We start from the raw sequence: 487,587 nt of genomic DNA on the forward strand, positions 1-487,587 counted from the left end.
TGTGCTGCTGAAGCAGAGCCTGCTGAACTTAACCACTATGTCATGGAGCCAGCCCCTCTACTCTTCTTATCTCGCTACTTAAGTGCACTCAGCTAACCTGCTATGTTCTCTTCCCTTCATCCCTCCTATTCTACCTCTCAAATTGTAACCATCCTTCAAAAAAAACCAAAAATAACCTCATCTGTTACACTTCCCCTTGTAGACCACCAATTTCATTGACCTCCTGCTACTGAAACTTCTTTTGACAATTAGAATTTGTTTCACACAATTCCACATTCAATTCTGGGTTACATGTTGCACTTACCATGTTCTCTTTTGTTTCCCAGTAAACTGTGTATCATCTCATCTCTTCTACTAGTCTGGGAGCTCCTTGGGAGCAGAGGTGGTGCCTAATTCTTCTCTGTTCCCCACAACACAGCAAGAAAACTCATTCCTATAACTGAAGATTCAAAAATACTGGGCCTCAATTCTCCACAATCTTTTGCCATATAGGTACTCCCCAGTACAATGTCTTACAAGTCCAAATATTTGAAGACTCAAAAGCTCCTTCTCTCATGGCTTAAAGAGGACTCAGGCTCAGGTTCTACCCAAAGTATTGTGAAAGAGAAACACTCCTGCTAAGACATGGCTCTTTTATACTTCTTAGTGTAGATACTTATCGCATAGTGGTTAACGACATGTGCCTTTGGGTCAGACTTCCTGTGTTAAAAGCCTGGATCAACCACCGTCCAGCTTGGTGACTTTTCTCAAGTTACTCATCTTCACCAAATCTCAGATTGCTCATTTGAAACAAGGGGATAATTGTGAAAAATTAGCTCCTGAGACCGTACATGCCCAGTAACTACAGCCATCTTTAGCACTATCGTCAATATCATAGTCTGTAAAGAAATCAGCTGTCTGAGCCTTCAGAGTCTACATCAGTATTCCTGACCTAGCCACCCTCTCCAGAAGCATTTCTTATTTTTTAATCCCAGTCTTTCTTTAAACTGAGATCTCTCCTCTATACTGTTCATCTCCCTCCAGTACAGAAATGTATGTCCCTTTCAGATTAGCGTTATTTTACACCTGACCCTAACAGACTTCTGTGGAGTATACACATGGGGCCTTCCTCATTTGTCCCCCAAATAATTAACACACACCTTTTCACAAACCACTTGTCCACTAAACAAACAGAGAGAGAGCTTTAATAGTCTACACAGGATCCACCCCAGTCAATGAGGAGTCAGGAGCTTTGTTTCTCTATTTTAAATTGATGAGTAACTATGGCTTATATTCCCAGAAGATAGGACCAAAGTAGACAGGGCTTCAGAAAGAATTTACAAGGCTCATTAAGAAAGAGTTATTAATTTAGGGGCAGTGGCCTCATAGTTCATCCAGCTAACCTGATTGCATTCTTAGGAGGAGGCTGGTGAGCTTATTTTCTACCAATAATTACAATAATCAAATTTGGGGACTGAAAGAGACCCTAGAGATGAAGAAACCAAGACCCATAGCAAAGGGATTTTCTCTAGGTTACAGTGGATTAGTCATAAAATTGGGAGGGGCACTGAGGTCTTTTTGGACTAAAGTGAACATTTATTCCACTTAACCATGTTGGAAAAGCTATGAATTATACCTTTTCAGAGAAAGAGAAGGGTAACACAGCTATGGTTTTTAAGCTTGTTATGAATTGTATTAAGATTTTGCAGAGGTACCTCAAAGACAAAGGTGGATCTTGACAGTAGGACTCTAAGTCCCACATCTCTCCTTTAGGGAGAAAAGCTCTTGTTTCCTATATTTTACATACCAGCTGTATTAGTTTCCTGAGGCTGCCACAACAAATTACCACAAACTGAGTGGCTTAAAACAACAGAAATTTATTGTCCCACAGTTCTGGAGGTTAGAAGTCAAAAATCAAGGTGTCTGCAGGGACATGCACCCTCTAAAATCTGTAGGGGAGAATCTTTGCTTGTCTCTTCTTAGCTTCTGGTGGTTGGCCAGCAATCTTTAGCGTTCAGTGCCTTGTAGATGCATCACTACAATCCTGTGTCTTCTCATGGTGTTCTCTCTGTGTCTCTTCACATCATCTTCTTTCCGCATATATATCTCTGTATCCAAGTTTTCCCTTCTTATGAGGACACCAGTCATATTGGTTTAAGGCCCATCCTTATGACCTCACTTTAACTTACCTCTGTAAAGACCTTATTTCCAAATAAGGTCACATTCTGAGGTACTAGGGGTTAGGAATTCAACATTTCTTTTTGGGAAGACATAATTCAACCTATATCACCAGACTTCAATGTAAGAGTTTGTTTGGGAAATAAAACTGGCTCCATGACTATAAAATCTAAGTGGTTCAGAGATCTGTCTCATCTGTCTCTGTTTTATAGTCTGACCAATAAACATTGACATAGACTTGGCTGTCATCCTTTGCAAAAGAATGTTGACCAGATTCTAGAAAAGTGTGGCAAGGAAATGCTAACAGAACAGACACATCCAGGGGGTCTAGACTACGAGGATGCTTTAAGCCTAACCTTTTGTGTGCCTTCTGTTCTAATGGGCTTTCCTAAGGAGCAAGGTGATTTGTGCCCAGGATAAATGTTATTCTTTTCTAAGGAAGGAGAGAAGAGTCCTTTCTGAGGGTTGGCTTCTGGGGATCTAATCAGCTCTCAGGAAGATGGTCAACCCTAGCTATGTTTGGAAGAGAAATCTTCCTCAATACCTTTTCTCACAACTAAGCTGATAATTAATCAAAAACTCGGCCCTTGTGAGAAGGAAGGAGGAATGTGAGCACACAAAAATATCCACCTTCCATGTGTCTATGGAGAATTTTTCCAACTCTTATTGTACCCTTCTTAATTTATTTTCTTTATAAGGAGCTCTTTTTCCAGAGATCCTTCATGTTGACTACACATATTAGCTCTGAGATAATTATAGCTCTGTAGCAAATGGCTTTAATATCATATTTCTATTGGTCACAAGGGAACAGTTAATATGACTCTGAGAGAGCTGTGAGGACCCAAAGAGAAAAGAATCAATGGAGTCTGTGGAGAGTTGCTGTTCAACCAGTGTAAATTTCAGTTATGCAAAATAAGTTCTAGAGATCTGCTGTACAACATTGTGATTAGAGTTAGCAAGGCTGTATTGTGCACTTAAAATTTGTTAAAAGGGTATATCTCATGTTATGTGTTCTTACAATTTAAAAAATTAATGGAGTCTATACAATGGAGTGTATGGAAAGAGGTAGTTGGATGAGGCCTGTGAAAACTCAGATTATTGGGGCTATACCACTCACTTTGTCCCACTGCATGTATTTTGGAGGTAGGACCAACCCCCTGTTAGCAAGTTGGGGAAATTTCCATGGCACTAAGCTGGGCAGAGTTTTGAAGGAAAAGTGATGTCCTGTGAGGTATCAGTGGGGGGATAGAGACAAAATGAAGGCAGTCTGGTAACTTCTTCTTAATCTCTGGGCCTGGTAGTGGAGGAAGACTGCTACTATGGAGTGAGGGAAAATAGCTACCTTTAACCAGCATGGGCCTGGCCCCAAAAGGTAGGCCAATATATGAAGGGATTAGGGACATGGCTCTAGCTGGTTCCTTCTCTCAAAGAAATCCTATAGTATCATAGGAATAAGAAGCACATGATAAAGCTTGTCATGGAACCCCTAAACTGAAAGTTGCTCATATACGCTGCTGCTTGAATCCAGCTGCCATCACATAAAATCAAGGGTTCCTCATTTTTACTTATTTTGTGCTTCCCTGGTTCCAATTTTTTCCTATGACAAGTAGACTTCATGTCAATCAATTTAAGAAGAAAAACTCCTCTCTGTGTTAGTGAGAAAATATCAAGAATATATGTTCTGAGCACACTGATAAAAATGTCTATCATAGTACCTGACACATTAAAGGTGTTAAATATGCTGGGTGCTTTGTTTTGTTTCATTGTTTTGTTTTCACTTCTCTACAGTAAGACACAACTCAGACACTACCTTCTTCATATCTCACCTCTTTCAGCTATAGACTAGATCTTCTGTCTGAGACACAGTTCTTGGGATTATTAGAACATTTCTGGCTGGATTCTCACCCCAATCCTGTCACTGCATTAGCCTCCTGGCCCTTACTCTACTTCACTCATCCCCAGTTGCCCTTCAACAAATTCTGACCTGAGAAAGACCCTCTCTACTTATGTCAGTTTCCAAAGTAGCTTATCTTTTAGACCTCTAGTCCTAACTCTACCTAACTCTGTCTCCTCTTTTGCTCAGGGCAGCTACTGCACTAACCATCATGTCTTCGTTGTACTAAAGCCTTTCCTAAATTCTTCCTACTCAATTTTTCTTAAACTGATTTATGTCTTTTGGTTATCTCCCAGAACTCACTGCCTCTTCTGGAGGTACCAGAATAAGTGTGAACCACCTTCTAGCCCATCATTATAACAAATACATCCACCACCATACCATTTAAATCAATCTACATGAGATAATTTTCTTGAAGAGACTAGAACTACAGTATTTTTAAATCTGTATACATGTGTGTGTGCAGAGAGAAAGGTCTTCAGATCATAAGAATCACACAACTGCACTTTAATGGTCTGCAATCCAGGAATTGGCAAAGTTTTCCTGTAAAAAGACAGATAATAAATAGTTTAGGCTTTGAGAACCACACAGTCTGTTTTACAAGCATTCAAACCTGTCATTGCAGAACAAAAGCAACCACAAAGAATATGCAAATAAATGGGTGTGACTGTGTTCCAATAAAACTTTATCTGCAGAACCAGCCTGTGAGCCAGATTTGCCCAATAGGCTAGAGTTTGCTGATCTCTGCATCTTGTCTACCAAAACATCAAAATATTTTTGTATAGTTTGATGTAATAATAATAACAATAATAATAATGGTGATGGTGATGATAATGATGATGATATGATGATAAATAGCTTCTACTGAGTACTTACTGTGTGATGTGCCCTGTACTAACCACTTAACATGAATTATTTCATTTAATCCTCACAAAAGCTCTATGAGGTAGACTTTACTTTTAGTCATATATTAGAATGAGGAAACTGAGGCACAGAATGGTTAAGTTAGAAGTGGAGTGAGAATTGGATTTCAGTCCTAGCTCTGAAGGTATAAAAGTCACTTAACCTCTCTGAGTCTCAGTTTTCTTCTGTAAAATAACAGTACAAATAGTACTTGCTTGTTGTGTACACACAAGTACTATGTGCTTGTGTATACAGTACACAAGAGAACTATGATGGACGGTTAGAAAAGTATGATGTAAAGTATTATAGAGGTGTAAGTTATCATTATTGTTATAGCTTTTTATACCTTGTCTCATTCCAAAAAGTATTTGAGGTGACATTTGCTGGTATATTTACCTTATTCTAATAGGTACACATTCCTTGTTAGTAAACTATTCTCTAAACAGAAATCATTACTCATACTGGGCAAGTGGCTACTTTCAAGGCTGACGTATCAAACAAGGCAGGGATTCTGTCGTCCTTATGGATGAGGTGACAAAACTTGTGGTGTGTCTATGATTCAGCCAGAGAAAATAAAGATAAAGACTCAAATATTGAAAATAGGCCAACGGACACCTTCAATATAACCTACCTCAAACCAATCTTGTTATATTCCTCAAAAACTGGCTCCTACTCATGAGTTCCTGATCTTATCTAATAGCATAATCACACGTCTAGTAACCCAGTCCAGAAAACTGTGTCTTCAATTTTTATTTCTTTTCCAGCTTCCCCCATCCAATCAATTTCTAAGTTTCACCATTCTGCCCCAGGCATTTATCAATTTTACTGGACCATTGCTATTGCCTGCTATCTCCTGCTCTTCACTCCAATCTCAATTTCTTACTACTTCCAAATTATCTTGCAGAAACCTAGCTTTGATCATGTCTCTCTTCTGCTCAGAAACCCTCAATGTCTCCTTACCACACCCTCCACAATTTAGACCCAAGTCCTCCTTCTTGTTTATTTCCCATTACGTCCCCTTTTGAACGCGTCTTCCTCATATGTGAAAACCCAGTTAAAATTCAATCCCTTTTGTATTGCCTTCCTTAAGCCCTATCCCCCGCATGAGTATTAATACTTCATTTTGGAACATAGCATATTATCTAAAATTATATATGTGCAGGCTTATTTTCTACACTGGAGTATAAACTCCTAAAGGGCTGTTCGGTAAGTATAATCATAACAATGGCCCCCCAAAGATATCCATGTCCTAATCCCAGGAACCTATGAATATGTGGGAACCTATGAATAAGAGACTTTGCAGATGTGATTAGATAAAGGACTTTGAGATGGGGAGGTCATCCTGGATCATCTAAGTGGGTCCAATGTAATTACATGGGTCCTTAAAAGCAGAGAACCTTTCCCAGCTGCAGAGAATCAGAGAGATGGTAGCACAAGGAGGACTTGGCTCGCTATTGCTGGCTTTGAAAATGGAGGAAGGGGAGCATGAGTAAAGGTATGCATGCAGGCTCTAGAAGATGGAAAAGGTAAGGAAATGGATCCTCCCTTAAAGACTTCCAAAAGGTAGAAAGCCCTGCCAACACCTTGACTTTAACCAAGTGATACCTATGTCGAACTTGTGACCTACAAAACCATAAGATAATAAATTTGCAGTGTTTTAAACCACTGAGTTTGTGGCAAATTTGTTATGGCAGTAATAGAAGACTAATATAGGCTGTAATCTCAGCTGACTCCTAGCATAGTGCCTTGGCCTTGGGCACTCACTGAGTATTTGGGTAGTGAGCTGAGAAGGGCATGTCCCAAAACATTTCTCCATGTACATTAATAATATAAGGTTCTCCTCCCTGCTTGAGCCAGATTCTTCTTTTTCTATTCCCCATGTCACGCTATTAAGGGACCCTCCAGCATCAGTTCATAGTAAATGTGTACAGCCTTTACTTTTTAGTCACAAAACTCAGCCTATTCTATTGTTTATACCCTGAGCATCTGTCACCAAGTTAATTTGCTTGGTTATTCTAAAGCAGATTTACAAATCAAAAGCCAAAATCAACATACGCAACTGCAGTCCTTGTTGGTTACTCAGTCGTTTTCTGCCCTGTCATCGGAGAAGCTGAGAGATGCTAGAAATGGAAAGAGGGATTCTAGCCTGGAGTAAAATGTGTAGTACATTAGGAAGAGCACAAAATTGAGAATCAGGAAGTTCAGGTGCCAACCCCAGCTCTGCCAACCATTAGCTGTGTGACTTTGGGCAAGACAAGCCCTCTCTCTGAACTTCAGTTTACTCATCTACCAAATAGGGAAGAGGTCTAGGTTAGTGGTTTTCAAATGACGTTAATGCAGAACTCCTTCCTGGGTTATGGCAGGTACAGCCACAGGCCCAGAAAGCCTAGCAACTTTGGATTTATCTGTGGAAGCTTCAATTTGAAAAAAGGATTCCATGAGTCAATAAACAACTTGAAACTCCCTGGATTAGCTAATCTCTGAATTCTCTTCTAGCTCTGTCACTGAATAAGCTAAACTAAGGAGGGTATAGTGGTGAAGAGCCTGAGCTTTGGATCTGGACTGCCTGATTTCAGAGCCCAGCTCTGACATTATATATCCATTATCCTTGGGAAAGCTCCTTAAACTTATCTATGTGCATTTCCCCATCTAAAAAAGGGACAGCAATTGTACTTACCCCCAGGATTTTGTGAGGACTAAAATGTTAATTGTGGTTAATATACACGAAATGCTTAGATATGTGCCTAGAACACAGTAAATACTCAACAAATGCTGCTTTGGGAAGATCAAAGGGAAAAAAATGCCTGTGCTTTTTGGGAATGCTTTTATTTCAGTTCACTCCTAAGCAAGTAAAGCCTACTCTAGAATGCACTCCACTTAACCCCCCTTCTGCCCCTAGAGAGTGAAGAGAGCTCTGGAGGAAGAATGAAAGGAAAAGGCATTCCAGTTCCTTTTTCTCATATCTCAGGCTTTGATTTCTCTTCCTCTCACTGTGTAACTGCCCTATGTCATACAGGAATAGAGACTTGGAAGCATGGGGTAATAGCCAGGCTTTCTCAAAGCTAGCTTGAGCCCCCACAAAGGAGCAACAAATATCTGTTGGGTTAAAATGAAAGGTCACCTGCAAAGAAGTCTCAGTTCAGATGGGCAGACAACAGTTATACTTAACCCAAGACAATGTTTCTCAAAAAGTAGCCTCCTACCAGTGCATCAGAATTGCCTGGAAGCTTATTAACAATGCATTCTTGTGTCCTCTTCCAGATATACTGAATCAGACTCTTTGGGGACCAAGATGAGAATCTGCATTTTTATTCAATTCTCCATGTGACTACTGCTATCGTAGGTATTAAAAGAAGGGCAATGTGGGAGTAGAAGAGAAGGATCCATGGAGATAGGTAATAGTAAGAATAAGGTGTCTGGAGAAAGACTACCTAAATTCAAATCCTAGCTCAACCACTTCTTGGCTATGTGAGCTTGAGCAAGTTAGTTTGTGCCTCAGTTTCTTCATCTGCAAAATGAAATAATCAATAGCACATACCTCATAAGATTGTTGGGAGAATTAAATGAGATGATGTATACAAAATGTCTAACACAGTGCCTGAAATATGTTAAGACCTCAATAGACATTAACTACCATTATTATTACAAATTTTAAGGGAGGGGGCCCTGTTGGAGGAGGTGGAAAAGTGTCACTTTGTCACTTTTCTCAAGACAGGTTGACAGGAGGATGTCTGTGATTCATATTACCAGGTTTCTTGGGTTAAGAAGGTCACAGCCAGATATAACAGGTAGAGAAAAGGGGAAAAAATAGCCACATACCACTGAAAACTACACAATTTTCAATAGGTTCTTGACTCCTGTTCTAAAACAATGTAAGTATATAAGCAAGATCTCATTTGTTGGCCATTGGTAAAATCTGATTACCCCGTCACAAAGGCAACCTACTCAAAGTTTCCCCAAAGGGATGAGTGGTAGAAGGTGTACCCATGATGAAATCCATATTTATATGCAGCCCTTAATATGTTTCCAACCATCTCTCCACAGGAATAGGTGGCTGGGGTTAAAGGTAGCGATCTAACTTTATGCAAAATCCAGATGCAAATCCAGGCCAAGGAGAACCTGAACTTGCTGGTTGAATTAAAGTGGTCAATTACTTGGGAGCTTTTTTTATTTTTGAGACAATGATGAAATGTAGCTCTCTCTTTCCCAAAATAACATTAATTTTAATTTCATTAATAAATATAATGTAGATAATATGGGGGACAGTGATAGTATCTCACTTCACTTTTCTTGTCCTATCTTGGGTTTTCTGACTTATTCTGGAGGGATATTGCCAATTAGAAGCACATTCAGAGATCAATCAAAGGGTGCAAAAGTCCAAAATCCACAATGTAGAAAAATGAAATGAAAGAACTGTGGCTAGATAGAATAGAAAAAAGACAAGTGGAAGACCAGAAACATTGTCTTCCAGCAGCTAAAAGGTTGTCCTTTGGAAGAGAAAGCTGACTTAGTTCTGAAGCCCTAGAGACAATAAGGGCTGATGGTAGGAATCTATGGAAAGATAGATTACAGCTCCCTTGAAGAACAACCTAACTGAGCTCTTTGACAAGAGAATAATGGGAAACTCACTATTCATTAGATAATGATTTCTCCATCATGGGAGGAATTCAAGGAAGAATTGTTTGAGTTTTTCCAAGCAAATATACCAAGAAGAACATAGATAAAACTCATATATCAGATGCAAGGGTTCTTAACCTGATGTCCTTGGATAAAATTCAAGGAATCTATGAATTTTGATGGAAAAAGTACATCTTTTTTTGTACTAATTTCTGACTGTAATTTACCATTTACTTCAATTATGAATGTAGACAATACATTACAATAGTACTAACAGTACCTGCAGTATTGTCTCCAATGTAAACCACAGATAACTTTAAATCACATTACATTTGTTACAGACATCTTGAAATATCATGTATACTCATCCCTACTTCAAAATTTTGGACCTGACACCAGACCTAATTTTTTCTTTTGTTAGCAAAGAAATTCATATATTACCAAGTCACATTAACTTTTGTATTTCAATATAATTGGTTTTCTTTGTAATCCTATGTGTTTTATTTCATATTTAAAAATATTATTCTGAAATGGAGTCAAAAGGGTCTAAAGCACAAAAAGTGTTAAGATTACCCAGATTACAGGGTAGGTCTGAATGACCTCTAAATTTCCTGCCAAATCTGAGATTGAAGGATTCTAGAAAGCTAGAATGACTGACAAGGAGAAACCAGATTGGGATACAGGAAATATTATGGCTGGATATTTGAATTGCTGCTATTTAAAGGCAAAGTACTTAAGAAAGCCTTTGAGCAAAATAAGTGATTGCATGGAGTTTGAGGACAGGGCAAATGAAATCTACATTCCATCCTGTTGTGAAGGAAGCTGCAGAGGCACCATAAGTAAAGGGCCTCCAAATGGCAGCTGCTTTTAAATCAACATTTCACGCGAGTTGAACATTTGGGAAAAAAAACAGCCCATGATTGAAAAATAAAATAAATGTATTTGAATCATGGAATGAGGAAGAAAAAGAAAGTTATCACAGCCAAATACACCCAGGTAGACTTTAGAACGGAGCTGGGATAATTGTTAGCTGAAGGATTGTCCAGGTGGGCAATGGGAACAGTAATCCTAAGAGCTACAGTGCTTCACACATTAGCTCATGTAACATTTACAACAAACTTATAAGTGGGAGGGAAGTTATTTTTACCCTCAGCCCATTTTATAGTTTCAGAAAATTGATGCTTAGGTTAAATAATTTGTCCAAGGTCAAATAAGTGGTAAGTGGTTGAACTAGGATTTGAACCCAGATCCGGCTAACTGTAAAGCCAAAACTATTAACCATAACACTATACTGCTTCTTAAGGTTTAAGATTCAAATGCAAGTTGTCTTTTACTACCTGTGTATCTGTTGGCAAGTCAGAACCTCACCTTTAAAATGGAAACAATACCAACCTTGAAAAGCTCTTATGAGGAGTATGTTAAGTGTAAATATTTGAGCATATAAAGCCCCCAGCAACTGTTAGCTTTTCCTAAAGTGTGTGCATGGGGGCAGGCAGTTGGTAATGATTAAACAGCACGATGTGTAAATTGCCTATCCCTGATCCTGACCAAGCAGCAAGCTACATGAGGTCAGAAACCATGACTACTTTCTTCACTGAATCCTGAGCACCTAGAACTAGATTCGGCACATACTATGAATGATTAAAGAACACATGCATTATTTTATTTAATAATAATTTTAAAATATTATTCTATTATGGTATGAATGATCAGATGGTATCTATAATAAAAAAGTTCTTCTCTGCAGTAAAAAAGAGATCCACAAAGGGAAGGGAAAGCAAACTCAAACAATTAAAAGATGCAGTTATGAAGGTATTAATGACTAACCAACCAATCCCTCCCTCTCCACATCCAATCCATCAGCAAGACCTGTCAACTTTACTCCTCAAAATATATCCTGAATCTGATTACTTCTCACCACCTCCACTATCCTAGGCCAAACTGTCATCTCTCATCTGGGCAACTACAGTAATATCCTTCTTCCTGGTCGCTCTACTTCCTCCTACCGTCTGTTCTCCTCACAGAAGCCAGAAGGATCTTTTATAAAATGTAAATCACACCATATCTGTCCTCCATTTAAAAGCACTAATGCCACTAAGAATAAAGGCTCAACTCGGGGTCAGCCCCGTGGTCGAGTGGTTAAGTTCGCGTGCTCCGCTGCAGGCTGGTCAGTGTTTCCTCGATTCAAATCCTGGGTGTGGTCATGGCACCGCTCATCGAGCCACACTGAGGCAGCGGCCCACATGCCACAACTAGAAGGACCCACAAGTAAGAATATACAACTATGTACCAGGGGGCTTTGGGGAGAAAAAGGAAAAAAAAATAAAATCTTTAAAGGCTCAACTATTTATCCTAGCTGCCTAGGCCCTCCATGATGTGGTCATTGCTTACCCTTTGGATTCTGTTTCCTATGATACACCTCCTATTTACAACATCCCACTCACAGAAGCCTTCCTAATAATCCTAGACCCCTCACTGTTCATTCTTGTCTTAGGACCTTTGTGTTTTCTGTTCATTCTACTTAGAATACCTAACAAACTCCCTCACTTCATTCACGTTTCTGCTGAAATGTCATCTCTTCAGAGAGGCCTTCCTCTATCATCCTATTAGAATAAGACACACTTCTTGTCGCTTTTTTTCACTGTACCCTACTGTATTTTATATAGACCTAAACACTACCATGAAAGTTACAATTTACTGTATTTACATGTTTACTGTATCTCCATAACTAAAATATGAGGACAGAATATAACAGTGGTTAGGAGTGCATATTCTGGTGCTGGACTCTTTGGATCTGAATCCTGATTCCATGGCTCCTTTACTTGCAGGCTTATGACCTTGAGAAAGTTACTTAATCTCTCTGTTTTTTAGTTTCCTCAACTGTAAAATGGGATGAGGATGACAACTATCTTATAACATTGTAAAAACAAAAAGAAATGAGATAATTCCATGCAAAGCAGCCAAAACAGTGCCTGGCACATAATAAATGCTATATAAATGTTAGCTATTGTTATTATTCTTTTCTCTATCTCATTACTTGGATCATCTCTTGGAATATATCAGGTGTTATTAAATATTTGTAGAATGATTATGTGTGTAAATTGTGGACCTAATTTTCAGAGTAGCTGTAAGATTGAGTTGAATGTTTGAAAAGCACAGAAAGGTTGGTGCTACTGACTCCTATCTCCAGGCACGCCAGAACAATGGAAAATGACACGGAGGATGAAGGAGTCACTCAGAGGGGGAGGAGAGAGAAATAGAGATAAAGACAAAAAGAAAGGAAGAGCGATAGAGAAAAAATGTGTTAGGAAGATATGATATACACACACAGTGATGAAATACTTTTCAGTTTAACCCACTCACCCACTAAATATGCAACCCTTCCCTCATTCATGGTAGACAGAATACTAAAGAAAATGAAGATCTGGCCAATTGGGAAATGGAGTTAGAAGAACACTAACTCCTTTCTATCCCTAAGAGTCTGAGATTCAGTAAATGACCACCAAGAAGCCAGTTCTGCTGACAGCCAAGCCACTTGCCTGAATATCTAGGCAATCACAACTGTGAATACAAAGCCATTGAATAAGAAATGGGTTGGATGAGATGAAGAACTTCTGAATCATGAAAGAGCAAAAGCCTGGATTCTCTCCTTAGGAAGAAGAAGGACAGACTCCATTTCCCTTCCCTCACTCTAGAATCTTCAATCAGAGGCTGGCTAGTGGCAGTAATGGTCGGAATGGGTCTACCACCATATGGTAAGGAAGCGAGGAAAAGTATAGGACATGACCTAACTATACAACCCCTTGCCTTTGTCTCCTAAAGAGGGAAGAAAGTCAGGGGGTGAGCCAGCCAAAGGCTGTATTACTTATTGTTATGTCACACCCTCTTTTTGCCACAATCTGGGACAATAAGAAGCAAGCTGAAAATGAAGTTATTCCATTTTCTCTGCTTCCCCTTAACCTGGCCCCATCTTAGTACTACAAGATCTTCTCAAATAATTATCTTGACCCAAATATACACTGATAAGGGCTTTAAGCTGTCACTCATCTCTGAAAACTCAAAAGACCTTAAAAATCTTCCAGAAGAGGAAGAATAAACTGACTGGAGACTCACTGTCAGTCTATGCCACACCAAAAGTGTCTCAACGAGTCAATTCAGGAAAAAAAAATCAAACTGTGACTAGCCAGTTTGATGTAAAGCCCATCAAAGTCACTCCATGTAGACTCAGGCTAAGAGGAAAGATCCAATCCTCCCACCCCCTTCTTCTGTTTCATGGGATTTTAGTGGATGAATGGGAATAGAAGCAAAACCATAAATTCAGCTATTAAGAAAACCGTGAACAGGGCCAGCCCAGTGGCCTAGTGGTTAAGTTTGGCATGCTCTGCTTCGGCAGCCAGGACTTGTTTCCCAGGAATGGACCTACACCACTCGCCTGTCAGTGGCCACACTACAGTGACAGCTCAGATACAAAAAGAGGAAGATTGGCAACACATTGGCTCAGGGCAAATCTTCCTCAGCAAAAATAAAAATAATACAAGAAAAAGAAGAAAACACTGAACAACGTCTTATCAGACCTAATGTATATAAATTGAACTTAGAGAGTCATCCCCAGGGTATGGCAAATCAGGGCAATTAATTCTTACAAACTCAGATCTTTAGAGCTTTAAAGGCCCTTGAAGAGCATGTCATACAATTTCCTTATTTTACAGATATGTAACTTGAGGCCAAGAGGACCTCATACAGCAAGGTGGTGGCAGAGCTCAATCTAAAATCTGAATCTCCAGAAAGCTCATCCAGTGCTTTATCCAAAGTACCTGCATCTCTCAGTTTTTAGGAAGGTCTCGCTTCTACTGTCCTGGGAGAGGCCAGTGCTTTGTGTTTCAAATCTGAGGATAGCTGTGGACCGTCTTCCCACCCCACTTCCAAAATGTACACATGCAACATAAGAACAATTTTGCACACATTGTCAGAGCCTAAGAGACCTCAAGTTAAAACTCTTGCCTGAGGGTACATTCAGATCCCTATCTCCTCCAAATTCCTAAGCCTTACCCTGTTTTCCAGTTGGGAAATGTCAAGGCAACCATTGTATCTTTGAGGCACTGTACCTATTCCACTCATGCTGTGCACTCCATCCTTAGCCCAGCTAAATTGGCCCAGAGGTGAACATGTCTATTTTGAAAAGAACTTTACTAAGTAACTAAGAAAATAGAAAAATATAAAATAGAAGCACAAACAAATGTGAATCTTTGTTGTATATATTTCTGAACACAAGATTATCTTACTTTGGATGACTTGCTTGATATAGATTTCTACATGCAACAGACATGATTCTGTCTCACCTTGGAGAAATTTCAATCTACAAAAGTTGTCACTGTTCAAGTTGCTTTAAGAGGTACTAATAGGTTCTCCATTCTTTCCCAAAGTAAGCTCTTTGCCCCTCATTCTGTGCTGGCCTCTGCAAGCATGCTTCCTGTTAGACGTGGCCTGGAGTCCTGAGTGAGAAAGGCCACCTTCTAGCTGAGATCCAAGAGCTGTCTTTTCCCATCAGCTCTGGAGCCTACAAAAAGTTTTTTTCCCTCCTCCTGCAAGGATCCATAATTTTAGTCTTCTATCTCTGGACATTGAGTACCCCAAGTCAGATTTCAAGGCTCCGCAATATCTTAATTACACATACACAGTGCTGGCACTGGACCTTATGGAGACTTTCTGTGAATTAGAAATAGGCACACCTTGAACTTAGGCCTATACCAGGGTACATTGACCCAATTCACTTTCTGGGCCAGACACCACTGGTAGTGAACAATCTGCACAATTGTATGCATCAGTAATACTGATTGACATATCCAGATATGTACTTTGCTTTGTGGGAGCATTTGGAAGAGAACAGTGTGGTTTTGCTACCTAGCAAAATAGTTGAGGCATTCTTCCTGGAAGTCCTTGATGTTCCCTATAGTAACTAAAGAAATAAGAGAAAGAAGGAAAGAAGCAAGGAAGGAGAAAGAAGTCTGTTGAGAACTGGGAGGTTTAGCAGAGCCTAAGTCATGAACTAAGATATATAGAGAAGAGGTGAGGGAGGGAAGGTAGAGGAAAAGAGGGAAGGAACCAACAATGATTGAGCACGTACTGTGAGCCAAACCTTCTGCTAGTATCAAATTACTTACAGCTCACAATCCTACAGGGTAAGTATTTTAGCTCCATTTAAAATTTTTTTTTACTTTTAAAAATTGTGGTTAAATGCACATATTATAAAATTTAGCATTTTAACCATTTTTTGTGGTAAAAATACTCATAATATAAAATTTACCATTTTAATCATTTTTAAGTGTACCATTTAGTGGCATTAAGTGTATTCACATTGCGGTGCAAACATTAGTACTATTCATTTCCAGAAAACTTTTCATCTTGCAACAATGTTCCCATTGTTTAATGGGAACAGAGTAATGAGTAAACAATACTCATTCTTCCTTCCACCCAGCCTCTGGCAATCACCACTCTATGTTCTGTCTCTATGAATTTGACTATTCTAGGTACTTCATATGAGTAGAATAATGCTGTAATGGTACTTCTGTGACTGGCTCATTTCATTTAGCATAATGTCCTCAAGATTCATCCATTTTGTAGCATATGCCTGAATTTTCTTCATTTTGAGGATGAATAATATTCCATTGTATGTATATACCACATTTTGTTTATCCATTCATCGATCAATGAAAATTTGGGGGTCTTCCACATTTTAACTATTATGAATAACACGAGTGTACAAATATCACTTTGAGACTCTGTATTCAGTTATTCTAGGTATAACCCTTAAGTGGAATTATTAGATTATATGGTAATACTATTTTTTAATGAAACATCAAACTGTTTTCCATTACCATCATTTTGCATTCCCACTAACAGTAAACGAGGGTTCTAATTTCTCCACATCCTCACCAATACTTCTTATTATCTGGGTTTTTTTTTTTCATAGTAGCCATCCTAATGGGTGTGAGGTGGTGTCTCATTGAATTTTGATTTGCATTTCCCTAATATTGAGCATGTTTTCATGTGCTAATTGGCCATTTGTATACCTTCTTTAGACAAATGTTTATTCAAGTCCTCCTCACTTTTTAGTCAGGCTGTCATTTCATTGTTGTGGTGTTGTAGAAGTAATTTATATATTCTGAATATTAATCATGTATCAAATATATTATTTGCAAATATTTTCTCCCATTCCACGGGTTGCCTTTTCACTCTCTTGCTTGGGTACCTTGATGCACAGTTTTTTGTAAACCACTTCATTGAGGTATGATTGACATACAAAAAGCTGTACATGCTTGACGTATACAACTTGATGAGTTTGAAGATAAATATATATCCGTGAAACCATTGTTACAATCACTTCCAAAGGTTTCCTTCTGCCATATTTATTATTACTACTTTATTATTATTTTATGATAAGAATGCCTAACATAAGATCTACCCTCAGCAAATTTTAAATTATAGAATACAGTATGATTAACTATGTGCACTGTGCTGTACAGTAGATCTCTAAGACATTCATTTTGTAAACTAAAACTTTGTACCCTTTGACTAAGACCTTTCCATTTACACCTTTCACCAGGCCCTGGCAGCTATCATTTTACCCTCTGCTTCTATAAGTTTAAATATTTTAGACTCTTCATGTAAGTAATAGGGTGTAGTACTTGTCCTTCTATATCTGGCTAATTTCACTTAGCATGGTATCCTTCAGGTTCATCCACGTTGTAACAAATGCCAGGATTTCCTTCTTTTTGAGGCTGAATAATATTCCATTGTAAATAAATGTAAATATATATATATATATATATCACATTTTCTTTGTTCATTTGTCTGTTTATGGACACTTAGGTTGCTTCCACGTCTTGGCTATTGTGAATAATGCTAGAAATGAACATGAAAATGCAAATATTGCCTTAAGATCCTGATTTAAATTATTTTGGATATAATACCCACAAGTGGGATTGCTGAATCAAAAGGTAGTTCTATTTTTAAGTTTTGAGGAACATACACACTGTTTTCCATACTGTCTGCATCAATTTACATTTCCACTAACAGTGCACAGGAGTTCCTTTTTCCACATCCTCACCAATATTTGTTATCTTTTGAGGTTTTTTCATGATAGCTATCTTAACAAGTATGAGATAATATCTCATTGTGGTTTTGATTTGCATTTCACTTACCGTTAGTGATATTGAGCACCTTTTCATACATCTGTTGGTCATTTGTATGTCTTCTTTAGATAAATATCTGTTCAAGTCCTTGACCCATTTTTTAATTTAGGTTATTTGTTTTTTTGCTCTTGAGTTTCTTATATATTTTGGATGTTAACCCTTTCTTGGTTATGTAGTTTGTAAATATTTTCTTCCGTTCTGTAGGTTGTCTTTTCATTTTGTTGATTTTTCTTTTGCTGTGAAGGTTTTTAGTTTGATGTAGTCCTACTTCTCTATTTTAGCTTTGGTTACCTATGTTTTTGGTGTCAAATGCAAGAAATCATTGCCAACATAAATGTCAAGAAGTTTTTCCCCTTGGTTTTCTTCTGAGAGTTTTGTAGTTTTAGATCTTAAGTTTAACTCTTTAACCATTTTGAGAAAATTTTTGTATATGACGTAAGATAAAGGTCCAATTTCATTTCTTGGCATATTGCTATCCAATTTTCCCAGCACCATTTATTGCAGAGACAGTCTTTTGCCCACTATGTATTCTTGGCACTCTTGTAGATAAGATGACTATATATACATGGCTTTATTTCTAAGCTCTATTTCTGTTCCATGGTCTATGTGTCTGTTTTTATGTTAGTACCATATTGTTTTGATTACTGTGGCTTTATAATATATTTTGAAATAATCAAGTGTAGTAATTCCAGATTTATTCTTCTTTCTCAGGATCACTATGGCTATTCTGGGCCTTTTCTGGTTGCATATGAATTATAGGATTGTTTTTTCTATTTCTGTAAAAAAAATGCCACTGAGATTTTGATAGGGATTGCAGTGAATCTGTACATCACTTTGGGGTAGTATGGACATTTTAAAAATATTAAGTCTTCTAATCTGTTACTGTTGCTGAACCTACATTGACAGGTCAATGTTGCCCAAAGTCTACAGTTTACCTTAGGATTCACTCTTGATGTACATTCTATGGGTTTAGACAAATGCATAATGACATATATTAATCGTCATAGTATCATACAGAGTATTTTCATTGCCCTGAAAGCCCTCTGTGCTCCACCCATTCCTCTCTTTCTCTCCCAAAACCCTGGCAATCCCTGTTCTTTTTACTGACTCTACAGATTTGCCTTTTCCAGAATGTCATATAGTTAGAATCATACAGTATATAGTATGTTCAGATTGGCTTCTTTCACCTAACAACATACATTTAAAATTCCTTTGGGGCTGGCCCAGGTGCGCAGCTGTTAAGTGTGCACGTTCCACTTCTCAGCGGCCCAGGGTTCGCCGGTTCGGATCCCGGGTGTGGACATGGCACCGCTTGGCACGCCATGCTGTGGTAGGCATCCCACATATAAAGTAGAGGAAGATGGGCACGGATGTTAGCTCAGGGCCAGGCTTCCTCAGCAAAAAGAGGAGGACTGGCAGTAGTTAACTCAGGGCTAATCTTCCTCGGGAAAAAAAAAAATTCCTTCTCATGTTTTCATGACTTGATATGAAATATAATATATATATAATATGATATAGTTCGTTTCTTTTTAGTACTGAAAAATATTCCATTGTATAGTTGTACCACAGTTTATTTATCCACTCACCTACTGAAGGACATCTTGGCTATTTCCAAGTTTTGATAATTATGAATAAAGCTGCTATAAACATATGTGTGCAGGTTTTTGTATAGACATAAGTTTTCAACTCCTTTGAGCAAACACCAGGAGTGTGATTGCTGGATTTCATGGTAGGGTATGTTTAGTTTTATAAGAAACTGAAAAACTGTCTTCCAAAGTAGCAGTAATATTTTGCATTTCCACCAGTAATGAATGAGGGTTCCTATTGCTCCACATCCTTCCCGTCATTTTGTGTTGTCAGTATTCTGGATTTTGGCCATTGGAATAGATGTGTAGTGGTATCTCATTGTTATTTTATGATAACGTTTTATATGATGACATATGAAATGGAATATCTTTTCATATGCTTATTTGCCTCTTGTATATCTTCTTTTGTGAGGTTTCTGTAAGGATTTTGGTTCATCTTTTAATTGGGTCATTTGGGTCATGGTTTTTTTATTGTTGAGTTTTAAGAGTTCTTTTTATATTTTGGATAACAGTACTTTATCAGATGTGTCTTTTCAAACATTTTCTCCCACTCTGTGACTTGTCTTTTCATTCTCTCGAGAATTTATTTGGCAGAGCGGAAGTTTTTAATTTTGAAGTCCAGCGTATCAATTATTTCTTTCATGTATCATGTCTTTGGTGTTGTATCGACAAAATCTTCACAATATCCAATGCCATCTAAGTTTTCTCCTATGTAATCTTCCAGAGAGCTCATAGTTTTACATTTTACACTTAGGTCTGTGGTAAACTTTGTGTTAATTTTTGTGAAGGGTGTAAAGTCTGTCTAGATTCACTTTTTACATGCCAATGTCCATTTGTTCCAACACCATTGTTAAAAAGATATTTTATTATTTTTGATGCTGTTATAAATGTGACAGATTGTTTAAACTTTCTTTGTGAATATTTTTCTGTACAGCAATGCAACTGATTTTTGCATGTAGGCTGTTTATCCTGCACCTTTACTGAGTTCATTCATTATTTCTGGCATTTTTGTGGTTTTCAACATACAGGATCATGCTGTCTGCAAACAAATAATTCTACTTCTTCCTTTACAATTTGGATGCATTTTATTTCTTTTTCTTACTTAATTTCTCTGGCTAGCACTTGAAGTACTATGTTCAATAGAAGTAGCAAGAGAGGGCATCCTTGTCATAATCCAGATATTAGAGGAAAAGTTTTTGTCTTTTAACCACTGAGTGTGATGTTAGCTATGAGCATTTTATATATGGCCTTTATTGTATTGAGGTCAGTTCCTTCTATACCTAAATTGTTGAGAGGTTCTTTTCTTTTTAACATGAAAGTGTGTATAATTTTGTCAAATCTGTTTCTGTATCTATTGAGATGATCATGTGAGTTTTAGCCTTGATTCTATTATTGTGCTGTATCACATTTATTGATTTGTATATGTTAAGCCATCCTTGAATCACAAGGAAAAACCATGATGCATGATCCCTTAATGAGTTGTTGAATTCGATTTTCGAATATTTTGTTGAGGACTTTTGTATGCATGTTTGTCAGGGATATTGGCCTGTAGTTTTCTTTTATTTACTATTTTTGTGTGGATTTGATATCAGGATGATGCTGGCCTCATAAAAGGGGTCTGGAAGTGTTCCCTCTTTTGCTATATTTCAGGAGAGTTTAATGATTGTTATTAATTTTCTTTAAATGTTTGGTACAATTCACCAGTGGAGCCATATGGTCCTGGTCTTTTCTCTGTTGAGAGGTTTTAGATTACTGATTCAAACTTCTTCATTATTGGTCTTCTCTGATTTTCTATTTCTTCATGATTTAGTCTTGGTATGTAGTATGTATCTAGGAATATATCCATTTCTTCTGGGTTGCTTAATTTGTTGGAGTACATTGTTTGTAATGGTCCCCTATGAGCTTTTTTATTTTTGTAGCATCAGTTGTAATGTTTTCTCTTTCATTTCTGATTTTACTTACTTTGCTGTTCTATCTTTTCTTCTTTGTTAGTGTAGCTAAAAGTTTGTCAATGTTTTTTATGTTTCAAAAAACCAACTCAGCTTTTTCAATTTTTCAATGGTTTTTATATTTTGTAATTAATTTATTTTTGCTCTAACAGTTATTATTTCCTTTCTTCTGCTAACTTTGGGCTTATTTTTCTAATTTCTTGAGGTATAAGATTAGGCTGTTTATTTGAAATCTTTCTTTTAGTCAATGTAGTCATTTATCAGTAAAAACTGCCTTCTCGGCACTGCTTTTGCTCTACCCATAAGTTTTGGTATGTTGTATTTTTGTTTTACTTTGTCTCAAGATACTTTCTAATTTCTCTTTTGATTTCTTCTTTGACCAAAAGGTTATTCAAGAGTGTGCTGTTTATTTTTTAAAAAAAAGAGAGAATGAACAAAGAATGTATTGTATAATTTCCGCATATTTGTGACTTTCCCATTTTCCTTTAGTTACTGATTTCTAGTTTTATTTCATTGTGGTGAGAAAAGATACTTGGAATGACTTCAATCTTCTTAAATTTGTTAAGCTTGTTTTGTGACCTAACATGTGATCTTTCCTGGAGAAAGCTCCATCTGCTTTTGAGAGAAATGTTTCTTCTGCATCCATTGGATTCTGTATGTATCTATTAGGTCTATTTGGTCTATATTGCTGTTTTAGTTTGCTGTTTCCTTATTTATTTTCTGTCTGGATAATTTATACATTTTTTTTTAAAATAGAGTATTGATGTTTCCTACCATTGTACTATTGCTATCTATTTTTCCCTTCAGTTTTGTTAATATTTGCTTTATATTTTAGGTGCTCTTATGTTGGATGCATATGTATTTATAATTGTTATACCTTCCTCTTGAATTGACCTTTTTATCATTATGTAATGGCCTGCTTTGTCTCTTATGACAGTTTTTGACTTAAAGTCTATTTTTTCTGATATAGCCACCTCTACTTTCTTTTGGTTATCATTTGCATGGAATGTCTTTTTCCATCCACTGACTTCCAGCGTATATGTGTCCTTAAATCTAAAATGAGACTGTTGTAAGTAGTGTATCTTTTGATCTTGTTTTTTAAATTCATTTAGCCCCTCTACACCTTTTGATTGGTGAGTTTAATCTATTTACATTTAAAGTAATTATTTGTAGGTATGTACTTAATATTACCATTTTTGTTCATTGTTTTCTGTCTTTTTTAGAGTTCTTTTGCTCCTAACTTGCTCTCTTGCTATCTACCTTTGTGATTTGATGATTTTTGTAGTGATATACTTTGATTGCTTCTTTTTGTCTTTTCTGTATCTACTCTAGGTTTTGTCTTTGTAGTTACCATGAGACTTGCATGGAACTTCTTATACTTGCAATAGTTTATTTTAAGCTGATAACAACTTCAATCACATACAAAAGCTATAAACGTTTACTTTTCCCACTCTCCATTTTGTTATTGATGTTGGAATTTACTTATTTTTATATTATATATCTATTAACAAATTTTTGTGATAACACTTATTCTTAATACTTTTATATTTTGTGTGTCATAGTAGGGTTAAACAAGATTCATGCACCACCATTAGTGTTACATTATTATATGCTTGACTATATATTTTTCTTTGTCTGTGAGTTTTATACTTTAATATGGTTTCGTGTTGCTGCTTTGCGTCTTTTTGTTTCAACTTGAGAGCTCTCTTTGGCACATCTTGTAAGGCAGGTTTGTTGGTGACAAATTCTATCATATTTGTGTGTGTATGTGTGTGTGTGTGAGTATGACTGGCCCTGAGCTAACATCTGTTGCCAATCTTCTTCTACTTGCTTGAGGAAGATTGTCATCGAGCTAAAGTCTGTACAAATCTCCCTCTATTTTATGTGGGATGGCACCTCAGCATGGCATGATGAGTGGTGCTATGTCTGCGCCCGAGATCCGAACCTGTGAACCCTGGGCCATCAAAGCATAGTGCATGAAATTCACCACTATACCACTGGGGTGGCCCCCAAATTCCATCATATTTTGTTTGTCCAGGAAAGTCTTTATCTTTCCTTCACTTTAAAAGTAATTATTGAAAAGTACTGACATTGCTATTTTTTTTAGTTGTTTTTTTTGGCTGTTTTGTAATTTCTTCCTTTCTTCTTCTCTTGCTTTATTCTGTTTTGATTTGATGATTTTCTTTGCTGGTACACTTAGATTCCTTTCTCTATATCTTTTTTTGTATGTACTGTAGGCTTTTGCTTTGTGGTTACCATGAGGCTTACATAAAACCACTTCTATTTGTAACAGTCTATTTTAAGTTGATAGCAACTTAAGTTCTAACACATTCTAAACCTCTACATTTTTACTCTTCACCATGTTTTATGTTTTTTATGTCACAACTTACATCTTTTTATGTTGTGTATCTACTGACAAATTATTGTAGTTATTTTTACTACTTTTGTCTTTTAATGTTTATACTATATTTATAGGAGATTTACCCATCACCTTTACAGCATTATATTATTATGAATCTTATATTTACCTTTCCCAATGACATTTGTACTTTCATATATTTTCCTGTTACTAATTAGTGCCACTTTGTTTCAACTTAAAGAAATCCATTTAACACTTCTTGTAAGGCTGGTCTAGTGATGATGAACTCCTTTAGGTTTTGCTTCTCTGGAAAAGTCTCTATCTCTTCTTCAATTCTGAAGGACAACTTTGCCAGGTAGAGTATTCTTGGTTGACAGATTTCTTTTTTCTTTCAGAACTTTGAATATATCATGCCACACTCTTCTGGCCTGAAAAATTTCTTCTGAAGAATCTGTTAATAGTCTTTCCAGGTAGAGCATTCTTGGTTGACAGATTTCTTTTTTCTTTCAGAACTTTGAATGTATCATGCCACTCTCTTCTGGCTTGAAAAGTTTCTCCTGAAGATTCTGTTAATAGTCTTATGGGGGTTCACTATACATGGCAACTTGTTTTTCTCTTGCTGCTTTTAAGATTCTATCTTTATCTTTAATTTCTGACACTTTAATTATAACATGTCTTGATGTCAGTCTCTTTGGATTCCTCCTGTTTGGAAGTCTTTGGACCTCCTAGATATGTATGTCTGTTTCATTCCCCAGGTTAGTGAAGTTTTTAACCATTATTTTTTCATATAAGTTTTCTGCCCCCTTTCTTCCTCTCTTCTCCTTCTGGTACCCCTATAAGACAAATGTTGTCTGTTTTGTGTTGTCCCATAAATCTCTTAAACTATCTTTACTCTCTTTCATTCTTTTTTCCTTTTTGTTGCTCTGATTAGATGAGTTCCATGATCCTGTCTTCACGTCTGCTGATCCTTTCTTTCGCTCTATCTAATCTGCTGTGGAATCCCTCTATTGTATTTTTCAGTTCAGTTATTGTGTACTTTAGTCCTATGATTTCTATTTGCTATTTTTTTGTACTTTTTATCTCTTTGTTGAAATTCTCACTTTGTTCCTATATTGCTTTCCTGACTTTGGTGCACATCTTTATGACTGCTATTTTGAACTCTTTATCAGGTAAATGACTTATCTACATTTCATTAAGGTCTTTTGCTGAGACTTTATCTTGTTCTTTTGTTTGTAACATATTTTGTTTCTTCATGTTCCTTGACTCTCTCTGCTGGTTTCTATTCATTAGATAAAACAGCCACCTCTCCCACTCTTGAAGGAATGACCTCATGTGGGAGGTGAACCTTATTGTTCAACCCTACCCTAGCTCTTGGTTATCTCTCAATGTAATTGTTGAAGGCTCCTACTTTGTTCTTAGTGTCTCCCAGTAGTTGAGGGTGTGCCAATACCTGTAAGTGTTCCAAAGGGTAGTACTTCAGTCAGCAGCTAGGTTGAAGCCAAATGGAAGCCAGACCCTCAGACAACAGCTTTTAAAGTATGCAAATATTCTCTTTGTGGGAAACACTGGGAGATGTACATTTCTGTCTACTCCCTCTGCACTGAGCCATGAGGTGATACAAACTGTTTCTTTTTTTCCTACTATCCCACTGAACCCATGAAAAAAAGCCCCCCTGGCCACCAGAGTCAAGCCATCAAGGAATGTGTACTCTGGGCAGTAGCCACAAAAGCCAAGGCACCAGACATGTGCACAAGCTCCTTTCTTGGAGACACTGGTGACCCAGGGTTGGGCAGAGGGAGAGTGTGAGGATGGTGACTGCCCTTCAAGTTCTCTGGATAGGGGTGCAGTAGGCCCTTAGACGTGTGTTTAATTAGAAGCCTGCCCAGCAGGCCAAGCTATGAAGAAAAGCAAATAAGCCTCTTTCACAGAAAGACTGTGCATTTCAGTCTGCTGAATTTCCACTATACCCTGCAGAGATAGCTAGTTAAGAACTATTTCTCCATTTGTTACCATCCTGTGTGACCTGCAAACATAAGCCCCACTGGCCACTGGAGACAGATGATCAAGGGCATCCCTTGGGTTAGCAGCCACAAAAATTAGGGTTCCAAATCTATGCACAAGTTCCTTTCTGGGAGATACTGTTGACCTGAAGTGAGACAGAGCGAAAACATGAAGATGACACTCACTGGCCTCTACAGTCTTTTTATGGTATTACAGGAAGCCTCAAGATGTGTGTTTAATTAGAAGCCTGCCCCTCAGGCTAAAACTTTATGATAAGCAAATAAGTCTCTTTCACAGAAAGACTGGAGATGTGTTTCAACCTGGTGTTTCTGTGCTGTGTCCTTGGAGGTACCTGGTTAATAACTATTGCTCTGTTTGTTACAGTCCTGTGAGACCCATGAACACAATCCCTGCTTGCTTTCAGAGTCAGGCAATCAAGAGGCATCCCCTGAGCAGCAGCCACAAAAACCAAGCACCAGACTTGTGCACAAGCTCCTTTACAGGAGATATTGGCATGAACAAGGAAGAAGGAGAATGCAAAGATATAGCCTACCTACCTCCATGGTCTTTGGAGAATATTTCAGGAGGAACCCTATATGTGTGTTACATTAGATGCCTGCCCCTCAGGCCAAATCTTTAAGATAAGCAAATCAACCTCTTTCGCAGATGGTCTGGATGTTTCATTTGGCTGCCTCTGTGCTAGGCCCTGAGGTGTAACCACAGTAAGTCCATATGATCCCTTTAAGAATTGTTTCTCAGTTCCCCATAACCTGTGGGTCTCATGGAGACAAGGCCTGTTGGCTTTCAAAGCCAGAAGTTTTGCAGTCTTGTCTCTCAGGTGCATGTCTTGAAAGTTGTGGTGCCAGATGTGGGGTTCAAACCCTTCACTCCTCAGGGAGAAACTCGGGGTTGTGAGTTCCTTATCAAATTTAGGTTACCACAGTGGGGGTGGGGTTTAAGGGAGATTGTGTCTCAGCCTCTCCTACCAGTTTCAGTGTGGGTATTGTTCACCAGATGTGCAGGAGTCACGCAGCTAGTTTTGGGGTTTCTTTTAGTGGAAGTTTTTTCATGTGTAGTTGTAGATTCAGTGTGTCTGTGGGAGGAGGTGATTTCAAGATTCTCCTATGTTGCCATCTTGAATCAGAACACTCTTTCCTTCATTTTTAAATGACAGTTTTGCTGGATATAGTTTTCTTGGTTGGCAGGCTTTTCTTTCTGTCAGCAGTTTGAATATATTATCCCACTCTTTACTGACGCAAGATTTCTGCTGATAAACCCACTAATAGTTTTAACAGTTACTCTTGTATGTGATAAGTAGCTTTTCTCTTGCTGGATTCAAAATTTTCTCTTTATCTTTACTTGACAATTTATTTTTAATATATCTGAGTGTAGATTTCTTTAGGTTCAATATATTTGGAATATTTCAGACTTCATGAATCTGAATGTCCATTTTCTTCCCCAGACTTGGAAAGTTTTCTGCCATTTTTTTTTTCAGTAAGATTTCTGACCAGTTCTGGGACTCCAATAATGTGTATATATTTTTCTTAAGTGTCTCATAAGTTCTGTAGGCTTTCTTAACTGTTTTTTATTCTCTTTTCTTTTTGTTCCTCAGATTGTATATGTTTCATGTGACCTGACTTCAAGTTCACTGATTCTTCTTCTGCTTGATTATATCTGCTATGGAAGTTCTCTATAGAATTTATCAGCACAGTTATCATATTTTTCAGCTCCAGAATTTCTGTTTGATTCTTACTTATGGTTTCTATCTCTTTGGTGAAATTATCATTTTGTTCATGACTGCTTAAATGATTTTGATTAGTTATGTGTGTTCTCTTGTAGCTCAATGAGTTTCCTTAATATGATTAGTTTTAATTCTTTGTCAAGCCGTTGAATTCTTTATCAGGTTCATGAGCCTGGTCCCAGGGTCCACAAACAGGCCTGCTGCCAGGGTACTCATGCAGATATGTTAAGCGCCAGTGTCCACAGGAAGGCAGATCTGGTGCCAGGTTCCATGGATAGTCTTTTCCTCTGTTTCCTCCATGGGAGAACTTACTGGAAGAGGCTATCTCTTTCAGTGCTTTCCTATACTGATTTTGGGTAGGGGTGATGCAGGCAAAGTGAAACTGCTCTTCTTTCCCTTTTCAACTCATCTTTTCTTGTTTCTGTGTTCCACTGGGCTGCTGTAACCTCTCAGCTGGGTTCTGCAGCTTTCATAAAGGTATTTTCATCTGTGGATGGTTGTTAAATTGGTGATTTTGTGGGGATGCAAGGGCTATGACCTTGTATTCTGTCATCTTGCAGAGAACACTAGCTTCACACAGAATTTTTAAACTTCAAGGCACTCCAATTTCGTCCAATTAGTCTATTTTTGTTGCTGTTCCCTATGCTTTCATTATAATATCCAGGAATTCATAGCCAAATCCAAAGTCATGAAACTTTTCTCCTACATTTTCTTCTAAGAGTTTTAGAGTTTCAGCTCTTACTTTTGAGTCTTTGATCCATTTTAACTTAATTTTTGTGTATAATGAAAAGTAAGAGTACAACTATATTATTTTGCACGTGAATATCCAGTTTTCCCAGCACTCTTTTGAAGAGAATCATTTAGTCATTAAATGGTCTTGATGCCATTATCAACAAACAATTTAAAAATGCGAGAGTTTGTCTCTTGGTTCTATATTCTATTCCATTTGTATAAACATATGATTTTGTGCCAATCCACTATCTTTTGACTACTGTAGCTTTTCAGTAAGATTTTAAATCAGGAAGTGTGAGACTTCCAACTTTGTTATTTTATTTTTATGATTGCTTTGCATATTTGGGTCTCTTGAGAGTCTATATGAATTGTGGGATGATATCTCCTATTTCTGCAGAATCATCATTGGGATTTTGATAAGAATTGCATTGAATCTGTAAATCACTTTTTACAGTATTAACATTTTAGCAATATTAATCTTTCTAATCTATGAGCATATATATCTCTTCTTTCATTGCAGTATTCTTTAATTTCTTTCAGGGACATTTTGTTGTTTTCAATGTACAAGTATTTCACTTCTTTGGTTAAGTTTATTCCAAAGTATGCTTTTTGATGTTTAGCAATTTTTTAAGGATAGGAAATTGAGACTCAGGAACACCCAGTAATAGCTATGCAGTTAGTCAGAGGGTGAACCGGGCTTTAAACTCAGATATATTTGGCTCTGGAGGCTATTTACTTTCTTTTATATTATATTGCTTTTCTTCATCCCATGAGCACTTATTGTCTATACATTCCATGTGCCAGGGGCCTGTTAAACCACTGTTAAATGAAAGAAGGTCCAATATAGTATTAAACTAGACACAACACAAAGGGCATTCATAAACAAACAGAGGACATTCACACAACACAATAGACATCTAAGAGGTCCACATAGCCATACATCTGAAGGTGAGGGTACTGGGCCCACCAGGAGGTAGGGGAAGGAGGTAAGCAAATCTGTCCTCCCTCTCCACTGGCAATGATATAGGGCATGGGACCTCATGTGCCAGCTGGTGTGTGACTCTGAGAGCAGAAGGGGGAAAAGGCAGCCTTCCACAGGAATGCTTTCACTCTAGGAGTTGCCTCCCAGCCCACAGGAATGCTCCACACTGAGGCTGCTAAGTAACCACAGGGCCACCCTCACCAAGCTGAACATCCCAGGAAGGCAGCCAGGTAGGGCAGAGTGGGAGCACAGTCAGGGTAAAATGTCCCCCTTCCCCCATCTTACCTGTCACATCAGCTCACTCAATCAGCCAGGACAAGTGTTCCCCACCAGAGTGCTTGCAACTACATGTGTAAAGCAGCAGCAGCCAGATGCAGAAAGCACTAACAGCACAGCTTCCAACAGATGGGCACAACAACCAGGGATCACAGAAGGCACAGAAAACACAGTTCCGCACCCCCAATGGTGGCAGGTGGAAACTGTGACCAAATACAGCCACTATGCAAGGGCAAAAGTTCATCCCATCAAATATCATGAAAAAATATGTTAACACTCCAGCACAGAAGGAAAATAACAAGTACGCAGAAACCAATCCTGAAGTCACAGTAATTTGCAATCTAAATGACAGAGAATGCAAAATAGTGATCATAGAGAAACTCAACAAGTTACAAGAAAACTCAGAAAGACAGTTCAATGAAGTCAGGAAGAAAATTGGTGAGCAGAGGGACTTCTTCACAAAAGATACTGAAACTATAAAAAAATCAATCAGAAATGTTGGAGATGAAAAACACAATGAATGAGGTTAAAAAATCTAGACTCCTTAAAAAGCAGAATTGATATTATGGAGGACAGAATTAGTAATTTAGAGGACAGAAATATAGAAATGCTTCACGTAGAGGAGGAGGGAGAACTAAGACTAAAAAGAAATGAAGAAACTCTCTGAGAAATATCTGACTAAATTAAGAAATGCAACATAAAGATTAGACATATTCCAGAGGAGGAAGAGACAGAGAAAGGAGAAAAGAGCTTTTTCAAAGAAATAATAATTGAGAACTTCCAAAACCTGAGGAAGGAACTGGAATTACATGTAAGTGAAGCTAATAGAACTCCCAATTACATCAATGTAAAAATGCCTACTCTGAGGCATATATTAATAAAACTGGCAAAAGTCAATGACAATAAAAACTATTAAGGGCAGCAAGGCAGAAGAAAATAACCTATGAAGGAACTCCTATCAGGCTTTCAGTGGACTTCTCAAGAGAAACCCTACAGGCTAGGAGAGAGTGGAATGATATATTCAAAATACTGAAAGACAAAACTTTCAGCCAAGAATACTCTATCCAGCGAAAATATCCTTCAGATATGATGGAGAAATAAAAACTTTCCCAGATAACCAAAAGCTGAAAGAGCTCATTGCCACAAGATTTCCCATACAAAAAATGATCAAGAAGGCCCTTATACATGAAAAAAATAGAAAGGGTTTACAAAGTCTTGAGAAAGAAGATAAATAGGCTGACAAAATCAGAATTGCAGCTCTCTGTCAGAACAGGTCAGCAAACATAATTATAACATTAAAGATAAAGGGAAGGGAAGCATCAAAAATAAATATAATCACTTCATTTTAATCACAAACTCAGAACACAAAATGGAATAAGTTGTGACAACAATAACTTAGGTAGGAAGAAAGGGATGGAACATGCTTAGACTAGGGAGATAAGAGCCTATCGGAAAATGGACTATCTCATCTATGAGATCTTTTATACAAACCTCACAGTAACCACTAAACAAAAAATCAGAACAGAGACACAAATGAGAAATAAAGAGAAAACTGCAAAAACCATCACAGAGAATCACCAAACTGCATTGGCAGTCAGAAATACGTGAGAGGAGAAACAAAAGAAGTACAGAACAACTGGAAACAAGTGAGAAAAAGGCAGTATTAAGCCCTCATGTATCAATAATCACTCTAAATGGAAATGGATAGAATTATCCAATAAAAAGACACAGAGTGGCTGGATGGATTAAAAAACAAGACCCAACAAAATTCTGCCTCCAGGAAACACATTTCATCTCCAAAGAAAAACACAGGCTCAGAGTGAAGGAATAGAAGATCATACTCCAAGCTAATGGCAAACAAATAAAGCAGGTGTTGCCATACTTATATCAAACAAAATAGACTTCAAGAAAAAAAAAGGCAATGAGAGAAAAAGAGGAGTCATATATAATGATAAAAATGACACTCCAAGAAGAAGAAATGACACTTATAAATATATATGCACCTAACACAGGAGCACCAAAGTACATAAAGCAACTATTAACAGATCTAAAAGGAGAAGTTGACAGCAACACATTAAGACTAGGGGACCTCAACACCCCACTTACATCAATGGATAGATCATCCAGACAGAAAGTCAACAAGAAACAGTGGAATTAAATGAAAATCTAGACTGGATTGACTTTATATATATATAACACTCTATTAAAAAACAGTAGAACACACATTCTTTTCAAGTGCACAAGGAACACTCTCAAAGGTAGACCATGTGTTGGGAAACAAGGCAAGCCTAAACAAATTTAAGAAGATTAAAATCATATCAAGCATCTTTTTGAACCATAATGCTATGAAACTAGAAATGAACTACAAGAAAAATTATGGGAAAGCAACAAATATGTGGAGACTAAACAACATGCTACTGAGCAACAAATGGATCAATGAATAAATTAAAGGAGAAATCAAAAAATATCTAGAGACAAATAAAAATGAGAATACATCATATCAACTCATATGGGATGCAATAAAAACGGTCTTAAGAGGGAAATTCCTAGGAATACAGGCCCATCTTAACAAACAAGAAAAATCTCAAATAAGTAATCTTAAACAACACCTAACTGAACTAGAAAAAGAATAACAAACAACGCTCAAAGTAAAGAGGAGGAAAATTATAAAAATTAGAGCAGAAATAAGTGAAATAGAAACCAAAAAACAGTAGAAAGGATCAATGAAACCAAGAACTGGTTCATTGAGAAGATAAACAAAATTGACAAGCCACTAGCCAGACTTACTAAGTTAAAAAGCTCAAATAGATGAAGTTAGAAATGAAAGAGGAGAAATTACAATGGATACCACAGAAATACAAAGGATTGTAAGAGAATACTATGAAATGCTATACGCCAAGAAATTAGTCAATCTAGAAGTGGATAAATTCTTAGACTCATACAACTTTCCAAAGCTGGAACAAGAAGAAATAGAGATTCTGAATAGACTGATCACAAGTAAAGAGATTGAAAAGAGAATCAAAAACCTCCCCAAAACTAAATGTCCAGCACCACATGGCTCATCTGGAGAATTCTACCAAAGATTCAAAGAAGATTTAATGCCTATCCATCTCAAACTATCCCAAAAACTTGAAGAAGAAGGAATGCTTCCTAATGCATTCTATGAGGCTGAAATTATGCTACCAAAACCAGACAAGGACAACACAAAGAAGGAAAATTACAGGCTAATATCGCTGATGAACATAGATGAAAAACCCTCAACAAAATGTCAGCAAATCGAATATAATAATATATTTAATTGATCATACACCATGAAAAGGAGGATTTATTTCGGGGATGCAGTGAATGTTCAACATCTGCAGATCAATCAATGTGATACACCACATTAACAAAATGATGAATGAAAACGACATGATCATCTCAGTAGATGCATAGAAAGAATTTGAGAAGATCCAACATCCATTTATGATAAGCACTCTTAATAAAATGGGTATATAAGGGCCAGCCCCGTGGTTGGGTGGTTAAGTTCATGCGCTCTGCTTTGGCAGCCCAGGGTTTCACTGGTTCGGATCCTGGGAGTGGGCATAGCACCACTTGTCAGGCCATGCTGAAGCAGTGTCCCTCATAGCACAACCTGAAGCCCTACAACTAGAATATACAACTATGTACTGGGGGACTTTTGGGAGAAGAAGAAGGAAAAAATTAAAATGAGTATAGAAGGAAAGTATCTCAATGTGATAAAGGCCATATATGACAAAGCCACACCCAACATCATACTCACTGGTGAAGAACTAGAAGCCATTCTTCTGAGACCAGGAATAAGACAAGGGTGTCCACTCTCACCATTCTTATTCAACATAGTACTGAAGGTTTTGGCCAGAGGAATTAGGCAAGAAAAAGAAATAAAAGGGATCCAAATTAGCAAGGAAGAACTGAAACTCTTGCTGTTTGCAGACATGATTCTATATATAGAATATCCTAAAGAATCTATCAGAAAGCTATTAGACATAATTAACAACTACAGCAAAGTTTCAGGATACGAAATCAACTTACAAAAATATCATTTGCATTTCTATGCTCAAATAAACTAACAGAAAGAGAACTCAAGAATACAATCCCATTTACACTCACAATAAAAAGAATAAAATTTCTGGGAATAAACTTAGTCAGGGAGGAGAAAGACTTATAGAATGAAAACTATGAAACATTATTGAAATAAATCTATGATGACAAAGAAATGGAAAGATATTCCATGTATGTGGATTGGAAGAATAAACATAGCTAAAATATTACCTAAAGCAATCTACAGATTGAAAGCAATCCCAATCAGGATCCCAATGAAATTCTTCACAGAAATAGAACAAAGAATCCTAAAATTCTTATGGGGCAACAAAAGACCCTAATAGCTGATGCAATAGTGAGAAAAAATAACAAAGGTGGAGGCATCACAGTCCCTGACTTCAAAATATACTACAAAGCTATAGTAATCGAAACAGCATGGTGCTGGTACAAAAACAGACACACAGATCAATGGAACAGAATTCAAAGCCAGAAATAAAACCACACATCTACAGACAGCTAATCTTCGACAAAGGAGCAAAGAACATAAAATGAAGAAAGGAAAATGTCTTCAATAAATTGTGTTGGGAAAATTGGACAGCCACATGCAAAAGAATGAAAGTAGACCATTATCTTATGCTATACACAAAAATTAAGTCAAAATGGACTAAAGACTTGAATGTAAGACCTGAAACCATAAAAGTCCCAGAAGAAAATATAGGCAGTACACTCTTTGACATCAGTCTTGGAAGCATCTTTTTCAATATCATGTCTACTCAGGAAAGGGAAACAAAAGAAAAAATAAACAAATGGGACGACATCAGACTAAAGAGCTTCTGCAAAGCAAAGGAAAGCAGGAACAAAACAAGAAGATAACCCACGAAATGGGAAAAAGATTTTTGCAAATCATATATCTGACAAGGGGTTAATCTCCAAAATATATAAAGAACACACACAATTCAACAACAAAAAAACCCAAACAACATAATCTAAAAATGGGCAAAGGATATGAGCAGACACATTTCCAAAGAAGATATACAGGTGACCAAGAGGCACATGAAAAGATTTTCAACATAATTAATCCTTAGACAAATGCAAATCAAGTCTACAATGAGATATCACCTTACCCCTGTTAGATTGACTATAATCACCAAAAGTAAAAAATGTTGGAGAGGATGTGCAGAAAAGAGAACATTTATACACTGCTGGTGGGAATGCGAACTGGTGCAGCCACTTATGTAAAACAGTATGGAGATTTTCCCAAAAATTTAGAATAGAAATACCATACAACCCAGCTATCCCACTACTTGGTATTTATCTAAAGAACTTGTAATCAAGAATTAAAGAGACATATGCACTCCTATGTTCATTGCAGCATTGTTCACAATAGCCAAGATGTGGAAGCAACCCAAGTGCCCTGCTATGGATGAATGGATAAAGAAGATGTAGTATATGTATATATACAATGGAATACTACTTAGCCATAAAAAGATGAAATTTCCCCATTTGCAACAACAAGGGTGGACTTTGAGGGTCTCATGTTAAGTGAAATAAGACAGACAGAGAAAGACAAACACTCCATGATTTCACTCATATGTTGAAGATAGACAAACACATGGACAAAGAGAACATATTAATGGTTACCAGACTGGAAGGAGGTTGAACAGTGGTCATAAGCGGTAAAAGGGCACATATATATGGTGACTGGCAAATAATAATGTACAACTGAAATTTCAAAATGTTATGAACTATTGTCACTTGAATAAAATAATAAATAAATAAATAGACAAATAAATGTGAAAAAATAAATTAGTATCACCAACTGAAGCACCTACTCAACTAAATGGTGAGGTAATTCAGTGGTTAGAATTTAGCACAGCTAAAGAAAATGTCAGGAGATCAGTACCTACATGGGATTGCTAGATTTGTTTTCTCCAATAGTACTATGAACACTCCTTACTCCATGCCCATGCCAAGTAGTGCCATGAGAACAGAAAAGGGGAGCAAACAAACCAATTCTGGGTCCCAAGGACAGTTTCACAGCAGAGTGATATGTTGAAGCAAATCTCAAAGTATGAGTAAGAGGTCATCATGCAGAGAACAAGTGAAAAGCCTTCCAGTGAAGAAGGAACAACTTATTCAAAGATGTAGAAGACTAAAGCAAGCCATGGGATCTGCGAGGAGTTCAGTGGTTGTGATCTCAATTTCAGGAAGGTTAAAAGGATTCGTAGACAAGGCTAGAAAAGTGAGTAGGGGCCAGATAGTGAAGGGAAGCTAAGAAATTTGGACTTGAGATAGTTAGCAACAAGATTAATAAGCATAGGAGTGACTGATTGTATAAGAAAGCTAACACCAGATATGTCTTAGAAAAATTTTCCTCTCTGACAACTTTCAAACCTCCCTATAGTACTTTTTCATAGTTATGATAAGCCAGTGATTGGTAGTAAACAAGAAGATGAGGTTGTATAGGCTGCAGAAAGATTTATAGAGGCAAGTACAGATTCTTCCACCGTGAAGATCTTGAAGAATTAGCTAATATTCTTCAGAAACCCCATCCTTATACCAGGGATTGTCTGAGAGAACCTGTAAGTTGTTTCAGTTGACCTATGATCTATTCTTTTTCTCTGCTAGTGAACAGTAAGGGGAATGTGGATGGAATTAGTTGGAGCAGGATTGCTTAGTGCTTTGATCTCAACTCTTGCCCATAGGCAGAAAAATGTGTTTTAGAGTCTTAATCACTACCATATCTTTTGTTGAGAGCCCCCATGGAGATAAAGGAGTTAATTGGAGGGGCAGCTTATATTCCTTGGAAAGAGCCAGATCCACACCATGCAATGTTTATTCTCTCTATATAATAGGTGGTATTGATGTCTTGTGTGCAACACAAGCACCTGATCCAGGATATTGCCACTGAGTCCTGACTGTAGCTTGCTACCCATAGCAACCTCTTTTCCATCTGAGAAATTATCCTACTCCCCCAGGAATTTTCCATTTTCCTCCCTATTGTCCACTGTGGGGGTCAGGCAGTAGCCTTACATGTGACCCTACTGCTGTATTTGTGTTGTCATGGCAATCCTCCATCTTCTACAGTGACCACCCGTTGACCTGATGGATGAAGCTGGCTGTGCCTTCTTGATTTTTTCACTTAAGTTTGGCTTTATTTACAAAAGACTCCTGCTTTCTGCCTGCTTATCCATGGCCATGGACCATGGACTAAATTAGGGAAGAGAATGGTTGAGAGGCTGCCCCTGGTTTTAAGGAGTATTTGGCATTGTATCTTCCACCCACATCCAAGTCTTTTTTCAGAGCCACCAACAGCAGCCTGAACAAAAATGTAAATAATCCTTTTTGTTCTGGTGATTTACTGACAGATTATGTGTAACCCACCCCCTAGGTCTCTTGCCAATGACTGCAGGAGCATGAGAGTTTGCTCACAGCCAACTAGCCATTCAGGTACAGGAGGATGTGCCACCCACAGGACACCTCTCTCAGTTGCAGGAACCTGCAGCTGCATTTGCAAAACTCTTTCTTTTGAACCTACCATTGTGAGGTCTCTTGAAACATTTTTCCTTAAGGCCAAGGTTTTCAGAGTGGATCTTGAAACTATGAAGAATTATTTTAGGGAGGTTTGAAAAAATAAACAAAAGTCAGAGGTTTTTCAGCTATCTCTGTAGGAGATGTGTTGGTAGGAAACAGACTGTCTCTTCTAAGAGAAGAAGACAATATGATAAGTGGGATGGACAAGAGTCATAATATAGCTCTGTCCTTTGTGCTAAGATCTGGCTGCTTCAACCTGACTTTCTCCTAGAATCATATATACTTATCTCAGGCCTGGAAGTAACTACCAGTCTCCTCTCACCAACTCTTTGTAGGGTCCAGTCTCCTTTTGAGCACATCTACCTAATAGCCTTCTAGCTTCTGGGTGTTCATTTCCCATAACTGTTGAACTCACTATCTTTTGAGGAGTCCATTCTATGTCTAGACAACTCTGATTGTCAGAAAGTTCTTTCTTGTTTTGAGTTGAAGTTTACTTCTGTATGTAGCTCCTACCTATTGGTGCTACTTCTCACTTTGGGGACACAAGTAATACATTTACCTGTCTACTCCATTTTCTCTGGTCAAGCCCTCCATCTTCTGATCTCCAGGCTAAGGAAACCTCACTTTTCTATCTATTTCTCAAGAGAGACAATTTCCTTCCTCTTTTCCCTGCATCTGCCTAAAAGTATACTCCAACTTGTTTGTGTTTCTTTTAAAGTATGACACTCAGAGGTGGAACTGGACTTGCTGGTGAGGTATGACTGGCCTTATTAGTGCAAACCTATAAGCTCTCTGTACTATAGAAATGCAGACTGATGTAGCATTAACATATTGAACTATCACATCACATTCCTATGGAAGCCATAAAAACTGCTAAAAGACTATTTTAACTTTTAAGTTAGTAAAAGACTAACTTTTTCACCCAGGCCCTTGTGCTTGGCCATATTCACCACTTATCCCTGTCCTTCCCCTTAGTATCCAAGAGTGAGCCTCCTTTGCCACTGGACTTCATCTTACTTCCTTCTTCTGTTTCTTCATCTTCACTCAGAAGATGGCTATCTCCAGAGCCCCATGCACTTAATACTCCCGTGGAACTCTCTCTTTCTTCTTTCTCTTTTGCCAGTTCAGAAGAAGTTAGCCTTTACTTTTCTCCCAGGCCCCGTGTCTAACCATAAAATCACCACAGTGACTTGATCATTCATCTACTTAAACTTACCTACTGTTGGGCTTCCCTAAAGCTAAGGCCAGAACCAGGTAGAAGGCAAGAAAAGAGTTTATGTGGACCAAACATTACTGTATCTTAGCGCATATGTAAAGAACTAGCATCAGATGGGCTTCCCTCTGAGGGAAGCTGGACCTGGGCCCAGAGCTTCTCATGCAGAGGGCAAGAGACAGCCAAGGAAAATTTTCTAGAGTGAGTCTACTTCCTGAAAAGATGCTCAGCTTTCTGTTCTTTGACTATAGATGCCAGCCCCTTCCACATGTGCCATGTTTTTTAGTTTCCAAAGAACATTCATATCACTTCCTTTTTTGGGAAGGAGTACACATCACCGTTTGTTGCCTTGATTTTACAGATACAGAAACTGGAACTCAGAGATATGGAGTAACTCACACAAAGTCACACAGCAAGTAAGTGTGACCTTATTTGGTGGCAAAGCCTCAAGGTGTTTTTGGAGAAGAAGATTCAGTCTAACAGCTTGTAGTCCTGGCATTATTACAAGCAAAATCTCCCATACCCTTAAGGCTAGTACCAACAACTAGAAACCTCTTAAAGAAATGGAATAGTAATTCTTATTGATTAAAGACTGGAACCAGGAACACCTATAGGTGAAAAATTGTCTATTTAAAACAGCCACCAATTAGGCCTTTATGTTTTTGTATTTCTCCTACCTAAGCCAAATGAAACATATTTCAAAACATGGAGCCTCTTGAAAGGAATTTAGGGTTGAGAGACAAGGCCAGGATCTGAGTGCAGCCTTTAACAGAGTACCTTAATTGAATTGCTTCTCTTCTGTGGGCCTGTTTCTTTACCTGGAAAAGATCCTCCCTACTTCCCATTGATTAAAGCAGAAGAGCTTAAAAAAATCCATCCAAAATTTATTGAGGAAATTTAAGGTAACTTCATCAAAGGCCAAAAACAAGGAATTTCTCATAAACAGGGAGACATGTTGTTTGGGGATAGGAGAAAACAGGCTAAGAAATTCTCCTCCAGTTGGTCATGAGACTGGTGCCCCAGAATTTGGGAAAAAGAGAAGGATTTTTTATGCATGAGGATGGTGAAATCCAAACAGAGCTTGATGCTGGGTCACTGAATAGACAGACCAAGTTCATGCTAGGGCATTAGCAAACAGATACTCCAAAAAAAGTGTTTTTCAAAACAATCTGATGCTTAATATTAAAAAACAAAAGAAAACAAAAACCCTAAAAGTAGTCAACATGAGGAAAAGTGTGGACTTCCGTTCACTTATTTTATGCTTCAGCGTGGTTTTTGTTTTGAAATACATATTGGGGAGGGACTCATGAAATCTCATCAGTGCTGATGGCTCCTAAAATGTCTTCCTGTGGCCCTAAATAGACAATTAGTATAGATGGTGTCTTCTTTGCCTGTTGTTTTGGCCTCCTCAGTTCCCATCCGACATGGCTTACTCCAATCTATGAAGGAAATGCAGTTGTCTCACTGCCCTCCTTCTAAGCTCAGCCCAAGGGTAACTTTGTCAATTTCATCAGCCTAACATTTGGTCGCTGTGCTTGCTGCGAGCAAACATTCATTGTGGGGGAATTGACTTCAAGTATATATTTTGTCCTTTCTCCTGACTCCTTGAAAGTCAAGGGAAAAGTGCACCAAATGACTAGTATGGTCCATTCCAATAGTGGGGTTTGAGGAGGCTATTAAATGGAGGTGGAGACTCTGTATACTTTGTTCATTTATTGAAGGAAGGGGTAGTACAAGACACTCTCTTGGCAGATAGTTCCAGTGTCCAACAGCCTTCACTCTCAGGAAGTTCTTATTTAAGTCTAACTTAATTTCTCTTGCTGAAACTGAAGCTCATTTCCATTTGCTCTGTTTTAATTAAAAGAGCTCATCAATTCTTTCTGTTTTAGAAGAGAGGAAGAATGTTATATTAGAAAGAGTTTTTCTCTGCCAAAGAATCCCTGAATGACCAAAGTCAAGACCCTTTCTTTCTCTAGGTGTCAATTTCCTCATCTGTAAGTCAAAGAAAACAATGCTTTACTCAAAGGGTTGATGTGACTATTCAGTGATGAAACATCTATGGAAAGGGTAGGTACCAGTTTCTGACATATAATAAGTGTACTCAATATACTGTTTTCTCAATTCTATATCCTATGATGACAGAACCAGTATCACAACATCACAACCCAGATTTTCGACTTTCTAATCCAGTGTAGGAACAGTGATCATGATCGTACTGCTGAGAATATTTGACCTGCAAGAAACTAGGAAATAAAAGTCAATGAGAGAAGGAGAGTTATTAGCCTTGAAAGCTGAGTAAAGAAGCTTGGATTTGACGCATAAATCAAGAAGCCATGAGAAGCCTCTGGAGTTCTTGTGCTGAGTGACAGGATGAATGGAATGATAAACATGTGTCTGAACCTTCCCTCAGAGTTTCCAAGAGGGAGTTCAGAACCCCATGAAAAAAAAGTTGGGGGCTCCCTAGCCAGGGTAGACAGGCTAAATATCTACACACAAGAGACCTCATTCCAGACGCCTGAGCCCAGTAATCTTTATCAGCTTTCCCTTGTTCTCGTTGGCTTTACTCATTCTAAGAGTATCCCCTCTCCTCCCTTCTACAACCTCCCTTTACTTCTGTGGAGCTAAGTACCTCTCACTGAATTTTTATCTGACATTTTTAGTTCCAGGGGAGTCCACACACCATTTGATATATTCATCTCTCTGCTATTGGCCAAGGTTTGGCAGTTCTCATCTACAAGGTTGGGATGTCCTAGGCCAAAGACAGTGGCAGAGCCAGGCTTGCTCTTGTAATTCTTGGAATCTTCAAAGATCAAAGCTAGAAGTGTCATTGATAGACCTTCTATGTCAACAGCCTCAAGCTAATGATAGATGACTGAAGCTTGGAGAGAATATTGTGGGGAGTAGCGTGAGAGACTCACCTAAAGTCACACAGATCCTATATCAGAACCCAGGTCTCCTAACTCCTAGACCAGTAGACTTTTAACTACACAAGTCCAATCCCTGAGGTCTTTCCTCAGTCCATTCCTGCCACTTCTGCTCCCAGTTTCCCTCTAGCAGTTCCCTTTTAGGGGAACATTTTAGTTCACACCACTCCCCCCTCCCACCTGACTCGGAAACCCATGAATTGGTCCCTTCATTCGATTTTCTCCTACTCTAAGGGGTCAGACTTAAGTGGCTTTCTCAACCAGCTCTCCCACAAGAGCTGGGACACAATAACAGACAGGTACATATCTGACTTGGTCCTTGATTGCATCTTCCAGGGCAAGCTGTGAATGCAATCCTAGCCAATGAAGTGGCAAACAGGAAACTGCCATGCTAAAGTGCCCCAGAACCAGGCTCAACTGAAATATTTCCATGTACCCTAGGACACGAAACTCCATTCCTGTTTACGGGACTTGCCTAAGAAGAAAGGGACTAAGAACGATTGTGAAGCCAATAACCTACTTGGTCACCAAAATATAGACAAAGAAGCATCTTTCTGAAGTATCTCAAAACTCAGACTGAAGATGTTGGCCAATATGGGTCATAACTTGAGACTTCAGAACTGGCTATTGGAGACCACCAAATGGATATCCTCATTAGGAAAGTGGAACAGAAGGATAGCTAGCCTTGGTGGAGTGAAGCAGCCTCCAAAGATGGCATGCATGCCCCTCATGTCCTGCTGTTACAGAAGCTGCTCAAATCCTAGGACGACATGCCAGGGACAGTCCATCAGATCACTTTGTTATGGGGTGTGCACTTAAAAATTTCTGCTGGCCAGTGTTCCAGAAAGCATAAAACTGGGCAATGAAGTGCAACTGTAGGCTGTCTTCAAAGGCCTGAACTGATGACCATAACCAGCTCTATGTAGGGAGGCAGTGAGATGGCATTAGTGGGTGAGCAGATCCGATTAGAGAAGTTAATCCCACATAAATAACAAAAGAAGAAAGATTAGGGCATCATAAAGACGTGGAAGAGTGGGGAAAGCCAACCTTCACTAGAAGGGAGTCTACTGAATGTGGCCCTAAGTTGGGGCAGAGTAGCTATGTAGTGCTAGACCAACATGTAGAATTTGTTAAACTGCTTTGCAGATCATAAGAGGCTAGCTCACAGACATAAGTTTCCACGATGGAAAGAGTCTGAGGATGAGCCTCAGGATTCTAGATCTAGCTCTCACATTGACTGGGAGAACACGGGCTATGTCCTACCTCTTTGTTTGCTCGCCATCTGTACAGTGGGCGGGGGTCCAATTAGTTGATAACATTTCCATCTCTAACATGTCATGCATGATTTTCCGTGGCAAAGCTAGCATTATCTTTGACTCACAGAAGAGGATTTGTGGGATAGTGGGAATTAGGCTACCATGGCACCCAGTTATGTTATTTCTGGCTCTGCTAGAGGTTGCTTTCAATTTGTATTCTCTGGGGGTCTGTCTCCGGAGACTGGTTGGAAATTCTTTAAGCCATGGGATGTCCAAGCTAGCATCAGCAAGGCTCTTTTCTGCTCTGATGTTATTCCCAATTTGCTTTTTAAAAAAATGAGGCTTGGAGGCAGAATTTCAATAACTTTAATCAGATGCAAAAATTATTTGGCTTCTTTTTGTCTACATTCCCCTTTCTCCATCTTATTCATGTGCATTAATTAATATTCATGTGTTTTATTTTTCTGTAGAAGAGCTCAGTTTAAGACAGGACAATCCAAAGTCCTAGCTGCCTGTTAATAAGCAGACTGTATCAGAAGGAAAGAGAGTGGCTTCACTATTCCATTTTTTTCCCCAGGGAATAGGGAAAAGACAAAAGTTGCAAAGTGAGTTGACACTTGAACAAAAGAAGAAAGGCATTTGCTGTACAAGCAAAAGATAGGAAAGAGGTAGCAATTACTTAGGGGATTCAGAAAACAATGATCAGTAGAGTTGAGTTCGCGTTGACAGTGGCGTATGTCCTTCAGACAACTGAATGAGATCTTAGGCCTGTGAGTCCCAGAACAAGGGAAGTGGTCATCCTGCTTTATTCTGTTTCAATTAGACTCTATGTAGAATATACCATCAGTTCTGGGATCCAAATACTTAAGCTTTTTTTTCTCCAAGTAAATATACATTCATGATACATAATTTGGAATATATATGAAAAGATGAAGAAAATAAGCATATGATTGCTAAGATGACACTCTTAAAGTGTTGGTTAATTTCCTTTTTTCTGTGTGATAAATAAATGAGAAGCAATAGGATGTATTGAAGTATATGAGAAAGCCATTTGTTGTAAAACTAATTTGGCCTGAACTTGTTTTTCCAAAAGGGCCTGACATGGCTGTTGAGCATGCATTGTATATCTGCTTTAAGTATTTACCATGTCCCAAAGACAAAAACAATGCCCTTAAAGATTAGGATGTAACTCCTCACACATTGGCATTTCCTTAAAGATAAGCATCTCCTAAAGGATTGATTGCTGGCCTGCTGTGCTCACCCTGTGACCACCCAGTTCGAGACCACAGAGCTGCTACCTGCTGAGTTCATCAATTGTTGTATGAAATGTGCCAAGATTGACAAGCAATCTTGTGACTATTGTAAAAGGGACATTTCAATCATATGTGACACATGCTCTTTGATGGTATGTAAAGACTCTGTCAACCCCTACTTCTTTGGAGTGCTCCATTCCTTTTTGAAAGGACTCTCCAGGGCTATATAGTCCTCAGATCTGGCTCATAATAAACTCACTCCATTTTGATTATACATTACTTAAGGATTATTTTCACCACGTGGATATATATTTGTGTGTCTGTGTATTTTTTTTTTTACAAACTTGAGGTCCTAGAGTACATTTAATTTTTCATAATAACTTTACAACAGTTTTTTGTTGAACACATCTTAAGCATTTTCCTATGATGATAGTCTCCAGATCATGATTTTAATAGTTTTATAGTACCCTTGCATTTAACTATTCTTTTACTGTTTATTTAGGTTGTTTACAATTGTTCACAATTGAAAATAATACCGCAATGAGAAGTCTAGTGCATACATCTGTTTACACTTCTGATTATTTCCTTAGGACATATTCTTAAAAGTAGAATTACTGGGTCAAAAGGGCATAAATATTCTTAAACTATGGAAAGTAACAGAATCAGTCATGACGGCAGCTGACATTCAGTTTTATCCATCCTTCATTTACCAAACTCTGTGCTAGGTACTTGGAAAACAAAAATAAATCAAATCTTATCCTTGCACCTAAGGAACTCTCAGTCTAGATGCGAGGCATATGAGAAAACAGACAATTATAATATAGTACAATCATTGTTATGAGGTGACCATGCACAGGGCAAAGGGGAAGCTTGAAAGAGTGTGGGGTCAAGTTAGGTAGAATGAAAGTGACTCCTAAAATGGGTTTGGAAGGTGAAATGTAGAATATATTGAGCTTCCTTCAGGCCTTGTTAACATGTATTCCTGATTAGCTGAGCCTTTCCTGGGAAGAAGAGACAGCAATGAACTTAGCCCTCCCAGGACACCTGCTATAGGTCCATGGGATTAATGAAACAAAGAGATAGGAGAGCCATAAACAGCTCAGAATGGATCACTGTCCAAAGCAGAAGTGGTGTGGGAATGAAGCTGTTAGATGAAATAATATCCATGTTAGGTGTGCTTGAGTTATAAGAATTTGAGGCTACATAGGGTCCCCTTTGGCCTTGAGATGTTGGTTGTAAACCTTAAGAAGAGCAGAGGATATACAGTGCATTTCAAGAAAAAATCAGGAAGAGTAAATAGGCCCCCATTGTGTACCTATAAATGTAGGATATGGCCCACATAAACTGGGGGACCTCATGACCATTGGCAAGGAGAGAGGAAAAATGTGAGGGAATCTGCATGTGATAAAGGCTGTAGATCATGAATAGGTGTCAAAGTTTTATCCTTTGCTCACAGCTTTCCACAACCACCACCGTCTTTTCCATCATCATTATAGTCTCTACAAATGCTGTATTCATTTCCTTTGAAGTACTTACACAATTTCTAATTATGTACTTGTCTGTGGATCTCTTTGTTCACTGCTTATCTCTCCTATTAAATTACCTTTTCAGGTAAGCAGTGGTGTTCAGCTCTCTATCCATGCTACTACTTAGCACAATTACAGGTAAATAGTAGAATTTTCCCAAGTTAAATGAATAAATAATATGTCTATGGTCCCATAAGCCCAAAAGAAGTTACATCACCAGGGTGTTAGAAAAAAGAGACCCGAACCTGTAAATCAGGAAACATAACTTTTTTCTTTAATTATTAGATTTTATTATACTTTGTTTAATTCAGACTTTTCACTGATTCACACTGGCTCTTGTCTTGAGTGGGCCAAATTGGCCAAATTTTTGGCACTATCGTCACCAGTACTAGGACTAGCATTACTTCTTGACGCATCTGATTTGCAGATCAAGGATCAGAATGACCCTGCTAGTTTAGCAATGTGGAACATAACTTTTTGACAAAGCTGCTTTCTGTTGTTTTTGATAGAAATTTTGACATGTATCCTAAAAAAACATTAAATGTGAACTTTTACCTAAGACATAGAAACATCACATAGCCTCAAATTGTCCCTGATCCCATTTCCCATCCTTGGGCCTTGTCATCCTTGGATAGGGTGAACACACGAGTAGAGGTGAGGGGTGAAATGGTGAACAGAAATGGGGTTGGAGTGAATGATGGGTGGGAGGTGGAGTAGGATAAGGATAAGAGGTGGAGTAAAGGTGAAGGATGTCTTTCACATACACTACTTGGTAACCAACCAATAGCGTTTTTACATGTTGAAAGCTATTTTCAAATGCTCTGCTTCAATGCCATGTTAACTTAGAGGGGAGTGCCTCGTCACCTTCACCTGTGCCAGGAGACATATTCTAAAACCTGAGGTATGGCTTAAGGGAAAGTTCTGAAGGGTAATAGGAGAAGTATTGGCTTTCCTGAGCTGGTTCTTCATGGGATAGGGCACCTTACACAGGCTCTACTCTTCCCTTATTCTCCATAAACCATCCCAGCCCCTGGTTGCTGCCTAAAATCAATCAGACCTGCATCCCTCTAAATGAGAGCTTATTCCCTCTTGTAGAAAAACCCCCCACTATGAGATCCCATCAACAAGATTAACATAAGAAAATGTAAAAGTCCAATCTTATCTTTATCTTCAGATAAAATGTAGTTTAGTGGAAAAAGTGACACGCTATTGTCTGAATGCTGCACTTCAAATCCTAACTTCATCATTTCCTGGAGAAGAAAGTCAATTCAGCTCTATGAGCCTTGGTTCCTCCTCTGCAAACAAGCTAATAATCTCTTCCTCCCAGGTTTTTGTAAGGATTTGTTTAAATGAAACAACATCTTAAAAATCTGTAGCACACCTCTAGTACCAAAATTGATGTTTATAATTATTTTGATCACCCCAATGGCATTAATAAATGGATTTGATCTTGCATTGAGGTCACAGTTTTCACAGGTGTGGCTTGCATGTGAAGGAGGAAGCTAAATAAGTTGAGTGGGAAGGGTGGAAGGAGAGAGTAGGAGGGCATAGATGACCTATGTGAAAGGGTTAGTTGGCCCAGGAGTAAGAAAAAGGGTAGACAATTCTCATCAACCTCCAACTTTGGCTTCTTTTGTCAAAAAAGCCTCTTATATATTCTCTTAAGAGAAGGAAAGAGACAGATTTCCATGGTTTGGGATCATACAGAGTGGAGCTACCATCCTGTCTACAGGATTGGGCTGTAGAAATGAGGTGCCCTAATTAGGTGTGGGTGCTGCCACCTAAAGCCCAATAGTAAATAATTGAGAAAGGATTAAGTTGATGCGTTCAGTTGTATCTTTCCAACACTGAAAACTCAATTTGAAGAGTAAAAATGTACTTTTGTATATATGGCATAAATAAAGCTGTTTAAATTTTATTTTTATCTGAATGATATTTTGATGCTATAAGCACAAATCTTGACTTCAGTTAAAAAAAAAAAAACAATGCTGGTCTTGGGTCCAAAATACATGGATTATAATTCTCTCTCTCTTGGTGACTTTGAATTACTCCCCCTCAATATCATCTGGAAATTGGGCAAAAGATAAAACTATCTAAAATGAATTACATAAAGGAAAACAGGAAAAAAGAACAAGGTATCAATGAACTGTGGGACCAATTTGAGTGGCCATATGCATTAATTAGAGTCCCTGAAGAAGAGAAGAGTTGAGGGATACAGAAAAAATATTTAGAGAAATAAGGGCCAAAACTTTTCCAAAGTTAATGAAAACTATAAAACCCTAGATAAAAGAAGTTCAATGAACCCCAAGTACAAGAAAGAGAAGTAAACTACACCAAAGTATATCATAATCAAATTGCTAAAAACCAATGATAATAGAAAATGGTAAAAGCAGCCAGAGGAAAAAAGACAGGTTTCATGCAGAGTAAGAAGTAAAAGTTTGACATGAGATATCTTATCAGAAGCAATGCAAGCAAGAAGGTAAAAAAGAAAATTAATTAAAATACTGAAATAAAAATACTGTCATATAGAATTTTTGACACAGCAAAAATATACGTCAAAACCAAAACCAGAATAGAGACACTTTCAGACATACAAAAGCTGAAAGAATTCAGTCAGCAGATTTGCCTCTAAGAAACGTTAAAGTATATCCCTTAAGCTGATGAAATATGCCGCCAGATAGAGATCTGGATTTACACAAAAAATGCACATACAAAGATATTTTAATCTAATAATTTATACCAATTTATAATGGCCATAACAACAAAAATTATGTTAAATAGGATATACAGTCACATGTGTGATCCGACCAGCAATCAGAAAATTAATAACAACAACTTCTGTGAGCATAATGTTACATATGTAACGAATTAGGCCAAACATTAGAATATTATTTGATATTCATTTGAAACTGGTAGATGCATTCATTAAAACTTGCCCTTTGAATCAGTATTACTTTTTTTGGAAAACAACTAGGCAATAATAATGGAGAAACTAAAAATGTTCTTACTCTTCCACACAATAACAATTGTCCTAGAAATTTGGGCAAAGAAAGTAAGCCAATGAAAAAAATATAAATTGACAAAATTGCTCATTTTAGTACTATTTAAAGCAATGCATAAGAATTCATGTAGTAGATTATATGTCCTGGATAAAATATCAGTTATCCATTAAATTTATATTAGAAAGACTATGTAGTAAACATGGAAAATCTTTATGAGGTTCAGTGATTGAAACAGATATAAAGTTGAATGTGTTCTATGATCACAGCCATATAAAAATTATTTTAGCTAAGAAAGCACAGGAAATGGAAGTTTAATTTGTCAGAATAACATAGTAGGGGTGAACTGTTCTCATTTTCTTGCTTTTTGATTAATGCTGTTTCACTTTTTGTATATTAAAATGTAGTAAAACTGACCCCATCTTTGTCCCCAGGCTGTTGTAAGAAATAATGAGATAACGATTAAAGTACTTTGATAATTGCTAAAGGACTATTCTGCAGTTTTAAACTGATTTATTAATTGATTTAAAATTATTTAAGCATAATTCTCATCGAATTACATTAGTAAAAGGTATTATTTGGAGCATTGCCTTATTCAGTTGTCTCCAAACTAGTATGTTGTATGAACATTGTAAAACGAACACAAAAATAGATTGAAAAGATAAAGTAAGCATGGGATCTCTGGACTAATAGAGAGAAGACATCTGAAAATATGCTTTTCTATGAAACCAATGAGACCACTGACAAAATTGTACAAATCAATATTCTTTTGGAATTCTACAATTAAGGAAAGGCTTATGACAATCCAAGGAGCATTTTTCCAGAAAAGGCATCCAAGAAAGAGAGGAGAGAGAAAAGGGGGCAGAAAGAATATTTGAAAAAAATAATTGCAAAAATCTTCCAAAATTTGATGAAAAGCATTAACCTACACATCCAAGAAGTTTAACAAAATTCAAGTTGGATGAGCTCAAAAGGATCAACATCTAGATAAACAATAGTTAAACAGGCAAAGACAGAGAGAAGGACACTAGACAGGAATCCAAATCCACATGAAAAAATAAAGGGCACTGGTAAAGGTAACTACACAGGTAAATATGTTTTTAAAAGCATATTGTGATTAAATAATAATCATAAATCTGTATTGATGGATTGTTTAAAAGTCTAGTTTATATGATAATAGTAGCATAAAAGAAGGATAGAGGGAATGGAGGTTTACTGGAGCAAAGTTTTTTTCATAATATGGAAATAAATTCAATTTAATACAAACTAGATTATTATAAGCTAAGAAGTTAACCAGGGTAACTCACTAAAAAATAACTCAGAAAATATAGTAAGAAAGGAGGATACACTGGACAATACTTATTTAACACAAAAAACACAGAAATGAAGGCGTAGAGGACAAAAAAGACATAGAACATAAACAGTAGAATTACAGATATAAGGTCACTCTATCTGAAATTATATGAAATGTGAATGAATTCAATACACCATTCGAAAGGCAAAGAATAGCAGAATGGATTTTTTTAAATGACATAACCATATGCTTTCTACAAAACACAGTTTAGATTCAAAGACATACATAGTTGAAATATAAAAGATGGGGAAAATGTATCATGCAAACAATAACTAAAAGAGACCTGGAGTGGCTATACTAATATTAAATTGAATAGGCTTTAAAACAAAAATCATTACTATAACAGAGTAAGATATTTTGTAATAATAAGAGAAACATGTGGCTGGCCCAGTTAGCCCTGAGCTAACATCTGTGCCCATTTTCCTCTACTTATATGTAGGACGCCTACCACACCATGGCATGCTAAGCGGTGCCATGTCTGCACCCGGGATTCAAATCAGCAAACCCTGGGCTGCTGAGAAGTGGAACGTGCGAACTTAACCGCTGCACCACCAGGCTGGCCCCAGGGCCAGTCTTCTTCAGCAAAAAGAGGAGGATTGACAGTAGATGTCAGCTCAGGGCTAATCTTCCTCAAAAAGAAAAAGAGAAACAATTTCATCAGGATGATATAAAAATTGTAAGCATAGGTGAAACTAACAGCAGAGTCTGAAATTGCATTAAGCAAAAACTGACAGATTGGAGAAAGAAATAGACAATTCACCAACAGTAGTTGGAGACTTCAATATCCCACTTTCAATAATGAATACAACTAATCAGAGATTTATAAAGAAATTGAAAACTTGATGAACACTACAAACCTGATAAATCTGACACACATCTATAGAATACTTGACACAATAAGAATAACACATAAAATGTTTCCAAATACACATGGAACATTCTTAATGATATGCCATCTGACAGATAATACAAATATCTTTAATAAATGTACAATGATTGAAACCATAAGAGCACATGATATTAGAAATAAAAAATAGAAGACAATTTGAGCACTGCACAAACATGAGAAAATTAAACAACACAGTCCAAATAACCAATGGGTCAAAGAAGCAATCACAAAAGAACTAAGAAAATATTTTGAGAAATGAAAACAAAGCCACCACAAACTAATCTTTTGGAATGCAGCTAAAACAGTGCTTAGAGGCATATTCATAGCTGGAAATGAGTAGTATATTAAAAAGAAAAATGGGGCTGGCCTGGCAGTGTAGTGGTTAAGTTCACGCACACTGCTTCAGTGGCCTGGGGCTCACGGGTTTGTATCCTGGGCACAGACCAACACACCATTCATCAAGCCATGCTGTGGTGGCATCCCACATACAAAACAGAGGAAGACTAGCACAGATATTAGCTCAGGGGCAATCTTCCTCAAGCAAAAAGAGGAATATTGGCAACAGATGTTAACCTAGGGCAAAACTTCCTCACCAAAAAAAAAAAGAAAAAGCAAAATGATGTCAAATCAATAACCTAACATCCCAGGTAAAGAAACTGGGAAAATAAGAACAAACGAAACTCAAAACAATCAAGATAAAAGTAATAATAAACATGACAGTGGAAATAAATGAAATAAAGAATAGAAAATAAGAGAATATCAGCAAAATTAAAAGTTAGCTCCTTAAAAAGTCAACAAAATTGACAAATCGCTAGCTAGACTGACTGTAGAAAAATAGAGGAAATTCAACTTATCAAAATCAGCAATGAAAATGGGGACATTACTACTAACTTTTAAAATAAAAATAAATAAGAAAATATTATGAACAATCATAATGCCAACAAATTAGATAAAGTGAATAAACAAATATGTAGAAATGCAAAAAGCACTGCAGTAACAAAGGAAAATATAGAAAATCTGAACAAATTTTTAACAGGTAAAGACATTCATTAAGTAATTCAAAATATGCCCACAAACAAACGCATAGGCCCCAATAGCTTCACTGGTGAATTCTACCAAATGTTTAATACAATCCATCACAAACATTTACAAAAAAGAAAGAACATTTTATAACTTATTCTATGAGGCAAGTATTATCCTGGCACAAAAACTACAGACCAATATCCCTGATTAAAATAGATGCAAAAATCCTCAACGAAATACTAGCAAGCTGAATAGAGCAGCAGAGCAGCATATAAATGTGATTATACATCAGTGTCATTGAGATTTACCCCAGGAATGCAAAGTGTATTCAACATATAAAAATCAATCAATATAATACATCTTGTTAAGAGAATAAAGGAGAAAAAAACACCTGAATATCTCACAAGATAGAGGAAAAAGACTTTAAATGATAAAAAACACTCAACCTCAGTAAACTAGGAATAGAGGGGGGCTTCTTCATATTGACAAAGACTATCTAGAATATTTTGAATATCTAGAAAATGCTGAGTTGAAAAGTACAATAACTGAAATGAAAAACTCAATAGAGGGCTCAATATCAGATTTGACTGAGAGAAGAATCAGCAAATTTAAAGGCAGTTTAATTGATATTAACCAGGTAGAGGGAGAGAAAGAAAAAAGAATGAAGAAAAATTAACAGAGTCTTAGAGACCTGTGGGACACCATCAAAATACCAGCATAGATGTAGTGGGAGTCTCAGAAGGAGAAGGGTGAGAGAAAGAGTTAGAAATAATATTTGAGGAAAGAATGGCCAAACTCTTCCCAAATTTATTGGTCTGCACATCAAGGAAGCTCAAAGAACACCAATAGGATAAAGTAAAATATATCAACAATTAGACACATAGTCGTCAAACTACCAAGAGACAGAGGAAGTGACTCATCACATAAAAGTGATCCTTAAAATAATAACTGATTTCTCATCAGAAGCCATAGAGCCCAGAAGGCAGTGGAATGACATATTTAACTACTGAAAGAAAAAAAATGTCAAGGAAGAACTCTATATCCCACAAAACTATCCTTCAAATATGCCATTGACCAAGGTGGCAAAATAGGAGGTTCCTGAGCCCTCCTCCACAGATGGACAAAGTGTACAGCTACACATTGAGCAATTCCCTCTGAAAGAGATCCAGAAACTAGCTGAATGACTCCTACACATTGGACAAATGAGAAAATATCCACATTGAAAAAGGTAGGAAAGTCTAAGACAAACTCTCACCATAATCCTCACCCTCAGTACAACACCATACAATCAGGAGAGAACCTTCAACTTCCTGGTTATCTTTGTGGAGCAAAGAGTTTGGACCCCACATATAGCACTCTAACTTCTAAGACTCTCACCCAGGGGCCGGCCCCATGGCCAAGTGGTTAAGTTCCTGCACTCGACATCAGCAGCCCAGGGCTTCCCTGTTCAGATCCCAAGTGCAGACATGGTGCTGCTCGTCAGGCCATGCTGAGGTGACATCCCACATAGCACAGCTAGAAGGACCTACAGCTAGATTATACAACCATGTAATGGGAGACTTTGGAGAGAAGAAGAAGAACAAAAAAGATTGGCAAAGGATGTTAGCTCAAGAGTCATTATTAAAAAATAAAAGCACTCTTTCCCAAGGTCCCACTCAAGGGCCCTAGCTCTGAAATGGTTTTATGTCCACAAGACCCACAAGATTATAACAAACAGGAAGAAGTTCTTAATGGGCATACCAGCATTTTCCATGGTGACTCCTCCAGGACACAGTGCAGAGGGAGTAGGCAAAAATGCCCAACACCCAGTTATTCCTTGAAAGAGGTTTCTCTACATACTTTAAAAGAGGGTGCCTGGTTACCAGGGAAAAGGGGGGATGGGGGGAGGGCACAAAGGGTGAAGTGGTGTGCCCACAACATTACTAACAATAATGTACACCTGAAATCTCATAAGGTTGTAATCTATCATAATCTTAATAAAAAAAAAAAGAGGGTGCCTGAAGGTCAGTCTTCTGATTTAGCATGCATCTAGGGGCTAGCTGTGATCCTCCCTGAAGAATAGGAAAGTCAATTGCCACCTTCCCTGCCTTTTCCTTTCAGCCCACTCCAAAAATAAAATCAAGTCACCAATATCTCCCTCTAAGGGGCTGGAAGGATGTCTGGCACCCCAGTTTTTATGGCTGCTGACCAAGCATTGGGCCCCTGGATAGCCTGGCTCTGGTAGCCAATGGGGCTTGCATTTGAAAGTCCAACAAGACAGTAGAAAACAAAAAAACAGTTTTTAACAGTTGCAGGAGCACCTCTCCTTCTCCACAGCTATACAACTGGGCGCAGCACAGAGGAAGCAGTCAAAGAAGCCCATCTCCAAGTTTCTCCCTGGAAGGGGCTTAACTACATACTTTACCAGTTGCTGCCTGAGGGTCCAGATTTTAATCAGCCTGCATCTAGGTACTGACTTCAATCCTCCACTTTGGGCCAATGATGGGCCTTGGCACACCCTCAATTACTGAGAACCACTAAGAAGAAGGAAGGTGACTTGGACAATCACAAACGTTTAAGAGACAAGTAGGAGCTTGGGCTTGACGGATTGACAAGTTTTATCTCTTACAGGAGATCACTATGTGAAGAGTGGCGCAAGTGACTATTTTATCTAATGTGCAAAACCAACACAGAGAGCCAAGGAAAATAAAGAAACAAAGGAATATGTTCCAAATAAAAGAAGATAAATCTCCACAAACAGATCCTAATGAAATGAAGATGAGTAATTTACCTAATAGAGAATTCAAAATAATGTTCATAAAGGTGCTCACTGAGGTCAGGAGAGCAATGAATAAACAAAGTGAAAATTTCAACAGAGATAGAAAATATTAAAAAGTATCAAACAGAAATCATAGAGCAGAAGAATACAATAACTGAACTGAAAAATTCAATGGAGGGGTTCAACAGTAGATCAAGCAGAAGAAAGGCAATGAACTCAAAGACAGGGCAGTGAAATTCATCCAAACAATGGAACAAAATGAAAAAGATAATGAAAAAGAGTGAAGATAGCTTAAGAAACTTAAGGGGTACGATGAAATGAACCAATATACGCACTATTGAAGTCCCAGAAGGAGAGGAGAGAGAGAGAAAGGGGAAGAAAGCTTATTAAAAGAAATAATGGCTAAAAACTTCCATAACCTGGGGAAAAAACAGACATCTGGATCCAGGAAGCCAAAAAAGAACCAAAGAAGATAAATCCAAAGAGACTACAATGAGAAATATTAATTAAATTGCCAAAAGTTAAAGACAAAGAGAGAATCTTAAAAGCAGCCAAAGAAAAGCAGCTTGTTACATACAAAGAAACTACCATAGGGCAACCAGCAGACTTTTCAGCATAAACATTGCAGGCCAGAAGGGAGTGGTATGATATATTCAAAGTGCTAAAAGAAAAAAAACTGTCAACCAAGTGAGTTTTAGTATATTCAGAATTGTACAACAATCAACACAACTAAATTCCGGTGCAATTCATTATCCCCCAAAAGAAAATTTATACCATTAGTAGTCATTCCTAATTCCCCTCATCCCTCAGCAAACAGTAATATACTTTTTGTCTCTGTGGAATTTCTTATTATGGGCATTTCTTACAAGTGGAATCATACAATATGTCGCTTTTTGTATCTACATCGTTTTACTTAGCATGATATTTCAAGGTTCATTGATGTTGTAGCCTGTATTAGTACTGCATTTCATTTTAATTGCTGAATGACATCCCATTTTATGGATATACCACATTTTGTTTATTCATTCATCAGTTAATTGACATTTGGATAGTTTCCTTTTTTTTGGCTTTTATGAATAATACTGCTATGAACATATTTTTTCAATTCTCTTGGGTTTATACCTAGGAGTAGAATTTTTGCGTCATATGGTAAAACCCACTGAGTTGTACTCTTTAAAATGACAATTTTTATTTTGTGAATTGCTATCAGTAAAACAATACAAAGACAAATTCTAGTAGGCATTCTTATATAAATTAACAAGCTGATTCTAAAATTCATATGGAAATACAAATGATCTAGCTAAAACAATTTTGAAAAAGAGCAAAATTTGAAGACACACTATCTGACTTCAAGACTTATTATAAACCTATAATAATCAAGAAAGTATACTATTTTTATAATTTTTTGGTAAGAGCATTAATAATAAGGGTGTGAGAGGAAACTTTGGGTGGTGATGGATATGTGTATGGGCTTATCAGTAGTGATGATTTCATGGGTGTATGCCTTTGCCCATACTCCTTGAGTTGTATACATTAAATAATTGCAGCTTTTTACATGTTAATAATATCTCAATAAAGTCATTTGCAAAAAAAGTGTACTGTTAGCATATGGATATCTAGATAAATGGAACAGAAAAAGAGTACAGAAATAGACCCATCCACATGATAAATTATTTTTTACAAAAGTTCTAAGACAATTTAATGAGGAGAGAATAATTTTTCAACAAATGGTGCTGAGAAAATTGGATACTCATATGCAAATAACAAATTTCAACCTCATAAAGAAGAAACTTGAAATGGATCACAGACATGAATGTGACAGGTAAAACTATAAAACTTCTAGAAGAAAACATGGGAGAAGACCTTAGTGACCTTGAGAAATATTTCTTAAATAAGACACAAAAAGTACAAAATATAAAATAAAGATTGATAAAGCCAATTTGATAAAATTACAAACTGTTTTTCAGAAGATTTATTAGGAAAATAAAGAGGCAAGCCACAGAAAGGGAGGATATATTTACAAACCATAGACCTGATAAAGGACACATATCTAAAATATATGGAGAAACTTTACAACTCATAGAAATACAAACAACCCAATAAAAATTGGAAAAAGATTTGAGCAAACGCTTCAGCAAGGAAGGTTTACCAATGGAAGGTAAGCACATGGAAATGTGTTCTACATCATTAGCCATTAAAGAATTTCAAATTAAAACCACAATAAAATACCACTACATACTTATGAGAATGGCTAAATGATAAAGACTTGCCATAGCAAGTTTGGCAAAGAAGTTGAGAAACTAGAATGCTCATACATTGCTAGTGTGAATGAAAATGGTGCAGCCACTCTGGAAAACAGTTTGGCAGTTTATTTAAAAGCTAAACACAGACCTACTATATGAGCCAGTCATTTCACTATTGCACTCCTAGGTGTTTATCCAAGAGAAATAAAATCATATGTCCATGCCTTGTAACCAAATGTCTGTAGTGGATTTGTTTGTAAGAGCCAAAAACAGGGAACCTCGAGAGGTACATAAGAGGTGAATATTGTGAACACCCATGCAATGGAATACTATTCAGAAATAAAAAGTAATGAACACTGTTGTGGACTATGACATTGATAAACCTCAAAACAATTATTCTGAGTGAAACAAACCAGACAAACAAGAGTACACACTGTGATTCTATGCATATGAAAAAAACTCTAGAAAATGCAAACTAATCTATACTGATAGAAAGCAGATCAGTGTTTGCCCAGGAAAGGGGCTTGGATGACAGAGAGTAGCAGGAGTAAAGGATTACAAATACATGTGTTCATTATCTTGATTGCAGTGATGACTTCACAGGTGCATGTATGAAAACTCATCAAATTCTACACTCTAATATGTATATTTTATTGTACATCAATCATCCCTCAATAAAGCTCTTTTAAGGAGGCAGGGATATGTCTAACAATAGATCCAAAAAAAAACCCGTCAACATTCTACTAATATACCTATAAATACTCAGAAGAAAGATAAGTTCTCACATTTACATTGAAATTCAAGTGTCTAATTTCAAAATCTGGTAGCAAACTCTACTAAATGCAAGGTTAATTTAAGAATAACCTACTTCAGGGCCTGCTCAGTGGTATAGTGGTTAAGGTCATGTGCTCCACTTCAGCAGCCCAGGATTTTCAGGTTCGGATCCCAGGCATGGACCTATATGCCCGTCATCAAGGCATGCTGTGGTGGCACTGCAGATACAAAATAGAAGAAGACTGCTACAGAAGTTAGCTCAGCTACAATCTTCCTCATCAAAAAGAGGAAGATTGGCAACAGATGTTATCTTGGAGTCAATCTTACCCACCAAAAAAACCATAATAAGTTACTTAAGAAACACCTCATGACACAATTTGCCTCATGAACACGAGGTGGGAACATGCCTCAATTTTCACGTACTTTCCCTTTGTGACTCAGAGAACTAGTTTCTATAACAACTTTTAAGTTGAACAAGCAAAATGATCAATATTAACTGCCATTGACTTTTTTAAAAAGCAGTTTCAAAGGTTTCAACATAATAGAAACTTGAACAACACTAACCTTACCCAGAAAGTACAGAAATCAGAGGAATACCAACTCTCCTTCATACACTTTTTCTACATCCGATCAGAGATGGTGCCTTCCAGAGAATAAATGGACAATAAGTGTGGTGGTGATCAGGATGACTGGTTCACTGTACTCTGAGAACTTTGTTCTTCATAAGCAAAACACTCTAGGCAGGGACATAGGGAAAACACCAGTGTGACATAAACCTAGGAATTGCAGTACTTATTATACTTCATCAGAGAATAAAGCAGTGAGGATAGGAAAATATGCTGTCTCATAGTGAATGAAAACTAGAAACTTGAAATTGGACTAAGACCTTTGTCTATATATCAGTCTGCCTTCTAGCTTCAAAACCGAGAAAACACATAAGTAGTCACAGAGTAGGACCAAGGGAAAGTTAAACAGATTTTTGTTTTGCTTCATTTATGTGGAATCTAAAGATCCCTTACCTTGTTTAAAGTGATTTGTTTAAATATGAGTAAAGAGGGAAAAAATAATATGAAGCCTACAAAAGAACACAGAAGAGTATGCAGATGATTCAGGGGAAAAAAATCCTCAAAATAATCCACTGCAGAATCCAGAAGAAAATGTTAGGAAATGCTGACATCTACAATAAAGAAGCCAGAAGATAAGTAGCAAGAATAAACAATAACAACATGTCTTTGAAGAGAACAAAAATAAAAATGAAAAGATACCAGGTTGTGACAAAATAAGAAATAAGTGAAATCAGGAAGGATTTCCAGGAGACTAAAAATAGAATAACATAATTGAGATATACATCAAAGGGAATAAAGAACATGATTGAAACTGTGTTAACTGGAATCAGTGATATAATTAATGACCTTGAGAAGCTAATTTAGAATATAAAGTAAAATAGTGAGATAAATTATTGTAAAGGTAGAATACTACTCAGCCATATAAAAGACAAAATCATCCCATTTGCAACAACATGGATGGGCCTGGAGGGAGTTATGCTAAGTGAAATAAGCCAGACTGAAAAAGACAGACACCAGATGCTTTCACTCATGTGTGGAATATAAACAAACACATGGACAAAGAAAACAGTTCAGTGGTTACCACGGGAAGGGAGGTGTGGGGTAGGCACAGGGGATGAAGGGAAGCACTTATGTAGTGACAGACAAGAAATAAAGTACAACTGAAATTTCACAATGATGTAAACTATTATGGACTCAAAAAATTTTAAATAAATATTGTAAAGGAAATAATTATAATGAATCTGCAGAGACTTTGCATATGCCTTACTACTATTACTGAAAATAAAATAGGAATAAATGAACAGAAACATTAACCAAGGCTCATAAGATGAACAAAGGCAATATACGAACAGAAAAGGCTCACTTCTTTCTAGTCTCTGTTCCTAGAAATATATTTTCAATAATTTTCATTGCACAGATAAAGAGAATATTCCAAAAGCACATTAGTATACAAAATTAGTTACCTACACAAAGACAAAATTCAGACTGACCTCATACTTTTAGAAATAAAACAATATGTTTAGAGTTTTGAGGAGGAAATGTTGTGACTTGAAAATTTTACTCCCATATTTATTTTGCAAGACAACATAAAGATATTCTCACGTATACATATAAAAAAATCTCAGTAAAATATTATTGAGAAAATATTTGAAAAGCTATTCTGAAATTTATCAAGATGTTCTCAAATCTACTAAGGATTTAAATATGCATGAGTAATCATGTCAAAGGATTGTTGTGTGAGTATAGAACCGAGTAGAAATACTTCAGCATAATTTCAGTTATGTTGAAATAATTACTGTAAATTTGGTTATAAAACAATAAAGATGTAAAAACAGGAGAGAGATGGTGTCAAGATGGTGGCATAGGTGGATTCTGAACTCACCTCCTCCCACAGACGCAACAAATTTACGACTAATCTTGTAAAAATTACCACTGAGAGAGAACTGAAAACTGGATAAAAAGAACCCCTGCAACAAGGGACAATTCTGGCTGAAAGGGAAGAGGCAGAAATTGCTTCCTGGAGATAAAAAAGCCAGCTTCAAGCCATGGCACTTCATCACTGGCCAGGAGCAATCATAGGAAGATCCCCTGGAAGAGCAGGGGATCTGATTGCAGGAGCATTAAAGCCATAAGCAACTTTTGGACTCAGCACAACCAAGACAAGTGTCATAATATCTGGCTTTGCTGGCTATTAACTACAATGGGAAATACCCCTAGAAAAACTATCGGACATGAGTAGGAAAAAAGCCTGTTCTTAAAGGACCTATGCACATATTTACCCATTTCAGAAAGCAACCTAAAATCACCAGAAAGAAAGGTTCACAGTCATTTGGTGAAAACAGACTTACTTGATAGGCTCTTGGTGCATCTAGGTGAGAGATGAGACCTCCCCTGGGACTGAGACATTGATGTCAGCTGTTATTGAGACCTAGTACAGTCATGATGACACAGATGCTGTCAGATGCCATGGGACTTCTTCCCCTGGCCTGTTAGCCCTTGGCTCTGCTCCATGCACTAGAGGATCAATTTAATCCAACTCAGTCAGGGAAAGCAGCCCTCCCTAAGGACTGGCCCCACCAAACAGCAAGCCCTTGGGAAGCTTGTGGGCCCATATATGCTGGGGGCCTGGAACCTCTGCAGCAGTGTGAGTGGTTCCACCTGTATGGGGCAGGGTGTGTGTGAGGAGCAGGTGGAGTGTGTGGGAAGTTGGTGGAGTGTGTGAGGCTTCTGCAGTGGGGTGACTGGGATGGCTTCAGCAGCTTTCAATGTGAGCATGAGGCAAGATTGTGTTGATGGGCTCTGTGGCCCTGTGGTCAGCGGGGCTTCTCAGCTGCAGCATATTTGTGCTTCACAAACATCCACATAAGGGATCAGTTTCAACATCCAGAGCCTGAAACAAATGGGTGCTCCCATGACTGGGGCCAACCCCACTCAGCTGCAATCCTGAGAGAGCTGACAACAGCCTTGCAGCCTGGAAGCCTACAGCAATTGTAGCCCTGGAGCTTAGTAACGAGCTGGACTGGGGGTCTGCTCACTTAACAGAAAAATTGCAACAGGAATGTGCTATTAGTCCTTGTAGCCAACTGTGCTGGGGCTCCCCATGCACAATAAAGCAACTGAAGGAACCATAGGAGCCACACGAAGCTGGGCATTACAACCAGCTGTCCAGGGGATACCCTAGCCTCCACATACAAGTGCAGAAAGAGAAATCCTGCCACAACAGGAGGATACAGATATCCGAAACAGGGGACAGTCCTGGAACGTTTGGAACTGGTGACAGGAGGGAAGTGTACTGCTGTGCCTGATAAGGCATCTCTTACATTAGGCCCTTTTCCAAGATTAGGAGGTATGGCTAATGTGCCAAATATATAGACATAAGCACAGAGAAAGAGGCAATATGAGAAGACAATGGAATATGTTTCAAGAAAGGGAACAGGACAAAACCCAAGAAAAAGAAGTAAACAAAACAGAGATCAACAATCTACCTGGAAAAGATTACAAACTAACAGTAACAAGGATACTCACTGATCTTGGGAGGAAAAGGAAGGAATTCAGTGAGAACTTCAACAAAGAATTGGAAAATATTTTAAAAAGGCAATCTGAAATGAATAATACAATACTGGAAATGAAAAATTCACTAGAGGGATACAGTATCAGAGAAGATGATACAGAACAAATGATCAGTCTCCTGGAAGAAAGACTGGAGGAAATAATACAAGCTGAATAGATAAAAGAAAAAATAATTAAAAAGAATGAGGACAGTCTAAGGGACCTCTTGGACAACATCAAGCACACTAACATCTGTATTGTAGCTGTCCCATAAGGAGAAGAGAGAGACAAAGGGGCAGAGAATCCATTAGAAATAATAGCCGAAAATTTTCCTAACCTAAGGAAGGAAAAAGACATCCAGGTATAGGAAGCACAGAGAGTGTCAAACAAGATAAACCTTAAGAGGCCCACACCAAGACAAATTATAATTAAAACATTGAGAATTAAAGATAAAGAGAGAATCCTAAAAGCCACAAGAGAAAGGCAGCAAGTTACATACAAATGAAACCCCATGAAGCTATCAGTTAACTTCTCAGTAGAAACCTTACAGACTAGAAGGTAGTGCCTTACAGACTAGAAGGGAGTGGCATGACATATTTAAAGTACTGAAAGGAAAAAACCTACAGTCAAGAGTACTCTACAAGGAAAGGTTATCATTCAGAATGGAAGGAGAGATAAAGAGTTTCCCAGACAAACAAAAACTAAAGGAGTTTATCACGAAGAAACAAGCCTTACAAGGGATGCTGAAGGGACTTATTGAAGTGGAAAAAAGAAGACCACACATAGGAATAAGAAAATAATTATCAAATAAATAAATAAATAAGTAAATAAAATCACTGGTAAAGGCAAATATACAGTAAAGGTAGTGGATCAACCACCTATGAATCTAAGATGAAGGTCAAAAGACAAAAGTTCTAAAATTATCTATTTCCATGGGAGAGGATAATAGATACATGCACACAAAAAGAGAGGTGAGAGATGATATCAAAAACAGAAAATGTGGTAGAATGGGAGTAAAAGAGTAGAGGTTTTATCAAGAGGTCAAAATGAAGAGCCCATCAAGTTAATATAGATTGCTATATATGTAGGTTATTGTATATGAACCTCATGGTAATCACAAACCAGAAACCTATAATAAATACACAAATTTAAGGGAAAGGAATACAAACATAATACAAGTGTCATTAAACCACAAGGGGAGAGAGCAAGAGAAGAAGAAAGGAACAGAGAAGAACTGCTAAAACACACAGAAAAAGATTAACAAAATGGCAATAAGCACATTTAATCAATAGCTACTTTAAATGTCAATGGACTAAATGCTCCAATCAAAAGGCATAGGGTGGCCAATTGGATAAAAAAGTAAGGTCCATATATGTGCTGCTTACAAGAGACACACTTCAGACCTAAAGATATTCACAAACTGAAAGTGAAGGGATGCAAAAAGATACTCCATGCAAATGACAATGAAAAGAAAGCTGGTGTAGCAATACTTATATCAGACAAAATAGACTTTAAAACAAGAGTTGTAAGAAGAGACAAAGAAGGGCACTAGATAATGATAAAGGGAAAAATCAAACAAGAAAATGTAACACTTGTAAATATCTATGCACCCAACATAGAAGCACCTAAATATATAAAGCAATTATTAAGAGACATGAAAGGAGAAAGAGTAACATAATAATATTAGGGGACTTTAACACTCCAAATACAGCAATGGATAGATGATCCAAACAGAAGATCAATAAGGAAACAATGGCCTTCAATGACACAGTAGATCAGATGGACTTAGTAGCTAGATACAGAACGTTCCATTCAAAACCTGCAGAATTCACATTCTTTTCAAACACACGTGTAACATTCTCCATGATAGATTACATATTAGGCCACAAAACCAGTCTCAATAAATTTAAGAAGATTGAAATAATATCAAGCATCTTTTCTGACCACAATGTTATGAAAATAGAAATCGACTACAGGAAAAGTGGAAAAAACATAAATATGTGGAGATTAAACAAAATGCTACTGAACAAGGATTTGGTCAATGAATAAATCAAAGGAGAAATAAAAAAATACCTGGATACAAAGGAAAATGAAATTATTACATGCCGAAATTTATGAGATACAGCAAAAGCAGTTCTAAGAGGGAAGTTTATAGCAATGCCTGCGTATCTCAACAAACAAGAAAAATCTCCAATAAACAATCTAACAATGCACCTAAAGAAACTGGAATAAAAGATAACAAAGCCCCAATCAATAGAAGGAAGGAAATAATAAGAATCAGAGGAAAAATAAATGAAATAGAGACTAAAACAACAACAGAAAAAAATCAATGAAATGAATAGCTGGTTCTTTGAAAAGATAAACAAAATTGACAAATCTTTAGCTAGACTCACCAAGAAAAAAAGAGAGAAAGCTCAAGTGAATAAACTTAGAAATGAAAGGGGAGAAATTACAACAGACACACCAGAAATACAAAAGATTATAAAAGAATACTACAAAAAGCTATATGCAAACACATTGAATAATCTAGAAGAAATGGATAAATTCTTAGAATCATAAAACCTTCAAAAACTGAATCATGAAGAAATAGAGAATTTTCATAGACCAATCCAGTAAGGAGTTTGAAACCCTAATCAAAAACCTCCCTAAAAATAAAACTCCTGGACCAAATGGCTTCCCTGGTGAATTCTACTAAACATTCAAAGAAGACTTAATACCTATCCTTCTCAAACTCTTCCAAAAAGTTGAAGAGAAGAGAAACCTTCCTAACTCATTCTACGAAGCCAACATTATCCTGATAACAAAAGCAGACAAGGACAACACAAAAAAAGAAAATTATAGGTTGATATCACTGACAAACGTCAATGCAAAGATCCTCAACAAAATACTAGCCAATCGAATATGAGAATACATTAAAAGGATCATGCATCATGATCGAGTGGGCTTTATTACAGGGATGCAGGCATAGTTCAACATCCACAAATCAATCAACATGATACGTCACAGTAACAAAATGAGGAATAAAAATCACATATTCATCTCAATAGATGCAGAGAAAGATTTGACAAGATCTATCATCCATTCAGGGTAAAAATTCTGAATGAAATGTGTATAGAAGGAAAGTACCTCAACATAATAAAGGCCATATATGAGAAACCCACAGCTAATGTCATTCTCAATGGAAAAAGACTGATATCTATCCCTCTAAGAACAGGAACCAGACAAGGATGCCCACTTTCGCCAGTCTTATCCAGAGAAATCAGGGAAGAAAAAGAAATCAAATGGATCCGAACTGGAAAGGAAGAAATAAAACTGTCACTATTTGCAGATGACCAGATTTTATATATAGTAAACCCTAAAGAATCCACCAAAAAACTTTTATAAATAATACATAAATACGTTAAAGTTGCAGGATACAAAATCAACATAGAAAAATCAGTTGTGTTTCTATATACTAACAGCGAAGAAGCAGAAAGAGAAGTTAAGAATACAAACCCATTTACAATTGCAACGAAAAGAATATAATACCCAGGATAAACTTAAATGAAGAAGTGAAAGATCTGTACAGTGAAAACTATAAAACATTGTTGAAAGAAATTGAAAAAGATGCAAAGAAATGGAAAGATAATCTGTGCTCTTGGATTGGAAGAATCAACATAGTTAAAATATCCATACTTCCTAAAGAAATCCACAGATTCAATGCAATCTCTATCTTAGTTCCAATGACATTTTTCACAGGAATAGAACAAAAAATCCTAAAATTTGTATGAAACGACAAAGCCCCCAAATAGCCAAAGAAATCATGGGAAAAAAAAGAAAGAAGCTGGAGATGTGACACTGCTTGATTTCAAAATATGTTACAAATCTATAATAATCAAAACTGCTTGGTGCTGGCACAAAAGACACTCAGATCAATGGAACAGAATTGAGAGTCCAGAAATAAACCCACATATCGATGGACAGCTAATTTTCCACAAAGGAACCAAGAGCATACAATGGAGAAAGAAGACTCTCTTCAATAAATGGTGTTGGGGAAACTAGACAGCCACATGTAAAAGAATGAAAGTAGACCATTATCTTACACCTTACACAAAAATTAACTCAAAATGGATTAAAGAGTTGAAGGTAGGACCTGAAACCATGAAAGTACTAGAAGAAATCATAGGCAGTACCCTCTTTGACATCGGTCTTACTTCTGTATTTTCAAGTACCATGGATAAAGAATGGATAAAGAAGATGTGGTATATATACACAATGGAATACTACTCAGCCATATGAAATGATGAAATCCAGCCATTTGTGACAACATGGATGGACCTTGAGGGTTTTATGCTAAGTGAAATAAGTCAGAGTGAGAAAGTCAAATATTGTATGATCTCGCTCATAAATAGAAGATTAAAACAACAACAAAAAAGCACATAGAGACAGAGATTGGATTGGTGGTTACCAGAGGAGAAGGGGGAAAGGAGGAGAGCTAAAGGGGTGATTAGGCATATGTGTGTGGTGATGGATTGTAATTAGTCTTTGGATGGTGTACATGATGTAATCTACACAGAAATAGAAATATAATGATGTACACCCAAAATTTATATAATGTTATAAGTCAATGTTACCAAAATAATGAAAGATGTAAAAATAAATTTAAAAATATATGGTTTATAAGAATCATAATGTATCCAACTTGCCAGATTATATTCATAAAGATGATAAGTGTTGTAGAAGTCAGGAATAAACTTCTAAACTCCTAATCTTAAAGTGCTCAAAACCAAAAAGATAGCTTTTCACCCAACTTTGATATATACAAAATTTTTTGTAGAACTTCAAGGTGTACGCTAGTTAAATTTTAAAGAGGTTGTTTACATTATCAAACACTGATAAAAGTGATGGGGAATAACTCAAAACAAAAAGTTTTAAACTAGACAAAGAAAGTTATTTCATATTAAAAATAAAAGTATCATTACCATGAAATTTTAAATTTCAAATAACATTGCATCAATATATGTAAAGCAATACTTTTTGGAAATATAAGAGAAATTGACAGTAACACAGTAGCAAGATACTATAAGCTCTAAAAGTCCTTGACAGAGAAAGTGGACAAAAAAGAAATAAAGTTATAGATAATTTTTGAAACACAGTCAAGTTCTATTTTCCATCAAAGTATATAACTTTATACCCTACAAACAGAAGATATATTCTTTACAAATACCCATGGTACATTTACAAGAATTAATCACATAGTAAGTCACAAAGGAAAGGTCAATAAACTCCACAATGCAGATATTGTAAAGGAAAGAATAAATCTATAACAGTGCTAGCAAAAGAGAGTGCTGTCAATGGAGTAGACATTTTTAGAAATTCCTGGAAGAAGCAGATAGACATCCTGTCTGCTTCCCTTCCTGCTATTACCCCAAGCTCACTAAAGTGAAGCCAGTCAGTAGACATGCCTGCACTCTCTAACACTGACTTTGTAGTTAAGTCTACTATTTATCAAAAGGCATTATTAAGTAAACAGACCTACCCAACTGCACAGGACTCAACATCTCACATTCACACTAAGCAAGATAGTATTACATTGATAAACATAGATGGCTAAGCAAGATTTGCAAACATTTAAGGAAAGCCAACAGCATAAAAGAGAAGCTCCAAGATGAACATATAGAATGATAACTGAAAGAAAGATAACTCATGAAACAAGGTACTTAAAAAAATTCTAATTAGTATCCTCAGAAATATCAAGAAGCTATTGCATCCAAAAAACAAAAGCAGTCTGCTCTGGGAAAGGGGAAGCTACAGAAAAGAAAGAAAGTATACTTTAAAATGAAAAATAAGATTACTTAAGTTCAAAATCATTAGAAGGGATTGCCAAAAGAATGATTATAACTGGAGATTGAATTCATGATCTTAAAGTTGAGGAAATCAAATATATCACAGAGGAAAGAAAAAGAATAGAATCTATGAAATGAAAATTAAGATACATGGAATAATTAATCCAGAAGTTTCAACATATGTCTAAGAAGAGTTCTAAAAATAGCAACAAAAACAAAGCAAAGTAAAAAAATCAAAGAAATAACAAAAGACAGTTTTCCCAAGCCATCTGCAAAGTATGAATTTTTAGATGGAAAGAGATCGTCAGTAATTGAGTAGAATAATAAAAGAAACTGAAACCATACCTAAATACTTCTTCATTTAATTTTGAAACTATAATGAAAAAAATCTAAAAGTTTCCAGATTAGAGAGAATAACAAACAACTTTTCTACAAAAAGAAAGAAAATCCATTTGGCATCCAACTCTTCACTAGTAACACTGGATGCCAGAAGACAATGGCAAGATATCTTTAATTTTTTGTGAGAAAATTATTTCAAAGTTAGAATCTATACTCAGCCACACTATTAAAGAAACATGAAGATAGAATAAAGAGGTTTTCAAATATGCAAATATCAGAAATATTAGGAACTTCGGAGTAAAATAATTTCTTGAAAGTAAAAATCCGAGAGAGAAGAAAATGTGAATTCAAGATATAATTGGCAAATGCTAAAGCCACTAAAAATTATAGTAAGCTTCAATAATGTTAAAAAGTTTGGAGACTGAGTCCCTGGCTGAGTGACTAAAGTTCCGAGTGCTCAGCTTCAACAGCATGGGTTTGTGAGTTTGGATCCTTCATGGGGATCTATTTCACTCCTCAGCCATGCTGTGGAGGCATCCCACATGCAAAATAGAGAAATATTGGCACAGATGTTAGCTCAGTACTAATCTTCCTCAAGCAAAAAAAGAGGAATATTGGGAAAAGATGTTAGCTCAGGGCAAATCTTCCTCACTGAAAGAAAAAAAAATGTTTGTAAAAATTCCAAACTTAAGTCCCAGATGATTACATTAAAGGGATGGAGAGTAAGCGAGAGCATGCCAAGTTGTTTTAAATTCTAGACTTTGATCAAAAATATGAATTTAAATATGCAATAAATATTTAAGGATAATTATGAATGAAAAGTCATTCTATAATTTTCAATACTTTAGAGGATAAAGAGCAGAGAAATCTTGATCAATTCAACAAAAGGCAAGAAAAGTGAATGTGAATGTGTCTCAAGGATAAAAGATCTCAATAAATAGAAGACAGAAAAAATATAGCAAAATCTTTTTTAAAAAGATACAAAAAAGTTTGAAAGTAAAGTGATTTGAAAGGAAAATCATATATCAGACAAATGCTAGCATGAAAAAAGAATGAGAGGAACAAGAAATCAAGTATTCAAGCACTATTAATATCAGACAATATGAATATCACACACAATAGCATTCAAGGTGAAAGTCACTTAAATGGGACAGAGGATATTTTATATAATAAAACGAACAATGCTCCAAGACGCTATAACAGACATGATTCTCTATTTATCTAGTGATACAATTTTGAAACCTACAAGCAAAACTGTTAAAAATGCAAGGAACAATGAGCTTATCCAAAGACATAGGGGAGATCATAACATAAATCTCTCAGAAATATAAAGGACTGCAATATAATAAAATGAGGAATTAATATCAAAGGATTACATACACAAACATATGTATAATTGGAAAACATTTACTTTGCAATTCTTTTTTCAGCTTCCTAAGTTAAAAGCTAAGCTAATTTATTTTGTAATCTTTTTTCTAACATACTTAATGCTGAAATCTTTCCTCAAGTATTGCCGATTTTGACACGTAATGCTTTTGTTGTCATTTCCAATAGATTGCAGAGCTAAAGAGAAATAAAAAAACTGAAAAGACAAATGCCAAAATATTAGCAATAGTTATTCTGGAACATTATAGGTTATTTTAATTTTTTTCCGTTTTGTCTATTTTCTCTAGTTCCTGAAAAGAGCTAGTATTACCTTGTAAAGGGATAAAATCAAGGGCTTTTGCAAAAATATACCATAACTTGCTGTCTTTGACTGATGGAAAGGAGGGCAATTTATTTATAGGCAAATCATTTTCTTATTTCTACTTTTCTATTTTTTCATACATTCCAGAATGTAAATATTTCGACAAATAGTAAAAAAATGCAATATAATGTAATAAAAGTAGTTCAAATAGGAATATGAAATTCATAGTTGCTCTTTATACATATAAAGCAGTTGATGCCTAGAAATGAATAAGATTCATTGTGGATGAATCTTATAATGCTGAGGGGGGAAAAAAGCAAGTCACAAAAAAGTGCTTATTGTATGATTCCATTCAGAAAGAGAGAAAACTAATCTAGATCAGAGATCGGGAAACTTCTTCTGTAAAGGGCCATATAGTAAACATTTTAGTCTTTGAAGGCCATACTCTGTCTCTGTTGCAGCTCTTCAACTCTGCTGTTTAGTACATAAGCATCCAGAGATAATACACAAACAAATGGGCATGGCTGTGCTTCAATAAAACTCTGTTTACAAAAACAAGCAGTGGGCCACATCAGGCCCAGAAGCCACAGTTTGCTAACCCCTGTTCTAAATTGTTTAGACATACACACACACACACGTATCACTATAAAGAGAAGCAAAGAAATTATTACTGTAAAAGCCAAGCTAAGGTTACCACTGGGGTAGAGGCAGGGGTTACAACTGGCTAGGGATACACAGTGAAAGTTTAGGGAGACAGTAATGTTTCATTTCTTGAATTTAGTGGTTATTATTCAGTTTTTCACTATACGAATATGTGTTACTCTTTACATATATGCTCTATACCCTTTTATGTGCACAATATTTTACACTAAAAATAATGTATAAGAATTTGACTAGAAAGAAAAATAACTCTGGCAATATAAATATACAAAAAAATAATTTCTCATATACCAATCTTTGGTACATTTAAAAGGTCCTACAGTTCACCACTGCCTTTCACATGGGTCCACAAGATTCTCATTTAAAATTTGGCAAGAAGTAAAAGAAAGATACAACAAGCACTTGAGAGGAAAAGGACATTAACTCCAAACACATTTTTTCTTGTGAAGCCACCTTTTTGGGTCTTTGTGAAAGAAAAGCTTTGGGATGAGTCATACTTCAGTTTAAATCTGGACCTTGCTGCTTACTAAGTGGGGGAACTTGGGCAAAGTTACCTAACCCCACAGAGCTTTAGTTTCTACATTTGCCAAATGTAGCTAATTATACCTATCTTTTAGAGTTGTTGAACTGAGGATGATGATAGCCAGCTAGCTAGAGACCTTAGCACAGTGTTTACCTTTTTCTGAATCACTACATTTCTGAGAACTCTCTTTCCCTACACATTTATTTCTTTATTAGGGCTATTAAATTAAATTCTACCAACATTTCCTGAACATACACTATGTGTCTGCCAGGCAATGGGCTAGATATGGGTAAGACTCTGAAGTCATTGCCCATAAGAAACTCACAGCCCAGGAGAGGAGCCCAATATGTTCAAGATTCACTCTGAGAACCTGGAAGAAAGATGTCACAGGTTGGGATCCCTGGAAATCAGAATCAGAAATTAACATACACAAGGTATATTATGAGTACTCTTGAGATCAACACCTCTGGAAAGAAAAAGAAGGAAGCAGGATTGGGCTCAGAGAGAACTGAGCTGTGAAGCAGTATCAACAGAGACCTCAGGTAACCCTACAGGGAATTCTGAAACTGGAATGATCCTTCAGAGTTGTTTTGAGTTGGGACAAGGTGGTCAAGCCTTTATATTCCCATATTTATCACTCATTGGAGGCATACCTCTCTGCCCTAGCTCTGGAAAGGGGGCATGGCCTTGGGCGAGGCAGGTCTTTTCAAAGGAAGAAATTCCTGATGGAAGTTAATAGTTGAGGGCCATATTCTGCTGTCACTCGTAGCACTCCCAGTCAGGAAGGAAATTCTTCATTCATTCACATAGTGAGACTGGGAAGCTCATTAAAGATCACTGCAGATGTGCCACTCATTGTTGAATTATCCTTTCTGTGTGCCTGCATTAATTTTTGTCAACTATGTCAAAAGCCACTCATGGATTCTGCAAAAAGGAGGAGCTCAGTAGAAGCCTGGGGCCAACGAATCCTAGGACCAGTTTGGAAATTGTTGGAAATAAATGTACAAAACATGAGGCAGCTAATTTTGCATTTCTTGTTTTTCTTCTTTACTATGGTTTCTGTTCATGATCTTAAATGTCTTTAATGAATGATACATTTTTTGGACTTATTCCCCCAATGTTTCTAAAATAAAAGAAGAGCTAAATAAAAAACAAATTGCCAAGAAGTAAAGTGCTCCTCAGATGAAGGAATAGAAATTCAAACACAAATCAGAAAATGGTGCTTCTCATTGTGGTTAACAGCAGGGATGGAGGGCCTCATGCAGAAATGGCTCCATCTCAATTGGTTTTCCTCATGTCGGGAGCTCTGAGCTGTAGCCCTGCCTGTCCAGCTTGTGGCTTTAAGTCCAGGGCACCTTAAGAATCAACCTACTTGGCTACAGTACAATGATCCAAGAACATTTATGGTTTGGACAAAGTTCTGTTCTCCACCTACCTAGATTCATACAGTGACCTTTCAGCTCTTTAGCTTCTGGGAGTCAGAGGAAGCTAGGGGGAGAGGGAAGATTTAGTTGAGGGGCTCAGCTAATTGATTCAGTTCCCTAAATACTCCCTGAGCACCTACTCTGTGCCAGGCCCTGTGTTGTGCCCTGAGAAGATTGATAAAGCAGACATACTACCTGTCTACTATCAGTTTCTAATCTAGGGGTAGAGTGTCAGAAAGCAGACAATTATAATAGTGGTCAGAGGAGTGGAGGCGGTCAGTCAAGAATGGTGATAAGAATCAAGTTTCAGGAGATAGAATTTCCAGGACTTGAGACCAACAAGAAAGATATTGCCACGAATCAGATAAAAGTCAGTGAAAGCCTAAGTACTGATGGAGATATAGCCCGTTCTTTTTTCACCTAGCTGTGATCCCCCAACATATGACTGCTTCTCCCTGAAGCAGGGGCATCTTTAATCTAATTTGGACAAAGGCGCTAAGTCATGCCTTTTCAAAAATCCAACGGAGGCCCTATATAGGTTTTCTGGCTGCTCTGAACATTAAATGGTATGAAGGGGAGAAAGGAGGAGAGTTGTGGAAGCAGTGGGGGGAAATGGGGCTAGGGAAATAGTTGAGCAGGAGTTGGACCTTGAAGGACTTTGTTAAATACAGAACTATAAGACAGTCATCAAAGGGTTTTGAGAATGGAAATGACATGCTCTTACTTTTTCTTTGTTATTAAACTTTTTTGAGATAATTGTGGATTCATATGGAATTATAAAAAATAATATGAGAGATCCTTTGTAGCTTTTATTCAGTTTCCCCAATAATGACTTCTTGAAAAACTATAATACATCACAAATAAGATATTGACCTCGTTATAGTCAAGATACAGAACGTTGCCACAAGGATCCCTCATGTTGCCCTTTTATAAACACACCCACTTATCTCTGGTCCCCACCTCCTCCTTAATTCCTGGCTACCACTAATTTGTTCTCCATTTGTATTATTCTGTCATTTCAAGAATGTTATTTAACAGAATTATGCATTATGTAACCTTTGGAGGTTGGCATTTTTTACTCAGCAAAATTCTCTGAAGATTCATCCACGTTGTTGCATGTACCGATAGTTCATTACATTTTATTGCTGAGTCGGTGTGGATGTGTCACATTTTGTATTCACAAGTTGATGAGTATTTGGATTGTTTACATTTTTTACTATTTTGAGTAATGCTCCTGTAAACATCTGTGCACAAACATTTGTGTGAGCATAAATTTCCATTTCTCTGAGATTAATACAAGAGTGCAATTGCTGGGTCATATGGTAATTGTGGTTCTACCATTTTAAATTATCATCAGCAATTCATGAGTTACCCAGTTTTCTGCATCCTCACCAGTATTTAGTTTTGTCACATTTTTATTTTAGCCACTCTCATAGGTCTGTATTGATACCCAACGGTGATCTTAATTTGTATTTCCCTAACGGCTAGCAATGTTGAAAATCTATTCTTGGATAGGAAAGTTTTGGTGAAATGTCTGTTCATGTCTTTTGCCTGTCTTCTAATTGGATTGTTGGTTTTGTTACTCTTGAATTTTGAGAGTTCTTTATGTATTCTAGACATGAGACTTTTGTCAGATATGTGGTTTACGAATATTTTCTCCTACTCTGTAGCTTAACTTTTCATACTCTTAATAGGAGTCTTAGGACAGCAAAAGTTTCTTGTTTTTTTAAAACTTTGTTGAAGTCTACTTTATGGATTTTTTTTTATTAATGTTATGATAGATTACAACCTTGTGAGATTTCAGTTGTACATTTTTGTTAGTCATGTTGTGGGTACACCACTTCCCCCTCTGTGCCCTCCCCCCACCCCCCCTTTTCCCTGGTAACCACCGATCAGATCTCCTTATCAATATACTAATTTCCACCTATGAGTGGAGTCATATAGAGTTCGTCTTTCTCTGACTGGCTTATTTCGCTTAACATAATACCCTCGAGGTCCATCCACGTTGTTGTGAATGGGCCAATTTTGTCTTTTTTTATGGCTGAGTAGTATTCCATTGTGTATATATACCACATCTTCTCTATCCAATCATCAGTTTCTGGGCATGTAGGCTGGTTCCACGTCTTGGCTATTGTAAATAATGCTGCGATGAACATAGGGGTGCAACAGACTCTTGAGATTTCTGATATCAGGTTCTTAGGATAGATACCCAGTAATGGGATGGCTGGGTCATAGGGTATTTCTATTTTTAACTTTTTGAGAAATCTCCATACTGTTTTCCGTAGTGGCTGTACCAGTTTGCATTCCCACCAACAGTGTATGAGCATTCCTTTTTCTCCACAACCTCTCCAACATTTGTCACTCTTGGTTTTGGATGTTTTTGCCAATCTAACGGGTATAAGGTGATATCTTAGTGTAGTTTTGATTTGCATTTCCCTGATGATTAGCGATGATGAACATCTTTTCATGTGTCTATTGGCCATATTCATATCTTCTTTTGAGAAATGTCTGTTCATGTCCTCTGCCCATTTTTTGATCGGGTTGTTTGTTTTTTTGTTGTTAAGCAGTGTGAGTTCTTTGTATATTATGGAGATTAACCCTTTGTCGGATAAGTGGCTTGTGAATATTTTTTCCCAATTAGTGAGCTGTTTTTTTGTTTCAATCCTGTTTTCCCTTGCCTTGAAGAAGCTCTTTAGTCTGATGAAGTCCCATTTGTTTATTCTTTCTATTGTTTCCCTCAACTGAGGAGTTACAGTGTCCGAAAAGATTCCTTTGTAACTGATGTCAAAGAGTATACTGCCTATATTCTCTTCCAAAAGACTTATTGTCTCAGGCCTAATCTTTAGGTCTTTGATCCATTTTGAGTTTATTTTGGTATGTGGTGAAAAAGACTGGTCAATTTTCAATCTTTTGCATGTGGCTGTCCAGTTTTCCCAGCACCATTTGTTGAAGAGACTTTCTTTTCTCCATTGTAGGCCCTCTGCTCCTTTGTAGAAGATTAGCTGTCCATAGATGTGTGGTTTTATCTCTGGGCTTTCAATTCTGTTCCATTGATCTGTGGACCTGTTTTTGTACCAGTACCATGCTGTTTTGATCACTGTAGCTTTGTAGTATGTTTTGAAATCGGGGATTGTGATTCCGCCGGCTTTGTTTTTCTTGCTCAGGATTGCTTTAGCAATTCGCGGTCTTTTGTTGCCCCATATGAATTTTAGGATTGTTTGTTCAATATCTGTGAAGAATGTTCTTGGGATTCTGATTGGGATAGCATTGAATCTGTATATTGCTTTAGGTAGTATGGACATTTTAACTATGTTTATTCTTCCAATCCATGTGCAAGGAATGTCTTTCCATCTCTTTATGTCATCGTCAATTTCTTTCAATAAAGTCTTGTAGTTTTCATTGTATAGATCCTTCACTTCCTTGGTTAAGTTTATCCCAAGGTATTTTATTCTTTTCGTTGTGATTGTGAATGGGATTGAGTTCTTGAGTTCTTTTTCTGTTAGTTCATTGTTAGTGTATAGAAATGCTACTGATTTATGCACGTTAATTTTATACCCTGCTACTTTGCTGTAGTTGTTGATTATTTCTAATAGTTTTTCTGTGGATTCTTTGGGGTTTTCTATATATAAGATCATGTCGTCTGCAAACAGCGAGAGTTTTACTTCTTCGTTACCTATTTGGATTACTTTTATTTCTTTTTCCTGCCGAATTGCTCTGGCCAGCACCTCCAGTACTAGGTTGAATAGGAGTGGTGAAAGTGGGCACCCTTGTCTTGTTCCTGTCCTCAGAGGGATGGCTTTCAGTTTTTGTCCATTGAGTATGATGTTGGCTGTGGGTCTATCATATATGGCCTTTATTATGTTGAGGTACTTTCCTTCTATACCCATTTTACTGAGGGTTTTTATCATAAATGGGTGTTGGATCTTGTCGAATGCTTTCTCTGCATCTATTGAGATGATCATGTGGTTTTTGTTTTTCATTTTGTTGATGTAGTGTGTCACGTTGATTGACTTGCGGATGTTGAACCATCCCTGTGTCCCTGGTATAAATCCCACTTGATCATGGTGTATAATCTTTTTGATGTATTGCTGTAATCGGTTTGCCAAAATTTTGTTGAGGATTTTTGCATCTATGTTCATCAGTGATATCGGCCTGTAGTTCTCCTTCTTTGTGTTGTCCTTGTCAGGTATGGGGATCAGGGTGATGTTGGCTTCATAGAACGTGTTAGGGAGTTCTCCATCTTTCTCAATTTTCTGGAACAGTTTGAGGAGAATAGGTATTAAGTCTTCTTTGAATGTTTGGTAGAATTCTCCAGAGAAGCCGTCTGGTCCTGGACTCTTATTTTTGGGGAGGTTTTTGATTACCGTTTCTATTTCCTTACTTGTGATTGGCTTATTCAGATTCTCCATTTCTTCCTGATTCAGTTTGGGGAGATCGTAGGAGTCTAGGAATTTGTCCATTTCTTCCAGGTTGTTCAATTTGTTGGCATATAGTTTTTCATAGTATTCTCTTATGATCTCTTGTATTTCATTGGTATCTGTTGTGATTTCTCCTCTGTCATTCCTAATTTTATTAATTTGCGATTTCTCTCTTCTTTTCTTGGTGAGTCTGGCTAGGGGTTTGTCAATTTTGTTAATTCTTTCGAAGAACCAACTCTTTGTTTCATTGATCCTTTCTATTGTCTTTTTTGTTTCAATATCTTTTATTTCTGCTCTTATTTTTATTATTTCCCTCCTTCTACTGACTCTGGGCTTTGTTTGTTCTTCTTTTTCTAGTTCTGTTAGGTGTCATTTGAGGTTGCTTATGTGAGCTTTTTCTTGTTTAGTGAGGTGAGCCTGTATTGCGATGAATTTCCCTCTTAGGACTGCTTTTGCTGCATCCCAAATGATTTGGTATGTCGTGTTCTCATTTTCATTAGTCTCCAGATAAAATTTGATTTCTTCTTTAATTTCTTCAATGATCCTTTGTTTGTTGAGAAGCGTGTTGTTTAGTCTCCACATTTTTGCACCTTTCCCTGCTTTTTTCTTGTAGTTGATTTCTAGTTTAATAGCATTATGATCAGAAAAGATGCTTGATATTATTTCAACTCTCTTGTATTTATTGATGTTTGCTTTGGTTCCCAAAATATGGTCAATCCTTGAGAATGTTCCATGTGCACTTGAGAAGTATGTGTAACCTGCTGTTTTTGGATGAAGTGTTCTATATATATCTATTAAGTCCATCTGGTCTAATTTTTCATTTAATTCTATTATTTCCTTGTTGATTTTCTGTCTGGATGTTCTGTCCATTGGTGTTAATGGTGTGTTGAGGTCCCCTACTATTATTGTATTGTTGTTGATGTCTTCTTTTAGTTCTATTAAGAGTTGCTTTACAAATTTTGGTGCTCCTGTGTTGGGTGCGTATATATTTATAAGTGTTATGTCTTCTTGGTGGAGAGTCCCTTTTATCATTATATACTGTCCCTCTTTATCTTTCTTTATCTGTTTTGCTTTGAAATCTACCTTGTCTGATATTAGTATAGCGACACCTGCATTCTTTTGTTCATTATTAGCTTGGAGTATTGTTCTCCATCCCTTCACTCTGAGTCTGTGTTTGTCTTTGGGGCTGAGGTGTGTTTCCTGGAGGCAGCATATTGTTGGATCTTGTTCTTTGATCCATCCTGCCACTCTGTGTCTTTTGATTGGGGAGTTCAATCCATTTACATTTAGAGTGATTATTGAGATGTGGGGGCCTACCACTACCATTTTGTGTCTTGTTTTCCGGTTTTCTTCAGTTTCCTTTGTTTCTCGTCCCATGGTTTAATCTGTTCTGATGTAGAGCTGCTACTCTCTGTTGTTGTCCTTCTACTTATCTCCTCTGCTCTTGGTTTTGTAGCCCCTTTCCTTTTTTGGATTTTTCAGGAATGAGGGTTTTCCTGAGGATTTCCTGAAGAGGAGGTTTTGTGGCAATGAACTCCCTTAATTTTTGTCTATCTGGGAAAGTTTTTATTTCTCCATCGTATTTGAAGGATATTTTCGCTGGGTAGAGAATTCTCGGCTGTAGATTTTTGTCCTTCAGATTTTTGAATATATCATTCCACTCTCTTCTAGCCTGTAAAGTTTCTGCTGAGAAATCTGCTGATAGCCTGATGGGGGTTCCTTTGTAGGTTAGTTTCTTTTGCCTGGCTGTCCTTAGTATTTTCTCCTTGTCGTTGACTTTTGCTAGCTTCACTACTATATGGCGTGGAGTTGGTCTTCTTGCATTGATAAAGTTTGGAGATCTATTGGCTTCTGTCACCTGAAGATCCATCTCCCTCACCAGATTTGGGAAGTTCTCAGCCATTATTTCTTTGAATAGGCTTTCTGCCCCTTTCTCCTTCTCTTCTCTCTCTGGTATACCTATAATCCTTACATTGCATCTCCTAATTGTGTCTGATAATTCTCGGAGAGTTTCTTCATTTCTTTTTAGTCTTGCTTCTCTCTCCTCCTCTGCCTGCAGCAATTCTATATTGCCATCTTCCAAATTGCTAATTCTTTCCTCCATATTATCGGCCCTACTGTTCAGAGCATCTAGATTTTTCTTAATCTCCTCTATTGTGTTCTTCATTTCCAATATTTCTGTTTGGTTCTTCTTTATCGTATCAAACTCTTTTGTGACATAGCTCCTGAACTCGTTGAGTTGTTGGTCAGAACTCTCTCTTAACTCATTGAGAATTTTAATGATGGCTGTTTTGAAGTCATCATCATTTAGGTTATATATCTCATTTTCTTTGGGATTGTTTTCTGTGTATTTGTTACTTTCTTTCTGTTCTGGAGATTTAATGTATTTTTTCATATTGCTTGATGTTGTTGATTTGTGCCTCCACATGGAGATAGAGTTTAGTTGCTCCTTTCACTTGTTTCAGCTGCTGCGGTGGGGGAGCAGCTGTTTATACTGCACCAACCAGGAACCCTGTCCGCAGTTGCTAACTGGGCCTGGGCCCCTCCTCATAGCCACAGTGGCCCTTTGGATTCCCTCCTCTGCTGTGGGGGCCGTCACAGGGGGGCTTCAGGCTGCTGGTGCCTACTGTTGCAGCCCACCTAGATGTGCTCTCTCCTTGGGGTCTGCAACAGTGTTATGGGCTTTTCCAGAGGCCAGGGGTGGGATCACTTATATTTGTCGCTCCGTTGCTGTCGGCACCCACAAAATCTCACTTGTCCTCTATGGGTCGCAGGAGAGCTATTGGCATCTTCTACAGTCTGTAGTTAGTTCACCTAGCTATGCTGCTTTTGCCCTGGGGTCTTCCAGCCTTGTGGCTGGTGGCTGGGTGCCTTCTACTGGTGCTGTGCAGAGGCTTTCCCTAAGGCTGCTGTGAGCCTGTAGGGTTTCCCCCTAGGCTACGAAGCTGGGTCTCTGGAACTCCCCCCAGCCCCAGTCCTCTCCGAGATCTCTGGCTATCCCTAGTCCCACGGGGAGGGCAACGGCAGCTGGGGGTTGCCCCGCCCTCTGGGATTCTCTCCGGGCCTCTCCCGGAGCCGTGAATGCTGGGTGTAGCCCCTCTGCTAATGGCAGACAGAGAGTTTTGTCTGCTGCCCGGGCAGAACTCCGGAGCTTCCCCTCCGGGTCGCAGAGCCAGCCTTTGAAAGTTCCCCCAGCCCCGGTCCTCTCCGAGATCTCCGGCAATCCCTAGTCCCACGGGGAGGGCAATGGCAGCTGGGGGTCGCCCCGCCCTCTGGGATTCTCTCCGGGTCTCTCCCGGAGCCGTGAATGTTCGGCGTAGCCCCTCTGCTAATGGCAGACAGAGAGTTTTGTCTGCTGCCCGGGCGGAACTCCGGAGCTTCCCCTCCGGGTCGCAGAGCCAGCCTTTGAAAGTTCCCCCAGCCCCGGTCCTCTCCGAGATCTCCGGCAATCCCTAGTCCCACGGGGAGGGCAACGGCAGCTGGGGGTCGCCCCGCCCTCTGGGATTCTCTCCGGGTCTCTCCCGGAGCCGTGAATGTTCAGCGTAGCCCCTCTGCTAATGGCAGACAGAGAGTTTTGTCTGCTGCCCAGGCGGAACTCCGGCGCTTCCCGTCCGGGTCGCAGAGCCGGCCTTTGAAATTTCCCCCAGCCCCGGTCCTCTCTGAGATCTCTGGCAATCCCTACTCTCACAGGGAGGGCAACGGCAGCTGGGAGACCTCTGTACCCTCAGCGACTCTCTCTGGGACCCTCCGGGTGCCGCGAACACCAGGCAGAGTCTCCCCGCCAATGGCGGGGAGAGACTCTCCCCGCGGGCTCAGGTGTGCAGCTCCAAAGTTTCCCTCTGCATTTAGGAGTAATTGCAGGGGGTTTAGGTAGGGTTCTGGTCCCCTGTTTCCACCGTCGCTCCTCTGTTGTGTGCTCGCTCCTGCCCTAGATGTGTGTAGATCCTCTGGGGGCGTCCATTGGAAGAGAGCTGCTTGCGTGTACTAGGCTGCTCATCGGGGTCGGAGAGTTTTCACCTATTTCCACATCCTCCCGGAGGAAAGTCCGTCTGCCTTCCGATGTATAGTCGCGTGGGTATCTCAGACGTCCTGAGATGCTGTCTGGATATCCTTTGTCAAGCGATAAGTGTCCAAATAATTGTAGACTCGAAGGGGGAGAGACAAAGAGGACTACTCACGGCGCCATCTTGGATCTCATTCCTACTTTATTGATTTTTTATGGAGTATTCTTGGGTGTCACATCTAAGATATCAACAAGCCCTAGGAACCAAATATTTTCTTATGTTATCTTCCACAAGTTTTACAGTTTTACATTTTACATTTAATTCTGTGATCCATTTTTAAAATTTTGTGTAAGGTGTGAAGTCTGGGTTAAGTATTTTTTTATGACTATTGATGTCCAGTTTTTCCAGCAACAGGAATTGAAATGTTATCCTTCCTTCATTGAATTGCTTTAGCACATCTGTGAAAAATTCGTTGGCTATTTCTGTGTTCTCTGTTATGTTCCATTGATCTATGCGTCTATACTTTCACCAACACCACAGTCTTGATTATTGTAGCTACACATAAATTTTGAAATTGGGTACACTGATTCCTCTCACTTTATTCTTCTTCACATAATTTTAGCTATTCTAGTTCTTTTAGCTTTCCATGTAGATTTCAGAATTATCTTGTTTATAGCTACAAAAGCTTTGCTGGAATTTTTATAGGAATTGTGATAAATCTATAGACCAATTTGGTGAAAATTTACTTCTTTACTTTGTTGAGTTTTTCAATACATGAACATGATATGTCTCTACATTTATTTAAATCATCTTTGATTTCTGTCACCAGGATTTTTTAGTTTTCAACACTTGTTTTCTTGGCTTTATACCTAAGTATTTCAATTTTTGAGTGACTATAAATGGAATTGTATTTTTAATTTCAGAGCCCATGTGGTCATTGCTAGTGTATAGGAAGGCAATGGATTTTTTTATGTTGTTCTTGTATCCCGAGACCATGCTGAATTGACTTATTAGTTCTAAGAGTCTATTGGTAGATTCCTTGGAATTTTCTGTGTAGTCAACCATGTCATCTTCAAATAAGGGAAGTTTTATCTTCCTTTCCAATCTGCATGCCATTTCTTTTCTTTTCTTGCCTTATTAAACTGACTAGACTTTCCAACACTATGTTGACTAGGAGTGGGAAGAGCAGGCATCTTTGCTTTGTTCCCTAACTAAGGGAAAACCATTGTCTTTCACTATTAAGTATGACGTCATCTGTAGATTTTTTGTAGATGCTTATTATTAACATGAGAAAGTTCCCTTGTTCCTATTTTTTGAGAGTTTCTATCATGAATAAGTGCTGAATTTTTTCAAATGTTTTCTCTATGCCATTTAATATGATTATGTTATTGTTCTTCTTGTTCTGTTAATATGGCAGATTACATTGACTGATTTTTTTAAATACTGAATCATCATTGCATCCCTGGAATAAACTCTGTCTGATCAAGTAGTATAATTATTTTTGTATTTTGATGACTTTCATTTGCTAATATTTTCTTAATGATTTTTCTATCTATATTCATTAGAGATTTTGGTCTATAGTTTTCTTTTTTGTATTGTATTTGTTTGGTATTATGATAATACTGGATTCATAACAAAGGTTGGAAAGTGTTTGCTCCTTGTTGACTTTTTTAGAAGAGATTGTGTAGAATTGGTACTAATCCTTCTTTAAACATTTGGTAGATTTCTCAAGAAAAATCAATAATAGTAGGGGAGTTTACTGCTCCAAGTACATTAATGGATAGACTACCAAGACAGAAAATCAACAAGGAAACATTGGCCTTAAGTGACACATTAGACAAGATGTACTTAATAAATGTATACACAATATTCCATCCCCAAACAGCAGAATACACATAGCTTTCAAAGGCACATGGAACATTCTCCAGGATAGATCACATGTCAGACCATAAACAAGTTTCAATAAATTTAAGAAGATTGAAATCATATCAAGCATCTTTTTTGACCACAAAGGCATGAAACTAAAAATCTATTATAAGTATAAAACTGGAAAAAACATAGACCCACAGAGGCTAAACAAAAATGCTACTAAACAACTAATGGATCAAAAAAATCAAAGAGAAAAAAAACACCTTGAGAAAAATGAAAATGAAAGCAATGTTCCAAAATCTATAGGTCGTAGCAAAAGCAGTTCTAAGAGATAAGTTCATAATGATACAGGCCTATGTCAGGAAACAAGAGAAATCTCAAATAAACAATCTAAACTTACACCTAAAGGAACCAGGGAAAGAAGAACAAAGCCCAAAGTTAGTAGACGAAAGGAAATGATAAAGATTAGAGCAGAAATAAATGAAACGGAGACTAAAAACAATAGAAAAGATCAATGAAACTAACAGCTAGTTTAATAAAAAGATAACAATGATAAACTTTTAGCAGACATTAAGAAAAAAAGACAGCGGGCTCAAATAAACAAAATCAGAAATAAAAGAGGAGACATTACAACTGACATCACAGAAATACAAAGGATCATAAAAGATCACTGAGAACAATTATGTGTCAACAAATTGGACAACCTACAAGAAATGAAAGCAAAAGAAATTTCTAAAAACATACAATCTTCCAAGACTGAATCAGGAAGAAATATAAAAATATGAACAGACTGATTACTGGTAATGTAATTAAATTAGTAATTGAAAAAATCCAAACAAACAAAAGTCAAGGATCAGATGGCTTCATAAATGAATTATACCAAACATTTAAAGATGAGTTAATACCTATTCTCAAAGTATTTCAAAAAACTGAAGAGGAAGGAACACTTCCAAACTCATTGTACAGGGGCAACATTACTTTGATACCAAAACCAGACAAAGACACTACAACAAAAATAAATTACAGGCCAATATCCCTGAGGAACATAGATGCAAAAATCCTCAACAAATATTGGCAAACCAAATTCACCAATAAATTAAAAGGATCATAAACCATGATCAAGTGAGATTTATCCCAGTGATGCAAGGATGAGTCAATATCCATAATCAACATAGCACATCACATTAACAAAATGAAGCATAAAAATTTTATGATCCTCTCAATACATGCAGAAAAAGTATTTGACAACATTCAACATCCATTTATGATAAAAACTCTCAACAAAGTGGGTATAGAGGGAAGATGCCTCAACATAATAAAGACCATATATGACAAACTCACAGCTAACATCATACTCAACAGTGAAAAGCAGAAAGCATTTCCTCTAAGATCAGCAACAAGACCAGGATACCCACTCTCACCACTTTTATTCAATACAGTATTGGAAGTCATAGTCAGAGCAATCAGACAGGAAAACGAAATAGAAGGTATCTAAATTGGAAAAGAAGAAGTAAAACTCTCACTATTTGCAGATGACCTGATCCTAAATAGAGAAATCCCTAAAGACTCCACTAAAAAATTATTAGAACTAATAAATAAATTCAGTAAAGTTGCAAGATACAAAGTCAATATACAGAAATCTGTTGCATTTCTATACATTAATAACAAATAATCAGAAAGAGAATGTAAGAAAACTATGCCACTGACAATTGCATCAAAAAGAATAAAACACCTAGGGATAAACTGAACCAAGGAGGTGAAAAACCTGTGCAATGAAAACTGTAAGACATTGGTGAAAGAAATTGAACATGACACAAATGAATGAAAAAATATACTATGCTCATGGATTGGAAGAACTAATATTGTTAAAATGTCCATACTACCCAAAGCAATCTACAAATTCAACGCAATTCCTATCAAAATACCAATGGCATGTTTCACAAAAGTAGAGAAAATAATCTCAAAATTTGTGTGGAACCGCAAAAGACTCTGAATAGTTAAAGCAATCTTGAGATAGAAGAACAAAGCTGGAGGTATCATGCTCCCTGATTTTTAAACTATAACACAAAGCTATAGTAATCAAAACTGTATGGTACTGGCACAAAAACAGACACATAAATCAGTGTAACAGAATAGACAGCCCAGCAATAAACCCATGTTTATATGGTCAGTTAATCTATGACAAAGTTGGCAAGAATATACAATACAGAAAAGATAGTCTCTTCGTTTAATGCTGTTAGGAACACTGGAGAGCTACATGCAAAAGAATGAAACTAGGCCACTTTCTTACACCATACACAAAAATTAACTCAAAACAGATTAAAGAATTAAATGTAAGAACTTAAACCATAAAACTCCAAGACAAAAACATAGGCAGTCAGCTCTTTGGCATCAGTCTAAGCAATATTTTTATGGCTCCGTCACCTCAGGCAAAGGCAACAAAAGCAAAAATAAACAAATGGGACTACATCAAACTAAAATGCTTTTGCATGGTGAATGAATGTAAACTGGTGCAGAGAGTATGGAAAACAGTATGGAGGCTCCTCAAAAAATTAAAAATAGAACTACCATATGATCCAGCTATTCCAATACTGGGTATTTACCCAAAGAACATGAAATCAATAGTTCAGAGATATATGCACCCCTATGTCCATCACAGCATTATTCACAATAGCCAAGACATGAAAGCAATCCAAGAGTCCATCAATGGGGTGAATGGATAAAGAAAATGCGGTGTATATAATGGAATACTACTTGGCCAAAAAAAGACAAAATCGTGCCATATGCGACAACATGCATGGACCTTTAAGGTATTACACTAAGCAAAATAAGTCAGACAGGGAAAGACAAATACCATATGATTTCACTCATATGTGGAAGATAAAGATATACATGGATAAGGAGAACAGATTAGTGGTTATCAGAGGAGAAGGGGTGGGGGAGGGACAAAGGGATAAAGGGGCACATATGTATGATGATGGATAAAAAGTGGACTGTCGGTAGTGAACACGATGCAGTCTATACAGAAACTGAAATATACTGATGTACACCTGAAGTTTACACAATGTTGTAAGCCACTATGACCTCAATAAAATGATTTTTAAAAACCACAACACACAACAGACAAGGAGCAGTTTTCAAAGAAGGTTTCCGATGATGATAAGGAGTAAAACCTGCAGATAGAAATAGAAACGTGTAGGAAGAAAATGAGGCAGACTGGATTTCAAGGTGTGTTTGGAATGACAATTATATTCCACCGTAATCTCTTTTGTTATACCATGTACACATATATATATATTAGACTAGACTAATACCAAAGGTTTATTCTAGTTCTGATGTTCTCTGATTGTATTCCATAGATAAGCATGAGGCTTCAAAAATCTCTGAGGATGGCAATGTCCTGTCAAATATGTTCATAAACCCTACTCCTTAAGGCAAGGTTTCTGAAAATGTTTTATAAAGTTTGTGTCCAGAACTCTATTTTTAACAAATTTATTTAATAATTCTGATGCAGATGACACAATGATCACATTTTAGGGGTATACTTCAGGGTCCAGATTGTGAAGTTGAGCACACGATAGAAGGGGACCATGTGGGCTTGGATAGCAGTCACTTAAACACACAGACATGCAGGCACACACACATACACAAGCTCTATATGTCTTTCATGTACAATGATCCTTGATTTTGTGTGCCATTCAGGTTTAAAATGTTTGAAATGGAACACTCATTTACCATTTACCTCTCACCCCCACCTGTCAGACCTGCTTCTCCTGTATTCCCCATCTTGGTTAATAATATCATCATTTATGAAGGCAACATAGATATAAATACTGAAGTTGTCCTTGACTGTGTTCTTCTTCTGAAGCCTAGTAAACACTGTACCAACTTTCCACAGTGGTCTTTACCCTCTCTGTCTGCTTGCTAATGACTTGTCTTTCTTCAATCCTTCAAATTTTAGTGTGCATCTCACTTTCGCTGAAAAGCTTTTCCTGACCTAAGTCCCCCTCCTCCCACCATACAGCTATTTATGAATCTTATACCTGTGCTTGTCTTTTGGTTATCACTCTGTACTATAATTTATTCAATTAATGTTTGCCTTTTCTGTTAGATTAGGAACTCCTTCAGGGCATTAGATTTTTTTATCTCTGCGTTCCTGGAGCAAGGCACAGTAAGTATTTGTTGAACTGAATATTTATGCACCTTTCCAGAAAAGGAGGGTGTTTCTAAGATCTGAGGCACTATATTCTCTGCTCCAAGACCTGGAAGAGGGAGACCTATCCATGCTGTTGAGGATATTAATGAGTTAAAGATATACTGCTTGCCTTCAAATATCTAAAGAGCTTCCATGTAGAGAATGAACAAGATTTGATTAGTCTCTATGGTTACAAAAGCCAGATAAACATGTAGAAGCAATAGAGAGATGCATTTCAGTTTAAGAGAAACAAGAGCTATTAAGATTGCCAAAAGGGAAATAGACTACCCTGAAAAGTACTGAATTTCCTGTCACTGGAGGTGTGTGAGCATTATCACGGCAGCCACTTGCAGAAAACATTACAGAGAAGACTTAAACCATCATATGGCTGGGTTAGACTGAATAACTTTTAAGGTCCTTCTAGGATGCATTCATTAAAACAAGATGGAATGTAACAGAACTGGAACATATTCTCCCCCTAAAACTTCTCCTTCTCTAGCTGCCTCTTTCTCTGTTAATGGCACTATCAACCTTATCAATATCCCAGGCTCAAAAACACAGGATCATGTCTCTCTCCATCACCTCATCACAGTCCTTTCAGTTACCAAGTTCTATAGATTCTACATATACATCACCATATCATTTCTTTAAGGCCCTCAACCCATCCACATTGACCGTGTTTATTTTCATTTTATTTTTTTAATTTTCATTTTTGTTTTTATAGCAGTAACATTGGATTATAACATTATATAGCTTTCAGATGTACATCATTATATATTTCGAATTCTGTGTAGATTACAACATGTTCACCACCCAAAGACTAAATATGATCCATCACCACACATGTGTGCCTAGTCACCCTTTTTCCCTCCTCCCTCCCCCTTCTCCTCTGGTGAACCATCAATCCAATCTCTGTTGCTATGTGCTTGTTTGTCATTGTTTTTATCTTCTACTTATGAGTGAGATCATATGGTATTTGACTTTCTACCTCTGACTTATTTCACTCAACATAATACCCTCAAGGTCCATCCATGTTGTCACAAATGGCTGGATTTCATCATTTCTTATGGCTGAGTAGTAGTCCATCGTGTATAAATACCACATTTTCTGCATCCATTCATCCTTTGATGGGCACCTAGGTTGCTTCCAAGTCTTGGCTATTGTGTATAATGCCGCAATGAACATAGGGGTGTAAGTATCTTTATGCTTTTGTGTTTTGAAGTTCTTTGGATAAATACCCAGCAGTGGAATAGCTGGATCATATGGTAGATCTATCCTTAATTTTCTGAGGATACTCCATACTGCTTTCCAAAGTGGCTGCACCAGTTTGCACTGCCACCAGCAGTGAAAAAGGGTTTCCTTCTCTCCACACCCTCTCCAACGTTTGTTGTTTCCTGTCTTGTTAATTATAGCCATTCTGACTGGAGTGAGGTGATACCTCATTGTAATTTTGATTTGCATTCCCCTGACAGCTAATGATGTTGAGCATCTTTTCACATGCCTGTTAGCCATCTGTATATCTTCTTTGAAGAAATCTCTGTTCAAATCTTTTGCCCATTTTTTAACTGGGTTGTTGGGTTTTTCTTGTTTAGATTTATGATTTCCTTTGTATATTTTGGATATTAACCCCTTATCTGATATAGGGTTTGCAATTATCTTCTCCCAAGTGTTACGTTGTCTTTTCATTTTGTTGATGGTTTCCTTTGCAGTGAAGAAGCTTTTTAGTTTGATGTAGTCCCATTTGTTCACTTTTTCTTTTGTTTCCCTTGCCCGGTCAGACACGGGACTTGAAAATATGCTGCTAAGACTGATGTCAAGGAGCGTGCTGCCTATGTTTTCTTCTAGAAGTCTCATGGTTTCGGGTCTTACATTTAAGTCTTTAATCCATTTTGAGTTGATTTTTGTGCACAGTCTAAGATGATGGTCTACTATTGTTCTTTTACACGTGGTTGTCCAGTTTTCCCAACACCATTTATCGAAGAGACTCTCCTTTCTCCATTGTATGCTCTTGGCTCCTTTGTTGAAAATTAGCTGTCCATATATGTGTGGGTTGATTTCTGGGCTCTTGATTCTTTTCCACTGATCTGTGTGTCTATTTTTATGATAGTACCATGCTGTTTTGGTTACTATGGCTTTGTATTATATTTTGAAATCAGAGAGTGTGATACCTTCAGCTTTGTTCTTTTTCCTCAGGATTCCTTTGGCTATTTGGAGTCTTTTGTTGTTCCATATAAATTTTAGGATTCTTTGTTCTATTTCTGTGAAAAATGTCGTTGGAACTTTGGTAGGGATTGTATTGAAGCTATGGATTGCTTTAGGAAGTATGGGCACTTTAACTAAGTTCATTCTTCCAGTCCAAGAGCACAGAAAACCTTTCCATTTCTTTGTCTCTTCTTTAATTTCTTTCAAGAATGTCTTATAATTTTCGCTGTACAGATCATTCACCTCTTTGGTTTAGTTTATCACTAGGTATTTTATTCTTTTTGTTCCAATTGTAAATGGAATTGTATTGTTAATTTCTCTTTCTGCTGCTTTGTTGTTAGTGTATAGAAATGCAACTGATTTTTGTCTGTTGATTTTCTATCAAGCGACTTGACTGTATTCATTTGTTATTTCTAAAAGTTTTTTAGTGGATTCCTTAAGATTTTCTATATATAAAATCATATCATCTTCAAATAGCGACAGTTTCACTTCTTCTTTTCCAGTTTGGATCCATTTTATTTCTTTTTCTTTCCTGATTGCTCTGGCTAGGACTTCCAATACTATGTTAAATAAGAGTGGTGAAAGTGAGCATCCTTGTCTGATCTTAGAGCAATGGCTTTCAGTTTTTCGCCATTAAGAATGACATTAGCTCTTGGTTTGTCACGTATGGCCTTTATTATGTTGAGATATTGTCCTTCTATACTCATTTTATGTAGAGTTTTTATCATAAAATTGATGCTGGAACTTGTCAAATGCTTTGTCTGCATCTATTGAGATGATCATGTGATTTTTATTCCTCATTTTGTTAATGTGGTGTTTCACATTCATTGATTTGCAGATGTTGAACCATCCCTGCATCCCTGGCAGAAAACCCATTTGACCATGATGTATGATCTTTTTAATGTATTGTTTTATTCGATTTTCTAGAATTTTGTTGAGGATTTTTGCGTTGATATTCATCAATAATATTGCCCTGTAATTTTCTTTTTTTGTGTTTTCCTTGTCTGGTTTTGGTATCAGGGTAATTTTGGCTTTGTAGAATGAGTTTTGAAGCCCCGCCTCCTCTTCCGTTTTTTGGAGGATTTTGAGGAGCATAGATAATTAAGTCTTCTTTGAATGTTTGGTAGAATTCACCAGGGAAGCCATCTGGTCCTGTAATTTTATCATTTGGTAGGTTTTTCATTGCTGTTTTGATCCCCTTACTGCTGATTGGTCTGTTCGAATTCTCTATTTCTTCTTGATTCAGTTTGGGAAGGTTGTATGATTCTAAGAATTTATCCATTTCTTCTAGATTATCCAATTTGTTGGCATATAGCTTTTCATAGTAGTCTCTTAGAATCTTTTGTATTTCTGAGGTGTCTATTGTAAGTACTCCTCTTTCATTTCTGATTTTATTTATTTGAGCTTTTTCTCTTTTTTTCTTCGTGAGTCTAGTTAAAGGTTTGTCAATTTTGTTTATATTTTCAAAGAACCACCTCTTGGTTTCATTAATTTTTCTATTTTTTTAGTCTTTCTATTATTTATTTGTGCTGTTTTTATTATTTACTTCATTTTGCTGATTTGGGCTTTGTTTATTCTTCTTTTTCCAGTTTCTTTAGGTGCACTGTTAGACTGTTTATTTGGGATTTTTCTTGTTTGTTGAGATAGCCTTGAATTTCTATAAACTTTCCACTTAGTACTTCTTTTGCTGCATCCCATAGATTTTAGCATGTCATATATTTATTTTCATTTGTCTCTAGGTATTTTTTTATTTCTCCTTTGATCTCTTCATTGACCCAATGGTTGTTCAGCAGCATTTGTTTAATCTCCACATTTTTGTGGCTTTTCTGATATTCTTCCTGTAGTTGATTTCTGGTTTCACACTTTTGTGGTCAGAAGAGGTAGTTGGTATTATGTCAATCTTCCTGAATTTATTGAGACTGGTTCTGTGGCCTAATATTTGATCAATAATGGATAATGTTCCATGTGCATTTAAAAAGAATGCGTATTCTGTGGTTTTGGGATGGAACATTCTATATATCTACTAAGTCCATCTGATCTAATATGTCATTTAAGGCCAATGTTTCCTTATGGATCTACTGTTTGGATGATCTATCCACTGGTGTCAGTGGAGTGGTAAAGCCACCACCATTATTGTGTTACTGTCCATTTCTCCTTTTACATCTGTTAATAATTGCTTTATATATTTAGGTGATGCTATGTTGACTGCATATATATTTAAAAGTATTATGTCCTCTCATTGGATTGTTCCCCTTATCTTTATGTAGTGCTCTTCTTTGTCTCTTATTGCACTTTTTGTTTTAAATCTATTTTGTCTGACATAAGTATTGCTACCCCGCTTTCTTTTCTTTGCCATTTGCATGGAGCATCTTTTTCCATCCTTTCACTTTCAGTTTGTGTGTGTCTTTAGTTCTGAAGTGTGTCTCTTTTATGCAGCATATATATGGGTCTTGTTATTTTATCCAATTGGCCACCCTGTCTTTTGATTGGAGCATTTAGTCCATTGACATTTAAAGTAGCTATTGTTAAAAGTGTATTTATTGCCATTTTCTTACTGTTTTTTTTTCTGGATGTTTTAATAGTTCTTCTCTGTTCTTTTCTTCTTCTCTTGCTTTCTTGCCTTTTGGTTTGATGGCGTTCTTTCATAATATGCTTGATTTCTTTCCTCTTACTTATTTGTTTATGTATTATAGGTTTCTGGTTTGTGATTACCACAGGTTTCTATATAATATTCTATGTATATAGCATTCTCTATTGAGTTTATATCCTCTTTAGCTTGACCCCTTTCTCAAAGCTCTACTTTTTCTCTTCCTCCTCCCACATTTTATGTTTTTGAAATCATATCTAATCTCTTGTTTTGTGTATGTCTATCCATTACCCTCTTAGCATTGTAATAGGTAATTTTAGTACTTTTGTCTTAAACCTATATATCATCTTCATAGGTGGTTGAACTGCTACCTTTACTGTATTTTTACCTTTACCAGTGATTTTATTGCCTGGTTACTTTGGGTTTTTTCTTTTGATAATTTTCTTATTTCTATTTGTGGTCATCACTTTCCCACTTAAATAAGTCACTTCAGCATTTCTTATAGAACTGGTTTCTTGGTGATAAACTCCTTTAATTTTTGGTTGTCTGGGAAGCTCTTTATCTCTCCTTCCACTCTGAATGACAACCTTGCTGGATAGAGTATTCTTGGCTGTAGGTTTTTCCTTTCGGCACTTTGAACATGTCATGCCACTCTCTGCTAGCCTGTAGGGTTTTGGCTGAGGAGTCCGCCATTAGGCTTATGGGCTTTCCTTTGTATGTCACTTGTTGCCTCACTCTTCCCACTTTTGGGATTCTCTCTTTATCTTTAATTTTGGATATTTTAAGTATAATGTGTCTCAGTGTGGGCCTCTTGGTGTTCATCTTGTTAGGTGCTGTCTGTGCTTCCTGTACTTGGATGTCTGTTTCCTTCCTTAGGTTAGGAAAGTTTTCCACTATTATTTCTTCAAATAGATTCTCTATCCCTTTGTCTTTCTCTTCTCCTTCTGGGACAACTATAATACAAATGTTAGTGAATTGGTATTGTCCCAGAGTTCCCTTAGACTGTTATCATTCTGTCTAATTCTTCTTTTCTTTTATCTGTTCAGGTTGGGTGACTTCCTCTAGTGTTTCATTTAGCACACTGATCTGTTCTTCTGTATCATCTACTCTGCTACTGAGTCCCTCTAGTGAATTTTTCATTTCCAGTGTTGTATTATTCGTTTCTGATTGGTTCTTTTTTATATGGTCCAATTCTTTGTTGATGTTCTCACTGTGTTCATCCAGTCTTCTCCCAATATCAGGGAGCATCCTTATGAGTTTTTGTTTGAACTCTTTGTCAAGTAGGTTGCTTATTTCTGTTTAATTTAGTTCTTTTTTGGGGGGTTTGCCCTGTTCCCTTGCTTGGAATATATTCCTTTGTCTCCTCAGCATGCCTCTTTCTCTGTGGTTATATCTATGTATTATGTGAGTCAGCTATGTCTCCTGAGCTTATAGAACTGGCCTTTCTAAGAGATGCCTTTTAAGACCCAGCAGTGTGCTTCCCTCGCATCCCCATTCCAAATGACCCAAGAGTGACCCCTGTTTGGGCACTTGTGTCCTTCTGCTGTCATAGGGCTGCTCTTACTGCAAGTAGCCAGGGAGTCTAGTCTTTCCCTCCCTGGCTGGCTGTTTGTAAATCCGATTTGGGGATCCACAGCACTGTTGGCTGCAAGGTCTAATAGCACACTCCTTTTGAAGTTTTCCTGGTAATTGAGTATGTACACAGTGTATCTGGTTGCTAGGTTCAGGGGCTTACAGTTACTGTAGGCCTCAGGCCTACAGAGGTGTTGTCAGCTCTCTTAGGAGTGCATCTGAGAGGGGCTGGCCCTAGCCACAAGAGCACTCAATTGTTTCAGGCTTTGGAAGGTGGGGCTGTTCCTTTTTATGGCTATTTGTGAAGCACAGGTCTTTTGCTGCTGATAAGCCTCACCCCTCACATGTACAGATCCACCATTAGCACAGTTCTGGTCTGTGCACACTTCCTGATGCCCCAATGCAAAGGCTCCCACCTCTCCATCAATGTCCCCCACTGTTCACCTGGTCCTCACACAGGCCCTGCCCCACAGAGGCAGACACAGTTCATCTGCCTGTAGATTATCAAGGCACCCAGTCAATGCAGGGTGACAGGTAGCCTCAGGACTTGCTGTTGGGAGGAGCTGGTCCCTAGGGCGGGCTGCCTATCCTGGCTGAACTAGATTAAATTGCACTGTAGTTGGTGTGGCAGACCCCTGTGCTAACAGGCAAGGGGAAGAACTTCAATGGCATCTGCCAGCGGGCATCTGTGTCAGCATTCCTGGACTAGGTGACAACAATGGCCACCACCCGTGTCTCAGTCTCTGGAGAGGTCCCTCCTCTCACCAAGATGTACCCAGAGCTTACCAGGTGAGTTTCTCTTCACCAAAGTGCTGTCAGCCTTCTTTTGGCTGATTTTAGGTTGCTGAGACGGGTGAGTTTGTGCATGGGCCCTTTAAGACCTGAATCTTTTCAGCTTTCGTCCAATAGCTTTTCTGGGGGTGTCCTTGCTGCAATTAATAGCCAGTAAAGCCAAATAGTAAGACCCTCGCCACGGTTGTGCTGAGTCTGAAGGATGCTTATAGCAGCATTGTGCCCTCACTCAGGACCTCGTTCCTCCAGAGAGGGCTGCATACTTTACAGTAGCTCCCACCTGACCTGCTGAGAAACTCCTCTGCTCCTGAAGGTGGCTTTTTTTCTTACCAGAAGGAATTGGTACCTCTTATGCCTTAGTCAGGAATGCCCCTCATTGTCGGGGTTCTTTTTATCCACTTTTCAGTTTTCCATCCAGGGTAATTTTTCCAAAAATAATTGTCACCTGGGTGTGTTTGTGGGAGGAGATGATTTCAGAGTCTGCCTACACTGCCATCTTGATGAGATCTCTGTTGTATTTTTGATAATAGACATTCTGACAGATGCTAGGTGATATCTCGTAATGGTTTTGATTTGCATTTCCCTGATTATTAGTAATGTTGAGCATCTTTTCATGTGCCTGTTGGCCATCTGTATACCTTCTTTGGTAAAATGTATGTTCAGATCATTTGCCCATTTTTTGATTGGGTTGTTCATTTGTTTGTTGTTAAGTTGTATGAGTTCTTTATATGTTTTGGAAATTAACCCCTTGTCAGATATGATTTGAAAATATTTTCTCCCAGTTGTTAGGTTGTCTTTTCCTTTTGTTGATGGTTTCCTTTGGCATACAGAAACTTTTTAGTCTGATGTATCCTCATTTGTTCATTTTTTCTTTTGTTTCCTTTCCTGAGTAGACACAGCATTGGAAAACCTACTAATAAGACAGATGTCAAAGAGTGCACTGCCTATATTTTCTTCTAGTATTTTTATGGTTTTAGGTCTTATATTCAAGTCTTTAATCTATTTTTTTTAAAGATTTTTTTTATTTTTCTCCTTTTTCTCCCCAAAGTCCCCCGGTACACAGCTGTATACTTCGTTGTGGGTCCTTCTAGTTGTGGCACGTGGGATGCTGCCCCAGCGTGGTCCGATGAGCAGTGCCATGTCCGCGCCCAGGATTCGAACCAACGAAACACTGGGCCGCCTGCAGTGGAGCGTGCAAACCTAACCACTCAGCCACGGGGCCAGCCCCAAGTCTTTAATCTATTCTGAGTTAATTTTTGTGTATGGCATAAGATAATGGTCTACTTTCATTCTTTTGCATGTGTCTGTCCAGTTTTCCCAACACCATTTATTGAAGAAACTTTCCTTTCTCCATTGTATGTTCTTGGCTCCTTTGTCTAAGATTAGCTTTCCATGGATGTATGATTTTATTTCTGGTCTCTCAATTCTGTTCCATTGATCTGTTTGTATGTTTTTCTGCCAATGTCATGCTGTTTTGATTACTATAGCTTTGTAGTATATTTTGAAATCAGGGTGTGTAATATCTCCAACTTTAATCTTTTTTCTCAGGGTTGCTTTAGCTATTTGGGATCTTTCCTTTTTCCATATAAATTTTAGGATTTTTTTGTTCCAATTCTATAAATAATGTCATTGGTATTTTCCTAGAGATTGCATTGGATCTGTAGATTGCTTTGTGTAGTATGGACATTTTAATAATATTCAATCTTCCAATCCATGAACGTGGTATATCTTTTCATTTATTTGTGTCACCATCACTTTATTTCATCAATGTCATAGTTCTCAGAATACAGATATTTTACTTTCTTAGTTGAATTTATTCGTAGGTATTTTATTCTTGTTGATGCAATTGTAATTATGTTAATTAATAAATAAATGAATTCTGCTACATCCTTGTTCTAAAATTTCCAATGATTCCTGGCTGCCTACAGAATAAATATAAAATCCCATAATATGGCATGCAAGATATTTCAAAATATTATACTAACTTATCTTTCCAATTTAATTTCCATGTGCCTTAATCTCACCCCTGCACCACTCCACCGTCATATACTTTACAATCTAACACAATTAATGCCTCTACATTTCCCTCAAATTCCATGTTCTTTCCTATTTATATGTTTCTCAAACATGCTATTGTGAAATGCTGCTGGTCCTTGGTCATCTCTGGCATTTTCACTCAATAGTTCTTGATGTGTGTGAAATGGGAGTAAGGGTGGGGGGTTCATCCTAAGGCTTTTCAAAATAAAATTCCCAGACCCCACTCCAAATATACTGAATCAAACCTGGAGGAGTCAGGGAAGCAGAGGCATATTTTACAATACAAATCTTTTTAAAAAATCAATTGGCCTTACTTATGTGGGTCTATTTCTGAACTCATGCTTTCACTAGTACCACATTGTCAATTTTATTAATCTTTTCAAAGAATTCACTTTTGGTTTTATTGGTTTTCTGCATCTTTAAGTTCACTTACTCTTTACTCTCTCATCTCCATTCTGCAATTGATTCCATCCAGTATTTTTTAAAATTTTGTTGTTCAGTTATAAAGTTTCCATGTGTTCTTCTCTATATTTTCTATTTCTTTGCTGAGACTTACATCTTTCCATTCTTTTCAGGAGTGTTAACCTTTACTGCTTGAAGCATTCATTGTTGTATTAGTTGTTTTAAAGTTTTTGTCTAATAATTCCAACATTTATGTTATCTCCGAGTTGGTGTTTGTTAATTATCTTTTTCCTTGTGAGTTGAGATTTTCCTGCTTTTATTTTTTGTATGCCAAGCAATTTTGAATTGTATCCTAGACATTTTGATTATTATGTCATGAAACTATGTTTTCTTTTAAATTCTAAAGAGAATGTTGACTTATTTTTCATGTTTGGTTTTTAGTGGGCAATTAACTGTGTTATGTTCAGGATACAAATTCCAACTTTCATTCTGTGTGCTATGATTCCAATGTCAGTTCAGTTTTCAAAGTTTTAGAAGTTGTGTTTAAATCAGCCCAGCATGGGGCCTAGGTGGTGGTCTGCTCTTGTAGCTCACATCCCAGGGCCTGAAGTAGGCTGTTCTGGTCAGATACATGCATGTACAGTTGGGAGGTGAGTCCTGGTGTGCATACACAAATGCATGGGATTTCTGTCTTCATTTTCCTCCTCTCAGTGATTTTTCTTTATCTTTCCAGTTCACTGCTCCAATCCCTCCTCACACTCTTCCTGGGACTGCTTTTGAATTTGAGTCCAAGCAGTAGGAGGATAGAAATAGAGAAGAGAAAAGCAACAGGGATTTGCTCAATGGTCTTAGGACCATAGCTTCTTTTCTTTTTTTAAAGAATTTTTTTGTGTGTGTGAGGAAGATTGGCCCTGAGCTAACATCTGTTGCCAATCTTCCTCTTTTTTTTCTTACCAAAGCCCCAGTACAAAGTTGTAGATCCTAGTTGTAAGTCATTCTAGCTCTTCTATATGGGACATTGCCACAGCATGGCTTGATGAGTGGTGTGTAGGTCGGGACCCAAGATCTGAACCTGCAAACCCCAGGCCACTGAAGCAGAGCTCACAAACTTAACCACTCAGCCACGGGGCCATAGCATCTTCGGTCAGAAGGAATGGTTGTCCTTCCTCATAGTTCAAGGCACCTGTCCAGCCACCAGTCCTTCTCAATGTGCCAGTGTGGCTGCTATTGTTCTGTTATACAGAGGCCTAGGCTGAGAGAGAAGAGATCAAGAGAAAAAGAAGAAAAAGAACCAGGATATTTCTCCTACTCTCTCTAAAACTTAATAGTCCTTTTCTTCCCCCTCCTCAGAAGAGTAGTGGAGAACTTCTCTTGGAAATCTTTCTGTCCACATCTGTTATACACTTCTGGATTTTTGGCTGATTTTGAATACGGGCTGGAAAAACCAGACGAGAAAAAATAGGTAAGCTCTCCACTAGTTCAGTGGTACTTCTGATCTACTTCTCCAACCTGTTACCATTAACATTTTCAAGTCCTCAGATACCTGCTCCATGTACTCTCTTAAAGATTTATAGATGCATTCAGTGAAATAAACCATATTTCCTGTGCCATGGGCCCATTTGACCCTTCCTTATGGTGTCCATCTCTCTGCTGAATTGGCCATGTTTTCATTCTTGTAGTACCCTTTTTTACACTAGATTTTTTACATATTAATCAGTTATTTTCAAATTCCTTTCTGACTGTTCCAACATCTTGGTCATTTCTGTGTCTGGTTCTGTTGATTGCTTTTTATCTTAATAATGGGTTGTGTTTTTTTCTTGCTTTTTTGTGTATCTCATAATTTTTGCTTGAATGCCATACATAACTAAGAGAACAGAAGACATTGATATAAGTAGTATTTATGCCTGAAAATGGATATGTCTCTTCTCCTGTCAGCTTGTTAGCGTGAAGTTTTGAGCCAGTTTACTTAGCACTTGAGCTGGATTTGAGTTTTGTTGCTGCTGCCAATACTTTCAGTGTAATAGAGGCTTCAAATTCTAGAATTGGGATGTTGTTATTATTGTGTGCTTAAAGTGTGGCCTGGGTGCCAAAAGATATTTCTCAGTTCCTGCTTCCCCCTTATCTGTCAGTCATCCCTGTATGCCTGTGCCACAGAGCGTTTTCTCTCCCTGATGCTTTGCTTTAACTAGTGGTAGACTGCTGTTGCTTGTTACTGGGTGCTAGGCTTATAGTGGAGACAGAAGAGCTGTCTGTTGTCCTGGCACAGTCTTAGTTCTAGGCAGGCCTTGTGTGCCTGGGCCTTTCTGCAGTGGGTCTTTTTCAACATCCCTGTCCATTCTCCCTGTGGCAGACAAGCAGTGCTTTGTATTTGTGATTGCTCCTAGGTGGGAGTTTCCTGCCCTTCCCCCAATACCAGCAACCACCTACTAGATATTAGTGTAGAATTCTGGACCCAAGATACTTTTCTTCTCCTGACTTAGGAGTATAAAGGTTTTCCTCCTAACTTTTCTCCAATAAAAATGATTTTTTTGCTGTCTCTTGGGAAAGAACACTTCATACTCCTCCCAAGAGATAGGTGTTTTGCTGGTCACCCCCTTAAAGAAGCAGTAGATCTTTTGATCTCTCCTGGTGACAACAGCATTTGCTGTCTCTCCTCTCATGGCTTAAGGCTTTTAGCTTGCAGGAGAGAAGGATCTGGGGAAGCAAGTGAAGTTTTGTACCTATTCTTTGTAGGCAGCTGATCAGATTATGCATGCTCCTGTCACTGAGAGGAGTTCTCTCCTGGTATGCTCCCAGTCTTTATCATGAGTAGCTTCGAGGCCCATGGAAAAGAGATTATGAAAATTTCTCTTGTGTCTTGGCATTCAGATTTACATGCTAGCCCACATTTGGCTTTTAAGAATTTGTTAGAATTTTAGCTGATTTTTTCCTACCTGTGTACACACTGGCCACTTTTTTTTCCTGTGCTCTAGTATCTAGGTTATGCTGGTTTGATTTGGTTGCAGATTTTTTTTAACAACTATTTCAATGTTTTTAATGATTATAGGTTTAATCTGGTTTTATATTTCTTCTTGTAAGAAGAAATGTATTTCCTCTTGTCATTTTTGCAAGCTCTATTTTCCTGGTAAATTGCTAATTTTGACTAAGTTTTCAATTTTGTTGGTGTAAAGTTGTTCATGGTATTCTCTTAGTTTAAAAATCTTTATATCATATATAATTGTGCATTCTGTTTCTTTCCTAGAATTACTTGTTTGTACTTCTCTCTTTTTCTTCATAAATCGTGCCAAATATTTGTTTATTCAAAAGATTATTATTTACTTCTGTTGATCTATTATATTTTTTATATTTTGTTATTTTTACTCTTGTATTTATAATTTCTTCCCTTCTACATTATTTAGGATTATTTGTTGTTCTTTTTGTAATCTTTTTAAGTTGGATAATTAACTCATTAGTATTTAGGCTTTTGTATTTTTGTCTTTTCCAATATAAGGATTTAAAGCAATACATTTTCCTGAACATCTTGCTTTCTCTGTGTTACACAAGCTTTGACATGTATGTTTATTAAATAGAAATTTTAAATATTTTCCTATTTCAATTATGACTTCTGCTTTGACCAGTAAAACATAGAATGTGTATTTACATTTCTAAATATACTTTTGTGGATTTTGTTTCTTTGCTATTGAATTGTAAATTGTATTGCAGTCATAGATTTTATCCTATGTGATATCCTTTGAATTTTTGTTGATCCTTGCTTTAGTGCCTAATATGTACTCATTTTTGTAAATGTTCCATGTGAAATTGAGAAGAAAGTCATCCTGGGTTCTAAAAACATCACTTAAATAAAATTTGTTATTTGTAATGTTCAGCTCTTCTACTATCTTACCAATTTTTTGAATGCTTGAGCACATTTTTAAGGCAAATGTGTTACCCTTTCCAATTATCGTTGGTTTCTAATTATACTTGGTTGAAATTTGTCTTACATATTTATTTTTAAATTTTGATTTCAAACTTTCTGTATCTTCTAGGTAACGTGTATATCTTCTATATATCACAAACTGTACAATTTCTCAAACCGGTGAGTTTAGTTCTTTTATATTTTGTGATTACTGATATATTAGGATCATCTAGTTTTGTGCTTCTTCTATGCCACTTTTTTCTACACTATTCTTCCATCTAGTTTTGTGCTTCCTCTACCTCACTTTTTTCTACACTATTTCTTTTTCTCTTTCTCTGCTTTCTTTTGTATGGCTGGAATTTATTTTATTTCGAATATTTTCTTTCCTTAATAGTTTGTAAGTTTTACACTCTATTTCCCTTTTAAATGATTATGTGTAAATTGTTAACACTCTAACTTAGCAAATTGTAAGTTTAATCAATAGCCCTGACCTTCTCCAAAGTAGTATGAGAGGTAGTATAGCACAGTGGTTAAGATTGTAGGCTCTGGAGCTAGACTGTGTAAATTCAAAACCATGCTACCCGTTTGTTTTTTACAAACTAAGCCTCAATTTCTTCATTGGTACAATAAGATAATAATGGCCCATAGCTCATATGATTGCCATGCAGAAAATAAAATGACATAATGTAGACAAAGTACCTTATAGCTCCAAGCCCAACCTGACCAGAAAGCCTGGACAGAACACTTGGAAGCTGCATAGCCTATCAACACTCAAGCACAAAGTATGACAGGCAGAGCTGATTGTCTACAGAGCAAAGCCAGTGACACCATTTGGCCAAGAAACTTGAGGAGCAGGTTTGCTTGAGTTCAGACCACAAAGAACATTTCCAGACTTGGAGTTGGTTACCCCACTCCACTCTGGAGGTGGAGCTAATTCATAGCTTCACCCACGACAGAGTGTAGCTCTTGGCCCCACCCAACCAGAAAACCTGGCCAGAACACTTGGAAGACTGCATAGCCCAGCAGTGCTTGAGCAGAGAATCCAACAGGCAGAGCTTATCATCCTCGGAGCAAAAACAGTGGCCCTATTCAGGCAGGGAACTTGGGATACGGGTGAGCTTGAGTCAAGACCACAAACAAAGAGCCTTCCTAGCCTTGCGTCCAGCTCTCCACTTTTCCCAGGCAGGGAATCTAATTCATAGTCCTGCTAATTGCTGAATATAGCCTTTAGCCTGCCCAGATGGGGAACCTAACCAGAGCACACAGGAAGCTGTATAGCTCATCCAGTAGTCCTCCTTACAGTGACATTTGAACAGAGAGCACAGCCTGAAATTTTCCCCACCTGTAGAGAAAAACCAGTGGCCCTGTTTGCCCAGGGAATTCAGTGCATAGTCTTGCCTGATTTGCATTCCAAAACAATGAGCTTTGTGGGCCCTGGGTCACATACTGCTCCTCTGCCAATGCAGGAAAGCTAATTCATAGCCCCACCTACTACTACCCAGTCCCAGCTATCTAGGAAGCCTGAGCAGAGAATGTGGGAAACTGCAGAGCCCATCCTACAGCCTCAGTTGGGCAGGGAACTATGCCAGCAGTCTTATTGAAATAGTCTCAGCCCATGGCACCCCCTTTAACCTCAGAACTTTGGCAGTAGACTCACCCAAAAATAGATCCTAATAACAAGCTCCACCTACCCAAGGACATTACCAGTGGAAACACACAGAAACCCAAACTAAACTGACTGGTGAAGAACTGTCTATGCCAAAGTGAACCTGTAAAGTCTGGAAGAGAAAACTGCTTACTCAAATTCATAGATACCAATGTAAGGAAACAAGGATAACAAAAAAACAGGTGAACATTACACCACCAAAGGAAACTAATAAAACTTCAACTGACCCTATAGACAAGGAGATCTATGGACTGTCAAAAACTTCAGAATAACCTTCTTTAAAAAGTTTAATGAACTAAAAAGTACACAGAGAGATAATTAAATTAAATTAGGAAAACAACACATGAACAAAACAAGAAGTTTCACAATGAAATATAAACCATAAAAAAAAATCAGAAGTCCTAGAGCTGAAAAATACAAAAACTGAACTGAAGAACTAAATAGAGAGCTTCAAAACAGACCCCATCACGCAGAAGAAAACGATCAAAGACTTAAAAGACAGAATATTTGATATTATGCAGTCAGAGGAGCAAAAAGAAACAAAAATGAAAAGGAGAGAAGAAAGCCTACAAGACTTATGCAACACAATCAAAAGAAACAATATCCACATAATGTGAATTCCAGAAGAAGGTGAAAAAGGGAAAAGGAGGAAAAGTATATTTAAATCAATAATTGCTGAAAATGTCCCAAACATGGGGAGAGAAATGGACATCCAAATCTATGGGGCCCAAATGACCCTAAATAGGTTGAACTCAAATAGGGCTACACTGAGAAATCTAATAATTAAATTGTCAAAAGTCAAAGACAAAGAAATAATTTGGAAATCAGCAAAAGAAAAGAGACAAGTTAAATAAAATAGAGCCCCTATAAGACCATTGGTAGATTTCTCAACAGAAAATTTTCACTCCATGCAAGAATGGGATGATATATTTGAAATTTTCAAACAACTGTCAACCAAGAATTCTATACCCTGCAAAGCTTCAGAAATGAAAGTCCTTCAGAAATGAAAGAAAGATAAAGACTTTCCTGAAAAACAAAAACTGAGGAAATATGTCACCACTAGACCTGCCTTACAAAAAAACTGCTAAAGGGTATTCTTTGAATGGAAATAAAAGGACACCAATTAACTTCATGAAAACATAAGAAGGTAGCATAAAACTCACTAGCGAAGGTAAATATATAGTCCAAGTTAGATTCTGTAGTATGGTAGTGGTGGTGCATAATTCACCTTCAACTCTACTTTAAAAGTTAAAAATCATATGTAGTAAAAATAGCCACAACCAAAACAATCTGTTATTGAATACACAATATAAAAATATGTAAATTGTAACATCAATAACCTAAAATGTGAGGAGAAGAAGTAAAAGTATAAAGTTTTGGAATCCTATCAAAGTTAAGTTATTAGTTTAAAATAGGGTGTTATAATTTTAAGATATTTGAAGGAAGCCTCATGGTAAACACAAGAGAAAAACCTGTAGTAGTCACACAAAAGCATGTGATAAAGAAGTCAAAGCATACTGATACCAACAGACATCAAAACACAAAAATATGACACCAGGATAAGAAACAAGGAACACAGAATCTACAAAACAGCCAGAAAACAACTAACAAAATGTCACTAGTAAGTGGTTACTTGTCAATAATTACTTTAAATTTAAATAGATTAAATTATCCAACAAAAGACATAGAGTAACTGAATGGATTAAAAAAGATCCAATGATAAGCTGCCTACAAATGACTCACTTTAGCCTTAAAGACACACCTGTACTGAAAGTGAAAGAATGGAAAAAAATATTTCAAGTAACTGGTAACCAAAAAAAAAAAAAAATGTAGCTTTACTTATATCACATAAAATAGACTTTCAACTAAAAATGGTAAAGAGACAAAGAAGGTCATTCTATAATGATAAGGGGTGACTCTATCAAGACAATATAATGATTGCAAATTTATACACCCAACATCAGAGCACATAAATATATAAAGCAAAAACTAGCACAGTTAAAGAGAGAAATAAACAGCAATATGATAATAGTTGGGGACTTTAATATCTGACTCTCAACAATGGATACATCATCCAGACAGAGAAGCAATAAGTAAACAGCTGATTTGAACAACACTGTAGACCAAATGGACCTAACAGACATATATAGAACATTCTATCTGACAAAAGCAGAATATGCATTCTTCTCAAGCACACATGGAACATTTTATAAGATAGACAATATGTTAGGCTACAAAACAAGTCTTAGCAAATTGAATAAGACTGAAATCATACCAAGTATCTTCTCTGACCACAATAGTATGAAACTAGAGATCAATAACAGGAGGAAAAATGGAAAACTCATGAATACCTGGATATTAAAAAACATTCTCCTGAACAACCAATGGATAAAAAAAAATGGAAAATAAAAAGGTATCTTGAAATGAATGAAAATGGAAACACAACATACCAAAACTTATGGGATGCAGCAAAATCAGTTCTAAGAAGGAAGTTCATAGCAATAAACGCCTTCAGTAAGAAACAAGAAGGATCTCAAATAAACAGCCTAACTCTACACCTCAAGGAACCAGAAAAAAAAGGGAAAAAACTAAGCCTAAAGTTAGCAAAGGAAAGGAACTAGCAGAGATTACAGCAGGAATAAATGAAATAGAAAACAGAAAAGTGATAGAAAAGATTAACAAAACTGAGTGCTGGCTCTTTGAAAAGATAGACGAAATTGACAAGCCTTTAGCTAGACTAACCAAGGAAAAAAGAGAGAGAACTCAAATCAACAAAATTATAAATGAAAAGGGAGGCATTACAACTGGCACCATGGATCATAAGAGGCTACTATGAACAAGTATACGCCAACAAATTGGACATCTTAGAAGAAACAGAAAAATTCTTAGAAACACACAACTTACTGAGACTGAATCAGAAATACATAGAAAATCTAAATAGACCAATTACTAGTAAGATTGAATTGGTAATCAAAAATCTCCAAAGGAAGAAATGCCCAGGACCAAATGGCCTCACTGGTGAATTTTACCAAATAGTTTAAAAAGAATTGATGTCAATTCTCAAACTCTTCCAAAAAATCAAAGAAGAAGGAATACTCCCAACCTTATTTTATGATGCCAGCATTACTCTAATGCCAAAACCAGAAGAAGACACTGCAAGAAAAGAAAACTAGAGGCCAATATCCCTGATGAATATAGATAGAAGAATTCTCAATAAAATACTAGGATGCCAAATTCCGCAGCACATTAAAAGGATCATCCACCATGATAAAGTGGGATTTATCCTGGGAGGCAATGATGGTTCAACATATGCAAATCAATAAATGTGTAAATCATGTTAATAAAAAAAATGACATGATCATTTCAATAGATGCAGAAAAGACATTTGACAAAATTCAATACTCATTCATGATGAAAACTCTCAACAAAATAGGTACAGAAGGAATGTACTTCAATATAATAAAGGGCATATATGAAAAACCCATATTAACATCATACTCAATGGTGAAAAGCAGAAAACTCTTCCTCTAAGAGCAGGCACAAGACAAGGGGGCCAACTCTCACCCCTCTTTTCAATATAGTATTGGAATTTCCAGCCAGAGAAATCAGGCAAGAGAAAATAAATAAATGACATTAGAATTGGAAAGGAAGAAGTAAAATTGTCTCTATTTCCAGATGACACAATTTGATATATAGAAAACCCTAAAATCTCCACTAAAAACCTTTTAACTCTAATCAATGAACTCAGTAAAGTTTCAGGATACAAAATTGACATACAAATATCATTAGCATTTCCATATACTAACAGTGAATTATTTGAAAAAGAAATAAAGAAAACAATCCCATTTAAAATAATATGAAATACAATAAAATACTTAATAAATTTAACCAAGGAAGTAAAAGATTTTTACACTGAAAATCACAAGACATTGATGAGAGAAATCAAGGGTGACACAAATAAATAGAAAAGCATCCCATGTTCATGGGTTGGAAGAATTAATATTGTTAAAATGTCCATTCTACCCCAAACCATCTATAGTTCAATGCAATCCCTGTCAAGATTACAATGACCATTTTTACAGAAGTAGAAAAAACAATCCTAAAATTTATATGGAACCACAAAAGACTCCAAATAAAGCAATTCTGAGAAAGAACAAAATGGAAGGTATCACACTTCCTGATTTCAGGCTATATTAAAAATCTATAGTAATCAAACTCATACAGTACTGTCATAAAAACAAACACCTGGACCAATAGAGTAAAATCAAGAACCTAGAAACAAACCCATGCATATATGGCCAACTGGTATTTAACATGGGAACCACGAATACACAATGGAGAAAAGACAGCCTCTTCAATGAATGGTGCTGGGAATATTGGATATTCCCACGTAAAAGAATAAAGCTAGACCACCATCTTACAACACACACAAAAATTAACTCAAAATGGATTAAAGACTTTAATGTAAGACCATAAGTCATAAAACTCCTGGAAGAAAACATAGGAAAAAGGCTTCTTGACATGGGTCTTGGCAATGATTTTTCTGTATATAGCACCTAAAGCACAAGCAACAAAATAAAAAATAACAAGTGGATCTACTTTAAACTAAAAAGCTTCTGCAGAGCAAAAGAAACAGTGAACAAAATAAAAAGAAACCTACAGAATGGGAAAAAAATATTTGAAAACCATATATCTGATAAGGGGCTAATATCCAAATTATAAAGAACTCACACAACTCAACAGCAAAAAACAAGTAATCTATTTGTAAAATGGACGAAGGACCTGAATGGACATTTTTCAAAGAAGATATGGAAATGACCGACAGGTACATTGAAAGGAGCTCTACATCACTAATCATTAGGGAAATGCAAATCAAAACCACAATGAGATACCACTTCACACATTTAGAATGTCTATCATCAAGAAGACAAGAGGGGCCAGCAGTGGTTAAGTTTGCATGTTTCGTTTCAGCAGCCCAGGGTTCACCAGTTCGGATCCCGAGTGCAGACATGGCACCACTTGGCAAGCCATGGTGTGCCAGGCATTCCACATATAAAGTAGAGGAAGATGTTAGCTCAGGGCCTGTCTTCCTCAGCAAAAATAGGAGGATTGGTAGCAGATGTTAGCTCAGGGCTAATCTTCCTCAACAAAAGAAGACAAGAGATAGGGGCCAACCTGGCAGTGCAGCGATTAAGTTGGCATGTACCCCTTCGGTGGCCCAGGGTTCACTGGTTCGGATACCAGGTGTGGACCTATGCATCACTTGTCAAGCCATGCTGTGGCAGGTGTCCCACAGATAAAGTAGAGGAAAATGGGCACGGATGTTAGCTCAGGGCCAGTCTTCCTCAGCAAAAAGAGGAAGATTGGCAGCAGATGTTAGCTCTGGGCTAATCTTCCTCAAAAAAAAAACAAAAAAAACAAGAAGACAAGAGATAACAAATGCTGGCAAGGATATGGAGAAAAGAGAAGCCCAGTTCACTATTGGTGAGATTTGAAATTAGTACAGCCACTATGAAAAACAGTAGAACTACCATGTGATCCAGCAATTCTACTTCTTGGAAAATATCTAAAGGAAATGAAAAGACTGTATCAAAGTGATATCTGCACTCTCATGTCCATGGCAGCATTATTTACAATGACCAGGACATGGAACCAACCTTAGTGTCCGTCAATGGATGAGTGGATAGGAAGTTGTCATATATATACACAAAGGGATATTACTTAGCCATGAACAATAAGGAAATCCTCCCATTTGCGACAACATGGATGGGTTTTGATGGCATTATATTAAGTGACATATGTCTGAACTAGAAAGACAAATGCTGTATGATCTCACTTGTATGTGGAATCTTAAAAAATAACCTCATAGAAAAAGAGCTTAGGGGCTGGCCCATGGCCAAGTGGGTAAGTTCGCCCTCTGCTTTGGCAGCCCAGGGTTTCGCCAGGTTCAGATCCTCTACACGGACCTAGTACCCCCTCATCAAGCTGTGATAAGATGGCATCCCATGTAGCAGAACTAGAAGGACCTACAGCTAGAATATACAACTATGTACTGGGGGACTTTGGGGAGAAGAAGAAGAAGAAAAGAAAAAGATTGGCAGGAGATGTTAGCTCAGGGCCAATCTTTTAAAAAAAAGAGAAAGTAGATTTGTGGTTACCAGAGGTGGGGGATGGTGGGAGGGGAAACTGGATGAAGGTGGTTATAAGGTACAAATTTCCAGCTATAAGTATTAGGGCTGTAATGTACAACATGATGACTATTAACCAGTTAACACTGCTGGACGGTGTATTTCAACATTGTTAAGAGAGTGGATCCCAAGAGTTTTCATCACAAGGAAAAACCTTCTTTTTTTATTTTTTGTATCTATCTGAGATGATACATTTTAACTGGGCTTATTGTGGTGATCATTTCACAATATCCGTAAGTCAAATAATTGTGCTGTACAGCTTAAACTTATACTGTGCTGTATGTCAATTATATCTCAATAAAACTGAAGGAAAAAAGTGCCAGATATATCAGGGCTCAATAAATGTTAATTTATTAGGGTTACTCATTGCTCTTAGAAATTAATAAATTTTTCTAATAGCCCCTTCCAGTCCTTGATTTTCTATATCATTTTTCAAATTCTTTCTGTCACTGTAATTATTTTAATTGTATTTATGGGCATCTTCTCCACCTGTTTCCTTTTTCTTGAAATACAACGACCAGTCTCATGTTTAAAATTTTGATGCAAACAGTCTTACACAGGGAGAGGACAGTATTTTCTAGTTTGTCTTCAATACCATAGGCCACAGGCCCTCACTGAGTCAATCTCTTTAAGGACTGCTCTGTAGTGATTTTTAAATCCATTTCTTAAGTTATAGCTGGGAGCTCAGAGCCCATATTCTAATAGGCATGGATTGGTTTAACTTTACATGTTGTGGTTTTTACCTGATGTGTTAGAGTCCCTCCTCAAATATGTGATACTCAGAGTTGAAATTTGTGTAAAATTTATTTTTCTCTAATTGGTATTGTCATAGGGAATGTTGAAGTGAATGGGTCCTTCAGTGGGGTATACAGTGAGAGGTACAACTGACTGTGAGTGAGCAGTGAGAGGCATCATCTCATAAAGTGGGTACCAGAGAAAGGTTATGGATTTTACTGGAACAGATAAGAGCTCTGCCTCCCAAATATATTTGGGAGCATAGTTAGAGGAACAAAATGCTATACTCAAATAGTGACATAGTTCTTAAGAGTGACCACTAATAATAGTGGGTAACATTTATGTCCTGCTTGCTATATGCATTAATGTATTTAATCATTATGTAAATTATGAGATTTATTATTATTTCTGAATTTACAGATGAAAAACTTGAGGCACATAAGGGTTAAGTAACTTGCCTGATGTGGTAGATCTGGAGTTTGAATCTAGGAAAAATTGATCCAGAGATAGTGTACCTAATTGTTGAATTATACTGCTTCCAAAGGAATGATGAACTAACTGTAGTTGTTTTTATAGACACTCAAAGCCATATGGTATAGTAGTGATTATGGTATAATTATTGTTGAATTTTTTTTTTGGTTTTGAAGTATATTTTTTTATTAAGATTATGATAGTTTACAACCTTGTGAAATTTCAGTTGAACATTATTGTTAGTCATGTTGTAGGTACACCACTTCACCCTTTGTGCCCACCCCCCACACCCCCTTTCTCCTGGTAACCACCGATCAGTTCTCTTTGTCTATATGTTAACTTCTACCTATGGGTGGAGTCATACAGAGTTCGTCTTTCTCTGTCTGGCTTATTTAACTTAACCTAATACCCTCAAGTTCCATCCATGTTGTTGTGAATGGGACGATTTTGTCCTTTTTTATGGCTGAATATTATTCCATTGTATATATATACCATATCTTCTTTATCCAATCATCAGTTGCTGAGCACTTAGGTTGGTTCCACGTCTTGGCTATTGTAAATAATGCTGTGATGAACATAGGGGTGCATGGGACTTTTGGAATTGCTGATTTCAGGTTCTTAGGACAGATACCCAGTAGTGAGATGGCTGGATCATAAAGTATTTCCATTTTTAATTTTTTGAGAAATCTCCATACTATTTTCCATAGTGGCTGCACCAGTCTGCATTCCCACCAACAGTGTATGAGGGTTCTTTTTTCTCCACAACGTCTCCAACATTTGTCACCCTTGGTTTTGGATATTTTTGCCATTCTAACAGGTGTAAGGTGATATCTTAGCGTAGTTTTGATTTGCATTTCCCTGATGATTAGTGATGATGAACATCTTTTCATGTGTCTATTGGCTATCCTTATATCTTCTTTGGAGAAATGTCTGTTCATGTCTCCAGCCCATTTTTTGATCGGCTTTTTTGATTTTTTGTTGTTGAGCTGTGTGAGTTCTTTATATATTATGGAGATTAACCCTTTGTCGGATAAATAACTTGTAAATATTTTTTCCCAATTAGTGGGCTGTTTTTTAGTTTCAATCCTGTTTTCCCTTGCCTGGAAGAAGCTCTTTAGTCTGATGAAGTCCCATTTGTTTATTCTTTCTATTGTTTCCCTCGTCTGAGGAGTTATGGTGTCTGAAAAGATTCTTAAGTCTTCTAGAAGAGAATATAGGCAGTACACTCTTTGACATCAGTTTTATTGTTGAATTTTAAAGGTTGTTTTGTCTTTTCATTACACAAGTCATGCCAACAATCTCTCCACTTTTCTAAACTGTGACAAAAACAGGCACACACACACATTGAGACTCATTGAACTAACAGCCTGACCATATACAAGTTCACAATGAAGCACTTCTAAGTCTGTTCTGTCCACTTATTTCTTGAGATTTTCTTGTACTTAATCCCTTAGCCATGGCTCCACTTCATACAAGTCTTCAATAGTTTCTGTTCCAGTCTCATCAAAATTCAATCCATCTTCCACCCTATCACCAGAGTGCTCTCCCCACATAAAAATATCTATCACTCTTGCTAAAAATTATTTGATAGCTCCCTATTGCCTATAGGATAAAGTTTAAACCCCTTATATTTGTACACAAGTGACTTCATAATCTGACAATATTTACGGTCTCATCTCTAGTCATTATCCTCTTTGAAAACTCTTCACCTTAATTGTAATTTCTTTTCTTTAATTTGTTTCTGTTTAGTTTAAATTAGTTTCTGTTTTAATCTTCTATTTTAAGTATAAGCAAATATGCACGTATGTGTATGTGTGCATGTATGTGCATCTACAAATTTCATATCCACAAATATCCACAAATTATATATTTGAGATGTGTATACACACACATTTCAAGTATACAATTTGTGGATATATCCCACTTTATTCTTTATTAGATAAAAGATAGTATTTTATACACACTTTCTGCCCCTTTTGCTTAAAAATGCACTGTGAGGTTCACTCTGTAGCAGTATATTGACACATTCTTCATTTTCTTTCACAGCTACATAGTATTCCATTGTGTGGGTGTACCATATTTTTCAATTGTCCTCCTATTGATGAATAATTGTGCTATCCAAGTCTTTTTCTATTATCAATAGTGCTGCAATGACTAGTCTTGTGCGTTCATTTTGTCCACATTTTTGCCTGTGTTTCTCTAATATTTCTTTTTTAACAGAATTATGGAGGAACTATAGTGGAAGATGGAAGAAGTCTTGTGCGCAGGAGTGATATTTAGCATATTTCCTCACCAATGTGACATGAGCACCATGCAATTGGAATAGACTTTGGTCTAGGGGTGAAACAGCATTTTGGAAACCTCCTGCTGAGCCAGAAATGAACATTTTTGCCACAGAATCATGGGGAGGTCAGAGAAGTCCTAGGGAGGTGCTAAGGGCAGTGGGGGAGCACTTTGGAGAGCTAAGGGATGCCACTATATGTCAACTGGTATAGAAACATTTTATTATTTTAAGAATCATGCAGGTAACTAGTTCATACTAATTGAATATCAGCCCTATTTATATGTTTGCTGTTGGAAAGATAAATAGTATTACCTGATAGTTTTCTCACCCTGTGGAATTAGAAGGAAGGTCATCTGCTGAAGTTGAGTAAGAAGCTAGAAATGTTAGGATTTCAAAGACATTTTGAAATAATTGTTGGGAGTTCTAGAAAATTAGAGAAATGTAGTACAATTGTTGTGCTACATTGAAGACACAACTGAGGCTTGGGATCATGAATTCTTAGTGGTTCAAGACTGCACTTGCCTAAATTGTTTTCCAGCTATTATTAAGTTTACCTCTGTTAAAGAAGCTGCAAACAAATAATTGACCTTGTGTAGTGTTTGGTTTCTCAAGATGAATGGGCTGAAAGAACCGATGAACAAGAGACTCAACGATATTGGTTAAGAGTGTGATCGATATGAAGGATCATGTACTCTAATCTGAGTGGTAAAGAAAGTAAAAAAAAAAGAAGGGTCTTTAGAGTTAGGGAGGAAATTTAAGGGCAAGTGCAAAGTCTAGATTAGTTTGAAGAATGGTCATAGTGGAAATAGTTAAACCAGGAATGTGGATAGAGGAATTGTGGCTCAAGAATGGGGAGAAATTTGAGGCAGAGAAGTTTTATTTAGTAATATCAGAGTTTGGCTGTGGTGTGGTAAATGAAGTGGAATGGAGAAAAAGGACATGGAAGATGAAGATTTTTGTAACCGAGAATCCAAGATAGTTGATAAATATCCGTGGATCTATTTAAGACTTAAGAAAGACCATTCAGGAAGAAGTTAGGAATTGGGATGGAAAGGCCAAGTGCTAAAGTCTTTAGAGAATAAAAGGGAGAGACCATGAGTCTGGTGGAGGACAGATGTTAAGAGAGAGGTGTAGTCTGTTGACAAGAGCAATTTCTTTTTTAAAACTTTTAAAAATTAAGATATAATTCACATATTATATTAGTTTTAGGTGTATAACACAATGCTTTGATATATGTACACACCATGAAATGATTGCCTCAATAAGTTTAGTTAACATCTGTCACCACATTTAGTTACAAATCTTTTCTTGTGACAAGAATTTTTAAGATCTATTCTCTTACCAACTTTCCAATATGCATATTGTTAACTATAGTCACCATGCTGTACATTACATCTCTAGGATTTATTCATCTTTGAACTGAAAGTTTGTATCTTTTGACCACCTTCACCCATTTTGCCCACCTCGCACCCGCCACCTCTAGCAACCACCAGTATGTTCTCACAATCTGTGAGTTTTTTTTTTTTATTTTTAGATTTCACATGTAAGTGATATCATACAGTATATGTCTTTCTCTGTCTGACTTATCTTATTTAGCATAATGCCCTCAAGGTCCATCCATGTTGTCACAAATGGTAGGATTTCCTTCTTTTTTATGGTTGAATAGTATTCTATTGTATATATACATTTTCTTTATCCATTCTTCTGTTGATGGGCCAGTTATAATTTCTTAGGCTTGTTTACATCTCTCTGTCTTTGTATGCTATTTCTTCTGCCTAATGAAATCCTAACTTTGCAAAATCAAATATTACCTCTTCCATGAAGTCTTTCTCAACCTAAGTTGTTAGTCACTCTCATCTCTGAGTCTCCACAGTGCTATATTGTAACTCTGTTATAGGACTTATCACATTGTATTTATAATCAATTTTCCCAAGTCTTACCAGCCTATACGTCATATAGGGTCACATAGCATATATTTCACTGCTCTTGCCCCTACCTGCTCTTACAGGACCTGAAATCCCTCCAAAGTATGTTTCCCTTACACACATCCCACAAGTATTTCTGTGTATCCTCAAGATGTGGCTCAAACGTTCTTTCAAACAAGTCTGTTCCTGCCAGGTCCCAATGCAGCTCTCTCAGCCACTACAGTTTTTCTGGGTCTTGTCACATTCCTTGGAATCACAGTCTCCAATTTGGTACATTCCCTTGCTCTGCTCAGACCTGAGTCACCCACTGGGTTGCTGCTCTATTGGCCACCAGTCTCAATATAGATCCCAGCTGAGTGGTGATTTACGGAAAAAAAAAAGCTTAAAATTTTGGTTAAGACTGTTCATTTTTGGGGGGAGAGACAACCATTTCAAATGTTCAAAAACTTTTTATTTGGAAATAATGATACTTTCACAGGAAGTTGCACAGAAATGTACAGAGAGGTTCCATGAATTCTTCACTTAGTTCCCCCATGGTTACATTTTATATAACTATAGAACAAAACCAAAACCAGGAAATTGACGTTGGTGCAATGTGTGTGTATAGCTCTATGACATTTTATCACATGAGTAGATTCAAGTAATCATCATAGCAATCATGATACAGAACTATTCTATTACCACAAAAATCTCCCTAGGGCTATAATCATACTCACTCCCCTCTAAGACACCATCACTAAACTCTGGAAATCACTAGTCTATTTTCCATCCCTAATTTTTTTTTCATCTTGAAAATGTTATATAAATGGAATCATACAGTTTGTGACCTTTCAATATTTGATTGTTATTCCACTCAGATAATTCATTTCAGATCCATTCAAGTTGTGTGTATCTATAATTCACTCCTTTTGTTACTGAGTAGTATTCCCTCGTACGTATGCACAACAGCTTATTTGACCATCACTTGTTGTAGAACATTTTTGTTGTCTTATGGGTTGAATTGTGTCCTCCAAAAAGATATGCTGAAGTTCTTACTCCCAGTACCTCAGAATGTGACTTTATTTGGAAATAGGGTTTTAACAAAGGTAATTAAGTTAAAATGAAATGGTTAGCATGGGCCATAATCCAATATGACTGGTATTATTATAAAAAGGGAAAATTTAGACACAGAAACAGACATGTGAAGAGACAAAGGAAGAATGCCATGTGAAGCTGGAGGATTGGAGTGATGCTTCCATAAGCTAAGGAACACCAAAGATTGCAAAATAAATCACCAGAAGCTAAGAAGAGACGTGGAATAGATTCTCCCTCACAGCCCTCGGAAGGAACCAATCATAGCCAACACCTTAATTTTGAACTTACAGCTACCAGACAATAAATTTCTGTTATTTTAAGCTACCCAATGTGTGGTAATTTGTTATGTCATCCCTAGAAAACTAATACAGATTGTTCCCAGTTTGGGACTATTATGAACATTCATGTACAGGTTTTTGTGTAGACATATGTTTTCATTTCTTTGGGGTTTATGAAAAGATTTCAGGCAAGGACACTTACTCCAAGATGCTAGATCACTTTACACTGGTAAGATAATCTTGAACATATTGTCCTTCTCCAAACACAGGAACTTCTCGAAGCCCCCTTTGCCCCTAGAGTAGAAGAACCCCCCTCCCTCTGGTCAAATATGATAATCATTTCTGAAGACATGCAACTCAGCCCTCCCAATGATGGCTACACTTAACATGATTATTCCAAGCAATTTTATATCCTCAGTGCTTCAATTTCTGCACTCCAGAATAGGACCTGAACTTTAACCTCTACATGTTAAAAAATATCCACTGTGAATCTCTACCTAAACCTCATATCTGATATAAAAAATAATTCAAAATGGGACATAGGTTTAAATGTAAGACTATAAATATTTTAGAACAAAATACAGGAGAAAACTTTTGGACTCTGGGAAGTCTAGGTCTGAGTTTTGGTTCTGCCCCTTGCTAGTTGAGTGACCTATTGTCAACCATTTCACCCCTCCCAATCAACAATTTTATTTTCATCTGTCAAGGAAGGCTGTTTTATACAACTATGTACTGAAGCTTTAAAAATATTCTCTCTAACCTTCCTCTCTCTCAAAAGAAAATTAAACAAGGCTGTTAATACATTCTTCCAAGGGTTGTTTCAAGGATTAAACAAGGTAGTAAATGTAAAAAGCACCTTGAGAAGGGCTTGACATATAGTGAACACTCAGTAAACGTTGCATACTTTACCCTATATTTTGTGCTAAATTCCACCTTCCTATGACTTCCACTCATCAGACCAATTTCTGTCACTGAGGGCTGCTATTGACCAGGCCATTCCATATTCCATGTAATAAAGTCTACTCTGAATCCACAAAAAGTGCTGTCGCATGGGCCAATATAAAGTATGCCCATACAATGAAGTGCGTGGTCTTGTTTGGTCTTTCAAAATTCAAGCCTCTAAAACCCACAGGTAGTAAAGATTGGGGAAGCAGGGAGGAGGGAGGCCACAGATACCTTGTGGGACCTGTTTAGGACATGAATTCTGTGAGCTACAGGCCGTCCTTCATAACAGGAACAAACATGGCTGCTTGTTGATTCTGTTGCTGTTTGAAGCAAGGACCTTCTCTATACAGTAAATCTCAGCTCCCCTTATCAGGTGTGTGCAATGTAGTCATCCTAATCCTCAGGCTGAGCCAAAGCTGGGGTTGCCATGGAGACAAACTGTGTTGGCTAGAACACTCTGGGCAATAAAGCGCGTTATAGGAGAAGTCTGGGGTCTGTTATTCTCACACAGACACAGTCTATGCACCAGACTTTATTTTAAGAATAGTTGATGGGGTTTGGAGTGAGGGATGTGATCAAGCAGCCCTGGGATGTGTGGTGGTCAGAGGGACTCGGAGCCTTATGCAGACCTCTCATCACTTAGGATCCATAACTAGGACGCTCAAAATACTTTAATTTAAGCCTTGTCTTTGTCCTACCAGGTGGCCTTCATCTAAGTTCTTTTATATAGATTGAAAATGCTACCTGTCCTTCTACTGGTAAGTCCGTGGGATATTGAATATTATTCAAAATATAAGGATTTACAGAAGAAAGGCCCTAGACCATACTACTGCTTAATTTTTCTCACATCTCCAGCTCTGAATTTCATTCAAGACTTTTATGGATCTTCTTTCTGTTTTAGTCACTATCCTCATCATCAGCTAAGATTTTTAGAGCTCTGGCCAGTTTCAATGCATTGAGTAATGTGTCTGAGGCCTTAGTAAACTGAACAGCCCAGTTGCATGTCAACATTTCTATAAGAGATATCAATTTCTTGATTTTAAGATGTGGATGGCAGTTTAGAGAGCATTGAGCTCAGTGATGGCCCATCAGAATCCCCTGGGAAGCTTATTAAAAATTTAGCCCCCAGAGCCCCAGAGCTATGACCCAGGCCTAATAAATCATAATCAATATGGCTGATGCTTATGCATGTATATTTTTAACATGCTCCTCCAGTGATTCTGATCTACCACAAAGTTTAAGAACCATTGATCTAATTCCACCGTTTTCTTCTCCCATTTTATATGAAGGAGAACTGAGGCCCGGAAAGGGAATGCGACTTCCTCAAGTTGACAAATATAACTGAAGAAATGGTCAAAAGAATAATTGTGGACATAATAGTAATTTTTAAAAAGTTCTTTCTTTCTAAAAATTACGTTTCAACATGTAAAAGCTAGGTTTGATTCATAGTGGCCTGTTCAATTAGGTCAGACTTCTGGGGCTCTAAGCTTCAAATAAATCAAGCCCAGTCTCAAACAAACCACGCTCGTGTAATACATGTACATTATTCCAAAAAATGGAAATAAGGACTCTAGGGTATGTGTCTTAAAGTTCAAGCCCCAAACTGCTTCAGCACTGAAGAAAGATAGGGAGCTTGGATGAAGGAGGCCTAAAGGCATCTGAGCTTTCCTCCAGGGAAGCCCTGAAGCCACAGCACAGTTAATGGCTCTGGGGATTAATTGAGCTAAAAATAAAACATAAATTGTATTTGAGGTGATTTTTTTCTATTTACACAGAATTTGATTAAGAGATGTTTTTCTTGAAGGATGAGATTAGATCTGTGTGGCATTAGATGAAAATGACAAGAATTTTTTATTTTCCCTGTAGCTCTCCAGCTGCCTCTGCAGAAGACATCTCCCAGGGCTTGGGCCCTGAGCTCATGTTCTTTTGAAATTTTGAGTGGGTTCAGATATTTTTGAGATAGGCCTTTTCATCCGTGTCAGAAGAACAGCTTGGTTATTTGGTTCCTCTCCAAGTTAAGGACCGATTCTATGAGGCCATTTTCATTTGCTCATTCTGAAACTTCAATCAGTGGTTTAGAAAAGTATTTTCCAGTCAATCAGTAGCCAGACACACACACAAGCCCTATAGTTAAGATAAAATTTCTGATAGTGTTGCACCCCAAACTCTAGTGACTATGATTGCTAACAAAGGGAGTATTAGTGAACGAACTTCTGGGAATTTGGAGACTAAAAGAGGAAAAAAGAATGAGAAGAGATGGAGCAGCACCAGGCAGCTGGGACTCAAAGCATGGGAGGCAATGAGCAAAGATGATTTCTGGTACTTCAAGAGTGATTCAGCCACAGACAAAGAGACTCCCCTCATTTTTAAAATTTATATTTATTTTAAAAGCTATCAAGCTAAAATGTGGCCTTAATAAAAGGAGAAAATGTTCTTTTTGATGTCTTACTACAATTGACAACAAATCGCCCATTTCTCCTGGTCTAGATCTCATTTTCTTGGGGAACTCCCTAGTCTCTACTGAGTCTGGGGAGTGTTGAAGATGGAATCAGTCAGTAAAAAACCTAGTATCTTGATTGTATATCATTCTGAGGAAAAGCTAGGAAGGTGATGTTGACCCACAGCCTCCCTATCTCTCCAAGAAGGAAAGGTTAGGATTGCTGACCAGGTGCTTTGCAGAGCCTAATTAGTAGTAAATAAAATCTCTCCACACATCCTGGTGTTAGGTAAAAATCATTGCTTACTGCTGTCCCTGGAGTAGGCAGGACTGGTGATCTTGATTTTGTTGGAAAGGGCATTGGCTGAGGAGATAGAAAGTCAAAGTAAAATCTTGGCTCTGTCATGGACCCATGATAAGATATGCCATGATAAGATAGGCCTTTGGCAATTCACGTGACCTTTTCAAGGTTGACATAGGCTTTCCTCTCAGGGTTATCTAGGGTCTCATGGGAGGTGAACAACCTGTCATTTCAGGCCTTCCACCATTTAAACTTACCCAAATATTTGAATGTTTTCCTACCAAATCATCCAGCCCAAATTAAACCTGTTTACTCATTCCTTAAACATGCCTTGGGCATCCTCTTCCTCTAAACCTTATGCTTTTATTTCTGTTTGAAAGGCTTACTCCCTTTCTCTCATCCCATCCAAACCCTCCTCAATGCCCAATGAAAATCCCCTCTTCAAAAGAATATTTCTCTTGCATCCCTCCAGAGCTCTTTCTCTCTCCTCTACTCTCACTGTGTACTACTTTTGGTACTTTTCATCAGTATGTTTATGTCTGGCTTCCCCAACTGGACAATAAGTTTCTTGAGTGTAGGGAGAACACTCTACTCAGTGAATTCAGTTGATGGATTTAAAATCTCCTTACAAATTGATAATAATGACAATTATTTCATCCCAGTTATTTAAAAAAACAACCATAAAACAGTAAAAAGATTTAGATTAAGACAGATCTGGGTGTTGGTGTTGGCCACTTCACTTTAATAAGTGAAGGTATATCACAGATAATTGGGCAAATTATCAAATTGCTTCAAACTTAGTTTCTCATCTGTAAAATGAAGATAACAATAGGTGCCACCCTAAATATATTGTTATGGAGATGAAATTAAATTAATGAGTATAGATATTTTTTAAATTTTCATGGACTGTATAACCACAATTAATGATTAAGTAGGTATTGTAAGTATTCCATTACCAAATAAAAATCTTCCCCACCATAACTCACACACAGTAGGCCACAGGAAATGTTTCTTGGTGATCACGATGATAATGATGATGATTAACGGCACTATTTAATCCTTCTCAGACCAAGGAAGGAAGCAACTATGGTGAAGCCCCTCAAACTGTCCCCTGGCTTCTTTGTGGAGAACAATTTTCCTGACTTACCCCATGTTTTTTCACGGAGTATCAGAGTGGAAGGGAGATTTAGAGAATATCTAATTGAACTTCTTTATGTCACTGATATGGACAGTGATGCCCAGAAAGAGGATTTTAAAATTTTCCACTTTAATATACCAGCTTAATTACTATGGCACAACAGAGATGAAGTCCAAGTTCACACAGCCAGGAAGTAAAAAAGACAGGACATGATCCCAGTTCTGTCTGTCTCTTAAGCCCCAGTACCAATCCCTTCCCCAAATTATGACCTCTTCTGATATTTCTACCTTCCCCTATGGAGAAGTCAGACTTAAATCTTCCCCTCCTGGTCTCAGCTTCAAGTGATGGTGTGAAGTATTTCTGGGGTAGAGTTGGAATAAAGTACAAATTTGTCCATACCCAGGCAGTGTAGCCCAGACAGAGATCAGGAGACCTAGCAGCTCCTTTTCCTCCACATGTATCTTTTATTGGGAAAAGTAGTTGACTGCTCTGTGTATGATTGAGCAAAATCCTTACTATCTTAACTCTCAAGCCTCAAGTTCTTTATCTGTAAAATGGGGATAATTAATGACACCTACCTCAGGAAGTGGTTGTAAAGATATAATAATTAAGTAATATATGTAAAATATTTAGAATAGTAGCTAATACATAATAAACATTCAAAAGTGTTAGTTGTTTGTATAGTTACTATACAAGCTGGAAAGTCAGAAGAATCATAACAAAACTACAAATAAAGCATTATGGCTACACAGAGATTGTCAGACTGGATTCCTAAAAAAGCAAGCCCAAGTATGTGCTGTCTGCAACAAACTTATTTTAAATATAAACCCAGATATGTTGAAATAAAAAGATTTTTAAAAGTATGCCTTGCAAACACTAGCCAAAAATACTATTACAATTTATAGCTTACAAAAAATTAACTCAAAATGAATTAAAGACTTAAATGTAACACATGAAACTCCCACAAAAAAACATAGGAATAAAGCTTCTGGACATGGGTCTTGGTAATGATTTTTTGGATATAACACCTAAAGCACTAAAGTACAAGCAACAAAATCAAAAATAACCAAGTGAGATTACATCAAACTAAAAGCTTCTGCACAGCAAAATAAACCATCAAAAAAGTGGAAAGACAACCTATGGAATGAGAGAAAAACCTTTGCAAACCATAATTCTGAAAAGGAGTTAATATCTAAAATATACAAAGAACTCATACAACTCAATACAAAAAAACATATAATTCAATATGGGATTAGGGAAAAGGATTTAAATAGACATTTTTCCAAAGAAGACATACGAAAGGTCAACAGGTACAGGAAAAGATGCTCAACATCACTAGCCATTAGGCAAATATAAATTTAAACCACAGTGACATACCACCTCACACCTCTTAGAATGGCCATTGTAAAAAAGATAAGAGATAACAAATGCTGGAATGGATGTGGAGAAAAGGGAATCCTTGTGCACTGTTGGTGGGATTGCAAATTGTAAAACCACTATGGAAAACAGTATAGCTGACCCTTAAAAAATTAAAAAAAGAAGTGCCATATGATCCAGTAATTCCACTTCTGGGAATATATCGAAAGGAAACAAAAACACTATCTCAAAAAAATATCTGCACCCCCATGTTTATAGCAAGGTTATTTACAACACCCAAGACATGGAAACAACCTAAGTGTCCATCAATGGATGAATGGATAAGAAGGTGAGATACATACATACATACTTACATATATATATATATACACACACACATATACATACACACATATATAAATATTATTCAGCCATAAAAAATGAGAATTTCTTCCAATTTGCAGCAACATGGGTGGAGCTTGAAGGCATTATGCTAAGGGAAATAAGTCAGATAGAGAAAGACAAATACTGTATGATTTCTGTTATACATGGAATCTAAAAAAAAATCAAACTCATAGAAAAAGAGATCAGACTTGTGGTTACTAGAAGTGAAGTGTGGGGCAGGGGGAAATTGAAGGAAGGTGATCAAAAGGTACGAACTTCAAGTTATAAGACAAATAAGTACTAGGGATTCAACATACGGCATGATAACTATAGTTAACGTTACTGTACAATATATAGGAAAGTCGTTGAGAGTAAATCCTAAGAATTCTCATCACAAGAAGAATTTTTTCCCCTTTTCCTTTTTCCATTTCTTCTTTCTTTTCTTTTTGTTGTAGCCATATGAGAAGATGGATGTTAGCTGAAACTATTGTAATCATTTCACAATATTTGTAAATCAAACCACCATGCTGTATGCCTTAAAATTATACAGTGGTGTATGACAATTATTTATCAATAAAACTGGGAAAAATACTATTAGAGTTTAAAGGAGAAAAAATCTTCTAGAAAGTGATAGAGATGGGGAGGAATTATCATGGACCTTTTATAGAGGAGATGTCATTTTAGGCAGTCCCTGAAGGATAGAGATGTATGATTTAGACAATAAGAGGAAGTGAAAAAAGTGAAGCACAGGGCTTGTTCTGGGACCATTCAATAATATAGTTTGGGGCCATGTTACCATGCAGAAAAGAAGGGGGAGATGCAGCTAGGCAGGTGGGGCACTTCTAGATTTTGGAGGACCTTTGAATGGCAGGATAAGGTGTTTGCTTCCTTCCCTAATGGTAGTATAGAACCATTGAAAGCTTTTAAACAGAGAAGTAACATGGTTAGAATGATACTTTAAAATTATTGTTTTAACATTTGTGGCCAGGAATTAGGAGGAGGCTGTTGCAAATGATCCAGAGGAGAGATAAAGAACATCTGAATTAAAATAAGATCAATATGGAGATCTCATCAAGATGGCGGTGTAGGCAGATTCTGAACTCACTTTTTCCCACAAACACAGCCAGGTTACAACTATTCTTAGAAAAATTGCCCTGGATAGAAAAGAGAAAACTGCAAAAAAAGAACCCCCAAACAAGGGACAGTACAGACTGAGGTGGAAGAGGTAGAAATTCCTTCTGGAGAGGAAAAAAGCCACCTTTGTGAGCAGTGGAGCTTCACAGCTGGCTGGATGTGACCCTAAGGTATGCAGCCCTCCCTGGAGAAGTGGGGACCTTAGTGGCAGCACATTATCTTTATAAGAATCCTTCAGAGTCAGCACAACTAAGATGAGTGTCCTACTATCTGGCTTTGCTGGCTATTAACTGTAACTGAGAATACCCCCAGAAAAGCTATTGGAGGAAAGCAGAAAAAACCTGACTCTTAAAAGGCCCACACACAAATTCATCCATCTCAGAGAGCAACCCAAAATCACAAAAAAGACAGATGCACAGTCCTTTGGTGCAAAGAGACTCACCTGGTAGGCTCCAGGTACATCTCTGTGAGAGGTGTCAGCTCTCCAGAGACTGAGACTTAGGTGGTGGCCGTTATTGTAACCTAGTACAGGTGTGATGACACATTCGCTGGCAGATGCAATTGAAGTTCTTGCCCTGGCCTGATAGCCCAGGGGTCTGGAACACCCTCTAGAACACAGATTTAATCCAGTTCAGCCAGGGCAGGCAGCTTGCCTTAGGGACAAGCCCTGCCCAACAACAAGCCGTAAGGCTACTTGTTGGCCTGCATAGACTGAGTGCCTTGATCCTCTACACGTAAGCAAGGGTGTCCACCCCTGTGGGGAAGGGCATGTGTGAGGACCAGGTGAACAGTGGGTGGTGTGGATGGAGAGGTGGGGGTCACTGTAGTGGGGCAACTGGGTCAACTCAAGGGGGTCAGGTAGTTTGCACAGACCAGGACTGTGTTCTCAGTGTGTGAGGACATGTTGGGTGTGGGGCTTATCAGTAGCAGAAGTCCTGTGCTTCACAATCAGCCACAAAGAGGATTGACTCCACCTTCCAAAGACTGAAACAATTGGGTGCTCCCATGTCTAAGGCCAGCCCCTCTCAGATGCACTCCTAAGAGAGCTGACAACACCTCTGTAGGCCTGAGGCCAACAGTAACTGTAAGCCCCTGAGCCTAGCAACCAGATACACTGGGTACATACTCAATTACCAGGAAAACAGCAAAAGGAGTGTGCTATTAGACCTTGCAGCCAACAGTGCTGGGGATCTCCAAACTGGATTTACAAACAGCCAGCCAGGGAGGGAAAGACTAGACTCCCTGGCTACTTGCAGTAAGAGTAGCCCTATGACAGCAGAAGGACACAAGTGCCCAAACAGGGGTCACTCTTGGGTCATTTGGAATGGGGATGCGAGGGAAGCACACTGCTGGGTCTTAAAAGGCATCTCTTAGAAAGGCCAGTTCTCTAAGCTCAGGAGACATAGCTGACTCATGTAATACATAGATATAACCACAGAGAAAGAGGCATGCTGAGGAGACAAAGGAATATATTCCAAGCAAGGGAACAGGGCAAAACCCCCCAAAAAGAACTAAATTAAACAGAAATAAGCAACCTACTTGACAAAGAGTTCAAACAAAAACTCATAAGGATGCTCCCTGATATTGGGAGAAGACTGGATGAACACAGTGAGAACATCAAAAAAGCATTGGAACATATAAAAAATAACCAATCAGAAATGAACAATACAATACTGGAAATGAAAAATTCACTAGAGGGACTCAATATCAGAGTAGATGATACAGAAGAACAGATCAGTGTGCTAAAGGAAACACTAGAGGAAGTCACCCAAGCTGAACAGATAAAAGAAAAGAAGAATTAGACAGAATGATAACAGTTTAAGGGAAATCTGGGACAATACCAATTCACTAACATTTGTATTATAGTTGTCCCAGAAGGAGAAGAGAAAGACAAAGGGATAGAGAATCTATTTGAAGAAATAATAGTGGAAAACTTTCCTAACCTAAGGAAGGAAACAGACATCCAAGTACAGGAAGCACAGACAGCACCTAACAAGATGAACACCAAGAGGCCCACACTGAGACACATTATACTTAAAATATCCAAAATTAAAGATAAAGAGAGAATCCCAAAAGTGGGAAGAGTGAGGCAACAAGTGACATACAAAGGAAAGCCCATAAGCCTAATGGCGGACTCCTCAGCCAAAACCCTACAGGCTAGCAGAGAGTGGCATGACATGTTCAAAGTGCCGAAAGGAAAAAACCTACAGCCAAGAATACTCTATCCAGCAAGGTTGTCATTCAGAGTGGAAGGAGAGATAAAGAGCTTCCCAGACAACCAAAAATTAAAGGAGTTTATCACCAAGAAACCAGTTCTATAAGAAATGCTGAAGTGACTTATTTGAGTGGGAAAGTGATGACCACAAATAGAGATAAGAAAATTATCAAAAGAAAAAACCCAAAGTAACCAGGCAATAAAATCACTGGTAAAGGTAAAAATACAATAAAGGTAGCAGTTCAACCACCTATGAAGATGATATATAGGTTAAAAGACAAAAGTACTAAAATTACCTATTACAATGCTAAGAGGGTAATGGATAGACATATACAAAACAAGAGATTAGATATGATTTCAAAAACACAAAACGTGGGAGGAGGGGAGTGAAAAAGTAGAGCTTTGAGAAAGGGGTCAAGCTAAACATGATATCAACTCAACAGAGATTGCTATGTACGTAGAATATTATATAGAAACCTGTGGTAATCACAAACCAGAAACCTATAATACATAAACAAATAAGTAAGAGGAAAGAAATCAAGCATATTATGAAAGAACGCCATCAAACCAAAAGGCAAGAAAGCAAGAGAAGACGAAAAGAACAGAGAAGAACTACTAAAATACCCAGCAAAAAACAGTAAGAAAATGGCAATAAATACACTTTTATCAATAGCTACTTTAAATGTCAATGGACTAAATGCTCCAATCAAAAGACAGGGTGGCCAATAGGATAAAACAACAAGACCCATATATATGCTGCATAAAAGAGACACACTTCAGAACTAAAGACACTCACAAACTGAAAGTGAAAGGATGGAAAAAGATGCTCCATGCAAATGGAAAAGAAAAGAAAGCGGGGTAGCAATACTTATATCAGACAAAATAGACTTTAAAACAAAAACTGTAATAAGAGACAAAGAAGGGCACTACATGAAGATAAAGGGAACAATCCAATGAGAGGACATAACACTTTTAGATATATATGCAGTCAACATAGGATCACTTAAATATATAAAGAAATTATTAACAGACATAAAAGGAGAAATGGACAGTAACACGATAATGGTAGTGGCTTTACCACTCCACTTACATCAGTGGATAGATCATCCAAACAGAAGATCAATAAGGAATCATTGGCTTTAGACGACACATTTGACCAGATGGACTTAGTAGATATATATAGAACATTCCATTCAAAAACCACAGAATACACATTCCTTTTAAATTCACATGGAACACTATCCAGGATTGATTACATATTAGGCCACAAAACAAGTATCAATAAATTTAAGAAAATTGAAATGATATCATGCATCTTTTCGGACCATAAAGTTATGAAGCTAAAAATCAACTAAAGGAAGAAAGATCAGAAAAGCCACAAAAATGTGGAGATTAAACAAAATGCTACTGAACAACCCTTGGGTCGATGAGGAAATCAAAAAGAGTAATCAAAAACTTCCTGGAGACAAATGAAAATGAAAATATGACACGCCAAAATCTATGGGATACAGCAAAAGTGGTTCTAAGAGAGAAGGTTATAGCAATTCAGTCCTACCTCAACAGAGAAAAATGATCCCAAAATAAACAATGTAACAGTGTGTCTAAAGTAACTGGAAAAAAGAAAAAAGAAAACCCAAAATCAGCAGAAGGAAGGAAATAATAAATATCAGAAGAGAAATAAATAAATGGAGACTAAAAATAAATGGAAAAATTAATGAAAGCAAGACCTAGTTCTTTGAAAAGATCAACAAAATTGACAAACCCTTAACTAGACTCATCAAGAAAAAAAACAGAGAAGGCTCAAATAAAGAAATTCAGAAATTAAAGAGGAGAAATTATAACGGACACTTCAGAAATACAAAAGATAATAAGAGAATAGTATTAAAAGCTATACACTAACAAATTGGATAATCTAGAAGAAATGGATAAATTCTTAGAAACATACAACCTCCAAAACTGGACAAAGAAGAAGTAGAGAATTTGAATAGACCAATGACCAGTAAGGAGACTGAAACAACAATCAGAAACCTCCCACAAAATGAAAGACCAGGACCAGATGGCTTCCCTGGTGAATTCTACCAAACATTTAAAGATGACTTAATACCTATCCTCCTCAAAGTCTTCCAAAAAAATGGAAGAGGAGGGGAGGCTTTGAAACTCATTCTACAAAACCAACATTATCCTTATACCAAAACTAAACAAAGGACAACACACAAAGAAGAAAATTACAGGCCAATATCTCTGATGAACATCAGTACAAACATCGTCAACAAAATACTAACAAATCGAATACAACAGTGCATTAAACAGATCACACATCATGATCAAGTCGGTTTTATTCTGGGGTGCAAGGATGGCTCAACATCTGCAAATCTATCATTGTGATACACCACATTAACAAAATGAAGAATAAAAATCATATGATCATCTCAATAGATGAAGAGAAAGCATTTGACAAGATCCAGCATCCATTTATGATAAAAACTCTAAATAAAATTGGTATAGAAGGAAAATACCTCAACATAATAAAGGCCATATATGATAAACCCACAGCAAATATCATTCTCAACAGAGAAAAACTGAATGCTATCCTTGTAAGAAGAGGAACCAGAGAAGGATGCCCTCTTGGACCACTCTTATCTAACATAGTATTGGAAGGCCTAGTCAGAGAAATCAGGAAAGAAAAAGAAATAAAAGAGATCCACGTTGGAGAAGAAGAAAAGAAACTGTCACTCTTTGCAGACAACATGATCTTATATATAGAAAACCCTGAAGAATCAACTAAGAAACTTTTAGAAATAATAAAGGAATACAGTCAAATCTCAGGATACAAAATCAACATACAAAAATCGTTTGCATTTCTACACTCCAACAACGAAGTAGCAGAGAGAGAAATTAACAATATAATCTCATTTACAATTGCAGCAGAAAGAATAAAATACCCAGGAAGAAACTTCACCAAAGAGGTGAAAGATCTGTATGCTGAAAACTATAAAATATTGTTGAGAAAAATTGAAGAAGAAACAAAGAAATGGAAAGATTTTTCCATGCTCTTGGATTGGGAGAATTAACATCGTTAAAATGTCCATACTTCGTAAAGCAATCTATAGATTCAATGCAATCCCTATCAAAGTTCCAACAACATTTTTTACAGAAATAGAACATAGAATCCTAAAATTTATATGGAACAACAAAAGACCCCGAATAGCCAAAGGATTCCTGAGGAAAAAAGAACAAAGCTGGAGGTATCACACTCCCTGATTTCAAATTATACTACAAAGCCATAGTAACCAAAACAGCATGCCACTGGCACAAAAACAGACACACAGATCAATGGAACAAAATTGAGAGCCCAGAAGTAAACCCACACGTTTATGGACAGCTAATATTCGACAAGGGAGCCAAGAGCATACAATGGAGAAAGGAGAGTCTCTTCAATAAATTGTGTTGGGAAAACTGGACAGCCACATGCAAAAGAATGAAAGTAGACCATTCCCGTACACCACGCACAAAAATCAACTCAAAATGGATTAAAGACTTGAATGTAAGACCTGAAACCATGAGACTTCTAGAAGAAAACATAGGCAGTACGCTCTATGACATTGGTGTGAACAGCATACTTTCAATCCCATTCTGACCGGGCAAGGGAAACAAAAGAAAAAAATGAAAAAATGGGACTACATCAAACTAAAAAGCTTCTGCACAGCAAAGGAAACCATCAACAAAACGAAAAGACAACCTAACAATTTGGAGAAGATATTTGCAAATCATATGTCAGATAAGGGGTTAATATCCAAAATATAAAAAGAACTCATACAGCTCAACAACAAAAAGGCCAACAATCCAATTAGAAAATGGGCAAAAGATCTGAACAGAGATTTCTCCAAAGAAGATATACAGACGGCTAACAGGCATATGAAAAGATGCTCAACATCATTAGCTATCAGGGAAATGCAAATCAAAACTACAATGAGGTATCACCTCACTCTGGTCAGAATGGCTATAAATTAACAAGACAGGAAACAACAAATGTTGGAGAGGGTGCGGAGAGAAGGAAATCCTTGTTCACTGCTAGTCGCAGTGCAAACTGGTGCAGCCACTATGGAAAGCAGTATGGAGTATCCTCAGAAAATTAAGGATAGATCTACCATATGATCCAGCTATTCTATTACTGGGTATTTATCCAAAGAACTTGAAAACGCAAAGGCATAAAGATACTTACACCCCTATGTTCATTGTGGCATTATACACAATAGCCAAGAATTGGAAGCAACCTAGGTGCCCATCAAGGGACGAATGGATAAAGAAGATGTGGTATTTATACACAATGGACTACTACTCAGCCATAAGAAATGACGAAATCCGGCCATTCGTGACAACATGGATGGACCTTGAGGGTATTATGTTGAGTGAAATAAGTCAGAGATAGAAAGTCAAATACCATATGCTCTCACTCATAAGTAGAAGATAAAAACGACAAAAAAAAAAACATATAGCATTAGAGATTGGACTAGTGGTTACCATTGGGGAAGGGGTTAGAGGGGAGGACAAAAGGGGTGATTAGGCTCACATGTGAGGGGATGCACTATAATTAGTGTTCTGGTGGTGAACATGATGTAATGTATACAGAATTCGAAATATGATGTACCTCTGAAAAAAATAAAAAAACACAAAGAAAAACTGAGAAGCAAGTGATAGCTGAGGGAAAGAAAAGCAGAGAATGGGGGGAATCCAAAATGATTATTAAAAATCACCTAGGCTGAGGGCCCTGAAACCTGACTGTGCAAGAATCACAGGGTCCACTTAAGACCCTGGGACGTGGGAATTGGAATTTTTAAAGCACCCCAGTTGATTTGGATGATTAGTCAAGTTTGGGAGCCACTGAGGTAATCCTGAAATATTCACTACCCCTAAAAAAAATTTAGAGGCAAAAGACTTTCTTTTTTAGTTGCTTTACAATATTTATTCTTCTAAGATGTTTTCGTATTTATTCAATTATTCATTTTATGTCTGTTAGTAAAATTTTGTGGTTTTCTTCACTTGAATCTAACACCAATCTTGTTAAGGTTATTCCTTGGTATCTTTTATATATTTTTCCCGGCTTTATTAAGGTATATTTTACAAATAAAGCTTGTATATATTTAAAGTGTACAATGTGATGTTTTGATATATGTATACATTGTGAAATGTTTAACATGATCAATATAATTAACATATGCACCACCTCACATAGTTATGACTTTTTTGTGCATGGTGAAATCACTTAAAAATCAAATCTCTTAGCAAATTTCAAATACACAATACATTATTATTAACTATAGTCACCATGCTGTACATTACATCTACAGAACTTGTTCATCCCACATAACTAAACCCTTGTACCCTGTGACTAATATCTCCCTATTTCCCTCACTTCCCCAGCCCCTGGAAACTACCATTCTTCTCTCTGCTTTTATGAGTTTGACTTTTTTTTTCAACACTTGAAAAATGTTGTGAGACTTCCTTCTGGCCTCCATGGTTTTGGATGATAAATCCTCTCTCATTTAAATTGTTTTACCTCTATAGATAAGTGTCATTTCTCTCTCAAAACTTTCATAATTTTTCATTTGTCTTTAGATTTTAAAAGTTTGACAAAGATATGTCTTGTCATGGATTTCTTTGAGTTTATCCTATTTTAGGTTCACTCAGCTTCTTGAATCTGTAGGTTTATATACCTTTTGCTAAATTGGGGATCTTTTTAGCCATTATTTCTTCAAATACTTTTTTAGCCCCAATCTGGTTTTCTTCTCCATTTGGGACTCTGACAACACAAATGTTAGATCTATCGTATAGGCCCACAGGTCGCTAAATTTCTGTCCATCTTTTTCAGTGTATTTTCTCTCTGTTATTCAGCATGATTTCTATCATTCTATCTTCAACTTCACTTATCCTTTGCGCTGACCTGCTACTCTTCTGTTGAACCCCACCATTGAGGTTTCATTTTTAATTTTAGTTACTAATTTTTCAGTTCTATAATTTAACTTACAAAACTCAGAGCCAGAAGCAGATCTTTGGATACAAGTGGTACAAAGGATAGATGATATGAGAGCCTATAATAGGTGAATTTTACCTAATGAGAGAGTTAAAGAAGGCTTCTTGGAGTAAGTGATGACTGAGCTGACATTGTAAAGAATTAACTATGTGAATAGAGGAAGTAAGTGATTTTCAGGCAAAAAGAACACACATGCTAAGTTCCTGTGCTGAGGATCAGGGTGTATTAGTGGAACTGACAAAGTGAAGGGGAGAAAAGTGTGACATGAGGATGGAAGCCATGAGGCTATAGGAAGGGTAAGGAATTTGGTCCATATTCCAAGTGTAATGTGACACCATAGGTGGGTTTTAAGCTGGGAAATGATGTTATGTGACTTAATTTTAAAACTCCCTTTGGGTTGGCAGTGAGGGAAGGAGGAGGAAGAATTGGAAGCAGGGAGACCAAGGCAAAAGATGATAGTGACTTGGATTAGGGTGCCAGGGTTTGAGGTAGACGAAAGTAGATCAATTCAGGATATATTTTGGAGGTAGAATCAGGGGTGAAGGAATGGGAAATAAGTGTCAGGGCCTAACAGTAAACTACTCCCTGCATGAGTATCTTTGTGGTGTCCCACAACATTTACCTTTACTCATAATTTCTGAAGCATTTTTATATTCATTCACTCACTTGAGCCTCACAACTTGAGAGATAGTGATTATTATCCCATCATCATTACCACCACCACCATTTGACAGATCAGGAAATTAAGCCTCAGGAAAATGAAGTGATTTGGGCAAGGTAAAACAGCAAAAAAATAAATGGGGAATTGCATTTTTTTCACTCCAGGAAAAATGATTTTCATATCCTGTCTTTTTATGAAGCTCCATGTTGAGTTAATTACTCCCAATATCAAGCCAAAGTCTCTCTGGCTGAAGGGCCTATAAATAATACATGAGGACTTATTCATTGTCACAACAAACCCACAGACAATAAAGCTTCCCCAAAGGCTTTCCTTACACCAAGTAAGTATTCAAATCTGTTGTTCCTCAGAGTGAGTATTGCTGGGGGTCTATTTCTAAACCTTCCTAGTCTAAATACCTACTTCAAGGGCATGTACATGGTAGATTCCATGCCAGGGCCCAGTGTTTCACATGGGTCTAACTAATTTGTTGGATTTATTACAAAGACCTAGTATAGCTTCCATTACTAGAGAAAGGATAAATGGATTCTTCATCCTGGTCAGAGTTCAGCAATATGTACCAGATGCCTTCAAAATGGGTATCCCCTTTCACTCTATAAGTCTACCTTAAGAAATTCATACTAAGAATAAGACAAGTTTTTTCCAAAACTTTAATGGCAACTTTCCAGAATTTTTCCATGTCTTTCCTAGTGGCTTCTTCTGGGTCTATCCAAGGAAATTCAACGTCTTTATGCAAATAGGGCTCCTGGTGTGGTCTTTTTGAAATATTTGTAAATTACTTGCCCCTACTCCTCCATCCTTCACTCCCTTCACCCCTACACATACACATACAGGAAACCCTCTATAGACCTACTTAGGTTTTAGTGCCTGGAATAAAATTAGCTTATGTCCTACCTTTTCACGGGGGACATTGTACAATTAAAAGCTTTTTAGAAATAAAGCACTGATGCTGGAAATTCAAGACCTATGTTATGCTAGGGGAGAGCAGGGGCAAAGTGGCAAACTAACCATCTAAATGCACTCATGGACAGCTGTGTATTTCATCTTGATATCAAGTTGACCCTGCTCGTGGATGTTCACAGACTACAAAATCTGCGAGGCAAGAGGACTAATGCAGTGCAGTAAAAATAACCTAAATATAGAAATCAAAAGATGTGAGCTGTACTGCTAACTTTCCATAAACTGCCCTTGATATAATAAAAAAGCCATTGCACTAGAATCAGAAAACATGCATTTAAGTTCCAGTGATAACACCAACCAACTGTACCTCAGAAAAGTTCTTTCTCTTTGGGCATTTTCCCCTTCTGTAATATGAGAAGTTGAACTCAATCTGTTTTATCTCTAAAACAGTGTAGTTCTATTATCTGGTTCTCTTGTGGTCTCACCAAGAAGCTATAGCAATAGCCACAGATGGGACTCAGTAGGGCATTGTGTGAATGACAACAAAGTTGCTGGATAGAGTACAGGGACAGATGAATATATGCATAATCACTGCCTCTAGTCACCATCTTCCAAGAAAAAATGACCCAGATCCTGTGACCTCCTCTCTTGATGGAAATCTCCAAACCCAAGGATCCTTAGACATCTGGTCAATATGGTATCTAAAAATCAGAAAGTGTCTTTGGATACTTGGTAAATCCTGGTGCCAGACAGATCTGGGATCAGATCCAGATTCTGCTACTTTCTTTGCGTATGACTTTTGGAAGCTTATTTTGTTTCTTTGAGTCTCAGCTGTCAAATGATGATCAAAATAACATATTCATTGTATTGGAGGACGGGGATTCAATAAAGTAATGGCAGGGAATTGCCTGGCATATAGTAGGTAAATGAGGTGTTTATCTTCACCTCTTTCCTTTCAGGAAGTGGGTAGAGTGCCTGGTATAGCTTGGAGAAAACTGGAAGCTCCTCAATTTGTCACCAGGAGTCCTATAAGCAGCAGAAAACAGATGATCATACAGGAAAGGAGCACCAAACTTAGCCTCATCTATACCTCCATCATGCAGAGTAGCAGTAAAGTCTTCATTAAGAGCAAGACCAGAATTGCTACCGAGAAAACTCCTGAGATTTCCAATTAAGAGGCTGTCCTATGGGGCCATCTAGATTTGTCTCAAACCTCTCTCCCATGGACCAGTTATTAACAGAAGAAATATTTGACTGACACTTTGGATATGGCCATTGCAAGCAACCCAGGAGGGTTAGTGACTTGAATATTAACTCTTTGACCCCACTTTACCTTAGGGGCTGGAGCTCTGGTTCCCAATTCCCAGAGATTGGGTTATCAGAAGGAACCCTCAAACCACCACTGGCTGAAGCTCATTATGATTCTGGGCGAGAACTTTGAGTATTAAACAGGAGATCCTTAGTGTCCAGGAAGTAAACAAGTAACTCAAAAAGGATATGTTTCAGGAACAGCAATGCAGGATTATGAAACTACAAGCCAAGTAATCCTCAACTATCAAAGGACTCCTAGGAACTACATGAAAGCTCAACTAGGCTACTAAGCCAACAGGCCTCACATAGGTCAAAACCCCTCTATAGCACCAGATTCTGAATATAATGAAGCCAAATTGCTGCATCTCCTTTCTGCCATTCATCCCAGACTAAGCTGTAATCGAATGAGGAGAATAGAAAATGGGGATTGGATAGTGGACAACCTGCTCATTCTTTCATCAAACTACCAAGTATAGTGAATCAAACAGTCACTAGACTGGGAGCCCCTTGAATGCATGGATCACGTTTGTCTTGTTCTGTGTCTTTCAAACAGTGAACACTAAATAAATAAATGTACATTGAATGGGTGGATGGAAGGAAGGATGAATGGATGAGTGAATGGCATGCTAGGAAAAAAAGGACTAAAATATTAGGAAACCTAGGTCTTAGTTCTGCCAGTAACTGACATATCATATTGAACAAGTTTTTGTTTTTTCTCTGCTGGCCATTGTCTGTGTATAACATTAGATTATCTCAAAAGGCCCTGCCAACTCAACTTCTCAAAAATTTTTATGATGCTTTTGGGTGGTGCTTACCAGCTTTGATTCAGGAATTTATCACTAGATTCTCCCCTGCCATCCTCTGAGCCTGTTGAGTTATTGGAATGACATGAGTGGAGAGTTCCTTATGGAGGGAGGCAGCACAGCATAGTGTGAAGGACACAGGCTGTGAACATGCTTGACAGGCCTAAATTTCAGTCCCACTTCTGCTATTCTAGCTATACAGCCTTGGACAATTAAATTCCTCTCTCTGTATCAAACTGGTTGATGAAAGCTAGAATTGGAATGTTCAGGCCAGCCAAAGAATATAAACTCCTCTCAGTTCTCAATTACACAGATTTCATTTATGGATAAAGCAGAACTGTCTTTAACGTGGGTGGTGCAGGACATGCGAATCTGCTGTCTAGATGAGGAGGTCTGGAACTGTTCTTATCAAAAGACAAGAGGTTTATGACTGAATGCTTCTCTCTTTCCACTATTAAAAGATAGAAACTCTAATCAGTCTAGAATAGAGATAAATAGAGAAAGGAAAGATGATACTAATGTTTCCTAAGCAGCTACTATATGATAAACACAATAACACATTATCATATATTTACTGTGAAAAACACAAAAGTTAAAAATCAGCCATAATCGCTCAAATTAAAACTAAACAGTGAAAGAAGCCCTCCTCCATATCCCATTCCACTCCCAAGAGGTAACCGGTGTTAAAAATTTGATATGTATGAGATGTCACCCTGTAAAACAGGCTTTCCCCAATCATCCTATTTAAAATTGCCAGCTCTTCCCCCAGCACTCTGGATCTCTTCACTCTTTATTTTTATCCATAGCACTTATCATCATCAGATGTACTATATATTTTATATGTTTATATGATTATTATCTGCTCCCCCACCACCTCCAAGAAAATGTAAACTACATGAGGTCAGGGATTTAAGTCTCTCTTGTATTGCTGAAACCTCAGTACCTAGATCGTTGTCTGGTCTGTAGTAAGAACTCAATAAATGAATGAATGAGTCCTTCTTGATATTTTTGTAAATTTATAGAGACATGTCTGCATATATCAAGTCATATCCTTATATAGGCATATATACATTTTAAGAAAAATTGACTCATACATATTCTTCTGAAATTTGCTTCTTTCACTTATCTTTCTATGTCACTACATTTTGTCCTTCTTAAGGATTACATAGCATTTTCCATTATTATTAGTTTATTCAATAAGTCCTCTATTGGTGGCCATTGAATTATATGTATGCTTTTGCTACTATAAATTTCTGTAATGAATATCCTTGTGCAGTTATCTTTAAGTATGTGCACTTCTAATTTCTAGAGAGTCAAGTTCCAAAAGTGAGATTGATGGGTCAAATAAAAAAGTATGCACATTTTCCAATGTCTGTTGCTTTATGATATTCACACATCCACTCTGAGAGGTAGATGTAAGTATCCTAATTTTAAGGGTGAGAAAACTGAGGCTTTGATGGTGAAGTGACTTGTTTTGTATACATAGCTAGTCAGTTGCACAGCCAAAGTCTAAATGTAGCCCTATCGGAATCCCAGACTTCTCCATTCTTTCCACTATACCGTACTACTTTATGAGAGAAGGGAAGATGAGCCTACAACTATGGCATGCTCTCAGGGGAAGGGTGAAAGTGTTAAACTCCCTAAAGTGTAAAACATACTTAACTTAGACTCAAATTCTAAATTCAAGTCCTACCCCTTCCATTTAATACTACCAAACACTAGAAGTATGGTTAGCTCCACTTCTTAGCTGTTTGTGCTTGTGCAAATTATTTTACCTCTCTGAGCCTCAGATTTCTCACCTGTGATATGAGGATGGATGATGTTTGCCCTGTCTTACAGGGTGGTTGTAATATTAAATGAGTTTCCATATGGGAAAGTCCTTGTTAAACCATAATGTGCTTTACACTCTTGAATCCTATTAATAATTTGAAACTGCTTCAACCAGGCTGAACAATAAAGACTTATGTTATGCTAGTGCCTGCAATCTCTACAAGAAGTCCATGAAATAAGCTGAAATTAATGTCCCTATGTTGCAAATAAGAAACTTAGGTTCAGAGAGGTGATATGACTTAGAATCATGACCCCAGAGCTTGTAATGCATACAGGAATGATCTAGTCCTGAAGTTTTAAAACTGGGTTCCTGTTACCTAGAGCTTCTTCCTCAAAATTTCATTGAAATTCAAAATTACGTTTCAAATGCTTTATGAAAAAAACATATGCAAACTCAAATGTACTCTAGGTGAAGTTTTAATATATTTGAGATGCCAACACATGAACCTGGGCTTCTGAGTAACCTAATTTTTGTGCAGATCTCACTAAAAAACAACAATCTCTACGTATTTGAAACTCTTTGCAAATATGGCATTGATTTAGAAGGTTGAGGCTCAACACTTAGCTTTTTAAACTTCAGGCCTGCACGTGTCTGCTCATATCAGATTCTAACAAGTTAGCCTCTCTACTTATCAGTTCATATAAGAATTTTCATGAAATTCTTCAAACAAAGTTGGATGCCTAACCTGTTATCACTAAGTCTATTTAAAAATGTCTTTGCTTGTTAAAATTGCTTCCTTGTTTACTTGGATTGACTTTATTATAAGTAAATTAGCTTCATTGAAATGTGGTCTTTTTTAGACATGAGTCAGATCATGTCAGTTCCCTGTTCAAAATCCTCCAAAGACTTCCCATCTCACTCAGAGCAATGGTAGTCTTTACTATGACCTACAAACATGCCCCTTCCCATGACTTTTCCAAACTCTTCTCCTACAACTCTCTTCCACCAACTACAGTGGCCTCCTCAATGTTCCTAGAAGGCAAGAGACATGTTCCTGCCTCAGAACCTCTGCACTGGCTGGTATTCCTCCTGGAATACTCTTCCTCCAGATATCTGCATTCTCACATCTTTCAAAGTTTTGCTAAAAAAAGTTCCCTTCTCAATTAGGCCTTCTCTGATCATCCTATTAAAGAGGGCACCACTCTCCCATAACTCTCTATTCTCTTTCACTTCTTATTTTTTTCCATAGCACTTATCACTGTTTGAAATACTATACATTATATTATCTATTTCACCCTACTTTAATTTAATTTCCATAAGAGCATGGGATTTTTGTCTGTCTTCCTTATCTCTATGCCACTGACACCTAGAACAATGTCAAGCACAAACCAGGTGCTCAATACATACTTGTAGAATAAAGGAATCAATGAGCTTGTAAAACACATGTAAAACTAATAAAATACCACTTGCGTCTACATATACTAAGATTCCATGTAGGATTTCATTTCAACATAAAGAATAGACCTGCTAAACATAGTTTAAAAACTATTGATCAAGTCCCAGGTTTTCATATTACAGAGGAGGAAAGTAAGACCCAGAAGGGAGGAGTCTCAAAAAGTACCCATAGTAAATGAATAAGATTTGTCCTTTGTATTTTACAGAATTACTTGTTTCATTATTTTTTTTTTAACTAACTGAGATAGAAAGTTTCTCTGAAATTTATTACATATCCCCACTATATGAAGCTTTTTTCCGCTGTGAGGGATTGGTTATAATTTTATTTCATTATTTTTTGGGGAATATTAGCCCTGAGCTAATATCTGCTACCAATCCTCCTCTTTTTGCTGAGAAAGACTGGCCCTGAGCTATCATCTGTGCCCATCTTCCTCTACTTTATATGTGGGATGCCTGCCACAGCATGGCTTGATAAGCAATGTGTAGGTCTGCACCAGGGATCTGAAACAGCAAACCCTGGGCCACTGAAGCAGAACATGCAAACAAGACTGCTGTGCCACCCAGCCGGTCCCATGGTTATCATTTTTTTAATTGCAGCAATATTTGGTTACAACATTATATAAATTTTCGGTGTACAAAAACATACTTCTATGTCTGTATAGATTACATCATGTTCATCCTCAAAAGACTAATTATACTCCATAATCATACACATGTGCCTAATCACCCCTTTCACCCTGCTCCTTCCTCCATTACCCTCTGGTAACCACCAATCCAATCTCTGTCTCTGTGTGTTTGTTTGTTGTTCTTTTAATCTTCTATTTAAGAGTGAGATCATATGGTATTTGACGTTCTTCCTCTTACTTATTTCACTTAGCATAAAACCCTCAAGGTCCATCCATATTGTCACAAATGGCAAGACTTCATCCTTTCTTATGGCTGAGTAGTATTCCATTGTGTATATATACCAAATCTTCTTATCTATTCGTCCCTTGATGGGCACCTAGGTTGCTTCCAAGTCTTGGATATTGCGAATAAAGCTGCAGTGAACATAGACGGGCATATATCTTTATGCATTCATGTTTTCATATTCTTTGGATAAATACCCAGCAGTGGAATAGCTGGATCACATGGTAGTTCTATTCTTAACTTTTTGAGGGATTTCCATAGGAATTTTCATTCCATAGGGGCTGCACGGGTTTGCACTCCCAGAAACAGTGTGTGAGAGTTTCCTTTTCTCCACATGCTCGCCAACACTTATTTCCTGTCTTGTTAATAATAGCCACTCTGATAGGAGAGAGGTGATATCTCATAGTAGTTTGGATTTGCATTTCGCTAATAATTAGTGACATTGAACATCTTTTCATGTGCCTTTTGTATATCTTCTTTGGATAAATGTCTGTTCAGATCTTTTGCCACTTTTTAATTGTATTTTTAGTTTTTTGTTTTTGAAATGTATGAGTTCTTTGTATATTTTGCATATTAACTCCTTATCAGATATATGGTTTGCAAATATCTTCTCCCAGTTGTTAGGTTGTCTTTTCATTTTGTTGATGGTTTCCTTTGCTGAGCAGAAGTTTTTTAGTTTGAGTTAGTCCCATTTCTTTGTTTTTTCTATTGTTTCCCTTTCCTGGTCAGACATAGTACTTGAAAGTACGTAGCTAAGACCAAAGATGAAGATGGTACTGCCTATGATTTCTTCTAGAACTTTCTTGTTTTCAGGTCTTACATTCAACTCTTTATTCCATTTTGAGTTAATTTTTGTGTATGGTGTAGGATAATGGTCTACTTTCATTCTTTTGCATGTGGCTGTCCAGTTTTCCCAACACCATTTATTGAAGAGACTTTCCTTTCTCCATGATATGTTTTTGACTCCCTTGTGGAAAATTAGCTGTCCATAGATGTGTGGGTTTATTTCTGGACACTTGATTCTGTTCCATTGATTTGAGTGTCTGTTTTTGTGCCAGTATCAAGCTGTCTTGATTACTATAGCTTTGTAATATCTTTTGAAATCAGGCAGTGTAATACCTCCACCTTTGTTCTTTTTTCTCAGCATTCCTTTGGCTATTTGGTGACTTCTGTTGTTCCGTATAAATTTTAGGATTCTTTGTTCTTTTTCTGTGAAAAATGTCATTGGAACTTTCATAGGGATTGCAGTGAATCTGTAGATTGCTTTAGGAAGTATGGACATTTTAACTATATTGATTCTTCCAGTTCAAGAGCACACAATATCTTTCCATTTCATTGCATCTTCTTCAATTGCTTTCAACAATGCTTTATAGTTTTCAGTGTACAGATCTTTCACCTATTTGGTTAAGTTTATCCTAGGTATTTTGTTCTTTTTGTTGCAATTGTAAATGGTATTGTATTCTTAATTTCTCTTTGTTACTTAGTTGTTAGTGTATAGAAATACAACTCATTTTTGTATGTTGATTTTGTATCCTGAAAATTCAACATATTCATTTATTATTTCTAAAAGATTTTGTTGGATTCTTTAGGGTTTTCTATATGTAAAATCAGGTCATCTGCGAATAGTGACAGTTTCACTTCTTCCTTTCTAATTTGCACCCATTTTATTTCTTTTCCTTGCCTGATTGCTCTGGCTAAGAGTGTTGAAAGTGGACATCATCGTCTGTTTCCTCTTCTTAGAGGGACAGTTTTCTGTCTTTTTCAATTGAGAATGATATCAACTGTGGCTTTCTCATATATGGCCTTTATTATGGTGAGATACTTTCCTTCTATACCAATGTTATTAAGAATTTTTGTCACAAATGCATGCTGGATCTTGTCAAATACTTTACATCTATTGAGATGATCAAGTTATTTTTGTTCTTCACTTTATTAATGTGGTGTGTTACGTTGATTGATTTGTGGATGTCGAACCATGCCTGCATCCCTGGGATAAACCCCACTTGACTGTGTTGTATGATCCTTTTAATGTGTTATATTTGAGTTGCTAGTATTTTGTTGAAGATTTTTGCATTGACGTTCATCGGGTATATTGACCTGTAATTTTATTTTTTTGTGCTGTCCTTCTTTACTTTTGGTATCAGGGTAATGTTGGCTTCATAGAATGAGGTTGTAAGCTCTCTCTCCTCTTCAGTTATTTGGAACAGTTTGAGAAGGATAGGTATTAAGTCTCCCTTGAATGTTTGGTAGAATTCAGCAGGGAAGCAGTCTGGCCCTGGCCTTTTATATTTTGGGAGGTTTTTGATTGCTCTTTCAAAGTCTTTACTGATGATTGATCTATTCAGATTCTCTATTTCTTGTTGGTTTAGTTTTGGAAGGTCGTATGATTCTAAGAATTTGTCCATTTCTTCTAGATTATCCAATTTGTTTAGCATATAGCTTTTCATAGTATTCTCTTGTAAGCTTTTGTATTTCTGAGATGTCCATAGTAATTTCTCCTCTTTCATTTCAGAGTTTATTTATTTGAGCCTTCTCTCTTTTGTTCTTGGTGAGTCTAGCTAAAGGTTCGTCAAGTTTGCTTATCTTCTCAAAGGACCAGCTCTTCGTTTCATTGATTATTTTCTATTGTTTTTTAAATCTCTATTTCATTTATTTTTGCTCGGATTTTTATTATTTCCTTCTTTTTATTGATTTGGTGCTTTGTTTCTTCTTCTTTTTACAGTTCTTTAGGTGCACTGTTAGACTGTTTATTTGAGATTTTTCTTGTGTGTTGAGATAGGCCTGAATTGTTATAAACTTTCCTCTTAGAACTGCTTTTGCTGTATCCCATAAAATTTGGCACGTTGTATTTTCATTTTAATTTGTCTCCAGGTATTTTTTGATTTCTTCATTGACCCAATCATTGTTCAGTAGCATTTTGTCTCCAGGTATTTTTTGATTTCTCCTTTGATTTCTTCATTGACCCAATCATTGTTCAGTAGCATTTTGTTTAATCTCCACATATTTGTGCCTTTCCTGATTTTCTTCCTGTAGTTGATTTCTAGTTTCATACCATTGTGGTCAGAAAACATGCTTGGGATTATTTCAATCTTCTCGAATTTATTGAGACTAGTTTTGTGGCCTAATATGTGATCTATCATGGAGAATGTTCCATGTGCATTTGAAAAGAATGTGAATTCTGCAGTATTTGGATGGAACATTTGGTATGTCCATCTGGTCCAATGAGACACTTAAGGCTAATGTTTCCTTATTGATTTTCTGTTTGATTGATCTATCCGTTCACGTAAGTGGTGTGTCAAAGTCTCCTCTTATTATTGTGTTACTGTCTATTTCTCCTTTTATTTCTTTTAATAATTGCTTTATATATTTAGGTGCTCCTCTGTTGGGTGCATAGATATTTACAAGTGCTATATCCTCTGGTTGGATTTTTCCCTTTATCATTATCTAGTGCCCTTCTTTGTCTCTTGTTAAAATTCTTGTTTTAAAGTCTATTTTGTCTGATATAAGTATTGCTACACCAGCTTTCTTTTCATTGCCATTTGCATGGAGTACCTTTTTCCATCCCTTCACTTTCAGTTTGTGAGTGTCTTTAGGTCTGAAGTGTGTCTCTTGTATGCAGCATATACATGGGTCTTGTGTTTTTATCCAATTGGCCACCCTATGCCTTTTGATTGGAGCATTTAATACATTGACATTTAAAGTAGCTTTGATTAAATGTGCTTATCACCACTTTGTTAATTTTTTTGTGTGTTTTAGTAGTTCTTCTCTGTTCCTTTCTTCTTCTCTTGCTCTCTTCCCTTGTGGTTTGATGGCTTTCTTTAGTATTATGTTTGAGTTGCTTTCTCTTAATTTTTTGTGTATTTATTGTATGTTTCTGGTTTGTGATTACAATGAGGTTCATATATAACAACCTACATATATAGCAATCTATATTAACTTGATGATCTCTTTATTTTGACCTCTTGCTAAAAGTTCTACTCTTTTACTCCCATCCTCCCACATTTTCTGTTTTTGATATTATATCTAATTTCTCTTTTTGTGCATGTGTATCTGTTACCCTCTTATCATGGAAATAGATAATTTTAGTACTTTTGTCTTTTAATCTTCATCTTATCTTCATAGGTGGTTGAGCTGCTACCTTTACAGTATATTTGGCTCTACTGGTGATTTTATTTTATTTATTTTTTGATAATTTTCTTATTCCTATTTGTGGTCTTCTCTTTCCCACTTCAATAAGTCCCTTTAGCATCTCTTGTAAGGCTGGTTTCTTGCTGATAAACTCCTTTAGTTTTTGCTTGTCTGAGAAATTCATCTCTCTTTCCACTATGAATGAAAATCTTGCCAGGTAGAATACTCTTGGCTGTAGGTTTTTTTCCTTCCAGCACTTTAAATATATCATGCCACACCCTTCTAGTCTGTAAGGGTTCTATTGAGAAGTCCGCTGATATCTTCTTGGGGTTTCTTTTGTATGTAACTTGCTGCCTTTCTCTTGTGGCTTTTAGGATTCACTCTTTATCTCTAATTCTCGACATTTTAATTATAATATACTTGGTGTGGGCCTCTTTGGTTTTATCTTGTTTGGTGCTCTCTGTGCTTCCTATAACTAGATGTCTGTTTCCTTCCTTAGGTTAGAAAAATTTACAGCTATTATTTCTAATGGATTCTCTGCCCCTTTGTCTCTCTCTTCTCCTTCTGGGACAGCTGTAATACAAATGTTATTGTGCTTGATGTTGTCCCAGAGGTCCCTTAGACTGCCCTCATTCTTTTTAATTCCTTTTTCTTTTATCTATTAAGCTTGGATGATTTCCTCCTGTCTTTCTTCAGGGAGACTGATCAGTTCTTCTGTGTCATCCATTCTACTATTGTATCCCTCTAGTGAATTTTTTATTTCCAGTATTGTATTCTGCATTTCAGATTGGCTTTTTAAAAATATTTTCCAATTCTTTGTTGAATTTCTCCCTGAATTCCTTCCTTTTTCTCTCAATATCAGTGAGTATCTTTATGACTGTTAGTTTTTACTGTTTCTCAGGTAGCTTGTTTAACTCTGTTTGGTTTAGTTTTTTTCTTGGGTTTTGTCCTATTCTCTTACTTGGAACATATTCCTTTGTCTTCTCATTTTGCCTCTTTCTCTGTTCTTATATCTATATATTAGGCATGCCAGCTGCAACTTCCAATCTTGGAGAGGTGGCCTAATGTAAGAGATGCCTTATGAGGCACAGCAGTACACTTCCCTCTTGTCACCAGTTCCAAACATCCCAGGACTGTCCCCTGTTTGGGATATCTGTATCTTCCTGTTGTGGCAGGCTTGCTCTTACTGCACATGTCTGTGGAGGCTAGGCTATCCCCCAGGTCCAGCTGGTTGTAATGCCCAGCTTTGTGTGGCTCCTATGGTTCCTTCAGTTGCTTTATTGTGCATGGGGAGCCCCAGCCTGTTGGCCGCAAGGAGTAATCACACATTCCTGTTGCAATTTTTCTGTTAAGTAAGTAGGCCCCCAGTGTGGCTGATTGCTAGGATCTGGGGCTACAATTGCTGTAGGCTTCCAGGCTGCAAGGCTGTTGTCAGCTCTCTCAGGATTGCAGCTGAGTGGGGTTGGCCCCAGTAATAGGAGCACCCATTTGTTTCAGGCTTTGGGAGTTGAAGCTGATCCCATACGTGGATGTTTGAGAAGCACAAGTCTGCTGCAGCTGAAAAGTCCCGCTGACCACAGGGCCACACAGCCCATCAACACAGTCTTGCCCCATGCTCACACCCAAACCCACTGAAGCAGTCCCAGTCACCACATTCCAGAAGCCTCACACACTCCACTAATGCCCCACACACTCCACCTGTTCCTCACACACACCCTGCTCCATAGAGTTGGACCCACTCACCTGGCTATGGAGTTTCCAGGCCCCCAGCATATGTGGACCCACAAGTTGCCCAAGGGCTTGCTGTTGGGTGGTGCCAGTCCCTAGGGCGAGCTGCCTGCCCTGGCTGAGCTGGATTGTATTGATCCTCTAGTGGGTGGGGCAGACCCCTGGGCTAACAGGCCAGGGGAAGAACTCCAATGGCATCTGCCAATGTCTGTGTCAGCATGCCTGTACTAGGTAACAGTAATGGCTGCTCTCAATGTCTCAGTCTCTGGGAAGGCCTCAGCTCTCATGCAGATGCACCCAGAGCCTCTCAAGTATGTCTCCTTTCACCAAGGGACTGTGAACCTTTCCTTTTGGCAATTTTAGGTTGCTTTCTGAAACAGGTGAATTTATGCATGGGCCCTTTAAGAGCAGGCTTATTTTTTTCCCCTCACATGTGTGGTGGTTTTTCTGGGGGTATTCCCGTTGTAGTTAATGGCCAGAAAAGCTAGATATTATGACACTTGTCTTGGTTGTGCTGATTCCAAAAGGTGCTTATAGCGGTAACACTCCCCCACTCAGATTCCCCACTCCTCCAGGGAAGGCATTGTAACTTAAGATTGCTCCTGGCCCCTATGAACTGCTGTAGCTAGGAGGTGGGTTTTTCCTCTCCAGAAATCAATTTCTGCCTCGTCCACTTCAATCAGCACTATCCCTTTTTGTGGGGGTTCTTTTTATCCAGTTTTCAGTTCTCTCTCAGGGGTAATTGTTCCAAGTTGTAGTTGTAAATTTACTGTGCCCCTGGTAGGAAGTATGTTCAGAGTCTGCCTATGCCACCACCTTGACACTGCCCCAGGACTTTTTCATTTCTACCAGATTACTCCCAATAGCCTCTGTTAACAGAAAACCAGGAGTCAAAGTCTGCAGAAGGGTACAAGTTGATCCAAATAAGGGCCAAGAAAGCCAAGGAAGATGCCCCAGTAACTGGGGCAGAGTCAATCTCAGGGTCTCCAGGAAAGTACTGAGCTTAAGGTTGCAGGGTAAGAGGTTGTAGATTTAGGGGAAAGGTGAGGTGGTGGGTTGGTAGCCAAGGGGATGCCAGAGATACTGAGTCAATGCTCTCATTTGGCAAGTCTCTCAAGTCAATGGCTATACATGCCTAGCTTCAGGGCAGTGGCAACTAGGATTTGCCTCCAAATCTCCTCTGGTAATATCCTGGCTTCTCTGGTTTCTAGACCACTTCCAAATTGCCTTTATATAATCAAGGACTCACAAAGATCTGGAAAGTTCCCTCTAAGATCATCTAGTCTAATAACCTCACTTTATAAGGAATGCACTGAGATCCAGTGAGAAAAGAGTGCTTAACCGAAGTCACTCAGCTAGGAAAAGGCATTGTTATGACTGTAGTCATGATCTCTCACTCTCCACCCAAATGTCCTTTCCACTAGTACCACAGGAACTCAGAATTGAAAGATACTAGGTAATCAATTCAAGCCCCACCATGCTCATTTGATATTTAAATCACCATGAAGATAGAATTTCACCTCTCTGTGAATATCTCCAATGATGGGATCTCATTCCATTCCACAGTAGCCTATTCCTTCCATGCACAGCTGTGATAGTTAGAAAAGTTCTTTATTTGCCATTATAATTAATTAAAATATGTCTGTGGGTTTCATCCAAAAGTATCCATTTTATCCCTGGGGGCCACACAGATCCTACCTGCTCATTCTGACCTAGGGCAGCCTTCCAGAAGTCTGAGAACAGCACTCACACCCACTCAGACTTCTCTGCTTCAATCTAATCACTTTTAGCTTTTTAGCCATTTTCATGGGACCTGGGTTTCAGATGCACCCCCAGGATGCTCTCTCCCCTATGGACATGCTCCTATTTTTCTGTTGTCACCCTTAAAGTAGAGGATCCTAGAGCTGTGTGGTCCTCCAAGGGAGTTTGACCACGGCAGAGGACTTCTTTCTGTCTAGGTTATACATGTCTATTAATCAGCTCAAGAGCATTTTGGTTTTGGAGTCAGCCAAAACACACTGTCTGTATCTGACCAACTAGAACCCCTAAGTCTCCTTCACAAGGATTTGGTTGACTTCTGGTTTTTAGTCAGAAAAATAAGGAGCTTAGAAATTGTCACTCCCATCTACACAGGAATAAAAATGCTGAAAATCCCTTCTTTGATCTATCAGAGAATTGAGTTCACAGGGAAAAGCATAAAAATTGGAGATACAGGCAGGAGGATACAGAGAATTGCAGCTTACCAGAGAAGAAGCCCAAGAACATAAACATTCGTGGGAACAAACAGCTGGGTAGGAAAATATAATCTGTAATTGATTAATTACTGAAAGCTCAGTGTGGACAAGCTTGAAATTAAAAATTTCAGGGAAGCCAAGCCTTAAGAGGACCACCACATTTGCATACATTTTAGTTCCAGGAGGCCTACCAGGTCCAGGTTCTCACAATAAGGATCAGAGAAAAATACCTTTGTGCTTCCAGCACGAGAGGGGAAAAGTAGCCATTTTGAAAAAAAAAAAAAGTCTAGAGCATTCCATTCTCTTAAAAAGATCTGCCCTCAAAAAAACTTATTTTACCAAAGCCTACGTGACCTATGGAGGGGCAAATACACAACTCCAGCCACCTCTAGCTTTCCAAATGAGTGAAGGGATGTACCACAATCCAGCCCCATCTAGCCTTCCTGCCTCACCTAAGGGGGAAGGGGAATAAGAAGAATTTCTGAAAGTTATAGCTCAGGGATACAGGTTCAATAAAATGCTGAAACATAATCATGGACCACAGAATGCTCTTCTCCCCACACCTTCCTACCACATTGATAGAGCTCTTGTATAACAATGGGCTTAAAACTGAAAGAACTGCATTTCTCATACCTTATTTAAGAAATCTCTAGGGAAACCCAGACAATAGAGGAGACAAAGAACAAGGATACCAGAGGAAATTTTAGCCTGACAGCTACAACTATAGCAAAGGGTAAGCACAGCCTAACTCCTAGTCAGATAAACATAGAACCTCATATTAAAGGCCTATTTACCTCAGTTCTATTTACTCAGTATATCATGTTAAGTTTTCAAAAAAAAATTACAAGATATATTAAATGACAAAAATGTATTTGAAGAGGCAAAGGAAGCATCAGAACCAGAATCAGATATGACAAAAATGTTGGAATTATCAAACTTGGAATTTAAAATAGCACTGATTACTATGCTAAGGATGCTAATGGAAAAAGTGTACAACATGCAAGAACAGAGGAGTAATGCAGGCAGGAAGTTGGAAGTGCTAAGAAAAAATGAACAAGAAGTACTAGAAATCAAAGATATCAAAAATTCTCTTACAGAAATGAAGAATGTCTTTGATGGGCTCATTAATAGACTAGGCACAACTGAGCAAAGAATCAGTAAGCTTGAAGAAATGCCAATAAAATTCCCAAAATTAAAATGCAAAGAGAAAAAAGAATGGAAAAGATGGAATAAAATATTCAAGAACTGTGTGACAATTACAAAAGGTGTAACATACATGTAATGAAAATACCAGAAGGAGAAAAAAGAGAGGAAAAAACAAAGGAAATGTTTGGAGCAATAACGACTGAGAATCTTCCAAAATTAATGTCAGGCACAAAACCACAGATCCAGGAAGCTCAGAGAACACCAAGTGGGATAAATAAAAACAACAAAAATAAATCTACACCCAGCATATTAAGCATATTAAAACTGCAGAAAATCAAGGACAAAGAGAAAGTCTTTAAAGAAGCCAGAGAAAAAAATCACCTTACCTATAGGCAAGAATAAAAACTACGCCAGACTTCTCAGAAACAAAACAAGCAAGAAGACAATGGAGTGAAATATTTGAAGTATTGAAAGACAAAAACCTACACCCTCTTGAATTTGTATCCAATGGAATTATCCTTCAAAAGTAAAGGAGAAATAGGGGCCAGCCCGGTGGCGCAGTGATTAAGTTCGCACGTTCCGCTTCGGTGGCCTGGTAGATCCTGGGTGCAGACCTATGCACCATGTATCAAGTCAGGCTGTGGCAGGTGTCCCACATGTAAAATAGAGGAAAATGGGCACAGATGTTAGCTCAGAGCCAATCTTCCCCAGCAAAACGAGGAGGATTGGCAGCAGATGTTAGCTCAGGGCTAATCTTCCTCAAAAAATAAAAGTAAAGGAGAAATAGACTTTCTATGACAAAAAAAAAATTGAGGGAATTTGTTGCCAGTAGACCTGCCTTGCAAGAAATGTTAAAAGGAGTTCTTGAGAAAGAAGGGAAATTATTAGGTGAAAAACTCAAATCTACATAAAAAAGGAAGAGCATTTGAGAAGGAATAAGTGAAGATAAAATAAAATCTCTTGTTTCTTTAATCTTAATTGATTTAACAGATAATAGCTTGTTCAAAATAATAATACCAATAATGCATTCAGTAATTATAGCTTATGGATAAGTGAAATGAATAACAACAGTGTGATAAGGGACATGAGGTGAGAATTAGAAACACTTTGTTATAAAGTACTTACACTACCTGTGAGGTAGTATAGTGTTGTTTGAAAGCGAACTTGGATTAGTTGTAAATGTATAATGCAAACTCTAGGGAAGCCACTAAAAAAAAGGAAAAAGAAGTATATTTGATATGCTAAAAGAGAAAACAGAATTATATAAAATGTTTAATTTTAAGCAGAGAAGGTGAAAAAAGAAAATAAAAACCAGAGATGGCAGAAAAAGAGTGAAAGACAAAAACAACCCAAAAGCAATGAATAGAAAAATAGCAGCAAATATGGTAGATATTTATTGAACAATATCAATAATTACTTTAAATATCAGTGGTCTAAATACACCAATTTAAAGACAGGGACTGTCAGAGTGGTTAACAAAAACAAGACACAACTATATGTTGCTACAAGAAACCCACTTTAAATATAAAGACATAGATAAAAGTAAAGGGATGAGGAAGAATGTACCATGCTAACACTAACCAAAAGAAAGCTGGAGTAGCTATATTAATTTCAGACGAACCAGACTTCAGAGAAAGGAAAATTATAAAGAATAAAGAGAGGCATTGCGTTATAATAAAGGGGTCAATTCTCCAAGAACACTTAAGATTCCTTAACTTGTATATGCCTAACCACAGAACATCAAAATACACTAGACAAAAACCAATAAAGCTACAAAGAGAAAAAGATGAATTCAATATTATAGTTGAAGACTTCAACACCTTTCTGTTAACAGATCCAGCAGACAGAAAATCGATAAGGACATGGTTGAAGTGAATAGCACCATCAATCAACTGGATCTAGTTGACAGTTATGGAGCACTTCATCCAACAATGGCAGAATATACATTATTCTCAAGCTCACATGGAACATTCACCAAGATGTACCACATTCTGGTCCTTAAAATACACCTTAAAAAATTAAAAGAATAAAAATCTCATGAAGTATGCTCTCAAATGACAATGAAATTAAACTAGAAATCAATAACAGAAAGATAGCTGGAAAACACCAAAATACTTGGAGATTAAATACCACATATCTAAATAACATATGGGTCAAAGGAGAAGTCTCAGAGATACTTTAAAAGATTTTGAACTACATGAAAATGAAAATACAACGTATCAAAATTTGTGGGATGAGGCAAAAGCAATGTTTAGAGCAAAATTAATAGCATTAAATGCATATATTAGAAAATGAGAAAGATACAAATAATCTAAGCCTCCACCTCAAGAAAAAGGAGAGCAAATTAAATCCAAAGTAAGCAGGATAAGATAAATAATAAACATTGGAACAGAAACTAAAGAAATTGAAAACAGGAAATCAGTAGAGAAAATCAAGAAAACCAAAAACTGGTTCTTTGAAACAATGAATAAAATTGGTAAACCCCTAGCCAGATTAACTAAGAAAAAAAGAAAAGACACAGATAACTAATGTCAGAAATGAAAATGGAACTATTACTGTTGATCCCATGGACATTAAAAGCATAATAAATGAATAATATAAATAACTCAATGCCCACAAGTTTGATAACCTAGATGAAATCGACATATTTATTGAAAGACACAATGTACCAAAACTGACACAAGAAGAAATAGATGCCCTAAATAGGCATAAATCTATTAAACACATTAGATTAATAATTAATAACCATTCAAAAGAGAAATTAGCAAGCCTAGATGGATTCACTCATAAATTCTACCAAGCATTTAAGGAAGAAATTATACAAATTCTCCACAATGTCTTTGAGAAAATAGTGGCAGAGGGAATACTTCCTAACTCATTCTACGAGGACAGTATTACCCTAATATCAAAACCAAACAAAGAAATTACAAAAAAGGAAAACTACAGACCAGTATCTCTCTTAAGTGCAAAAATCCTTAACAAAACATTGACATATCAAATAAAACAATGTATAAAAAGAATTATACACCATGACCAAGCAGGATTTACTACAATTATGCAAGGCTGGTTAAACATTTCATGATCAATTACTGTATCACATCAGCAAAGTAAAGATGAAAAGTCATAAGATCATATCAATAAATGCATAAAAAGCATTTGACAAAATACAACATCCCTTTATGATAAAACCTTTCATCAAACCAGGAATAGAGGGGAACTTCCTCAACTTGATAAAGAACATCTACAAAAAACCTACAGCTGACATCATACTGAATGGAAAGACACTATTTGCTTTCCTGTGAAGACCAGGAATAAGTCAAGGATGTCCCCTCTCACCCTTCCTATTCAAGATCATACCTGAAGTCCTAACTAATGTAATAAGACAATAAAAGGTATACAGATTAGGAAGGAAGAAATAAACCTATCTTTGTTGGCAGATGACATGATTTTATGTGTAGAAAATCCCAAAGAATCAACCAAAAAACTCCTGGAGTTAATAAATGACTATAACAAGATTGAAAGATAAAAGGTTAATATACAAAAGTCGATTACCATCTTACATACCAGCAATGAACAATTGGAATTTGAAATTAAAAACAAGAATGTGGCTGAGCCCTGCCTCTACAGCCTTAAGTATTTGGTTTTGGGTTCCAGTGGCAAGACTTTGCACTTGTTCTGGTTTCATTGTACCTTTTTAGTTTCAGTTCTCTGATCCCACAATTCCCAGCCTTGTGTTTCAACATGAAAGTTCCAGAGTTTGCCCCAGGCAGAATCTTGCAAACCCAGTACAGGAAAATACGTATCTAACTCATTCTCAAATATCCCCAAGAAATAGAGACCCCACCACACTTCTCAAAAACTTGTTCTTCATTTACTGCTTTTTGCAACATGAGCCCACAGAACATGGAGTCAGTGGGAACTCTGTCCTTAGCTTAGGTTTTAGTCTTAACTTCAGAGGCAGTTAAATTCTTCTATAACTTAAGAGCTTTGGTAGCATAGTCCCATGGTTTCAGGCAGGAAGTCTTTTCTGAAGTTCTTAGTAAATATTTGCCGACTAGAAAGCATCCCTACTTTGGAGTCAGACAGATTTAAGTAAAAATCCACACTTTGCTACTTACTAGTTATGTGACCTTGGACAATTTATTTAACTTCTCTGATGTTCAGTTTTCTTATCTGTATAGTAGAATCAATAACCCGTACCTCACAGAGCTGAAATAAGGATTCAATGAAATAATGGGAGTTAATAGATATGAAAATACCTACCATTTTCTGCACCATGTTAATTTCTTTTTCATAGATTGACTTTATGGTGTGTCTAGCACTGTGCTAAGAACCAGGAAAATCCATGTAATACCAAGAGACAAGAGCACTTGGGACCTGGCTCTTCTCTCTCCTTAGTCATATCTCAAAAGTACATCATAGAGATTGAGAGGGGCTAGAACCTGGAACCACACACCCCAGGAACTGTTTCACTATAAAATCAGCCAAATCAGGTTCAGTTTGGCAGACATATAAGTTACAATCCAGAAAGTCAGTTGGCAATGGTGCTAATGGGATGCGGTTTAGCAACTGGCTCTCCAGGGAGGAAACAGCACTGATTTGCCATGTTTGCCAATTTCTGTGGTATAAACATTTACACAATTGAACATGGAGTTGGGAAGAAATGTGCACAACTGGTTTTCGCAGCCAGAGTGAGCTAGCTCTAGCATACCATAAAATAAGGTGAGGAATTCCTAGAAGCAGCAGAGAAAGCTTGAAAAAGGGAGACTGGACCTGAGACAGAGTCTAGGGCAGCAATGGGAAGGCCTCATATTGATAGGCCAAGAAGGTAATAGGCCAAGCTTAGGTCAGGATTGGTCCTTGTTATGGGGGCAGGGCTGAGTTTGCAGCTGGGCATCAAGGAACTGCAGTTATGCTGGGAAGAAACACCCCAGCTGGACTTAAAGTTCTCTGACACAATGGTTCTAAAGTGTGGTCCCAAGTCACAGTATCAGCACTACCTGGAACTTGTGAGAATATAAGTTCTTAGCCCCACTCCAGACCTACTCAATCAGAAACTCTAGGTGTGAGGCCCAGTCATTTATCATTTAACAGCCCTCCAGGTGGTTCTGATGCTCACTAAATTTGAAGAACCAATGCACTAACCTCAGAACCATTTTTCCTATGACCGAGACAGGCCAAGCCCATGTCCCAGGCTCTTCTGGGAAAAGTCCTCTATGTGCAAAAATGACCAGGTACATTTGGGCCAAGAGGAATTGGCCACACCTATGGGAAGGGCAGGTGGGCAGCTGGGGATAGGAAGGTGTAAGGACATAGAGTGATAGCTTCTTGTCATCTCCATTTCCTGTCATAGTCAAGTTGTCTGTTACAACAATGTTAGGGTTAATTCTCTAATTCTATGTACAGGTTGTCTTTAAACAAGTCCATGGCATTTTTCAAACCTTGAGTTTTCAACCTGGCAGTTTAGCTCCTTGGTTTCCAGCTCAACATATCACTCTGTCACCTTATATACTGTGAAGGGATTAGAAAGAACATACAATCTTGAGATAATTAGCCTTAAGAAATTAGCCTTTATATATAATTACCTAATATAATCTTGAGGTATTTAGCCTTTCTTGAGAAATAGCCCAAAGCAGGAGGAGGCCCTGGGCCTTTTTTAAAGCCTCAGTTGGTTTGGTCCTAAAATGAATGAATGTGAAGCTATGTTTCCCAAGATCTAAAGAAAATTGCTATATTTGAAATTCAAATCAGATTCCCAAATTTGTAGAGCAGTTTTCAGTATTCAAAGAAATTTATTATTTTACTTGTGGTAAAATACACATAACACAAAATTTACCATCTTAACCATTTTAAGCGTATATTTCTATGGTATTAAGTACATTCACATTGTGCAACCATCACCACCATTCATCTCCAGAACTCTTTTCCTTTTGTGAAACTGAAACCCTGTATTCATAAACAATTACTCTCTATTCCCTCCTCCCTCAGTCCCTGGTAACCTCCATTCTACTTTCTGCTTCTATGAATTTGACTACTCTAGGTACCTCATATAAGTGGAATCAGACAGTATTTGTCTTTTGTGTGAGTGACTTATTTCACTTAGCATAATGTCGTCAAGGTTCATCTGTACTGTAGCATGTGTCACTATTTCCTTTCTTTTTAATACTGAACAATGTTCCATTGTATGTATATAGCACATTTGGTTTACCCATTCATTCATTCACCCATCAATGGATAGTTGTGTTGCTTCAATCTTTTGGCTATGGTAAATAATGCCACTATGAACATGGGTGTACAAATCTCTCTTCAAGACCTGCTTTCAATTCTTTGGGGTTAATATCCATAAGAGGAATTGCTGGATCACATGGTAATTCCATTTTTTATCTTTTGAGGAACTGCCATACTGTTTTCCATAGTGACTGCACCACTTTACAATCCCACCAACAGTGCACAAAAGTTCAAATTTTTCCACATCCTTGCCAATGCTTGTTATTTTCTGATTTTTTGTTAGTAACCATCCTAATGGGTGTGAAATGGATCTCACTATGATTTTGATTTGCATTATTACTGATGATTAATGATGCTAAGCATCTTTTCATGTGTTTATTGGCCATTTGTATATCTTTGGAGAAATATCTATTCAAGTCCTTTGTCCATTTTTTTTTTTAAAGATTTTATTTTTTTCCTTTTTCTCCCCAAAGCCCCCTGGTACATAGTTGTATATTCTTCTTTGTGGGTCCTTCTAGTTGTGGCATGTGGGACGCTGCCTCAGCGTGGTTTTATGAGCAGTGCCATGTCCGCGCCCAGGATTCGAACCAACGAAACACTGGGCCGCCTGCAGCGGAGTGTGCGAACTTAACCACTCGGCCACGGGGCCAGCCCCTCCTTTGTCCATTTTTAATCAGTTTACTTTTTGTTCAGCTGTAGGAGTTATTTATATATTCTGGATACTAATCATCATCAGATATACAAATAAACTTTGAATACTACATATTTGATCCTTGATACAAACATTGGAAGGGAGTTAAGTCATGGTTTATAATTATTCTCAAGGTTATATACGATGAAACTAAGGCTCAGAGATGAGTAGTGATGTCTCAATGTCACATAGTGAGTCCAGACATATAGCCAAGGCTAGGAGCAAGTCTGCTGTCCTGATGATCCTAGAATTCAGATCCTGAAGGGCCCTTCAAGACCCATGAATCTCGGTACCTGTTGTTATAGACAAAATATTGAGGTCTAAAGAGCAGAAGGGATTTATACAAGGATATACAGTGAGTCAGTTGCAGAACATGGTATACGATCCAGCTTTCCTGACTCCAGTTTGGTTGCCTTTCCATTCCACCCTCTAGCAGAGAATAATTTAGCACAATTGTAAAAGGCTGTATCTGCCGCCTACCTCTTAAGGAAGTGCTAATTTCCTTCAAAGACCCAATCTTCAAAAATGAAGACTGAGTAGTGAGAATTGCAGGGCCATCTGAATTTCTCAGTTTCTGAGAATGAGGTCACATTGGCTGGTGGAGACATCAAATTAAAAGCATCCAACACTAAGAACCTGGGGGACTTGAATTTTAGCCAGTGTCAAGAGGAGTGAATAAACATCTGTAGAGTCCAGGTTGGCTCCTCTATAGCCACTTGCAGACTTTCCTCCCTGCCACATTTTGCAACAAAAGACAAGGTACCCAAGGAATCTTAAAATGTCAAAAAGGAGAGGTGATCCAGAAGAACTTTGCTACTCTTTTTAAAAATGTTTTGCCACTGATGCAAAACCTTCTAGTTTTCAAAGGGCTTTTGCATGTGTTAGCTTACATGAGCTTCACAACAGCCTTATAAAGCTGCTTCATTGCTCCAATTTTAGAAATGAAGAAACTGGGGCTCAGAGAGGCCATATGACTTTCTTGAGGTTATGTAACTAGAAAGATGTATCCAATCTGTCTGACTCCATGGTCTATGCCCTCATCACTGTCTTTGCTGGGGCCTATGCGGATATGAAGGTAGTGTGTAGCATTAAGTAAATTTCACAGAGACTGCCTAGGGCCTTGAATATCCAGGTTTGTCTAACTGCTTTATTCTAGTGGCCTGAAAGCTTGATGCCATAAGCCATTCATTAAACTAATGTTTTGTCTACAACAGTGGCTCTCAAAGTGTGGCCTCTTGAACCAGCAGCATCACCTGGGAATTTGTTGAAAATGCAAATTTACTATCCCTCCCGAAACTTATTGAATCACATTCTCTGGGAATACGTCCCAGTAATTGTGGTTAACAAGCCCTCTAGGGGATTCTGATGCACCTTAGGATACATCTAATGAAAGTGGGAACTTTTCCTGAAAAAGTACTCAATTGTCTGCCTCAATTCATTAGTAAAGACCTAGTCCATGTGGCCTATTATGCCCCACTTTCTCTATCTGTAAATGGGAAGTGCCATACTTCATTGCAGCATCTTGGGTTTATAATGAGTAAAACCAAATCTTGAGTACAGTGGTGAAAGTATGGAATATAGAGGCAGACCAGGCTTGACTTTTACCTCTTAGCTGTTAGATGCTTCTTTTCGTACCTCAATTGATTCACCTGTAAGGGAAAGATTCATCCCTCTCACAGGGCAGTTTGGAGCTCAAAGAAGATAATGGAAGTGAATTGTCTTAAACATTGTGGGTCACCATGCAGTGCAATCAGGAAATCAAATTCCATTATGTAGACATTCTCATTGTTGTTATTGTTGCTGGTTGAGACCCCCAGGCCAGAGAATGGATGGCTGTACAATGTCCAGGAAATAGGTAGCCTTTCTCCTTCCCAGAGGATGGTTACTTCTACTGTCCAAAGCAGAGATCCCATGGCATTAACTAAATAATCAGTACACATCCATTGCCAAGTCCCTGCCAATATCTGCTGAATTGTTCAATCCCAGAACACAATGTTATGCCAATCCTATGTTATCGTCCCTGCCAAAACCTTATCTCTTTCCAAGACAAATTGTTCCTAAAGCCTAGACTGCCATGCTTTATAACAAATGACCTAAACTTGACCAAATCTTACACCAGGGCACCAATCTTTAGGCTAGCCTGGAACTTATGACCTGTTTTGCTTGTCACAAAAAGATGAGCTTGGCCAATCAGATTCTCTGTGTGTCTCTCATATTTGAACTAGGAGAGATGAAAAATAAATGACCAACTGGTAGGAGGAGCTAGAACTCAACGTCACCAGGTTGAGTTGGAGCAGGAAAGGTTACAGTGTACTGTGTTAAAGCTGAAGTTATGAATGAGTCAGTTGGTAAGGCTATAGAGTGGCTGAATCACACTAAAAAAGGTCCATTTATGAACTACAATTGTTGAAGTCTCTTTAGCTTCTTAGGTTCATTTCTTCTGTGTCAGGCCTCCTATAGCTTTGCAATAAACTCTTTTTTTACTTAAAGATTTCTACTTCTGACTCAAACAATCACAAAGTGGTTATTAAACTGCTCATTCTTCTCCGTTCTCTCTGCTCTCAAGCCACAGCCCTGGGCACCACGTGGAATGAGTTAAACAGATAGGATCCATGCCATCTAGAAGCTTACAACAAAGCAGGCCAAAGAAGGAAAGAATACTTCTAAATGCCTACAACATGTAATGAACAATGCCTGCTACATTACCTATATCACCTTCTTTAATCCCCACAGTAACCTCAAGAGGTAGATATCTCTATTTTACAGATGAAAAAATGAAGGCTCTGAGAAGGGAAGTGATCTACCCCAGGTCAATACTTGAATTTGGTGGATATGGAGACAGATTCTGGGCTCTTACTACTATACCTCACTGCCTTGATCAGTCTACTAGATCTGTAGTTTCTAAACTTGGTTAAGTAAGAGAATGCCCTAGGGATTCTTTTTTTAAAATGCTGATGTCCTGCCTCACTCATACTTCCCTTTCCCTTCAATTCTGAACCCCAGATCCAAGGTGGAGTCCAAGCATCTGGATTCTTTTTAAACACTTCCCTGGTGATTCTGATCAGCCAATCCGAGCACCAGTGTGTTTGAAAACTACTGTTTCAGACTGTATTTGTTTTTGAAAACCCTACAAAACTCTTTAACTACTCCATACTTTCCTTTCCTCTATTTATCTGAATAAAGTAGTGATATCTTCTACTGGAGCTACTTGATGCAAGGGATTGAAAACATCCAGGTCTGGTCACAAAGAGCTTTTGCATAATAATATCACTTTCAACCAACTTTCATAGTCTCATTGAAAGAGTTGAACTTGATCCAATTATCCCCATTTTACAGATGAGAAAACCAAGGTCAGACAGATTGAGTGACTTCATTAGAGACAGCCAATAGAGACAAAGTCAAGATTAGAAATGTAGGTCCTGGAAGCCAAGTGCTCTTCTTAATTGCTCTGAGGTTTTTTTCTCATCTGCAATTACAATTCTTTTTCCCGCACAGCCTGGTTTCCTTTCAGTTTGGCATCATTTCTTCAGTCCAGGACCTATGAGCCCTAGATACTCTGCATAGCTTCTCTAATGTGTACTTGGCCTGTGACCTCTGTTTTAACAAAATGCGTGGGAAAGGATGCTGTGCAAATATGCCACAGCACACCTGGCTCAGCTTAGTGGGGGAAGGTGTCAGGGCCTAAGGGTTCTGACCCCTCTGTGGGAGCACTTCAGCAGCACATTGTGAGCCAAAATGAACCTACGATTTTCAGTCGATGCCTTTCTCAAAAGTGGCAGAGTTCCTTTTTACCCCTGTCCTTGTGGTGTTTCCAATCCAGGGAGCTGCATTCTACAACCCTACAGGGCTGCGGGTAGGAGTTCCAGGTAGAACTGACAAATACTGGAAAATCAGAAAATTGTGTGATGTCATGTGAAGAACACCAGCCTAGAGGTCAGCACATCAAGTTTCCAATATCTTCTACTCTTTGGGTCTCAGTGTCCCTACCTATAAAAGAAAGAAGTTGGGCTCTGTCATTTCTAAGGTCCTTTTCGACTTTGACACTTTATCATGCTATGCAATTAGCTCTTTACAGAATGCTTAGTATGCCAGCAAGACTTGACTAGAGAGTGGAGCAGACTCCAAGCCTAGTTTGTTAAGCTTTGGGCAGGAAATCTGGGGAATGTGGGCTATTTAGACAAAACTTCAACCTTGGTTTGTTTCTGAGGGTATTTTCCTCCTTTTTTTTTTCACTAGCAGAAAATGTGGACTCTGCAAATGATCTAATTAACTATCTGAATTATTCTTAGTTGGACTCCATTATAGCCCACTCAGGTCTTCCTCCATACCTATCCATGAGTCCTCTCTTCTTTGAGGTAAATGGGAAGAATTTGGCACATGAAAGATTGGGGTGGGAAGTGGGAAGTTAGTCTGAGAAAAGATTAATCTTTTGTTCTTGTCAGGGCAGTACAGCATTTATTTAATCAATAAACATTTCCTGAGCATCTGCTATATGCCAGGGACTGTTCTAGGTACTTAGAATGTAGAGATGAATGACACACATAATGATTCAGAGCAGTCATGTAAGTTTCATTTTCTATCCTGGGTCACACAATTCATGCCTGGCATAGCCAAAGTGCTGGTGTTGGCAGCACCTTCAAGAGGGGACAGAGCAGTGCTATGGACAAATTTTTTAATTAATTCTTGCATGCTACCAATTGGCTGGCAAAGCCTAGCTGGAACACGTCAGCTGTACACCAGCAATACACAATTTCCACGTGAAGGACCTCCTCCATCTCGTTGATCTTAAATGACTTAGTGTAAAAAACCAAAGAATATATCCCCAGCTCTTGATTTGTCTATTCTTCTCCTTTGATGGGTTTCCCTACTTTCTGCCCCCCAACTCTTTTTCCTTGATAAAAAGAAAACTATCTTTTTAAAGGATAAAAACTTGAGCATCTCCCAAGTTTAAGCTGAGAAGAACTTAGGATGAATAACTAAAATGAAAGAGCCAACTCCCCAGAAGGCAATGTTTTAAATGCTGGAACCACAATTCCTTCTTCCCTAAAAACCACTCCCCTCCGCAAAGTTATTTTTTGATCACTACTTGGAGTAAGTCATGGTATAATTTTTATGAGGATGGGGGCTGAGAGCATTAGGAGATGTGGACATTTAAGCCTTTCCCTATTTACTTTCCCCAAGGTGGGCCATACTTTTTAGGTTCTGGGATCAGGGGTCCAAGACTTCTCCAGGTGTTATCACTCTAAGCCTGGATGATACTGGGGCCTAAGGTCAGAATCATGATCATTCACAACTCATCTCATATCATTTAATATGAGCCAATAATTCAGATACCCTTCTGAGGAATTTTGGCCAATGTGATTTATCCACAAGAGCCATGCCCATCTGGCAAAAGAACAAGGAATTTGGGGAATTTAAAACAAGTGAAGACTTCTTAAATTGCCTCATTGGGATGGTCACTCCTGCCCTTGACCTGCCACTGTAGGGAGGATGTCAGAAAGATTGGCTCTCCTTGGTTTGACGAAACCTTTAGTACACCTATAAATGAGAGTCTGGACTGAGCAAAAGGATGGTTAAGATATGAGGAAAACTTATGTGCTCTAGTTAAAAGACCAGCTGTATTTTTTATACAACAATAATTCTTATGGAGCCTCCAAATGTATCCTGCAAGGTTGACTTTGGTCTGCATGACCATCCCAAGACACTGGGGACTTCCTGAATTCTGTTCCTGGCTTCAGGCAAAAGCCAGCACCCAATTCTTTCCTTCCTTCTTTCGGAGCTTCAGAGGCATGTTCATGGCCAGAAGCAAAGTGGACTGCCAATTCAGGATTCCCAGGCCCACCCAGAAGCCTCCTACTAGGAAGCAGAAGCTGGTTTGTATAAGACTCAGATTGCACCAGAGTAAGCATCCCCCAATGTGCCATTCTTTTTTGACCTGACCTGTTAGAGACAGGCCCCAGTGAACAGAGGGTGTCAAGCAGAGCATAGGAGAAGCAAGACATGACTTGTTTTTGCCTTGGGGACTCTGTCTAAAACATGTGCAGGGACTTCCTCTTGTCCTTAATCTGCCTAAGTAGCATAATTGTATAGAGACACCAGCCCAGCTCCGTCACTTTTCCAGGCCAAGATACCTGAGCCTGCAGTATCAACACAATAAGCTTTGGGAGAATAGTATAGAGCTGGATAGAATATGAGGTTGCTGAATGTACAGCTGAGGAAGCAGAAGCTAAGAGAGGGGACGAGGTTTTCACTGTGCCTCACAAAAAGTCCCAATCACCCATTTGTAGCCTCCTCCAAGGGTGGAGGATCTGGGGTAGTTACCCTAAGATTTGATCTACTTCCTAGCCTACATCTTTTGGTCTGCAGAGCCACATCCCACATCCCACCCCAAACCCCTCTCCTATTCACAAAAAGAAGAAAAAAGAAAGTAACTTTTTCTGGTTTGATTCTGATCTAGATAGCAGAATTCAAACCTTCATTGCTCTCAAATCTAGACCATGTTTCTGATTTCTTTTTCTACCAAACTCCACTCCCATATACACACATATATTACCTGGCCCACTTGACAGGCTAAGGGCTAAAATTAGGCCTTCATTTAAAACTGAGGTATTTAGGCAGGATCCTGTAAGGGAAAGAACACTGAACTGGAATCAGAAGATCTGAGTTTGAGAGTTAGTTGTGCTACTAACATACTGTATGACCTAGGAAAATCACTTTATTTCTCTGAGCTTTAATTTATGATGTGTAAAATAGCAGTGCCTATCTCTGACCATCCCACAGCCCAGTCTTTCAAACCCAGATGAGATAATGGAGATGAAAAGACTTTGTAAACAGTGTAACACTTTGGAAATAGGAGTTATTTGGAGTTGAAGCCTAATAAGTAGATTTGGAGCCCCACTGCTTGGATCCTTTAAAAGCTGGACCATCACAATAATCATCTAACTGAATACCAAGAAGAGCCTTCCTAACCTTCAACAGGGTGGGCAATCAGTCATCAGAGAGGAATCGTGGATATGTGCCCTAGGGTATTCCTCAGGATAAATATCCTAATGCCAGGATTTAAAAAGCACATGTTTAAGAGTTGGCTCTGTCACCAAGTCACTATTATAACCTTGAGCATAATATCAATTAACAAATAATAATAGCAGATACCATTTACTAAGTACTTCTGATAGGGCAGGCATAAGCCAAGTGCTGCATTGTCTGCATTCTATAGCTTAAACCTCACAATATGCTATGAGAGGGACTATTTTTATATCTCTTTTATAAATGAGGAAACCAAGGCACAGAGAGGTCACACAGCACATAGAACAGCTGGAATATGAACCTTGGACATTTTAACAAAAATTGTCTTAAGCCTATGTATTACTACCTCTGCCCTCTCTGGACCAAAAAAGAGGCTGAAAGGATTCTTAAGAGCCCCTCCAGCTCCAATACCCTGAGGTTCTGTGCTTCTGTATTTAGGAGCAGAGGGAGAATCAAAGCATAGTCATTGGAAACAGAGACAAAGTAGAACTGCTCTGTGATTTCCCTCTAAAATCATCACTTGATTGGTAGCAATAGTAGAAAGGGAAAAAGAACTTACAGAAATGCATTTATCAGTATTTACACAGTAGTTTTTATGTGTCAGGCACTTTTCTAAGCACCTTACACATATTAAGTGCCTAGGGTCACACAGATGGAAAGTAAGAGCCGGGATTCAAATCCAAGCTGTTTGGCTTTAGGATATTGTGCTTTTAACCACTGTGCTACACTGCCTGTCTTTTTAGTAGCAATGATATGCTAAGCACTCTGCTAGATGTGATTTCTGTAAACAATCCTTAACAATCTTATGCTTCGCACAAATTGTTCATTCGTAGAATCTCCAAGCCTGAAAATGTATTCAGAAGACTTTGGTTCTAGGGTTCGCTCTGCTTCAGAGTTTCTGCATTACCTTGGGAAATTCCCTTTCCTTCTCTGGGCCTCAGTTTTGTCAAGTACCAAATGGCAAGGCTGGACCAGATAGTCTCTCTCTTTCTAGGCTTTTTAACATGATTGTACAGTTTATGTTCAATTGGTTTAGAAAATAGAGTTCTCTTTCTCATGGCCTCTCCTAGGATCTCACCTTTTGGCCAAAGATCCCAGGGGACAGCTACAACTTGGTCAGCTTTCTGAAAAGAACCATTTTTCCTACTCACTAGGCTACTTGGGGCTAATCACTACCATCTAGAGTGAACTATATCCACTTTCACCTCAGCAACTCTGCTCCCACCATTCCTGGCAGTTATTTCTCCAAATCTCTAAACACTAACTCATCCTTCAAGAGCAGTTAAAAAATCACTTCCTATAGGAAGCTCTTGGGCCCTCCCTGATCACCCTCTCCCTAGACTCAGCCAATATTTGATTATCAATTTTGTGTTTCTTGGTGTAAGCTCCTTTAGTTATAGTGTCTTTCTCATCCTTACGTCCCACCACAGTGACTAGTACAATGCCTGGCAGATGACCAGCTCATTCAATAAGGATTTATTAAAAAGTACTTATGCACTGTTGATGGGAATGTAAATTGATACAGTCACTATGGAACAGTATGGAGATTACTCAAAAAATTAAGAATAGAACTACCATATGGTCCAGCTATTCCACTTCTTGGTATATCTGAAGAATACAAAAACACTAATTCAAAAAGATATATGTATCCCTATGTTCATTGCAACATTATTAACAATAGCCAAGATATGGAAACAACCTAAGTGTCTATTGATGAATGAATGGATAAAGAAGATGTGGTATATATAAACAATGGAATACTACTCAGCCATAAAAAGATGAAATCTCGCCATGTGTGACAACATGTATGGACCTTGAGGGTACTATGCCAAGTGAAATAAGTCCGATGGAGAAAGACAATTACTGTATGATTTTCACCATATGATGGGATCTAAAAAACCAAAATAAACAAGCAAACAAAACAAAACAAAAACCAACTCATAGTCACAGAAAACAGATTTGTGGTTATCAGAGGGGAAGAGTGTGCAAAATGTTTACAGGGGTCAATTTTATGGTGATGGATGGTAACTAGACTTTTGGTGGTGATCACTTCGTAGAGTATACAGATGTCGAACTATAATGTTGAACACTTGAAACTTATATGTTATGTACCAATTTTACCTCAATAAAAAAAAGGAATACAAAAAAAGAACCTCAGAAGAGCCTTTGAAAGTTCATCGTGCCCTCACCGCATGAACCTACAGGGTCTAACTGAGAAAGGCATCATCTCTTCGCCCTCCAGCTAAGGACCTCCTCAAGACTCCATTCTTGTTTCATCCAGTCCCCTGAGGTGAGAAACAGACATCCCACAACTTCCTCTACTTATAATATTTGCATGGCTTGGGCTCAAGCAATCAAGCTCATTCCTACATAAATTTGCTTCCCTTTGTACAGGGGAAAGTAATGTGGTCTGAGTCTGGAGGAAGGTTTGTGCCAAGAGAACCTACAGGGTACTTGGGGCTGGTTTGGAAGCTTCATTCTAGCTAGCTGGATTCCCTGTGGCTCTGGACTCTGCATTCAGGGTGGTAAAGCTGGCTTTCAAGTTTTCCTAAAACCAGTGTAGTAGAAGTTGCAAAGTACTTGAGCCACAGTTGTTCAATTGATTTTACTAGAGCAAGGAAAGTGGAAACATTACAGAGATTATATGAAAAAAGACAATGTTGAGAAAGAATAACTCCCTACACAATTGATGTAAAAGAGATATCTGGAACAAAAGAACACTCAAATTCTTATTCTTCTACCCTCAAGCTGCCCAAATATTTTGAATATCTAAACAATTTATATTAAGCACTTATGATGTGGCAGGCACTTCGTTATGAACTTCGAAGAGGATGAAGCTGAAGAAGTCTCAGCCCAACCCTCGAGTTGTCTAGTAAAATTATCTTTGAGTTTCTCCTCTCAAATGGTATTGTTGGACCTGCCTGTACCCTCCAGTCATGCTGCCTACTGACCAAGTGATGTGATGTACCGCAGCCCTCCAAAATAGCAAAGTTCAAAGTCAAATTCAACCTGTGTTCCATACCAGCCTTCTGAACCTCTCGTTTTTCCTGTGGCTTTGGCATCTTATTTTTTGTCTCCAAGACTGAATTTGGACTTTTGTAAGCGATCTGGATATGATTTCACCATTATGATATCCCTTTTTAGTGCTTCAGATAAGGACATTATGGTACAGTGGAAAGAGCTTGTGGCTCTGAAATTAGAAAGAGAAGGGTCAGACTCCAAGTTCTGCCATTTATCAACTGTATGACCTTAAGCAGGTCACTTAACCACACTGAGTTTCAGTCTCCTCTGTAAAATAAAGAAGTGGTATCTAACTCATAGGGGTGATTCAAAGAGTTCATGCTAGTAAAGCACCTAATTTAGATGCTATAACATGACAAAGACAAGTTATTATATTTTACATAATCTTATATTATACAATTCCCATTTTATATAATTCCCTAGTTCCTTCGCCTCCTTTCTCTAATCCGCATTTCCCTTATATTTCCAGGAGGAGAGTAAACAAAGTTATCTGTTTTTGAGAGTGAATTTGCGGTTCAAATGGAAACTGCTTTGTAAACTATACGGAACTATAAGAAGAAATAGGCAAAAAGAATAAGAGTAAGTAAAAAAAGCACATGGCCATGATTCCCCAACACAAAATTTCTTTGCTTTTCTTGTTATTTCTTGAACCATTACATTTCTAGCTCTTTTATCTTTATTGTTTTCCACGTCCTTCTGCTAGTCCTCTTACTAGATGGTGGCTGTTTCTCAAGTTTTTGCTTTTTTTTTTCTCCCTCAGTAAACTGATTTTGGTTTCCAGATTCAGTTTCCAGATTCAGCAGTTACAAATCAGGACTGAGCCTGCCTCACTAGTGTTGGGAGGAACCAAGGTTCCTGAATCCCAAGCCGGCGGAAAATAGCAAAGTGCTCTAAAAGTCTTAATAGTCAGCATTACCAAAAGTACAAGTGGCAAAGCTGGGTGGAGCTGTCAAAAGAACACGATGTGTAAAGGAGGGCCAGGATTTGGAGTCAGAACTCCTGAGCTCAAGCCCCTCATTAACTCTGACATGAGTTATAACTATAATAACTGAGATTTATATAGTACATTAGAGCTGAAAAGCACTTTCACATATATTCTTTCATTGATCCTCTTAATTGGTTTCTTTATTCCAGTCTCTTAATGCTCCAATCCTGACAGACAGAGTAAACGTCTTAAAACACAGACCCAATCAGGTCACTTCTATATTCTAAACCCTTCAAGGGCACTGTACTACTAGTTAAATAAATTATTTTATATCCATAACAATGAAATACCATGCAGCCATAAAAATGAAGGAAGCAATTTTATATGTACTGATATGGAACAATCTTCAAGACACGGTAAGTAAAACAATAATAATAATAATAAGGTGCCTAACAGAGTATAGAGTATGCAGCCATTTATATTTTAAACAAGAGGTGACATTAAATATATTATTGTGTAAGTATGGAAAGGAAACTGGCAGACTTTATGGTCAAGGATTTGCATAGATTTTCTTTTCACTGTTTATTACCATATGCATGTTATCTTATCAAAGAATAACAAAATAAAAATGCCAATGGATTCTCTTCATCTTTATGATTAAGATCCAAACTCTTTGGTCTGCCTTTTAAAGACCCCAATAATCTGGCACTAAAAGACCTTTGTAAGCTGATTTCCAGCTATTCCCTTTCATGTACTCTATAGTTTGGGCAAGTTAGATTTAGTCACTGTTCCTCTTATATACCCAAAAAATTGTAGCTTCTATACCTCTGTTCATGTATGACAGTCCTTCAGGTATCTGAAAACACAGAGTATGTCTCCTTGAGTGTTCTCCTAAAATAGTTCTGTCTCTATCAACCATTCTTTACTCCTAGGATCTGGGTTCCAGCACCTTTTCAAGTCACTAACTCCCCCTAGAATGCTTCAGTTGTTTCTTGTCCCTCTTCAAATATAGATCCCAGAGCTGTACACTATACTCATTAACGCAGTTTATTATCACAGTGGGTTTTTATCTTTTGCATCTGCATCACTTTTGTCTTGGACTAGCTTACAATTAAACAAATCCTTCCTCCTCATCTATCGTCTTTTTTTCATATGTGCTGCTTTTAGTTTATATCTCCCATATTTTGTGTGGAGGCTTTTGGGGGCCCATGTATGATCTTTATATGGGCCTCAAGTAAATTATATTTTGTTAGAATTAGCCATTGCTTGGAACTTCTGGTGTCTCTGTGGTACATCCTCATGCTGTTATTCAGCATGACTGCTGGCCCTCCTAGATTTGTGGTGTTCACATAATTCACTTCCCATCATTATGTCTTCTTTAGTAGCAAGAACAAAATAGATTTCAAATTAGTGGAGCAAAAATTAATAAGATTTTACTGTATTGTGTTTGAGACTTACCTTGTTTAATCCTTCTAGGAGAAGTCAAGTGAAAATTTAAAGGCAAGTTTAGTAAAACTCATCGTATGGTGCTAGAATTTCATATCGAAGAAAAGAATGTAGGAGGTATAGTTAAATCATTTGTCATTGAAAAAAGAGATATTTGTTTCATCAGAACAAGGAAATATAAGGTTATAGACAAAAAATATGGTAAATATGCCAGCTCTAAATGTGTGCTTAGGAGGATGGGTATATGGATGCTCTCATAGTCTTTAACAGAAGAATATCAACAACAAACAACATTAATTAGTTTTCCAAGTATACATGGTACTCTGTTGGGCCTTGTGCAAAAAAACAAACAAGCAAAGAAAAACCAAGCTATATAGATATGATCCAACTTCTGATACACATACGGACAAAAAAGAAAAAAACCAAGAGTCCAGAGAACAAAAACATCAATTAATATCTGAGTGAACAGCAAAGGGTTAACATCATCTACAACTTAGAAGTTAGTGGCTTTACCTCTTATCCTTAAGCTCTAGATAGAATGGCTTGAATCACTGTCCCAAGTTCTATGTATAATCCACTGCCCTTCTCAAGATTTCTATGATTTGCTGGGGAATTTAAATTCTCATGGTCACGTCTGGACTGGATTCACGCTTCTGCTGAATTCCATTTTTCTGTTCTACATCTTGCAGCGTTCTCTTCTCTTCCTCTAGGGAAATTTGTCTTCCTCTTGATGTTCACAAAACATGAAATACACAAAGTTTTTAATAGTGACAGACTTTGATGAAGTTTTGCGAAATTGATGGAATTTTGTATCATAGAAAATCAGACAATTTAAATTGAATATTAATCATCTCTCTTGTTAAAAAGTCCCTAGGTTATTTCAACTAACTCAAGTGTATCCTCCATCCAATTAATCCTCCTCTTCTTTTTCCTTGCCCCCTCACCCTGCCCAGCAATTCAATTCAAAATCATTCTTCCCACTTGTTTTGTCCAGCAATCCAGCTCTTCTAGCATGAACTCCCAACCTATGTTTAGATACTATTTGCATATACAAAGACTCATTAAAGTAATCTGTTTAATACTGGGTCATCTACACAGGATCTGCCTTTTCTTTCTCCCTCATGGCAAGATAGAAATTTAATTCCCAACCAATATGACTTCTATTAACCAATCCTCAAACCCAATCACATCCCTCTCTATATCAGTTACCCATTGCTGCATAACAAATTACTCCAAAACACAGAAGATTAAAGCAAAAAACATTTATTATCTCACATAGTTTCTTTGGATCAGGAATCCAGTAGTGTCTTGATTCTAGCTTAGTATCTTTCATGAAGTTGCAGTCCAGATGTCAGTGGGGATGCAGGCATCTGGAGCTGGAATATATACTTCCAAGTTCACTCATGTGTTTGTTGGCAGTCTTCAGTTCTGTGGAGGCTCTTAGTGAGAGACCTCAATTTCTCAACATGTAGGCCTCTCCACAGGCTATTTTAGTGTCCTCATGACAGGGTAGCTGGCTTTCCCCAGAGCAAGTGATCTAAGAGGGCAAACCAGCGAACTATAGTGTCTTTTATAATCTAATCTTGGAAGTGACGTGCCATCACTTCTATCCACTGGCTCCATAATTACACAATTTCATAGTATAAAAATGTGGGGTCTCTTGTTCAAAAAGTAGGGAGAAAGTGCTGGTAAAGGTAGTCTCAGCTTGCCATGGTATTTATTTGCTATTTAATGTTCCAAGTAAAGAAAAATTAAAATTTTAAAATTTACTGAATTTTACCATTTGTCTTTATATTGTGCAATGCTGGTGTCAAATGCAAATATCAGAGCATTTAATTCATACGCAAAATCACTAAAATTATGCAATTTGTACTTTGAGCGCGCCTTAAGCTAGCCAGAAGAGACAAACAAAAGCCAAAATCAAGAAGGTTTGAAAGAGGAAAAGATGATCCCCCAGACACAGAGTAGTGCTGATTTTTGTATGCAAGTGAGAATGCATAGCCGAAATTTGCCAGGAGGGGTCCACCCCCAACGCAGGGACACACACATTTGCTCAAGCCAGTTGGCTGTAGATTTCCCCCTCATGCTAGTCACCAGAGGACCAACTTTCTATACAGTGAGGTGAGAAGGGGCAGCAGACTCTGGGGAAATTGAGCCAGGCATCTTCCCCTTCCCACAAGTCTCCCACCCCAACCTACAGTAGACAGGCAACCTCCAGAGGTATCGCAACTTCCTAAACAGGACACGTTGGGTACCTAGATCAGCAGTGGGCAAAAAGTCTTGCCCCAGCTAGATTGCAGCATCTGGCCAGCCTCCTACCAGAGGTGCTATGGTGCTGACAGCCCGGGATGGAGATGGCACCACCATGCTCAACTCTAAAACTCCAAGGACCATACATGCCCAATTCCAACCTTCCTTATACCTGTTTCCAATCTTCCCTACACCACTGGAAGCAGAGAGTGGCAGAAGTCTCTGGTAGGGGGCGTGGAGGAGGAGTCCAAGTGGGACCCTCTGTCATGAGCAAGCAGCTAAGAACCCATTCTAGGGAAATAGGGAGAGAGCAGGAGGTGGGCCGCATCCCCGGCTCATGCTCCATTGTTCCATTGAATTTCACTTACAAAATACAAATTCAAACATAAAATTATTAAGAATTTGAAGATGATGACTGCAGAGCATTAAACCCCAATCCCAGGGTTCATCTGAGTTCTTAGCCCTGTGCAACTGCCCCAGTCACAGGTTTTGATGCCAACCCTGTTTCTAACTTATGCTATCAGTCGCTCATACAGACCAGCCCTAGTGTAATATGGGAGGATGTGAATACTAGGAAATGGGGATATTGGGGGCTGTAAAGTTTACTTACCCTCCCCTCCATATCCCATGCTGGATTTAGTGCTCTTCCGCACCCTGTGGAGCTTACCCCTATGACAACATTTAGTCTGATACATTGAAATTATCTGTCTACAAGTCTATCTCACCCAACTAGAATGTGAATTCTTTGAAGGCCAAGACTATAGATTATTTGTATGTTTCCAATGCCAGAATTATGCCTGGTATAATCTGAAACCTCAATTAATGCTGTTGAATAAATAATGTCTCAATCCCAATTTTTTTCAAGCTTTAGTGAGGTATGATTGACAAATTAAAAATTGTATATATTTAAGACATACAATGTGATGTTTTGATATATGTATACATTGTGAAATGATTACCACAATTAAGCTAAAAACATATCTTATGATTGAAAGTTTGTACTTTGAAAAACATCTCCCCATTTCCCCCACTCTCAGCCCCTGGTAACCACCGTTCTACTCTGTGTTACTATGAGTTCCACTTTTTTAGATTTCATATATGAATGAGATCATGCAAAACTGAAGTCTTCATGGAATTGTATGTGCACAGCTATTCCAGGTCAGAGAAGATGATAGTGGCAGATATACTTGAACATGTGGAATCTTTCATTGTAATTAGGTGTTGAATGTGCTGGTCATTGTACAAATGTGAATGAATAGGTTCTTTTATGCCTTTCTAGATGTTGGGGCATTATTTTTTACATGGATGGAATTTTGATCACATATTAGACAGAACCATTCTTTTTTCCCCTGGCTTATTGAGATATAATTGATATACAACATTGTGTAGGTTTAAAGTGTACAATGTGATGATTTATGTATATATTGAGAAATGATTATCACAATAAGGTTAGTTAACACGTCCATCACCTCACATAGTTACCTTTTTTGTCTGAGTGTTGAGAACTTTTAAGATCTACTTTCTTAGCAACTTTCAAATACAGTATACAATACATTATTATTAACTATTGTCACTGTGCTGTACATTAGGTCTCCAGAACTTGTTTATCTTATAACTGAAAGTTTGTATCCTTTGAAAAACATCTCTTTATTTCCCCCACTTTCACCTCAACCTCTGGTAACCACCAGAGTTCTACTCGGTTTCTATGAGTTCAGTTACTTTTTTTTTTTAGATTTCACATATAAGTGAGATCATACAGTATTTATCTTTCTCTGTTTGGCTTATTTCACTTAGCTTAATGTCCTCTAGGTTCATCAATATCACAAATAGTGGAATTTCCTTCTTTTTAAAAACTGAATAGCATTTCATTGGATATATATGCCATATTTTCTTCATTCATTCATCCATCAATGAATATCTAGGTTGTTTCCAAATCTTGGCTACTGTGAATAATGATGCAATAAGCAAAAGAGTGTACATATCTCTTTGACATAGGGATTTTATTTCCCTTGGATATTTACCCAGAATAAGGATATGGTAGTTCTATTTTTAGTTTTACGAGTAACCTCCATACTGTTTCCATAATGACTGTACAATCTACATTCTCACCAACAGTGTAAAAGTGTTCCCTTTTCTCCACATACTCACCAACAGTTATCATTTGAATTTTTTACGATAGCCATCCTAAAAGTTGTGATATGATATCTCATACTGGTTTTGATTTGCATTTCCTTGATGATTAGTGATGTTGAGCATCTTTTCATACACCTGCTGGTCATTTGTGTGTCTTCTTTGGGAAAATATCTATTCAGGTCCTTGGCCCATTTTTAGTTGGGTTATTTGTTTTACTGGTATTTTGTATGAGTTCTTCACATATTTTGGCTATTAATCTCTTATCAGATAGGTGGTTTGCAAATATGTTGTCCCTTCCACAAGTTGCCTTTTAATTTGTTTGATTTTTCCCTTTGCTGTCCAGAAACATTTTAGTATGATGTAGTCCCATCCCACTTGTTTATTTTTGCTTTTTTTGCCTGTGATTTTGGTGTCAAGTGCTAAAAATCATTGCCAAGGCCAATGACAAGTAGATTTCACCTATGTTTTCTTCCAGGGGTTTTATGATTTCAAGGCTTATCTTTAACTCTTTAATTTATTTTGAGTTGATTTTTGTCTATATTATAAGATAAGGATCTGATTTCATTCTTCTGCATGTGGATATCCAGTTTTCCCAACACCATTTATTGAAGAGACTATCCTTTCCCCGTTGTGTATTTTTGATGTCTTTGTTGAAGAATAGTTGACCATATATGTGTGGACTTAGTTTTGCGCTCTCTATTCTGTTCCGTTGGGCTATGTGTCTGTTTTTATGCCAGTACCATACTGGTTTGATGACTATACCTTTGTAATATAGTTTGAAATCAGGTAATGTGATGCCTCCTGCTTTGTTTACCTTTCTCAAGATTGTTTTGGTTACTCAGGGTCTTTTGCTGGTTCCATAAAAATTTTAGGATTGTTTTCTCTGTTTCTGTGAAAAATGCCATTGTAACTTTGATATGGATTGCATTGAATCTGTAGATCACTTTAAGGAGTATGGAAATTTTAACAGTATTAATTCCTTCAATCCATAAACACAAAATAGATTTCCAATTATTTTTGTCTTTGTCAATTTCTTTCATCTTCTTGGTTAAATTTATTGCTAAATATTTTATTCTTTTTGAAGCTACTGTAAATGAGATTGCTTTCTTAATTTCTTTTTCAAATAGTTCATTGTCAATGTACAGAAATGCAACTGATTTTTGTATGTCTATTTCATATCCTGCAACTTTACTGACTTTGTTTATTAGTTTTAACAGTTATGGGGGGAGATTTAGGATTTTCTTCATAAAAGATCCTGTCTTCTGCAAACAGAGACAATTTTATTTCTTCACTTCTGATTTGAATGCCTCTTAAATCTTTTTTTTTCCCCTTAATTTCTCTGGCTAGAACTTCCAGTACGATGTTGAATAAAACTGGCAAGAGTGGATGTCATTGTCTTCTGTTTGCTCTTAGAGGAAAAGTTTTCAATGTTGCAGCATTGAGTATGATATTAGGTGAGGGCTTGTCATATATGACCTTTATTATCTTGAGGCATATTATTTTTGTAACAAATTTGTTGAGAGTTTTTATAATGAAATGATGCCGAATTTTTCGCAATGCTTTTTCTGCATCTATTGAGATAATAATATGATTTTTATCTTTCATTCTGTTAATATGATATATCACCTTTATTTATTTGTGTATGTTTGAATCATCCCAGGGATAAATCTCACTTGATCATGGTGTATGATCTTTTTAATGTGTTGTTGAATTCAGTTTTCTAGTATTTTGTTGAGGATTTTTGCATCTATGTTCATTAGGGATATTGGCTTACAAATTTCTTTTCTATTAATGACCCTGTCTGACTTTGACATGAAGGTAACGTTGGACTTGTAAAATGAGTTTAGAAGTCTTCTTTCCTCTTAAGTTATTGGGAAGAGTTTGAAAAGGATTGGTATTACTTCTTTAAATGTTTGGTAGAACTTACCTGTGAAGCCATCTAGTACTGAGCTTTTCTTTTGGAGAGCTTTTTGATTACTGATCCAAACTCCTTATTTATTATTAGTTTGTAGATATAGATTTTCTATATCGTAGTGATTCCATCTTGGTACTTTGTATGTTTCTAGGAATGAATTCATTTCTTCTAGGTTGTCCAACTTGTTGGCACATAATTGTTCATAGTAGTCTCATAATCTTTGGTGTTCCTGTCATATCATTTGTTATGTCTCTTCTTACATTTCTGAATTTATTTATTTGTCTTTTCTTTTTTCTTAACCTAGCTAAAAGTTTGTCAATTTTGTATATCTTTCAAAGTCTACTCTCAATTTAGTTTATCTTTTCTATTTTCTTCTAGTTTCTATTTCATTTATTTCGGCTCTATTTTTTATTTCTGAAAACGTTTCCCAGGAAAATCCATAATAAGACAAGAACAGGCTCATTTATTCAACTAACTTGCGATTTTGATTCAAAAGATTCTTACAAATTAATCTATCACTATTTAAATGTTTCTACAGGATATTCCTAGAATAATATTCTCACAGTAGGTATATTAATAAGTAAACTGCTCTTTTGGTCTGATATTTTCATTTAAACATTGTTCTATTTTTCTAAGCTCTTTAAGTTTTAGCTAAAACCTTAAATTTGACAGAATGCTATAATTATTTGAAGGATTTCCTTGAAGTCTACTTTTTCATATTGGTGCCACTTACATCCTTACGTAGACTTTGTTACTCATCAAAAGCATTGCTTAGTGAGAAAGTCGTTTGCAGACTCTACTGTGCTATTCCCTGGAAACGTGCATCCTCTTCCTCTGTTTACACAGAAAGATCAGGGGAAGCGGGATGCGATCACATGAGGTGTGATGCATCAACTGACTATCAGAAGGCTGAAAATGAAGTCTTTGGCAGAAAGACAGATGGACAAAAATACTTGGAAAAACAATGTGATTTCACAGAAATGTTCTGCAGAATGGCACTGCCACTGATATGAAAACTGATCGACTGTTTTCCCAAATATCTATGCCTTTGGTCTAGACACATTCACGTCTTTTTTCTTATCTAGTGGATTAGTCAACTCTACCCTATTTAGATGTGATCCTTTGCCTTCTTCCATAAACTCATGAACTAGAAAAACTTGCTCAGACATCCCTACGCTTTCCCTATTTCATTATGAATTCAGTCAACACTCATAAATACTTTCCAAGCGCCTACTTGGTGCTTGTTATACTGATAGAATGACCATTCCCATGAGTACCAAAAATCTGTGACATGTTCTTTAATACACCCAATCGTCTCAAAACTCCACATTCACTGTGGATTGTTCTAATCACTGAATTGACTCAGAATTGAATAAAATCTTTTCACTATAAATTAACAATATGTAGTCTACAGAAAAAATGTTAAATATTTATCAGAATAACAGAAAAATTATTATTTACCAAAATGCAGATTTTTCTCTTCAATACTTAATCTTAAATAGATTTTTTTCCTTAATAGTTAAAAGCCCGCAGTCTTGAGTCATAACTGGCTGTGGTACAATTGTCTGTGACTTTCCTTTGCTTTCTTGCCTACCTTTCATTAGTTGGGTTGAATTCCATGCTTTCTTCTTGATGCCACCTTTCTGCCTGCACCGAGTGGTTTTGAGGGTTGGGCTATAGTAAGGTCCGTAGATTTGAGCACAACTCTAAAAAGAGAACAAACAAGTAACAAAATAAAATAAACCGAAAAACAAACAACCCAGTAAACGCATTAGCAACCTTTCAGAAATGCAGCAGAACTAAGTATGTGTTTTCCTGTGTAGCAAATATGCATCATCTGGAACAGGGCTGCCAACCTTACTCACCTGGAAACGGCATTCGCTAGATGACAGTAGGCATTCATTGTTCTTGAATGGTTTGAGTCAGTGAATTTATCTTTGTTTTTTTCTCTTTTATTTTTGAAACTTCCTTTTTTTTCAAATCAAGACCAAAATGGAAATGATAATTAAGGCAGATACAAGTAGAAATAAAATGGTGGAAAAGAGTTTTTATCTAATGAACTTGACCCTTCTTTTGAGAGCTTAGACCAACAACCAGCGGTTTCTCTCACCTTCTCCCGCCGCAAACCCAGTGGCTCCCGGGAACAGCAACCTGACCTGTTAGATCAAGCGAGGAAAAACAACTTATGTGTTCCTCCTTCAAGATTCTAGGCACTATTATACCTTACCACTCGTTTAAACACTTATCAAAGCAACATTGTATATTTATCTCATAGTCTCCCAGTGCCTGGTAGATTATATGTATTTAAAGATTTACTAACCCAAATAATATAGAAAAATATTCTTTATCTTGAAAGGAAACACCAGTATTTTTTTTTCTCTTAAGCGCTAAATAGATGGTGACTGTTTCCCACCTGAACATACGTTTTTTACTGTGAAGAATGAAAGAATGATGATTGTCCTTCATCAGTTTTGTTGCACAAAAAGAACTGACTACTCATGAAGTTATAATGGCAAAGCGTATACGGAGATATAAATTGTGAAGTAGTAAATGAAATAATGAAAAAGTGTTCCATAGTAATTATTAATTTATTCTAAGCCAATAAAGCAGTATGTTTCCAAAGTGTTTCATTCTGCATCAAAATATCTTTATCTTAGGCTTGCCACAGAACCAATCTTTCCTGTCACTTGACATTAAATCACAACTAATAATATTCATTTTACAACAGTGAACATTATTTTGACATAACCAGAGTTAAAGTAGCCAAGTGGGCTATTAGAAGACTCCCTCATTTCAGTTTTTATATTAATATATGAGGTTCATTTTGTGGTATGAAAGCAGGGTCCCAGAGACATGGAAGTCTTGGTGATGGGAATGGTCTAGAGTAGGAGTCTGTAGACCAGCTGCTAGTTTTTCGACCTAATACAATCATGCCCATTTGTTTACTTACTGTCTGTGGCTGATTTCCAGCTACAAAGGCAGAGTTGAGTAGTTGTAACAGACAGAGACCACAGGGTCTGGAAGTTACTTATTATTTACTATTACGGCCATTTTAAGGAAAGATTCCTTGACCCATGATCTACAGAATTCCAATAAATATAACTCTGTGATGATGGAAATAGCCTGTATCAGTGCTATCTAATATGGTAGCCACTAGGCCCTTGTGGCTAATGGGTACTTGAAATGTGACCAGTATGACTGAGGAATTAAAAGTTTAATTTTATTTCATTGTAATTAATTAAAATTTCAATTTGAATAGCTACATGTGGCTAAGGGCTACTGTATTATCACTGATATAGAACAATTCCATCATCACTGGGTTCTGTTGGGCAATGCTTCCCTAGCCAGTCGGGAAACTATTCCTTAAAGGGCCAAGTGGTAAATAAGGTGACTATGGAGCAATTGAAATGTGACTAGTGCAAATGAAAAACTGAAGTTTTAATTTTTATTTCATTTTGATTAATTAAAATTTAAATAGCCACTTGTGGCTAGTGGCTAGTGCAATGGATGGAGTAGGTTAGAGCAGTGGTTCCCAAAGTGTGGTAGCCAGGCCAGCAGCATCAACACCAACTGAGACCTTGTTAGAAATGAAAATTCTTGGTCCCCACACCAGAGCTACTGAATCAGAAACGCTGGGATGGAGCCCAGGAAACTTGTTTTAACAAATACTTCCAGTGCAGTATTTCTCAAAACTTGGCATGCATCAGAATCATCTGGTACGCCTGTTAAAATCCAGGTTGCTGGACATCTAGGGTTCTAATAAGTTCCCAAGGGATGCAAAAGGCTGTTGATCCAAGGACCATGCTTTGAGAAGCAAGAGTCTAGGGCAGCAGTCTGCAAAGTCAGGTGTGTACGTGGACAATCTATTGAGTTGCAGGAAAACATAGTAAAGTTTCCATTTCTATTTACTTTTCACCTAAAAGAAAAAAAGATTTACTAACATGTATTATGCCCTCAGTTGGTCCCTATGTCAAATGGTCATAATGCTAATGGGTTGACTGCAGCATCATTTGCTTTTTATTTTTAGTTCTATTTTTAAAAATTATCATAGGGTAAATTTGACTTTCTAATTTTGGTTTACAGTTCTATAAATCATAACACATATATAGATTCATACAACCACCATCATAATTATGATACAAAACAGTTCCATCGCCATAAAAAAACTCCCTTGGGCTATCTCTTTATAGTCACCCCTTCCTCCACCCATAACCCCTGGCAACCATTGATCCATTCTCCATCTCTATAGATTTGTCTTTTCGAGAATATCATAACAACGGAATCACGAAATTATGACCTTTAGAGACTGGCTTCTTTCATCCAGCTTTCTTTCTTTGAAATTGATTCGTGTTGTATGTATCAATAGTTTGTTTCTAGTTATTGCTAAGTAGTAGTCCATTGTATGACTATACCACAGTTTATCTGTTTACTGTTGAAGTCCCTTTGAGTTGTTTCCAGTTTTGTCAATTATGAAAAGTGGTGTTTAAACATTTGTGTACAGGTTTTTAAGTGAACATAGTTTTCATTTTTCCAGGGTAGATATTCAAGAGTGGAATTGTTGGGTCATAGGGTAAGTATATGTTAAACTTTATAGGAAACTATCAAACTACTTTCCAGAATGACTGCATTTTGCATTCCCAATAGCAGTACATGAGAATTATAGTTGCTCCATGTTCTTGTCAGCACTTGGTATTGTCAGTAATTTTTATTTATTATCCCTCTAATAAGTGTACAGTGGCATCTCATTTGTGGTTTTAACTTGCATTTTCCTGATGATTAATGATGTTAAATATCTTTTCATGCTCTTACTTACCATTTTTATATCTTTTTTGGTGAAGTATCTGTTCTTCCCTTTCACCCTTTTATTAATTGAGCCATTTATTTTCTTATTTTTGGGTTTTGAAAATTCTTTATATATTCTGAACTGTCTCAAGTGAAGGATAATTCTTAGAATACATAACATAGTGGGGTTCTGTGCTGCTCAATGTCTTGACAAGAGTAGTGAGGCAGGAAACAAGAAGCAAACCAAACCTGGCCAGATACCAGGAGGTGATGGGATGCCAAATCTTACCCAGCTGAGCAAGAGGAGAACCAAGAGGAGAGCAAAGATTAGGCACAGATTCGTGAGGCAAGAATTTGGAGGAGACCAAAACCAGATTCCAAAAGGAAAAATCTAAGTTTCAAGCTAGAAGGAATAATTTTGAAGCAAAGGCCTTGGAATTTGGGTTAAACTATTCTATAGTGGCAGAGAGTCTTTAGAAAACCAGAAGCCCCACCTCCTTAGGCAATCTTCCACTAGTTTAAAGTTATAGTATACACTGAAACCATCACTTGAAAGTCAAACTTTACTCATTCTACAAATATTTTCTGCATGCCTATTATGTGTATACATTACAGAGACAATAGTCAACAAGACAAACTTCATCTCTTTCCTGGGGGAGGATAAAACCTGGCAAGAGAAGGCAAGGCAGTGAACAAGTAATTACAAGTGCAATCACTGTTGAGTGCAGGGTCCCACATTATCAAATAACTGGGAAGATCTGACGTTTTCTTGGAGAACGAGTGGCAAGGAAGCCTTCCTAGAGGAAGTGTGTATGTGTGTGTATGTGCATGCACATGCAAGTAGGTCAGGAAGGTGATCTTTCTGAAGGAAATGTGCCTTGACATTGTGAAAAATTTAGATTGGGCTGAGGAGGGCATTTTAGGAGACAGAAATGCCATATGTAAACCTTAGAAACAGTAATGCATTTAAAAAGGCTCAAGGATTATAAAAATCCAGCTTTGTTTTAGGGGAAAATGGCCTGCATGTGGCAGGAAGAACAAATAACATGGTAGCTAAAGCCCCTACAACCTTGGACAAGTTATGCAACCTCTGAGCATCCTTTCTTTCATCTATAAAATGGGAATCATTTGTGTATTATGAAGATTAAAATTAAGTTGTATAATTCATGTAAAGTAGCTCATACAGTTATACACAGTAAATGTTAATGATGTTCACGATTATAATAATGATGATGATGATGGCTAACAGTAGGAGATGATGCCTGGGATGACAGGTTGGGCCTGTGAAAACCAGATTGAGAGTTTAGAACATTATCCTATCAGCGCTGGAGAGTCACTTGGGAGTTTAAACAAATGCAATCTGATAAGAATTTCTAAACTGGCAATGCCATTTAGAATAGGCTAGGAATAAGGAGAGTTTCCAAACTGCCAACCTCGAGTACAAAATCATCACACACATGCACACACACACACGCACGCACACACACACACAGAAACCCAAAACCAAACAACTAATCTTTGATTTTTTCCCAAGATCCAGATCTCTAGGAAACCCATCCTATCCAAAACCCTCCCTCTGGATCAAAGGACCTGTAGTAGACCTTATTGGTCAAGTACCTAGAATCTTTTCTCCTCTTTCTATACCCTTGATTGATGTTCTTTCAGTATCCATCTTCCCCCACCCCCGAAGCACTCGTGCCACAGAGGAAATCAACCCAATCTCAGCTCTCACATCAACTTCAAACTCAGCACTAGGGCTGGGATAGACTAGTCTATGGGTATTATCCCCCTTGCCACAGTAGTTGATTCAGAGCACCAGGCCTAAGCCAGTAATCCATGCCATTCTCCCAGCCATAGTAGTTGGCGCAGAAGTAAACATGTACCCAATTCAGTCCAATGGGATGTGAGGAGAGGTTTGCTGGAGAATTTTAGGGAAGGAAAGAAAATTTCCAGCAATGGTTACACCTTTTCTTTTTCTGGACATCTCAGTGTGTGCCTAGAAGTACTACAACCATTTTACCACCATGAAAAATCTAGATTGAAGATAGTATCAACTTACTGAAGATGTACAGCTAAGGAATATATGGAGAAACAGAACCAGAAAAGATTCCAAAAGACTCCAAGGTTTCCAGCTGAAGTGACTAGGTCGTTGGTGCCACTACTGGCAAGAATGGGAAAAGGTGGGAGTAGGGAAGATTTGAACGAAAAATGGTTAATAAGATTTAGGGTATGTTGACCTTAAATAAGTAATCATTATCAAAATTAATTTAATTCATTTGTTTAAGAGCAGTACCTACTGCTGGATAAAGCCAACCCTGAAGCCAACCCTAATTTCTCTCAATTTAAAATTATACAAACCAATAGAGGTCTTTAATTTAGCCTCTTTGTGTCTGTTTTCTATTTCTTGCAACCAAAATGTCTTCACTATTGCGTGGTCCCACAAACCAATTCCTTTCTTTAGATTCTTACATGGTCTCCAGGCATTTAGTTGCCCAGCAGCATGTCATGCTGCTATTGCTGTCAACCTGGACGAAATCCAGTACCCAAAGAAGGCACTTCATAAGGCGAGATGGTCTTTCTGTGTCTGCTTCACAGTTCTTCCTTTCTTCTCTGACAGCCCCAGTGCTGAAAGTGAAGAGAAGAAATATCCTTTCCTCCCAGTTGTACATTTGATATACAACCAAAGAACCATGCTTAGCATCCTTTCTGTTTCAACCATATAATTAAATGAGGTATCCTTTATGCCATTTGCTTCTTGTCAGTGCCTTCCTTCCCGAGGGAACTGGCATTGGTTCAAACTTAGCAGTGTACCATAAAACAACAAATAGTACTTCCCCTACATTGCAGAGTATCATCTTCCAATCCCCAACTTGTGCTCTTGTCTTTCTCAAAAAAGGTAAATTAATTTCATGCCCAGGTCTGCTGAGGAGGGAGGATAGGGCCATGGGAAGATGTAAGGGGTGATCCCTGAATCTAATGTTTGAGAGTTCTTAGCGATAAGGTCTTGCTGTCAACCCCAGAATTATCCAGTCCTTTTTTTTTCCTTTCCACAAAGTTGCTTTGTTTGTCATGGAGTGAGACTCGTGTCAGGCCACCCCCTCAGCACTCTGGACCTGCCTGAATATATCTGAATAGGCTAAAGTTGCCCAGACAGCCTCTGGGGCTATAGATAAGAATTAAAGGGTCCTAGATCTCAAGAGGCGCCCAGTAAAGTGGGAGAGATATCAAGTAAACAGGCAGTGCTGGATATATCATTGGCTTGAGGCAATGAGCCAACCAAAAGAGAAGGCCAAAAATGAGATGGTCAAATATAAGAATCTACTGGTTGAAGGTAGAATGAACAAGACTTAAAGACTGACTAGATATAAGACAATGAAAGAGAGAAATTATTTCAAAAATTTCCAGCCTAAATGCTAGAGTCATTGGTCCTGCTACTGGCAAAATTGAGGAAAGTAGGAGGGAGGATAGACTGGGAAGAAAGATGATGAATAGGTTTGGAAAATGCTAAATTAGAAGCAAATAACCAAGATAATCAAACTCAGAAGCAGAGAATAGAGTGGTTGTTGCCAGGGCCTGGGGGAGGAGGAAATGGGGAGGTGATGGTTAAAGGATACAAAGTTTCAGTTATGCAAGATAAATAAATTCTGGAGATCTAGTATACAGCCTGGTGCCTATAGATAATACTGTCTTTTATAATTAAAATTTGCTAAGAGGGTAGATTTCATGTTTTCTTACTACAAAAAATAAAAATAGTAATAATAAAGGGAGCAGGAAGAAACTTTGCGAAGTGATGGATATGTCTATGGCACTGATGATGGTAACGGTTTAATGGGTATGTGTTTATCCCCAAAGTCACTGACTTGTACATATTAAATATATACAAATTTGCATGTCACTCATGTCTCAATAAAGTGTTTTTAAAAATAAAATTCACCATTGTTGACAAAAAGAAGTAAATAACCATATTCACATTAGCTACCATTTATAATCTACAGTGGGTCAGGGAATACCACCAAACATTTGAAGCCCCATCCCAGCCCTCCTCTAGCTGCACTCTTCTCCACAGAGTGAAGAGTCCACAAGGCCAAAGGGACATGCTCACCAAAAGCCTACACCTTTTTCAGACTGCATTCTAGGAGCCCGTGCATGCACACGCAAAGCCCCTCTCAGTATAGAGCAGAGCCAATCACAGGAAGACAATAGGGATGAGTTGAAGGCTTGGGGATAGCTCTTCCACTGCCAGCATATTTTGGCATGGAATTCCCTGAAGTCTAAGAATTATACATTCAAATATGGTCTTCAAAATTGTTATAAAGATGTATTTGTCAAGATAGGAGACTAATATTTTATTTAACCGTCAGCTTGATTGATAATTTGTAAATATTTAGACATATGATATATGGGCTTCTGTTTGTATTCTTGCCCCAGGTTCCACAAATGTTAAAGGCACAGCACCTGTGCCATCACAGCCTATGCATATATATGATTTCATTGAAGCCTCATAACCAACCATCCTGTGTAGCTAAGAGTTACTAACTCACTTTACATTTTATAAGGGAGGAGATTTTGAAGGACAAGGGTTATCCACACTGACAAATACTGCAAAGGACTTGAATAGAAATATGATCAAAAAAGGGCACTGAGCTTGGCAAGACGTCTTTAAACACAACTTTCAAGAGTGAAGGTTCATTAGATTAGTGGAACTCAAAGCTAGATAATATAACAAGAAAAGCATAAGTGCTGGAAAATAGAGACATCAAGTTGGGGCTTCTCTTTGAAGTTTGGCAATAAAAGGAGGAAGAATATCTATCCATCATAGAGGAAACTGAATCAAGGGTGAAGTCAAAAGACCAAGAGTCAGTGTGAGTGGAAAAAGTGAAGACATTGAAAGAAAAAGAAATGAATACTAGGAGAAGATGTATCTCAGCAGAGTGGGAGAGTATTCAACAACACTAAGTGCCTTATTTGTTCCAGGCCAGGGCCCTCTGGAGCTATGCACATGAATGGCATGTTTCTAGACCTTAAGAGGCAGGGGAAATATATAAGTTGAGTGGGAAAATGCCAAGTAAATAGACATTTACACTACAGGCTAATGAGTGTTTTAAAGGGGTTAAGCAGTAACAAGAGGAGAGTGAGCTGGTTCAGGTGGTATTACAGCTCACAACTAGGTTACACCAGCAAGGCAATGCTGGTTAGTAAAAAAAAAATAATAATATATCTCACATCTCACAACAGTGTTGGGAAGTTAAAGAAACAGTCACAGTATTTAGGTAGAACACTGAATGGCCAAATTTGCAAGGTTCTTGTGACCCAAATCACGCCTGCGTAGATGATATTCTACAAAGCAGAAGTGTCAGGTTAAATTTCAAGATTCTTTTGTAATTTTTATGCATGTCCTCAACAAATATTTACTGAGTTAAGTCCTGTGTGAGGGCTTACCCTTCAGTGAGGCAAGGCAGGCTAGGAAGCAAAAGAGAACCAAACAGGATAATCAGTGCCCTGAGAAAGAGGAGCGTAAGAGACTATGGCAGCCATAGGGACCTGCAGAGCCCTGGTACTTGCATTTCTCCTCATTCACATATGTTTCCATGCCCTAACCCATGTAGGATGAGCAGATCTTCTTCCAGCTAAACCTTATATTCCCTGAAAGAAGCCAAAGACAGTTTCTTGATAATATTTCCTGATTTGGCCCCTGGGATGATGGTTACTAGGCTGTGATCTCAGTGTCCCATGGATAACACATCCTGGAGAGCTACAACAGTCAGGAAACTGAAAGCAGCTACCTCTTGGGAAGCTGAGTGTTAGTGCCAACAATAGCTGGAGTGTATAGTGTTCCTATATTCAGAATCAGTGTTCAGAGTTACAAATCAGGATTAGAGATTCGTGTCATAAGTTCCCCACCTGTAAAATGGGAGCTGGGGGGCAACAGTCCTCACTCTACCTACTACAGAGATCTTTATGGATGTTGAGATAATGGAAATGAAAAAATATTTTAAACGATGTTAATTAGAGAAAATCACTGCCCTGCTGAAAATCCTCCAGTGGGGATACTACCAAATTCCTCACAGGGTTGTTTATAGATTTGGTCAAAAAGCAGGTGCCAAAATAAGTGTTCCTTCCTATTCCTACCCATAAGCCTATCCTGTTAGATCCACCTCTAAACCACACATGGAGTATGAATACTTCATTTCCCCTGCCACTTCTCTGGTCTACTGCTGTAGCGTCCTAACTTATCCCTCTGCTTCCACTTTTGCCCACACCTACTACACTTTCCAAACAGCAAGGGTATTATTTCTTAAAATTCTCCAGTGCAAATAGAGTAATATCTAGGCTCTTTTCAATGGCCTGTAAAATCCTACCTAATATGGTCTCCCACCCATTGCCCTTTCTTGTTTTCTTCAAAGCATGTACTATCATTGGAATGTGTTTGTTTAATTCATTCTGGTCTGTCTACTCTATAATATGAGTTCCACAGGAACAAGCTGTGTCAGAGCCTAAAACAGTTTCTGGTAAATAAGTGTTTGTTGAATTATTGAATGAATTAATGAACAAGTGAATGAATGAATGAATGTGTCTTCTTATCAAGGCTGATAAAATTAAACCCATCTTTTAGACTCAAGTCAAATGCCATCTCTTTCATGAAGACATCCCTGATTCTCCCGCTAAAAGTTATCTCCTTCTCCTCTAAATGCCCATGGGTCTTTGTTTACAATGAAGGGGCTATACTCTGGTAACTAGGCTCCTAGGAGAACTTGACATGCTAAAAGTGTAACTTCACAGGGTTTTGCTGGTGCCATTTCACTGTGACCAGATTAATTTCATTTGATAATGTGGTAGGAAAGATTTCTCTAAAATTATTGCTTTGCATAAGTCTTGTGCTGTCATTATATTTTGTAGCATAATGTATACCGGAAACTGCCAGTTTAAATTCAATAGATATCCAAGACATTACACTCAGAATCAATTACATCCTATAGTAGCTACTTGGCATGGCTATATTCGTGAAATTGCCATATTTCTCAACTATTAGTCATTTGGGTATTTTCATTTTAAAACTTGCGATAAAGTTCTATGTTAAAAGATACACTCTATTGTTAGTCTGCAGTTTGTCTGTAAATGCAATTCCTGCATAGCTTTACAGTGAGTTAATATTATCTTTTGTCCTGATTTTTATTTATCATAAAAGTTCATTTCAATTCATTTATGTTCAGCTTGTATTTCCCTTCAAAGACTGGAAGCAGAGAAAGAAGCCTGAGACTATAGCAGGGAAAAGTCATAGAATTATAGCATCTCAGACTTGGAAAGGGTCTTAAATCAAGTAGTGAAATCTTCCACACACTGGAAGAATCACTTCAACATTATCCCTCAGAGATGGCTCATCCAGTCTTTGTACACCTCTGGTGATGAAGAGCTCACTATCTCCCAAAGCAGCTTATTCCATCCACGGACAGTTCTTCCTTCTCTTGACCTGAAATTGGCCTCCCTATGACTTTCACTCATAAGGTCCCAGCTCTACCTTATAGAACCACACAGGCCCCATTTTCTCCCTCTTCTCTGTGACAGCTCTTCAGAGACCTTAAGACAGAGATCACATCCCTGATGCTTCTCTTCTCCAACACAAGCAGCTCCAGCTCCTTCAACCATTTTTTATGGAACCTAGAATTCAACTCCCTCCTCAGCCTCCTCACTCCCCACAGTTAGTTTGTTTCTCCTTTAAAGTGTGGAGCCAGGGCAGAAAAGAATATCATACCCTCCTTGCAGCCATTTTGTCCTAAGGCTCTGAGACAAAGACTGCCTGGCTGTTCATTTAACATGTTTTGCTTTCCTCCTCATCACACACCTTGATTACATTTTCTAGCCTCCATGCTGCTATGTATGGTGGTTTAGCTTAATTATAGCAAATGGAATACAGGTAAAAGTGATATGTTCCCCTTTCAGTCCTGGAACATAAATAACTCCACACTTTTCCCTTATCTGCCAGCTGGAATTGAGTTTCATGAAGAAAGCCACACTTTGAGCATGGCAGAACCTCTATCAGCCTGAGTCTCTCTATGACTGTGTAGAAATAAGTACCTCTTTCTATAACCACTTATTAAACTTTCCATTAGTGAGAAAATTCTATTGTGTTAAGCAACTAAGGTTTTAGGGATTATCATTCACAACCTTGCAGAAATACTTCCTTTCTTTACTCTTCCCCACATGTCTGGATTTCCCATCCTGTTCCTATGCAATTTTCAAGACCAAATTGAGAGCTTCACATAAACCTTTCTTCAGTTCCATCTGGCTTCATCCAACCCATCATTGCAGCTTGTGGACATCTTATGTGATCCTGGCTTTATCTGCTAATTAATTTATCTGTCCCTCCCCACCCATCTGCAACTGTGATGTGCTATTAGATTCCTCATCAAAACCATTAATAAAAATGTTGAATGAGTCATGTCTAAGAACCAACTCCTACAGCATACCAAAGAGAACTACAATCAGTTAGTAAGTCTTGCATGACATGCACAGAGAGCCTATGTTGGCTCTTAAAAGTGACCACTTACCTTTCGCAAAACTGTCACATGTCTATATCTCAAAATTAGATTGGTTAAATTACAGCATTGACCTGATAGTCAAGAGACCTGGATTCCAGTTTTGTCACCACCATCTAACTGTATGATCTTGAACAAGTCATTTCACCTCTGCATCCTCAAGCTGTGGAATAGGGTAGATAGAATACAAACTTCCAATGACTCCTTCTACTTTGAGTCTGCATTGAATCAATCAAGTTAGCATATGTAGTATCAAATTGGCTTTTAAAATTTTACCCATCAATGGTATGTTTCCATATCATAAAATCTTTGCTAGAGCTCTTTCACATAGGGTCTGAGGCAGATATCCACTAACCTGGATGAAGAAAGTACATTTTATTTTCACTAGCTTCTAAATAAAATTTAGCTTTTCCTTCAATTATGGTTGTAAGTAAAATTCCACAGTAACTTTCACAGTACCTCAGTCTTTTAGCCAGTCAAAATCACAAAATTCTCGTATCACATTACCATTGTTACACATTTCTTAGAATATAAACTTATGTTCATCATTATTTTTTTTTAATTTTTTTCTGCTTTATCTCCCCAAACCACCCCTGTACACAGTTGTATATCTTAGTTGCACGTCCTTCTAGTTCTGGCATCATTATTTTAAATTATGGTAGTTATTAAATCTTCCATTAGATTTTGTGATTTAATAAAGAAACACATGCATCTCTATATCACAAATTTTGGTTTTTCATAATTTATATATGAATATATGAAATATATAAATGTATTTCACTATAATTGCTTTCCATTGCAATCTTCTATATTTTATTTTATGCACTTAAAATACTATTCTAAGAAGTGTCATTAGGCTTCACCAGACTGCTGAAAATGTGTCCATGACACAAAAAAACTGAGAAACTTACCTACCAATTTAATTCTTAGCCCATGGTGAGGAGAAAAAACAAATGCTCAAGGGGAATCATAGAAAATAAAACAGAATAGGCTGAGCAAGGGTTCAAGATGGCAGCATAGGAAGATCTTGCCCTCATCTCCTCCTATGGGCACAATAAATCTACAACTATATATGGAATAACTTCCTCTGAAAAATACAAGAACACTGGTGAATGGAGCCTCCACAACAAAGAATAAAAGAATGGCATTGAGAAAGGTAGAAGAAGCAGAGACACAGTCTCACCAAAAACAAAGACAAAAATACCACCCCAGGTGTGGCAATCCACAATTGAGAGGGCTCTCAAAATTACAGAATATTTCCCTGAGAAGCCAGAGGTCTGTGCTCCACACAGGCACCCCAAACCTTAGATCATGCACAGGAGAAATAAACCATTAAAATACTTGGCTTTGAACACCAATGGGGATTGCATCCAAGAAAACTATAGAACTGTAGGGAATGGAGAACTCACTTTTAAAGGGCTTGTGCACAGACTCACTTGTCCCAGGACCCAGCACAAAAACATCGCTTTGAAAAGTGCATAGACCATATGTGAAGGAGGCCCTCTCAATTGTAGGGGAGTTTTTTTGCATTGAGAGGGAGAAGGTATTTTGCATTGAGAAGGATCCCCAAAATACAGAACTTCTCCATGGGACTTCAGGAACCACAGTAGAAGAAGTGACCCAGACCCCAGTGGTGACACACTTGATACCAGCTCTACTGGAAGTGGGGGCAGCACACAAGACCCAAGGCCATTGGCAGCAACAGTGACACAAAACAATAGCTCAGGGTGTTCATTGCCACTAGACCTGCCTTATAAGAAATGTTAAAAGCAGCCCTCCTACCTGAAGAAAAGGCAAAGGTTTGAGCTTTGTGCAAGGGGATAAATAGACATACAAAATCAGAAAATTGCAATTCTGTATCAGAATAGATTATGTTAATGATAACATAAAGGCTAAAGGTAAAGAAAGCATCAAAAATAATGATAATCACTTCAATTTGGTAACAAACTCATGATACAAGAAAGGATAATTTGTGATAGAAAAACATAGAAGGGGAAGAGGAAAAGAATGGAACCTGCATAGGATAATGGAGATAAGATGCTACCAGCATAAAAAGAACTATCTCATCTATGAAGTCTTTTATACAACCTTCATAGTAACCAAAAAACAAAAACATCAGAGTAGAGTCATAAATCATGAGTAAAGAGAAAACTAAAAAAAAAAAAAAAAAAAAAAAATCATAGAAAGCAGCTAAATTTAAATGGCAGAAAGAACTAAAAGGAAAAAAGAAAAACAATGGAAATATAGAACAACCAGAAAACAAAAGATAAAATGGCAGTATTAAGCCCTCATACATCAATAATCACTCTAAACGTAAATGGATTGAATTCATCAATCAGAAGACACAGAGTGGATGGATTTTTTTTTTTAAGTAAACAATATGCTGCCTCCAGGAGACACCTCACTTCTAAAGACAAACATAGGCTCAGTATAAAGGGATGGAAGATGAAAATCCAAGTAAACGGCAATCAAAAGAAGATAGCCATTATTATGTCAGACAAACTAGGCTTCAAGGCAAAAAAGTAGTGACAAAGATAGATGTTATATAATAAAAAAGCGGACAATCCACAAAGAAAACATAGCATGTATTAATATATATACACCTAACATAAGAGCATCAAAGTATATAAAGCAATCATTAACAGACTTAAAGGGAGAAATTGATAGAATATTATAACAAGAGAGGACATTAACACCCCACTTACATCAAGGAATAGACTATCCAGACAGACAGTCAACAAGGAAACATTGGCCTTAAATCAAACACTAAACAAGATAGACTTAACAGGTATATAAAGAATATTCCATCCAAACGTAGTAGAATAGACATCCTTCTCAAGTGCACATGGAACATTCTCAAAGATAGACTACATGTTGGGAAACAAGGCAAGCCTCAATAAATTTAAGAAGATTGAAGTCATATCAAACATCCTTTCCAAACACAATAATATGAAACAAGAAATCAACTACAAGTAGAGAACTGGAAAAGTCACAAATATGTGGAGACTAAACAACATGTTCTTTAATACCTATTGGATCAATAAAGATATCAAACAGGAAATCAAAAAATACATGGAGACAAATGAAAATGAAAACACAACATACTAAAATCTATGGGATGCCACAAAACTGGTACTAAGAGAGAAGATTATAGCAATACAAGCCTATCTCAAGAAACAGGAATAATCTCAAATAAACAATCTAACACTACATCTAAAAGAACAGGAAAAAGAATAAACAAAGCTTAAAGTCAGTAGAAGGAAGGAAATAATCAAAATCAGAGCCAAAATAAATGAAATAGAAACTGAAAACATGATAGAAAGGATCAAGAAACTATGACCAGGTTCTTTGAAACGATGAAAAAAATTGACAAACTCTTAGCCAGACTCACTAGGAAAAATGGAGAGATGGCTTGGATAAATAAAATCAAAGATAAAAGGTGAGAAATTGCAATTGATACCACGGAAATACAAAGGATTATAAGAGAATACTGTGAAAAGCTGTACATGAACAAATTGGATAACCTAGAAGAAGTGGATAAATTCTTAGAATCATACAACCTCCCAAAACTGAATCAAGAAGAAAAAGAGAATCCAAATAGACAAATCACAAGTAAAGAGATTGAAACAGTAATCAAATCCTCCAAAAAACAAAAGTCCAGGACCAGATGGTTTCCCTGGTGAATTATACCAAACATCCAAAGAAGATACCATACCTACCCTTCTCAAATGCCTTCAAAAAATTAAAGAGGATGAGACACTTGCTAACTTACTTTACAAGGCCAACATTATCCTGATACCAACACTAGACGAGGACAACACAAAAAAGGAAAATTACAGGGCAATATTGCTGGTGAACATAGATGCAAAAATCCTCAACAAAATATTAGCAAACTGCATACATCCACAAGTTAAAAGCATAATACATCATGATCAAGTGGAATTTATTTCAGGGATGGTTCAACATCCACAAATCAATCAATGTGATACACCACACTAACAAAATGAAGAATAAAAATCACATGGTCATCTCAATAGATGCAGAGAGAATATTTTACAAGATCCAACATCCATTTATGATAAAAACTTGCAATGAAATGGGTACAAAAAGAAAGTACCTCAATATAATAAAGGCCATATATAAAAGATCCACAGCCAACATCTTACTAAACAGTGAAAAACAGAAAGCTTTTTCTCTAAGAACAGGAAGTGGACAAGGATGCTCACTCTCATCACTCTTATTAAACATAGTATTGGAAGTCCTTGTCAGAGGAATAAGGAAAGAAAAAGAAATAAAAGTAATCCAATCTGGAAAGGAAGAAGGAAAACTGTCACTATTTGCAGATGACATGATTCTATATATAAAAAACCCTAAATAATCCATGAAAAAAACCTATTAGAAATAATAAAAAACTAGAGCAAAGTTTCAAGGTATAAAATTAACATACAAAAACCAGTTGCATTTCTATATTTTAATCAACTAACAGAGAGAGAAATCAAGAATACAATCCCTTTTACAGTTGCAACAAAATGAATAAAATCCTAAGAATAAGTTTAACCAAGGAGGTGAAAGACCTATACCCTGAAAATTATAAGACATTATTGAAATAATTTTAAGAAGACAAAAAGAAATTGAAAGATATTCCATGCTCATTGGTTGGAAGAAAACACATATGTCCATATTGGGGCCGGCCTGGTGGTGTAGTGGTTAAGTTTTCATGCACCACTTCAGTGGCCCAGAGTTCGTGGGTTTGGATCCCAGGCATGGACCTACACACCACTCATCAAGCCATGATGTGGTAGCATCCCACATATAAAAAATGTAGAGGAAGATCGGTACAGATGTTAGTTCAGAGACAATCTTCCTCACTGAAAAGAAAATTCCATATCATCTAAAGCAATCTACAGGTTCAATGCAACCCATTTCAGAATATCAAAGTCTTTTTTATTGGAAATAGAAAAAAGAATCCTAAAATTTAAACGGAACAACAAAAGACACTGAATAGCCAAAGCAATCCTCAGGACAAAGAACAAAGCTGGAAGCATCACAGCCCCTGACTTATACTACAAAGCTATAGTAATCAAAACAGCATTATACTGGCAGAAAAACAGATACACAGATCAATGGAACAGAATTGAGATCCCAGAAATAAGTCTTCACCTCTGTGGATGGCTAATAACTGACAAAAGAGCCAAGAACATATAATGGAGAAAGGAAAGTCTCTTCAGTAAATGGTGTTGGGAAAACTGCACAGCCACATGCAAAAGAATGAAAGCAGACAATTATCTTATGCCATACACAAACATTATCTGAAAATGGAATAAAGACTTGAATGTAAGATCTGAAACCATAAGACTCCTAGAAGAAAATATAGGCAGTATGCTCCTTGACATCAAATTTAGCAGGTTTTTTTTGAATACCATGTTTACTCAAGTGAGGGAAACAAAAGAAAAAGTAAACAAATGGGACTACATCAAACTAAAAGCCTCTACATGGCAAAGAAAGCCATCAACAAAATGGAAAGACAACCTATCAACAGGGAGAAAATACTTGCCAATTGTATATCTGATAAGGGGTTAATTTCCACAATATGTAAAGAATTCATACAACTCACAACAAAAAAACACAAACAACCAGGTCAAAAAATGTGCGGAGGATATGAACAGATATTTTTCCAAAGAAGATATACAGATGGCCAGCAGACACAAGGAAAGACATTCAACATCACTAATTATGATGGAAATGTAAACCAAAACTACAATGGGATAGCACCTCACACCCATCAGAATGCTATTATTGAATAGACAAGAAACAACAAGTGTTTGATAGGATGTGGAGAAAAGGGAACTCTCATACACTGCTGGTGGGAATGCAAACTGGTACAGCCATGGAAAACGGTATGAAGATTTCTCAGAAATTTAAAGATAGAAATACAATATGATCCAGCTATTCCACATCTGTGAATTTATCCAAAAATGTGAAAACATTAATTCTTAAAGATATATACACTCCTATGTTCATTGCAGTATTATTCACAATAGGCAAGACTAGGTAGCAACCCAAGTGCCTATCAATGGATGAATGGATAAAGAAGATGTGGTATATATGCAATGGAATACCACTAGGCTATTTAAAAGATGGAATTGTGCCACTTATGACAACATGGGTGGACCTTGAGGGCATTATGCTAAGTGAAGTGAGACAGAGAAAGATAAATACCATAGGATTTCACTAATATGTGTAAGATAAACAAACAAACACATAGATAAGGAGAAGCAGCTGTCTGTTACCAGAGGGGAAGGAAGTCTGGGAATGGTGAAAGAGGTAAAGGGGCACATGTGTCTGTTGACCAATGAAAATTAAACATTTGGTGGTGAACACAATACAGTCTATACAGAACCTGAAATATAACGATGTACACCTGAAATTTACACAATGTTATAAACCAATATACCCTAGGTAAAATAATTTTTTAAATGCTGAAAAAAAAGAAAAGTGGGTGAGAGTAAAAATATAGAACTTTTGAATACCTTCAAACTTCTTATTGTCAACTTAAAATAGACTATCATAAATATAGGTTGTTACATGTACTCTTCATAGGATCCACAAAGCAAACACCTGTAGTAGATACGCAAAAGATAATGATAACGAGACTCATCTATATGCTGCCTACAAGACTCTCACTTTAGAAGTAAAGTCTCACATGGACTGAAAGTAAAGGGATGGAGAATGATATTACTTGCAAACAGAAATGAAAAGAAAGTTGGTGTAGCTACACTCCTATCAGACAAAATAGAATTTAAAACAAAGACTGTAGGAAAAGTCAAAGAAGGGCATTACAAAATGATAAAAGGGTTAATCCAGCAAGAAGATATAACATTTATAAATATATATGCACCCAATATAGGAGCACAAAAATATATAAGGCAAATATTCACAGACCTAAAAGGAGATATTGACAGCAATACAATAATAGTAGGGGACTTTAACACCTCACTTACATCAATGGATAGCTCATACAGACAGAAAATCAATAAGGAACATCAACCTTAAATGACACATAAGACCAGATGAATTTAATCAATATATTCAGAATATTGCATCCAAAAACAGCAGAATTCACATTCTTCTCAAGTCCACATGAAACATTCTCCAGGGTAGATCACATGTTAAGCCACAAAACAAGTCTCAATAAATTCAAGAAGACTGAAATCATATCAAGAATCTTTTCCAACCACAATGGTATGAATCTAGAAATTTATTACAAAAAGAAAACTAGGAAAAGCACAAAAATGTAGAGATTGATCAACATGCTACTGAGCAAACAATAGATCATTAAAGAAATCAAAAAATACCTAGAGACAGATGAAAACAGAAATATGACATATCAAAATCGATGGGATGGAGCAAAAGTGGTACTAAGAAAGAAGGTCATGGCAATAGAGGCCTACCTCAAGAAAGAAAAAAAATCTCAAATAATCTAATTTTACACCTAAAAGAACTAGAAAAAGAAGAATAAACAAAGCCAAAAAGTAGTAGGAGGAAAGAAATAATAAAGATCAGAATGAAAATAAATAAAATAGAGACTAAAAAATAACAAAATATTTATGAAACTAAAAGCTGGTTCTTTGAAAAGATAAACATAATTGACAAACTTTTAGCTAGACCAACAAAGAAAAAAAGAGATAGGACTTTAATTTTAAAAAATGAAAGAGACGTTACAATGGCTACCACAGAAATACAAAGAATCATAAGAGACCACTATGAACAATTATACACCAACAAATTGGACAACCCAGAGGAAATTGATAAATTTCTTGGAACATACAATCTTCCAAGACAGAATAATGAAGAAATAGGAAATCTGACAAGAAAAATTACTAGTAAGGAAATTGAAGCAGTAATCAAAAACCTCCCAACAAACAAAAGTCCAGAACCAGACTTCTTCACTGCTGAATTTTACCAAACATTCAAAGAAGATTTAATACCTATCCTTCTCAAACTCTCAAAAAATTGAAGAGAAGGGAACCATTCCAAACATATTTTCCAAGGCTAGCATTACCCTAATATCAAAAGCAGACAAGGATACCACACACACACACGCAAATTACAGACCAATATTCTTAATGAATATAGATGCAAAAACTCTGCAAAATATTAGCAAACCAAATTCAACAAAACATTAAAAGGATTGTAGATCATGATAAGTGAGATTCATTCCAGGAATGCACAGATGGCTCAACATCTGTAAATAAATCCACATGATACAGTACGTTAACAAAATAAAGGATAAAAATCATATGATCATCTCAATAGATGCAGAAAAAGCAATTGACAAAATTCAATATCCATTTATGATAAAAAAAAAAAACTCTCAACAAAGTGGGTATACAAGGAACGTACCTCAACATAATAAAGTCTGTATATAACAAACCCACAGTTAACATCAGACTCAATGGTAAAAAGCTGAAAAATTTTCCTCTAAGATGAGTAACAAGACAACAATGCCCACTCTCTCCACTTTTATTCCACATAGTATTCAAAATCCTAGCCAGAGCAATCAGGTAAGAGAAAGAAATAAAAGGCATCAAATTCAAAAGAAAGAAGAAAAACTGTCACTATTGCCAGATGACATGATACTTTATAGAAAACCCTAAAGACTCAACCAAAAAACTGTTAGAACTATTAAATGAATACAACAAAGTTTCAGGACACAAAATCAATATACATAAATCTGTGGCATTTCTATACACTACTAAAAAACTATCAGAAAGAGAAATTAAGAAAACAATCACATTTACAATTTCACCAAAAAGAATAAAATACATAGCAATAAATTTAACCAAGGATGTGACATACCTGTACACTGAAAATTATAAGATACTGATGAAAGAAATTGAAGACACAAATAAATGGAAAGATAGTCTATGCTCATGAATTAGAAGTATTAATATCATTAAAACGTCTACACTACCCAAAGCAATCTATATATTAAATGCAATCCTTATCAAAATTCAAATGGCATTTTTCACAGAACTAGAACAAATGACTCTGAAACTTGTATGCAACCACAAAAGATCCCAAATAGCCAAAGAAATCTTGATAAACAGGAACAAAGCTGGAGGTGTCATGCTCCCTGATTTCAAGCTATATTACAAAGCTATAGTAATCAAAACAGTATGATATTGGCATAAAAACTAACACAGAGATGAACGAAACAGAATAGAGAGCTCATAAATAAACCCACAGATATATGGACAATTAATTTACAACAAAGTAGACAAGAACACACTATGGAAAAAAGACAATCTCTTCAATAAACAGTGTTGAGAAAACTGGACAGCCACAAGCAAAAGAATGAAACTAGACCACCATCCTACATCATGTAGAAAAATTAACTCAAAATGGGTTAAAGACTTGAAATCAGATCTGAAACCATAAAATTCCTAGAAGAAAACAAAGACAGTAAGCTCCCTGATGTTGCTTAGTAATCTTTTTGTGGATGTGACTCCAAAGGCAAGGGAAACAAAAGCAAAAATAAACAAATGGTACTACATCAAACTAAAAATCTTCTTCACATTGAAGGAAACGATCAACAAAATGAAAAGGCAACCTACTGAATGGGAGAAGATAATTGCAAATCATATATCCAACACGGGGTTAATATCCAAAATATATAAAGAACTCATACAACACAACAGCAAAAACAAAAACAAAAAAACCTGATTAAAAAATGATCAGAGGATCTGAATAGACATTTTCCCAAAGACATACAGATGGCCAATAGACACATGAAAAGATGTTCAACATCACTAATTATTAGAGAAATGCAAAGCAAAACCACAATCAAATATCACCTCACACCTGTTAGAATGAATATTATCAAAAATAACAAATGTTGGAAAGGATCTGGAGGAAAAGGAACCCTTGCACCCTGTTGGTGGGAATGTAAATTGGTGCAGCCACTATGGAGAACACTATGGAAATTCCTTAAAAAATTAGAAATAGAACTATCATATGATCCAGCTCTTCCATTTCTGGGTATTTATTTGAAGAATAGAAAAACACTACTTGGGAAAAATAGATGCATCCCAATGTTCCCTGCAGCATTATTTATAATTGCCAAGATATGGAAACAACCTAAGTGTCAATGAATGAATGAATGGATAAAGAAGATGTGGTATATGTATATATGCAATGCAATACTACTCAGCCATAAAAAAGAATGAAATTTTGCCATTTTCAACAACATGGATGGACCTTGAGGGTATTAGTCTAAGTGTAATAAGTTGGATGGAGAAAGACAAATGCTGTATGATTTTACTCATGTGGAATCTAAGAAAACAAAACAAATGAACAAACAAACAAAACAACAACAGAACAACAACAGACTCATAGATACAGAGAATAGACTAGTGGTTACCAGAGGAGAGGGAGTTGGAAGGTGGGCGAATGGGTGAAGGGGTCAATTGTATGATGATGGCAGGTCACTAGACTTTTGGTGGTGATCACTATGTAGTGTATACAGATGCTGAATTATAATGTTGTACACCTGAAACTTATATAATTTTATAATCCAATTTTACCTCAATAAAAAATAAAAATAAAGACAAGAAAACACAATAAGTCAATGTTAAAATTACTTTTAGTTCATCTTCCACGCTTTCTCCCTTTTCCACTAGTACCTAATTGTCCTTATGATGCCCACAAATGTCTTCACCCAGACAAGGTTGTGTACACTAGATGTCTATGGAGGAAAAGGGAAAAAGGAAAAAAAAGAAACATTTGTTGAGCACCTACTATGCACCAAACACTTTTACAGATACTATTTTAATTAGTCCTCGCAACATCTCTGAGAGGGAGTGTGATTTTCCCCACTTTCCAGTCAAAGAATCTGAGGCTGAGAAATGTTATGGATTCTGCACAATATCACACAGCTACTAATTGACTGGGCTGAGATTAGAAACTGGTATCTGCCAAATCCAAAGCCTCTTTCCATGTATTCAGGCTGTACTGCGTCCCTAAAAATAATTACTTGACCATTTCCAAAGTGTGTTAAAATCCATTCTCTCACTAAACATTCCCAGCATCTCTAAAAGGTTAACATCATTTTGAATTTACTCATGCAGAAACTGGGAGATGACTTGCTATAAGCTTAGTAGAGCAAGGACTTCAGTCATGATTTAAGGAAGCTTCTCCAGTTCTCATCATCACATATGCAGTCTAGGTAGAAGAAGAGGGGCACCACCTGGAAGCTATTTATGTCATTTATGTTCATATCTATTTGCCTGATAATAGTCACTTAGCCACACCTACATCCAAGTGAAGCTGGAAAATCTAGAATTTAGCTGAATGACTATGTATCCACTAAACTTTCTACTACTATATAGTCAAAAAAGATATTAGGGGACAATTGGCAGTCTCTGCCAGAAGTGTGTAGCAATAGTATATTTTACAGATGTGGAAATTGAAGCTCAGAGAATTGAAGCAACTTGCCCAAGATCTCTTGGCTGGAAAATGGCAAAACTGGTATTCCAACCCTAGTCTGAATAGCTCTGAAGTTTTTGTTTATCACCACTACTCCATACAAACTGAAGATCATGATTCAAGGGGAATGGCTGAACCACCAAGTAATATTTGTAGAAAGGGCTTGCACTGACTAGGCTGAAATTTGGGTCTGGGTCTGGGACTGGGCTGGGCTTGGGCCTGAATCTGTATGGGTGGATGTAGAGGGCCCTAGACTTTGCAGCCTTACCTTATTTGTTAAGGGTATAATTGTAAGCCTGGAGAAGAGCAGACTAAATTGGGACCAGGTCTGTGTTAGACCTCTGAAGGACTTTCAATGAGCAAAGCAGCAAATAAGTCCTATGTTGCCTTATGAAGTAGATCTGAGACCAGTGTGTGGAAGCCATAGGGAGACAATTTTAGCTCAACACAAGAAACTTCCGAAGAGTCAGTTCTCCTTATATGGTAGAAGTGGCCTCAAGAAGAAGTGATAAGGGAACCAAGGCTGATTGAACACCTGGAGGCGGTGCAGTAGAAGGGATTCAAGCATCAGATGGGGGTAGATCTCTTCCAAGTTGACACCTTGTGAAAGGCAAGCACTCCATTTCTCTCTGTATGTATATTATCTGGGACTCTCACTTCATTCTCTTGGCCCAGTTCCATCTAATCTTTTTTAGTCAAACTGAAACAGAATAAGGTTGGGGCAAGGCCTAGGTGGATGTGAGAATGGAGTGGGTCTGTGAGTGTTGACTGTGTATGTGTACATTTAAAGGTTTCATAGAAGGAAATGTTTAAATGTCTACTTTTTTGAGTCATTGGTGCAATAAGGCCCTGTGAAACCCTTTTTCTGGAAACTAAAATGATTATATCTTTTTTTTTTTTAAAAGATTGGCACCTGGGCTAACAACTGTTGCCAATCTTCCCTGTTTTTTCCCCCAAAGATTGGCACCTGGGCTAACAAGTGTTGCCAATCTTTGTTGGGTTTTTTTTTCCTGCTTTATCTCCCCAAACCCCCCTGTACACAGTTGTATATCTTAGTTGCACGTCCTTCTAGTTGTGGGATGTGGGACGCCGCCTCAACCTGGCCTGACGAGCGGTGCCATGTCCACGCCCAGGATCCGAACCCTGGGCCGCTGCAGCGGAGCACGTGAACTTAACCACTCGACCACGGAGCCGGCCCCTAAAATGATTATATCATAAGAGCAAAAGCTTTTTAGGGAGTTGTTTAAAATTTCATGTATGAGGCAGCATGAAAACTATGATAATATATTCAACACCTAGCACCTGCAAAGTTAGGAATGACAAATGCAAGTAGTAGCTAAAAACCTGGCTTCTTAGTGTGGCTTAGCCTCTTATTTGCTTCTAGACCATGAGCTGAACCCCAGTTTTCTCACTGGCAAAGAAACAGTAAAGCCTGTTTCCTAAAATTACAATGAGGGTAAAGAGATACTGAATGTAGTGTGCTTGGAACATGGTAAGGTGTACAGATATCAGTTTATTATGTGGGAAAACTTGCTAAATGAGTCCTTACCAAAAGATTGTGTTACAAAAGATTCTGTTTTCTTCCTTGTCATCTTGGTGTTTCACAGTTTCTCTTTTCAGTGTCTGATTCTGTGGTTTTCTTGAGGGCAGATACTGATTCTGATTAATCTCTACATTTATCTCTAGGAATGTTGAATAAATGACTACATATGTGAATCCAAGAATCATAGGTGGTTATACACAGGTTATCTCATTTAATTTATGGAAGAATCCATATGGGAATTTTAACTTCCAAGGCTCAGTTTTCTCATCTATAAATTAAGGACAGTAATCCCCACCTTGCAAGGCTCCCATGAGGACCAGGTGAGATAATGGATGTAAAGGGCCTACCACGGTTCTAGGCCCAAAATAGCCACTCAACAAATGCTAGCTCTTGTGCTAGCTATTCTCCTTTTTATCCACTCAGATTCACTCTCTACTCTTCTCCATATTCCTCTCTACCCTGTGAAACTTACGCATATGGAGTAGGTCAACTGAGCTCCCTTGACTTTTGGCCTCTTTTAGGGTTTATTAATGAGAAACAATAGTAGAAGGGTTGGAGGAAAGAGAGATCAAGGTCTTTAATCCTTCAGCTCCCTCCCAATCAGGCTGAACGCTGGCAGTGACTACATTCCTCTAAGAAGGCCGCAGCTCTTGTGGGATGGGCCTTTTCTGTAGCTTCTCTCTCTCTCTCTCAGTCTCTCTCTCTCTCTGTCTGACTTTCTCTCATTCTCTGTGTCTGTGTGTGTCTATATCCCAATGTCTATCTCCTTCCCCCAGGAGTGGTAAAGCAACTATTTCTAGCCCCAGAGTATTTCACCATTCCTTGTTGCTTTTCTTCACCCTGTTCACAACTTTAGAAATAGACCTTCCATTAAACTCTCCTCAGTTACCCAGTTTAAGTGAGCCATCTGTGTCCTTCACCCTCCATATTGTAAAGAAAAAAACTGAGGCTCAGAAATGTGAAATAATTGGCCCAAGTCCACACAGATTCACCCTTGTGATTCAAAAAGCCTTACCTTAGCAGGTAAGAAGGCAGTGTGTCTTTCAGGAGGACTGGTAGCATTAGGTTGTAACTGCTATGACTCTTTATTTGGCTCACAACAGGACTGGCTGTTGATACAGAGGGAGGCATTTGCCTGGGAATGCTAACAGGCTTATAAAGGCACCACTTGCCTTTGTGGAAGATGTCATCTATAAGGAGGTTTAATGAAACGTAGAATGTGACATAGAATTGCTTCAAGATTCAGCCTGGGGAAGACAAGGATGAGAGGGACAAGGATGTAACAGGCTCCTAATATCATGGGATTATTATAATGAAAACAAAAAGTTGTACCTCTCCATTGACCCCCAATGAAAAGTGAGGGCTACACGACTTAACATATAACAATGCATATTAAAATTTGATATAAAGCAGAACTTTATTCCTCAGTGCCAGTTGTCAACAGTAATGTTATAATTATAATAACTTTCATTTACTGAATGTTTACTAAGTACCTGGTAATGTGCCAAGTGTTTTGCTTACATTCTCTCATTTAACTCTCACAAAGACTTTTCAAGATAATCATCATGATCCTCATTTGAAGAGAGAGGTTGCTGGGGTTCAGAGAGATTAAGTAAATTGCCTGAGGCCAAATAATTGGTAAGTGGTACTGGGTTGAGACCCAGTACTGTCTGACACCAAAACCCATTCTCCCAATCACTCCATTAGTGTCAAGCAATAGAAAGAATCATGGATGAGGGATTGTTCAGCTGATTTAAGCAATGATGTCAATGAAGCCAGAGTGGTGAGTTTCCTCACTCAGCAGGACCATTTACCCAGCAGTCCTCCCATCCCAACTCCAAAACTAAATATTTCTACCAGTCAAACCAGCCTGTGGAGGTGTTAGCCATAAAATGGACTGATGTGGGGTCAAGTCACTACGGTCAGTCACCCTGCTGGAAACACCGAACCCAATGTGCGCCATACTGGTGACAACAGGAGGGGGTTCTAGAGTGCACCAACAAAAGTTCCTTCTCTTGGGCCTCCAAACCAGCCTCCCTGCCCCCGTACCCAAGCTACTCTGTCATCTATTTAAATATTGCAGGGTGAAGGAGGCTGGAATTGGAGAGGACACTGGATTAGAAGCCTTGGCTTGTTGTCCTAGCTTGGGTGCTTACTTGCATATCTCTTCCTTCTGTAGGCTTTAATAAGGAGATTTGACTGAAGAACCTGCAATATTCTTTGCTGCTCTGACATTCTTTGATTCTCTGTAATATTGTCACCTGACCACTCTGGCTACTGGACCAAAAGACTAGAAATGTTTGCCACAGGGAGAGCAGTAAGACCCATCTACATTTTTACCTTATACCTATACTTGTACTTACTCTATATTCATCAGGATATCTATTGAATCAAAGCTCTGCAACTTATGAGCTGTGTGGTTAGCATGAGTTACTTTATTTCTGTGCTTCTATTTACTTGCCACAATAGAGGAAAGAAGAAGGTGTTAATAAGGCAAAGTAAACCCAAATAAACTTCCCAGAACAAGGCTCAATACTTGGTAGCTTTTTTCCCTTAGAGCAATGGGGGGAGGATTGAAAACAGAGGAGATATCAGGGAGAACTAAGTTCATCCACAGTAAACCAGTGACAGCACTTAGCTCTCTAATACCCAAACTGCCTGGGAATGCACATGTCACACCCTTCACATGTAACAATGAAAAAGACAACAACACGGTATATTTATTTCACTCTCACTTCAGACATTCCAATTTCCATGTCAATATCTGACAAAAAAAAAAAAAAAGAAAATTAGCTATTCAACCAGACCCCATGTTAGGTACTATAACATACATTATCTTATTTAGTCCTTACAACAATACTGTGAAATCACTACAGATAAGGAAACTCATTTTACAGATGAGGAAACCGTTGCTCAGAGAGGTTTGGTAACTTGGCCAAGGATCCACAGTTAATAAATGGCAGAACAGGGAACTGAACTCAAGTCCATCTGATTTCAAAACTCAAGCTCTTTTTTCTATAAGATGCTGCTAGGTATTTGAATGGTTTGAAGTCCTAAAGGAAATTACATGTGGAAAAATCCATCTTAAGCTTAGAGAAAAAAAGAAATTTTTACAAAGGAGATGAGATTTGAGTTAGCTATTGAGTGGGTGGAAGGTTTAGCTCCCCTGGCAAATGCCATTTGTTCTAGCTCTTTCTATATGAGATACAGAGCTGTCTATTTATTTTCATTTATTCTACAAATATTTACTAAGCACCTAAATCCAATAAAATGCTGGGGATGACTCAGGATTGGTGTCCAGTAATAGTGCTGCTGCCAAACCACAAAAAAATTCTGGATCCTTCTGGAACTCTATCTTTGCTCATAGGCAAATGCTGTGTTGTACAAGATGTTGGGAACTCACAAGAAGATAAAATGAGCTCTTCAAAAGCCAACATCTTGGAGTCAGAAGAGAAGTTATATTGTACACTGGCTTGCTTTTCTGATTTCCCTAAATAATTATCATGCTACTTCTTATGAGATATAAATTCTAGAAAAGGAGGTTGAACTGGTAGAGGGGTGAAACTGAAGGGGATTGTAAAATATTTCAACTGGATAAAAGCTTTAAAACTACTTCTATATGCCTTCTGAAGCATATAGCATATGTTTTGAACTGGAGTTGAAGTACCTGGGGTTTGCTGACACAATTCCGGTGTGAATTATTAGGTCAAAAAAGTACCATAGAGAGTGGCTTCAGCAAAATGAGGGACTAGGAAGCTCCACGTTCTCATTCTCCCACAAAACACTGAAATCATCATCATCATCATCATCATCATCATCATCATCATCATCAACAGAAGTCATCTGAACCAAGTTTTAGGAACTCTGGAAAACAATCAAAGGTTTACAGCAACCAAGGAAATTATCAATTGAGAAAAAGTTATCTTCCAAACAGTAGGAAAGGTTTTTGGCTATTTTACTTGTCCTTGCCCCACACCTTCCCTGTCATAGTGAAGATCTTGGTGTTGAGCAGGAGCCTACTGCCTAATTCCCTCCCTCAAACTAGCGGGAAAGGAGCAAACCTAATTTGCAAATTATTGTGTACACCTGTTCTAACCTATCTGGGACCTAACTAAAAAAAAATGGCTTTTTGGTCTCTATCTAGCAAAACTCAAACAATGATGAGAACTCGTGGGCACTGCTTGTAAAAGCTACAGGGTAATTACAAATCCATAGATACCTGGGGCAAGGACATACAGGTGTAGACACACAATAGAACATCTAGGGCCTGGAGAAGAAAGTTGGGTGAGACTCTGGAAATTTAAGACATTCCAAGGCAGCCATGTATATGAAAGAATTTAGAAAGCCATATGCATGCCCAGATAGGACACATGCTCAGAAAAGACCTTAACCTTTCACCTCAGCCTGATCTCTGGGCTGAGAGTAAGTCTAGCTAATTGGTGAAGGACTGCTCCAGCACAGAGCCAGTCTGAGAAGACTGGGTGAGCTGAGCATTCTCTCTTTTTGTGTTTAATTTTTTGATGTTTTTGTTTGTTTGCTTTAGCTCCTAGCATTCAAGGAAATTTCTGTCAAAACACTAGCTGAACATGAGCTAAAAGAGCAGAGACATGAGTGAGTATACATGAAAAGGAATAATTTTTGCAAAAATAGTTTGAAAATGTCTCAAAATAAATGGACTCCTACAGAATTAAACAATAAAAAAAATCAAATGGTGAGAAGGGAATCTAATTTTCAGATTTACTTCATTATAATAATCAAATGCCCAATTTTCAACAAAATACTACAAGACATACAAAGAAACAATGAAAACATGGCACATTCAAAGGAACAAAAGACATTGACAGGAACCATCTGCAAGAGAGCTCAGACATTTAACTTACTTAACAAAATTTTTTTTTAAATGGCCTTAAATATATTCAGAGAGCTAAAAGAAAACACGGATAAAAAAACTACAGGAAATCCATAAAACAATATATGACCAAAATAAGAATAGATAGAAATTATAAGAAGGAACCTAAGAAAAATTCTGATGATGAAAATTATAATAACTGAAATGAGATATTCACTAGAGGAGTTCAACAGAATATTTGAAGAGGCAGAAGAAAGAATCAATGCACTTCATGAAAGGATAATTGAAATTATCAAGTAAGAGGGGCAGAGAATAAACAAATGAAGAAAAGGGAAAAGAGCCTAAGAAACTTGTGGGACACCATCAAGCAGACCAAAGCACACACTATAGCAATCACCGAAGAAGAGAAAGAGAAAAGGGCAGACAGATTATTTGAAGAATAATGGTTGAAAACTTCCAAAATTTGAGGGAATATGTGAATCTACAAGTTCAAGATGCTCAATAGACTCCAAGTAGGATAAACCAAAGACAACCACACAAAGATATATTATAAACAAATTGTTGATATGCAGAAACAGAGAGAATCTTAAAAACAGTAAGAAAGAAGAGACATCATTTACAAGGGATTCTCCACAAGATTCTCAGCCAATTTTTCATCAAAAATCATGCAGGTCAGAGGAATGATATATTTAAAGTGCTAAAAGAAAAAGAACTGTCAACTGAGAATAATATATTTGACAAAACTGTCCTTCAATTGCATATAACTTTAGGTTGTTATATGTAATACCCAAGGTAACCAGAAGGAAAATATCTATAGAATATACACAAAAGGAAATGAACAGGAAATCAAAACATAACCACAAAAAGAATCACGTTGCAACATGCATGAACCTTGAAGTCATTATGCTAAGCAAATAAGCCAATCACAATGGGAAAAATACTATGAGATTCCACTTACATGAGGTACCTTAGACTAGTCAAATTCATAGATGGAAAGTAGAATGGTGGTTGCCAGGGACTGGGGGGAGGAGGGAATGGAGAGTTACTATTTAATAAATACAGAATTTCAGTTTGAGGAGATGAAATATTTCGGGAGATGGATGGTGATGATGTTTGTACAGCAATGTGAATATACTTAATGTCACTGTACTGTGCACTTAAAATAGTTAAATGGTAAATTTCATGTTATATATATTTTTTCACAATTTTTAAAAAGAGAGAAATGAAGACATTCCCAGATAGACAAAAGCTGGGATAGTTCATTATCACCAGGCTGGCCCTACAAAAAATGTTAAAGGCAGTCCTGCAGGATGAAATGAAAGGATGGTAGAGAGTAACTGAAAATCATATGAATGTATAAAGTTCTCTGGCAAAGGTAAATACATGGACAAATATACAAGCCAGTATAATTATAACCTTGATTTGTAACTTCATTTTTACATTTTCTACAGAATTTAAAAGAGAAATTCACAAAAAATAATTATAAATGTATATTACTGGTCAAAAATTTCATATAGATGTAATTTGTGATATCGATAACATAAAAGGAGATGGAGCTTTACGGGAATAAGGGTTTTGCATGAAAATGAAGTTGTTTGTATAATTTCAAATTACACGGTCACAATCTTAGTATATGATACATAATCCCCATGTTTACTACAAAAAACACTAAAGAACATACTTAAAGGGAAAGGAGGAGAGTAACATCAGCATCATGGCAGAGTGAGCTGCTCCCTTTGTCTCTCCCCTCTAAGTTACAATCGGTAGGACATCCATAGACCAAAAAAGGATTCTCTGCACAGCACACCAGCACACCTGAGACATCCATATATCTATACATCTGAAGGTGGGTGTACTGGACCTTGTGGAGGCAGTGGAACCAGGGGAGCAATAGCACCAGCTCCCGAGACTGAAGTTTCCAGGAACCACAGGAGTACTTGCAGCTCAGCTCCCTCCTACTCACCCAGTGGTGTTGCCTCTGACCCTGGCCCTCCCAGCAGCAGGGCCTACATCCAAGACCCCTGGCAGCAACAGCAGTGACCCCTGGAATCAGATGAATTCCTGATTCCAGAACGATCCAGGAATTATGATTGCACCTAGGACCAGAGGCTCCAGGAACCTCACCAGCACCTCTTCCCAGAGGTTCCAGGAACCACAGCAGCATTTTCAACCCAGGCACTGCTCCTCCCATGGTGGTGGCAGTGGTAACTGTGACTCTGGCCTAAACAGTAGTGTTGGTGATACCTGCAAAGCCAGAGCACCTGGCAATGGTGCTAACAGCACCTGCAGAAAACCTAAGAGCAACAGCACGGGTAGCACACATGGCAGCAGAACTCAAAGCCACAGAGAGCTTGGTAACAGTACCAGTGGAGCCCAGGACCCTGATCACGCCCAGCTGCATAGGTGCCTGCAATTCTGGTATGCTCACTCATGGCAGCAGCACCTGCAGACCAAACAAACCTGGAAGTGGTGGAGGAGATTGTGACCCCACCTCCCACCCCAACTTCCCCCTCCCCCATCACAGTAGGGAAACACATGACCCAAGCAACTCCAGAAAGTAGAGGTGCTCACCAGCTCAGGGACCCCAGTGGTGATGCTGGAGACTGCAGCTACACCATAAGGCACCAGCCACCTCAGAGCAAGAAGCAGTACAAAAAGGGCACTGACAACACCTCTAGCAGAGGCAGTTGAGGGTGGACAGTGCAGCCTCTTAAATACAACCAGAAGCAGCTCAGAAACAAAGTAAACAAGACTTACCCAAGTAGAAAATGTGTTTGCTACTACAAATGTGCCAGCAGAGGAACAACTCATCAAGCACCATGAAAAGCTACTATAACACAGTATCACAAAAAGAAAATTCTCCAGAAACCAAACTGGAAACCACAGAAGATTGTGTTCTAGCTGCTAGAGAATTCAAAATAGCTGTGATGAAGAAACTAAATGAGCTACAAGAAAATTCAGAAAGACAGTTTAACGAGCTCAGGAATAAAATTAATGAACAGAAACAATACTTCACCAAAGAGATTGAAGCTCTAAAAAGGAATGAAACAGAAATCCTGAATCTGAAGAAGTCAATAAATGAGAGAAGAATAAAGTAGAAAGCATTAAAAATAGAGCATACCACATGGAAGAGAGAATTAGTAAGCTCAAAGATAGAAATCTAGAAATGATTCAGGTGAGAGAGGAGAGAGAACTAAGATTTTTTAAAAAATGGAGAAATTCTATGAGAAATATCTGACTCAATTAGGAAAATCAACAAAAGGATAATGGGTATCCCAGAAGGAGAAGAGGAGAAAGGAGCAGAGACCTTATTTAAAGGAATAATAGCTGAGAATGTCACAAACCTGGGGAAGGAACTGGATATAAATAAAAATGAAGTTAATAGAACACCTAATCATCGCAATGCAAAAAGACCTTCTCCAAGACAAATGATAGTAAATCTATGAAAAGTTAATGACAAAGAAAGAATATTAATGGCAGTCAGAAAGAAGAAAACAGTAACCTGTGATGGGACCCCCACATTCGGCTATCAGCAGATTTCTCAGTAGGAACTCTATAGGCCAGAAGAGAGTGGAATGATATATTCAAAATATTGAAAGATAAACACTGTCAGCCAAGAATGCTCTATCCAGCAAAGTTATGTTTCAAATATGAAGGAGAAATAAAGGCTTTCCCAGACAAAAAAAAAAAGCTAAGGGAGTTGATTGCCAATAGACCTGTCTTACAAGATATCTTGGGAAGACCTCTCCTACCTGCAAAGAAAAGGCAAAGGTAGACAAAGCTTTGAGCAAGTTAATAAATAGACCAATAGAATCAGAAAATTGAAGCTCTATGTCAGAAGAGATTAGTAAACAATTATAACATGAAGACTAAATAGAAAGAAAGCATTAAAAATAACTATAACCCTTCAATTTGATAATGAACTCACAATACACAAAGGAATTTTTTTTTTTGGTGAGGAAGATTGGCCCTGAGTTAATATCTGTTGACAATATTCCTCTTTTTTTCTCCCCAAAGCCCCAGTACAGACTTGTATATCCTAATTGTAGGTCATTCTAGTTCTTGTATGTGGGATGCCACCACAGCATGGCTTGATGAACAGTGAGCAGGACAGTGCCCAGGATCCAAACAGGTGAACACTGGGCTGCCAAAATGGAGCACATGACACTAACCACTAGGCGACAGGGCCAGCCCTCACAAAGGGATAATTTGTAACAACAAAAACACAGAAGGGGTAAAGGAAAAGAACAGAACCTACAGAGGCAAATAGAGATAAGATGGTATCAGCATAAAAGTACTAGCTCATCTATGAGACATTTTATAAAAACATCATAGAAATCACAAAACAAAAATTCAGAACAGAGTTAAAAAACATTTAAAAGAAGGAAACTGACAAACACACCATAGAAAACCACCAAACTGAAATGACAGACAGAAACACAAGGAAAAACAAACAAGTGAAATATAGACTAACAAGAAAACAAAAGATAAAATGTCAGTATTAAGCCCTCATATGTCAATCATCACTCTAAATGTAAATGGATAAATTCACCAATCAAAAAGTCACAGAGTGGTTGAACTGATTAAAAAACAAGACCCAAAAATATGCTGCCTCCATGAGATCCATATCAGCTCTAAAAACATAGACTCCAAGTAAAGAGATGGATGATGACACTCCAAGTAAATGGAAACCAAAAGAAAGCAGGTATAGCCATATTTACATCAGACAAAACAGGCTTCATGCCAAACAAGATAACAAGAGACAAAGATGAACAGTATATAATGATAAAGAGAACAATCCATCAAGAATACAAAACATTTATTAATATATATGCACCTAACACAGGAGCACCAAAGTATTTAAAGCAACTATTAACAGACCTAGATGGAGAAATTGACAACACCACAATAATAGCAGAGAACTTTAATACGTCTTACATAGTGGATAGATCATCTAGACAGAAAGTCAAGAAGGAAACATTGGCCTTAAATGAAACACTAGACAAGACGGACTTAATAGATATATAAAGAACATTCCACACACAGGAAGCAGAAAACACATTCTTTTCAAGTGCACATCGAGCATTCCCAAAGATAGACCATCTGTTGGGAAACAAAATAAGTCTGGATAATTTTAAGAAGATTGAAATCATATCATGCATCTTTTCTGACGACAATGCCATGAAAATAGAAATCAACTACAGGAGAAAGCTGGAAAAGTCACCAATATGTGGAGACTAAACAACATGCTACTAAACAACTATTAGATAAATGAGGAAATTAAAGGAGAAACTAAAAAATACCTGAAGTCAAATGAAAATGAAAACACAGCATACCAAACCTTATGGGATGCAGCAAAAGTAGTACTAAGAGGGAACTTTATAACAATATAAGACTACCTCAAAAACTAAGAAAAATCTCAAATAAACAGTACAACACTACACCTAAAATAACTAGAAAAAAAGAACACATGAAGCACAAATTCAGTAGGATGAAGAAAATAAACAGCAGAGCAGAAATAAATAAAATAAAGACTAAAAAGCCAATAGAAAAGCTCAGTGAAATTAAGAGCTGGCTCTTTGAAAGGATTAAAAAAATGACAAAGCGGGCCTGCCACGTGGTGCAGTGGTTAAGTGCACACATTTTGCTTCGGTGGCCCACTCTTTGCTGGTTCAGATCTTGGGTGCAGACATGGCACCTCTTGGCAAGCCATGCTGTGATAAGGCATCCCACATATAAAGTAGAGGAACATGGCACAGATGTTAGCACAGGGCCAGTCTTCCTCAGCAAAAAGAGGAAGATTGGCAGCAGATGTTAGCTCAGGGCTAATCTTCCTCAAAATAAAATTAAACAAAATAAAATTTGAGAAACCATTAGTGAGACTCACTAAGAAAAAAAGAGAGAAAACTTAAATAAATGAAATCAGAAATGAAAGAGGAGAAATTACAATGGATACCACAGAAATACAAAGAATGATAAGAGAACACTATGAAAAAATTTACACCAACAAATTGGATAGCCAAGAAAAATGGACAAATTCTTAGAATCACACAACCTCCCAAAACTGAATAAAGAAGAAATAGAGAATCTGAATAGACTAATCACAAGTAAAGAGACTGAAACAGTAATCAAAAATTTCCCCCAAACAAAAGTATAGAACCAGATGATTTCCCTGGTAAATTCCACCAAAGATTCAAAGAAGACACAATAGCTACTCCTCTCAAACTCCTTCAAAAAATTGAAGAGGATGAGACACTTGCTAACTCATGTTACAAGGCCAACATTACTCTGCTACCAAAACCAGATAAGAACAATACAAAAAAAGGAAAATCACAGGCCAATATTACTGATGAACATAGCTGCAATCCTCAAAAAAATAGCAAATAGAATAAACAATACATGAAAAGGATCATACACCATGATCAAGTGAGATTTATTCCAGGGATGCAAAGATGGTTCAACATCTGCACATCAGTCAATGTGATACAACACACTAACAAAATGAAGAATAAAAATCACATCCTCATGTCAATAGAGGCAGAGAAAGCTTTTGACAAGATTCAACAACCATTTATAAAGAAAACTCTCAATAAAATGAGTATAAAAGGAAAGTACTTCAACATAGTAATGGCCATATTCAACAAACCAACAACTAACATTCATAGTCAATGTGAAAAACTGAAAGCTATCCCTCTAAGAACAAGAGCAACACAAAAATACCCACTCTCACCACTCTTATTCAATATAGTATTGGAAGTCCTAGTCAGAGCAATTAGGCAAGAAAAAGAAATGAGCTATTCAAATTGGAAAGGAAGATGTAAAACTGTCACTATTTGTGGATTACATGATTCTATATATAGAAAACTCTAAAGAATCCACAAAAACACCATGGTAAATAATTTATAAATGCAGAAATGACTCAGGATACAAATCAACATAGAAAAGTGAGTTATGTTTCTATACATTGACAACGAACTAGCAGAAAGAGACATCAAGAATACAATCCCACTTAGAATCATAACAAAAAAATTAAAAATGAAATACCTAGGAATAAATTTAACCAAGGAGGTGAAAGACCTCTACACTGAGAACCATAACACATTATTGAAAGAAATTAAAGACACAAGGAAATGGAAAGATATTCTGTTCTCATGGATTCAAAGAATTAATATAGTTAAAATGTACATATTACCCAGAGCAATCTACAGATTCAATGCAATCCCTGTCAGAATCCCAGTGACATTTTTCATGAAAATAGGATTAAAAAAACTCTTAAAATTTATGTGGAACAACAAAAGAACCTGAATATCCAAAGTAGTCCTGAGAAAAACAGAAGAAAGCTTAAGATACCAAACTTCCTGATTTCAAAATATACTACAAAACCATAGTAACCAAAATTGCACAGTACTGGCACAAAATAGACATATAGATCAATGGAACTGAATTGAGAGAGCCCAGAAATAAACCCTCACATTTATGGAAAGCTAATATTTTTGAGGAAGATTAGCCCTGAGCTAATATCTGCCACCAATCCTCCTCTTTTTGCTGAGGAAGGCTGGCCGTGAACTAACATCCTTGCCCATCTTCCTCTACTTTATGTGTGGGATGCCTGCCACAGCATGGCTTGACAAGCAGTGCATAGGTCCACACCCGGGATCAGAATCAGGCGAAACCCGGGCCACTGAAGAGAAACGTGCAAACGTAACTGCTGTGCCACTGGGCCAGCCCATATGGAAAGCTAATTTTTGACAAAGGAGCCAAGAACATACAATGGAAAAAGTAAAGTCTCTTCAATAAATGTCATTGGGAAAACCGCACAGCCACATGCAAAAGGATGAAAGTAGACAATTATCTTACACCATACACAAAAATTAACTCAAAGTGGATTAAAGACTTGAATGTAAGACCTGAAACCATAAAACCTCTAGATGAAAACATAGGCAGCACGTTCCATGATATTTGCCTCAGCAGTATCTTTTTAAATGTGTCTCCTCAGGCAGGGAAACAAAAGAAAAAATAAACAAATGGGACTACATCAAACTAAAAAGATACATGGCAAAAGGAACCATCAATAAAACAAAAGGACAACCTACCAATTGGGGAAAGATATTTACAAATCATATATCTGATAGGGGGTTAATATCCAAAATATGTAAAGAACTCATACAACTCAACAACAACAAAAAACAAAGTAACCTAATTAAGAAATAGGTGGTGGATCTTAAAAGACACTTTTCCAAAGGAGAATTACAGGTGGCCAACAGGTACCAGAAAAGATGTTCAACATCACCAATTATTAGGGAAATGTAAATCAAAACTACAATCAGATATCACCTCACACCCAACAGAATGGCTATTGTTTAAAAAGACAAGAAATAACAGGTATTGGAGAGAACATGGAGAAAAGGGTACCCTTGTACACTGCTGGTGTGAATATAAATTGGTGCAGGCACTACAGAAAAAGAATATGGAGATTCCTCAAAAAATTAAAAATAGAACTACCATTTGAACCAGCTATTCCACTTCTGAGTATTTATCCAAAGAACATGAAAACACTAATTCCAAAAGATATACACACCTCTATGTTCATTGCAGCATTATTCATGATAGCCAAGACATGGAAACAAGCTGAGTGCTCATCAACAATGAATGGATAAAAGAGGTATGGTACATATATACAATGGAATACTACTCAGCCATAAAAAAATGAAATCTTGCCATTTGCAACAACATGGATAGACCTTGAGGACATTACGCTGAGCAAAAGAAATCATAAGGATAAATACAAATTCCATGTAATTTCACTCATATGTAGAAGATAAACTAACAAACACATAGATACAGAAAACAGATTGGCAGTTACCAGATGGGAAGGGGGTGGGGGAGGGCAAAAGGCTTAAAGCAGCACATGTGTACAGTAATGGATGGCAACTAGACTTCTGGTGGTGAAAATGATGTAACCTATACAGAATTTGAAATATAATGTTATACACCTGAAACTGTATAATGTTGTAAACCAATGTTACCTCATTAAAAAAGGAAATGAGAAGAGAATCAAAACGTGTTACCAAAAAAACTAAACTAAACCCAAACAACTGCCATACTAAAGGAAATGAATGTCAAAAAGCTATAAGACATACAGGAAAAAAAATAGCAAATGGCAGAAAACAGGCTTTCCTTTTAGTAATTACTTTAAATGTAAATAGATTAAATTCTCCAATCAAAAGGCTAATACTGGCAGAACAGATTTTAAAAGACATGATGCAACTATGTACTAAGTAGAAGAGTCACCCTTTAGATGTAAAAACAAAAATAGGGGGGAATGGAAAGAATGGAAGAAGATATTCCATGTAAACAGTAACCGAAACAGAACTGGGTTGCTATAGTAATATCAGACAAAATAGGCTTTAAGTAAAAGACTATTATAATACACGAAGAACATTACAAATCAATAAAATGGTTGATTTGCCAAGAAGATATAACAATTGTAAATACATATAAACCAAAATAAGCACTATAAAATATATGAAGCAAGCACTGATAATATTGAAGGGAGAAATACACAGTTTTACCATAATAGTAGGAGACTTCAATACACCACTTTCAATAGTAGATAAATAATCATACAGAAGATCAATAAGGAAATAGAGGACTTGGAGAACACCATAAACAAGTTAGACCTAAAAGACGTATACAGAACACTACACCACCAACAGCAGAGTACACATTTTTCTAAAGTACACATGGAACATTCTTCAGGATAGACAATATGTTAGGCCTCAAATCAAGTCTTAATCAATTTAAAAAGATTGAAATTATACTAAGTATCTTCTCTGATCATAATGGATTGAAGGTAAAAATCAGAAAGAAAACCAGAAAATTCACAAATATTTTGAAATTAAACCACACACTCTTAAACAAATTATGAGTCAAAGAAGAAATTAAAAGGGAAATTAGAAAATACTTAGAGACAAAGCAAAATGAAACCACACATCATAAAACTTAGGGGATGCAGGAAAAGCAGTGCTAAGGGGGAAATTTATAGTGGAAAAACATATATTAAAAACATAAAAAAGATCTCCAATCAATGCTTAATTTTGTACATTAAGCAACTAGATAAAGAAGAGCAACAAAACCCAAAGTTAGAATAAGGAAGGAAACAATAAATATTAGAACAGAGATAAGTAAAACTGGGAAAAGGAGCCAGCCCGGTGGCACAGGGGTTAAGTGTGCACATTCCTCTTCTTGTGGCCCAGGGTTCGCCAGTTCGGATCCCGGTGCGGACATGGCACCGCTTGGCTTGCCATGCTGTGGTAGGCGTCCCACGTATAAAGTCCCGGAAGATGGGCACGGATGTTAGCTCAGGGCCAGTCTTCCTCAGCAAAAAGAGGAGGATTGGCAGTAGTTAGCTCGGGGCTAATCTTCCTCAAAAAAAACACAACACAACAAAACAAAAACTGGGAATAGAAAACAATAGACAATTAATGAAATCACATGTGGTTTATTTTAAAATATCAACAAAGGGACATTTAGCTAAATTGACTAAGAAAAAAGAGAGAAGGCTCAAATTACTCAAATCAGAAGTGAAACTGGAAACATCACTACTGATATTACAGAAATAAAAGGTATTATAATAGAATGCTCTGAGCAATTGTACACCAACAAATTGGATAATCCAGTGGAAACAGACAAATTCCTAGAAACACCATCTACTAACACTGAATTATAAAGAAATAGAAAATCAAAATTGACCCTTAACTAGTAAGGAGGTTGCATCAGTAATCAAAAACTTAACAACAACAAAATTCCCAGGCTTCTTTGGTGAATTCTATCAAGCATTTCTTGAATTAACATCAGTCTTCCTTAAACTCTTCCAAAAATTGAAACAGAACACTTCCAAACTCATCCTATGAGGCTAGCATAATGCTGCTATGAAAGCCAAAGATACTGAAAGAAAAGAAAACTAAAACCCAATATCCCTTATGAACATTGATGCAAAAATCCCCAACAAAATATTAGCAAACCAAATTCAGCACCATATGAAAAGGTTTCTATACCATAATAAAGTGGTATTCATTCCTGAACTGCAAGGATGCTTCAATATGCAAATGTCAAGCAAGGCAATATACCACATTAATAGAACGAATCATTTCAATTGATGCAGAAAATGCATTTGACAAAATTAAACATGCTTTCAAGATAAAAACCCCTAATAAACTAGGAATAGAAGGAAACATCTTCAATATGATGAAGGCCATATACAAAATGCCCACAGCTAATATTATATTCAAGGGTAAAAGACTGAAAGTTTTTCCTCTAAGATAAGTAACCAAGCAAGGGTGCCCACTTTAGACACTTCTATTCGGCATATTACTGGAATTCTACTCAGAGAAATCAGACAAGAAAAATAAATTAAAAGCATCCAAATTGTTCACAAATGGCATAATCTTATATATAGAAACCCTAAATATTTCATATACACACACAAAAAAAACCCTGTTAGAGCTAATAAATGAATTCAGCAAGTTTCAGGATAAAATACCAACACACAAAAACCAGTTGTATCTTTATATACAACAATGAACACTCTTAAAAGGAATTTAAGGAAGAAATTCCACTTAAAATAGCACCAAAAAGGATTAAAATACCTAGGAATAAATTTAACCAAGGAAGTGGAAGACTTGTACAGTGAAAACACTTCTGAAAGAGATTAAAAAAGACATAAATAAATGGAAAGACATCCTATGTTCACAGATTATAAGACTTAATATTGTTAAGATGACAAAACTATCCAAAGTGATCTGTAGGTTTAATGCAATCCCAGTCAAAATCCCAGTGGCATTTTTGCAGAAATAGAAAAATTAATCCTAAAATTCATATAGAATCTCAAGAGACCTCAAAAAGCCAACACAATATTGAAAAAGAAGAACAAAGTTGGAGAACTCACACTTCCTGATTTCAAACCTTACTACAAAGCTAGAGTAATCAAAACACTGTGGTTATGACATAAGAACAGAGGTATAGACCAATGGAATAGAATAAAGAGCCCAAAAATAACCCGTCGCATATGGCCAATTGATTTTTGACAAGGGAGCCAAAACCATTCAACGGGAAAAAGAGTCTTTTCCACAAATGGTGCTTGGAAAGTGGATATCACGTGCAAAAAAAGAATGAAGTTGGACACTTACCTTACCCCATGTAGAAAAACTAACTCAAAATAAATGAAACATCTAAACAATAAGAAGTAAAACTCTAAAATTCTGAGTGGAAAATATAGGGTAAAATCTTCATGGCATTGTTTTGGCAAAGGATTTCTTAAATATGACACCAAACACACAAGCAGGAAAAGATATATAGAAAAATTGGACTTAATCAAACTTGAAACTTTTGTTACATCAAATGAAACTATCAGTACGATGAAAAGGCATTATATAGACTGGGAGAAAATATTTGCAAATCATCCAATTTATAAGGGATTATTATCCAGAAAACACAAAGGATTCCTAAAATCCAAAAATGAAAAAAGAAACAACTTAATTCATAAATAGGCAAAGGAATGGAATAGATAATTCTCCTAAGAAGATATGCCAGTGGCCAATAAGCACATGAAAAGATGCTCAACTTCACTAGTTATTAGGGAAATAGAATTCAAAACCATAATCAGATACCACTTCACACACATCAGCATGGCTATTATCAGAAAAAAAAAAAAAAAAAAACAGAAAATAGGAAGTCTTGGTGTGGATTTGCAGAAATTGAAACTCTTGTGCCTTGCTGGTGGCAAAGAAAATGGAGCAACCACTGTGGAAAACAATATGGCAGTTTCTCAAGCAGTCAAACATAAAATCACCCTATGATCCTGCAACTGCACTTGAGGTATATATCCAAAAGAATTGAAAGTAGAAATTCACATGCTTGTATATCAATGTTCTTAGCAGCAGTATTCACAATAGCCAAAAAGTAGAAACAACCCAAATTTCCATCAACAGATGAATTGATAAACAAAATGTGATATATACATACAATGGAATATTATTCAGCCTTAAAAAGGAAGGAAATTCTGATATATGCTCAACATGAATGAACCTTGAAAACATTATTCTTAGTGAAATAAGCCAGGTACAAAAGGAGAAATATTGTACAATTCCACTCATATGAGATACCTAGAATATGTAAATTCATAGAGGCTGAAAATAGAAGTTACCAGGGCTTGGGGAGGGAAGAATGAGGGGGTCATTATTTAATGGGTAGAGAGTTTCTATCTGGGATGATGAGAATGTTCTGGAAATGGATAGTGGTAAAGGTTGCACATCATTATGAATGTACTTAGTGCCACCAAATTGTAAATGGTAAATTTTATGTTACATATATTTTACCGCAATAAAAAAAAGAAAAAAATACACGCTAAGATTCTGAAAGTTGAATGAGTCTCAGTCTTCTCTACATTATCCCAAGATCCCAAAGAATCAAACTTGCATAAGACAGAGAGGTCCAGACCAGTTTTTGTCCCAGGTGACCTTTGAAGCAGCTGGATCATACACAGAAAGACATTGAGAGACACTCAGTTTACTTCACAGAGACAGCTACAAAAACAGTAGTTCAACCAGATGAAAAGTGAATTTGGCTGACAGAGTTTAGTCCCGATATGCCTGGTTTCCCTCTTGGAGTCCTTTGTAATCACAGCATCTCGAAATTATATTTTCCTTTCCTACCTATGTGATAAGAATGTACCACCTATGTGTCCTTTTACTTCCGTGACATCAGTATTGACTAAAGTCAAGAGGATGCAACTATAATTCCTTTTTCAACAAATCTTGGTCTGAAAGGCACTCCTGGGGGCTGCACTAAGGCCAAAGATCTAGTGTAACAGGGAAAAATACATGGGTCAACAAGACGTAAACAAACCTAAGATTAAAGTCAAGCTCTGCGTAACTGGTCAAGCGACCTTAGACCAGACAATTCCCCTGTCTTGAGATTCAGTTTTTTCCTCTGTAAATTGTGCATTATAAGAACAATTATTACCCTATAGTTTCTGTGAGGATTAAATGAGATAATGATTGTAAAGTGCCTGTCACATTGTAAACACTAAAAAAATTAGCATCTTCCATTAGTATGAATTGTAATGTAAAGTGACTAGAAAATCGAGGAACCATAGTAGATTTTCAATACATCTTAGTTTCCCTATCCCCTTTTCCCAGTATCACTACAGATATCCAGGTGTCCACTGGAACTCCCATAGAATAGGCTTTGTTGATCTACCAAGCCCTGTTCAGGATGAATAACCCTAGAGCCAATGCTGAAGACCAGAGAGAAAAGCAGGATTTTCTGGCCAGGCAATAAGTCACACTTGTCTTAGAGACAGTGTTGACTGTTGAATCAAGGTTAATACAATGTGTAACAATCATGTAGACCATTTTCAACTGTCCTTTGAACCCTAAGGTGGTCTTTAAATATGCTTTATTTCTTTCCCTCCCAACATATTTCCTCTTCTCTTTTATGGAGAAAATACATCCTTGTAACCTCATGCCAAAGAGATCTAGGATGCAAAGTCTCTGCTAACATTGGGCAGAAAGAGGCAATGTTCAAAAGCAGTGTTCAAACAGAAAGCAAGTATCAAACCATTATCTGCCACTAAATCAAAAAAGAAGATAATTTTTTAGCCAAATTGTTGTTATCTCATAACCAAGCAGTGTTAATGAGAAAAGTGGCAATGAGCCTTAACCAGGAGATCAAACCAAGTTGAGGCTGATGAGCTTCTCAAGAATCATTCTTACGAAGGCAGAGGCTACAGTAGCAGGAATCCTGGCTGCAGAACCTGAAGACATGTTCTAGTTTTGACTTTGACATTAGCATCATTCATAGTGCCACCAGCAAGGTTAACTATGTGTAATTCCTTTCTCTCTTTTTACTTCAGTTACTTCATTTTTAAGTCACCAAAGATATTGTAGTCAGTGACTTCAAAGGGTCTTGCCATGTCTGAAAGTATGATTCTATGTTCTCGATTTTCCCTCTATCAACCTACCAGCCTGGATAATATAGAACGTCAGAGCTAAACCAGAAGCATCCTTGGAGATTATCTATTGTAACAATAACATCTCAAGATATAATCTGAAGCTGAAGAGAGGAAGACACTGGGCCATGGGCACATAGCCAGTCAGTGGCAACTCTGGAAAGAAACTGCTTCCTGAGTCCATATCCAGTGGTTGTACATCAGCCTATGCTATACTTTCTACCATGCTCTTTTCCTGAGCAGATATTTTTGTGAGTCATTTGACTAGCAGCTTCCCATGCTTAGATCTTGTGCTTTAAATCTTCTCTTCCAGGTTTTAGTGTATATCTCTTCCACACACTCAACATTTGATATGGGCTGTTTAATTCGGCAGTGAGTTCCTGTGGGGCTGCCTACTGTGAAGAGCCCCACAACTTTCTTTCAATGATGATGCAACCCTGACTGCAGAACAACATCCATCCTCAGGGCCTTCACGGGATGCCCAATGTAAGAGGCCTGCTAATGAGGATTGGCATTAGTGCAGTCAACATAGCAAGATTGTAAAAACCATTTTGGTTAGAGTCAAGTTCCCAAGTGCTTGTTACATACCTACCATGTACAAAGTACTCTCATATATGCTCTCTTCACTGGAGCCCCAGAGCCCAAATCCTACAAATTAGGACTACCAGATGGGTAGTAGCAGCAGGATGTTATCATACAAAATATGTTTACTCTCCATAAAGTATTCATAACTGCCTATTTTTTACAAAGCACTCTACTAGGCTGTATGGGCTAATGCAGAGAAAAATTACACATATTTCCTAATATTGAAGGAGTTCAGAGTCTATTTATTTCTCTCTTTTTCTTCCTATCCCCACTCCCACTCCCTGGCATTTGAATACACAGCTTCCTTTGCCCACTTTGCCTCTTACCTGTCACCTAGCTAACACATTTTCTCCAGAAAGCCTCTCTGAACCCTAAGGTCTGAAGAATGCGCCCCTCATCTGTTCTCCTTCAGGAGCCTACATTTCCGCTATTAGAGCACTGATCATCCTTCATTGTAATCATCTGTTTACTTTTTTGTCTCTTCCACTACAAAAATTGCTCTATGAGGGTAAGAATGACACAATTTTTATCATTGTATCCTAATCCTTTGCACAGTGCTTGATATAGAACAGGTTTCACTTATTAAAATGAAGATCATGTTTCATTTTAAAATGAAATAACACAGCCCTATATCTAGGCATATCCCAAAGGAGGTTGGAGTAGAACCTTGGCCCAAGGAGAAAGGGGGTGAGGATAGAGATGAGCTGTGACTGGTGAAATGAACATACATACATACATCAGCAACAAAACCTGCGCTGGCAGCATTGTCAGTGGCAGATATTTTTTTGCATGGATTTCCTACCTCACCCTTATCTCCATGGAAATATTTCTCACCATTCAAGGCCAATTTGAAATGACACTATATCCATGAAATATTTCATAGGAGGCCTTGGTAGATAAATACTTCAAGTTTTAGAACCACAGAGATATGTACTTAAATCCTACCTCTTACTTCCTATGTGATCACAGTAAGTCTCTTAATTTCTCTGAGTCTGTTTCCTTATCAATCAAACAACGGCAATAATATCTACACATAGGTTTGTTGGAGAGATTCAATGAATTTGTGCATAGAAATAACTAGGCACAGTTTGGGTTCCCCCAAACAATTATCACTCTCCAAACGATTATTATTCCTCCGTCCTTAGCCCAGTACGAAGTTCCCATTGGAAGTTCTCTCTTATTCCTTTGACTTCAAATAACGCTGGGTCTTCGTAGAGGCTTGTCAAATTTATTGAGCTCTCAAGGAACAAGCTATTTGTTTCATTGATTTTTATCTATTGTTTTTGTTTTCAAGTTCATTGATTTCTACTCTGATCTTTATTATTTCCTTCCTTCTGTTTGCTTTAGGTTTAATTTGTTCTTTTCTAGTTTCTTGATATGGAAGCTTGGATTATAGATTTGAAGCTTTTCCTCTTTTCAAATGTAAGCATTTAGCACCATAAATTTCTTTATTAGCCCTCTTTTTGATGCATCCCACAAATTTTGGTAATTTTGCATTTACATTTTCATTCAGATCAGTTTATATTTTATTGCCCTTAAGACTTTCTGTTTGACCAATGAATTATTTAGAAGTGTATTGTTCAGTTTCTAAGTGTTTGGAGATTTTCCAATTGTCTTTCTGTTGCTGTCTCTAGTTTGATTCCTTTGTGTCAGATAACATACTCTATATAACTTAAACTCTTTTAATTTATTGAGGTTTGTTTGATAGTACACCCTGTCCTGGTGAGTGATCTATCTATGGTGGATGTTCCATGAATGCCTGCAAAGAATGTGTATTCTGCTATTGTTGGGTAGAGTTTTCTATAAATATTAGATTCTGTTGGTTGATGGTGTCATTGGGTTCTTCTGTATCCTTTTCTGATTTTCTGTCTTATAGTTCTATCAGTTTTTGAAATTGGGGTGATGAAGATTCCTATCAGTTTGCTGCATTTATTTTTCAGCTCTGTTTTTTGTTGTATACACATTTAGGATTACTGTGTCTTCTTAGAGGACTGACACTTTTATCATTATGTAATGTCCCTGTTTCCTTAGTAATTTTCTTTGCTCTGACATCTACTTTATGCGATATTAATAGGGCTCCTCTTGCTTTCCTTTGATTACCATCTGCATGACATATGTTTTTCTATGCTTTTGCTTTCAACCTACATATGTCATTGTATTTCAAGTAAGCTTTTTTTTACATGGCATATACATGAATCATTTGGGTTTTTTAAAAACCACTCTGCCAATCTTCTCTTTAATTAATGTATTTGGGCAGTTTATATTTAATGTCAGTACTGATATATTAAGGCTTAAATCTTGGCTTTTTAAAATCTGTTTTCAGATTATTCCCTTTGTTTTTAATTCTTCTCTTTCCTTTTTCCTACCTTCCTGTGGATTACTTGAACATTTTTATAATTCAATTGTGATTTAAATATAGTGTTTTGGAATATATCTCTTGGTAGAGTCTTTTTAGGGGTTATTCTAAGTATTACATTATACGTACATAGCTTATCACAGTCTATTTTACTACTTTGAGGGAAATGTAGAAATCTTATCTCCATAGTGGTCGCTTTATTGCCCTCCCCTTTATAGTACAATTGTCCCAAACACTTCCTTCACTTGCATGTAGAACATCAGACAATTTTATCATTTTTGCTTAGACCTCCAAACATAATTTAGAAAACTCAAAAGAAGGATCCTCTATTATATTCACCCACGTTTTTATTCTTCCTGTTTTTCCAAGAATCCTTTTTTCATCAATTTCTTTCTGTTTCAAGAATTTCTTTAGCTATTCTTTTAGTATAGACCTGCTGGTGAGAAATTCTCTTAATTTCCCTCCATCTGAGAATGTCTTGATTTCCTTTTCATTTATGAAAGATATTTTCATTGGATACAGGAGTTTTGGCTGACAATTATTTTCTTTCAGCACCTAAAAATGTGCCACTTCCTCTGGCCTCCACAGTTTCTGAACAGAAATCTAATGTCGTTTGCATTTTTCCCCCTATATATATGAGACCATTTCTCTCTCATTGCTTTCAAATTTTTCTTTGCATTTAATATTCAGAAGTTTGACTATGATGTGTCTTTATATGGATTTACTTGGATTTTTCCTGTTTGACATTTACTCAGCTTTTTTAAAGTGTGGGATTATAACTTTGGCCAAATTTGGGAAATTTTCAGCTATTATGTTTTCAAATATTTTTTCATCCCACACTATTTCTTGTCTCCTTCTGGGACTCCAATTCCACAAATACTATGTTATTTGATACTGTCTCACAGGCTCCTGAAGCACTGTCTATTTTATTTTATTATCTATAGTCTCTCTATTTTTCAGGTTGCTTTCGATCAATCTATTTTCATGCTCACTGACTTATTCCTCTGCCGTTTTCATTCTACTATTGAGGTTTTATTTAATTATTTTATTTTTCAGTCCAAAATTACTATTCATATCTTCTATTCCTTTGCTGAGACTTTCTATTTTTTAAATTTGTTTCAAACATTTTTGTAATTTCTTGTTGAAGCCTTTTTATGATGATGGTTTTAAAATCCGTGTCAGATAATTCCAACATCTGTTTGATTTCAGATGTCTTTTAATTGTCTTTTCTCATTTAATTTGAGATTTTCCTCTTCTCTTTCTTTTTTTTTTTACATGATGAGTGATTTTGAATTGTAACATGGGCATACTTTGTATTATGTTATGAGATCCTGGATATCATTCAAGTCTATTTTAGCAGGCTTCTACTGTGCCAGGAGGGGAGTGGAGGAAGTAACTCATTACCACTGAGTGAGGATAGAACTCCAGGCTTCCCACTCAGCTTCTTCTGACACTACCCCAAAAGAGAGAGAAATGAGTGCCTTGCTACACACCAAGCAGTGGTGGATATCAAAGTTTCCCATTGAGCCCCTCTGATGTGAGATGGAAGAGAGGTGTGAGTTTTTTCATTATGTATCTCTGGAATAGAGTAGGTATTGTCAAAAAGTTCTCTGTCTTTCCAGGCCACTCCTTTCCAGATCCCTTGGCTAGAGAAATTGGACTCTCCTTGAGAATTTTTTTCTGTGTCTGTCATTGTTTTCAGGTTGTGGGCTTCTCTAGCACCCAGTCTGGGATACATAGGATGCAAAACAAAGCCCAGGGAAATACCACTGTTTCATTACTTGAATCCCAAGGTGTCTAGTCAGTCCAATTTTTCTCTCTACATTTCATAGTTTTCTTTTGTTAGTATTATATGATGCCCATAGTTTTTAGTTGTACTTTGCAAAAGGAAGACGGAGAAATATTTCTACTCCATTTTGCCCAGAACTCTAATACTGTGTTTTTAACCTCATATTTGGGTGTCAGTTATTTATAAGTTTGTTTAAGTCTCTTGCAAAACCGTGGGCTCCATGATAGGAATATATATATATTTCTCATTTTTGACATAGTAACTGAATAGTGGCAACCGTGAAGCATTGTAAAAACCATAGTGGGTGTGTGTGGGGGGCGGGGGTTCGAGTAGGGGGAATGTGCGTGTGATCCTTGAATAGAAGAAAAAGCTCAAGCTCTGTTTATGTAATTGATTTGAATGGAAAATACTCCTTTACAAATATTTAGGAGACTACCAAATCTAGTACCAGCTTATCTCTTTAGAACCATCTCTTACCTCATGTCTTATCACAATCTCATCTCCAGTTATACCTACAATTCCCCAAGCCTGACACCCTCGTTGCTTTTATTTAACTTTTGACATTTCTTTCCATCACCATACCTTCATCTGTTGCCTGCTAAAATGTCATTCTCCCCCCTTCTTCCTTGCTAAAAAAAAAAGTCATATTTTTTTTTTCAGATATCTTGGAAGCCTTTAATGTTAAGGAATACTGTGCCCTCTCTCCATCTCTTAAGGATAAATTTTGATTAGTATTAGACAATAATGGTAATCCCACTAACATAGCCAATGATTGGTTTAGGAATGGGTATGCAGAGCAATCTGATCAATGAAATGTGAGGGAAAGTCTACTGGTCTGTGCATGGAGGTAGAGGTTTTCTTGGGAAACGTGTTCACTCTTTAAAAAAAGGCACAAAGAAGGGGTAATCTGTTTTCTTGATCTTGGTTGTTGTTGTGTGAGGATATAATGCTTGCACTTACTGCAGCCATCTTATGGTTATGGAAGACAACCCTAAGGACAAAAAAAAAATAATCTGAAGATGAGAGAGCAGAAAAGTAGAAAGTATCCTGGACATTGATGCCAAGTTGTTCCGTGAAGCACTATTTATGAAACAAAAAAACTGGGAAAAAATTCTGAAAATCTAAAAACGGGGAAGAGGAATTTCAGAGTAAGAACCCTCCAAAAACTGATACTCTATAAGTACTAGGGAAAACATTGTTAAAATAAACTTAAATAAGGTACTGTGAAAATCAATAGTCTAGTAGCCACAAAATAGGAGAGATTACATTGGGAGCTCCTCAGAAAAACTCATCTCATCAAATTGTCATCACTTGACTTGTCTGGAAGCTCTATAGAGAATCCTTTTTAGTAGGACTTGTTGTTATTTCACCCTGCTCAGTGAAAAGAGACATACCCAGGGAATTTGTTGAAAATGATCACTGGTAATTTAACACTGTAGTCGCCTGAGGTGGTGAAGCCAGTTTCAGTAACAAAGAGGGTGGCCAAAAATCTTAGAAGGAAAATAAGGAGAATGATATGTACGTGGGGGGTAGAATAATTAACAAGACAGGAAACAATATGTGTTGGAGATGATGTAGAGAGAAGGAAACCCTCATATACTCCTGCTGGGAGTGTAAACTGGTGCAGCCACTGTGGAAAAAAGTATGGAGATTCCTCAAAAAGTTAAAAATAGATCTGCCATATGATCCAGCTATTCCACAGCTGAGTATTTACCCAAAGAACATAAAAACATGCATGCATAAAGACATATGCACCTCTATGTTCATTGCAGCATCATTCACAATAGCCAATACTTGGAAGCAACCTTGGTGCCCATCAAGGGATAAATGGATAAAGAACATGTGGTATATATGCACAAAGAAATATTACTCAGCCAAAAGAAAGGATGAAATCTTGCCATTTGTGACAACATGGATGGACCATGAGGGAATTATGCTAAGTGAAATAAGTCAAAGGGAGAAAGTCAAATACCATATGATCTCACTCATAAGTAGAAGATAAAATCAATGACAAATACATAGAAACAGAGATTGGATTGGTGGTTACCAGAGGGGAAGGAGGGAAGGAGAAGGGCAAAAGGGGTGATTAAGTACATGTGTGTGGTTATGGATTATAATTAGTCTTTGGATGGTGAACATGTTGTAATCTACACAGAAATTGAAATACACGAAGATGTACACCTGAAGTTTATATAATATTATAAGTCACTGTTACCATAAAAAAGAATAAAAGATCAAAAATAATTAATTAATTTAGTATTAATTTGAACTTGATCATTTAAAAATATTAATTGGCAAACCACAAAGGGGAGAAATACTTGCAGATTATTTATATGATAAGGGATTGTGATGCAGAATATAAAAAGAACTCATAGCTCTGTAATAAAAATAATAAAATACCCCATTTGAAATTAGACAAAGGTTCTGAAGGCACATTTCACCAATGTAGCTATACACATGGTTAATAAGCACATACTAATGCTAGATATCAATCATTGGGAAAATAAAAATTAAAACCACATTGAGAGTTCCACTTATGGGATGACAGCCTGAGGTGCACTATAGATACACTCACCAGTGGAAAAAGGAAAGATGACCAAAATATTTCTTTAAAAAAATTTAAAGGTTGTGGAAATTGCCTTAAGGGCAAACAAAAAATGGGGAAATATCTATTTAAGAAAAGCTACTAAAGATGACACAGAAGAATGCATCAGCGAGCTGGACAGAAGAGTGGGGGAGACCAAGATGAGCAGAAAAGAGAAAAAAGAATTAAAAAGAATAAGGACAGTCTAAGGGACCTCTGGGACTACATCAAGCATGCTAACATGTGTATTATAGGTGTCACAGAAGGAGAAGAGAGAGACAAAGGGGCAGAGAACATATTTGAAGAAATAATAGTTGAAAGTTTTCCTAACCTGAGGAAGGATACAGACACCAAGTTAGAGAAAGCACAGAGAGAAATAAACAAGATGAACCCAAAGAGGCCCACACTAAGACACATTATAATTAAAATGTCAAGAATTAAAGACAAAGAGAGAATCCTCAAAGCTGAAAGAGAAAAGCAACAAGTCACATACACAGGAAACCCCATAAAGCTATCAGCAGACTTCTCAGCAGGAACCTTACAGGCTAAAATGGAATTGCATGATAGATATTCAAAGTGATGAAAGGAAAAAACCTGCAGTCAAGAATACTCTACACAGGGGCCAGGCCTGTTGCCTAGTGGTTAATTTTGGCACACTCTGCTGCAATGGACCAGGTTCAGTTCCCAGGCATGGACCTATACCATTTGTTGGCAGCCATGCTGTGTCACTGATCTACATACTAAATAGAGGAAGATTGGCACAGATGTTAGCTCAGGGAGAATCTTTCTCAAGCAAAACAAGGAAGATTGACCACAGTTGTTAGCTCAGGGCAAATATTCCTCAGCAAAAAAAAAAGTCTACTCTACGCAGAAAGGTTAACATTCACAATGGAAGGAGAGATAAAGAGTTTTCCAGAAAAGTAAAACCTAAAAGAGTTTATCACGAAGAAACAAGCCTTACAAGAAAAGTTAAAGAGATTCATTAAGGGGAAAAGAAAAGACTGCAAATAAGAATAAGAAAATTATTAAAGAAAAAAATCACTGGTGAAAGGAAATATACAATAAAGGTAGCAGATCAATGACTTTAAAGCTAATATGAAGGTCAAAAGACAAAACTACTGAAATTATCTACTTCCACGACAAGATGGTAACAGATACACACACCAGAAAAAAGGGTTAAACATGATCAAAAACATAAAATGTGTGTGGGGGAGGTAAAAGTGTAGGACTTTTAGTATCAAGTCAAACTTAAGAGACCATCAACTTACTATAGATTACTATTTATATAGCTTAATATTACGAAACTCATGGTAATCACAAACCAGAAACCTATAACAAAAACATGAAAAAATTAAGAGAAAGGAATCCAAACATAATACCAAAGAAAACCATCAAATCACAGGGGAAGAGAGAAAGAGAGGAAGAAAGGAACAGAAGAAAAATACGAAAACATCCAGAAAAAAAGTAGGAAAATGGCAATAAGTACGCACTTATCAATAGCTACTTTAAATGTCAAAGAACTAAATGTTCCAATGAAAACATAGGTTGGCTAAGGGGATAAAAAACATGACCCATATATATGCTGCATACAAGAGACAGACTTCAGACCTAGAGACACTCACAAACTGAAGAAGAAGGGATAGAAAAAGAAACTACATGCAAATGACAATGAAAAGAAAGCTAGAGAAGTGATATTTAAATCAGACAAAGTAGACTTTACAACAAGAGACAAAGAAGGGCACTACATAATGACAAAGGGAACAATCCAATAAGAGTATATAACACTTGTAATTATCTATGCACCCCAACATAGGAGCACTTAAATATATAAAGGACCAGATATAAAAAGAGAAATACTAACACAATAACAGTAGGGTGCTTTAGCACTTGACTTACATCAATATATAGATCATCCAAACAGAAGATCAATAAGGAAACATTGGCCTTAAATGACACATTAGATCAGGTGGACTTAGTAGATATGTACAGAACATTCCATCCAAGAACCACAGAATACACATTCTTTTCAAATGTACATGGAAAATTCTCCAGGATGGATCACATATTAGGCCACAAAAGAAGTCTCAATAAATTTAAGAAGATTGCAATAATATTTAGCGTCTTTTCTGACCACAACAGTATGAAATTAGAGATCAACTACAAGAAGAAAAGCCACAAATATGTGGAGATTAAAGAAAATGCTACTGAACAATGATTGGGTCAATGAAGACAACAAAGGAGAAGTCAAAAATTACCTGGAGACAAATGAAAATACGACTTGCCAAAATTTATGTGATACATCAAAAGTGATGCTAAAAGGAAAGTTTATAGCAATACATCAAGAAACAAGAAAAATCTCAGATAAAGTGTCTAAAAGTACAGCTAACGAAACTAGACTAAGAGGAATCAACAAAGCACAAAATCAATATAAGGAAGGAAACAATAAAAATTAGAGTGGAAATAAATGAAACAAAGAGTAATGAAAACGATAGGAAACATCAATGAAACTAAGAGTTTGTTCTTTGAAAAGATAAAGAAAATTGACAAACCTTTAGGTAGACTCACCATGAAAAAAAGAGAGAAGGCTCAAATAAAATCACAATTGAAAGAGGAGAAATTGTGACAGACACCCCAGAAATATAAGGGACTATAGGAGAAGACTGTGAAAATTATATGGCAACAAATTAGATAATCTAGAAAAAATCGATAAATTAAATTCTTAGCATCATACAACTTTCCAAAACTGACTCAAGAAGTAAAAGAGAACTTGAGTAGACCAATCACAAGTAAAGAAAATAAAATAGTAATCAGAAACCTCCCAAAAGCAAAAGTCCAGGACCAGATAGCTCCCCAAGTGAATTATACCAAACATTCAAAGAAAACTTAATACCTATCCTTCTCAAACTATGGTGAACTATTGAAGAGGCGGGAAAGCTTCCTATGAGGCAAATATTAGCCTGATATCAAAATCAGACAAGGACAACACACAAAAAAAATTACAGGGCAATATCGCTGATCACCACAGATGAAAAATCCTCAACAAAGTACTAGCAAATTGAATACAACAATACACGAAAAATATCATACACCATGATCAGGTGGGATTTATTCCAGGGTTTCAGGGATGGTTCAGCATGTGCAGATCAAACAATGTGATGCACCACATCAACAAAATGAAGAATAAAAATCACAGGATAATCTCAATAGATGCAGAGAACCCATTCAACAAGATACAGCATCCAATTATAATAAAAACTCTGAATAAAATGGATATAGAAGGAAAGTATGCCAACAGAATAAAGGCCATATATTACAAACTCACAGCCAACATCATACTCAATGATGAAAAATGGAAAGATATCCCTTTAAGAAGAGGAAGCAGACAAGGATGCCCACTCTTGAAACTCTTATTTAACATAGAATTGGAAGTCCTTGCCAGAGCACTCAGGCAAGAGAACGAAAGAAAAGTGATTCAAATTGGAAAGGAAGAAGTAAAACTGTCACTATTTGTGGATTACGTGATTTATATATAGAAAACCCTAAAGAGTCCACCAAAAAACTATTACAAATAATAGATGAATACAGTAAAGTCGAGGGTTCAACTTCAACATACAAAAATCAGTTGCATTTCAATACACTAACAATGAAATAGCAAATTGAGAAATTAAGAATACAATCCCATTTAAAACTCAACAAAAATAATAAAATACCTAGGAATAGATGTAACCAAAGAGGTGAAAGACATGTACAGTGAAAAGTATAAAACATTGTTGAAAGAAATTGAAGAAGACACAAAGAAATGTAAACATATTCTGTGCCCCTGGATTGGAAGAATTGACATAGTTAAAATGTCCACACTTCTTAAAGCAACCTACAAATTCAATGCAATCACTATCAAAATCCGAAGACACTTTTCACAGAATAAGAACAAAGAATCATAAAATTTCTATGGAACAAGAGGCTCTGAATAGAAAAAGAAATCCTGAGTAAAAAGAACAAACCTGGAGGTATCACATTTCCTGATTTCAAAATATACTACAAAGCTATAGTAAACAAAAGAGCATGGTACTGGCACAAAAACAGATACACGGATGAATGGAATAGAATCAAGAGACCAGTAATAAACCCATTCATCTACGGAAAGCTAATTTGCAACAAGGGAACCAAGAACATGCAATGGAGAAAGGAAAATCTCTTCAATAAATGGTGTGGGGAAAACTGAACACCCATGTCCAAAAGAGTGAAAGTAGACCATTATCTTACACTATACACAAAAATTAACTCAAATTGATTAAAGACTTGAATGTAAGACCTGAAATCATAAAACTTCTAGAAGAAAACATAAGCAGTATGCTCTTTGACGTCAGTCTTAGCAGCATCTTTTCAAATACCATCTTTTCAAATACCATGTCTCACCAGGTAAGGGAAACAAAAGAAAGAATAAACAAATGGGATTATCTAACTAAAAGTATTCTGCACAGCAAAGGAAACCACCAACAAAACCAAAAGGCAACCTAACATTGGGAGAAGAAATTGTAAGCCATATATCTGATAAGGGGTAAATATCCAAAATTTATAAAGACTCATACATCTCAACAACAAATAAACAAACAACCTAATTAAAAATGTGCAAAAGATCTGAACAGACATTTTTTCCAAAGAAGCTATACAGATGTCCAAAAGGCACAGGAAAAGATGCTCAACATCACTAATTATTAGGGAAATGCAAATAAAAACTACAATGAGCTATCACCTCACAACCATGATAATGGCTGATTAACAAGGCAAGAAACGACAAGTGTTGGAGAGGTTGTGGAGAAGAGGGAACTGTCATTCACCAGTTGCTGGTGGGAATGCAAACCAGTGCAGACACTATGGAAAACAGTATGGAGGCTCCTCAAAAAATTAAGAATAGAACTAATATATGATCCCGTTATTCCTCTTCTGGGTATTTACCCAAAGAACATAAAAACACGAATGAGTGAAGAGACATGCACCCCCATGTTCACTGCAACATTATTAACAATAGTGAAGTCTTGGAAACAACCTAAGTGCCATTAATGGATAAATGGATAAATATGTGGTTTATATACACAATGGAATACTACATTTATGACAACATGGATCGACCTTAAGGGTCTTATGCTAGGCAAAGTAAGTCAGAAGGAGAAAGTCAGGGAGCGTCCTACGGCTGAGTGGCTAAGTTCACACACTTTGCTTCAGTGGCCCAAGGTTCACCAGTTCAGATCTTGGACAGGGACCTAGCACCACTCATCAAGCCATGCTGAGGGAGCATCCCACATAGCAGAACTAGAAAGACCTATAAGTAGAATATACAACTATGTACTGGGTGGCTTTGGGGAGAAGAAGAAAAAAAAGATTGGCAACAGATGTTAGCTCAGGGCCAATCTTTTAAAAAAAAAAGGAGAAAGTCAAATACTATATGATTTCACTTGTTAGTTAAGATAAAAACAACAAAAAGAAACAAATACATAGATACAGTGATTAGATTGTTGGTTACAAGAGGGGGAGGTAGGAAGGAGGAGTGTGAAAGCAGGGATAGGGTACATGTGTATGGTGATGAATGGTAATTAGTCTTTGGGTAGTGACATGATGCAGTCTACACAGAAATCGAAATGTAAATGATGTGCACCTGAAATTTATTTATTGTTATAAACCAATATTACCTCAATAAAAATTAAATAAAATAGGAAGAAAGAAAATAATCTTTGTCCTAATAAAATGTAATTACAGTCACACCCAAAAAAATCTACTAAAAGTCAGTAATAACAGCCAAAGTCTGCAGCATTTGAGCCACAATCCACACACTCCTTCTCTTACCCCACCTCATCTTCTCCACTGGGCAAGTGTGACCAAGAAGACAGGACTTCTTCTCTTCTTAGCTCCCAATCAGATCTTACCAAATCTCACTAGAAGGGACAAGCTGCCAGAATTTCTCATTCCCTCCAATTCCAAGAGGAAGAAGCTAAATTCCTGGTTAGTGTGGCCAATAGTTTTGGGGCTCCCTTCTTCCTCCCAATACCTAATTACAGGATGGGGGCTCAATCAGAGGCATGGAAGCCCAAGAATACTAGAGTGCCCATTGCCCTCACCCAAGCACATTGGTGTATGTAAGCTGAGATAATCAAAGACTACCACCTTACCCAGCACTAAGAAAGTGTTCCCTTGGGGAGAAGTAGTACATAAGAAAAGAGATCTCCTAAACTCTCCCCAAAGGAATTGACTTTATTTGAAACAGAATGTGGGTAAGTTTAAGACTAAAGGCACTCTTACAAAACAAAGTAGCTCCTCTTAATTAAGAGTAACAAGCAAAACCATAGGCCAACAAGTTCACCAGAACAAAAAAAAAGACATTTTTCCAAAATATACATATAAATAGTCAATAAATACAGAAAAATAGTTCATCATTAGTCATTAGGAAAATGAAAATCAAACCCACAATGACATATTACTTCACATTCACTAGGATGTCTATGATCAAAAATGGAGATAATGCGGCCTGCCCAGTGGTATAGTGGTTGGGTTTGCATGCTCCACTTTGGCAGCCTGGGGATCACCAGTTAGGATTCCAGGGGCAGACCTGTATGCCACTCATCAGGCCATGCTGTGGCAGTATCCCATATACAAAGTGGAGGAAGATTAGTACAGATGTTGGCTCTCGGACAATCTTCCTCATCAAAAAAAACAAATTGAGATAATAGCAAGCACTGGTGACACTGTGGAGAAATAGGAACACTCATAAACTTCTGGTGGGAATGTACGATGTTGCAGCCCTTTAGAAAACAGCTTGGCAGTTCCTCAAATTCCACTGCCAGTATACACTCAAGAGAATTAAAAACATGTTCATACAAAAGCTTTTACACAAATGTTCATAACAGAATTATTTATAATAGAGAAAAAGTGGAAGCAACTCAAATATCCTTCAATTAATGATTGGAAAAAAATAAAATAATGGAATATTATTAAGTCATAAAAAAGAATAAGGTGCTGATGTATCCTAGTACATGGATGAATCTTGGAAATATTATGCTATGCGAAAGAAGCCAGTTATGAAAGACCACATATTTATTATTCCATTTATATGAACTGACCACCATTGGCCAATGTATAGAAAGAAAGTAACTTAGTGGTTAACTAGTGTTGGGGTGGTTGGGTGGAAATGGGAAGTGATTGCTAATGGGTATGGGTTTCTTTTGGGGATAAAGAAAATGTTCTATAATTGATTTTGGTTATGGTAGCACAACTTTGTAAGTAGAATCAAAACCAGAGAATTGTACACTTTAAAACAGTAAATCTTTGAAATATATGTCAATAAAGCTTTCCTTGAAATGTGGGGGAGGGGCTGAATAAATATGACATATCAATTCAATGGAATATCATGGTGCCATTAAAATCAAGATATGCACTCCTGGAATATTTGGAATTGCTGATGAGAGAGAAGCACAGTGCTGGGCTTCATAAGGTATATCTTACATAAGACCACCCCTCAAAGATCAGGACAAATAGCTGACCTACCAAATGCATAGATATAAGCACAGAGAAAGAGGCAAAATGAGGACACAAAGGAATACCTTCCAAGTAAGGGAACAAGACAAAACCCCAGAAACAGAGATAAACAATCTACCTGACAGGGTACAAAATAATAGTCATAAGGATGCTTACTGATCTTCAGAGAAGAATAGGTGAACTCAGTGAGAATTTCAACAAAGAATTGGAAAATATAAAAAAGAACCAATCAGAAATGAAGAATACAATACTGGGAATGAAAAATCCACTAGAGGCACTCAATATCAGAGTAGATGATAAAAAGGAATGGATCAGCAAGTGGGATGAAAGATCAGAGGAAATCACCCAAGCTGAACAGATAAAAGAAAAAATAATTAAAAAGAATGAGGACAGTCTAAGGGATATCTGGGACAATATCAAGTGCACTAACATCTGCATTATAGGTGTCCCAGAAGGAGAAGAGAGAGACAAAGGGGCAGAGAATCTATTTGAAGAAATAATAGTTGAAAACTTTCCTAACCTAAGGAAGGAAACAGACATCCAGGTACAGGATGCAAAGAGAAAAATAAACAAGATAAACCCCAAAAGGCCCACACCAAGACACAATATAATTAAAATGTAAAAAATTAAAGATAAAGAGAGAATCCTCAAAGCTGAAAGAGAAAGGCAACACGTCACATACAAAGGAAACCCCATAAAACTATCAGCTGACTTCTCAGCAGGAATCTTACAGGCTAGAAGGGAGTAGCATGATATATTTAAAGTGCTGAAAGGAAAAACACCTACAGCCAAGAGTACTCTACCCAGCAAGGTTGTCATTCAGAGTGGAAGGAGAGATAAAGAGTTTCCCAGACAAGCAAAAACTAGAGGAGTTTATCACCAACAAAATAGGGTTACAAGAGATGCTAAAGGGACTTATTTAAGGGGAAAAGAGAAGACCACAAATAGGAATAAGAAAATTATCCAAAAAAAGGTAAGAAAATCAGAGGTAAAGGCAAATATACACTAAGGTAGCAGATCAATCACCTATGAAGCTAAGATGAAGGTCAAAAGAAAAAAGTACTAAAATTATCTAGTTCCATGATAAGAGGGTAATGGATACACATGCACAAAAAAAGATAATATATATGACGTCAAAAACATAAAATGTGGGAGAATGGGAGTAAAAGAGTAGAACTTTTAGAAAGAGGTCAAATTCAAGAGACCGTCAACATAATATAGATTGCTATATATATATATATAGGTTATTATACATGAACCTCTTGGAAATCACAAATCAGAAACCTATAATAAGTACAAAAACAATTAAGAGAAAGGAACCCAAACGTAATACTCAAGAAGGCCATCCAACCACAAGGGAAAAGAGCAAGAGGAGAAGAAAAGAACAGAGAAGAATTACTGAAACAGCCATAAAAAACGTTACAAAGTAGCAATAAGTACATTCCAATCAATAGCTACTTTAAATTTCAATGGTCAAAATGTTCCAATCAAAAAGCATAGAGTAGCCAATTGAATAAGAAAACAAGACCCATATATATGCTGCATATATGAGGCACACTTCAGACCTAAAGACACTCACAAACTGAAAGGGAAAGGATGGAAAAAGATATTCCATGCAAATGGCAAAGAAAATAAAGCTGGTGTAGCAATACTTATATCAGATAAAATAGACTTTAAAACAAAAACTCTAACAAGAGACAAAGAAGGGCACTACATAATGATAAAGGGAACAATTCAACAAGAGGATATAACACTTACAAATATCTATGCACCCAACATAGGAGCACCTAAATATATAAAGCAATTATTAACAATCATAAAAGGAGAAATATAGAGTAACACAATAAGAGTATGGGAATTTAACACTTCACTTACACCAATGGATAGATCCTCCAAGCAGAAGATCAATAAGGAAACATTGGCCTTAAATGACACATTCGACCAGATGGATTTAGTAGATATATAGAGAACATTCTATCCGAAAATCACAGAATGCACATGGAACATTCTCCAGGATAGATCACATATTAGGCCACAAAACAAGTCTCAATATATTTAAGAAGACTGAAATAATACCGAGCATCTTTTCTGACCACAACAGTATGAAACTAGAGAGCAACTACAAGAAGAAAACTGTAAAAGATGCAAATTTGTGGAGATTAAACAAAATGCTACTGAACAATGATTGAGTCAATGAATAAATCAAGGAGAAATCAAAAATTACCTGAAGGGGCCAGCTCCGTGGCCGAGTGGTTAAGTTTGCGTGCTCCACTGCGGCGGCCCAGGGTTCGGATCCTGGGCATGGACATGGCACCGCTCGTCAGGCCACGTTGAGATGGCATCCCACATCCCACAACTAGAAGGACATGCAACTAAGATATACAACTGTGTACGGGGGTGTTTGGGGAGATAAAGCAGAAAAATAAAAAGATCGGCAACAGTTGTTAGCCCAGGTGCCAATCTTTAAAAAAAAATTTTTTTAAATACCTGGAGATAAATGAAAATACAACATGCCAAAATTTATGGGATACACCAAAGCAGTTCTAAGAGGGAAGTTTATCGCAATACAGGCCTACCTCAACAAACAAGAAAAATCTCAAAGAAACAATTTAACAGTGTACCTCAAGGAAGTGGAAAAAGAACAACAAAGTGCAGAACCAGTAGAACAAGGGAAAAAATAAAAACCAGAGCAGAGGGGCCAGCCCGGTGGCACAGTGGTTAAGTGTGCACATTCTGCTTCGGCAGCCTGGGGTTTGCTGGTTCAGATCCCGGGTGCAGACATGGTCCCACTTGGCAAGCCATGCTGTGGCAGGATTCCCATATATAAAGTAGAGGAAGATGGGCATGGATGTTAGCTCAGGGCCAGTCTTCCTCAGGAAAAAGAGGAAGATTGGCAACAATTATCTGGAGGCTAATCTTCCTCAAAAAAAAAAAATCAGAGCAGAAATAAATGAAATAGAGACTAAAAATCAATAGAAAAAAGTCAATGAAACTAAGAGCTGCTTATTCAAAAAGAACCAAAATTGACAAACTTTTAGCTAGACTCATGAGGAAAAAAAAACAGAGAAGGCCCCATTGAATAAAATCAGAAATGAAATAGGAGAAATTCCAACAGACACCTCAGAAATACAAAAGATTATAAGAGAATACTACAAAAAGCCATACACCAACAAATTGGATAATCTAAAATAAATGGATAAAGTCATAGAATTATACAGCCTTCTAAAACTGAATCAAGAAAAGATAGACAATCTGAATAGACCAATCACCAGTAAGGAGATCAAAACTGTAATCAAAAACGTCCCAAAAAATAAAGGTCTAGGGCCAGACAGCTTCCCTGGTGAATTCCACCAAACATTCAAAGAAGATTTAATCCCTATCTGTTCTCAAATTCTTCCAAACATTTGAATAAGTGGAGAAGCTTCTAACTCATTCTATGAAGCCAACATTACCCTGATACCAAAAGCAGACAAGGACAACACAAACAAAGAAAATTACAGGCCAATATCACTGATAAGCATCAATGCAAAAATCCTCAACAAAATGGTAGCAAATCACATACAACAATACATTAAAAAGAGAGTACACCACAATCAAGTAGGTTTTATTCCACAGATGCAGGGATGGTTAACATTCACAAATCAATCAATGTGCTATACCACATTAACAAAATGAAGAATAAAAATTTCATGATCATCTCGATAGATGCAGAGAATACATTTGACAAGATCCAACATCCATTTAAGACCATAACTCTGAATAAAATTAGTAGTGAAGAAAAGTACCTCAACATAGTAAAGGCCATATATGATAAACCCAGAGCTGATATCATTCTCAATGGAGAGAGACTGAAAGCTATCCCTCTAAGAACTGGAAGCAATGATGCACATTTTCACCAGTCGTCTTTTACATGGTACTGGAAGTCCTAGCCAGAGCAATCAGGCAAGAAAAAGAAATAAAAGTAATCTAAATTGGAAAGGAAGAAGTGAAACTGTCACTATTTACAGATGACATAATTTTATACATAGAAAACCCTAAAGAATTCACCAAAAAACTTCTATAAATAATAAACGATAAACTTAAAGTTGCAGTATACAAAAATCAGTTGTGCTTCTTTACACTAAAAATGAATTAGCAGAAAGAGAAACTATGAATACAATTCCAACAAAAAGAATACAATACCTAGGAATAAACTTAACCAAACAGGTGACAGACCTGTATGCTGAAAACTATAAAACATTGTTGACAGAAATTAAAGGAGACACAAAGAAATGGAAATATATTCCATACTCCTTGATTGGAAGAATTAACATGGTTAAAATGTCCATAATTTCTAAATCAATCTACAGAGTCAATGCAATTCCTATCAAATTTCCAATGACATTCTTCGCAGAAATAGAACAAAGAATCCTAAAATATATGTGAAATTAGAAAAGACCCTGAAGAGCCAAAAAAATCCTGAGAAAAAAGTACAAAGCTGGAGGTATCACACTCTCTGATTTTCAAAATACACTACAAAAACGTAGTAATCAAAACAGCATGGTACCAGCACAAAAACAGACATTCAGATCAATGGAACAGAATCAAGAGCCCAGAAATAAAGACACTCACTTAAGGACAGCTAATTTTCAACAAGGGAGCCAAGAGCATACGATGGAGAAAGGAAAGTCTCTTCACTAAATGCTGTTGGGAAAACAGAACTGCCTCATCCAAAAGAATGAAAGTAGACTCATATCTTACACCACACACAAAAATTAACTCAAAATGGATTAAAGACCTGACTATAAGACCTGAAACCATGAAACTTCTAGAATAAAACATAGGCAGTATGCTCTTTGACATCAGTCTTAGCAGCATATTTCCAAGTACCATGTCTGACTGGGCAAGGGAAACAATAGAAAAAATGAACAAATGGGACCACATCAAACTAAAATGCTTCTGCACAGCAAAGGAAACCATCAACAAAATGAAAAGACAACCTAATACTTTAGAGAAGATATTTGCAAACCACATATCTGGTAAGAGGTTAATATCCAAAATATATAAAGAACTCATACATCTCCACAACAAAAAAACTAACAACCCAAGTATAAAATGGGTGAAAGATCTGAACAGACACTTCTCCAAAGAAGATATACTGATGGCCAACAGGTGCATGAAAAGATGTTCAACAACACTAATTATTAGGGAAATGCAAATCAAAACTACAATGAGATATGATCTCACATCTGTCAGAATGGCTATAATTATCAAGACAGGAAATAACAAGTCTTGGAGAGAATGTGGAGAAAAGGGAACTCTCATACACTGCTTGTGGGAGTACCAACTGGTGCAGCCACTATGGAAAACAGTTTGGAGAGTCTTCAAAAAATTAAGAATAGAACTACGATATGATCCTGCTATTTCACTGCTGGGTATTTATCCAAAGAACATGAAAACACGAACGCATAAAGATATATGCACCCCTATATTCACTGCAGCCTTATTCAAGACTTGGAAGGAACCTAGGCGCCCACCAAGGGACAAATGCACAAAGATGTGATGTATATACACAATTTTAACCATCCATAAAATAAAGGATGAAATCTGGCCATTTGTGTCAATATGGATGGACCTTGAAGGGTGTTATGCTAAATGAAATGTCAGAGGGAGAAAGTAAAATACCATATGATCTCACTCATAATTAGGAGATTACAAACTACAACAAAACACATAGAAACAGGATTGGATTGGTGGTTACCAGAGGGAAAGGGGGGAGGGAAGAGGGCAAAAGAGGTGATTAAGTACATGTTTATAGTTATGGATTGTAATTAGGCTTTGGGTGGTGAACTTGATGTAATCTACACGGACATCAAAATATAATCATGTACACCAAAAATTTATGTAAGGTTATATACCAATGCTACCACAATAAAAATAATAATAATTAAGCATCACTAAAAAGAAAAACATCATGATATGAATCTTTACACGTTACCATGGAAAAATACTAATGCGTAGATAAATGAAATGAAAAAAAAGTTATAATCTTGCATGCATGATATAAGTTTGCATGTATGTGTATATCATTTAAAAATTCCAGAAGGATACATACCAAAATTTTGAGTCATAATTTCTTAGTAGGAAATTACTTGTTAGTTTTACTTCTTATTTTTGCAATATATTGTATGGATATTTTACAATGAAATTCTGCAAGTTTCACTTTTTGAAGTTTTAAAAATTATTAATTTTTAATTTTTTCAGTTACTCTTTTTTTCACTCAAATGGCAACATTACATAAATACTGCTCTCTACCTTGATTTTTTTTATTGTGGTAAAATATATATATGAAAATTTGACACTTTAGTCATTTTTAAATGTACAGTTCAATGTTATTAAGTACATTCACATTGTTGTGCAAATATTACCAGTATCCATCTCAAGAAATTCTTAATCATCCCCAAAAGAAATTTTGTACCCATTAAACAGTAACTCTCTCTTGTTGCCTCCACCCAGTCCCTGGCAACCATCATTCTACTTTTTGTCTTTATGAATCTGACTATTCTAGGTACCTCGTGTAAATGGAACCATACATTATTTGTCCATTTGTAACTGGCTTGTTTCATTTAGAATAACGTCCTCAGAGTTCATCCATGTTGTCACATGTGTCAGAATTTCCTTCCTTTTTAATGCTTTATAATATTCCATTGTATGTATATACCGTATTTTGTTTATCCACTTATCTGCTGATGGACATTTTGGGTTATTTCTACCTTTTGGCTATTGTGAATAATGCTGCTATGAACATTGCTGGAGAAAAATATGCTCGAGTCCTTACTTTCAATACTTTTCAATGTATACATGGAAATGGAAATCCTGGATCAGACGGTAATTCTACGTTTAACATTTTGAAGATTTGCCATACTGATTTCCACAGTGGCTGCACCATTTTCATCTTTGCACCAGCAATGCACCAGGGTTCAATTTTTTCCATATTTGATTAGTGATGGTGAGCATCTTTTCATGTGAATTTTGGCCGTGTGTATATCTTCATTGGAGAAATGTCTATTCGAAGTACTTTTCCCATTTATGAATTTGGTTGTTTAATTGTTGTATGAGTCCCTTATATATTCTGGATATTAATCACTTATCAAATATTTTCAAACATCTTTTCTCATTCTATAGGTAATTTTTCATCTTTTCATAGTGACTTTCAATGCACAATAGTTTTTAAATTTGATAAAGTCCAATTTATCTTTTCTCTTTTTTTGTTGATTTTCCATTTGGTGTCATATCCAAAAAAATCCTTGCCTAATCCAATGTCATGAAGATTTTCTCTAAGCTTTCTCCTGAGAGTTTCAGAGTTTTAGCTCTAACATTGATGTCTTTGATCCATTTTGAGTTGATTTTTGTATACTGTGTAAGTTAACGATACAACTTTATTCTTTTGTATGTGGATATCCAGTTTTATCAACACATTTTGTTGATAAGACTGGCTTTTCCCCATTTAATGGTCTTGGCAACCTTCTTGAAAATTAATTGACCACGTATGAGGGGTAATTTCTGGGCTCTCTATTTTATTCCGTTGGTCTATTTGTCTGTCTTATGCCATTACCATACTGTTTTAATTACTGTAGCTTTGTAGTATGATCTAAAATCAGGAAGCATGAGTCGTTCAACTTTGTTCTTCTTTTGCAAGGTTGTTTGGGCTATTTAGGGTTTCTTGAGATTACATAAGAATTTTAGGATGGATTTTTCTATTTCTGCAAAAACACTATTGATATATTGATAGGGATTGCATTGAATCTGTGTATTGCATTAAATAGCATTGTCATCTTAACACTATTAAGTCTTCCAATACATTAAGATGAGATCTCTTTCCATTTATTTATGTACTATTTCATTTTTTTCCCGGAATACTCTATAGTTTTTTGATGTATAAGACTCTCACCTCCTTAAAATTTTCCTAAGCATATTACTCTTTGGGGTACTATTATAAATGGAATTTTCTTAATTTCCTTTTGGGATTGTTCATTACTATTGATAGAAATGTACAATTTTTGTGTTTACTTTGTATCCTGCAATATTGCTAAATTCTTTTATTAACTCTAACAGTTTTTCCGTAGAATCTTTGGGTTTTCTACAACCAAGGTCACATGATTTTGGAACAATGAACATTTCATTTCTTCTTTTTCAATTTGGATGTCTTTTATATTTGTTCTTGTCTATTTGCTCTGCCTAGAACTTCCAGTAATATATTGTATAGAGTGGCTAAAGCAGGCTGTTGTTGGGGGTTGAGTGTTCTGTATATGTGCACTAGGTCGAATTGGTTTATGGTATTGTTCAAGTCCTCTCCTTATTGATCTTCTGTCTGGTTTTTCTAACTGTTATTTAAAGTGGTGTGTTGAGGAGTCTTATTGTAGAACTGTCTATTTCTCCCTTCAATATTGTCAATGTTTGCTTTATGTATGTGGGAGCTGTGATATTTTGTGCACATATGTCTATAATTATTACATTCTCTTGATGAATTGATCCTTTTATCAACATATAATATTCTTATTTGTCTCATAACACTTTTTTTACTCAAAGTCTATATTATTTGATATTCAAACAGCTGTCCCAGCTGTCTTTTGAATACTATTTGCATGGAATAATCTTCCCATCATCTCAGTTGCAACCTATTTGTGTCTTTTGATCTAAATTAAATTTCTGTTTATTTCTTCCTTCAGTTTTGTTAGTATTTGCTGTGTATATTTAGGTGTTCAGATGTTGGTTGCATATATAATTATAATTGTTATATCTTCCTAATGAATTAACCTTTTATCATTATATCATGACCTTCTTGATCTCCTCTGACAGTTTTAGCCTAAAGTCCACTTTGTCTGATATAAGTATAGCCACCTCTGCTTTCTTTTGGTTACCATTTGCATGGAATATCTTTTTCCAACCCTTCACTTTCAGGCTATGTGTGTTCTCAAAGCATGTCTCTTGTAAACAAGATATGGTTGGATTTTATTTGGTCACCTTACGTCTTTTGATTGTAGAATTGAATCCACTTATATTTAACATAATATTTGAGGTAATGTCAGCAAGTTGGCAGAATCAGCTTCTGACTTTACCTCTTCCCATGGATGCACTGAATAAGCATCTACACATAGATCAGTTCCCTCTGACAAAAATCCAGAAACGAATTGAGAGACACATTGGGTGACTGAGAAAATGTCACATAGAAATGGGTAGGAAAAGTTGACACACAACTGCACCATAAACTCTGCCAATGGCACAGTGCATTACAGTTGGGACAGACCCTCCAACTCCCAACTTCTTCCTGAAAAATGAACAGCTTAAACCCAAAATTCACCCCACACAACTTTTTTACACAGCTAAAACACAAGGGACTGGCTTCAAAATCACCTAGATCTGAAAGCTGACAGGGCTCAGCATTCATGACTGCATACTTTCCTAGTTGCTAAGTGCAGATCTTTCTTCTAATCAACCTACATCTGAGAGCTGATGGTGCCCCTCTGGGAGGCTGAAAGTGCTTGTGGACACTTCCCATGCCTCTCCCTGTGGGTCACTCCAATGGTAAAACCAACTCTCCAGCTTCTCCATGGAAGGAGCTTGTCCACACATCTAGGACCCCAACTTTTATGGCTGCCACCCCAGGGACTGGATCCAAACCATCTAGCTATGAAAGTCAATGGGGCTCAGCACTCTTGAGTCCCCTGGGACGGCAGAAAACAAAGATGCAGATTTAAATGGATGCATGAGCACTTCCTTTGGCTATCCCATTGGGCTCATCACAGAAGGATGAGGCAAAAAATGTGCAGCTCCCAGTTTCTCCCTGGAAGGAATTTGAATGCATACTTCCTCAACTGCTGCCCAGAGGTCAGGTTTCTACTTAGCCTGGTCTGGAAGTTGACACAGCAGTTAATTAATAGTCCTCCAAAAGCCTGAGTGAGCAGGGGGCAATTCCTGCACCTTCTCCCACAGGGCGCACTCCAGCAATAAAACAAAGTCTCCAGCTTCTCCTTGAAAGGATTTTGTCCGTACATCTAGCACCCAAATTTCATGGCTGCCACCCAAGGGATTGGTTCCTAAATCACATAGCTGATGAGAATCAGCATTCATGAGTCTCTTGGGATCACAAAGAACAAAGCAGCTGTTTTAAATGGGTACACAAGCACTTCTAGCCGCTATTCCCTCTGGCTCAGCACAAAGTGAGTAGGCAAAATCACTCAACTTCCAGTTTCTCCCTTAAAGGGATTAGACTGCATATCTAATGTCATGACTTTCCCAGGTGTTGCCAGAAGATCAGGATCTAGTTAGCCTGAATCAGGGAGCTGATGAAGCAGGCAAGTCATGGTTTTCCAGTAGCCTGAACAGGCATTTGGGCATTTCCCCCACTCCTGGGGCTCTCACTGGACTTAACATAGCCTAATCCTCTGGATGCCACTAAGCACAAAGACAGCAGTTTGGACAAGCACAAAGGTTTGAGAGACACCAAGAATCTCTGGCTAGGCTGATTGGTGAGGTTCATCTCCTATGTGAGGCCAGTCTATCAAGACTGGGAGAGGTGGTCATTTTTTATAATGTGCAGAAACCAACAAATAGAATTAAGGAAAATGAATAAACAATGAAATATATTCCCAACCAAAGAACAAGATAAAACTCCAGAAGCTGATCCTAAAGGAATGCAGATAAATGATTGATCTGACAGAGAATTCAAAATAACAACCATAAAGAAGATCACTGAGGTCAGCAGAAATATGCATGAATAAAGTTCGACAAAGAGATAGAAAATATTTAAAGAGTACCAACAGAAAACAATAACTAAACTGAAAAGTTCAATAGAGTGTGTTCATCAGGTGACTAGATCAAATGGAAAATAGGGTCACTGAATTTGAATATAGATCGGCAAAAATTATCTAATTAAAGGAACAAAAAAAATTTAAAAGAGTGAAGATAGATTAAGGAACTTATGGGATAACATGAAGTGGACCAGCATATGCATTATGGGAGATCCAGAAGGATAAGAGAGAGAGAAAGGGGCAGAAAACTTATTCAAAGAAATAATGGCTGAAAAATTCCCAAACCTGGGGAAGGAAATAGATGTTCAGATCCAGAAAACCCAAAAGATGAACAAATAAGATTAACCCAAAAAGACACACACAAAGACATATTATAATCAAATTTATAATCCCATTTATAATAAAGAATAAAATACTTAAGAATAAATTTAACCAAGAAGGTGAAATATCTGTCCACTGAAAACTATAAAACATTGGTGAAAGAAATTGAAGAACACTCAAATAAATGGAAATATACCCCATGTTTCTGAATTAGAAAAATTAATATGGTTAAAATGCCCATACTACCCAAAGCAATCTACAGCTTGAATGCAATCCCTTTCAAAATTCAAATAGCACTTTTTGCAGAAATAAAAATCATTTCTAAAATTCTTATGAAACCACAAATGAAGCAAAATAGCCAAATAAATCTTTAAAAGGAAGAATAGAGTTGGAGGCATCACACTTCTTGATATCAAACCATATTACAAAGCTATAGTAATTAAAACTATGGTACTAGCATAAAAACAGACACATAGATCAATGGAACAAAAGAGATCCTAGAAGTAAACACAAGCCTATTCAGTCAACTAATTTTTGACAAGGGTGCCAAGAATACACAATGGAGAAAGAATAGTCTCTTCAATAAATGGTGGTGGGAATGCAAAAGAATGAAATTGGACCCTCTTCTTATACCATGCACAAAAATCAACTCAAAATGAACTAAAGACTTATACATAAGACCTGAAACAGTAAAATTCCTAGAAGAAAACATACGGAAAAACTCCTTGACATTGACCTTGAAAATGAGTTTTTTGATATGACACCAAAATCTCAGGCAACAAAAGCAAAAATAAACAAGTGGAACTACATCAAAATTTAAAAGATTCTGCAAAGCAAAAAAATCAATAAATGAAAAGACAACCTATGGATTGGGAGAAAATATTTCCAAACCACTTATCTGATAAAGGCTTAATCTCCAAAATATATATGGAACTCACACAACTCAAGAGCAAGAAATCAAACTCTTTTAAAAATAGGCAAAAGACTTGAACAGATATTTTTTTCAAAGAAGACATATAAATGGCCAACAGGTACATTAAAAGGTGCTCAGCATCACTAATTATCAGAGATGTGCAAATCAAAACCATGATACTAAGACAGCTATTATCAAAAAAATTAAAGATACCAATTGTTGGTGAGGATGTGGGGAAAAGGGAAACCTTGTGCACTGTTGGTGCAAATGCAAATTGGTACAGCTATTTCGGAAAACAGTGTGGAGATGTTTCAAAAAACTAAAAGTAGAACTACCATATAATCCAGCAATTGCTACTCTGGGTACATAGCCTAAGGAATTGAAATCAGTACCTTGAAAAGATGTCTGCACTCCCATAGTTATTGCAGCATTTATTTACAATAGCTGAGATATGGAAAGAAACTAAGTGTCTTTGGACAGATGAATGGATAAGGAAATTGTGGTGTACAGCTATACAATGGAATATTATTTCAGTCTTATAAAAGCATGAGATCCTGCCATTTGGAAAAACATGGATGAACCTCTAAGTCATTATACTAAGTAAAATAAGCCAAATGCAAAAAGAAAAAGCTGCATGATCTCATTCATATTTGGAATCTTAAAAACTCAAATGCATAGAAGTAGAAAGTAGAAGAGTGGTTACCAAGCTCAGGAGGTGGGGGAAATGAGGAGATGGTCAAAAGGTACAAAATTGCAGTTACATAGGATAAATAAGTCCAGAGATATAATGTACAGTATGATGACTATGGTTAATAATACTGAACTGAATACTGGGAATTTGCTGAGAGTAGATTTAAGATGCTTTCATCACACATAAAAAAAGGTAACTATGATGAGAAGATATGTTAATTCACCTGACTGTAGTAATCACTGCACTATGTATATATATGTATATCAAATCATCATGTTGTACACCTTAAATATATACAGTTTTTATTTAAACAATTAAAACCTTTATGCTGAAAAAGGAAATTTAGCTTCTGAATTGTGATGTGCTGTAAGTTTAAAGTACACACCTGATTTCAAAGACAGTCTGAAAAACAGGAATATAAAATATCTCATTTATAATTTCTTAATATTGATTACATGCGGAAATGTTTTAGATATAGTGAATAAAATAAAATATATTATTAAAATGCTTTAAGAAATTATTGATAGGTAAGTACTTTATTGCCATTTTGTTAATTTTTTCTCTATGTTTTGTAATTCTTTTGTTCCTTTATTTCTTGTTTGCTGTCTTCCTTTGCAATTTCATGATTCTTTTAGTGATATGCTTTTATTCCTTTCCCTTTATCTTTGTATATCTACTATAAGTTTTTTCTTTGTGATTACCATAGAGGCTTACAAAAATATCTTAGATTTACAATAGTCTATTTTAAGATGAAATCAACTTAACTTCCCTTGCACACAAAAACTCTACACTTTTCCTCCCCTACACACATTTTACATTATGGATGTTACAACTTATGCATTTTTATATTGTGTATGCATTTACCAATTATTGTACTTGTAGCTGTTCTTAATGCTTTTGTCTTTTAATCTTTATACTAGAGTTAAAACTGATTTATGCATCACCATTACAATATTGGAGTATTCTGTCTATATATTTACCTTAACTAGTGAGTTTTATACTTTCCTGTGACTTCACGTTACTATTTAATGTCCTTTCATTTCAACTTGAAGAACTCTCTGTATACAGCATATAGTAGGATTATGATTTTTCACCCCTTCTGCCAATCTATGTCTTTTAATTGGAAGTTCAATCCATTTACATTTAAAGTCATTACTGATATGATAGGACTTACTACTGCCATTTTGCAATTTGTTTCTCTACATACTATAGCATTTTTGTTCCTCATTTCCTCTATTACTGAATTCTTTTGAGTTTTGATGATTTTGTAGTGACACATTTTAATTCCCTTCTCATTATTTTTTCCTATATTCTATAAATATTTTCTTTGTGGTTCTAACTGAGATTATATGTATCATGCTAGAGTTACAACAATTTAACTTGAATTGATACCAACTTAACTTCAATTGGTTAAAAGACTACACTCATACACATCTCTGTTCTTTCAGGTTATTGATTTCACCAAATACATGAATCTTTATGTACTGTATGAATATTAACATATATTTATATTTATTTTATACGTTTGTCTTTTAAACTTTGTAAAATTAACAAGGGGAGTTATAAAAGAAAATTACCTTAAAACTGTCTTTTACATTTTCCCATATATTTACCTTTACCAAAGATGTTTTTGCCTTCCTACAGCTTTGCGTTACTATCTAGCATCCCTTTATTTCAACGTGAAGCATTCCCTTTAGCATTTTATAGGAGGTAGGTCAAACTGTATTGAAATTCATCACCTCTTGTTATTTGGAAATGCCATAATTTTTCCATAATTTTTGAAGGTCAGTTTTTTGGGGGCATTGAATTCTTAGTTGATACTTTTTTTTCTTTCAGCATTTTAAAGATATCGTTCCATTGCCTTCTGGCCTCCAAGGTTTTTGATGAAAAGTTTGATGATAATCTTATTGAATATCCCTTATATAGAATGAGTCATTTCTCTCTTGCTGCTTTTAGTGTTCTTTTGTCTTTGATTTTTGACAGTTTGATTATAATGTGTCTCAGTGTGGTCATCTTTTGGAATTATCCTATTTGAAGTTTGTTAAACTTCTTGTTCTTTGTTGATTCATATGTTTCAAAAAATTGGGGAAGTTTTCAGCCACTATTTCTTCCGATAATTTTTTCCCCTGTTTCTCTTTCTACTCCCCTTCTGAGACTCCCACAATGCACATATTGGTCTTTTCATGGTTTCCCACAAATCCTTTAGTCTCTGTTCACTTTTCTTCATTCTCTTTTCCTTTCTTCTCCTCAGACTCAATAATTTCAATTGTCCTATACATAAGCTTACTGGTTTTTTCTTCTGTTAGTTCAAATCTACTGTTGAGTCGCTATATTGATTTTTTATTTGTTATTGTATTTTTCAGCTCCTGAATTTCTGCTTGCTCTTTTAAATAATTTCTATCTATTTGTTGACATTCTCATTTTGTTCATATATCATTTTGCTGACTTCTTTTAGTTTTCTGTTCATATTTTCCCTTAGCAATTTGAGAATATTTAAGACAAGTTTTTGAAAGTCTTTGTCTAGTAAATCTGCAGTTAGTGCTTCCTCAGGGATATTTTCTGTCAATTTGTTCTTTTGAATGAGACATGTTTTCCTGTTTCTTTGTATGTCTTGTAATTTTTCTTTTTTTTTTTTGAAATTGGTCATTTGACTATTATAATGTAGTGACAATGGAAACCAACTCCCCATGTTTATCCAGTGTTTGCTGAGATTTTTAATTGTTAAAAGCAGTAGTAGTCCACTTGTTTTGATATTTTCCAAACTATGTTTGCAGGGAGTATTCCTTATCTTGTGTTATCACTGAAGTCACTGCTCCATTTGCTCATTTTAACTATTATTTCGACAGAGATTTCCTTGAAATCCAGGGAAATAAACATACAAAAAACAAAATGGAGATAACAACCAACTCTCCCAGTCCTTACAGACTGACACTCTGCTAGGGTACTCCTTCACCACTTAGTTAGGCTTTTTCTGAGCCAAGGAATCAGCCTGAGGTGAAAGCTTAAGGTCTTCTCAAAACTTTTCTAGGCATGCATCTTATCAGCATGCTCATGGTTTTCTAAATTCTCCCATATAAATGGCTGATTTTGAACGTCCTAATTAACCAAAGAATTTCATCCCAACTTCTTCAGGTGATAGATGATCCACTGTATGTCTCCAACTGTAATCTCTTAGTAGCATCTGTGGGTTTATAGTCTAATTTGTATCTTTTATAAGCAGTGCCTGCAGCTTTTCCTACCAGTTCTCTGAGTCATGAAAAACAGAGACAAGCACCTTGCATTATTCTTTTTGATGTTCCCCAGAATGATTAAGACAGATTAATGTATGCTCTGTGCCCTCTAGTTCCAGGGAGGGAACTGAAAATCCAGCTGCCACTTGCCCAAAACCAAGATTTCTGCATTGGAGATGGGGTAGGGCAAGGGCAAGTAAAAGCACCACAAAGCATTCCTAACATCCTGAAGATGGATTTTTCTTGATTGACTTGGCTTGGTTAGTATAACTCTTCTAATGCTTTTCAGATCTCCTATAAAGTTGATTCAGACAGTTCTGGTTGTTGTTTCAATTTTCTGTGGGGGAACAAGAACTTGGAGTTTCCAAGTGTACCATTTTGCTGACATTATTCTCGAAACTCTCCTCTTAATACTTTCAAATATCAATTCACTTATTCTGACTCCAACTCTGAAGTAGACATAATTATCACTCCATTTAAAGATGATCGGTTGTAGCAATGAGAGGCGATCATATATGTAAAGTCACAAGGATTGTATGGACAGAGTAAAGTTTGCCTCTTTCTTGCCTACCCACCTATCTTGCTTAGATTACAATGTAAAAAGCACTGGACTAGGATTCAGGACATTTAAACTCTATTCTTAACTCTATGACTTAACTCATTTTATGATGTTAGCCAAGTAGTTTCCCTGTCTTTTCCTCAGTCTCCCCATATGTAACATGAAGGGTAAAAACCAGATGGTTTCAGAAAGCTCTCTAAGTACTGATGTTTTAGGATTCTCAGTAGGAAGAATGTAAAGCTTCTTCTCTTTCTACTCCAGGCTTGGAACACATTTCTAGTGACTGGGCAAAGAATAAGTAGTTATTTGAAAGCCTGTGTTATATTTGCTTAAAACAAAGCAGGAAACAGCAGACCCAGGATTCTTTGATGCCTAATTCCCATTTCCTCTTGGAGCAGAGGAGTGGCATGGCCTATCTCAGTCAGAGTAACTGCTCTTTGAACAAATTATCTATTCTTTCTGAATGGGTTCTACCCAGTAAATTGGATCCAGAGTCTGACCATTGCTAGCCCTTCCCTGATTATCCCCTCTCTCAGAAAGAATTGGAATTTCTAATTCCTAGGGCTTTACAGTTCTATCCATTCTATACATCACAATATTTCAGGGCAATTGATTCATGAAATTCAATGCACAAGACTTATACAGCCAAAGTGGGTTAGTGGGACTGAGGACTCAATGTCAAAGAACAAGAATGCAACCACAATCTTTCCCTATAAGGGAAAACAAGAGTGCCCTTGGTACACAGATTGGATTTGATGCTGTTTTCCAAACCATGTCCATCAGGATAAATGGAATAGTATAAGATGAAGTATTTTGGTATATTAAAGAGGTTGCAGGCCTCTCGTATAGATGAAAATCCAGAGGTTTTGGTCAGACAGGTGCCTTGAGTATTGTTCTGTCCCCAAGCTCTCCCCTCTATAACTTCACTCTCTCCTTTCTTTGTAGGATAAAATCCAAATTTCTTCACACTTTCTCATCCTTTCATTTCTTGTGAAATAGAGGCAAAGAGGCATATTAGAAAGAAATAAGCATTTGAAGCAAACATCTGGCTTTGTATTGTGGCTTTGTCACTATGTGACCCTCGGCACATTTCTTGACCTTTCTGAGCTTCATTGTCTTCGTCTGTACAGTAAGTGGGGCTAAAAAATGATAGGGAATGGGATAACCAAATTCTGCTACAATCTCTCATTGAAGTGCTTTTCAGCCATTAATATTATGAATATACAAACTATATATCAAATTGGAAAATACTTGCAATATTGAATTTATTAAAAATGGGACCCAAAACGGTACCTATGATTGAAACTGTGTGAAAATATTCAGGGACGAAAAGGATGAATAAAGTACATCTCTATGCTAATGGTAACCATAATGAAATGATGGAATTGGGGTGATTTCCCTCCTATTTTCTCCTCTTCTTGGGATATTCTTATCAAAGCACATCTAATTCTTAGCTATATCTGAAGAATCCAAATATCCCCAAAGAAATGTAGTGGCAGGAAAATGGTTTTCCCTAGTTTGGAATTAGTCATGGTACACGTTCCTGAGGTATATGTTGTGTAAATAATAATAGCAGCAAGAAGAATGTTTCCAAAGAAATAAAATTGCCATCATTATCTTTACCTTATAGAACTATTGAAAGGATTAAATTAGTTAATGAGTGTGAACAAACCAGGTAATTTGTACCTCCAACATTTGCCTCTGCTTCTGTGTTAACCCATTCTTAACCTCTCAGCTCTCTTCCACTTGGACCCCAGATCCTGATGCAATACCATGATCCTTCCTCTGCTGGGCCTCAGTCCTTTCAACACCAAGGTACATGGCTTCACTAAGAAGGGGAGAGTTGTGAATAGAAAGAAATCCAGAGACATAGAATCTCAGAATTGAGCTTATCTAGTCCAGTCTTTATTCATTTTAATAATACCTCCCTCTTGGTTATCACTTTGCAAAGTGCTTTCACATCCATGCCCTCATTTGTGCTTTCCAACAACACCCATTCCACAAACAAGGAAACTGAGGAAGAGAGAGCTAACAAGATAACTGTAGTAGCTAGCGGCAAATTCAGGACTCAACTCTGGCCTTCTGACTCTAAATTCTATGCTTTTTCCCTACGTTACAGGTTAAGTCCTGAATTCCCTCTACAATTATTTTGCCGAGTGGTTGATTTGTCCTTCATCATTAAATGACACTAGAAATTGGGTGTCCATTTCTATAATCATACTCATCATTATCATCATCTTTTTAATAATAATGATAGGCTATATCTAGTGAATACTTACAATATGGTAAGTACTGTGCTTTAAATGCATTATCTCATTTAATCTTTACAATGACCCTAAGATCACCTCATTAAGTAGAAACACACTTGACAAAATTCAACATCTCTTTCTGATTAAAAACTGTTAGCAAATAAAAGGAGTAGCAGGGAACTTCCTTAATCTGATAAAGGACTTCTGTAAAAATCTCCACATCAAATATCATATCAACAATGAAAAATTACAAGTCTCTTCTAAAAGCGGAACAAAACAAGAGTAACTACTATTACAACATTTTTCTTGTACTGAAAGTCATCTTCAGAACAATAGGACAAGAAAAATAATAAAACTAGTAAGAATTGGAAAGTAAGAAAAAACTGTTACTATTTGCAGACTATATAACTGTCCACATAGAAAAATCCAAGGAAACTCTCAAATTACCAAAATTGAAAACAGACCTCTCCAATAATTTCTAATGTAAGATCACTCTACAAGAGTCAATTGCATTTTGAGAAATCAGCATTACAGAATAAGGAAGTGTTCTCTTTAAAAATATACCATTCAATAAAAAGCATAAAGATAGGAAAGGAAGAAATAAAACTTTCCCTACTTGTGGATGATATGACTGTCTATGTAGAAAATACCAAGGAATTTACAAAAATTCTCCTAGAACTAATGAGTTCAGCAAGATTGCAGGATACAAGACCAACACGCAGAGATCAATCACATTTCTGTATACTAACAATGAACATGTGGAAACTGAAATTTAAAACAAAACACCATTTAAATCATTCCAAAGAAAATGAAATACTTAAGTATAAACTTAACAAAAAATGTACAGAATTTATATGCTGAAAACTACAAAGTGCTGATGAAAGCAATCAAGGAAGACCTAAATAAATTGAGAAGTAAACTATGTTCATGGATTGGAAGGCTCAACATAGTAAAGATGTCAGTTATCTCCCCAAATAGGTATACAGGTTTAATGAAGTTCCTATCAAAATTCCAGCCAGGTGTTTTCATAGACATAGACAAATTTATTCTAAAATTTTATAGAAAGGCAAAATACCTAGAATGAGTAAAATAATGTTGAAAAAGAAGAATAAATGTTGGGATCACTCTAACTCATATCAAGATCTAGTATACAGCTATAGTAATCATTACAGTGTGGTATTGGTGGAAGCATAGACACAATTCAATGGAACAGAATACAGAACCTAGAAATAGATCTACACAATATGACAAACTGATGTTTGACATAGTTGTAAAAATAATTCAACAACTACACAAATGATGCTGGGGCAAATGAAAATTTATAGGTATAAGATAAGAATCTGAACCTAAATTGAACTCCTAATACAAAAATTAACTCAAAATGTATTGTGGACTAAAATGTAAAGATAAAAAGATATAAACTCTTAGGAAAAAATATAGAAAGTCTTCAGGATTTAGGGCTAGGCAAAATGTACTTAGTCTTGAACCAACAGTAGGATCCATAAAAGGAAAACTTGATAAATTGGGCCTCATCAAAATTACAAACTTTTGCTCTGTGAAAGGTCTTGTAAAGAAGATGAAAACAAACTATACACTAGAAAAAACTATTTGCAAACCACATATCCAACAAAGAATATCTAGAGTATATAGAGAAGGCTCAAAACTCAACAGTAAGAAAAAAGTAAATAAAATAGACCTATTAGAAATGGGCAAAAGATATAGTCATTTTACTGAAGAGGATATACAAATGGCAAATATGTACGTGAAATGATATTCACCATCACTAGCCATTAAAGAAGTGTAAATTAAAATTACAAGACATTACTTTACACCTCTTAGAATGGCTAAAATAAAAAACCCATTGACAATAGCAACTTTGAGTGATAATAAGGAGACACTAGATCAAAAATATATTGCCAATGGGAATATAAAATGCTACAGCCACTCTGGAAAACAGTTTAGCAGTTTCTTATAAAACTAAACATATAGCTACCATACAACCTAGAAATTGCACTCCTGGGCATTTATTCCAGAGAAATGAAAACTTATGTTCACAACAAAACATGTAGAAGAATATTCATAGCAACCTTACCTGTAAAGCCAAAAACTTTTGAAAAAACCCAAATGTCCTTCAACAAGTGAACGGTTAAACAAACCATGGTACATCCATACAGTAGAATACTACTCAGCAATAAAAAGAAACAAACTAGTAACACATGCAACGACTTGCATGAATCTCCAGAGAATTATGCTGACTGAAAAAAGACAATCTCAAAAGGTCATACCACTGTATAGTTCCACTTATATAACATTCTTGAAATAAAACAGAGGCAAGTCATTTATCTCTCTAGGCCTCGGTTTCCTCATTTTAAAAATGGCAACAAAATGTGTGCCTCCTCATAGACCCTTGAGGATTAAATGACAATGTATGTCATGGTACTTAAAGTGGTGCTTGGCACATAGAAAGTACTCAATTATTATTAGCTATTTGGCTCAGAGCAGGCCAGTTTTTAGATCATGATTGAATAAATTAAATACTCTCAAGATCTACAGCTAGAAGTGCTCCTAAGACAGGACAGATTTGACCAAGGCTCTGGTTGCTAGGAAAACTGATCACAGGAGGTAACTGAGCCCAGAGCTTGCTTTCTCCTACTCTCAGCCATAGGGTTTGGATTCCAACAGTTCTGGGGAACATTGATGAGCATGCTCAAATCACAGTGTTCAGGAAACAGAGGAATATTTCAGATCATGTCTGAAGTTCAGAATAGTGTTAGCACAAGGAGGATATCAAGAAGTCTGAGCCAGTTTTGTGAGTACAGTATGTGAGAATGGGCTAAAATAAGACAACACCTGAGACCTGCATACCCTCACTGGCATTCTATTCAATGGGCCAATTAGAAGACACCTCTAATCAGAAGCCCTTTCAAGAGTGACAACTACCAAGCTTGGATTAGCTGTAATTATTCCCAGTTACTGGAATGTGTTGCCCTGTGATTATGCAGAGGGCAAAGAAAGGTATTACTTTGGCTTAAGAACAGAGGAGAGAGAGAAATATATGTGGGAAGGGGGGGGTGAGATTCTGATGGATGAGAAACAGGAATTTAAATATCTGCAGAAAGTCATTCAAACAACAATCACCCCTTAAACAAGACAGTCAGTGTGCTGGGCTCTGCTGATTCCTAGGCAGCTAGGTTGTAACTGATTGAATTGGGTGAGTAAATGGGTTTCTTTCTGGCATCTTACAGAGATGATTGGAACAGATGATCAGTTCAGGAAGCCCATGCTCTGTAAAAGAAAAGCACCTAGCTTGTATTATGACCTAAGCAATAAAGGCCCTTACCACTTGCCATGGTGGCTATTGGCAGATTGGAGCCACACAGATCAAGGTGTCACCAGAAATCATGAGGCATCCAGCGTAGTACTGGTCACCAATGGACAGGATTTTCAGTTCTGGGGCATCCTGTATTTCTGGCTAAAATAAGGGATCACACATTGCCGGGGTACATCTAGGGCATGTCTATACTGTCCATTTTCAACAGACACAGGGCAGTGGGAGGGAAGAAAGAGTGGAGGGAAACTAAATGAATACCTGCTAAATGCCAGGTACTATCCTATCTGTTATTTAAACCTCAAAACTGTATTTTGGAGGAAATACTATCTCTAATTTGTGTCCAGATTCTATCCCTTCTTGGAGAATCACAACACACATTAGCTTATAAAAGGCTCCAATATGTCCTGCCATATATAAACATTTTTAACTTGGTTGAACAGAGTTTCACAACTCATTTGGTTATGGAACCCTCATTGTTTCCCAGAATACCTATTGATATTTCAGCAAGCAGTAAGTCACTGCTTTCTTGGGCCTCAATTCTCTTATCTAAAATGTATAGTATGTAGTGCTTTATAGGAAAAGCATGGTAACATATATCATTTCACTATTTCACTTGACCTATAAAAATAACCGTGTGATATTAACATTATTAACCTACCTATTATTAACCTACCTATTTCACTTAGGAAACTAAGGATGATAGAGGCTGAATAACAAGCCACAACTTATACAGCTAGTCACTGGCAGAGCCAGGACTTGAATCCAAGTCTTCCTTGTCCATTTAGTTTTTCATGAAGCCTTCAACTCTAACAATCTATGCGTCTATGAGCTGTAGGACTTCATGCAAATTATTTCCCTTTCCTGGGCATATTTTCCCATCCAAAATGAGTAGATTGGATTAGGTAATTTCTACAGATATTGTGTACTGTATCTTAGATTTTAAGGCCCAACCATAGGTATCTCAAGTCAAGTTGAAGTTGTGTTCAGAAGTTTAGATTACCAAATCCAGGGGAGATGAAGAACTTATATAAATATGGTGATATTTTGAGTCACAAGTGTCATTTAGGGCCTTAGATTCCTGAGAAGAACAAATCCCTGAATTTGAGCTCTCAGATAAGCTAGTTTGGAAAAGTTTCCTGTCATCTTTACCATTCCTGTCTAGCTAATATCTGAAGAAATGATAGCAACAACTACTCCATCAAAAAAGAAAAACAACCTGATGGGCCTCCCCAGGGCCCACATTGAATGAGTTGATGGGTGGTTCCCCAGAGATTAATGGCCCTGCCTATTTCTCATAGCCAGTCAGCCTAGTCTAGAAAGACCATGTAGATAATTAGGAGAAAGTCAACAATACTGGCTTAAGGGAGTATACTACTTTTTCCTTCCAAAACAGGCCATAGAGCAAGACCCAGACTGCTTCACCCTGCCGAGATAGAGATGATTTTCCAGTCTATGCACAGATTCAGGTTTCAGGCCCTCACAGCCAAGTCCACCCTGACTCCTGAATCCTCCAGCTCCTCTCTAGACACCATATCTGTGTCCCCCACCAACAAGGCTTGTACCTCCAGTTCAGGCTGAAAGATTCTCAGCAGGGGGAAGGGTCTTAACATTTCAGTGTTCTACACTCAGAAAGAGAGCTTACAGCTCCATTGCAACTTCCCGTCTAGCAAAGAGTCTCTTCTAACATCCAGTTAGGTTCTCCTAAAGCAAAATGCAGAATCTTCCTTCCTTGCTTGCTTCTTTTTATTCATTTGTTATACTAAAACTTGGAAAACCTTGATACTACGTCAGGCACTGTAGATACAAAGACAATGAGGCAAAGTGCCTGCTCCCAGTAAGCTTATAATTTGCCCAGAGAGTTTGATATCCGAGGCTAAGATTTCCATTTGTATTCCAGACTCCACCCTTTCTGTCTTTCCAAAGGCCTTACTCTAGTGACTATTTCCTCTCTTAGACATCTTCAAACTCTCTCATTATAGACTCCTACCCATTGGCCTTCAAACATGTTCAAGTCTGTTTCATCTTTAAAAGTCTCTGCATCCCATATCCTACTCCAGCTACTGCCCTAGCTCTCCCCTCTTCAAAGACAAAATTCTTGAAGGAGTTGGCTATACGTTTTATCTATGTTTACTCACTCCAACTCGTTTCTCAATCCACTCTGCGTTGACATCAACTCACACTATTCCATTGAATCTACTCTTGCTAAGATGAAAAATGACTTCCTTCTCAGTCTAGCCAATGGCTTTTGCCCATCTTGTTCATCAGTGTTTACCCAGGACCTAGGACAGTGCCTGGCGCCAAGTAGGTACCTAATAAATATTTGTTGAATAAATGAGTGCTGACTTTTCAGGCTATATTTTGCTAATTCATGGCATTGTTTGAACACTTTGCCTTACAATGCTTCCTTTCGCTGGCTTCTCTGACCTCTCACTCTGTAGATTTTCTTCTTACCATCCTGACTGCTCTCCCCAGTCTCAGTACTGATGTCTCCTCTTCTATTAACATTTATGGTGGACAGCTGGGGCTATGCTCTATGCATTTTTCTTTTCTGACTCTACACAGTCTCCCCGATGACCTCATCCCTGACTGTGGCCTTTACATGCTGATTCCTTTCCAATTGATTCCTCAATCTCAGACTTTTCTCTTGAGTTCCAAACCAGTATATCTTCCTGCCAACATCACAACTGGATGTTCTACAGTCACCTCAAACTCAACATGTTTAAAATATAACACTTCCAATCCATTACCCAATCAAAAATAAGGAAATACATGTCATTTGTAGTATTCCCGGTTCAGTAAATGCCACCCCCATCCTCCCAGGTGCTCAAGCCAGAAATCTGGCTACTCTTTGCACTTAAAATTAAATTCAAACCTTATGAACATTACCTTAGCCAGGAGAGCAACATCAACATCAACAGTAATGAGTTATGTTGATAGTATCTATCTTGGATATGATGTGTTGAAAATAGCAATTTATGTCTGTGGTCTTCTTCCCAAAAACCCATACTCCCTGTCTAATCTGAGAAAAACATCAAAAAAGTTCCAATCGAGGTACAGTCTACGAAATACCTGACTAGCTCTTCTCAAAACTATCTAAGTCATCAAGATAAGTCTGAGAGAACTGTCACAGCGAAGAGGAGCCTAAGGATACATGATAACTAAATGTCTCTTGCTTCTGGACCTAGAATGTTCTCCCTGCCCCCTTTCACCTAAAAATCTCTTACTCATTTTTTAGGCCTCAGCTTGAATGCCACCTCTTCAAAAAAGCCTTCTTTGACTCCACAGACTAAGTTAGATCCCCTCTTTCTTTGCTTTCATGGCACCGAATAGTTTTTCTCAGAGACAACTCATAACTCCTGTAATGATTTGCTCAGCATCTATATGTGTCTGCTAGACTGTAAGTGTCTTGCAAATGGAGACTCTATTACTAGTACATTGCTATATCTCCAGCATCTAGAAAGGAGGGAAACTATGACCTGAATGCCAAATGTGGCTCATCATGTTTTTGGAAATAAAGTTTTATTGGAACATAGGCAAGCTAATTCATTTATATATTGCTTATGGCTGCTTTCACATTACAACAATACAATTGGATAGTGTTGCAAACAGAGATGGATAGCCGACAAAGTCTAAAATACCTACTATCTAGCCTTTTACAGAAAACATTTGCTCACTTCTGCCCCAGAATAGTGCCTAGCACATGGTGGGCCCCAATAAATATTTTTCAATTGGTTAATTAGTAAAATTACTTCTGTGGGAAAAAAAATGCACATTTATCGAGCACCTACGTCTATATCAAGTATCATGTTAGACACCATCAAACATTGCTACACCAGTTTGCTCTTTAGATTATTTGTAATTAATCCCAAATTGTTTCAGGTGGTGATACTGACGCCTCACCTAAAGGTAGTTCTTCAAAGGCAGGGCCTGAGTGTGCTTTTTCTCTTTGGATTTCTCGCAGTCCTTAGTTCTGATTTCTACTCAAAAAGTGGGGTAGGAAAGTCAGTCCTTTTGACTGACCACCAACTGTAATAGGGTTGCTGTCACAGTGTCCTCTCTTATTCTCCTTGCCTTTCATCACACTATCCCATTCAATAGCAGCAAGTTAATAAGTAAGATTAAATCCTTTTGTTAATTCTCCTCAAGGGACAAAAACAAATAAACTTACATTGGGGAAAAACTTACTAGGTGGAAATATTCACCATCAGAGGAAATGGGGGAGCCCAGAAAATGCAGAATTCCCAAGAAGAATACAAACTGAGAGCAAATTGCTTGTGGAAAGAGGCAGCCTGGCATAGGAAGAGGTGGTCTGAACTGAAAGACAGAAAATCTGGGTGTGATGCCTACTTAACCACTACCTAGATGTGTGAGGCAAGGCAAGTCACATGACCTTTCTGAGCCTCAGTTTTCCCATCTGCAAATTGAGGGATAAGTTCAATCCACGAGTATTTCATGATAACCATGTTGGTACTGAAAAATTTTTCAAGGTCTATTTCTGAAAAATTTAGTGGTAGCTCACAGTGATAGCTGTACTTATCTTGGAGGACCACACATTCCCCTGTGCAACTCATATATGTCTTTGATCAATAAAAATGGGAAAAGGAGTTAATTATTGCTTAATAAATACTGCTTATTGAAAAGACAAATTAACTCAAACAAGGAGAGAAAAACTAAATTCAAAGGATTCTTAGAGGAGAGAAGCTTGGAAAAGCATGCAACTAGATGGTCTCAAAGGTCACCTCCAGCTATGACATTCCCTGGTCCTATGATCTTATCTCATCCAAATTCTGACAACTTAAACAAACTATCCTTTTATTTATTTTTTATTTTTTATCGAAGTAATATTAATTTATAACATTATATAAATTTCAGGTATACATCATTATATTTTGACTTTTTGTAGACTACATCATGTTTACCACCCAAAAACTAATTACCATCTGCCACTGTACACGTGTGCCATTTTAGTCCTTTCACCCTCTCCTCTTCCCTCTCCTTCTAGTAACCACCAGTCTAATCTCTATATCTATGTGCTTATTTGTTTTTGTTGTTGTTGTTTTTATCGCCAAGTTATGAGTGAAATCATACAGTATTTGGCTTTCTCTGACTTATTTGACCTAGCATAATACCCTCAAGGTCCATCCATGTTGCCACGAATAGCAAGATTTCATCTTGTTTATGCTGAGTAGTATTCTATTGTGTGTGTCTGTGTGTATGTGTGTGTGCGTGTATGTATATATCCCACATCTTCTTTATCCATTCACCCCTTGATGGGCACTTGGGTTGTTTCCAAGTCTTGCTTGTTGTGAGTAATGCTGCAATGAACATAGTGGTGCAAATATCTTTTGAAGTAGACTTTTCGTGTTCTGTGGACAAACATCCCGAAGTGGAATAGCTGGATCATATGGTATTTCTGTTTTTAATTTTTTGTGGAATCTCCATACTGCTTTCCATAGTGTCCGCACCAGTTTACATTCCCACCAGCAGGATATAAGGGCTCCCTTTTCTTCACACCCTCTCTAACATTTGTTATTTCTTGTCTTGTTAATTATAGCCATTCTGACAAGTGTGAGGTGATATCTCATTGTAGTTATGATTTGCATTTCCCTAATAATTAGTGATGTTGAACATCTTTTCATGTGTCTATTGGCCATCTGGGTATCTTCTTCAGAAAAATGCCTATTCAGATCCTTTGTCCATTTTTCAATCATGTTGTTTGTTTTTTTGCTGTTGAAATACGACTTCTTTATATATTTTAGATATTAACCACTTATCAGATATATGATTTGAAAATATCTTCTCTCAATTCTTAGGTTATCTTTTCATTTTGTTTATGGCCTCCTTTGCTGTGCAGAAGCTTTTTAGTCTCACGTAGTTCCATTTGCTTATTTTTCACTTTTGTTTCTCTTACCTGGGGAGACAAGGTATTCAAAAAGATGCTGAAAAAAATAAGATACTGCTAAAATTGCTGTCAAAGAGCATACTGTTTATGTTTTCTTCTAGGAGTTTTATGGTTTCAGGTCTTACATTCAAGTCTTTAATCCATTTTGAGTTAATTTTTGTGCAAGATAATGGTCTACTTTCATTCATTTGCATGTGGCTGTCCAGTTTTTCCAACATCGTTTGTTGAAGAGACTTTCCTTTCTCCATTATATACTTTTGACTGGAATAAATAAATTTGTCGAAAATTAGCTGTCCATAGATGTTTAGGTTTATTTCTTGGCTATTGATTCTGTTCCATTGAGCTGTATGCCTGTTTTTGTGCCAGTTGCATGCTGTTTTGATTACTATAGCTTTCTAGTATATTTTGAAATCATGGAGTGTGATATCTCCAGCTTTGTTCTTTTTTCTCAAGATTGCATTGGCTATTTGAGGTCTCTTGTTGTTCCATAATAAATTTTAGGATTCTTTGTTCTATAACCATGAAAAATGCCATTGGAACTTTGATGTGGATTGAATTGAATCTGTAGATTGTTTTAGTAAGTATGGACATTTTAACTATGTTAATTGTTCCAATCCATAAGCATGGAATATCTTCTCATTTCTTTGTGCTTTCTTCTATTTCCTTCAACAGTGTTTTATAGTTTTCAGTGTACAGGCCTTTTGCCTCTTTGGTTAAATTTATTCCTAGATATTTTATTCTTTTTGTTTGATTATAATGGGATCACAGTCTTAATTTCTCTTTATGCTATTTCGTTGTTAGTATATAGAAATACAACTGATTTTTGTATGTTGATTTTGTACCCTGAAAATTTATTGTGGTGTTTAATTATTTCTTAGAGTTTTTTGGTGGGTTCTTTAGGTTTTCCTATCTAGAAAATCATGTTATCTGCATATAGTGACAATTTTTCTTCTTCCTTTCCAATTTAAATCCCTTTTGTTTCTTTTTCTTGCCTGATTGCTCTGGCTAAGACTTTCAATACTTTGTTAAACCAGAGTGGTGAAAGCGGGCATCATTGTCTTGTTTCTGTTCTTAGAGGGATAGCTTTCAGTTTTTCACTATTGAGTACGATGCTACGTGTGGGTTTGTCATATATGGCCTTTATTCTGTTGACATACTTTCCTTATATACCCATTTTATTCAGAGTTTTTATCTTAAATGGATGCTGAATCTTGTCAAATGCTTTCTCTGCATCTATTGAGATGATCATGTGATTTTTATTCTTCATTTTGTTGATGTGGTGTATCATGTTGATTGATTTGCAAATGTTAACCATCACTGCATCCATGGAATAAATCCTACTTGATCATGGTTTACTCTCTTTTTAATGTATTGTTGTATTTTATTTGCTAGTATTTTGTTGGAGATTTTTACATTGATGTTCATCAGTGATATTGCCCTGTAATTTTCTTTCTTTGTGTTGCCCTTGTCTGCTTTTGGAATCAGGGTAATGTTGGCTTCATAGAATGAGAAAGCTTCTCCTCTTCAAATTTTTGGAAGACTTTGAGAAGGATGGGTATTAAATCTTCTTTAAATGTTTGGTAGAATTCACCAGAGAAGTTGTCGGGCTCTGGACTTTTGTTTTTTGGGAGGGTTTTGATTACTGTTTCAATCTCATTACTTGTAATTGGTCTATTCAGATTGTTTCTTTCTTCTTGATTCAGTTTTAGGAGATGGTATAATTCTAGGAATTTATCCATTTCTTCTAGATTATCCAATTTGTTGTTGTATAGCTTTCTGTAGCATTCTTCTATAATCCTTTGTATTTCTGTGGTGTCTGTTGTAATTTCTCTTCTTTCATTTCTGATTAATTTAATTGAGTCTTCTTTTTTCTTGGTGAGTCTTCCTAAAATTTTGTCAATTTTGTTTATCCTTTTGAAGAGTGAGCTCTTAGTGTCACTGATTTATTTCTATTGCTTTTTAGTCTCTATATAATTTATTTCCTTCTGATTTTTATACTTCCTTCCTTCTACTGATTTTGGGCTTTGTTTGTTCTTCCTTTGTTAGTTCATTTAGGTTTATTTTTAGATTGTTTATTTGATACTTTTTTGTTTCTTAAGGTAGGCTTGTATTGCTATAAACGTCCCTCTTAGTATCACTTTTGCTGTATCCCATAAAATTTGGTATATTTTATTTTCACTTTAAGTTGTGTCCAGGTATTTTTTTCATTTCCTCTTTGATTTCTTCATTGACCCAATAGTATCTCAGTAGCATTTTGTTTAATCTCCACATCTTGTGGCTTTTCCAGTTTTCTTCTTTTGTTGATTTCTAGTTTTATACTGTTGTGGTCAGAAAATATGCTTGGTATTATTTGAATCTTCTTAAATTTACTGAGCTTGTTTTGTGAGCTAATATGTCATCTATCATGGAGAATGTTCTATGTACATTCAAAAAGAATGTGTTTTCCAATTTGGGGATGGAATGCTCTGTACATATCCAGTAAGTCCATCTGGTCTAATGTGTCACTTAAGGCTAATGTTTCCTTATTGATTTTCTGTTTGGATGATCTATCCATTCATATAAGTGGAGTGTTAAAGTCCCCTACTATTATTGTGTTACTGTCAATTTCTCCTTTTTCGTCTGTTAATAATTGCTTTATGTGTTTAGGTGCTCCTCTGTTGTACACATAGATGTTTACAAGTGTTATATCCTCTTGTTGGTTTGCTCCCTTTTATCATTAGGTAGGCCCTTCTTTGTCTCTTGTTACAGTTTCTGTTTTACAGTCTATTTTGTCTGATGTAAGCATTGCTACCCCTGATTTCTTTTCATTGCCATTTGCATGGAGTATCTTTTTCTATCCCTTCACTTTCAGTTTGTAAGTGTCTTTGGATCTGATGTGTGTCTCTTGTATGCAGCATAAATATGAGTCATTTTTTTTCATCCATTCCACCACCTTTGGTTTTGTCTTTGGTTGAAGCATTAGTCCATTGACATTTAAAGTAGCTATTGATAGCTATGTACTTATTGCCATTTTGTTACTTTTTTTCTAGTTGTTCTTACAGTTCTTTTCTGTTCCTTTCTTCTTCTCTTGCTCTCTTGTAATTTGATGGCTTTCTTTAGTGTTATGTATAGGTTCCCTTCTCTTTACTTTTTGTGTATTCATGATAGGTTTTTGGTATATGATTACAATGAGGTTCATATATAATAACCAATGTAGATAGCAATTCTATATTAACTTGATGGCTTCTTAAGTTTGACCTGTTAATATAAGCCCTACACTTTTACTCCCCCACACACATTTTATGTTTTGGTAGCATATTTTACCTTTTCTATTTTTGTATATCCCTTAACCTCTTATCATGGAAATCAATACTTTTAGTATTTTTGTCTTTTGACCTTCCTACTAGCTTTATATGTGGTTGATCCACTACCTTACTGTATATTTGTCTGTACCAGTGATATTTCTTCATTGATAATTTTCTTATTCCTATTTGTGGTATTTTCTTTTCCACTTATAAAGCCTCTTTAATATTTTTTCTAAGGCTGATTTGGTGATGATCTCCTTTAGTTTTTGCTTGTCTGGAAAACTCTTTATCTCTCCTTCCATTCTGATTGTTAACCTTACTGACTAGAGTATTCTTGGCTGTAGGTTTTTTTCCTTTTATCACTTTGAATATATTGTTTCACTCCCTTCTAGCCAGTAAGGTTTCTACTGAGAAGTCAGCTGATAGCCTTATGTGATTTCCTTTGCATATAACCTGTTGCTTTTCTCTTGCAGATTTTAGGATTATCTCTTCACCTTAAATTCTTGACATTTTGATTATAATGTGTCTCTGTGTGGCCTTCTTTGGAGTCTTCTCATTTGGTGCTCTCTGTGCTTCCTGTACATGGAAAGCTGGTTTCTTCCTCAGGTTAGGGAGGTTTTCAGCTATTATTTCTTTAAATATGTCCTCTGCCCCTTTGTCTCTCTCTTCTCCTTCTGGGACACCTATAATACTGATGTTAGTATGCTTGATGTTGTCCTAGTGATCTCTTAGACTGTCCTCATCTTTTTTTATTCTTTTTTCATTTTTCTGTTCAGCTTGTATGTTTTCCTCTACTCTTTCATCCAGATCACTTATCCATTGTTCCATGTCATTTACTCTGCTGTTGATTTGCTTTAGTGCATTTTTCATTTCCATTAATGTCAAACTGGCTTTTTAAAGAGTAAGTAGTGGCTATTAGGAATTTCATATAAGTAGAAAGAGAGGAAGCCTTTAAAATCAGAGGGCCCAGAGTTCAAATCTCTTCTTTGCCACTGCTTTGACATTGGGGAGGTCTCTCCACCTTTTTGCACCTCAATTCTTCAGTTCTAAAATAAGGTTAGTAATGCCTACATTACAGGGTCAGGTCAGTGTAAAGACTAAATGAGATAAAGTAGGTAAAACACCTGGTATGTAGTAAATATTCAGACTCTTAGATAGTCTCAGAGCCATCTAATCTTCTCCATTTTTACTTTTTTCCATGGGACATCTTATACTGAACCTCTCCCACACTATGTTGGAGATCAGCAGAGTTTCTATATTAAAAGGTTTTCATCTGTTCACTTGGCAAGTGGCAGGTAGAACAAGAGGAAATTGGGGTCCTTCAAGCAGCCCAAACGTCTAGTCTGAGTTCTAAGAGGATTTGTCTATTTTCTTTTAGTTCATATTGGCACAACTGGCAGCACATTGGGACATGGAAAAGGTACCGGCCCAGGAGTCAGGAGGCCTAGATGAATCAATTCCCATATCTGTGAAATGGGGGATTGTATATACATGGGCAGTGGATAGGCTGGCATTGAAAGAGATGGTTTTTAATGTTTACCTAGTGATAATGTTTCATGAGTCAAAAGACTGGTGGTCCATATTCATTATGACTTGGAAGGTGGAACCAAAGCATGCTAAAGAACCTGATGAGAATATCACTTCTCATTCATTCCACAGGACCAGGATCCTAGGCACTATCTCCTCAATAGAGGACTGTGAGTTGTATGAAACATGGGGGAGACACTGAAGGGATTCTGCTTTGAATGATTTAAAATGAGAAGAGAGTGAATGCATTTGAAGGGGTGACTTCTTTATTTTTTTAAAAAAAATACCAAGAGAGGTAGAAATTCAAACTGTTGTAATTATTCCAGGAAAATGCAGCTGCTCAGGATTTCATGTTTGTCTGTCTGAACCATGAGTGCTTGTTCCAGCAAGAAAGAATGCTGATATATATAAAAGCTGTAGTGATGCACTGTCATTGTCTGTGGCACAGTGTGTTGCCAAGACCAATTTTATCCCATTAGAAATTGTGTGAAGTTCAAGAGGACCTTATTCCATGGAGCTGTGAACACTTAAGAGTACTTACAATAATCAGGAGTTTTCTTTAGGCTCCTAGTGATCATTCAGTTACAAAGGACTGAATTTATATTTTCTTTCTTACATTTAGCCACTCTTTCTTTCTTTCTCTTTTCATCTTCTCTGCTTCTCCTCACCTTCTAATCTCCTTTTCTCTACCTCTCTTCTGCTTTCTTCTCCTTTATTCTGTATCTTTCTTGCCTTCTCCTCCTCTTCCATCTCCTCCCTTTCTTTTGTATTCTCCTCTCTTCCTTCTTCCCTTTTTCTCATGTCCTCTCTGCTTTGTCTTCAGTTCTCTCTTACTCCATTTTATCTTCATTTGTTCTCTTCTTTTTTACCTAATTGCCAATGATGCCAAGAGAGAAACTTACCTATGGACATTTTTCTCTTTCCAAATGGATTAAAACTCCAAGCAGACATACTGAAAGAAATTCCACATGGCACACAAAGGTCCTAGAAGTCATTCCAGATATGTCCCAGCAAGTTCCAGTCAGTACACTCCCTCTAGCAATCTCCTTACTCCCCATGTCCTCCCTAATTCTCTCCTCATTGGTATCCACTCACTACATAGCTGCTGTTATCATTAAAAACTTTGTAGTTGGGAACTAGCTGTGTATAAGCTCTGTACCAAATTCTCAGATTCCTTTCCCAAGGAGACCTATAGACTATGACAGATAACACTTGATACAAGTAGATGAATGGACATAAAATGTTAAAATGTCAGAGCAGGAGACCATTAAGTCTACACTCTAATGTTATGGTATTGGAAACTAGAGCAGTATTCTGCAGCCATCAGGGGTCAGATCATGTTGGTATAGACTTAGGATGATAGTTAGTATAGGCTTAGGATAATATTTGAACCACAACTGGCAGCACCTTATTGGTCATGCTTCCCCCAGCAAGAGTCCTTGTCTTATTTTTTTCTGTAATATTAACATCTAGTACAGGGGCCTCTCCAGTAAATGAGTATTGATTAACTGACCTCCAGGTTATAGCAGGATCCTACATTATACCTCTAGAAAGTTATCTTTGTTCAAATGTAAAGTGGAGTTAATAGTGACTGCCTTATAGAGTTAATGTGAAGATTAAATGAGAAAATCTATGTAAAGCATGGTCCATCAAGTCTAAAATATATACTATCTAACCTTTTATAGAAAACATTTGCCCATCCTTGGCCTAGAATAGTGTCTAGTGCATGGTGGGTCTGCAATAAATATTCTATTCCTGGCACATAAAAAACACTGTGTAAATTTAGCTATTATTATTATTAGCACATATATTCCCAGAAGTGGTAGTTCTACTATAGTTTATCTGAATAATCCAAAGATCATGGAGTGCATGGGTGAGCAAGTGTAAGGCCTGTCTTGATCCTGGTCCTACTGCAAAGTAAGGTTTCTCAGTCTCAATACTATTGACGTTTTTGGCCATATAATTCTTTGCTGAATGTGGGTGGGTAGGGGGTGGGATAGTTGTCCTGTGTATTGTAGGATGTTTAGCAGCAGCTCTGCTCTCTACTCACTAGACGTTAGTAGCACTTTCTCCCTTGGCGTAACAACCAAAAATGTCTCCAGGCATTGCCAGTGTTCACTGGGGGGCAATATTGCCCCCATTAAGAACCACTGATCTAAAGGGATACCAAAATACAATGCAATGTACTAGCCATTTGAAATCACAGGTTGCCCAGGGTAGCTGATGACTTCATTTAAGTGCCATTTGCTCAAATCTGAGTGAGGAGGAGGAGGAAAGAGAGATCTGGGAGTTTCCAGTTTGAATCTAAATTAGAATTCAGACAAGTGTAGCATGTCTAGTAAACTTGTGGGAGGTCCTGCCAGAGGTGTATGTGCAAAAGGATCAAGGAGCCTCCTCAAATCAGACTCATTCTGAAGGAAAAAGGTGGTACATTTGAGGAGCTTGTGAGAAAGTTCCTTTGCTGAAAACTTTGAATGATTAAGAGCTCAGTGGTGCTGATTAGGGACACTTCTAATAAGGCAAAGTGCAAGAGGTGGAAAAGCAGTTTCTTCTTCTTTGCCTTAGGCCTCCTAGTAGCTTTGGCATAATTAGGGCACCAGTGGTGTTACACAGGGGAGGCTGCAGTACTAGGCAGAACAGAAGTAGTGAAGAGGAAGAATGGACATAAATACATGTGAAATACTTGAGAGCCATGGAAATATTTAAAAAATAGACTGCCAAGAGTTGGTGTCTTTAAGTAGTTATATGGGATGAGGAAGCAGTGAAATTTATAATATTCCTATGTTATACATGTGTCCATGTTTAATACCACAAGTTAGTGAAGCCTAAATAAATCCAGGACCCTCGCAGATATCAGTCAGTAAACATTTGTTTAATGAAGTGGTTAACAAAGGGAGGTCTGCAGATGATGAGCTTTAGAATACATCAATATGAATACTTGAGGGTTAGGAGACCTTGCTTCCAATCTCCTATTTGACCTTATGAAAGTAATTTTCCTTCATTTGGCCTCAGTTTACTCATCCTTGAAGTAGGGAGGTTGGACTAGATTATCTTCAAGATTCTTTCTAGTTCTGATATGCTCAGCACCAATGATTTTTCACACAGTTGTGGCTCAGTGAAAACATTCATTTCTCTTCTACAACCGTCTCAGTAAACCAGAGATGCTGAAACATAGAAGCATAGACAAATTATTAGGACTCCTCTCACCCCTGGGCACAGCCTGGAGGCATGTGTGTTTCTATAACAGTCTTGCTTTTCTCTAACCTACTTTCAAAGGCAAAATGACTCCAGGCCTCCCATTTTACATGTTAGGTCTAATTGATACTGCTTAAAGACTATCTGGTCTTCTTTTAACCTCAGTTGCAAACCCTTTATATGATTAAAGAGAGTTTCCAAAGTCTTTTCTATGTTCTTTCTTTTCCAGGCCAAACACTTCAATACTTAGTCTCCATAAGGGCCTATTTTCCAGTCTTCTAGTCATATTCATTCTTCTCCTGTGCTTGCTTTCCACAAATGGGCTGGGAATCAGGAAATCTGAGAATTAAGTCCTGACTCTTCCACTAACATTCTGTGTTACTAAGGGCAGGTTATTTAATCTTTTGGCCACAATTTCCTTAACTGCAAAGTGAGGCTAATAATCCCTGCCCTGCCTATGGATTAGAAGGAATCTTTGCCTATCTGAAGCATTCATAACAGTGGAGCAATGCCTAAATTATAACTTTGAAAGCAGCATAGAGACCCAGACAATATGTCATTCCCAAGAACTGACCATAAAATCCCAACAAGAATATAGTTAATCTGAAATGGAGAAACAAACTGTGGTACACCCACATAATGGGATACTATCCAAAAGTTAATGAATATTAAATGTCTTTTGCTAAGTGAAAAACATCAGATCCAAAAGCCTACTTATTGGAAGATTCCTTTATATGAGATTCTGAAAAAGGTAAAACTTAGAGGAATGGAAAACACATAAGTGATTGTCAGAGATTAGGAGTGGAAGGAGAGGTTGACTTCAAAGGTGCAAAATGAGAGGATTTTTATGGTGGTGGGACTGTTCTGTATGTAATTGTGATAGTAGACACCTAGCTGTATGTAATTGGCAAAACTCATAGAATTAAGCCTTCTGATTCAGGCAAGATGATAGCATAAATTTGTCTCTCTCTGTTGTTTACGACTATGTACAACCATAGGTCTTGGAAATAACTCAAGAGACAAGGAAAATAGAAGGCTAAAAGGGGAAAGAGGTAGGAGAACTAGTTAGGGGCCCCAAGACTGGAGGAAAACACATCAGCAGGGTATTTTACTACCCCTAACCAACAGAAGAAGATGACCCAGGCCTGACATTTCTCTACCCTAAACCTAGTAGCCCAGGTAGGCATATCCCTCCCCCAGATCTAAAGGGATTCTTGCTTATTACACCAGGCAAGGGGAATTGATTGGAAGCCCTGCTAACAATAAGGAAGTATTCTCCCTGCTGATAATAAGGAAGTGTTCTGTCTACCTGCTGGATCTGATATATTCCTCCCCTTCCTAAAGACACACAAAGACTTCTCTTTCACACAAAGAGCACCCAGAGATTGTGGGCACCAGCAGGGATGATCCCACCACAACAAGTGCCAACCCAGGAAGTCCTCTCCTTTCCCACAGATTCTGACATCCCCCTTCCCCACCTAGAAATACAGCATGACTAGAGGCAAGGCCACAAGGTATAATTGCACAAAAGCAGCCTCAAACAGGGAAACACTCTGTTTCACTGCCAGACTTGACTCCTCTCATGTACCCAGAGACACTCGTGCTGGGGTTGGGCAGTCATCTTAAGGGAGATCACACCAGAAAAAGTGGCCCTAACTCAGGAAAAGATCTCTGTTCCCCAAAAGTAGTAGATAGCCACTACAGTAAGTGTCCAGCCTGGAAAGTATACTTTGTTCCCAAAGGAAGAGACTCCTTTCCCATACATACAATCACAAGCATGTGGAAGCTCCTTCTGCCCCATCAAGCAGCATCAGCAGGGACAAGCAGGAGCCCTACAACTATGAGATTAACCAAGCTGACAAAAACCACCATAAAAGCTCAGAAAATTAGAATGTCATTGGATTACAGCCCACAAAAGTAGGCCAGGACCTACGTGGTATACCTGAATCGGGTGACTGCCTGCTAAAATAAAAGATTTATATAGGATTCAGAGTCTCCTAATATAATAATCAAAATGCCAGGATAAAAATTTAAAAAACCTCCCATTGTAACAAGAAGCAGGAAAATTACAACTTGAATGACAAAAGACGATCAACTGACACCAATGCTGAAAGGATCAGTGTTACAATGACTCAAGAAGGATGTTAAATCAGCTGTCATTAAAGCATCAAAATGCTTCAACAAGCAATTACAAATTTTCTTGAAACAAATTAGAAAATGCAAAATATCAACAAAGAAATAGAAGTTAAAAATATAACCAATTGGAAATTACAGAACTAAAATATACAATAACTGAAAGTTTTTAAAAAGTCATTGGATGGGCTCAGTGTAATGGATAGAAGAGAGGGCAGAATCAATGAACCTGAGAACAGAACAATAGAATTTATGCAATCTGAACTACGGAGAAAAAAATAATGAACATAGCCTCAAAGACCTGTGGGACAATAACAAAAAGGTCCAGCATTCATATAATCAAAGTCTCAAAAAGAGAAGAGGAAGAATGTGGCTGAAAGAGTATTTGGAGAAATAATTGTTGAAACTTTCTCAAATTTGATGAAATACATGGACCTACAGATTCAAGAAACTGAGCAAACTCAAAATGGGATAAACCCAAAGAAATCCATGCCAAGACAACCCTAATTAAACTTCTGACAAGTAAAGACAAATGAAAAGTATTGAAAGCAATCAAAGAGAAAAGACACAATACCTATAGAATAACATCAATTTGAATGAAAATAGATTTGTCATCATAAACTATGGAAGTCAGAAAGAGGTGGCACAAAATTTTTTAAGTACTAAAAGAACTGACAGCTGTGAATTTTGTATCCAGGAAAACTATCATTCAGGAATGAAGAAGAAATAAAGACATCCCCAGATGAAGGAAAACTAAAACAATTTGTCTCTAGCATATCTATTCTTAAAGAAAGGATAAAAGAAATTTCTTAACCAAAAAAGGGAATTATAAAAGAAGAAATCCTGGAGCAAAAAGAACAAATAAAAGCAAAAATAAATAAATAAAAAAGAAAGAAAGAGTAAAAATATGGGGAAGTACAATAGACTATCCTTCAACAACATCAATTTGTCACACATGTCTAACAGCATAATCCATAAAGGAAAAACAATTATTTGCACCATATCAAAAAAACTTTTGCTCTGCAAAAGCCTATCTAAAGAGGATAAAAAGACACACTACAAAGAGAAACAAAAATTTGCAAAGTATATATCCAAAATAAATCTAGTATATCAAATATATAATAAACAGTCAAAATTCAACAGTGAAAAACAGACAATCCAGTTAGAAAATAGGAAAAAGACAGGAGCAGCCATTTTACTGAAGAGGATATACAGATGGCAAATAACATGAAAAAATGTTGAACATTTCTAGCCATAAGGAAAATTCAGATTAAGGCCACAATGAAATGTCACTATACATTTATCAGAGTAGTTAAAATAAAATAATTATGACACCAAATGCTGGCGAGGATGAAGATAAACTGAATGATTCATACATTACTGATGAGAATGTAAAATGCTAAAGTCACTCTGGAAAGCAGTTTAGAACTTTCTTATATAACTAAACATTCAGACTTTCAATTTGCACAAACTGTGCACTTCTACTCTGGGTGTGTGAAATCCCCTCTTGAGCACATGTTTGCATTCCAAATTATTCTTCTCAATGTTCAAGTAGTTTATTGTGATGCTTAAGGCTACAAATACAACTATCTTCAGCTTAAGAAGAAGATACAAAATGGCTTCCCAGATACGTGGGCATCAGTGGCAAGGGGACACCCCAGACCACCTAGTTCTTTGAAGTGATGGTGGAGGAGAGTAAGGATACATAATGAATAAATGTAATATAAGATCTTGAATTGGATACTGAAATTAAAAAAGGACGTAAGTAGAAAAGCTGGAGAAATTCAAAGGAGTTATTTCAAAACAAAATGTTTTTAAAAGTTAATCTGGACTTCTGGTTTTAGCTCTAACACATAAAGGGCTTGGAAGCATCACTGTCATTCTAACTAGAAGAAAAAATCTGAACAAACTGAATGTCAATGACTTTTATTGGATTTACCAGAGAATAGAAGTCTTAGAGAAATTACCAACCTCAAAATCTGGAGATACAGATGAAGACGGAAAATCAGAGCTGAGATCAGCTTGCATAAGAGCAGAAGCCACTGGAGCCATAAATTGGTAGGAACACTTAAATGGTAATTTTGACAAACTGCTGGTGGCTGAGTTTGGAATACCATGAAAGCAAAAATCTCCTGAGGGCTGAAGTCTTAAGCAGGCTCCACACTTCATGGGTTATACCTCTAAGAAACCTACCACATTGTCAAAGTAAAGAGCCAAGAAAAATCTGTTTCAGTTTCTGATAAGAAAAGTGAAAAGTAACTATTTTAAAATGCATACAGAGTGTCCTCCACAAAAAAAGGACTACTCTACAGGAAAAACACTTTACCAGAGCCTTATTCAAACTGAAGTTTGGATATTTACTCAATTCCAGGCCCTTCTAACCTTCTGTCTCACCTACAAATGGAAAAAAGCTAAGGAATACATTGTAAATTGACATAGGTCCACAAAGAGAGTAAGTAATAATTAGATTATAGAACTCTCCTTCCTCCATAACTTAACACCACACCAACAAGACTTCTGTACAGTAATACCAGATTACAGCAGAAGGAATGGTAAGTAATTGACTCTAGTTATAAAGAACCCTTGGGGGAGGGGCTGGCCCAGTGGCTCAGAGGTCAAGTGTGCACGTTCCGCTTTGGCAGCGCAGGGTTCGCAGGTTTGGATCCCGGGTGCGGACATGGCACCATTTGGCAAGCAATGCTGCGGTAAGCGTCCCACATATAAAAAGTAGAGGAAGATGGGCACAGATGTTAGCTCAGGGTCAGTCTTACTCAGCAAAAAGAGGAGGATTGGCAACATAAAAAAGAACCCTTGGGGAAGCCCAGAGACAATAAGGGAGGCCGAAATAAGGACACTAGAGGAAATTGAAGCCCCTGGTCCCTACAGCTACAGCAAACATTAAACACAGCTCAATCCAGCCAGATTAATAAGAAACCTCACACTAAGGTCCTATTTACCTTAGTTTCTATTACCTAATAGGAATTTTGTTTATCATGATATACCTGGCTTCTAACAAGAAAGTTGCAAGTCACGCTAACAGGCAGGAAAAAGACAGTCTAAAAAGCCAAAAGATGCATCTGAACAAGACTGCAGATTTTAGAATGACCAGACAAGGAACTTAAAATAACTATGATTACTATGTAGGAATTCTAATGAAAAACATATGTAACATGCAATTAGAGATGGGTAATGTAAGCAGAGATATGGAAATCTCAATAAAACAAAAAAGAAATGCTAGAAATTTTTAAAAACTGCAGCAGAAATGAAGAGTTCCTTTGATGGATTCATCAGTAGATTGGACACAGCTTAGGAAAGAATCAGGGAGCTTGAAAATATGTCAATGGAAACTTCCTAAACTGAAATGCATAGTAAAAAATAACCTAAAAAGCAGTACTAAGGGACCAGCCCAGTGGCATAGCGATTAAGTTTGTGTGCTCTGCTGCAGCAGCCTAGGGTTCACCAGTCTGGTTCCTGGGCACAGACCTATGCACTACTTGTCAAGCCATGCTGTGGCAAGCATCCCACATATAAAGCAGAGGAAGGTTGGCACAGATGTTATCTCAGGGCCAATCTTCCTCAGGAAAAAGAGGAGGATTGGTGGAGGATGTTAGCTCAGGGCTAATTTTCCTAAAATAAAAAGCAGAGCTAAATATTCAAGAACTATGGAATAATTTCAAAGGTGTAACATATACAAAATTGGAATACAAGAAGAAGAAGGAAGAAAGAAGGAAGCAGACAAAAATGTTTGAAGTGATGGGGTATTTTTTCAAAACTAATGACTGACACCACACCACAGATTCAAGAAACTCAGAGAACATCAAGCAGTACACATATCAAAAAAATCTAAATCTAGGCATGTCATATTCAAATTGCAGAAAACAAAAGACAAAGAGGAAAACTTGAAAGAAGATACGGAAGTGAGGGCAAATCTTTACTTAAACAAAATTGACAAACCCTTAGGCAGACTCACTAAGAAAAAAAGAGAGAAGACTCAAATCAATAAAACTAGAAATGAAAGAGGAGAAATTACAACAGATACTGCAGAAATACAATTGATTATAAGAGAATACTATGAAAAACTATATGACCACAAATTGGATAACCTGAAGAAATGAATAAATTCTTAGACTCATGAAACTTCCCAAAACTGAATCAAGAAGAAAAACAGAATCTGAATAGACCAATCACAGGTAAAGAGATCAACACAGTAATCAAAAACCTCCCAAAAAACAAAAGTCCAGGACCAAATGGCTTCTCCAGGGAATTCAACCAAATATTCAAAGAAAATTTAATTCCCATCCTTCTGAAACTATTCCCAAAATGTGAGAAAAGGTGGAACATATCCTAATTCATTCTTGAGGCCAACATTACCCTGATCTCAAAACCAGGCAAGGACAGCAGAAACAAGGAAAATTCAGGCCAATATTCCTGATGAACATAGATGCAAAAATTCTCAACAAAATATTGGCAAACTGAATAAAGCAATACATTAAATGGATCATACACCATGATCATGTGGAATTTATACCAGGGACACAGGGATGTTTCAACATCCAGAAGTCAATCAATGTGATACACCACGTTAATAAAATAAAGAATAAAAAATCACATGATCATCGTCAATAGATGCAGAGAAAGCATTAGACAAGATGCAACATCAATTTATGATAAAAATCTCTCAGTGAAATGGGTATATAAGGAAAGTACCTCAACATAATAAAGGCTCTATATGAGAAACTCACAGCCAACATCATACTTATTTGTGAAAAACTAAAAGCCATCCCTCTGAGAACAGGAGCAAGACAATGATGCCCACTCTCACCACTCCAATTCGACATAGCACTGGAGGTTTTGGCCAGAGCAATTAGGCAAGAAAAAGAAATAAAAGGGATCCAAACTGGAAAGGAAGCAAGGAAACTCGCGGTTTGCAGATGACATGATTCTATGTATAGAAAGCCTTACATAATCCATCAGAAAACTATTAGAAATAATCAACAACTACAGCCATGATGAAGGGTATAAAATCAACTTTCAAAACTCAGTTGCATTTCTATACACTAATAATGAACTAGCAGAAAGAGAAGTCAAAAATACAATCCCATTTACAATCACAAATAGAATAAAATAACTAGGAGTAAATTTACCCAAAGCAGTGGAAGACCTATACACTGAAAGCTATAAGACATTATTGAAAGAAATCAAGGAAGATATAAAGAAATGGAAAGATAGTACATGCTCATGGATTGGAAGAATAAATATAGTTAAAATGTCCATACTTGCTAAAGCAATCTACAAATTCAATGCAATCCCAATCAGAATCCCAATGATATTCTTCACAGAAATAGAACAAAGAATCTTAAAATATATGTGGAACAGCGAAAGACCTCGAATAGCCAAAGTAATTCTGAGAAAAATGAACAAAGCTGGAGACATCATAATCTCGGACTTCATATTATACTACAATAATATATTAATCAAAACAGCACGTTACTAGCACCAAAACAGACACACAGATCAATGGAACAGAATTCAAAGCCCAGAAATAAAACCACTCATCTATGACCAGTTCATCTTCAACAAAGGAGCCAAGAACATACAATAGAGAAAAACAAGTCTCTTCAATAAATGGTGTTAGGAAAACTTACAGCCACATGCAAAAGAATGAAAGTAGACCATTTTTTTACACTGTACACAAAAGCTAACTCAAAATGGATTTTAAAGACTTGAATGTAAGGCCTGAAACCATAAAACTCCTAGAAGACAATATAGGCAGTACACTCTTGACGTTGCTCTTAGCAGCATCTTTTCGAATACCATGTCTACTCAGGCAAGGGAGAAAAAGAAAAAATTAAAAAACGGTACTACATCAAACTAAAAGGCTTCTGAAAGGCAAAGGAAATCATGAACAAAATGTAAACACAACCCACCAACTGGGAGAAAATATTTGAAATCATATATCTGAGAAGGCATTAATTTCCACAATATTTAAAGAACACATGCAACTCAACAACAACAACACATCCAAGAACTATAAGTAGGAAAAATGCAAAAATGGTCCACAGTGAGATACATTTTATTCAGTCAAAAGACAAAGACAAAGAGAAAAATCTTGAAAAGGCGAAACATGAATAAGGGAGTCTAAATAAGATTAACAGCCAATTTCTCATCGAGCCTCATGGAAACCAGAAGGCAGTAGGATAACATAATTAAAGTATTAAAAGAAAAAACTCAGCCAAGAATTCTCTACCAGGCAAAACTATCCCTCAAAAATAAAGGAGAAATTAAGGCATTCACAGAAAAAAAAAAGAGCTGAGAAAGATTTTTGCTAGTTGACTTGCCCTACAAAAAATTCTACAGGGAATGCATCGGGCTGAAATGAAAGAACATTAGACCGTAAGTTGAAGTCACACAAAGAAATAAAGAACATCAGTAAAGGTAACTACATAGTTAAATATAAAGCCAGTATTATTGTATGTTTTATTTATGTCTTCCTATGTAATTTAAAAGATAAATTCTTAAAGCAGTAATGGTAAATCTATGATAATGAGCAAACAATATATAAAGATGTAACTTGTGACAATAATCACATAGATGATGCCAGTGCTGTATAGGAGCTGGTCATTGTATGATATTGAACTAAGGTGATATCAATTCAAAGTAGAATGCTATAAATTCAGGATGTTAATACTAATCCCCATGGTAACCAGCAGCAAAATAATAAATATATAATAATATATAAAATTATATATGGAAAGAAATAAAAATATAGAGATTTAATGAAATCCTTATCAAAATCCCAATAGCATCTTTTGCATAAATAGAAAAGTCCATCCTAAAATTCATATGGAATCTCAAGGGATGCCAAATAGCCAAAACAATCTTGAAAAAGAAAAACAAATTTGGAGGGGCCAGCCTCGTGGCTGAGTGGTTGGGTTCGTATGCTTCACTTTGGGGCCTAGGGTTTTGCTGGTTTGGAACCTGGGCATGGACATGGCATCACTCATTAGGCCCTGCTTAGGCGGCATCCCACATAGTACAACCAGATATACTCACAACTAGAATATACAACTATGTACCAGGTTGGGGGAATAAGAAGAAGAAAAAAAGAAAAGAAGATGGGCAACAGATGTTAGCTCAGGTACCAATCTTTAAAAAAAAAAAAAAAAAGAGCAAATTTGGAAGTCTCACATTTCCTGATTTCAATATTTATTACAAAGCTACAGTAATCAAAATAGTGTACTATGAGCATAAAGATAGATATAAAACAATTAAATAGAATAGAGAGCCCTGAAATACATCCTTGCATATATAGCCAAATATTTTTGACAAGAGTGTCAAGACCAATGGGAAAAGGACAGTCTTTTCTACAAATAGTATTGGGAAAATGGTATTCCACATGAAAAAGAAAGAAATTGGACCCCTACCTAACAAATCATACAAAAATTAATTCAAAATAGATAAAAGATCTAAACATAAAACCTAAAACTATAGAACTTTTAGAAGAAAATATAAGGGAGAAATCTTCACGACATTGGATTTGGTAATGATTTCTTGGATATAACACCAAAAGTACAGACAATAAAACTGAAAGTAAGTAAATTAAATTAAATTAAAAATAACTTCTGTGCATCAAAGGACACAATCAACAAAGTAAAAGGAAACCTAAAGAATGGGAGAAAATATTTGCAAATCATATATCTGACAAGAGTTCAGGATGTATAAAGAACTCTACAACTCAATAACAATAACAGCAACAGCAACAGCAACAACAAACAAATAACACTGTTAAAAAATGGGCGAAGGATTTGAATAGATATTTCTCCAAAGAAGATAGGCAAAATGGCAAACAAGCATATGAAAAGTGATCAGCATCACTAATCATTAGGGAAGTGTAAATCAAGCCACAATAAGATATCACATCATACCCATTAGGATGGCTGCTATCAAAAAATTAAAAAAATGAAAATAAGTGTTGGAGAGGATGTAGGGAAATTAGAACCCTTGTACACTGTTGGTGAGAATGTAAAATGTTGCATGCAATATGGCAGTTGCTCAAGAAACTGAAAATATAAAAAATTAAAAATATAATTACCATATAACCCATTCAATATTACTTCTGGGTATATATCTGAAAGTATTGAAAGCAGGGTCTCAAAGAAGCATTTATACCTCCATGTTCATAGCAGCATTATTCATAATAGCCAAAAGGTGGAAGCAACTCAAAGTCCAGTAACAGATGAATTGATAAACAAAATGTGGTGTGTGTGTGTGTGTGTGTGTGTGTATACACACACACAACAGAATATTAAATTTAAAATATAAATTTAAAAGGAGAAAAATTCTGACACATGCTACAACATGGATGAAGATTGAGGACATTATCCGAAGTGAATTAACCCAGCCACAAAAATACAAACACTATATGATTTAACTTATATGAGGTATTGAGAGTAGTCAAACTCATAGAAACAGAAAGTAGAATGGTGGTTGCCAGGGACTAAGGGAAGGGGAAAACGTGGTGTTGATGTTTAACAGATATAGAGATTCAGTTTTAAAAGATGAAAAGTTCTGGAGATTAGTTGCACAACAATGTGAATTTACTTAACACTTCTAAACAGTATACTTAAAAATGGTTAAGATGGTAAATATTATACGTCATATGTATTTTACCTCAAAAAGAAGAAAGGTCTCAAAACAACAACCTAACCATATCCTTAAAGTAACTAGAAAAGGAAGAGCAAAGCAAATGCAAAACTGGCAGACAAAAGGAAATAACAAATATTACAAAAGAAATAAATGAAAAAGAAAATAGAAAAACAGTAGAGAAAATCAATGAAACCAAAGGTTGGTTTTTAGAAAAGATCAACAAAATTGACAAATCTTTAGATAGATTGACGTAAGGTCCATAGTTATATTCCAACTTTTATTTCCGGTTTTAGTTAATTCTGTCTTCTCTCTCTATTCCTTAGTCATTCTGGCTAAATGTTCATCAATTTTGTCAATCTTTTTAAAGAATCAGTGTTTGGTTTTATTGATTTTTGTAACTCCTTCTGAAGCCAGTATTACTCTGAGACCAAAGCCAAGCAAAGACAAAACAAGTGATCTATAGACCAATATCTCTTATGAATATAGATACAGTAATCCTTAACAAAATACTAGTAAATCAAATTCAACAGAATATTAAAAGGATCATAGTCCATGACTGAGTGGTCTTTAGAGTGGTTTAAAATATAAAAAATAATCAATGTAATACATGATATTAATAGAAGGAAGGGAAAAATGAATAATCATCTAAATTGACAAGGAAAGGAATTTGACAAAATCCAACACCCTTCCATAATAAAAATAGTCATAAAACTAGGAATACAAAGGAACTTCCTCATCAAGATAAAGGACATTTATGAAAAACACATAGCTAACATCACGTTCAGTGGTGAAAGACTAAAAGCTGTTCCCCTTAAAACCAGGAGTTATATAAGGACTCCCACTTTTGTCACTGCTATTCAGCATTGTACTTGAAGTTTTAGCCAGAGTAGTTAGGGAAAAAAAGAAATAAGAGACGTCCAAATTTGAAAAAGAGAAATCAAACAATCTCTATTCGTAGATGACATGGTCCTATACATGGAAAATCCTAAAGAATCTACACACAAAAACCTATTAGTGATAATAAGTGAATTAAGCAAAAGTTTCAGGGTACAAGATAAACATGCAAAATAAATTGTATTTTTATACACTGGAAATGAACAATATGAAAAGAAAATTAATAACATAATCTTACAATAGCATTGAAAAGAATAAAATACTTAGGAATAAATTGAACAAATGGAGTGCAAAACTGAAAACTATAAATCATTGCTGAAAAATTTTAAGGAAGGCTTACAAAAATGAACCAGGAAATTAAACATTTTTGAGATGACAATACTCCACTAAAGTAATCTACTGATTCAGTGTAACCCCTATCAAAATTCTAACAATGTGTTTTGTGGAAATGGAAAAGCTGATCCTAACATTTATGTGGAATTACAAGGGACCCCAGGTAGCCAAAACAATATTGAAAAAGAAGAAAAAAGTAGGAAGACCCATACTTCCTGACTTCAAAACTTACTACAAGGCTACAGTAATCAAAACAGTGTGGTACTGGCATAGGATGGACGTATAGATCAATGGAATAGAATTGAGAGCCCAGAAATAAACCCACACATCACTGGTTAATTGATTTTTGACAAAGGTGGAGACCATTCAATGGGGAAGGAATAGTCATTTCAGCAGATGGTATTGGGGCAAATGGACATCCACATTTAAAAGAATGATGTTTGGGGCCAGCCCAGTAGTGTAGTGGTTAAGTTCGTGCGCTCTGTTTTGGCAGCCTGGGTCATGTGGGCCCAGATCTCAGGCATGGACCTACACAATGCTCATCAAGCCATGCATTGGTGGCATCCCACATACAAAATAGAGGAATATTGGCACAGATGTTAGCTCAGGGGCAATCTACCTCAATAAATAAATAAATAAATAAATAAATAAACAAAAGAATGATACTGAATCCCCACCTTATACCATATAAAAAAAATAAGCAAAGCAAGCCAGCCCAGTGGCCAAGTGATTAAAATTTCACATGGTCCACTTCAGTGGCCCAGGTTCGCAGGTTTGGATCCTGGGCATGGACCTACTCCATTCATCAGCCATGCTGTGGGTGCATCCCACATACAAAGTAGAGGAGGATTGGCACAGATGTTAGCTTAGTGCTAATCTTCCTCAAGGAAAAAAAAGAGGAAGATTGGCAATGGATGTTATCTCAGGGCAAATCTTCCTCACTAAAAATAATAAATAACCAAGGTAGATCAAATTCCTAAATAGAAGCATTAAAACCATAAACATCTTGGAAGAATAATAGTGCTGGGACAAATGAACATCCACATGCAAAAGCATGATATTAGACTCCTGACCTTAAACCATATACAAAAATAAAAAATCAAAGTGGATGAAAGATCTAAACATAAAAGCAGAAACTATAAAACTCTTAGAAGAAAACATAGGGATATGTTTTTATGACCTTGGATTTGGTAATGGTTTCTCAGATATGACACCAAATAAACAAGCAACAAAGGAAGAGAGTAGATAAATTGGGCTTCTTCAAAATTAAAAACTTTTATGCAACAAAGGACATTACCAAGAAAGACAGAAGACGTTTCACAGAATGGAGGAAAATATTTTCAAATTATATATCTGATAATGGTGTAGTATCCAGCATATATAAAGAACTCTTACAACTCAACAACAAAAAGACAAGGAACCCAATTTAAAAATAGGCAAAGAACTCGAATTGGCATTTCTCTAAAAAAATGGTACATATGGCGAACAAACACATGAAAAGCTCTTCAACATCATTAGTCAAGAGAGAAATGCAAATCAAAACCACATTGAGATACCACTTCACATACACTAAGATAGCTATAATAATTTTAAAAATAACAAGTGTTGGCAAGTGTGTGAAGAAATTGGAACCCTCAGACGTTGCTGGTGGGAATAGAAAATGGTGCAGCTGCTATAGAAAACAGTTTGGTAGTTCTTCAAATTATTAAAGTCAACTTATGACTCAGCAATTCCACTCTTAGGTATATATCCAAAAGAATTAAAGCAGATGTTCAACCAAAAACTTATACACATATGTCCACAGCAGCATTATGCACAATTATCACAAAGTAGACATAACCCAAATGTTTGTCAACAGATGAATGAACAAATAAAATTTTTTATATCCATGCAACTGAATATTATTTGACAATAACAAAGAATGAAGTAATGATACATGCTCCAACATCAATGAACCTTGATAACATTATTTATGCTAAGTGAATAAAGCCAGATACAAATGATTCCATTTATATGAAATATTCAGAATAGGTAAATCCATAAAGGCAGAAAGTGGATTAGTTGTGTCCAGGGGCCAGGAGGCAGGGGTAATGACGAGTGACTGAGTAATGATTGTAGAGCCTCCTTTTGGGATGGGAAAATGTTCTGAGACCCAACAGTTGTGATTGTTGCAAAGCATTGTCAATGTACTAAATGCCACTGAATTATACACTTTAAAATGGTGAATTTGATGTTGCGAGTATACCACCATAATAAAAAAAAGTTGAGGTTTGCAGAAAGATACACCATGCTAACACTAATCAAAAGAAATCTAAGATAGCTTTATTAATTTCAGACAAAACTGATTTCAGAATGAGGAAAATTATCATGGATTGAGAGGAGTATTACATAATGCTAACAAGGTTGATTGTCCAAGAAAATATGACATCCTTCACGTGTATGCCTACCAAAAAACATCAAAATACTTGAGGAAAAAACTGATAGAGCTGCAAGGAGAAATATACAAAGCCACTATTATAATTCAAGACTTCAACACTCTTCTTTTAGTAATTGATAAATCAAGCAAGTAGAAAATCAGTAAGAATATAGTTGAGCTCAATAGAGCCATCAATCAACTGGATCTCATTGACGTTTGTAGAATACTTCATCCAACAGCAGCAGAATACGCATTCTTCTCAAGCTCATATGGAACGTTCAGCAAGATGACATTCTGAGCCATAAAACACACCATTACAAATTTAAAAGAATAGAAATTATACAAAGCATGTTGTCAAACCACAAAGTAAACAAGAACTCAATAACAAGAGAGCTGGAAAACCTCAAAATATTTGGAGATGAAACAACACACTTCCAAGTAATGTATGGATCAAAGAAGAAGTCTTCAAAGAATTTTTAAAACATTTGGAAGTAAATTAAAATGCAATTTATGAAAATTGTGGGATGCCAGCAGAAATAGTGTTTAGAGGGAAATTTATAGTATTAAATTCATACATTAGAAAAGAAAAAATATCTAAAATCAATAATCTAAACTTCCAGCTATAAAATAGAGATGGAAGAGCAATTTAAGCATAATGCAAGCAGAAGAAATGGAATTGAAAACAAAACAACATAGAGAACACATCAATAAAATTGTCAACCTCTAGCCAGGCTAACCAAGGAAAAAAGAGAAGACACAAATTACTAATATAAGAAATGGAAAAGGGACCATCACATCCTATGAATATTAAAAGGATAATAAAGTAATATTATGAATAATTCTATACCCGCAAATTTGACAACTTAGATGAAATGGACCAATTCCTTGAAAGACACAAATAAGCAGAACTCTGAATATGCCTATATCAGAAACAGGCCTAGATCTATTAAAGAAGTACTGTCATGCACCACCTAATGACATTTTGGTCAATGATGGACCGCATATACAATGGTGGTCCCACAAGATTACTATCATACAGCCTAGGTGTGGGGTAAGCTGTACATCTAGATTTGTGTAAGTACACCCTATGATGTTCCCAAAATGATGAAATTACCTAACACCACATTTCTCAGAACGTATCCCCATCATTAAGCGACACATGACTATGATCTGGATAGGGTTATATCACTAAAGAAACCTAATGAATAATTAATAACCTTCCAAAAAAGAAAGTACAAGGCCCAGATGGTTTCACTATGAATTCTTCCAAATATTTGAGGAAGTGATACCTATTCTCTACAATCTCTTCCAGAAAATAGAAGCAGAGGAAACACTTCCTTCCTCATTTTATGGACCCAGCATTACTCTAATACCAAATTGAGATAAATACATTGCAAGAAAAGAAAGTTACAGACCAATATCTCTCATGAATGCAGATGCAAAAATCCTTAACAAAATACTATCAAAATTGAATTCAACAATACATAGAAAGAATTATATACCGCAACCAAGTGGGATTTATCACAGATATGCAAGGCTAGTTCAACATTTGAAGATCATTCAATGTATCCCACCACACCAATAAGCTGAATAAGAAAAATCCCATGACTATTTAAATTAAAGCAGGAAAACAATTTGACAAAATCCAATACTCCTTCATGAAAAGAAAAAAAAAAAACTCTTAGCAAACTAGGAACTTCCTCAACTTGATAAAGAATAGCTAAAGAAAATCTACAGCTAACATCACACCTAATGGTGAGAAACTGAATGCTTTCCGCATAAGATCAAAAACAAGGCAAAGATGTATCTTATTATCACTCCTATTCAACAATGTATTGCCTATCCTAGCTAGTGCACTAATATGAGAAAAGGAAATAAAACGTATACAGACTTGGAAGAAATAAAACTACCTTTTCAGATGACATGATTGTCTATGTAGAAAATCCTAAAGATTCTAATAATACCAAAAATTCTTTCTCGGTGCATCATGTCAAGAGCTTCATGACGTCAATATGGGGTTTGTTTGAGTAATTTTATTGAGATCATACTGGTTTATAACATTGTGTAATTTTGGGTGTACATTATTATTTATCAGTTTCAGAATACACTTCATTGTGCTCACCACCAGCAGTTTAATTTTTGTCCATCTCCATACATGTGTGCCCCTTTATATCCCTTTTGCCCACCCCCCAACCCCCTTCCACTCTGGTAACCAATCATCTGTTCTCTTTGTCCATGTGTTTGTTTATCTTCCACATATGAGTGAAATCATGCAGTATTTGTTTTTCTCTGTTTGGCTTATTTCGCTTAACCTCATACCCTCAAGGCCCATCCATGTTGTTGCAAATGGGACGATTCTGTCTTTTTTATGGCTGAGTAGTAGTCTAGTGTGTGTGTGTATATATATATATATATATATACACATACACCACATCTTCTTTATCCATTCATCCGTAGAAGGGCAGTTGGGTTGCTTCCACATCTTGGCTGTTGTGAATAATGTTGCAATGAACATAGGGTACATAAATCTCTTTGGATAACTGATTTCAAGTTCTTTAGATAAATGCCCAGTAGTGGGATGGCTGGGTCATATGGTATTTCTGTTTTTAATTTTTTGAGACATCTCCATACTGTTTTCCATAGTGGCTGCAGCAGTTTGCATTCCTAGGAGAAATGCATGAGGGTTCCCTTTTCTCCACATCCTCTCCAACATTTGTTGTTTTTTGTCTTGGTGATTATAGCCATTGTGACTGGTGTAAGGCAATATCTCATTGCAGTTTTGATTTGCATTTCCCTAATAACAAGTAATGTTGAACATCGTTTCACGTGTCTGTTGGCCATCTGTATATCTTCTTTGGAAAAATGTCTGTTCGTATTCTCTGCTCATTTTTCGATTGAGTTGTTTGCCTTTTTATTGCTGAGTTGTATGAGTTCTTTGTATATTTTGGAGATCATCTCCTTGTCAGATAAATGACTTGCAAATATTTTCTCCCAGTTGATGGGTTGTCTTTGTTTTGTTCATGGTTTCCCTTGCTTTGCAGAAGCTTTCTAGTCTGATGTAGTCCTGTTTGTTAAATTTTTCTTTTGTTTTGCTTACCCGAGTAGACATGGTATTTGAAAAGATGTTGCTAAGAAAATTATCAAGGTCATCAAAAACAAAGAAAGTCTGAGAATCTGTCACAGCCAGCTTAAGGAGACAGGACATTAAATGTAATGTGGCATCCTAGATGGGATCCGGAGAAGAAAAGAATAGGACATAAAATCTAAGCAAGTCTATGGACTATGGAAATCTAAGAAAATAAGCTATGGACTTTTCTTAATAATGCATCAATATTGGTTAATTAACTGTAACAAATGTACCGTACTAATGTAAGATGTTAATAATAGGAAAAACTGGGAGAAGGCTATATAGGAACTCTCTATACTATCTTCTCAATTTTTCAGTAAATCTAAAACAATTTTAAAAATAAAGTTTAGTGGAGGCAGGGCATATATGAGAAATCTCTGTACCTTCTGCTCAATCTTGCTATGAACCTGAAACTGCTCTAAAAAATAGCCTATTAAATTTTTTTAAAAGTAAAATCTATTATAAAAATTTAAGTGAACCTAAACCCACAAGTGAGTTTTCCCCATGTAAGCATGTATACCTGGGGCAGTGAGGTACAGTACCAATCCTGAAAAAGCTTCCAGTAAAATGGAGTAGAAACATAAAAAAAATATAAGGCAAATTATGACAAGTTCTGGGTGCCCCCCAATTTGACAGAGAATATGAGGGAAGTTTGAGATATGCTGAATTTGAAAATGTCTGTACCTCAAGAAACCAGAATGAGGCTAGCACATTGGACAAGGGATAAATAAAATTAACTGATACCTATTAAAACAAAACAAGACAAAGAAAATAAAACTAACAAAACCATCTCTTTGGAAGACCAAAAATTAAGTTGAAAATATTTTTCTGCAAATGGACTAAAGCTTATCTCTGAAATGGCTATTGGTACCTTTTGTCTTAGTCATCTTAATTGCCAAAGTAATACTCTTATTTTTTTTTTTCTTTTTGAGGAAGATTAGCCCTGAGCTAACATTTGCTGCCAATCCTCCTCTTTTTGCTGAGGAAGACCAACCCTGAGCTGACATCCGTGCCCATTTTCCTCCACTTTTTTTTATATGTGGGATGCCTACCACAGTATGGCTTGCCAAGTGGTGCCATGTCTGCAGCCGGGATCCAAACTGGCAAAACTCAGGCCGCAGAAGCGAAACATGCGAACTTAACTGCTGCGCCACCAGCCGGCCCCCAAAGTAATACTCTTTAAATGGGCTATTTTTGACAGGAGGGGAGAAAACAAATATACTTAAAGTGGTGAATAACAATTGGCACCCAGAACATAAGCTTTACAAAGTCATCAACATATTTGTGTGGAAGTCAGTTGTCACGGTCTTGGAAAAGGTGACCCTGAGAGAGTAAAGGCTGTTTAAGCCAAATGTCAAGGTTGAGAAGCCTCTGGCCAGAGGCGATGGGGACCCTGGATCCTGGTTCTCTGTTCTAGCCAGGAGACTCAGTTGCCCTCCTTGACTCTCAAATAAAACAGTAAAGAGTAAGTAAGAAAAATCTTCCAATATCCCAAACTGAGCTACCCAAATTATTTAGTAGACTCAATCCTGAAGAGCCCTTGACCAAATTCCCAAACTTCCTCATTCAGACTGACAAGGAGGAATGAAGAAGAGAAGAGGTAGATTTTCAAAATCATACATGGTTTGCTTAAGAATTTACAGAGTGGATTTGGGTCATGTTACGGTTAAGGCCATATGCAGAAACCATATGTTAAGGTCATATGCAGAAAACAGATAATTTGCAAAAAAAAAAGAAAATGATTTAAGATTTAGAAAATAATGAATATAATTTTTTAAAGTTTCATATGGAGCTAACAACTGAATTCATTTTATTCTCATAAAGATCTACAAACAAAGAGCTTGTAAAATAAATATGGCTCATGATATATTATGATATCTTTTATGACATAGCAATAATAATTTTAGCATTCTCATAACATAAAACGATATTTTTAGAAGTAAAAAAGCATAAACCTAAAACCATAATCCTATGATCTCCCAATCAAATTTTACCTTTTGTGTCTATACCTATTTTACAGGATTGTAATCTTAATGTGTATAGAATTTTGCTTCACTTAAAAAAAAACCCAAATGTCATATCAGAAATATTTGTCCTTAGTGTTGCAGTTTTCCTAATTAAAATTGTAATGATTGCATATTATTCTTTGGAAATGGTATGCCAAATGATATTTATGTTGGATACTTAGGTTATTTCTTATTTTTTTATTATTAGTAATAAATAGGTAACCAAAAAAAAGAAGTTCATTTTCTGGTTAAGATCGAGAAACACACTCCAATCTATCTTTCTGACTGAATGCAACTAAAACTCTTGTACAGAAGGCATGAAGAAACTATCTAAGAACTCTGGGGCCAGCCCCAGTGACCTAATGGTTAAGTTTGGTGTGCTCCACTTCAGTGGCCCGGGTTCAGTTCCCAGGAGCGGACCTACTCCACTCATCAGTGGCCATGCTGTGGTGACAGCTCACATACAAAAAGAGGAAGATTAGCAACAGATGTTAGCTCAGGGAAAATCTTGCTCAGAAAAAAAGAAAATAATTCTACAAAGTAAATGGTAACAGGTGAATTGTGAAAGGAAAACAAAAATTGAAGTATCACAAAACCACCAGTGAATTTCCTGTATTTTTTCCACCTGTATCACCAATCCTGGACTCAAAGACATCATGAAGTCCACAACTGCACAATGGGTATAGACAGAAAGAACTCCAAGGAAAGCTCTCCTGTTTTGATCCAAGAACCACAAATGATATTACCTACAGAGACCAAGAGAGTGGAAAAAAAAATCCCCTGCTGTTTTTATTTTCCTTCCTCTATGACTCCAGCCTCCAGGAAAGCTCCAAACTCTAAGGTGCAAAGTCGTGGTAGTGGTAACAGTAATGGTAGCCAAGCAGGAAACTAAAATTCTTAGACAGGGGACTCCTTTTCTTTGAGCAAAAGAATTGTGGTCCAAAGAATGTGGGAGGAAATTCTATTGTCCTTCCTCTTTATCTTCCCCTGGCTTAACTTGGAGGCAGACCCAGTGACAGGAAGTGTGTAGAATGGTAGGGACACTAAGAAGCTCTGCCTTTTTAGCCAGAGGACCACGAAGGGGACTGCTGGGAACCAGAGAGTGTCACAGTGATCACAAAGAAGAGAAAGCTTAGGAAAGAAAGGCCAAAAAGTTGCTTATGAGCTTAGGGTCTCACCCTCAAGCTGTACATGTGAATATCTGACCCTAAAAAGCACAGGAAAGGCATTGAGAACTGAACTACAGGGTAGACTACTGCCTGGGTTCCAGACTGGCCTCTGGGACGAGGTGATGCATACATGGGGCAGATCTGAAAGCCTTTCAAAGGCTTTGAACATTGAACTGATGTTTGAACCACAGTCCACAGAAGGTGAATTAGAACTTGAGAACTGAAGCATGCTAAAACAAAAGAAAAATTATTAACATTCTCAATAGAATTAAAACAAGACCTAGAGTCTCATACATAATATTTAAAATGTCCAGCCCACGATATAAATCACTCAACAGGCAAAGAACTGGAAAAATCTCAACAAATCTCAAGAGAAAAAAACAATCGAAATATGCCAATCCTAAGATGACCTAGATGTTACAATTATCAGAAAAACACTTTAAAGTAGCTATTATAACCAAGAAATGGAGAAGAACTCTGAAAATGAATGGAAATGGAATGAAATGGAAATTTTAGAACTGAAAAATGCAATAACTAAATTAAAACACTGACTGAAAGCATTCAATGGCAGACTGGAGATGACAGAGGATAGAGTTAGTGAATGCGAAGACAGGGCAATATAAATTATCCACTCTGAAGAAAAGAGAGAGAAAAGAAACATTAGCAGGCCTTCAGGCATTGTGGGACAATGCTAAGAGGTCTAATATTCATGTTATAAGAGTCCCATAAAAGAAAAGAAAAGTGTTATGTAGAAAAACTGTTTGAAGTAGTAATGACTGAAAACTTGCCCAAATTGGTGAGAGACATAAACTTACAGATTCAAGAAACTCAGCCAAATTTCAAATGGATAAAATCAAATAAATTCACATGTAGACAGGTCATGATCAAACTCCTAAAAATCAAAGGTAATAAAAAAAATCTTGAAATCAGTTAGAGAAAATCAATGAGTTTTATATGGGGAAACAAAGATTCAAATAACTGCAGGTTTCTCATCAGAAACCATGGAGGCAAAAAGACATCTTTAAAGTGCTGAAACAACTATCAACCTCAATTCTGAATACAGTAAAAATAACTTGTAAGAATGAAGCTGAAATAAAGACATTTTCAGAAGAATGAAAAACAAAATAATTCATCATCAGCAGACCTACTCTAAAAGAAATGATAAAGGAAGTTCTTCAGACAGAAAGAAAATGATTCCAGGGAGTAACTTGGAACATCAGGAATGAAAAAAGAATAACATAAAGATAGTTATCTTTGCAAATAGACTACTTTTCTCTTTTTAAGTTCTTTAAAGTATGCAAGATGGTGGAAAGCAAAAATGATAAAACTATCTGGTGGAGTTTTCAATGTATGTAGATGTAATATATATGATAACTAAAATATATAGAGGAAGGATAAAGGAACCTATATACTGGTAATTTTTCTACATTGTTTTTGTGGTAAAATATTAATTCTAAATAGACTGGAACAGTTAAGTGTATATATATATATATATATATATATATATATATATATATATATATATATACACACACATTGTCCTTCAATATGTGAGTAAATAAACAACTAAAATACATCATCCATACAATGGAATACCACTTGGCAATAAAAAATAATGAACTGCTGATACACGCAACAACTTAGATGAGTCTCAAAGGCATTATGTTGAGTGGAAGAAGACAGTTTCAACTGGTTACATACAGTATTACCCATTTATATACATTCTTGAAATAACAAAATTGTAGAGATGAGGAAAAGATTAGTGATTGCCAGGGGGTTAGGGAAAGGCTAGATGTAACTACAAAGGAGCAACACGAGGGAGCTCTTTATGGTAATGAAATAGTTCTGTACCCTCTTCTTTTTTTTTTTTTGGTGAAGAAGATTGTCCCTGAGCTAACATCTATTGCCAATCTTCCTCTTTATGTTTGACGAAGATTGTCCCTGAGCTAACACCTGTGCCAATCTTCCTCTATTTTCTTTTGTATGTGGGATGCCACCAAGCATGGCTTGACAAGCAGTGTGTATGTCTGCACCCAGGATCCTAACTGCTGAAGCCCAGGCTGCAGAAGCAGAATGCAAGAACCTAACCACCACACCGCCTGGCCTGATTGATAGTTGTGTATCTTGATTGCAGTGATGGTTATTTGAATCTATACAGCAATAAAATGATAGAGCTATTACACACATTCTACCAATGTGAAATTCTTGGTTTTGATATCAATAGTATAATTATATAAGATATAACCATTTGAGGAAATCAGATGAAGAGTACAGCCTTCCCTTGAAGAAACATATCTTAGAAAGTGAATGTCTCTCCTAGTTTTACCACCAAGGTAACAACTGTTAACGGTGCAGTATACGTTTCTCTAGATTAGGCATCAGGAAACTTTTTCCATAAAGAGTCAAATAGTAAATATTTTAGGCTCTGTGGGCCATAGCATAAAAGCTGTCAGAGACAATTCATAAATGAATGATCATGGCTGTGTTCCAATAAAACTTTATTTACAAAAAGGGTAGTGGGGCTGAATTTGGCCCATGGGTCGTCATTTAATGAGCCCTGCTCTAGATTAAATATATACTATAATATAATTATATGGACAAATAATATATAGATAATTATATATGTAACTATTTATTACATATGTAATACTTTATATATTTTATATATTATATATATGCCTATACACATATTATTGTTTATTTTACATGTGTATGATCATAAATAATGTTCTGCAATTTGCTTTTTGCACTTAATTTATCTTGGACATCTTCCCTTGTCAGCACACATAGATCAATCTTATCCCATTTCAATGACTGCAGAGTATTTCATTGTGGAGAAATACATATTTAGTCAATCTCCTATTAATAAATATTTATGAGAATTCCAACTTTTCACAAATATACTTCTCTTGAATTCCATTCAATCTACATATAGGAGAGTGGACTAAATTCCTCTGACTTCTGTTCCAGGTCTGACAGTTTGTACTTCTATGAAAACTGCTGCCTAATATTAATAACTAATAATTATTATGTGTTCACCATGTGCAGGTATTGTACTCAACACTTTACATGTGCTATCTTACTTGAATTTTCACAACAAGTGTACGAAGTAGGCGCTATTACGAACTTCGTTTGACTCATGAGGAGACTGAGAGTCAAATGACTCACTCAAGGTTATACAGTTAGGAAGTGGCAGAGACAAGTTACGAACCCAGGTAGTTTGACTCAAGAGCCCATGATTTGAAACAGAAAGCCCACTAGAAGGGGTCATCTCTTTCATTCTATTAAGTTGCCAGAGAAATTACAGGAGATATCTTGATTAGACAGGACAGTCTGGTCCCGTCAAGAAATCCCTCTTTTTAATGTCTGAAGGGCCTTTTCTGGATCATTGTTTTGAAATCAAAATCAGTTCATCTATTTTGTGTGGAATTAATGTCTGTAAATTCCATTGAGACAAATCCTTCATGGAGGAACTTTTCTGGAAGCACAGATATAATTTCAAGAAATTAAGATAGGAACTGAATTCTGTGCCCCAAGCTAACCATTAGCAACATCAATGAAAGGAAGTTTTGACAGTGACCTTATCTTATCTATTGGTGTTTCTTCCTACTGTTACAGACAGGGTCCACCATGTGCCGTTTTGCAGAGTATTCACTGCACAAGGGGGCCTCATGGAGAGCACAACTGAGGGCTGAAATCCAGCCTCCATTCCACTTGTCCTATGTGCCCTGATTTCAAGCTGAATCTCCCCCAAAGAAGGGCACTTTTTGCTAATTTGCAGAAAGGCATAGTCCACTCACCAAACCACTCACTTGCAGAGGTGGGACTGTTTGGGGTGTGAGAGGTGGGGGAGAGTGTAATGACTTTTGCTAATTCACACAAAGTGGCTGCATGAGCTAGCTGTTGCCCTGCTAATGGACAATTACAGATAATTCTCAGAGCTTTTACAGACTTGTGACCCTATCTCACCACTCAGAGCACTGCTCTTTTCTGAGAGACAACTAGCTAATCTGAGAAATTAATTCCTACTACCAGTGTTGAATAGAGTGACAAAGAGAATGGTCCTCAGGCCTAAACACAGTGAAATGAACATTGGTTAGAAGTACTCGAAATACAAGTGACATGACAAGACTGTAAAAGAAGATGTAATTGCTTTAAATGAGTTCACATCAGAAAAATCACATACCAAGAAATTTGTGAGTAAAGGTCAAACCACTGGGTATTACACAGCCCTGGAGGATGGCATAGAAGCTTGAAAGCTGAAGATGGTTTAACAGAATAAGCACTATCAGAAAGGGGAAGAAGGTGGTTTGATAAAACACAAATAAACCTCTTGATCTCAGGTAAGATTCAAAGAATGGCTTGTTCAAGGAATAGTCGTTGAGGACTTAGAAAAAGAAAACTGTATACTTCAAGCCAGCATGCATTCATTAAGAACAAGTGATGACAAGCCAGCCTAGTTTTTGTTTGTGTTTTTAACAAGGTACCCACACAGGAGAATAGAGTGTGGGACTTCAGCAAGGCATTTGGCAAGCTCTTTCATGCTAATCTTTTTAGATAGAGGCTACAGGGTAATAGTGTTAGAGTTTACAAATGACTGAGGGCCAACCTTGAAAGTTGATGAGTAATTAACATGCTGACATGAAGCTGGCTAAAAAGTTCTGGCCTTGTCCTGTTCACTGATTTATCAAAGATCTGGATGAAAATCAAGAAGGTATAGTTATCCAGTTTGTAGTTGTGAATATTGGGAGGGGAAGCAAATGACTTGGATTTTTTAGAACAGCCTTGATTTCAGGTATTTTGTCCCAGTATCCCCAGGCACCACCAAAACGGTCAAATTTCACAGAAATTCCAAAATTTTGGCATCCAAAATACATCTACCAGACTTCCTTTTACAACTGGACACAGCACAAAATCCATTCACCAGACAGTGTGTGCCAGTTCAAGATTAGGGAAATATCATCAATTGTAAGGAACATGATCATGCCAGCGGTTGTATGGGAGGATGAAAGCAGAGAAGTAGGAGTGCCAGAAAGAAAACTGACTTTGCTAGCAGTGACAGGATAATGTTAGGTGGAAGGAAAGCTACTTTTATTGAGTTCTCTACTTAGAGAAGTCATTACTTTGGTTTCATAAGTTTCCCACTTTTCTAGTTTGCAAAATCAGAGCTGACTTAATAATCTTGGATAGTTTACCTACATTTAAGGAATTTCTTTTAGTTATTGGGGCAGATGTTGAGAAATGAGGCAAGGAAGAGGCCAGGTGTTTGGTACCCATCGGAGTTGAATAGGCTGATCAAAGTCATTTTCTGAGACTATGGGGGGAAGTATGGAAAGAACATGGGCTTAGGGGTCAGACAGACCCAGACTCACATCCCAATTTTGCCATTTACTTAACTGTGTGATCTTGAGCAAGTTATTTAACCTCTCTAATCTTTGATTTCCTTATCTGAAAAATGGTAACATAAAATTATAATGCCCATCTCACAAGGCTACTGAATACTGAATAAGATAATGCATATAAAGTGTATAATGTGATATCTAGTTCATATTAAGAACTCAGCAAACAGAACTCCTTATCTCTTTTACTTGTGAATTTGCTTTTCCAACACATTTCTCTTTCCTCAGTCAATGGTCTCAGCATTCACTCTGTTGCTCAAAGCAAAAAACTTGGATATCATCCTAATTCTTCCCTCTCTCTCATCATTGTATTACTGATAAACACACATACATACACAGATACACACACACACACACACAATTACTTAGTTCTTGAGTTCTTTCTGCCATTTCTACCTCTTGAATATATTTCAGATCTATCCACGTCTCTTCATTCCCACTGATATGTCCTTAGTCCCAGTCACCATCATCTTTCACTGGGATCTTGCCACTGCCTCCCAACTAGTATCTCTACTTCTAGTTTTCTCCTACTTTAATCTATTCTTATTTCACATAGCAAAAATGATTTTTGCAATATTTATATTCCAAGTTTATCATATCACTCACCTGCTTAAAACATGTTGATGGCTTCCCATTTTCCTTATGACAAAGCCCAGTTTCTTTAAACCGGGTCTTAAGGACCTGGCATCACAAACTTCTACTGTCCTTCCAGATGTATCATCTTTGATGTCTCTTTTGCTGAGAAGCTTTCCCTGATCCAGGTCTCAGCTTGATTGTCAGTTCTTCAGAACGCCTTTCCTGAATCCCCAAACTAGGTTGCCCCTCTTCCTTTGTTATATGTTATATGCTTCCAAGGCCCCCAGTATTTCTTCTTTGCTGCACTTTGTGCACTTAACGATAATAACAAACACTTACATAGCACTTGCTATTTGCCAGAAACTATTCTGAACACTTTATATTATTGTCCAATGTAATCCTCATGACAGTCCTATGAAGTGGTTGCTATCTTTATTCTCATTCCTCAGATGGTGAAACTGAAGCACAGAGAGGTTTCGTTATTTACACTAGGTCATACATCTAGTAAGTAGTAGAGCTAGGGATTTGAACCCAGGCAGTCTGGCCCTAGAATCCATGCTTTTAAACCACTATACTATGCTGCCCCTCACTTTTAATAGCTTATAAAATTATGTAATTACACTAGACTATAAGCTCCTGGTCTGTGTGATTTACCACTGTATTTTCCAACCCCCAGGATGGTGCCAGAAGCACAGTTAACAATCAATAATTAATCATTAGATGAATCAGTCAATATTTATTGAATTAATAAATAGTATCTATTATTATCATTCTCAAATCCTGCATTAAACTTCATCTGCATTATGAAGATTTCTCTAATCTCACACTTTACCCTGGACAGATTTAGTGGTTCCGACCTCTGTACTCTCAAATTTATTATGTATAATGAGTCTTGCCCCAAAGCAGGGAAATTATTTGAGAGCAGCAGATATTTAATTCATTCTTGGATAGCTAATATCCATACTAAGAATGCTTGGCATATAGCAGGTGCTTGATTCATGTTAATGAATGGAAAGAAGAAAGGAATATAGACATCCAAGTAGATGACAGACAGATATTATATCACCAATGAAGATCAAAAACTAAGTATAAATCTAATAAGATGAAATTTAATCAGAATAACTGCTAGTTCTGTCAAGGATTCCAAATAACTAACTGCATGAGATGGCAAGGAGATGATGCTTTACAGTAAGACATATTAACAGACTTAGCAGTTTTAGTCAATAATGGTAAACTATTTGTTAATCAACAATGTACTGTTGCCAGCAAATGCAATGTGACGTCAGGCCATTTCAACAGAAACTGAGTGTCCAGAAAGAGGGAACTGACAGCTACATATTCTGTATTAATCCACCCATACCAACAGTATATGGTTAGTTCTGGGCTCTACCCTCTAAGAAGGCAATTGCACGATTGGGAGGGTGCTAATGGCTACATTTCTTCATAAAGATAGATTTATTTTGGGAAAGCAAATAATCACTCCCTAATTTGTTACTTTTACCAGTTAAGATTTTCATATCCTTTCCTTTTCTGTACAATATCGATAATAATATCACTCCCTCATAGGGTTGCTTGAGGATTAAATGAGGTAATACTTTTAAAGCACTTTTCCCAGTGTCTGGCTGTCTGACTCTAAAGTTATTAATCTACGACTCTGTGTAATACAGATACATCAGAGATTTCAATTGTCACTTCACATTCAATTATCACAGCACATCTGTGAGATGCATCTTATTATTGTCATTTTACCTACGATGAAACTGAGGATCAAAAAGCACAAGGGCTTTCTGGTAAGTGACAGCTCTGGGATTCAAACCCAATTCCAGAGCCCATGGCCTTTCCACTAAACCACACTGTCCCCCGGTAGATATAAAAATAGTCATTTTAGAATTCCATTAGCAAAAAAGGAAGAGGGAACACATGCGCCTATCCTTCATCCTTCAAACGAAAAAAAAATCATAGCACTTTCAGGAATTATTGCCTTTCATGAGTGAACAAAATGCCGGTTGAGCAACTAGGAAGTCTTTTGTCTTTTGAGCATATGGGGAGACTACCTTTTGGTCTCTAGCCATAGGTATTCACAGAGCACATTTTCAATAGTTGGACTGCTCAAGTCCAAGGCCTTTGCTCCAAGAATCACACACACATGTGCGCGCACGCATGGGTGCCCTTTTACCTTTCCCTTATTTGACCTGCCACAGCTCAAGTTCTGGAAATGTAAGTCAATTTTAAGGAATCCTTGGGCTAAAGGATCTTTCTCATTGATGAATGTAAATGTCATTCAAATCCTTGCTAGTCCACACCCTGAAACATATAATGAATATCTACAGGGTTGGTGTTAAGTTCATAAGTAATAGAGACTTCATTATCCATTCGTTTACTTATTCAACAAGTATTAATGATAATAGCAACACATATAGTGCCTACTATGTTCCAGGCAGCATTCTATTGACTCTGCACATAATAACTCATTTTTTACAACAAACCTATGAGACAAGTACTATTATTATCCCCCTTTTAAAGATAAAAAAAACAGACACAAGATAAGTTATATAACTTGTGTAAGGTCACACAGTTAGGAAATGATAAAGTCAGGATTAAAACACAGGCTGTTTGGCTGTAGTGTCTGTACTCTTGTCTAACTACTGTCTCTCTAAACTTCTCCAGCTATGTGCTAGACACTGGAAAAGTTTGGATGTTCAAGAGCTCCAAAATAAATACTGAGCGCCCACTATGTGCTTCACACAGTGCTAATCACTACATTAAAGATAAAAGAAACATTAGATATTATCTTTGTCTTCAAAAGTCCTACAGCCTATTAAAGAAGAAAAGACTAACACGTATAAAACAACATATAAAGGGCTTTTTAAAGATGGGTTTTTTTCTACTTCCACCTAGCACTCTATGTAACTCACATATGCCAGAATCTGCAATAGCAGAAGGATCATGGCACACCAGGCAAGACCAGATATGGGTGTGCAAACTTTACCATAAATTACACCCTGTAGTTGCTGAGAAAATTTGTCAGAAGAGAACTTGATTATGATGTGATATTGTCTATAAAACTATATATTTAGGATATTTTCTCTTTTAAATGTTTAAAACTCAAGACATCCATGGTATTTATAAATATTAAACATTTTGCTAACTGTTCTATGCTTTTGGATTTTATTATTAACTATTTCAGGGATTAGCAACCTACAGCCACTAGCAGTTTTTGTACGTAAAGCTTCATTGGAACTCAGCCACACTTATTTCTTTATATACTGTCTCCGACTGCTTTTGTGCTATAGTGGTAGAGTTTAGTAGTTGAAAGAGAGACCTAATAGCACACAAAGCCTAAAATATTTATTATTCAGCTCTTTAAAGAAAAAGTTTGCCAACCCCTGGACTATTTCATTAAAAGTTTTATTATAAACCTAAGAGTAAAATAGGTCCAAGGTAGAAGGGCATTAAAAATGTATCAGGAGATATATATATTGACAGCTCATTTTTAATTTTTTTTGTTGAGGTAACATTGATTTTTATCATTATATAAATTTTAGGAGTACATCATTATATTTCAGTTTCTGTATAGAATACATTGTGTTCACCACCAAAAGTCTAGTTTCCATCCATCACCATGCAAATATTCCCCTTTACCCCTTTTGCCCTCCTCTCATCCCCCTTCCTCTCTTATAACCACCAATCTGTCCTCTGTATCTATGTGTTTGTTTGTTTATCTTCCACATATGAGTGAACTCATATGGTATTTGTCTTTGTCTGACTTATTTCACTTAGCATAATACACTCAAGGTCAATCCACGTTGTCACAAATATTAAGATTTCATCTTTTTTATGGCTGAGTAGTAGTTCATTGTATATATACCACATCTTGTTTATCCATTCATCTGTCGATGGGCGCTAGGTTGTTTCCAAGTCTTGGCTATTGTGAATAGTGCTGCAATGAACATAGAGGGGCATATATCCTTTCAAATTAGTGTTTTCATGTTCTTTGGGTAAATACCAAGAAGTGGAATAGCTGGATCATATGGTAGATCTATTTTTAATTTTTTGAGGAATTTCCATACTGTTTTTTCTCCATATTGTCTCCAACACTTGCTATTAAATGAAAGTAGGCCGTTTTCTTACACCATACACAAAAATTAACTCAAAATGGATTAAAGACTTGGATTTAAAAATTTAAAAATTTAATCCATTAAAAATGGATTGAAACCATGGAACTCCTGGAAGAAAACATAGGCAGTACACTTTTTGACATTGATCTTAGCAGTATCTTTTTGAATACTATGTCTACTTAGGAAAGGGAAACAAAAGAAAAAATAAACAAATGCGACTACATCAAACTAAAAAGCATGGGAAAAGAAACCATCAATAAAACAAAAAGAAAACCAACCAATTAGGAGAAGTTATTTGCAAATCATGTATCTTATAAGGGGTTAATATCCAAAATATATAAAGAAACCATACGACTCAACAATAAAACAAACAACCTGATTAAAAAATGGGGAAAATATATGAATAGACATTTTTCCAAAGAATATATAGCCAAAAGGCACATAAAAAGATATTCAACACCACTAATTATTAGAGAAATTCATATCAAAACCACAATGAGATATCACCTCACACCTGTCAGAATGGCTATTAAAAAGACGGGAAGTCACAGCTCATTTTTTTACCAAGGAAATATACTAGAATATTAAATCCTAGAATATCATAACTGGATAAGTTTTTAGAATCTTTCCATCGATATCGTACACTTAGTAGAAAAATAGTCTCAAATCCTTTTAACACAGTTATTTAAATCTATCTGGGTTCTCCTCTGATTCTAGTCAGTGCCCATACATACACTTTCACAGAATTATTCATGTACAAGCATTTTATGATCTGCTTTCTTCATTGAACATTATTGCACAAATTCATAGGATGTCAGTGGGGTAGAGGTACCTAGAGATTCTCTAGTTCAACCCCACCCCATCTCCACTCCAATGTTACAATGAGGCTCAGGAGGAAGGGATCTGCCCAGGACCCAACAGGAATAGATTGAACTGAACTCCACGTTTCCACTGCTGTTGCCTCAACTTGGTTTAGTATGCACATTCTTGTATACTGACAGATTCTTTGCATTTAGATGTTAATGGAATTCCTTGCTTAACAATTCTCTTACTTTTGTAACACTTGTTTTCCAAATGAGAAACAAAGACCCAGAAAAGCAATGTATCCTGCCCAAGATCTCACAATGAATTAGAGGCAGAATTTGGACTAATTGCACAGTGCTAACATCTGCAGAAAATGCCAAAATGTGACATTTGATCCAAGATCACTGAGAAAAAAACAGTGGCTCTCTGGGACCCATCATGTCCCCAAGTGAATGACCATTTTTCACTTGATGTTAAGAAACTATAGATCTTACTACCCAACCTGGCTTATTGCTTCCTTGCAGCCGGAACAAGTGGTTCCCAGGCAGCATCTCCTGCCAGGCCTGAGTAAAACAGACAAGGGGAAGGCCTGATGACAATAGGAAATATGGGATGGTACAAGATTACTACTGCTTCATTTTTTCCCTAAAACCAGGGATACAGACAGTAAGACTGAAAGAACTGGACATTTACAGAGTCTCTGACATATTTTCTTTGGGACTTTGAGCAGGTTGACCCTTCGCTTTGTGCTCTATTCAATCTGAACTGCACAGTCTTTGTCACACACACAGATACACACACACATAATCTGTGCTTTCCTGAAGCCTTTGCCTTTGCTGATGCTGGGCCTGCTCTTCCCATGGTACCTACTTGCCCCATATCTTTCTGGGCAAATTTGACCATTCTTCAATGTTGTGATGTCAGTTTACATGCCCCTGCTTGTTTAACATTCCAAGATCCCTGCAGCTGAAAATAAGCTTTACCTCCTGTGAGACCTCGTAGCTCATTATTGTCTAATTCTTTAGGCTTAGCCCCTTTATTTCTAAGCTAGCATCTTATACAACCAGATACAAATATTTACTGAAAAAATTACTATAGTATTTGATCTTTACAACAACTGATGTGGTAGGTAGAACAAGGATCATTATTCCAAGTTGACAGATAATAAAGCTGAGATTTTGAGAAGTGAAGGATCACCTGGTTACTATGGGACAGAGAACAGACACAAGTCTGGTCTTCTGTTTGTCCCTTTTGCTCTGTGTGGAAGATGAACAAAAATAAGGCTTCTCTCTTCAACAGAACCTTTGTCAAGATTATCTCAGAGCCCTGAACACACACTAGATCTCCTAGAATGTTGGAACTATAGCTTGGAACTCCAAAAGAAAAGCCTAGGTGTGGACTCAGGGACTTTTCAAGCCAAGTTGTATTTTCTCAGGATTATTTTTCACAGCTAGTATCAGGTTTCTATGGCCAGAAAAGACTCTCAAGGTTATCTAGCACAAGTCTGTAACTAGAAAAACTATAAATTAAGACTGATTGGGGCTGGCCCAGTGGCACAGCAGTTAAGAGCGCACGTTCCACTTCTCAGCAGCCTGGGGTTCACTGGTTCAGATCCCGGGTGCAGAGATGGCACCACGTGGCAAGCCATGCTGTGGTAGCCGTCCCATGTATAAAGTGGAGGAAGATGGGCACGGATGTTAGCTCAGGGCCAGTCTTCCTCAGTAAAAAGAGGAGGATTGGCAGTAGTTAGCTCAGGGCTAATCTTCCTCAAAAAAAAAAAAAATTAAGACTGATAAAAAATGAAAGTTGTGAAAGCGGTGGCTGACTCTCCTCCTTTTTTTCCCTCTACATGGACTTAAGTCCATATAGTATACTCTAAGGGAAAAACACCTTCAAATCTCCGCAGGAGTTAAATGTGTCTTCCCCCTAACCTCTTATGCTGCTACTTTGTTACCCTAGGGAACAAGCCAAGCAGCACTAGTTTAATTGTCAAGTTTAGAATGAACATTCTCTAATGAAGAACTGGGAACCATCAAGAAGCCTTGTGGTCAGGAACTAAATACTACACAATTGGCTTCTCAGGGCTCTGTTTCTTCTGAGGCCTATTTGGAGTCAGAGCTGTATACTTAACAAAAACTAATTTTTGCAGCTGTCAGGAGCGAGGACAGCTGTGAAAAGAGTGAGTTGGATTGGGTTCTGCCTCCTGTACCACTCCAAAATCCTGCCAACACCAATTTCTAGAACCTTTCCCACCAATGAAAGTACAAAGGGGCAAGAGTCCTGTGTGCTTTTCACAGGCCTAGCAGAGCCTGGAAGCTTCGCATTCAGGTACTTCTCTTTGTTTTAACAAGTGCCCTGAGTAGATTCTAAATGGGAATGGCTAGAGATTAAATATAAGGCTCTCTGGGGTAGTTTTTTTTACAGAACGTCATTTTTGGCCATAATTTCCCTAAGCTGTGTCTAAATTGAAATCACCAATACTTATTCTTTCTGCAGCCTGCAATCTGAGAGAGGAGTTTTAGATTTGCAATGTCTTCAGACATGTCTTTAAAGTTTCATAATACTACTTCCTGTACCTCCCATGCTAGATTGGCTCAGAATTGACAGTGCATGTTTTCAGAAATGCAGACATGCAAAAGGTCAGGGAGGTTGTGAAGCTACCAGGACAGACTAGGTAATTTGAAGAGCCCAGTACAAAATGAAAATGTAGGACCTCTTGTTAAAATTATTAAGATTTCATGATGAGGATAGTAGATCATTAAACCAAGCGCAGGTCTTTCTAACTATGGAGCCTTGTGTGACTGTACAGGTTGCATACCCATGAAGCCTGCTCCCTATTTACACGGAGACCAGAACACACTGGTGATTCTCAAATTCAAACTGTCTCTTGACTGAAAACCTGATAGGTTTAATGGTTATTAAACTACAATTCCCTGTGTAATGATTACATTGTGGAATGCTGCAGGAAGAGCAAATAAAAGTTGCCTAATGACGCTAAAGACTTTACTAGCTTAGACAACGACTTCTTAGAGACAGAGGAATTGACTAGATGACCTTTTACCAATCTTTTAAAGGGATGTTATTTCTGTGACCCTCGCTGACCTTCCCTGACAAAGTCCAGGATCTCTTCTGACTAGAATTAACAACCCATCTTGGCTTCTCGCCACTTCATATTTATTTACTCAACCAGTGCATGACTGCTGCTCTCATCCCACACAGTTGAATCAGAGCCTTCACTAGTTAATATTTATAAAAAATACTTTGAAGATGAAATCTTTGGTGGGTGGAGCAAACACTGGACTTGGATAGAACAGAAAGTTGTGAGGTTTAGGCCTCCCCTCAGAACTACTATTACCACACAATCTGATCTTTGACAGATTTGTGGTAGTTGTGTGGCTGTACTTTCCTTTTGCTGAAATAGCAAAAGCCAAATAAAGAAGGTATAACATCTGGTAGGATTTTGCCCAACCCCAATACTGAATGCCTGGGTTGCTTTAGAAGAGCAGTCTTGGCTGTTTCATCTCTCTGACCCTCAGTACCTTCTCCTCCTCCCCACAATACACACACCATATTCTGAAGATGGTTGTTAGCAGGGAAGCACTTTATACCATTAAAAGAAGCATGCTAAAAAATACTTTGTCTTTGGACTGGCGTTTAGACTTTGTCTATACACAGAAACCGGTTTGACTAAAATCTGGAAAAAACAAACAGACACAGGAGGAAAATAATAATCACAGTAGTTTTACACATACATTTGGTTTCTAGGGACAGATAACCGATTTAAATGATTTTGTTAGCACTTTGTATCCAATTATTTTGGTGCTGTGAAGACCCTAACTAGAAGCGGGAGTTGTGGGGAAATAAAGAAATTGATTCTGTGCTTATTTTCCCCAGACCTTCTGAGGGAACGCCACCCTCTCCTTTGAAAAGGAGTTGGAAGGGGTCTATACTTTTAATTCCACATAAGGCATAATTCTAGACTGCTAAGAATGGCCCTCTTTGAAGTAGCACCCTGACAGCAGGGAGTTGAAGCCAAGTAAGCCAGCTTGGGCTTGGGTTGGGGCTCCAGTCAACTCTATGGCTGGTCTTGTCTCGCCAACCTGCCTCCTGTATGGACTGTAGGACAGGCTAAACCAGGCCACCTCAACACATGTGTCAGGAGACAAAGGTGAGGGAGGGAGAATATTTCCTCAGTTCCTGGCTTTTAGCTGTGTCCAGCTGCCTGCATGCTGTTGCAATTCAGCTGCCAGCCTTACCTTAACCAAAACCAGTAGACTCTCTTAAAATAATCTGATTTCAGAAGCCCCTCAGGCATGGCTTAAGGTGCTATATTGACTTTGGCCCTTGGCTCTGGGGCATTGGAGACATGAATTGATTTCAGAGTTACAGGAAACTAGATAGGCTACCAAAGGCTTCTAATTGGCCAACTCTCAGTCCAGTTCAACATGCACTTATGAGGCCAATCATTCTGTGCTAGGCCAATACTAACAACTAAGGGTACAAAGTGAACTGGGGCCTCGTCCCTGCCCTTCAGGAGTTCACTGCCTGTTTACAAAGCCAGAGGAGTAAACAGATGATTTCAATATAATATGATTAACGATAGGCAGGAGATGAGAACTTGATGTCTTGAAAGCACTGAAGAAGAGTACCCAATCCATCATAGGGGCATCAGGGAAGACTTCCTGTAGGAGGGGTCAACAGGTACATTTCAAAAGAGTTAGTTAGGGGGAAAATAGTGAGAAATATATGACAAAGAATGAACAAGAAGAGCAAAGGCCAAAGGAGTACCTAACAGCACTCTCTGCTCACGGAACTATGAAGAGTCAGGAAAATTAAAGTACAAGGCTTAGAGTGGTGAGAAATGACAGAGGAGAGAAAGGTGGAGAGGGAATTAGTCATGGGAGTCTTGGATGTCACATTAAGGAGCTTAGCTTATATTCTAAAGGAACTGGGGAGCCAGTTAGGAGTTTTAAGCAGGAAAGATTTGTCAAATGAAAGATTACTTGGAGTACAGTGAATGTATGAATGAATAAACAAATCTATGTCATGACTTTACTTTAAAATGTGCAATCTTCTCCCAGAAGCATACAGAATAAAGCCAGAATTCATTGATTTGGTTCTCTTCCAGCTGCTCTAACTTAAACTTCTATTCTCAACTCACTCTGTTCTCTCACCGAAAATTAGTGAATTTTCACTCATTTAAAGCTCATGCTATTCCCTATTCCTAATTGGTCTTGTTCTCCTTCCCTTCTCTGGTGAATTCATAATAATTCTTTGAAAGCAAGGTCAATTATCATTTTCTCTGAGAAGCCTTTCCTGACCTCTAATTATTCTTCCTCTGTCTTCCCATAGCACCTAATTTGAGCCTTATAGCTTCTATCACACAGTATTGTAACATCTTTGATTCCCTGAGTATTCCTCACATGTCGTGAGCTGCTTGAAAAAATAGAAGATGCCTTACGTATTTTTTTCTACATTCCCAGCACTTCACATAGTCAGCACTTGCTGCTTGAAGAAATCTAAGAATCAACTGGTTGAAACATAAAGTTAAAAACTGACCATTCTACTCATTTTGGCACAGGAAGAGTTTAATTGTGGAGTGTAGTAGGAAAGAGCATCAATCAAGAGTGGGGAGTGGAGAGTGAGACAAGACTTGAGATTCCAGTTCATGTCCTGCTGTTTATTTACTGCAGTCTTCTTTTCCTATTCTGTGCCTCAGTGTCCCAAGATGTATATTAGTCCAACCGATCTCCTAAAAGGTGATCAATCTCTTTCTCATCCCAGATCCAATTTTCTAGGATCACATTGTTCCTTTGGTTCACATTCCTATCTCCTAGATGTGTACAGAGGCTATGGCAAGGGGATAAAGCACTTGGGTCTAGAAGAAAATAATGCCAAGTCCTTGTGATAGATGAATACTGGGAAAGATATCTAAGAGACACTTCAGAACTCCTCACTCAGAATGGAAACAGGTCCCCTCTCTTGCTCTCTCGTATCTGAAGAATGGTGCACAGTGGCATTTAGAGTTGCATCGCCTTGGCTTTGCCTAGCCCCAGTAGCCCATTAAAGCCCATGCAAAATATTTCACAAAGTGAGACTTGTAAGATAAATTCCATAGGGTACATACTCATTCTTTTGCAAGTTTCACACCCCAAGAGATCTGCTGCTGTCTGATATTCTCCAGTCTAATGAAAGTAGGTGTTTTCCGGAATTTTGCTTTGAAAACAAAGCCATAATAGCACAAGCCAGATTTTTTTAAAAAAGGGAATTAAATATATCAACAGGACATTTCCTAGCTGCCTGGCAGCAAAGGGAAAAAGCTTAATAACATCTATAAATGATAGCTAATAGAATGTGTATTTAATTTGCATGTTTTTCATTTATGTGAAAACAGAGACCAGGTTCCTTTCTGACTCCTTTATCTCTACTTCCAAAGTTCTGTAACCCTGGCTCATTTATCCTTCCAAGGTTGGACAATGTTGGGTTGGCTGAGCCCAGAGAAATGAGTGCCAGTGTTTCAGAACACAGTGTGAAAGTAAATAATAATGATAATTTTAAATGATAGCATTTGCATAGTGCTTTAGTGTTATAATCCTCTTTTGCATAAATCATCTTAACTGATTCTTATGATAAACATGCTCTAGCGAGCCTCAGGGCCTTTGCACATGCTTTTCTCTTTGTTTGGACAGTTCTTCCCAACAATTTTTCCCTAGTTCTACTAATGCTTCAGATCTCAGCTCAATGATCAGTTTACCAAGTTCATCTTCACTGACTTCATTGTCCATGTCAAGTCTCTCTGTTACATGCTCATGGCACCGGTATCTTTCTTTGTTTCTCTTATCATAACTGCAATTTTATACTAGTAGGCATTAGTATACGATTATGATGTGTTTATAATATAACGTTATTGTTTAGAATTGGCTGCCGAGCTACAGGCTATATTTCTCAGCCCTGCTAATATCTCAGGAAAGGGAAAAGTGGCACATGACCAGTTCTTACTAATACAATATGAATGGAAGTGATGCGTTATCATTTCTAGGCTACAACATTTAAAAGGCAAGTATGCCTTCTTTATCCTTTCTTTGTACTTTTCCTGCGGGGTGCAGAGGCTTCTGAGGCCCTAGGGCAGTGGTTCTCAAACTTGACTACATGTTCAGAATCACTCAGGAACTCAAAAATTTCTGATATCTCTGCTGGATGCCAGGCCAATTAAATCTCTGTATGTGAACGCCCAGGCATTGGTATTTTCTAAGCTCCTTAGGAAATTCCAATGAGTAGGCTAAAGTTGAGAACCACTGCCTAGGGATGGCTTCTGGATCCCTGAAACTCTGTGTGGAGAAATGCTATCTGCTGAGAAAGAATATCTGTATTGGGCTCTCATGTGACCAAAAATAATCTTACATTAAACCATGGAAATTTGGGTGGTTTTTTTTTGTTATATCAGTTATTTTATCCTAACTAATATACTTCCCATTGTATGTCCAGTACCTAGCACAGGGCCAGGGACAAATTAGGTGCATAATTACTATTTATTGAAGAGAGGTATTATCTTCCTCATCTTTACAGATGAAATTCAAAGTAGTTAAATAACTTACCAAAGGTTGCACAGTTAGAAAGCAGCAGTCTGAATTTGAGCCTAGGCCTCCTTGATTACAATGTGGGAATTCTTCCCACTATACTATGATGCCCCATTTTGCAGATGAGGAAAGCACAGGATTTCAGAAACATAGGCACTCACTTTAATATTCCTTATAGGCGACAATTGGTAGGATGTGATGACCTCAGTATTCTGGCAGCTAATGGTAGGGCTATTAGCACCTAATTAGTGGTAAATACAAGAAGAGAAAGCCACTGATGGGAGTTGGTGGAATTTGTTGGGTGGCAATACTCCTTATATGGGTCTTATGTTGCCTGTTTCAGGACCAAGCCCAATACCTCAAACTTTTGGCAACTAGAATCCTTTGTCATGAGACCAGACAACCAACAATTAGAATATAGTGTTGTATGGTAGAAATACAAATACCTTAGCACTGGACCAAATCAAGATCTGCCTAAATGGTCTCATTGACCTTGGTTTTCCTGCATCTTCCAATTTTGTCTAATATATCTTTCTAAAGATCACCTGCATCATATCACTCCACAGCTCAAAAATATATAATAGCTTCCTGTCTTTTCCCATATCAATTCCACATCATTCTACCCAAACCACCACAAGACTCTCCATAATTTGTCCCTGTCATGTCCAGTCAACTTTTTCTTTTAGCCCTCCTTTACACACTTTTTTCTTCAGCTGAGGTACCTCCTTCACACTCTGTATCCCATCTACACCATCTTCAGCATCCCTTCAAACCTTTCTTTATGTTGCAACCTACTCTCTGCCCGACTCTGCTCATGTCCCACAACTCCATGAAGTCTTTTTATATTACTCTAATCCATCTAATATTTTTCTAGCTATTATGCTTTGTGTGTTTATTGGTTTTATCTCCCTGGAGGAGTTTGTTAGCAACTTGGTTGGCAGGCCCCCATATGAAGCCTTCTTTTTTTTTTTTTTTTTTTTGAGGAAGATTAGCGCTGAGCTAACTGCTGCCAATCCCCCTCTTTTTGCTGAGGAAACTGGCCCTGAGCTAACATCCGTGCCCATCTTCCTCTACTTTATACGTGGGACGCCTGCCACAGCATGGCTTGCCAAATGATACCATGTCCGCACCCTGGATCCGAACCAGCGAACCCCAGGCCGCTGAAGTGGAATGTGTGCACTTAACCGCTGCGCCACCGGGCCGGCCCCCAAGCCTTCTTCGTTTGTGTAATTGTGATCACTGAATATTTCTTTACGGAGCTAGTTGGCAAAGCACTCCTGAATACATGATCCCATTTGACAGTCACACTAACTCTATGAAATGAATATTGATTCCGTATTATGCAAAATATTTATTGAGGATCTGCTAGCTGCCAGGCACTATGCAAGGAAGGTATTTCTAGCCTCTTTTTACAGAGGAGGAAACTGAAAAATTTGTGAGGTAAAAGGACTTATTCAAGATCCCACAGCTGAAAAATGACTGATCTAGAGCTCCAACTCAGGCTTATCACTCTACATCTAAGGCTCTCTCTATCACATGCTGTATCTCTCCTAGAGTAAGCACTCAATATTTCTTAACATTTCTGTTTAATTTTATTTTTATAGATTTCAGAGACTTCATGGTATATTACTGAGAGTATTAGCAATATGACTAAGAAACATTTATTGGGCACTAATTGTTTGCTGAGTAGGAAGGATGTATACATAAAAATCAATAACATTAGGTATGCTCCGTTAAGTGCCAGGTGAATGGCGGAAGTATCCCAGGCCTTCTGAGAAGGACAAGAGCACTGTGAGCTGGGGAGGACCTGAAAGGCTTCAAAGGAAAGGTGAGATTTGAGCTGAGCCTTGGAAGATAAGTAAGATTTTGATAAACAGAGAAAGGAGAGGAGGAAATGCATTTGAAAGAGAAGAAATAATGTGAACAAGGCATCTCAAGGTGTTGCAAGACCAGGTTAAACATCACTGGTTTGCACCAATAGTAAGAAACAAACTTTTGAGCAAAATGTAATAAGTGAAAGCCCAGTTGGTTTTGAGTTTTGAAAGAGGGTGATAAAGAGGTATGAGAATGGGAGACCGAAGCCCTGAAATGAATTATTGGAAGTGACAGAACTTTACAAACTGTAAATTACAATGCACATAGAAATGACTAAAAATATTGTTGTTGTTACTGCTATTCTACTGCACAGTAAATGGTTTTATTTAATCATCACTAAGTTTCATCATTGAGTGGTGGCCATTTTCTAAAAAACTTTCTTTCTTCTCACATTGTTATGAGCTTATTAGAAGCTCAGAAGGACCTGAGTCAGCAGGTAGGTGGCTTCAGGCATTGGTAGTCCTTCACACTTAAAGCGAGCTTCTCAGAGAAAATGGGTTTTAGGGGAAGCACATTTTTAATAAGGAAAAATAAATAAAGTTTGACAGAATGATCTAGCAACACTAATTATCATCTCTCACTTTGCCCAGCACTTTGGTGGCTTCAGTGACTTGCGAGGACTCATCTTCCTCTCACACTTAACTCTGACAAATAAGGAAAACTGATATTACAATTCTATATGGAAGCGGTCTTGAAGGCTGTGAAGCCAAGTTGCCTGAGTCCAAATCCCAGTGAACAAAGCAAACAAGACCTTTATTTTTGTAGAGCGATAGGCCAGGGCTTTTTTTGTGCCTGTAATACTTGATTCCACTGAATCTCAGTTTGCTCAATGGAATAGCAGTCATTGCCCAACATACTTTATCAGGAAGTTGTGAGAATCAGAGTAGATAAAGCACATGGAAACAGTCCTATGAACTGTAAATTACTGTACTGGTGAAATTATTAGTAGTTATGTTCCTATTTGATAGCAGGAGGGGCTGAAAAGCATAGTTGCTAGCTAGGTACCAGAGAACAATATTATCACAGAACCCTGACCAGGAGCCTGGCAAGACTGGAGTGAATATGAGAATGTAATCAACTTCAAGGTCCAGTTGCTGGAAGTAACCAGGCACTTTGTACAGCCAGGGAGGTTTGGCTCTCTATAAGTGAAGGAGAAAGCCTTTGTCTTTGGGCCTATTGTCATTCCTTCTTGTACTCATCTGCCCCTCTTCCCTTCCAGGAAGCCCATATTACCATTGCCTTCCCAACTTTTCCCTTCTCCCACCTCTATGTGAATTAAGGAAATGACCTGGTTAGCTCATTCATATCAATGTATCAATGACTAAAAAAATTTCATGGAAAACCACATCCAAGGAAAAGGGCATTGAATTGGGGGCTTAGCCTTAAGAGAAAGAAATAGAGCACTAATGGTAGAATCCTGAAGAATATCAATAAAGCTCAGATTCCTCTGAAATCATACCATGTGGATGAAGACTGGCCCAACTGTAGAAGATTTAACAATAATAGAACAATAAATTGTCAGAGCTAAAAGACTTCTCAAAGTACGTTCACTAGAACACTAGTCATTCATCTATCCTTCTAGAAAGAAAGAGGATGGAGAAGTGATGGTCAATATCCCTGTAAGCCCTTTTTAGTAGCCTCAAAGCATATATCTTTTATAAACCATTGTCAGGGTTGGGACAGGACACAGATTTGTTGGTACATGCAGAGAAATCCATCTCCAAATCTCACTAGTAAGGTCCTCAGGCTGCATTAGTTTGCAAAAATATAAACTCTTTGCCTCTGTGGAAGAAACATTTATTTTATTGTCTTCCCAGAAACCCCCTTTGAAGGGAACTGTCCCTCACCTTTTCCAGAAAGAAATCACCCTATTCACATGGTTACTGAGAGCTACTACGTTCCTACAATGTGATCTCACTCCCCGGTAACAGTTAATTGGCTGAAGGGTGGGCATGTGCTCCAAGCTTATATGATCAGACTCCTTATCTTGGCTTTTGGACAAAGATATTCCAGCCCATTTTGCTCCTAACTCTAACTGTAGAGATGTTATCAGTGGCCATTTTCTCCCATGTGGATTTGGAATGTAGAAAGTTGTCTGTAAAGAGAGGGGAAGGAGGAGATATGCCAAGAGAAGCAGAGACAATAGAGGGAGAGAGAGAGTCCTAACAGCATTGAGTCTTTTGTTCTAATTGTTTCCAAGGCCCAGCAGAATTCTGGTTCTATGAAATATCCCTATGAGTTTAATTATAAATGGCTCTGTAAAGCTACATTTTTCAGTTTCTGCTTTTGCATTAGTGAACTCAACTGGGTTTCTATTGCTTGCAATCATAACTCCTAACTAGTAAAGCCCCATATTTATCAAAACCAAAGGCAAATCGTTGGTGAGATTTTGTATTCACTCAATCTTACCATTGTATGGGTATTTTCTGCTTTTATTTATATTATTACTTGATCACATATGATTATTTTAATGACAGAACTTGTAGACCAGGTGCTATTTGCATGGTTAAGAAACCTGTAGAAACCGAGGCACAATGCAAGGCAAAGACTTATCAAGGGTCAATATCAGAACTAGAACACGTATCGAGGTGTTAGGATTTTAGATACTTTATTGTCTCAGCTCAAGATAGGAGGCCTTGGCTTTGTACTAGTGATTCTCACTGATAGAGATGGTGGGTTAAAAAAGCCAAAATGTTGCCTCTAACCACCTGAGTGGCAAAACCTATATGGCTAAAGCCACTGATATAGCATTTGAGCATAGTCATTCTGAGTCCAAGATGGTTGAGACATTCATTTTAAGCAGTATGGCATACAGTAATTTAAAAGCACACAATTTACAGAGTCAGAAGATGTTTGAATTTTGTCTCTATAAATTTCCAACTTAAACTCTGAACTTCGGTTTTCTCATCTGTCAAATGAGAATAAAAATACCTTCCTATCTGAATTCATAGAGTTGTTGCCAGGATTTGATGGGGGAAAAAAAAGGCTTTGAAAACTCTAAAAAGCTGAACGTGTCCTTATTGTTCTGATTTTTTAATAAAATAAAAGTTCATTCTGGGGCTGGCCCCGTGGCCGAGTGGTTAAGTTCGCGCGCTCCGCTGCAGGTGGCCCAGTGTTTCGTTGGTTTGAATCCTGGGCGCGGACAAGGCACTGCTCATCGAACCACGCTGAGGCAGCGTCCCACATACCACAACTAGAAGGACCCACAACAAAGAATATACAACTATGTACTGGGGGCTTTGGGGAGAAAAAAGGAAATAAAATAAAATCTTGAAATAAATAAATAAATAAATAAATAAATAAAAGTTCATTCTACTAACGTTGAAAATGATGGGCTTGGTTCTTTTTTACGATTGTGAACTTCTTGAGGGTGTGCCTAGCACATAGGCATAGAAAAGGTCAGTTACTCATTGAGAGTGTCTGGCACTTTGTCAAGGAGAAAAGGACCCTGCAGATTACATGTAAATATCATTTAGTAGTCAGGATAGCAGGGGTTCCAAACCTGACTCTACCACTTACCAGCTGTATGACCTTGGACAAGTTGCTGTATTTCTCTGAGCTTCTTTTTCCTCATCTGTAAAATAAGAGTAATAATAGTACTTTTCTCACAGGATTTTTGTGAGCATTAAATGACTTAATTTACATAAAGCTGTTAAAAGAATGGCTAAGCAGAGAGTAAGCGCTCTTAAATGAGTTAGTTCATGTGAGGCTCTTAAAAAGATGGTTAGTACATAATAAATGTGGAATAAATATTAGCTGCTATTATAGTCCATTGCATAGACTCTGGTAATAAGAGAACCACAAACTAGTTTTTCCTAGATAAGGCCCCTTCCTTTCAATCTGATCACACAATCCAAAAGCTCCTGCAATACTATATTACTTTTGTGTCCATATCCCTGTCTTGGTTTGCTATCAGTGACAGGGGCTACTTTTAACAGTTTTGCAGACAGGTTTTCCCAGCACTGCCATAGCACATGGATTTTGGTTGGCATTAGGAAGCAGGTGACTAAGGAATAGTAATCTTGAATGGGAGACAAAGGGGTTATTGCTGTTAAGCTAGTGTTTGATCATTGTACTTGAATCTGCTTTAGTCCTAGGTTTAAGTTGATTCAGGAAGGAAAACAACCAGAATTGGTATCCTTTGTAATTCTATGAGAATGTAATCAGTTTTGGTCTGTTAGAAAATATTGTTTGCAGGGCCAGCCCCGAGGCCGAGAGGTTAATTTTGCATACTTTGCTTTGGCGGCCTAGGGTTTCACTGCTTTGGATCCTGGGTGTGGACATGGCACCACTCATCAAGCCATGCTGAGGCAATGTCCCACATACCCACATAGCACAACCAGAGGCACTCACAACTAGAACATACAACTATGTACTGGGGGTCTTTGAGGAGAAGAAGAAGAAAAACAAAAAGAAAGAAGATGGCAACAGATGTCAGCTCAGGTGCCAATCTTTAAAAGAAAAAAAAGGAAAATATTGTTTGCTTTCCTTTATGGTTTTGATCATCATAATTCCCAATTCCTGTATACAGAAGCTTGAATCATCTATCTAAATAAAGTAACAGATTTTCAACCGACAAATATCACAGCACTATTTGTGATTCATTAGATAAAGTATAAGAATTCCTACAAAGAAAGTTTTGATGTTCACAGATTAATTCATGATATTCTAAGGAGTTAGTTGCCCTGGGTCAAGGTGGAACTGAAGGGGTAGGGGGCATTTTCTCAGGGACTTGTGAGGTCATACATCTCTGAGGAGGTATTTAGAGGGAGGCAGTAGCAAAGGATTGTAAGACTCCACCTATAATGCATCCTCAGTTCCCCCTTGTGACTTCACTGTCAACTCTGCCCAGAAGCAGCTGCCAGGAAACCAAACTCCAGAAAATTTGTCCCAATTTCAAGATAGAGTTAGTTCAACCCTAACCAAAGTTTTCAGTTAGCTGCAAATAATGTGGTCTGGTGACAGGGTATTACTTATTGAGGGGAACTAATTACAGAAAATTCTGGCAGAAAATTCTGGTGTGAAAGAATGAACTCTGACAAAGGAGAATGCTGGTCCCTTACTTCTCTGCATCTGAATAACTGAATGATCTTAGGCAAGTCACTTCAGATTTAGAGGGCAGTTTACTCTTCTGTATAACAGAGCTAATAGTGCATACTTAACTTAACTTCAAAAGTTGCTATGAAAACTGACTGAGGTATTATATGCAAATATTCCTTATGAACCACGTTGTCCTATGCAACGGTCACTGCTGTCAGGGCCCAAAGATGCAGACACCATAGAGATAGGGTGAAGGCAACCCCTTTTTTGTTAATCTAGAGAAATAATATGGATGTAATGGCACTCATTCAGTGGTTCGCCTCTGCTAGCTTTGAACTCTACAAGGAGGCTCTGCTCCTATGAAAGAAAACAGTGATCTCAAGTGCATTTTTTGGCCTCATCCTGATTTCCCCAGAACACTCCATTCTTAAAAGCCCATAGGTGACATATGCTCTCTGATTGATGGTCATTTTCGCTTTTGGCAGCTATTGATTCCCTCCTCAGTACCTGGTAAAGCCAAAAAAATATGAACCAAAATTCCTTGTTATGTTGCCCTCTACAAATGTGTTTTTCAGCAATGAATGCTGCCAGGGACATTTCTAGAGTAGAATGGGATAAGGCCCTTTTGCTGGGAAAGTGTGAGATGTGGGTAGAGAGAAAGAGGCGTCTTGCTGAAATGATTTCCAATTGTTTATCTCTGCTTTATGTTTTGAAATCTTTTAAATGTGGAGTTTAAACTTTGAATCCAAATGTTATCCCTAGCACCTGAACTTGGGGTCAAATATCCTCAGGTATTTTGAAAAGTGAATAGCACTATACAGATGATACCAGTAATTAACTGTTGCCTAATGCCTGAGAGGCAATATGACATTCTGCTTTGTGTCAAATAGAGTAGGCTTCAAGTTCTAGCTCTGCCTCAATATTGCCATCTTTAAAATGGGAATAATAACAAATAATACTTCCCTTGGAGAGCTGTTGTAAGCATTACAAATGATATACATATTGGCACATAATGGGCAAATTATTATGATAATCCTTGTTACACATTTCTTTTGCATTCTTTTTTTTTGTTATTTCCACAACAAATTGTCAAGAAGGAAATTATTATCTCCATTTTACAAAAAAGTAAAAGGAGGCCCAAACTGGGAGATAAGCCAAAGGTCACAAAGGACATAAATAGGAGTGGAAAGTATTTTTATTCTTCATCAAATGTAACTGTAAAACCTGTTACAAAATGCCTTGCTATTCCGTAGATTCAATACTGGCCCCGTTCATCTAATGTTTGGTCTGCATGCTATGGATGGACAGGGCAACTCCCCAGAGCATCAGAGAGGCAGCTGAGGCATACTGGTAAGAGGTTAATTGCTTTGTGATAGAACATCTAGGTTCATAGTATTAGTGTCTTACCTTGGACAAATTACTTAATATTTCTGAGCCTCAATTTCTCCCTCTACAAAATAGAGATAACCCTTACTCATCTGGTTTCTTACACAAAAGTATGTAATTATCAATGTCCTGTAATTGCCATGTATCAGAGCGGATCCCTTGCGAATTGTAATTGTTAGCAGTCAAATAGCAGAGGTATTGACACATCTGTGTCTTTCTCATACCACTTTTGTAGTCTGCTTGCATTTAACATTTTATACCTACATTTTGGTTGAATGGAACATTTAGAGCTCTTGGTCCCAGTGCCTAGTAGAGTGCCTAGCACACAGTAGGAGTTCCACACTTTTGTCGAACAAATAAAAAATGAATGAATGGCAATATACAAGGCGAGGGTTATTGCCTAGTGGAGGAGGACAATTTTATATAAGACATGTATAACATATCCAATTGTGACAAGTGTTTTAAAAGAGATAAGAATAAAATGTTATATAAAGTAATTATGATTAATAAATCCATGAACGCTTTCCAGAGAACTTAACATTTCAGCTGTGCTTTGAAAGATACGTTGAATTTGGTCATGAGGGAAAGAAGGGACTAACATTTCAGTAAAAGAGAATAGCACGATCCAAAGGTAGGTAGCCTGAGACTCTAGGACATATTCAAAGGGAGCCCAAGAAGTCCAATATGGCTGTAGAGGTGGGTAGTTGGCAGGAGAACAAGATGGGAGAAGAGATTAGGACCTAACTGTGATAGACTTTAAAGGCTAGGCTAGGGAACTTGGACTTGAACCTGCAAGCCAGAGGTTGCAGATTGGCAGCTTATGAACTAATTTTTGTCCACAGACATGTTTTTGTTTTTGCTTTTTGTTGGGCTGAAAAAGGTTGGTCTGCATTATGTTTTTAAACCAATTGTATTAATGGTCAACTTTTTAAAAAAGTCAGGAGATTTCACATTAAAGTCTGGAATGTTGTTCTTAAAAATAATAGTACATCTGGAATACTGAGGCCAGATTCCTGCCTGGCAACAACCAGTTGGAGCTGAGTAGTGGCTGACCGCTTTAGATGGGGCATCTGCTCTCTAGTTGGCCACAGCCTGCACCACCAAACCTTTTTATCTCTCTAATACCAGGTTCTCTTCACTCACTTTTTTTTTTTACCTAGGAGACATTTGGGTTTGAAACCCCTAGTATAGGCAATTGAAGGTTATAGAGCAGAGGAGGGATCCTTTTACAGTCATCTTTTTAGAAAGAACTTTGTGATTCTGATTCTATTGACAATAACCTGGAAGAGGGTGATCAGGGGAGAAGTTAGGGCGAGAGCTTTAGGAAAGGATAAGATGAGATGGAGGCTGAAACATTGAGGTGCAGGAAGAAAATATGAGGCAAGAAAATAGTCCTTTACAACCCTCCAAGTGGAGGAAATAGCAAACATCCACAAATCAGCAGAGGGAAGAACTCTGAAGGGTTTATTCGTAACCTCCAAACCTCATTTCCAGTCCAACTCAAATGTAATTATATTAATGATTCTTCACTCTCCTTCCTAGAACATGAATGAGCACCTCAAAGACAGAGCCCACAGTGTCCTATTTATCAGTGAATCCCTAGTGCCTAGCACAGAGCCTGGCAAGCAGTAAGTGCTTAATAAATACTCCTTCAACGCATGAATTGGAGGGATTCTCTACTGTACCTATAGATGGAGGAAAAGTTTATTACATTCCTCAGCATGCTAAAACCACCGGGATTTTTTATAAACCCCCAAAGCCAAACACATAGTTTGGACATCAAATTTTAATTCTGTGGAAATAGAATCCATCCCTACATTCAACAGATATTTATCGAGCACTGACCATGTACCACACCAGGCTGAGTCCTAAGGATTCAATGATGAACAAAACCAACACAGTCCTTGCTCTCAGGAAACAAACTTATGGCCTACTGAGGAAAATAGATATTAAACCACTAAATGCACAATTAGCATTAATTGTATTTGTGAGAAATCCTCCAAAGGACAAATACTGAGTACTGTTAAAACATATTTAAAGGCCTGTGAGTGGTGAAATTGAGCTAGCCTAGGAGGTCCAGGAAGTCTTGCTGGAAGTGCTATATGCATAGGCATTAATTAAATGAATGGGGAAGAGGATGAACCAGCATTTCAGGCTCAGGGAACAGCATATGCAAAGGCAGGAAGGACTATGTGGTATTTGAGGAACTCTGAATAAAAGCCAGTGTGAGCGGAGCTCAGAAAGAAGGAGGAAAAGAGGTATGAGATGAAATAAGAGAGGTGGAGAGACATCAGATCATGTAGGATCTGGTCAAATATTTGGACATTTATACTAAGAGCAATGGGAAGCCAGAGACAAAATTTAAGTAGGAGAATGATGCAACCAGATTCAACTCTAAAAAGGAACCTTCTACACAAACATATATTGACAATTGATTATTAACATAGGTCTAAAGTCAATTAAGAGGAGAAAGGATAGTCTTATCAACAAATTGTGCTGAAACAATAGAACATCTATATACAAAAGAGCTGGATATTCATACAAAAATTAACTCAAAAGGGATCACAGACCTAAATATAAAACGGAAAACTACACAACTTCTAGAAAAAAGCCACAGGTTTTTAAAAACACAGTTTGTGATCCCGAGTTAGAAAAAGATTTCTTAGATCTGACACAAAAAACATAATCCATAAATGAACAAACTGATAAAGTGGACTTCATCAGAATTAAAATTTTCTGCTCTTAAAAGGATGCTGGTAAGACAATGAAGACAAACACAAACTGACAGAAAATATTGATGAATCATATTTCTGATAACAGAGATATCACCACAAGAATGGCCAAAATCTGGAATACTGACAACACCAAATGCTGACAAGGATGCGGAGTAATAGTAATTCTCATTCATTGCTGGTGGAAACGCAAAATAATACAGCCATTTTGGAAGACAGTTTTATGGTTTCTTATAAAACTAAACATGATGTTAGTATATGATCCAGCAATTACGCTCCTTGGTATTTACTCAAAAGAGTTGAAAACTTATGTCCACACAGAAACCTGCATATGATGTTTATAGCAGCTTTATTCATAATTGCCAAAACTTGGAAGCATCAAGATGTCTTTCACTAGCTGAATGGATAAATAAACTATGGTACATCCAGACAATGGAATATTATTTAGTACTAAAAAGAAATGAACTATCAAGTCACAAAAAGACATCAAGAAATCTTAAGTGCACATCACTAACTGAAAGAAGACAATCTGACAGGCTCATGTTGTATGATTCCAACTATATGATGTTTTGGAAAAGGTAAAACTATGGAGACAGTAAAAAGATCAGTGACTGCCAGGAGGTGGTGGGGGGATGAATATACAGAGCACAAATGATTTTTTAGGACAGTGAAAATACTCTGTATGATATCATACATGATGGGTAAATATCATTATACATTTGTCCAAACCCATAGAATGTACAACATTAAGGGTAAACCCTAATGTAAACAAAACTATGGACTTTGGGTGATTATGATGTGTCAATGTAGGTTCATCAATTGTTACAAATGCACCACTCCTGTGGGCGATGTTGATTATGGGGGAGGCTGTGCATGTGTAGTGGCAGGGGGTATATGGGAAATCTCTGTGCTTTTCCCTCAGTTTTGTTGTGATCCTTAAATTGCTCTAAAAAATTGTCTTAATTAAATAAAAAGTCCTTCTGGCTGCTCAATGCTGAACTGACTCTAAGAAAGTAACAAGAGTGGAAGGAGGGAGACCATTTACGGTAGTCCAAGAAAGAAATGACAGAGCCTTGAACTAGGCTGGCAGTAGCAGAGATGAAGAGAAGTGGGCAGATTTGTGAGATATTTAGAAAATAAAACGCATGGGACTTGGAGAACGTCCACCATTTTCCAAAGGTCAGCTAATGCTGGCTTCCCAGAGCAAGGAGCTAGGGAAAATTTCATTAACAAATCCCCTCTGAAATTGCAGGGGGAACCCATGGCAAAAATCCTCAACTCAAACTTCCCGAGAGGACACCACTGGTTACGTTGCTTGATTGTTAAAAAATGCAAAGAAGAAGAAGAAAAGGACGAAGGGAAGAAGAAAGATGGCATAAGCACATATGTCTCTTGATCTTCTTAAAAGCAATGAGAGGAAAATAAAATTTGAGATGGGAGATCAGAGTCCAAAACTCAAAATAAAGTATATGCCCCTATTATTTCCACAGTAGTTAGCCTTTCCTGACAATGATATAAATGTTGATAGCATCACCTTTAAAAATAAAGCACAACAAAGTGATCCTTCAGATTTGTAGAACGTTTTCCATTTTACAAAGTTGTTCTATACACATGATCTCCATTAACTACTATATCAGCTTTCTGATGGTAGGTCTTATTGGCCACAATTTTGTGATGAGAAAACTATGAAGACAATTTTGGCACTGTGAAAGCAACACGAACATTGGAATCTCCAGCTCTGGGTTCATTCGAATGTCTGCTGGGCTGCCATTTATTCAGTGGGCAACTTTGGAGAATTCTCACCTTAATTTTTTTTAGGCTTCCTTGCTTATAACTACCCTCGTCACCCCTGTTCATTAGTCATTTCACTACTATTAGCATCCCCATTCATACCCATCCTCTATTGGGTGTAAATAAAAGGAAAACTCAAGTCTGTCACCACACTCTAAATTGTCAATGTTAGAAAGACCATCTGGTCCCCTCTTTACCTCCTCCTCTCCCCATTTCACATAACAAGAAACTGAAGCTGAGGGAGAAGAAGAGATTCACTGTCAGTCTGTAGACAAATAGTTCTCCTGGCTCTGAGACCTATTTTATTTCCATTCTACTTTTCTGCCAGCCCAGCTGACTCAATTCCTTTTGAGCAATCCGAGTTAAAAGATTTGCTGCTACTAGAGGTTGTGATGACTACTCAAACAAGGTTTTTAAATATCTGTGCATTTCAATTACATATTCCTGTTTCTCATTACAATAGGGACTTGAGAATTAGCCTTGTTACAATTTGATATCTCTATGAATAAAGCTGCTTCTTTACCATAAGGAGTGATTTGTGAGATTCTCCACCAACAAAGTGGGGTATATGTGGAATAAGTCCAGGCAGGGCTGAAGCCATTAACTCCTCTGGGGACTTTTTTACCTCCTCTGGGGAAAAGCTGCTCAGGCCTTTGTATTCTGGAAGGTTCATTTACAGCCCTTTCCCAAATGGTCTCGACATTGATAAGTCTAGCTTAAATAGCAACGAGATGGAAGACTAGTTTAGGTTCTACTAATGTGGAACACAAAACAAATTATGTTCTTGCTTCAATGACTTCATCTGGAAAATAGAGCTGATCATGCCCACTCTTCCCTGCCTTTAGGATTAAGTTATCTCCTTTGGTCACAGTAAATAAATGTCCACGATGCTTGGCTGTGAACAAGATAAGACTCTGTAGAAGCTTGTAAAAAGTAGAAGAGGCCCAGTCAAAAATCTCCACTAGCCTTCTGGGACAGATCCAGACTTCTAAGGAATTTAAAAGCTAGGGAGTCCCAGGGCCCCTGCTGACACACAAAGAAATCTCCTTCCCTAGAGGTCTCCCCTTCCATTTTCTACTCTTCTATTTCCACCTGCCTCTTCATCTTGACTCAGGGACAATGGGACCTCCTCCACAACGGGGCAACTGCAGTATCCCATGTCCCCCTCCACTCCTGGCTGTCCACCAAGAGGAAGAAAAGCAGTTCTATGTAGGTTCTATACCTCTAGTGCAGTTTGCAAGCTTGAAATACACAAAGGCAATTTGGAAAAGCAAGTGCCTGTATATAAGTAAACGTCGGCAAAATCCGGGACAAAATCGAGGTCCCTGTGTACATGACAAGTGTTTCTGTTGTTTGTGCATTCGCCTGCTTCTCTGAGTGCTTGCCTTTGCAAGTCTAGATAGGTGAGAGGTGTGTGGTTAGAGGCAATTCCACAAAGTAAAAAGGGAAGAGAAGAGGACAGAGATGAACTCTGGTTCCCAGGCAGAGGGATCCTAGAGCAACCGGTACCAGGCCACGAGGCCCAATCCACCCCTATGGAGAAATCTGAAAGGTTTCAACAAGTATTGGCTGGTTTGGCCATAGCTTGTTCTTCAGTTTGTAGGAGACTGTCTGTGCTTCTTGGTAGCCCCTGAACATAGTCCCTCAAAGAAGCTGGTACTCCTATTGCCCGTTCCCACTCCCTCTCTCTTCCCTCACAGGCACAGTGTCTGTTTTGAGATGGGACTTAAGAACCAAATCTGGTAAGAGCAAGCCTCCTGGAGCTCCAGGAGCCCTGTCCTCAAAATAAAGCTCCGGGTTAAAGCTTCAGCCCTGGCGTCTAAAACCTGGTCTAGGAAAGTAGGAAGTATTCCGGGAGCTGGGGTCCTCCTCGGGTAGAGCAATACTCTCCTGCCCTCACCCACGCTGCGCCAGCACTTGTTTCTCCAAAGCCAACCGGCGTTAGCGTGCGGTGAGGGGAGGGGAGAAACGGAAAGGGGAGGGGAGGGGAGGGAGAAAGGAGGTGGGAAGGCAAGGAGGCCGCCCCAGCGGGGGCGGGACCCGACTAGCAAACTGTTGCATTTGCTCTCCACCTCCCAGCGCCCCCTCTGAGATCCTGGGGAGTCAGCTTGCTGAGAGAACCAGAGGGTCCCGAGCAAGCCTGGAGGCACAGGAGGCGACGGAGCCGCTTCAGTGCGGGACAGGAGCCGAAGGGAGCCACCGCGTCAACCCCAGACCCGCTCTGGCGACAGCCAACGCCTTTTGCAGTGCGGCGGCTTCTAAGCCGCTGCCCCGGAGCTGCCCTTTCCTCTTCGGTGAAGTTTTTAAAAGCTGCTAGAGACTTGGAGGAAGCGAAGAAAGTGCCGGGTAGGACTGACGGCTGTCTTTGTCCTCCAACCCTCCACCCTGCCCCCCCCCCCAACCCAACCCAGGTCTCCTCTCCTGCTGCTGCCTCCGCCCGCTCCTCTCTGTCCCCCCCGCCCCCCCACAACCCTCCCTTCCAGTTGGCCCAGCGCGGCCAGCCGGAGTTTGCAGAGAGGTAACTCCCTTTGGCTACAAACTGGCGAGCTAGCTGCACGTTGCAAAGACGGCTCTGGGAAGCCAGGCGATCGGGGAGCCGCTTCAGCACTGAAGCCGGGACCTGGTTAGTTAGGAAGCACGCGGGTCTGGCCCCCAGGTTCCCCTCGTTCCCTCTCCACCTCCCCCTGCCCCTCCCTGTACCCCGCCAGTTTCCAAGGCCAGAGATCAAAGGATAAAAAGACAGTCACGGCTTTAGTAGCCAAAACAACAACAACCAACCGCAAAACAAACCAAAACCAAAAACCAAACCAAACCAAAAAGACCATAACTGGGTCCCTATTTGCACCTGTTTCAGGGGACACTGAACTTGAAGGCAGAGGGTTTTCCTTTTTTTTTTTTCCCCTTCAAGATTTGAGCATCTTTTGAATCTACCCTCCAAAGTATTTAGGAACAGACTGTGAGCCTAGCAGGGCAGATCGTGTCCAGCGCGTGTTTTCCTCTGCAAGAGACTTTGAGACTGTCAGAGCGCTTTCGTGTGGTTATTTCTGCAAGTTTCCTCCCCAGGAGCTTCCCGCAGGTGGGCAGCTAGCTGCAAGGACTACCGCATCACAGCCTGTTGAACTCTTCTCAGCAAAAGAAGGGGAGGCTGGATAAAGGAATTAGGTGGAAGATTCAGCCAAGCTCCAGGATGGAGGTGCAGTTAGGGCTGGGGAGGGTCTACCCCCGGCCACCGTCCAAGACCTATCGAGGAGCTTTCCAGAACCTGTTCCAGAGTGTGCGCGAAGTGATCCAGAACCCGGGCCCCCGGCACCCTGAAGCCGCGAGCGCAGCACCTCCCGGCGCCCATTTGCAGCAGCAACAGGAGACCAGTCCCAGGCAGCAGCAGCAGCAGGGTGAGGATGGCTCACCTCAAACCCAGAGCAGAGGCCCCACAGGCTACCTGGCCCTGGAGGAGGAACAGCAGCCTTCACAACAGCCCTCAGCCCCCGAGGGCCACCCGGAGAGCGGTTGCGTCCCAGAGGCCAGAGCCGCCTTGGCCGCCGGCAAGGGGCTGCAGCAGCAGCCACCAGCACCTCCGGACGAGGATGACTCAGCTGCCCCATCCACGTTGTCCCTGCTGGGCCCCACTTTCCCAGGCTTAAGCAGCTGCTCCGCCGATCTTAAAGACATACTGAGCGAAGCCGGTACCATGCAACTCCTTCAGCAGCAGCAGCAGGAGGTAGTATCAGAAGGCAGCAGCAGCGGGAGAGCGAGGGAGGCAGCCGGGGCTCCCACCTGCTCCAAGGACAGTTACCTAGGCTGCAGTTCGACCATCTCGGACAGTGCCAAAGAGTTGTGTAAGGCAGTGTCGGTGTCTATGGGCTTGGGTGTGGAGGCATTGGAGCATCTGAGCCCTGGAGAACAGCTTCGGGGAGATTGCATGTACGCCCCGCTCCTGGGAGGTCCACCCGCTGTGCGTCCCACTTCTTGCGCCCCGCGGGCGGAATGCAAAGGTTCTCTGCTGGATAATGGCCCAGGCAAGGGCACCGAAGAGACTGCTGAATATTCCCCTTTCAAGGCAGGTTACGCCAAAGGGCTGGATGGCGAGAGCCTGGGCTGCTCTGGCAGCGGCGAAGCCGGGGGCTCCGGAACGCTTGAGCTGCCATCCACTCTGTCTCTCTACAAACCTGGAGCAGTAGACGAGGCAGCAGTTTATCAGAGTCGCGACTACTATAACTTTCCGCTAGCCCTGCCCGGGCCGCCGCCCCCTGCGCCGCCTCCCCATCCTCACGCCCGCATCAAGCTGGAGAACCCGCTGGACTATGGCAGCGCCTGGGCCGCGGCGGCGCAATGCCGCTATGGGGACTTGGCGGGCCTGCACGGCGGGGGTGCAGCGGGACCGGGCTCGGGCTCACCCTCAGCCGCTGCCTCCTCTTCCTGGCACACTCTCTTCACAGCGGAAGAAGGCCAGCTGTATGGGCCCTGTAGCGGGGGCGGGGGTGGCAGCGCAGGCGAGGCAGGTACTGTAGCCCCCTATGGCTACACTCGGCCACCTCAGGGGCTGGCTGGCCAGGAAGGCGACTTCCCCCCACCCGATGTGTGGTATCCCGGCGGCATGGGGAGCAGAGTGCCCTATCCAAGTCCCAGTTGTGTCAAAAGCGAGATGGGTCCCTGGATGGAGAGCTACTCCGGACCTTACGGGGACATGCGGTAAGTTTCTCCTACTAGGAATGTCTTTCAGGTTAGAGTCAGTGTGTGTTCTGAGGCATCTATCCGTTCCTTCCCGCGTGAACAGTCTGCCCCTGCGAGAGCTCAACAGGGTTTCATAGGAAGGGCCGCCCTAAATCTGGAGCCTTCGCTGGATTCCTGGCCTGCCAAAAATTCGGTCTTCGCGGTCTGAACCCCCACTGTGCGCCCCAATCCCCGCCGCTGTGAGCCCTGGATGCTGGTGCCTTTCCAGATTCCTTGACAACCCTCCCAACTCCAGCCTCCTAAAATCCTCACTGCCTAGAAGTACTCCATGTCCTGAGGGCTCTAAACTTGAACCCAGTTGCAAGGACCACCTTGGAAATAAAGGTGTTAAGCCCTTCACTACTTTTTCTCCTCTCCTCCCCTAAATCTGAGAACCTGGACAAGAAATTTGGACAGTTTCTCCGGTTAGGGTCTGTTAGAGTTTGCCCTCCAGCCTGTTGCCAGTCTTGCCAGGTTAGAGGCAAAAAGACTGGCCCAAGTTTTTCTCAGCCCGCTTCCACCAAAGAGATAAAATGGAGTGCCTGTATTCGGGGAAGAAGGTGGTCTCTGGGTTCTGAGGGCTGTTCTGTGAAGAAGGGGTGAAGTCCCTTTCCTGGCAACAACTGAAAACTTGTCCCAGGGTTGGAGTTCAGCGGAGAGAATCCAACCAGGCACAATTAGAGCAGGCAAAGGTAGGGGAAAACCAAAGGACAGCTTTCTTGGTAAACACTGGGCAGGATTTGCCCTCACAGGTTGACTATGTTGGAAGCAGCTCCTTGGGTCGGTTTTCTCTTATAAAGTATTTATTTTCTCTGTGGATTATAACAGATCACAGTCCCCTACTTCAAGTTTGCATCAGATCTATAAAGAGGAGAATATTCTTTTAAAGAACAATTTAGCCAGATTTGAGTTGACTTATAAAAGTGTTGGAAAAAAATTTAAAGGAGTTCCTGTTATTCCAGTGTGCTCAGAAATCTGCTTTTGAGTGGGAGGAATGAGGTTCTTCAATATAATCCTTCATTTTAAGGACATGCTTACATTTTAAAACATGACTGTTTTCAACATGCTTACATGCTTACATTTTAAACATGACTGCTACCAAATTGAGTAAGAACTGTTAGGGACCTATGAGCCATAATTTTGCCTAAGAGTTTTAATTAGGACATGAGCAAAGTGGTCCTCAGTGTGTTCTGGATTATTAAAAATTCCTCCTTACCACAGTTGTTGAGCTTCTTGGAGACCATGTTGAAGATTTTTCCCCAAAAGCAAACTAAGATATTAGTTTATCTCAGTGAGGAAGGGAATATTGACTGGGGAACTAATTCCTCAGGTCTGCTGGGTAGTGATGTTCCCACGGACTTGTGTCTTGTTCTGTTTCTGTAACTATTTTCTTTTCTCTGTGACCTTTCCAAAATTTCTTTGTTAGCCTTAGCATCTTTGTTTGACAACTTAAATCTATCGGTTTGCCTCCTTTCACTGACACTTCTGTTCTTTGAAGGTTGATAGCACAGTGTTGGCACAGAAAGAGGAGGATAGGACTTCATAAAATATTTTTTGGGGGGCTATTGAAGAAACAGCTTCGTACGAGGCTTTACATCCTGTTAGCTTTTTAACGTTTGGCTTACAGGACTTTCAGAGGGTTCATTTATATTGTCAAAGTCTTACTCAGTTAATTTGGAGTTAAAAAAAATTTCATAATGTGGTTATACCATGGGATAAAAGGTCTTCATTTTATAAGAACAGATTTACTCGGCAGGCTTAGTTTTTTCCTAGGGCTATCCTAGTCAGCGGAGCCCTCTTCTACTGTGAACTTTTCCAGGAGGAGGAGGGGAAATATCTAAGGAGCTTCTTGACCTACTATGTAACCCAGTCACTGGATCCTTCCTCTTCTGCATGCACCCCCCCCAACCACTAACTCAGTTAACAGGGAAGAAATGAATGATTCCACATATTTGTTGAGATGTGTGTCTTCCAAGACATAACCTGAAATTTTCAGGAGGTGGTTATAGACAACAAAAAGTTCTTCCCATCAGGTGTACAGTAAATTAGGTGATTTTATCCCAGGTCTTAACGGAAAAACTTCCCTATTAAAAAGACCTGCTTAAATTAATGACCTCAACTAGTGAAAATTTAGCAGTATCCAAAGAAAGTACAAGATTATTTAATCTTTCCTGGTTTGCGATTGCTGCACTGGTTGTGGAAGTCTAGTGAAAGGAAAAACTGGTGTTCCTATCTTGTGAGCTGACAAAGAATTTTCATTTCTAGGATATAGAAAATCCTTGAGTCAGTTTTTTGAAAATTTTCAATTTCATCAGAGTGCAGCCAATCCCAATCTAAAAGTTGAAATTGTCTTACTTTCTTTTTCTTTCTCTCTCTTTGTAGGGGCACAGTTTGGTGAGAGGCAAGGGATTTTTTAAGCCAAAACCAGAACTTCCACCCTCTCTGTATTGCATGCATTATTTGCCAACTTTGAGTTAAAATCTCAAAATCGTACAGGCTTCCAATAACCTGTTGGATTCCTCCCTTTTCCAATTGTGTGTGTTCATACACATTAGTTAATTGTAGGGGGGATTCTTTTTAACTTTAGTAATTTCTTGAATAACTTTATACATCTACAGTGTTTCTGCAGGGAGGAGAGAGGCCGAACGTGCCCCCCCCCCCCGCTTTTTTACTTAATTTAGCATGTGGTCTGAACAGAAGGAATAGTAAAAAGTGATGAGGCTTGTGTACAACCCTGATGATATTTTATGGACCTGCCTTCTTTCAGAGATCAAACAAGACCACAGCTTTCTTAATTGACCACTGTCCCACTTGACAGAAGTAGAGCCCCTTATATCCCAGCAAGCAGAACAATAATATGACAAATATTTATTCTTGGGAGTTGAGGTCCAGGAAAGGCTGTGTAGGAATTAGAGTTGGGGTTTAGATAAATTATCCAGATACAAAAAGAACATTTTAATTTTTCTTTTGGTAATTTATTCTGGTCTTCATTATAGGTGGTATTTTTGTAATGCTTTGAGATTGGCAAATCCTGCCTTTCTCTATTGGTTATTTTTTAAAAAGACATTTTATTAATTCCTCTTTCTGTCTTCTCTCTACTCCTCAGTTATTAAGCAGCTTTTTATGAGTATCTTGTGAGGAGCAGTTTGTCTATTTTGTAAAGCAGAAGTTTGCTTTGGGACCAAGATAGACTGACGGTCTATTGTTCGTAGGGCTTGAGTGTCAATATGTTGGAAAGTAGCATCCTTTCTCCATGGTCAACAAATAGGTGGTGAGTTCTGTCTGGGTACCAGTAATCAGAACCCGAGGACCAAATAACCACACTGCGTGGTTCCCTATTTGGAAATATGTACAAGAGGTAGGGATGGAAGGCTCCTCTTGGTTGTCCAGAAAGTATTTCTCTCAGCTCAGCCAAAGGTTAACATCAGTGAGAAATATTTTCCAAGAAATCTGCAGCCTTCCGATTGCAGGGTCACTTTGGGGTGCTTTCTTGCCAGTGCTAGTTTTACGTCATCAGACTTCCGTTCTTTGAGCTGTAAACTTTGATATAATATATTGAATTTACTCACACTTTTAATTTTCTTTTTTAAGTGTTTTTCTTCCCTGTATTAATTTTCTCATCTGGTGTACATATATGCATTTAAAACAGAATTCTTTGGTCTCCTGAGTCTCACTTGTACTATGGCGGCTCTTGGTGGGATTATGTGAGTTGAAGTTAAGGACATGGACAATTTTATTATTATTATTATTATTATTATCATTATTAGTTTCATGGTAACATCAAGATCACCAGTTCCGTCAGAACTCTGCTTAAGCAGGGAGCAGAATGCTGGATGGGTGTGGCAAGCAAGGGGCTTATTTTATAACCAAATCTGAAATCATGATTCTGAAAAACAAAAAGCAAACAAAAATCGAGTTTTGCGAGGTTAGTTGGAGAGGAAAAAGAAACCTCTCCCTACCACTTACTCTTCCACCATTTTCTCTTTGTCTGCAGCTTCCTTAAGTGCTGCCTGTCCCTGATTTTCTTTCATTCCACTCCTTTCATGTTTTTGACATTGAAATATAGATTCTCTCTACTTTTCAGGATATTTTTCTCATTACACTTGTGGCATGCTCCGAAAGAATTTTTTTTTTTTTTAAATCTGGAGAGTAAGAGATCAGATCAACCCCAGAACCTCTATTTTAAGACTGCATGACTTTGAAGGGATTGCAAAATGAATAGCGAGGCTTTTCTACCTTGAGGTGAGAGCCTGATTCAACAGCTGCTGAGGGAGCTGAACGAGATGGCTTGAGGACTTGGCAATGTAATGAAGTATTTTTCCGGCTGCTGTCTCTCTTGATTTCTGTCTCTCTCTCTCTCTACTGGCCATTTTGGCAACCCTTTCTCAAAGCCTGAGAATAACTGAGCCCTCTTCCCTCTGAGACAGCTCTGTTTGGGTCAGACCTCCGCTGCACTTTCACAAGCAATACCTAATCTGCTTGTGAGGTTGCTTGCTACAAGTGTACTTTCATGCTGATGTTAGATGTAAGTTAATCATTTGAAAACAAAGAAAGATATTAAATTATTCTACCTCAGACTCCCCCTGCCAGCATTCCATCAAGTTCTGAGATGTTGAATTCCAAGTAAGCTATTCTCGTCCTAAACACAAAATTGACTTTTCTTTTCGTTGCTTGTAAAGTTCTGAACAGTTACCAATAGTGGTTGGCATTCATCATATTGAAGAGAGTGATGAAATTTCATATCTATATACCAACCTTTTCGAAGAAAAGACCAAGGGTCTTCCAGTTTATTCACCAGCACTTACGTAAGTTTGAGTAGGCTAGGAGAGTGCTTAATGAACACCTCTTTGCTAGTTGTGGGAGTAGAAATAGTTGCGTTTTCTGTAACATTTGTTCACCACGGCGGGGAACCTCTCTAGAGCAGTTTTTCTGATGGTATTTTAGACTGTTGTTCAGTAAGGGCTACTTTCAGTGGCTGCTCGTAGAGATGACATACTGTGATTTATACATAATTCCTTGCAGATTGATGGGTGCCACCACCCCTTCTCCTTCACACTGATTCAGTTCCTGCTGCCAACCCGCAGGCCACAGTAGGGTTGAGAGTCGCTCATCTAAATAAGCTTATAGCTCTGAAGTGCTGGTTATTTGAGAATGCTGCCAATTTACATCATGCAGTACCTGAGTTTTATTTTTCTAATAACAGCTTTATTGAGACATAATTCACAATCTATAAAATTCACCCATTTAAAGTGTACAGCTCAATGGTTTTTAGTGTATTCAGAGTTAGACAAACTTCACCACAATCAATTTTAGAATGTTTTAATCACTTAGCAGTCAACTCCCACCCCCAACTCTGAGCAACTATCAACCACCAATCTACTTTTGGTCTCTATGGATTTGCTTATTCTGACATCTCATATAAGTGGAATTATGCAGTATATAGTCTTTTGTGACTAGCTTCTTTCACATAGAATAATATTTTCAATGTTCATCCATGTTGAGGCGTACCCCAGTACCTCATTCTTTTTTATACCCAAATAACGTTCCATTATATAGATCTATCTGATCTATTTTATCTATCTGTTCATCATTTGATGGACATTAGAGTTGTTTCCACCTTTTGGCTATTATGAATAATACTGCTGTGAATATTCACGTGCAAGTTTTTTTTTGTGAAAGTGTTTTCAATTCCTTTGGGTACATACTTAGGAGTGGAGTTTCTGGGTCATATGGTGACTCAGTGTTTAACATTTTCTTTTTCATTTTCATTTTATTTTTTATTTTGTTGAGCTCATAATAGTTTCTAACATTGTGAAATTTCTGTCGTACATTATTATTTGTTGATCACTGTATATACGTGCCCCTTCACACTTTATGCCTGCCCCCAACCCACTTCCCCTCTGGTAATCACTAATCTGTTCTCTTGGTCCATATATTTGTTTAATGAATGATAATTTTTTAAAAAATTACTGTTGTTTATTTTCTGATTATAGAAGTAATTATTGTTTATTATGGAAAATAGAAAAAAGTTATGACATAAATTTACAAAATTACAAAATAAAACAAGTCATCTCTAATTGCACCCTGAGACATAACCTCTTGCTTTGTAAGGTTCTTCCAGTTTATTTTTTCCCTGAGTATATGTATATTTTTTCTTCAATTATTTTTTTATTGAGTTCATAATAGTTTACATCAATGTGAGATTTCAGTTGTACATTATTTCTTGACTGTCACCACATAAGTGCACCCCTTCATCCCCTGTACCCACCCCCCACTCTCCTTCCCCTGGTAACCACTGAACTATATTCTTTGTCCATGTACGAGTTTATATTCCACATATGAGTGAAATCATCTGGTGTTTGTCTTTCTCAGACTGGCTTATTTCACTTAGCATAATTCCCTCTAGGTCCTTCCATGTTATTGCAAATGGGATGAATTTGTCTTTTTCTTGGCTGAGTAGTATTCCATTGTGTGTGTGTGTGTGTGTATGCCACTCTTGTTTGTCCAATCATTGATCAATGGGCACTTGGGTTGCTTCCATGTCTCGGCTATTGTGAATAGTGCTGCAGTGAACATAGGGGTGCATATGTTACTTTGGATTGTTGATTTCAAGTTGTTAGGGTAGATATCCAGTAGTGGGATAGCTGGGTCATATGGTATTTCTACTTTTAGATTTTTGAGGAATCTCCATACTGTTTTCCATAGTGGGTGCACCAGTTTGCATTCCCACCAGCAGTGTATGAAGGTTCCCTTCTCTCCACACCCTCTCCAACATTTATTATTTTTAGTCTTAGTGATTATAGCCTTTTTAACAGGCGTAAGGTGGTATCTTAATGTAGTTTTGATTTGCATTTCCCTGATGATTAGTGATGTTGAACATCTTTTCATGTGTTTATTGGCCATCTGTATATCTTCTTTGGAAAAATATCTGTTCATCCAATCTGCCCACTTTTTGATCCAGTTGTTTGCTTTCTTATTGTTCAGTTGTGTGAGTTCCTTATATATAATGGAGATTAACCCCTTATCAGATATATGATTTGCAAATATTTTCTCCCAGTTGGTGGGTTGTCTCTTTGTTTTCAGCCTCGTTTCTTTGGCCTTGCAGAAGCTCTTTAGTCTGATGAATTCCCACTTGTTTATTTTTTCTTTTGTTTCCCTTGTCTGAGAGGAAGATTAGTCCTGAGCTAACATTGGTTGCCAATCTTCCTCTTTTTTCGCTTGGGGAAGGTTAGCCCTGACCTAGCATCTGTGCCAGTCTTCCTCCACTTTGTATGTGGATGGCTGCCACAGCATGGCTGACAAGTGGTATACGTCTGTACCTGGGATCCAAACCTGCAAACCCTGGCCGCCAAAGTGGAGCATGCCTAACTTAACCACTATGCCATGGGGCCAACTCCTGTGTTTATTAACCTTTTGATAACTCCCAAACTGTTTTCAAAAGTGGCTGCCCTATTTTACAATCCCACCAGCAATGTATGAGTTCCAATTTCTTCACATATCTGCCAATACTTGTTATTGTCTGTCTTTTTAATTATAGTTGTCCTAGTGGGTGTGAAGTGGCACCTCAATGTGGTTTTGATTTGCATTTCTCTAATGACTAATAATATTAAGCATCTTTTCATGTGCTTATTGGTTATTTGTATATGTTCTCTGGAGAAATGTCTATTCAGATCCTTTGTTCATTTTCAATTGGGTTATTTGTCTTTTTATTACTGAATTGTAAGAGTGTTGTTTAGACCTTCTGGATACAAGTCCTGTAACAAATTATGATTTGTGAATATCTTATCACATTCTGTGCATTGTCTTTTTACTTTCTTGATGGTATCCATTGAAGCACAAATGTTTTTCGTTTTGATGAAGTCTAATCCATTTTTTTCTTATGTAGCTTGTGATTTTGGTGTCGTATCTAAGAAGGCTTTGCCTAATCCAAGATCACAAAGATCTACATCTAGGTTTCCTTTTAAGAGTTTTATAGTTTTAGCTGTTAAATTTAGGTTTCTGATCAATTTTGAGTTGGTTTTTATATAACTCACAAAATGTGACTAGGGGTCCAACTTCATGTTTTTGCATGTAGATTTCCGGTCATCACAGTACTATTTGCTGAATCTTTTCCCTTTTAACTGTCTTGGCACCCTTTGTGTAAAATCAGTTGACTGTATATGTGAAGGTTTATTTCTGGATCCTGAACTATAGTCCATTGATCTTATACCAATACTACACTGTCTTAACTACTGTATGGTTTTTAGTAAGTTTTTAAATGAGGAAGTGTGAGTTCTCCAACTTTGTTCATCATTTTCAAGATTATTATTGGCTATTCTAGGCCCCTTGAATTTCTGTATGAATTTTAAGATCAGCTTGTCAATTTCTACAAAGAAGCTGATTGAGATTCTGATAGAGATTGCATTGAATCTGTAGATCAGTTTGGGGAGTGTTGCCATCTTAACAATGTTAAGTCTTCTAACCCATAACCATTATTTAGGTCTTCTTTGCTTTTGTCAAAAATGTTTCCTAGTTTTAAGGGTATAAGTTTTACATTTCATTTGTTAAATTTATTACTAAATATTTTAATTGTTGATGCTATTATGAATGAAAGTGTTTTCTTAATATCCATTTTAAATTGTTCATTGCCAATGTATAGAAATATAATTGATTTTTGTATATTGACCTTGTATCTTGCAACCTTGCTGAAAGTACCTGAATTTTGAATGCCTCTGGGATTTAAAAGGCAGAAGGTTTCTGGGGCTGGCTCCACGGCCGAGTGGTTAAAGTTCCACATGCTCCACTTCAGGAACCTGGGGTTTGCAGGCTCGGATCGAGGGTGCAGACCTACTCCACTCATCAGCCATGCTGTGGAGGCGTCCCACATACAAAGTAGAGGAAGATTGGCACAGATGTTAGCCCAGGGCTAATCTTCCTCAAGCAAAAAAAGAGGAGGATTGGCAATGGATGTTAGCTCAGGGCAAATCTTCCTCACACATACGTACAGAAGAGGCAGAAGGCTTCTGCTGCTGTGCTGAAAGTTAAAGCATAGTTTGTGTCATCCTGTATGAAGTCTTCATGGGGACACTTTTCCTCAGCTATGAATTGGAATTGGCAATACCAGCCCTATCCTGGGTGAATAGAAGAATATCTCTAAAATTTTCGCATCTTTAGAGAATAGTAGGAAGAATCCTAATAAGGTTTATACAGTTAATAGTCCTCTTTTTAGTATTTGGGTTTGGGAACTATTAGCAAGGGGATGAGGAATAATAATCATTTCTATACAGAAAACTAAAATGAAGAGGTAACAAATGCAAACAAGGCTAAAGAAATCACTAGCTGTATTTGGCTTATGTTTAGGTTTGTGTAAGTAGCTGGAGTCATAGTTTTATGTTTTTATGTTTATCTTTGCATAAAGTAAATGCCGCCACTCCTTCTGGTGTGTATTTCTAGATGAGGAAATGGTTCATTTACTCTCATATAATTTGGGCTTCTTTTCGGGAATGCAGTCCATAACTATGAAGCAGAGATAAGATTCACCTATAACAGGACTGAACTTCGACCTCGTTAACACCCTAAGCTAAGAGTCATATCTAAACAGCTATAGCTATTGTGTCCTGATAATGGTAAGTGAACTGCAGGCCGCCAAACAAAAGGTCCTATTGTGGCATAGCTGTTTTTAGAGATGACTCTAATAAAGTGATTTTTAAAAAGTATTCGTCAACCACTTTTCATTAAGCACCTGCTATATGACCAGTTGTGTGCTAGGAGGAGATCAGAGTAAAGGGGACACAATTAAGGGAAAATATTGAGTTCACTGCACTCAAGGAGCTTATAGCTATTAAAAGAACGAAAACAAAGTAGAATGGCACCACCATGATGCCAGTATGATGACATGTTGGATTGTATGGTACAGATTTTTTAAATGTAAGCATTCAGAAAAGAAATGGATTGATGTAGGCTGAAGTGGTCAGCAGTGTTACCAGTGGCTACCTCTTATCCTTTATGGATTAGGTGGGGACATCATTGAACTCAAGCAATGGATTATAGGTCTTGGTGGATATGTCAAACACTAGGAGGTGGTACCTCTGGAAAGACAATAAAGAGTAAACCCAAGTAAGGGGTTGAAATCTATTTCTCCTTTTCCAACCGTGCTACCCCAGTCAAGTTAGTTAGTTTCTTTCTCATCTAGAAATACACACCAAAAGGAGTAGTGGCATTTACTTTCTCCAGAGAACAACATATAAAAACATAAAATTATGACTCCAGCTGCTTACACAAACCTAATGGCTATACCATTGCACTTTTAGGAACATTTTTCAATATCTTCAACTATACAAGTCTGCAATAATTTGAGGAATTAAAATTGAGGGTGATTAGTGGGTCTAAGTTTGGCATGACAGCAGTGAAGATGCCCAGTGTGGTGGCCATATCAAGAATTATTAATTCGGGGCTGGCCCCTTGGCCCAGTGGTTAAGTTTATGTGCTCTGCTTCGGTGGCCCAGGGTTTCGCTGATTTGGATCCTGGGCGTGGACATGGCACTGCTCATTAGGCCACATTGAGGCGGCGTCCCACATACCACAACTAGAAGAACCCACAGCTAAAATATACAACTGTGTACTTGGGGGATTTGGGGAGAAGCAGAAAAAAAAAAAAAAGAGGATTGGCAACAGTTGTTGCCTCGGGTGCCAATCTTTAAAAAAAAAAAGAAGAAGAAAATTGGCAACAGTTGTTATCTCAGGTGCCAGTCTTTTAAAAAAAAGGAATTATTAATTCTATTCTCAAAGTCTCCATTGATCATGGTGTCTTGCTTTGAGGTTCTGTATAAATGGGGTTTTAGAGTGCTGGTTAAGGGAGGGAATTGAGAAGCACAAATCAAACAATTCTGGGAGTAAGGGACACATGAAAACTTTTTTTACAAAGGCTTTGCTGAATTAGACGATGTAGCTTTTCAAAATGCCCCTCACCTCCCCTTAATCATGGGCTCTGTTTTCTGTAGGTTAAGTTCCTTGCTTGTGGAAGTGTAGTCCCACGATCTGGCCACTAGGGGGACTGCAAGTGTCCTGTGGTAGGATTTCCCTGGGAATGGTTGGCCGCATTTGGTGGATTCCACACATCACAGGATAACTTGAGCCAGAACCACCTACAACCAGACAATAAATGAGTTACCGTGGTACTTAGTATTTTATCTGAGATGTTCTTTCCCAAAGTGCAAAACCTTTTTAGTAACACTGTTTAACTCCTTGATACCTTTTTCTGAATGTGGAGCAGGGAACAGTGACATTGGACATGTTCCATTAGCACTTTACAGTTTACAACAGTTTCATATTCCATTTCTGGATTTCATCCTCATTTCTACCCTATACAAGTAGCCAGGTTTTACAGTATTAGAATACTTTTCATACTATTATAATACTGTTATTGTGAATATTATGTTCAGATAGATTAGGTAACATGTCTAAAGTCAAACAGCTTCAAAGTGACAGAACTGAGACTTCAGTCCTGCTCTTTTTTTCCTCAAATCGAATGTTCCCTTTTTTTTTTTTTTATCACACAGCTCTCTCATCTCATAGATAAGAAATAGGAGATTCAGAGAGGCAAAGGAAACCTTAACTGGCATCAATCATAGAAACTGGTGAAGCTCTTAAGGCTTTTGGGTCTCTTATCCACTCACCAGACTGATGGACTGGATTGTTTGGGAGTGCTGGGTACCAATATGCTTGTTATCCTACTTTATAGACTGCATTTATTCAACAAATACTTACTGAGCATTCACTATATGCCAAATTCTGTACTGGCACCAGTGATACAGCAATGAACAAGGCAGACAAAGATTCCTTCCTTCGTGGAGCTTACAGTTTAATGAGAGAAGATATGTATAATGTCAGAGAGTGATAAGTGTCATGAAGAGTAACTTAGCAGAGTGGGGGAGATAGAGATTGATATGGGAGGGACTATTTTATATTTGTTGTTCAGGGAAGGCCTTACTGAGAAGGTGATATTTGAGCAGAGACCTGAAGGAAATGAAGAAGTGAGCCATAGAGATATCCGGGGTTAGAATATTCCAGAGATAGGCAACCACAATTACAAAGGACCTGAGGGAGGAGCATACTTCGTGTGATGGGGGTAGCAGGCAGGCCTATATGGCTGGTTTAAGTAAGTGGAGAGTGATAAGAGATGAGCTCAGAGTTAATGAGGGGCATTGCAGGTCTTCCTTAGGACTTTAGTTTTTACTCTGATATGGGGAGCCATCAGAAGGTTTTGAGCAGAGGGGTAACATGACCTGACCTCTATTTTAACAGAATCCTTCTTCTTTATAACATCTTCCACTCTGATATTTTATACATTTGTTTGTTTACATATTGTCTGGGTGGAGAAGAGACCGTAGGAGCAAGAGGTAAGCAGAGAGATAAGGCTACTTCAGTGATCCAGGTGAGAGATGATGGTGGCTTACACCAGGGTGGTATTGATGAGGGAGATGAGAAGTGGCTGGATTCTGGATGTGTTTTGATAGTGGAGCCGACAACATTTACTGACAGATTAGCTATTCGTTGTGAGAAAAAGAAAGGAGTCAAGGCTAATTGTCAAACTTTCGATCTGAGCAGTTTGAAAAATGTGATTGCCATTTACTGAGATGGTGAAGATTGTATGTAGTTGGACCAGGTATGTGTGTGCAAGGTGGTAGGAATCAAGTGTTTGATTTTGGATGTATAAAGTTTGACTTATCTAGTGAACATCCTGATGGTTTCTTCTCAGTTAATTTTGATGCAGTGCCGTCAGCTTTCTTGCTCTTCAAGGAGATTAAAAGGAACCTTAGAGATCACCTAGGCCTTTGGTGCCCTCTCCTCTCTCGCCTTTTACTTTACAGAGTTCTCGAGAAGGGTAGAATCTTGTCAGGGTGAAACAACAAGCTGGCAACAGAACGAGAGTGCAAACTCAGTTCTCCTGGACTCCAACTTGGTGCTTCTTTTCTCGGTGTTATTCCGAGACCTCATTTTGGGGAGAGAGTGTGTCTCTTCTTCTTACTTAAATCTTAAACCTGGTAATTAAACTAAATAGTGAATAAACTGGAACACCACACAAATTGGCTGCTGTCTCTGATGAGACCAAAATATTTTTATTGTGTTTTTACTGAACCACATACCAAAATAATTTATCCATGAAAAACACAGTAAGCAGACTTTTAAAGGCCACTGAGCTTTGATCAAAGCTGGAACCTACAGAGAATCTGAACAGAAATGGCCTGAGATCATAGGATGTAGGAGTACATGAAACAAAGGAGGCCATCTTGTCCAGTTAGATCATTTTATGGATGAGGGGCCTGAGGCACAAGATGGAAAGGAACTTGACCAAAGTCACACAGAAAGCTAGTGCCTTTTAGTCAGAGCCTGTTCTGACAGTTAGTTGTCTGTTATTTCCTTGGAAAAGTCTAGGTTGGAAAAGTGATTCCCCACTCAGAACAAAGAATTATAATAATAGCAATAATAATGATAGCACTTACTGTGTGCCAAATTTTGGTGCCTTACATGGATTAACTCATTTAATTCTCACAACAACCTTGGTAAATAGTCCCAGGGAGGTTAGGTAAATTGCCCACAGGTCACACAGATAGGAAATAGCAGAGCTTGTGTGCACATCCAGAAAGTCTGGCTTGTAATCATGAGGCTTTAACCATTGTGTAATAGTAGCAGCTTCTCAGATTAGCCAGCCATTCACCTCTACCATCCCAGAAGACTGGCAAATGATGGACTTCATTATGTACTGCCCCTGTTACAGTCCCCTGATCCTTACCAAATAGCTGAGTGCCTGCAGATTAAAGTGAAGGTGAAGGGACACAAAGGGAGTGGTGGAAAGAAGTTGATCATTTACAATAAGGATTGGAAAGCAGAACTATAGAAATTATTGGAAAAGGCCTAGAGATCCCAAGGTGTTTGAAAATCTCAAAGCCCACTACAAATCTGGGCAATCAAATGCATGCTTAAATAGGAGAGCTACCAAGATAAGAAAAATTAAACAGCTGATTTTTTGGAGTCAGGAACTGTTTTATGTGCTTTACATGTGTTAATTCATTTAATCCTCAAAATAATTCTCTGACGTGGGCACTGTTATCATTTCCATGTTACTGGTGAGGAAACAAGAACAGAACAATTAAGTAACATGCCCAAGGTTGTAGAACAAGTGAGTGGAAGAGTCTGTATTAGAATCTAGGCAGTCCATCTCCACAACTTACATTCTTTTCCACTACATTTAGTGAAAGGAGTGCTACTCATACTACAGAATTATTTTAATACAAAAATATTGTGCCTGAACTTCAAACATTGAGCAACTCTTATCCTTAAAATATACAAGCTTCCTTTAAGGGCTCTTAGGAGGAAAGATACTTGCCCAAGGTCACGTAGTGAGTAATCAGCAGAACCAGAGCTTGAACTTAATACTCCAGACTGCCAGACCTCTTCGCATTCTATCACTCTGGCTCCCTTCTCACACTGATTTGTCTCCCTCTATTCCTCCTTCTGTATTGCCCTGCCCCTCACCTTTTTCTAAAAAATTAACTTTCTGCATCGCCAAGTTTGTACAGAGAATGGGGACAGTGATAAGAATCTATCTCCTTCTAGACATTGGACAAAAGGAACGCAAGTGTCAGGGAAGAAATGTCAGCATATGGTATTTGCCCTAAATAAAAAGGGGAACTGCCCACTGGGTTGTGTGGGATCTCGTAGGAACTCATGAATATAACTTTTTTGTTATTATGTAAATGGAAGTAGGCTACTATGAAAGTCTGCTTCTCTCCAGGTTTTTTTTTTTTTTTTAAAGAAGGTGCAATCTCAGAACTCATATAAGTGATAACTACTTAGGCATTTCTTTTGAAAATTGGCAGGGCATAAGAGAAAGCATCTTCTCAAACTTGTCATTTTGGGCCACCTCTGAAGAATTGTCCAACCTCTAATTAGGTGAAGAGGTCGCATAAACCGAGAGTTGTGAGTAAAGCTGGAAACCCTTGATGTTTGATGTTTGGGTGTAGAAAGGATTCCAAAACATGTTTTGGGTCTGTTTACTCTGCCTACCCCTCTTTCCTTTCATCTTTGTTTAAAACTACAAAGGTTAGCAAGTGTCTAGTGTAGGAGTTTCCAGTTGTTCATTTGAAAAATCTGTTTGATCAGCCTTTTAAATAAAAAAGACCAAATTAGACTGAGACATTTCAGTCACCAAATACCTAATAATAGACTAAAAATCTTAAACATGCTTATATTTTCAGATGGTGTATTGTTTGTTTGGACGCTTGCTGGGACTTGCTGAGGTGCTAGATTGACTCAAAATATGACAGGTGAGATGTGGAATTGAGTAGAGTAGGCTCTTTTCTGGGGACATCTCTACTCTTCCAGGTTCAGTGTTCCTATCGGAGATGACCCCACAATGTCCTGGAAAACTGCGTTGGAGGCTTTGGGATTTAGGGTAGTGAAACAATGTGATGTTGTTTCCCAAAGCCTTCTCAGTCATTCCCTCTACCTGAGTTCAAATCCTCATCACATCTTTCCTGGATTAGTGCAGTGACCTCATGCCTACTCTCTCTAGTCCTCTCTCCTGCTCTCTGATTCATATTGTATTTATCCCACCAAGTTGACCTTCCCAAAGTTCAGCTACAATATTGTTAGTATCCTCCTTTAAACATCCATTAGTCTATAAGCTCCTTGAGAGTTGGAACTCTAATATAGCTCTCTGTTCTCAGTGCCTAGCACAGAGGAAGCCTTGTTGAGCCGTTATGTAATGCATGTTTGAAATTGCAGCTCCTTTCCATTTACTTATAGGTTCAAGTCCAAATGTTTTAAGTCTGGTGTTCAAGGCTTTTCATGATCTGACTTATTTTTCCAACCTCAACTTCTATAATTCCCTTACAAAAATCTTATACTCCAGCCAAATGGATCTAGTCACTGTCACCTTAAACCATCCTCACTCGTTTATTCTTTGAACTTGTTTTTCCTGTTATTCCTTTGGCCTTGAAGTCTATCCCAATTTTAATACTACCCATTCTTCTAAGCTTAGCTCAAATACAGTCTCCTACGAGATGAACTTTCTCATCCCCCAACCCATTGAGAAGTGATCTCTATGACATGATATAGTTGAAAGAATGTAGGCTTCATTTTCCTCATCTGTAAACTGGGGCCAGAAATCTCTAGCTTGTGAGATTTTAGGGGGAGAGGATCGGATGACCTGATGGATGTGAGGTACAAGTCAAGAGCCAGTGCTTAATATCTTTTAGATTTATCACTATTTGCCTTCTCCATCAATATGGTACTTAGTTCCTTAACTTATAATTATATGTGCGCATGTTTTATATATTCTTCTAAATTGTGCTTTCTTTTAGGGCAAAGATTGTTTCATGTATATCTTTGTGTAAGAGGTACAAACCACATAGCTTAGCTTGAAACATATTAGGTATTTCTTTATTAAGTGATTCTGAGCCAATAGTATTAAGTGACTGCCAAAAACAACTGGTGGATAGAAAGTTCCGTTAATCCAAATATGGGGTTCAGAATAAAGGAAGTGATAGCCTTGCTCTGTTAAATTCTGGTCAGACCACATTTGCAATGTGGTGTTCAACCCCAGCATTCATGAGGCATCTCCTCTTGTAAAGCATGGAGAAGCCGAGATGCTGGGTTGAGTATGGGAAGGTATGGGAGATATATTGCTTCAATATATCTGAAGGACTGTCATGAAATAAAGGAGTCAGATATTTTTCTGTGGTACCCCAGAGGGCGAAACCATTGAGGATAGATTACAGTTGAGTAAAAGGAAAATATCTTCTCAGAGTGGTTTCACCCTACCTTAGAAGTTGCCAACATGGGCCAGATGAGTTTTGTTTGTACCTCTGTGTGTGTATATTTACGTGTGTGTTTATCAAATTAATGGCTAACATTTCACATAAAAATTCAGATTTCGAGCTTTGGGAATGAAGATCTGGAATTACTGGGCCTGCATTCCTGCATGGGAATAACCAGCTGAAGGTGAGGAGCAATTGCTCCTCTAGTGGGGCATGCACTTTCCAGTTTGCCCAGACACCAGCAACCTGCTTTATTCACTTAAGTTATTTGCTCGACAGTTCTAGACATTTAAGTTTGCCATCTCTGTCAGATCATGGACCTAGGCAAATTTTGAGAGCCTTCCTTACCCCAAGGGCTTTTGCTCCTCATTAAGGAGGGACTGAAGAAAAGTACAAGGGACTTTGCCATCAGATCAGACCCGGCTTTCAGTTCTGGCACAATCATTTACCAACTATATGACCTTGGGTGAGTAACTTAATCTCTCTGAGCGTTAATTTCTTCATCTGTAGCATGCTCTCCTCACAGCATTATTATGAGGACTAAATAAAACAACTTAGGTAAAGGGCATGCCACTTAGTAGATGGCTGAAATGTCAATTTACTTCTTATTCATCACTCTCTTTCCATTGGCAGTATCACATAAGTAGTAATTCACCCTCATTGAAGACGTTTAGGAAGAAGCTGGACTTATTGGGAACCATGTAGGGCAGAGTTTTGGACTCACAGTAGATGATTTCCACAGACACTTCCTAACAATTTTGAAAGCCTATATATGACTCCGAAATGCCCATCCGGATGATTTTAGGCATACCTTACAGAAATTATGGATTTTTAATAAATATCAGAGAGGCTGAGGGTGCTTGGGAAAGAAGTTGGAGTGAGGGCTAAGGTATAATGTATTGAGGTTCAAGCATAGGCTTTGGCATCTGACAGACTGATTTAAATCCTGGCTCTGACAATTACTAACTACGTGTTCTGGGCCACTTAATCTTTTCTAGTTTCAGTTTCCTCATTTCTCATGTGATGATACTAATGCTTCCCTCCTTGGGGTCTTGTGAGGATAAGTGAGATAATGAATGTAAAACATCTTGACCAGTGCCTGGCCCAGAATAAAAGCTTGATAAATGATACCTATCATTATTATTATTATTATTAGACCAAACAAGCAAAGCTTGGGAAAATGCACAGGCTAGACTCTGAGTGAAGTATATGGGCCTTTCCCCAGGCCACTGCTGTCCGCTCCTCCCCTCCACAAAGCTCCGAGTCCCTAAAATGCTTTGGCTGGAATGTAAGCATGAGGTCATTGCAGATAACGGGGAGTGTGATTTGCTTTGGTAATGTGAGTTATTAAGTTACTTCCCTCAGCCCAGCTGAAATCTTTTACTAGTTAATGCTTGTTTCGATGTATAAGACTGAGCTTGTCTGAGAAGAAAGAGAGTGAGTGAGAAGACCCCCCTCCTCTCAGCCAGAGATCACGGTCCTCCACAGGGAACAGAATGACCCAGTGCAAAATCTGTGCCCTTGGTGAGTTTAGGGCCCTTACATTTAAACCAGTCACTCCATTGCACACATTGGTCCCCTTCCCCCACAGAAATCACTGGGCAGGAATTTCCTTGACTCCTTCCATGGCCTGGAACCATCCCCCTTCTCATCCTTGTGCTCCACACAGCTGGCAAAGGGCAGACAGCAGAACAAAAACAAGGTCTTTAGCACAGAGAGAGAGCTTCAGAGCAGTGCTGAATTTGCTTGGGAACCTCATGTTAAATAAAAGGAGCTTCCTGACCGCCTCTCAACACCCTAAACAGATTAAAACATTTTTTTTTTTTTACTGTGTCTCAGAGCAGCTCCTTGCCTGGGTATATTTAAAGATCTGCTGAGTCATTGAAGAGCAGGCTGGCAGATGGTAAAAGGCAAGGACTATACCCTAGTCTGTGGGGGAGTAAGTTGAGAGGTGAAATCTATTTGGCTTTCTCCCTTGGGTACCGACAAGGTGACCCATTTGTAGCCCCCAAGACTATAGAGAGCATCTATTAAGACTTCTTATTCTATCACTTTTGGTTTCTTTCTCAGTTTATAAAAGAGTAAGGGTGAGAGAGAGGGAGAATTTGTACCAGTGGGTCAGCTGTCTGGAATTGTAATGCTCCTGCTATTGGTAGCTGAGAGTAGCATGAAAGTGTCAGCTTGATGTGTTCATTTCCCTCTTTCCTTTTCAGTTTCTGGTCACGTTCATTGTTACCATGGTGCATGCCAGTTGCTGGAAAGTGATACATATTTCTTTCCACTTTATTCTCCACTGCACTTCTGAATTTATTAGTGGAGAAATTAGCAGTTAACAAGTGTTCATTGTAAGTACAGTTTGGAGCTTCTTCAGAGGCAGTTGTCCCCCGGGTTTTCATCCTGTAAACCTATAGTCCAGAAATTTGATAAAGCCCTGAGCTTTTTATTGGTCCTGGCCTCTTTGAACCCTTTTCCACAGACTCCAAGCTCCTTTCTCTTTCAAGGCAACTGTTCTCTTCTTTGTCCGTTGCCACCTTCCTTCATTTACTTTTGCCATGTCTAGTTCCTCAGTCTGTCTCCTATGACTGGAACAGCCTCTAACTCCACTTCCGCCATGCCATCTCCCTCCCATCAAAATCTTTCTCACAGCCCCTGACTTTGCTGAAACCACCTGTGGGCAGAGCAGCCAGAGTGGATCCAGAAAGGACGCTTCCTGGATGACTGTAGAAGGTTGGTATTAAGATCTTTTATCAGTGGCAGCAGTGAATTGTTCAGGCAGCCATATCAGGGACCTAGAAGAGATCAGGTGAACTAAAAGTTGCTTGAAGCTGGCAGGAGACATAGTCCTCTGCCTTCCTGACTCCCTCCTTTTTTTATTGAGGCATAATTGACATATAACATTATATTAGTTTCAGGTGTACAAAATAATGATTTGATATTTGTATTTCCCTTTTGCATTCAGTTTTTAGATTTTCAGAGAGTATGGTGGCTGGCTTTGTTATATAGCCAATTGATATGAGAAATAGTTGAGGATTGAAAAATGGGAGTGGAGTCATTGGCCATATTTTGAGACTAAATGATTCCAATTCTCAGGAAGTATAAAGTAGTTGAAAGTTCACTAAGTACTTTCTGGCACTTTAGCTCCTTTGCTTCTCAAAACCACCTGGAGGTAGTCACAACATCCCCATTTCACAGATGAGAAAACTGAGACTAGGCACTTAAGGGACATTCCACAGTAATTTAAACAATAAGTGAGCAAACCAGGATTTGGACCATGAATTTTTTTTTTAAAGATTGGCTCCTGAGCTAACATCTGTTGCCAATCTTCTTTATTTTTTCTTCTTCTTCTCCCCAAAGCCCCCCCAGTAGATAGTTGTATATTCTAGTTGTAGGTCCTTCTGGCTCCCCTGTATGGGATGCCACCTCAGCATGGCTTGATGAGTGGCGCTAGGTCTGCGCCCAGGATCTGAACTGACAACACCCTGGGCCACTGAAGCGGAGTGTGCAAACTTAACCACTTGGCCACGGGGCTGGCCCAGGACCATGAGTTTTTGATTGTAGATCTAAATTGTCTTCAAGCTCACTGCACAGATTTGTTATTGAATAAACGAATAAATAAGTACATATTTGATTTGGAAACATTATTTCCAAGTTTGAGTTACGGATTTGTTCTGTCCTTTGTGGAGCATCGATTTAATTCTCACCAATATCGATCTGGTTACATGATAAACGTTTGATTCATTAATTCACTAATTCATTCTTTTACACATTGATACGTTTCCTGAGTGCCAACTTTGCACCAGGCCTGTACTGGATTCTGAGGATACGAAGAGAAATAAGACGTTGTCTCAGACCTGAAAGATGTCATAGACTGTGGACTCAATATCTCAATAGTAAACATAAGAGCAGCTGCTTATGAAATGCCATTACCAAAATCTCCAGTCATATCACTCATGCACAGTGGCTATGGCACTCCTAAAAATGGGGATGTCTTTTATTTTGGGTACATAAATATGAAGCCTTATGAGTAGCTACCTTTTAATGTAATCCTGCGTTCCTAAGAACAGAAGTAAATCGTTTCAGCCTGTGAGTGTGTGTGTGTGTGTGTGTGTGCGCGAGAGCGAGAATGAGAGAGAGAGAGAGAGAGAGAGAGAGAGAGTTAGGTGTGATGGTACATGGGAGCTGGGGGATTGCTAAGTAGGAGCTATTGGAGACTTGGGTCTTTGTAGTGAGTTCCAGCCCTATGGGTATGTATTGTGTAGAGGATCGGGGTGACAAGAATTGTTGTGTGAGAGCTGATCTTACATATTTTCCAAGTAAATGGTCAGCAGACCTGGAACATCACTATTCTACTTGCTTTGAAATCCTGACACTCAAGACTCTTTTCTAGCATGGGTAAATAGATTCTGATCAAATATTACATTTTTTTTGAGTATTACCATCCCATGATAGGTGCTATTAGATGTTGTCAAGGTATTTTCTTGTTTAATCTTTAATCTGATTTTAGGCTGTTCTTATTAGTTCTACTTTATAAATGAGGAACTGAACTTTAGAGAGGTTAATGACTTATTCAGGGTCACACAGTGAGTAACTTGGTGGATTTGAGATTTGAATTTCCATTTTCAACTTTTTTTCCTGTGGCCTCACTGCTGTTTTCACTGTTCCACAGCACTTCAGCTTTATTTTTCATACAGGCCGTTAAATCTACCCTCAATTAGCCAAAGACTCTTGCCTCCCTTCAACATTATTTTTCTCTAGCATGTTGTTAAGTAATCCTCAGAAAAAGTTTTACAACCTTCATGGGTACTGAGGTCCAGAGCCTTGATCCATGGTCTTAAGTGCCTTTCTTAACTGTAAAATGGAAAATCAAAGTCACAGCTAATTCAGGAAAAATGAGTTTGGGATATCAATCTCCTGGGAAACTTATCATCTCTATTTTACTTCCTTAGCTTCAGAAACTTACCCATGGTGTTCCCTGAGAATTAGGAGTAATGACGATGATGGGGAAAGCCTTCCTTCTCTTCTTTTCCAAGGGCCTTTCAGCCAAGTGCCACACCGCCTCCTGCTTTTCTATTTTCTGTGCAGACATGGAGGTGGGAGTTTGACATGAGTTCCTTTCAGCCCTGAGTTCATGCCAGGGTTTTCTTTCCCTCTGACTGGACCAAAGTGGAAGGAGAAGTTGAATGACTACCAGGAGGGCCATGAGTGAAGAACACTGGGGTCTGTGAAAGAGCAGTGAATCTATGCTTAAAATACAAGGATTGGTGTACAGACTTTGTTGGTTACTATCTGTGTAACCTTGGACAAGTTAACAGTTGTGAGTCAGAATTTCCTCATTTGTAAATTAGAACATAAATTCTAATTTTATAGATGAAAGGATAAGTCTAAAGTGTTTTGTAAACTCAGAAAGGGTTTATAGATTTAAAGTGTTGCTTTTTATGATCACAAACTAAATGCTATGCTTCAGTGATGATACCCAGTCCTGTTTTCCCTAAAAGCCTGAAAATGTGTGCCTTAAGGGGTGGGTACAAGCCACATTACAATTTTAGTAACTACAGGCTAAGGGCAGTAGACTGCTTATGCATTGAGCAGGTGTGAAAAGAGGGGGTTACATGTTCAGAGTCAGCAGATGGCTGGAAGAGAAGACCTTCCAAGTTCCCCTATTACCCCCCAAAAGCCCCTCTTATTTATTAAGACTCAACATTTGAGGCTTGTTTCAAGTAGGCATGTCTGTTTTGGGACTTTTTTCCTTCTTTGTATGACAGGCATTTGTTGACTTGGTGAAAAACATTACTCTCCTTTCCATTTCCAAGGACTAATTGTGCGTCTCCTCTAGATGTGAGTTCAAAACGGTGAGTTCAAAGGGGGCAAGCTAATACCAAAGAATCAGAGATGGTCAGAATTTAGAGGGGACCCTGGAGCTCAGTCCCCTTTTGTATGGATTAGGCAACTGAAACCTAGGCAGGAAAAGTGGTTAGACCAAGTTCACAAAAGTCAGTCATTGCACATTCAGATTGAAAACCAAGGGCTTCTGCTCCAAAGTCGGTACTAGATGCTCTTTAAGGCCTCTTCCAGCTCAGATGTTCTGTGATCTCCAGGATTTTGACCCTTTCTACTATACGTTGAGAACAATGAGATCTGTGATCCTAGCTCTGGCTAAAAAGAGTATGTGCCCTCCCCACCCGTTGGTTTTTCTCAGGGGCCTGGCAGATGGAAGGAGTGTGATTATCACATATAATAGTTTCATACCACTGTCCTCATTAAAATCACATTTGTGAATTCTGCTAATTAACAAAGAAATGATTAGGATGGGGAGGACATATTTGCTTATCTGCTCCTTCCCAGCCCCCCATTGTGCATAGCAATAAGATTTATCACTTCTGATTTGCCAAGCTGCTCTCTTCTTCTACAGGTGCTGTGAGCAGAGAGGGATTTCTCAAAGGTCATCTGCTTCATCTTCCTGCCTATGCAAAACCCTGTCCTCAAGGTGCTGGAGGCCTGCTTTAAAAACAGGACTTTGTACAGGGCACCAGGAAAATGAATGCAGAGTGCTCTTGACATTCCTTGTCACTTCCCCATGATACTCTGGCCTCATAGGTAGGAGGTTCTTTGACTGAAAACTTAAAACAGTGGTGAGTGTTGTAAGGTTTGGACTGTGACCTGTAGGATTCAGCTACAGCCTTATCTATTAGCCATCTAGATCAGCTAGCTTGTTAAGCTGTTTTAGCATTCAGTGGTTTGGGGCAGACTATGGTGTGGGTGGGGGATTGTGGCAGGGGAGGGAGAGTAGGAGGGATGGGAAGTAGGGAAGGGAGGTGGGGGGAGGTGGGGGTTTGGGGGATGGGTGGGTTAAGCAATTCATTATTATTACCATGAAAAAAGCACTTAATCCCCTAGACAAAGGCTACTTTTCTTAGGCACATTGGCCTGCCTGCAGGACCCCTATGACAGTAAGCAACATACCTGATGTCCTCCAGTTTTCCGCCTTTGTGCACAGGATACCTGTGGGTTTCTGCACTGTTGTCCTGGCTTAATGTTTGTATGTGATTGTGTACCAGCCTGTATGTTTCTGTTTATGTGAATCCACTTCTGAACAATTGTGACACAGAGACCTAGAAACAGTATCTAACTCTGTGCTTTGTTAGTGGGACAACGTCTGTTCTTTTGTACCTGTGTCTCTGTGTAATCATGCATCTTACCAAGTCAGTGTGCCCCTGTCTCTTTTTATCCATTCTTCTGTCCTTGTATCTCTGTGCTTCCCTGTATTTTTTCCTCTGGCTTTGGGCATGTTTCTATTTTTGTGGACTTCTCTCACTCCAAGCCCATGTGTCACTGTGTCTGCGTATACAGCTCTTTCTTTCTGTCGATGTATGGATTGCTATGTCTGGTTGGGTCTTTATTTGTGTGACATGCAAGCCTGTTTTGGGATGACTATTTCTGTTTGTGCGTTAACCCTTCTCTGTGTGTGTGCTTCTCTGTGTGTCTTTTTCTTTGCCCCTAGTGTCCCTGTCTCCATGTGTCTCTCTGTGTATACATTTTGATGCATCTGCCTACTTACCTTAGTTTATGTTGCTCTGACCATGTGTCCCTGTGTCTTGCTTTTCTGGGCCCTTTTAATTTTTGGCTTGTTTATGTTTCTGTATACATCCATTATAATTGGCCAATTCACCTATTTTGTGCATGTGTTTTCCTTTTAGTTTGCATGCATTAGCTTTTGGAAGAATGGTCTGTGTTTGTAATCCAGTTCTGTTCGCTGTTTCTGTGTATCTAACTGTATGTGTGCTGGTCCATGTATCTATCTGTTTTTCTGTGACCAGATATTTCCATGTAGCTGTCTCTGTGTGTTGGCTTCTGTCTGTTCTTGTGTTGTTGACTGTATGTCTGTGCAGATGTACCCACTGATCTCACAAGAAGCTCACCTGCTTTCTGAGGAATCCACTGATTCTTTTGTGAGATAGCTTAGATGTCTTGAACTTCCTGCTTATTTTCTGGCTTGCTAGCCATCATGGTACTTAGGTGTGTGTTGGTAATTAGGTGTGCATAATTTTTCATGTATGATGTCAAGAGTCAGTTAAGAATTGTACATGTTATTTCTTTAACAGGACAGTTGTGTGTGGAGAATTGTTGGGAAATGAGTGATGTTTAAATTGTAAACATTTTCATGTAAATTTCACCGTGTCAGTGAATTAAATTTGAAAGGGCTAGCTGCAAAAGATATTATATGCTCTTAGAGAAACTCAGCGTATTGACAGTAGAGAAGGCATCTACTTGTACTGTGAGTCTTATTTGTGATGTTCATTACTGGGTTAGAAAGTGTTATTTATCTGATTTCATTTGGCTTTTTGTTTTGAGGAGTTACTACAGATGGCTCTGAGGTCTGCTTAGAGCACAAGGAGTACAGACACGATGGATAATGAAAAATGATAGAGGGACAGACATGTTCCTCATCTGTATGGAGTCAGCTGGAGGCTCAAGATGGAGTTCACAGGAAATAGAGAGATGAGGGCCATGGAGAGAAGCTTAGCAGGATCCCATCTTTCCTTGCCCTGGGCTGCTGTGTCGATCCAAGGAAGGCAGTGAGGGAGGGATAGGGATGAAGAGGAGGCAAGTTCTCCTTTTTCTTTCTGGTGGAAGGTTACCTTCTGTATCTAAAACTTAAGTTCTTTTGGTTTCCTTTCTTTGCTTGATATACTCTTTTTGGTTCTTGCTCTGCTGCTGCAAGAAGGAATTTCCAAATGTGGCTCACCTGTTTATTATACTTGTGTGTTTGTAAGATATTAGAGAGAGATTAAATGTCACTTCAGCTCTCATACAAACTAATCCACTGATACGGGCAGGGGCCCTTTATGACAGTTCTTCACTCTTTACAGGGTATCTGTGGTACTTTGTAGAGGCAGCCATGATTTTTTGGATGTCACCATTTGTTCATTTGTCTAGTATGTATTCAGAATTCTAAAGAGTACAGTTCCTTCACAATTATAGTAGACCCTTGGAAGGAAGTGGTCATGATGATTAAATAATCGTATCTGTTTTTTAATAGCAGACTCTCTTAGATAATTTTAAATTACTGAATGTAAAATAATGCAAATAGCAAAACGAAGGGGTAAAATCTGTCATATTTTATAACTCAGACAGTTGAGTTGAGTTTTTCTTTTTTTATATCGATTTGAATGCAGAGGAGTCTGTAGTGCTAGATTCAGTCAGAAGCTGGAGGTTCGTATGTGGGCTCCACATTCTAGCCAACCTTGATAACTTCGAACTTCAGTTTCCTCATTTGTATAATGTCTCAGGCTACCAAATGTCTCGGTAGCTACCAAATGATTGTATATGACAAACTTTTCACTTATTTAGGGAAAAATAAGGACAATAGGGTGAATTTTTTATAAAAAAAATTTATTGAGTTAAAGTAATATTCTGAGATTGTCCTTTGCAGCAAACCCTGGCCATTCTGTTTTGTTTGGAAAAATATTGATCAAGTTTGAATCTGCTTTTTCTAGGGAGGGAGGGTGAGTATTGGGTTGAGGAGGAGCCATGACTTTTCTGAGATAATACATCCGTGGTAAAAAATAATGTTTTATACATGTGGCATAAAGTGTCCAATTTTGTTAGTTCACAAATATTTAAGTGGCAGCTGTTATGACCTCAAGTGTGTAGGGACTTCCTTATTTTCTTTTTAATCTTTTGTAAAAAAGAAATCCAAATCAGAATATCAGATAAAATCTCATTACAACAAATATTATTGTGAAGATATTTTTTCTATCCTCTAAAAGAATGGAGGTCCTAGATGTTGGCCCATTTATTGATAAAATATTAGATTTAAAAATTCTAGTATGTAAAAGAAAAAGGACAGCTTCTTGGAGTTTATTGTGATTTTCTGGGACACATCAATTCAAATTTACTTTTGCAAGTTTACCAGTGTAATGGAAGCTGGATTTCAAGTTCTAAGTAGATTGTTAGACCGCAAGGCAAGCCTTGAGCCTTGAGGAACAAAAGTAATCAAACCAGTCTATCAAATCACTTTTCAAGTAGGTAACTCTGCCATGTATTTGGCAAGTTCAATATATTATGAGTAGTCAAAATTAGTTTATATACCCAAATCAGCATTCTGAAATTTGTTCCATTGTGCTTAAATGCTTTCCAGGACCAACCTACCTTATTTGTTACAAAGTTATTATGTATGTGTAAAGAGCTTTGACATTTTATTTCTCACAACAGCCCACTGAGGTAGGTAGGAATGTTAAAGCCCCTTTATAAAGGAAGAAATTGCGACTCAGAGACATAAATTAATTGGGCTAGGCTTCTCCCACTAAAATGTGATAGAGTAAGTATTTGAAACTAGCACATAGTCATCTCCCTATAAATACTTGTTTTATGATTATATGGAAGTCTGCTCACCAACCATGGTCTCTGCTCTTTGAGGTTAACTGTTCTATAAAGCAGAGCCTGGAAGGCCATTCAAATAGTGTCTATACTTTCAGAGGGCCGTTAGCAATGCTTAAGTTCAGGAAAACCAAACAGAGACAACTGAGATACTGACACCTCCAGAAAGTACTTGTGTAACATTTAACCTTAGATAATTTGGCTTTGAGTAAGAAAGGTGGAGTAAGATGGAGGAACCAGTTCTTCCCTGGATCAGTATTTATTTATCTTGCTCTTCTGAGGTTTGGGCCAACAGTCCTATTTGTTCTGAAAAGCCCCGTAATATTTGTCAATTTGAGGACAGCAGATTTGGCACAAATGGATTAGTTTTCTCAGGTGTCATAACTGTAAATACTTGAGTGTGTGTCTCTAACAGGTAAGAACTTTCTCTTTTTAACATAGCCATAAAATCATAATCACACCTAAAAAAATAAATAATAATCTCCACATATTATCTAATACTCAGTCTCTGAGAATCTGTGCTTTCACAATGTTGATTAAAGTAAATGCATAACTACTAAATAAAAGTTTACTGCAGTGTCACCTTATCTCATCATCTCACTAGTAGTATATATTTCATAGTTGGCGAAACATTCGTCTGAGACGTACAGCTATTGAAGAGAATAAAATTCCTTTCCATTCTCTGGATCCTATTTTCCTCATCTGTAAAATGTGACGGACATCTAGGAAAGATAAGAGTAGATGATATCTAAGGCTCCTGCCAGCACATTAGGACATATGATTCTTCTAAGTGGTGATTTACTTTGCTTCAGCTATGGAGGCCCTATTGGATACCACATGTAGAAGGTAGTTTCAAAAAATACTAGTGACTAAGTGTGTTCCTACCTGACGTATCTTCTTGACGGTAATGAGCTTCAGCTTCTTCTCAGAGTTGGATTAGGCTTTCATTCCCCTTCTCCATCCACCCTTTTAAACAACAGAGGCAGCACTCCTTTATATACTTTCCCATAAGACTGTATTCCTGAAACTACCTTTGGCCAAAATGGAAGTATATTCAAGTGGCCAATGACCCATTGGGTTAGTTTGGACATGTGTGTGCTCTGTGCTCTCAGTTTTTGCTTAGGCTCACTCCCTAATCTGCTGAGGACTTTTATGTCACCCAGCCCTGAAACCTAGGGAAATGGCTGTTATCATACGTGGCTCATTCTATTGCCTCTTAGCTTTCCTTCACTGCCTTTGCATCAGAGGCTCTCATCCGCAGAACTTCAGCAGAAGTGTTGAGTTAAAAAAGCATGAATCAAATGTAGTGTTTCTAGATATCTCCCAATTGTTTCTCAACCTTTAGAAGGTAAACTTTCTTAGAGAAGAAGTGCTACAATTAGTACAAGTAGAGGAAGAAATGTCAGTAGGGCTTTCCTTCTTCATACAGGTGTGGCAACTGCTGTGATGGAAACAATTGGCCTAAGGCCGTGTGGTTACTAGCAAAACTCAGAGCTGAATCTTTTACTTCTCAATGTGAGGTAAAGACTACAAACTTAAGTTTCTGACTTTTTGGTGGCACCAAACAATATTAAGCAAAGTAAGGAAACCATAAAGATAATTCCAAATGACACAGCCAATTTTCTTTCTTTCTTTAGGGATGACTTCTGACTAGTGACCTTGGGAAAGGTGGGGGAAATAGTTGCACTTACAGGGTCCTTATGGGTTCTGGACCTACTTTCAAGTGTATTGAATATGTGTAGAGGAGAATGACAGGTGTGCTGAGGGTATGAGAATTGGGCCAAGAATTAACACATTTTTGAAGTTCCATAAAGTACCCTACTGGATACTGGAGGGGGGCATGGTGGAGATAGTGAAGAAGTATTTGCAATTATTTTTTAAAAGGAGAGTGAGTGAGAAAATGAAAAACTGGGCCATCAATCCATTGAAAAGAACCTTGAAAGAGATCCAAAAATCCTTAGAAATCCTTGACTTCTTAAAAGTGATAAGTGTTTATTTTTCCCCCCTGACAATTGTAGAGGTCACAGAGTTCTCTTTTCTATTACAAAATATTGAGAGGATGTAGAAATAATTGTATGTAGCTTAGCTCTGGCTGTGGTCAGAACTTTTGCAGTGTACCTTTAGGATCTGTTTGGACTTGCATAATAAATGGCTATACCAAATACTCCATGGGTTATCAAAATGGAATAGCATTATAAGTAATAATGCTTTTGTTTAAAAGGAGGAATGAAATCCTTGTGGTCAAGTACCTAAAAGAAAGCAATAAGGACTTTCAGAAACTCAAATATCTGGTGCTATACTAAGATACTGAGAAGGGCTTATAGCTGTGGAAAAACAATATGGAAGAGCCACCATCTCTCTCCTCCCTGTAAGTCAGACTGAAAAGGATATGGAAATTCCCATTAGCATCTCAGAAATGTAGTTGCTCACATCTTAGCTTGCTAGTAGCTTCAGATGTTATTTCCTTTACCTCTTACATTTGGAATGTCTGTTTGGGGTGGGCTGTGGTACTAACCATTCTGTTTATGTGGTTTGCTTTCGTTTGCATAGGAAACTAGTGTGTGTTTTATTTTGGTAAACATCATTTCACTTTGCAACTAAAGCTTTATTTGCCTAAGTTTCACAAGAAAAGGCGAAGGAAGAGAAAAACACCTTGTCAAAAACAGAATGGAAAGAAAAAAGAATCAAAGAAACATATTTGAAATGTCCAAGAAACCTGTGGGTTTTTATGTATGTTACACAGGAAAGATTCTGTGTCATCTGGTTGCCAAACTATTGAGGCCAGGAGACTTAGAATGTATATCAAAAAGCATTCTTTGTCCTGAAATAGAAATGGTTGTGCTCTCATGTCAGCAACATGGCTGCAGACCATGAAGTCCTCGTGGCAAGCTGGAATATGGGTATTTTGGAATCTCCACTTAGAGCAGGCTTTTAATTCAGGCCCTCAGTGGTATTCCCCTAAATTTCCTTTTCCTCTTTGATTGTTGGTGCTAATAGCGGTGACAACCATGCACCCACTTAGTTCCATTATATAGCTGACAAATAAAGTTCTCTGTTAATTGAACCCAGCCCTGACTTCCTTGGCATTATACCCATCTTCTGCTGTGCCTGCGGATGAGCTGCCATGTTGAATGTGTACATGGACAACAAGGCCAGGGAATTACGTTCATAAATTAAATAATGAGCTGGTGCCTTGGGAGCTAAACACTCGCTGTTTCCCTCACTTGATGAAACTCTTTCTCTCTCTCTCTATTTTTTTTCCTGAGGAAGATTTGCATGAGATAACATCCATTGTGAATCTTCCTCCTTTTCTTTTGTATGTGAGGCACCACCACAGCATGGCCACTGACAGATGAGTGGTGTAGGTCTGCACCTGGAAAGCAAACCCAAGGTGCTGAAGTAGAGCATGCCAAACTTAACCACTGGGGCTGGCCCTGAAACTTCTCTTTGAAGAGACAAACACATAAAGGTAGAAAGGTAGACTGGCAAGCACCTTCCTCCGTATACTTATCCAAGTTGGGATGCCCTGGTCTCAGTCTCAGAGATGATATTTTCAGCAAAATGGACCCCAGCAGTGGAGAATTTTATTTTACGGAGTTTGTTTTTTGGAGCTGGTGTGCTGAGAGTCAGTAAAGAGGGCTCTTCTCAGGCAGATATGCTAAAGGAGAGTGGTTGTTGGTGGAGATAGCAGAGTCCTCCTTTTGCTGTTCTCTCCTCCTTATAATGACTGGCTGCATAACCCTTCTTTTCTTTTCTATTTCTGTTCTCTCTCTGGGAAAAATTGGGGATAAGTTTTCATATGAGGGTCATTGCTTTTTTATAGATTTATTGATAGAAAATTTACATGCCATGAAGTTCACCTGTTTAAACCATACAATTCAATATTTTTGGTATATTCAGAGTTTTGTAGGCATTACCAAAATCAATTTTAGAATATTTTCATTACCGTACTAAGAAACCCTGTACCCATTAGCATTCACATCCTATTTCCCTGCATCCCCTCCAGACCTAGGCAACCTTTATAGATTTGTCTATTCTGAACATTCCATATAAATTGAATCATGCAATATGTGGCCATTTACATCTGGCTTCTTTGACTTAGCATAGTGTTTTCAAGATTTATCCACATTGTAGCATATATCATTTTTTATGGCTGAATAATATTCCACTGTCTGAATGCACTACATTTGTTTTTTCATTCATTGGTTGATGAACACTTGGGTTGTTTCCACATTTTTGCTATTATAAAGAATGCTGTTGTGAACATTGACATACCAGTTTTTGTGTGGACATATGTTTTAATTTCTCTTGGGTGTATACCTAGGAATGGAATTGCTGGGTCATATGGTAACTCTATGTTTAACTTTTTGAGGAACTTTCGGACTTTTCCAAAGCAACTGCATCATTTTACATTCTCACCAGCAGGGTATGAAAGATTCAGTTTCTCCACATCCTGGACAACACTTGTTATAGTCCATTTTAGTTTTTTTTGATAATAGCCATCATAGTGGGTGTGAAGTGGTATTTCATTGTAATTTTGGCTTGCATTTCCCTTGATGGCTAATGATGTTGAGCATCTTTTCATGTACTTACTGGCTGTTTGTATATCTTCTTTGAGGAAATGTCTATTCAGATCCTTTGCTCATTTGTAACTGGGTTATTTGTCTTTTATTATTGAGTTGTAAGATTTTTAAATATATTTTTGATGTGTTGTCTTTTTAAGGATGATAGTTACAGTTATATGATGTTTTCAAGTGAGCATTTGTGTACTTCTACTGGCATTACATATTTTAGCTGCATTGGCTGCTTTGCTGGGTGTGAATGCCAGCAGAATCTGAGTGACCTTGGCTTCCCCGCTGAGAATGCAGCCAAGGAACAGAAATTTATCAGAAATGTATCAGAAATTTACCATTTAAGCCCCCTACTCCCACCCTTATCTGGGACAAGGAGTATCTACATTTAAAGGTCTGTATTTTTTGTTGTTGTTTGGTTTTTTACTTTAGCTTGGTTGAATTTGGGACCTTTTGTTTTTGTTTTGCCTTATGCAGACGAGCAGGGACAGGGGTGAAAGGGCACATGAAATTGTGATAGAAAAGTAAGTTTTATTCTAATAAGCATATCCAGGTTGGCTTGTGTGACGGGTCAGTTGATTGAAGAAATCTCTCATTTTAACTTCTGGGATACTTTGAATACCGATAAGACTTACCCAAAAGTGTGTTTGCTTTATTTCTGGGCTTTATGTACTTTTGTATGAAACAATGGACATGAAGAATAGTCCCCCCCACTTTGTTTTAGCAATTTATATTGGTAATTTAAGACAAAAATAACTATCAGTGGAAAGTTATGGAACTCCATATGAGAAGAACAAATTTTAAAATCTCACAGACTTGAGTTTCAAATGCATATTGGTTTTTCTTTCTCTTAACTCTGTGCCCTTGTGGAAGTTATTTTGCTTTTCTAAGTCTCCATTTCTTTATTAGTGAGGTATATAAAAACCCACCTTCTCCAATTATTGTGAGGACTAAATGAGATGATGTACATAAAGTGCCTGGCACATAAGTGCTCAATAAGCTAGCTATTCTTTCTGTATTTGAGGATAGGGACAGATGGGTTTATTAATGGGAAACTGTACATGAATAATACAGTTTAATCTGGGATGGTAGCAGAGAGTCCATAGACAGAATGTGCAGGGAAAATGAAAGGACTTTGAGCATTTATTTTCTGCTTTATCTAGGTGTAAGTACCTGGTAGCTATTGATAGTTTCTTCTCCTGGTTATTAGATTTTTTGAAGAGACTATTGCCCATCAGAGATTTCTTGTAATAATAATCTCTTACACTTATAGACTGTTTTGTGTTTTTAGAAGTACTTAATGCCCTTTATTTCACTGTCTACTGATAAACAGCCTCTGAAGCAGGTATGCAGTCAGTAGCAATTCCATTTTTCAGATGAGACAACTAAGGCCCAGAGACATTTAGTGACTTGTCTAAATGCGTACAGCAGTTCAGTGACAGAGTCTGAACCAGAGACCAGTTCTTATTTCCCAGTGTAGCTTTTTTTCTCCATTGTGTCATGCATAGTGGGAATGTATTCTTTTGTCAGCTTATCTTGAAGGTCCTTTCAGTGGCTCACCTTGAGCAAGATATTTCATGCTTCCATGTCTGTTAATGTGCCTATAGCATTGTCATTTAATATCTTAATACTCCAAGGGTCCTGGGAACAGCTTTACCTTCAGAAGGACACTGAAAACTGTGGAAAGCACTGCAGAAAATTGGGTGAATGGATACCACTTTTAGGGCTGGTAGACTTCTATTGAAGCTATTTGCAAGCTACTTTGTATTACCTAAAAGCACTACTTCAGAAGAGTGTTGTGAGATCAAATTAGACACTTTGAAGGAATGAAGGACTGTATGCATGGGTGAAAAATGTGGTAGATGAGTGTCTTGTATTACTTTCCTTTAATATCCAGAAGGAAGTCCTTGGAATGCTATTTCAGCAAACCTTGTATAATGTAGAAGATACTGTTACAGATTTTCAACATAAAGTCATAAATCTGCAATACTCTGTCATCCTAGGCAAATGAAGGAAAATTTATGAGCTTTGGGTTTCTACGTAGCTATTAAACAAAGCATATTTAATCTGGTTAGAGCTCGCACTCCCTCTTGCTGGCGCGCTTGTGCTCTCTCTCGCTGTTGCTCTTGCTCTGGCTCTTTCTTTTTGGTTAAAAGCAATAAAAGTTTGTTTTCCTTCAGATGTCACTAGTGCAAACATTTGTGATTTTTCATCTTTTAGTTCAGCCCCTTACAAAACAAAATGGCAGCACCCAGGAGATTGGAAAAATTAGATTAATTCCTTCTGTGAGTGGTGCCATAGGTCTTCAGTTTGCTCCTTTCTTCCACTTGGCACATGACCCTTACACTCAAGGTGATGTGGCCATTTTTTGGCCTTTCCTCAGCCACCACTCAGCAGTTCTCACACATACTCGTCAGAGGCTGCTTCTCTAACTCCTCAGGAGTTCTTAATTCATCTTAAGCAGATGGCTGTCTGTCTTTTTCCCTGAGATCCCCAAGGAAAAAAAGGCATCTCTAGCAGAAATCTAGTGCCTCATAGCCCCGACAGAAATTTTTTCCCAAATGCTAACCAAAAACCTCTTTCCTTCCATTTGCCTTTTATTGTGTTTATGGGGGAGATATATAACATAATAATAATGACTATACTATACACAATAACGACTTTAACGAGTAGTAACATCTTTTGTCAAAAACATAGAGAGCTTTGGATTTTATTATTATAAACCACTCAACTGTGATTTAAGAACAGATATGAATATTAATTTTGTAATAATTTTTTCCTATAATTTTGAAGCTTATAAAATCACCTTTAAAGTGTTACTGTTATTTTGGCCAAGGGATGGAGAGTTGTTCCCTAATTACTAATCTATAACCTGAATGTTCAGTGTACTTTTTGCTGAATCTAAAGGTATCACCTTTGCCTGACTCTATTCCATGGTTGACTCTAGATCTCAGCTTAAAAGCCTCCTCTTCAGAGGGTCTTCCCTGACCACCTTATTTCAAGCTGGCTTTCTCATTAATCCCTGTCATAGCATCCTGTTTGTTTCCTTTGAAGTACCTATTCCAATTTCTCATTATAAATTATTTTGTTCGTTAGTTGCTTATTATCTGTCTTCCCCACTAGGCTGTCAGTTCTCTGAGGGCAGAGACCGTGATCTTTTATTTACTGCTGTATACATTCTCAGCTCTATCAAAGTGCTTGGCACATAGAAAATGCTCAGTAAATATTTTTTGAATGAGTAAATCATAAGGAAGAGTTCATATTCTAAATCTTAGTTGAATGAGTCTAAGACAGGAATTCTCTACTTTGCTTGCACATGAGAATCATTAATGGAATTTTTAAACAATGCCAATCCGACCCCAGTCTACTCACTCATAATCTCTAGGTCTAAACTTGAGCATGGATATTTTTAAAAGGACTGTAAATGACTCTAATGCATAGCTAGGGCTAAGAACCACTTATTAAACAGAGTAGAATCAACATTCTGGATGCATGACTTTAGAAAAGTCACTTTATTTCTCTCCACCTCCAGTTTCCTCATCTGTAAAATGGAAATGATAATAGCTCATGGTGTTGTTTTTGTTTGGCATATAGCAGGCATTCACTGAGTATTAGTATCAGTCAGTTAATCAAAATCAATCCTCTTGTCCTCCTCATCAGTCAGTCCATCTTCAAGATAGTTAATATTATCCACATTTTATAAATGAGGAAACTGATATCAGAGAGGTTCGTTTACAAAGTCAGTTAGTGTCTAAGCCTAGATTGGTGGCAGGGTTGGGGTGATAGGGGGGTGGTGGGGTGAAAAAAAATCAGCCTCCATGAAGTTTTCCCTTTTCCTACCCTGTGCAGGAGAGGTAATAGAAATAATTTGTTAAAGACATAGTACAATTTTACAAGACTCCTGGAAGGGAGAATGTGAAAGGTATAGTTCCCAGCTACTGAAGTGAGTGCCAGAGTACCAGTACGTGCTTGCCTTGGGGTTTAGACTCTCATCTTAACCGGTTCGCTAGGCCAAAGCTTGATATCATTTGTTTGAAAGGTCCTCCCTCCTATTGTGGGAATGAATTTCCAATTTTGTAATTTAAGTCAAGATCAGATTCAGTTAAAATTTGCTTTCCTTACAACTTTTTAGTATCGCATCTATTTTGCAAAGCTGTAGTGATAAATGTGTGTGCATTTACACATATGGCATCTCTTTTTTTATTCTGACTATGATGCTTCTTGACTCTGCAAGTGTGATAGATTCTTTGGAATAAAGGTACACTATACTTATCAATCCAAGGACTAAGTTTCCTCATTTTTGTCCCTGACTCTTTTGACTGACCAGCAGAGCTTTTGTCTCTAACATTATCTCTGCATCGCATTGATCAGGAGACCTGGCATCTTCAGAGACCTGGGATGAGGACTTTTTCCTGGATATCAGAAAGGAGCAGGTGATATTTTCTCCACAGGAAGAAAGTGCTTGATTATGTGTCAGCTTTGGCAAAGGAAAGCTTGTGGACTTAATTCTGAATAGACAGAGTGACGTTTGACCTCATCTGTTTCTGTTATTGTTCATGCTCAGGTCCTCCTGAAGGATTGGACATTTTAGGCCTTTCCATCTACTTTGTAGTCAGTTACACAAAACTGAAGGTTGTGGTTCTCAGTCATGACTGCTTCAAAATCTCCTAGAGAATCAAAAATAATTATACTGGTTCCTATCCCTGGAAATTCTGAATCGTTTGGTCTGGCATGAAGGCCAGGAATCTGTATTTTTAAAATTTACTCAGTGATTTTGATATGAAGCTATAATTGAAAACCTGTGGTTGCACTTGTCCACACCTCGACCCTCTGCAATACTTCTCCAAGGTGGCATTTAGGCCTAGCCTTGAAGACTAGATAAATTTGAATATGCAAAGATGAGTACAAAGTGAAGACTTTCCACATGCATGGAATCTGGAAGAAAAACTTGCAAAAATATGACAGCAGCTAAAACTTGGATTTTTTTTCCCAAGGAGAGAAGTAGAAGCTTTATCTTTCGGCATAGCAAATAACAGTGCCCATGTAGGAGTAAAGGAAAAGAGATGGTGCTCATCAACTTTGAATTCCTTTGTATAGAACCCTTAATACACCTCTCTGCTTATAAAAAATGTCTTAACTGTAAAGATGATTTCATTCCAAACCATAGGCCACTGTGGAATCTCTGTCCCCAGCTGGAGGCCTTTGAAGAGTAAGAGATTACTTGTTTCCTCAATTGAGCCACTTACTATTGCACATGCCTCCAGAAGAACCACATTCTGCTTAAATGCACCACTTCAGTTTGATTTATGTAAAAATTCCCAAAGTCTTCAAGTGGTGTTCCTTTATAAGGCAATGATCTCCAGTTTTGTTGCAAAAGTCAGGAGTCATAGAATGAAAATGCTACAACAATTACTCTAACAAACAGCTCTTTGATATTTGTACAGCCATTACATTGCCATGCACTGCAAGACTGTGCAGGTGCTTGATAGTGTGCTTATTGATGGATGAATCTGTGTTTATGCTGATGGAGTGATTTGGAAGGTAGGTCTCCACTGTGAATCAAGAGGTTAGTCTTGAATGTTGTTTGCCAGTGGTCACTCTGCCAACCACTTCAGTTCTCCTTTAGATAGATACCTACTCAGACTCAAGTCTTTATGTAATTTGTGGCATAATCATGGTAGACACTAGATATATTAAACAACCACAGTGAAAACAATTAAGGCCCAAGTAGCGTGTCAGAGTGTAGTCGTTAGTGGAATATAACTCCCCAATACCAAGGAGGAGTGGGGAACAGTACATTGTTCAGTAGCTGCACCATACATCTGGCAGGTAGAATTTAAGAATTCACGTGTACCTTTACATTTTGAAGTATAGCCTAATCCTTAGGCAACCTTGGTGGAGTTTTTCTGGTGTTAGTTTTGTCTTAATTTTAGGATAGTAAGGATATTTAGGATATAAACCCACAGATTACTGCTGGTTTCTGCCTATTTGTATAGCAACTGCAAGCCATAGGATTAGTTTGTCTCCAGGATCAAGGAGAAATGAATTAACAGATATAAAACAAATGGAAAAGGGGCCAATTCTCTTGTCCAATCACTCTATGAATATTTGCTGGATGTTCAGTAACTCTAGCAGATGGTACTTATTGGGGATCCTGGAGAAGAATACATAGTATCTATGTCCACTGTTCACCCAGGCCCCCTCCCCCCTCAGAAACTCCAGTCTCCATCATTCTCCACATTTACAGACCCAGGGGACAGTTCATGGATAAAGGAGAACTTGAGCTAGATCTTAAAGAAAGGAGTTGGACTTCGAGGCAAATAGTGTAAGAGAAAGTAGAGGCAAGACTAGCCATGGTCTTTATAGAGGAAAATTTATCAGATAGGCTGTGGAGGAAATTTTGACTAAGGGATTCTGGAGATAACATGGCAGAAAAGTAGGTTGGAATCTTGTTCTAGAGGGAACTCCTGTTGACTCTATTGAAAGAGTATCTGATTTAGATTCAGGTAGATCTGGGTTCAACTTTTGATTTTGCCACTTAAGAGAACTTGGGTAAAGATTGTTTTTAAATAAGATCATTTATGGGGCAAACACTCAATAAATACTTGAATCTAAGAAAATTAACTGCTCTGCTTTCCTATTGTCAGAGGGTCCCCCTTCATTGAACAACTTGGGAAACATTGATAACCTTTTCTTAGGAAATAGAAAATAGAGAGGTTGGGGAAAATGTAAGAAACAAAGAGATATATTCCTATTTTCTCTTATATTATCTTGCAACTCTCCCAGGCTTTCTGTTTGCAAGTCTGGCTCATGTAATTCTTTTTGGGTAGAGTAGGTTCTTCTTCTGTGGCTGTCCCCCTTTCTGAGTTAGACTGCAAGCAGCAATATTTTCTAGTTCTCAGCCAACTTTGAAGGGCATGAATTCATAGTAGTCTCACTGGGGTCACTTCAGCAGTGAGAAATTATTTCCACTGTGAAAAAGTACAACATTTGATAGCAAAATATTTATCCGTATCACATGCCTCAAAATTCGTTATCGTTTAGTATCAGCATTATTATTGATAACAGTAAGCAATATGGATTGAGTTTCTGTGGGATGAAATAGTGAAATGGATCATGGTGTGATATAACTAGTCATTTGGCTTCTTTTATAAACTCTGTCAGTTACCTCAACTCTAACCGTTACTTGGCAATCCATGGTGACCATTAATATGACTCAAATTACTGCCTGGTCTATTCACTGTCCACGTTCCCTGGAGTGAGAAGTCTGAGTTTACTTAGCACTGAGTTTACTTAGCACTGAGGTTACAATACAGTTGTTAATGAGGCCAGGTTCATTCAAGGGTTTGAGTCCTGCCTACACCTCACTCCTCTTTTGCTCCATGACCACAGCCTACTCCTGCCACTGGTAAGCAGTTTTAGAAATCATATACCAGTACTGGTCCCAAGAGGTTAGAGGTAAGGAGAGGGTGTGAATAGATCAAGGCAGCCCATGGGCAGTGATTAGTCCACAGTACAGCCTATTGTACAGCCCTGTTGTGCTGCAAACGCATGAATCACCACCTATATTATATTGATGATAACAGACACTCCATCACTCTGCATCAGAGCTTCTGTGAAAACCTGGGAATGTTAGTGAAGGGCATCTTTGTTATCTACACATGTTCTGGTCAAATCTCCAGACCCTTTCCTTTGTCCCCTTCTTGCAAGTCCTCCTTGCTCTCAACTGACTATCCACTGTTCCTACTGTGGTTCCTGGTGGCTTCTCCCAAGGGTACTTGTATTTTAATAGGGAACTCTTGAAGGAGAGAGAGAACTTAAGATCCAAAAGAATAAATTACTAAAGGTGGAATTTTATGAATTAGCAAGTGTGTGAAGGTAGATATTTTGGGAGAGTAGAATCTTCCATGTACCCCTCAAGTCATGGCTGGAGATGATAGCCTCTTCCACTTCCATATAAGAGCATTTCATTTCCTGCCAATTGCTCCTCCCTCCTCACAAACACACAAACACTGCACAGACTCTATGCTTCAGCCACTCAGAATGTTTATTTCCTTTCACTTCTCTGTGGCTTTGCATGTTCTCTGACTTCTTCTGAGAAGGCTCTTTCCCTTTTTTCACCTGGCAAAATCCCAGTTTAATGTAACTTTACTTATCTATGCCATCTTTATCCATACTTCCTTCATCACACCTCCTCTTGTGTTGAGTCTATTCACTCATCTGTTACGCCTCTGCAAGGGAAGAAATTGCCTTCTCCACCTCTGGGTCTCATGCCTCTGGTAAATACTAGGCACTTTGTCAATGTTTGAGGATTGAGTGAATGAATTGATGAATAACTTTCACCCTTTCAGGTTCCCGTTTTCCCTCTGAAAAGCAGAGCCAAATGAAAACTGCTAATTTTAGAAAATGAAGTTAGATGGGTAATAGGTGCATGCAGACACCATTTATTATTAAGGTGTTATGGAGTTACATAGTTCTTGTATGTTGAGTGCAGTGTAAGATTGGCCCCAAATATAATAAAGCCCACTACAGACCCAGTTGTTGTAGAGTTGACCCCAGCTTCTCTTTAAGGCTGGGCTAAGAAATGACACTGCCCTATTCTGTGCTTCCTTAAAAGGATAGGAGTTCATCACTGTCAATTTCAGTTCATTGGTTGATTTCCTTGGCTTGCCTGGTGAGAATATTAACCCCCTGCACTTCTCTGTAGCTCTGTCACTTACAATATCCTTCCTTACCTGTTATAGGCATACCTCAGAGATATTGTGGGTTCGGTTCCAGACCACTACAATAAAGCAAATATCACAATAAAATGGTCACGTGAAACTTTGGTTTCCAAGAGCATATAAAAGTTATGTTTACACTATACTGTAGTCCACTGTGTGCAATAGCATTATACCTATAAAAACAACGTACATAACCTTAATTAAAAAATTGTTTATTGCTAAAAAATGCTGACCATCATCTGAGCCTTCAGTAAGTTGTAGTCTTTTGGCTGGTGGAAGATCTTGCCTCAATGTGGATGGCTGCTGACCCATCTGGGTGGTGGTTGTGGTGGCTGTGACAGGTTTGAGTGGCTGTGACAGTTTCTTAAAATAAAACAACTATGAAGTTTGCCGCATCAATTGACTCTGCCTTTCACCAACGATTTCTCTGTAGTATGTGATGCTGTTTGATAGCATTTTAACTACAGTAGAACTTCCTTCACATTTGGAGTTAATACTCTCAAACCCTGCCACTGATTTAACAGCTCAATTTATGTAATATTCCAGATCCTTTGTTGTCATTCCAACAATCTTCACAGCATCTTCATCAGGAGTAGATTCCATCTCAAGAAACTACTTTCTTTGCTCATTCATAAGAAGCAACTCCTCATTTGTTAAAGTTTTATCATGAGATTGCAGCAATTCAGTTACATCTCCAGACTCCACTTCTAATTCTAGTTCTCTTGCTGTTTCCAACACATCTGCAATTACTTCCTCCACTGAAGTCTTGAACCCCTCAAAGTCATCCATGAGAGTTGGAATCAACTTCTTCCAAGCTCCTGTTAATGTTGATATTTTTATCTCTTCCCATGAATCATGAATATTCGTAATCTCATCTAGAATGGTGAATCCTTTCCAAAAGGTTGTCAATTTACTTTGCTCGATCCATCAGAGGAGTCACTATCTATGGCAGTTATAGCCTTACGAAATCTATTTCTTCAATAATAAGACTTGAATGTTGAAATTACTCCTTGACCCGTGGGCTTCAGAATAGATGTTATGTAAGCAGACATGAAAACAACATTAATCTCATTGTACATCTCCCTCAGAGCTCTTGGATAACCAGGTGCATTGTCAATAAGCAGTAATAATTTGAAAGGAATCTTTTTTTCTGAGCAGTAGATCTCAACAGTGGGCTTAAAATATTCAGTAAACCATGTTGTAAACAGATATGCTGTCATCCAGGCTTTGTTGTTCCATTTACAGAGCACAGGCAGAGTAGATTTGGCATAATTATTAAGGGCCCTAGGATTTTCAGAATGGTAAATGAGCATTGGCTTCAACTTAAAGCCACCAGCTGCTTTAGTCCCTAAAGAGAGAGTCAGCCTGTCATTTGAAACTTTGAAGCCAGGCATTGACTTCTCCTCTCCAGCTATGAAAGTCCTAGATGGCATCTTCTTCCAATATAAGGCTGTTTCTTCTACATTGAAGATTTGTTGGTTAGTGTGCTGCCTTCATTAATTATCTTAGCTGGATCTTCTGGATAACTTGCTGCAGCCTCCACATCCACACTTGCTGCCTCACCTTGCACTTTTATGTTATAGAGACAGATTCTTTCCTTAAACCTCATGAACCAACCTCTGCTAGCTTCAAACTCTTCACCTGCCACTTCTTCACCTCTCTCAGCCTTCATAGAATTGACGAGAGTTAGGGCTTTGCAGGTCTTCCTAGCTTTCCTAGTCCATTGCTCTTTGTACTGGACCACACTGGATCAGCCAGTAGGCAGTAAAATCAAATTAGGAATGGAGTCCCATGTGTGATATTTGCTTAAATGTGTGCATCCTTGCTGGAAGGCAGTCATGATTTATGCTAGATAAGTATTCAGTAATGTTCGTTGCATTTATTTGGCTATCCATATGTTTCCCAGGGGGAAGACAAGCTAGGGCAAGTGCTGAAAAACAGCCATAAAGTTTGGACGCTTTCCTTCAAAGTGGGGCTGCCTGTTAAAAAAAAAAATGCGCTAAGTGATAGACAATGGCTCTAGCATATATTTTATTCATTATTACATCTGCATGAATGGGCAATTTCAAAAAATCTCTGAAAATATTTGTGGGTCCAAGAATATTTTCTGATTTAGATATACTCTTGAGCATCATCACCACATTTGGCATAATAGGGAATTCTACTAGAATGCTTCTGGCAAGGCTGCCTGGTATAATGAAAAAAGTAGACTTTGGAACTGGTTAGATTTGGGTTATAGTCACTCACAGTGTGACCCTAGGCAAATTATTTAACTTCTCTGAACTTCACTTTTCTTATCCTTTGAAGTGGAATTAAAAAACCCTATCTTGCCTGGTTGTTGTGAGCATGAAAATGAGATGCAGCACCAGGCACACAGAAGCCACTTGGTAAATATTACTTTTCTCCTTCGCCACACCCCAGCCTTATCCCCCTAGCCATTAGTTACCCACAGGCATGCCTTTAGAAGTCTTCCTACTGCTCCCTGCTAAAATTTGCAGCTTTTGCAAGAACTTATTTTCTATTTTTCTTTCTTCCAAGGCCCCCTATATTTTGCCCCACCCCTCCAATTCTGGGGGCTCTTGAAGTGGGCAGGTACAAGATGTTCTGTAGAGTATCAGAGGCTGTTTACTCAGTTTCTTGGCTAGCACTCATGATTGCTCTTTGCACGCTCCATATGAAAGCGCACGCCAGGTCTTAGAGCACACATATGCGTCATGCATTGTGCTGCCTCTTGTACCCAGATTCATCTCAAGAGTGAAAAGACCAGGCCCCGACTTGTCCAGGGAGTAGATTTCCCAAGCTTCCCTTGTCCTCACACCATTTTATTAAAGGGGGGCCCTTTAAACTCATCAGGTTTCATTTATATAGACTAGAATCAGAGTGATTGGTGGTGGCTTCTGTCCTCTAGGTATCCAAGAGCACCTTGCAAGGCAGTGTAACAAGCACTGAGGCCACATCGGCCAGTGCAGCAGCCGCCACCCAACACTTCACAATTAGTCATGCCCAGCCTCAGATCATCAAGCCTGTTTTTATTGGAAGAGCAGAGAGGGAGGGAATGTTAGCTGGCAGTTTCCCTATGTACCCTTTATGAAAATGCCTTTGGCTCTTCAAATTTCACCTGAATAACCAGCTTGGGCAAATTTGCCTCTATCAAAAAGCAGAATGTGATGGTGCCAAGCTGATGCAAGGGTGACGCCTCAGGACATCGACCAAATAAGCATGGTTTCACGATTGTTTTTTGCCTTCTACCTCCTTTTCCCCTTTCTGTTCTTTTTCCACCTTTCTTTTTCTTCTGCCTTCTCCATCTCCAACATGTTCTCAGGAAGAGGTCAGCCAAGGGGTGGACAGTGTATCATTTTAGGGTGATCCCTATTATGTCCACCTCATTCCTCATCATCACACCATTGCTTTAATAACAAGGAAAGTTTTGGAAGTGAAACTGCAATGTAAGCCTAGGCTTTATTCCCTTTAGTAGCACTCTACACACTTGTAACTACTTGTTCAAGTTTTCTTATTCTACTAAGGTTCATGAAGGCAAGGGCTGGGGCTGTCATGCTCACCTCTCTATCCTTAGTGCTTGGCAGGCACATAGAGTAAACTCTCAAAAAATGTTTGTTAACTGTAAGTTAATAAGTATTTAAGAACCCCATTGCTAGTATCTTATCTCCTGCTTTGGTTGTAAACAGCTGACCCACCCCCTCATATATGTAGGTTACCTTGTTCATTTCCATATCCCACAGAGCAAACTTTAGCTCAAGGCCTTGTAAAGTGTGTGGGTTAAAATTAAATGAACTCGCCTCCTTTAAGCCTTCTAATTGGTTTGGATTTGAGACTAGACTTGTATTGGCTTTTGTTCTGACTGCCAATAGAGTCTTCTTTCCATGTTGTATTAACTTCTGTGTCCCTTGGGAGCCCCATAGGGGAAAGTTTGTCATTGATACCCATTTTGAGGGCAGGCTCAACCTGAGTAGGTTGAGGTTTTCCCATCTGCCTCCCAGAGATCATTGCCTGCGCTTAACTAAAAAGAGAATTATAGGAGTACTCTCAAGCCAGAGAGGCCTAAAATTAGACATGGCAGCTGTGTTTTTGGTGTGTAGGCAAATGAGATACAGGCAACCAGTTTCTCCTCTTTTTCCTCCGTTGCTTACACAGCTGAGGAGCAGAGCTGAGCTTCTGGGGGAGGAGCTGGATCCTGGAGCACACCTGGTGGTTCATGTCCCTGGCTGGATGAATATTTGATATTCCAGTAGGGGAGCTTAGAACATGTTTGGGTTGCCAGCGACATTTGGAGTTTTGTATTTTTAAAAGAGAAACTTGAGGCCTGAAGGAACCTTTTTATTCCCCTTCAAGTTGAGTTTTGAGCTTTTTGAAGCAACAGCTTCCAAACTACCAAAACTCTTATTCTTTTCTTGTTTTGTTTCCTTCCTCTTCTCCTGTTTAACGATCAGCAAGGGCCTCATAATTGCTCCTCCTGGCCAGGTATGGAGCCAGGTGTTTGGTTTATTTCATAAAAAGAATATGGTAGCTCAAGCACTTGGTAAGGTAGGAGAGGTGATGGCTTCTTTCCTTTCAGGGCTAAGCAAAAAGAAGAACTTAGAACTTGGAGTGAAAGCCTTGAATTGTCACATATATCACTGGCAAAGAATAATTCTTTGCTGTAATAGCAATTGCTCAGATCTTCTGATCTGAAGATCTGGGTTCAACACAAGGCTACACCATTTAATGATCTCAGGCATGTGATTTAACTTCTTTTAGTTTATTTTCTTCATCTGTGAAATGGAAATCATGACAATAATTATTACCCCACAGGGTCTGATGATAATTACCTCACTAGGAACAGAAGTTAGAGTCAGATAAAGAATGGGGAAGTATTTTGTAAATGATGAAATGATATTATGACCTAAAGAGCTATTCTTATTTTCCCTTCATACAGTATTCTCCTAACAAATCAATTTTCTTGCCTTTCATACAGCATGTATGATTGAGATGTGATTCTGGACAGAGGGATGGACTGGGTAACGTCTGAACCTCGCTTCTAGTTTAGGAGTTTGTAAACTATGCTTTTTCCCACTGTTCCAAAGGATCCCAAGTTGGAAAATCATCTTTTAAGACAGAGTAGAAATCTGGAACTCATCAGTCTTGATAATGTCTCTTAAAGTGTAATCAGGGATAGTGCTCCTCCATTAAGTTTTGGTGTCTGACCATTGTTCAAATAAATAGTAAAATGCAAATGACAGGAAATTGGCTGGATTCTGAATCCTATTTTTGCTTGGGGTAACAATAAGCCTATAATGGTCACTGTGACCTTTGATTTGCTGCTTCTCCAACCTCACACTTATCTCAGAATTTTCCTTCTGCATTTTATGTTGGAGTTTCTTCAAGGTATCAGATTAAACTTTAAGCCAGTCATGTGTATCTTCATGGGCCACGGCCCTGAAAGAAATTAGCCTGAGGGGGAAAAAGTCAAAGCTGTGGGCAAGAAACAAGTATGCCACTAAAAGCAGAATTTGGGACCACAGCTCAGGGCCTGGAAAAGTGACCCGTCAGCTTGTCACATTTGATACCAATAAGTATGGGGTGGGTTGGTGGAAAATTTTGCTGGCTGAGTGGGAGAGAATAGGGTCAGAATACATGTCTCTATAAAGCTGCAAAAAAAAAGAGAAAGTGAAATAAAAGAAAACACAGAGAGAGAAAAATGAGTTCAAAGGTAACAGGATTATGCTAGGGTATGAGAAATAAATTGGAGGTTTTGATTTCTCCTGAATATATTTTTGAATAAATATTCCTTTTTGACTCCAAATGCAGCAGGCTTGGTTCTCTTCTCCAGCTCCCATGGCAGATGAAAGTTGAATCCTTAAGGTGGGCTTGGCTGGGTAGGTTGTGACCCTTGGGGAGCCCTGTGTCCCTTCTGCAACCCAAGTAAGACTTATCAGGGCTCTCTGAGGAGGCAAGCTGCTGACGATACATGTTTATTACATGAAAGTAGTTTTAAAAATTCATCTTTTAGAATTGATTAACCAAATGTAAAGTCCTCAGAGGGGCTTGGTGAGATGCCTCAGGAAGAGCTGTGAGATGAAAACCCCAGGCTGGAAGGGCATCATCACACTAGTGCCACTCCCCAATTTCCCTCTGAGTTGTCATCACCCCCTCCTTTGTTCCTACTGCTGACACTGCTCGTAAAATAATTTCTTCTCTTAAATAAGCAAAACATACCATCCTCTAAATTACCCAAGAAGAGCGCTGTAGAAGAACCCTCAATGAGAATATTTTCTTCGTTTAAGGAGTGATTCTCTTTACACAGGTAGAGAATTTGAGAATAGGTGTAATCAAGCTATGAGATGACATGCTGAATTTAAAACACAATATTGTATCTAACTATGAAACTAAAGTGATGGATTCAAAAGTGACACTTTGCTGGTATAGGGCACACTGGAAATCCTGTTGTTCTGTTTGACTGACTATAGTTTTATTACTAAAGAACTTGTGGGTTGGGTGTCCATTGAAATTAGCCACTTTCGGTTTATGTGGAAATGTGGGGATCTGTATCCATCAACTGCAGCCTTCACTACAGGTTGAAGCTGCCAGAGACACAAGCTAAACAAATAGGTAAGAGTCTAAACTCTACAGGTAGTTCTCACACTAAGCAAACACAATATGGGAAAACCACATTTACCCAAAGGATTAATTAGGGGGCCGTTATCCTTATTTTCATTTCCTTAAAAATTTTTGAATAAGATTCCTGTTAAATAGGAAGCTCCCTAAATACATTTCAAGTATGATTGGATTTATATACATTTTTCTTTCTAGGAATTGTATAAAAAGCACATAATTCTGGAACTTATAGAAGAAATGTGCTTCCCTTCATATATTTGACATTCTTGAGAAATTGTAAGATAAATCATATTTCCTGTTGATTTTTTTTCTTGTTTTAGCAATATTCCTAGGGGAACCTTTTTTTTATCTACTAGGTGTGATGGGAAAGACTGAAAATGAATCTGTTTAAATTATGCCAGTATCAACTACTTGTACAGATTTTTGTGATAGTCTTATCACTATACAGCGCTGAGCAGATCCTAAAGGGAATAGTTAGTTACCGCTACAAACTGTTTCGTTGAGTCCTTACTAGCTGCTCATTTTTGGCACCACTTGTTTTGATAGCATAGCAGTGTGAGTAAGTGGAAAACTAAAAAAGCCCAAGGAAATGCCACTCTAGCGTTTCTATTTAAAAAAAACAAGTAAAATAGTGCCAAGGAAAAATAATATAATCTAACTACCCCAAAAGTCTACAATATAACTCTTTTACTTTGATAATGCTATTCTAACTCTATCTACTTCAGTCCATTCCCAGCCGGTTTAGGAATCAAAGTTCCAATGTTTCATCACTGTTAAGACTATTGTTTTACTTCTCACTTTAGTTCATAAAAGGTACAGCATCCTAAATTCCCTTAGTCAGCCTCCTTCACATTTGATTTCTTTGAACCTTTTTGCTTTTTCATTAGAGTCCAAATTATCTTTTCTGAAACAGACCTTTATTTTTAGGTTCTCTGGATTCTTTCCCTTACCTGAATTTCGGAACTTCTTAGACTGGTGGCTTTCGGTCTTCCATAATTGGTCACAATAATGGGTTTTCTTTTTTCTTTTTTTTTTTTTTTGTGAGGAAGATTGGCCCTGAGCTAACATCTATTGCCAGTGTTCCTCTTTTTGCTTGAGGAAGATTGTCCCTGAGCAAACATCCGTGCCAATCTTCCTCTGTTTTCTGTATGTAGGATGCTGCCAAAGTGTGGCTTGATGAGCCATGTGTAGGTCTGCACCTGGGATCCAAACCCATGAACCCCAGGCTGCTGAAGCAGAGAGCACAACCTTACCCACTATGCCACTGGGCTGCCCCAAGTTTTCTTTAAGTGATTTCTCAGTAATCTGATTTCTTTTAAAGGTCCAGGCTATTTTTTTAGGCAACAGAATGTTAAACCATTTTATAAAACAATGGCAAATACACATGAATTTTTCCTCCGTTATAAATGTTTTTCCTCAAAATATAAACTAATATCTTTATAACATTGAACATATTTTTGCATTTCATTAGGTGATTTTAATTTTAGAAGGTACATAATACATTTAAGGCAGTAGTTAATATAATTTTTTCATATTAATTTCTCAGAAAGGTGACTTTTTCTGTGTATTCACTTAACTTCAGGCATCAAAAGCTTGTAATCAGAGCGAACTGAAGAATGATTTGGTAATTTACCATCTTTGTTGAACTTTGGGAAGAGAACAATTTCCAATATAGTGGACAAATTATGGATAATTTGAACTGTTTTTGCCATAATATATGTGGTAGACAACAGCTTCCTCCAACAAGCATGTCTTTATACTATTTTTATTTACTGAAAATGAAAAAACTATTTTTATCTTGAACAACAAACATAAATGTTTTAACCAGGCAAGCATCTGTAGCATAACATTAGCAAACCAAACTAAACAAAAACCTTACAATGGTGATTGTTGTTTTTAAACAACGAAAAAAATCACTACATAAACTTTCATCCAAATCAGTGTGAAAAACTTAAAATATTGGCTTATGGGATCAATCTATCTTCAGCTTCCTCTTCCTGTCGGCTGATAATTAGGAAATGAAAAACTTCCCTACTTTTTCAATTCCTAAATAATTTCCAAATATGCAATGCGATAGATTCCAAAGGAAGACAGTTACCATATCAGATCGGCACAAGTTGTGGCTTTGTGAGCTTCACCAGTGCTTAAAGCTGAATCTCTTAGAACATTCTTAGCAGACAGATTACTTGAAAGGTCTTAGCTTTAACAGTTAAGAAAGTACTGTGGAAGGATTGTTGATGGATGCTGTGTCACTGCTATCTCTTCTTTAGTAATTAAGGGTTTAGAAAACCTTCATACTGAATATTGACAAATTTAGAAATACAATGAGCTTGAGAAAATGAATCATGGCCTGCCACAGCCTGTTGAGAAAAAACAAAGCTTTTTTAGAAAGCTTATGGGACCTTATTATCTATAAATATCATACAATGGAAGGTATAATGTTAGTTTTGTAAAGCTGTCTTAATACTTCAGTCTAACTCAGATGAAGATTATTTTAAATCTAAATAATCTTTTTCTCTTTGTTTATTATTTTATTGTAAGTTTCCCTGGGAATTTACAAAATTCATGGGAAGGACTTTTGACTTCATTAGGTCATGAAATTTCTGATTTGGTGATGGATTTCAGAGAGGTGACTGTTCCATCTATTCACTTAAATTCAAATAATGAAAGACTTTGTCTACTTGTTCTAATTACTGCATATAAAACCTTATATTTTATTGTGCTTTACTAATCCTAGGGATCTGGATAACCTTAACTCTTTTTTCTGTTTTTCTCTTGGTACTCTGGTGTTTAAAAATGTCTCTTATTTTTCTTTAAAGCATAAAGAGAGGGAATAAAACCCTATTAAGTTACTACTAGTGTAAGTGAAGTAACTCAGATGGAGAAAGACAAATACCATATGATCTCACTTATATGTGGGATCTATAAAAGCTAAACTCATAGAAGCAGAGAGTAGAACCATGTTTGCCAGGGGCTGAGGGGTGGGAGAAATGAGGAGATACTGGTTGAAGGGTACAAACTTTCACTTATAATATAAGTAAGTCCTGGGGATGTAATGTACACCACGATGACTATAGTTAACAATACTGTATTATATACTTGAAAGTTGCTAAAATAGTAGATCTTAAGTGGTCTCACCACAGCAAAAAAAAAAATGTAATTATGTGAGATGATGGAGGTGTGAAATAAGTCTATCCTAGTAATCATTTCACAGTATATACATGTATCAAATCATCCTGTTGTACACCTTAAACATACACAATGTTGTATGTCAATTATATTTCAATAAAGCTGGGGGAAAAAGTTATACTAACATAATGTAGCTCAGTGGTTCTCATTGAGGTCAGTTTTACTCCCCTACTTCCAGGGCATTTGGCTATGTCTGGAGACATTTTTATTACAACTGGGGCAGAGGCAGTGCTGCTGGTATCTAGTGTAGAGGCCAGAGATGCTACTAAACATCCTAAAATGCACAAAACAGACCCCCACAACAAAGAATCACCTATCCCCAAATTCAGTAGTGTGCAGATTGAGAAACCCTGTTGTAAATGGAATACAGGAAACTTGGAATCTAGTCTCAATTCTACCACTAACCACCAAGTCATTTAACACTTCTCTGGGCCTCAGTCTTCTCATTGCAAAATGATAGATTGAATTACATCATCTTTAAAGAATTTTCCAGTATCAAAAGCTTATAAATCTATGAAACCTCATCATGGTCTCTTTCCTATCAGGGAGAGGGCTTCCTTGGTGACTCGACTATTTTCTGTTTGTGTAGCCTTCCAGTTGATGTATTTATTTACTTTGTTTTTCAATTAGTTTTTATTTTTCAATTAAACTTATGTGCATATGTATACAATGCTTAAAAGCATTTAACCTATTTTACATGGAGGAGTTGAAATATAAGTCCAATTTTAGGTTATGTTGAATATCTGATTTTTAAAATGGTTTAAAAATCTACCTTGGCCTCCATATGCAATTAAATAAAAAATGCACTTTAAGCATATTAAATGCTTTGAGGATTTGCTTTGAGAATTTTGACTTTGCTTTGAGGATTCTGCATGTGTTCAGGCTGTGTGTATTTAGTTCTCCCACACGACCCTGTAAGAAGCTAGTCAGATGGATAATTGCATTATCATGCCACGTGATCTTCCCACACTCATTTTAAGCACACATAGATTACTGAGCACCACACATTACATGTCATTTTTCTAGAGAAATTGATTGTGTCATTCCTGCAGAAATCTCACTTGAAAAGCTGCATGTAGGGATATTTTCTCAGGCAGTTCAAACAATAAACTACTCCCTAATTTATAATGAAAAGTACTGATTCCTTTAAGAGGAGCAGTTGTTCTGAGAGAGACCTAAGGCAATCTCTCTAGGTACCATATGCCAAGCATGTTCTATGCGCTGAAACAATAGCTGGGTTTTGCACTGTGCCTTACAGCCACATCGCATGCATTCTATAGGGGGAGAAACAGGTAAGTGACTTGCCTCAAATTACATAGCTAGGAAGTAGTTTGCTCAGTGTGGGAACTTCTTCCAAAACTCATTTCATTGAATGTAGGAAAAGTTTCTGGCACCTCTCTTGAGCAGAGGTCAGCAAACTTTTTCTGCAGTGACACAGTAAATATTTTAAGTCTTGTGGACCATGTAATCTCTGTCAAAACTGATCAGTTTTGGTGGTGTATCACAAAAGCAGCTATAGACAGTACATAAATGAGTGGATATGGCTGTGTTCCAATACAACTTTCCAAAAATGGTTGCAGGTTGGATTTGGCATGTGGGCCATAATTTCCCCATCCTTGCTCTTGAACATTCTCTAAGGTCCCGTGACCCTACTTGGTATCTCCACTTGCCCTTCTTTTCCCCATTTGGGAGCATAGCTAAGTTAAAAATTGTATTAGATACTTATAGTAATAGCACACATTACACTGGGATCCTCAGATCACCAGAAATTAACCTTCTGAACTCTTTGCCACAGCCTGGGCACTGCTCTGATTTGCTATCTTCTAGCCCCACCTTTGGCCTCTTCACAAAAGCTGACACGCAGACTTTCCAAAGAGCTATTTTATAGTGAATGCAGAACACTTGGCTCGTAGTGGCCTATGACTATCTGCCTGCTGCCCTGGTAACTATTTTCCAGGTGAGTGAGTACCCTGCCTTTCCTACACAGAGCTTTTTGCTAGTCATGACATAGAAATTGTATATATCCCTTGCTTTTATGATAGATGTGTTCCAGCAGGGCTGGCTGGAAGAGGAAAAGTAGAATTATCCAGCTAACGCTTTGTAATTGGACATGGATTCCTTCCGAATAAAAATCATCTTAGCATACCAAATACACTTTTGGCGAAAGGCAGCCTGTTGCAGGCACAGAACACTTGGAGAAGATTTCAAAGTCCTAGCTTCCTTTACTACCAACTTAACCACAGTGTTTATGGCCTTGGGCAAGTCGCTTCTTCTCTGGGAGCTTTAGGTTATTCATCTTGGAAATGGGGATAATAATTGTAATTATTCCTCAGGATTCTTCTGGGAACTAAAGGAGATAATGGATGTGAAAGTGCCCAGCACTGCCACATGTAAAGATGAGGAAAGAATTGAGATGAGTGGGCCATTGGGGCAGTAGTCCAAAAAGTGCTATCTACTGCTTAAACACCTCTTAGTTTTTTGCCTTTTTTTTTTTTTTGCTGAGGAAGATTAGTGCTGAGCTAACATCTGTGCCAGTCTTTCTCCCCCTTATATGTGGGTTGCCACCAGAGCATGGCTGACGAGTGGTAGAGGTTTGCACCTGGGATCCAAACCTGTGAATCCAGGCCACCGAAGTGGAGTGTGGCAAACTTGACCACTGCCATGGGGCCTGCCCCCCTCTTATTGTTGTTTTGCAGCACTTTGTAGTTGTTAGTTTTTATTCTGAATTAGAAGAGTAATTTTTGGCTCTTTGCTGAGTTTACCTATTAGAAGGGTACCAGTTTACCCATAGAACACTAGTTCAAATATTAGTTTAGTCATATGGAGTTATTTGGCTCCAACTGGAGCCACAACCCTCTTCTTAGCTACCTCATAACTAATCCCTCACCTCAATTTTTTCCACTTTTTTCTACTCAAGGCAAAGTTTGAGGCAAAGAATGTCCTCTTGGGATCCTAAGACAAGCATGATGGTAATTTATTCACCAACCATTTCCTGAGTGCCTAACTGTGTAATTAACAGAATAGAGTCCCTGGTCTCAGAGAGCTCAGTCTAGATCCATACTGTCCAATATGTAGCCACTAGCCACATGTGAGTATGGAGCACATGAAATATCACTAGCGCAAATAGAAATGTGAGGGAAAGAGTGGGAGGTGGATGGAATTAGCCAGAGGAAGTTACCCAGATAGACCAGAAATGGATATTAATTAGAAAAGAGAACTATTTATAGTTAAGGAGGTAGGTATAATGTGTGGAATTACCTGCTCCTATGTACTCTGCTTTTTACCTATTTGTAGCTTTGTTGGATGTAGTCTCAGCTCTAAGTTACACAAGTAATGTTGCTGTGTAGATTTTGTATTTTAGCAATTTAGAATGGATATTTACTCAGCCATAAGAGTACAGGCTGGTGAGGGATAATTTAGTTCTTTTGCTACATGGAAAGTGCAGGATGCTCCGTAGATAAATTCATGGCATAGTGAGTCCACCACAGAAATCAGACCCTGAGAATGAGTTTGATTTAAATGACTGGTTAGATAACTGGATTCGGGTCACCTAGTTCGGAAAGCCCGTTTTGGATAATTTGTAAATCACCGACACAGTGTTTGAATGTTAGAGCCTATATTTGTCTTCCAGTTTCTAGAATGTAAGATCCTTGAGGAGGGAGCCAAGTGTTTTATTAATCTGTGAACCTATACCTGCCCCTCTCTGTTCTTAGCCCAGTGCCTGGCACCAAACAGGTGCTCAGTAAATATTTATTCTAAAGTACAAATAATAGGAGTCCACAAAGTTTACTGTTTGGCAAATGAATATAATTTTAAAGACAATTTTTACTTCTTAGAACTACATGTAGATTTTTGTTTTAGAGATTTCACAGTACACGTTATTTCAAAATAAGTTAGAAGCTAAATGACAAATCTAAATGATGAATTGGTTTTATTTGTTTATTTAATTTTCCCCAAACTCATGATTTTCACATGTCATTGCCTGGAGAAATTCTTAAATAAATTATAGTATACTCATAATATGGAATACTGTATAGTCAAGCAGATATGCATATACTGACATACTATATTGTTGAGTGAAAAAATAAAAAAAATTCAAATCAATATGTTTAGTATCATCTGACTTTTGTAGAAAGAAAATCACTACATTTGAATGTACATATATGCATGTTTACATGTGGATAGAAAAAAGTGTGGTAGAATACACCTCAAGTTGTTAAAAGTGTATCCTCCTGAGTAGTGAGATAGAGAACAGTTGGGCCTCAATGTTTACCTTATACTCTATGTATTGTTTGATTTTTTAGAACAAAGATTATGAATTACTTTTTTTTTATATATATATATATATATATTTTTTTTTTTTTTATTTTGGTGCCAGTACCTCCACAGCATGGCTGATGAGTGGAGTAGATCCATATCCAGGATCCGAACACGTGAAGCCCAGGCCACTGAAGCAGAGTGCATGGAACTTTAACCACTTAGCCACAGGGCTGGCCCCACTTTTGTAATTTTTTTAGAAAATTATTTAAAATTTTGGTACTAAAAATAGAGCAGGTGACCACAAGTTTTAAACAAAACGAAAGTAATTAGGAGGAAAACCATCTCAAATTGGATATTTTGGGGGACATACTTGTCTATTAGTTCAGCAGTGGCCACTTAAAAAAGAAGATTCTTCAACAACTGTGCTTATTTCTTTCTGATAACTTTTCTAACAGCACATATGATTTTTCTGTAAGAAGATATGCTTTTATATTTTTAGTTATTTAAGTGTAAATTGTGTGTGCTTTTAAAGTAAATTAAATGGATTATTTCAACCAGATCATCATGAAAACACCTGGGTAAGGATTATGAAGCAGCTAACGGTCTGTACCTTTTTCTCGTTGTTTATTCATAAACTAGGGAAGAAATCACATTTTTGGCCCTTTTACTTCCGAGATAATTCCCTTTCTGTCCATTACAGTTGTAAATTGATTGATAGTAAAATCTATGTATCTTGTATTTTAGAATTTATAACTTAGAATTTCAGGGTTGAAAGAAATCTTAAATGCCATCTACTCAGTCTTCTGACCCTTGAAATCCCCTTGCAGTAGGAAATATTAATTACAAAGTAAGCACTCAACAATGCAGTTATTTAATTATTCAGAGAGGAGCCTTTTTGAGTCTCACTGTGTATAGTAGGTACTTTTAGATTTATTATTTTATTCTTTACAGACCAGCAAAAAAACTTTAAAAAATTTCCTTCAGATTCAAACGTTTACGTGATTGACTCCTTCATTAGTTTCATTTTTTCAGCTCCTATCAGCAAATATAGATTTTTTAAAGGTTCACCTTTAATCCAGAAAAATAGCATAGAAGGATAAATGAGAAGTAGAACCATAGACTGTTTCAAATGAATGTGAGCTTGTAGATAATTCAGTCCAACCCCCTCATTTTACAGATGGGTGAGCTGAGGCCCACAGAGTGGAAAGGACTTGCTCCAAGTCACACAGTAAGTCAGTGGAGGACTGAATCAGGTCTCTTACCTTCCATTTCAGTGAGCTTCCTGTGTTGATATTTACATCAGTGTCAAATCCCCTTTTGCAGTTATGGTTTGACAATATTAATGTGTCCTGAAAAATATGGCTATAAATTAAGTTGGAGACAGGGCCATGATCACTTTAACATTTTCTCTGGACCTTTTATATGACCATAAATAATACATAATTAGAAAGGATAATCCTTATTTTATATTTATCTTTCTGTTTTAGAATAACAAGCTAAACTGTCTCTACCCAGACCATTTTAATATAAAGTATTTATCCAGATTGAATTTTTTGTATTTTTCAAGAACATTTAAAATCTGCCTCACCTAGTTAAAATCTTAGCTTCACGAATAACTTACTGTGGTAGGCAGAATTCTAAAATTACTCCAATGACCCTTATCCTTGTATGATCCTCTCCTCTTTGAGTATGGGTAGAACCTGTGAATATGATATCATTCCTATGATTAGGTTATGTTTCTTGGCATAATTGATTTTAAGAGGGGATGTAATCACACAAGCCCTTTAAAAACAGAGACTTTTCTTCACCTGGTAGCAATAGAAAGAGATTTGAAGATTGAGAGGGATTTGATGTGCCAATACTGGCTTGAAGATGGAGGGAGCCACATGGACTGTAGCCTTTAGGAGCGATCCCCACCCGACAGCCAGTAAGAAAATGGGGACCTCAGACCTAGAGCTGCAAAGAAATGAATTCTGTCAACGACTAGTGATTTTGGAAGTGGATTCTTCCCCTGGAACCTCCATATAGGAGATCAGTCTGGTTGACACCTTGATTTTGGCCTTGTCACTGAGCAGAGAACCCAGCTGAACCCACTAGGACTTTTGACCTACAGAACTGTGAGATAATAAATGAGTGTTATTTTAAGCTGCTAAGTTTGTAATACTTTGTTATGCAGTGATAAAAAAAATACACTTACCATGTGATCTAAGGCAGGCCATTTATCAAATCTCTTGTGCCTCACTTTCCTTTTGCCTGTCTTAGTGGAAATAATCTATACTCCTTTGAAATTGTTGCTGTGAAATGTGGCTTCCACAGTAATAGGAACCATGTATTATTAATTTTGATTGTATTACTAGTGATTATTTTGATTCTCTCAGGCCTATAAAACTCCCTTTCACATATGAATGAAAAAGTACAGGAATATAATTTGCCCCTAGGTAGACTTTTCTGTAATGTGATCTTAGGATATCCAGGCCATATGCCTGCCATTCTACTGTAGCAGAGAAAACATGGAATCTGGGCTGTCCATTTGTATCATATACTTATTGAGAATTCATTTTGTACCTGGCACTATAGTAAGCTCTGTAGGTGGTACAAAGGGGAGCAGAATCAGATACGGTCTTTGCCTTCAAGTGACACATAATGTAGTAGAAGAGAGAAGATATGAGGTCACACTAACCATACTCCAAGATGCCTTGAGATGAACAAATAAAGTTTGGTAAGAGTTCAGAGGAGGTTGCCTGTGAACTGGGCATTGAGGAATAGTTAGGATTTGAGTAGCAGGAGACAGAAAAGTAAAGGCATTCCAGCTAGAGTGAAGAGCACAAGCAAAGGTGACGATAACCTAGAAAGTCATGTGGGAAATAACAAGTAGTTCAGTATAACAGAAGTGTAGGATGTATAAGTGTAATAGGAAATGAATTTGAAGGAATAGATTGGGGCCAGATCATAGAAGACCTTGATTTTTAGGTTAAGGAGTTTGGACATTATTATGTGTTTCTGAACAGAAGAGGAAAGTTATCATGATCAGATTTGTGATTTAGAAAAAAAGTATCAGCAACGTGATTAAGGGTTTGTGATGAAGTATGAAGGGTGATGAGGCAGAGACTGGAGACGGGGGACATTTAAGAGGGAAAGAAATTGAGATGATAAAGACATGACTTAGTAAGAGTGCTTTTGGGAAAGGAGAAGAGGAGCATGCTTTATGGAGTCACAGAGGTAAAATGGACATATCATGGCAAGGAGGCAAAGCTCAAGAGGTTTGTAAGGTGCTGAGACAGGTAGAAGACACACAGCCAGGAAGTATCTGAGTCAGGATTAGTACCCAGACAGCCTGGCTATGAAGCTTTTGCTTAGCCATTATAGTTCACTCCTGAGAGAGTGGACAACAGGAATAGTCAGGGAAAAGAACCCTTTTATATACAATGTGACAGGATCAGCACTCCGATCCCTGCAGCTGCTCTTTGATCAAAGACTACGAGTTGAAGTAGGATGTAAGTGTGTGTATATATGTATGTGTGTATGTACCGCTTTTGGTACTGAAAATGGGGAACAGACTAGGCAAGGCCACTGCAGTGGGGTCTGTAAGCCCCCAGCGCTCACCTGCCCCAAGGAGAGGCCTTAGAAATTTGGATCTGTTCACTCGGCATTGCCACATTCTACACACTTATTGTCCTCTGAGAGAATAGGGTGACTCCAATTCACGATGCCTGAAGGTTACTTTTGGAATCCACATTTGTTTGTTCTGAGTCTGTTCTAAAGAGTTCCTAACTCTCTTCTTCTCACTCTCTCTGGCTCCGGGCATGTATAGCCTGATCCATTGAGAAATATGTAGTGCTAACAGGACTTGGGAAACTTACCAGATAGTCTATGGCAGGATTTGTAACATATGATGCCAGGACTGCCTCTATAGAATCCCTTGGAGGTCCTGTTACAAATGTAGATTCCTGGGTCCCACTTCAGACTTGTTGAGGCTCTGGAATTGACATTTGTAACAAGCATGGATCCTTTGTCAATAAACATACAAATTATTTGCTTTATTTATTTTTATATGTTGTTTGAAATCCCCGAATAAATTAGTCATTGTGCCAGAATAATCAAAGTAATTATGATATTGAATATGTTTTTCCGAATGACACTTTCTCCTAGAGATTCTCATATATATCCCCCTGTATCCATCTTGTTTGATAATTACCAGGTCTAGAGTAGGATTCCTACTGGTTTTCTTTTTAATTTTTATTGGGTTTATGATAGTTTACAGCCTTATGAAATTTCAGTTGTACATTATTGTTTGTCAGTTGCGTTGTTTCCTACTGTTGTTGAAAATTCCTTCTCTTAACTCTCAACAACTTGTGTGTGACTGTAACAACATCACAGCAAATTTACGTTAATGTTAGCATATTCAACCACTGCCTGAAGAAATTTGGTCCTGACCTTAAAGGAAATTGAAAAAATTCTTCTTTATATTTCTTTTTCTTCTGTGAACCTTTTATACTGGCAGTAGAATAGTTTTCACTGCAGGCCACTGCTGTCTGCCTCCGGAGAAGTGGGCTTGACCTTGTGATGGTAACTGTAGAATGTTTTTTGAATGTTCTTCGCAAGGTTGATTGTTATGGCCTCTTTGGAACAGTCTCCTTCCCTTTGGTCCCTCAGTGACCAGTATAAGAAGGGAATTTTATGGTCTGGAACTGGTTAAGTAAAATCCAAAAATAATTAGGACAGCACTTTACTTCTCTGGGAATGAGTTTGGTAGGAATCTCAATGTATTGGAAAGCACCAAGATTTCGCATCACGCGTTCCCCAAGGATTCTCCCAGTGGCCTGTGATACAGAAAACACTGTTGGAATTGCCTGGTTGTAGAATGACTCACCCTTTTTGCTTGAATGGTTTCACTTTCATCGTGGAGAGACTCTCTGGAGGGCCAGCTTGGCATGGACATGTGTTCATTCCAGCCTGGAGCATTCTTTATGAGAAAGCATCTTTTGAGTGATTTGCCATTTTATTTTGGAACCACTCTGCCAGCTATGAAATGGTCATCTTGCCTCTTTATTTGTCTGAGAAAACAGTTTTTTCCCCCCTTCTTATCTTCATGGCTACCAAGCAGCAGAAGGGTAGCTCAGGGAAACCATACAATTTCCTTCTATCTGTCTGTTCAGAGACTGTTCAGGAACTGGACAAGAACGTAAAATCTGAGGTTTACTGGTTTGTATTTGCCCCTAACTGGACATGTGGTATTCTGTTTTTCAGGTGATATAATGGACAGATCATTGGTACCCCTTCATGAAATGAATTATCCAAAAAGCATGTGTTAATGTGTTAATGCTTGCCATATGCCAGGCACTGTTCTAGGCATTCTGTTAACAGAAATGAAACAAATTTCTGTTCTTTAGGTGTTTGTAGTCTAACAGGGAACACAAATATATAAGCGAATTGCTATTTTAAAAAATGTCATACTCTATGTGAATATAATGTGCTGAAATGTGATTAATTCTGAGGGAAAAGAGTGATAATGGAATGTTCTCAGAGGAGGTCAAGTTGAGGGAAGAAAGACACTCCAGATAGTGGGACTAGCACAGAAGCATGGTAGTTCATTGAGTTTGAGGGAATAACAAATAGTCCAGTGTTGCTTAAGCAAAATGCAGGTAGTTGGTAATATTCTATGTTAGGTTACAAAGGGCCTTGAATGTCATCCTGAAGGTTTTGAATTCTGTTCTGTGAATAGAATCTTAGGATTTAAAAAAATTATTTTCTACATATTGAGCACATCTTATGTACCAGACACTGTGCATGAAATGAGTATTGCCTTCTCCACCATTAGTTCCATTAGTTTTCCCCATTGAGGCTTGGCAGTTATTAGTTTGTATGTCCTTAGAAGGATTTTAAGCAGAGGTGTGACCCAGAGGATTTGCATTTTAGAAGGATGACTTTGGGAGTGATATGCAAGGTGGTGAAACTAGAGATAGTGAGACTATTCAAGAGTCTATTGCCTAAACTGGGCAGTAGTTGAGCAGAAAAAGATGAGCAGTATGTTTATTGAATGGTTCTAGGGATTGGAAATACTTAAAACTTAAATGAAAGAGTCCAGGCCTTCTATTGGCTCTTTGTGCATATCTTTAACATGTGTGAATGTCAAGAGACCACATGGTTGATTTTTTTCTTAAATTGGCACCTGAGCTAACATCTGTTGTCAATTTTTTTTCTTCTTCATTTTCTTCCCAAAGACCCCCAGTACATAGTTGTATATTGCACTTGTAGGTCCTTCTGGTTGTGCTATGTGGGACGCCGCCTCAGCATGGCTTGACGAGAGGTGCCATGTCTGTGCCCAGGATCCAAACCAGTGAAACCCTGGGCTGCCGAAGCGGAGCAAGGGAACGTAACCACTTGGCCACGGGGCCGGCCCCCCAACATGGTGTTTTTGAAAGAACTTGAAGCTTGGAATTAGAACACTAGTGTTCAGATATAACTAGTTGTGAATCCATAGAAATCTTGCTCTTCTTCTTTGGGCCTCAGTTTCCTTAACTATAAAATGGAAGTTTGAAACTTTCTAGCTACTTCCTAAAGTTGTAGAGATCACTTGAGATAATACATGTGAAAGACAATGTGCTATACAAATACTGGGTCTTGAGGCAGCGGTCATTTAATGTACTGAATGTTGTGCCTGCCTCACAGAGTTGTTAAAGAGTATCAAATGGAATAATAGATTTGAAAGCATTTTGTTAACTTTAAAGTGTGAGTCAAGTGTTAAGAATTAGTAAAAATAATAAAAGAGAACAAATCATTCTACATCCAGATGTTCTGTCTCCACTGTGATTCATGTATTCATGCAGAACTGTGCAGATGAACCTCCATTTAATTTTCACAAACTAGATTCCAACACGTAACAAATAGGACCAGAAATTTTATGCATTGCCTTTTCCCTTGTCAAGTTTTGGCTCTGAGACTGACAGAACACCCATTTTAGATGAGTTCTTACCAGCCTTGTGCTCACATCCAGTTACTTTGGCTGTGTGCCTGCTGAATTTGGGTGCAGGCCCCCAGATCCAAAAGGAACCTTAGGTTTCCTTCCATTCAAATTGGCTAGACATACCAACCTTCACGTACTATGCCCAGCAGGGCCACAGGTTTTTCACAGGCCAGCAATCATCATGAAACCAGATGTGATCTGCAAATCTAGTTTCACATTGCTTGTGGTCAGTGGAAATACTGGTAGCCTATGGTAGCAGGAAACCCCACTACAATCTGCTGTCTCCAGTGGAGGTAACAGCCAGATGGAAATTCTGCCTTTGGTATTTATGAGATGGAGGAGAGAGGTGAGAAATCAGAGCAGCTCCCACCTTTACCCTCAAAATTCTAAGATAAAGAGGCCTTCAAAGCCTTCTATTCCATTGTTTATTTCACCAATAGAAGTACGTTCCATGCTACATAGTCATTCTCTCTCCATTCTTTTTTATTTTAATTTCAGTGGAGCCAGCTTAAGATGCTCTGGCTTTTGGTTTTCAAGGACCATATCATGTTTTCACACTGCTATTTTTGAGGACAAGACGGTTGAGAAGAGCCTGCCTCCTTATCTCTTCACTCTTGGCAAAGAAGATTAGAATCATGTAAAGAAATGCTCTGTTGGTTGACTTGATGAATCAGTATTAGTGGATCTAATGTATATTCCAGAATTTTGTGCCATAAGAGTTGAAATTCTGACCTGTAATCTTTTAAAAAGATTTAATGTTGAAAAAATAATGAAAGAAAATTAAAAACAAGTAAAATATATCACTAGTTACCTAATCACCCTATCAAAATTCATTTTCATGTTTGCATATTTAGCCATTTTTATTTTCTATATTTATCCATGTACCTGTGTTTTTATATCTTTTTTATATAAAACATGGTTTTATATCATGGCTTATTTCTTTTATATTTTGCCTTTTTTTTTGACTTAGTATATTATAATATTTTTTCTTTTAATTCCTTCTTGATACACCATAGATCTGCACTGTCAGTACGTGTGGCTATTTTGATTTAAGTTTAAACTAATTAAAATTAAAGTAAATTAAAAATTCAATTCCTCAATCTCATTAGCCACAAGTCAAGAGCTCAGTAGCCACATGTGTCTAGTGGATCCTGTTTTGGACAGTGAAAATACAGAAAATTTCCATCAACACAGGAAGTTCTATTGGAAAGCACAGCCGTAGAGTAAATGTGCCAGGATGTACTAAATCACTTTTCTGTTGTTGGACATCTGATTATTTCTCATTTTTAGATATTGTGGATAACTTGACAGTGAATATATTTATATATGTAACTATTTGCTTTGGTTGACTTATTTTTTATCAATTTCAAAAACTCCGTTATTGGGTCAAAGAGTATGAATAGATATTTTTGGGAACCTGTAGTGTATTACCATAGTCCGTTCAAAAAGGTTTATATCAACTTAAAGTGCTTCGAGCAGCATATGATTATCCTAGTTTCACTGCAATCTCAACAATACTGGACATTATCAATTTTAAGTTTTATTCTACCTTGTTTTTCATTAAAAGATAGCTTATGTTCAATTCAATTTGTATTTCCTTTTATTATTGGTGATGATGTGGTTTCTTATCCAGTTTTACTTTTTCTTGCATGAAATTGTATATTTACATCTTTACTTACTTATATTTTTATTTCTTAGTGTTTTCTTTATCAGTTTGAATGAAGTATTTATATATAACATATATCAAATTTTCCAGCAATATAATCTCTAAAAGTTTGTTTTTTTACACAATATAGTCTTAATATATCCTCCAAAATGCTAGAAAAATTTAAATAGACAGCAAAATGTTTGAAGATTTTTTAAGATTCTTTTTATACCACTTTTAAATGTTAATTTAAGGAGGGGCTGGCTCCGTGGCCAAGTGGTTAAGTTCGAGCACTCAGCTGCAGGCGGCCCAGTGTTTTGTCGGTTCGAATCCTGGTCGCAGACATGGCACTGCTCGTCGAACCACGCTGAGGCAGCGTCCCACATACCACAACTAGAAGGACCCACAACTAAGAATATACAACTATGTACCAGGGGCCTTTGGGGAGAAAAAGGAAAAAATTAAAATCTTTAAAAAAAATGTTAATTTAAGGATCATAAAAAGAAACGAGAATTAAATCATTTTTCAATAAACGGCTTTTGACTCTTGGGAAATCCTGGAGTCATGTAGATTTCTATAGACCAGAAAGGAAAGAAGGATTCATCATTGTCTAAGTTCCTCCAGCTCCCTAACCTGTAATGAGACTTAGCAGCTTCAGGCTCTTCAATATTTTTAGGCTTAGCTGGTTGCTCCCTCTACCTAAGGCACATCTGAAAACCCTAAGGCAACTACTCCAAAGCACATGCTTGTGTTAATTCACAGGAGGCAGTCCTGAGAGCCTCTCTCTCTTGTTAGGAGGAGAAGTAGCAAATAGGAAATTTTGGTAGAGTGCCTAAAGTTAGCTTGATGTTTTCTATTAGTTTTTTAAAGTAATACATTCTCATGGTAAAATGATTAAACCATACAAAAGGGTGTGAAATGATAAAAGTCCTACTCGTGACCTCACTCATTCCTTGCACCCACCCCCCGGTTTCACACCTCAAAGGTAAGCATGGTGACCAGTTTCTTTTGTATGAGTCCAGAGATTTTCTGTGCATATAAAAAAATGCTTATGCAGTTAAATGTTTGCATATTACCACACAAAATTGTGGTTCTCTTGCCCAATGCACATAAAAAACCCAGTTATTATGGCATTAGCTTTTGGGAAAAGAAAACAGCTTTATTGCTAAGTTGATCTACAGGGAGATAGGGGCATACGCCCTCAGATCTGTCTCCCCGATCCAGGGTTTGGGGAAAGATTCATGGAATGAAAGGCAGGGTAGTCTGAAGTGTGGAGATAAGGAGAAGTGAGGTAATTGATCATCTGCACAAGCATAGTCAAGCTTCATGGCTCTTTGTAGGATGCATGTTCACAAAATGGCCAGTGTTACCATGATCTGAGGGTGGAGTTTTCAGCCCTTTGACATCATAAAGGTCACTTATTGGGCATTTTGCAGGCCCAGTTGATGGGTTGGTGGTCTCAACTGGCCAGAGCTGGAAAAGATGTCTCAGTTTCTGAAAAACCATTCTTAATTACTCTATTGATCAGACGACGGGGTCAGTTGAACTGGTCCTAGAGGGCCCATGGTTACATGCATATTATTTTTCACAAATGCTATCACATTACGATTACTGTTCTACAAATTGATTTCTTCACTTAGTTAATAGATCTTATACACTTTTCTATATTGGTGTGTATATATATATATATATATATATATATTAATTGTCTTAAAGGCTTCACAATATTCAGTTGTATGGATGTGCTGTAATTTATTTTGTCATTTCACACTACTGATGGATATTTTATTTTTTTCTCACTTTTTTAATATTAAAAGTAGTGTTGCAATTAATATCCTCAAGAGACTGTATATATGGTACTTAAGGGGAATGGATCTGGTACCAGACTATGTTGATTCGAATATTGGTACCGCCACCTCCTTACTGTATGACCTTGGGCAGGTTACTTAATTTCTCTATGCCTCAGTGTCTTTCTGTGAAAATATTGAGATAATAATGGTCTCTATCTCATAGAACTATTAAGAGGATTTAATGAGTTAACAATACACATTAAAAACTTATGTATATGTTAAACGCCAGGCACATGGAAAATATAACAATTGTTAGTTAATATGATTGTATATCTTTATTAGCATACTTTACAAATATATATTCTGAATTGTTAAATAGTTGGATAAAAGAGTGTATGTATTTGTAATGCTGGTTAGATATTACCCCTTTCCTTGCCAAAAACTGCAAGCACTGGATATTATTAAACTTTTTAAGCTTTGTACATCTGATGAGTAAAAAAACACCCCAGTTTATCATTATTTTAAGTTTCCTCTTTTAATTGTGAGTGAGCATGAGCATCTTTTCACATGTTTATTGGCCATTTATATTTCTTTCCATGTGAACTGCCTGTTCTTGGCCTTTGCCCATTTGTTGTTGTTGTTGTTTGGTTTTTCATCTGTTTCTTACTGATTTATGGAGCTCTTTGTATATAAAGGAATTTGGCTTCTTGCAATATGTGTTACAAATAGTTTTCCCAATTTATCTTTCAACTTCATTTATATGTTTTTCTGTCCAGCAATCTTAAATGATATAGTTAAATTAATCTTTCTTTTCCTTTATGGCTTTTGAATTTGGATGTGGTGCTTTGAAGGTCTTTCTAGGTGGGTTTGATTTAAATCACGTACTGGAAGTATTTTTGCCAAAATAGACTCAATTATGGATGTAAGAGCCAGAAGGAATCTTACAGGTTGCATAATTCAACCTTCCTCTCCTCATATCTTTTTAATTTTTCTTTGCAGAGGAAAGGAAATTTGGTCCCAATGAAGGGAACAGACTCTAAAGTTTCCACAGCCAGCTAATGGTAAAAATGTAGACTGGAACTCTGGCCTCTTGATGCCTATTCCAGTGATCATTCAGTTTAACCCAATTGTTTCATAAACAGAGCTTTCTTACTTTAAAAAAGACACATTTAAGCAACTCAGAGATAGAGACCCTTTTTAAGAAAGTAAACAACATATTTCAAAACAAAGATTTATTTTTATTTTTCAGATTAATTTTTACTTAGAGAAACATCAGCATATGTTCTGTTAAACATAAATCATGTATGTGTTTTAGGTCTTTAGTTGAACAAATGTGCAAATATTCTAACCAAAGGAGCATATCTGTCTTTTTTTTACTTTCCTAATTATTTTAATTATGAGTGTGAAATGTGGATTTATTTTAACAGAAATTAAGTAGACTTTTGTTCTGATAGATATGAGAACTGAAAAGCATTAGCTTGGCTACTAACTGCATTCTCACTTCCTTTTCCTGATTTGGCAAAGCCTGGTATTAAATCTAATTCCTTTTAAATTCTTTGGGACCTTAGCCAGTGTGATCTGTCCATATGCAGATCTGGCCATATCATTTCTCATTCTAAAGCTCTACAGTGAATCCTCATTGCCTATAGGATAAGGTCCAACTCCTTAGCCTAGCTTACTCACTGTAGCCACTTGATCTCTAGCCACCTGTGCAGTTTTCCAGCCTTATTTACATTTCCCTTTGTACATGCTGTTTCACTGTTTGGGGCAGTTTTCTTCTTGCCCATCTTCCTGCGTGACAAAACCAATTTAAATAAACATTATTTCTGCTATTTCTGTGAAGCCTTTTCCAATCTTTCCACTCCAAGACTAAGTGTTCCTATAGGCAGGACTTCTGGAGTAGCAATTCAAAGATCATGGTGGATCCTCTACCCAGTGAAACAACCATTTAACTGGTAAAAATTATAAAAATAGCCATTTAAAATCACTGGAAATTGTCTTAGGGGCATACAGCAAAGAGAAAAATATTTATTCAAGAGAATATATTAAATCTCAGTAAAAAAGCAAGAGTCTGTGGCATTGAGCCATGACCTGTTCTCATCCCCACCCCTAGCTCCATGTGATGGAAGCTGTTCTCCAGGTAGGTGCAGCCAAGAAGACAAGGGCTCCCTCTCCCCCACAACTCCTGCTCTAGGACTGTAGTTTCACCCCCATAGAGGCAGGCCATCAGCATCACTAATGCCTCTTAGCCCTGTATTGCAGAAGCACTCTTCTAGAAAGGTGCAGCTGATAGAATTGGAAATCCCTTCTATCATCAGTTTCCACTCATGAAGACTCTGCCCCAGTGGTGGTAAGCCAACAATACTGGGACACTGATTGTGCCTGACCCAGTTTACATGTGGGGTGAAGGGTTTCATACTGGAAAAGACGAGCCAAGAGGACTAGGGGCTACTATCACTCCCCAAGGTCCAGTCCTAGAGCAGAGGAGTCACTCTGGGAGAAGCAGGTTGCTGTCCCTGGCCCCCAACTCCACTGCAGTGACAACAGAGGTACTGCCAGTGGAGGAAGTCAGGTTGTTAGGATGGATAGCTCCACAGGTGTGCCTGAAGGGACTGACTTTATTTGGAAAAGAGCATGGAGAAGTTCATGGCTAAAGGCTTTGTCAAAAACAATGGCAATCTTGGAGGTTGTCAATTAAAAGGGGATTTGTAGCTCCATCATACTAATAACAACACGCAAAACACCAGACCTGTCAGAAGGTTACCAGAGAAAGCAAGGACAAGAGATAGCCAAGAAGAGAGCTTGTGGGATCACACTCATTTCTGAGTCTGTGGAGTGCTGTGTACATGTGCTAGTGTGTACCCACTAAAGAGAAATGAGAACAAGATGTAGAGCAGACTCTAAAGCATTCCTCAGGCCACACACAGATGTATCAGTAAAATGCAGAAGGCTTCAGGCTGAAGATGCTTAAGCATAAACTCTGACCAAACATTGCCTGAACAAGATGTTACTCTGACCCTGGGGCAACTCCTAAGAAGCCAGGCTTAATAATAAAATAATCTTTGTCTCTAGTGGAATAAAAGACTGCCCAAAGCTGCACCCTCTGAAGAGTGACCAGAGAGAGAACCTCTGAGATACTTGTCCCTAGCCGAATGTGGGGCAAAATCCTTAACACCCTGAACTTTGAAAGTAGTTTCCAAACTACATGCACATCCAATTGCAAAGAGTACAAATATAACTGGCTAGGGGGATTACAGAGCAAGCTTTAACCAAAAATTGGTTTATGTAGATCCAGAGTTGACCTCTGGGAAGCCAGTCTAAAAGATAAAAACAAGGAAACATATCTGAGTAGAGACATCAGAGGCTTTACAGTGTGGAGGAAATAGACTTCACAGAGTTAGTTCAGCCAAGTCACTTAACAAACAAATGAGCAAACAGAAAATAAGAACAACAAGCTCCAGAAAGGGGCAGGTCAGTGTTCAGTGTTGTTACAATATAGTATTTGAAATATCCAATTTTCAACTGAAAATTATGAGATGTGCAAAGAAAGAGGAAATTATCACCCACACACAGGAAAAAAAAAGCAGTCAACAAAGACTGTCTAAGAGGAAATCCATATGTTGGACTTACTAGCAAAGTAATATGTTTAAGCCTACTTTAAATATATTCAATAAACTAAAGGAAATCATTTCTAAAATACTAAAAGAAAATATGAGAATAATTTCTCACTAAATAGAGAATATCAATAAAGTGATAGAAATTATAAAGAAGAACCAAATGGAAAATCTGGAGTTGAAAAACATAATAATTGAAGTGAAAAATTTGCTAGTGGGGTTCAAGAGTAGATTTAAGGTGGAGAAGAAAGAATCAGTAAATTTGAGCATAGATCAGTAGAGATTATGCATTTTGAGGAACAGAAAGAAAACAAGGAATGAAGAAAAATAAAGAACCTCAGAGAAATGTGGGACAACTTAATAGTACACCAATATACATGTAATGGGAGTATCATAAAGAAAGAAAAGAAAGAGCAGAAAGGACATTTGAAGAAATAATGGATAATATCTTCCCAAATTTGATGAAAAACATTAATCTACACATCAAATAAGGTCAAAAAACTCCAAGCAGGAAAAATGCAAAGAGATTGACATCCAGGCCCAGCATAGTCAAGATGTCGAGGCCAAATATAAAGAGAAAACCTTGAAATCAGCAGAAAGAAAAGTGACAAGAGAACCACAATAAGATTAACAACTGACTTACAAGAAATAGCATAGAGCAGAAGACAGTGTTATGGTATAAAGTTCTGAAAGAAAAATCTGCCAACCAAAAATCCAGTGAAAATTCAGCAGAACTATCTTTTAAAAGTGAATGTGAAATAAAGACATTCCCAGAGAAACAAAAACTGGGAGAATTTGTTGCTAGCTGAGGTGCTTTGTAAGAAATACTGAAAGGAAGTGATGCCAGACAATAATTTGAATCCACATGAAAAAACAAAGAGCTACAGTAAAGTGAATTATGTAGATAATGATAAAAGTATAATTACCTATTTCTTTTTTCTCTTAGCTCAATAAAAATGAATTGCATAAAACAATATCAGCAAAATTGTATTGTTGGATCTATGACATATAGAAATCCAACATATTTGACAATAAAATGCAAAAGAGGAGAATGGGAGTTAAGTTAAATTAGAGTAAGGAAATGGTATCAGACAGTAAATTGAATCTACAGAAATAAAAAAATTAAAAATGGCAAATATGAAGATTAACATAAAAATCTCTATGAATTGTGCTGTCCTTTCTTAGCTTCTCTAATAGACAATATATGTATGTATATATATTGATATATATAGTAATAGTTATAAACATATATTGGTTGGTTGGCAACATATATAGACAAATTATGTGTAATGCATATTATACAAAGGGAGAGAATGGATCTGCAGAGGAGTAAGGTTTCTATAACCTCCTGGAATTTAGCATATATCTGAAGTACATTCTGATCATTTAAGATGTATTTTTGAAGCCCCAGAGCAACCACTGAGAAAATCATTCAAAGATATATCTTACAAAAGTTAAAAATACAGTTAAAATCATTCACTAGAAAATATCTGCTTTAGAAAAAGTGTCAATAGTAAAGGAGAAACAGAGGAACAAAGTAGTAATAAGAAATATAGAAAACAAAAAGCAGAATGGAAGAGGTAACTACAACTGTGCCAATAATAACATTAAATGGGAGTGAATTAAACAATAAAATCAAAAGTATAGATTGTCAGCATGGATAAATAAAACAAGATACAAGTATATGCTGTCTATTGGAGACTCACTTTAGATTCTAAGACACAAAATGGTTAAAGTGAAAGGATGGAAAAAGATATTCCATGCAAACAGTAATTACAAGAGAGCTGGAGTGGCTCTTAACTAATGTCAGACAAAATAGGCTTTAAGACAAAACTATTACTAGAGACAAAGGACATTTTGTAATAATAAAGGATCAATCCATCAAGAAGATAGGACAATTATAAACATATATGCCCCTAACAGAGCCCTAAAGTAAATGAAGCAGAGAGAAATAGTTCAACAATAATAGTCAGAACTTCTATCCATTGTATAGAACAACTAGACAGAAGATCAGCAAGGAAATAGAAGACTTAAATAGCACTACAAAACAGCTAGACTAACAGACTCTATTGAGCACTCTACTCAACAATAGCAAAACACAAAGTCTTCTCAAGTGAACATGAAACGTTCTCCAGAGTAGACTATATAATAGGACATAAGACAAGCCTTTTGTGCTCCAAATTTTACAATCAACAAAGTAAAACCCCTTCCAGGCACTGTACAGAACACCTGACATGGATTAGCTCACTTAATCTACTCAACAATCAGATAGGTAGATATTGTCAATATACTTACTTTGTAGATGTGAAACTGTAGTTACTCAGTAAGTGCGACTGCAGGTATCACAGTGCTGGTGTGTGGTGAGTGTTAAATAAATATTAGCTTCCTTCCTTTCCATGGGTATTTTTTTCCTCTCTCCATCCAAGTCAGCTGTAGATGTTTAGAGACCACTCTGTTTTTATATGAGTATAGCAAAAGGCATCTAGGCAAATTGTGACTAGAACAGTTAATGAAAGCGGAGCACAAGGCCCTAGGCAGCCTAGTATTACTTAGCCCCATGAAAGGTCCCCAGACCACTCTAGTCATCAGATAGAATATTGTCCTTTTCAGCTTCCACATTTTGCAGAAAGCAGAAACTACCACATTTCACATCCACTATTTCCTCATTGCTTAAGAAATACACAGAACAAAGTATACCTTTTCAGGGCTGAGAGAGGAAGAAAATCATATCACAGTCCTCTCCTAACTACCTCTTGGAGGGAGCAGTTCACTTTCAAGTGACCTGGTTATGCTTCTTGTAGTATAGTGTTGCCTTCTCCTTCCCCCTCATATGTCAGCTCCCACCTGTATCTTTGCTATGTCTGTTTGTTCTTAGGAGAAAGCAGCTGAAGCTTGCTTCTGGAGGGAAGTTTAGGGGAGTGTAGCTCCCTTTGCTAGGAACACACCAACCAAAATTTGTGCAAGCTATTTTAATTTGTTTTCTCTTTTGTTCATTTCCCCAAAAAAGATTTATAAATGAAAATGCTCAACACCATTAGCTATTAGAGAAATGCAAATCAAGACCAAAGTGTGAGATACCACTTCACACCAATAAGTGACTAAGTAAATGACTTTAGTGAAAAAGAAGACTAAGGTAAAAAAGATAGAAAAAACAGGTTGCATGTGGAGAAACTGGAGCCACTATACATTGCTATTAAAAAAGTAAAATGATGGGGGCTGGCCCGGTGGCACAGCGGTTAAGTTCGCACGTTCAGCTTCGGCAGCCTAGGGTTCGCCAGTTCGGATCCCGGGTGCAGACATGGCACTGCTTGGCAGCCATTCTGTGGTAGGCATCCCATGTATAAATTAGAGGAAGATGGGCATGGATGTTAGCTCGGGGCTGATCTTCCCTCCCGCCCCAAAGAAAAGGAAAATGATGGGGCCAGCCTAGTGGTGTAGTGGTTAAGTTTGCACACTCTGCTTTGGCAGCCCAGGCTTCATGGGTTTGGATCCTGGGTGCAGATGTACACACTGCTCATCAAGCCATGCTGTAGCGACATCCCACATACAAAGTAGTGGAAGATTGGCACAGATGTTAGTTCAGGGACAGTCTTCTCAAGCAAAAAGAGGAAGATTGGCAACAGATCGTAGCTCAGGGCCAGTCTTCCTCACCAAGAGTAAAATGGTGCAGCCACTTTGAAAAACAGCCTGGAAGTTGCTTAAAGTGTTAGCACTTGACCTAGTAATTCCATTCCAAGATATACAATCAAAAGAAATGAAAACATATGCCCATACAAAAACTGTACACAAGTGTTCATTGCAGCATTATTCATGATAGCCAAAGAGTGGAAGAAACTTAAATGTCCACCAACTGATGAATGGATAAACAAAATGTGATATGTCCATGCAATGGGATATTATGCAGCAATAACAAAAAGTTAAGTAATGATACATGGTGCAACATGGATGAATCTTAAAAACATTATGCTAAGTGAGTTAAGCAAGTCACAAAAGATGGCATAGTATGATTCTATTTATATTAAATATCTAAAAAGGGCAAATCTTCAGACACAGAAAGTAAATTAGTGTTGCCAGGGTCTGAGAGGAGGAGGGAATGGGGAGTGACTGTTAATGGGTATGGGTTTTCTTTTGGGGGGTAATGAAAATGTTCTAAAATTAGTTGGTGGTAATAGATGTGAATATGCCAAAATGGATGAATTATATGGTATATGGATTATATATCATTAAACCTGTTAAAAACAACCTAATTAAATTAAAACCAGGCTATAAGATAGATATTGTATGACCTTGGCAGTTTAGAATAGTGGGAGAATATGGATTTGAGGGGAAATAGTCCTAGGTACGAATTCTGACTTTGCCACTTATTAGCTGTATGAACTCAGATAAGTCATTTACCTTATGTAAGTCTCAGTTTGCATTATCTTCAAAGTAGGAATAATGATATCTACCTCAGAGGTGGCTTTTTAGAACCTAGTTCTCCTCCCATCTCTCTTTCCTACCATTTTCTCATGAGATTATTATAATAATGGCCATTTATTAAGTACTGTGCCTGCAAGGTATGGGCTGCTTTACCTTGAAAAATCTCATTAAATCCTTATAGCAGTCTTGTGAGTTCTGTATTTCTTTACCCATTTTACACGTGAAGAAATTGAAGCCGAGTGACTTGTTCAAGGTCATTATGTTAAAAAGTGGGAGAGATAGGCATGAAAACCATATCTTCTGCGTACATATCTTCTCACTTCAATGAAAGGCATCATTAAAGAGAATTCGAGAGCTATGAGGTAAAGTCAGGTAATACTTTTAAAAGAAAACATGACTGTCCTCTTGGACACATAGTTGCCAAATTTTGAATCTCAGGCTGGCAGGGGGAAAAGAAGCTACCAGTCTCATGCCATTACTTTGGCAATTTCTCTACTGAAATATCCCTTGTACCCACAAAGAAGTAGGCACAACGGATCTATGAGGAGAGAATAATTTTGAACTCTGATTTTTATCTTAAAAATTCATGTAGAACTGTCGTTATATTCCACAATGTGATTAATAAAAATATTTTAAATTGCTAAACATCAGGAAAAATATTATGCTGTATAAAGAGGTTTGGTGATTTCCTAAATCCCTTCCTATTTGAAAAGTACAGAGGTATGTGTGAAAAATATACGCTTTTACACATCTAGCCTTTTTTTCCTATTCTCTCCACTTATATTTACTTTTCCCTGAAAGCACTGCATGGCCAAAGAAGATAGTCTCTTTTGTTTTAAAGATATTAGATGTTTCCCTTTTTTTATGATAAGACAAAAGGTGAAGGCAACCTAGACTTAAAATGCAGCTGCCATGTGGCAGGCATAGAGGGGAAGGCTTAACGTGTTATTTAACGTAATTCTCATACAAGCACCATAAGGTAGAAGGGATCTCCACTCTCCAGATGACACAAATGGAGCTCAGAGAACCTTAAGGATTGGGCCCAAGTTTCAGTGGTGGAGGCAAGATTCCAGCCCAGGTCTGGCTGGCTCCAAATCCCTGCTGAACTGACATTCTTCTCCCATCAAGGAAAACTGGTCTGTGACTGTTGCATTTTTCCCTTGTTCCACAATCATTGGGGGACTTGCTTAAATTAGTCAGACCCTTTAAGATATCCCCAAGGCCGAGAGAGACAGACAGACAGACAGACTGACTGACTGAGATTACAGCTAGATTATAGCTGGCTGCTGAGGGTGTCTGAGCCCAATTTTTCCCCATGGTTGAGCTGGTGTTTGTCGCCCTATGTCTTCTAGTAATTCACTTTTATTTAATTAATTGTGAAACTGTTGGAGGATAGCAAGTAGTGTTCTGGTTTGAAAAACTTCCATTCTATGCAGCAGTGCTTTTGCTTCAGACTCATAAAACTGAATGCCTTGAGTTGGGATAATAAGTGAGCTGTGTATCCCAGGGGAAACTGAGAAGAAACACAATGTTGCATGCAAATTCTGCGCCTACTTGTTCTCAAAGCAAACTTCTGCTGTACTTGCAGTTAGGATGTTATTTAGGAAGATATTAGAAACTTCTGAGGTGTTTCTTTTAATTCTTCTTTTATTTATGTACTCTTAGAGCCATAGAAGAGAATGCATGTAACATATGTCAGTTATAGAGCATCATAATAAAATGAACACTAATGAGCCCTGATTAAAGAACAAGAACATTAACAAAACTTTTTTGTTCACTGCTCTAACCCCAGGACCTGGAGTGGTACCTAGTGTGTAGTTGGTGCTTAATAAATACTTTTAAATGAATGCGTAGATCAACTTGTATCTTCCTTCCTTATATCATTACCCCTAGCCTTGCCTCAGAGGTAACCACGATCCTGTATTTGGGGTTTATAATTCCCTTGTGTTTTCACATTTTTTTCATATATATCTTCCCAAATTACATTGTTTACTTTTGCTTCTTTTTGAACTTAATGTAATGGAATCATATTATACGTATGCTATTATGAATCATTTCTTTTATGCAACATTGGCTTGTGAGATTCATCTATGTGTAGCTCTCTTCTGTTCCTTGTCATTGCTGCATTGTATTTTATTGAATGAGTGTGCCATTATTTATCCTTTCTCCTGTCAGTGGATGTTTATCATTTCTGCCTTTGTAAACAAAGCTGCTATGACCCATTCCTGCATATGCCTCCTGGTACAAATGTGCATGAATTTCTCTGGGATATAAACCTGAGAGAGGAACTGCAGATAGAATTTTCATTCTGACCGGATGTCAGCCCATGAGTCAGAACTGCAGTGTGCCCTTTGTCTGCACTAGGCCAGGTCAGTGAGAGCGCTGCCCAAAATATTTTGTAAGAGAGAGGAGAGGGGAGGTAGGCAGAGACTGGCCTAATGAAGTTAGGAGATATCTCAGGCCTCTAGTCAAAGTGGGTTGTAGTTAAGAAAAATGCAGATTCTAAAATCATCTTCATTATTTCCCCTCCACTTCCTCCTCCCCTCAGTTATTTTTGTGCAAGGTGTATTTTACTAAACTCATATCTAATAAAGGAAATGTTGATGGCTTTCTTCAGTCTTTAAGCATTGATTGTAAATGTGATTAATTAGAATCTTTTAAACAATTTGAACTGTATCTTTAATTTTAGTAGGAATGAAAATTTCTATTTCTTGAAGGCACTATCCATAAAGACTTATTTACTTTATGCTGATTTCTATTTTCTTTAATACTTATTTTGCAATCATATAATGATACTTAATGTCATCATCATCATCTCATTTACCTATCTATACCTTTATGTCTTTCAAAAAACATTTCTGTCTTTTCTGTGCTTCCTTAGCTCCAGCGATCTGCACTCTGCTTTATTATATCGCCTACTATGTTATTTTACAGTTCCTTTCTTTCTTTCTTCTCTAATAGATAAGTTGCTTAGAGACAAGGATAATATCTTGATCATCACTGTGTTTCCAGCACCTAGCCCTGTGCCTAGTCCATAGGGCTAGGTGCGAGGAGTTGAGTTGAATCAATCTAGATAGATTTCTAATTTCAACCATCAATCTCATGACAGGGTTAGTCACAGGTTACAAATCCACACTTTGGAGTCAATCTTACCTAGGATGGAATCTGGGCATTTCTAGTTACTAGATGAGTGATCTTGAACAAGTTTATTTAATTTTACTAAGCCTCAGCTTCCTCTCCTACAATATAAGGATAATGCAGAGCTACCTGGCAGAGTTGTTGCCAGGATTAAGTGAGATGATATATATGAAATGGCCTGGCACATGGAGTGCCTAAATACATGTCCTTCTGATTTTATTTGAACTGTTTATATTAGTTACAGAGGTAAAACAAAGTGAGGAGAGGATGAAGACACTTGCGAAAAAACTTCTTCCTCTCCTTGTTTCATGAATGAGGATGGAGGTATGAATTTTACCTAAGGAAATGAGATTTTTGGCCAAACGAAAGACGTTCTTAGCATTTGGCCCATTTGTATATTGGAAGGGAACTCTTTTCTTGTGGAACTTGTGGCTCTGCTAGTCTTCGTTTGATGGACAGACTCCTGCTGGCTTTCCAGTTAAGGTAGGAAAGGGAAGGCTTGAGGGGAGAAAAGATAGGCCACCATAGTCAGCTACTGGGTTTGCATACCAGCAGAACTTTTTGAATGCTTTCTGTTGTGCTTGGGACTTGAATAAAGACTAATATTTGTGTCTTAGAGATAAAGTGCTTGTCAAATGTAGCTTGAGTGAAAGCTTTCTTTGTTCTTGCCTTACCAGGGCTGCTCACTGGGAGTTGAATGAGGATAGCGTTTCATGCTTCTTTTTGGATTCTGCTAACTGTGTTGAGCATGATAACCAAAGAGCCATGGGTTGAAAGAGAAGGTGAATGGCAGGAAGACAATAGGGTAATAGAAACTGTGTTGGATTTGGAGTCAGATAGTCCTGAGCTTGGTGTCAAATAGTCCTGGGCTTCCCCTCTCTAGATCTGACTTTCTTCATCTAATGTAGTAATGAGAAAAAAATTGTCTCACAGAGTTGTTCTGAGGTGTTGAAATCACCCAGCACAGCAAACAAGGTGCCATTAGGGCTTATTTTCTTTCCTTTCTTAGTAAGGAAGGAGTACTCATAAAAAATAGTGGCTGCATCTCTGTGAATGAAAGTATGGGCAATTCTCATCTATCTGAGGTAGATTAACCCAAGAGGTTGCTTAAGTTTTGTTTAATGCTTAGATATGGGACATAGAAGAGAAAAAAGTTGTAAGAACCATGTTCCATTTGTTTAAACTTGAATTAATTACTATGGAAGACTGAGAGTTAGCCTGCGATTGAGGTTTTATGATTGGCTTTGTGGTCCTCTCTTTTACATACACCTGGAAGGACTCAGACACAGATCTTCTTGGAGATAGGCAGTTAGACTAGGAGACTTCTGAAGCTCCATCCTAGCCCAGGGAACCTATGTGTCTTTTAATGGCCAAGTGTTGAGATGGTAGCCTGAGAGGCTTCCAACATCATTGTGCATCATTTCTCAACAAGAGTCTCAGGTATATAAGAATTCTGTTACATTATGTTGTAGAACAGGGGTGAGGGCATGTCCATGTGATCTACAAAGACTCCTAAGGAAAGTGAGGAAATGGAAAAAAGAGACCAAACACTGGTGTGATAATACTAATTATGATCCCTCACTTGTATATTCATGTCAAGGGCTTTTTATCCTTTTTTCTAATTTATGCTGCCACTCATGGTAGTAGCTTAGTAGAATAGCTGATATTATTCCTATTTAAAGATGAGAGTAAGGCTCAGAGAACTAGAGCAAAGCACATCAAACTGCTTTGGTGTTTAGTCTGTTTGTCCATAGGTCTCCCTTGGGATAAGGTAAGGTCATAGGGCTGGGTTCATACCATTTAATTGCTCTGAAATAGTTGCCTGACCTTAAGTTAGATGTCTTAACCTCGGGTTTCTGCCTTCATTCTTCCCTCATGTAGACATAGCTCCTGAGATTGGCTGGTCCCAGAGAACTTCTCTAATCCTTTAGCAGGATCCAAAAAACCTCTGCCCACATGACAGGAAACCCTACAATCATTCCTAGGAGAAGTCCCAGGAAAATTTAGCTTTATACTGACTCACTTAAGCAATGAGTAATAAAAATTTACACAAGTAGTTTACTCCTGAAGATCTCAGACTTCTAGCCTCCTATTTCTGGCAACCACTGACGTGTGTTGCATTGTTCCTTTTGTGTCTTTCCAGTTTGGAGACTGCCAGGGATCATGTTCTGCCCATTGACTATTACTTTCCACCCCAGAAGACCTGCCTGATCTGTGGGGACGAAGCTTCTGGCTGTCACTATGGAGCTCTCACTTGTGGAAGCTGCAAAGTCTTCTTTAAAAGAGCCGCTGAAGGTAAAGGGTCTTGCACGCTCATTTCTATTTCCCTTTCTCCTTTATCTTATAGGGAGAGACACCAATCTTCCAGGGCCCAGGATTTTATCATCTCACAGACAAAGTCACTAGCGGGCCCTCTCAAAGAACTTAAAAGCCTAAAGAAGCAAGTTTTCATACTTGCTGCTCCCCTAACTTCGGTAGCCTTGGTAGTACAGGCAATGTAGGCAATGAAAGTGGTCCCAGCTGGTGCTTGGAGCTTGGTATGTCCTAGGAATGAAAGAAAAATTAATGATTTGAAAAGATTTAATTTCCTCCCTGCTTGTATTCCACTCTGCTGCCTAGTGAGAGAAAAAATTGTCCTTATAAGAGAGGTTAGAAGTGGAGAAACCCCAACTGAGTCCCCAGCTCGTTCTCTTTGGTGAATACGAGTCTGTTCCTTAGCAAAGACTTCCTGGTCTCGGCCCTAGAAAGGAAGCGTTCTTGCTATTCAGCAGACTATCAGTCTGTGCACCTGCTCCCTCCTGCTGCTGCCTCCTTGGGGACTCTTTGTATTAATAGCTCCTAGGTAGATAAGGACCCAGATTGATGAAACACTTTTATTCTCCTCTCCAGAAACCTTCCGTCAGTGCCTGCTCATTTGTCTAGAAGCCCAAGCTGACTTGTAACTTATATTTGGCTAAGTGGGCTCAAGCCTTGGCTCCTTAGTCGTATTTGGCTTAGAACAATTCATGTCTCCTCAGCCCCCAGAGTAGAGGTGCTCAGCCTACATCCTACCCCAGGAACTCCCATTTCCAGACCTCCTATATATGCTAGTACCTCCTTCCTTCCCAATAACCCTAGACTTAAGCCTCCTATTCATCCATTTCACTCCCCAACCTGTAGTAAGGGCTTCCTTCTCAAAGGGACACTGATGAGCACTCTCTAGACAGAGACATTCTGCTCTGGGAGCAGACCCAGTGGTTAAACACCAGTATCCACTCCTGCCCCCACTTTTCACAAAGGAAGTGCTTCCTGCCAAGACCGTTTCCTTCTTTCTCAGTGACCTAGAAATGTTGATTTCCAAGTCAGAACCAAAACAGACCCTTTCCATATGCAAGTGCTACAAACACTGAGTAAAGTCTTAAAAATGGCAGGTATGTAGGCCACACCTTTCACCAAGAATGTTATGACATCCACCAGAGGACAGCAGAAGCACCAGAGAGTTCTTGCCATCTAGAGATAAGGTAGAAAGTGGGTGCCCTTTAACTGGTCTCCCCATTGATAGCCAATTGGAATGATGATTGTATTTTTGTCATTTTGATAAGGTGGAAGGAATACCTATATAAAATGGAAACCTATTATTTTGTTTTCTTCCAGTCCCCTAAGCAAACAAGGAGACAGTTAGCATTTAGTATTAAAAACATGCGGGGCTGGCCCCATGGCCGAGTGGTTAAGTTCGCGTGCTGCGCTGCAGGCGGCCCAGTGTTTCCTCGGTTTGAATCCTGGGCGCGGACATGGCACTGCTCATGAAACCACACTGAGGCAGTGTCCCACATGCCACAACTAGAAGGACCCACAACTAAGAATATACAACTATGTATCAGGGGGCTTTGGGGAGAAAAAGGAAAAAAAATCTTAAAAAAAAAAAACAAAACATGCTGCATGTTCCACCCATACCCCCAAGTGGCCCATTGCCACTGCTTATGCTGGGCTAGTATGAGGTCCAGGGTCCCAGTGCCTAGGCCTAGGCAGTTTAGAAAGAGACACAGAGAGCAGTGCTTTCCTTTCTTAAGAGTACTTACGGAAGGATGGCTGTCAGAAAAGGAAATGAAGAGCAGCTCCAAAGACTACAGATCACCCCAACTTCTCCAGTGAGAACTTGCCTCTTCCCCTTTCCCCATTATCCAGCAGGCCCTGTTTATAGAGCAGAGAATGAACCAGAGCACCCATCTAGAGCTAGTGTTTAAGAAAGTAGAAATAGTGGTGTGTAGTAAGCCCAGACATCACAGTAATAGCAGCCACATCAGATGGGAAAAGAGTTCAAGTAAACAAGTGAACAAACAAATTCAGTAGTCAGATAGATTAGACTGTATTTGATGATGCCTCTGGGTTTTACAAATCTAGGTCATGATATTGTTGTTTTTTTAGAAACATGGGAAATGATCAACCATATTGTGAAAGGGAAGATTTTGCTGTCATAACATATTCCACATGGGAGTTTTCTGCAGGAGTTAGTGCTAAAGTATTGAGGAAGGCAGAAGGGCAGCTGGCAGGGCTGCCTGGGAGGAGCTCTGCTATGACATGGATCTTGGGCTATTTGAGAAAAATGAAAAGAGGAGTGGGGAGGGATAACCACTGAATTTATACAACACTTAAAAATCCGGCAAGGGGCTGGCCCCGTGGCCGAGTGGTTAAGTTCTCGCTGCAGGCGGCCCAGTGTTTCGTTGGTTCGAAGCCTGGGTGCGGACATGGCACTGCTCATCCAAACCACGCTGAGGCAGCGTCCCACATGCCGCAACTAGAAGGACCCACAATGAAGAATATACAACTATGTACTGGGGGGCTTTGGGAAGAAAAAGGAAAAAAATAAAATCTTAAAAAAAAAATCCAGCAGGATCTCAAATTGCTCCAGACCCTAGAATCACTTAAGTTAGGGAAAGTTGGTAATATTTTCTTTGAGGCAATGAGCCTCTATAAGGTCACAGGGCCAAGTGCTCTTGACTGCTTGAAACATGAAAAATCGAGGCCGGCTCCGTGGCCGAGTGGTTAAGCTCACGCACTCCGCTGCGGTGGCCCAGGGTTCAGATCCTGGGCGTGGACATGGCACCGCTCGTCAGGCCATGTTGAGGTGGCGTCCCACATCCCACAATTAGAAGGACCTGCAACTAAGATATACAACTGTGTACGCGGTGGGGGGGAGGGGTTGTGAAATAAAGCAGAAAAAGAAAAAAAAATATGAAAAATCACCAATGGATTCCTTGCGAAGCTATGGAGCTCCTTGTTTCCCTTGTAATCTGGACCCCAGGTTCCAGTCTTGAGCTCTTTGAGGGATGGGAGAAAGTGTTCTAAAAAAAACACAAAGCAAAAAACAATTATTGATGTTTTCTTTCTCCTCCCATCTGTAAAACTTGGTGGCTGGAGTTTACTGCTGTCATTATCTCCTTTTGAAGGCAGAAGGTTGTCTTATTACCCACAGAGAACATTTATTGATTTGTATTTTTTTCCTATTTTACAATATGTCTTTATCCCACAAATGACCTTTCTGAAGGTGATTCTGAATTTGCCTTGTTGAAACTTGGAATTCTACCTGTCTTGGAGAGAGGGGGAGCACAAATCTTTCTCTTCCTCATTTATTTATTATCAGTTAACTAAGACTGAGTATTCAGAGTGTTGATTACCACTTTATTCATGGTTTCAGAAATCTCTGGGCTGGGCACAGGTACAAGACTTAAAAGCCTGGCACATCAGACAGAAATCCGTTTCTAGCTTTGGTAGTTCATAAAGCATGAGGCTTTAATGCTGTCACTGGTGCACAGCTTAGCACAGAGTTGATTGTAATCTAGCCAGGTTTTCCTCTTGTGGAGCAAGAAGAGGGGAGAGCCCCACATCTTCTCATTGTCAGTAATGCTGGGAGTTTGGGGTGAGGGTGAGGCTAGTCACTGGAGGATGTGCATATTTTGAGATAAAAAATAATGGTACTAGGCCATGTGGGTAAAATCACTAAAATCTGGTTGATGGAAACTTAGTGAAAGAGTGCATTTGTGTGTGTGCACACGTGTGTGCACGCACGCATGCACAGTTGTGGGGATGGTCTGTGGGTTAGACACAGGCATGAGGAGAATCAGCTAGCTGGTGGAGTGGGTGGGATGAGCAGGGAGGTGAAAGGGGAAGGCACGTTGGATGCTATCTAAAAGGCCAGGAAGTCAAAGGCAGGTGATACCCATACACAGGTGTAGGGACTCACAAGGGTTTTAGTTTTGTGGCCTTGGATAAGAAACTTCTCCTTTTAGACCTCAGTTTTCCCTGTCTGTAAAATAAGGGAGTTAAACTAGGTATTTTTAAAGTTCCCTTCCAGCTTAGACTTTTTGTGATAATTCTACAAATTACAAACATCGTCACTATTATTTCAGCAAACATACCTGCATTTATACCTATATGCACTTTTGGTTTTGCCTTCCTAGCAGATGGTGAATCCTAGCTCCTATTCTCTTAAAAATCATCTTCTATGGGGATCGAGCTAGCTGACGGAGTGCACGGTGGATGGATAGGGTTAAAACTCAGAACTCTGTGAGATTTCTTCTTCCCCGGCATTGTGACCATGGCTGGATAACTTCCTTTCTTTTCCCTTTTCTCATCTGGAAAATCAGGATGTGAATCCCCATCTCCATCTCATCATGTTTCAAAGAGGGTTAATTAATTCATCATGTGCATTATGTGCTCAAGAATTTACTATTTTTTAGACATTTTCTAGTAAAACATTGGAGATCGTACATCCATTTGTTTTGTACACATGGAGTGCTGTTTGGTACACATCATAAAATTGAAGCTGTAGTTTACATTCTGAACTCAGAGAATTACACCATCCTCATTGATGTTTACAATATGTCCCAATTTAGTATCCTTGGCCAATTTTATATAAGTATGGCTTTGATTCTCTCTCTCGCCCCAGGTTTTTGTGAGGGAAGAAATGTAAGTGAACCCTCATTGAACTCTTTTCTGTCCTTTAAATCCACTCTTTCCCACCTCAACTCATGTGGAATTGAATGTTACTTCTCGTTTGGAGTCTTGCAGAGAGTTTTTGGTGCATATCAGTGTCCTCTTCACTCCCTAACTTTTCGAGTGACATTTCCCAGAGGCAAGTTAACTATGCTAGGAGGATCTGTTGTAGCTTCAACAGAGCCTTAACGGGGTGTCTTTGGCGAAGGAGTTAACTGATCCTGATTGCAGGAGTCAAGTCCCAGAGATCTTTTCACAAAGCTCCTCTTATCTTTTATCTGTCTGTTTTTTTTAAATGTCATAGCCAGACTTTAGATTAGGAGTTGGCAAACGTTTTCTGTAAAAGGCCAGGTAATAAATATTTTAGTCTTTGCGGGCCAGATGGTCTCTGACTTGACTACTCAACTTTGCCTTTGTAGCGTGAAAGCAGACGTAGACCATACGTAAACTAATGGGTGTGGCTATATCCCAGTAAAACTTAATGGACACTGAAATTTGAATTTTATTTAATTTCCATGTGCCATTAAATACTATTTTTTCTTTTGGTTTTTTTCAACCATTTAAAATCTAAAAATCATTCTCAGCTTTTGAACCACACAAAAACAAGCAGCCCATTGGATTTGGCTTGTGGACTGTAGTTTCTTGACTCCTGCTTTAGATGGTTGCTCCTGTGCTTGCAAATCTGCATAGTAAATCCCACTTCTTCCTGTATTCTGGTATCTTTGTAACTCTCTAGATTATATAATTTTAAACATTCTTCTGAGTTGGCCAGTTAAAGTTTGCACATCTTGCTTGTACAGAATGCCTGGTCTGATAGACTCTAGGTCCTGAGCTTTTATTACTAAACTGGAGAAAAATAAATAAATCTAGGAATGCTAAGTTACTTTTTTCTGATGATCCAGTAGATCACTCTCCCTTGAAGTACCAAGAGGAGAAATTGAAAATATTTCACACATTTTCTAGACTTGTGTACTGTAAGCATGTGGATAACTATGAAATATATATGAATGAGTTTTGCTGGATGTTATGTATACCCCAGATGGTAAATAAAAAGGGTTTTGGAGACTATTAGTACTAAGTATTATGGAAAAATTCTGTCTCATAGAAAGTAGAGCCCAGGTGGCCAGCTGAGTTATGGACCTGCCATATATGTCCCCAAGATTCTTTGTGTTTACAAATTTGCTGGCTTAATCCTCATCCTCCCCATAACAAGACTAGCCCTCAAGCCTGCAGAATAAATAATTTAGCTCTACTCTTCACAGTTGATGCCCACTCAAGTCTCTTGTTAGTGCCCAATTTGGGAGCCATGTCAAGAAGTTGCCATTGCTGCTCTATAATGCTCTGTGCCTATAGTATGTGCATTTTATGAAGCAATGATTAACAAGAAGTTGGTATGTCACTTGCAAGATCTTCTGAGTCCATTGCCTCCTTCCACTTTTTCTTACTATTCCCAAGTCTGTTATATTTTTAAAGCTCATCCGTATACTATAGCCAGAAGCTCTTTCAATTCCTCACAGAATCTCTTGGTAATTGTGAAACTCTGGCTGGTAAATTTTTGCATTTGGATGCTATTGCAAGGGTAAGTATTAGACCCACTGTTTCTTCAGAGGTAGGAGTTATTTCTTAGTTCTCTGAGCTCTAGTCTCATGGCAAGAAACACACTGTCCCTGAAAATAGCTGAACTCTGTGAGAAGCCATCATTTCAAAAAACAATCTCTTCACTATAATAGCCATGTGTGCATACTTCTAGAATCTATTATTCAGGTATTCACACTCCTTCTCTTCAAGGCTAGGCAGCTAGCCTTCGAATCTGTCTTCCAAGAAGGCAGATGAGCTTTGTACCCACCAGAAGAGGGTACGGAAGAGGAAACTTCCTCCTATGCAAAAGAAGAAACTGAGATTTGGAGGTGAATGAGTTTATAATGGGAATGAGTATTTGAATTCTTAGTCTCTTTGCTTCCAGTCTGTGCTGTGACTCCTGAGGCACACTAGTGTAATCGCCACAGCTCCTTGCTAGACTAGTGTCCATCTTCTACTGAATACTTCATAATAACAGGCTTGGTAGTAATCTACTCATGTATTCCATCAGTAAACATGTACTGGGTGCTTACTACGCATGAGGTATTGGGCTCACGTACTCAAGATACAAAGCCTGTCTCAAGGAGCTTAGTGATCATAATCCTGTACATCTTTAAATCTCTTCAGTGGATGAAGGGCCACTATGTCCACTCTCCCTTTGAATTTCTCAACTACCTGGAACAGAGGGAGAGGTCATTCTCATGGTTTTCCATATAAGTCAACTGAAGCTTTGCCTGTTAATCAGTAGGTAGTAAGTAGGGTAGCTGGAATTTGAACCCAGGTCTTCTGGGCCCAAAGGTCACTCTTCTACAGCACAGCTGCTCTGCAAATATATAAACACACTAACCCAAAGTAGAAAGAAAGTGCTGTGCCTAGGCAAACAAAAAAGACAACAGTGAAGAGAAACAACAGAGTCAGAAATGAGATCAGGAAGTTAAGAAGGACATACATACTGTGGGAAGGAACCAAGGAGCCACTGAGTAGTATTAATATCATAGGGAGCTTGTTTTCTTAAGAAAGCCCAAAATACTTAAAACAGCTGGTGGTTCACCAGAAACTCTCTTCATTAGGTAGGGCCAGGGACGTGTGAGCCATAGCCTTTCCACCAACTCCTAGTCTTCAGAGGGAAAGTTCTGATTCTGATGAATCCAGATTTTGTAGCTCTTAATTTACTCTTATCACACAACCATAGAACAGGAAGCACAATTTAACACCTGTGCTCATAGGAATTTTTCTCATCATTACCAAGCTAAGGGAAGAGCTCAGAGACAGGGTATATGGGTACAAATGGTAGACTTATGGTTCCTTGACCCTTTGGTTTGATGCTTTTCAGAGAAGTGTGCCACAGAATGTTTTCCATGGGGCCAGGAGCAAGAGAAATCCATTTCCCTCCTCTCTGATGTCAGAAACCAGAAACTATTGTCTTTCAGAACAGAGCTAAAAAGTCACAGAGGCAAAGTCTTGTTCTCTATCAGGGTTTTAAATTTTTGACCTTTTTTCCTCTCCTGGGATACCTCATAGTGAGGATGGACCTTGATTTCATTGTAGTATCTGGATGTGGCCCTGGAGACTGTAGTCTTCTCACAGTTCTGTAAGTTAGATAAGCACATTCCTGCAGTCCCATAGTCACAAGCTCTTTCACTCTCTGGACAGTTGATTCAATCATGAGTTGTTTAATGAAAAGATTTAAGAGACTCACAGTGCTTGGAATCACAAGATATTTTAATGCTAGCCTGTTAAAACTTGAAGGAAGGGAACTTAGAAATCTAAAAATCTGTCCAAGCCATTTTATGGACAAGGAAAATGAGAGAAAGTGACTTTCCCAGGTTCATAGAACATACAAATGGCAGAAATGAGGGCCTCCCAGCCATTTCTTGTTTCTTGTCTGAGGGTCTCTCCTTCCTCACAGCTGATTAGCAGAGCCACAGAGATTGTTACCTTGGAACCCCAAAGAATTATGTGAAAGAGCATAATAAACATTTAGCACAGCCCTTGGCTTCCAGAAGGTGCTCAGTCGCTGTTAGTCCCCTCTGCCTGAGCCACTCTGTGAGAGCATCTTCTGTAATTATATGTTTTCCCACCTAGTAGGGAAATTAGTAATAATGGTAATCTGTGGTGGGAGGGCTCTGTGAGACATTTTTTGGTGTGAAGATTTTTGCAAGATTTTGTGTGTATGTACATTTATGAATTTGGGGGTTTGGGGAGAGTTTCCGTAGCTTTCATGTGATTCTCAGAGGTTGTATAACCCAGAGAAGATTACAGATTGCTAGTCTAGTCTTTGATAAGGAATTTATAGTCTCATAAGAGAGTATCCTGACTACAAGGATATCCAAAATGGCTATTTGATGACTGGACATTTCCCCACATGGCATCAGTTTACTCAACAGTCAATGCTTACTTATTGTGTACACCAGACCTATACCAGGCACTGGGATAAGATAACAACAAAAACTATTTATTTGGCACTCAATATATATTAGTTGCTTTATAGTCATTTTCTCATTCAGTCCTCACAACAACCCTATGATATAGTTGTTATTATTACACCCAATTTGCAAAGGAGGGAGCTGAGGCACATAAAAGTTAAAGTGACGTGCCCAAAGTTATACTACTAGTTAGTGACTGTAAAGTGAGTATGACACAGAGTTTCCAACATAACAAAGTGGGATAAGAGCTGTAGTAGAAGTAAGTACACAGTCCCCTGAACAGACTGAATAAAAGAATTAGTTATTTCACCTGGAAATTTTGAGAAGGCTTCACAGAGGAGTTTTATAAAGGTTGTTCTAGGTCTTGAGGGATGCATAATAATTTGCCAAGTATAAAAAGGTGGGAAGGGAACTTCAGGAAGAGGGAATAGACTGGCCAAAGACAGGGCTGCCTGAAAGCAGGAGGTTTGTTTGGGGAACACTGTAGAATCCAGAGGTGGTAGAAGGGAACCTCATCGGATGCAGCAGGTCCCTTGACTGGCCTTCAGTTGTCCTTTTGTGCCTGGTCCTCAGTCACTATGCTGAGCTGTGCACTGCTGTCCTACTTTACTCACTGAGCTTTTTGGAAGCCAGCTGCTACCTAGGTAGGGGAACAACACGCAATGCCAGAGCACCAAATGGGGCTCTGCTTCTGCCATTGACTTCCATGTGGCCGTAGGCATGTCTCATTTCCTCTTTGCACCTCAGAATCTCCATCTATCTAATAAAATGGTTGGACTAAAGGATTTTGAAGATTTTAGCAATAAATCTATAACAACCTAAATCTTTAGCAATAAATCTCTAAAATTTTATAGATACTCCACATGTATCCATTGGCCAGTCGTTCAATTTATATGTATCAGCCTTGGGAAATAGGCAGACCTGAGTTCAATCCTTAGCTCCAAGACTTAATAGATGTGTGACCTTGAGCAAGTCACTTAATTCTCTGTGTCTCTGTGTGGGTAGTAATAGCTCACAATGCTATTGTAAGAACTAAATGATGTGTAACACAGCTCCTCGGGCCCAATAAGTTTTGATTCCTTCTCTTGGAGTGAAGCCTTGGTCATTGGCACATGTACGCTTATGATGTCCCCTGTGTATGCAGAAAAGAAAGATAGGAGATGGTATTTGTGGTAGTCCTGGTTAAAGAAGGCCTTGAGTTGGTGTAAGCTTCCAAGACAACCACTTCTCTTCAGTGTTACTTAAGTACTGATCAGAAGGGCCAATCACATTTGTCTAAGAATATAGCAAGGTCAATCTGATCCTCTTTGCCTTCCAGGCACTGTGAGTAATATTCCCCAGACAGCCCAGCAGGCACACGTTCATTGCCTCTCCTAGCTTCCAGGCTTTGGACTTGAAATTGTCAGAGCTCTCTGTATTTTCGTCCCCAAGAAGATTTGTCTGACTACCTGATAAATTCAGTTCCACAGCCACAGGCCAGAAGAAAAGCTAACAAAGGTCATAAATTATCCTCCATGTATTTCAGCCATTGGTTTCCCTTGCCCAACCAGAGGCGTGTCTTAAAGTATGTTGAGGCCAGATTCAATAGAAACCTGAGCCGGCACCTGTGTAAATAAATTTTTAAGGCTTCTTTTCCTGAAGCTGGATGGATATTTTTTAAAACCAAGCTGGACTGTGTTTTATCTAGAGTGCTGTCTCCTACATTCTTAGTGCCTTAAACCTCTTGGAGCAATGCGGTTTGGCTGTAGTGTTATTGTTTTGTTTGTTTGTTTTGTTTTTTTGGGGGGGAGGAGGGCATTTCTTTCAAAAACAGGATAATTTAGCCTTGGTATAGCCTATGACTACTGTGTTTAAAATGAAACTCTGGTTATATGCTGGAATTCGTTCTGCTTGCCATAGATTGGCTTTACATCACTTCACATCCACCCAGTCTTCAATTTTGATCCTTTTAAAAACCAGCCAACCAAAACAATCATATAACATACTGCTTATCTCTAACACCTACATGAATCACCTTCAGATCTTGTCCAAAACCCTATGTGGGGAAGGGGGGTTAGCACCCTGCCAGAGCCCCCCAGGGCTCATCAGTAGGTGGGTATCCAGTCCTTGAGGTCCCTTAGTTCTGCTCAGCTTCAGAATACAGACAGGGTTGCTCCTTCATTTGTGTTGCTTATAACTAGAGGCCTCCTACTTTCCACTCTCATGCAGGACCTCTTCTGCCACCCAACCTGTGTAGCCTTCATGACTCCCCAGAAACTCTTCTGTAGCCCATGTCACTTGGAAAGAATTTTCTTTGTCTGTTTTGCAACTTGATGAGGCCTAGCCAGCAAGTTTAGGTTCAGATTATGGTTCTGTGGGAGCAGAGATAGATCTAGAAAACAAAAGAAAGGGATGTGGAGATATAGAATGATTTCTCACCTACCTAGTGAGCTCTACAAAGATATTAAAGTGCTCTCTACCCAGAAGCCCTATTGATACAGGAGTAAAAGACCTGATTTGAGTCCAACATTTGTTAACTGTGTGACCTTTGGAAAATGACATATCCTCCCTCAGCCTTAGTTTTCCTACCTGTAAAATCAGGATAATGATGACCACCCTCAAAGAATAAGAGGATTACATGAGGTAAGGCAACTAGAAGTTTCCTTGCATAGTGCCAGACTTTCAGAAATAAAGTGAACCCAACACTGTTGACAATGCCTCCTAGTGCACAAAAGAGAAATTAGCCCTGCATCAAATTACAGCATGTTTCCAAGGGTCTCATGATTTCATTATATAAATGCTCGTGTGAATTAAATAATTCACCTGTTATTATTTATAGGAATAATTTGATAGTAATTATTTTCAGACAGATGACATATTTCAGACGTAATTCAGAATATATCAGTTTTGGAGCTTTGTAGATGTGTTCATTCTCAAGTACCAAAGACCTAAAAGGAGCTGGCTAGGGTAATGATGGGCAGCACAAAGGTGGGCAACACAGAGCTCCATGGGCCCTATCTAGTTAGAGGGAACCCCAAACTATAGGCATTTGTTTTCTTGTAGTCCGGTTGCAGTGAAGAAGACTGTAGGTGAGTAGCTTTCACTCATTTGTTTTTCCAGCAAGAATGTTTTGTGTCAGGCCCTGTGTAGGCTGAGATGAGTGTGAGCTGGCCTTGTCCTCAGGGAGTTTCCAGGATCAAGCAGGAGGCCTGGAATATACTTGCCTTACTGTATGCTCATCAGTTCCTCTCACTGGACTGAGACCATGTTTTACTCCTTTCTTTCTCTCCAGCATTTAGCGCAAGGCCTGACATACAACAGATGCTGAATGTTTGCTGAACTGAGATAAATGAGACACAGTCCATCTTTCAAAGATCTCAAAGTTTAGTGGGGGATATTGATGTGAAAACAGAAATTAAATACTGTTGCGGTAAGTGTCATAAGAGAGATAAGTGCAAAATGGCAGAGAGATTATGTAGCAATTGACTGATTTAAGTCAAAGCCCAAAAGAAACAATGTTAAGAATTATGGAGAAACTAATTGATGTAAATCAAAGCTCCATAATACCAGTGTTATCTAGTTTTATTACACTTTGGTCAATTATTTTCCATTTTTCATTTTATCCATAAAACGGACGTTCAGTATTTGTTTCCCATCCATTGATAACAAAATACTGCAGGAGGTTTCATTACAATGTAGTTAAACTATTCCATTATTCCATTGCATGCCCACACTTTTCCCTTCCTCACCTTTACTCAGGCTACTCCCTCTGCATCAAGTGCTTTTTCTCCACACCTCCATATCCTTAAGTTCTACCTTCCTTCAAGGCCTCGCTTGAGTGCCTCCTCCTCCAGGAAGCCTCCACTCCATCAAAAGGCACTTGGCCCACTCCTGTACTCCTACAGAACTTCATGGGTGCCTCTCTTATGGTTCTTACCACTTCCTGCTTTATCTTTCAGTAATGTAATTACCCATCATTTTTCCTCTGCTAAGTTAAGCTTCTTAGTGGAAGTTTCATTTTTTTGAAACCATGATTTTACTTTAAATGGATTGGAAACCTCTTCTGTTTTATATTGTGCCTAGTGGGCTTCAATCTTAACTTGTGAAATTACATCACCTATCTGGACATTTACACTTTATAATAATGGCTTATTTAAAAAAACCCACCACCTATCTCCAGGTCCCCAGACCTTCAGCAGCAACAGCAACACTCATTAACCAAGTGCCCCTGGAAGTGGGGCTGTCATCACCTCCAGACAAGCTAGGAGCAGCAGGACAGTTGTTGCATGGGGCAATAGCATCCAAGTCCATGAAGAGACCCTGGAGAGCCAGTGGGGGAACACAAGATCCAGGTGAACTCAGAAGCAGCAGAAGAGCTCACAGCCTGGGGACTCTGGTGGCAACACTTGGGACTGCAGCAACATTGTAAGCAGCAAGGCACCAGCAACCACAGAAGCATAAGCAGAAAAAGGAGGGCACTGATGACACCTCTCTCTGAGGCAGTGGAGGGTGTAAAATGCAGGCTCTCAAATAGAACCAGAAGCAGCTCAGAACCAAAAGAACCAAAGCCTTATGCAAATAAGAAAGATATTTCCTACTATAAATGTGCCAGCAGAAGATAAACTCATCCAGAACAATTAAGAGCTACAATGACACAGCAGAACAGAAAGAAGATGACAACTCTACAGAAACCAAACTTGAAGTAAGAGAAGATTGCAATCTAACTGACAGTTCAAAATAGCTGTCATCTAAAAACTCAATGAGTTACAAGAAAACTCAGAAAGACAGTTCAATGAGCTCAGGAATAAAATTAATGAACAGAGCAAGTACTTCATGAAAGAGATTGAAACTCTAAAAAAAAAAAAAACCAAAACAGAAATTCTGGAGATGAGGAATACAATTAATAAGATGAAAAATAATGTAGAAAGCATTAAAAATAGACCAGACCAAATGGAAGCGAGAATTGGTGAGCTCAAAGATAGAAATCTAGTAATGATTCAGGTGGAAGTGGAAAGAGAACTAAGATTTTTAAAAAATGAAGAAATGCTATGAGAAATATCTGATTCAATAAGGAAAAATAACATAAGGATAATCAGTATTCCAGAAGGAGAAGAGAAGGATAAAAGAGGAGAAAGCTTATTTGAAGAAGTAATAGTTGAGAACTTCCCAAACCTGGGGAAGGAACTGAACATGCACATACACAAAGCTAATAGAATTCCTGGTTACATCAATGCAAAAAGACCTTCTCCAAGGCGTATAGTATTATAATTGTCAAAAGTCAATGAGAAAGAAAGAAAATTAAGGGCAGCCAGAGAGATGAAAATAACTTATGAAGGAACCCTCATCAGGCTTTCAATGGATTTTTCAGCAGAAACCCTGAAGGCTAGGAGAGAGTGGAATGATATACTCAGAATATTGAAAAACAAAAACTATCAGCCAAGAATACTCTATCCAGCAAAGTTATCCTTCAGATATGAAGGAGAAATAAAAGCTTTCCTGGACAAACAGAAGCTGAGGGAGTTCATTGCCACTAGAGTTGCCTTACAAGAAATGTTGAAAGGGGTTCTCCTACCTAAAACAAAAAGGGAAAGATTTAGAAAAGCTTTGAATAAGGTGATAAATAGATAGACATAATCAGAGAATTGAAGCTTATATCAGAATAGGTTAGTAAACAATTATAGCAAAATGGCTAAAGGGAAAGAAAGCATCAAAAATAACTATAGGGGTGGGCCCGGTGGTGCAGCGGTTAGGTTCGCATGTTCCGCTTCTCGGCAGTCCAGGGTTCACCAGTTCAGATCCTGGGTGCGGACATGGCACCACTTAGCAAAAGCCATGTTGTGGTAGGTGTCCCACGTATAAAGTAGAGGAAGATGGGCATGGATGTTAGCTCAGGGCCAGTCTTCCTCAGCAAAAAGAGGAGGATTGGCAGTAGTTAGCTCAGGGCTAATCTTCCTAAAAAAAAAATAACTATAACCACTTCAATTCAGTCACAAACTCACAACACAAAAAAGAACAATTTATGACAACAAAAACATAGAAGGGGAAGAGAAAAGGACAAAATCTGCATAGGCTAATGAAGATAAGATGCTATCAGCAGAGAAAGGAGTATGTCATCTATGAGATATTTTATACAAACCTCATGGTAACCACAAAACAAAAAATCAGAGCAAAATCACAAATATTAAATAAAGGGAGAACTGATAAAAACATCACAGAAAACCACCAAACTTAAATGGTGGACAGAAATACAAGGAAAAAGAAACAATTGAAATATAGAACAACCAAAGAAATAAGATTAAAAGGCAGTATTAAGCCCTCATATATCAATAATCACTCTAAATGTAAATAGATTGAATTTAGCAATGAAAAGACACAGAGTGGCTGGATACATTAACAAAACAAGACCTAGCAATATGCTGCCTCCAGGAAACACATCTCAGCCCTAAAGAAAATGTAAGCTCAGAGTGAAGGGTTAGAAGATGATACTCCAAGCAAGTAGAATGCAAAAGAAAGCAAGTGTAGACAAAAAAGATAACAAGCGACAAAGATGGACCTTATATAATGATGAAAGGGACATTCCGCCAAGAAGACATAACACTTATTAATGTAGATGCACCTAACAGAGGAGAAGCAAAGTGTATATAGAAACTATTAACAGACCTAAAGGGAGAAATTGATAGGCCCACAATAATAATAGGGGACCTTAACAGCCCACTTACATCAATGGATTGATCATCCAGACAGAAAATCAACAAGGAAGCAGTGGCCTTAGATGAAATATTAAACCAGATGGACTCAATAGGTATATATAGAACATTCCAACCCAAAGCAGCAGAATGCACATTCTTCTCAAGTGGGCACATGGAACATTCTCAAAGATAGACCATATATTGGGAAACAAAAGAAGCCTCAATAAATTTAATATGATTGAAATCATATCACACATCTTTTTGAACCACCATGATATTAAACTAGAAATCAACTATGAGAAGAAAGCTTGAAAAGCAACAAATACGTGGAGACCAAACAACATGCTCCTGAACAACTAATGGATCAATAATGATATCAAAGGAGAAACAAAATAGTAACTGGAGACAAATGAAAATAAAAACACAACATACCAAAGCTTATGTTTTGTACTATACCGCAGCAAAAGCAGTACTAAGGCAGAAGTTTATAGCAATACAGGCCTACCTCTAGACACAAGAAAAATCTCAAATAAACAATCTTACATTACACTGAAAAGAACAAGAATAAGAACAAGCTGTTCCACTGCTGGGTGGTTATCCAAAGAATATGAAAACATTAATGCATCAAGATACATGCACCCCTATGTTCGTTGCAACATTACTAACAATAGGCAAGACTTGGAAACAACATAACTGCCCATCAAGGAACAAATGGATAAAGAAGACATGGTGTATATATACATAATGGAATACTGTTCGGCTATAAAAAGATGAAATCTTGCCATTTGCAACAACATGGATGGACCTTGAAGGTATTATGCTAAGCAAAATAAGTCAGAGGGAGAGTGTCAAATACTATATGATCTCACTCATAAATAGAAGATAAAAATAACAACAACAGACACACAGAGACAGAGATTAGATTAGTGGTTATCAAAGGGGAAGTGGGGAGGGAGGAGGGTGAAAAAGGTGAATGGGCACATGTCTATGGTGATAGATGGTAATTAGTCTTTGGATGGTGAACAGGATGTAATCCACACAGAAATTGAAATATAATGATGTACACCTGAAATTTATGCAATCTTATAAACCAATGTTACCTCAATAAATAAAAATATAAACAGATGACTATTAAAAAAAAAGAAAGAAATGTTTATTCACAAGGCCTACCCCTGTGTTTTGGAATATAGACTATCATGATTGTTTACATCTTTTCTTTACATTAAAAAAGTGGATTGGAATAATAAGCATAGTTAAAATGTCCATATTACCTAAAGCAATCTACAGATTCAGTGCAATCTCAATAAAAATCCCAATGAGATTCTTCACGGAAATAGACCAAAGAATCCCAAAATTTATATGGAACAACAAAAGACCCCAAATAGCCAAAGCAATCCTGAGAAAAAAGAACAAAGGTGGTGGTATCACACTCCGTGAATTCAAAATATACTACAAAGCCATAGTAATCAAAACAGCATGGTACTGGCACAAAAACAGACACACAGGTCCATGGAACAAAATTAAGATTCTAGAAATAAAGCCACACATCTATGGACAGCTAATTTTTTTTTTTTGAGTAAGATTAGCCCTGAGCTGACATCTGCCGCCAATCTTCCTCTTTTTGCTGAGGAAGATTGGCCCTGAGCTAACATCTGTGCCCGTCTTCCTCTATTTCATATATGGGAAGCCTGCCACAGCATGGCTTGATGAGCAGTGCGTAGGACTGTGCCCAGGATCCAAACCAGTGAACCCTAGGCTGCCGAAGTGCACAAATTTAACAGCCATGCCAACAGGCCGGCCCCACATGGACAGCTAATTTTTGACAAAGTAGCCAAGAACATGAGATGGAGAAAGGAAAGTCTCTTCAATAAATGGTGTTGGGAAACCTGGACAGCCACATGCAAAAGAATGAATGTAGACCATTATCTACGCCATACACAGAAATCAACTCAAAATGGGTTAAAGACTTGAATGTAAGACCTGAAACCATAAAACTCCTACAAGAAAATATAGGCTGTACACTCTTTGACATTGGTCTTAGCAGTAACTTTCTGAATACTATGTCTCCTTAGACAAGGAAAATAAAAGCAAAATAAACAAATGGAACTACATCAGACTTAAAAGATTCTGCCCAGCAAAGGAAACCATCAACAAAACGAAAAGACAACCCACCAACTGGAAGAACATATTTTCAAATCATATATCTGACAAGGGGTTAATTTCCAAAATATATGAAAAACTCCTACAACTCAACAACTAAAAAATGAACAATCCTATTAAAAAATGGCAAGAGGAAATGAACAGATATTTTTCCAAAGAAGATATACAGATGATGAACAGGCACATGAAAAGATGTTCAGCATCACTAATTATTAGGGAAATGCAAATCAAAACTACAGTGAGATATCACCTTACACCCATCAGAATGACTATTATTAAAAAGACAAGTAACAACAAGTGTTGGAGAGGATTTGAAGAAAAAGGAACTCTCATACACTGCTGGTGGGAGTGTAAACTGGTGCAGACACTGTGGAAAACAGTATGGAGGCTCCTCAAAAAATTAAGAGTAGAACTAACATATTATCCAGCTATTCGACTTCTGGGTATTTATCCAAAGAACATGAAAACAGTATTTTAAAAAAAATATGTGTACCCCTATGTTCAGTGCAGCACAATGGATAAGACTTGGAAGGAACCCAAGTGACCATCAACTGATGAATGGATGAAGATGTGGTATATATGTACAATGGAATCCTTCTCAGTCATAAAAAAGACAAAATCGTGCCATTTGTGACAGCATGGGTGGACCTTGAGGGTATTATGCTAAACAAAATAAGTCAGGCAGAGAAAGACAAATACTGTGTGATTTCACTCATATATGTAAGATAAACACGTAGGTAAAGAGAAGCAATTGGTGGTTCCCAGAGGCAAAGCAGTTGAGGGGAGGACAAAAGGGGTAATGGGGCACATATCTATGGTGACGGATAAAAGACTGTTGGTGGTGAACAAGATGTAGTCTATACAGAAACTGAAATATAATAATGTACACCTGAAATTTATACAATTCTGTAAACTAATGTGACCTCAATAAAATAATTTTTAAAAGGGAAAAAAAGTTTTCCTAATTTGGTGAAAATTATTAAGCCCGCAGATTTAAGAGAGCCAACACATCCCAAATAGTATAAACTTTGAAAAACCATACCATAACCAAATTGCTGAAACCTCCTGATAGAAAGTCTTTAAAAGCAGCCAGAGGAATAAAGACATGTTATGAATAGATGAAACAAAGATAGTAATTACAGTAGACTTCTTTTCCATACTACACAAGCCAGAAGACAACAGAATATCATTAAATTACTGAAAGAAGAAAACCTTTCAACCTCAAATCTGCCCAGCATCCACTACCACAGACTATACCACCATTGTCTCTTGTCTGAATTACTGGAATAATTTCCTAACTGTTCTTCCTACTTCCATCCTTGGCATCTTCCAATCCATTCTCCAACAGAAATAAGATTAATTTTACTAATATGCAAACAGGATCATGCAGTTCCCTTGCTCAGAGAAAAGTGGCTGCCTATTTCACCTTGAATAAAATCTACCAAGTAGAAAAAAAATCCCACCACCTTAACACAACAACTGATTAAAATGTGTCTTCATTTCTTTTAGGTCTTTTTCTCATGCATGCATAATTTGTAGACTGGTAGTCTTTTTTTTCCCTCATGCCTCTATTCTTGGATAGATTGTTTACTTCTACTTAGGTTGTATTCGTGTACATTATTATTTTCTTTTTAAGATTTTCTTAGGACTCGTATCCATCAGTGGAAATACTGGGTCAAAAACAGGCGTTGGGATGGGAGCATGTCATGGGCAGATCTTTGGGAATGGTAGGTGCATTCGAGGAATTAAAGAGGCAGGTGGTATATAGACAGCCAAAATCATGTGTTATGACTTAAGAATCTATGAAAGGCCCCTCTGCTTGAAAGTATCTTGCCATGCATGATCTATCATAGTGTCTGAAACTCACACCATATGTGGAACTGTTTTGAAAGACTTTGCTGTGTCCTGGGACACAGTCAACCATAATAATTAAATACTATTGGGAATTAGGTTGTCAGTATGCTTCTTGACCGGACTCTGGAGGAATGGAACACTAGTCTCCTAAATTTTGCAAGGGCTAGGGAGTTCAGATCAGGTTCTGAATATAAGGTACTTATCTGGAATAGGAAGGCTTAGATATAGCATCAAAGTGGCAAGCTCTGAGGAGCCAAGGGTCAAATTAAGGCATTGAGCATTTGGTAGGATGAAAGAACAGAAGGGGAAGCGAGAAGCAGAGGGAGAGTTGTGGAGAGAGATGAGCAAGTTTTCACCTACCTAGCAGGACTTGGAATTGTGTTGGGTTTGTGGGTACAACAGAAGCAGTGAGATTACTTTATACTTGGGAGAGAGAAATGAGTTCTGGGCAACCAATAGATGGCTTTAGGTAGAATTGTGTGGGTCAAGGCCTGAGGGAACATGCAGGTCCAAGTCAGCTTCTATGGGCATCAGAAAGCCAGCAGGGGTAGGAGAACTCAAGGAAGCATGGCAGACTCAGCACATACAAGTAAGTTCACTCCAGTAATCACACAGTATTATGACTACTGATGATAGAGGCCAGCTGCCGCTGCCCTGTGTGATGGGCAGATCTTTGGGAATGGTAGGTACATTCAAAGAATTAGAGGGAGGCGGGTGGCTATATTGACGTATTGGGTAACTTCACTGAGATGGTTTGGGGGTTGAAGCTTCCAGATACTCAGGTTTTTATTTGTTTAGATAGAGGCTGCAAAATTCATTGCAAAACTGTAAATTTCTATAAGGAAAAAACAGGCCTCCCAAGTTAGAATAGAACATGGAACCCTTTGAAGTTAGAGATAGAGGAGGTCTGTAAGAAGTCAGACAGCATTTTCCAGTTCTGTCTTCAAGGGTTTCTTGTCCTCCTTGGGACTCAATTTATCTTACTTCATTCCTAGAGCTACCACCCACTATTCTTCCCCTCTTCACCCTGAGTGTAAATATAGATCACATTCCTTGGGTTTTCAGAACACAGTAAAGATGAGCTCTCATTCATCAAAATGTACATTAGTAAATGCCGAGGGAGAACAAACTGGAAATCCAGTGTAGAAAACAAAAGTAGGATTCTGTTCCTTGGAATCCCAGATAAAACAATAAAGAGTTTCTTTAGGCATTAGACGTCTTCCCATAAGGTGGCTCTCTTTTAGCCTTGTCAACTCGGCCCCAGTCTTCACTTGGTAACCCTTCTTCCTTTTTTGTTAACTCATCCACTATGCTGCTATGGGGCCCTACGAAAATGCCAAAAATTTACACACATATCCAGTAAGAGGAAAGTCACTCTCTAATAGCAGGCCCTTTTATGATGCTGTGAGCATTTGACCCCCATGTTGCTAGCAACACCAGTGAGTGACCTGACCCCTCTTAGGAGCAGAATGTGATTGGGGTATTGCCTCAAGAAGACCCTCACTGTTCTAGGAAGTGTAACTCCAGAGTTTGCTGATTCACACCTGGGAATATGTACAGAGAATGGATCCTACAGATAAGCCTTCCTTTGATTAGCTTCAAAGATATTTAAAGCAGCTAGGATGTGGTAGACGGGGCCTCAGGAAATTCATGTGACCTCGCTAAGCTTCAGTTTCTTCATTTGTAAAATGGAGATAATGTAGTGGTTGAAAAGGCCAAAGGAATAGATGCTTTTGAAAATGTATAAATTGCAAAGTGTCATATTAGTTTCTAGTGGGTCTCCTTACCATTGTTCAGGACAATCATGGCTATTATTAAATAAATACTTGCCTATGACCACCCTGGATCCCTTTGCAAGGAGTTGCCTTTAGGAGAAGCAGCTTTACTTCCAAATCACTCCATGATTTGCATGATTTCTCTATACACAGCTTATTAACACATAAGCTGCATCTCCAATCTGCAGTCACACCAGAATGATTATCTCTTTGAAGTACCTCTCAGGGCTCCTCAAAGTGAATTTTAGCCCCCCAAAAGTAGTCTCTTGCAAAGATAACCTCCAAATTGATTGATAATATTTCCAACCCTTTTGTATGATGTAGGCATAGGCAGGTATAATTTTATTTATAGAGATAATTGTTATCTCCCAGCAAGTAAGCAGTAGCGAGAAAATGGCTAAGAGAGGCCATTAAGAGCGCCTTTACATCACAGCTCAGCTTTGAGTGTTAGTTGCAAGGTTACTAAAAGCCTATGCAGATAAGTTGCAGTGCTTCTGGCAAAAGCAAAACTTGCTCCAAGAACAAGCACTTGTTTCATTGCCTAGTATTTTTAATCTCCAGCAGACATGATTTTGGAAACAAGGCATTCAGTTTCCTGAGCTGTTGTATACAAATTGAGGAAGAGAGGTGATAGCATTGGAATGAATTTGTTTGTTGTAAGTTATAAATACATGGACATTTTCAATTCCATCGTCCTCAAAACTTAATCTTTTTTCCCAAATGGAGCCATCTCCCTGGTTTTAATATGCTTACTTTGAGCTCATGGCATTCCTGCCTGCCTAACACATGAACCTTGCGAAATTGTTTCCAAGGTCCTTTTCTTTGTTTTTTCTTGGTGTCCAAGCTGCCAGGGTCAGTAGTGGCTGTGGTGGGCTGACAATGAGGTAGCAGCAAGCTGAGCTTTATCCTCTGGCCTCCCTTGACCCATTCCATCCATCATCCAAGAGGCAAGAAGCCAGCATTCCACAGAGCAGCCTCACCAAACTCGCTAAGACTGAAGGGGAACCAGGATTTCAAACAGCCATTATAGAGGAAAGGAATGAGATTTAGGGTTTGTACAACTATGGTGCTCTCTTCATTGATTCTTTTCACTCCAGAAAGATACTACTCTTCTTTAAGAAACTATCAAAACCTCATGATCTTCCAGGACCTGGGCTGCTTCCTTAAGAAGCACATTATGGAGAGCCCACTTGGCCAACAAAATATTAAAAGATCAATCATTCATTGATTCATGCATTCAACTAATATATATTGAGAATTTTCTATGTGTCAAATACTGGAATGACAAAAAGGAATAAGCTATCTGCTTCACAATCTAGTGAGGAAGATAGCCGTTCTTTCACTTTATGGTGATCGATCACATTTCGTACTCTGCTGGATATCTTCATAAGGTCATGACACAAGAGAATGATTGAAAAGTGGGGAGAGGACAGGGGAAGAAGGACTTAGTGTGGATCTAGCCAATCTCAAGTCTCCATTATGAAATACTGGATTGCAGTTTCAAAGGACTATTTTGAAATCCCACCCCATGCCACTGCAGATAATAGAATCTTGCTGTCACTGGAGGCAAGAAAATGGGTGAAGGAATGAAATGAATGAGATGAGAAATTGGGAAGAGTTAGAGTTCATTTTCTTTTAGAAAAGAGTCTATGTTATGCATGCATCATGACAGAGTAAAACCACCAGTAGAAAAAAGCAAGCTAGTGTGTGACCCTAGGAAAGTCACTGAAGCTCTGTGGATTTTTTTCTTTTATTGTGGTCATATTAGCTTATAACATTGTGAAATTTCTGCTGTACATTAATATTTGTCACACACCATATAAGTGGGCCCCTTCACCGCTTGTGTCCACTCTTCACCCCCTCCCCCCTGGTAACCACTAGATTGTACTCTTTGTCTGTAAGTTATTTTCTTTATATTCCACGTATGAGTGAAGTCATACCGTGTTTGTCTTTCTCTGTCTGGCTTATTTCACTTAACATAATGCCCTCTAGGTCCAACCATATGGTTGCAAATGGGACGATTTTGTCTTTTTTTACGGCTGAGTAGTGTTCCATTGTATATATATATACCACATCTTTCTTATTCAATCATCAATTGATGGGTACTTGGGTTGCTTCCACATCTTGGCTATTGTGAGTAATGCTGCAGTGAACAGAGGGGGACATAAGTTTCTTTGTGTTGTTGATTTCAAGTTCTTTGGATAAACGCCCAGGGTGGGATAGCTGGATCAAATGGTATTTCTATTTTTAATTTTTTGAGGAATCTCCATACTGTTTTCCATAGTGGCTGCACCAGTTTTCATTCCCACCAGCAGAGTGTGAGTGTTCCCTTTTCTCCTCAACCTCTCCAACATTTGTTATTTTGTTTTGGTGATTATAGCCATTCTAACAGGCATAAGAGGATATCTAAGTGTGGTTTTGATTTGCATTTCCCTGATGATTAGTCATGTTGAGCATCTTCTCATGTGGCTGTTGGCCACCTGTATATCTTCTTTGGAAAAATGTCTGTTCCTATCCTCTGCCCACTTTTTGATTGGGTTGTTTGTTTTTTTGTAGTTCAGTTGTGTGAGTTCTTTATATATCATGGAAATTAACCCCGTATCAGATAGATGATTTGCAAATATTTTCTCCCAGTTGGTAGGTTGTTTTTTCACTTTGATCTTGGTTTCCTTTGCCTTCCAGAAGCTCTTTAGTCTGATGAATTCCAACTTGTTTATTTTTCTTTTGTTTCCCTTGCCTGAGTAGACATGATATTTGAAAAGATCCTTCTAAGTCTGATGTCAAAGAGTGTACTGCCTATATTTTTTTTTCCAGAAGTTTTATGGTTTCAGGTCTTACCTTCAAGTCTTTGGTCCATTTTGAGACTATTTTTGTGTATGGAGAAAGACAATGGTCTACTTTCATTCTTTTGCATGTGGCTGTCCAGTTTTCCCAGCACCATTTATTGAAGAAACTTTCCTTTCTCCATTGTATGTTCTTGGCTCCTTTGTAGAAGATTAGCTCTCCATAGATGTGTGGTTTTATTTCAGGGCATTCAATTCTGTTCCATTGAGCTGTTTGCCTGTTCTTGTACCAGTGCCGTGCTATTTTGATTACTATAGCTTTGTAATATATTTTGCAGTCAGGGATTGCAGTGCCACCAGCTTTGTTCTTGTTTCTCAGGATTGCTTTGGATATGCAGTATCTTTTGTTGACTTTTAAGATTCTTTGTTCTATTTCCGTGAAGAATGTCATTGGGATTCTGATTGGGATTGTGTTGAATCTGTAGATTGCTTTAGGCAGTATAGACATTTTAACTATGTTCTTCAAGTCCATGTGCATGGAATATCTTTTCATTTCTTTATGTCATTATCAATTTCTTACAGTAATGCCTTAAAGTTTTACTTGCGTAGGTCTTTCACCTCCTTGGTTAAATTTATTCCTAGATATTTTATTCTTTTTGTTGGGATTGTAAATGGGATTGTATTCTTGAGTTCTTGTTCTGCTAGTTGGTTATTAGAGTTTTAGAAATGCCACTGATTTTTGTAAGTTAACTTTGTACCCTGCAGCTTTGCAGTAGTTATTAATTCTAATAGTTTTCTGATGGATTCTTCAGGGTTTTCTATATATAAAATCATGTCGTCTGCAAACAGCAAGAGTTTCACGTCTTATGAGCCTATTTGGATTCCTTTTATTTCTTTTTCTTGCCTCATTTCTCTGGCCTAAACCTCTAGTACTATGTTGAATAAGAATGATGAGAGTGGGCACCCTTGTCTTAATCCTGTTCTCAGAGGGATGGCTTTCAGTTTTTCCCCATTGAGTATGATGTTGGCTGTGGGTTTGTCATATATGGCCTTTATCATGTTGAGGTACTTTCCTTCTCTACCCATTTGATTAAGAGTTTTTATCATGAATGGATGTTGGATCTTGTCAAATGTTTTATCTGTGTCTATGGAGATTATCATATGATTTTTGTTCCTCATCTTGTTAATGTGGTATGTCACATTGATTGATTTGTGGATGTTGAACCATCCCTATGTCCCTGGTATGAATCCCACCTGATCATGCTGTATGATCTTTTTAATGTATTACTGTATTCGGTTTTCCAATATTTTGTTGAGGATTTTTGCACCTATGTTCATCAGTGATATTGGCCTGTAATTTTCATTTAGCATAAATTTTTCAAGGTTAATCCATTTTAGTACGTATCAGTACTTCATTTATGTTTCTGTCAGAATAATATTCCATTGTGTGTATATTCATTTTGTTCATTCATTCATGCGTTGATGTGGATTTGGGTTGTTTCCGTTCTTTGCCTATTATGAATAATACTTCTTTGAAAATTCATGTGCAAATTTTCACATGCACATGTTTTAATTCTCTTGGGTATATACCTGAGAGTGGAATTGCTGGGTTATATGGCCACTCTTTGTTTAACTTTTTGAGGGACTGACAAAGCATTTTTTAGAGAGACTGCACCGTTTTACATTCCCATCAACAGTGTATGAGGGTTTGGATTTCACCACATCCTTGCTAACATGTTATTATCTATTACATTATTATTATTATTATTATTATTATTATTATTATTATTACTATTATTATTCCCATCCTAGTGGGTGTGAAATGGTATTTCATTGTGGTTTTGATTAGCATTTCACTAATGGCTAATGATGTTGTTCATCTTTTCATGTGATGGTTGGGCATTTGTATATCTTCTATAGGTAAATAACTATTTACGTCCTTTGCCCATGTTTTAATTGGATTATTCCTTTTTGATGATTGACTTTTATGTGTTCTTTATGACTTCTGGCTACAAGTTTCTAATCAGATATATGATTTGCAAACATTTTCTCCAATTTTGTAAGTTGTCTTTTCATTTTTTATTGTATTCATTACAGAAGATAATCTTTAATTTTGATGAAGTCCAATTTATTTTTTTCATTTTATTGCTTGAGTTTAGATGTCATATCTAAAAATCCATTGGCTAATCCAAGGTCACAAAGATTTATACCTATGCTTTCTTCTAAGAATTTTGTAGTTTTAGCTGTTACATTTGGGTCTGTGATCTATTTTGAGTTGATTTTTGTATATAATGTTAGGTGGTAGTCCAACTTCATTTTTTGCATGTAGATATCCTGCTGTCCCAGCACCATTTGTTAAAAAGAGTAGTCTTTCTCCATAGAGTTGTCTTAGTATCCTTGTTGAAATACTATTAATCACAAATATACAAGCATCTATCTGGACTCCCAGTTTTATTCTACTGAACTATATGTCTATCCTTATGCAACCACAACACTATCTTGATTACTGTATCTTTGTAGTAAGGTTTGAAATTGGGAAGTGTGAGTTCTCCAAATTTGTCCCTCATTTTCAAGATAGCTTTGGCTATTCTAGAACACTTGCATTTCCATATGAATTTTTGGATCACCTTGTCAATTTCAGGAAAAGCAACAGCTGGGTTTTTGGTAGAGAATACATTGAATTTGTAGATCTGTGTGGGAATATTGTCATGTTAACGATATTAAGCCTTCAAAATTCATGAATGCGAGACGTCTTTCCATTTATTTAGTTCTTTACTTTCATTCAGTTATGTTTTGTAGTTTTCAATGTACAGGTTTTGGAGTTCTTTTATTAAATTTATTCCCAAATATTTTATAATTTTGATACTTTTGTAAATGGAATTTTAAAATTTCATTTTGTATTATTCATTGCTAGTCTATAGAAATAAGATTAATATTTGTATATTGATATATTGTACTGCATCCTTGCTGAATACATTTATTAGCTCTAATAGTTATTGGTAAATTTTTTACAATTTTATTCTTGTAAGATAATGTCATCTGTGAATAGAGATAGTTATACATCTTCCTTTCCAGTCTGTACACCTTTTATTTCTTTTTCTTGTCTAATTGCCCTGGCTATAACATCCAGTAAAATGTTGAATAGAAGTGGTGAAAGCAGACATCCTTGTCTTGTTTCCGATCTTAGGGGGAAAGTTTTCACTCTTAAACATGGTGTTAGCTGTAGGTTTTTCATAGATACCCATTTTCAGGTTGAGGAATTTTCCTTCTAGTCCTGGTTTGCTGAAGTATTTTTATCATGAAAGGTTGTTGAATTTTGTCAAATGCTTTTTCTGTGTCTAGTCAAATCACCATGCGATTTAGTCTTTATTGTGTTAAAATGTTCTATTACATTAATGTTTCTTTGTTGCACCAACTTTACATTCCTGAAATAAATCTCACTTGGTTATAGGGTATAATCCTTTTTACATGTTGCTAGATTTTGTTTGCTAGTGGTTTGTTCAGTTTACCTCTATATTCATGAGATAGTGGTCTGTAGTTTTCTTTTCATACTGTCTTTGTCTTTTGTTATCAAGGTAATAATACCTTCATAAAGTGAATTGGAAAGTTTCCCTCATCTTTTTCTTTTATGGAAGTGTTTGGGAAGAATTGGTATTAGTTCTTTAAACATTTGGTACAATTCCCTAGTAAATCCTTGTGTTTCTGGGCTTCTTTTTAGTGGGAAATTATTATTATTACTAATGCAGTACCTTTAGTTGTCATAGGTCTATTCAGATTTTCCATTTATTTTTGCATCAGTTTTAGTAGTTTGTAACTTTCTAGTAATTTCTTCATTTCATCTATGTTAGTTTGTTGGCATACAATTGTTTGTAGTAGTCTGTTATAATCTTTATTTCAATAAGATTTATTTCAGTAAAGATTCAATAAATAGTCTTTACTTCAGTAGTATTGTCTCTTCTTTCATTCCTGGTTTTTATAGTTGGAATCGTCTCTCTTTTTTCTTCTTGGCCAAACTATTAAAAATTTTGTAAAGTTGTTAATTTTCCAGAGAAACAAGATTTGATTTTGTTCATTTTCTCTTTCTTTTTCTGTTCTCCATTTCATTTATTTCTGTTCTAATCTTTATTATTTCTTTCCTTCTTTATTTGTAGTTTGCTCTCCTTTTTATAGTCTCTTATGATAGAAGGTGAAGCTATTTATTTGAGATATTTTTTCCTTTTCAATGTAGGCATTTACAGCAAAAATTTTCCTCTAAGCATTGTTTTCATTGAATCCCATAAATTTTTCCATAAATTTGGGCATATTGCCTTTTCATTTCCGTTCTTCTGAAGTCATTTTCTTATTTCCCTTGTGATTTCAAATTTGACCCATTGATTATTTATGTTGCGTTGTTTAATTTTCAAATATTTGTGAATTTCTCAACCTCTCTTCTGTTATTGATCCTAATTTCATTCTATTTTTGACCACAGAACATTCTTTGTATAACTTCAGTCCATTTAAATTTATTGAGACTTGTTTTATGGCCTTAAATATCTTCTTTCCTGGAGGATATTTCATGTGCACTTGAGAAGAATATGTATGTTGGTGTTTGGGAGTGGAGTATTCTATAGATGTCTATTAGATCTAATTTGTTTATAGTGTTATTCATGACTTCCTTTTTCTTACCTTCTGCTTACTGGTTCTATCCTTTATTGAAAGTGGGATATTTAAATCTCCAACTATTATTGTTGAATCAACTATTTTTATATTCAATTCTGCCAGTGTTCTTTTGGGCTCTGTTATTAAGTGCATATGTTTTTAATTGTATGTCTTCCTAGCAGATTCAACTTGTTACCATTATAACAGGTTCATCTTTGTCTCTAGTCACAATTTTTGTCTTAATATCTATTGCGTCTGATATTAGTATAGTCACTCCAGCTCGCCTTTGGTTACTGTTTGCATAGAATATCTTTCTCCGTCCCTTTACTTTCAACCTATTTTTGTCTCTGAATCTAAAGTGTCTCTTGTATACAGCATATAGTTATATCTTGATTTTCTTTCAATCCATTCTGCAAAACTCTGTCTTTTAGTAGCAGTATTTAATCCAATTATTTAACATAACTACTTATAAGGTAGAATTTACACCTGCCAAACCTCGTGATTTGTTGTTGCTGCTGTTTGTTGTTGTTGTTGTTTTTGTTTGTTTAGTGACTTTTTTGAACTAATTCTAGATGCCTAGGATTGTTTTGGAGCCTCCTATGGGCATCTCATTTCCCCAATTTTTTTCAGCTTTTTGGTTGGCTCTTTGTTTGCCACAGTTGTTACCAACTCAGCCAGCCTTGATATTCAACATTTACCTCTGATTATTTTCTACAAACTCCCCCAGGGAAAAAGCTGTTCACACTGGGCAAGCTCTGAGTCAGGTTAAATAAACACAGACTTGAGAATGGAGTCTTTCAGGAAACCCCTAGAGAGGTCAAATAATGACAATTCTTTGAGAAAGGAGCTTTGAAGGAGTCTCAACTCCATTCTGCCTCCTATAGTGGTTTGCAGGCTGTTGGTTTTCATAGAGTTGGGGAGGGAGTGATGGGCTATAGGTCAAGTTTAAATGTCACAAAGCTTCGAATAAATGCTCCCCAGATTGCTACAAGCATTTGGTTAATTTCTAGAGTTCTGAAAATGTTTATTCTAACTCTTTTTGGTCAGCTTTCTAATCTCTTTTATGGAGGAGAGAATTTTAGGAGTTCTTCACTTTACCATTTTCTCTGACATTACTCCAGTCTAAGATGTTTTGAGTGAACGCTCCCCAACATTTAAAAAATGTTTAAAAAGTGAATATCTAAAGTGTCCAGGAAAAATTGACTTTCCAGAATCCTTCTATTCTTAAGGTCACTCAGCCCAATGTTGTTTTTCATTTGACAAGCAGAAAGCATGTGATTCATATAAAAATGTAAACCACACCATGTTCCCTCTCTACTCAAAATCCTCCAGTGTCTCTCCATCTTACTCAGAATACAAGTCTTTAACCCATAAGTTAATGACCTATAAGGTCACAAATGATCTGTACTGTTGTTACCTCTCAGACCTCATCTTCTACCACTCTTCCCCCTGCTCTAGCTGCACTGGCTTCTTTTCCAATCCTTGAACGTGATAGGCATTCTCCCATATCAGGGACTTTACATTAACTCTTCCCTCTGCCTTGAATGCTCTTCCCTGAGATATCTGTGTGGCTCATTCCCTCACTTTCTTCAAGTTTTTTCCCAAATATCACCTCAGTGAAGCCTGCCTTCACCACTCAACTTAAAATCACGCTCTCCAAGCACTCCCCATACCCTTTACCATGCTTTCTGTCCATAGCAATTGTTGCTTTCTAACATACTAATTTTCTAATTTATTAGGTTTATTGCTTATTGTCTGTTTCCTTCCCTCCTGCACCACCCAAAACACATTAAAGTGGATATTAGTTGAAATAAGTCTTTTTGATTATTGTTCAATTATGTATCCCAAGCACCTCGAACACTGCCTGGCATAGAATAACTATTTAATAGATATTTAAATTAATTAATTCTACCCAGATTTCTCTTAATACTTTGTCTGTTTTATGGGCATAGTAAGCAATGTTCAGTATAGATTCTGGCACTTAGTAGGTATGTTAGTAATTTTTCATTGAATTACATAATGAATATTATGTCCCATTTCCAACTCTTTATTTATCCAGTATTGTCAGGTAAATGAAATGTTCCACCTAAATGAACTTTTCCAGGTCATTCATTTATTGGTCTCTGTTTCTCTTTCTCTTTTAATATTTAATGAATGCCTGTGAGGGCCAGATACTGTGTTAGTTGTTTTGCGTGTGTTATTTCATTTAAATGTCTTGGAAGACCCATGAGTTATTATGTCTATTTTACAGCAAGCTAAATTGAGGTCCAGAGAAGTCAACTGACTTGCTCCAAGTTCCAGCTAGTAAGAGGCAGAACAGGGCTTTGAATACGATCTGTGGAACTACAGTGACCCATTTTTTTCCCTACTATAATACACTGGTTCCTTTCTCTATAGTTTTCACTGATTCCTCTATGAGTGCTCCATCTCAATCTTTTGGCACCTTTGTAGGGATTTCCTAGAGTCAGAAGGGAATTTTGGCTTCTTCTTGCTCTGGGTCCATCACAGTGTGACTCCCTAAGGGGAAGTCACTCAAAATGGTCATTGGGAGAGACTTGGAGACAGTAGCCATGAAATAATTGGAATGCAGGCTCACATCTCCCCTGCTCCAATTAGGAATGCTTCCACTCTCGTTAAGGATGGCAGTGACACGATAGGCAACATGAAGCCCAGTGAAGCAGCACTTGCAAGGAGGTGGTAATAGCTTCTCCAGCTTTTTTTTGAAGCTGTCACACTGCTCAATAGGTCCTTAGTGGGGCTCAGGCTTGGATTTTTCTTTCTATATATCTTTTATTCCTTTTTCTTTTCTTTTCACTTCTCTTTTTCTCTTCTTCTCCTACCTGCCTCTTCCCTTCTCCCTCCCCCTCCTCCTCCTTTTCTTCTTCTGCTTCTCCCTCCCCCTCCTCCTCTTCCTCCTCTACTCCTTCCTCCTCGTGCTTCTTTCACTTTTTCTCTGTCTTTAATCTTGTCAAGAAATATTTAAGTGTTTTGGTAAGGTCTATACTATAATCATCTTGATAAGTAGCTTTTGAATTTTCAGGAAATCAAATCAGAACAGCACTGAGAAGGAGAGCATATTTGTAGGTGTGTGTCTGAGCTACAGATTAAATTTCAGTTTTCAAATTTGATCTCAGGCAATCTTTTTTTTAGAACTATATAGGAAGAAAACTTGAATAATTTGATTAAAACTTTGTTGTGGAGCAATTGACAAATAAATAACGTTAACTTATTTATTAAGTTACATTGAGTGCTGCACAATAAAGATTTTAGCAGTAACTTCAGCCTTGATCAGCACTTCCTGTGTTCCATACGATTCCAGGAGAATGCACACCAATCAACCAGCTCTTGTTTACTAAGTACCTAAAATTTTCCGATGCTTCACATTTGTTATTTTGAATTTTCTTGGCTCTGCAAAGGTGGATGATATGATCCCCATTTTACAAAGGAGGAAACAGATTCAGAGAGGTTATGCTGTCTGCCCAAGGTTATGCTGTTTGCCACAACTAGTAAGTGACACTGTTGGAATTCATAACCCAGTCTCTTGGATTCCTAAGTCCATGCTCCTGCCACCATACCATACTTCTTTGCCAATTAACAAATAACTAATAACAGGTAATAGAAGTTTCACGGTCTATGCCTGATGATCTCTTAATCCCTGGGAAAAATACTAATTTATTGAGAGATTATTGAATTCTCATCACACTCCGCCATCATTTTATCTATGAAGAAATTGAGGTTCTAAGGAAAGCAATTACTTGTCCAAGGCCTCACAGTGCACCATTGGAGTCAAGCCATGACCTACATCTCTTGCCCCATTCCAGACCTCTCATACTCTTTTGTGTTATTGTTGCTTCATGTGTATTTATCTCCCACTAGATTGCAAGCTCCTAAAAGGCAGGAGCTGTGATTTCTCTTTCTCCTCTACAAACTTCAGCATAGGCCTGGACCATTGTGGACCATTTTCAGTAGGCATTTATTAACTGATTAGGCTTTTTTGTCAATAAGAGAGACACTTTCTCTGACCCTGTTAGAAGAGCAGCTTCCCTAATTACACAGTATGGTGAACAGGCAACACACCTGTTGTGAATTGTGGCTCTATAAATTGGGAACTAGGATGTGCTGGAAACAGCCCTTTTTGGTTTCCTCTCTGAAGTATTAATGGCATCTAAACCACTTCTTGTGTAGATGGGGAGACTGAAGCCCAGAAAGGGGAAAGGGTTTGTCTCAAGGTCACAGGGAAGTTTATACCAGAGCTATGTCTACTTTGAATGTATGTTTAGAGGAGGTAATACATGCACATGGTACAAAATTTTAAAATCACAAAAGGTTAAAGTGAAAAATAATTCCAACCCCACATCCTTAAGGAATGCAGTTCTCTTTCTCAGAGGCAACCATTGTTTATTACTCTTTTGTGTACCCTTGTATTCATAGTATATGCATTTATAAACATATACAGAAAATATTTCAATTCTCCCCACAGGACTAGTGTTCTGTATTGTTTTGCATCTTGTATTATTTTGTGCTTTACAATATGTCTTAGAGATTGTTCCACATCAGTATATGTAGGACTGCTTCATTCTTTAATGGCCGCATCCTATGACTGTATCTCTTGATAGGCATCTATGTTGTTTCAAGCCTTCTGCTTTTATAAACAATGTTGCAGTAAACATTCTTGCATATATGTCATGTCACACATGTGTAAACATGTGCTGCGTCAAAGCATATGTATATTTTAATTTTAAAAGCTTTTGCCAAATTATCCTCCACAAAGCTTTTAAGATTATTATTAAGCAAAATTTGGATAATTTCACTTTAAAAACAAGATATTGTCTTGACCTTACAGAACTGTTCAACACAGAGTTTGTTTAAATAGCCAATCCCCACTGTACATTTAAATGAGAATTCAGTTTGAAGAAATGTTATTTATACACTACTGTTCAGGAACACATCTATTGGGTAAAGCATGTGAAGATGGCAATATGTTTCTAAAATGCAACTGAGTCTACACAAGCTGTTGTTCCAATCATATTACCAAACCCCAGAGGTGTGCTCAGAGGAAAGTGTAGGGATAAAAGAACAAGGGAGTCAGACTCAAGTAGAAGGAAGTAAAGCTACCACAAGGGCAGAGCCAGTGGTGTGCCAGTAAACTGAATTTCTGTATGGAAGGGGGCAGGGGGCAGCGGAGAGCCCTGATAATTTCTAGTGTTTGCTGATTCCATGATGTAGATACTCCTATCAGGACCAGTTTCAAGCTACCAAAATGATAGCACTGAATATAAAATTGAGAAGAGATGCTCAGAATTGGTTTTTATGAGTCACTACTAGCTATCTCCAGCACAACACTGGACAGAACCTAAGGAAAGACAGCTTGAGAACATAAAATTTAGGTCTGACCAAATGTCAAAAGACTGGCAGAAGTGAGTTGGCTATTCCTCATAGTGTTTTCCTTGGTGAGGTTGAAGCCTATACTTCTCCTAGGTGATCTTTCCAAATCTCATCTGAAGACCATCATCTGTTTGGTGTTCCTCACACTAATCATCCAAGTGGCCTGAACTTCACTAGTCTCAAGAGGAGCAAAAACAGCAAAGAGCTTTGTGAACTGTCAAATGCTATTCCAATGTCAAACGTTCATCCTGTTATTAATCCGGTGTCAGCAGTCCATAAGCAGTCAACTCATCTGCAAGGTCCAACATCAGCAGTTCTCTCTCCTAGCTGCATATTAGAAGCAAAAAGGGAAAATTTAAAAAATCACTGTGCCCACCCATAGCCCTAAGCATTTGAAGCAGAACTACTGAAAGTGAAAGTAGCTGTCAATATTTTGTAAAAGTTCCCCTGGTGATTCTGACTTGCAGCCAAAGTTGTGAATTACCGACCTGAACAACCTGGTTCTGCCATCTAATCAGCTTTTTCTATCATCTCCCCTCCCTTATCATATTCCAGCCACACAGGCCACCTTGCTATTCCAAGAACACACCAAATTCATTCATGAATAGTGCCTTGAATATATTAGGTATACACTCAAAGATTATTCTTTAACTGTCAGAGGATAGTTATTAAACATCTCCTATGGTTGAGTTCAATGATGGAGTCAAATACTTCATCGTGCTAAGGTTTAAACCATGGAATTCATGGTTATTCATGGTTAATAACCATGCCATGGTTAAAGCATGGCATTCAAGGCTATTCATGACCTAGCCACCATCTAACTTGTCAGCCTTGCCTCCTTCTACCTCCTGTCTTCTTGAAGCAGGAGGCCTATATAAACTACAGTGGCTGGGGAAGGTGGTCTGGAACTAAATACTGCAGGTTTGCTTTAGCAGAGAAGTATGTCCATGTGTGTGTTGGAGGCAGGGAGCAGAGGATGGAATGTTTGTGACCAGAGCAGGAACCAATAAAGACGACAGCATGGTAGGAAGAGGGTCGCTGAGAGAGGGAAACAGAAGACAAGATGGACTGAGTAATGTTACACATAACTCTTGTTATATATCTAATATTTTCTCTTTTTAAAGATTATTTTCACATGCATTCTATATCATTTGTTTTGTATAACTCTATGAAATACACAATGCCATTATTTTTATCCTTATTTTTTAGTGAGGAATCAAGGCTCAGACTTGCCTGAGACCAATTGGAACTGGGATTTGATTACTGCTCTTCTGACTGCCAGTCCAGTGCTCTTTACATTTCCGTTTTATAGAGCTTGAGCCAGATTGTGGAAGGTACTGAAAATCAAGAAGAGGAGTCTGGGCTTGATTCCTGTCCCCTCTCACTAAAGCTAACCATAAATAAGGTCAAAAGGAACAAGAATGATCATGGCTTTATAACCATTCCCAAGAAGCTCCCTCGAGATCATTAGCTGTGGGCCCCGGCTGAGGACCTGTCCGTGGTACTGGGTTAACTGCCACCTGTGTTTCTTGGTTAGTGGGATAGGTGGGGGCATGTTCAAATCCTTGGAATCAAAGGGACTCTGCTTCCTTATAAGACTTTCTAACAGAAGACTTTCCTTTTGGCAGGGCACAGACTGTGTGCCTAGAGTTGTCTAGGTTGCCTAGCCTGTTTCACAGGCCCAAGAGCAGCATCCTGGAAGAAGAAATTTACTAGGAATCAGCAATGCTTGGGATTGCTTTTCAAAGAAAAGAGCCTTTGGTGATTAGGCCAGAGGTTCCAGGCTGCCTCAGCCCCAGAAAAAGTTATGTCCATAGGATACATGACCCAAAACAGGCCCTGGGCTTGTTTCCAGTCTATGTAGGTCACTGAAAGGAGAAGCACTTAGCTACTCCTTTCTGTAGGGTAGTGTTTTTGCTTTTCAGGGGAAGCCCTTAGAGTCAAGAGAGTTGAGCTTGGAAAAAATAGATAAGAATGCAGACTGACTTCAGTCCTCTTTGAGTCACACTCAGGTGGACTCTGAGACTCCCAGCAGACATCCTAATATGAGTAGAAGACTTCTGAACCCATGTTCCTTAGGTTGCTATTGTTGTCTTAGTGCCTACCACATTCCCTTCTAGTTATATATCAGGGGAGCCAAGGCCAAGAAAGAAGTAGAGATATACACCAGATTACAGTGATTCAGTGAGAGAGCATGGCTGGTCCCTAGGTCGTCTACCTTCCTACTCTGTTCTCTTGTACTATTCTGCACTGCTTCTGTCTTTGAAGCATAGTGTCAGGGCCCGTTTGAGAAGAGATATCACATGGACAAGGGCAAGCATCAACATCACAGGTCATACAGACCTGGCTTCTGATCCTGCTTCTGCCACTTACTAGCTGGTGACCGTCAGTGTGTCACTCAGCATCTCTGGGTCTTACTTTCCTCAATTCTAAAATTGGAATAGTAGCTATCTGGAAAAGTTTTGACAAGACTTAAATGAGGTAACATCTTTGAACACACCTTGACTAGTACCCAATCAAAGTACAGTAGGTTACCACCTCTCTCCATTGCTCTCCCCAGGGAGGTCAAGTGTTCCTCCTACTTGACACTTTGAAGAGGCAGTGGGTTGATGTAGAACATACAGGGAAGATAAGTTAGGAAATAGGCAAATAAAATATTTGCTCAGTTATAGTGGTTAGGTAGAAAGCTTATGACAGCCTGGATTAAAACTGGGCTATATTCTTTGGTATTAGTAAGCACTCTGTATCTCAAGCTTCCTCGTCTATAAATTGAGGGTGATGATCTGTACTCTCCCTATTTTGAAGAAAGGCTCAGCAAGATAATAAATATGGAAATAATTTTGAAATAAAGCAAATGTTCAGAGACAACACTGAGCAGGAGACCTGAGTTTTAGTCCCATCACTGTCATTGACTCATTGTTTAATCTTGGTCAGGTCCATCCTGCTTTCTGGATCTCAATTTCCCCATTTGTAAAATGAGGGTGTTGGGCTAGATGATCTCTGCAGAGGTCCTTGCCTCTTCTGACATTCAAGGAGTTTATTATTTAAATAATGATAATAGATAAGATCTGTGTAATGCTTTATGCTTTATATATTATTTTCACAGATATTATCTCATGTGAGAATAGCACTGAACTACTGTATTAGGAATACGAAGACCTGGACTCTTGTCCCTATTTTGACATTGACACATGGTGTGACCTTAAGCAAGTTTCTTCCATTCTCTCAGTCTCAGTTTCTTTTTCTTTCTTTCTTTCTTTTTTTTTCTGGGGAAGATTCACCTTGAGCTAACGTCTGTGCCAGTCTTCCTCTATTTTGTATGTGGGTTGCAGCCATAGCATAGCCACTGACAAGTAGTGTAGGTCTGCACCCAGGAACGGAATCCGGGCAGGCTGAGGCAGAGCATGCCAAACTTCGCCACTGGGCCATGGGCCCGGCCCCCTGAGTCTCAGTTTTTTAATGTGTAAAATGGGAGATAGGAGGGTTGGACTAAATCAGTAGGTCTCTAAACTTTTCCACAACGCCTTGGGGAGTCCTATAGAGTTTCTTTAAAGTGTACCAAAGTGCTAAGGTTGCAGAGAAGGGGTGAAAAGGAGAGGTCTAGCAGGAGGAGTTCTAAGTTTCCTATGCCTGCTTCAATCAGATTAGGTTTAATTTTATCTGTTATTTATATATATATATATATATATATATATATATATATATATATAATCGGGCCTCTATGTAATATTTCACTTGTAAAAATGGTTCATTGCAAAAGAAAACAAAAACTTGAATAGCTGTGCTTTAATGCCTTATGTGTTAAAAGTGGGATTCAATAAAATATGTTGTTTGGTAGCTTCATTTTTATTGTTGTTTTAACAAGACAGTATATTGTGAACACCCTTCCAACTTTAAAAAGAAAGACACTGACTACACAGCATTCCCTTGCAAGAATATGGAATAATTTATTTAATCATTCCTCTAATGTTGGACATTTAATTTTTTCCAATATTTCCTGTTTAAACAATGCTACATTGAACTTTTTTGTGCTTAACTGATTATTTTCTTATAAAACATTCCAAGAAGTGGGAATTACTGGTTAAAGATTATCTGTATTTAAACAATTTTTAAGATATATTACAAAATTGCTCTTTAAAAAGTTTGCACTCTCACCAGCAATACCTCTTTGCCAGTGCTTATTTAATCCTCACCAATCTGACTTGTGAAAATGATATCTTAATTTGTATTTCTATAATTTCTATTAAAATTGAAATTGAACAATTTTCATGTCTATTGATCGTTTGTATTTCTTCTTTTAATTTCCTATTCACGTATGTCGCCCATTTTTTTATTGTACTCTTCATCTTTATATATCAAGGAAATTGACCACTGGTTTAACATACTTGATGCCAATATGTTTCTCTGAGATTGTGGTTGTCTTTAAATTTTATTACGTTTATTTTGCATAAGACAGTTTAAATGTATTCTAGTCAAGTCTATCAAAATATTCACTTACATTTTCTTCATTGTCATACTTTAGAAAGCCCTTTTCTACCTTCAAAAATTTAAAAAGTTTCACTTATAACTTATAATTTCTAACAATACTTCAATGATTTCCTTTGTTTTTATTTTTTAACTGACATCTTTAATCCATCTGGAATTTATTTTGATTTCAACTAGTAATTTAACTTTATTGTCTTTTCCAAATGATTAACCAGTTGTTCTGACACCATTTAGTGAATAGGTCGTCCCTTCTTCACTGATTTAAAATGATGTGTTATGTTGTACAGAGTCTGTTTTTGGCTTTTCTGGTCTCTTCCACTGATTGATCTATACTGGAGTCAATACCAGACTGTTGTGATTATTATTGCATTATAATACGTTAAACATCTTGTAGGAAAAGTCTCATTACTCTTCTTTTTTGAAAATGTCTTAGCACTATCACACATTTTATTCCTTCAGATAAACTTTGGAATTACTTTGTCAAGATTTTGTTTGGGTTTTTTTTAATTTATAGATTTCATTGCAGGAAAACTGACATCCTTGCAATATTGCAACTTCCTATCCAGGAATACTGTACATCTTTCCATGCAATTCAGGTCTTCTCTTACATACCTCAATGAAGTTTTTTGGCTTTGTTCACACTTGTCCGGCATTAACACTCTATTTATAAAATATGAGAAGTTCTACATTCTTCAGTCTTATTTGTAAGTTCATAATGAAGATGATGACTTGACCCTCTCCTCACTTGCATGATGTGATGCCACAAATGATGGGTAACTCCCCTGCTTGGCCTCCTCTGCTCCAAATAGGATTTTTCAGAATGAGCGTATTGAAAGAAGCCTAATCAGACACTGACCTCAACTCATACTGCATGGCAGCACCAATGGGGCTGACAGAAAACAATAAAAACGGGGAGTCTGTGGAGAAAATATCTGAAGGCCGTCTCATGACCTCTATTCCTACTGGAGCTTTGAATCATACTTGAAGTTTATGATGAAAGGATAGGACCATGAAGAAAGATGCAGAACACCGTTAGGTAGTCAAGGATTTCAGAGCCAGCTGGCAAGCAGAGGATCTCATGTGACCATTCACAGGGGTCAAGGATTTGGGCTGTTGTAATAGAGAGTTATTAAGCATTTAAATGTGCAATCTCTTTGCAGTTCTAGAGTGTAGACTTACGTTATTCACCATGAGAGAGGATTTTTGTATTTTGCCAGAGATTTCACAGTGACATTTTTTTGCAAGATTGGTTATAGGTTGTTGATATAATTTTATTGTTGGAGGTCAACAGTGTCAAAGAGCTAGGTGTAATGTTTGTAGAATCTGAGGTGGAGAATATGGATAGGAGTTTGTGTTCTCTGTGTCAATTATTCAGTCCCTTAGGCTACAGCATGGGAACACAGGACCTTCTAGGACCACCTTGGAGCAGGCCCAGATCTCATTTACACACTTCTGTCAACTGAATACTGAGAAGGCATCCACAGGGCCATACACTTATTAGACAATGAACAAAGATGGCTGACACCCTCAGTGACTACAGCTCTGTCTTGAGACTACATCCACCCACACTATATCTCATTGGATGCAATTGCTGGATTTTGCACTGGCTCTACCATCAACTTCCTGTGGCTCTGGGCATGTTATTTCAATACTTTGTGTCCATTTTCATAACTGAGGAGCAAGCATCACATTGGGACGTTTCATTAGAAGGCTTTTAAGATTCTTTATAGCCCAAAGATTATGCATTTCTAATTAGCCCCAATGGGCTACAAGGAGAGAGATACTGAGTTTCCTAGAAGGAAGAACCTTTATAGCAGAGTCTAGAAATGGAATGGGCTTAAATTCAAGAAAGGGTTAGGCAAACACTTTGCAGGAATGCTACAGAGGGGATTCAAGTCTTGTATGGAGAAGTGGGTGTGTTGTGACCAAATAGTGTTTAAAATTCTTTCCAATCTGTGAGAGCCATAACGTTATGGACTGTGATTTGGAGCAAACCGGTGGTGTAATGCCTGACAGGTCCATTTCATCTTAATGAGCATCATTTTCTTTTCTTTTTTTGTTTTTTTGAGGAAGATTAGCCCTGAGCTAACTGCTTCCAATCCTCCTCTTTTTGCTGAGGAAGACTGGCCCTGAGCTAACATCCGTGTCCATCTTCCTCTACTTTATATGTGGGACGCCTACCACAGCATGGCGTGCCAAGCAGTGCCATGTCTACACCCAGGATCCGAACCGGTGAACCCTGAACCCTGGGCCACTGAAGTGGAACATGCGCACTTAACCACCGCGCCACCAGGCTGGCCCCCAGCATCATTTTCTTCAGCTATATAATGGATCTATAAAAATCCCTGTTATGCTTTTGTACAAGATTGTTATCAATCTTTGTAAGCTAGTCAGATGGGAGAAATTTTTTATTTTTTGCTGTTATATTTTATCTTGTTTTAGTTTTCGTTACTTTATGTTGTTATATATTTCATTACATATCTAATATATAAATGAATATGTATTATGTATATTATATATTTTCTTTTAGTTCATTGTTATTATTAAGAACCCTGATGACTTCAGCCATATTAGAGAAGTAGAATAAATAGAAAAGAAGTAATAGTAACCCAGTGATTGTACATTGGCTCTGCCATCATTTGGAGAAGTTGATAATTCAGGTGGGAGAAGTGGATTGGAAGCAACTTTGTAAGATTGTTTGCCCTATCCCCTGTCTCTATTCCTAATCCAAACAGATCAGTCACAGTCCTACTTTTAGGAGATTCCTTCCATATGCATCTTTGGAAACCTCAGCCACTTCTGTCATTATCAAGTGTCATTTAAAACTTTAAAGTCATTATTCTGCTTCCAAAAAACCATGTGTCATATGTATGTATTTGTATGTTTAGTATGTTATATGCTTTATGTGATCACATATATACATATATATATACACAAAAATATAATTCAGAAACCCTATGTGTATGTGTACACACACATCTGTTCATTCACACATATGTGAATACACACGTGTATAAGCATGTTGTTTATGCATATCTTGCTTATGGCTTGCAATAACAATGCCTCTCTAACACTATGTTAAGTGCCTTGATTTTTTGAAGGGCTTTAGAAAACAAAGAGAAGAGACCATATGACTCCAGATAGAAGAGACAGTGTTGTGTTTGGTTAATATCCTAAAAGGAGACTGTAGAGGGAAAAGAGATTATTTTGGTTAATTTGTTGCTTACCAGTAATACTTTTGCCCTTTATATGAAATACTCTGCAAATATATTATGGATGAAATCCAGATATTCTTCAAGGCTCCTAGAGCTGAAAAATATTTTAAAAATTTTCTAGTTCAACCTGTTTCTAGTTCAACCTATGTTATCAATGAGACCCAGGGAGGAAAAAGGACTTGTCCAAGGTCATGTAGTGAGTTGGTGATAAGACTGAACAAGGATTCAAATCTTGTGACTTCTAGCCTAGTGCTCTTTCTGTTATCTGAGACTTGAAGATTTTTGTTCAGCATAGATTTTCCTCTGTAGCCTCAACACCTAGTACAGTGCCTGATCCATGATAGGTGCTCGGTAAATGTTAAATAAATATGCAATGGCATTGGTTGTACTGGGCTTTGCACTTATTCCTGGGTAAATTGTAGAGGATATCTGTGTTTTAGGCCAAGAGACATTCTGGGACAAGGTATGAACTAGAGTTGGGGAAATGATCTGAGTTCCAAATTGAAAAAAACAATTTGATAATTTTTCCTCTGCAACCTCCCTCATTCACAGGATGATTCACTTTCAGAAGTGAAATCTAGAACTCATCTGGGAGCCCTATTCCATTTGCTGTGCAACTATTCCTTGGCAAACAGGGGTTCAGGAGCTAGTATTTTCCTGTGGAAGAAGAGATTTCTCAAAGACGTCAAGTACTCCTAACTTGACATTATTTCACTAATCAATATGATGTACTAGCCTTGAGGATTGCAGCAGCACCGATACTGTGGGTGTGGCCCAGTTTTAGAACACCCATGGCACTGTAAATGAACCCACTGCAATTGGATACAGGGCTTGCCTTCTACAAGTTGACACCCAAAGGCTGAATGGCACTCATAGCACTATCCTTTCTTTGCACATTTTATCGTCCTCAGTTCGCAACAACAAAAAAAGCTATTAGCGAATTATATGTTGTTTATACAAATAAAATCCTGTGATGTGATAGAAAGAGTACTGGCCTAGAGGCCTTAGTTTTCTCATCTATTAATTAAAAATGATGATAGTACCTACCTCAAAGCACAGCTGAGGCAATTCATTTAAATAGCACATGTAAACCCCCTAATGCAGGTTTGTTTCATAGTAGATGCCTATTAAATGGTAGTTTTCTTCCTTCAGGGGCCTCCAATTCAGTGTTCTTCAGGAAAGTCACCTCCCCAGAACTCATTCTTGGAATGAAAGGGTTGTACTATGATGATTTTTAATAGTTGTTTCAAGCCCAGCATTTTGGAGTCCTTTGACAAAGGGAAAGGAAGGAGGGAGGGATGGAAGGAGGAAGAAAGGGAAGAAGGGAGGACAGGAGGGAGGGAGGAAAAGGAAAGTTTTGCTGACCTGGTTACTAGTGAATCTCCTACATATAGTATAACCTACTATAATAGATGTGTTTTCTGTGCCTGATGTACACATTTTAGGCTGAGTGAAGGGAGAGGAAAGGCAAGATGTAGCTAGATTTATGTGTGTTTTTTTCCTGCTATCAAATATTATCAAAATAGTTTTTTTCTGCTCTTCAATTATTTTTTTCTTTTCCCTGCCACAAACATTCCTCTTCTGCCAAGAGAAGCCTCCCTAAACCCCGAGTCTATCCCATAAACTGTAGCACAGCAGTAAATGAGAGAAAAAACTCCAGGAACTTGGAGAGAGAAAGGGGTAGAGTGAGGGATGCACGAGCTCAGGCTGAGGCAGGGCTGGGAGCATGAGAAGTTCTGATGTTCCAGAGCAGCAGGGTATGTAGCTCTGTCTGTTTCTTCTGGTGACTCTGCCTGTGGATCTCTCTCTTCCACCTGTGTGTTCATTGAGCAAATGTTTATTGAGGAACTACTGTATGCCAGGCTGGTACTAGGATCAAAGGGGCAAAATATTTAGTAAAATATATGTTTTTGAGTGGACCTGCATGTCTTTCTTTGAGTAGCTGTGACCTGGAGGACCTCTAGGTCTGAGCGTGTATGTGCGTATGTTTGTGTGTATCTGTGAAAATTCCAAGTGTGCATGACAGCAATTGTTTTTCTTCTGCTAGCTTCAGAGGACTTCCTTTTACTTCCTGTGATTCACTTCACAAAGAGTGGGCTTAATCTCTGTTTGATTTTTATAGCCTGCAAGACTTGGGGTATGATCACTAGCAATTTAAAAACAATTAGAAAGCCCATGGAGTTCTGTTTTCCAGAAGTTTCACCTATATTTGTATTATGGAAAATAAGCATCTTATTAGCTCTAGTATCCTATTCATGATTGCAGGATTCAGGAAGAGGAAACATTGCCTGAGCCCAAGTCTCTGTTATGCCATGCTAAGGAGTGACAATTTCCACCACTGATCATTTTCTCATGGGCATTCTTGGCTTTTAGCAAAGGTAAAGCATCTTATTTTTTTAAAAAAATAGTGAGTAGTCCATTTAATAAAGGAGGTATCAGCAGGGCCTGAATGGTTCGTCCCCATGAAAGACTCCTATGAAAACCAAATAATATAGCATTGAATTAAACCAGCCTGGTTTAGTAGTTAGATTCTGTGTGATCAAATTGTTTGGGGTTATTCTCTGTCCACTTCTGTCATCTGGCAGGATATATATTCATGCCCGTTCTGCCTAGAAATATTCAAGGAGAGAGACTCTGGAAACACATTAACAAGGCTGTCTACTTTTATATTTGTTCTCCCAGGGAAACAGAAGTACCTATGTGCCAGCAGAAATGATTGCACCATCGATAAATTCCGAAGGAAAAATTGTCCATCTTGTCGCCTCCGGAAATGCTATGAAGCAGGGATGACTCTGGGAGGTATGATACTTTTCTTCCTTTTACGCCTTCTCCCTCTCCCTCCCACATTCTCTCATTCTCTCTTTAAACCAGATTTTCCTCTTTGATGCTTCCAAGGAGGCCAGCCATGCTCTAGATACAGGCTGACCCCTTCATATCCAACATGGCCATCGGCTAGCTGGTGACTCTCTTTATCCTTAACCAAATCACACCCTTCTCTGGGGCTTGGCACAGGAACAAGAGGTGTGAAGCAGAGATCAGGACCCATCAGACAGTGAGTGAATGTGGACTTGACTGTGAAAGGTTCCGCAGGGGACATAATAGTACTGGCCTTATGTTGTTAAATGGTGGCTAGGATGAGAGAATTAAGAAATCCAGAACAGTCACTGGTGCAGGATGACCCACACACAGGCTGGCGCTGAACACCCAGGAATATCCCTCAGTTAATTGTTGCCTATGTTGTAGTGCTGGCCACCTGGAATGAGAAGCTGCTTCTCTTTGGAACCTATGACTAGGTTGCCAAGCAGAGCCAATTTCCTATCCCACATCTCCCAGGGATGAGCAGACCTTTTAATCATTTCCTTTTCTTTGCAAACCTATTGATCATTTCCAAAAGCATTTTTTTTTCAGTAGCACAGTAGCTTGACAGAAGGAAGATACAGCTGTTTCAAGGGTGAACCCCCATCAAACTGCCCCCTAGTCTGTATCTACCATGAGCACTGTCATCATTCCGGAAAGGCTTGGCTGACACTTCTATTTTTCCCCCTCCAAATTCCTCATTTCTTCGTGTTTATGTCTGCTCAGTGCCAAGGTCCTCCTGCTGCTGCTGCATCCAAAAAGATGCACCTTTCATGAGAAAAGCAAGCTCATTAGTCTATTTTCATTTGGAAATGGAACCTGAAGAAAGGCAAGGTTATTTCTAAATGCCTGAAACTGTAGCCTCATACCTGATTACTCATTATCTGCTGGGAAAACCCAAATGCCTAGAATCCTGCCCTCCCCTCTTCCCCACTCAAGGCTAATTTAGAGGACTTGTCCATCTCTGGCTTTCTGTCAGGTGCTCGATACCTTGGTCTGCCTATGTGCATATTTACAGAAACCAACTTGTTTTCCAGCTATGTGTGAGTCTTCATGTGGATAACTGTACCCTGCCTTACTCACAGGCCAGTACTAGTCTTTAAACAGACCAAAGTACTACAAATGAATTGACCCAGGCTCAATTTGAGACAGTTTCAACAGAAGCATCTCAAGTAGTGTCTGAGACTCCTAGACATTGCAGGCAGGTGCTCTGTGAGTGGTTTTCCAGGCAGCCACATCAAATGAGACTCAAATATCTGAGAAAAACCAAACCTTGTTCTTGTTTGCTTGGCTTACTCCAGAGAAATCCTACCATTGTGGTCTAAGTAGGGAGGAAGAATCAGGACTGGATTGGGGGAATGCAGAAGGAAAGCTAGAAAAGGTGACAAAGGGAATGACAAAAGGAAGTTTTCTCCATGTGAATGCTGCGACCCCATGGTGAGGGTTCTGATAAAGTCAACTCTCAATTATTTAGGCTCTCTGTGAATTATATGTAAGAGAGGGGGGCTCCTAAGTAGAGAATCCCTTGGTTTTCCATCTGCTGATAGGAATTGCAAGCCTGCTTTGACATGGGTAAAGTTTAATGGTAACAAAAGTCCTCATAACATTTGGGTCTGAATATTAAAATTAGTTTCATGTCTCAGCCAACATACTCCATTAGAAAGCAGTTTGTGACGTTATTACAGTGAACCCCTTTTGAAAAGGAGTCTGTGCGTAACAGATAACTTCACTATTCCGTATAGCAGTCAGGCATTCTTGGAGACAGTAGTACAGTAAGTTTTCAAATTGATTTATTGGATAGAGTGCTCCAGTTCGAATGGGCTTGGTCAAAACAATGGAAAGAAGCTGAAAAGTGCTGTGGGTGGCTTTCATTTCAGTTCCATTTCTATGATATTTACTGAGTGTCTGCTATGTACAAGGCACCAGGCTAAGCAATAGAGCTTCAGGCTGCAAACTTCAAGAAATGTCCGCAAGATACAGGGATTTTTGGTGTCCCGTGAATGGTCTTGCCTTTGGAGTCAGGAAAACCTAGGTTAAAGGCCCAGCTCTGTGATTTACTTTGTCCCCTCTCAGCCTCAATTTCTTTGTCTGTAATTTAGAGATACCACTCTCACAGATTTATAACAGACATCAAGGGATCAGATGACATGATGAATATGGACATCCTTGATAAATGACAAAGTGCTAGACAAAGAGGATGGCTTATTATGACAATGAGGTCACTGGTAAGGCTGTTCATAGCACCTCCCAGTTGGCTTTTACCCTGAGTTATTTGGCATGCCCTAAAATATGTAACAGCTCCAACAGACAGAGCATCATCAGAAATCACTCTTGATCACCTCAAACCAAAAGTGCCATTGAGATCCTGTTTGGAAGCTGATTCTAGTAATTAAGGGAATCATATATTACATTCAAGTAATATGACAGTAAAAACCCAAATGTTTACCATCTTAGACAATATTGTTTAAAAAACAAACCTTTCCATTTTGCTAAACTTATCTCCACATTCCCTCTTTCCCTGCTGCAAACACTTCCCAAGTTTATTGTTAACTTGTAAATTCACTGTACACCACATCTTTACTGAAACAATGGAAAAAAGAAAGCAAGCATCAATAAGGGGGGCCCTTCTGAATACTTTAGCAACACACTTCCCTTTTCATAAGATTGGGTTTAGCATAGTCATTTTGATCACCTTGAAGGAGAATTCACATAATTTTGTTTGATTCTTCATCACTCAACTCAAAATTGTATAATATATTCTAAAGTGGCAACTAGGAATGTGGCCTTAGGCAAGTCTCTTCTCCCCCCCTGAGGCTCAGTTTTCCCATCATAAAACTGAGATAATGAGCTTCACCAAAGACCTGTCTGGAACTACCATTTTGTGATTTTATGTCTAAAGCCACAAAGAAACGATTATAAGTTTATCAGCCCTTTTTTGGGCTATCTGCTGTTCCCAGAAGTATAGGTAGTCTAGACCTGAGTGCTTTGTAATTTTAGCTACCTCAAGTCACACCTAAATACGGTATATTTTGTGTGTAAGAGTAGACTGGATAGATAGATTATTGAGGGAGTAGAGGGGAGAAAGGCTGTCTTTGTGTCTTAGAGAAGCTGGTACTCTGCAGCTGGTGGCTGCTTGGTCTTGAGGCCTCAGGATCTCTAATCTGTCTTTCTCTATAGTGTTCCAACTACTGTTTGGTGATGGGATCTCCTCAACTCAGACATACGTAAAAAACATAGCCTTTTCCTTCCTGCTTCTAGGCCTATATACCTGTTAATTGTTTCTGTTCTTAGCAGCTCTTGGTGTTTCTGAAAGGATCTGGGATTCTCAGGGTAGTTCCCTTAAAGACTACCTCCAGGCTCTCAACTGCTCATTCACAACAAGGATAGGCCTTTCTTTGTATATGGTTCATTTTTGGCTGCTTTTGAAAAATCATGTATTGCTAAGTGCTTCAAGAATCTAAACCCTTTGCCTACCTTTCATTTAAGAAAATACTTATAAATACACTGTCCAGAGAAGAACCTTTCCTATGGTGAATTTAGCTGCAGCTTTTTCACAGCCCATAATTAGAATAAATGCACAGCCATCTCTTATTTTTCTCTGCACTTCCCAAAGACATAATCCCAGTTTCCAAGAAGGAATGAGAAAGAAAGAATTTCCCTTATCTACCATCTTCTCCCTTGACCCTTCTCTCCTTCTCACTTTTCCTCTTATTCCTCCCCAAACATTATTTCTTTTTGTGTTTTAAAATTTTTGACTTCAAAGCTTTTAATAAATGGCATTGGCCCCTGCTTATACCCTCCTGTCCTGGACCATGGAATATGGTAGACCTTTCAGGAATTTCAGGTAGCAACCAAACCCCAGAAGAGGAGAATTAAACATGGAGCCCCAGAGTATATGAGAATCTTGAGTGTGCTGCATTTTCTTCACAGGTTACTCTAGCATATTTGAGAAGTCTCTTTCCTACTAGGAAACCTAACTCCACATCTGAGACTCAAAACTGTTAAGAGATCTGCAGGTTTTAACAAGCTTCATGATTCTCTAGTTGGGAGGAAAGCTCAGGGAACCCCTGGCCATCGTCTAATGTCGTCGTGGACACTTTGAACATCGTTGTGGTTTCCAGTGTTGAAGACAGTCCTGATGCCAGCTCTTTCATCATTCTGCTTGCTCAAGAACAGCCCAGCATTGTTACTTCTGTATCATATGTCCTGGATGCAAGAGAGTGATTACAAGGCTGAAATACTATTCATGCCATGGTTTTTCAGGAGACAAGTTTCACAGCATTTATTCATTCATCTATCCATCCGTCCTTCCAACCAGCCAACTAGCTAGTCCTTCCATATTTCCATCCCTTGCATCACCTACTTATTCATTTAGCAGATATTTCTTGAGTGCCAATTATGTGCCAGATCATATTGTAGGCATTTGTGGGGAGCAGAGATGAATAAGATATAACGCCTGCCTCAAAAAGTTAAACAAGAGGAGGGGCCGGCCCAGTGGCACAGCGGTTAAGTTCACACATTCCGCTTCAGCAGCCTGGGGTTCACCAGTTTGGATCCCAGGTGCAGACCTACGCACCGCTTGTCAAGCCATGCCTTGGCAGGCGTCCCACATATAAAGTCGAGAAAGATGGGCACATATGTTAGCTCGGGGCCAGTCTTCCTCAGCAAAAATAGGAGGGTTGGCTGCAGGTGTTAGCTCAGGGCTAATCTTCGTCAAAAAAAAAAGAAGTTAAACAAAGGAGACAGATAATAATAATAAATACACCTTAATCTTAAAGGACAAGGAGGAAATGACTGGGAAAGAGTTGAGTGAGGTAGAAGGGAAAGGGCATTCAACGCAAAGGGCGCAGTTTGAATAAAGGCACAGAGACATAAAAAAGAATGCATTGAGAGTTTGAGGAGTAGGAAGTAGTTTAACATGGCCTGATCTGGGGAAATGGAAAAGGCAAGCTGAAACCACATTGAAAGTGGACTTTGTTATTATGCTAAAAGTTTTGGACTTTAGGTGGTTGAAGATTTATGGCATGGGACAGACACGTTCACATATCATTTTGTTTATTTGCATGTTTGGGTTTTTTTTTTTTAGAATTAGTGGCAGCATGAATGTAATGTAGGTGAGGGCTTAAATTTTACAAAAAGAGATAGTAGGCCAAGTAGAGAGAAATTTCCAACATCAAATTTTGCTAAACACCTAGGATTGCAGCCTTAGTTCCTGGGATTAGTTACCTTCATTTGGGTTGATAACTACAAGTACTGACCAGGTACATGAGTCCTTCTCTTATACAAGTCTGTTGCCTTGATCTAGGCCAGTGTTTCCTAGTATGGCTTCTGAGATAACTAGTTCCATGACATGGTCCATTAAAAATGATTTCTGTGGTCAAATAAGTTAGGTAAACCTGCATATTATGGTCCTGCTCAGGAAGATTTACAGTACATGTTAGCATATCACAGACCTTAGCAAGTACAGCAATAAATTAACCTGAGGAACTTGGTCACTCAGGATTCCCAAATTTAATTCAACCACAGAAACTTTCTTCACACGGTACTTGTTAATATCCTACAAAACCACTGTTTTCTGGAATACACTTTGGAAAATTTAGTTATAGATAAGTACTCTATCCTATAGGCAAACAATATCCAAGCCCAGGTGATCTATTTTGTAGATGTATCTGTCATTGCCTACCAGGGAAATCAATCAAGAATTCTTTTATGACCACGGGCAAACCATCCTCACAACATCTCAAAAGTATTCACCAGAGGCAACTAAAACCACTAAAGTAAACCATGTTGAATCTGTAGTATTATTGTCATACACAAAGGATAGGACATAATCCAGGCCAAAACAGGGTTATTGCCCAAGTCATCTAAAGGCCACAGGTACATATTCCTGAACCAAGGAGCATGCTAGACAAGTTATTTCTGAGAAATATAATGACTTCCAGCATGACACAGAGTGATCACTAAATATTTTGGACATCTAGACATTCTGCCCTGAAGTTTAACAGTCTTTTTCTGTACTCTCTGACCAGCATTCCAACATCTACCCAGAACCTCATCATGGTTCTACCACATAATTTCATTTCTAAAGTAGGAGGCCTAAAAATCCCAGATTTGTAGCATTTAGGTCTCCTACCACCCACCCGATGATTGAATCTCCTCTACCTCCTGTTCAGTAGGTAGCAGAGTATCATAAAGGATCAACAATGTGGATCTCAGTTACTGGGATTTCCTCCCTTCTTCTTTGACTCTCTAGATCCCTAAAAGTCTTCAGATTAGAGATGCAAGTGGTAAGCCTCAATTCTGAGAAGTACTACTCCCTACACACAATTCTGATACCTGAGTGCTCCTCCTTTGCTCCAGATCTGTGTAACTGAGGCATGCACAGAGGAAGAGAATTGCCCTGTAAACTTTGACATCAAAATGCACAACAGGTGATTCAGCACTTACAACCTCTGTTTTTTTGTTTTGTGTATTTTGTTTTGAGGTCCTCTGGTATAGTGGAAATAGCATGATGGACTCAGATACAGACAGGCCTTGTTTCTAGTCCTGGCTCTGCTACTTAGTATCTTGATGACTTTAGTCAAATCATTAGATCTCTCTGAGCCTCAGTTTCCCCAGCGACACTATGGGAAAAAAAATCTTCCTTACAGAATTCTCAAAATTTTTTAAAGAAACTGGTACATAGTAGGCACACAATAAATATTACTGTACCCTCCAATCCTTTTTAGGGTGAGGATTGGTCTGTGTGCTCCCAGTCAGCACTGGGGCCTATTCTTTCTCTGCTATTACAGTGTGGCTTACGGTACTGGTTCCTTGGTTCTCTGGCCTTTGAATCACCCTTGAATCAACCCTTGAAATCTGTTCTCCATGGTCTAGATCACCATCTTCCAAGTGGTTACCTACATATTTGATGACACATTGGAGGGAAAAAGGTATACTTCTCTCCAACTGTAGTTCTCAAGTGAACTTGTATAAAGCAAAACCAGAGACTGTATCTCTTACTTCCTCCAAACCAGATTATCTGGGACAGCACATATATCTTGTAGTCTGTCTCTGAGTCTTTGCTTTTAGAAAACTATGGTTAGAGGTAAATAATATTTTTCTAATCATCAAAATTGATGGTACCCCATGTCTGGTACTTGAATGAGTATCTCACTTGTAAAATTTCCACTTAAAATCCTTGAGTTTTTAAAATGTAATAGCACAGAAAGATTTTATTGTTGTTTACTTTTGCCGTGAGTGCTTCAAAATCCCTCAGTTGCTCTTGAGAGAGTAAAATGATGTCATAGGCAATATTTTTTGAAGGTAGTAGGCAGAAAGCTAAGAGTAAGCTCACACAATAGGTCATATATACAAAAGCAAGTATTTTCCAAATGCAACAATTCAGGAAAAAAAGTTTCATTTGAGCTGATAGCATAACTGCTTGTTTGAAAACATTTTACTTTTGATTTAAAAAGAGTGTCACCTATTGTTCCAAATTGTAGGATGTATTCCTTAAGATCACAAAAGTATTTAAAATATTTTCTTACTGTACTGAACTTATACAGAGAGAATTTACCTGAGCAAGATGCTTTTTTAGAGAGTTTTGCACATCCTTTGTGATCACGTTTGTATGAAGTAGAACTAAGGGGGAAATGTACGACTACCCAGAAACCAGTAGAGCCTTCAGGTTGTCTGTTATTGATAATATTTCCATGACAACACATATCTAGGAAGTAAACCGGAAATGGTGTCGCTACCCTGAATCACCTCTTTTGGGATCAGGTTCCATTCTCCTCAGCCCAGTTAATCCTTGCTGTACTTTTTAGATCTCTTAAACCAGGCATAGAAATGTCTTTCTTTTCCCTGTTTATTACCTCATTGGACCAATGGTTATGTGGCTGAGGTGAAAAATGGTTTTTGAGGGACATTTCAGCCTTCTAGCAGTTAGCAATTAAAAAACTGTAAGCACCAATCCTGAAGAAATTACCTGCAGAAAACTTGGACTGGCATTTGCAACTAAGAAGAAAATCTGTATCTTGACCAAGACAAAAGGTCACCAGCCCAGGCCTGCACAGTGTGGTGTGTCATGCTGACCACAATGAAACTGAAAGAGACTGAGGACTCTCCCTAGGGTGGAAAATGAGGCAAGGAAGCTTTGATTAGTGAGCTGTTAGGCACACAGACATTAATTTTCAAGCATTCCCATTTCCAGGCTGAATAATAATGCTTGTAATATGGGATTGTTTGGCTGCTGCAAGAATTTTGGAAGAACGAATAGGGCTATGAGTGGCTGTAATGAGACTGTTAAATTCCACCTCCCTTCTCGTCCTCTACATCCTCTCCCGCCACCCTCCCCCCATCTAACTCTTGCCCACTGTGTACAGACAGGCACACACAGGCATATATATAAGCTCTTTAGTATATTTGTCAATAAAGAAGAAAAAAAAGGAAAAAAACTCCAAGTAAAGAATTTTTCATTTCTCCATCTCACCTCTATCTTACAGGCAGGTAAGAAAAGAGAAAAGGAAACTCCCCTCAGTCCAAAATGGCAGCCACCCTCCTCCCCAATTTTGCACACTACCTCCTATGTCGGAGGACCTGACTTATGCATCTGATTATGGAGCCTACTAAGTGCAAGCCCATCTTGAAGTTCCTACATTCAATAGTGTCTTTCTTTCATATTAGAAAAATCCCGGCTTGGCAATTGCAAGCATCTCAAATGACCAGACACTGAATAAAGACGGACCTGCCTCATTCAGAATGACAGTTCTAGAGGGCTTTAGTGGATAACCCTGAAACACCTGGAATCTAAAGCTTAGGAGCTTAAGCCCTCGCTCTTCAACACAGACTCTGACTCTGGGGCTGTGGGCTACTCTCTTGGTTGTTGATTCTCCCCCAGTGAGACTGATGGTGTTTCCCTACCTCTCAGGGATGTTGTGAGGACTAGCTCTAGAAGGACAGTAGTCCTCCCTTATCTGTAGTTTCATTTTCTGTGTTTTCAGTTACTTGCAGTCAACCACAGTCTGAAAATATTAAATGGAAAATGCCAGAAATAAACAATTCATAAGTTTTCCATTGCATGCCGTTCTGAGTAGTGTGATAAAATCTCATGCCCTCCTCCTCCATTCTGCCTGAGACACGAATCATCCCTTTGTCTACCATATCCACTTTATATCCACTCTATATGTACTACCCATGCATTAGTCACTTAGTAGCCATCTCTGTTACCAGATCTACTGTCGACAGTGTTTGTGTTCAAGTAACCCTTATTTTACTTTATAATGGCCCCAATGCCAACTTTATTATTAGTTATTTTTGTTAATCTCTTACTGTGCCTAATTTATAAATTAAACTTTACCGTAGGTATGTATGCATAGGAAAACACATAGTATATAGAGAGTTTGGTACTATCTGTGGTTTCAGGTATCCACTGACGGTCTTGGAATGTATACCCCACAGGTAAGGGGGACTACTAGGAGCAGTTACCATTCATGTAGTTGTGAGTATTATCATTGTTGTTTCCCGTAATATGACTTGTCATTAGCAGAGTGCTTTTGGATTGTTCTTGATTGTATGTGATGGCAGCCAGGCACTGACTGAGGATGCAGTGAAGCTCTGACTTGGTTGCTCACTTTCCACAGTGTGCTGCCTGGAAAAAGCTTTGTTCATAGGACTCAACGTACTACCTTGACCAAGAAGCCACTGTGCCTATCTGAGGTTCCTGTGGTTATTTTCACTTGGTTTTTGGGCAGTTCATGAGTTTCCCCTTACCTCCATTCTGCTGCACCACTGCCAGGGAACTAGATCTTAACCTCAGGTTCCATCACTGAGCTGAAAGTACTAGCTGATCCATAGAAGTTCAGAAAACAAGGATCAGATTTCTTCTTGTCTTGGAGGAGCAGCCCCAAGAGGCCAGCCAGCCCTTCTCTTCAAACAGACCAGGAAACTAGAGTCAGAAAGTTCTTTTCTTCTTATTCCCACAGTTGAGGTGACTCTTTTCAAGAGTGCACACACACTTGAGCCTTTCATAAAGAGAGAGGAAGGAAAAAGTCTAAGACCCAGTGCCTACTTCTCTTGTTTCTTATTGAAATTAGGATGATGGAGGAAAATGGATCAGATTTTACCTCTTACTTCTATCCTTAATGCCCCCACACTCCCCCCTTCATTTGAGGGACCACCTACCGCTATTGACCAGGAGCCGGCCCCAGACCGTGTCCTTCCCCAGGATGTTCTCAGCCTCGCAGACATATTCCCCAGCATCTTCCACCTTCACTTTATTGAACTGTAGTTGTGAGTTCTTTCTGGTTAGGAAGGGGACAAGCCAGGGAGAGGCGTGAGCCAGGGCCCAGGCTGGCTGTGGCTTCCCAGCAGTCACCTTTCCCTGCAGAGCCACAATGGCTGTACAGGGTGGATGGGAAGTAGATTCTCTCCAACCAGCCATTTCTGGGGTCCGGGTGGAATGCTGAGTCCCTGGAGCCAGAGGGAGACCTGGGTACTCAGGAGAACACAGGGTGGGGCTAGTGGCTACACAAACGGTCTAATCTATGAATCCCCACATTCACTTTTCCACAGCTAGACCTTCTTTGTACTCACTTATATCATACACTTGCCTCTCCATCAGGTGTGAGGCTTTGTTCTTCTCCCAAGCCAGCCTCAAACTTTGCATTGATAAAAGAGAAGAGGCACTGAGAGTTTGTAATATCTTCCTATGTTCTGTTTCTGCTCCAGAGCCTCCATATTGAAACCAGTTTCCTTCTGGTGGATGCGGAGTCTGTGACACCAGGAGCAGACAAATAGAAGAGTCAGAAGCATCCTCCCTCCCTTGCCTTGGGCCTGCATTTTCCACCCTCTTCCTTCTCCAGTCTCCACCTACACGCACACACAGAGAGACACACACACACATGGACATGGACACACACACACACACACACACACACACACACACGTCTTTCTCTTTCTCATGATTCAACAACATTCTAGAGAAAAGCCAAGGAAGAACTTCAAGAGGGTGGGGAGGTTCCCCCTCCTCGGAGCAGAATTTTCATCTCTAGGCCAACAAGAGCTTCCCTAATGTGGATTGAAAGGCTAATATGATTTACTTTTTAACTGCTTTCTATTTATTTGAATGTTGCATATTTCTGCTAGCTAATTTTCCTTTAATAAAGCCATTAATACACCAGTGGTATTTTCTTATTTACAACAGACTGACAGAATTAATGCTGTTAACATTGGGCCTTTTTTTCTTTTTCTTTTTTCTTTCTTTTTTTTTTTTTTTCTCTCGTTTGCTTTCCAGGTCATGGTGACCTGTTCAGCTTGGACTGTTTCACATTTGTTTTTAATGTCAGTTTAAATGTGATTGTAAAAGCATGTATGCTCTAAATTCATGAAGTTAGTTTTTCCAGTGGAAAAGCCTGGTATACGAAAGCATTTCCAGCCTCTGCAATTTCACATGAGCAGATTTTTGGTAATGACCTTGTGCCCCTCACCCAGTATGTCATCTGGACAGTGAGCCCCTTTTGTCTGGCTCAGTAGTCAGAGAGAGGAGACTTATAAATAGTTTCTGCCAGATCTTGTGCTTTGGCAAGGATATGCAGCATTGCATATCATTCTATTATTAATTACGTTTACTCCTCCATGAACTAAAAACTATTAGACTAAATAGTCCAATATAAACCTTGAAAGATAAAATTTTATATTCTTTTCCATGGCTAGTCCTCTGACTCAGAACTGGGACTGTGAGGAGAATGGAGGCGTGGGGGGAAGGACCAAGGAGCCTTCTTGCCTGAGAGAATTTGGCCTACACTTATTAGCGTACACTTACATTTAGATGCACTCTTTCCTAATCTCATTCCATGCCTGCCAAGGACTGGCTCTGTTCCCTGTCTCTTGTCCCTGTCCTAGTTCTTGCCCACTCATCTCCAGCTAACCCTTCTCCCCACTAACATGCTAGTCCACCTGACAAAATGTAAAGAGTACCATCCTAGAAGTCAGGATACCTGGTTCTAGTTCCTGCTCTGCTACTATCTAGCTGTGTGACCTTGGGCAAGACTTAGCTTTCGCCTTCAGTCTAATCATCTTTAAAATAGGGATTGGTTTGGATGAGAGAAGAAGTGATAGACAAGATCTGAGGTCTTCAAACATTTTCTTGGCAATGTAACCTTTTCTTCAAACAAAATCTTATGCGGAGTCCCAAATGTAGATACAGAATAAAGCACTGCTGCTCTGGTTTGAAAGAAGGTGGGGTTACTGGAGCCACATGCTCAGGGCCACTTTGCCTCCTCTCAGGGGCCTTTAAAGAAACTTGTAGAACCCTTGGGACTCTACTACTGTACTAGATTAATGTCTGGGGACCCTTCTAACTGATTCTCTCTCTTAACTCATTTCAATCCCTGTGGAACCTCTATATGTGTTATCAATTAACTTTTTCAAAAAAAAGTTCACCTGCTTGACATAAAGGGGATGAAGTGAAGCAATGTGGGGCTTAGCAGCCAGCAAGAGTAAGAGGCATCTTATTGACCTACAGAATTTACTCTGTGTTAAGGACCTTACATGCATTCTCTTAGGGAAAATTACAACAACTCTATGAGGTAGATCCTATTATTATATTATTGTTAGGTTCTGAAACCTGTCAGTTTGGCCCTCAACCTTTGGCTTCAGGAAGTTGCCCAAGATGGAAGGCAGTACTTCTTATAGGCTACCACCCTAAACAGTTTTTCAGAATGTTTTCTAGCTAGAGATCTACTCTTGGAAAATGTCATAGCCTACATACTAGCATACACTTTTATAGGATTCAGAGCACTTTTACTGAGATCATCTCATTTCCTCCTAATAACAGTCCTATGCAATACTGAGGTCAGATTGTCACCATAACACAGATGAGAAAACTGAGGTATAGGAGAAATAAAGGGATATGTTCACATATCCCATAAGACACTGAATACCACCACCAATAATAAAAAGCCCTTCATTGTGAAAAACATTTTAGAACTTTGATGTCATCGTTGCATTCTGCCTGCTTAAATTCAGTGTATTTTTTCACCATGCTTCAGTCTCGGAGAGCACCTTCGGTGGTATAGAATCTTCCATTTACTCTCAGACGCCACCACAGTGTCTCTATTCCTCATTAACAGCCTTATTGCTTAGGTACTAATATTATCCCCACTTTACAGGTGAGGAAATTGAGGTACAAAGAAGCTAAGTCTTTCCCAAAGTCACATAGCTAGTAAGCTGTAGAGCCAGGCATACAACTGAGACAGTCTGGCTCCATATTCTTTGGCTTAACTACTACCCTTTAACATATATGAGGAAACTAAGAGCAAAAGAAGGAAAGGGATGTTCCCGAGGTCATACACTGAGCTCCCCTGGATCTTAATCTGGTGTTCTTCTGAACTTCTAAGCCTAAAGTTGTACAGTGAGATCCCCTGACTCTAATCCAAGTGGATGGAATGATGGCTGGCATGATTACCAATCACTTTCACTGTCTCCAACCCACCCTATTTATCTTTTAGGCTGCTTTACTCATTTACATATCTGCCTGACTAGTAAAGATATTGGAGTTCATGTCACCTAGGTTTACACATTAGAATATATAAGCACCTGCACACATGTATACTCACATTCACATAAGTACAGCCTAGTCTGGTTTCATGAAGAACTTGCAGCCCTGCACCAAACATACATTTATGTTTACTTAGCATTTAGAATTAAACTTAAGATATGAAATCAGTTTACAGGCAGTTATGTGCAGAAGAAACTCAGTTACTGTTTTTCATTTCATAATGTGTTACTCTTCCCTTCCCTTCTCTTCTGTATCTGGTTCTCTGTTAATCCTTCTGTCCTTTGTTCCTCATGCCTGAGTTAGGTCACCTGCAAACCATTTACTCCCTACTACTTAGGAAGGAAGGGAGAGTGAAGAGACTATTTTGGAGGGCTCACTACATGCCAGGCATTCTCTCTCATTTAGTACTCATAAATGTCCTAAAAACTAGGTGACACCACCCCCATTTTACAGATGAGAACCTGAATCTCAGAGAAGCTAAGCAAAGGGCTCAAAGTTAAGCTATTAATTGACAGAGCTGGGATTTGAACCCAAGATTGTCTGACTCCAAAGCCTATTTTGCCCTACAGAACACTTCCATAAGGAAAGTGTCTTAGTTTTCTATTGCTGCAAAACAAATTACCGCAAATTAACAGCTTCAAACAGTACCGATTTATCAGCTCACAGTTCTGTAAGTCAGCAGTCTGATACAGCATGACTGGATTCTCAGCTCATTGTCTCACAAGGATGAAATCAAGATATTGGCCAGGCTGCATTCTAATCTGGAGCTCAGTGTCCTCTTCCAAGCCCACGTGATTATGGCAGGTTTCAGTTCCTTGAAGTTGTAGGATTAAGGTTCCTCTTTCCTTTCTGGCTGTCAGTCAAAGGCCACTCTCAGCTTTTAAAGGCTGACCTCATTTCTTGCCATGTGGACCCCTCCACCTTCAAAGCCAGCAACAGAGAACTTTCCTTGTGTTGAATCCCCCTGATTCCATGAATGTCTTTCCAGAAAGAGCCCAATCTATCTCTTTTTTTGTGGCGGGGGTGGGGGAGATTAGCCCTGAGCTAACATCTGCCACCAATCCATCTCTTTTTGCTGAGGAAGACTGGCCCTGAGCTAACATCTGTGCCCATCTTCCTTCACTTTATATGTGGGACGCCTACCACAGCATGGCTTGCTAAGTGGTGCCATGTCCACACCTGGGATCTGAACCAGCGAACCCCGGGCCGCCAAAGTGGAAAATGCGCACTTAACCGCTGCGCTACCAGACTAGCACCCCCCCCAAGTCTCTTTTAAAGGATCATCTGATTAAGCCAGGCCCATCAAGGATAACTTCCCTTAAAGTTCAACTGAATTGTGACCTTAAATCTGCCCAATCCTTTCACAATGCCACCTAGATTAGTGTTTGACTAACTGGAAGAAGGTGTGTGTACACCAGGGATTGGGAATCTCGGGGGCCATCTTAGAGGTCTATCTACCACAGAAAGTGATTCTTTTATGCTCCAAATTCCATGGTCAGATATGAGGAAAAACAAATCTTTGAACTTAGGGAGAGGGATTCAAACTTTCTAAAACTATGGAAACTTCACCTCACCTTGCCTGTCCCCTGCCCATTAATGAGAAATCCTCTATCTTGAGGTGGCAAGGAATGAGTCAGGAACAGTTCCTAAAGGTCACAGTGGCTATAGAAGCTACAGATTAAGCACATCTACCTCTCCGTAGGGATACACCATGGAACCTGATATGAAAAATCTTTCTCTGGTGCTGTAGAGACAGCCCTCACAGGAGTCTAATGCCACCAGACTGAAAAGTAAGTTCCCCATAAGATCCACGAGCAGGATTCAGGCATCATGTCAGATGCTCCAAACCCCTAAATAGCAGGTAGGGACAGGGAAGTACCTTGCCAATGTCCCTTTGTTGTCACTGCTCTGACCTAAGACTGAAAGACAGGGAAGAGATGCAAAGCAACTCACACAACATCAGAACTATCCACCTTTACTGTCCGCTTTCTCCTGGCTTCACCACTCAATTTAAGTAAACTATTGAGTCTCTGCCATAACACAGGGGCTAGCAGGTTTGCACCTTACAGGAAAGAGTTAAATCTGACTCTGGGGCTCAGGTGCAGGAGGCGGGAGGGGTGTGGGGGCGGCCTTCAGGGAAGACAACAAGGCCTTGGGCATTGAGTAACAGCTGAGACTAGCAAGCCTCATTATCCAGCATTCCAAGTCGTCTAGCAACATGCTGGCCTCTGCTGCAGAGAGAGAACAGAGGATCCCCCAACAGAATGAATGGAATCTGATTTCAATTACGTTCAGTACGGTCACTCTCTTCAGGGAGAGAGGCCAGAACACCTGGTGCAGCTTGGGCCGCTGTGGCCGCAGGGACTGCACATTACCCAGGTCCTGGAGGCAAGTGGGAATGCAGCTTCTCTTCCTCAAGCAGATGCCATATAGGTATAGAAGAGGAGGATGTGAAAATACCAGCTGAGTTCTCATTAGCACTACACAGAGAAGGGGAAATATTTCATATTGATGGATTCTCCCCATAGTCTCTGCACATATTGATCTTGCTTGTAATGAGTTTTCTTAGGTCCACGAGTCATCACCCCACTGAGATCTGAGTCATTGGTGGGAGAGTTGAGGTGACAAAGTGTACCTCACTGATTGCACCAGCACCAATTGCTCTGTGTGTCCCTCCACCTTTTAGAAAGCCCATGGATTCATCTGTATAAAATTCATCTGGATTCTTTTCTTCTTTATCAATAGCATGAGTAGGGCATGACAATGGGACAGCTGCTCCAGAGAACAGTTTAGAGTCACAGCACTATTCCACAGAACTTTCTGAGATGATGAGAATGTTCTGTATCTGTGCTGTCCAGTGTAGCAGCCACTAGCAGTTAGAACATGGGCTTTGTAGTCAGCATACCAGGTTCAGATTATTGGGTTCTCTTTCTTGATAGCTGTGTTACCTCAGTTTACTCACTTGCAAAACAGGGATAGGAAATATTCCTAACTTCCTACGTCATTGTGGAATTACATGATGGAATGTGTTCATGAATTGAGGCACATAGAAAGCCCTGAAAAAATATTTACCCATATTTCTCTTAGTTACTTCAGGCATAGAACTAATTACATCTCTGTCGTCTCCCAGGCTGGAAGGGTGACTCTATGGTCCAGCAATTCCTGAGTTCAAAGCCGCAAAGTGCCAGTGAGAAAGAAGAGGGGGTCTACCTCTAGAAACTGTACCAGGAGAACAGATCTGATAGGCACTGCCAGTCTGTAGAGCTGCCTACAAGAACCCATGTCAGCAATGGGTTCACCAGATGACAAGATATTGTAGAACCCAGGCCTGTAGCTCTGGGGAAAAATGGGCTTAGCCCAGCCCATACCTTCCACTATGTGCCCTTGGTGGGAGGTAGGAAGTGGGAGTTGACAGTGGATGTGCATATCTCCCTTATTACTGACTGTGCCCAAGCCCTGCAGAAATGATTGTTGGACAAGGTCATCTTGCACTCTGGATTGATTTTCCAGGCTCTCTTGTTATTTACCCTGAGTTCTTCTCTGTGTTCCTTTTGTACCACCCACCCCAACATTTTCTCCCTTTCTATCTTAGTTGTTAATCCAAACATATGATCTATTCTTGCACTTATTTACTGAGTTGCACTATGATTAGAGTTTGCATTGTAGGACTCATTTTTCTAATTAGAGTTGAGAGTCAGTTCCAGATAAATATCTTTTTCTGTCGGAGCCAGAAGCAGGTCAGCAACAAGTTTTGTTGTATTTATCCATTTAAATTGAGCAATCAACTTCTCTCTTTGCTTTATACCTTTTTTATTTATTATTATTATTTTAAAGGGATTAGAGATAAAGTGGTTTATGGTCAGCCCCAGTGCAACTGCCTATGCTAGGCCTCAGAGTTATGACCTTTTCAATTATTTATATTTCTGCCAATATAAATGCTAGGGAAAATAGCACAAAGTAAACATCAGGATGCCCAAAGACCTCTAAATTGTGTGTGCGCGAGCATAGGGGAGGATGGTTCTTAAGGTCTGAGTTTTATATTATTGTTGTTTAAAATAATGTTGTTTCTATCATCCTTTCTAATGGCTGCCTCCTAGCATGGTTCCCGTTTTACAGACTGATTATAGAGGCAGGGACATTCTGTTATTTCTTTGATACTATTGAGGATTTCAGCCCTTTGGCTTCCTCCTCTGCCCTTTGCTAAAGAAGGAAATCAATACGTGTGTTACAGTGCTTGTTCAACTGTCGGTGTTAATGTCTGACAATAGCTGAGGCTGTTACAGTGTTCAGTGGGAAATGCTGAAACACCAGAAAATTCCTGTTCATTGAGCCCAAAGTGGGATAATAGAATTGGTAGTCTGAAGATGGGAAGGGACATTCGAGGCCATTTTTTAAAAACTTACTCCCATCTGTTGCTTGACTTCTTAAGCATTGTACATCTAGTCTCTGCTTGATCATCTCCAGTGACATGAGTGCTTGACAACCTTTCAATCTTCAGAGAGCTTTAACTAACAAAATGGAGTTGGGGGGACTAAAATCCAAGTCAGTATGCTTTCTGCTACCCCTAGGGTCAAAGAACAAGTCTAGTCCTTTTTCAAAAGGTCTGCCTTTCTAGTCTCTTTCTCTGGCAATCTGCTAGACATGCTGGATATTGACACAAGTACATCACTCCCTTTATTTAAAACATTCTGTATTTGCCTATCACCTATAAGATAAAGCCAAAATTTCTTAATATTATATACATGCTCCTTTAAAATCAAGACCCATCTTTGTTTTCAGCCCCATAAATAGCTACTCTCCTCACACATGCAATGTATACCCCAGCCACACTGGTCTCTGTTTCCCCCAAACACTCCTCAGTGCTTTTGTTTATGCTCTTTCTACCCCTCCCATTCTCACCATTCTTCAAGGTCCAGGTCAAATGCCACCATGCATAATGATTATTGTCTTCCTTTTTTGTTAGTACTTCTGCTATAACGTTAACTGGTTTGGCATTTTCTAGAATTGTTTGTGGGCATTCATTTCTCCTCTACCAAACTAGGTTAGGGCCTGTGTCTGTTTTGTCATCCAGAAACAAAGGCCTAACAATGGATGTCTGTTGAATAAATCATGACTATATCAGTAAATAATTTAATTGAAAGTCTGAGGTATGGATACAGAAGACTGCATTTAGGCAGAGCCCAATCCAAGGATATACTAGGTTTGTTTGGCAAGGGGACTGGGGAGAAAGCAAGATATGAAAGTTTGAGTTTAGTAGGGATTTGGAGTGATGAATTATTCGGTCAGCCAGTGTTTAAACTGAGCACTTGTCCTTAAGGAGTTTAGAACCTGTGACCAGGGAGAGTGAACGTCCTTACTTTTTTAGTTTAGGCAACTTTTCTAACAGGGTAGCTGTGCTGTGTGTTTTTGGCCACTGATAATAAATCCAAGTTTCCTTTCCTTTTCAATAGCCCGGAAGTTAAAGAAACTTGGTAATCTGAAACTACAGGAGGAAGGGGAGGCTTCCAGCGCCACCAGCCCCACTGAGGAGCCAACCCAGAAGCTGACGGTGTCACACATTGAAGGCTATGAGTGTCAGCCCATCTTTCTGAATGTCCTGGAAGCCATTGAGCCTGGCGTGGTGTGTGCTGGACATGACAACAATCAGCCGGACTCCTTTGCAGCCTTGCTCTCTAGCCTCAATGAATTGGGTGAAAGACAGCTTGTACATGTGGTCAAGTGGGCCAAGGCCTTGCCTGGTAAGGAAAAGAAAAGTGGGGACATGGGATAAAGGAGATAATATTTAGTGAATGCTCTTGCAGGTTAGGCATTCATGTCCAATCCTTTCCTGCTCATTTACTCATGCAATCCTCACCATAACCTTATGGGAGCAGAGATTGGTATAATCGCCACTTTAAAAATAAGGAAACTCAGAATCCAAGGAGAAGGGTAGTGTTACAGAGTGTCCCATGCACTTCACATTGGCACACAGCAATCACGTTTCCGTGTTCAATCCACAGACGCAGTGAGAAAATTTGCCCGTAATCACAGATCACATAGACATACCCTCATATGCCTTAAGATGCTCTTCTACGTGTGTATGAACATGCTTATCCAAAAGATAATCTTGAGCTTGACTGATATTCTGTCTTCAATGTTCCCTTTAGGAACCATACCATGAGAACTCATATTCTGGTAGAGTAGAAACCCTATGGTAGAAAGAACATGGTGTTGGGAGCCAGAAAACTTAGGCTCTAGTTTTAGCTCTGTTGGTAACTCATTGTTTGATCCATTCCCTTTCTGGGTCTCAGTGTCTATAGCTGTATAACATATGAAGAGTGGTTTGGACCGAATTAATGGTTTTAAAATTTTGCTTCCAGGAACTGTTAGTGCTGTTTAAACTACATTAGGAATCATAGTGGGAGGAAATATTATGTGATGGTGAAAGAAATATCAAGTGTTTTTCTAACTTTTGCTTGGATACCTTCAGTGACGGGAAACTCACTTTCTCTATAGGCCATCTGTTGTTCCAACAGGTCTGATTATTAAAATGTTAGAGCTTAAAGAAGCCTCAGAGATCCTCTACACAAGGCTTCACAAACTTTCCTTTAGCAGCCAAACTCTTTATTTCACAAAAACATCTTACACAGATACAAGTGGAGCTGGTAGATTTAAAGCCAGTGCCTCTCCCTCACTACCCACAGAGAAGCCTCAGGTCACTCTTGCAGAATCTTAGGACTCCAGGGAACACAGTTTGGAAACGAAGTATAAACTCTTTAAAGGTTATCCTAATCCTAAAATTCTGTGATTCAAAGATTCTTTTGAAACATCAACCAAACCTCTTCTTATGGAGTCAAAGATTAACCTGCCTTCTGCAATCAGATTGAAATTTATGTTGAACAGAGAAGTTTCATGTGTATACCTCATTTGATCCTCATAAGAATCCTATATGGTAGGGATTCTTTTCCCTATTTTATAGATAAAGACACTGAAGCTCTGAAAAGTGATGTGCTTGGCCTATAGTAACACAGTCAGAAAGTATCAGGGCCAGAACTTGAGTACAGGTCCCCTCCTAATTCCAATCCCCTCCTCATCCCACTCCACCCATAGTCTGTGTAGTACCCTTATAGTTCTATAGCGCTGGGCTTTACAGTGAGGGGCCAAGGTTTTGTCCAAGGCCACTTGGGTCATAATGTGGACTTGCTGCCTTTGAAGACATTGCATTTTGGCTGTCTAGCCCCTGTTTTGTCTTTACAACTCACAAGGCCCATTCACAGCCATCAGACCTTCCCTAACACCTTCCCAGCTTAGGAAGCTGAGATTGACTAGCCAATAAGATCACTGGAAAGAAGGCCCAAGGATTCTGGGTATGTATGTACTGAGCCAAAACACAGGATTCACACAGGGAGGAAAAAATACAAGAAAGAAAGAAGAGAAAGTTGCTTTAATTCTTATCACTGGATGTCTTGATGTCATATGTATAACAGACGTTCAGTTTAATCTTTCCAAGCAGTTGCCACACCTAAATTGTCCCATTTTATAGGATAGAGAACCTTTTCATATAGATGATTCTACTTAATCCTCACAGTAGTTCTATGAAGCATAAGGACGATTATCTCCATTTCAAATGTTAAGGCTCAGAGAGCTTAACTAACTTGTTCCATTTGGTGACTTAACAAATGGAGCCAGAATTTGGACTCATACCCCCTGATTTCTAATTTGGTGATCTTAACAATAACCTAGTGCAAATCATTTTGGCAGAATTTGTATGACTGGGAGTCACTAGCTTTCCTCAGCCCAACCCCCAGGATAGGAACCCCTCTCTTTACATTAACAAGTCTGCAAGGCAGTGTCAGTTCATCATCTAGATTGTCCAAGGAAATTATCTCTGACCCTGATCACCTACTAGTTCAAGTTGTTTGCTCATTCAAGAGATTGAGTTCCAGTCATATGTGAGGCATTGTGCTAGGCACCTACTCAGATAAATTTTGTTGTAAGTTTTCTGTGATAGTGATGATATATGTAAATTGCCTAGTATAGTACCTGGTACATTAATAGATGAAACTGCTAATTGAGGGTGGGTGAGTAGATTGTGTATACACAGTATATTTATAATCAGATGTATCTGTTTGAAATCTTAATTATATGCTAATTATGTGACCTTGAGCAAATCAGAGGTCTACATGTGCTTCTCTTACCTCATTTGTAGAGATGGTAGAACAATCACTGTATTGCAAATTGTTATCAACATAGAGATTATGTATAAAGAGCACCTGGTGCAGTAGCTGAAACATAGTAGATGTTCTGTAAATGGTGGGTCATTATTCTGAGGCTTGAGTGCTAAGCCACTGCCTTCACTAAAATCAATTTAAGCTGCTACTAGGCTTGCCTAGAAGCTCATGCATGTGTCCCAAGGGTGAATCGTCTTCTTTGAAGACCTTGGCTGTTGGGTGCACTGGAGCAGCAAAGATTTTCTAATTGGCCTTTCTTTGGGCGTGTTCTCCCAGACTAGGCATGATACTACAGGTTTTCACTGCAGATTGCTAAGAAATGATGTTGATTGGATTCTAGTGAGAACATAGAGTCCCAAAGAAACTGCCCCTGCTTGCTAAACTGTTTGGTGTATTTCAAAACCTGAGAATGACTCCTCTCTATTTCGCCAGAACAGCTTAATACAGTGCCAAATAGGTGTTAAGTGAATGCGTGCTGAAGGAAACCTGTAGGTTGGAGCTACTGTTTCCTCAAGTCATCCCTTGATAGCCACACTATCTGAGCAGGCTACTTCAAAGGCGGGGCATTAGAGAACAGAGTTAGGTACTCTAACCAGATTAGACCTAGAGGAACATAGCCTGCTATGTTGCTGATGTGTACACAGTAATTAGGCTTGAGTGCTAAGCAGCTCTCACTAGGGACTGTTAATTAGTATTACAGCCAGACTAAGCTGTCCCTTTTTTTCCCTCTTTGTTAGCTCTCTGAAATCTCAGGGATAGCAAAAGCATCAGCATTGACAGGTTCCTTGGTACCTGTACAGTTCAATCTTCATTTTCCCTATGCACTCTCACATTCACACACTCACTAGCCAAGGCTTTTCTTGCTTCCTATTGCCTCCCACCCCAGAGGTGCAGGGTTCAAACTCCCAGCCTCCTTCACCAAGAGATCCTTGGATCCCCATGCTTGGCCCATGCTTTTTGTCTCCTACTGGGAAGAGTAGGTCCCAGCCATTCTGTGCTACAGAAGGGCTTCAGGCAAGAAATACTCTGGAGTCTGAGGCTCTGGCCAGTCTGTCAGTATGTCACCACAGTGAAGATGGGAGGCACAGACCTGGAAGCTAAGATTGCATCCAAGGGTGGTGATATGAGGGATTCTAGAATCCCTGATGTTTAGTAGGCTTGGGACCTAAAAGAAAAGAAAAGGGAAATAAGGTGTGTGTGGGTGAGCAAGTACCAACAAAGCAGGACACTGTGTCTAAATAGTATAGACTTCAGACTTGAGCCTTTGGCTAAGAAAAACTCATGACCTTGGTAGTTCTTGAGCTGTGTCCTTCAGCAGTAGAGTGGAAGAAGCACTGGAAAAGAGAATTAGAACACCTGGGTTCTAGTCCCAGTTCAGCCACATATAGACTATATGACCTTTGGGAAGTCAGTTAACTTCTTTGGCCCTCGGGCTCTTTTTTGACGAAATAATTGTCACATTGCCTACCCTCTAGGGTTATTGTGAGGGATAAATGAGGTCATCAACAGGAAAGCTAAAAGGATTATCTTAATTCATGGAAGAATTGTTAATGAGGTATATAGCAAGATGAAATTTCAGACAATTCTATATCTGTTGGGGAGAAGAGAACTTGGGTGCTGGTGAGGGATGAGCTCTGAGCTGATACTTTAAGCATCTAAGTGTTTGGAAACCTCTAGCACAACATAGCCACATCTGTTCTACCTATGTGGTATTGTGGAGGTAGCACCTGGGAGCCTGTGTTCTCTGAGTTTAAGGGGGGTAATTTGGAGAACATCTAATTCCCATTTTATAAAATAAAAAAAAAAATGAGTCCTTAGTCCATTTAATTAATATTTCTCAAATGCCTACTCAAATATCTGAACTGTGCTATGTACTAAGGAGGAAAAGATGAATACGAAGGGGGATGGTCGCTGTATTCAAGAAGCTCCAAGTCTTGTGGGGGAGACAGATGTGTACATAAATTCCAATACTGTGTAATGATTGTTATAATTGGATGGAGTTACACAAGGTACAGTCAGAAGGTAAAAGAAGAATCATTAAGTCTTCTGCTTGAATGAGTTGGAACAGGCTTCACAGAGGAGGCAGCTTTCAGTGAAGATTTGAAATATGAGTAGGTGTTTATCAGATGGAAAGCCTGGGGAGGGAGGAATGCATTCTAGGCAAAGGCAACTGCCTGTGCAGAGATAGCAGAGATATAGAGGCATGAGAAAGCTTGGTGTGTTCAGCAAACTGTAAGTTCTGCAGAATAGCTAGAACCTAAATTATGAGAAGGCAAATGACAAGAAATTAGTTGAAGGAAGCAGATCATAAAGGGCCTGTTCGTGTATAATAATAACAGCAGGGCAGGAATTACCCTACAGTAGGAAACTAGCAGGGCCAGGGTACTTGTTGAATAGAAAATAATGGAGAGGACGTGGGAGGCAGAAAAAGGGTCAGAAAAGAGAGAGAGCCTGAAGGTGGCGTGGAGAAGGCAGTGGCTGTGAAAGGCATTCCGCCATATGCTGATATGTAGTAATATCCCTCTCCCAGGGTTGTTAGAAGGGTCAAATAAGATTATAGCTAGAAAAGAGCTTTGTAAAGTGAAAAGAGCTGTTCATCTGGGAGAAATAATTATCACACGGCATCTTCAGAAAGGCATAGTGATCAAGAACATGGGCTTTGGAATCAGAACATTGCTTGGCTTTGGAAGTTAAACTGCCAAATACTAGCCTTATGATCTTGGACAAGTTCTTCAACCTTTCTGTGACTCACTTTTACTGATTCACAGAATGGAAATACTAATAGTACCTACTTGAGCGGAGGGTTGTGAGAAATGAATGAGTTAATATAAGTAACATGCTTAGAAAAGAGTTCATTCATTGTAAGCAGTCAATAAGTGTTAGATTATTGTTCTTTTCCAGCTGACAATGCCCCTTTTGCCTCCATCACCATCTCATTTGAGCAGCTCAATGAAGTAGGGAGGGCAAGCAATATTATTCCCATCATATAGTTTGTTCTCCCCCTGCTCTCCTAACATTGATGGTTCCTGGGGCTCCTCAGGGCTGCCAGAGTGCCAGAGATTGTCAGCCCAGCAGAGGCCCAGACTTCACTCAGCCCATGAAAGCCCAGTCTGACCACTGCCTCTGCCCCATCTCCAGGCTTCCGCAACTTGCACGTGGACGACCAGATGGCAGTCATTCAGTACTCCTGGATGGGGCTTATGGTGTTTGCCATGGGCTGGCGGTCCTTCACCAATGTCAACTCCAGGATGCTCTACTTCGCCCCTGACCTGGTTTTCAATGAGTAAGTGCTCATGTTCCCAGAACTCACAGAAACATAGCATCCTAGCCAGACCTCGTTGGTGGTGATGATGGTAATGGGAGTAACACAGGGGGTTAGCCCATTTTACCTGTCAGTAAGGCAGTAGAAGCCCCAGCCAACCTGCCCAATCTGAGGTGCATTTCCCCCGACTGGAAGGGCAACTGGTGGGAGGCAAGGAGGGTTGGTGCTAAAGCCATCCCTTTCCCACCCAAGACCCAATCCTGGTATTTTTCCCATGCCTCTGACCTGCTTTGTAGCTTATCTCAGAACCTCCCCTCACTCTGTGTCAGGGTCCCTTCCCTTCACTCTGATCAGCATAGGGAATGGGCAGAGAGACTCTAGCTGTGAGGGCTGAAGTTTCTTTGGTCCCTTTGCTATCACTGTGGGCTACTGCCCATCACTATTTGTTGAGCACCTCCTTTGTGCCAGGAGTATACTGGATACTTTTTAAATCCTTTCTCATTGAACCTTCATGATAACCTGATTTCCCCTTTTTATGGATAATCTTTTTTTAATTGATGGGGATAATTAGGCTCAACAAAATAAAGTGACTCACCCAAGGTCACACGGCTATTGCATGTTGGCAACAGAATTCAAAGTATGTCTGTGTAACTCCCAGCTCTTATACTGCCTCATGGTGGTAAGTGATGGGGAGGAGCAGCTCCACCACTCTCTGGCCATGTAACCATGGCCCAGCCACTTCCCTTCTTTTAAAAACAGGTTTAACTAAAGCTTGCCCGGCTAGCAGTTCTATTTATCCTTCATGAATTTGGCCAAGGGCTCAAATTTTGGAATTATACTTTTCTCAACTAAAATCTCTGTTCTGTTATTTCCTCCATCATTGTCTTTGGGCAAGACTGTTAACTTTCCTGACCCTCAGTTTCCTCATCTGTTAATAAAATACAGCTTTCTTAAATGATTTGTTATGATGACTAAAATGGGAGCTAATGGATGTGAAATGTCTGCCTCATAACAGGCAGCAAATTAAAAAAGTACCTTTCTGATACTCTTTTCTTAATAGTGATAATCTTCTCTTTGTCTGCTGTTTGAGGTCCTTTGATGGCATCGTGAATGGAGCTGGCCAGAAAAATATTCCCAAGGACCTTGAGCTAGTCTCACCACAGAGAATCCCTTTGATCAGGGCATGAATTGACCTTCCCTCCCTTCCAGACCCCTAACCCAGAAGAGTCTTAAATAAAATAAAATCTGTAGGCCGGTGGTTCTTTCCAGTACAGAAGTGCCATCTGGGGGGAAAAGAGTGTCCCCAGCTGCCCTTTTCCACCCAGCCAGCCCTGGTAGCCAGAGGCTAAGAATAACCATTGGACTTCTGGCACAACATGCTTTGTGGTTTCCGGATCTCCCAAGAGTTACCTATGATGGTATCTTCTGGGGTAGGCCTTAAAAATCCCCCTTCCTGTTCATCTCTCATCTCCACTCTCTTGCTGTCCTCCAGTAATTGAATATACTCCCTGGGCACCTGTACCACCCCTCCCCATTCAGAGCCCTAAGACCTTGGAAACTTTGCAAGGTGATACTTGGTTATTTTCTCAATCCTCATGTCCTTCTATGCCTCTGCATAAATATGTGGCACCCCACCTCAGTTTTCTGGCCATCCCATGTATTTCATCAAAAGGTACCAGAGGACTCTCTACAGGGTCAGGGTCCTAGACCTATCAAGCCCAGGGATCCTGAAACAACCACCCTCCCTCACCTTCCTCTTGTAGGAACTCACTATGTTAGAGCTCTTAGGGTCCCTAGAAACATCTAAATGAGTGTTTCTTAACAAGGATGCTGTTGACATTGTCGAAGGAATAATTTTTCATTGTGTTCCCATATATTGGAATATGTTTAACATCCCTGGCACTTGCCCACTAAATATCAAATAGGATCCCTGTCACTGTAACAGCCCAAACTACCCCCACACATTTATAGCACCCACTAGGGACACAATACCTCTCCAATTGAAAGCCACTAACTTCTGCTGGCCTCCTCAAGGTACTAATGGGGAGACTAAGGCCCAAAGAGGAACACAGGAACTCTGGGCCAACCCATTTGCTGATCTCTGTGACACCAAATCCTGTCATCAGCCTTGCTTTCGTCCTTCCTCCTCCCTTCTTTGTGGACAAGAAATACTTTGAGTGTAATAGGCTTGTACCCTAGTTATGTGACCTTGGGTAAATTACTGAACTTCCTTGAACCTCAATCTCTTCGTCTGTAGGATGGTGAATAGTATCATAATGGCACTTTTCTACATGTCATTTATTGAGCACTTACTGTGTGCAAGGCACTGTGCTCAGTGTTTTCCAATTTTTATTTCCCCTTTTATCCACTCTCTTTTACTCTCATCTACCTCTGCTCTCCTTCTGAACTCCATTCCTGCTCCCTTGTTTTCTACCTTCCACTCTCTTCTCTCTTTCCTTCCTCTAACTCTCTCCCTGTTCTTTTTTGCTCTTTGTCTCCTCTTTTTATTCCCTTTCCCTCTGAATTCCTTCTCTTGCCTTTCACTCTTTTCTTCCCTCCTTTCCCTACCTTCTCTGTCCCTGGGGCCTGCTGCAGTATTAACAGCAGTCTTCCATGTCAAGACCATGATTTCAATGGTAAAAAGAATGCAATGTTGTCATCAACATAGGCTTGGAAGTACAGTGGAGACCTGAGCAGGGCTAGACTCCAGGGTCAGCAGATCTTATTCAAAAATTCTCCAGGGTGAAAGAGCTTGGAGCAACACTGTTCTGGTCAATTGACTTGTGATACTATCTAAACACTTCCTCTTTCCAGTTGGGCTTCAGCCTGAATTGAATACTTCTACACTATCTGCCCCCTTCCCTCTTTCTCCAGGCCAGCCAAGATCTCTCTGAGATAGGGTGCTGAGCTTCCACCCAGCCAGCACCAGGCTTGCTCACCTTGTGGATGAGACTAGTGGTTTGGGGACCAAAATGTCAAACCACAGCCTTCAGGCCCTCTCTGAGAGGTCTTTTTCCTCACCCCTTAAGTAGATGTCAAATTTCTTTTTCTTTCTCCACAAGATATAGTATCAGTTTCTCTTTGTTTCTTTCTCTCTCTCTCTCTCTCTCTCTCACACATGCGCGCGCGCGCACACACACACACACAGTTTCTGAAGTGCTGAAAACCAGGAAGGCCTATTAGCAGGAGGATGCTTTATCTTCTCTTAGAGGCTTGCTGTGGCAACTCATGGAACAGAGAGATTGCTCCCTCCGAGAAGCTGTCAGAGCCTTGGCCACTTCCCTATATAATTCATAGGTGATAATGTGGTGATCTGTTCACAAGTCACTATAATAAAAGCAGCTCACATATATTTACAACTCCCAAACCGTGGTAAGGAATGGCCAGTATATGAGAGTAGACTCCCCTTCAGTAGGGGACATTTAAATTGGACATTCAGAAACATTTCCTGGCTGATTTGATAAGCATTAGAACTCATTTTGAAGGGACAATGGGGTATCTCTTTTCCTGGGATTTTTTAAAGAAATGATTAAATTTCTAGTATGGGAAATGACATTTAAGTCAAGAGGCAGGGAAATTGACAGGGTGAACTATTGGAGTCACTTAGGAATCCTGATGTCTTTATGTTAAGAGTTGATTTCTAAGGCCTATCTCCTAGAAATCCTCCAAGTTGGGATGCCTGAGAGGCAGGTTCTGGCTCTGGCTTTAACTGGAATATTAGAATTATAGTCAGAGAGAACATATGCCTGGCCCACTGTGTTCATTTGGTTAGGTTTTCCTGTCCTTGTCTCAGGAAACAAGAGGGGCATGGGGACCTGGAAATTCCATGTGCTAACCCATATCCTGGCCAGGGAAGATGAGTGGTTATCTGGATGTCAGGACTTTAGAAAAAAAATAATAAACAACCTTGTTCCTTGTCACTGAAACACCAGCAAGAGAAACATCAAGCACTTCTTGGAAAACCTGGGGAGGGCAGGGCAACCAGAAACATTCTCTCTGGGCTTATTATAAGCGTTTCCTCACTATTCTCCTTCCTCTGTGTGTCTTCTTCCCAGGTACCGCATGCACAAGTCCCGGATGTACAGCCAATGTGTCCGAATGAGGCATCTCTCTCAAGAATTTGGATGGCTCCAAATCACCCCCCAAGAATTCCTGTGCATGAAGGCACTGCTGCTCTTCAGCATTAGTAAGTGCCTGGGGGTGGGGCAGGGAATGCCCCTGGGGGCATAGAGGCTCAGAGGGGAGCTGCTTTTTTCATTAAAGGGTTATCGGAGAGAAGCAAACTCCTGGACATTTTCCTTCTTCTTTCACCCTCCCTTCTCTATACTACCTTAGCATCCTTTTTTCTAACAAGGATGAATTTCATGGCTAGAGACCAATTTCTTTGCTAGAATTCAACCTCCATTAGATCCCCACCTGTCCCCAGTCTCTCTTTGGGCTGAGGCCTTTCTGGCTGGTTATAGCAGGTCTCTGAATTTTCTGATAGCTTCTACCATAGAATCAGGCAAGGACAACCTTATATTTCTTGCAGGGCAGAAGAGATTGCCTCTTGGAAGGAATTTCCTCTTCCGTTGATAGAAGGAGGTCTATGTAAACAACTCAGACAGGGTTTATCTGGCAGCCAGGGAACATTTCTTTAATGTCACTTCTAAGTAGAATGCTGCCTTAGCTTCTGTGAGGGAAAAATAGTGCGAAATTTTATATTCAAAGCCATGGGTTTTAGTTATCTAAATCAGAGCTAAACCATGGACAAAGTAAAACGTTAGGTCCTGAGAAATGTGTAGATGAGAAGACTAGAAAAAGGAAAGGCTCAGTAAATTTTATTTACTTGATTACTTGATGCCCTTCAGATTGGGTCCAGCCAGCCTTTTCCCTAAGACCTTCATGGCAGACTGAATGCCCCAGGCATACAGACTTCAATGGACAGGAAGCCAAGTAGATGGTTCCCTCCCTGTGGGGGTGGGGATCAAGTTTGTGGTAAGAAAACTTGGTGTTTTATCTAACGCTCCTTCGTGGGCATGCTTCCCTTCCCATTCTGTCTTCATCCCACATCAGTTCCAGTGGATGGGCTGAAAAATCAAAAATTCTTTGATGAACTTCGAATGAACTACATCAAGGAACTTGATCGTATCATTGCGTGCAAGAGAAAAAATCCCACATCCTGCTCAAGGCGCTTCTACCAACTCACCAAGCTCCTGGACTCTGTGCAGCCTGTAAGCAAATGATGGAGGATGCTTTGGCAGGGAGAGCAGCCTGATAGAGCCAAGTGATAATGTGCTTTTCTATGGTCTGGCACCACCTGTTGGAGGTGCTTCCATTCCCCTCTGGCTTTGAGTGTGGCCCAGGAAGAAAATGCCATGGAAAAGAAAGGAACACAGGTCACAATGTCCCAGCTGGATGTTGTGAAAGCAGTTGGGACTCAGGGAAGGGGCTTAGAGCAGATAAGTAGTCTAGGCAGACAAAACAGACCTGGATGTTTTCCCTTTCTTGCTTGAGTCACGTGCATGTGAGTTTATGTATGTATGTGTGTGTGAGAGGGAGAAAGAGAGAGAGAGAGAGAAAGAGTGTGTGTGTGTGTGTGTGTGTGTGTGTGTGTGTGCTGGGGAAAAGGAACACCCAGTCCTGAGTCAGAGAGCTTGCAATGGTGTGGAAGATCTCTTAAGGGACCTCAGTGAGTCCCTGGAGACCATTTAAGGCATATGTGCACACACACAGACACACACAGGGAGCACCAAGGACACAGAAAGAGGAGGAAATCGAAGGTGTCGGGGGAGAACTTGACAGAAGCCAACTCCTTGTCAACTCTGTTTTCTCCCTCTCCTATTGTCCCCTTACAGATTGCACGAGAGCTGCATCAGTTCACTTTTGACCTGCTAATCAAGTCCCACATGGTGAGCGTGGACTTTCCAGAAATGATGGCAGAGATCATCTCTGTGCAAGTGCCCAAGATCCTTTCTGGAAAAGTCAAGCCCATCTATTTCCACACGCAGTGAAGCTTTGGAAACCCCCATTTCCTCACCTCACCCTACTCCCCTTTTCAGATATCTTCTGCCTGTTATAACTCTGCACTACTTCTCTGCAGTGCCTTGGGGAATTTCCTCTATTGATGTACAGTCTGTCATGAAGATGTTCCTGAGTTCTATTTGCTGGGCTTTTTCTCTTTTCCTCCTTTCTTTTTTTTCCCTCCCTCTCTGACCGTCCCATGGCACTTTCAGACTCTGCTCCCTGCCACGACTCTTATCGGTGTTTTGAATGGTGTTGTATTCCTTTAAATCTGTGATGATCCTCATGTAGCCCAGTGTCAAGTTGTGCTTGTTTATAACACTGCGCTATGTGCCAGCCACACAAACATTTACTTACCTAATGCCATGGGAAGTTTAGAGAGCTCAGAGTATCTGGGAAAACAAAAACAAAAACCTTGCTAGGGTTTTTTCCTCTTAAAAAATATAAAAACAAACAGAAATCCTCAAAGAGGCCAACGGTGACTAGAATAAGGTGAAAATTGCAAGCCCATGGGGAGTCACTGCTTTTTTTCCCAAATCCTCCCTCTCTGGGAGACTTTTATTTTTTGCCAATGGCTATTGCCATTAGAGGGCAGGGTGAACCCAGAGCTGAGTTGAGGCAGAGGGCAGATTTAAGAGAGAATAAAGAGGACAGATGGATCACTAGTACCTGCCCACAGCCTTGGCCCCTGAAGTCTAGACTGGTCAACTGCAGTGCAATTCGTTGTACTGAAAATGTGCTTCTTGTTTGAAGACTTGTCTGCATGTGAACGCCTCCCCACAATCCCTTTTCTCTCTCACCCTCTGTCTCCACCCTCAAATTGACTTTCCATAGCTTTTCTAGGAGCTTTGAACCAAATATTCTTTTTAGCCAAAACTTGGCCACTTCCAACGAAGACTAAGATGAGTGAGAAGGAGAGAAAAGATCTGCCCCTTTGAAAGGCCCCATCCAGATCCAGGTCTGCTTTCCCATTTGTGGGCTAAGCAGGAGCTTGGGGCTGGAGTCAGAGGAAAAGGAAGTGGTAGCTTGGCTGTTATCCTGCTTAGGACAATGAAGATTTTATCCCTCTTTGCCTCCACCTTTAAAAGACCTCAATGTTTTCTGCCTGATTCCATGCAGCTGCAAGCTCCTGCACCCTCCCTTCAGTGTTCTGTGGGCCTGAACTTCACCAGACTGCATTACAGCCATGGTGGTGAAGCGTGTCCACTTCTTTTGGCATGTTCACAGACTCTCTGCTAAGAGCCCCAACCACCAAGAAGGCTAGCAAGCCAGCAGTCTTGACAACTATCTCTAGATGCCAGTAGGCTCAGAGACTTCTTACCAGTATCTCTCATCAACCATCAGATCTCTGGAGCCCTTAGACAAACTGGAAAGAAGGCATTAATGGAATTGGACAAGCTGAGCGTCTTGCCCTTGTCCCTCAGAGATGATAACGTCCCACCAAGTGGAAAAATGACCACTTCCTCCTTCAGAGCAGCTAAAGGGGCTACCCAGATCAGGGTTGAAGAGAAAACTCAATTACCAGGGTGGGAAGAATGAAAGCACTAGAACCAGAAACTCTGTAAATGCTCTCCTTACCACTCAGCATATCCACTTACAAAAGTCATGGGAAGAAGAGAGAAGAAACCAAGAGGAGACTCAGACTACTAAAGTCAAGTCTTCAGAGGCAAAATCTAAAGCCAGATGGGCACCATCTGGTGAGTTTACTCATCCTCCTCCTCTGTTGCTGATTCTGGGCTCTGACATTGGCCATATTCACTCAGACTTCCCACCTTCATTGCTGCCTCTCAGTCAGAGGGAGGCTGAAACATTGAGACTACAGAACTTTGGCCTTCTCTGGAAAGGTTTGGTTGTTGTCACTCTGTTGGGCTGCCACCTATGAACTCAGGGTGTGTTCCTGGGACACTGGTTTCAAATAGTCCTTTGGCACACCTCTGTTCTATCAACTTTGTCCCCTAATCCCCAGTGCAGGGGGAATGTCTACCAACTTTCTCATCATGGACATTGCCTTCTCACTTATCTCTTAAATTCACCTGCTAAACTAAGAAATTAGGGGCCGGTCACCAAGCTGCCCATTTCAGTTGGTTCACTCTACTTGTTGAAAAGATAGTTTCAGAGTGACATGATATGATCTACATGAGTTTCCTCCCCTGATTTCTGTGCTGATATTAATAGCCAAATGAACTTGCAAAACAGCTGCTTTAAATAACAAGGGAGGGGGAACCTAAGATGGGTAATATACCAATCCAAGATTGCTGGACAAAACTAAAGCTGACAGGCTTTCTTTCTGGGATAGAATAGAGAAATTCTGGTTTTCTTTGTTATGACACCACTTGGCTTATGTAAGCTCACAAGATCACTTTTAGCTGTTTTAAACAGAAAAAATCCACCATTCTTTTCAGTTAAACTACGTTACATTTTATTAGTTTCTTTACATCTGTTTTGAAATGATTTTCATCTTTTGTGGTACATGGATTTGATTAAGTCATTCTAATACCTCTCCTTGTAAATACTAGAGGCTCTCTTTACCATTTCTCTGACTATCAGATTTTTCATCTTTATGGATTTCCCAATCGTGACTCTTGTCTTTATGAATATATATGTTTTTCATTTGTGAAAGCCAAAAATCAGTGAAACTGCAGTGTAATTAAAAGCAGCAACAGCTGTATTACTCCAGATTTCCAAACGGCAAGACTAGGGGAAAATGGCCTAAACAAGGCTTTAGGCCTACTGTTTTTACACTGAGGTTTCAGTGAGCAAAGGAGATTTTAGCTTGGCTTTGTTCTCCCACAGATGAAGGGGGGATTTTTTTTTTCTTTTGGCCATTGATGTTCTAGCCAGTGTAATTGACAAAAGTCTCATTTTGCACGCACTCTGCTCTACAAACAGAGTGGATGTGGTTGGTACACTGTGCTCACCCATGAAGGATCGGCCATCCAGACCTACTCACATGGTGAGCTGGAAGATGAAGATCACTCACCAGACAACTCACAGGGACTATCTCCAAAGAGATGTGCAGTGCTTGATGGGGACAGAGAATGAAGAGGAGAAAAAGAAAGAGCACCAAGGAGGAGGCCCCGTCTGTGCTGGGCAGCAGACAGCTGCCAAGGTCACAAACTTTGTGGCCAAAGAAGAGAGTCGTGTGGCAGTTTCAGCTCTTGTTCATTGGGCAGCTCACCCAGACTTGGCCTCTGAGCTGAAATGGGGGTTGGGTTCTTTGTTCCACAGCTTTTCTATGCCACAGACAGTGTCATGTTCTTGGAGAATTCATTTTTTTTAATAAGAAAGTGATTTTTTGAAGGATTCTGTCATATCTCTTTGAAAAAGAAAATCAGTAATACATATATTTTTATATATGTTAACTGGTACTAAAAAAGAGAAAAAATGCTTCACTCTGTCCTTTGGGTAGTTGCTGAGGTGATTGTCCAGGTTGAGAAATAATGTACTGATGCTAGAGTCCTTCTCTGTCCATACTCTACTTCTAAATGCATATATGCATATATAGCAAGAAGTATTCTATTTGTACTTTAAGAGAATATAAGGTCCAGCATCCACATGATACTCACACTACACAAATGACTTAACTTTCAGCTTCAAGTAGTTTCTAAGTGTTTCATTAGGCACAGCACAGACATGGCCTTGCCCTCTTTTCTCCCTTGATATTTAACAGGGCGCAAAAGCCCAAGCCGTGCCCTCTACCCGTTCCCAGCCCCGTGCCAGGGTTGCACTTCATGAGACTTTCTCCAGATAGCCCACTAACTGTCCCTGCATGACTCTGTGAAAACAAGAGGCTAACTACTAGTTATCCTGTTCCAGGAGCCCAGGTGAGAGGGCAGTGGGCCAAGTGCTTGACCCCCTGTAGGGGGTCATGGGAACCAGGGACGGTAAAGCACAGGATCAAATCCCAAACTTAAAGTCAAAATAAGCCATTTAGCATACGCAATTTCTTGTAAAATGAAGTCTCTACCCCTGTTGCCTTTTATAGGCAGGTCTGTTCTCACCACTAATCTCTCTGAAAATCTTTGAAAGCAGTTTAAAAAAAAGACAAAGAGATGAAAGCACCACATTATGTAACCAAAGATTACACTGTATCTGCTAAGATACCAAATTTTTTAAGGGCAGGGAGGGAACAAGCATTAGTGCCTCTTGGGTAAGGTATCCAAAGACAGACTAAAGGAGTTTGCTGGTGACTGACTTATAAGAGTTTTGTGGGGTTTTTCCCCAACAATATACATATTTAGAAGAATGGAAGATAATTTTAGGAAAAGAATGGGATTATGGTTCCTTCACTAAGTGATTTTATAAGCAAAACTAGCTTTCCTTTTCTCTAGTAGTTGCTGAACAAATTCCTAAAGCTCCATTATTGCATGGATGGACATGGAGCTGTCTTGGCCACTGTGTTTGCTAGTGCCCATGTTAGCTTATCTGAAGATGTGAAGCCCTTGCTGAGAAGGGGAGTGTTTAAAGGACTAGATTTTGCACTAGAGAGACAGCAGGCAGAATTTCTCATTTCTGCCCACTTTGGACAACACAAAAAGTTCTCTGCGATCTAAGGCAGAAGGTTGAAATATATTGTAAATGAGTATTTGTATCCATGTTTCAAAATTGAATTATATATATATAGATATAATATGTTCTGATAGCTTTACCTTTCTCTGCACCTTTATATTTGGTTCCAGGTCATAATTGATACCATGTACTTGTGAGAGAGGCTGCAGTTACATTTTGGAAGCTCTCTCAGAACAGAAAAGACACCTGGGTTGATCAGATAACTAAGAGACCTCTGCGCCTATTGGGGCCTGACCCACAGGCCTTGCAAAAGGAACAGAGAGGGGAAAAGGGTACATGATGTATTGCACTTTACTAGCCCAAGACAGATGAATGTGTAAAGGGTGGTGAAGACTTACTGGAACTGACTGGGATTTACCATAGGCAAGGCCAGACTAGGAGACAAAGGCCCACCCAAATAATTAGCCAATGGCCCCCTAATGGGAGCTGAGCAGTTAGAAGAAGAAGGGCATTCTTTGTTCTTCACCATCCTTGTGAAAAAAAGGCAGTTTCCTGCACTTGGGAACCTGGAGCAAGTGCTCCATCTTTCACACAATTCACTCACCTGCGATTGAGGTGCTCTTGCTACTGGATGTCTGTGTGCTCTAATTCTGGTTTTGGATATGTTCTGTGAAGCTTTTAACAATGAAAATGTGTTTTTGTCTGTTAAAAAATTGTCAATGTACTATAAGTTGTATTTCTGTAGGTACAGGTCCATCTCTGCCCATGGGTAGGGGTGTTTTTCTTTAATTAAGAGATTGACACTGGGATCTGTTGCCCAGAGCCTCCCAACCCTCAACCATTTCTAGGTGAAGGCAGAGAAATCCATATTAGTCACTCCTCTTCAGACACTTCAGCTGAGGTAACAAACCATTTGAAATGTCACTGCCCCAAAAATGCGTGGTATTTGAACTTTGTAGGTAGAGTATTAAGGGGAAAAACAGCCTTTGATTCAGCTTTGATTTATCTCCATTTGATTTGGCCAGAAAGTAGGTAATACGCATTGATTGTTTTCCAACCCCAATTCTGTATAGCAGGGGTGCTGGTTCCTTTTCTTATTCCACTTGTCTCTTAGCCTTTTATGGAATTAAGTGAGAAGCTATGGACTGAGTAGCCCTTGTGGCCTAAAACATTCCCCACATGTGCCACTTAACAAGGCTGTCATATGGCTGCAGATTCCATCAGCCACCAAAAACTGGAACACACACTTACCCCAAAGGGAAGAAAATTTTGAAATGTTGCTCCTTCTCTGGCGGTGCCCTCCCTGGCTGATGCTTCGCATTTTGGGACTCTGTTCCCTGCACAACAGACAGGCCAGGCCTGCAGTCTCTCTCACCCTTAGCCCTTGGTGCTAACTGTCCTGCAGTGAAGTGCCTGTGAGATTGTCTTATCCCATAAGCCACTTGGGTGCTGAGAGTAGCCACCATTTAGATGACCTAAGCTAAAAAACAGTCCCCTCACCACTCAATGACACCATTCTGCTTTCCCCTAGACTGGAACAGTGATTAGGGAGTGCCTCAGACATGACAGTCTTGTGCTGTCCTTGAGATTAATTTGGCAGCAGGAGGGAGCAGACTATGTAACCAGATGTAAGAATTAATTTTTGATGTTGAGGGAAAAAATAAAGAAATAAAAAAGAGAAAGCATCATAAGAGATTTTTTTAAAAGAATCATTAATTTTGCTTGAAACTTCTTTCAATGGGGCTTCAGTTCTCATAGCGGCACTTGGCCTCCACTGGGCAGCAGGACCAGCCCCAAGCGCTAGTGTTCTGTTTTCTTTTTGTAATCTTGGAATCTTTTGTTGCTCTAAATACAATTAAAAATGGCAGAAATTTGTTTGTTGGAAAACATGTGTGACTCTGGGTTTGTCTCTCTGTCTCTGCTTTCAGAAATGTCACCCATTCTCTAAAATATTGGCTTGCTGATCTGCCAGCTAAAACTTGGCCACAGCCCCTGTTGTGGCTGCAGGCTCAAGTTATTGTTAACAAAGAGACCCAAGAAAAGCTGCTAATGTCTTCTTATCACCATGGTTAATTTGTTAAAACATAAAACACTCTAAAATTTCAGATGAATGTCATCAGAGTTCTTTTAATTAGCTTTTTTTTATTGGCTTTCTTTATTGAAGTCAAGAGTTGGTATCATGCCCAGTGGCCTTTTATGCTACTTTGATTTTCATATATTTTTAAAAACCTTTGCACAGGGGTTATAAATTTGCCATGTGTTGGCCTTAGCATAGGTTAACCTGGGACCACCAAAACATCAAAGGGTCTGGGCTAGAAAACACAGATGGACACGGATGGCCCATTACAACCTGTCATCAAAAACCCTAAGCTTGTCAACCAGGAGAAAGCCGC

General features: G+C 38.1%; 1 protein-coding gene and 1 long non-coding RNA gene across 2 annotated transcripts; one reads left to right on the plus strand and one right to left on the minus strand.

Annotated features, from left to right (window-relative positions):
• Window positions 1-4,537: 4,537 nt before the first annotated feature.
• LOC139081171 (uncharacterized) lies at window positions 4,538-325,992 on the minus strand. The gene is made up of 4 exons (XR_011536261.1): window positions 325,858-325,992; window positions 314,635-314,689; window positions 174,599-174,710; window positions 4,538-4,594 (listed from the first exon to the last, which is right to left on the minus strand). It is a non-coding gene; the product is annotated as an uncharacterized lncRNA (long non-coding RNA).
• AR (androgen receptor) lies at window positions 324,086-487,081 on the plus strand. Its single transcript, XM_070606311.1, has 8 exons — window positions 324,086-326,753; window positions 405,019-405,170; window positions 449,497-449,613; window positions 468,661-468,948; window positions 474,559-474,703; window positions 478,738-478,868; window positions 479,738-479,895; window positions 480,520-487,081. Exons 1-8 carry the CDS (start codon window positions 325,252-325,254, stop codon window positions 480,673-480,675), a joined length of 2,649 nt encoding a protein of 882 aa, XP_070462412.1. The 5' UTR covers window positions 324,086-325,251; the 3' UTR covers window positions 480,676-487,081.
• The last annotated feature ends 506 nt before the right edge of the window (window positions 487,082-487,587 follow it).

Source organism: Equus przewalskii, chromosome X, assembly GCF_037783145.1.
Source record: "Equus przewalskii isolate Varuska chromosome X, EquPr2, whole genome shotgun sequence".
Classification (NCBI taxonomy): Eukaryota; Metazoa; Chordata; class Mammalia; order Perissodactyla; family Equidae; genus Equus; species Equus przewalskii.

What these genes read in the sequence shown, in the direction of transcription:
- AR (XM_070606311.1), top strand. Translation starts at nt 325,252, where the DNA reads ATGGAGGTGCAGTTAGGGCTGGGGAGGGTCTACCCCCGGCCACCGTCC. An exon ending in GGACCTTACGGGGACATGCG is followed by an intron (nt 326,754 to 405,018) that starts GTAAGTTTCTCC and finishes GTGTCTTTCCAG; the next exon opens with TTTGGAGACTGCCAGGGATC. An exon ending in TCCTGGACTCTGTGCAGCCT is followed by an intron (nt 479,896 to 480,519) that starts GTAAGCAAATGA and finishes GTCCCCTTACAG; the next exon opens with ATTGCACGAGAGCTGCATCA.